This window comes from Macaca fascicularis, chromosome 15 (genome assembly GCF_037993035.2).
Source record: "Macaca fascicularis isolate 582-1 chromosome 15, T2T-MFA8v1.1".
Lineage (NCBI taxonomy): Eukaryota > Metazoa > Chordata > Mammalia > Primates > Cercopithecidae > Macaca > Macaca fascicularis.
Window position 1 is genome coordinate 1459965 of NC_088389.1, and position 547613 is coordinate 2007577.

Consider the following 547613-nt stretch of genomic DNA (forward strand, 5'->3'; position numbering starts at 1 on the left):
ACGTGGCCTCCCCTGTGGCCCTGTGCAGAGGGGTCACAGATGGGCCACATCCACACTGGGTCCGCCTGCCCAGTCCTTCATGCAGTTGCGCCATGTCTGGTGACAGGCACTCGTACCTCAGGCTGGATGACCACGCACCCTGCTTGGGCCGTCTATTCACAAAGTGCAGGGCAGTTGTTACCGTGCTAGATAAGCATCTAAAATGCCTGAGTGAATTCTGTGTATTAAACCACGGAGTGTCTGAGCGTGTTACTGAGGTTACACTAAAAGCCCTCCTGTGGTGAGTGAGGCAGCCAGCATGGAGAACACAGCAGGCTGGAGGCTTTGGGTCTAGGGGTCCCCACAGAGGGGTGGGGGTCGTGGCTGGCAGGAAGTAGGACGGGCTCTGGCTCTGCCTTCTCCAGGCTCACTGTTCACGTGCAGCTCTGCCTCTGGCTGTGAGACTCACCTGACGAGCCCTGTCGGCTTCCAGAACGATGCCCAGACCTGGGCACCTGGCACTAGACGCAGACATGCAGAGACACAAAACATACCAGTGTGCCCACACTCGCACATGTATTCACACACACATGCCCAATGCGTTCGTGGACACACACAGACTCATTCAACACATGCAGGAATGCACAGGAGCTTCCCTGACCTCTGCCTGGAATGTCCCCCCTTCGGGGACAAATCTGGGGGGAAAAGGAAGCTGTACTTCCTTGGACAGGGGACAGAGAGCTGGGCCGGGTCCAGGGGGGACCCGCAAGTTCTGCAGAGACCAGCTGAAATATGGTGTCATAATAAAAACCCCATTTAAAGTACTTCTTTTTTTTTTTATTGATTTCATTGAAAACAGAACAAGAAATGGTCAGAGCCAAAAGACTGCTCTTAAAACTGTCAAAAACATTTTAACAGAAAAAAATAAACATGACTGCATTATGAATGTTTAGAAGAGTTGCACAAAAAAAACCCCACTGTTACTGCACTAATTACAGTATTTAAAAAGGTATATGCCAAAAAAAAGTATATGACCTGCCAGGCCACCACACAAAAGGTGATGGCAAATTTATTCACACTACAAGACTAACATTTTTAAAAAAGTTTTTCCTGCATTTTATTCTAAAATCACTTTGTTCTCTTTATACAGTTGATAGTTTATTTCACGTGGTGAGTAGAAACCACACCAGAATCAGCACCGTTGTCTGTGTTTTGTTTTTTATTTTTTGTTTGTCCTAATGTTCAGTAATGGTAGAAAATAAATCAGTTTATTCATCATAGCATGTGGCTTAAAAAATCAACAGAAGGTGCCAGCGTCAACGGAACCGGCGGGGGCTGCACCCACCAAACCACTTCCTCGAAAAGAAACGTCAGTTAGAGGTTTGATATATAGGACTAGATATAGGATTCCTTTAAAAAGCAAACCCACATTTTCTCCAAAGTTAGTGGTGGGGTCGGTCTCCTGACTCTCCGAGACTGGCAGCAGACAGTGTCCTCCGGGCAGACCCTGGGACCCGGCACCAGCCACGCAGGCCGCGGGCAGGGCGAACGGAGCAGCTCGCGCTAACGGTGGCCTCGGCGGCGCCACACACAACAGTCTGGGCCGGGCCGGAGAACAAACAACCCCCGTGGTGCAGCGGGGACCTCGGAGGTCAGAGGAAGAAACGAGAAACTTCGCAACGACAAATCAGCATCAGAAACTCAGAAGGTGATGCCAGTGCAGACTCCCAGCGTCTTTGGGGCGCGGGCCAAAGGGTGCGCTCCAGCCTGGGCACTGGGCAGGTGGCTGGGAGGCGTCCGCACCCGCCCGCAGGGGCTGCAGCCTCACCTCCGACCCCTCCAGGAAGCCGGCGGCGCAGCCCCGCAGGAGTCTCTCCTCCTCCTCCTCCTCCTCTAAACGGCGACGCGGCGGACCCCGGCTCCCGAGCGCCCCGCTGGCCGGCGGCGTCTCATAGCGGGTCGGCGGCAGCCGCGGAGCTGGTGTCGGGCAGGCCGTCCTCCTGGGCCTCCTGGGCCGCGCTGGCCTGACGCTGGGCCAGGGCCGCGCTCGAGTGCCGGCACTTGGGGGAGCCGCAGCGGCAGCTGAAGAGCTTGCCTTTGATGTCCCAGAAGCGCTCTCCGTAGTCAAACCTGGGGAGGGAACAGAACCAAGGCTCCCAGTCGAATCCCACCGGCACCTCCCACAAGCCAGATAAACGAAGGCAAGGCCAGAGCTTCCTCACCCCGACGTGCCGTGCCGCATCCCAGGCCGTAGTTTTTAGAACTACAGGAAAACCCTGATGATAAACCCGGGACAAGCCCAGGAAAGCAACGCAAGCCCCGTTCCTAAAACCGTCCCGCTGGCAGCGGAGATGGCCAGGGGCTGGGACGGTGCGTACCCGAGCTGTTCGCCGGCCTCGATCAGGCGGGTGCTGAAGAAGGCGATCCGGGGGAACCGCAGGTCCTGGTGGGCCATGAACACGCGCACGGGCACCAGGTTGGGCTCGCAGTGGTGGTTGATGAACCGGCTGACGTTCCCGTAGAAGCGCGCGTCGATGCAGTAAACCTCCCCGTCCTGCAGGGCGAGAGAAGCCGGCACGCGCTGCAGCGAGCAGGGCCCCGCAAGCCGGGTACGGCGGCCCCACAGCCTGGGGTTGGGCGCAAGCCCGCCACGCAGGAGGGGCCTTCTCCAGTGATCCCTGGCGGCGGCGCGGAACCTCCGCTGGCCTTCCCGTTGTGTGGCCGCCCGGCCTGCACCCTGCCCTCCCTGCTGGGCCGCCGTCTGCGGTGCGGTGGGGGTGGTGCAGGCCGTTCCCTTGACGGCGTCCCCATGGGGCTTCCAGCGACGGAACACGGACAGCACCGTCCCACCCAGTACCCATGGGGCTGTCTGGCACCAATAGGGGAAAGGAGGCCGGGGCTGCAAGAGCCCCGTGAGGCAGTAGCAGGGGCTGAGGGGGTCGGGAGGGATGGAGCTGGCGTTCGGGACGCACTGCCTCGGTGACGAGGAGGCGGAACAGTCCCCGGAGGGTCTGGGGAGACTCAGTGGCGAACGGCACCGGGGAGGACCCTCAGGCGGAGGCTGCCACAGAAAACGACTTCTGCTGCTGCCCTTCCGGGAGCTGGTGTGGTTGTGGAACACGAGGCCGAAGAGACTAAGGCGTCTTCCTCACCCTGGTGCCTTGGAGAGAAGCCCAGGACTCCAGGTGGCCGCATGGTCCTGGCCCCTGGCACTGGCCTGCGATGATGGATTTTGAATTGACTGTAGAGAGGGGGATGAGGTGGGTGGGCCTGACCTAACCACGCAACCCTTTTAAAAGCAGTTCTCTGGAGACCCAGGGCGTGGAGCTGCTGGCGCGGGGCGCGGGGCTGCGTGGGAGGAAGGTGGGTGGTCCCGGCCAGCAGCTAGCAAGGAACCTGGACGCTGCCCACGCGACCACAGGGACCTGGGCTCAGCAGCACCCCGCCTGTGCAGCCCAAGGCCCGGCACGCTCAACCCCTGCTGCGCACACTGGGCCGAGTGGGCGGGCGCCGTGGCGAGCTGCGGGTGGGTGGCGTGGTTTGTTACCCAGCGACGGGAAGAGGCACCACCACAGACGACAGCCAGGCAGACGGGGAAGGAGGCACCTGGGGCTTCCCAGGACCAAGTTCCGAGAGGGAGGAGCCTGCAGGCAGAGACACCTGGTCCACAACCCGCCCCAAAATGAGTATTAACCAGAGAACCAGAGATGCTCAGAGATCAAGAGGTTAAAACCCAAACCAGCAAGCGGGTGAAGGCGTGGACGAGGGCAGATCTCCAACAACCTTCGCGGCGCGGGCACAAGACGGTAAACCAGGCGAGCACGGCCGCGGGACTGGACCAGCCACAGCCCCCAAAGCCAAAGGCACGGGAAGCTGCCTCCCGGTTTACCCCAAAGAAACAGAGCTCAGAGTGGCTCACATGGCGTGGACTTTGGCCTCTGCTTCAAGGTCTGATGCGCTAAGAATCTATAGGCGACCCCTCCCTGTGCAAAAACCACCTCTGAAACTAGTAACAGCGCACACATTAAAGTCCTGGACAGTAGCAAGATGGAAACTGAGGGGCTCTCGACTGGAGGGGCCAGGCCTGGCTCTGCCCAGGCTTTCACCAGAGGTGGCCCGTCTGGCAGAGCACACAGCGCTGCCCCGTGGGGAAGAATCTGCAGGTGCTTCGGAGGCGGGTGGGGTTTCAAAGTCTGTGTACACAAATCTCTGCCCAACCAGGACCCCATAAAGACAGCAACCCCAGCAAAGCCGCACGACTGGAGTAAGGCAGACAGGCCACGTGGGAGGTGGGGCCTGCGGAGGGAGCCCAGCCAATCCTAGGACTGGAGGGAAGGCACAGCGGCCACGTGGAGGGGGGACGGGGCCGCAGGAGGGAGCCCAGGCAATTCTAGGACTGGCGGGAAGGCACAGGGGCCATGTGGAGGGGGGGACGGGGCCGCAGGAGGGAGCCCAGGCAATTCTAGGACTGGAGGGAAGGCACAGCGGCCACGTGGAGGGGGAGGCGGGGCCTGAGGGAGCCCAGCCAATCCTAGGACTGGAGGGAAGGCACAGGGGCCATGTGGAGGGGGGGGACGGGGCCTGAGGAGGGAGCCCAGCCAATCGTAGGACTGGAGTGAGGCGCAGAAACCACGTGGGAGGCGCGGCCTGAGGGAGCCCAGCCAATCCTAGGACTGGAGAGAAGGCACAAGGACCACGAGAGAGGCGGGGCCTGCGGAAGGGGCCCAGCCAATGGCACTAGGAAAACAAGACCTACACAGGAGAGAAACCAGAGTCCTCCCCACACATTAACAGGAACAACTGAAGTGACCTGACCCTTGAAACACGGAGGAAATGAACACGTCTGAAAGAGAACACTCAAATGAGCCCAGCCTTGAGATGAACCAAATGCTGGGCCAACAGACACGTATTTTCAAGGCAGCTCCTAAGGCTATCCTCAATGAAGAACAGAAAGCAAGATTTCATGGCATGAAAGTCTCAGAGAAATGAGAAGTCTCAGCAGAGAAACAGAAAAAGAATCCAACGGAAATTCTAAATCGAAATTAACTGGCTGCTGAAGCCATCACTGGGTGGATGAACAGAATCTCAGATTTGCCTGACAGGTAAAGTCGAACAAATTGACTTGTACGTAACATTATCTGAGATAAATAGCAAGGGCTGAAATCAACCTGAATGCCCCAAAAAAGGAGGAGAAAGATTTCCACGTACGGACAATATGATGACTCTTTCCAAATCCTGTCAGGAGAAAGGTAAGGGCTGGTGCAGTATCTACACTCTACCACTTTTTGTGTTAAGGAAAGAGAAGGAATAAGAAATTTACTTGAGGCCGGGCGCGGTGGCTCAAGCCTGTAATCCCAGCACTTTGGGAGGCCGAGACGGGTGGATCACGAGGTCAGGAGATCGAGACCATCCTGGATAACACGGTGAAACCCCGTCTCTACTAAGAAATACAAAAAACTAGCTGGGCGAGGTGGCGGGCGCCTGTAGTCCCAGCTACTCGGGAGGCTGAGGCCGGAGAATGGCGTGAACCCGGGAGGCGGAGCTTGCAGTGAGCTGAGATCCGGCCACTGCACTCCAGCCTGGGCTACACAGCGAGACTCCGTCTCAAAAAAAAAAAAAAATAAATAAAATAAAAAAATTAAAAAAAGAAATTTACTTGAGTATTTTTTCTCGATTTCTGCTGATGGTTGCTGCAGGTGCTGTGGTTGGAATGTGTGTGTCCCCCCACCGGACTCACAGGCTGAGACCCCTAGGTTACAGTGGGGGCTTCGGGAAGGCGATTAAGTCATGGGAGTGGAGGGAATTGTGCCCTCATAAAAGCGACCCCAGAGAGCTGCTGCACCCCCTCCACCACGTGAGGACACAGTGAGAAGGCACTGGCCCTCCCCAGACACCAGATGTACCAGCACCTTCATCTTGGGACTTCCAGCCTCCAGAGCAGTGAGAAACACATTCCTGTTATTTCTAAGCCTCACGGTTTACAGTGTTTTGCTATCAAAGTCCGAATGGACTAAGACAGCAAGAAACAGAATACAGAGAACATGGAGAGAAGCAAGGCTTTTCTGGGTGTGAACTTCCCAAGCACGCAAAAATTTTACACAATCAAATAACAAAAAATTAAATTGTAACATTTAAAATGAACTAAAATTAATGTAACTGCCTATCAAGTTGGTGACACAATCACACAAGCAACATTTCCGGTGCTGCGAAACACAGGACTGGGTCCAACTTCCATGGAACATGCTCTAAGGAGTGAGACGCTGCAAAGAAACGCAGATGCCATCCCGCAGTTGTACTGGTGCTTACTGTTATCAGTAATATCTGGGCTGGGAGCGGTGGCTCACGCCTGTAATCCCAGCACTTTGGGAGGCCGAGGTGGGCGGATCACGAGGTCAGGAGATCGAGACCATCCTGGATAACACGGTGAAACCCCGTCTCTACTAAAAATACAAAAAATTAGCTGGGTGTGGTGGCGGCGCCTGTAGTCTCAGCTACTCGGGAGGCTGAGGCAGGAGAATGGCGTCAACCCGGGAGGCGGAGCTTGCAGTGAGCCGAGATAGCACCACTGCACTCCCGCCTGGGCGACAGAGCAAGACTCTGTCTCAAAAAAAAAAAAAAAAAAAAAGTAATATCTGGAGTACTATTTTGAAACTAAAGATTTTAGAAACCAAAATTTTTATTGTAAGAGATACAAATGTAAAATCAAAGAAGTTGGATAAAAACTCTACACCGTTAAATTTGAATTGGAAATACTAACAAGAACACATTTTAAAAAATCTGTTTACTTCATAGCTCTGTCCTCTGAAGAGTGAGTTGAGAACCCATGGCACCCTGATGGCAGTGGGCACCCCAGAGTCTCGTTTCGGTTTCCAAAAATCTTTCTCTTCCAAAAGTACAAGGACATCCTGGAGAAATGGCTGATTCCAAGTGTGGGGCCAGGAACGTAAGGGAGGCCTGGGTGTCACATGGTACCCAAGAGCAGTGTCACCAAAGGAGACGGGCTGGCCTGCAGGGGCTCCCCATGGCCAAAGATGGGGCGGTTTGACCATTAAATAAGAATGGCTATAATTGATCAAAACACACATGTAAAAAATGTGTTTTTTACATGTAAAAATGTAAAAACAAACAAAAGTAAAAATCCATAAGCCCACATTAACACTCAAAACAGAGAAAAGAAAAAAAAGACCAAAATTTATTTGCTGCCAGTAATTTTTATGCCACTTCCTCACTCTGAAACTTGGTAACTAAATGGTAAGAATAAAGCATTGATACTACCTTTCTCTGAGGAGTAACCACAAAGCCCAGGTTTAAGGTTTATTTATTAAAACAGAACAATGTCTGTTAATAAACAGGGAAGGCATGGATGCTCGGGGTGGGCAGTCGAGGCGGCCACAAAAGCTCCCTGCGGGACACAGCAGCCCCAGTGTGTCGCCAAACCTCAGCCCTTCCTCCCAGCTGGCCGCAAACACGGGATGAGAGAACACGTGAGGGGACACCACGGGGGGCACACAGAAATACGGACCACGGGATTTATCAGGCTGTCGGCCAGTCTCCTCCGCAGGCCACCGTGTGGGCTGCTGGTAGGAAGAACCTTCTGGGATGTGCCAAGTATCATACAAGAAACAGCCCCGCCTGATTCCAGAGGGGCAAACCAGGGAAAGACACCGGGGAAACTAGGAGAGTCTGTAGATGAACATCACGTGGCGCGCAATCTCGTCAGGCAGCACTACTCACAGGCACACTCTGACACGTCACTGGGGGTAAAATGTCACATGTGTAACTAACTTTACATTACATCAGCAAAAAAGGATGAAACAAATAAAGCAAGATACTAACGACCATCAAGTCCAGGTGGGGGAATAAGAGCCTCCACTCTCCTGATTCTCTCTGCTTTCTGGTATGTTTGAAAATTTTCACGATGTGTAGTCAAAAAGGAATTGCAAAGGCAAGAAAAAGGAATCTCTGGAGGAAATGGCAGAGAAGTAAAGTATTTTTCTTCTATTTTTTAACTAAAGAAGAGCCCTGAATGTCTTTAAAATCAGGGAAGAGGCGTCAGAGAACCTGTGTGGAGAAGGTGCTGCCGCAGGTGAGGAGGTTCAGGTGGCAGGTGGTGGGAGTGGGCGCAGGGCAGGAGCTCGAGTGGCAACGTCTGTGAGGCCAGGGCAGGGGCCTCCCCATGGGCCTGGATGCCCCACCCTGCTGCGTGCAGACAGCATCACAGTCGGCTCTGTACAGACGCCCGGGCCTGGCGCTTGGAGTGGACCTCACTACAGGCGCTCATACACTTTGCCAGAGGCAAAAGAGGCCGTCTGGGAGGGCCGGGCCCATCTGGGCTCTTCCCAGGACACCTAGCAGGCTCCACAAGCCCCCACGCAGCAAGCAGGAGGGAGGCACAGGGGCGGCAGCTCTCCAAGGCCCTGAACTGGCACTGCTCAGAGCCACTAAGGGCTCATTGCAGACGTGAGGCCCCACGGCTGGGGCCTCGCTGTTCCTGGTCATGTTTGTGGTTTTTCTGTCCAGAGCCACCGGCCTTGGAGATGCTCTAGTTCAGGGCGTTAAGAATAACCCTCCTCAGGCCGGGCGCAGTGGCTCAAGCCTGTAATCCCAGCACTTTGGGAGGCCGAGACGGGCGGATCACGAGGTCAGGAGATCGAGACCATCCTGGCTAACACGGTGAAACCCCGTCTCTACTAAAAAATACAAAAAACTAGCCGGGCGAGGTGATGGGCGCCTGTAGTCCCAGCTACTCGGGAGGCTGAGGCAGGAGAATGGAGTGAACCCGGGAGGCGGAGCTTGCAGTGAGCTGAGATCCGGCCACTGCACTCCAGCCTGGGCGACAGAGCGAGACTCCGTCTCAAACGAAAAAAAAAAAAAACAAAAAAAACAAAAAAAACCCTCCTCCCACCCTGGGAACCTTCCGGCTCTGCACCAAGCATCACTTGGGTGTGGGACCTGTGGCTGCCCGGGAGACGTGGTACCTCCCCCACCCGCACCCCCGCAGGAGCACACTGTGGCTTCTCAGGACAAGCCCCTTTCTCAGTCTGACCCCCAGGAGCCTCTGCGTGACCCTAGAGGTCATGAGGTCTCGAGACCCTGTGCTCTGCTTGGCCTAACTGCCCAGACCGGGGGGAGCCTAGAGTCAGGGTGTGGCCTTGGCAATGGTCATGCCTGATGACCCAGCCCAGACTCCCTGAGGCCACGCACACATGTGGCAGCCTGGCATGTGCTGCTCCCCCCACCCCAGGGCATGTCCGGGGCTTCTTTGGGGACAGGGTGTGGGTTCCATGCACCCTGAAGAGTGCAGAGGGGCTCCTCCTGGGCACTCCCCTCTGACCCCTGCTGATGCCCCTTGTCACCTGGACTTCCCTGATGCCCACCAGCACCCCCCTGGGGCCTGTGGATGGTCACGGCACAGGCTGCAGCCCAAAGAAACAAAGGGGCTGCCCCCATGGGCCATCAACCCTGCCCATGGCCTCCCACTGTGTGACTTTTGTCCACGTCTCTCCCACGATGGCAGCCGGGCCAACCAACCTGTCAGTTCGCACAAGGAGCCCCCTTGGCACAGGAGCACGGCCTCTCCCAGCCGTTCCTATGGTTCAGAGGCTTCAGATCCCAGAATCCTCACAGGAACACACACCGCTGAAGGCTTTACTTCCAAGGTTTCTCTGATAAGAAACCTTCCACCTAGGTTTCAGGCAAGCATACCATGGAGAGGCCTCCATGGGGTGCCTCGCTGATGAGAGATTTCAACAAAGGCCTAAAGAAGGTAAGGACCGGGAGGGCGGGTGGGCAGGATCCCAGAGGGCATGTCCAACAGGCTCCAGAACAGCGTGAGGGGGTGCGAGCAGTTGTGAGAGCAGTGGAGGGGCAGTCAGTGGGGAACAGGGTGTGCAAGGTTTGAGCCAACAGCAGAGGGCTTGGGGTCACTGTAGCCCCAGGCTGAGAACAGATGGCAACAGCAGGGCCGGGGCTGACCCAGGGGCGGGTGCCCACTGCAATGGTCCAGGAAATATTTTGAAGGCAGAATCACAAAGTTTCCTGGTACCCAGAGATTTTGGCACTCAGGTGGACAGGGGTCTGGGATCTGGGATCTGGGGGTGGGTCAGAGCTGCAGCAGACACCTGGGAGGCTTTGTTGTGTTCGTGCTCTCTACGTCCCCAAAATGAACAACTGTCCCTGGGCCTGTGTGCCCATGGCTGAGGAGTGAGAGGATGTCAGGAGGATTACCGTCCCTGGGCCTGTGTGTCCATGGCTGAGGAGTGAGAGGATGTCAGGAGGATTACCGTCCCTGGGCCTGTGTGTCCATGGCTGAGGAGTGAGAGGATGTCAGGAGGATTACCGTCCCTGGGCCTGTGTGTCCATGGCTGAGGAGTGAGAGGATGTCAGGAGGATTACCGTCCCTGGGCCTGTGTGTCCATGGCTGAGGAGTGAGAGGATGTCAGGAGGATTACCGTCCCTGGGCCTGTGTGTCCATGGCTGAGGAGTGAGAGGATGTCAGGAGGATTACCGTCCCTGGGCCTGTGTGTCCATGGCTGAGGAGTGAGAGGATGTCAGGAGGATTACCGTCCCTGGGCCTGTGTGTCCATGGCTGAGGAGTGAGAGGATGTCAGGAGGATTACCGTCCCTGGGCCTGTGTGTCCATGGCTGAGGAGTGAGAGGATGTCAGGAGGATTACCGTCCCTGGGCCTGTGTGTCCATGGCTGAGGAGTGAGAGGATGTCAGGAGGATTACCGTCCCTGGGCCTGTGTGTCCATGGCTGAGGAGTGAGAGGATGTCAGGAGGATTACCGTCCCTGGGCCTGTGTGTCCATGGCTGAGGAGTGAGAGGATGTCAGGAGGATTACCGTCCCTGGGCCTGTGTGTCCATGGCTGAGGAGTGAGAGGATGTCAGGAGGATTACCGTCCCTGGGCCTGTGTGTCCATGGCTGAGGAGTGAGAGGATGTCAGGAGGATTACCGTCCCTGGGCCTGTGTGTCCATGGCTGAGGAGTGAGAGGATGTCAGGAGGATTACCGTCCCTGGGCCTGTGTGTCCATGGCTGAGGAGTGAGAGGATGTCAGGAGGATTACCGTCCCTGGGCCTGTGTGTCCATGGCTGAGGAGTGAGAGGATGTCAGGAGGATTACCGTCCCTGGGCCTGTGTGTCCATGGCTGAGAAGTGAGAGGATGTCAGGAGGATTACTGTCCCTGGGCCTGTGTGTCCATGGCTGAGGAGTGGGTGCCAGGAGGAGCAGGACTAGACGCTGCTGCCTCGGGTAGGTGGGGACTGGAGTCTGCCCTGGACTTAGGGACACTCATGGGAGGCGAGGCCTGGCTGCATGTGGTTGCAGACAGACTGGAAGGCAAGGAATCCGGAGGGTGTGGCAGCTCTGGGGCATGAGGGAGTGTGGAGAGTGCCGACAGGATGTCCCTGAGGAGGTGAGGGCGGGCGTGGCTCCAGACAGGAGAAGGAAGCACAGAAAGTCCACGCCAGGGAACGGGTGTGAAGGCAGAGCACAGACATGTGGGGGAGGAGGCAGGGACCCCCCTGGCCAATACCACAAGCGAGTCAAGGAACCGAGAGCCTCCAGCAGCGTCTGATGGAGCAGTATCGTGCCTGTTGAATATGACCACTTAAAAGCAGCCTAGGAAGTTGCAGTCCTTATTTTACAGAAGGACTGGCCCACAATGGACCGGGAATATGGAAATGGCCCTTCCACACAGACGGCTTGGGAGGTGCGGCCCTAGGGGAGCAGGAGGAACTTGGCCAGTGAAGGCCACAGCCACATCAGCAGGGAGACAGGCCTGTGTGCACAATGCTGCCATTAGGAGGTGGCTGTGAACCCCCAGCAAAGCTCTCCCATCTCCTCTGGGCTGCAGCTCCATCCATCTGTCTTGGTCTCACTGGTTCTCACGCAGTGAGAAGGCACGGTCCCTCCATGAGCCACGCGGCCGGGTCCTCCCCAGAACCAAACCGGTAGGTGCCTAGACCTTGGACTTCCGGCCTCCAGCACCGTGAGAAACCAGTGTCTGTTGGGCAGGCTGTGCAGTCTGTGGTGTTCTGTTACAGTGGCCTCAACAGACTGAGACAGGCCCCAGGAACCAGGGCCACGTGGGAGCAAAAATTAGCTGCAGTGACAGAGGCCACGGCCTGAAGCTCAGCCTGAGGCCTCTTGGTGCCTGGAAGTGGACTGGGGTGACCCAATGCATTTTCTTCAAGCAGGTTTCAAAATACAGTGTCTGGCACCCAAACAAAACTAACCAGAAACATGAGGAGACAGGGAAAGGAGGAGGACAACAAGCAGCAAAATAGACGCTAGAAACAGACCTGCAGAGATGCCAGATGCTAGAGCGAGAGACCAGGGCAGGAGATATGGCAGCAAGGAGACGGCACAGAAACAGGAACACGCCACCCCACCCCCAGCCCCCCCGCAAGACCCGGACTGACCACACAACACAGCACCTGATGCCGCATGGCTAAAATACACATAAATTAAATTTCCAGTAACAACAGCATATAAATCAGCTATTCACATTAACAGAACAAGGAGAAAAATCATAGGATTATTTCAATAGATTTTTTTAAACGTTCAACAAAATTCAACATCAATTCATGAAATTCTTCGGGACAGAAAAGAAAACTTTGTTATTCTGATAAAGGCATCCCAACACCTGCACACGAGCATCACAGGAAACGGTCCGGAAAGGCTCCAGGCCTCCTCCCTGACACTGGGCAGCCCCGCTGGCGTAGACGACAAGAATGAGAAGTGAAGCCATGGGGACCGGGGGCAGCCTGTGTGGTGATGACACGGGCACACGCACAGAAAAAAACGGACCCACACGTATCATTACACTTAACAGGTGGCTTTAGGCCTCAGGTCAAAGAGTTAATTTTAAAAATCTACTCTATTTCTATATATCAAGCAACAACTGTGGAAAAATATGCCTCCTTCAAATACAAAAGCATTAGGGTTTCTGAGACGCTAAGGACTCCTGCCTCTGACTGTGATGGGTCAGCTGGTGCTGCACTTACCCTCCCGTCCAAGATGGATCGCCCAGCCAAATCCACGGGACACAAACAGGCCGTGACTTGGCGGCACCTCTGGGCAGTTTCTCGTACAGCTGAAGGTCACTCACACATGACCCAGCCAGGAAATGACAAAGGCCACATGCTGTGTGATTCCAGTTACATGATATTCTGGAAAAGGCAGGACTGCAGGAAGCAAGTCAGCGTGACCGTGGCTTGGAGTGGGGAGCAGGTGCCCGGGTGGAGAGGGAGGTGGCCCACACACGTGTAGAATTCTAAGGCAGCCCCAAGAGTCTCTCTTGTATCAACCCAACCCCTTGAGCGTGACTTGCTTCTGGCCACAGGATGTGAGAAGGCGGCAGCGAGGCAAAGCCCTGACATCCTCCTGCTGGCCTTCAAGAAGAGAGCTGCCTCTAGGAGCTCAGAGCACCCCCGGCTGCCAGCCAGCAAGGAAGCAGGGGCCTCATCCTACAGTCAAGGAAATGAATTCTGACAACCCAGGGAGCATTTACACAAGGCCTGAAGCTAACATCAGACAGGGTAAGGACGCCGCTTCCCCCAGTGCCAGGAAGAGAACAAGCATTGTGCCCAGCCTTCCAGGAAACAAAGCTGCACAGCTCAGAGCGCAAGAAGAAAAACTGTCTTTACATACACATGACATGACCACACGTGCAGACAAGCCAAACAGTCCAAAAAGTTACTAGAAGAATTTACAAATACATTTAACAAGGTCAATGTACACGAAAACCAAGTATTTCCACATTGTTTATTTCCAACAAACAATTGGAAAATGAAATTTAAAAACAATCTGTTTATAACATATGAAAAGTATGACATGCTTAGGAATACATTTAACAAAACAGTGTAAGACCTACATACTAAAAGCTACAAGGCTCTGCAGAGAGAAACTCAAGATCCAACTGAAAGAGAGCTGGGCCACCTGCAGACACAGGGTCAGAAGGCTCAACGCGCTAATGGCAGCAGATTGAGTGCAGTCTCAGCAAAAATTCCAGCAGCCTTGGCCTGTACTGACGCCCGGGCTCTCAACTGTCTATGGAAATGCAAAGGACACGGAGGAGCGAAACAGTCTGAAAAGAACCGAGTATGAGGAGTATGAGGACCTAACACTGCCTGGCTCCCAGTTTTACTATCGATCAAGAGAATGTGGCATTGGTGTGAGGATCAGCAAATAGATCAAAGGAAGAAACATGGTCCAGACGTAGATCTGCATCAGCTGGGGTAGGCACAACTAGTGGTGCTGGATTAACTGTCTACGGACACAAGTGAGCCTCAATCCTTACTTCAAACCCACGTTTCTGAGAGACAGGCCAGGCTGGAGTGCAGTGGCTCGATCACGGCTCACTGCAGCTTCAAACTCCATCTCGGCCTCCCGAAGTGCTGGGATTACAGGAGCGTGCCAGTGTGTCCGGCCTTAACTTGCATTTTTATATGACTTCTAAAAAAAGGAGAAAATCTCCACAATCCTGGGATAGACATGGAATTCTTAGGATATGGGAAGTCAGAGAATTTTAAAATTCTGCTTCCTGAAAGACACTGTTAAGAAAGTGAGGAGGCAAGGCACAGACTAAGAAAATATTCACATCACACACATATTTATATGTGTATCAGACAGACTCAGAGGATGGAAAGAGCTCCTACAACTCAAGAAGGCAAGCAGCCAATTAAAAAACAGGCAAATAGGCCGGGCGCAGTGGCTCATGCCTGTAATCCCAGCACTTTGGGAGGCCGAGACGGGTGGATCACAAGGTCAGGAGATGGAGACCATTCTGGCTGACACAGTGAAAACCCGTCTCTACTAAAAATACAAAAAATTTGCCAGGCGTGGTGGCGGGCACCTGTGGTCCCAGCTACTCAGGAGGCTGAGGCAGGAGAATGGTGTGAACCCGGAAGATGGAGCTTGCAGTGAGTGGAGATCAAGCCACTGCACTCCAGCCTGGGCAACAGAGCGAGACTCCACCTCAAAAAAAAAAAAAAAAAAAAAAAAGTTAGCCAGGCATGGTGGCCGTGGGAGACTATAGTCCCAGCTACTCAGGAGGCTGAGGCAGGAGACTCACTTGAACCCGGGAGGCAGAGGTTGCAGTGAGCCGAGATTGTGCCACTGCATTCCAGCCTGGGCGACAAGAATGAAATTCCATCTCAATAAATAAACAAACAACAAGAAAAACAGGCATTTTTTTTTTTTTTAAAGACAGCGTTTTGCTCTTGTTGCCCAGGCTAGAGGGTAATGGCATGATCTCGGCTCAGTGCAACCTCCACCTCCCACGTTCAAGCGAGTCTCCTGCCTCAGCCTCCCGAGTAACTGGGATTACAGGCGTGCGCCACCACGCCCAGCTAATTTTTGTATTTTTCGTAGAGACGGGGTTTCACCGTGTTAGCCAGGATGGTCTCGAACTACTGACCTCGTAATTCGTCCGCCTCCGCCTCCCAAAGTGCTGGGATTACAGGTGTGAGCCACCGCGCCCGGCCTAAACAGGCAAATTTTAAAAATTACTTCACAAAAGAAGTATAAGGATGGCAACACACATGAGAAGAGGCTCCTCATCGAGCCTCAGGAAAGCAAATCTAAGCCACAGTGTTTGGAGCTGGCGCTCACTGTGGTGGGAACGCAAGTGCTAGAACCACTTTGGAAACTAGCGGCTTCTTTCAAAGTTAAAGGTTCCCCATATGAGCCAGTAACTCCACCCCCATTTACTCAAGAGAAATAAAAATTCACGTCCATTGAAAACAAGTCTATGGGAGTCACAGCAGGTTTACTCTTGACAGCAGAACTGGAAAGGACGGAGGCCCACCCACAGGCGAGAAGGCATAAACCAGCAGGGAGGCCGGGTGGGTCACCGTTCAACAACGGAAAGGAACAAACCACTGACACGTGTAGCCACGTGGGCAAATCACAAAACATGCAAAGCCAGAACAGGATTCCGTTTATAAAAAATTCGAATGCAGGTGAAACTCACCCACCAGGATAGGCAGGGGAGAAGGAGGGGCTGAGGGCTCACAGACTTGGGGGCGGCAGAAATGCTCCATATCTTGACTGTGGCGTTGATTACACTGGGATGTACATTTGTAAAAACTAAAACCATATACTTTAGTTTGTTTTACTGTATTTAATTGCAGGCTGGGCGCGGTGGCTCACGCCTGTAATCCCAGCACTTTGGGAGGCCGAGACGGGCGGATCACAAAGTCAGGAGATCGAGACCATCCTGGCTAACACGGCGAAACCCCGTTTCTACTAAAAAACACAAAAAACTAGCCAGGCGAGGTGGTGGGCGCCTGTAGTTCCAGCTACTTGGGAGGCTGAGGCAGGAGAATGGCGTAAACCCGGGAGGCGGAGCTTGCAGTGAACTGAGATCTGGCCACTGCACTGTAGCCTGGGCGACAGAGCGAGACACTGTCTCAAAAAAAAAAGAAAAAAAAAATTTAATTGCAATACAGTTGATCCAAGAGAAAAAAAATCTCAAAAACCTATTTGATTTAAAAAAATCCAACAAAAGATATACAAGACCACACCACAGAAAGCCATAAAATATTACTGGGGGTAATTAAGAAAGACCTAACAAATGAAGAGATATACCATGTTCATGAGCTAGTAAACAAGGTAGTAAATACATTTTTCCCTAACCTGATTGATAGGTCTAATACAATCCCAATCAAATCCCGACAGGAGCTTCCGTAGAACTGATTAAGCTGACTTCAAAACTTATATGAATTGGGAGGCCGAGACGGGCGGATCACGAGGTCAGGAGATCGAGACCATCCTGGTTAACATGGTGAAACCCCGTCTCTACTAAAAAATACAAAAAAACTAGCTGGGCGAGGTGGCGGGCGCCTGTAGTCCCAGCTACTCGGGAGGCTGAGGCAGGAGAATGGCGTAAACCCGGGAGACGGAGCTTGCAGTGAGCTGAGATCCGGCCACTGCACCCAGCCTGGGCGACAGAGCGAGACTCTCAAAAAAAAAAAACTTATATGAAGACCAAAAAGAGCACGACACAAACTCTATGGTGAAGCCAGGCACAGTGGCTCACTCCTGCAATCCCAGTGCTTTGGGAAGCCAACGCGGGAGGACTGCCTGAGGCAGGAATTTGAGACCAGCCTGGGCAACATAGTGAGATTCCATTTCTACAAAAATAAAATAAAATCGGCCGGGCGCGGTGGCTCATGCCTGTAATCCCAGCACTTTGGGAGGCCGAGGTGGGCGGATCACAAGGTCAGGAGATCGAGACCATCCTGGCTAACACGGTGAAACGCCGTCTCTACTAAAAATACAAAAAAATTAGCTGGGCACAGTGGCGGCCACCTGTAGTCCCAGCTACTCAGGAGGCTGAGGCAGGAGAATGGTGTGAACCCGGGAGGCGGAGCTTGCAGTGAGCCGAGATCACACCATTGCACTCCAGCCAGGGGGACAGAGCGAGACTCCATCTCAAAAATAAATAAATAAATAAATAAAATAAAATAAAATAATTAACCGGGCATCGTGGTGCACACTTGTAGTCCTACCTACTTGGGAGGTCAAGGCAGGAAGATCACTTGAGCCCAGGAGTTCAAGGCTGCAGCGAGCTATGATTGTGCCACTGCACTCCAGCCTGGGCAATGGAGCAAGACCTGGTCTCTTAAAAAAAAAAAAAAAGGCCAGGTGCAGTGGCTCACGCCTGTAATCCCAGCACTTTGGGAGGCTGAGGCGGGCGGATCATGAGGTCAGAAGATCGAGACCATCCTGGCCAAGATGGTGAAACCCCATCTCTACTAAAACTACAAAAATTAGCTGGGCGCGGCTGCTCACGCCTGTAATCCCAGCACTTTGGAAGGCTGAGGCGGGAGGTTCATGAAAGTCAGGAGTTCGAGATCATCTTGGCTAACACGGTGAAACCCCGTCTCTACTAAAGATACAAAAAGTTAGCTGGGCGTGGTGGTGGGCACCTGCAGTCCCAGCTACTGGGGAGGCTGAGGTAGGAGAATGGCATGAACCTGGGAGGCGGAGCTTGCAGTGAGCCGAGATCGCACTATTGCACTCCAGCCTGGGCAACAGAGCGAGACTCTGCCTCAAACAAAACAAAACAAAACAAAACCCTCTAAGGTGAGAAGATGTAAATCACAGTAATTAAAGTAATTAAGGTAACACAGCCCAGGCCAAGAACAGTCAGCAGACTGACTGATAGGACGAGGACACTGAGCTATGACAAGAGCCACTGCTGACTGGGGAAAAGACAGTCTTCTCCACAAATGGTGCTGAGTCAGTCAGGTAACAAGATGGGAAAAAAATAAACCTCGACTCTGATCCTACACCACACACAGAACGGCTGTCAACCTACACACGGAACCCACGTGAAAGCAAACAGGACCGTTTCTGGGAAATATTCAAGTTTTCAAAAAATATCACTGGGACATTACAAAAACCCAGTATTTAGAAAAAGACTGATAAATGGAACTAGAATAAAAACAAGAACTTCTGTTCACTCCAAGACATCATTAGGAAGTGAAAAAGCCACAGAGGGAAGGCGACATCTGTGGCGCACACAAGTGACAACAGAGCCTTTGTGAGAATATGTGTTACCAGCCCACAGAAGGCAAGTCATTCCACAGCAAGGCTGGAATAGGCAGTTGGCAGCAGAAAAGCCCCACAACCCTGCACACAAGCGCGCACACACGGAGGCTGCCGTCCCTCGAGGGCTCGGCCCCACTGCACGGGGAGAGATGCCTGGACACTGTGGCCTTCCAGAGCCCGGCTTCTCTGCCATGAAACACAAGTCATTTCACCAACGGTTACTTCTCAGAAGGTGGCTGTAGGGACAGAGTCTGGGGTTGGGGCTGGCAGTCCATAGGGGTCACTGCTATGAAGACAGCTGCCTGGTGCCCTATTCTCCAGGCATAAGATTTATTCTGTGGTCTGGTAGCTGCTGTTTGAGATGAGAAAACCTTTATTTCCCCACTGGCCTGGAGTGACTGCAGGTTTCAAGAGGTTTTAAAATAGACAATGGATGAATTCCAGAGCAATGATGGGAACTAGGCTACAGTAAAGGGAGCATGAGGCCAGGCTGGGATGGGTCAATCACCCCTGCCCCAGCCTCAGAAACCTCCCGAAACCAGGTTCCTGGAGTGGCCCCTGCTCTCTCCCACGGGCAGTGGGGATTGGGTGGGCTGGGGACACAAGCGACGGGTCTGCTGGCGTTTCTGTGCACACGACGGGAGGCTCACTGCTGCTTCACTCAGTCACTGTGAACACACGGCACCCCTCCTTAGCCTCTCTGCAGTCTCAGGGGTTGCCAAGCCCCAACCCGAGATTCTCGGTTGGGGTCTGGAGGATTGGAGTGGTGGGTCTCAGGCCCCACTCTCACAAGAAGGGGGCAGTCGGCCGCACAGGCTTAGGGACCTCCCAAGTCAGAGGGCCCTCCATCCATGCTGGGCACAGAACCAGGGCCAGCTCCGAAGGTGGCACTCAGCAGGTCTATAGCAAGCCCACTCTCGTCAACAGTAAGAGCTCTCATCTGAATCCAGGCCCTACTGGGACAAACACATTCAGGTTTCACAGTTCACAACAAGCTCTACATGGCCGCAACCCCACAAAGCACATTACCTTATTGTCGAGATCAAAGAGGTAAGAATCTTCCTCCCGAACATCGGCTTCTGAGTCCGAAATCAGCTCCCCAACATACCTGCAGAGGGAGAAGCGGTGCAGGTGAGGCACTGGAAGGCAGCGAGCACTGCCCACAGACAAGCACAGCCTGGTCTCCGCGCCCACAGGGAAAGAGCAGGGCACACCAGAAGAACATGCGGGGAACATGTTTGGAGACATGTGCCCGGTTGAACTGGGGTTTCAGCTGAGGTTCCCGAGGATGATGATGATGACGATACTGAAAGCTCTGCGTCTGCGGTCTGGCGCCTGAGAACCCAGAATGGTCCTCCCCCAGAGAGGACTGCCCGTGCTGGACCACGCCTTCCTAACTGGACCACGCCTTCCTAAATGCACTCATGAGCTGTTTAAGGGCAGCAGCGAGAGCACTGAGGACAGCACGAGCTTGGTTCTCGGGGCCAGGGTCTCCACGGCCCCCACCCCACGCTGCTGTAGGCCAGGGGATGTGCCTGCTCCCAGAGGGGCTTCCTGAAGTGCAGACACAGATGGGCCTCCGTCCCAGAAATGACACGTGCCACCGGCAGGCTTGGGGTGACCCAGGGACTCACTCACTCGCAGACAAAGGTGCCTAGTGGGATGTCCTGCAGGGACCGCACGCCCCAGCCCATGTCCCTCGTCCGGTAGAGCTGCAGCCTTGCCCTGGAAAATAGAGAGTAGTGGTGGACCCAGGCCACAGCCTCAGCCTCTTGCCACAATGGTCAGCAAAAGCCAGCTGGTGCCACGTCACTGAAATGAGGAAGAAAACTGGTTCTGTATCCAAAGCGTTAGATGCTGCAGGCACCACACAGACGTAGCGTCTTGCACTCTCAGGAAGCCAAGAACCCAGGAATCAGCCAGGAACACCCCAGCCCGTGACCTCGGCAAGTCACTGGTCCTGGCCGTGGCTCGGTGTCCCCATCTGTAACATGGGGACAGAGCTGGGCCTGGGCCACTAGGCACTGTGGGTGGCAGAGGTGCTAATACTAGAGAAGCCTATAGCTGGACCAGGCAGTGGTGACACCTGCAGCCGAACCTGCTCCTGATAAGGAGCCCACAGGCCCCTCAGGGCTGGGGAGGGTGGCAGGGGGAGGTGGCAGGGGGAGGGCGGCTGGGCAGGCCTGGTAAATGGGCCTCCGTGGAGCCCTCAGAACCACGTGCCTCACGTCTGCCTGTCTGGTGTGGGTCCCGTGTGTCTGCTTCGTGTCTGCCTGTCTGGTGTGGGTTCTCGCCCCCAGGCCTTTCTACCACACCAAGGACAGAGACTGCCCTCCAGCATGGACCAAGTTTACCGAGGTCACAAAAGAGTCAATACTACAAAAACTAGTGTTCAGCTAAATTTAAGAGTTTGTAACTTTCCCTTGTGACTCAGAGGGGCTCAGGCACATTTGTGGAGGAAATGCTCAAGACCAGAACCCGGGGAAAGGAGAGGCTGCTGCTGGGTGGTCAGGGGACCAAGCCCAGCTGGTGAAGCGCCCTGAGCAGGAGTCCAAGCGCCAGGAACAAGGAGTCCACGCGCCTGAGAAGTGTTAGGACATCACCTCACTGTTAGAGAAGCCCAGAGAAGAAAGAACATTTAGAAAATGACTGGAGTGTTAAAATAGAACGACCACAGCCCTGATCTGTTGAAGATTGTTCGTGTGAACTTGGTAACAAAGGTAATTCTTAGGCCAAGTCCGTTCCTCTGCTTTTAGCTCAACTGACCCAACCATCTGCTCCTTCTCTCAGGCCTGCGTCTGAGCTGGTGGAAGCATGACTCGTGATTTACGGCACCAGTGACATTTCCAGAGGATAAAGGGCTCAGAGGTAACCTGTCGGCTCTATCTGCAAACACAACGCGGGTACATCCAAACACGTTAAGTTCTTGTCTGTCGGGGTGACCTCCGTGCTAATGCACACATGAGCAGAATATGGGGCTCTGGCAGGAAGCTGCCTCTCACCTGAGACCATTCTGCACAACACGATTTCGGCAGTTCCTCCAGCAGGAGCACGCGTGGTTGCATTCGAAGATCAAGGGAGGCTCCGCCATGTTGAACTCTGGCAGGAGCCGGCCGTCCTGTGGACAGACGAGCAGCAAGGGCCCAGCAGAGGTCACTCACTCTTCGAGCTGACATCAACCCATTTCCACTAAGTGCCCACCCAGTGCGGCTCAAACTGGCATAAAAACAATGGTTTCTGGCCAAACTTGAACACCCACCTAGGGAAAAACTCCATGTGTATGGTTTGGATGGGAAGCCCCCACCCAGATGCCCACACAGGTTGTGGAGACCTCCTGGAGCGCTCCCCAGACCCAGCCTGGGCCAGTTTCTGTCCATCCGGGGCCTTCCCAGCCCCCAGCCTGGGCTTCTCCACGTCACCGAGGCTGCCAGCTTGTGGGCTGCTCTGCCTCCTTCGGCTGGTCGGGGCCTCCTGCACCCTCCTGCACTCCTGGCCTCCTTGCCTTGCAAATCCTCAACTGTGGAGGGACCCAGCCCTCTGCTCCCCTTCCTACCCTCCGAAGCCAGGCCAGGTGCAGCAGCACTGGGCGCAGGTGCTCCCCCAGGGCTGTGTGAGCTGAGGTGCGGGGCCCAGGGCTGCCAGGCACACTCTGGCTTGATGGCTTCAGGGGATGCCCTGAACAATTAGGGTGCTCCCCACAACATTCCTTCCTGCGCCCCTTCAGCAGGACTGTCCACCCCAAAAGACACCACTCGGACATGAGCCTGGTGGCTTTCTGAGCCTGCCACCTCCATGGCCCTCACTGGCATGAATCCTTCTCCCACTGGGGCCTCTCATTGAGATGGGTAAACCCTCCGGCCACCCTCCACGGCCACCCTCCTCCAAAGTCCGCTTCCGGAGGGGACGCCTGCTGCCTCTCCCTGCTTGCGTCTCTTCACCCAGGCCATGTTGGCTTCTGTCCCCACCGTGACCTCTGAACTCGGGAGACCAGGAACCCTCCGCCTCTGCTTAGACATCCCTCCCCTGAATTGCACCCCAGCTAGCCAGGGCCAGTCCCCACTCCCATCTCCTCCTCAGTGGCCACCATCTCGGGCCCTCTGAGGACCAGCACCCACCAGAAACTTCCAATCCTGTGTCTCCTCAAGCCCCACGCCCACACCGATGCTCCCTGTACCCAGCCCAGCAGCACCCTCCCTCTTCACACCCCTCACACTCAGCAAGCACAAGGCAGAGCTCACCAGATACACCAAACACAAGCAGCACCTCCTCCTGGGGCCAAGCCAGGCTGCCTGGCTGCCCGCCTCCACTACCATCCAGGTGGCCACAAAGGATACAGACCCCAGGCCCAGGGACTCTGCAGCCATGTCCTCGGCTCACAACCCCGCCTTGGGTGCCGGCGCCCACTGTACCGTCCCTGCCTGTGACACCCAGCTCACCTCCAACTCCTTCCCAACGCTGCCACAACAGCGCTGGGGTCACGGACGCCTGCACTGTTTTTGCAGACCCGGACCAGCGGCACTTACCACCTGAGCCCACGCACACGAGGCCGCCCTCACCTTGTCGTACCAGCAGCGCATGCTGAGCTGGCCGCACATGCAGTTGCTGGAGGAACAGTCGTCGATGCACACACAGTACTGAGGAGAGAGGCGCCGGGGCCGTCAGACGTGCAGGCACAGGCCTTCTGTTTCCCTCCCGGTCACAACTACGTCTTACAATTCTCAGTTACCCCGATTCTGCTAAATGCTTCTCAAAGGCACCACGAGTGTGTGGCCTCTTAGGGTGAAGGGTGTGCGGGCAGAAACATGCCGAGTGCCCGCTGGAGGGGCTCTCTGGCTGAGGACCCTGACAGAGGGACGGGGCAGGCAGCGCAGCAACGCGGCAGCGGGTGACGTGGGGTGGGTGAAGGGCTGGGCAGCGGCTGCATTTGTGGCCAGATGCTCGACGGGAAAGACAAGAATGCAGAGCCTGGCACATCCTGAGTGGGGGGCCCTGGGCAGTGCCCGGCCTGGGAAGAGGAGGGAGCTGCCTACAAGCAGAGCCACAAAGAAAGTGCTCAAGAAGGCGCAGGCGGTGAGGGCACCAGGCTCTGTGCACTCAGGCTGGGAAAGCTGGCATGTGCTGGACCCATCTCTCCGGGGGCTGGGAGATGCAGGGACCAGGTCGTCCTGCAGGCCTTGCAGGGGCTCCTCTCGCCTGTGCCACCAGCACGAGGCCGCACGGGGGCCCCTGAGTGTGAGGTAAAAAAAAAGGCACAAAGATGCTTGCCGTTCCTTTGGGGTCGGTAAGAAGCCTCGGAAGAGCAGTGAGAGGCCCAGGGCTGGGCCTGACAGAACCTTTATCTGCCTTCCAGCTCTTTCACGGGAGGCAGCTGCAAAGAGAACGAGGTCTTCCTGGGAAGCCCCCCACGAGCCCTCCTGCTCTGAGTGGTGAGAAGAACCCAGGACCCCAGGCTCCAGAAGCTTCTGCCCGCCCCACGTCCTGGCCTGAGCCCGCCCTTCGTCCGTGTCACTCACCTGCAGGTGAGTGATGTTTCTGTCGATGTTCATGGGGGACGTCACGCAGTTCTGAGAGACGTACTTGTAGTTGCTGGGGCACGGCTCGCCATCCACGGCGTTGACGCAGGGGATGGGGATACGCTCGTAGCCTCGAGCGATGTCCCTGCCACGGAAAGGGCAGGTGTCACCTGGAGGCTGACGTACTCTGCCCAGGGGGTGGCATGGCGTGCAGTGGGCGGCTGGCAAACACCTGGCCCTGAGAGTTTGAACTCCAGCCTGGGGATGTTTCAGCTTCAGGAGCAGCTTTCACCGCAAACTCCCAAAGCCCTGCTGGCTGCCGATTTGCCGCAGAGCCGTCCCGGGGCCGGGCTCACCTGCTCACTATCCTCTCCACGGGGCTGGGCCTGTCGGGGGCCGAGTCCTGCAGAGCCTTGCTCATCTGCAGAGCGCTCCACACCTGAGAGTTGAGGCTCGCACACTGCAGGGGCGTCTCCCCTTCTTTGTTCTTTAAGGTGACATCTGAATCCCGAGAAAGAAAGAGGCTAAAAGGGAAAATGTAAGGCCACAAAACATTTAAAGCTGACTTGAAAAGATGACACAGATGAGATTTATAAAATGACCATCATCACTAACAGTAAAGGGAACACACTATTCGCTGTGAGATAACTTGAAGTCTGCTCACCAATGACTCTGCAAAGACGGGCTTTAGCTCACCCAGGAACAGGGACTCTCTTACTCCTCTCCCATATTCACTGTCAAAGTCAGCAGGCTGTTTTCTTAGCAGGAAGAGTATGTAAAAAACCAGGATGGCATTTGATTTTTCTTGGATTTTTCATTTAAATTTATCCTCAAGGATAAGGAGGGAGAGAGGCCACGCTTGGGCCATGCGCAGCATGAGCAGTCCTCAGTTCCACTCCTGCCCACTGCGTCCAGACCGCAGTCACCGTACGTGGAGCTGGGCTTCGCACAGCCAGATGACCAACCTGGGTAAGCCACCGTGAGATCCAAATGTGGGAGGGCACAGCTCCACGTGTAGGGGCTGGGGAGTCACCGGAGGCTGGTGCGTGGAGCACCCACAGCTCCCTGTCCTTCCCCAGCAGCCAAACAAATACCCCATCCCAGGCCACCGACAACAACCTGAGTGTGTATGACTTAAGGGATCAAGGTCTCAAGTTTTTTTGTTTTTGGGTTTTTTTTTTTTTTCTTGAGACAGAATCTCGCTCTGTCGCCCAGGCTGGAGTGTAGTGTCGCAATCTCCACTCACTGCAATCTTTGCCTCCCGGGTCCAAGCGATTCTCCTGCCTCAGCCTCGGGAGTAGCTGGGGTTACAGGCACGCGCCACCATGGCCGGCTAATTTTCGTATTTTTAGTAGAGATGGGGTTTCACCATGTTGGCCAGGCTAGTCTCAAACTCCTGACCTCAGGTGATCCTCCTGCCTCAGCCTCCCAAAGTGCTGGGATTACAGGTGTGAGCCACCGCCACCCAGCTGAAGGTCTCAAGTTTTAAAAGGGCCCTGAGCGGTGAACGCCACAGCCCCCAGCATCTCCAGCTCTGGCTGTGGGTGGCACTGCTCCCAGAAGGCACTCTGAGCCTCTCGGCGCCTCTGAGCTGGCAGGTCCCTGCTGGGAGCAGGGCTGTTCCCACGCTGCCCCTCAGCCATGTCAGGAGCATCAGGTCTGAGACTCAACTCAAGGTCTGACCTAACAACTTGGGAATTTTGCATGACAATCCTCCTAACCCAGAAATAAACCACAGCTGATCTCAAACGTGGACTGGGAAAGTCACTTCTCTGTACGTGGAACACCAAGGACGGACTTCCACAGGAGGGAACAGAGGGCCTGTGTCCACTCGAGCCCAAGTGTGAACACACGACCATCGAGCGGTCTCTCCGGGCGCCCAGGTCAGGTCAGCGCCAGCCCGAGCCGGGGGAAGCGCCACACTCACACGACACAGTCGTAGCGGTTCTCCCGGGCAGCAATGTGCAGCGGCGAGTCTCCGTGGATGTTCACGGCGTGGAGGTCGCACTTGGCAGCCAGCAGGATCTCGGCGATGTCCACGCAGCCAGAGAACGCCGCCCAGTGCAGGCAAATGTTCTCCTCCTGAACAGACACAAGCCAGAGCTCAGTGCAGGCTTCCTGCTGGCTCACAGTGCTGGGGCCCGGCCACAGCAGCTGCAGCCCGCGTGCCTGGGGAGAGGCTCTGGAGCGCGCGTGGCCGTCCTCAGCAACGGCCAGGTGGAAAGGGCGCCACAGGTCACCAGATGGGAACCTAGTGCCCATCTCAACTCTGGAAGGCACATCCTTTCGTGTTTTGTTTTTTTCATTGTAAAAATAACATAATTATAAAAGCATAATCACAGTAAAGAATATTGTAAAAATAGGGAAAAGGTCATCCAGAATTATATCAACCTAATCTCAACACATTAACACTTGCAGGCACTTTTCTTTCATCTATTTTTTAAAATTATATTCATTTCCAAACAGGGGTATAGTCATAGGATAGGATAATGCTTTTGAAAGATTTGAAAAAAGACATGCAAATTTGATTAAATTAAAATTTTGGGCCGGGTGTGGTGGCTCATGCCTGTAATCCCAGCATTTTGGGAGGCAGAGGCAGGTAGATCACTTGAGGTCAGGAGTTCGAGACCAGCCTGGCCAACATGGTGAAACCCCGTCTCTATTAAAAATACAAAAAATGAGCCAGGCGTGGTGGTGGGCGCCTGTAATCCCAGCTACGCGCAAGGCTGAGGCAGGAGAATCGCTTGAACCCAGGAAGCAGAGGTTGCAGTGAGCCGAGATCGTGCCACTGCACTCCAGCCTGGGCAACAAGAGCAAAACTCTGTCTCAAAAAAAAACAGTAAGTTTTACTTTTAAAAAGGCCTCTTTTAAATAAAACAAATAAAATTTGGAGAAATACTTGTGCCATATGTAAAATATAGATGATTTATAATCACACAGTAAATTAGAACACTGTAATTCTGAAAAAATATGTGCAAAGGAGAAGAAAATAAAGAAGGTAGGTAAGAAAAAGATGAACGGTAAACATAAGACAATGTTCAACTCTGACAGGCAGCCACAAATACAAATCAGAACAATGAAATATCCCTAACTCGATCGCCCCAGAGATAAAACAGCTATAGGTGGAATGAGGAACAGGCCCGCGCCCGTTTCCTAACCTGATGCCCGTCTGTCCCTGACCCTCCGTCATCACCAGAGGCTCCCAGGTGCTGAGGCCTCCTCCAGTTGGCACCACGCGAGGAGCGCCTTCCATGCGGGGCGGCATCGGAACCGCCTCCGGACCCATCACGAGGGTCCACGCGGGGCGGCGTCGGAACCGCCTCCGGACCCATCGCGACGGTCCACGCGGGGCGGCGTCGGAACCGCCTCCGGACCCATCGCGACCGTCCACGCGGGGCGGCGTCGGAACCGCCTCCGGACCCATCGCGAGGGTCCACCCGGGGCGGCGTCGGAACCGCCTCCGGACCCATCGCCGACGGTCACTCAGCTTGCGGACCTTTCCTGTACTGGACACCTGGTTTGTTTCTGTGGGTATATTTCTGGAATACATTGCCAGCAAATATTCTAGTGCTTTTTATTTTCTACATTATTTCTCAGGGATGCTTCCTCAGAGGCACGTGAGCGTTTCACGCTCCTGAAGTGGGTTCCGTTCTGCGCGTGTCTGGGAGGGCCGGCTGCACCTCCTTCCTCTCGGGAATGTCAGCGATCTTCCCAGAGCCATCAACCAAGCCCCGCCTGACTGTCCGCTTTGCTGGGGGGGCTGAGGCGGCTCCGGGCCAAGGCAGAGCCCTGCAGGGGTGCGGTCTCCTCCCCGCAGGCTCTGCTTCCCTTTGAGCTTGGCCCCGCCTCCCATCCAGGGCCGCCGCCACATCCCAGGGACTGGCTCTGCAGGTGGGCAGAGTCTCACCCCCAAGAGAGAAGAAGGACACGCGCTCTTGAGACACCCGGTGCTCTCCTGCAGTCCCCTCCCAACTCCACACCGTGCGGCACCAACGCTGTCCAGCTCAGTGAGCGTGAAGATAAAAGCAGAACAGAAATCTAGTGGCTTTGTCTCCAGTATGTTCATCCACAAACCCGGCTAGCCCCAGGCGTGGGCTTCACTGTGTCCGTGACTTCTGAAAGAGACAACTAAAAGCAGACTCCGTGTGTCCGCCTCAGCGGACTTCCTGAAGAGCCTGGGCTGCTCTGCGGCTCTTCCATCCCTCCGCTCTTTGTTTCTGCTTTCCCTCCTCCACACATTTGAGGGCTCCTTGAACAAAACGCTGCTTGCTTAGGGGCCTCTTCTTTTTCCTTTATCGGAATGATTTATGATTTTATAACCAGAATTACATGTTTTATTTGTTTTCGAGGCGGAGTCTCACTCCATCTCCCAGGCTGGAGTGCAGCTGGCACGATCTCGGTTCACAGCAACCTCTGCCTCTGGGGTTCAAGTGATTGTCGTGCCCCAGCCTCCCCAGTAGCTGGGATAACAGGTGCGTGCTACCAGGCCCAGCTAATTATTTTGTATTTTTAGTAGAGTCGGGGTTTCACCATGTTGCCCGGGCTGCTGTCAAACTCCTGACCTCAGGTGGTCCGCCACCACGCCCCGCCCCAGAATTACGTTTTTGAGAGCTTCCAGTTCACCTAAGATCCTTCCACCCTGGGACTGTTCAAACGCCCAGCCTTTCTGAAGTCTGCTGAGTTACAAGCCCGGCCTACACCTGGTGAGCAACCGCACTCCTGAAACGATGGGGTGATACAGACCAGAACAGATTTACCTTCCCACCTAAAAGAACCAGAAGAGTAAAACAAACAGTCAAAACCCGTGACCATGGCTGTCAAGACACCAGACACCAGGCAGGGAAGGACCGCGCCCTGAGAGGCGGAGCCTGTGAGCTGCCCAGCTCACTGCCACCAGAGCTCCAACCACGGCACGGGAGGGAGCCAGGCAGGGCCTCCGGATGCTCAGACAGAAAACAGAGCTCCAAGAGAGGGTCCAGAAATCTGTGCATTTCCACCTGGGTCATCCGGCAGAACACCAGCAGCCACAAGCCTGTGGAGAACGTGCACTCAAAGCCAGGGCCTTTCCCCACAGCCAGGCAGGCCACACACTCTGTTCACAGGCTGTGGGCTGGAGGACAGTGGAGGGACCTGCCTCAGTGGCTCCAGACCCACCTAACAAACCTGAAAAGCAAAATCCAACATGATCTGACGGGTTTCAAGTGACTTGGCTGAGTTCCAGAACAAAGTTCAAGAACATTCACAGGAAGAAGAGTCCCTAGCACCATACAAGTTTTGTAAAACCCACCCACATCCTGGCATTGGCTACAGGTTACCAGACGTGCAAAGGAGCAGGAAACATGACCCACAGTGGGGAGGAAAAATCCAGTTAATCAAAAAACCCGGCTTTTGCTCAGATGCTGGATTAGCAAACAAGGTCATTAAAGCCATTGGTGGGCCAGATGCGGTGGCTCACACCTGTAATCCCAGCATTTTGGGAGGCAGAGGCAGGTAGATCACCTGAGGTCAGGAGTTTGAGACCAGACTGGGCAACATGGTGAAACCCCGTCTCTACTAAAACTACAAAACTTAGCCAGGCGTGATGGTGTGTGCCTGTAATCCCAGCTACTCGGGAGGCTGAGGCAGGAGAATCGCTTGAACACGGGAGGCAAAGGTTACAGTGAGCCGAGATTGCGCCACTGCACTCCAGCCTGGGAAAAAGAGACTCTGTTTTAAATAAATAAATAAGTAAATAAAGCCATTGGTATAACTGTATTCTATAGGTTCGAAAATTAAGTAGAAACATGTTAGGAAATGTTTGAAAGACTCCAACAGAACATTTAGAGCTGAAAACGACAATGCCTGGAATGTAAGCACACAAACTGGATGAGCTCAACAGCAACACGTGCAGAAGAAAAGATGAGTGAACTGGAAGACAAACCAACAAAAACCCGCTCAACTGAAACACAGCGTGAAAAAACAATAATTTTTAAAAACTGAAGAGAGCACCAGTGAGCTGTGGAACCACTCTGAGAACTCCTACATACACAGCTGGAACACTGGAAAGCACGGTGGGCAGAAAACATTATTTGAAGAAATAATGACTGAAAAATTTCCAAATTTGTCAAAAACCCTAAATCCACAAATCCAAGAAGCTCAATGAACCCTAAGTGCACACACACAAAATAACACCAAGGCACATCAGTAATCAAATTGCTTTACAGACAAACTAAGGCTTAGAGGAAAATCCAATTGCTAAAACCAAGAGATACAGAAAAAAAATTCTAAAAGCAGCCATATAAAAAAGACACGTTATACACAGAGAAATAACCATGCGCTGGCAGTGGATTTCTCACTGCGAACACTGCGGGTGAGGACCCAGGGAAACCGCCATTTAAAGCATTGGAAGAAATAACTATGCATCCAGAATTGTAAGAATGTCTTTCAAAAATGAAAGCAAAATAAGGACTTTCCAGGCATTAAAGAGCTGCAAGAGGGCCGGGCGCGGTGGCTTACACCTGTAATCCCAGCACTTTGGGAGTCCGAGGCCGGCAGATCATGAGGTCAGGAGTTTGAGACCAACCTGGCCAACATGGTGAAACCCATCTCTACTAAAAACACAAAAATTTCCCAGGCGTTGTGGCCAGTGCCTGTAATCCCAGCTACTTAGGAGGCTGAGGGAGGAAAATCACTTGAAACTGGAAGAAGGTGGTTGCAGTGAGCCGAGATCGCACCACTGCACTCCAGCCTGGGCAAAAAAGCGAAACTCCGTCTCAAAAAAAAAAAAAAAAAAGCTGCAAGAGCTCACCACAAGCAGACCAACACCACAGGAAAGGCTGGCGGAAAGGAAGCAACATCAGGAGCACAAGCCCACCAAGGTGGAGAAGCTTGGCGGGAGAGACCACTCGGCTGGGCGTGCTGCCTCACATCTGCAATCCCAGCACTGTGGGAGGTCAAAGCGGGCAGATCAACAAAGGTCCGGAGTTTGAAACCAGCCTGGCCAACATGGCGAAATCCCCGTCTCTAATAAAAATACAAAAATTAGCCAGGCGTGGTGCCATGTGCCTGTAATCCCAGCTACTTGGGAGGCTGAGGCAGGAAAATCGCTTGAACCAGGGAGGTGGAGGCTGCAGTGAGCTATTGCATCACTGCACTCCAGGCTGGGTGACAGGGTGAGAGGCTCTGTCTCCAAAAAAAAAAAAAAAAAAAGACCAGGCCAGGTGCGGTGGCTCACACCTGTAATCCCAGCACTATGGGAGGCCAAGATGAGTGGATCACGAGGTCAGGAGTTCGAGACCAGCCTGACCAACATGGTGAAACCCCATCTCTATTAAAAATACAAAAATTAGCCAGGCGTGGTGGCTCGCGCCTGTAATCCCAGCTACTCAGGAGGCCAAGGCATGAGAAATGCTCGAACCCGAGACACGGAGGTTACAGTGAGCCGAGATCGTGCCACTGCACTCCAGACTGGGCAACAGAGTGAGATTCTATTAAAAAAAAAAAAAAAGACCAATGACTGTTTAAACAGAATAACCATATGGCTATTATGGTGTTCAGAACATATAGATATTTTTTATATCTATATATGTATGTATGTAAAATGTAGAAGAATAGCAGTATCAAGTTTGGGAGAAGAAAAATGATTTTGCAAGACCTACTGTAAAACTACATCAGTCAGGCAAGGACAGTACTTGCCTAAAGGCAAATATGCAGATCAATGCATCAAAAGAGAGGGTCCTGGAGCTGACACACACATGTGGATGACTGACTTTACACACATGTGGACCACTGACTCTGACATGTGGATGACTGGCTCACACATACAGACGACTGATACACATGCGGACGACTGACATGGATGACCAACTCACACATGTGGATGACAGACTCACACACATGCAGATGACTGACTCATACATGCAGATGACTGACCCTCACATGTAGACAAATGACACACATGTGGACACATGTGGATGACAGACATGCAGATGACTGACTCACACGTGGATGACTGACACATGGATGACTCACACATGCAGACGACTGACACATGCAGATGATGGACTCACACATGCGGATGACAGGCTCACACACACACACACAGCTGACTCACACATGCAGACTGACTCTCACATGTGGATGACAGACATGTGGGCTGACACATGTGGACAACTGACAGACATACAGATGGCTGACTCACACATGGACGACGGACACAAGTGGACTCACACATGCAGATGACTGACTCACACATGGATGACTGACACATGCAAACGACTGACACACGTGGACTGACACATGGATGACTGACTCACACATGCAGATGACTGGCCTTTGGCAATGGCAGAGTCAATTCTTTTTTTTTTTTTGAGACGGAGTCTCGCTCTGCCGCCCAGGCTGGAGTGCAGTGGCCGGATCTCAGCTCACTGCAAGCTCCGCCTCCCGGGTTCACGCCATTCTCCTGCCTCAGCCTCCCGAGGAGCTGGGACTACAGGCGCCCGCCACCTCGCCTGGCTAGTTTTTTGTATTTCTTAGTAGAGACGGGGTTTCACCGTGTTAGCCAGGATGGTCTCGATCTCCTGACCTCGTGATCCGCCCGTCTCGGCCTCCCAAAGTGCTGGGATTACAGGCTTGAGCCACCGTGCCCGGCCAATTCTATGTAGAAAGAATGGTTTTCTCAACAAATGGCACTGAACTAGGCATCCACAAGCAAAAAAAAAAAAAAAAAAAAGGTTCAATCTATACCTCACACCATATACAAAAGTCAACTATAATAAAACGTAGACCTAAATGGAAACCCCCAAATCATAAAACTCGTATAAGGAAATGTGGGAGAATATCTTTGGGTTCTCAGATTAGGCAATGATTTCTTAAAACAGAATGCCAAAACAGGATCCAGTTAAAAAAAAAAAAAAAAGAAAAACACTGATAAACCAAACTTTATAAAAACTTTTAAAATTCTACACTTCCAAAGACAGATCTGTAAACCATATATCTGATAAAGGACTTATATCCAGAACATAAACTCTTAAATCTCCAGAATTTAAAAAAATACCTGATAATAAGCAAGAAAAAGATTTGAACAGACCCTTCATTAAAGAAGATATACGGATTGTAAATAAGCCCATAAAAAGATGCTTAACGTCAACTGTCATTAGAGAAATGAAAATGAAATGACTGAAAACTAAAACCACAACAACATATCACTACACACCTACCAAAATGGATAAAATTTAAAGACTGACCATGCTACGTGTTGGGAAGGATGCGGAGGAACCAGGACTCTCTGATATGGGTTGGCCTTGTGTCCCCACCCAAATCTTGTCTTGAATTGTAATCCCCACGTGTCAAGGGAGGGACCTGACTGGATTATGGGGGTGGGTCCCCATGCTGTTCTCATGTGAGTTCTCACAACAGCTGGTTTTTTTTTTTTTTTTTTTTGAGACGGAGTCTCGCTCTGTCGCCCAGGCTGGAGTGCAGTGGCCGGATCTCAGCTCACTGCAAGCTCCGCCTCCCGGGTTCACGCCATTCTCCGGCCTCAGCCTCCCGAGTAGCTGGGACTACAGGCGCCCACCACCTCGCCCGGCTAGTTTTTTGTATTTCTTAGTAGAGACGGGGTTTCACCGTGTTATCCAGGATGGTCTCGATCTCCTGACCTCGTGATCCGCCCGTCTCGGCCTCCCAAAGTGCTGGGATTACAAGCTTGAGCCACCGCGCCCGGCCAACAGCTGGTTTTAAAGTGTGGTACAAGGCTCCTCAATCTCTCTCTTGCCACCATGGAAGACGTGCTTTACTTCTCCTTGCCTTCTGCCATGATTGTTAAGTTTCCCGAGACCCCCCCGCGCCAGCCATGCTAAACTGTGAGTCAATTAAACCTCTTTTGTTTATAAATTCCACAGTCTTAGGTAGAACCCTGATGGCAGTGTGAGAACGGATGAATGCACTGTCATACACTAGAGATGGTACCATCACTTGGAAAGCAGTTTGGCAGGCTTTGTTTTTTTTGCAGACAGGCTAGGGTGCAGTGGTGCGATCTCAGCTTACTGCAGCCTTGACCTCCTGGGCTCAAGCGATCCTCTCCCCTTAGGCTCCCGAGTAGCTGGACCACAGGTGTGTGTCACCATGCCCGGCTACTGGCAGTCTCTGCAAATGTTAAACATACACACCTATCCTATGATCTAACCATTCTACTCCCAGGGATTTAATCAAGAGAAATTAAGGCATGAGTATTCACAGCACCTCTCTTAGTAACAACCAAAAATCAGAAACCACCTAAATGCCCACTGACAGGTGAAGGGTAAACGGACACATTCACACAACGGGCACTTCAGGCAACGAAAACGGGTATCTCGGCTTCAAGATGCAAGGGAAAGGCGCCCATGGTGAGAGCCCTTTTCTATAAAACCGAGACACGCAGATAGCAGAAAGCCCAGCAACGGGTGGCAGGGGTGGGCTGGGCACGGCTGTGAAGTGCGGAGGAATCACCTGAAGATAGATCATCGGGGCATGAGGGAGGACCGGGCTCGCTCTTCCGACAGCAGCGATGGCTTCTGGGTGAAAATTCACCCGAGTGTGTACTTTGAGTATATGCAGCCTACCTATTATACAGCAATACAGTAGTTACATTAATGAAGTGTTTCATTCTATAAATAACAAACTTGAAATTTAATCAATGCTTCCATTCCGGGGAAACAGCCACCAGCATCAGAGAGCTAACAGCTCTGACACCTGGACAGGCTGCAAGCTGCCCAGGCACGCAGGCCAACCAGCCACACTAGGGTTGCCTTGCCCGCCACACAGTCTCCGCGGGTGGTAGGTGAGGCGGCCCCACCTGGGGGTGGCCTCTGCCTTGTCCTCTGCCTTGGCTTCCCTCCTCTCTTCCTCCAAGGTACCCGCCACAGCCTTCCGCTGGCTCAGGGCTCCTCTGCCTCTGCTTCCCTCTTCTCTTCCTTCTGCCGGCTCAGGGCTCCTCTGCCTCTCTTCCCTCTTCTCTTCCTTCTGCCGGCTCAGGGCTCCTCTGCCTCTGCTTCCCTCTTCTCTTCCTTCTGCCGGCTCAGGGCTCCTCTCACCACAGTGCCGTTGTCCTAACCCCCAGCAGGAAAGAACTCCGGTGGAACGAGGTAGAAACCCCCCAGACACAGTCACGGAAGCCTGCAGCCCACGGAGGAGGCACTGCGGCTCAGGACCAGTCACTCCGGAGAGGCCTGTGTGCCTGCAGGGAGGCGGAGGGTGCCCACAGCCAGTGGACCACAGCGGGGTCTGCTCACATGCAGGGAGGGGTTCCAAATGCAGACCCCCCCATGCCAACAATGAATGGCAAGTGCCCGTGCCCACGCTGTTCTCAGGCTCTGAGAGGCAGTGTCAACCCTCCCTCCTCAGACGCCAGGCTTCAGCACACTGGAGATTTAATAGTGTGCTTTTAGAAATCTTTCTCTGTGTCAAATCTTCTTTCTTACGATCAACTTAATGAGTTTATTTGTGGCTAGACTTCCCATTTATGGCTTCTGGAGCCGTCTGTGAAGGTGGACACAGCTCTGTGGGCTGCAGCATGTCTGTGCCCGTCTTGGGAGGTGACCAGAGGACTCCCCTCGCCCCTCGCTGTCGTGCCCATTGCCATGCCCAGCCCCCTGGCAGCCCCACTGGTTCTGTGGGTCCCTGAAGACCTTCTAGTGAACAACCTTTTGAGTTAATCAGTCACCTGCTGCCACTCTCAGGCTGAAGGAGCCACCCCAGAACCGGGGAGTCCTCTTATCTCAGCTCCAAACTCTATTTTCTGAGCAAACAAAAGGGCCTTACAAAACTGTCACTGAAGCATCTTAAATCACACTCTAGAAAACCGTGGTGCGATAAACGATTCACTTCTCTTTCCTCTGTTTCAAAGAGAGAGGCAAGGGCCGGGTGCGGTGGCTCATGCCTGTAATCCTGTGGGAGGATGAGGTGGGCGGATCACCTGAGGTCAGGAGTTCAAGACCAGCCTGGCCAACATGGCTAAACCCTGTCTCTACTAAAACTACAAAAATTGGCCAGGCGTGGTGGCTCACACCTGTAGTCCCAGCACTATGGGAGGCTGAGGTGGGTGGATCACCTGAGGTCAGGAGTTTGAAACCAGTCTGGCCAACACAGCAAAACCCCGTCTCTACTAAAAATACAAAAATTAGCCAGGCATGGTGGTGGGCACCTATAATCCCAACTACTCTGGAGGCTGAGGCAGGAGAACTGCTTGAACCCAGGAGGCAGAGGTTGCAGTGAGCTCAGATCGCGCCACTGCACTCCAGCCTGGGTGACAGAGAGAGACTCTGTCTCAAAAACAAACAAATAAAAAATACAAAAATTAGCCAGGCACGGTGGCACACACCTGTAATCCCAGCTACTGGGGAGGCGGAGGCATGAGAATCACTTGAACCCAAGAGGCAGAGCTTCCAGTGAGCCGAGATTGCGCCACTGCACTCTAGCCTGGGCGACACAGCGAGACTCCATCCAAAAAAACACAAAAAACAAAAAACAAAAACAGAGGGAGAGCCAGAGGTGCTGTGGCACCCGCACGAGGTCAGCAGCCTCAGGCCCAGGCACGGCCCCATGAGGCAGCAGGAGGCACAGCAGGGCAGGCAGCGCCCTCTGAACCCGCAGGTCCCTAGAGGGTGGCCTCTGCTGGGACCTCACACCCCCCATCTGCCTCTGGCACAGGACAGCCACAGCTAAGCGCCGGGCCGATGCTGCCACAGGAAGAGGTCAAAGCCGTCACCAGGGGCCAGGGTTCTGCTTTTGAGAAAAGAACCTTCTGGAGGAGGAGGTCCCCACCCCTCCAAGACACTGCTCCGGGGAGGGTGTGATGAACTTACGTTGTCCCGGATGTTGATGTCGGAGCCCTTGGACAGCAGCAGCTTCACGAGGTCCACGTGCTTGTACTCCGTGGCCCAGATCATAGGCGTCCAGCCTCCGTCATCCTGCCAGGGAAGAGAACAAAGCGGTCATCGATCCAGAGACCGGCAACCGCCAGAGCGATGAGAACTCCCACAGCCGAGGTCTCTGCACCTCCCAGGTACCACACCCCTTGTGCAGGCATCTCACTCAGGACCTGAGTGCAACCCTGAGAGGCCTCAGTTCTTCCTCAGAGCACAGCCCCAGGTAGCTCCACCAGTGCAGGACAAAGGCAGAACCAGGACTGGGCCAGGCCCAACCACCCTGCCCGACACAGCAAGGCTGTCCTGTCAGCCGTGCCCGCTCCCAGCTGGGCACCACTCACTGGGGACGCACCAACACAGCTGGGCACCACTCAATGGGCACGCGCCAACACAGCTGGGCACCACTCACTGGGCACGCGCCAACACAGCTGGGCACCACTCACTGGGCACGCGCCAACACAGCTGGGCACCACTCACTGGGGACGCGCCAACACAGCTGGGCACCACTCACTGGGCACGCGCCAACACAGCTGGGCACCACTCACTGGGGACGCGCCAACACAGCTGGGCACCACTCACTGGGGACGCGCCAACACAGCTGGGCACCACTCACTGGGCACGCGCCAACACAGCTGGGCACCACTCACTGGGGACGCGCCAACACAGCTGGGCACCACTCACTGGGGACGCGCCAACACAGCTGGGCACCACTCACTGGGGACGCGCCAACACAGCTGGGCACCACTCACTGGGGACGCGCCAACACAGCTGGGCACCACTCACTGGGGACGCGCCAACACAGCTGGGCACCACTCACTGGGCACGCGCCAACACAGCTGGGCACCACTCACTGGGGACGCGCCAACACAGCTGGGCACCACTCACTGGGGACGCGCCAACACAGCTGGGCACCGCGTCTAATGGCACACACAAGGGAGGTGAAACCTCGTATGCCCAGGCCAGACCCGGAGCGCACCAGCAGCCTCGGCTGGCGGGAAGCCTGGGCTGTAGCAGGCTCTGCTCCTCCTTCAGCCTCCAATGGTGGCTGCATGCAGGAGAGCCAGGGACCCCATCAGAGCAGCAGCTGGGAACTGTGGGCGGGAGATGGACAGGCAGACGGAGGCTGACCCCCCTGCTTCCTCCTGGGCAGGGAGCAGAATGCCCACCAGGCTGACTTGCTCTCTGGCTCCTGTCACTCCTGAGTCCAGTCAGTGGGCCTGGGCAATTTTCTTTAAGCCAGAAAAAGGCAACTTTACTGAAAATGAGGGTCATATGGCCAATTCCCACTCTGAAGGCAGAAGCCTCGGCCTCTTCCCCAGCACCCCTCAAAGGACCTGCACATCCCACTGTCACAAACACAGCAGCCTCCACGATTAAAGCTACATCTCCCCTGCGGTTGTCAGCCTGTACATCCTGCTGTCATAGACACAGCAGCCTCCATGATTAAAGCTACATCTCCCCTGCGGTCGACGGTCAGCACCACCACAGGCACTGGGAACACAGCAGGGACAGCAGAGCACAGACTCCCGGAGCCCAGCCCCGTGCTCAATGGATGAGGGTACAACGTCAGAGAGAAGAGGTCAGGGGATGCTTCAGATGCAGTGAACAGGCAGGGGCTCTGGCCTCTGGATGCTCAGGGCAAAGGCAAGAGTATGGGCGCTGCTGCTTCCGGCCCATGGGGACGTTGCCATGGCCAAGAGGGCACAGAAGCTGGGTGTCAACAACTGGGTGGGCAACCACTGGGCTAAAAAGACTTGGACCAAGCCTCCTGAAGGAAGGAGTGAGAGACAGTGTGAGGATGGCACTTATCCCAGAGCTGCGAGTCCATGCGGGAGGGACCCCCAGTGTGTGCTGAGCAGCCTCAAAACCTGCCCTCCTTTAGTCTCCCCAGTCATTCACTCATGAGGCAGGTGCCCACTGTGTGTGAGGCACTGTGGATCAGCACACGTGCACGGCAAACCCTGCCCCGTGGCGCTGGCTGTGGGGGAGAGACGGACAGTGAGTAGGAAGGAAGATGGGTGCTGTGGAGGAAGGCCAGTGACACCTCCCTCAAATGGTGACATCTAGACACAGCTGATGGAGAGCAAGGGAGGAGCCTCCAGCCAGACACAGTGCAGAGGCTGCCCTGGTGTGTGGGCATCTGGTGTGGCTGCCCACAGCAGGCCAGGGCAGAAGAGGACAGGGAGGGGACAAGACGTTCCAGGGCCCAAGGGCTTGAGCGAGCCCTGTGCGTGGAAGGGGACGCCGTGGAGGGTCCCAGCTGGCCGTGTGCATGGAAGAGGATGCTGTGAAGCGTCCGAGCTGGCCGTGTGTATGGAAGAGGATGCTGGAGGGCCTGAGCTGGCTCTCTGCATGGGAGCGGATGCCGTGGAGGGCCTGAGCTGGCTCCGTGCCTGGGAGGGGACGCCGTGGAGAACGGGGGTGGGACCAGGAGCTGCAGAACAGTGACTTTCCCTGGCCAGTCCGCACGGTGTGCTGCTAAGGGGAGGGGGTGGCTGTACCTGACAGTTGACGTCCATCTGTCCATTTGAAAGCAGGTACTGGACCACTTCGTAGTGGCCTTTCTTGGCAGCCAGGTGCAAACACGTAGAGCCCTCTGCGTCCTGCAACAGAAACGCCACTTAGTCAAAGAATCCACACCTGTGATCCTGGTGTGCCAGCCCTGAGTGTGGGATCCAGGAGAACCTGGTGCCCACCATGGGGGTGGGGTCCTGTCCTGCTCAAATGACAAGGAGACCCAGGCTGAGGCCACAGGGCCATTTCCCAAGGAAACAGCCGAGGTCCGAGCCCTGTGTGCAGCCCGCTGTGGCCCTGTGTGTGGCTGGTCGCCCAGCACAGTGAAGACAGTGTGAATGATTCAGTAATAGTTGTCCATGTACTACAGAACTTAAAATAATAGATGGCAAAAAGTGGGACACAAAGAGGACCAGGCCCACCCCATGGCCCCGGAAACGCCACAGGCTCTGCCCCTCCTCTTGCTTCCTTTGCTTCTGGGCACGACTTTTTTTTTTTTCTTTTTTTCCTTTTTGAGACGGGGTCTTGCTGTATTGCCCAGGCTGGAGTGCAGTGGCGTGATCACAGCTCACTGCAGCCTCTGACTCCCATGCCCAAGTGATCCTCCTGCCTCAGCCTCCCACGTAGGTGGGACTACAGGTGTGCACCGCCATGCCTGGCTAATGTATTTTTTTTCTTTTCTAGAGACAGGGTCTTGCTATACTGCCTAGGCTATTTTTGAACTCCCGGCCCCAAGCGATCCTCCCACCTTGGTCTGGGAGTCGCAGGCATCATAATTGGGATTATTACAGTGCTGGGATTACAGGCGTGAGCCACCATGCCCAGCTTGGGAACACCTTCTCATTTCCTTTCAGCTGTTTCCCCGAGGAGACAAAACAGATCACACTGATCAAACCATCTCAAAGGAAAAAAAAGACATGCAAGGTTGGAGATCAGACCAGGAAGCTCCAGAAGAGGCGGCGGAGCCGGTGCCACCGCACCCAGCGCCATCCACGCGCCTTACACGGGCTCCTCACACAGGCCCGCGGACGTGCCCCGCCACTTTCTCCCTTAGGAGTTTGCTTTGCTTTACTCCCCTGTTCCTGTCTCCGTGTAACCATGTTCCTTCATTACCTTTCTCCCCTTATCTCGGTGGAGTCAGTGCAGCAGTCCTAGAGTTTCACAGGCACCACTGCACACACTGCTCACCCAGCTGGTGCTAAATCAGCATGCTCACCTTCCTCAAGGAAAGCCAGCACAGCCGATTCCCACACGGCTGGTGTTCAGAACTGTAATTTTATCATGAATACAAAATGATGCACGGTTGTTAAAAGGTCTGCCTTCATTTTCAAGTGTCTTTAATCGCTGGAATAGTGCAGCTGACAATCCCCTAACTGCTGGAAGACTGCCACAGCGTTCAGGACAGAAGCAGGTGCACCTGGCAGAGACCCTGGGCAAGCATTTCCGAATCAAGCAGGTAAGACACGCCAGCAAAGGGAGCTTAGTGAAGGAGGCCAGCTGTCACGAGAGTGAGACACCAGGCAGGAGGAGGGCAGGGCTGGGAGCGGCAGAGTGGGGGTTGAGGGGATTGAGAGTCAGTCAACGGAACCCCGTGGGAACAGACGTGAAGGTGGCGAAGAGCGGGGCTGCTGGTGAGGAAAGGTTTCTGTCGGGTTCAGTGACGGGCAGCTGTGAGGTCTGCAGGCACACAAACAGAAGCTCAAGACACTGGAGCCCACCCCCACCCACGGGACACCCCACACAGCGCCGGTCTGGTTTCCTTTCCTGCCTCCTCCCCAGAGGTAATCACTATCCTGAAATCGTGCCCATGGATCTCAATACTTTTACTGTCTATATCCATAAATGATGTTTTTACACCCTTTTAAACTCTCTAGATCACAGTGTGTATCATCTGCAGACACATCACAGACCCTACCGGTGTGAGGCCCTGCTCACCGAGCGGCCTCCAGTCCCCGCACCTCAAAGGTAAGGGCCCTGCCTGCTGCTCTGTGTCTCGCCCCTGCCAGTCTTTTCTACGCGTTACGTTGTATGGAATTCAGTGGCTGTTTCAGGCGGCCCCTCAGCCCTGTGTTTTCACCTGCTTGTTGGTCATACACATGTATTTCCTCTTGTGGGAACTGCACACTTATGTTCTTTGCCCATTTTTCTGTGTGGTTTAATTTCATTTCCAGTTCTTTATTTTTTTATTTTTATTTTTATTTTTTTTTTGAGACAGAGTCTCGCTCTGTCGCCCAGGCTGGAGTGCAGTGGCGTGATCTCAGCTCACTGCAAAATCCGCCTCCCAGGTTCAGGCCATTCTCCTGCCTCAGCCTCCTGAGCTGCGACTACAGGTGCCCACCACCATGCCCGGCTAATTTTTTGCATTTCTAGTAGAGATGGGGCTTCACCGTGTTAGCCAGGGTGGTCTCCATCTCCCGACCTCGTGATTCACTCACCTCAGCCTCCCAAAGTGCTGGGATTACAGGTGTGAGCCACCACGCCCAGCCTCATTTGTAGTTCTTTATATTTTTGGATATTAATCTTTGGCCAGTGCGTTGGAAAATCTTCCCCCATTGTTTAGACTGTCCGTTCGTGTCCTTTGTGGCATCTTTTTGAAGACAAATTCTTAAATTTTAATGCACTTAACTTTGTCAATCATTTTTGTGCTTTTTGTGTCTTAGAAGACACCTCCCCATGCTGGAATCACAAAGACGGCCTCTGTGGTCTTCCAGGCTTCGTAATTTGCCGCGCCTGGGAGTCACCTGCTTGCCACGCGCATGTGCACTTCTCCAGTCTCTCCAGCCTGGCTGGGGTCTTTGCGTTGGAAGCAGGAGCGCTGCAGGAAGGCACAGCTGGTTCTCGCTTTCTATGTCATTAGACAAACCTCTGCCTTTTAAGACGACAGTGAGTCTGCAGTGTAATTACTGACAGGGTGAGGCTGGAGTCCATCACTCTGCTATTTGTTTTCTATTTGTCCCATCTGGTTTTATTCCTGCATTTTAGTTGCACAATTTTTCAGTATTACATTTTATTTCCTCTACTAGTTTTTTTTTCCTGAAAAGCTGTATTTGTTTTATTTTCTTGGTACTTTCTCCGGGGATTACAATATTCGTCTTTATTGGTCTTCTTAAATTAATATTGTACCACCTCCCACAATAAAATACCTTCACAACAGTGGGATTCCACTTTCACACTGCCCTCCTTTGGGTACTTACTATCCTGTACTTCACAGCAGGTCTTCAATAGTATCGTTTCACTCAGCATTGTTTTGTTATAACATTGATGAGGTTAAAAGTAAACAAACAAACAAAAACCATTCCCAGCCGGGCCACTGTCTGTGGAGTTGGCAGCTCCTCCCCGTGTCTGTGTGGGTTTCCTCTGGCCCAGGCTGCTTCCGGCCAGGTGACCTGAGTTGCCAGGACAGGCTCTGTCCACTCGCAACCCTGACCTGGAATAACTGGATAAACATGTATCTTGTGTGTATTAATCTTCCTTAAACGTCTGTACAGCTCACATGCATTTCAGTGTTTAATGTTCGAAACACCTTGGTCTTGATTTAGAAGCTTGCTAATGTTTCTGTGACCAGGAACACGGCAGAAGAACTTTGCTCTTGTTTAGATCATCTGTGGTAAATTGGTGTCAACGCTTGAAGAAGTCGCATGCTCTAAGGACCTGTCAACAGTGTTGGGTGAAGACTTGCTGTGCTTCCAAACGTGTATAAACTCCACCGTATGACATTATTGGAGTTTAAATGACCTCTCACATTTAGGAAATTTAAATAAGAAAAATGTCTTCATATCCACCATCCAGGGTTCCTCATTCATTCCCAAAGGGCTAAGTTTTCCTCCTGGAAGCTTCAGGATTCCAAGCAAGCTTATCTGCCTTTTGCTGTTTTTACCCGAACATGTTTGATTTCACCACCAATCTCTGAAGGACACTTTTACTGGAGGTAGGATTCTGGGGTCACATTTTTTTGGCTTTGCTTCTTTCAGCACAATAAAAACTGCCTCCATGGTTTCAGATGAGAAGTCAGTGATATTTCATGACGTTGTCTGTCTAGATGTCACGTGCTGTTTTTCTCTAGCTCTTTTTTTTTCCTTAGAGATGGGGTTTCACTCTGGCACCCACGCTAGAGTGCAGTGGCGCTAATACAGCTCACTGTAGCCTCAAACTCCTGGGCTCAAGCGATGCTCCTGCCTCAGCCTCCCAAGGCGCTATGACTACAGGCACATGCCACTACGCCCAGCTCATTTTTCATTTCTTATCGAGATGGGGTCTCACTATGTTGTCCAGGCTGATCTCAAACTCCTCACCTCAAGCCATCCTTCTGCCTCAGCCTCCCAAAGCACTAGCATTACAGAAGCAAGCCACTGAACCTGCCCAATTGTTTACCTATTTTGATCTAGCAATTCTACAGCCAGAAATCTGTCCTAAAGAAGCCAAATGTGCAAATATTTAACTACAAAAATGTTTCCCGAAGCACTGTTTATAATAAAAATTGAAAATAAGATAAATATTAAATATTCAAATTTGACTAATGATAAAATTGTATCATAAATTGATACAGTCATTTAGGTAATGTTTCACAGAATAATATTTAGTAACAGAAAATAGTGAAAGTTTAATGTGATATGAGGCAGGAGTTGAATTACTATGAGGAGTGTGATCACTTTTTTGGTGGAAAAAATGTGTATTAGTATGAAAGACTAAGAATTTAAATGTGGTTATGATAATATATAACAAAATTTGCCATTTTAAACATTTTGTGCAGTTTTGTGGCATTAAATGCATTCACAATTACCACTATTCCCAAAGCTTCTTCATTACCCCAAAACAAAGCTCTACAATCATGACGCAAAACACCATCCCCCAGCCCCAGGGAATCTCCAGTCTACTTTCTGTCTCTATGAATCTCGCTGCTCTAGATGGCTTCTATCTATCGGTCACGTCGTACAGGATTTGTCCTTGGGTCTGGCTTCTTTCCTGCAGCAGAATGTCCTCAAGGTCCATCTGTGCTGTTCATATGTCAGAATTCCACTGATTCTATGACTGAGTAACATCCCGTCGTGTGGATGGACCAAACGCGCTGACGCAGGCATCTGCCGAGACATCTGGGTTGTTTCTGTCCTTCGGCTACTGTGAACAATGCGGCAGGAACCATGTTGTATGAAGATCTGTCTGTGGTCCTGGTCTTCATGTCAGGGCCACGCTCTCAGGAGTGGAGTTGCTGCAGACCAGAGGGTCGTCCTATGCTTAGCAACCTGAGGAACCACGACTGGCTTCCACAATGGCTGCAGCGTTTACATCCCCACCAGCAATGCGTGGGAGTCCCGACACTGCCACATCCTCTGTGGTGCGTCTCACCATAGCTCTGAGTTGGCTTCCCTGGTGGCTGGTGACGCTGGACACCTTTTCATGTGGGAACTGGCCCTTGGGGGCCTTCCTCAGAAAGACGGCTATTCAAGCCCTTTCTTTGCCCATTTCTGAACTGGTTGTTTAATTTTCTGTTGTTGAGATGTACAATCTCTTTATATATTCTGCATTAAAATTTCTTATCAGAGAATTTGCAAATACATTTCCTCATTCTGTAGGTGGTATTTTCACTCCGTTGGTAGTAATCTTTGATGTACAAAAGTTTATTTTTCTCCATTTTAAAATCTTTTATTATCTTTACAAACCCTTGTGTTGGGGGCTGACTTTCAACAGATCACAGTGAGGGAGCTGCTCTGCCACATGTGAAACCCCAACCCAGACGCAGGTCACCTACGGGCGGTTTAGTGCCAGGTTCCCTGCGAACGTGCGCTGCGTGACGGGCGAGGGGGTGGCTGCCTTTCCGGCTGCACATCATTTCCCAGGGCCAAACGTTTTTAATTTTAATCACGTTTGTCTATTTCTTTGATTATGCTTTTGTATAGTATCCAAGAAACCGTCGTCAAATCCAATGTCATAAAGCTTTCCCCTCATGTCTTTTTCCAAGAGTGTTCTGGTTTTAGCTCTTAAGTGTGGGTCTTTCATCCATATCCATTTTCCATTTTCTTTTTTGAACAGAGTTTCAATCTTGTCACCCAGGTTGGAGTGCAGTGGCGTGATCTCGGCTCAATGCAACCTCCGCCTCCGGATTCAATTGATTCTCCTACGTCAGCCTCCTAGGTAGCTGGGATTATAGGCGCCCGTCACCACACCCGACTAATTTTTGTATTTTTAGTAGACGGGGTTTCACAGTGTTGGACAGACTGGTCTTGAGTTCCTGACCTCAGGTGATCCACCTGCCTCGGCCTCCCAACGTGCTGAGATTACAGGCGTGAGCCACCACGCCCAGCTGCATTTTCCATTAATTTCTGAAGAGAGTGTTAGGTGAGGATCCAACCTCACGCTTCGGGATGTGGACATCCAGCTGTCTCAGCACCATCTGTTGAAAAGGCAATCTTTTCCTCATTGAATGGTCTTTGTAACTTTGCCAAAAATCAGTGACCATATATGCAATGGTTTATTTCTGGGCTTTTTATTTTATTCCATTGGTCTCTATTTCTGCCTTTATGCCAGTCCCACACTGTTTTCACTACTGTGGCCGTATATAGTAAGTTTTGAAATCAGCAAGTGTGAGTTCTCCAACTTTTTCAAAATTGTTTGGCTTCTCTGGGTCTCTTGAGACTCTGTATAAACTTTAGAGTTTTTTTGTATCTGTAAAAAAAAAAGCTGTTAGCGCCGGGCACGGTGGCTCACACTCATAATCCCACCACCATGGGAGGCCGAGGCGGGCGGATCACTCAATGTCAGGAGTTTGAGACTAGCCAGGCCAACATGGTGAAGCCCTGTCTCTACTAAAAATACCAAAAATTAGCCAGGCATGGTGGCGCGCGCCTGTAATCCCAGCTACTAGGGAGGCTGAGGCAGGAGAATTGCTTGAACCTGGGAAGTGGAGGATGCAGTGGGCCGAGATCGCACCACTGTACTCCAACCTGGGTGACAGAGCAAGACTGTCTCAAAAAAACAAAAATGCTGTTAGGATTTTAGTAAGGACTCCACGGACACTACAGCCATTTTAACCACATTCAGTCTTCTCATTTGTGAACATGGGATGTCTTTCTATTTATTCAGGTCTTCTTTAATTTCTTTCAGCAATGTTTGTTAGTTTTCAACTAACAATTATGAGTCTTTTGTCTTCTTGGTTAAACTTACTCCTAAGTATTTTATTCTTTTTGATATTACTGTAAATGAAACTGTCTTCTTAATTTCTTTTTTGAATACTTCATTTGAAGGATATAGAAATGCAACTGATTTTTCTGTGTTAATTTTTTATCCTGTTTTGCTGAATTGGTTTTGTTAGCTAACAATATTTTTGTGGCCGGGCGCGGTGGCTCAAGCCTGTAATCCCAGCACTTTGGGAGGCCGAGACGGGCGGATCACGAGGTCAGGAGATCGAGACCATCCTGGCTAACACGGTGAAACCCCGTCTCTACTAAAAATACAAGAAAATTAGCCGGGCGAGGTGGTGGGCGCCTGTAGTCCCAGCTACTCGGGAGGCTGAGGCAGGAGAATGGCGTGAACCCAGGGGAGCGGAGCTTGCAGTGAGCCGAGATCGCGCCACTGCACTCCAGCCTGGGGCACAGAGCAAGACTCCATCTCAAAAAAAAAAAAAAAAAAAAATTTTTGTATATTCTTTAGGGCTTTCTACATATAAGAACATGTCATCTGTGAACAGAGGCCATTTTACTTCTTCCTTTGCAACGTGAACGCCTTTGATTTCTTTTTCTTGCCTAATTGCTCTGGGCTGAAGACACAGTGAGACGACGTACTGTAAGGCGAACACCTTCCGCACGGCAAACCCCTCATTAGCTCCCCTGTCTGTTATCAGGTTCTATAGAGCATGAGCGCTCACTAGTGGTTTTTAATAATAAACCGGGTAACCAAAGTGAGATGAAGGAACTATTTCTGGACAACTGGGTCAGTGTGTGAAGGCCTCAAGTCCTGGAGATGTCAGTAAGGATGTCCCTTGCTCAGCTTTCTGAGAAACATCTACACACACACTAGGAGGGTGATTCTGACAGATGAACATACCTTGGGATCCACCAGGGCCCCGGCCTTGATGAGGTACTTCACTGCTTCCAGATGGTTGTTTTCGGCTGCTTCCATCAACGGGGTCCTCTGGTCTTCTGAGCAGGTGTCGATATTAGCGCCCGCCTAGTGAAACAACAGTTCAGGTGTATGGGAGGGCTGTGACGGTAGCCACCGCCTGGGGACAAGTGACTGACAAGCTTCTACACTCAAAACAAGAGAGCTGTACTGTTTCAGTGACCAACAATGTCTGAGTTTTCTAAACATGTATTCAAAGACATAATTATTCTATTAGTATCAAACCTTTAAGCAGAATATTTCTGCTAGATTTCATTCCACTTCTAAGGTAATTTGATAGAACATGTTGATAGCACAGGAGTGTGACAACACCTTTAGAAATGAGGAGGATGGTGACAACCTTCTGAAGCAGACAAAGAAAGGGAGGGAGGGGCCCCTGAGCAGAGAGGAGGCAGGAGGGAGGTGCCGGTTCACCCCGCCAGGACACACAGCACCCTCTCCCTGATTTAGTCCTCGCCAAAATAAATGGAAAATCCTGATTTCCAGTAGCATGCATTCCAGAACAGTTTCCATTTTTCCAAATAAACAGAGAAACTGGAAAGACCAATGAACTGGCAGGTATACACAGGTAAATTTTTCTGGGTGTGAAACTTAAGAAGCCCCCAGCTTTAAAATTGGTTGTGTGCTAAAAGCAAATCAGCTGCTGGGCCGTTGAAACCTCTTCTCCATGAGGAAAACCTTCTTAGATGACAAAACCTAGTATTTCATTTACAAAATAAACATTTATTATGAAAAAAGGTTGAAAATAGTATTGTTTTTACTATTAGTAATTAAAAACCAAAAGTAACACAATTAAATAAGGAATGTTTAAACAGCCCTAGAATGGTCTATATGGAAAATGAGGCTAATTCGTAAAGGCTAACAGGGGCAGAGGCCAGGCGCCGCGGCTCACGCCTGTCATCCCAGCACTTCGGGAGGCCAAAGGCAGGCAGAGAAGCCGGGCTCGGCGGCTCACGCTTGTAATCCCCGCACTTTGGGAGGCCAAGGCAGGTGGATCACCTGAGGTCAGGCGTTTGAGAGCAGCCTGGCCAACACGGTGAAACCCCGTCTCTACTAAAGATACAAAAATTAGCTGGGCGCGGTGGCGGGCGCCTGTAGTCCCAGCTACCTGACAGGCTGAGGCAGGAGAGTTGCTTGAACCCGGGAGGCAGAGGTTGCAGTGAGCCGAGATCAAACGACCGCGCTCCAGCCTGAGCAACAAGAGTGAATTCTGTTTAAAAAAAACACACAAAACAGAGGGGCAGTGAGAGGCTCAGGGGACTCTGACTGGAACGGGCTGGGCATCACCGAAGAGAACACGGGGTCCATAGAGCAAGGGTCAGAGGTCAAAGGGCTGCGGCCTAGAGGCGCAGCGGGGGCAGTGATGCAAGGCTGACCTCAAACACCAAAGCTCAAAGCCAAGGTCCGGCTGCCAGACCTGAAGGCAAAGTAGCGCCAGAAGTCTACAGCAGCTAATTTTTAACAAGCAGTAAGCTTGAAAAAACACAAAACAAGGTAGAGAGCGAGACCCGTGCTGTGCAGAGGAGCTGTGGCTCTGCCTCCCTCAGCACACAGAGGCTGCTCCTCCAGCTCCCAAAAATCCTGGAGAAAGAAGAAAGGGTGCGCCCTCAAGGGAGAGGCCGGCATCGAAAGCCCCTGCACCAGCACCAGGCCGGCAGCGCGGGTGGCAGCGCAGACAGACCCGAGTCTGCAAGGGCAGGAGGGGCTGACGGCTTCGGGCGGAGCATAGGGGAGGATGGGGGTCCTTTCCCAGGAAGGAGGGCTTGGCTACGGCGGCCCATAGGATACGGGGGCCTGCCAGCTCCCCAGCGCTGAGCCTTCACAGACCCGCACCGCACCCAGGACCCGGGTAAGCAGAAGGAAATGACCCCGCCCATGAAAACACCGGACACTGAGACAAAGCCCAAGAAAGCTCTAAGAGTGGAGAGAAGCAGCGGAGAAAAGGAAGAGTCAAAGCAAGACCCGCGCGGGGGCCAACGGTGTCCAGACGGACCTGCCAGTGCCAAGAAACAGGTCCCGCCCCATATCCAGCTCCATCCTGGACCCCACGCAGATGCGGAGCAGGACCCGCCTCCCACGCGCTCCCCAAACCCTCACTGCAAGCGGAGCGGCTGGCACTGACCAAGTCCCACACAGTCTGAGGCCCCAAGGCCGAAACGGCCGCTCACCCTCCGCGAGGCTCTGACGGACGGCGCCCTTCCCAGGCTCGCGCGCACGCCCTGCCAACGGCTACCCATCGTGGTCCGCCTCCCAGGCATTGGGCCCGCAGCAACTCCCGCCTGCAGCCCAGAAGGCACAGTGGCTCTCCCAGTCCCCGAGGGGAGGAGAGACACCTGCAGTGCGGCAATCCCCTACACCTGCAACCTCCCTACACCCGCAACCTCCCTACACCCGCAACCTCCCTACACCCGCAACCTCCCTACACCTGCAACCTCCCTACACCTGCATGAGCCTCATCCCAGCTGAGGCACTGGCAGAAGCGGGTGCAGGTGGAGCCTTCGCCAATGCCCTGGGCCTCCCTGCGTGGTGCATGGCTGGCTCTACCAGTCGCTCAGTCATCTGCCACCACCCAGCAATTGCTTCAGCATCCAGTCCCTGCTAGGGGAGTCTGGGAAGGGGCATCCCGGCCAGGGCTGGTGCCACAGAGCAGGCCAGCTTCTGCAGGCAGGTGTGGGGTTCAGTGGGGAGAAGGCAGTGCCCACCCCACCCCCGCCCTTCTCTGAGAGGCCTCTGTGGCCCCTCTGCCCGCTTCCTGGCCCCACGAGAGTGGAGGGGGAGACTCTGCTGGCGGGAGCCATTGGGCCCTCGACCCTCTCCCCAGAGCCTAGGGCCTGGCCTCTCCACCTACTGCAGGGCACCTCAGTTCCTGGGGGGCTGTCCAGCGGGGACACAGGGCCTCCCTCTGTGGGCAGCTGTCCACCTCCTACTTGCCTATCTACACTCCCAATGTGGTAATGACCTTGGCACCTCCACCCACCTCCTATCCCCAATGGCCACCGTCAACCAGCCCTGGCTACTGGGGGGTGGCCCCTGAAAGCCGAGGGCCCCCAGTGCTGCTCTGGGATCTAGACGCCCTCTTCCAGGGGGTGCCACCCAACGAAAGCATCTATGATGTTTGGGTCAGCCACCCTCGGGACCTGGCGGCCCCTGGCCCAGGCTGGCTGCTCTCCTGTGAGGCTCCTAGGACAGGGGCCGCTCCTCCCTCTCGCTCCCACCCCCAGTTTGTTGACAGGGAGCCAAAGCCAGGCGGGTGTCTGCGACCCCAGCAGCCTCGAAACACCAGGCAGCAGCCTTGCTGGGAGTCCACAGTGTTTACTGGACTACCCCACGTGTGGTGTGGCCATGGCCCAGCTGGCACGAGCCTGGTCCTGGTGAGTCATGCCTCTGTTTCCCCTACACTCAGAGGCAAGGCTGTGGGGGGCAGGGCTGAGCCTGGAATAGCTCTTTCCAGTCCCCTCTTCTCAGCCCACCACCCATCTATCCATCACCAGCTGTCACCGAATGGTAGATGCAGCCTGGGAAGGAGATAGCACCTTTTCAGGAAAAGGGGTTAGGAATCAAGACTGGACCCTACATGGTCTTGGTAGGGGCGTGGGGGAGATAACAGTAAAGGAGTTTACAACATTTTTTTTTTTAATGAGAGATGACGGAAAAGCAAACATGAAAACATGAGTGTCTGTGGTGACTTCGGACGGGAGCATGTGGCACCTCGCTCAGCACTCTTCAGAAACCGCAGACACAGCGTGAAACCCGACAGCACGAGGGACCGGGACACCAATGAAACCCGACAGCACGAGGGACCAGGACACCAATAAAACCCGACAGCACGAGGGACCGGGACACCAATGAAACCCGACAGCATGAGGGACCGGGACACCAATGAAACCCGACAGCACGAGGGACCGGGACACCAAAGGCAGCAGATGAGAGGGCAGCAGCCCCCGGAGCCGCAGCAGATGGAGGCACAGCTCCGGCCTCCACAGGTTCGAAAACACAGATCAAGTCAGTGGGGAAAAGGCCCCGGGGCGCTTGAGGCAGCTCGGACACCTAGGAGGCTCCGTGACTGACCCTCAGAGCCCCTCCCCAGTCTGGGAGCCAGAACACTGATGCCCCCAGCGCCGGCAAAAGGCTGGGGTGGACTCCAGGTCGGCTGCCAGGGAAGCGCTTTCTGCACGATGCATTTCTCTGTCTGCGCTCAAGGCAGCGGCCCCTGGCGACACAGCTACTGAGCCCTCCAAGCACAGCTCATGTGACTGAGGGTGTGTCTTCACTTTTTTTTTTTTTTTTTGAGAGACAGAGTCTTGCTCTGTCGCCCAGGCTGGAGTGCAGTGGCGCGATCTGAGCTCACTGCAAGCTGCACCTCCCGGGTTTACGCCGTTCTCCTGCCTCAGCCTCCCTAGTAGCTGGGACTACAGGCACCCGCCACTGTGCCCAGCTAATTTTTTGTATCTTTACTAGAGACGAGGTTTCACCGTGTTAGCTAGGATGGTCTTGATCTCCTGACCTCGTGATCCGCCCGCCTCAGCCTCCCAAAGTATAGGGATTACAGGCGTGAGCCACCGCCCCCGGCCGCGTCTTCACTTTTAACACACAGCCACACATGGCCGAGTGCCTGTGCTGCAGTGGGGGCAGGGAGCCCTGAGGAGACTCAAGCCAAGTGGGACCTCTGGTTCTAGGGGACCTTTTGAAGGGATGGGTGAGCATGAACCCCTCTGGTTCCGGGGGACCCTCTCGCAGGGTGAACACAAACCCCTCTCCTGTGCTGCTGCAGGAGACCTGGCTCAAAGACATGACTGAGACCAGAGCCCAGGAGAGATGATGCCAAGCGGCCAAGACTGGAGCCTGAGGGAGAGGACGCCACGCGGCCAAGACGGAGCCTGAGGGAGAGGACGCCACAGGCCCTCACTGGTGTGGCCAGAGCCTGCCCAAAGAGTGGGTGTGAGATGTGAGACACCCCTGCAAATGCTGAACCCCTGGGAAACAGCACCCTTGGATTCAGGGCAAACTAGAGATAAAGCCAATCGCTCTCTTCCTGGAGAATCTCAGGAAAACCACTTAGATTCTAAGGGGAAGAAAAAATAGAAATCCCTCTAAGACCAGCAACAGTAAGTTGTGCAGGGCGGGCCATCAAATTAAACATCAGGCTAGGAATTTAATCTGAAGTGGTTCCAGGCTGGTCAGACCCCGGGCACTGGATGAACGGCAGCACCAAGGGACATAACGATTCGATTTCCTCCCAATACATCATTTTATTTCACAGCATTAAACTCACATGAAACTATAAAACAGAATGAAGAGCTCTGTGCTCCTCACGCAGCCTCCCCAAAGGTGAGTTTCAGGCAAGCACAGAGCGCGGGCAGTCAGCAGGGAGCCCCGGCAGGGCTAGGCCACTCCGCCCCACGGCCATGTCCTGTTTCTACACTCCCCTGTTTTCCTGACTGATGGAAGCAGATACAAAGGAACTCACGCTAGACAACTCAGCATAAAGGTTAAACGCAAACAAACAGAACCCTACTGTGCGGGGCGGTGAGACCAAAACAGCTGCTGTTCTGGGGGAGGGCACTCAGGTGTCCACCAGGTGTCCAGGCAGCCAGCAACACTGCGTCTCACGGGGGCAGGGACATCAGAGCCATAGGAGAATGATTTGTTAGCCATATGTTTACATTTTAAGGACTTTTCTGTATGCATGATGCAACCATATATATATTTTTAATTTTTTGCTTTTTTTTTTTTTTTTTTTTGAGACGGAGTCTCGCTCTGTCGCCCAGGCTGGAGTGCAGTGGCGCGATGTCGGCTCCCTGCAACCTCCGCCTCCGGGTTAGATCATTCTCCTGCCTCAGCCTCCCGAGTAGCTGGGATTACAGGCACCCGCCACCTCGCCCGGCTAGTTTTTTTGTATTTTTTAGTAGAGACGGGATTTCACCGTGTCAGCCAGGATGGTCTCGATCTACTGACCTCGTGATCCGCCCGTCTCGGCCTCCCAAAGTGCTGGGATTACAGGCGTGAGCCACCGCGCCCGGCCATATTTTTAATTTTTTAATGTTTAAAAAAGAAAGCCAAAGAGAACACCAGTGTCTTTCAAAGGAGTGGCAAGCTAATTTCTCAAGAGGAAGAATGCAAGTCGGAAGACAGTGGCATCATTCCTTACATGACCTGAGGAAAACCACCAGCAACCTGGAATTCCAGGCACAGGAGGAATGTCTTCAAGAAGCCTCCACAGCCAGCGGTGGGCATGGAGAACAGGCTCAGCACAGCCCACCCTCAGGGGCCCGGCACGCCCCACCCTCAGGGGCCCGGCACGCCCCACCCTCACGGGCCCAGCACGGCCCACCCTCAGGGGCCCGGCACGCCCCACCCTCACGGGCCAACACGGCCCACATTCATGGCCTCGCCCAGCTCCTGGGGCCATCGGGGCAGCGCTCATGTAGCCCTTGTTCCCGTGGGCCCGTTCCCCCACGTGGCTCTGCACACTTGTCCCCATCCAGGTCCATCCGCAACAGAAGAGAATCACGCCACACCCCTCACAAGGCCTCCCAGGAGAGGAGCAGGCCTCCCAGCCGAATGCCTGGCCCTCCACCGGCATCTGCTCTCGAGCCCCATACCACCAGCTCCTGCCTCTTCCAGACCACGCTCTCTTCCTCTTCCTCAGAGCCCCAACTATGAATGTCCTGGCATCACTCCTGCCCTGAACAGCCCACCCCTCGCTCCAGCTCTGCCTGTGTCCAGAAGACCACCCCCCACTCCCTGCCCCCGGCTGCCCCAGACCTCACCCCCCCCATAAGCCTGTTCCCACCAGGTCAGCCACTTCCCTCATGGTCTCACCATGAACCACAGCCCACGTGACTCGTCTCGAGGCCACCCCAGTGCCTCTGAATCCTTTCCTGCTTCTCCCTGACATGCCCAGCAGCCTCCGCAGCTCCTCCTGCATGGAGCTGGCCCCAGTGCCTACCTCGGCTCAGCCCTTCTCACGGAACACTTTCAGCCTCCAGGAGCCCCCCACCAAGCCCTGGCTTACTGGACCCCAGTTCACCTCAGCTGCTCCCTCCCTCACCCCCTGCCGAGGCTTGGCTCCCCCATCTCCATCTCATTCAGTCCTGACCTTGGTAGGTCAAGTCTGCACGTGAGCCTGAGAGGAATCACTGGGGCAAAAAGTGGAAAGTTTGTAACTTCCAGACTAAAAGAGAGAAGAGAAATGGCACAATCAAAGTAAAAATCAATTCAAAAGACGGCAAGAAGAACGACCAAAAAGTACTGGCTTCAAAAGGCTGGCACTCTGGTCTGAATGCGATTTATTTATTGAGGTTGGGGGCCCCATTGAGGTGGGGAGGCCAGGCCTTTAAGAGGCGATGAGGCTGCGAAGATGGAACCACGCCTTTCTGAAAGGCAGGGTCAGCCCCCAGGAATGGACCTGCTCCCGTGTGGGCGGCCTGGTCCGCAGCAAGGCTGTGCTGGAGCATCTCCCTCTTGGCGGGTTCCTGGCTGTGTTCAGGCACAGCTCAAGGGCCTCACCAGAAGTCACCAGAGGCAGCCCCTCGACCTTGGGCTTCCCAGCCTGCAGAACTGTGAGAAATAAATTTATTTTCTTTATAAATGACTCGGTCTCAAGTATTCTGTTACAGCAAGAGAAAATGGACTGAGACAGCTAGAAATTAAAACTACAATATAAGACATTACGTATAAAGGACTAAAAGTTCCTATTAAAATACCAAGATGGTTAGACTAAATTTATAAAAATCAAGTTCTATGTTTAAAACACATATATCCAAAAACGAGGGAAAAAGGTCAGAAAAAAAGGAGGGAAAAATCATTCCAGATAAATAGTAACAAAACACCATCAGTTACGACTCCGGAAACGGGGGACAGACTGAGGCAGCTGCACAGCGGGTGGGTGTGAGCACAGCAGACGGCGCGCCCCGTCACTCTCTCCTTCCTGGCCCTAAGAAAGGCAGAGACAGGTGCGGTCTGAGGGGACAGGTCCATCCCAGACAGTGGGGCCCGGGGGCCCCAACAAAACAGCCAGGCCCGCAGATCACCCTGCAGCTGACAGCCCTCGGCAAGCAAGAGCTACCACCGGCTTTTTAGTAGTTTACTTTAAATATAAACAGGAATCACTGGGCATTTGAGGAGAACCTTTAGATAAGAAAAACTAAAACAAACAGAGCAGCATAAAACTTCAGAGTAACCATAATATCATCAGAGAACTAAGGGAAGAACAAGAGCCTACTGAAAGAGGAACTATCCGAGAGCAGAAAGCAATTCTTGGGATTTGAAAATGTGACCACACACGTTAAAAATCCCCCAGGAGCTCGAAGCTAAAGGTGAGAACGCTGCCTAGAAGGCAGAACCAAAAGACAAGAAAACAGACCACGGCACGAAATCGGTCCAGAAGGTTCCACGCCTGAGTTACGAGAGCCCCAGGACAGAGCTGAGCCAGGTGAGGACCCGGGCACAGAAGTCACGCAGGAAATCCTCCTGGAACTGACAGGTGTAGATTTCTGCACTGAAAGGGCACAGCACATGCACCAAATGCCCCAGTGGATCTAAAAAGACCCATGTTACAACAAGGTGCAACTTCAGACCAGTGGGGTTCAAGGAAAGTTCCTCAAGTTTCCAAATAATAGGTCACATGCAAAGGATCAGAAGTCAGACCGCACCAGACTCAAACCTGGCATCTGAGAAACAGGAGACCCAACACGGGCATCAGGGAAGGGATGTCACAGGGGGACAAACTGAGTTGTGTGTCTGAACCCAGAGAAAGCGGGCAGTGTTCAGACGGTTCAGAATAAATTAGCAGGAGTCAGAGTCAACTCAACCAACAGAAACACAAGCCACTGATTCACGACAGACACAACATGCCTGTAGATGACACGGTTCAGCTTGAAAATGCACACATGATCTGATCTAAACAAAATGGGAGCCAGTCAACGGGGCTGAGGAAGGGCGTCTGTGCCTCTCCGAGTGCCTGGCTCCCCCAGGGGGAAGTCATGAGTGTGAAGAACCAAAACCAAAACCAAAGAAAGCAAATCAAGAAACAGCCAAACAGCAGCATGCTCTTCCCAAAGGCCGCGGTAAATGCCGGAAGAAACAGTGGGAAGCACCGATCCACCTGCAGGACTCAGGCAGAAAAGCTGATTCTGTGTCCGCTTCACAGTTCTATGGAAGAACCACAGTTCTATGGAAGAACCAAAAACGTGGTATGATTTTGCTTTGATAAAAATAAAGGAGAGCAGGTGAAGAGCCCTAGGAGGGCGCCGTGCCACCGAACCTGAACCAGCATGTGGCAGATGTCCACGTGTCCAGCCTCCGCCGCCGCGTGCAGTGGGGAGCGCTTATTCTGGTGCTCCATTTTGAAGTTGGGGTCAATTCCGTCCACTGTGAACAAACACAGTTTTATTAATGATTTCAGATGTAGCCACAGACTCCAGCTCAGGACTGTCACGATGGCTGGCAAGCACTCACAAACGACCAGCTTCCACACAAACAGCCACCTCGAGCCATGCCGCGACCCGCCCACAGCACCATCCTCTGGACTTGAGAATTGAGTGCGCTAGTCTCCTGTGGAATCGAACAGGCAGGTCCCTCTGTCAGAACTAACTCGGCAAGGCACGCTCTTCCCTTTACCGCCCTGCTCAAACTCTGAGGTTCCTTCTATATTTCCGTGCGTACTGGCCGTGGCCGCCCCAGGCCCTGTGAGGCAGCTGACCAGGGCAGACATACCCTAGGGGAGCAAGCAAGGCCGGAGACAGAGGCCTGAGCATCGGTCAATTCCCAGGAGGTCTGAGGGGACAGTGAGCAATGGAGCAGTGAGGTGACCTTATTGTCATGTGAAGTCTGTGACGAAAATGATTAAAAAACTGCTGGTCAACATAAATAAACCTTTTTTTAAGAGCAAATGGTTTCGCTTCTTTTTACTTGACGTACTGTCCAGTAAAGGGCTTCTTAATCATCCTTTTCAACCCAGAGACGTTGAACGTCAGAGAAATCAAGCCTAGAGCTGTGAGCTCAGAGACCAGATGATCACTGGGAAGGCTCTACCTACTCTATCTAACAAGCACGCTTTTGGGTATTAGAAATCTGATGCAATCGGTTTGCCTGTTATAAAATACCTATAGCCGAAGCCTACTTTGTCCACACCACAGCTGCTGTGATCAGCACAGGTGACACATCAGCTGCCGTCATCACCACACATCTCAGCAGAGCCCCAACTCACTAGTTTTGCTTTTCCTTAATCTACATTTCTGCTTGATTTAATAATCGCATTCCTAATTCCTTTTTAAAGATTAGAACTTCGTAGAGAATAGTTCTACCATCCTGCATAACTGAATATGAATACCATAAAAAGCCTCAACACCAGTGGGCGACCTCTTCGCACTCATCAGAGAACTCAGAGACACACAAACAGAAAACCAAAATGAAACCAGCCTTCCGAGGAAGGGGTAACAACGGCTCTCGGCTTCTTTCAGTGCCACAGGGCCGGTCGCGTGTGCCCGGGTGGCAGGAAGGCACTTACCCAGCATCAGGAGCACCTTCTGAAGCTCCCCTTGCCTGGCGGAGAAGTACAGCTGCTTTGGGTGGAAGCGAAGCTTCTTGGGTCTGTGGGAAGCACAGGACAACAGTTGGGTCAGCATGGGGCTCCGCGTCCCCCACGTGAAGCTGAAGGCTGGAAGGCCCAGGGGACGTCTGCCCACCAGCCCTACAAGCTCAAGTGCAAACCCACCAGTCTTGAGAGATCTCATGGTAAAAGCTGCAGAACAAGAAACTGCCTTCCCAGTCACTGCAGGAGAACGCTACACACCGTGAGGCTTTACACAATGCGACCACAGAGCCAGCGCAGGATGCAGGGGAACAGGGTCACGGCAGGCCCCAAGGACCTCATCTATGCTCAGCACGGCCAAGACCAGCCCCGGCCAGGATGAGCCCACACAGCGTGGTCATGAGTGAGGGCACAGCTCACACTACAGAAGATGCCTGGGGCAGTGAGAGCTGTCAACACTGGCACTTTTGCTTTGAAACCTTAACTCGATGACTAAGCTGATAACTGATATGGTTTAGACCTGTGTCCCTCCCAAACCTCATGTTGAAATGTGACCTCCAGTGTTGGAGGTGAGACCTGGTAGGAGGTGACTGGATCCTGGAGGCAGATCTCTCATTAATGGCTTCACGTCATCCCTCCCCCTGGTGAGTGAGTTCCTGCTCAGTCAGTTCCCACAAGATCTGGTCACTTAAGAGTCTGGGAGCCTCCCCTTGTCTGTCTCTTGCTACTGCTCCTGCTTTGCCTTCCACCATGACTAGCTTCCTGAGGCCTCCCAAGGAGCAGATGCCAGCACCATGCCTCCTGCACAGTCTGGAGAACCGTGAGCCAATTAAGCCTCTTTTCTTTATAAATTATCCAGCCCTGGGCATTTCTTTATATTGACACAAAAGCAGACTAACGCAATCACCAAGGGATGGGGGAGAAAGTGGGGGTTGGGAACAGTCTGGGGTCTGGTCGGTGAGCAGGGTCTGTGGGCATCGGCAGATGGCACCGTCACTTCAGGAACAGGCTCAGAGGTGAGGCTGGAGGCAGACAGAGGGGAGCTCCAGGGAGGAGGCCAACACAAGCCTCAGTGCCACAGTCTGGTCTGCCTCCCTGGGGGGGCAATGCTGAGAGGAGGATGAGGAGGGCTGGTCTGCCTCCCTGGGGGGGCAATGCTGAGAGAAGGATGAGGAGGGCTGGTCTGCCTCCCTGGGGGGGCAATGCTGAGAGGAGGATGAGGAGGGCTGGTCTGCCTCCCGGTGGGGGGGCAATGCTGAGAGGAGGATGAGGAGGGCTGGTCTGCCTCCCTGGGGGGGCAATGCTGAGAGGAGGATGAGGAGGGCTGGTCTGCCTCCCGGTGGGGGGGCAATGCTGAGAGGAGGATGAGGAGGGCTGGTCTGCCTCCCGGTGGGGGGGCAATGCTGAGAGAAGGATGAGGAGGGCTGGTCTGCCTCCCGGTGGGGGGGCAATGCTGAGAGGAGGATGAGGAGGGCTGGTCTGCCTCCCGGTGGGGGGCAATGCTGAGAGAAGGATGAGGAGGGCTGGTCTGCCTCCCTGCGGGGGCAATGCTGAGAGGAGGATGAGGAGGGCTGGTCTGCCTCCCGGTGGGGGGGCAATGCTGAGAGAAGGATGAGGAGGGCTGGTCTGCCTCCCGGTGGGGGGGCAATGCTGAGAGAAGGATGAGGAGGGCTGGTCTGCCTCCCTGCGGGGGCAATGCTGAGAGGAGGATGAGGAGGGCTGGTCTGCCTCCCTGGGGGGGCAATGCTGAGAGAAGGATGAGGAGGGCTGGTCTGCCTCCCTGGGGGGGGCAATGCTGAGAGGAGGACGCGGGGGGCTGGGTTTTTGCGAGCTGTCAGGAAAGCCTGGAGGGCCCCTTGGCCCAACCCTTGCATTGCACAGATGTGGTGGGGCCTGGGAGGAAAACGGCGCCAAGGCAGCAGAAGTAGTGTCTGCTCTCATGACCTAAGGGCAGTTCAGGGTCAACAGCAACCAGGAAATGTTTGTCGAAGCTCACCAAGACCTACCTCCTCACTTAGGACCTCAAAGGTGTCACATGTTGCTCTTAATATAATCAGGACAGTAATTTGCAATGATTTCCCAAAATAGTGTGAAAATATACAAATTATTCTAATAAACAGCATTAATCAAAAAGCTGAAAAGTGCTAAAATGACGCCATGGGGAAAAACACGGGGTGCAGATTAAAACAAGCCCTGAGACATCTCTGCAATCACACATCAGGTCTTACTTTTCCGAGTCGAGGGCGATGAGAGCACTCTCCAAGGTTTCCTTCCCTGGTCCCTGGGAAAGGCCAGGGGTTGGCCTCCCGAGCCCAGCAGGTCCCGTTGGATCAAAGCCCTCGGGCATGTGGGAGGCTGTACCCTGCAGCTTGTCGTCCTCCGAGAGTGGTGGCCCAGCAGCACTTCAGTGGGAGGAAATCGGGGAAACGTTTATGAAAACATGAAACATGGCCTGTTCCGACTCTGACCGCCCCAGTGCGCTGTTTTCTAAGTGAGAGTTGCGGATTTGCTTACTGTCTGCTGAGTCCCTGGATGCAACGGTTCAGGATTCAGAACCAAATTTCCTGAGAATACTAGAGCAGCTTTTCCTAGACTTCCGGGCAGCGGGTTCAAAATCACTCTCATGAATGAGCTTCAAGCTGAATCTATCAAGTCCACTGCCCACCCCAAGAAAAGGAAATCCCACTGGAATTTTGATTCAAAGTGCATTAAATGTACAGGTTAATAGGAAGGAATCACCTTAACATGTCCACAATTTGAGTCTCTTTTAAATAATCTTCAAGGAAGTTTTTGTTTTCTTTATATTAGTGTCACATTTAAGTTCTTTTGTTCTGCTGGGTAGTAACACATGTTGCTGTTTTGAAAGGATCTCTTTCGCAATTTTACTCTCAGGTAGGAAACTTCTGGTAAGGAAGAAGGCAAGTGGCTTCTACCTCTTCTTATCAGATCCTCTTACTGACTCTTGAGCTCTAAAAACTTTTCAGCTGTTTCTACTGGACTCTTTCAGGAAGACAATTATATCTGTCTAATATGAATACTTCTGGCCGGGCGCGGTGGCTCAAGCCTGTAATCCCAGCACTTTGGGAGGCCGAGACGGGCGGATCACGAGGTCAGGAGATCGAGACCATCCTGGCTAACACGGTGAAACCCCGTCTCTACTAAAAATACAAAAAACTAGCCGGGCGAGGTGGCGGCGCCTGTAGTCCCAGCTACTCGGGAGGCTGAGGCAGGAGAATGGCGGGAACCCGGGAGGCGGAGCTTGCAGTGAGCTGAGATCCGGCCACTGCACTCCAGCCTGGGCGACAGAGCGAGACTCTGTCTCAAAAAATAAAGAAAAAAAAAAAATGAATACTTCTAATTATTTGATACTTTTTTTGTCTTCAGCTAAGGCCTTCAAACCTCAATGCCACAGAACTCAGTCACAGACTGCAGCAGCTACCACTCCTCTACCGCCTGTGTACCGACGGGGCTGTGCCGGCAACAGAAACACCACAGGGCTACATCAATGGGGGTGCTGTGAAAACCGGTTCAAAACAGGCAAATGGATCTACATGACCAAACTGAAAGAGAGCGACGTATGTACAAACGGCAATAAATGAATTTCAGTGTCTTAAATGTCAGAAATCACCATGAGCATCAGCATCAGCTCAGAGACTTCTGGGAAAAACAGCAGAAAGCAATAATGTTAAAATAACAACTGAAACCTTTTCAGGTGAACGACTGGAGAGCCCAGCCAGAGCCTGTGCCAGGTACCTGCCCGTTGTGGTGTCGGCCCTGCCCTCCAGGGCTGAGCCCTTCTCCTGCCCGGGGACTGGTGTCACGGTAGAGGTGGTGTCTGCTTTAGCTATCGTCACCTCTTTGGCCTTGGAGCTCTCCTCCCCACAGTGGGGACAATAGCTGGCGTTATTGACGCGAGAGGCACAGTCTTTGTGGAAACGGTGAGAGATGCTGCTCTCGGGCTGACACTCCATAAAATTACCCTAAAAATTGGAGGACAACAAAAATTTTTTGTTTTAATTGGGGTTAGTATTTGGAAAAATAAAGTACTACTAAACTGGCACCGCATCCCACATCGGGCGGTCTGCAGAGTGAGCCATGGGTCGGGGTGGGGTCCAGTCTTGGCCCCAGGCATCGTTAAGAAGGAGGAATGATGCTTCCCGCGGTGCTCTCGCCCCACAGAGAGGAAGCTGAAGCCAGACAGAGGTCACTTGGCTGCCTCTGACCCACCCAGGCCCAGGAAAGCTGAGGCTGCCCACAAAGAGAAGGCCTAAAGAAGGGCCCAGAAGGCCTCTATTCTAAAGGGTGGATAGGGACAGGGCCAGACGACAGAACCTCAGGGCACAGCATCAGGCAGCTGGAGCTGCCCCCGTGCCCGGCAGTGCAGCAGATGTGGTTTGGCGACCCAGGTGAGCCTCGGGGAGGGGCACACAGCCATAAGAACAGCATTTTCTTGCAGAAAGTCAGAGATAAACAGATGTAGCAGAAGCAAAAAAAAAGATGTTTGAAGATGGGGACGACATGCAAGGTGTGAAGTCCAAAGAAAAGCCCCGAAAAGTGGAAGCTCTTGGCCCAGGTTCACAAAGGGGCAGCAGGGCATCTCTGGGTGCCTGAAGCTCACACCCAAACACACACACAGACGCTGACAGGAAGAGGCTCACACAGATGTGCGCACACACACACACACACAGACGCGCACAGACGCTGACAGGCAGAGGCTCACACAGATGTGCACACGCACACACACACCCAAACACACACACAGACGCTGACAGGAAGAGGCTCACACAGATGTGCGCACGCACACACACACCCAAACACACACACAGACGCTGACAGGCAGAGGCTCACACAGATGCGCACACACACACACACACAGACGCGCACAGACGCTGACAGGCAGAGGCTCACACAGATGTGCACACGCACACACACACCCAAACACACACACAGACGCTGACAGGAAGAGGCTCACACAGATGTGCACACGCACACACACACCCAAACACACACACAGACGCTGACAGGCAGAGGCTCACACAGATGTGCACACACACACACACACACAGACGCACACAGACGCTGACAGGAAGAGGCTCACACAGATGTGCACACACACACACACACACCCAAACACACACACAGACGCTGACAGGCAGAGGCTCACACAGATGTGCACACACACACACACACACAGACGCACACAGACGCTGACAGGAAGAGGCTCACACAGATGTGCGCACACACACACACGCTCTCACACCCTACATGCACAAGGGTGCCCACACAAGGGAGTTCCGTAGGGAAGCAGCCCATTCTCAGGGGGCCTGGGCATGGCTGAGCACAGATGTTTGACAGTGAAGTCACTGATGACCCAAGATCCCAGCAGAAACAGCCCAGGGCACAGCAGGGTGGTGCTGCCTCTGCCGGGAGCTGTGTGCTCTGTACACCCTCGTCATGGGGGGTGAACGTCCTCAGTACAGCTTCCACCTGGAGTCTTCAGTGCGTCACAAGCCCCTCACCACTGCTCTCGAGCCCCAGGGCCTTAGACGCCTTCACCCCTAACCCCTACTTCCCTCCTCCGGCCTGGAAGTCCAGGTCACACCGTCCTAGTCATCTCTGAAAGCGGCTTGCAGGCAGGAGGAGGGAAATGGGGGTTGGGGGTGAAAGTGTCTAAGGCACTGGGGCTCAAGAGCGGTGGTGAGGGGCTTGTGACACACTGGAGACCTCCAGACAGACACCAGACCTGGGCCAAGCTGCTGGACCACCCGACAGCAGGTGGACACAGGACAGGAACCAGCACCAGCGAGCAGACAGCAAGCCTGTGGAGGGCACAGAGGCCGCAGAACTGGGCTCTTACCGCTGTGCAGAAGTAGCCACAGCCGGGACAGCACTGGTGCTTCACCATGCGGCCCCGGTGGTCTTCACACAGCACAAGGAGCGGGGCCTTGTTGGATGGGCGCATCAGCTCATACTTGACCACGCTGTTTGTGCACCGGCCCAACTGCAATCAGACAAGACTGGTGGTCAGTGTCAGAGTCACGAGAGGCCAGCGTTCCCTCCACCAGGCGCTGGGCAGTGCAGGCACAGAGGAGCTGCTCAGCAGGTGTGGACTGACTGAGCCGAGCGCTGCAAGGCCAGCTTGGCTTTGTGGGTACCTGCTATACGTCTGCCAGCACCGGGGACACACAGGGAGCCCAGAGACGGAGACGCCCACCATCTGCACAACCAGCAGATCCAGGGGTCCAGGCGCGCCCACTCCCACCAGATCCAGGGGCCAGGCGCGCCCACTCCCACCAGATCCGGGGGGCCAGGGGGCCAGGCGCGCCCACTCCCACCAGATCCAGGGAGCCAGGCGCGCCCACTCCCACCAGATCCAGGGGGCCAGAGGGCCAGGCGCGCCCACTCCCACCAGATCCAGGGGGCCAGGCGTGCCCACTCCCACCAGATCCAGGGGGCCAGAGGGCCAGGCGCGCCCACTCCCACCAGATCCAGGGGCCAGGCATACCCACTCCCACCAGATCCAGGGGGCCAGGTGCGTCCACTCCCACCAGATCCAGGGGGCCAGGCATACCCACTCCCACCAGATCCAGGGGCCAGGCACGCCCACTCCCACCAGATCCAGGGGCCAGGCACGCCCACTCCCATCAGATCCAGAGGCCAGGCACGCCCACTCCCACCAGATCCAGGGGCCAGGCACGCCCACTCCCACCAGATCCGGGGGGCCAGGTGCGCCCACTCTCATCAGATCCAGGGAGCCAGGCATACCCACTCCCATCAGATCCAGGGAGCCAGGCGCGCCCCCTCCCACCAGATCCAGGGGCCAGGCATACCCACTCCCACCAGATCCAAGGGGCCAGGCGCGCCCCCTCCCACCAGATCCAGGGGCCAGGCATACCCACTCCCACCAGATCCAAGGGGCCAGGCGCGCCCACTCCCACCAGATCCAGGGGCCAGGCATACCCACTCCCACCAGATCCAGGGGGCCAGGCGCGCCCACTCCCACCAGATCCAAGGGGCCAGGCGCGCCCCCTCCCACCAGATCCAGGGGCCAGGCGCGCCCACTCCCACCAGATCCAAGGGGCCAGGCGCGCCCCCTCCCACAAGATCCAGGGGCCAGGCATACCCACTCCCACCAGATCCAGGGGGCCAGGCGCGCCCCCTCCCACCAGATCCAGGGGGGCTGGTGCGCCCCCTCCCACCAGATGCAGGGGGCCAGGCGTGACCGCATCCGCTCATATGTGCCTATCAGAGGGCCAGCTGCTCAACTCTGGCAGAAGTCAAGGAAGATTCTGAGGCGAGAGGGGCTCTGGGCTGGGTGCCAAGGAAACAGGAACAGACACCTGGCAGGAGAGTCCAGGCCATCACAGGCCAGCAGTGGGCAGCAGCATAATGAATCTATGGGAGCCCCAAGGATTCCGGGGCAGCCAGAGGAACCTGCACACAGGGCAAGGGGCAGAACACAGAGTGCGGGGCCTGCCTGGGGGACATGGTCAGTGGAGGGCTCTGAGAGGACCAGGACTTGAAGGCGCCTGTGGAGGTGAAAGCACTGAGGGCACCCAGGATGACAGGCACTCTGGAGCGCACCGGACAAAGCCTTACTGGTTTGCTATGGAGAGTTCTCTGACAGCCAGTAAGAAAACAAGAAGTAGGCCCCCCAAAAATAAGCAAAGAATTGAGTGACAATTCACAAAAGAAGAACTACAAATGCCCCCAAAGGAAATTACACAAAGAAATTCAACGTAAAAAGCCTCTGACATTCTTCCCATTTGGTCATTTGGTCTGGCACACTGCAAAGCTGGTGTCTGTGGGGTCTGCAGGGACGACACACCATCACTGTGAGTTCTGTCCCAACTTCATGGCAAGCAACTCGGAGACATGAATCAAAAAGCTTGCAAATACATAATCTTTTTTTAAGACTCCACTTGAAGACATAATTAAGTGCACAAACATGTATCTAGAAGGACCTAGCTTTTGCAACAACAGAAAAGTAGGAGCAACCAACTTGTCTACCTGCAAAACAGTGGCTGCAGGGCACGCCCAGGTGGCATAAATCATCTACCCTGAAGCCAGCAAGAGAGTTCCCGATGCCCAAATGAGGCTGTATTAGAATCATCCGGGAGATTTTTTTTTTTTTTGAGACGGAGTCTCGCTCTGTCGCCCAGGCTGGAGAGCAGTGGCCGGATCTCAGCTCACTGCAAGCTCCGCCTCCCGGATTTACGCCATTCTCCTGCCTCAGCCTCGCGAGTAGCTGGGACTACAGGCCACCTCGCCCGGCTAGTTTTTTGCATTTTTTAGTAGAGACGGGGTTTCACCGTGTTAGCCAGGATGGTCTCGATCTCCTGACCTCGTGATCCGCCCGTCTCGGCCTCCCAAAGTGCTGGGATTACAGGCTTGAGCCACCGCGCCCGGCCGACCATCCAGGAGATTTTTTAAAAGACAGTCTGCGCACCACCCCATACCTATGGAACAGGACCTGAAAGGCGTAGAACCGCATGTACGTCCTGAAAAAGTGCCCCCTCCACACCACCACCACCAAGTGCGTCTGCGTGAATCCCTGGTTCAGGACCAGCGGCTGCAGAGCACTTGTAGCTACTGACTTTGAAAAATGTTTACATTAAAGGAAAAACAAGTTATTTTAAAAAATTCAATGTGGTTATACACACAGAAGTCTGGGAGGACATACAAAAATACTAAGAATGATTTCCTCAGTTTTGGAATAACAAGTGATTTGTACTTTCTTCTTCATGCATGTATGTAGTATCTGGATTATTTTACAATCAGCATGCATTATTTATACAATCATAAAAATCGATAACGCTATATGTTTCTGGTTCTGTGCTGTGTAACAAGGAAACAGAGAAGGGAGTTGCGGGGTCGGGGGTCCAGGCAGAATGGCAGGAGAACGTAAGGAAGGAGATATTCTGGGAAGGATACGTCAAATAAATGACAATGGGATCCAGTTAGGGTTGAGAAAAAAGAGATAAAACAAAGAATCCTTTAACAAGGTGGGAAAAACACAGAGGCATTAGGGGTAGTCAACCACCATGGGTGGGAGGGGCGCCCCAGGTCCGCCAGGGCAGGGCACAGATTCACCGGCTGCTGACCGGACCCTGAAGGAGGGACCAGAACAAGAAAGGAGCCCACTGAGGGGAGGAGCTGTGCTTTCAGGACAGAAAGCAGCTGAAATAGGCACTGACTTGGCAAAGCAGAGATAACCCAAACCTGCTTGCCTGCAGGTGGGTCCCCACCAGCAGAATCCTGGAAAGGCTAAAGAATCGGGGCCAGCTCCGGAGGCAGGGGCTGAGCTGCTGCAAACACAGAGCAGGCGAGGCGGAGCCTCAGACAAGGCCCACGCAGCCAGCCGCCCCACCTGGCACAGGTGAGGGGTCACCCTCTGCAGAGGTGGCCACAGAGCTCACTCTCCACACAAGCCCACCGCTACAAAAGGGTTTCCTGCTTTTTCTTTTCTTTTCTTTTTTTAGTGTCTCACTGTTTTATTATTCTGTTAAGAAAACTTTCAAAAATAGAGACAAAAGTAAAATGTATCCCCATGTGCCCGTGCCTTATTTCAAAAATTACCAGTATTTTCCCTTCTCGTTCAAGCCATCCCCTAAACCTTTTGTGCTTGGAGAGGTGTGCTGGAATACATAACCAAGTACCTAGGGGTAAAATGGTGCCATTTTAGCCATAAATAACTCCACATGCATTGCTAACAAATCATACTCCATATAACCTTAGAACCATTATACCGCGGAACACAGGTACCACTTACTCAGAGCCATTTAATACCCAGTGCCCACAGGCTCTGCAGGGTCCACAGGCTCTGCAGGGTCCACAGGCTCTGCAGGGTCCACAGGCTCTGCAGGGTGGGCTTATTAGGACACAGCGGGGTGTGCGGCTGTCCTGGGCTGGCCTTTCATTAGCTGTGGGAATGCCCTCCCTTCCTTCCTCTTCCTTGGATCTGGTATAAACCAGACCCAGGCTCCACTGTGGGCCCTGCTCCTAGGCGAGATACAAAAGCCTCCATGTCGGGGTCACCTGTGACTCATCCCAGCTGTTCTGCAGTGCAGCTCGGGTCTGCAGATGGGGACCCTCCCTTCCTGCCCAGCGGCACCCTCTCTGCCCCTCGCTGCCCAAGCAAACATGAACAAAGTCCAAAGGTGGGAACAGCACTGCTGCAGCCAAAGCACCCCAGCACCCCCGTCTCCTTGGTAAGACCATGTCGTCCAGCAGGTGCTCGTGTGTGGTGAGCTAAGACAAAAACAGGGACTAAAGCCAACCAGCCAATACCAGGACTCTGAGGAGCACCGAGATGTGCAGACAGAGAAGAGTTCTCGGGAGACACTAGCACGATTATGCTCAAAGACATGGGAGATAAACAGGTACAATGGCTCACAGCTGTAAACCCGAGGTGGGAAGATCACCCGAGGTCAGGAGTTTGAGACCAGCCTGGCCAACATAGGGAAATTCCGTCTCTACTAAAATGCAAGAAAACTAGCCGGGCGTGGTGGTGAGCAACTGTAATCCCAGCTACTCAGGAGGGTGAGGCACCAGAACCATGTGAACCTGGGAGGCGGAGGCTGCAGTGAGCAGAGATCGCACCACGGCACTCCCGCCTGGGCGACAGAATGAGACTCCATCTCAAAAAAAAAAAAAAAAAAAAAAGACAAGGAAGATGAAGACAGCCTGAGGGGAGAACTGGAGGGCCACAGTGTCCGTGACATGAGAGAGACCATTTCAGAATTCAAAGGCTCAAAACAGTTATCTTCTGAGCAACGTGTCTTAAGAACTAAAGGTTATGTACCACCAAGATAAGAGTAAAGTAGGCCGGGCGCGGTGGCTCAAGCCTGTAATCCCAGCACTTTGGGAGGCCGAGACGGGCGGATCACGAGGTCAGGAGATCGAGACCATCCTGGCTAACATGGTGAAACCCCGTCTCTACTAAAAAATACAAAAAAATAGCCAGGCGAGGTGGCGGGCGCCTGTAGTCCCAGCTACTCGGGAGGCTGAGGCAGGAGAATGGTGGGAACCCGGGAGGCGGAGCTTGCAGTGAGCTGAGATCCGGCCACTGCACTCCAGCCTGGGTGACAGAGCAAGACTCCGTCTCAAAAAAAACAAAAACAAAAACAAAAACAAAAAACTAGCCGGGCAAGGTGGTGGGCGCCTGTAGTCCCAGCTACTCGGGAGGCTGAGGCAGGAGAATGGCGTAAACCCGGGAGGCGGAGCTTGCAGTGAGCTGAGATCCGGCCACTGCACTCCAGCCTGGGCGACAAAGCGAGACTCCGTCTCAAAAAAAAAAAAAAAAAAAAAAAAAAAAAGAGTAAAGCGAAGATACGTGATCCAGCAATTGGTGTCTGAGGATACAAACGTGCAATTCCATCAGCTTGGGAATGGGTTTACAACAAGTACACAGAAACCAAAAAATAAATAGGGAGGCAATGATTAGCTCTAAGGAAAACAAAGAAAACAAAGTCACTCAAGAATGGAAAGGCAATCCAGGCAGCCGTGAGTGCCTCCCCCCGCAGGACACAGCCTGGAGGCTGCAGCCCCCGGGAGTGAGCCCCGCTGCTCGCTCTTCTCCTTGGTTGGCTCCTGGTGCTCACAGGAGGCAGGGAAGGTGGAGACCAGGGGAAGCCTCCTCGGTGTGAGGCCTACATGGATCCTTGTCTTGCTGAACAAGGGGGCTGGCTGGGAGGGAAAGTGCACCCTATGGCCGGGAGCACAGGTGACAGAGTTATGGCTGTCACAGCTGGGGGAGGTACCTAGTGTCCAACAGAATGCTGCTCAGCACCAAACAATGAGCAGGGCAGCCCCTTCTTCGAACCCCAAAGAATTACTTGGCTCAACACATCAAAAATACTGAGGTTGAAAAGTCTTGCACTAGAGAAATCTGAATCCCCAATCAAGAGAGAAAAACATCAACAGAAGCACACTCAGAGATGACTGAAACGTTGTACTACAGACCAGGAATTCCAAGAACGTCAGCATAAAACACCAGAAACCAACAGTACCAGAGAGAAATACCTTTGACTGGCTCATAAGTATACTCAACAAGGAAGAACTGGTGAATAATTTTAAAGGCCAAGATAAATTATCTAAAACTAAAATGGAAAGAGAAAAAAAGAGGAGGGCATTGAAGAGCTGTGGGACAACATTAAACAATCTAACATTGTGTACAAGGAATCCCAGAAAGAAAAAAAAAAACAAAAACCAAGGCTGAAGAAATAAAGTGGGCCGGGCACAGTGACTCACACCTGTAATCCCAGCACTCTGGCAGGCCAAGACGGGCAGATCGCCTGAGCTCAGGAGTTCAACACCAGCCTGGGCAAGATGACAAAACCTTGTCTCTACTAAAAATACAAAAATTAGCCAGGTGTGGTGGCGCAAGTGTGTAGACGCAGCTATTTGTGGGGCCGAGGCAGGAGAATTGCTTGAGCCCAGGAGGCTGAGGCTGCACTGTGTCGTGTTCACGCCACTGAACTCCAGCCTGGGTGACAAAGTAAGACCCTGCCTCAAAAAAAGAAAAAAGGAAGAGAAGAGAAGAGAGAAGAGAGAAGAGGCGAGGAGAGGCGAGGAGAGGCAAAGAGAGGCAAAGAGAGGAGAGGAGAGGAGAGGAGAGAAGAGCTGGCTAAGAACTTCTTAAACATAAATAGAGGTCAAACCAAAGATCCAAGAAGCTCAGCGAAACAGCGAAACCTAAACAAAATAAACACCAAAAAAGCAAAACAAAACAACAAAACCCATCACACTTAGGCACATCATTTTCAAACTGCTGAAAACCGAAGAAAATACTGGTGGCAGACACAGAAAGAGACATACAGTATGCAAAGGAGCAGAGATAGGAAGTTCCGCCAGCATCTCATCACACACCATGCAGGCCGCACTGGAGTAGCCTCTCTAAGGGCTGGGGGTGGGGAGCTGCCAACCCAGAATTCTATATTCCTGGAAGTAAGTCTCTTTGAAAAATTAAGGCAAAAGAATAACTTTTTCAAACAAACAAAAGCTGAGAGAATTTCTTTTCTTTTTTTTTTCTTTTTTTTTTTTTTTTGAGGTGGAGTCTCGCTCTGTCGCCCAGGCTGGAATGCAGTGGCTAGATCTCAGCTCACTGCAAGCTCCGCCTCCCGGGTTTACGCCATTCTCCTGCCTCAGCCTCCCGAGTAGCTGGGACTACAAGCGCCCGCTACCTTGCCCGGCTAGTTTTTTGTATTTTTTAGTAGAGACGGAGTTTCACCGTGTTAGCCAGGATGGTCTCGATCTCCTGACCTCGTGATCCACCCGTCTCGGCCTCCCAAAGTGCTGGGATTACAGGCTTGAGCCACCGCGCCCGGCGAGAATTTATTTTCAACAGCCTTGTGCCACCAAAAAAAAAGTTATTGGAAAGACTTTAGATACAATATAATAATACCACGAAGACAGAAATTTGGATACAAAGGAATAAAGATCTCTGGATATGTTTAAGATGAAGGTTAAACTATTCTTACGTTTAATCAAACTAAAAAAATACTTAAAGCAAAAATAATAGCCAATATACTGTAGGGTTTTAGCATATGTAAAATTAAAATGCAGAAACAAGATACAAGACAGGATTGGACCACACTGTTGTTAAGATTCTTACACTGCATGTTAGTGTGGTATAATGAATTGTTGGAGGGAGACTGATAAATGAAAACAGTGCAAATAATAAAGCCAATATTAAAACAAATTGGAATCACAAAAAATTTAAATTCAAAAGAATGCAGAAAAGGGCTGGGCGTGGCACCTCACGCCTGTAATCTCAGCACTTTGGGAGGCCGAGGTGGGCAGATCACCTGAGCTCAGGAGTTCGAGATCAGCCTGGCCAACATGGGGAAACCCCGTCTCTACTAAAAATACAAAAAATTAGCCGGGCGTGGTGGTGGGCATCTGTAATCCCAGCTACTTGGGAGGCTGAGGCAAGAGAATCACTTGAACCTGGGAGACAGAGATTGCAGTGAGTGAGATCCCACCACTGCACTCCAACGTGGGAAACAAGAACGAAACTCTATCTCAAAAAAAAAAACAAAAACCCAGAAAATGAAGAAAAAAGGAGCAACAGATGGTATAAGTGGAAGAACTATTAAGATGTTAGCCTGCAATCCAACTATATTAATAATTACATTAAATGGAGATAATCTAAATATATCAACTTAACGAAAGGACTGTGATGCAGTTATGTCTCACAAAACATCACGGTGTGTTGTGGGAAACGTGTCACTGGGTGATTGCTGTGTTTGAACATCATGGGCTGTACGTGCACGAGCCTAAATGGTGTCGCCCACTCCACACTCAGGTTACGGTACCCAGCGTTGCTCCTGGCCTACAAACTTGTACAAACACAACTATACTGAATACTGCAGGCAGCTGTAGCACAGCAGGAAGTATATGTACATCTAAACATATATGATCACAAAAACTGTGCACTAAAAATACAGAACAGGTTGAACATCCCAAATCCAAACATCTGAAATCCAAAATGTTCCAAAATCTAAAATTTTCTGAGGGCCAATATGACGTTCAACAGAAATGTTCATTGAGGCATTTTGGATATCAACTTTTTTTTTTTTTTTTTTTTTGAGATGGAGTCTTGCTCTGTCGCCCAGGCTGGAGTGCAGTGGTGAGATCTTGGCTCCTTGCAGTCTCCACCTCCCGGGTTCAAGCAATTCTCCTGTCTCAGCCTCCCAAGTAGCTGGGATTACAAGCTCCCGCCACCACACCCTGCTAATTTTTGTATTTTTGGTAGAGACGGGATTTCCCAATGCTGGCCAGGCTGGTTTTGAACTCCTGACCTCAAGCGATCCACCCACCTCAGCCTCCCAAAGTGCTGGGATCACAGGCATGAGCCACCAGGCCCAGCTATCAGATTTTTGAATTTGGGATGCACAACTGTTAAGTATAATGCAAATATTCCAAAATCCAAAACACTTTTGGTCCCAAGCATTTTGAGTAAGTGATCTCAACCTGTACTGTAACCTTATCAGACCACCTTCATAGATACAGTCCATTGTTGGCCGAACACTGTTACGCAGTACATGACTATATTAGATAAAAGAGCAAAACCACCAGGCATGGCGGCATCTCCAATCCCAGCTACTCAAGAGGCTGAGGCAGGAGGATCGCTTGAGTGCAGGAGTTTGAATCTGCACTGAGCTCTGGCTGCACCTGCACCACTGCACTCCAGCCTGGGCAACAGGGTGGGACACTGTCTCTAGAAAATAAAAGTAGGCTTGGCACGGTGGCTCACACTTACAATCCCAGCATTGTGGGAGGCCAAGGCAGGTGGATAGCTTGAACCCAGGCGTTTGAGACCAGCCTGTGGAACATAGTGAGACACCATCTCAACAAAATAAAAATACAAAAAATTAGCTGGGTGTGGTGTTGCATGCCTGTAGTCCCAGCTACTCGGGAGGCTCAGCTGGGAGAATCACCTGAGTCCCAAAGGTGGAGGCTGCAATGACAGCCACTGCATTCCAGCCTGGGTGTCCAAGTGAGACCCGGTCTTGAAAATTAAAGTAAAAATTTTCTTTATTAAAAGAGTAAATCCAACTACATGCTGTCTACAAGAAAGCCACTTTAAATTTAAAGACAGAGACAGACTAAAAGTAAGAGGGTAGAAAATGATGTACCATGCAAACATTAATCAAAAGAAAGCTGAGTAGCGATGTTAATTGTCAGACAGCACAGCCTTTGAAACAAAACAGGTAGTTTCTGTTTTTTTTTTGTTTTTGTGACGGGGTCTCGTTCTGTCGCCCAGGTTGGAGAACAGTGGCACGACTGAGGCTCAGTGTGACAGGGTCTCGGTCTGTCGCCCAGGTTGGAGAACAGTGGCACGACTGAGGCTCAGTGCAGCTGTTGCCTCCCAGGCTCAAGCAATTCTCCTGCCTCAGCCTCCCAAGTAGCTGGGACTATAGGCGCCACCACCACAAGTGGCTAATTTTTATATTTTCAGTAGAGATGCTGTTTCCCCATGTTGGCCACAATGGTCTCAAACTCCTGAGCTCAAGCGATCCGCCCGCTTCGGCCTCCCCAAGTGCTGACATGACAGGCATAAGCCACCGTGCCTGGCCTGAGACGTGTCTCTCTATAAAACCATTCCAGTGAACAATGAATAATAAATGATAAAATCAGCGCCATTTTGAAACCTCCAGTGAATAAACAACAAATGCAGGTGTTAGGCATCAGCTGCTGCCGACATCAGAGAAAGTGAGACAGCCAGGCAGCATGGCCCTTCATTTTGGGCTAAACCCACCCCACACTCCATCTTACAAAGGGGCCAAACTTGTAAGACTGTTTAATTTTTTTTAAGAGATGGGGTTTCGTCATGTTGCCCAGGCTGGTCTTGAACTCCTGGGCTCAAGCAATCCTTCTGCCTCGACCTCCCATTTTACAGACATGAGCCACTGCACCTGGCTTTGGCAGGTTTTGCAAGAAACACAGAGGAACCTGCTGAATTGCAGCCTATGTGTGGGATTCACAGAACCCAGATGATGGGAGCCTTGAAGCTTCCAACGGCCTGGGTCGTTCAACAGATATATTGAAAGAAAAAAAAGGGGAACAATACAGAAATTGAAGGACAGATGGGCAGCGGCGCTGCAGGTGAAGCTACAAACCGAAAGGGTGAACCTGCCCCCAGAAGTGGGCGCTGTGGGAATCAGGACAGAGGCCGCTGGGCGGGGCTGCTGGGGAAGAACCTGAACAGGGGCAGGCCGGGGGAGGGGTGGAGGGGGAGGGGTGGAGGGGGAGGGGTGGAGGGGGAGGGGTGGAGGGGGAAGGGGTAAAGGGGGGAGGGGCGGAGGGGGGCGGGGGGGCCGGGGTCAGACTCCCTTCTCCACCTTGGCAGTGTTTACCAGAGCTCAGCTGAAGTAGGTTTGTTCAGCCCAATGTGTGTTTTGTATGGTCTTCAGGATCTACGCTTAATTTAATTTAATTTAATTATTTTGAGTTTTCTATCCAAAAAATAAGTCAGAGCCCAAGGGATCTGTTTAATTTTAAACAACAAAAAAAAAGCCTACTGCACACTGAATACAGAGAAGACCATGAGTTCTTAAGAACGCTAAGGGAGAAAGGGAGGTGGAGAGGGGCAGAGAGAAGCAAAATCAAGCCCTCTGGATACCACCAGAGGCCGTGAGAGCACCCATTCATTACTCTGCAAAGACAAGTAGCTATTTATTCTGCCAATCCCGGCTGAAGCTTGTTTCAGAGATACCAACCAGCCCTAGCAGATGTGGGGAAGTTCTTCCGTACCAAAGAATTCCAGCCTGCACTTGCAGGAGGAATGACAGAACAGCAAAATCACCATTTTTCAACTTTGAATGAAACAATGGATGCAGGCAGTGGTCACCAAGGACGGTGCGGCCTTCCGGCGGACAGGCAGCCGCCTCAGACACCCAGAGCCTTCTCAGCACCACTCCCAGCACACGAACTTCCACAGCATTCTCGCCAGAATTAAGTCATAAAATAAAAATCTTAGGTGCTTGAATGTAAACCAGTTCTTTGGATCTAACTTTCAGGCTATAGGAACTAAGGCAAATGACTTAAACAATACAAGAAGGTTATGAGGTAAGTCCAGAATCTGGAATCCAGATTCTTTCAGCCAACAGCATGGCAAATGGGAAGAAGTGGGGAACAGAGAGAATGTTCTGGGTAAAAGAAACACAAGAGACTTAAGAGACATTGCAGCAGATTGATTTAATGAGTGGAACGGAACCAGTTTGGATCCAATTAGAAAGAGAAAAAAAAAGTAACAGGCATTTTGTCAACAGACCTTTGACCGTGGACTAGGCACTAAATAATAACAGGAAACTGTTATTTTTGTCACATGTGAAAAAGCCCTGCTGTTACGTGAGAACAATGGTCCCTTTCTGATGTCAATAAAAACATACTGCGCTATTCAGTAGTCAAATGGGGTTTGCTTTAAAATAGTAAGTAGTTCAAATCCAAGACAGGAGGGTGGAGGGGAGAACACTGGCGACAGAGGAGGCTGACTCGAGGATTCCGAGCTAACTGCGCCCTCACTTCTCACTATGGAAAGTTCTTTTAAAACAAGCGAGGGGCTCTGCGGAGGGGCCGAGTGTGGCGGGACATGCAGCGAGTGACATGAACACTCAGAGCTGGGAAAAGCCGTCGCATGGGGAGCCCGCTGGGCACACGTGCCACAGACGAGAGGCGTGAAGCAGACGGCGCCTCGCGTGAAGCACCCCAGCCTCGCCAGGCTGGGGTGAGACAGAAGCAACACCGGTGTCGAAGTCTGAGTAAATGCCGTGCACTGGAAACGTGGAGATACAGACAGTGAAGCCACAGGGAAGCACGTGTCAAACGGGGCCTGCCTCCACTGCACCCTGCCTAGCACCTATGGAGAAGAGGAGGAGGAGGAGAACCAGTGGTTCTCAAAGTGTGGTCCCCGGACCAGAAGCATCAGGAAAAACGGGGAACGCTTTAGAAAAGCAAAATCCCAGCCCGGCCAGACCTGCTGAGTCAGAAACCCCGGCCACGCAAACAGGCACCAGGGTGAGGGCCGTGAGCGAAACTGACTGGCCTGTTCCAGGGCTCGGCCCGCTCCCCCCGGGTGCTGCCTGTGCTCCCTGACACAGCGGTCGGGCCTGACCTTTGGAAGGAGGCTCCCATTCCTGCCTTCCCCACAGCAGGCCGCTGAGTCTGGAGCCACCACTTGGCCTCTCTCACAGGCCTCACCTGTACCACCTGGGCGATGGCCGATGCTGCACAGGCTGCCGTGAGACCTGGAGGAGCTCCCTACGCAAAAGGCTTGGAATAATGCCCGGCATTACTATGTGAATGGTTGTCCTGTTCATAGTTCACTTATTTCTACAACGTGCAGCTACGACTCAACAGTCGAGTTGAAGATGGATCCGCTGGCCAGTAAGACCAGGAAACTCACTGAAGCGACAGCCTGACACACCCCTCAGGAAGCAGACAACACTAATGGCCATGTGCTGACTTCGGCCACAGCAAATGCAAACCCGGGGCAGCCAGACACCCGAGCAGTGTCACTGCACGTGGTGCCTCCCGGCCTGGTGCCAACAAGCCTCCTGCTCGGACCCTCACCATGGCCAGCCATGGTCACGAGGCTCTAAGGGCTGAAAGAAATCTTGTTAAAAAGAACTGGAGAAATTCTCAGAAAACATTAATTCCATCTGTGCTCTGCCCGTTCCCCCTCTCCTGTCCCAGAGGCAGCAGAGACGGGGCGTGTTGAACCCTCTGAGTCTGTGATCCCCGGTGAAAGGAGAGAGGCGGCCGAGGCCCAGCCCTTGCGGGGCCTGCCCTGCAGGGAACCACAGTTCTGGGCAGTTCCAGGCCCCCCTGGGTGTGACTCTCCTGCCTCAATCTACTCACTTTGTTTATAGCAAGGTAGGAGAAACCTTGTCAAAATCATGACCATAAAAGAGAAACATAACAGGCCATTTTCATTCAAAGAACTTGTCTACACAATCCTCCTTTTTAAGAAGCTCTAGACCTGTGTTTCATCATCTGCCGCGATTTCACTGTTGGGATCTGCTCGATTGGTTTTGTGCAGCACCCACTCAGACTCCCCACCTGGCCGTGCAGCACAACGCCCTCGAGGGGGCTGTCGGGGGCCACTGCTGGGCTGGGCTTTCTCGCGCACTCCTCGTGGCTGCTTTAAACGAAAACAAACATGCTTACTTCGTGGTCCACGCTCTCGGTAGCCATGCACTGGTTGTTGGCCAGAGTGGAGATCTCTCGGCTCCTCGGTGTTTCCATCCGGCAGCTGCAGAGAGGCACTTCCTGGAGGCCGTCTGTCTCCAGCACATCTGGACCGTTGGCCAACCCTAACGTCACACAGACACATGTCAGCTCATGCAATCCTGACCTCAAAAGAATCATCTAGAAAGTGATCAGTTATGGAGTCTCAACAGTGATCTCACACGCCAGGAAATGAAAGCAATGCGGTTGATTACTGAGGCACAAACAGCCCTGCACGGGGCAGGGATGGCCACCACCTGGGCACCATGAAGGAGTGGCCTGTGCCTCCCCAGCTAACAAACCCCCTGCCAGGGTCTCAAGAGGCACCTATTAACCTGTGTTCTCAGGTTCTCAGGACCCAGGACACAAGCTCCAAAGCCAGAGGCTGGTACCTCTGGCAGTAGCTCCTAAATCTTTTGTTTTTCAAACAAAAGAGCATTCACTGCCCTTTAAGACCTTGTTTTCCTACTTGGTTTTAGAATGGCAACCACACACACACACACAAAATCAGTTTGGAAGGTTTTAATAACGGTTCGTCTATTATCTAGAATTCCACTCACCTACTACAATAGTCCAAAGAGCCCATTTATTAGCCTGAAAGAGGAAAGCACCAGGGAAAACAAGGGAAGAAACTAGAGGAGAATTAGAGCTCAACATGTGGCTGACAATGACGGCATCGTCCACAGGGAAGGCTGCAGCAGAGCTGTGGTCAGGCAGGCGGCCTTGGGCCCGTCCCAACACAGCCAGGGGTGGTGCCCCCCAAGCCCTGCCCCCAGCCCGGGGTGGGAGAGACCAGCAAGGCCAAGGCTGTTGAGCGGCAGGGGCAGGGGTGGAGGGCAGCCGCCAGGAAGACCCTCAAGCTTGGCAAGTAGCTTCAGTGGGTGCTGCTCCCAAAGAAAGCAAGATCGCGTTTCACATTTTCTTTCTTGTTAAACCGTCAAAGCAGAAATAGAAGGTGAATCAGTACCTCAAATACTCGCTATTGCCTCTCTTAATTAAAAATAATTAACTCTTGGCTGGGCGCGGTGGCTCACGCCTGTAATCCCAGCACTTTGGGAGGCCAAGGCAGGCGGATCATGAGGTCAGGAGATGGAGACCCTCCTGACAACATGGTGAAACCCCGTCTCTACTTAAAAAAAAAAAAAAAAAAAAAAATAACTAGCTGGGCGTGGGGCACGTGCCTGTAATCCCTGCTACTTGGGAGGCTGAGGTAGGAGAATCACTTGAACCAGGGAGTCAGAGGTTGCAGTGAGCCGAGATCCTGCCACTGCACTCCAGCCTGGTGACGGAGGCTCTGTCTCAAAAAATAAAAATAAAATTAAAAAAAAAACTCTTGTTTTCACATCTAAAAATATAGTGTTAAAGTCAATTAAAATGGAGACCAGGACTAAAGAATCCTTGAACAGACAAAAGCCAGTTGAGCCAAGGAGGCCATCTTGGCCTTGCTTGATTTGAAAACAAAGGATCTCGTGGGCTACTTCTTGCAAATGCCTACAGTAAAGAAAAAGAAAACTTAAGCTCCACAATCCAGAAGCAGCCAACCAATCTCCAGAACTAGGGACTTTCCAGCAGGGACAGAACAAGCGAGGAAACTGTGTCATGACCCCGTTGGGTGTTTTCCTGGCTTTACTTCCCTGTTCACCTGAAAAATCCTTTCCCTCGTGTTTCCTCAGTGCAGCTCCCAACCGCCTCGTGTGTCCTCAGTGCAGCTCCCAAGCCCCTCGTGTGTCCTCAGTGCAGCTCCCAAGCCCCTCGTGTGTCCTCAGTGCAGCTCCCAAGCCCCTCGTGTTTCCTCAGTGCAGCTCCCAACCCCCTCGTGTTTCCTCAGTGCAGCTCCCAACCCCCTCGTGTTTCCTCAGTGCAGCTCCCAACCCCCTCGTGTTTCCTCAGTGCAGCTCCCAACCCCCTCGTGTTTCCTCAGTGCAGCTCCCAACATGCTTCTGGTTTGGAGCTGCCCAGTTCATGAATCGCTGCTCAAGGAAACCCTTTAAGAGCTGCACTGCGCCTTAGTGCATCTTTTGACAACACCCACGCTGGGTCACCCACAGCCGCTTCTGTTTGTCTCCAGCCCATTTGGAATCTGATACTGGTCATGGCCAGGAGAGAATCCAACTCTGTGCAAAGAGCCAATAAGCATGTGAACAGCCCACGCTACCATCAAGGACTCTCCGTGCAGGAGGCACCGACTCTGGCACAGAGGTGCTTCCTAATCATGTGCTGCCTGAGGTCCCAGCCTCGCCTCCGGATCACCCGTACCCCTAAAGACCGGGAAAACGATGAGGTGGAACTTGAATTAGAATCACTACAAGTTTAAAGCTGGGCGGGCCTCTGAGATGATCCTGCTTAGCAACCAGATTTTTAAAAGGAGAAAATGGACACAAATCACACAAAGCTGTGAGATGACTGTCCTACCACAGTGCCGGCCGAGAGCTGCCGAGAGGCTGCAGTGAGACAGGTGAGAACCCAGGGCCTAAACGCTTGGATAACGACGCTGTGGCTCAGACAACTCCGTGCAGGTGGAGCGTTTCTGTCCCTCAAGCAACCAACCTCCATCAAGCTCTGGCTCTCCCGCCCGAGGCCACGTTGCCATGGTTACCGGCTCCTGGCCTCTCCCAGGCTCAGACCCTCTGCCTCCTGTCGCTGCTGGGTGACATGGCCATTCAGCCTCAACAAGGCAGGCCCAAGAGCAAGGCAACGGGGAGAGAGACGAATGCATACGGAGAGGACTTCTGATCTTCACTTTCTCCTTGGCCCAAGGCTCAAGCCTAGACCCCCTGAACCACAACCAGAGGCATCACCTGCCCCTACTTGCCCGCTCAGCACACTCCACAGGCTGATCGCGCCTATCCCATCTGAGACGCACACCACTCAGGTCTCCCAGAGCCCCAGATCCTGTCCAGCACCCCTTGATCACCGCCTCCCTCTGGGGTCCCGGGCCACACGGCCAGCACCAGCACAGTGGGCACCACTGCCTGTCTCTTCTACGCACTGATGGTCTACATTGAAAGCACAACTGAACAGGCCAATCGCTGACTGACCAATCGGTGCTGATAAAACAGGTAAATCAATTTTGGGAGGTCAGTTTATAAAACGTCACACAAGCCGAGGAGCCCCTACTCGTTGCCATTTCTCCTCCGGCTCCACGTTGGCTCTCGCCCTTCTGGCCCTGATGCTCGGCACCATCCTTCCTTTATAGCTACCTTCCCCTGACCTTACCGGAGACAGCAGGTGCACACTGACAGCTGGAAGAGCCCTCATGTGCCAGCTCCCCGTCTCCTGCCACTCAGCAGGCCCAAGGCCACCACAGCAGGAGGTGATTTGATAAAATGAAATACTATTTACTACTTAAAACCAAGTAACTTCCTGAGACCCCCGAATCTAAAAGCAAGTTTAGAGCTGGGACACTCAGTGTTACACTCTGTCGAGAAAGCAAGCGTGGGGCGACCACGCGAAGGACGTGGTGATACTTGAGGGGGGTTTCTGCTCCATTTGGTACAAGAGGAGGAAAAAATATCATTTCCATGACGGACAAGCCTAAGATTTCTACCTTAAGCTAAAGATGGGATTTTCTAGGTGAGTTACATAGGTGACTCAAACCACCCTCAGTGTTCAAAACCCTAAAAAGCTAGTTATCTGTCATTTTTAAATGGCCCATTAAACCCCCCACAGTAGTCTGCAATGCCACACCAGCAAGATCTGTGTGTAATGTAAATAATATAAGATTTCCATTTCCTCCACATCATGCTTCAAATAAATCTTCCCAGATAATCAAATACCTATTAGCTACTTTTCACTCATATAAGGTTTCTAAGTGGCTTAAAAAGAGAAAACAACTGATAGAAAGTGTGAGAACTGACAACTTCTGGCACAACAACCCCCAACAGACGCCGTTGATTCACCTGTGATTTCGAGGTACAAAAATACACTAAATATGAATATTCCATGACAGAATATGTGTCAGAGCTCTCAGCTCAACACTGACCAGGGACATATTTCAGCCAATCAGAGACACCTTATTCAACAGCACGTCCTTGTGTGTCCTGAGAGGCCACCGGGAGGAAGGGTGTCTGGCCATGGGCAATCCTCCACAGAGCACGCCTGACCTGTGGAGGGAGACGACCACCACGCTGGGCCTTGCTTGGGCTTTGCCAGTTTACTCTTAGGGGGTTTCCGTAATTTCTGGTTTTTCACTTGCACACTGGGACACAGCAGACGCACCCCGTCCTGTCTACACCTCACCTGGAAGTGATGCCGTTAACCCGATCTTCTACTAGTGTCCACCAGGGGGCATCGTGCTAATACAGAGGAAGGAGCCCCGAAGACAAAGGACCAAGATGGTGCCCGGTCTCAGTTACAACACCACATTCACCTTCTGCTTGTGAAGACAGAATTCCTTTGACGCGGAGATCCAGGGAGTCCAGAGAAACTTCCATGTACCCTGTGCTGTCTCCTGGTGCCATCTGCTCACCGCTTCCTGAAGATGACTTATACGACTCAGAACCTAGGTATGAAAAGCACACACATCAGACACCATGCACCCAGGCGGCCGCACCCACCCACGCACAGGGCAGCAAGGCTGGGGCCCCAGGAAATGGACTACTTCTAATTAATCCATTCAAAACCACAAGCTGAAACCCACTATTGTTTAGGCCATTCCAGTTTCACTATCATTTTCTCTCTTGCATATTATTGTGCTGATTCCCCCTTTTAGACATAATATTCATGGGGGAGGAAAGAAGCTGTAGAGACAAAAACAAAGGCACCAACATGTCGGTACATCTTTCTCTGTAACTATCCCAACTGCATAAAAGCTATCGAATGATCAAAGAAACAGATAAAACATGGCAGTCACATGTTGTGGATTATTTTTACATAAAACAGAAACACCTAACTTGCAGATTTGAAAGATCAGAGGTAAAGTAGCTAAAGAGATGGCCCAAGGTGCCGTGTTGCAGGCAAATCTGTGTCCAAGAGAAAGCACTGCCCACCCAGGTGTCCTGGCTGACGTCCAGGGAGGCTCCCGGAAAGGATCAGTGTCGACCCCAGTAGACACGGGAGGCTCACAACACCCACAGAAGGTGCCAGGGAGCACGGTACTGTGAGAGGGACCAGTGCCCCTAGGCTGGCAGCGAGGGCAGTGGGGGGTGCAAACACTTCTGTGGGCTCCCCTGCCCTCAAGGACACACGAGTGGTGGCCAGGCCAGCCTGTCCACACTTCCCAGGAGGGCCGGAGAAAGATACACAAAATTGGGTGTTTGCAATCACAAGGGCATTTCACTGAGGAGGCCTGTGAAAGTGTGTACCTATACCAGGTAATATCCAACTCCAGCCAAAGGCAGATGGTCACATTTCACGGCCAAGCTTCTAGGGACTAGTCACCAATCTTATTTCATTGACTGGAAATAAATGAACACTAGTACAGAGAGGTATGGTAACCAGTCTTTTTTTTTTTTTGAGACAGAGTCTCGCTCTGTCGCCCCAGGCTGGAGTGCAGTGGCGCGATCTCGGCTCACTGCAAGCTCCGCCTCCCAGGTTCCCGCCATTCTCCTGCCTCAGCCTCCCGAGTAGCTGGGACTACAGGCGCCGCCACCTCGCCCGGCTAGTTTTTTGTAATTTTTAGTAGAGACGGGGCTTCACCATGTTAGCCAGGATGATCTCAATCTCCTGACCTTGTGATCCGCCCGTCTCGGCCTCCCAAAGTGCTGGGAATACAGGCGTGAGCCACCGCGCCTGGCCGGTAACCTGTCTTTTCATTCAAGCCACATGCTCCACCTAGATCTTAGACAGTCAGGAAAAGTCAACCACCTTTGAGAAATCACCATCATCAACTTGAAGAACAGGAGGACACTTTGTATACTTTTAAACGAAAAGAAGATTTTTTAAAAATTCATAAAGAAATAAAATTCAAATTCCTCTGTGAATATTTAAAAGCACACACTTTGCACATTACAGCCAAGATGACAAAGATGAAATCTCTAACCCAAAAACAACTTTCAGCCTTGGCTCTGAAATGCTTTTGTTGGCCAACAGTAAAAGCCACATCTGGTGTTATGATCTGAATCAATAAACTGAGGTGAAGAGAAACGTAACTGAAGGACCACATGCAGCTCCCGGGGGGCTCACTCGTCCTCCACCCTCAAACGCCAGGAGCCTCCATGGTGACTGCCTCACGCCCCAGGCCTCCCACAACCCTCTCCGTTTCAGGGGACGACTGCCTCCCCAACATCCAGTTAACAGACCTATTCTACGCTGGGGAATCTAGATTAGCCAAAATTACTGTGAAGAACAACAAAGTGCTGCCACTCGGTGACACTGGTATAAGGATAAACAAATAAATAAATGAAACAGACTGGAATGTCCAGGAACAGCCCACACACTGAATGTCAACAGCGGGAGAAAAGTCAACTCGAGCAGCAGTGCCTATGGCAACCGCACATCCACTGCCAAGAAGGGGCCTGCACCACAGCTCACTCAAACATTAGTGCAAAATGAACTTGTTAGATGCCAAGAAGAAAACATGGGACAAAACCTCTGTGACCTGGGTCTGTCAAAGATTTCTTAGAGCACAAAAGTATGAATCACAACGTAAAATAACTCATAACTTGGACTTCAAGAAAATCTTAACAACTTTTGCTCTTCTAAATATAGCATTAAGAAAACAAAAAGGCAGGCCATGGACTAGGTACAAATACACGCAAAGCATCCGCCTGATAGAAGACTTGTATCCAGAATATTTAAAAAGCTCTTTTAACCCAATGAGAAGAAAAACCACCAGATTTTAAAAGTGAGCAAAAGATGTGAACAGACACGTTTCGAAAAAAATAAATGAAGGCTAAAATGTACAATCTCATTACTCATTAGGTAACAGCATTGAAACTACAGTAAAACACCAGTGCACACCTATAGATCCACTGAAATTAAAAAGACTAACCCTAACAAGTGCTGGTGCAGACAGAGGGGAACTGGAATGCTTGTGTGTTGTGGGGACCGAAAACAGGACTAGTGCTTGGAAAACAGCCTGGCAGCTTCCTGAAGAGCTGAACACATGCCACTCTACTCAGCCATTCCACTCCCAGGTATCTAACCAAGATCTAGGAAAGCACCTGTTCAAAAAAGACTTGCACACAAATGTTCACGGCTGCTCAATTTCTAGCAGCTCAAGGCTGGAAAGAGCCCAAAGCCCATGGACAGATGAATGGACAGATAGACTGTGGGGCAGCCACACAATAGGACACTTCTCAGCAATGGACAGGAACAAACTCCTGGCCATTCGACAGCCCGGCAACTCAAAACAATTATACTCAGATAAGCCAGATGAAAAACAACTGCACAGACCATCTACATAAAATTCTACAAAACACTAACCAATAAGCAGAAGCAGAGCAGACCAGGGGCTGCCTGGGGGCAGGGAAGGGGCCAGGTTATCAAGGGGCAGGAGGGATCCAGGGTGACAGAGGCGCTCATGGCACCGATCGTCTAACTGTGGTGACGGATTCAAGGTCATAAACGCGTTAAAACTTGTCAAACTGTGTAATTTACTTCTGCGCATTTTATTGTATGCCAGGTGTACCTCGGTTAAGCTGGAAACAAAAACAGCCCTTGGCACCCTAAGCCTCCTGCATCCCTCTGGGTTTGAGGGGATTTCCTTCCCACATTCACGCTGTGATTCACAAAGTCCCTCTGGAACAGGAGACTGACGGAGGCGCAGGTGCCTCACCGAGGGGCCGCTTCCTGCACACAGCGTGGGAGCTAACCGTGCAGGCCACAGGCTCCAGTCACCCACGCAGGCAGCAAAGGATTCACCTCCGTTCAACATTCAACAGTAAAGTCGGGGTCGGGCGCGGTGGCTCACGCCTGTAATCCCAGCACTTCGGGAGGCCAAAACGGGCAGATCACTTGAGCTCAGGAGTTCGAGACCAGCCTGGCCAACATAGCAAAACCCCATCTCTACCAAAAAAACACAAAATATAAGCTAGGCATGAAGGCACACGCCTATAGTCCCGGCTTCCTGGGGAGATGAGGTAGGAGGATCGCCTGAGCCCAGAAGATGGAAGCTACAGTGAGCTGAGATTGAGCCACTGCACTCCAGCCTGGCTAACAAAACCAGATCCTGTCTCAAAAAAAAAAAAAAAAAAAATTAAAAACAACAGTGGGTCGGGTGTGGTGGCTCACGCCTGTAATTCCAGCACTTTGGGAGGCCGAGGCAGGCGGATCATGAGGTCAGGAGATCGAGACCATCCTGGCTAACACAGTGAAACCCCGTCTCTACCAAAAATACAAAAAGTTAGCCAGGCATGGTGGCAGGCACCTGTAGTCCCAGCTACTTGGGAGGCTGAGGCAGGAGAATGGTGTGAACATGGGAGGCGGAGCTTGCAGTGAGCCGAAATCAGGCCATTGCACTCCAGCCTGGGCGACAGAGCGAGACTCCATCTCAAAAAAAAAAAAAAAAAACAAAAAAAACAAAAAACCAGTGAAGTCAACATCCACTACACTGGCCAGAAGGAAACTACTTTAGAGTTTCTCTTGAGTTTTAAAGTTTCTCTTGAAACTTTAGAGTTTCACTTGAGCTTCTCTAACAAAGTCATTGCAAACATTTTTTTTAAAAAACAGTGAAGCCTTCTCTTCTAATGAAATCCTATGCACCCCAACCCCAGGTGGGCCTCCTGGCCTCATCCCCCTCCCAGGCAGTCCCCGAGATGGCCCACACCCCTACGGCATTTACCGAGGGCACCGCTGGGCTTCTTTCTACTTCTCCGCCTCCTTTTCCTGGCTGGCTTGATCCAGGGACTGTCGGTCTTTCCTTTCCTCTTGAGAAATTTCTTCTTGAGGCTGGATTCCGAACTCTGGAGAACCAAAGGGGCAGGCATATAAACCACTGAGCATAGGCAGCTATGGAAGGCAAGAGCACTACAAGTGTTTTCTTGCAAAACAGAACACTGGCTATGTCTTGATCTTCAATTAAATAGTGAACTTAACTTGTAGACATTTTCCTGGGTCACACGCTGAAAGGCACTCTGTGCTTTTTCCTAACTATCTCTCTAAGCTCAGTCCCTTTAGAGGCAAAACAAAAACAAAAATAAAAAGTGAAATTTATGTCTTATTTGAGTTTGGCACAAAAGAAAAGAATAAGTAAATTGGAAGGTTCTACTCAGGAACTAAATAAATAGGCTCAGGAAAAGGAGCCATGGCCGCTCATCAGGGTCCATTCATCTCACTCACAGGAAAAGAACAATCAAGGCTCAGTTCGCTTCAGAATCTATACCCACATCAATCACCTACACAGAGAACAAGGACAGAGGCTGTAATTAACTTGTAATATTTCAAGATGTGTTTTAAGCATCTGCTTCTAAAATCCGGATGCAGCAAGGGCATCTGTGGCACAGGCCACACAGGTGCACAGCAGGCGCCCCCGCCCCTCCACAGGAGGCCACGTGAAGGCCACAGTGGGCAGAGGGACATTTAAGGGAGGCACAGCGGCAGCACACGGGCCTCGCCGACCAACTGAACGTGCCCCTGCACAAGGCCTGTTGCTGGGCAGCCTTCTGTCCTGAGTCGGGTCCCACGTGAGGACGGACCGGGAGCCCTGTCTACAGCACACACAGCCCCAGCTCCCCGGTGCTCCCCGCACAGCAAAACTTTTGGGAAGAAGTTGTGCAAGCGCCACACCCAAAGTCGCTGCTGCTAGAAATCTAGTTGCCCCTCTGCCACCCAAAGACAGACCCCTTCATCACCACACACCACGGCCCCCGTGTCCTCCTCCCACTCGCTGGTGTGATGAGCCCACACCGTGGGCCACCTTCTCCTGTTTCAGAGCATTTCCCCATTCATGTGACCCAAACTTGCTGAGTTTTCTCCCCATGGCACAGAGAGCCCCTCCTCAGACGCAGGAGCCAACTTCTCCTCCCCTGTGGAGCCCTCACAGGCTGGGGGCTCCCTGAGGCTCCATCCTGGGGACTCGCTGCTCTTCCCCATTTCCAACCCCCAATTCCCGCAGACCAGGGTGCACAACTCCGACCTGAACCCTCCTCCATGAATAACAGGCTTCAGTAGGGACGGAGCAGAACCCCTCCTTCCCTCCTGTCCTCACTACCAGAAAGTTCTGTCCATTCTACCTGGAAACACCTCAAATCCAGCCCTTCCTTCTCGCACATCAGCCAGTGCAGCGGATTCCCCAACAGCTGTCCTTGCTGCTGACTCCCACCACACCCTCTCCCTCTGAGAGCCTCCAAAGGCCCCTCAGCTCCCCCCGACCCCGCACGCAGCCGGCGCAGCCCCGTGCCAGGCCCAGTCCTGTGCTGCAGCTCTGCACGGTGTCTTTCTCATGAGGCTTTGCCAGGGACAGGACCCATCTGTGGCCATCGTCATGACCAGCTCCAAGCACACGTGTGAGTGCTCAGGCAACAAGGGTTGGGTAAAGGACTGAAGGACGCTGGTGTCTTTGCATCTCCTCTACTTCAGCACAGACGCAGAAGGAGGCGCTGGGGATTACCAGGTCAGACTCGTCACCGCCTTCCTCCTCCTCCCCGGTGTCCACGGACTCCTGCTCCTCCTCAGACTCCCCGTCCATCTGATCAGCCACACAGTCGAAGCGGGAACCCAAACAGAAAACAGAAACCAATTACATCCTTTAGTGGCAGATGACGGATCCAAAACAAACCTCGAAACGTGCCCTGGCCGTACACACCGGAGACGCTCGCAGGGTGGGGGCACCGCCAGCCTGCTCCAGCCCTGGCTGGTGTGTGGGGTGACCAAGTGCTGGTCCAGGCAGGCCCAGAGGCACACTCTGAGCTTCCACTCTGCTCCCCGGTCCTGTCTCCACATTGGGACCAGAGAGTGGCTGCCCTGGTGCGGACGCAGGCAAGGCTCACCCGCTGGGTGCTGTATTAGTGAGGGCTCAAGTGCTCCATTTATCTTATGAATGGGAGAATTCAATAAACAGGTCACAAAACACACAGAACAATCAGAAAACGATGTTCAGAGGCCACAAAACAAGACACAGTGTGAGACCTACCCCCACACACCCATGATCCCAGTCCCATCCTCAGAGCCACCACAGCTAAGCTGCCCACGCCTCCTTCCAGTGAATGTCCAGGCAGAGGCGGGCCCACAGACGACAGTGCATTTCTAGTCTGCTCAGATGGAAGGACACTCGACGGTTCTGTGAATATTGTTTTCTTCTAATTAAAAATGTGTTCTGGAATTCTTTCCACACCAGAACAGACACACCCTATTTTTTCTGCGGTATTTATCTTTTCTATAAGCACAGGCAATACACAAATAGATGTTCAGTGCAAAAGACACTGAAACAACCGTGAGTGTCCGTCCGCCCTGTGCCGGGCGCTCCCTGAGGCGGCGCGGGCTGCTCTGGCTGTGCTATTCCGCTATTCTCTGCATTTCCCAGTGGACAGGCACCCATGCGACTTCACATCAAGGGTGTGTTCTACGGGCTCCACGGCTCATGCTTGTAACCCCAACACTCTGGGAGGCTGAGGTGAGTGGACTGCTTGAGGCCAGAAGTTCAAGATCAGCCCGGGCAACACAGCGAGACCCCTGTTTTTGCTATCAAGTTTTTAAAGCTCCGTTTCTGATATCTCGTATTCCGTAACACTTTTGAATTTTATCTGAACAAGTCAAAGGTGCCCATCTTCTCCTTCATGGCTTCTGGGTTTGTGTCTTACACTAGAAGAACTTCCTCATTTGAGATTGGAAAAAACAGTTCCCAATGTTTTTACCAATAGTTCAGTATCTTGTGTTGACACTTTAAGTCTTCTGGAATTTGTTTTTTAAAATAATAGCCACAGTAAGATATATTTCACCTACTCTAAGGCTGACCCTGCAAAGTGTGCGGTTCAGTGGTTTTTACTACGTTCTGAGCCGTGCAGCCGGCACCACGGTCTGACTCCAGAACGGAGCCCACATTTGTTACCCACCCTGACACAAGTGAGGGCTGCCTGCTCCCAAATATTAGTCAACGGCCCAATCATAGTTATTAAAAAGTTCATGACCCCTTGTCCACTGACTTAAAACCCCAGTCTTACCATTGACCTTTATACACATATCACAGGCTCCCCGTCCCCCTCACTAACCGCCTCAGCGCTCCTCAGTAAGCGTTCCCTCCGGCAGCCACGTCCTGTGCTCGGGTGTCCCCCACCATGCACAGTCCCCCCACTACTCTAGAGGGTCTCCGCCTCCACCCTCACTTCAGAACCAGCAGTTTACACAAAAGTCCGGCTAGGGTCTCGATGGGAGCTGTTCTGAATTTAGAGGCAAACATGGAGAAAATAAAACAGTGGATCTTCTCACTCAGACAAACAAACGACGAGTCTCTCCAGGAACTTAATTTTTAACCTCTTTCATCAGTTTCCTAGTTTTCCTCCACATTAACAAGGAGCGCTCGGTTTTTCTGTTAAGTTTATTTCTGGGTACTCTGGTGATATTAAGAAATTATAACTAACTTTTTAGGTCTGATATTGTGGTTTGTCTTTCAAAGAGTCCTTATCTTTTAAAGATCCTACTGAAATACCCACTCCAAGACAGCCCACGTGTGGAGAACGAGGCCGAATGCCGGAGGCTCCTCACCGTCCTCCGTGTGTTTGCGGAGCTTGAAATTTTCTACATAGAAAATCTTTTAAAATATCCCTAGACAATTACTGATTTTACTGATAATGCTGACACCACATTTTCTAATTGGTTACTGTAGCTATATAAGAAAATAACTGGTTTTTATGTCTTGATCACATGTAAGATCAGCTTAGTAGCTGTAATAGTTTTTGCGCTGATTTTGCTGGATGTTTCAGATGGATGAGTATATTCCCAGCAAACTCTTCTCTCCTGTCTTTTACAATATTAATGTTTCTTTCTGGTTCTTATCTTACAGAATCAGCAGGAACGGTCAATGCTGCTGTATTCGTGTCACAGGTGAAAGCAGCAGCCCCTCCTCCCTGGTTTCATGACTGACCATTGAAATGTTCGAACCTTTTTATAAGCATTCCGACGCCTTCACTCAGCTTTCACAGGAGTTTTCATTTCGTTGGATAGTTTTCTTATTTTAAAAATAAGACAGGGCAACGAAACCACCAATTAAAAGCGGACTAACAACACAGTTAACTCCACTTCCTCCCAAAACTCTGGCAAAGCGACTTTTAAGGAAGGAACAAGAGCTTCTTTATAAGAGGCTGCTTGATGGCTGTGCACACGACAGCTGTAAGGAATCAGGCGGAAGCTGAAAACCCAAGGAGATGAGCAAGGGAAGGGTAATGGCTGACATCAGAATTTAAAAGCGGCTGGACGCCATGGCTCGCACGGAGAATCCGGCACTTTGGGAAGCCACGGCAGGTTATCACATGAGCCCAGAAGTTCAAGATTAACCTGGGCAACACAGCGAGAGGCTGTCGATTGAGAGGACCTCGTCTCAACAAAAAAATTAATTTAAAAAAATATTAGCTGGGCATGGTAGCGCACGCCTGTGGTCCCAGCAACCTTGGAGGCTGAGGTGGGAGGATCATTTGAGCCCAGGAGGTGAAGACTACAATAAACTATGATTTGCCACTGCACTCACTCCAGCCTGCACAACAGAGCAAGACCCCTTCTCAAAAAAAAATAAAGAAAGTAAACAGAGAACTTGGACTCTGATGCAGGTGAACTGAGAAGGCTGACACCCAAGTGAAACAGGAAGAGAGCAAGCCAGGTGCAGGCCAGGCTGCTTCCCGCATCTGTCCTGGGGGGGCAGCAGGCCAGACCAAAAGCTGCCTGTCCCCAACCCAGCAGGACACAACTCTGGACATGAGGCTCACTTATGGGTTCAAGCTAAGAGGGGAGAGGGTCCAGCTCTCCCTTCACCAGCACCCAGAGTGGCTGCCGCACCCAGCTGTCAGGCAACAGGTCCCTGCAAGCGGCTTCCGAGCAGAGTGGCTACACCAGGGCACCAGCTGTTTCAGTCAAAAGGTAGGTCACACGCAGAAGAAGGTACCATGTCGACTACACAACAAGGGCTTGTTTCCAGGCCAAAGAACCCCTACAAAACACGTTTCGAAAAGGACAAATGGCCCAGTAAATGGTTGGGATGTGAACAGGCACTTCACAAAAGGCACCCAAATGGCAAAATGAGTATGTGAAAAAGTATTCAACCGTCTTGTAAATCATGAAAATGCAATTTAAAGTGAAAACGTAATGCCACTATCTGCTCGCTGGAGTGGCAGCACCGAATGTGGCCGGCACAGCAGAGGGGACACTCCGAGGTGGTGGGGAAGGCGGCAACCTCAGCGGCCACCATGGGGAGCTGCACGGCAGGGTCCATGGAGGCCAGCACAAGGCATGGCGGTTCCATTCCCAGTGGGTACCTGGGGCAACACCTGTATGAGGGTGATGGTGGCAACCTCCTCTGGAACGGCTCCACTGGAACCACCCACGGGCCATCCACAGTGGGACGGACACAGACACAGAGCAGCCATACAGAGGAACCAGTATGGTCAACCCCCTGGCCTCAGGCCCTGCACACTCTGAAATAGCACCAAGAACCATAAAGAGCGTTTGTTAATACAAGTATCTATTAACATGTACTGCAGTAGAAATTTAAGATGAGACATGTTCAAACTGCAAGGACAGTGTCAGCCACCGCAGCAAAGCTGCCATCACATGTAATTCCATGAATGAGAGTGAAAAAGGCACCCAACACCTAGCATTAGTATGACAACAGTTTTGATCTGCAGACTCTCTGAACAGGTCTCAGAATGCCCCCACCCAGACCACTTTGAAAACTACTATTCCATAACAATGAAAATTAACTAATAATGTAAATAAATCCCACAAACACAATGTGAAGTAAAATAAGCCACACTCAAAGAAAAAAAAGAAAGAATGCATATTATATAAGAAACGAAGTCAAACACGACAATCCTGCAAGGTAAGCACTCAGGAGAGGGGTTACTTTTGGGGATGGGAGGTCAGTGGGCCTCCGCAGTGCTGCCAAAACTCAAAGCTTTGATCTGGGTGGGGGCCACGCAGGTGCATCATGCTTCCATCATTACTGAACTGTGCCACTGTCGCACATGCAATTAGAATGTAGTCCCCCAAATTCAGAAAACAGAAAGCTGCCTGAACTTTATAAAATGCCTTTTAAACACATATACAGTCTGCAGTTTTCTCATTTACTCTGTTAGCCTGGTAAATCCTGGTCTTTAAATCATCTGTTTCTATAATGAGTCACTCTCATCATGGGGCAAGCCCCATTTCCCTACGATCATTATTTTAATACATCATTGCATTTGATCAGTATTTTATTTAGGAGGCCGGGTGTGGTGGCTCATGCCTGTAATCCCAGCACTTTGGGAGGCCGAGGCAGGTAGATCACTTGAGGTCAGGAGTTCAAGACCAGCCTGGCCAACATGGTGAAACCTCGTCTCTACTAAAAATACAAAAATTAGCCTGGGTGTGGTGGCTCACACCTGTAATCCCAGCTACTCGGGAGGCTGAGGCAGGAGAATTGCTTGAACCTGGGAGCCAGAGGTTGCAGTGAGCCAAGATTGCACCATTGCACTCCAGCCTGGGTGACAGCGCCTGACTCCGTCTCAAAAAAAAAAATTTATTTGGGACTTCTGTATTTAGGATTGAGGTGAGTTGAGCCTGTATTTTACCTCAGAATGGGCTAGCGTACTTTTCCTGTCCTTCTCTGTTCTCTGGAGCTACTTATGTAACAAAACGATCACGTCGATTGCCAGTGCCCATCTAGTTAAGGCTGCTCCTGCCATCTTGTTCTGTTTTACACTGTTTTACATTTTCTTCTTGGCTTTGCTTTTGTTTCTTGATTCTTTTCTTGCCTTGATAGTCATTTAATGTTTTACTTTATGACAAATACCTAGTTATTCAGTGTCCAGTTCCTCTAGAAGATGAGAACCTCAATAGAAAGAGAGAATCTAGAAATAGACTCAAATTAATATGCCATGTGGTACATGATAAACATGGTGTTGTAAATGAGAAGGGAAGAAATGTTGGTCAGTAAGTGAAGCTGAAACCTAAGCATTTTGAGGGAAGCCCTGGGACCCTTACCTCACATTTTCTTTTAAAAGATTTATTGAGATATAATTAATATGTCATAAACTTCACCCATTCTGAGCAGTTCTACCTGATATTTTAATTCTATATGAATCAACTATTTATATACAAGAATGAAATAAAAGTATTTAAAGATAGCAAACATTAATTTATTCAAAATCAACAATGAGAAAGGTTTATCATAATTAGAACCCAGAACCCAGAAATCATAAAGAAATTGGCTAGTACCTGGGAGTTCTGACACTATAGACAAGGTCAAAAGATAAAATCAGCTGGGTGTGGTGGCTCACGCCTGTAATCCCAACACTTTTGCAAGCTGAGGTGGAAGGTTCACTTAGGCCCAGGAGTTCAACCAGCCTGGACAACACAGTGGGATCCTGTCTCTACAAAAAATAAAAAAACATCAGCTGGACATGGTGGCAGGTGCCTGTAGCCCCAGCTACTCAGGAAGCTGAGGCAGGAGGATCCCCTCAGCCCAGGAGTTCAAGGTGCACTGTGCTGTGATCACACCACTGCACTCCAACCTGGGCAACAGAGTCAGACCCTGTCCCCAAAAAACAAAAAATAAAACGAAAAACCCAAAATCCACCTGGGGAAAAAGCCTCAGCTCATACTGGAGCCAACAGATCAACTCTTCCTTGACAAAAAGATCATCAGACTACATTCAAAAGATGCACAATCCAGGAGAAGAATGAGCAGGGGCTACTGAGCAAGCGGCGTACAGAGGAACAAACACGGTGGCTGCTCAGCTCCAGGCCTGACTCAGCAGTGAAGAGCTGCTGGACTCCAAGCAGGCAGCCCTGCTGGGGAGGGTGAGGAAACCAGCCCGCTCAGGTCTCCGCAGGCGGGAGGGTACACTCAAAGCTGGCCTGGTGACAGCAAAGTGCTACACTGTAAATGCAGACAGCACTTACCAGCCAGGAGCACACTCAGCAAAACTGCGACACTGAACGCCCCTGAAGCACCGCTTGTAACATGACAGAAAAGAGCGTAACACAGCTGAACAGACAGCGCACTGGAGCGACAGACACGTGTGTGCAGAGCCCGCGGCAGCTGCTGGGGCAGGAGCTTAATGGGAGTCGCCGCTGCTCCCCCCGGTGCAGCCAGGGCTGCCCGTCCTCTGGGGAGGGCGAGGCTGTGCTGGGCACGTCTAAGGAAGTTACTGTAGTGACTGTTTCAAAGAGTGCCAGAGCCACCAGGACCATGGAGTGATGATGCTGTTTATTTTCTTCCTTATGCTTCCTCATATAAAATGAGAAAAAACTAATAATTATCTTAAAATAAAAAATGTTTAAATCCTCTTTAAATATCTAATGGTAACATTTCCCACTAATTTTTAAATAATCAAGCTAAGAGCTGGGAGCAACATTTAAAGATTTGCCCTAAAACCTGCTACAAATGTACAACAGACTTTGAAACTGAAGCAAAAGGAAGAAAGCACATCCCCAAAACTCTGACAAATGACAGAAAATGCTTTGTACACATTCAAGGGTACACTCACAGCACACGAAGCTGACTGAAAGTGGATAAAGCTAACCACTAAAATTATGCATGTTCAAATAAGTCAGTATTTGGATGAATTCACCTGGACTGCTATTCCTACTATTAGTTTTACAATAACTAATTAGATACAAGATTGCGTCTAAATGAAGATGGCTGGACACACCTGAACAATAAAACCACTGATACGTACGTCAGCTTGACTCTCAATTTTCCCCTGTTCACTCTTATGAAATGCGTCACTCCTAACTGACCCCCTCAGAACTGAGAAAGCATGAATTTAACTCCGAAACTATGTCTAAGACCTTCCTCGGCTTCCCTGAGACAATGGCCCAGGTGCCCATGCCGGGCCAGGGGCAAGAGCACGGCTGCGACGAGGTTGGGGGCTCGGCCCGTGCTGGTGCTTGTCCTTGGGTGGACAGGGGTTTAGGCTGTCTGTGAAGAGGGCACGCCGGGCCCATGTGTGGCGTCCACAGTGCCAGGTGGCAGGCCACGCAGAGTCAACCACAAACGAGCACACAGCAAGCCGCCAATCAGCGCTTCAAACCGTCAGCATTATCATTCCTGTCAACCTAGAGCCCAGAACAAGTTCAAGAGGCCGGGCGCTGTGACTCATGGCTGTATTCCCAACACTGGGAGACTGAGGCGCGAGGATCACTTGAGCAAAGGAGTTCAAGACCAGCCTGGGCAGCAAATCGAGTCCCTCTCTCCACAAAAAAATTTAAAAATTAGCCAGGCATGGTGGCGTGAGCCTGTCATCCTGGCTGCTCGGGAGGCTGGGTTGGGAGGATCACTTGAGCCCAGCAGGTTGAGCGCAGTGAGCTACGATCATGCCACTGCACTGCAGCCTGGGTGAAAGCGAGACCCTATCTCAAAAAAAAGAAAGAAAGAAAACACAGGAAAAAAAAAAAAAAGAGGTTTACTTTAATGAATGATATACACAAACACTTCTTGAATGAAAATAATCTAATAAATCAAGAAAAATAAAATACAAAAACCTAAGCCAATTGCAAATAGGGGATTTTATTAGGGTCTAGAAGTGACCAGACCACTAATTCTCAGAACCACGGTCAACTTTGTGATAATCCTCCCTCATGCTGTCTCCCGAGACAGCAACACCTACCTTCTGGGCACGGTCAGCCTCCGACATGCTCTCCTTGGAAGTCCTGCTGTCCTCCGTGGGGAACGCGGCCGCCTGCTCCGCGCCGTGGCCGTCGTCCTCCTCGAGCTCCTCTGAGTCGTCCTCGTCTGAGTCCATCTCCAAGCTCTCCCCATTCACGTGCAGGCTGCTGGCGCCCAGGTCCTTCTCCCCCTAGAACACGGGCAGGTGTACACCCCAAGGCAGGGGCAGTGCGCATCATGAACAAACTCGCTTTCACTGAGGGGTCTTGGGTGACTGGGAGGTGCAAGGGCCTGTGGGGAGGTGGGGACGCATGAGAGGTGCCCCTGCCACCTGGAGAAGAGCCCGGCAGACCAGCGGGCTATGGTGAGGAGGGCAGGGAGGACAGGGTGGAGTCCCCCACAACAATCTTGGACACGAACACTCTGCCCCTATGGCAGAGGAGCTTCATGGCATTGGCCCTTCCCAGGGACTGAGGTCACCTAATGACTGATAACCAGGCCCCAAACACAGAAACGCATTTCCACACACACGTGGCACTCACTCAAATGTGTCTCTTACCTTAGAACCCACAGTGGAATGAGTTATGCTCTTAAACATCTCAATCACTGTCCTCTGTTTTAATACTTTGGTCTTTTTCTTAGGAACCAGGCTATAGGTTCCCATTCTTCGTTTTTTCTTCCGAGATACTGCAGCTGCTAAAACAAAAGGCAAGCAAGCTAAAAAAAAAAAAAAGTCAAAAGGGGACAAGAAAGGAAAAGAAATACCATTCAAATGTTTTTCAAAGGTAGGAGACAGTTTACAAAACTTGATCACCAAAATCACCAGCAAACCCCATCACAAAAGGCACCCTGCCCGCCGGCCATCAGCACAGTGACAGGCATCCTTCACTCGCGATCAATTCACAGAGAATCAGAAACACATCCCAGATCATCTGTTCATCTGTTCCCCTCACAATAAAACACGGAGCAAACTTGACCACCCCACCTTGGAGGCAGGAAAGTCACAAACCGTCAGGAGCAGGGCTCTGCAGCGACTCCTCCTCCCAGTCCCCTTGGCTTTGAACATGGAGTGACTACCCTTGAGAAGTCCTCTCACTTCGCAAAACACCAACGTGAACAGCATGTGCAGCAGAAGGACGCGGCGCGGAGCAGGCAGAGCCCGGCCTCCCTCCCCAGCACAGGGGCCAGGCCAGGCCACTCTTCCTAGGACGCAAGCTCTGCACCAGGTCCACCCCGGTGACTCTGCAGCCCAACACCCCAACACCATCCTCCTCGTGCTGCAGTCCAGTGACTGAGGGGAAAGGCAGTCCCTGGAGCTACTGTCCAGCTCTCTATTAAAGGACAAGAGGGTGAGAGGGGCGAGCAAATGTCCGGGGGCTCTGGAGCAGTGGTTTCCAAACAAGAGCGGCAGCAAGGAAGGTGCCTGGGGGCTCCCAACCCCATTCTGAACAAAGCAGTTCTAGGTTCCATTGGTTTTATATAATCAGACTCTATGACTTTTTTTAAGTTCCAGGATTTGAAGAAAAAACAGATCTAAACGCTGCTGCTTTCACATGAAAGAAACTCTCCTAAAGGGCTGGGGAAAAGCCATTCTGTTTAAAGCTGGGCACAGCAGCTCACACCTGAAGACCGAACTACTGTGGAGGCTTGAGTGGGAGGGAGGGACAGCTTGATCCCAGGAGTTCAAGCCCAACCTGGGAAACACAGTGAGACCCCCTTTTCTTACACACAATACACACACACACAATTTGGTTCTACAAAACGCAGAAGCAACAGCTGGAGGAACGTGAAGGAGTGAGAGTCATCCAAAGCGGGTGGGTCCTGTGACAGCACCACCCACAGGTGCCACGGGGCCTGGGAGATCTGCTCTGGAGTGAGGAGGTGCCTGGGGCCATGGACACTGGGAATGCTCACCCCAGGCATCTGCAGTATGTTCGTGGGGGTCAGGCTCTGAGCACACAGCCAGCATGCAGACACTTGGCTCTGTCCACACTGGAACAGGCTGATGGGCCAGCACGGCTGTGCTCAAACCACAGAAATCCCTTGGCAGCCCTGGGAATCCTAGACTCACCATCGTAATCATCTTCGTATTTTGAATAGATATTTTGTGGGAGGATGAAGGAGGCATGGATTTACAGATAATTTTTAAGTCTCTCAGCTTTAAATATATATACAGCTGACTTTTGAACATGGATTTTAATCACATAGGTCCACTTACAAGCAGATTTTTTTTCCAACCAAACAGGTTGAAAATACAATGTTTGCAAGATGCAAAACCCCGGAACACAGAGGGCCAACGTTTCATATTACACAGGTTCTGCAGGGCTCACTGCAGGATTGCAGCATGCTTGGATTTTGGTACGGGGACGGGGTCCCGGAGCCAATCTCTTCCTATACCCAAGGGTGACTATATTTACTTTCTCACTAGATTCTTTTCCTTATTTCATCTCAGTAACCCATGGTTATTAGTAACACAAATTGGACATGACACCTGTTTATAAATAAAGCTTTATTGGTGCACACCCATGCCCACTGTCTACATACTGTCTGCATCTGCTTCAATGTGACACCACCATGACCAGCTGTGACAGGAACAGTGTGGCCCACAAAAGCACTGACATTTGCTACCCGTCCCCTGGAAACAGTTTGCTGACTCCTGTACTGAACTGCTGAGAGAGGACAAAGGAGATAACCCTGCATTTCATGTGCTTAAGAATCATGTCAGCCGGGTGCAGTGGCTCATGCCTGTAATCCCAGAACTTTGGGAGCCTGAGGCGAGTGAATCACGAGGTCAGGAGGTCGAGACCATCCTGGCTAACACGGTGAAACCCCGTCTCTACTAAAGGTACAAAAAATTACCCGGGCATGGTGGTGGGCACCTGTAGTCCCAGCTACTCGGGAGGCTGAGGCAGGAGAATGGCGTGAACCTGGAAGGTGGAGCTTGCAGTGAGCCAAGATCACGCCACTGCACTCCAGCCTGGGTGATAGAGCAAGAAGAGCAAGACTCCGTCTAAAAAAAACAAGAATCATGTTGGGGCCAGATGCAATGGCTCACATCTGTCATCCCAGCACTTTGGGAGGCCGAGGTGGGTGATCACTTGAGGTCAGAAGCTCAATACCAGCCTGGCCAACATGGTGAAACCCCGTCTCTACTAAAAATACAAAATTAGCCAGGCATGGTGGTGGCGGGTGCCTGTAATCCCAGCTACTGAGGAGGCTGAGGCAGAAGAATCGCTTAAACCTGGGAGGCGGAGGTGGCAGTGAGCCGAGATCGTACCACTGCACTCCAGCCTGGGCCACAGAGAGAGACTCCATCTCAAAAAAATAAATAAAATAAAATAAAATAAATCGTGTCAGGAAGTCTGCCTGCTGCAAACAAGTGAAGAATGGTGTCTAAGGGCCTCTTACTGGGTGACAGCTTGTATGTGTGAAACAGACGTTAAGTATAAAATTTGCTACACATTAAATAGTAGAGAAATGTCTATGGATGACTTTCAGAAACGTAGAACCTATGAAGGACCTGAAAGTGTCTGAGCACGTGGCTGAAGCGTGAAGAGGGGCCGCTTCAGTGCTGCACGGGGGCCTCCAGTTGTGTCCGGGGAGAGGGTCTGGCCCTGAGCCAGACGGCTGGGATTCAGCGTGATCAGGGGCCAAGAGAAAGAAAACTACAGGATGGCCGGCAGTAAGGAAGGAGCATTTGCACTCCAGACCTCAAAGAAGTGGGGTCAGTTCCCTGCAGATGGGATCTGGCAGAGAAGAATCCCGGTGGAGAACATCAAGAAAGGGGGAGGGGGCCCTTCAGGACTCCAAGTAAAGACTCACACTAACTGGCATCTCACAGGACGCTCTGGGAGGCCCAGGCATAGGACAGTGTGGAACAGACAGTTCCGGGAAAAACAGTGCCAGGAGTGGAAGTGGGTGTGGGGTGGGGGTGGGCACTGCCCAGCTGTCTGCAGAAAGGCTGGGCTGCTGGGTAGAAGAGGGGTGGATAAGGAAGAAAGGCGACAGGCTCCAGAGGGCAGACAAGGCGGATGGGACGGTGGAGATGCGGGGAAAAAGCAAGTGCACGGGAAACACAGCAGCCTGCGTGGTCACCACCACAACTCTCACTCAGAAGGGTTTCTGCCCTCAGGTCACACAGAGCAGGGCCCAGCTCTATGCCCAGGCCTCATGCCTGGACAGCAGCACCCATTGAACTGTTCCCTGCCATCAGAGCCACCGTCCTCCTTCCTCCCTGCCCGACAAGTCCACATAGGGACCCCAGGCCCATTCAGGCTCAGTATTTGGCACTGTTCCCACCCACCTATGCAGAAGGCACAAACACTCCAAGCTCACAAAGCAAAAGGCAGAGCCTCCACTCTGGGCATGGACTGTGGTCACCGGCAAAAAAACGCAAGGGAAGCACTGCAACTTCTGCAGCTTCTACCCAAGTGTGAACAATGAGCCCAGCAGGGACCTGCAGCTTCTACCAAGTGTGGACACTCAAACTGCTTTATGACCTAAGTTTACTTTTTCTGTTTTTTGGTTTTTTTTTTTTTACTAGTAAAATACACACACCACAAAATTTACCATCTTGATCATCCTTAAGTGCACAGTACAGTGGCATCAAATACATTCAGAATGTTGTGCCACCATCACCACTATTCACCTCCACAACTCTTTCCATCTTGTCAAACTGAAGCTCTGTTCCCATTAAGCCCTAACTCTCCATTCCCTTCCTCCAGCCCCAGCCTCCAGCCCCTTCTCCTCTTTCTGTGTCCGTCAGTCTGACGACTCTAGGGACCTCGTGTAAGTGGGATCGTACAACGTTTGTCCTTTTGTGGCTGACTTATTTCATTCGGCACAGTGTCCCCGAGGCTCATCCACGCTGCAGCGCGGGCCCCAGCTTCACCGCTTCTCAGGCTGAGTCACACGTCACTGCGTTTTGCACACGACCCTTTGCTGATCCATTCGTCCGACAACCGGCCCTTGGGTGGCTCCCCCTTTTGGCTGCTGTGGTTGATGCTGCTGTCAACGTGGGTGTACAAACATCTCTTCAAGACCCTGCTTTCAGTGCTTCTGGGCCACATGCCCAGCAGTGGAATTGCTGGATCACATGGTAGCTCCATACTTAATTTTTTTTTTTTTTTTTTTTTTTTTTTTTGAGACGGAGTCTCGCTCTGTCACCCAGGCTGGAGCGCAGTGCCGCGATCTCAGCTCACTGCAAGCTCCGCCTCCCGGGTTTACGCCATTTTCCTGCCTCAGCCTCCCGAGTAGCTGGGACTACAGGCGCCGTGACCACGCCGGCTAGTTTTTTGTATTTTTAGCAGAGACGGGGTTTCACCGTGTTAGCCAGGATGGTCTCGATCTCCTGACCTCGTGATCCGCCCGTCTTGGCCTCCCAAAGTGCTGGGATTACAGGCTTGAGCCACCGCGCCCGGCCTCCATACTTAATTTTTTGAGTTTTTCACAGTGGCCGCACCATTCCACATTCCCCTCAGCAGTGCACAAGGGTTCCCATTTCTCCCCATCCTCACTGATACATGTTATTTTCTGTTTTGATAGTAGCTATCCTCAATAGGTGTACGGTGGTATCTCACTGTGGTTTTGATTTACATTTACCTTATGATTATTGGCGTTGAACATCTTTTTATGTGCTTACTGGCCATTTGTGCATCTTTTTTTGAGACAGTGTCACTCTGTCACCCAGGCTGGAGTGCAGTGGTCTGATCTCGGCTCACTGCAACCACTACCGCCCGGGTTCAAGCGATTCTCCTGCCTCAGCTTCCCAAGTAGCTGGGACAACAGGCATGTACCACTACGCCTGGCTAACTTTTGTATTTGTAGTAGAGACGGGGTTTCACTGTATTGGCCCGGCTGGTCTGGAACTCCTGACCTCAGGTGATCTGCCTGCCTTAGCCTCCCAAAGTGCTGGGATTACAGGCGCAAGCCACTGGGCCCGGCCTCCTTTGCCGATTTTTTAATCAAGTTGTTTTTGTTGTTGAGTTGTAGGATTTTTTTGTATATTTTTAGTAGTAATTCCTCATCAGACATAGGATTTACAGACATTTTCTCCTACTCCATAGGTGCCTTTTTATTCTGTTGACAGTGTCTTTTCTTTACAACAGGCAAAGTGCAGCAGTAAGAAGCAGGGAAACAGGAAAACAAGGAGATAGAAAGCTTGGTGCATCAAAAGATACCAAGTCTCATCAAACCTAGTGTGTCTCCTTTTTTTTTTTGTTACCTGCACTTTTGGTGTCACGTCTAAGAAATCACTGCCAAGTCCAATGTTATGGAGCCTTTGTCTTATGTTTTCTTCTAAGAATTTTATAGTTTAGGTCTTACCTTTGGGTCCTGGACCTGTCTTAGGCTAACTTCTGCATATGGTGTGAGGTAAGGGTCCAGTATCACTCTTCTGTATGTGGATATCCCATTTTCACAGCACTATTTGTTGGAAAGCTGTCCTTTGCCCCGTTGAATGGTCTTGGCACTCTTGTCAAAAATCAACTGATCATGTAACACAAAGGTTTATTTCTGTGCTCTCTGTTCTAGTCCACTGGCCTATACGTCTATCTTTATGCCAGAATAACACTGTTCTGAGTGCTATAGCTTTCTAGTAAGTTTTGAATCTATCTCTCTTTTTCCATTTATACATATATTATTTTTTAAGACAGTGTCTCACTCTGTTGCCCAGGCTAAAGTACAGTGATACAATCATGGCTCACTGCAGCCCCGACCTTCTGGGCTCCAGCAATCCTGCCACCTCAGCCTCTGGAGTAGCTGGGACCACAGGCACTCGCCACCATGCCTGGCTCATTTTTGTATTTTTGTAGAGACAGGGTTTAGTTATTTGTCCAGGCTGCTATGGAACTCCTGAGCTCAAGCGACTCACTCACCTCAGCCTCTCAAAGTGCTGGGATGATAGGCTTGAGCCACCACACCCAGCCAAATCTCTATATAGTTTTTCTGTTGTTTTTTTTTTTGTTTTTTTGGTTTTTTTTGAGACAGAGGCTCACTCTGTCGCCCAGGCTGGAGTGCAGTGGTGTGATCTTGGCTCACTGCAACCTCCACCTCCCAGGTTCAAGTGATTCTCCTGCCTCGGCCTCCCAAGTATCTGGGATTACAGGCACGTGCCACCACGCCCAGATAATTTTTGTATTTTTAGTAGAGACGGGGTTTCACCATGTTGGGTCAGGCTGGTCTCGAACTCCTGACCTCAAGTGATCCACCAGCGTCAGCCTCCCAAAGTGCTGGGATTACAGGCGTGAGCCACCACGCCCGGCCCAAATCTGTATTTTAAAATCAACAATGAGACTTAATTTGTGGCCTAACATATGGTCTATCCTAGAAAGTGTCCCAGGTGCACTTGAGAAGAGTGTACATGCTGCTGTTGGGCAGAGTATTCTGTATGTCCATTAAATCTAGTTGGCTTTGCTGTTAAGTCCTCCATTTCCTTTCTTATATGCTATACGGTTATTCTATCCATTACTGATAAGTGGAACCTGAGGTCTCCAACTACTACTGTAGAATTGTCTATGTCTCCCTTCAGTTCTATCGGTTTTATTTCTTGTATCTTGATGGTCTATCATTTGTTGGGTATGTAAATGTTTACACATGTAATTGTTATACCTTCTTAGTGTACTGAAATTTTTATTACTATATATTGTTCTCCTTTATCTCTTGTAACCTTTTTTTATTTAAAAACCTATTTTGTCTGATACTAGAATACCCACCTTGCTCTCTCTGGTTACTGTTTGCATGGAATATCTTTTTTCATCCTTTCGTTTTCAATCTATTTGAGTCTTTGGATCTAAAGTGAGTCTCTTACAGACAGCATGTAGTAGGATCATGTGTTGTTTTTTCTTAATGCGTCTGCCTTCATCCATTTAGTGTTGCCATAAAAGATAAAGAGATTTGTTTCCTGAGTCTGGTGGCGGGAAAATTCAATATTGAGCAGCTACACCTGGTGGGGGCTTCACGCTCTCGCTCACGGTGGAAATTGGAAAGGGAGCAGGCATGTGTAAGAGATTACATGGATAGAGAAGAAGGAAGAGACAGAGAAACCAAGGAAACCAGATTCTTTCAAACAACCCACCTCAAGGCAGCTAATCTATCCCCAAGAGCGAGAAGTCACTCACCTGGAGGGAGGGCACTGATCTACTCATGAGGAGTCCATGCACATGACCAGTCACCCCCAGGTAGGCCCCACCTCACAACACTGTCATACTGGGGATCTAATTTCAACAGGAGCTTTGGTGTGGACAAACCACATCCAAACCACAGCACTGCCCATCTTTGTCTTTTGATTAGAAAGCGTCATCTATTTACATTTAAAGCAACTACTGCTGAGGATTTACTTCTGTCATTTTGCTCTGTTTCCTACATGCCTTACAGCTTTTTTCATCCCTCATTTCTTGCACTACTGTCTTCTTTTATATTTAGCTGATTTTTTATAGTGGAATGTTTAAATTCTTTTCTCGTTTCCTTTTGTGTATGCTCTGTAGCTATTCTCTTTGTGGTTACCATGGGGATTACATTTAACATCCTAAAGTTATAACATTCTAATTTAAATTTATACCAGCTTAACTTCAGTAACACAGAAAAACTCTGCTCCTTTACGTATCTGTTCCCACCCCTTTCATTTGCTGATGTCACAAAACGACATCTTTATTCATGCTGTGCCCTGAAACATAAACAATTCGTTTAAATGCATTAGTCTCTTAAGTTATGTAGGAAAAATGTGGAGTTACAAACCAAAGTTGCAATGATACTAGCTTGCAGACTAATTTTTTAAACGTATTCGTCTCTTACATCTTATAGAAAACAAAAACCATTGTTACAATACTAGCTTTTAAAACTGCCCATGTCTTTTTTTTTTTTGAGACGGGGTCTCGCTCTGTTGCCCAAGCTGGAGTGCAGTGGCCGGGTCTCAGCTCACTGCAAGCTCCGCCTCCCGGGTTTACGCCATTCTCCTGCCTCAGCCTCCCGAGTAGCTGGGACTACAAGCGCCCGCCACCTCACCCGGCTAGTTTTTTATATTTTTTTAGTAGAGACGGGGTTTCACCGTGTTAGCCAGGATGGTCTCGATCTCCTGACCTCGTGATCCGCCCATCTCGGCCTCCCAAAGTGCTGGGATTACAGGCTTGAGCCACCACGCCCGGCCAAAACTGCCCATGTCTTTACTTCTCATATGGCTTCAAGTTACTGTCTAGTGTCCTTTCTTTTCAACCTGCTAGCCTCCTTTAAGTATTTCTTTGCAGGTCCAGGTCAGGTGGTAAGAAATTCCCTCAGGTTTTATCTATCTGAGAATATCTTAATTTCTCCTGCACTCTTAAAGGACAGTTTCCGTGGCTATGGACACTTGGTTGAAAGATTTTTTTTCTTGTATCACTCCTAATATACCAATGATATACTCAAGAGTCTCTTTGTCTTTCCACAGAAGTGTCTCAAGTATAATGTGTCTAGTGCGGGTCTCTTTGAGCTCATCTTACTGGACTTCACCAAGCCCCCTGGGTGTTCATATTCATGGGTTTCATCAGATACTCTCTCCAGCCTTTTCTTACTCTCTTCTCTCTGTACTCCCACAATCCCTATTTGGTCCTCTTGATGATGCCCACAGGCCCCTTGGCTCTGCTCACTTTCCTTCGGCCTTTTTGTCTGCTTCTCAGACTTGATGATTTTTACTGTCCTATCTTCAAGTTTGCTCTCTCTTTCTTCTGTCTGTTCAGATCTGCCTTTGATTTCCTTTAGTGAATTTTTCATTTCACTTATTATACTTTTTAGCTCCAGAATTTCTTTTGGTTCCTTTTTAGGTTTTCTAGCTCTTTATTGGTATTTCCATTTTGATCATACATCATTTTCTTGACTCTCTTCACAACTTCCTTTAGTTTCTGAGCATATTTAAAATGGTTATTTTCAAGTCTCTGTCTGGTAGTTCTGGCATCAGATGTTTTCTGGGAACAGTTTCTGTTGACTTATTTTTTTCATCTGATTGGGCCATACCTTCCTGTTTCTTTGTATGCCTTGTAATTCTATGTTGAAAACTGGACATTTGAATCCAATAATGTAGAAACTCTGAAAAGCAGATTCTCCTCCTTTTCCAGCGTTTACTATTTTGTTGCTGTTACTGGTTTGGGGGTGTTTTTGTTGTTGTCATTTTTTATAGTTGCAGGCTGTCTCTGTGAGGAGGGTGAGCCAGAGATCCAAACTTAAGGTTTTTTCATGTCTTTCCTTAGCCTGTGCCTTTCCCTGGGCACACGCAGTCACTTTGTAATTTACCCCATATACACAGTTGCTTCTGAATATCCTGGTCTTTAATGTCTGGCTCCCAAAAGGAGAAAACAATGAAAACGAAGTGGGGAGATAAAAAGAGCACTGGCCCTTTAGATTTCTCGGACATCTCATGGAAGAAAGGCTTGCAACCGGATGAGAGGGCCTCTCTGTATGCACCTGGGGACAAGGTCCTGTTCGCCCACCCTGGCTCCCACAAGCTGCACGCACACTGTTTCAGGAACACCGCACACCCTGCACCACAGGGCTGAGGAAGGGAGTGGGCAGCAGAGCTGAAACTGACGGAAATTCACGTCCCAGCCTCCTGCCTAGAAGCTGCGAACCTTCAGTAGACTCCAGAGTTCCCAATAGTTCCATCAGCCAGACTCTGCCAGGGGAACTGCTGTCTAGGTGAGGAGGTGAATTCCGGGTCTTCCTGCCCCACTATCTTTCTAGAATCCTCTGAAATCAGCTTTTGGTGCTGTGAGGGTCGTTTTTTAACCGTGAACCGCTACACGTTGGAGAGATACAGAACAAGCTGCTAACAAAGATGCCAGTCCACTCTAAAAAGAACGCATGCTCACCTAAAACAACGCTGGGTGCCTGAGATCCCGAGTCAGCACAGCCATCCCCAGCCGGGGGCTGTCACACAAACGCATGCTCCCAACCTTCTTGCACAGCACAGATCTTTCATTTCCGATACTGCAGAGCAGAGGGTGCAGAACAGGTCGGACAGAGTCCCAGCCACCCTCCATCTACAACTAAGAATTACGGCTGCCCACGGGAAGGAGCTACACGCACGGGCTCTGCTATGGCGTCGGCGGTACAACGCACGTTGAAACCGACACGTGACTCTGCTCTTCTTTCCTGCCTGTGGTAAACTTAACGGGGCAGCAGGAGGGAGAGCGCAGAACCGTCCGTGATCATCACCACAGGAATTAAAAATTAACAGAAAGACATGACAGGAATCTCAGCCTTTCTTTGATAACCTGGCTCCAACACCCCTCCCACAGGGAGGCAACAAGGAATGGCAGGCAATGGAGTGAAGAAATAAAAGATGAAGAAATAAAAGTGGTAACGGCAGACGGATTCTGAGGCAGACGGGAGCAGGTCCCCGGTGAAACCCGACCTTCAAGCCAAAGGCAGCCCGAAGCCTAGAGACTGGGACTGGGCTGCCAGTTCCCGACAGAATCCACAACCTGGAGGGAGAACGTCCGTGAGGCCTTTTAGCCAATCAGATGGTGTCTTTCCCAGGCCTGGGCCAATGAGCAGGCACTTCCTCCATTCCGGGCAGGCCTTTTAGCCAATCAGATGGTGTCTTTTCCAGGCCCAGGCCTGGGCCAATGAGCAGGCACTTCCTCCATTCCGGGCCCACACAGACCCCGGACGCGGTCACACAGCAGGCCCGCCCGCCTGCCGGTAGCAGCTACTGACTGTGGGGCTCCTCTCCGCTGAGCGCGGTTCTGTTGCTCCATAAAACTCTTCTCCACCTTGCTCCCCCTCCAGGTGTCCACGGACACAGGACAAGAACTCGGGCCCCACCCAACAGCGGGTGCAGAAAGGGCCGTAGCATGTTCCTGGCCGGCTCGCTGGGCTGCCGGCCGTGACTCGCCCCCGTTCGCGGAACCGGGAGTGAAGAGCGGCGATCCTTCTGGGGACCCAAACCTTGGGATTCCTCAAGCCAGAGCGGTAACACTACAGCCCTCCTGCCCTCCGCTTGTGTGCTGGCAAGCAGCGGTGCAGCCAGGCCCTCCTGGGAGGGGCAGGCCAGGGCGAAAGCGGCAGAGCTGGACGAGCTGAAAACGCACCCCAGCCCGTACTGTGGGTGGCGAGAGCAACAGAGCCACAGAACACTCTCCCAGCCCATCCCCTTGGGGTCCGCAGTTGCTGGTGACTCCAAGTTTTGGGGCGGCACCGTGTTCCCCTCATCCGGACGCCGGTGCCTGCAGCGTGAACCGCTTGCGGTACGCCTCATCCAGCCAAAGCTCTGCACGGAGCCAGCGCCTGGAGCCGCCCGCCCCGCCACAGCAGCCAAGCGAGCCTGGCTGTGCACAGTGGCCCCACGCCACGCTTGCTCACCAACACACACCCCGCTGCTCCACTCCCGGCTTGCCCTCAGAAGGTGTGGCACCTGGGCCGGTAGCATGAGCTGAGTACAGCCTGCTGGGCCGAGTGGGCAGAATGAGCCCAGCAGGTGCGAGTGGAACTCAAGCAGAGGCGCCGCTGGCCACAGAGGTTTACGGCTGGCAAAGTGACACTCAAGGGATCCTGTGACAACAGGACAGAACCTACCCAGATTCCTGCTCTGTATGGACACTGTTGTAAAAGGCCTTTGTCTCTCTCTGCCATGCCGGTAAGTGGACTCTGCACCCCCGGCCCCCGGACACTTGACAGGGGACTCCTCCATCCGCACTCCTGTCTTCCCAGCCATGTAGAAAGGTGCAGTGACGGCCACCACAAGACAAGGCAGCTGTGCGTGCTATGCTCCTCTCTAGGAAGCACGTTCTAGCACAGAAACTGTACCTTCATGCCCACTCCGGAAGCCCTGGGGTGACAACGCATGGAAGCAGCTGAGGCTGAGTATCTTAACCACTGGATCAAAGCAGGCAGCTAACTGCCGAGCACTTCTCCTCCATGGCTCGAGGCTGTTTTACACACTGTCCTCGGCTAACTTGCTCATGGACCACCCACTTCCAGGTTATGGATAAGGAAGGGGTGGTGGAGGAAGAGGGCTGTGGAAGAGTAAACTGGGGCCCGCTAAACACACTGGGTACTTTGTTTTTAGAAAGCTCTTTTTAAAAGATGATGATATAATAAAGCTAAAATAGGAAAAGAAAATCTCGACACTTTAACAACACCTCAGACATTACTTGTACGTCCTAACATACGTGAGCATTACTCCATAGTTTTGCAAAACAACAAGTTTAACTGTTTCAAACAAATAAAATTAAGTCAAATAGCAAAACAGTTGACGGGGAGGGCAGCAGATAACGACTGATTTTGTTTTCTAACTTCCAATGAAAAGAACCAGGGCTCCCTGGAGAAAGCCGATTCCGGCACTGGGAAGGGACAAGGCAGGTAAGCAGACCATCCAGTGAATTGGGAAGGTCTTCATGAAGAGGTGGGCATCGCCCCAGGACTCAGAACCAGCCTACAGGGACCCCACTGGACAAACTTAGAACAATTTGAGCAACAAAATAAATAAGGATAGGAATGGATTATAGTTCAGAGACTCAAATAAGAGTCCATAAGTCAGTACTTAAAAATAAATAGGCCGGGGGTGATGGCTCACGCCTGTAATCCTAGCACTTTGGGAGGCCAACGCAGGAGGATTGCCTGAGCCCAAGAGTTCAAGACCAGCCTGGGCAACACAGCAAGACCCCTCATCTCTATTTTTTTAAAAAGTTTTTTTTTTTCTTTAAGAGTAAATGGACAGATAACTGTGTGGATGGACAGGAAAGTGAAGCACCTCCTTACAGCAGAAACTGAAATATGAGGAGGAAATGATGGAGTTGGAAAACCACCATTTGGCACCCACCGTGCAGTACGAGCTGGGCGTGGGTCACGGCAGATGCTGAAGCCTGGTGGGATGTGATGGGCGGTACCTGCAACACCTTAGGGTCTCGCTTATAATCTGGGGAGCAGTAACTTTAAGATGGAGGGCTCTGCAGACTCCAGCAGCAGAGCAGTACAAAAAGCCACCAAAATTCAATTCCTAAGGACACTTGTCAGTCCCCTGCATCGCTCCACGACCTGCACCCAATCCTGGGAACCGCTGGGCAAACCCCCGTCAGACACATTCTATGAAACACCTGGCCTGTACTCAAAACGCCACGGCTCAGACAGACAAAGAGGCTGACAATGCTTCAGATCAAAGGAAACTAACGAGACACAACACAGGTGCTCAAGGCTCCAGGACCAGATTTTATTTGTCCTCTACCCTAAGGACACTCGGGCATGGGAAATGCGGAACGGGACACTGAGATGAGAGAGCAGCATCGCGGTACGCTTCCTCACCGGGATATCTGTGCTGCAGTTATCTAAGAGAATGTTTCTGTTTTTAGGGACATTACAGTAATTTTTAGGAAATAACATTGGTTTTCAGGGATAAAAGGGCACAATGTTTACAACTTACATTCATGTCTCAGAAAAAAAAGTTATACATGGGGGCGGGCAGGGGGCGAGATTGTGCCATGTGGTAAAATGAGTAAAGGGTACACAGGACTTATCTGTAGAATTTTTGCAACTTTGCTGGAGGTCTGAAAATACTTAAATAAAAAAAAAATTTTTTTTTTTTTCTTTGAGACAGAGTCTCGCTCTGTCACCCAGGCTGGGGTGCAGTGGCCAGATCTCAGCTCACTGCAAGCTCCGCCTCCCGGGTTCCCGCCATTCTCCTGCCTCAGCCTCCCGAGTAGCTGGGACTACAGGCGCCGCCACCTCGCCCAGCTAATTTTTTGTGTGTGTTTTTAGTAGAGACGGGGTTTCACCGTGTTAGCCAGGATGGTCTCGATCTCCTGACCTTGTGATCCGCCCGTCTCGGCCTCCCAAAGTGCTGGGATTACAGGCTTGAGCCACCGCGCCCGGCCTTTTTTTTTTTTTTTGAGACGGAGTCTCGCTCTGTCGCCCAGGCTAGAGTGCAGTGGTGCGATCTCGGCTCACTGAGAGCTCCACCTCCCGGGTTCACGCCATTCTCCTGCCTCAGCCTCCCAAGAAGCTGGAACTACAGGCGCCACCACCACGCCCGGCTAATTTTTTGTATTTTTAGTAGAGACGGGGTTTCACCGTGTTAGCCAGGATGGTCTCGAACTCCTGACCTCATGATCCACCCGCCTCAGCCTCCCAAAGTGCTGGGATTACAGGCGTGAGCCACCGCGCCCAGCCAATAAAAAGTATTTTTAAAGTCCAGAAAAAGACACCTGTGGCCAGGTGAGCATCCTCAAGTGAAGCCTTGCCGGCAGCAGCAGCACTCACGAGGGCCAGCAAGAAGGGCCTTGCATCTCTCCAGGACGGCGCCAAACGCATGTATTCCATCCCAGAAGCTGAGGAGGTTTGAAAGCCCAGGGAACCCTGACGCGTCGCTCACTCTGACGTCCCGGTGCCCTCCCAGCACCTCCCACAAAAGGTCCCCAGTGAGGAATCAAACGTTCATCCACTCACAGAACTGGCCACAGAAGCAGCCAGCCCAGGAGAGTGAGGAGCATGCCCAGAGCGAGGTGGCAGTGGCAGAGCAGCTGGAGGGGGCGGTGGTCCTCACCCTGGGCCGGGGCTTCCCCAGCACACCCCAGCATTCCCAAAGGCACTTCATCTACAAACCAGGAAAGCTTCCAACTCCAGGGTCTTCTCCCCACAGAGACCAAGTGAGTAAGACACTAGTAAAGAAAACAGTCTTCATCTTGAGAATGTTAACAAGCTAGGAAATCAATGCCGGCCTGAGCCAAGGCTTTAGAGCAGACGTCAGGTGTGCCTCCTCAGGCATACAGGCGAGCCCGGGAGGGCCGGCTGACGTCAACAGTCATTCATCAAGAGCAGCACAGGCACTTACAGTCAAACAGAACTCTCACCTGGCAAGGGGCAGGCTTGAAACATACATTCAAAGAGCAAAGACAGTTGCTGGGTCTCCCTTTTACCTGTCTGTGATTTTGTGGTGGCCATGTAGCATTGGTTCTGAGGTAGCGACTGATGAAGGGATGGGAAGGGGGGTAAAAGCTGCTGTCGTCCAAAGTCAGAAATGTTTTTGTTGATCTCCTCTTTTGGTTCCTTATGATCTCTAGCTTCTCGAACTTCTCTGGGATCTTTACTGGCTGCATGCTTCAAAACAAAGACAGTGAATAACTATAACTGCATAAGCAGATGGTCATTGAAATAACATGCAACCAAAATCACAGTTCTTCTCCCCATTAATTCCCCACAACTGAAAGATGAGATACAATGGAGAGAGGAGAAAGTCTGCAAACGGAAACAGCACGCTGTCCTCACAAAAGCACCTACCACTAAGACATGTGTGCGTAGTTGCCCCTCAGATGGGTTAGGTCAGCATCTACAAACCACGGCCCAAGCTAAGAACAGCATTTACAGGGCTAAAGGTCAGAAGGAGGAACGAGGAGGGAGGAGGAGCAATGACCACATGTGGTCCACAAAACCTGAAACATTTTCTAGCTGGTTCTCTGCCTGCAGAAAAAAATGTTCCAACCACTGACTTAGGTAATACATTTACTAAGCTAAAAAATACCCAAAATGGGCAGCATCAAAACTTCTTAAAAACTGCTTTCCCAGTTTATCGTGGCTAAACATTATGTCTGCAACATCCCCAATGGTATTTATCCCACAGTAGGTAACTATGTTGTGTTAAAACGGTATTTTACTCAGTCTCACTGATCTCCTAAATCTGCCTCGTCTCAGCCTGCAGAGCAGGGCTGTGATACCGACAGCAAACTCCCAGTACTTCCTTCATTGCAGAAGGCACAGACACAACTGAACCTCCACTCTCTGTCTGCTCCCCTCGTCACCTATAGACCTGTGATACTGTAACTTTAAATCTAATTCAATTGAACCACACTTTACTGTGCACATGGTGCAATACACAGTAAAAAGTGTTAAAAGATAGGGCATTCTTCAGGAGATGGCACTGGGAGAACTGAATGTCACATGAAAAAGAACAGAGCTGGACCCTTTTCTAAACTATATATAAAAATTAACCCAAGACAGACCACAGACCTAACTGCAAAACCTAAAACCATAAAACTCTTACAGAAAACAGGTGGAAAGCTTCCCAACGTTTGGATCTGGCAATTATTTCTTAGACATGAAACCAAAAGTACAGGCAACAAAGGAAAAAACAGACAAACTGGACTTAATCAAAGTTAAAATTTCTGGGCCAGGTGCGGTGGCTCACACCTGTACTTCCAGCACTTTGGGAGGCCAAGGGGGAAGGATCACTTGAGGTCAGGAATTCAAGATGAGTCTGGGCAACATAGCAAGACCCTGTCTCTACAAAGAAAAATTTCTAAAACTTAAAATTTTTGTGCATCAAAGGACACAGTTAACAGTGAAAAAAGCATGCTATGGAATGGGGGAAAACATCTGCAAATCCATCAGCAATTATTATCCAGAATATATGAAAAAGTCTTACAACAATAAAAAACAACCAGATTAAAAAATGGGCAAAGGACGTGAATAAACATTTCTTCAAGGAAGACATACAGATGGCTAATGAACACATGAAAAGATGTTTAACCTGATTAGGGAAATGCATATCCAAACCAGGTGAGTACCATTCACACACTAGGAAAAAAGAATGCTTAACCTCATTAGGGAAATACGTATCCAGACCTCGGTGAGTACCACGGATGGCTACCAGGAAATAACAGAAAAGGGTCAGTGTTGTGAGAACTGGAGAAATGGGAACCCTTGTGCACTGCTGGTAGGAATGTGGAATGGTGCGGCCGCTGTGAAAAACTCAAAAAATTAAGTATGGAGCTACCATGTGATCCAGCAATTCCACTGCTGGGCATGTGCCCCAGAAGCACTGAAAGCAGGGTCTTGAAGAGATGTTTGTACACCCACGTTGACAGCAGCATCAACCACAGCAGCCAAAAGGGGGAGCCACCCAAGGGCCGGTTGTCGGACGAATGGATCAGCAAAGGGTCGTGTGCAAAACGCAGTGACGTGTGACTCAGCCTGAGAAGCGGCGAAGCTGGGGCCCGCGCTGCAGCGTGGATGAGCCTCGGGGACACTGTGCCGAATGAAATAAGTCAGCCACAAAAGGACAAACGTTGTACGATCCCACTTACACGAGGTCCCTAGAGTCGTCAGACTGACGGACACAGAAAGTAGAACGGCATTGCCAGGGGCTGGGAGAGAGGGATGGGAAGTCTGTTGAAAGGAGACAGAGCTTCAGTTTGGGAAGATGAAGAGGTTCCAGAGATGGAGGGTGGTGATGGCTCCGCAGCAATGTGAATGTGCCTGATGCACTGAGCTGTTCACTTAAAAATGGTTATGTTTGATGTGATGTATTTTACCACACACACACACACACACACACACACACACATGACAAGGCACCTGCATCAACTAGAGTCAAGGTCAGGGAGAAGTGAACAAGGTCATAAGTAATGGTAACTCGAAGTACTCGGTGGGTCCGTGGCATGGGTGAACATGTGGCTGCAGAGACGGCTCCGAGGGATTCAGGAGGTGCTTGTAGAGATTACAGGTGAGGCAGGGAGGCAGAGCGAGAGTTCCAGGTAAGAGCACACGGAGCAGAACAGGGTAGCACCTGGCTTGGATGGGAGATGAGAGGGGAGTGCCAGGGCGAGCTGGAAGGCACAGGGGAGCACGTGCTCTTGGGGTTGGCTCTCATGACCTGACCGTCTCTGCCTCTCTCTGTCCCACAGGCGCACTATGTCTGTCTGTTCCCTCCCTCCTTCCCTTTCTGTGTCTCGAGTGCATCTTGCTGCCATGTGGTACTTGCAAAGCTTCTCACTGAGCCCACACTAAGCTGCCAGACACCCCACTGATGTCCAGAACAGACACAGAACCACCTGGGCTCCCTACTGGGGAACCTACCCTAGATTCATGTTCCAGTGACCACAGCTCTCTGGAGTTTTTTGTTGCTTCTCCCCACGGAGCCCTGTCCAGCTCAGCAACCCTGTTTGCCACATTCAGTGATTTCCTCTTGGAATGTGCCTCCACCCCGGGATGCCCTTACTTTTTCCTGAGGCATGAATGCTCTCCTCCCTCCAAAGCACAGTTCAGACATGACAGCTCCTCCCGCCATGTCCACTAATGAATGCACCTCGCACATGGAACACTGTTTGAAAGCCACACGAATGCCACACGTCTGCTTTACAAAGTGTCTTGGTCTTTCTCCAGTACACCAGGTTTGACTGCAATGAAGTCACTGTTAGAACTCAGGAGTCAGCCCCCTTTTAGGTCACCTACAAACCACCGTGCAGGCTGCTTGGTTCATGTGGCCATCCCCCTCAGCTGGTGCTTACAAACACAAAATGCACTTTCAAAGTACATATCAATGAAGGTACAAAAACAAACCCTGAAGAGGAAATAGCCATGCGAGGCTAATTCTTGCCGAGGTACACAACCTATTCTTTAATTTAAAAGGTTATTTTCAAAAATCTCAACAGTAAGACTAAGAACGGCTTAACCGAGGTGAGGATTCTAGATTTTGATTTTGCTGGGACTCTTACCTAACGAAGCACAAGGAAAGTGAAGACCTAGCCATGGAGGCAGCGCGGCCAGCGGCTGGCCCACCTTCACATGGCCTGGCTCTGGGAGGGCAGCCCTTCCCTGAGGCTCTTCCCTCCTGGGGGGCGGGGGGCCCCTTCGCTGACGCTCTTCCCTCCTGGGGGGGTGGGGGGGCCCCTTCGCCGAGGCTCTTCCCTCCTGGGAGGGGCGAGGGGTTCCCATCCCGGAGGCTCTTCCCTCCTGGGGCGGGCGGAGTGCCTTCGCTGAGTCTCTTCCCTCGGGGGGGGGGGGGGGGGGGCGGGGGGGTTCTCCTCCCCAGGCTCTTCCCTCCTAGGGGGCGGGGAGACCCCTTCCCTGAGGCTCCTCGCTCCTAGGGGGCGGGGAGACCCCTTCCCTGAGGCTCCGCCCTGATGGGGGTCGGGGAGACCCCCTCCCTGAGGCCCCGCCCTCCTGGTGGTGGGGCGGGGGGTGGGGGGGGCTCTGCACCAGTGTGAGTCTCGCAGTGGGACACTTGGTAGCACTTCTTCACATAATTGCTAAGAACCACCTCCAGTGCAGACTGACAGGCACCACCTCTCTCCCAGCACCTAGAGCCTAGAGTGGGTACCAGGAGGGGAGGTGTGGAAACACACACAGAGAAAAACAAGGGGCCCCATGCTGGCGCCTCCTGGAGTGGGCACAACTCAATCAGGGAAATGGAGCTGCCAACCAGGCCACAGAAACAATCATTTCCATGTAGGAAAAAATGTTCCCTTCCGGTGGCTTCCGCTTTCTTTGCCCTAACAATGGTGAACCTGCCAGTGAGCAGGCCTCGCTCTGAGGATCTTTACGATGGGGATCAACGCGGGACACAGGGTCCAAATCCCCTGGTTCTCGCCACGGGATAGTGAGACTGCAGCCGTGACACCACCTTCATGTTCAAACTTTTACAAGCATATTGGATTTTATTTTTATTATTTTTTTTGTTTTGTTTTGTTTTGTTTTTGTTTTTGTTTTTGTTTTTGAGACGGAGTCTGGCTCTGTTGCCCGGGCTGGAGTGCAGTGGCCGGATCTTAGCTCACTGCAAGCTCCGCCTCCCGGGTTTACGCCATTCTCCTGTCTCAGCCTCCCGAGTACCTGGGACTACAGGCGCCGCCACCTCGCCCGGCTAGTTTTTTGTATTTTTTAGTAGAGACGGGGTTTCACCGTGTTAGCCAGGATGGTCTCGATCTCCTGACCTCGTGATCCGCCCGTCTCGGCCTCCCAAAGTGCTGGGATTACAGGCTTGAGCCACCGCGCCCGGCCCATATTGGATTTTATTAACAAAGACTGCAACATTCATTTTATCACTGGAATGACTTTTTAAAACACAATTTTCAATAAATTCTGGTTTTTAAAAAATGCCAAACAAGACTAAATTGGGTTTGGGGTGGCAGGAAATCCTGAAGGGTGGAGAGGCCAGGCCCAGAACCACAGACACAGAGCACACCCCAGGCACGGGGGGCACCCACCCACCCACTGTCTCTGCCACACCACCTCCGTGGGGCCACAGACACAGTGCACACCCCAGGCACAGGGGGGCACCCACCCACAGTCTCTGCTGCACCAACTCCGTGGGGCCCACAGACACAGTGCACACCCCGGATGCAGGGGGGCACCCACCCACCCACAGTCTCTGCCGCACCAACTCCGTGGGGCCCACAGACACAGCCCTGCCTGGCTCAGTCCATCCCCTCCTTCTCCCGCAGGCTCCCCGAGGAGCAGAGCAAGTTCTCCAGGGTGCGGAGAGGCCGTGGAGGATCTTCAGCAAACCAGGTTCCGAAGCCTCAAAACACTCAGGTTCTCTCTTCCTACAACTGACCCGCCTGTGAAGGTACAGCAGTTTTCAACCAAATGATGTGTCATAATCAGACTTTAATTATTGTAGCAACTTAATCCAAAACAAAGCGATCACTTAAATAAGCCTCATGGTCGGACAATTTTTTTTTTTTTTAATTTCAAATTGCTTTTTTTCCCTACAGGAATGTGATAGGGTGACAATAAAAGATCCTCACGAATAAATATATATCAGAATAAAATCCTGGAAGTAGGACTGTAATAAAACTTCAGGGAGATGAAAGATGCACAGTTTCTAACATGTTTTAAAACTGTGACTGGTGCGCCATCCACAGGCAAAAATTAATTCAACCTCAGCCCAAGCCTCAGACTTTATACAAACGTTAACTCAAAATGGATCACAGATTTAAAGTTCACACAAAACTAAAAAAAAAAAAAAAAAAATTAGAGAAATTGATATCTAGGACTAGGTGAAGAGTTTTCACGCACACCACCAATAGCACAATCCACAGGAGAAAACTGATAAACTGGGCTTCATCAAAATGAAACACCTTCGCTCTGTGAAAGAAATTTGAAGAGAAAGAAGAGAAGCTTCAGACCAGCAGAAAATACTGGAAACCACATATCTGACAAACGCTCATATACGGAACTCTCAAAGCTAACAAAACAATGTAATTATAAAATGAGCAAAAGTCTGAAAGACATTTCCCCAAAAACGACACACTGACGGCAAAGCAATATAGGAAGGGGACAAGCGTGAGAGGAGTGGGAGGAAACAAGGGTGAGAGGCGTGGGGGAGGATGAGAGTGAGATGTATAGGAGAGGGTGACAGTGACAGGCATGGAAGAGGGTGAGAGTGAGAGGCGTGGGAGGGGGTGAGGGTGAGCGGCGTGGGGGAGGAGTGAGGGTGACCGGTGTGGGGGAGGGGTGAGGGTGAGAGGCCTGGGAGGAGGTGAGGGTGAGTGGCGTGGGGGAGGGGTGAGGGTGAGCGGCGTGGAAGGGGTCAGGGTGAGCGACGTGGGAGGGTGAGGGTGAGCGGCGTGGGAGGGTGAGGGTGAGCGGCGTGGGAGGGGTGAGGGTGAGCGGCGTGGGAGGGGTGAGGGTGAGCGACGTGGGAGGGTGAGGGTGAGCGACGTGGGAGGGGTCAGGTTGAGCCACGTGGGAGGGTCAGGGTGAGCGACGTGGGAGTGGTCAGAATGAGCGGCGTGGGAAGGTCCGGGTGAGCGGCGTGGGAGGGGTCAGGGTGAGCGGCGTGGGAGGGTCCGGGTGAGCGGCGTGGGAGGGTCAGGGTGAGCGGCGTGGAAGGAGTCAGGGTGAGCGACGTGGGAGGGTCAGGGTGAGCGGCGTGGGAGGGTCAGGGTGAGCCGCGTGGGAGGGGGTGTGTGTGAGAAGTCTGGGAGAAGACGCTGCCCATCAGCAGTCACAGGATGTGCAGCTGAAGCCTCAAGGAAACACCAGCACATCCAACAGAAGGGCTAAATAAAAAGCAGGTAAGAGCTAATGCCGGCGTCGGGAGAGGACGCCGCCGGTGAAGACGGGAGAAAGCCGACCCCTGCAACACCGCTGGTGGGCGTGTGAAATGCAGCCACTCTGGAGTACGGTTCTGCAATTTCCTCATAAAACTAAACACCCAAAGGCCATACAACCCAGTGATTATGCTCCTGTGTATTTGACTCAGAGAGATAAATCTTATTTCCAAAATGTGTACATAAATGTTCGAGCGGCTCTAAAGTAAAAATGCCCAGTGTCCTTCAGCAGGTGCCCGTGTACAAGGCTGTCCACACCCCACAGAGCACCAAAGCTTCAGCAGAGAACAGGATGGGCTAATGAGACGTAACTTGGATGGATCTTAAGAGAACTAAGCTGAATGACAAAAGCTACTCTCAAAAGATTGCATACACTGTAATTCCATTTATATAAAATCAGAAATAGGCCGGACACGTTGGATCATGCAAACCTGAGGCTGGCACAGGTTCAGGTCTGGTTGGTGGCTACACAGGGTGACGTCAGGGACCTTGGTGTGAAGGGTGTTCCGCATCTCGACTGTGCCCTGGTGTGGAGGGGATTCCGCATCTCGACTGTGCCCTGGTGTGGAGGGGGTTCTAATCTCGACTGTGCCCTGGTGTGGAGGGGGTTCTAATCTCGACTGTGCCCTGGTGTGGAGGGATTTTGGCATCTCGACTGTGCCCTGGTGTGGAGGGGATCCCGCATCTCGACTGTGCCCTGGTGTGGAGGGGATCCCGCATCTCGACTGTGCCCTGGTGTGGAGGGATTTTGGCATCTCGACTGTGCCCTGGTGTGGAGGGGATCCCGCATCTCGACTGTGCCCTGGTGTGGAGGGGATCCCGCATCTCGACTGTGCCCTGGTGTGGAGGGGATCCCGCATCTCGACTGTGCCCTGGTGTGGAGGGGATTCCGCATCTCGACTGTGCCCTGGTGTGGAGGGGATCCCGCATCTCGACTGTGCCCTGGTGTGGAGGGATTTTGGCATCTCGACTGTGCCCTGGTGTGGAGGGGATCCCGCATCTCGACTGTGCCCTGGTGTGGAGGGGATCCCGCATCTCGACTGTGCCCTGGTGTGGAGGGGATCCCGCATCTCGACTGTGCCCTGGTGTGGAGGGGATCCCGCATCTCGACTGTGCCCTGGTGTGGAGGGGATCCCGCATCTCGACTGTGCCCTGGTGTGGAGGGATTTTGGCATCTCGACTGTGCCCTGGTGTGGAGGGATTTTGGCATCTCGACTGTGCCCTGGTGTGGAGGGATTTTGGCATCTCGACTGTGCCCTGGTGTGGAGGGATTTTGGCATCTCGACTGTGCCCTGGTGTGGAGGGGATCCCGCATCTCGACTGTGCCCTGGTGTGAAGGGGGTTCGGCCTCTCGACTGTGGTGGTAGTTCTGCACGTCCACACACAGTAAACTGCACAGAACACCCTGAGCGTGATGCACGTGCGCACAGGTGATGGTGAAACTAAGTAAGCCCCACGGACTTTACTAATGTCAGTGTCCTGGGTCTGACATTGTCCTTTAGTTATCAAAGACATCACCACTGAGGAAAGCTTGGTGAAAGGTATTTTTGCAGTTTCCTGTGACAATGTAATTATTTTTAAGATTTTCTAAAGCTTTGTCATGTAGAGAAGAATACTGCAAAAGGTTGAAGTGGGGTCAGGCCGGCCAGCCTAGGAGTGGAGAAGCCCCAGGGCTAGGGCAGCTGTCGGCACCACAAGGCGCCTGCCCTCTCTGTCCCAGGAGAGGATGCAACACCCGGCAGCCGTGGGCCCCTGAGCCAGCAGTCCAGCCCCACAGCGCGCCCACCACCCACTGTGGTCACTGCAGGCAGGCCACAGAACACACACACAGCACTCACAGTCAGGCTGAAATATTATGACAGAAACAAAGGTGGAGACACCCTGGGGGGAGAAAAAAGCTAAAGCTGAGAGGAAAAAAAAAAATCACAAACAGGTGGTGTCAAGTCCAAGAGAACCCCCACTTGAGGAATCAGAATTTACAACAGAGATTATAGAAGAATTATAATCACTATCTTTTGAAAGATAAGGCAAGACAGAATTCAGAACAGTATTTTTTAAATTAAAAGAACTAATCAGGCCGGGTGCGGTGGCTCACACCTGTAATTCCAGCACTCTGGGAGGCCAAGGCGGACGGATCACCTGAGGTCAGGAGTTCAAGATCAGCCTGGCCAACATGGTGAAACCTCGTCTCTACTAAAAATACAAACATTAGCCAGGTGTGGTGGCGTGTGCCTGTAATCCCAGCTACTCAGGAGGCTGAGGCAGGAGAATCACTTAAACCTGGGAGGCGGGGATTATACTGGGCTGAGATTGCACCATTGCACTCCAACCTGGGTGACAGGGCGAGACTCCGTCTCAAAAAACAAAACAAAACAAAACAAAAAAAACAGAGAACTAATCAGAGATACTGGGCGTGAAAAAAATACATGTCAAAATAAACTATATCAATATATGGGATGAACAGCAAGAAGGAGAAGCGCTGAGGAACCAATCAGGAAGCTGGAAACAGGCAGAGAGCTGCCCAGGGGGACAGAAGAGCCAGCCATTTAAGGGGAGCTCCACGGGAAGAAAACGGAAAGAAAAATACAGAGCATTCTTCTGGAGCTGAAGACACAAAACCTCCAAGACGGGGCTGTGAAGCCCTAAACAGTGGCTAAGAGGAAAGAGCAAATAATCTACAAAGGACAAGAAAGTGCCTTCAGAATGTTCACCAGCAATGTCAGAGAGAGAAAATTCCACAGGAATGTGATCACAAACCTGGAACTTACACTCAAATTCACATCAAACAGAGAGAGCACATTAAAAGCACTGTGCACACTTTGAAAACCTGGATCGTGTATGCACCATGTAAGAGATGGGGTGAGTCCAGCACAGTGTGTGTGAGGAGCAGCTGTGCTGTGTGTGTGAAAATCAGCATAGTACGTTGTGAGGGGTAGGCGCGGCCTGTGTGTGAACAGCACGGTGCGTGTGAGGATCAGGCGAGCCCTGTGTGTGAAAATCAGCACAGTGAGTGTGAGGATCAGGCGAGCCCTGTGTGTGAAAATCAGCACGGTGAGTGTGAGGATCAGGCGAGCCCTGTGTATGAAAATCAGCAAGGTGTGTGTGAGGGGCAGATGCACCCTGTGTGTGAAAATCAGCACGGTGTGTGTGAGGGGCAGATGCACCCTGTGGTGAAAATCAGCACGGTGTGTGTGAGGGGCAGATGCACCCTGTGTGTGAAAATCAGCACGGTGTGTGTGAGGGGCAGATGCACCCTGTGTGTGAAAATCAGCACGGTGCGTGTGAGGGTCAGGCACGCCGTGTGTGAAATCAGCATGGTGTGTGTGAGGGGCAGACGAGCCCTGTGTGTGAAAATCAGCACGGTGCGTGTGAGGATCAGGGGAGCCCTGTGTGTGAAAATCAGCACGGTGCGTGTGAGGGGCAGACGAGCCCTGTGTGTGAAAATCAGCACGGTGCGTGTGAGGGGCAGGCGAGCCCTGTGTGTGAAATCAGCATGGTGCGTGTGAGGGTCAGGCGAGCCCTGTGTGTGAAATCAGCATGGTGCGTGTGAGGGTCAGGCGAGCCCTGTGTGTGAAAATCAGCACGGTGAGTGTGAGGGGCAGACGAGCCCTGTGTGTGAAAATCAGCACGGTGCGTGTGAGGGGCAGACGAGCCCTGTGTGTGAAATCAGCACGGTGCGTGTGAGGGTCAGGCGAGCCCTGTGTGTGAAAATCAGCACGGTATGTGTGAGGATCAGGCGAGCCCTGTGTGTGAAATCAGCACGGTATGTGTGAGGATCAGGCGAGCCCTGTGTGTGAAAATCAGCACGGTATGTGTGAGGATCAGGCGAGCCCTGTGTGTGAAAATCAGCACGGTGAGTGTGAGGGGCAGACGAGCCCTGTGTGTGAAAATCAGCACGGTGCATGTGAGGGTCAGGCACGCCGTGTGTGAAAATCAGCAGAGTGCATGTGAGGGTCAGGCGAGCCCTGTGTGTGAAATCAGCACGGTATGTGTGAGGGTCAGGCGAGCCCTGTGTGTGAAAATCAGCACGGTGTGTGTGAGGGGCAGGCGAGCCCTGTGTGTGAAAATCAGCACAGTGCGTGTGAGGGGCAGACGAGCCCTGTGTGTGAAAATCAGCACGGTATGTGTGAGGGTCAGGCGAGCCCTGTGTGTGAAATCAGCACGGTATGTGTGAGGATCAGGCGAGCCCTGTGTGTGAAAATCAGCATAGTGTGTGTGACGGTCAGGCGAGCCCTGTGTGTGAAAATCAGCACGGTGAGTGTGAGGATCAGGCGAGCCCTGTGTGTGAAAATCAGCACGGTGTGTGTGAGGGTCAGGCGAGCCCTGTGTGTGAAAATCAGCACGGTGTGTGTGAGGGGCAGGCGAGCCCTGTGTGTGAAAATCAGCACGGTGCGGGTGAGGGTCAGACACGCCGTGTGTGAAATCAGCACGGTGTGTGTGAGGGTCAGGCGAGCCCTGTGTGTGAAAATCAGCACGGTGTGTGTGAGGGGCAGATGCACCCTGTGTGTGAAAATCAGCACGGTGTGTGTGAGGATCAGGCGAGCCCTGTGTGTGAAAATCAGCACGGTGTGTGTGAGGGGCAGGCGAGCCCTGTGTGTGAAAATCAGCACAGTGCGTGTGAGGGGCAGGCGAGCCCTGTGTGTGAAAATCAGCACGGTGCGTGTGAGGATCAGGTGAGCCCTGTGTGTGAAATCAGCACGGTGTGTGTGAGGGTCAGGTGAGCCCTGTGTGTGAAATCAGCACGGTGTGTGTGAGGGGCAGACGAGCCCTGTGTGTGAAAATCAGCACGGTGCGTGTGAGGGTCAGGCGAGCCCTGTGTGTGAAATCAGCACGGTGCGTGTGAGGGTCAGGCACGCCGTGTGTGAAAATCAGCACGGTGCGTGTGAGGGTCAGGCGAGCCCTGTGTGTGAAATCAGCACGGTGCATGTGAGGGTCAGGCACGCCGTGTGTGAAAATCAGCACGGTGCGTGTGAGGGTCAGGCGAGCCCTGTGTGTGAAAATCAGCACGGTGAGTGTGAGGATCAGGCGAGCCCTGTGTGTGAAAATCAGCACGGTGTGTGTGAGGGTCAGGCGAGCCCTGTGTGTGAAAATCAGCACGGTGAGTGTGAGGGTCAGGCGAGCCCTGTGTGTGAAAATCAGCACGGTGTGTGTGAGGGGCAGATGCACCCTGTGTGTGAAAATATGCACGGTGTGTGTGAGGATCAGGCGAGCCCTGTGTGTGAAAATCAGCACGGTGTGTGTGAGGGGCAGGCGAGCCCTGTGTGTGAAAATCAGCACGGTGCGTGTGAGGGTCAGGCGAGCCCTGTGTGTGAAATCAGCACGGTGCGTGTGAGGGTCAGGCGAGCCCTGTGTGTGAAAATCAGCACGGTGCGTGTGAGGGTCAGGCGAGCCCTGTGTGTGAAATCAGCACGGTGCGTGTGAGGGTCAGGCACGCCGTGTGTGAAAATCAGCACGGTGCGTGTGAGGGTCAGGCGAGCCCTGTGTGTGAAATCAGCACGGTGCATGTGAGGGTCAGGCACGCCGTGTGTGAAAATCAGCACAGTGCGTGTGAGGGTCAGGCGAGCCCTGTGTGTGAAAATCAGCACGGTGAGTGTGAGGATCAGGCGAGCCCTGTGTGTGAAAATCAGCACGGTGAGTGTGAGGATCAGGCGAGCCCTGTGTGTGAAAATCAGCACGGTGCGTGTGAGGGGCAGGCGAGCCCTGTGTGTGAAAATCAGCACGGTGCGGGTGAGGGTCAGGCACGCCGTGTGTGAAATCAGCACGGTGTGTGTGAGGGTCAGGCGAGCCCTGTGTGTGAAAATCAGCACGGTGTGTGTGAGGGTCAGGCGAGCCCTGTGTGTGAAAATCAGCACGGTGTGTGTGAGGGGCAGGCGAGCCCTGTGTGTGAAAATCAGCACGGTGTGTGTGAGGGTCAGGCGCGCCCTGTGTGTGAAAATCAGCATAGTGTGTGTGAGGGGCAGATGCACCCTGTGTGTGAAAATCAGCACGGTGTGTGTGAGGATCAGGCGAGCCCTGTGTGTGAAAATCAGCACGGTGTGTGTGAGGGGCAGGCGAGCCCTGTGTGTGAAAATCAGCACGGTGCGTGTGAGGGGCAGGCGAGCCCTGTGTGTGAAAATCAGCACGGTGTGTGTGAGGGTCAGGCGCGCCCTGTGTGTGAAAATCAGCATAGTGTGTGTGAGGGGCAGATGCACCCTGTGTGTGAAAATCAGCACGGTGTGTGTGAGGATCAGGCGAGCCCTGTGTGTGAAAATCAGCACGGTGTGTGTGAGGGGCAGGCGAGCCCTGTGTGTGAAAATCAGCACGGTGCGTGTGAGGAGCAGGCGAGCCCTGTGTGTGAAAATCAGCACGGTGCGTGTGAGGGTCAGGCGAGCCCTGTGTGTGAAATCAGCACGGTGCATGTGAGGGTCAGGCACGCCGTGTGTGAAAATCAGCACGGTGCGTGTGAGGGTCAGGCGAGCCCTGTGTGTGAAATCAGCACGGTGTGTGTGAGGGGCAGACGAGCCCTGTGTGTGAAAATCAGCACGGTGCGTGTGAGGGTCAGGCGAGCCCTGTGTGTGAAAATCAGCACGGTGCGTGTGAGGGTCAGGCGAGCCCTGTGTGTGAAATCAGCACGGTGCGTGTGAGGGTCAGGCGAGCCCTGTGTGTGAAAATCAGCACGGTGCGTGTGAGGGGCAGGCGAGCCCTGTGTGTGAAAATCAGCACGGTGCGGGTGAGGGTCAGGCACGCCGTGTGTGAAATCAGCACGGTGTGTGTGAGGGTCAGGCGAGCCCTGTGTGTGAAAATCAGCACGGTGTGTGTGAGGGTCAGGCGAGCCCTGTGTGTGAAAATCAGCACGGTGTGTGTGAGGGGCAGGCGAGCCCTGTGTGTGAAAATCAGCACGGTGTGTGTGAGGGTCAGGCGCGCCCTGTGTGTGAAAATCAGCATAGTGTGTGTGAGGGGCAGATGCACCCTGTGTGTGAAAATCAGCACGGTGTGTGTGAGGATCAGGCGAGCCCTGTGTGTGAAAATCAGCACGGTGTGTGTGAGGGGCAGGCGAGCCCTGTGTGTGAAAATCAGCACGGTGCGTGTGAGGGGCAGGCGAGCCCTGTGTGTGAAAATCAGCACGGTGCGTGTGAGGGTCAGGCGAGCCCTGTGTGTGAAATCAGCACGGTGCATGTGAGGGTCAGGCACGCCGTGTGTGAAAATCAGCACGGTGCGTGTGAGGGTCAGGCGAGCCCTGTGTGTGAAATCAGCACGGTGTGTGTGAGGGGCAGACGAGCCCTGTGTGTGAAAATCAGCATGGTGCGTGTGAGGGTCAGGCGAGCCCTGTGTGTGAAATCAGCACGGTGCGTGTGAGGGTCAGGCGAGCCCTGTGTGTGAAAATCAGCATAGTGTGTGTGAGGGGCAGGCGAGCCCTGTGTGTGAAATCAGCACGGTGTGTGTGAGGGTCAGGCACGCCATGTGTGAAAATCAGCACGGTGTGTGTGAGGGTCAGGCGAGCCCTGTGTGTGAAATCAGCACAGTGCATGTGAGGGTCAGGCACGCCGTGTGTGAAAATCAGCACGGTGCGTGTGAGGGTCAGGCGAGCCCTGTGTGTGAAAATCAGCACGGTGAGTGTGAGGATCAGGCGAGCCCTGTGTGTGAAAATCAGCACGGTGTGTGTGAGGGTCAGGCGAGCCCTGTGTGTGAAAATCAGCACGGTGTGTGTGAGGGGCAGGCGAGCCCTGTGTGTGAAAATCAGCACGGTGTGTGTGAGGGGCAGGCGAGCCCTGTGTGTGAAAATCAGCACGGTGTGTGTGAGGGGCAGGCGAGCCCTGTGTGTGAAAATCAGCACGGTGTGTGTGAGGGGCAGGCGAGCCCTGTGTGTGAAAATCAGCACGGTGCGTGTGAGGGGCAGGCGAGCCCTGTGTGTGAAAATCAGCACGGTGTGTGTGAGGGGCAGGCGAGCCCTGTGTGTGAAAATCAGCACGGTGTGTGTGAGGGGCAGGCGAGCCCTGTGTGTGAAAATCAGCACGGTGCGGGTGAGGGTCAGGCACGCCGTGTGTGAAATCAGCACGGTGTGAGGGTCAGGCGAGCCCTGTGTGTGAAAATCAGCACGGTGTGTGTGAGGGGCAGATGCACCCTGTGTGTGAAAATCAGCACGGTGTGTGTGAGGGGCAGATGCACCCTGTGTGTGAAAATCAGCACGGTGCGTGTGAGGGTCAGGCGAGCCCTGTGTGTGAAATCAGCACGGTGCGTGTGAGGGGCAGGCGAGCCCTGTGTGTGAAAATCAGCACGGTGAGTGTGAGGATCAGGCGAGCCCTGTGTGTGAAAATCAGCACGGTGTGTGTGAGGGTCAGGCGAGCCCTGTGTGTGAAAATCAGCACGGTGTGTGTGAGGGGCAGGCGAGCCCTGTGTGTGAAAATCAGCACGGTGTGTGTGAGGGTCAGGCGAGCCCTGTGTGTGAAAATCAGCACGGTGTGTGTGAGGGGCAGGCGAGCCCTGTGTGTGAAAATCAGCACGGTGTGTGTGAGGGGCAGGCGAGCCCTGTGTGTGAAAATCAGCACGGTGTGTGTGAGGGGCAGGCGAGCCCTGTGTGTGAAAATCAGCACGGTGTGTGTGAGGGGCAGGCGAGCCCTGTGTGTGAAAATCAGCACGGTGCGTGTGAGGGGCAGGCGAGCCCTGTGTGTGAAAATCAGCACGGTGTGTGTGAGGGGCAGGCGAGCCCTGTGTGTGAAAATCAGCACGGTGTGTGTGAGGGGCAGGCGAGCCCTGTGTGTGAAAATCAGCACGGTGCGGGTGAGGGTCAGGCACGCCGTGTGTGAAATCAGCACGGTGTGAGGGTCAGGCGAGCCCTGTGTGTGAAAATCAGCACGGTGTGTGTGAGGGGCAGATGCACCCTGTGTGTGAAAATCAGCACGGTGTGTGTGAGGGGCAGATGCACCCTGTGTGTGAAAATCAGCACGGTGCGTGTGAGGGTCAGGCGAGCCCTGTGTGTGAAATCAGCACGGTGCGTGTGAGGGTCAGGCGAGCCCTGTGTGTGAAAATCAGCATAGTGTGTGTGAGGGGCAGGCGAGCCCTGTGTGTGAAAATCAGCATAGTGTGTGTGAGGGGCAGGCGAGCCCTGTGTGTGAAAATCAGCATAGTGTGTGTGAGGGGCAGGCGAGCCCTGTGTGTGAAAATCAGCAGTGTGTGTGAGGGGCAGGCGAGCCCTGTGTGTGATAATCAGCACAGTGTGTGTGAGGGGCAGGCACACCCTGTGTGTGAAGCGCTCAGGATTCAAGACCCATTCTGCTCTCAAGGTAAGTCTGAGCCCAGCAGCTCAGGGTAGGGAGGGAGACCTGGGCATGTCCAGGTGGCCCTTTGCCCCTCACTTCTGTCACATTCTGGCCCTAACCAAGTTCATTTCTATTCACTTCTCACTGAAACAGAGTGAGTGCTGAGTCTTCCCTAGCTGGAGTGAAAGCCCCAAAGTCCAAAGCAGAAGAGTCAGTGGCCTCCTGGAAAGTGTCTGACATACGTTTCTACAGATGGCAACAGAATCCTGTGAGAAGAGCAAAGCCCCAGAAGGAAGCGAGGCATCACCTGGCATCACTCAGCTCTGTCACTCACGCATGAGGCATCAGCAGCGTCTCCTTTTTGTTTTTTTGTTTGTTTGTTTGAGGCAGGGTCTCACTCTGCTGCCCAAGGTGGAGTGCAGTGGGGTGATCTGGGCTCACTGCAGTCTCTACCTCCCAGGCTTAAGCAATCCTCCCACCTCACGCTCCTGAGTAGCTGGGACTACAGGTGTGCACCACTATGCCCAGTTAATTTTTGCATTTTTTACAAAACTTTGTATTTGAGTTTTGCCACACTGCCCAGGCTGGTCTCAAGCAGTCCACCCGCCTCAGCCTCCCAAAGTGTAGGATAACGGCCGTGAGCCACTGCACCCAGCCCTCTCCTAGCTCCTCACGGGCCCTATCGGATAACCACTGACACTTACTGGCTTCTCCTCAATGCACCAAAGTCCATTTGCCGTTATTAAAACAAAAGAGATGGGAAAAAGGAAACAGCAAGAGAAGACACAAAATTACCAGGCCCACGACGGACTTCGGCATGGTCTTGCGTGCCCTGTGGACCTTGACGTCGGCGCCAGGGGCCGGGGGCTTCCTGTCCTCTGTGTCAGCACTCCCCTCCCCAAGGGTGGCTGGTGGGGCGGCTGGCGTCTGGGGAAAAGCGCTTGGAGTCCTGCCTTTGCCAGCCCCTCCAGGAAGGGTTTTTGCAGCATGGCCAGGCAGCGAAGAGGCCAGAGTGCTGGTAGTCCTCAAGGGCTGGGCCTGCAGGGCCGGCTTATTTAAGATGTATCCGTTGCTGCCGATGACAGAAGTCTGCACAAAGTCATCGGCAGTGACGTGGTTTTGCTTCCCTGCTTCTGAGTCTCTTTCTGAAACCCCGTTTTCCGCTATCCGGGTTAGTGTGTTGGTGCCATCCTGGGGGTTGACCCTTGCGCTGTCCTGAGTGTGTTTTGCAGCATTTGCATGGCTGCTGGCATCACTGTTTTCACAAGACCCGTTGGTCTCACTGTCCGCAGCCATGTGGGCCTCTCCTGCCTGTTTCTCTGCTGAGCCTTCATCGGCAGCCATAGGTGTCTCTGCCAACAGAGGAGAAAGGAGTGTCACTGGCTGCAGGCCCCGCTCTCCACAGCACCACCACAATTTGTTCCCCTCACCATGGCACAAAACCACCACAATGTCCTCCCCCCACCACGACACCACCACAGTGTCCTCCCCCCCACCACGATATCACCACAGTGTCCTCCCCCCACCACGGCATCACCACAATGTCCTCCCCCCCACCACGATATCACCACAGTGTCCTCCCCCCACCATGACATCACCACAATGTCCTCCCCCCACCACGGCATCACCACAATGTCCTCCCCACACCACGGCATCACCACAATGTCCTCCCCCCACCACGACACCACCACAGTGTCCTCCCCCCACCACAATATCACCACAATGTCCTCCCCCCACCACGATATCACCACAGTGTCCTCCCCCCACCATGACACCACCACAATGTCCTCCCCCAACCACAGCACCACCACAATGTCCTCCCCCCACCATGGCACAAAACCACCACAATGTCCTCCCCCCACCACGGCATCACCACAATGTCCTCCCCCCACCATGGCACAAAACCACCACAATGTCCTCCCCCCACCATGGCATCACCACAATGTCCTCCCCCCACCACGACACCACCACAGTGTCCTCCCCCCACCATGGCACAAAACCACCACAATGTCCTACCCCCACCACGACACCACCACAGTGTCCTCCCCCCACCACGACATCACCACAGTGTCCTCCCCCCACCATGACACCACCACAATGTCCTCCCCCCACCATGGCACCACCACAATGTCCTCCCCCCACCATGGCACAAAACCACCACAATGGCCTCCCCCCACCACGGCACAAAACCACCACAATGTCCTCCCCCCACCACGACACCAACACAATGTCCTCCCCCCACCATGACACCACCACAATGCCCTCCCCCCACCACGACATCACCACAATGTCCTCCCCCCACCACAACACCACCACAATGTCCTCCCCCCACCACGACATCACCACAATGTCCTCCCCCCACCACGGTACCACCACAGTGTCCTCCCCACACCATGGCACAAAACCACCACAATGTCCTCCCCCCACCACGGCACCACCACAATGTCCTCCCCCTACCACAACATCACCACAATGTCCTCCCCCCACCACAGCACCACCACAATTTGCTCCCCTCACCGTGGCACAAAACCACCACAATGGCCTCCCCCCACCACGACACCACCACAATGTCCTCCCCCCACCACGACACCACCACAATGTCCTCCCCCCACCACAGGACCACCACAATGTCCTCCCCCCACCACAGGACCACCACAATGTCCTCCCCCCACCACGGCACGACACCACCACAATGTCCTCCCCCCACCACAACACCACCACAATGTCCTCCCCCACCACGACACCACCACAATGTCCTCCCCCCACCACGACATCACCACAATGTCCTCCCACCACCACGACACCACCACAATGTCCTGCTACCACCACGACATCACCACAATGTCCTTCCCCCACCACGATATCACCACAATGTCCTCCCCCCACCACAACATCACCACAATGTCCTCCCACCGTCACGACATCACCACAATGTCCACTACAGTGTCTGACATAAACAGGTAGTGCAGGTGACACCAAAGGGAAAGAGGAATGTGAGGGGCGGAGTGTTCCCACCTGCGTTGACAAAATCATTTACTTAAAAACAGACTCAAGGAGCAAGTAAAACACAAGAGCACAACCCAACTGCTGAATTTGAAATCATGTTACAAAATCAAAGGCATTTCCTTATATCAACATTTCCTAGAAAATGTAAGAAAGAAAGTATCATTCACAGAAGTGGGGAAAACTACAAAGGGTATTAGGAAATTTGCCAAGATTACTCAAAGCCAGTGTGTTGGGGGGGAAAAAAAAGTTAAATAGAGGGCATTTCATGCTCCTAAATGTATGACATTACAAAGCTGTCAAGTCCCCTCAAATTGAATCTATAGGCTGGGTGCAGTGGCTCATGCCTGTAATCCCAGCACTTTGGGAGGCCAAGGAGGGACGATCCCTTGAACCCAGGAGTTCAGGACCCACCTGGGCAACATAGTGAGACTCTGTCTGTACCAAAAATAAAAAAATTAGCCAGGCATGGAGGCGCACACTTGTAGTCCCAGACACTCAGGAGGCTGTGGCAGGAGGATCGCTTGAGCACAGGAGGTGAAGGCTTCAGTGAGCTGACTGCACCACTGCACTCCAGCCCAGGTGACAGATCTCATAAAAAAAAAAAAAAGGCCGGGCGCGGTGGCTCAAGCCTGTAATCCCAGCACTTTGGGAGGCCGAGACGGGCGGATCACGAGGTCAGGAGATCGAGACCATCCTGGCTAACACGGTGAAACCCCGTCTCTACTAAAAATACAAGAAAATTAGCTGGGCGAGGTGGCGGGCGCCTGTAGTCCCAGCTACTCGGGAGGCTGAGGCAGGAGAATGGCGTGAACCCGGGGAGGCGGAGCTTGCAGTGAGCCGAGATCGCGCCACTGCACTCCAGCCTGGGGCACAGAGCAAGACTCCGTCTCAAAAAAAAAAAAAAAATATATATATATATATATATATTTTTATATATATAAATATATATATAAAATATATATTTATATATATAAATATAAAAAAGCAAACTGAATCCAGCTCCCCTCCAACACCAACAACAAAAAAATTTGGTGAGGAGGATTAAACACCATGAACAAGTGGGGATTTAACCCTAGAAATGCAAGGTTGGCTTAATAGCTTAATGAATTAATATGCCAAATATCAATAGAACAAAAGGACAAAACCACATAAGCATCTCATGAGACAGGAAAAAATGAACACCCCTTCATGGTCAAAACACTTAGCAAACAGTTTGCTAAGAAAAGAAAAATCCCTCAACCTGACATAGGGCATCTATGAAAAACCTACAGCTAACATCACACTTAAAGGTGAAACCCTGGACGCTTTCTCCCTAAGATCAGAAACCAGACAAGGATGTCCGGTCTTGCCACTTCTATTCAACCCTGTACTGGAGATTCAAAGTAGGGCCATAAGGAAGAAACACAAATAAAAGGTATACAGATTGGAATGGAAGAAACCAAATGAGCCCTAAAGATGACATAAGCTTTTATACAGAAATTCCCAAGGAAGTATAAATTATTAGAATTAATAAACAAGTTTAGCAAAGTTACAGGATGTAAGATAAATATACAAAAATCAATTTTATTTCTTTTTTTTTTTTAAGATGGAGTCTCGCTCTGTCGCCCAGGCTGGAGAGCAATGGCATGATCTCTGCTCACCACAACCTCCGCCTCCCAGGTTCAAGTGATTCTCCTGCCTCAGCCTCACGAGTAGCTGGGATTACAGGCGCCCGCCACCACGTCAGGCTAATTTTCGTATGTTTAGTAGAGACGGGGTTTCACCATATTGGCCAGGCTGCTCTTGAACTCCTGACCTCAGGTGATACGCCTGCCTCGGCCTCCCAAAGTGCTGAGATTACAGGCAAGAGCCACTGTGCCCAATCAATTGTATTTCTATACAGTATCAACAATCAAAATGAAAAAGAATTTTTAAAACAATTCTATTTAAAATATCACTGAAAAGGCCGGGCGCAGTGGCTCAAGCCTGTAATCCCAGCACTTTGGGAGGCCGAGACGGGCGGATCACGAGGTCAGGAGATCGAGACCATCCTGGCTAATACGGTGAAACCCCGTCTCTACTAAAAAATACAAAAAAACTAGCCGGGCGAGGTGGCGGGCACCTGTAGTCCCAGCTACTCGGGAGGCTGAGGCAGGAAAATGGCGTAAATCCGGGAGGCGGAGCTTGCAGTGATCTGAGATCCGGCCACTGCACTCCAGCCCGCACGACAGAGCCAGACTCAGTCTCAAAAAAAAAAAAAAATAAATAAAATAAAATAAAATAAAATAAAATATCACTGAAAAATATAATACTTATGGGCCAGGCACGGTGGTTCACGCCTGTAATCCCAGCACTTTGGGAGGCCGAAGACAGCAGACCACTTGAGCCCAGGAGTTCAAGACTAGCCTGGGCAACATAGGGAGACAGTGTCTCTTTTTTAAAAAAAAAAAAAAGAAACCCTGGGTGCAGTGGCTCACACCTGTAATCCCAACACTTTGGGAGGCTAAGGCAGGCGGATCACAAGGTCAGGAGATCGGGACCATCCTGGCTAACACCGTGAAATCTCGTCTCTACTAAAAAATATAAAAAATTAGCCGGGCGTGGTGGCAGGTGCCTGTAGTCCCAGCTACTCAGGAGGCTGAGGCAGGAGAATGGTGTGAACCCAGGAGGCGGAGCTTGCAGTGAGCCAAGGTCACGCCACTGCACTCCAGCCTGGGCAACAGAGCGAGATTCTGTCTCAAAAAAAAAAAAAAAAAAATTAGTGTGGTGTGGTGGCTCACACCTATGGTCCCAGCATACTTGGGAGGCTGAGGTGGTAGGACTGCCTGAGCCCAGGAAGATGGAGGTTAGAGTAAGCCATGATCACACTCCAGCCTGGATTACAGAGAGAGACCCTGTCTAAAGAAAAGAAAATCCTACAATAAACTCTCACATTTAAAGCCAACTGATTTTCAACGAGGGTGCAAGAACAATTCAATGGGGAAGAAAAGTATTTTCCATAAATGTCGCTGGGACAACTGATTATCAACTTGCAAAAGAATAAAGTGGGACCCCCACTTCAAACCACAGACAAAAATTAACTCAAAATTGATCGAAAACCTAGATAAAAGAGAGAAAACTCCAAGAAGAAAAAAAAACAAATGTAAATCTTTGTGACCTTCTATTAAGTAATGATTTCTTAGGTGTCAGAACAAAAGCACCAGCAACTGAAAGGAAAAAAAAAAAAAAAAACGGTCAGTTGGACTGCATCAAAATTAAAAATATTTGTACTTCAAAGGACATCATCAAGAAAGGGGAAAGACAAGCCACAGACTGGAAGAAAATATCTGCAAATCCCATGGCTGATAAGGGACTCCTGCTTATATAAAGAACTCTGAAAACTCAACAATAAAAATCAATCCAGGCCAGGCACGGTGGCTCAAGCCTGTAATCCCAGCACTTTGGGAGGCCGAGGCGGGTGGATCACGAGGTCAGGAGATCGAGACTATCCTGGCTAACATGGTGAAACCCCGTCTCTACTAAAAATACAAAAAACTAGCCGGGCGTGGTGGCGGGCGCCTGTAGTCTCAGCTACGTGGGAGGCTGAGGCGGGAGAATGGCGTGAACCCGGGAGGCGGAGCTTGCAGTGAGCCGAGATCACGCCACTGCACTCCAGCCTGGGAGACACAGCGAGACTCCGTCTCAAAAAAATAAAAAAAATAAAAAAATAAAAAAAATAAAAATCAATCCAATTTGAAATCACAGGATCTGAAGAGATATTTCTCCAAAGAAGATCTAAAGGCAGTCAATAAGCACATGAAATGATGCTCAACATCACTGGCCGTCAGGAAAACGCAAACCAAAACCACAAAGAGATGCCACTTCACACCTGCCAGGACAGCCACAGACACTAAGAAATGGTGGCGAGGACGTGGAGAACCTGGAGCCCTTCACAACTGCTGCAGGGAAAGCAAGATGGGGCAGCCACTGTGGGGGTCCAGCAGTTCCCCCAGGGTGCATCAGGCCGTGGCTCAGCGGCAGTGGGTAAGGAAACAGGGCACAGGCAGAGCCTAAAGGGTAATGGAATAACCTGGTGCCTGTGGCATCTGGTGTCATGTAGGAAACAAGTTCCACTAGAAAGGCCAAAGGAGGTGTGACCAGGGAGAGAAGAGGGAAGAGCAGGAGGGCACTGGAGCCAACAGAAGAAACAGTTCAAAGACACAGAAAGGACGGCAACAGGAAGGGGCCAAAGAACAGGAAGAAAACACCCAGTCAGGCTGCAAGAGGTGGATGGCACGGGAGGTGGGGGCCACCCTGGAGGGTCGGCTGGGAGTGGCGGCAGAGGCAGGCAGCGGTCAGAGCAGTGCACAGCCGGTGGGTGGACAAGCACCCACAGGCACAGAGAGGCCGTCTACGGTGAAAGGACACGGCAGGGGCCACAGCCCACAGTCCATGAGGGGCCAGGCCTTGCTCGCTGTCTGGAGAGGTGCAGCCTCCAGCTGCGAGAGCCTTAGGCAAGTCCTGTGCCGGAGCTGCTCCCCCAGCCGCCAGCCTCATGGGTCCAGCCGAACACCGCTCTCCCTTCACTGTGGACAGCACAGCGCGTCTGGCGCCACGTGCCCTCATTTCCTGGGGGCGCTCTCGGTGGTGCAGGCTCTACAACAACATCCGAACCCTGAAGACGAACCCTGAAGACTCACGTGTGCACCACGCCTGACAGAGGGGTGCAGCCCCGCCAACTCCCCTCACCCCAACTCCCCTCCTCCTACCTCCCCTCACCCTGCCTCTCTGCAGACACTTGCTTCCATACCGCTCCCTCCACCTCCTGGTGACCACTGCTGTTCTCCAAGTCTCTGCCATAAAATTGGAGTCATGCAGTTTTGGCCCTTTGGGTCTGGCCTCCTTCACTTAACAAACCGTGCACAAGCTTCATCCACGGTGCGGCGTGAGTCACGCTGTGTGCTCTTCTGGGCTGCTGACCGCTGTCCCACTGTGTGGATGCACCACAATCTGTTCATCCAGCTCCTTATCAACTGAGGACGCCGGAGTGTCTCCGGTTTTGGGTGACGTGAACAATGCTGCTATAAACATTTGTGTGGCCACTCACTTTTAACTTTCTGGGTGTACTTTAAGACAAGGATATGCAGGATTTTTGCTTTTCACACTTTGACAAATGTGTTCCTTTTCCGGCAGAGCTTTTGTGTGTGTCTGTGCAACTGTGTCTATGTAGGAATGGGATATATTAGAAACTACAACATACACCTAGGTAAAGCAAAGAAAGTCAGAAGATGGGGACAAATAGGAAGAACAGCAGGCTTTCTAGTCTGGAGGGAGGCGCTGCTCCTGTCCCTCGGTGCACACCGCCCTCACCTTCTCCCAGCAGCTCGGTTTTCACACAGCAATCCTGCTGAGGCTCCCCCCTCGCCGGAACTGCCTGTTAGAGAGAAACAACAGACGTCAGCCGGGTTCAGCGGGAGGCCGCTTTTCCAAATGGACATCATTTGGAAAAAGTCAAAAAATCTTCGTGACAACATTCACTATGAGCTGCTGGACAGTCACTCCTCCTGCCAGCTGGCTACAGTCGCCTCCAGAAGAACTGACATTCAGAATACAGCCCAGGGAAACTTCTCCTGTATTTCTATTTTTGGAGACAGTTTTTTAACAGTAAGAACACATTCGTGTATTATTTACATAATTAGATATCTGAACTATTTTGGCTCTGTTACAGGAATGTTACAATTTATTTCAAAATGCATTCTGCTGCTGACAATAACTCACATATTTCAAATGTCCAACCTCCTACAAAAAATTATAGAAATAAATCAAGAAAATTCAGTAGGAAACTTAAATCACTAAATGTTTGAGATTGAGCATCTACTATGTAGAGTTGTATATTATACAAGGCCTCTTAAATTTTTTTTTGTTGTTGAGACAGAGTTCACTCTCTTGTCCAGGCTGGAGTACAGTGGCGTGATCTCGGCTCACTGCAACCTCTGCTTCCACAGTTCAAGCGATTCTCAGGCCTCAGCCACCCAAGTAGCTGGGACTACAGGCGCCCGCCACCACGCCCGGCTAATTTTTGTGTTTTCAATAGAGATGGGGGTTTCGCCATGTTGGCCAGGCTGGTCTCAAACTCCTGGTCTCAAGTGATCTGCCCGCCTCGGCCTCCCAAAGTCCTGGGATGAGAGGTACCACCCAAGCACTTGGGTGGTACTTGGACGTAATTTTTTTTTTTAACAAAAAAATCCTTGTCTCCAAGAAGCTTAAGAGTCTGGTTGGAGAAGTGAACATAAACACAAAAAACACTCCTAGCCAGGCCCCTCCTGACACAGAAGCAGGGCCACGGAGTCCATGAGGAGACGGCAGGGAATCTGCCAACGCCCCGCCCACAGCTGGGGGCTTTGGAAGAGGGCTGCTGACTGCTCTGGGCAGTCTGAGAGGCCAGACTGCAAGTGGGAACTGTCAGGCTGACACCCCAGCCTGGTGATGTGATACTGGAGAAACCCCTCTGCTGAGGCCACCGGAAGCTGGAAGTGGGCAGGAAGCCTCGGGGGCAGATAAAACAGCAATAAGTGAGAGAGGCACACCTGGGGCTCCAGGAGTCCACGACCAGACGAGGAGATGCAGAGACCTGCCCAAGGTCACCAGGAGCAGCCAGTCAGACAGCTGCAGGAGGCCAACCACGCCCTGTTTCCATCTTTGACTATCAACAAGTAAAAAGTATAAGAGGTTGCAAAAACCTGGGTGTCCAGCGTCTGGATGAGAAAATGCGTCAACAACAGAGCCTCTCAACAGACGCCTCCTCCCCACAAAGCAGACACCAGGCCAGCCCCTACCTGTGCCCAGATGTGGCTACTGCTTTTCAGGGCTCAGATCCCTGACCTGGGGGCCTCTGGGCTGACTTGGTAACACCTGACTTAACTGCATCACCTTCCCCAGGAGCTGGTCTTAGCAACGGTGCATAGCCCGCCCCATCACAGTAAGGCAGGGAGGCCCAGGTACCCACCTCCCACCCCCGATCTCCCACTGCCAAGCTGGGGCCAGGCAGCCAAGCTGCTCGTGCCAGCCCTCGAACATGCAGGGCACGCTACCTTTCCTGGTCCATCACAGCCGTATGCCAGCCAGCTCAGCCTGCACTCTTCACACCTACCCCAACAGGAGTTCTCCGGGGACCCCTGCAATCCTTCCAGGAGTCCAGGAGGTCAAACCTATTTTCATAATAATACTAGGACCTCAATTTTCTTTTTCACTGTGTTGATATTTGCGCAGACGGTACCCAAGCGGGGGTATCAGCCCCTTAGCATCGACCAGGTCAGGACACCGAAGTGTATACCAGCACCTGAACTCTTGACCACTAGGCACTTGGGGGGCTCGCCTGAGAATGCCCTGGATGAGGCAGTGAGATGGTGGCCTCTGAGCACAGCTCTCCAGTGTTCTACATCAGAGGAAGGGGGCAGGCAGCAGGCCAGGCGCAATGGCTGGGTGGAACTGGAAGCTTTCCTCACTCATAGAGCATCTTCACTTAAAAGAACAACTGGCAAAATCTATGCTACTCAGACTTGGATATGCCACTCAGGCCTGGACATGCCACTCAGGACTGGACATGCCACTCAGATCTGGACCTGCCATTCAGGCCTATACATGCCACTCAGGACTGGACATGCCACTCAGATCTGGACCTGCCACTCAGGCCTGGACTTGCCACTCAGGCCTGTATATGCCACTCAGACCTGGATATGCCACTCAGACCTGGACCTGCCACTCAGGCCTGGATATCTGGCAGACATTTCCACAAAACAGAGTGAGCCTCAAAGAAAACAACCAGTAGTATCTGTTGCCAGTGTTAAAACTCTACCTTTTGAATTTTCGAAACAGACGTAAATGTGTATCCGTCCCTACGAGTTTGAAAGTTTCCCGTAGTTATGACTTTTCTTATTACATGAAAGGTATCATTAGTGACTACGATTTTTGATACCATATAATAAAACGTGTCAACATGGGGAAGATCTTCATAACAAGGTGAGCCAACATTCCCCAAACACCCAGTGCCTAATATTCAAAATCACACACAGGCAAAAGATGCATCAAGACGGGCTTTCATGCCACAGAGGAAGAAGGCCACGGGCACAGTTTCACCTCGTTGAGTCTTGGTGCCGTATCAAAGCAGAACAGCTGCAATTATCTGAAAAGATATCGAAATACTTCTCCCTTGCCAACCACAGTCTACGTAAGGCCAGATTTTCTCCTATCAGACAGTATCACCTCAGGCTGGGTGCAGAAGCCGATCTTAAATCCAGCTGTCTCTTGGATTAGCCAGACGTGACAGAGATGGACCAACATGGAAAACAATGCCACCCAACTGAGTTTTTTCATTCAGAAAAAGTACTTTTCATAGACACTGCTGTTTTCCCTAACATGTAAATAAAATGCTATGTGTTTATTATTTTTTTAAAATTATGTGATTTTTAACTTTTCAGTTTTCATTTCTTTTACAGTATCTATCATTAGATACAGCCCAATTAACAAGAGCCCTCTGGGGCCCTCAATACTTTTAAGACTAGGGCCTTGAGGCCCACCAAAGACACCTGCCTGCCACGGCACGGCTCTGCCGACAAGGTCTCCTGGCCTGAGATGAGCCCTGGTGGAGCATGGCAGGCAGACCTCGTGAAGCTGCCGGGGTCTACAGACATTTTCGGGCATGAGCTGTGGCCCTCACATGCTGTCCCCTCCTGAAGGCACCTGCCAAACCCCACTCCATCTCACAGTCCTCATCACCACCACCAGCCACAAATCCTACCCATGAAATTAAGTTGTGTAATCTTTTGAAAAAATGTTTAAGAATGCTATGTAACACACTACCAAATAATATCTAGAATTATCCACTATTCTGCTGTGTGTCCAATTCAACTGCACTCAGGAATCCTCTGACAAGCGCTGACCAACAAGCCAGTCCTCACACTAGTGTTAGGTCCAGAAACACAGCACAGATGCCTCTGGCTGGTCGGTAGCATCCCCAGTGCTCCCTTCCATTAAGGGACAGCTGAGGACGGCCCAGGGCAGAGGTGAAAGGAAAAGGGGACACCGAGGAGGAGGAGGGAGGCCCGGCAGAAGCAGATAGAGCAGGTTCTGCAAGGCAGCGGCTCCACCCTCTCCTCCAGAACCACGGCCTCTCCTGACTTCCAGGAGGCTTGGGAAGATTTTCTCCTAGCAAGGGATGCTGCTTCTGTGGCCCAGGGGCTGCCCCTCGGGGCTGAAGCATCACAGGCTGGCTTCGGAGAACAGCCCTGGGAGCAGTGCTGCCAAGTCTCCTTAGGGCTGATGGATTCTAGGAGTTTATGAAACCTCCCGATTAAGAACAAATTAGTTTACAATACAAATGTAAATGACAGGCTGGGTGCGCTGGCTCATGCCTGCAATCTCAGCACTTTGGGAGGCCGAGGCGGGTGGATCACAAGGTCAGGAGTTCAAGACCAACATGGCAAAACCCTATCTCTACTAAAAATATAAAAATTATCCGGGCGCGGTGGCGGGCGCCTGTAATCCCAGCTACTCGGGAGGCTGAGGCAGGAGAATCGCTTGAACCCGGGAGGCGGAAGTTGCAGTGAGCCAAGATCGCACCACTGCACTCTAATCTGGGTGACACAGCGAGACTCCGTGTCAAAAATAAATTTAAAAGGAGAGGAAGAGCTCCTATTCGTAACAGTGACAGAAATGCTGTCTCATCTCAATCATTCAGCCTAGCACACTATTCCTTCTCCTTGATCCAAGCAAAACGAAATGAATTAGTTAAAACAAAACTGTGTTTTATGTATCCTAAATCGAGACCTTTCCACTGACAACATCCACCTAGCGGGAGAGAGCAAGCCGCAGGGACTCAGACCCCGCACCGCAGAAGCTCCGCCCAGTCCAGGAAGCGTGGCCAGGAAATTCCAGAAAAAAATCATCTGCATTTCCCCCAGGAGCCCCAACCTGCAACTCCCCCAGACGGCCCAGGATCCCACCGACGCCCAGGCCAGGCCAGCTCCATGCGCCCTGCCCTGCCATGGCCCCGTGTGCCTTGACTGGCAGAGCCCAGCCCCACCCCTGATGATGCCACGCCCCTAGTGACGCCCCCCCACCCACAAGGCAGAGGAGCCCAGGCAGAGGTCAGGGGTCCAGGTCCACCCCAGGAAGAATGGCCTGGATCTTCCCCACCTCGCAATTCGGAAGTCCAGGAGAGGGAGGCATTGCAACTCACTTTTCAGAGGTTGACAGGAGCTCCAGAGCCATGAGGAGAGGAGGGGACCGTGGGCCTCTCTTGGTCAGCACAGGTGCCAGGGCAGGGCTGGTCCAGACCCCACAGCCCCAAGACTGCCACAGGCCTCTAGGGTCCCAAGATCCCATGGCCCTCTAGGGCCATCCCCCAACCTCACAGCAACAAGAGACAGAGTGCAGTGCCTACTCCAAACCTACCCGGGGAGGACAGCAGACCTGGGGCTTCTCGCTCAGTCAGGAGACCCTCCTCCCCTTCCACGTGGGTTGCACCTGCTATCCACAGAGCCAGCCCGACCTCTGCGCCCGCCCAGCAAAACGACCAGTCCATTTCCACCTGAGCAACAGACCTTGTGTTTTTAGTGTCACAATTTGTGCACAATGTAGAGTAGACACCAGGATGGCGGGTAAGAGAACAAAACTAGTGTGTGCAAAGCATGAACAGGAAGCATGCACACATTCCAACTCCGAAACACTGGCTTCAGTTCTGGCCACTTAAAAATCACATTACGACAAGTCCAGAAAAACCCAGCTCCTTGAAGTTTCTTCTTATCCTCAGTACATTTGCCCAAACTCAAGAACTTTCAGGAGATTTCATGTCTGACTTCCAAACTCAAGTTAAATGAACTCCCAGGCCGGAGCACTGGCTCATGCCTGTAATCCCAGCATTTTGAGAGGTCAAGGCTGGAGGACTGCTTGAGCCCAGGAGTTCGAGAACAGCCTAGACAAAACAGTGAGACCCCATCTCTACAAACAACTTTCAAAAATTAGCCAGAGGTGGTGGCACACACCTGTAGTCCCAGCTACTTGGGAGGCTGAGGTGGGAGGTTCCCTTGAACCCAGGAGGTCGAGGCTGCAGGGAGCCGTGGTTGGACCACTGCACTCCAGCCTGGGCAACAGAGGAAGACCCTGTCAAAAGAAGAAAAAATAGAAAAGGGAGGGAGGGAGGGGAGAAAGAAGGGAAGGAAAGGAGGAAAGAAATAAAAGGAAGGAAGGAACAAAGAAAGGAGGGAGGGAAGGAAAGAGAGGAAGAAAGAAAGGAAAGAAAAGAAAGAAGGCAGGAAGGAAAGGAGGGAGGGAAGGAAGGAGGAAGGTAAATTCCCTCCCAGAGACTGGGATTTCCAGGAATTCTGATGCTTCTTTCAATTTAAGGGCTTTTTAAATACAAAATCCTAAATAAAAAGATAAAAGGATGAAAGTAAAGAGAGGACACCAAGCAGCAATAATGAAGATTCTTGCAAACTGAACTGAAGGACCAAGACAAATGGCCAAGGGATGTACCCAAGGATACTCCTCTCTGAATAAAAATACAGAACTCATTTTAGTCCTAAAACTCTGTTCTTCTTAAATACCATTTAAAAAAAAAAAAACCACTATCTTAAATGTCCTTATTTTTTTAAATTAAAACCAACAGAAAATCCTCAGAATCTATGACCAGGGCAAGGCCAGAAGCCTCCAGTCTTGGTCCTGCTTGTTTATGAGAACCAAGTGGCCCAGTCCTTCCCTCTAAGTCCCGAGCTCGGTGAGCTCCTCCCTCCCCCACATTTCCCTACAGGCTGCGGAGCTGACGTCATATCATAACCTCACTGTTTACAGACACATAGTGATATGGTTTGGCTCTGTGTCCCCACCAAAATCTCATGTTGAACTGTAATCCCAAATACTGGGGGAGGGGCATGACAGGAGGTGACTGGACCACGGGGGCAGACGTCCCCCTTGCTGTTTTCGTGATAGATCTCACAAGATCTGGTTGTTGGAAAGTGTGTGGCACTTCCTCCTTTGCGCTCTCTTCATCCTGAGGGTCAGGTAAGATGTGCTCGCTTCCCCTTTGCCCTCCCACCATGACTGTAAGTTTCCTGAGGCCTCCCTAGAAGCAGAAGCCTATACAGTCCAAGGAACCATGAGCCGATCAAACCCCTTTTCTTTATAAATTACCCAGTCTTAGGTATGTCTTTATAGCAGTGTGAGAACAGACTAATAAAGAAAATTGGCACTAGAGAAGTGAGGCATTGCTATAAAGATACCGAAACAGCTTTGAACTGGGTAATGGGCAGAAGTTCGAACAGTCTGAAGGGCTCAGAAGACGACGGGAAGTTTGGAACTTCCTACAGGCTTTTTGAATGGTTTTGACCAAAATGCTGATAGTGATATGGACAATGAAGTCCAGGCTGAGGAGGTCTCAGACGGAGATGAGGAACCTATTCGGAACTGGAGTAAAGGTCGCTCTCGCTTCAGCAAAGAGACAGGCGGTGCTGTGCCCCTGCTCTAGGGACCTGTGGAACTTTGAACTTGAGAGAGATGATTTAGGGTATGTGGTGGAAGAGATTCCTAAGTAGCAAAGCAGTCAAGATGCGGCCTGGCTGCTTCTAACAGTATCACTCATGTGCATGCACGAAGAGAGTATCTGAAACTGGAACTTATATTTAAAAGGGAAGCACGGCATGAAAGTGTGGAAATTTTGCAGCCCGACCATGTGGTAGGAAAAAAAGCCTGTTTTTCAGGGAAGGAGTTCAAGCCAGCTACAGAAATTTCCATGAGGAGCTGAATGTTAATAGCCAAGACAATGGGGAAAATGCCTCGGAGACCTCTGCAGCAGCCCCTCCCATCACAGGCCTGGAGGCCTAAGAAAGAAGAATGGTTTTGTGGGCCAGGCCCAGGGCCCTGCTGCTCTGTGCAACCTCAGTACATGGTGTCCAGCATCACAGCCACTTCAGCTCCAGTGGTGGCTGAAAGCATCCCAGATACGTCTCAGGACACTGACCTAAGGGTGCAAGCCGGCAGCTACCAAGGCTTCTACATGGTGCTAACCCAGCGGGTGGCACACAGGGCAAGAGTTGAGGCTTGGGAGCCTCCACCTAGATTTCACAGGATGTATGGAAATCTATACATCGTGGTGGCACACGCCTGTGATCCCAGCTACTCAGGAGGCTGAGGCAGCAGAATCACTTGAGCCTGGCGGAGGTTGCAGTGAGCTCCACTGCACTCCAGCCTAGGTGACAGAGTGAGACTCCGTCAAAAAAACAAAATGTGAGAAGGACATGAGATTTGGGAGTGGTCAGGGGCAAAATTACCTGGTTTGGCTCTGTGTCCCCACCCAAATCTCATGCTGAACTGTAATCCTCAGTGCTGGGGGAGGGGCCTGGTAGGAGCTGACTGGATCATGGGGGTGGACCTCCCCCTTGCTGTTCTCATGCGTGAGTTCTCATGAGACCTGGTTGTTGGAAAGTGTGCAGCACTTCTCCCTTCACGCTTTCTCTCTCCTGCCGGCCATGTGAAAATATGCTTCTCCTAGGCCTTCTGCCATGATTTTAAGTTTCTTTTTTTTTTTTTTTGAGACGGAGTCTCGCTCTGTTGCCCAGGCTGGAGTGCAGTGGCCGGATCTCAGCTCACTGCAAGCTCCGCCTCCCAGGTTTACGCCATTCTCCTGCCTCAGCCTCCCGAGTAGCTGGGACTACAGGCGCCCGCCACCTCGCCCGGCTAGTTTTTTGTATTTTTTAGTAGAGACGGGGTTTCACCGGGTTAGCCAGGATGGTCTCGATCTCCTGACCTCGTGATCCGTCCGTCTCGGCCTCCCAAAGTGCTGGGATTACAGGCTTGAGCCACCGCGCCCGGCCGATTTTAAGTTTCTTGAGGCCTCCCCAGAAGCAGAAACCTATACAGCCTGCCCACAGAACCATGAGCCGATTAAACCTCTTTTCCATATAAACTACCCAGCCTCGGGTATGTCTTTATAGCAATGTGAGAACGAGCCAATACACCCGGAAACCTGGCATTTTTACAGTAAAACTAGAGCTACGACTTGTAAAGCCAGAATTGATCACAGGAACAGTTCCTTCACGGACCCACCCAGATTCTCATCAATGCCACAGCCTATAACAAAATCCTAGTTAGAACAGTATCTAAGTGTCAAGCGATGAAATGCTATGGTAGGGAGGGTGGGGTGGCATGGTAGGGGTGCAAAACCTACCCAAACCACAATCAAAATGGGTCACGACAGCAACAAATCAAGCCTTTTGAGAAAAGCAGAACAGCGGACTAATGAGGCCCACCTCAGCACACACTTGACGTGCTCGAGCTAGACTCCACCATCCTTCTAGAAAACATTCTCTTCTTCCAAATGCCCCCTTTAATATCTTGTCCAAGGCACCGATGTGGCTGGAGAAAAAAGGAATATTCCCCACTTTGTGAAGTTTTTTCCTTAAATGGTAATTGGTGGGTTCAGATAGACACAAAAACTGAAGGGGAAAAGGTTCCCCAGACAGTGAAGCAGAACTCAGACCCTGTGCGGGATCCCCATGAGGGATGTGGAGGCCAAGTACGCGAGCAGCTCCTGGAGGCTGGCACTACAGGCTGTCGTGACGTGAGACACCCAGTTACGTTCACAGCTCAGATAAGACCCAAAGGGGATAGAGGGATAGGAGAACTACTCACATGCCAAGTCCATAAGATAAATATATTCTTTAGGTAAATATTGGTGTGTAGCTATGTTCATGCTAGTGACCTCACAAATTCTCTTTAGCAACACAGAAGACAGTAAGCTTTTTATTCCACATGATGATATACGTTTACATAACTGAGATTTTCTTCATGATTAAAATAAAAAGCTTCAAGTTTTTACAACACTATCACTTTATTTGTATGTCTCTTCCTCTAAATGTAATCATAAAATAAGCATGCAATAATCACAACTTAACATAATCCGTAGGAAAAACAAAGGCAGCATATACACACTTGCTATTCATTCATTTGTAGAAACAGGGTCTCATTCTGTCACCCGGGCTGGAGTGCAGTGGTGCAACCACAGCTCACTGCAACCTCCAACTCCTGGGCTCAGGAGATCTTCCCACTTCAGCCTTCCAATAGGTGGGACTACAGGCATGTAACACTCTACCAGGTCAACATTTTATTTTCTTTTTCTTTTCCTTTTTTTTTTTTTTTTTTGAGACCGAGTCTTGCTCTGTCACCCAGGCTGGAGTGCAGGGGCGCAATCTCGCCTCCTGGGCTCAAGAGATTCTCCTGCCTCAGCCTCCCAAGTAGCTGGGATTACAGGCGCACATCAATTAGAGCCTGGCTAATTTTTGTATTTTTAGTAGAGATGGGGTTTCACCACATCGGCCAGACAGGTCTCAAACTCCTGACCTCGAGTGATCCACCCGCTTCAGTCTCCCAAAGGGCTGGGATTACAGGTGTGAGCCACCGTGCCTAGCCCAACATTTTTAACTGAATGAATTTCATTCTTGCAGCTGACAGGACGATATTATTTTTCGTCTACAAGTAGATACTTCTCCATTGTCATTTAATATGAAATAACCATGCATCCAATATAATGCCATAATACAGTTATCTTTAATTGTACTACATTTGATGTTAGATGCTTTTTTAAAAAACAATTTCTATTATACATACAGGATAAATTATTAAACTTTCACGAAGAGCTCAGCATCACGTTCCCAGAGAAGACGGCAGCGCGCCTTCGGGGTTCAACTGCCTGCTCCTGTGGGAGGCTCCTACCAGCACCCGCGCCACCAGCCCACCTGAGGGGTGAGGCACCGTCCCCCACAGGGAAGCACAAGGCGCACCCGCACCCTGCAGGTGAGGCTCCCAGTGCGTGGCCTCCTGCCCATCAATTTCTACCAAGCTACTGACTTCTTTTTTTTAAATCAACAATGTCTAGTGGGGGAAAGATCCTAGAAACTGAGACACTGCCCTTTATAAGATTCCTAAAATTCAAAGACAAATAAGGACTAGACATATTTCGGATAATCTCTGTTAAAAATTATTCAAAGACAAGCCCATAAAAATATTTAAGTAATTTTATAAATTTAAATTTTAAAGAGACAGGAAAAAGAACCAATGGAACTGTGTTGACGGCAGAACAGAGGCGACCCTGGCCACTAGCACGTCAGGAACAAAAGACTCAGTGGCTTCGTGGCTGCCGGTACACCTAGGCCCCGGCTGACCCTGAAACGGACTGAGGGTGCACCTAAGCCTCCAGGCTGGCAGGAAGGACCCCTGCCCATCTCCATCTGGGCCCTGGGGAAAGCCAGTCACCTCCCTGCCTACTCTACCTTTGAACAACCTGGCAACCTGCTCAGTGGCTTTAAAAATCCTTTCAGTGATACCTGGCATTAGGCAACTTTAATGTTCTTCCAGAGACGTTCTCACCCACTAAAGAGATGACATCTGATCCTTCATGTTTACCAAAGACAGTGCAAACAATGGCATTTTACAACCCACCCAGTCAATACCACCAGGAGGTGAAGGTGAATAAGGTAGTTTACCATGTCTACAATAATACGTCTACATCAGTTACCTCAGAAGCGATCATTTATTTTCCCAAAGTTTGGAGTTTCCACGGCAATCCCTGCTTTTCCACAACACGCTGGTAAGACAAAACGTGTCCACGTTTTGCCGACAAACCAAAAACAACGATCATCCTCAGCACCTGTGGCAGTGGCCTCCATTCCCACACTGTGTCTCTGCACGCTACCAGGAGGCTGGGGCCAAAGCCAGGGAGTGAGGCCTCCGTGAGCCACACCGCCCTCACAACACTGCCATCCTGCCTTTGGACCAGAATGTGCAATCACATTTTACGCAGAAAGTCAAGCTACAGAAAAGGAGCTGTGTGGATACAATCATCTGAACGGAAAACTTAACAGGCAGAAAATATTCGTCTTATCTCAGGGTTCTTCTGCTCATTTTCCAGAGAGCTTTGCTCTTTGTTAGACTAGACTAATTACTGAAGACTTCTTGTAATCTGGCTTTATTTTACAAGGATGCAACCATAGAAACTACTCTGGAAATGAATATTCTATCAACATATTCACTCTGACTTACCAAATACAATATAAATGATCCAAAGGAAAAATTTCTAATCTCAACAGTAAGATTTTAACCACAAAAAGTATCCTTCTATATGAGGCTAAAAGAAAAATCTTTTTTTTTTTTTTTTTTTTTTTTTGAGACGGAGTCTCGCTCTGTAGCCCAGGCTGGAGTGCAGTGGCCGGATCTCAGCTCACTGCAAGCTCCGCCTCCCGGGTTCACGCCATTCTCCTGCCTCAGCCTCCCGAGTAGCTGGGACTACAGGCGCCCGCCACCTCGCCCGGCTAGTTTTTTGTATTTTTTAGTAAGACGGGGTTTCACCGTGTTAGCCAGGATGGTCTCGATCTCCTGACCTCGTGATCCACCCGCCTCGGCCTCCCAAAGTGCTGGGATTACAGGCTTGAGCCACCACGCCCGGCCAAGAAAAATCTTTAAAGTTACCAGAAATTTAAAACTGCTTCAAAAAAATCTTCACACAGTATGCTGGGTAAACTGTACGACCCCGTGTGCAGTGAGCACAAGGCCGGGTCGGCCGACCCCAGTGGGCAGAGCGGGATCTCCCTCAGGGCAAACGTGCTCCAGGAGCGCCTGCCCTGGAACCAGAGACCCCCACAGAAACACGGAGGTCAAGTGCTACAACAATCAGGCACATGGATCTCAGACTCTGCTCTGGTTTTGTTTGTTTTGAAACAGACAACCTCTGTTGTCCAGGCTGGCGTGCAGTGGCACCATCTTGGCTCACTGCAACCTCCGCCTCCCAGGTTCACACGATTCTCCTGCCTCAGTCTCCCAAGTAGCTGGGATTAACAGGTGTGTGCCACCATGCCCAGCTAATTTTTGTACTTTTAGTAGAGACAGGGTTTTACCACATTGGCCAGGTTGATCTCTAACTCCTGACCTCAAGCGATCCGCCTGCCTCAGCCTCCCAGAGTGCTGGGATCACAGGCGTGAGCCCCCGCACCCAGCCTCTGCACTGTTTTCTGAGCCCCGCACACACCCGGCCTCTGCACTGTTTTCACAGGGCCAGCTCTGAGGTCTGCTCTGCAGTCCTGTGCCTCTGGGTCAGAGGCACCAGAAGGCACGACTGCAAGTGAGAACCACGCAAGCTCAGAAGGCAAAGAAGGAAGACGCAGGCATCCTCCCACGGAACTGACCTGGTATTCTTCCCAGCGTGGCCTCTGCACACTTCCACCCGCCATCTGGGTTTTGGGAGGGTGTGTCAACTTTCACGTACTATCTAACCGAGCTTTAAAGACACCTCCATGACGGCAAGACATTAAGAAAATGGAAGGAAACGTCCTTGTGCAGCCTCTTTAAACGTATCTTCATGATCCTACAGCTGAACCTGGTGTTTGCCTTTCACCACCTGGGGGGACTATAAGAAGGAAATTCCTTTTCCCCACAAGAAAATACCCTGGTCCGCTGGGCTATCCTACACGCTATCAACATTTAAAAACGTCATTTCACAACAACCGGCACAAAAGATTGCCTTCTCAATCTGCCAACACAAAAGATTGCCATCCTAACAGTGGAGACCTTTTTATTCTAAAAGTAAGAAAAATGTCACATTCCAATCTGCCATTTGCTCCTTTCTGCTTTAGGAAAGCCCAGGATCTGGAAGGGAGACTCATCTTCTCCTTGGGAACGGTAACAACAGCAAGAAAGAACTTTCAATGCCAAATGGCTTCTCCAGGATGGGAAGCAACTTCGGTCCAGGAAACTCATGAGATGAAGAGCGCTCTCTACCCGCCCCCTAATTTTAAACCATTTTACACATACCAATTTCACCAGCTAATTATCAAAAGGGGTGGAGAGAAAAAGAATGAATCCTTTCAATATCTGAGAGATTTTCTTTTCCCTCTTTTGTCTTTTTGTTTTTTCCCTTGGCAGAAAAAGGAGAGTTGGTTCCTAAATTTGGAAAAAACAATTAATATCCAAAGTAGTCCCAGAAATTACATTTAAGGGACTTTAAAATATCAGAACAGATTCCCTTTCCATCTGCTGCTTAACCCTTAATTGAGCCTCTCTGCAAAGAAAGAAAATCGAAGGTGGCTCCGTCCCTACTGTTGCCTTTGTCTAGTTCTTTCAACTATGGCATTTGTCCAAAGATGGCAAAACCAGTGCAAACACCTGCCAGTCCCTCACGTGCCTCCAGCAGCACGCCGAGACTCCAGCAGCACGCCGAGACTCCAGCAGCACGCCGAGACTCCAGCAGCACGCCGAGACTCCTCCATCGAGAGGTGGGTCGGTACCCCTCTCCTTTGCCTGGGTGGACCTAACTGCCTGGAACTAAAGTATGTGGCAGAAGTGGCAGCCCATGACACAGACTGTGGCCTCAACGCAGCTCTGCCTTGCTTGCTTGCTCTGTGCGGCCCAGCCACTGCGTGTGAGGGGCCCACGCCACGTGGGAGGCCACACATGGGTGCCCTAGCCAACAACCCACTAACTAGCACTGGCCACCAGACGTGAAAGGACGCAGCCCACACTAACAACACCCCCATATTCGAGTCTTCCAGCTGAGACCCTAGACTCACGGACCAAAAGAAAGTCACCTCCTCTGTGCCATCTGAATTCCTGTCCCCTGAAAGGGGTGACACATGACTACTGTTGTTTCAGCTGCCGAGTTTCAGGGTGGTGCAGTCTGTGGCGAGAGACAAGGAAAGCAAAGCTCTTGGTGCTGCCCTTCTTCCCCTTGCCAGCAGGGGTCAGGGCAAACCCCAGCTCCAGGGCCCTATCCGTGCTCCCAGCACAGGCCCAACACACAGATCTAACAGCAACCCAAGCACTGGGGCTCACTTGCCACCAAGGCCTGGGCTCCATGGCTGTGGTCTGTACCCTCATGGAACTGGACCAACAGAGAAGATCAGCAGACCAGGAACGTGAGCAGGCTAATGCTCCCTACAGAAGAAACACGTACCGAGCGGAGGCACGTGGGGCCGGGTGGCCGGCAATGCAGGTGCACAGGGGTGAGCACCTGCCTGCAAAAACCACCACAACTCCAAATTCCCACCAGCCAAAACCTGTCTCTTTAGAGCCTTTCAGGTCCAAAACCACAAAGTAGCCATGACCAGACAGGGTGCCTTGACGTAACTGGCGAGTGTGAGGCCAGAGGGTATCTGCTCTAAGGGCACTCAAGCTGGAGACGGCTACTTGCCTTTCTTACCGCCACTAATAGCTGATGCTCTAGTTTATCTATCGTCTCCTTTGAGACTGAGAGTACAATTGCAGCAATCTGGTTTACCTGCAACACCGAGTTCCTGGGCCTGCCGAGCTGACGGCCTGCCTTCCAGGAGATTCGCCAGGTCGAGGGCACCCTGGGGCCTTGTGCCTGGTCACTTGCTCGCCAGCCTCCTGTGCTAACAGCTCCCTCCTGTGTGCTGGGCGCGTCTCCACTGTGGCTGGGCTGCTGACTGGCACACGGTTCAGAGCACAGCCCTGTGGAGACTTACAGCCTCTACCTGCCCGAGTGAAACTGGAAAACATCTACTCTTTCCCTGCGTTTAATATGGAGCAAATTAAGATGAAAATTCACGGTCAGAAACCACAAGGCTGCTGACCAACAAGACTGCCTCACAGGCAGGAAGAAGGGCCCAGAGCCAGCCTCAGCTGTGCGCCTCCTCCAGTCCCAGGCCCCCGCCGCACTCAGCCACACCACAGGCCCCATAAAACCAGGAAGCTCAGTTCCACCCTAAAGATCTAGTTCTTCCTCCATTTCAATCAAATGCCACGTAATGTAAAACGATCCTAGAGATGGCAGAAGTGCTCAGTACGATGTCACTTCTTTTTTTTTTGAGACAGAGTCTCATTCTGTTGCCCAGGCTGCAGTGCAGTGGCGCGATCTTGGCTCACCACAACCTCTGCCTCCCAGGTTCAACCGATTCTCCTGCCTCAGCCTCCTGAGTAGCTGGAATTACAGGTGTGCCCCACCACACCCAGCTAATTTTTGTATTTTTAGTAGAGATGGGGTTTCTCCGTGTTGGCCAGGATGGCCTCGATTTCCTAACCTCAGGTGATCCGCCCGCCTCGGCCTCCCACAGTGCTGGAATTACAGGCGTGAGCCACCGCGCCCAACTGAGGTCACTTCTTACACCTTAAAATGGGCAACATGCCTCCACATGGCTCATAAATTTGCCCTTAAACAAATCAGTAATGGGATTGAGAATGTGGCCTCTCTACAAGACCACTGGCTGCCTGCAGGAAAGGGAAGGAACTGTTCTAGGCCTGATCTTAAACATAACCAAGTGCACAGAGCAGACTGTGTTAACACCCTGATTTGAACAAAGCCACCATAAAATGACATTTTCAAATAACTGAGCGAAAGCTGAAAGTGATGAGATGACGCTGGTAAAGTGCTGTTAATTCTGTTAGGTGTGAAAACGGCATTGTGACCTTGTTTTTAATGTCTATATTTTTAAATATACATCTTAAGGATTTACAGGTGAGAATCTCACAACACCTAGTAGGTGCTTCAAGACACTTAAGCAACAACAAACGGGAAACACAGGAAGAAAAGGAAGGGAGCCGGCGCAGCACAACCTTGACAATTATCAGCCAGCGTCCTGTGCCACTATGTGGTGGGGATCGGCCAGCATCCTGTGCCACTGCCTGGTGGGTAATGACCAGCGTCCTACACCACTGCCTGGTGGGTATCGACCAGCGTCCTACACCACTGCCTGGTGGGTATCGACCAGCGTCCTACACCACTGCCTGGTGGGTATCGACCAGCGTCCTACACCACTGCCTGGTGGGTATCGACCAGCGTCCTACACCACTGCCTGGTGGGTATCGACCAGCGTCCTACACCACTGCGTGGTGGGTATCGACCAGCGTCCTACACCACTGCCTGGTGGGTATCGACCAGCGTCCTACACCACTGCCTGGTGGGTATCGACCAGCGTCCTACACCACTGCCTGGTGGGTATCGACCAGCGTCCTACACCACTGCCTGGTGGGTATCGACCAGCGTCCTACACCACTGCCTGGTGGGTATCGACCAGCGTCCTACACCACTGCCTGGTGGGTATCGACCAGCGTCCTACACCACTGCCTGGTGGGTATCGACCAGCGTCCTACACCACTGCCTGGTGGGTATCGACCAGCGTCCTACACCACTGCGTGGTGGGTATCGACCAGCGTCCTACACCACTGCCTGGTGGGTATCGACCAGCGTCCTACACCACTGCCTGGTGGGTATCGACCAGCGTCCTACACCACTGCCTGGTGGGTATCGACCAGCGTCCTACACCACTGCCTGGTGGGTATCGACCAGCGTCCTACACCACTGCGTGGTGGGTATCGACCAGCGTCCTACACCACTGCGTGGTGGGTGACAGGTAACGCTTGACATCAGACTGGTTAGATTTGAATCCCAGCTCTGTCATTAATGAGATATGTAACCTTGGTTTCTTAACCTCTCTGTGCCCATTTCCTCTGCAGTAAAATGGGAACAACTAACTACAAAACCAATTTAGCAGGCTATGTGGAGGCTGCAGGACCCTCAGGACTGTGGGTGATGCCTAAGTTCTGAATTATCAGCTCCAATATTATTCAATATACTTAAATATAAAATTAAAGTGTTTAATATCTGCCATATGGAAGACATCAACCAGTGCTTGTTAGACACCCCCTAACTTGAACTGTTCAAAAACAAGGCCAGTCTCCTGATTCCGGCCTCACGGTGTGACGCCAACTCCACGCTGTGGCTCCAGCCCTCAGCCCATCTCCCCTGCGAGAGTGTAACAATTAACCTGCTCTTTCCATCCACCCACTACACTTTTCTTTTCCAAAAAGTCTTGTCATTGCCATGCTGAAAACCTCTGCTGTGCCCATTCGCTGAAGGGTCCAAAGCCCCCAGGTGAGGCAGGCAGAGGCGCAGTCCAGCTGATTCCAAGGACAATCCTTCTGGCCACATCCACCCCGGACCCTCAGGCTTCCGACTGTCCCTTTTTTCCGAAAGACACCCTACCACTGCCTGCATGTGTTCACCCCTCCTCAGCCGGCTCTGAAGCCAGCTCCCGCCCAGGCCTCTTCCTTGGCGCTGCCACACCCGGCAGCGAGCAGGGCGGCTTCACCAGGGCTGGAGCGCGCACCTGAGCACTGCTCACTGCCATCCAACACACAGCATGCGACGTGCTCCTGACCAGAGCGCAGACCATCTAGTTCCTCCCACACATGGAAGACACCAACGTCTAAGAGAGTTTTCTCACTTTTTACAGTTTTACAGACTCCTAAGTAAAAAGAAAAAGTTGATAGAAAAACACCATCTGAGGCTGGGCGCGGTGGTTCACGCCTGTAATCCCAGAACTTTGGGAGACCGAGGCAGGTAGATCACCCGAGGTCAGGAGTTCGAGATCAGCCTGGCCAACACAGCGAAACCCCGTCTCCACTAAAAACACAAACACCAGCCGGGTGTGGTGGCGGGCGCCTGCAATCCCAGCTACTCGGGAGGCTGAGGCAGGAGAACTGCTTGAACCCAAGAGGCGGAGGTTGCAGTGAGCCGAGATTGCGCCACTGCACTCCAGCCTGGGCGACGGAGTGAGGCTCTGTCTCAAAGAGAAGAGAAGAGAGAAGAGAAGAGAAAAGGAAAAGAAAAGAAAGCAAAGCAAAGCACCACCTGGTGACAACACGCCATGTGGAACACCCACAGGTGGAACAGACACCGGGAGGGACACGTGAGGTTTCTGTTTACCAAAGGCATTGTGGAGCACAGAGACCAGGTGCACCTAAACGCTCTTCGCCAGCGCTGCGGGAGCCCCTTCCCCAGCGGTGTTCTGGAACCTGGCCCGATACTGGCTGGGGTTGTGTATGATTCTCATCTTATACCATTTCCAAATTCTTACACACATCACCCTTCTCATTAGTTCTGCCTGGTTTGCACTTCAACAGAATCAGGAATATCCTGTGAATTTTTAGTCAACGCACTTCATTTATATTTCAGGGAAAGAGAACAATCTCAACAGCTCCTGTATTAAAAGAGGAAGGAAATGAAAGAACCAGGGCCAGTCAACACAGGGCCTGGTCCCTGCCCTGGGGAGACAGGGCACTTGGCGTGAGGGTGGGAGCCAAGAGCCAGGCAAGTGCACCAAGCACGAGATGCCGCTCCACACCCACGAGAGACTGTCATCAAAGAGATGGACCCTTACAAGTGCTGGCAAGGACACGGAGAAGCTGCAACCCTCGCGTGCTGCTAGTAAGAATGCAAAATGGTGCGGTTGCCATGGGAAACAGTATGGCGGTTCCTTAAAACATCAAAAATAGAATTATCATATGACCTCGCAACTGAAAGCAGGGTCTCAAAGAGACATTTACACACCATGTTCACAACAGCATTACTTGCAATACCCAAGGGGTGGAAGCAACCAAGCGTCCATCAACGGACATCCACTAACGGGGAAACACAACGCGGTCCGTTCACACAACGGACATCCACTAACGGGGAAACACAACGCGGTCAGTTCACACAACGGACATCCACTAACGGGGAAACACAACGCGGTCCGTTCACACAACGGACATCCACTAACGGGGAAACACAACGCGGTCCGTTCACACAACGGACATCCACTAACGGGGAAACACAACGCGGTCCGTTCACACAACGGACATCCGCTAACGGGGAAACACAACGCGGTCCGTTCACACAACGGACATCCGCTAACGGGGAAACACAACGCGGTCCGTTCACACAACGGACATCCACTAACGGGGAAACACAACGCGGTCCGTTCACACAACAGAACATTACGGCCGGGCACGGTGGCTCACGCCTGGAATCTCAGCACTTTGGGAGGCTGAGGCGGGCAGATCACTTGAGCTCAAGAATTCGCAACCAGCCTGGGCAACAAAGAGAAATCCTGTCTCTACAAAAAAAAAAAAAAAAAAATTAAAAAAAAGAATATATACATATATATATGTACATATTATTCAGCTTTAAAAAGGAAGGAAATTCAGACACATCCTGCAACACAGATGAACCTTGAGGACATTCTGCTATAAGAAATGAGCCAGGCACAGAAAGACAAACACTGTATGGTCCACTTGTGCAAGGTCCCTAGATAGTCCAAGTCAGAGACACGAAGTAGAAAGGTGGGTGCCGAGGGCTGAGGGGAGGGAGGAATGGAGACTTGACATTTAATGGAGACAGAGCTTCAGCCTGAAATGGTGAAGTTCTGGAGCTGGCTGGTGGCAACAGTGGTAAAATGTGAATACACTTAACAATACCGAGCTTTATACTTGAAAATGGTTAAGATGGTGAATTTTATGTACGTATATTTTGTCACAATTTTAAAACAAGTTTAAATGGTCCTCTCTGTATGACCCAGCACCTTAACTTCATGGTGCTTATCTAGAAACATTCTTGGACATGTACACGTGGAAGAATATATGATGCTGTTTAAATCAGCAGTGCTATTTGTACCAGCAACACACACAAGTGATCATCACGATGACCACCAACATGGGAATGTTTAAAGGAGAGGGCCAGGCGCGGTGGCTCACGCCTGTCATCCCAGCACTTTGGGAGGCCAAAGCAGGCAGATCACGAGGTCAAGAGTTCGAGACCAGCCTGGCCAACATGGTGAAGCCGCGTCTCTACTAAGAATACAAAAATTAGCTGGGTGTGGTGGCACACGCCTGTAATCCCAGCTACCTGAGAGGCTGAGGCAGGAGAATCGCCTGAACCCGGGAGGCAGAGGTTGCAGTGAGCCAAGACTGCGCCACTGCGCTGCAGCCTGGGTGACAGAGCGAGACTCCATCTTGGAAAAAAATAAAACAAACAAGAAACAAGATATATTCCTCGATACCTAGTCTATCACTTTTTTTTTTTTTTTTTTTGAGACAAGGTCTCACTGTCACCCAGGCAGGAGTGCCGTGAGGCAATCACAGCTCACTGCAGAGTCTTGAACTCCTGGGCTCAAGCGATCTTCCCACCTCGGCCTCTCAATGTGCTGGGATGACAGCATGGGCCGCTGAGCTCAGCCTCCTGGTGTCTAATTATTACGCAACAGCCCACAAAGTTGATCTCTATGTACTGACATGGAAAGAGCTCTCTGAAATACTATGAAATAGAAAAGCAAATACACAAGAGTAAGTCACCCTGCATGCCTCACTTCCAAATTCTACATGACGTCCATCGGCAAATCTAGTCTCCGCCTTCAAAATACATGAGAAATCCCATCGCCTCTCACACCAGCAGCGCTGGCCATCTGATCTTTTGTGCAGTCTTCCCCACGTCACCTTGAGTCTTAACATAGTAAATCCCATTAAAATGTAAGTCAGATCACGCACCAGTCCTCTGTTCCTCTGTTTCAAACATTCTAGTGGCTTCCCATCTTGCTCAGAATAAAAGCAAGTTCTTTCCAAGAGCCTGCACGTGCACTGCTTCTGTTCACCACGGCTGACCAGAGCTCCTCGGCCTCATCTCCACACGTCTGCTCCACGCCAGGCACAGCAGCCAACATGGTGGGCACCTGTCCAGGATCTGGCCCCCACAATTGCAGTCATTCCCACCTGGAGCCCCTTCCTCCCAGATATCTATGCAGCTTATCTCTCTCACCCTCCTCAGCTCTTTATTCACACGTCAAACGACAATCATAGGTATGCAAAAAAATGTGTACATCGCTATCTGTCCTTTTTTCTTTTTCTTCTGAGATGGAATCTTGCTTTGTCACCCAAACTGGAATGCAGTGGCTCAGTCTCAGCCCACTGCAACCTCTGTCTCCCAGGTTCAAGTGAATCTCTTGCCTCAGCCTCCTCAGTAGCTGGGATTACAGGCGTGCACCACTGCACCCAGCTAATTTTTGTATTTTTAGTAGAGATGGGGTTTCACCATGTTAGTCAGGCTGGTCTCGAACTCCTGACCTCATGATCCACCTGCCTCCGCCTCCCAAAGTGCTGGGATTACCGGCGTGAGCCAGCGCACCCGGCCATGTCCATTTTTTAAAAGTGAAAAAAATGTCAACCAATACATAGAGTGCAATTTCATTATGTTAAAAAGTACATACTCACAAAAACAATAGCGTACAGCTCAACACAAAAACAATAGCAAACAGCTCAATTATATATGGACACACACAAAAATACTCCCAAAGGACACATACCAAACTCACAATACAACATATTTCTGAGGAGGAGGTGGGATCCAGTGACCAAAGAAAACTGTAGCTTTATTTGTAATGTTTGATATTTTTCCACAATTAGATTAAACAAACAGACTTCTTTTGTAATTGAAAACAAAGTCCTTTCCAGTGTAAAAATGGGAATGGAGAACAAGCAGTCAGTTAGTCACTCCTGGGGAATGAAGAACAGGCAGTTACAGTCAGTCACTCCTGGGGAATGGAGAACAAGCAGTCAGTCAGTCACTCCTGGGGAATGGAGAACAGGCAGTTACAGTCAGTCACTCCTGGGGAATGGAGAACAAGCAGTCAGTCAGTCACTCCTGGGGAATGGAGAACAAGCAGTTACAGTCAGTCACTCCTGGGGAATGGAGAACAAGCAGTCAGTCAGTCACTCCTGGGGAATGGAGAACAGGCAGTTACAGTCAGTCACTCCTGGGGAATGGAGAACAGGCAGTTACAGTCAGTCACTCCTGGGGAATGGAGAACAAGCAGTCAGTCAGTCACTCCTGGGGAATGGAGAACAAGCAGTTACAGTCAGTCACTCCTGGGGAATGGAGAACAAGCAGTTACAGTCAGTCACTCCTGGGGAATGGAGAACAAGCAGTCAGTCAGTCACTCCTGGGGAATGGAGAACAAGCAGTTACAGTCAGTCACTCCTGGGGAATGGAGAACAAGCAGTCAGTCAGTCACTCCTGGGGAATGGAGAACAAGCAGTTACAGTCAGTCACTCCTGGGAAATGGAGAACAAGCAGTTACAGTCAGTCACTCCTGGGGAATGGAGAACAAGCAGTTACAGTCAGTCACTCCTGGGGAATGGAGAACAAGCAGTCAGTCAGTCACTCCTGGGGAATGGAGAACAAGCAGTCAGTCAGTCACTCCTGGGGAATGGAGAACAAGCAGTTAGTCAGTCACTCCTGGGGAATGGAGAACAGTCAGTCACTCCTGGGGAATGGAGAACAGTCAGTCAGTCACTCCTGCAGCAGCGTACCACTCCCATCAGGACACTCACTTCCTCTTGTGCAAAGACATCCACAATAGCAGATCAGAGCTCAGAATAGGTCACCACGGCCATCCACGGATGTGATCAGTTCAGTCAGGATGGACTCAGTGGATGACACAGACCTTTACACACCTGCTGTCCATGCAGTGGTATGACACCAACCAAGGAGAACACAGAAGCAAATTCATCACCCATGACAAATACAAACGTGTGCGTGAGAATACACAAAACGCGCAGCTAAGTGAGGGTAATCAAATGGACAGCCGTTGGACAATGGGCTAAAATTATATTTTCTAAGTATTTCCATAATATTATAAAACTAACCCTTTTAAAAACTTCGTTTATACAGTACAAATGCTCTACATTGATATTTCTCTTCACAATAAAGCAGATAAGTTTATTCTTCCCAAATGATCATTTCAAGAGCCTCCAGCAAGCACAGGCATCAGTGTGGCCCTCCATGTGCTCTGAGCAGGAAGACTGCAGCGCTGGCAGCCGGCCATGGCCCAATGTGGGATAAAAGAGTCCAGCAGCGTGGCAAGGTATGATCAACATATGAAAATGAGCCGTGTTTAGAGGCAGAGCTTGCAGTGAGCTAAGATCGCGCCACTGCACTCCAGCCTGGGTGACAGAGCAAGACTCCATCTCAAAAAAAAAAAAAAAAAAAGAAAGAAAGAAAATGAGCCATGTTTATATAAACTACCAATGAAGAATATAAAAATGAAATTTCAAGAACAGTTCCAGGCCGGGCACAACGGCTCACTCCCATAATCCCAGCACTTTGGAAGGCCAAGGCGGGCAGATCACTAGAAGTTAGGAGTTCGAGACCAGCCTGGCCAACATGGTGAAGCCCCGCCACTACTAAAAATACAAAAATTAGCCAGGTGTGGTGGCGCATGCCTGTAATCCCAGTTACTCAGGAGGCTGAGGCAGAATAATCACTTGAACCCGGGAGGTGGAGCTTGCAGTGAGCCGAGATTGTGCCACTGCACTCCAGCCTGGGCAACAGAGCAAGACTCCATCTAAATAAATAAATAAATAAAAATTCCAAACCAAAAATGATACTAAAGAAATAAATTTATCAAAAGAAGTTCAAGCTTGTACAATGAAACTACAAAAAATACTTGAAATAAATTAAAGAAGTTTCAATTAAATAGAAAGACACCCCAGGTTGAAGGATCAGAGACCACACCGTGAAGACGATGACAGGATGACGTGCTCTGACGTTGTCTTTTCAGGCTACTATACCAAACTACCTTCCTGTGGGTGGCACAGACCCAACAGAAACTTATTTGTTTAAGCTCTGCAGGCTCAGAAATCCAAGACCAAGGTGCTGGCAAACTGGGTGTGTGGCCAGGCTCTCGTTTCCGGGCTCACGGCCTGCCATCTTCTTGCTGTGTCCTCGTGTGACGGGAAGGAGTCTCTCCCAAGCCTCTTTTCTAAGGCACTAATCTCATTCATGAAAACTCTGCCTCATGACAGCAGCATCTCCCAAAAGCCTCCCCTGCTAACACTAACACCTTGGTGAGGTAGCATCTTAACATACTAATTGTTATTAATTCAGGCAACAGCACTACCTAAACTGACCCAATGCAGCCCCAAGTAAAATCTCTACTTGCTTGGCTGTTGTTCTTGTTGCCGAAAATGATAAGCTGATCCTAAAATTCATAAGGAAATTCAGAGGGTTCAGATTTCCACAACAACCTGGAAAAAGAAGGATAAAGCTGGAGGACTAACACTTCCCTATTTCAAAACTTAATACACAGCTGCAATAATCAGAACAGTGTGTTACTGGCAAAAAGTCAGACATACACATCAATGGAATTGAATTATGAACCTAGAAATAAGCCCTTGCCTTTACAGTATATTGATATTCGACAAGAATAGACCAGGAATTTGGTAAGGAAGAGCTTTCAATGGTGAAAGAATGGTCTCCAACAATGTTGCTGGGGCAACTGGACTACCACATGCAAAAGAATGAAGTTGGGGCAGGGCGCAGTGGCTCAAGCCTGTAATCCCAGCACTTTGGGAGGCCGAGGCAGGCGGATCACGAGGTCAGGAGACCGAGACCATCCTGGCTAACACAGTGAAACCCCATCTCTACTAAAAATACAAAAACTTAGCCAGGTGTGGTGGCGGGCGCCTGTAGTCCCAGCTACTCGAGAGGCTGAGGCAGAAGAATGGTGTGGACCCAGGAGGCGGAGCTTGCAGTGAGCCGAGATTGTGCCACTGCACTCCAGCCTGGGCGACAGAGCAAGACTCCATCTCAAAAAAAAGAAAAAAAAAGAATGAATTTGGACCCCGACCTCACGCCGTGTATAAAAATTGACTCAGCTGGGCAGCGGTTCACACCTCTAATCCCAGTGCTCTTAGAGGCCAAACAGCTTGAGGCCAGGAGTTCCAGACCAGCATAGGCAACATGGCAAACCCCAGTCTCTACAAAAAATACAAAAACTAGCTGAGGATGGGGGTGCACACCTGTGGTCCCAGCTACTCAGGAGGCTGAGGTGAAAGGAATGCCTGAGCTCCAGAGGTCAGGGCTGCAGTGAGCCATGACTGCACCACTGCACTCCAGCCTGGGCCACAGAGCTAGACCCCGTCTCAAAAAATTTAAAAATTTAAAAATTTTTTAAACTGCCTCGAAATAGATAAAAAACAAATATGAGGTAAAACTATAAAACTCTTAGAAGAAAACACAGGGGTAAGTCTTCACAACCTTGAGTTAGGCAACGATTTCTTAAATTATGACACCAAAAGCACAAGCAACCAAAGAAAAAACAGATAAATCGGACGTCATCAAAACTAAAAACATCTGTGCTGCAAAGGACACCATCAAGAAACAAAAAGACAAGGAACAAGAGAAAATACTTCCAAGTCATGTATCTGGTAAGGGCCCAGTATCTGGAAAATATAAAGGACTCTTCCAAGTCTGACACAGTGGCTCACACTGTAATCCAGCTACTCAGGAGACTAAACTGGGAGTGCCACCTGAGTCTAAGGGCTGCGGACCAGCCTGGGCAACACAGTGAGATCCCATGACTGACTGACTGACTAAATAAATAAATAAATACTCTTACAACGCAATAAAAAGATAAATTTCAAAATGGGCAAAAGATCTGAATAAACATTTCTCCAAAGATATGCAAACAGCTAATAAATACATGAAAAGATGGCCGACATCATTCATTATGCATTACAGAAATGCAAGTCAAAACCACGATGACATACCACGATGCTCCCGCTAGGAGCTACAATCAACAAAATGGACAGTAAAAAGTGTTGGTGAGGAGTAGAGAAATCTGAACCCTCATGCATTGCTAATGGAAATACAAAATGATGCAGCTACCATGAAAAACTGTTTGTCAGTTTGACCTCGGGAAGTTAAACACAGAATTACCACATGATCCAGCAATTCCACTCCTAGGTGTACACCCCAAAGAACTGAAAACAGATACTTGCATATACATGTTGGAAGCAGCATTATTCACAAGAGCCAAAAGACAGGAAAAAACTCATGTGCCCATGAACAGAGGAACGGATAAACAAAACAAAGTATATATCCAGGAATGGGTTCTGATACCTGCTACAACATGGATGAATCTTGAAAACCTTATGCTGCATGACATAAGCCAGACACAAAAGGACAAACACTGTATAATTCCACTTACATGAAATACCGGGTTTAAGCAAATTCACAGACAAAAAGTCTATCAGGGGTTCCCAGGGGTTGGGAGGAGGAAGGTAAGAGAAGTTACTGTTTAAGGGGTACAGAGTTTCGGCTTGGGGTGATGAAAATGTTTTGGAAACAGACAATGATGACGGTTACCAATGGCTGTTATGCGACACTGTGAAGGTACTTAATGCCACTTAACAGCACACTTAGAAATGGTTAATGCCACTTAACAGCACACTCAGAAATGGTTAAAGTCATAAAATTTAAGTATATTTTATCACAATAAAAAAACCAGCAAGGGGAAAAAAGATTTAGAGGTACACAAACCAACCTTATAGATGCAATCATAAACTTCTTTAATTTGTGGCTATGAAACCAATGCAATTATTAGAAAGGACTCCTTTAAAAGGAAAAATACAATGTATATGCAACAATTAAAATCAGAAAATAACTTTTGTGGAGTAAAAAATCAGGACATAGCAAAATACCACATATATATTTTAAGCATACACATAAATTTTCTGATGTTGACTAGTTATATCATAATTCAGTAAAAGAATGGCTTTGTACGATGGGTGTGGTGGCTCATGCCTATAATCCCAGCACTTTGGGAGGCTGAGGTAGAGATCACCTGAGCTCAGCAGTTCAAGAGCAGCCTTGGCAAAGTGGTAAAACCCTGTTTCTACCAAAAATAGAAAAAATTAGCCGGGCCTAGCGACACATACCTGTGGTCCCAGCTACTTGGGAGGCTAAGGGAGGAGGATCGCTTGAGCCTGGGAGGTGGAGGTTGCAGTGAGCCAAGATCGCACCACTGCACTCCAACGTGGGTGACAGAGTGAGACCCCATCTCAAAACAAAAACAAAACAACAACAACAACAAAGAATGGCTTTGTAGGAAATACACACTAACGTGTTTAGGAACAAAGAATGGCTTTGTAGGAAATACACACTAACGTGTTTAGGAACAAAGAATGGCTTTGTAGGAAATACACACTAACGTGTTTAGGAACAAAGAATGGCTTTGTAGGAAATACACACTAACGTGTTTAGGAACAAAGAATGGCTTTGTAGGAAATACACACTAACGTGTTTAGGAACAAAGAATGGCTTTGTAGGAAATACACACTAACGTGTTTAGGAACAAAGAATGGCTTTGTAGGAAATACACACTAACGTGTTTAGGAACAAAGAATGGCTTTGTAGGAAATACACACTAACGTGTTTAGGAACAAAGGGGCATCTAGGAGGCAACTTTCAAAGGGCTCAAGAGAAACATCTCATTTACCACACTTGCAACTTTTCTATTCAATTATTTCAAAATAAAAACAGTTGGCTGGGCACAGTGGCTCACCGCTGTAATCTCAGCACTTTGGGAGGCCAAGGCGGGCAGACTGCTTGAGTCCAGGAGTTCGAGACCAGCCTGGGCAACATGTCAAAACCTTGTCTCTAACAAAAATACAAAAATTAGCCAGGCGCGGTGGCGCATGTTCCTGCAGTCCCAGTTACTCAAGAGGCTGAAGTGGGAGAATCACCTGAGCCCTGGAGGTCAAGGCTACTGAGCCGTGACTGCAACCACTGCACTCCAGCCTGGGTGACAGAGTGAGGCCCTGTCTCAAAAACAAGCAAAAACAGCAACAAAAAAAAAACAGGATAGAAAAAAAATGAAATACATACAAAACAATATTATACTGCTGACGGGTTCAAGCATATCTAAAAAATTAACGTCAGAGATCTTGAAGGACATACATCAAACTCATCACAACACAAGCTGTGGGGTGGAGAGTGAGGGTAGGTGGGACATTCTGCTTGAATGGGATTTGATTTTGAAAAGATAAACTAGTATCATTGTATGATTTCATTTTTTAATTTACGTAAAGGAAATTAATAGGGAAAAAATAAAAACCACACAGAAGTCAGTTCCTTTAACACTCACGTATGACCTTCCAAACATTTTTCTGTGCAAATATGCTGATAAAGGTATAATTTACACATTTCATATAAATGAGATACTACACATACTGTTAGGCAACCACTTTTCCCTTAACCAGTGTGAGCAAAAAAACCTACATCACAGCCAGTCATGGGGGCACCTGCAGTCTCAGCCGCTTGGGCTGGAGCCATGATGGTGCCACCACACTCCAGCCTGGGCAACAAAACAAGGCCCCATCTCCATTATTAATTCATATACACACACAGTCATTAAATGTTTGGAAGGTTATACATGAACGTTAAAGGAATTGGCTTATGTGTAGTTTTTACTGCCCCCGCCCCCAGCCTTATTAATTCCCTGAGGCACCAGCAGAAATTCTCACTACTATTTAGCCTTATTGTAGCACCAAACAGCAGATCAGCTTTTACCTGAGGGACTTTGATCTCTTGTCTACAAAGGCCATTTTAACAAAGATTCAAATGAGTGTCATATATTCTGTCTCTGAGCTTGTATCCCATAGTAGCAGCTTTACTGATCTGATTTTAATAAAGTCTATTAAATGAGAATGCCTGTCAAACAGTGACCTAACTAATTCATGCAACAGTAAACCTATGTAACAGGAACACAATTTTGGCTTTTATGCTTATTAATGTAACTGAATCTAGTTGTGGAAAGAACTAGAAACTGAAAGAAAAGTGGTGTTCGAAAGTCCTGCGAACCCAGGGTTAAGGCCGGGGCACACAGGCCTTTTCACCTGCCTCTCAGTTCCACCTGGCGCAGCGTGTGGGCGCTCACTCGCACACGCAGGGCAGCCCCCGCAGGCAGCAGACCTGTTCACGGCTGGACTGGAGTTACCCGTCGTCTTAGGGGCCCAGCACTGCCTGTCCAGTAACAGAAACCACATCCTCCCCCGCTCTCCAGCCATGGGGCCTGCGGGTCTCAGTGGAGCACTGAGCCTAACAGAGCAGCCACCATCCTCAGGGGGTTCCATGTGAGGCCAGGGAGAGCTCATGGACCACAGGGAAGGCGGCACACCGAAGTAAAGCCTCTCCAAGCTCCTCGTCATGTGAGGTGACAAGTGGCCTCTTTAGCAGAAGCTGATCTGAGCTGGTTTCTGCCATCCGGTGAACAGGCCCAGGGTCACACCTCTCCCTCAAAGCATCCCGGCGACTAGCACACTCAAGCACAGCCCTGCAACTCTGGCTGCCGGGGAGACGCTCACTACAGCAGCCTGAACTTAGCCAGTTCAGGCTACGTTCAGGCTCGTACAGGCTAAGATTTGAGAAAGATAAAAGTTCTCAATCAAAAAATGACTTCTCAGAAATCATAAATTTTCCATCAAAAATAATAAAATCAGTATTTCCTCACATAACACATAAAGGTTGGTACTGGGGGAAAAAACAACAGTTCACTTGACATTTTTAACTTTTTGAGATTTTCAAGTACTTAATAAAACCGAAACCCAGTGGCTGCTTTATAAAGAGGACAGTTTTGGCCGGGCGCGGTGGCTCACACCTGTAATCCCAGCACTTTGGGAGGCCGAGGCAGCGCATCACGAGGTCAGGAGATCGAGACCATCCTGGCTAACATGGTGAAAACCCGTCTCTACTAAAAATAAAAATTAGCTGGGCGAGGTGGCGGCACCTGTAGTCCCAGCTACTGGGGAGGCTGAGCCAGGAGAATGGCGGGAACCCGGGAGGCGCAGGTTGCAGTGAGCTGAGATCGTGCCACTGCACTCCAGCCTGGGGGACAGAGCAAGACTCCGCCTCAAGAAGAAAAAAAAAAAAAAAAAAAGAGGATGGTTTCAATGTGACGAGAGCTTCCCGCATCAGTGACCCGCCTCACGCTTACATACCAGACCCACTGCAAACTTTCCAGGGAATGAATGAGCACAAGGTCTCACCACACAAACACCTGCGGGGGCACATGGACTTAGCAAAAGTCAGATCTGCTCAAAATACAGGAGGGAAAAGCAGAACGAGTGCGTGCGATCCAGAGGTGCAGGGGAGACTTGGATGCCTCCGCACCGGCTGTGCCTCATGGGAAACTGGAAACAGGAGAGAAAGTGGACGGGCGTGGGAGGTTTCCTGGGGACAAAGGAGGCCTGTGAAGGTATCAGGAAAGCAAACAGATGTGACCTGGACAAGTAGGGAAATTAGGAAATACCAAGGCAGTGAATAATTCTGAATTGCTGGAGAGAAAAAAACAATGTATTCTACTACTACAAATAACGAAGGAATTTTAGTCGAAGCAGTTTTGTACTGTTTCTGTATCAATAATATATTAAGCCAAGTACCTCAGGAACTATAATTATATATTTTATAGGCCAAAAGAATTTGTAGGATGTATAATGCAGATACTACACAATTTTACCAAATCCTGGGGCCTGGAGCTGAATACAATTCTTAGGGTTCCAATGTAATCCCTGCATGCTCAGGTGCTGGTTATAGATACATGGCAAAAACACTGAAAATGTGGCAGATTCCATCACCTGCCGCAGCAGGACAGTTCCCTGGGGACAGAGAACTGAACCACCTGGTTGTCCCTCCTTTCTTGCTTATAGTTCTCAAGAAAAACTGTCCAACGCGCTGGGAATGCAACACCCTGGGATAAGGAGCAGCTGAGAGTGGCTTGGGCTCTGCTCCCGTCCCTCCCACAACAGGGTGTCCTAAAACTCAGTCCAGCGGGTCAGGTGGCCCCCGAGTATAAAACCCAGAATAGAGAGCACTTTTGGGGTCTCCCAACTGCAGTACAACATGGGGCACACACAGATGTGCAGACAAGACCCCGTCCACCCTGGGCGCTTTCCTGAGCCTTGGAGGCCAGATCACCACAAGCCCCGCTGTCCCCTCCTCAGCTGTGAGTGACGAGCCTGCTTCACGCAACTCGCACACGAGTGTCCGGCCTCACCAGTCTCATGCAGCGGCCCTGGTGCGGTGTGCGGAGCAGCTCGGGGTTAGGGTCCGCATAGCCCCACGCTGAGGTCTCTCTGGAAGACTGCAGTATCTAATTTCCAACTACCTTCTGCCATGGCTGCTAAGAAAACACGGTGCAGGACCATCTCACAAGGGACAAATGGTACTGATGAAAAACACTGGTATCTCACACAGAACGTGAACAGTACGATCTCTACCTTTTTTCACGGACTATTCCTTCTGGTAAATCTGTACATAATTTATTTCCATGCAAATTATGACTTACTTAATAATTGTTTTTTTTTTTGAGACAGAGTCTGCCTCAGTCGCCCAGGCTGGAGTTCAGTGGCGCAATTTCAGCTCACTGCAACCTCCGTCTCCCAGATTCAAGTGATTCTCCTGCCTCAGCCTCCCAAGTTGCTGGGATTACAGGGATGCATCACCATGCCCGGCTAATTTTGTATTTTTAGTAGAGACAGAGTTTCTCCATGTTGGCCAGGCTGGTCTTGAACTCCTGGCCTCAAGTGATCCACCCGCCTCAGCCTCCCAAAGTGCTGGAATTATGGGCGTGAGCCAGCATACCTGGTCCCACTTGATGCTTTCAATAGCATAAGCAACTAAAAAAAAAAATCCACAAGACTTTAATGTAGAAACAGGAACACAATACAAGATACAGATACAAGATAAAGGGGCACTGCACATCAGCAGGAAGGGAGAACAATAAAACACTCACTGAGACACTGAGGCAGCTGGCGAAGGACTGGGAGGAGAAGGCCATCAGCATTGCAGATCAGTGAATGAAAGAATTGTAAAACAATAAATCACAAAAACAGCAGGAAAAATACCTGACAGCCCTGAAACAAGGAACTCCTGATTCTAAGCATAATACCAAGGCCAGAAATCACAGAGGAAAAGCTTTACAGATTTAAATACCAAAATATTTCAAACATTTATACGGTAAAAATGAATGAATACACTTTCAAACACAGAAAAAAATATCCAATGTATTTGGCTAAGTACAATAGCTTTACTTACTCTTAACTCTATAAGGAAAGAACTACAAATCAGTTTTTTTTAAAAACAAAGACAACATAAAATGAATTAAAGAGGCATTCCCAAATGGCCAACAGACATATAGGAAAATGCTCAGCCCCATCAGTGCTCATGAATTAGTAAGAGGAGGAGGAAATACCTCCCAGCGCCTTCTGTGAGAACAGCATTACACAGAAAACAAAGGGAACTCCTCCTCAGTCCTCTCACAGCCTCAGACAAAACATCAGCAAATGAATGCAACCGCTTGTCAAGAGGATGCCACACTGAGGACCACCAAGACGTATCCCAGGTGCAAGGCTGCTGGAACCTGAAGACCAATCGCAGCATTCCCCTGATTCGTGGATCTGCCACAGCTTCAGTTACCCACAGTCAACCACAGTCCAAAAATATCAAATGAAAAATTCCAGAAATAAACAACTTCTCAGGTCGGGCACAGTGGCTCACGCCTGTAATACCATCATGGGCGGGCAGATCACCAAGTCAGGAGTTCGAGACCAGCCTGGCTAACATTGTGAAACCCCGTCTCTACTAAAAGTACAAAACTTAGCCGGGTGTGGTGGCGGGCGCCTGTAATCCCAGCTACTCAGGAGGCTGAGGCAGGAGAATGGCGGGAACCCGGGAGGTGGAGGTTGCAGTGAGCCGAGATCGCGCCACTGCACTCCAGCCTGGGCAACAGAGTAAGACTCTGTCTCAAAAAAATAAAATAAGATAAAATAAAATAAAATAAACAGCAACTTCTCAGTTTTCAGCTGCACACTGCTCTGAGTAGCATGCTAACTCTCACACTGCCCCATCAGTCCTGCCCGGGATGCGAGTCCTCTCTGTCCCCATGTCCATCCTGTACCCACTGTCCATCATCTCCCTCATCAGATCACAAGGCGATGACCACTGAGTAGAGTGCAGTATATTTTTCCGGGGGTGGGGGGGACATTTATATAAACTTTTACTGTGCCTAATTTATAAACTAAACTTTACCATCGGTATATGTGTCTAAGAGAAAACCTGGTATATAGAGAGTCTAGTACTATCTGTGATTTCAGGCACCGGCCAGGGATCTCAGAAGGCACCGTCCCAGGTGAGGGGGGCTGCCGCAACGCAGCGAGACAGGAACACCAGACAGAACGCCCACGGCTGCACGCAGGGCGCTGACACGGACAGAAGGACAGAAAGCACACGATCGTGACAACGGAGGGAGAAAAAGCATTTCACAAAATTATTTCACAATAAAAAGTTCAACCTGATAAAGGATATCTATGAAAATCTTGTGGTTAATAACTTACTCAGCAGCGTTATGGTGCAAGGCTTAATGCTTCCCCCCAGCGACCGGGAAAAGCCACGGAGGCGCCACTTCCACAGCCTTCAGACACTGTGTTGGGGGCACTAGCAGTGTCATCAGGAGAGAAAAACCAAATAACAAGAAACAAAAATGGCCCATAATCTTACCACCAACAGTCAACATCTTAGTATATCCCTTACAGACTTTTTATATTAATTGGTTATATAATATACTGGTTTTTAATCTATTTTTCCACTAAACTTGATTAAGATTTTGACAACACAATTTTTTTTTTTTTTTGAGGCAGAGTCTCGCTCTGTCGCCCAGGCTGGAGTGCAGTGGTGCGATCTCGGCTCACTGCAAGCTCTGCCTCCCGGGTTCACGCCATTCTCCTGCCTCAGCCTCACGAGTAGCTGGGACTACAGGCGCCCGCCACTGCGCCCGGCTAGTTTTTTTTTTTTGTATTTTTAGTAGAGACGGGGTTTCACCGTGTTGGCCAGGATGGTCTCAATCTCCTGATCTTGTGATCCGCCTGCCTCCCAAGGTCCTGGGATTACAGGCGTCAGTCACGGCGCCCAGCTGACAACACTATTTTTTAAAGATTCACAACAGTGTTGTGTTATATAGTAACAGCACAATCCACCCAACCAACTCTTTTTGTCAATTAAAAACACCACTGGGGCTGACTCTGTGTACACCCTTCATTAAGAATGTCTAGTCCTGGCGAACACGATGAAACCCCATCTCTACTAAAAATACAAAAAATTAGGCAAGCGAGGTGGCGGGCGCCTGTAGTCCCAGCTACAGGGAAGCTGAGGCAGGAGAATGGCGTGAACCCGGGAGGCGGAGCTTGTAGTGGGCCGAGATCGCGCCACTGCACTCCAGCCTGGGTGACAGGGCAAGACTCCGTCTCAAAAAAAAAAAAAAAAAAAAAAAATATCCAGTCCAGCAAGTCCTGGTGGCTCATGCCTATAATCCCAGCACTTTAGGAGGACGAAGTAGGCAGATCCCTGGAGTCCAAGAGTTCAAGACCAGCCTGGGCAAAATGGCGAAACCCCCGTCTCTACAAAAAAACACAAAAGTTAGCCAGGCATGGTGCCACACGCTGTAATCCCAGCTACTTGGGAGGCTTGAGGCAGGAGAATCGTTTAAACCTGGGAGATTGCAGTGAGCAGGGATTGCGCCACTGTACTCCAGCCTGGGCCACAGAGCGAGACTCTGTTTCAAAAACGAAAAAAAGGCCAGGCGTGGTGGCTCATGCCTGTAATCCCAGCACTTTGGGAGATCGAAGCGGGTGGATCACCTGAGGTCAGCAGCTCAAGACCAGCCTGGCCAACATGGTGAAACCCTGTCTCTACTAAAAGTACAAAATTAGCCCGGCGTGGTGGTGGGAGCCTGTAATCCCAGCTATTTGGGAGGCTGAGGCAGGAGAATCACTTGAACCCAGGAGGCAGGGGTTGCAGTGAGCCAAGATCGCACCACTGCACTCCAGCCTGGGTGACAGAGCAAGACTCTGTCTCAAAAATAATAAAAAATTTAAAAATTAAAATAAATTTAAAAAGTAAAAAAGAGAAAATGAACATCATTACTCATGCTCCCTCACACCAACCCCACCTATTGGTCACCAAATTCTATGCCTCCTAAATATTCCATCAAATTCCACTGCTACCTTCTTATTTTAAGCCACATTATTCCTCAAGTCAGTGGTAATAGGAATAATCTAGCAACTCATTTTCTAATTCCAGTCTCTCCCCTTTTCAGTCTAGCATCTATTCTGCAGTTAAAATTATCTTTCTAAAATTGTGACCTTACCATCATCTTCTTTAAAAATTCAGTGGCTTCCCACTGCCCATGGAATCAAGTTCACACTTCATGACAAGGCACAGAAGGAGCTGCAGCAATCTAGGCCAGGCATGCAGCCCCCGGGCCAAATCCAGCCCAGCCTGCTTTCTTACTTCCCACAAGCTAAGAATGAATTTTTTTTAAAATTTTTTAAGTTGTAAAAATAAAAAAGAATATGCATCAGAGACCTTATGTGGCCCAGAACCCACATACCTGGTCCTTTACAGAAGTTTGCAGATTTCTAACCTAGCCCAACGATTTTCAGGTCAGAAATCCTACGTGCCAGTCACGCCGAGCTACTTAAAATTCCAGCAGCAGTATGGCCCAGACCATCACCCTTCCCCCTGCTTCCCGCGACTCTCCAACTATGCAGCGAGCTTTCTGGGCTCAGATGGCCCTTGCAGCTCATCACAGGCTGCCCTGTGGTGACCCACACAAGGCTGCCTCCCACTTACAGAAGAAGCCCTATTCACCTTTGCAACCCCGGCACCTAGCATGGGCACAAAATACGTATTCTACAACTACTGCAAGAATATACTTTAAGATGATGATTAAATACAAATGGCGGGTTTCACACACCAGGAGGTGGGTCGTACAATCGTAGGCAGACTGCAGGAGGCAAGCCACAGCTACCTGGACTTGCTCTTCAAGACTGGACAGGACACAAAGAAAGAGCGCTGGAGCCAAGAGTCGGGGCATCTGGGGACACTGGCCAACAGTGAGATTCTCCGTCAGCCTGCAGAGTGTGGGAGAGCCAGAAAAGGGGACGGAATTCTGAGAGATTTACTGTGGGTTTAATTTATATCATGTTGGTGTTCTTTGATAGGTGCCAGTGAAGAGCACGGTCCTGCTTAATGTCTTTCGGCCCCTGGAATTTGGTCTCAGAACAGGGCTCGATGGAGAGGTTGGCCCTCAGGAGCCCTGGTGCAGGTGGGTCACGCACGCAGCCCCCTCGCCCCGTCACTGCCTGGTAAACAGCAGCATGTGTTATGGTGCTGGTCTTCCAAGCTCGCTGTGCTCCAGGCCCTGTGAGGAATGACTTGGTGTTTTAGAACATCTCCCTGCCCACCCCGGATCTCCCCACTGCCTCTCTCCACTAACTGCATTTCAACCCGAGTGTGAAAAAAGCAGCTTTAGCTGGTCAGCACCTGTCTGGGCCTCCTGGGCTCTATTTTCCAAGACAACAGATTGTCCTGTCCCCGACCAAGGCCTCAGCCCCCAGGCTCCAGAGAACAGTGCAGCCTGAGGAGGGACCCACAGACCCCCAGACCCCCCTAGTATTGGCTCCGGGAGGCTAAGTAACATATCGATCCATAGAGATGCTATCTTATTGTATTCATAGGAATTTTTTATTTTCTATCTTTTCAATTCATACATACTCTCACACAATTACCACCATGAAATGACGGGCCTTAACATTTTTCTAACGTGAGAAACAAGTTTTGAGGACACTGAAGAACACTGGCAGCCCCGGCCAGAGCCTCCCTGGGGGCAGGGCCAGTGCCAGGCAGGGCAGCAGCGCAGTTTGGCCAGGAGTTGTCTGGTATAAAGCACAGGCTGGGAGTGCAGGTCTGCGGGAGGACACAGACGTGAGCCCCATACACTCCCTGGTATATTCTCCGGGCCAGAGCTTCATGCTGCCTTCAGCTCAGCCGCCAAGGACACTGCAGCTGGACACGGCTGCCCTGCCTCCCAGGACACCCATCTCCTCTTCTGAACAACATGAGACATTAAAAATAAGGCTGTGCAGAACTTACACACCACGAAAAAAAAGAGAAGCCTATTTCTTTTTTTCCGATCAGAAAAGTAACTTCAGCAACAGTGCTACCAGAAATACAACAAACATAAAAGCAGCAGTCGAGAGTGGGAAGGGACCACAAACCCCTGGGGGTGTGGTGCAGGCCAGCTCTGAGCACCACCGGGCACCCAGACTGGCACACAGGTAAGGGGTGTCCAATAAACACCTGCTGCGAGGCTCCCACACTCTAGATGTCACTCTAAGATGAGACAACCTCGATGCAAAAGGAAGGTAAGGTTCTTTGCTAAGCACTTCAAAGCAGAATCATCTTAAACAGGCAAAAAAGCAACCCGTATAAAACTGTGGTTCCTTCGTTCCCAAGCTGCGTCCAGTCCGGCGTCAGCCTTTGGACTTGGAACAAAGGCACCACCTTGTGGTTAGAAGTGTAAATGCAGACTACATGCAGAAAACCACGAGATACAGTAATATTAACAAATTCTCTGCAATCAGAAAGTTCCTGGTCTATGGAAGACCACATTCCTACTCATGTCAGAGATTCCTTTTTAAATGTCTCCACCACACTGCTCTGTAATACGATTGAGACAGCATGGGAAAACACACACACATTCATAGCTGAATTTCATTCAAAATCCCCATGTTGATAAAAAGACAGTAAAACCTAAGGAGTTGACTATTTTGAAGGATGTGACACAAAAATGTGAAACTTATCCCCAATCAGAACGTCAGCTCTATGAGAGGCAGACACTGGCTGGCTGGTTGGTTCACGGCCGTACTGCGGCAGGCGCTTTGGTTTATGGTAAAACAGCAATTCCCAAACTTTTCGTTCTCAGGACCACGCCACAGTCTAAACAGCAACGAGCACCCCAAAGAGATTTTGTTCATGAGTTACCAGAATGGTACCGAGTTAGTATGACCACGTCAAACTCCCTTTACAAATAACAATAAACTTATTACGTGTTAACATAAAATAACTGCATGAAAATGAACTATTCTTAAACAAAAACAAGAGAGACAAAAGTGATGTGGTTTTACATTTGTACACATACCTTTTCCAGTCGGCAGAGCCAGATGCTCGCACGGCCTGCCGCACGCCCTCTATGGCACCATCACACACCTCGTGCCTGACTCAGCACAGAATGAGAGTGAAAGGTAAAAAATTCCTCGCATCTGGACGTAGCTGGAGCCCTGGAAGAATCCTGGGGTCTCTGCACCGTCATGTCTGCTGGACAGGAATGCTGGGGGAGCTTCACTGAGTGGAGGGAGAAGGGGCGCAGCATGAACACAAGGACTAAGGGGCCACGGCCTCTGCGCAGCCACGTGTGGGGGCAAGGCCTGGGCCACAGCACACAGGGTTGGGGTCCTTATTTCATCAGGATTCCAAGTATAGGATTCAGGCCCAGGCGGAGTGGCTGATGCCTGTGACCCCAGCACTTTGGAAGGCCAAGGCTGTGGGAAGCTTGAGCGCAGGGGTTCAAGCTCACCCTGGGCAACACCGCAAAATCCCGCCTCTACAAAACATACCCCAAAAATCAGCTGGGCATGGGGGACACGCCTGCAGTCCCAGCTACTTGAGAGGCTGAGGTGGGAGAATAGCTTGCGCCCGAGAGGCAGAGGTTGTAATGAGCCAAGGTCACGCAACTGCACTCCAGCCTGGACGACAGAGCGAGACTCTGTCTCCAAACAAAAAAGAAGAAAAAAAGAAAAGGATTCAGCTCTTCGGGTCTCTGGGTCGCTTTGTTTTCACACCTTCCAGATTCCTGCTATATATTTTTAAGTGATACGCATTAATCATATGAATTTATATATAAATGAGGGTTTCCATTAATTTTTTCTCACGGTAAAGCTAATACATGCTCTCTGTAAAATTATTATATTACAAAAGATACAAAATCACTGGCAATCCCGCAATTCAGAAATAACCAAGTTAACTTTTTATATTTGTATATTTCCTTCTGCCTTTTTCTTACACTGAATGAAAAAAATTTAACAATTTCAGCTCACTTGTTAGCTGTAAAAGGGCTAACAGAATAATTATACAGGGAAACACTAACTATAGGCAAGACACCCTCACTAATCTGTAAGTCAAGCACACAGGGGCCCTGAAAGGTTCAGAGTTCTGACACAGCTCACGGCCTGGGACAGCCCTCTGTTATGTTCAACCACGTGCACAGCGGCTTACCCTGGAACAACAGTCATACAACAGTGGATGATGACAAAGCCAAGCCAAGACCCACAGGCCACAGGGTGTGGTCACAAGAGGTAGGGCAGCAAGAAAGAGAAAAGGTAGCCTGCACTCCAAGAAAGTCCTCCCAGGATGAAGATGGCGGCAAAGGCAAGTGGACAGAAGATGGAAAGGCAGCTCCGGCTCCTCCTTCCCCTGGACACAGCCCCAGGACAGCGCCAAACCCAGCCAGACCCCAGGGAGGATGCAAAAGGAGGATGGGCAGACAGGCCAGTAGGAACTGGAGCCAGGAGGGACAGGGCCTCAGTGAGGACTGACTGGTTCCCTGGGCTGCTGTGCTGCAGACCTGCCCCCAGAGGGACAGGTGGCCAGGGAAACCAGTCAGAAGAGGGAGGCACAGGTGGGAGACTGAGGAAGTCAGAAGGCAGAAGCACCTGCAAGAAGGGCAAAGAGGAGGGAGGCAGATGGGAAGCCATAAAGGGAGCAGGAGACGGAGCTCGCATGTGGGCGCAGGACACCGGAGTCAGAGGCTGAGCTGCACCCAGCACCGGAGGGAGGAGGGAGGACAGGAGACAGAACTCGCACGTGGGCACAGGACACCAGAGTCAGAGGCTGAGCTGCACCCAGCACTGGGGGGAGGGGGCAGGATAGCAAGGCCCAAGGACGAAGCGAGGACACTACCGGGTCAGGGCAGGAGACGGGACCAGCCAAGGGAGGAAGGCTAACAGAGACCTTAACCAGGATGGTGTTGTTGCCCTGGGGGTGGAGGTGCAAGGTCTGACTAAGGATCTAAGGGAGGATGGGGGAGGATGCACATACCATGAAAAAACACAAATCTTTGGAGGAGTTTGGCGCAAAGAAGGGCAAAGAACTGACGTGAAGCTGGTGGGAAGCAGGATCAAGAAAAGCTTTTTTCAGCCCAGGCGCAGTGGCTCACGCCTGTAATCCCAGCATTTGGGGAGGCCAAGGCAGGCAGATCACTTGAGGCCAAGAGTTCGAGACCAGCCTGGCTGACAAGGTGAAACCTCATCTCTACTAAAAATACAAAAATATTAGCTGGGTATGGTGGCACACATCTGTAAACCCAGCTACTGGGGAGGCTAAGGCAGGAGAATCGCTTGAACCTGGACGGCAGAGGTTGCAGAGCTGAGATTGCGCCACTGCACTCCAGCCCGGGCGACAGAGTGAGACTCCGTCTCCAAAAAAAAAAAAAAAGAAAAGCTTTTTGGCCCAGGCATCATGGCACACCTGTAATATCAGCGCTTCCAGAGGCCCAGATGGGAGGATCACTCAAGGCCAGTAGTTCAAGAACAGCCTGGACAAACATATGGAGACCCTGTCTTTTTTTTTTTTTTTTCTTTTTTTAAAGAAGAGAGAGAAAAAAACAAAAGCAAAGCTTTTTTTACATGGGGACGAAGTTTGTAGGAGAGCGAAAAGTGAAGGTCGGGGAGGGCCCAGGGAAGAGCTGCTGGAGCAGCTGGGGCCCTGGGCAGGCGGTGGGTGGAGTGGGTGAGTGCGTGTGGGGGGCGTCCTTCCAGGGGTCCTCAGTCTGTTCCTGAAGCAGGAGGCCAGGACCCAGCAAGCAATAAGCACTGGGCAAGAAGGGCTCAGGGTGCGAGAGGGAAGACATGAAGGATACATCAAGAACCTACTTCTCAGCTGGGTGCGGTGGCTCACACCTGTAATCTCAGCACTTTGAGAGGCCGAGGCAGGCGGATCACCTAAGGTCAGGAGTTCAAGACCAACCTAGCCAACATGGCGAAATCCTGTCTCCATTAAAATTCAAAAATTAGCTGGGTGTGGTGGTGGACGCCTGTAATGCCACCTACTGAGGAGGCTGAGGCAGAGGTTGCAGTGAGCCAAGAACGCACCACTGCACTCCAGTCGCCTGGGCAACGAGAGGGAAACTACATCTCAAAAAAAAAAAGAACCTACTTCTCAGCGGGGCGTCAGGGCTCACGCCTGTAATCCCAGTACTTTCGGAGGCAGAGGCAGGTGGACTGCTTGAGGCCAGGAGTTCAAGACCGGCCTGGGCAACATAGCAAGACCCTGTCTCTAATTAAATAAAAAAACAAAATATGAAGAGCCTACTTCTCACCCTGCTCCAGCCACAGCATTTACTGCTTTGGCTACCGCACAGCCTCTCAGCTGATCTCCCTGATGTCACATCCCGCAGGACGGCAGCCTGTGGGAGACGTTGTGGAACCACCATCCTGCCTGGAGCTTGCTGACCACTCAGCCCACGTCTAACAGCCCTACAGCCATCCACTCCCCTTCAGAGCCTTTGCCCTGGCTTTAATCTCGACCCAGAATTCACCCCTCACCTCCTTTAAGTCTCTAGCAAATACCACTTCCACATAAGCAACAACAAACAAATAAATAGGACTTCCATCAAAACTAAAGACTTGTGACTCACTATCAAAAACATGAAAAGACAACTCACAAAATGGGAAAAAAATATTTGCAAATCACTACCTGATATGGGACTTGTATCCGTAATACAAAAAGAACTCTTACAACAATTTTAAAAAATTTTTATTAGGCAAAAGATCTGAATAGACATTTCTCCAAAGAACATATATATGGCCACCAAGCACAGAAGACGCTCAACATGACGAATCATCCGAGAAATGCAAATCAAAGCCACAACGAGGCAGGGGCGGTGGCTTAACGCCTGTAATCCCAACACTTTGGGAGGCCAAGGCGGGCGGACCACTTGAGGTCAGGAGTTCAAGACCAGCCTGGCCAACAGAGTGAAATCCCATCTCTACCAAAAATATAAAAATTAAGGCCGGTATGGTGGCTCACACTTGTAATCCCAGGACTTTGGGAGGCCAAGGCAGGCGGATCACCTGAGGTCCGGAGTTAGAGACCAGCCTGACCAACACGGAAAAATCCCATCTCTACTAAAAATACATAATTAGCCGGGCGTGGTGCCGCACGCCTGCATTCCCAGCTACTCGGGAGGCTGAGTCCTCTCGAAGTTATAGTGAGCCAAGATCATGCCACCGCACTCCACTCTGGGTGACAGAGCAAGACTCCAACTCAAAAACAAAATAAAGGCCACAATGAGACCCACTCCACAATCCACCCACTAGGATGGCCATAATCACAAAGATGGACAACAGCAGGTGTTGGTGAGGATGTGGGGAAACTGGAACCCTGTGCAGTGCTGGTGGAAAATAGAATGGTACAGCTACCATTGAAAACAACTCGGCAGAGCCGGGCGCGGTGGCTCACGCCTGTAATCCCAGCACTTTGGGAGGCCGAGGTGGGCGAATCACAAGGTGAAGAGATGGAGACCATCCCGGCCAACATGGTGAAACCCCGTCTCTACTAAAAATACAAAAATTAGCCAGGCATGGTGGCACACATGTAGTCCCAGCTACTCAGGAGGCTGAGGCAGGAGAATGGCTCAAACCTTGGAGGGAGAGGTTGCAGTGAGCCGAGATCGCACCACTGCACTCCAGCCTGGGCGACACAGCAAGACTCCACCTCAAAAAAAAGAAAAAGAAAACAACTTGGCATTTCCTCCAACGCTTGAAACAGTCACCATATGAGCCCGTTATCCCACGCCCAGGATATCTGAAGAAATGAAAACACAGGTCCACACGAAAACTCATACATGAATGTTCATGGCAGCATCGTCCATAACAGCAAAAAAAAAGGAAAACAACCCAAATATCCATCAGTGGTACCTCCCCCGTGGAGCACCAACTGTCCATCAGTGGCACCCCCCCCATGGAGCACCAACTGTCCATCAGTGGCACCCCCCCCATGGAGCACCAACTGTCCATCAGTGGCACCCCCCCCATGGAGCACCAACTGTCCATCAGTGGCACCCCCCCCATGGAGCACCAACTGTCCATCAGTGGCACCCCCCCCGTGGAGCACCAACTGTCCATCAGTGGCACCCCCCCCGTGGAGCACCAACTGTCCATCAGTGGCACCCCCCCCGTGGAGCACCAACTGTCCATCAGTGGCACCCCCCCCGTGGAGCACCAACTGTCCATCAGTGGCACCCCCCCGTGGAGCACCAACTGTCCATCAGTGGCACCCCCCCCGTGGAGCACCAACTGTCCATCAGTGGCACCCCCCCGTGGAGCGTCAACTGTCCATCAGTGGCACCTCCCCCGTGGAGCGTCAACTGTCCATCAGTGGCACCTCCCCCGTGGAGCGTCAACTGTCCATCAGTGGCACCTCCCCCGTGGAGCGTCAACTGTCCATCAGTGGTACCTCCCCCGTGGAGCACCAACTGTCCATCAGTGGTACCTCCCCCGTGGAGCACTGTCCATCAGTGGCACCTCCCCCGTGGAGCGTCAACTGTCCATCAGTGGTACCTCCCCCGTGGAGCACCAACTGTCCATCAGTGGCACCTCCCCCGTGGAGCGTCAACTGTCCATCAGTGGTACCCCCCCATGGAGCACCAACTGTCCATCAGTGGCAGCTCCCCCGTGGAGCGTCAACTGTCCATCAGCGGCATATCCATCCAGTGGAGTGTTACTCAGCTGTAAAAAGGAATGTGCTGCTGATACACACTACACCATGGCCACGGGTGAGTCCTGAAAACACTAAGTTAAGTGAAAGAGGCCAGGCACGAGAGACAACAGAGAACAGGCAAATTCACAGGGAAGGAAAGCAGATGAGTGGTGGTCAGGGGCTGGGTGGGGTGCTGGGGGCACGGGAAGGAACTACTAACGGTAAAAGGTTTATTTTACCATTTGTATCATGGATGATACAAATGTTCCGGATTTCTGTTCACAAATATACTCAAGTTTCTGGACTAGTAGTTCTGGTATATAGTAAATCATTAATACACAATGATCGGTGGATGAATAGATGGATGTGGACAGGTGAACGGATGAGTTGGTGGGTAAATAAATGGATGGGTGGGTGGTGAGGTGGATGGTAGACAGTAGGGTGGGTGGGTGAATGGTGGATGGGTGAATAGAAGGGAGAGGAAGGAGAATGGAGGCGAGGAAGAAAACAGGAGGAGAAGGAAGCAAGGATTTCTCTTCTAGCAGGATCCTGCAAGTCCCAGGTCAGTTAGACTCTCTGGGGTAGACAGCTCCATCAATGCTGACAGCCTGGCACCCAAAGCCATCAGCTCTCCTTGTCTTCTCTATCAGCGCGTCCCTCCTTCCCTTAGTCTTCCTTCACCTACTTCTGCCTCCCCGCTGGTCCTGCCTCTTCTCCAAGGCAGAAAGGAAGAAACGTGTTCTACGTCTATGAAGGAGGCGGGAGCTTCCCCTTCGCAACACTCTCACTTTTCTTCTTGGAGAAGGTGCAGTCCCTCTCAGAGGTCCTGTGCCATCTGCCACAATCCTAAAAGGTAATTTACCCTGAAGGCAAGAATAATTTGGATAGACTCTTTTCCGGATTCCATGAAACCAAATAAGCAGCATATACTCTAAGACAAATTCCTCTAAGATTTCAGAAGTCAAAATGGCCACACCCATGTGAGAAGCAGCACAACAGCACACCTTTCCTCCCCGAGTTCCCTAAAAAGACAATGCTTTCACTGCAGACATCTTTATTTCAAAAAAACACACCAAAACTTTTACTTTACTTAAATCAACTTTTTCTCTTCAGTTATCTATTATTTTGTCCCCTATTCACAGTGCTTCAAGCAGAAGCCAGAAATCTCTAATGCTAAAATCCACCACCACCCCATCTCTAAAATTATCTTCAAATAAAAAACAAATGTCTACTTAAGCTACAGCCTCCCGGGTCCTGCTTTCCCCATGTCCCAGCCTCTGCCCGTGCCCCAGGGCTGCAGTCACACACCTGCTGCCCATCTCCTTCAAGCCACCCTATCAAAGAGCGGGAAGGAGGGGGAGGAGGAGTAGAGTAAGGCCAGAACCAGCCGATACCTGACCTCCACATGGTCTGGAGAAATGGCTCCTAGAAAAGTACAACATTTTCAACTCCAAAGAGATGAGAACAAATAATCTCTAAGGGTTGAGCTAACCCAGGTGGAGCTGCTAACATTAACCACCGTTAAAATTTACATCACAGGTGTTCAAAAACATTCCTGCATCAGCACATTTGCATACCTGGTTAAACAGTTCCTCTCAGAACCACTACCCAAAACAGTGCCAATTTCCAGTGCACAGCATCCCACAGATGCCACTGCTGCTGGGGACACGTGAGCGATGGCACTGCCCGGGCTCACTGAGTGGCCTCCACCGCGATTCAAGGGCAGGCACAAAGGAACGCCCTATCGTTCCCTCGTCCTCCTCATGCTGTGCGCTGAGCTGGAGTTTCCTCAGAGCTAGGAGAGAAGCTACCATCCCCCACCCTTTTGTTCGAAGAATACGGTTCTAGAACAGGCAGCTATGAACCAATCTGCTCTAATCCTGTTATTTACAATTAATTAATTAATTAAAACACAGCCCTCCTCACTAGGTCTCTCCCCAAGATGTGCCCAGCACTTGCTTGAGCAACGTCTTATTTTCTGTGGAATTGTTTAGAAAATCCAAGTGGAGACTCTGCTGCCTCTCTACCCTCCTCATCATTCCACGGAAAATGGAGTCTCCCAATGAACACGCAGACAGGATCATCATACAGCCCACATGTGTGGACGGGGACGACACAGGCTCTGAGGGGGGAGACTATGTTCCCAGCTCTCCTGATGAGTGGTCAATGCCATTCTCACATCCCGGGCGGACAGTTTTCCCTTTCTGCAGCCTGCATGGCACAGAGCCAGCTGCACAGTGGCACGGCCAGCCCTTGCCCTGCACAGCCTGGCCTCGGGTCCCAGGTCCCTGTTCACCTGGCAGTGTCGTCCCTTCCCAGCCTCACCACTGAGGCTGCCATGGGGGCAGGTAGGAGAATAAAACAGGAAAACACTGCTAGTCAGCAAAAAAAGTTCACGCACGCGCTTTATAAATGTTCAAACAAGAGAAAAAGTCCTGGTTTGTCATCAGCATAACTGAAAAAGGTCAGAGTTCCTCCTGCTACCAGCAAATGCGGAACGGGCTTCAGCTGTTCTCAGTACCCTGAGTTGGAGGGGGACTTCCCGTCCCACTCCCAAGAAAGCGCACGTGGTGGGCGACCAGAGAGCAAAACAGGGTTATTCTGGCAGGGAAGGAGCACAGCGAACAAGGAGGTGTCCCCACATCGCAGCAAGCGTCCCTGCTCTGCAGGCCCTGACCTGGGCCTAGAAGCACCAATGTAAAAGAAAGAGGGATTAAGCAAAGGAAAAAAAGTACCAAATACCACGTCTCTTGCTTGTACCCCATCACTTTTTTCCTCCCGTCTTAGTGCAATTGTTGACTGCGGCCAACTGCAGAGAAATCGCAGTAGCCCAGCTCGGCGGCTCCCTCTGAAGGCTCCACGCACTGGGCATGCTCCAGAGCCATCTCACGAAATGGAGGCAGCCCCAGCGGCAGGATTCCAGAGCTGCACGCGGCCGCCCAGGCACCTCCAGGCCTCCTTGGAAGCCGTTTAAACCCTGGCATTCACAACCATTTGAAAACAATCTGAGTGTTCTCGGATGGAAACCGTTTAACCAGACATTTATTGTTTCACCCTAAAATGTGAAGGGTTCTTCCCAGAAACCATCAACACAGCTCATCCCAAAAGCAATCACTGCTCGGAGGGCCTCTCGGGATTCGCTCTACTGAAAAAACACTAACCAAAACCTAGACGTGGAGTCTGGCGAGCAGCCCTGTCACAGGAGCTCAACTCACAGAGACGTTTTACCTCTAGGCCAAGAGCCCACAACATGACCGTGGGCAGGAAAGCAAACGGAAAACACCAGCTCGCAATGCACACCTCCCACCGGAGCTCCTGTCCCACGGCCAAGCATACCACGGTGGGTCTCAGGGCAATGCTTCTGCCACAGGAGTAGCTCCAGGACGCACCTGCCTGGCGCAGGCTCAGCACAGCAGCCCCCCCACACTCAGGCTGCTCCCAAACATCACCTCCCGTGTCCACCCCAGCTCCAAATTTCTCACAGGCAGAGACCCTCATACAGCTATGCCAGCTTTCCAATCAAGACCAAGTTGTAGCTCTTAATACAAAACAATAAATATTTGAAGTCCTTTTTCCATAAAAATAGGGAATATTTTTTCAAATAGTGTATTCAGGTTCCATGCAGACTGCAAACTAAAAGCACAAATATTATTTTCTATTTTTAAGGTCACATGACAGTAAATAATACTAACCCTTCTCTATAAATGCTACTCTGTAACTCCCACACTTTCTGGTACAATATCAGTGTTGACTGCCCAAGAGTTGCAAAGTGGGTGGTCCAACGGAGCTGGGCCCGCAAGCTGTGCTTACCAGCCAGGGAGGAGACACGCCAACAAAACACCAAGTCCGAAAAGCGATGCAAGTGATTCCTCTTTAAGTACACAGGTTCCACCCAGCCAAGAGCAAACAACCCAGACATGGGACTCCAAGTTCAAATGTAGAAAACACAATGTCAACAGATCCATCTTAAGGCAACAGAGCATGGTCATTTACAAACCTATCTGCAGCCCGCACAGAAACAGAAGAGAATCCTGCCCTCCACCTTGGCTCCCTTTCCCATATGGACAAAGAACAGAGAAGGCAAACTAAGGGAAATAAATGCATATGACTAATAAAAACAAATGCAACTGAAAATACATTTAAAGCAACAAAGACACCATTTTTCCACTTATTGGATTGGCAAAAAAAAAAAAGTAAAGTCTGTTAATAAGAGTATCGGGCAGGCGCAATGGCTCACACCTGTAATCCCAGCACTTTGGGAGGCGGAGGGGGCAGATTGCCTGAGCTCAGGAGTTTGAGACCAGCCTGGCCAACATGGTGAAACCCAGTCTCCACTAAAAATACAAAAATTAGCCGAGCGTGGTGGCGGGCGCCTGTACTCCCAGCTACTCAGGAGGCTGAGGTTGCAGTGAGCAGAGATCACACCACTGCACTCCAGCCTGGATGACAGAGCAAGACTCAGTCTCCAAAAAAAAAAAAAAACAGAGAGTATGGATAAACAGGCAATTCTCATTTCATAAAATCTCTCTGGGGGCAACTTGGCAATAGTTATCAAATTTTAAAGACAAACATACCACCAGGCTCAGTGGCATGCACCTGTAGTCCCAGCTACTTGGGAGACTGGGGCAGGAGGACCACCTGAGCCCACGAGTCCAAGGCCAGCCTGGGCCACACAACGAGAACTCCATCTCTTAAAACAAAAAAAAGTGGCCGGGCGCAGTGGCTCAAGCCTGTAATCCCAGCACTTTGGGAGGCTGAGACGGGCAGATCACGAGGTCAGGAGATCGAGACCATCCTGGCTAACACGGTGAAACCCCGTCTCTACTAAAAAATACAAAAAAAGTAGCCGGGCAAGGTGGCGGGCGCCTGTAGTCCCAGCTACTCGGGAGGCTGAGGCAGGAGAATGGCGGGAACCCGGGAGGCGGAGCTTGCAGTGAGCTGAGATCCGGCCACAGCACTCCAGCCTGGGCGACAGAGCGAGACTCCGTCTCAAAAAAAAAAAAAAAAAAAAAGGGACATACCCCCTAGTTGAGCAGTTCTCCATTGGTAGTATAATTTTACTTATATAAAATCTGTAAAGTGTATAATCTGTAAGATAAATTTTTGCAGAAATTATGCATATATTACGTAGTGCTTGTTATAATAATAATACACAGTACATATAATACTAATAATGGTATATGTGTAGCTTACTCTACAGATATACTAGCAAAAGTTCCCCAGATCACAGGGAACAAGGACATGCATTCAGCCTTCTCTCCAGGTGAGAGGGTCTGAGTGCCCACCCACAGAAGGCCAGTTATAGACAGTTACTCCCCTACAAGGGAATATCCAAAAGCTCTCACAGAGGGTAAGAAAAGGCCGGTGTGCTCGCATGGGAAATCACAGTGGCCACAGGGAGGGCAGAACAGGGTGTCTATGATACCAAGACTCGTGTCAGAGAACAGAAAGATGCTGGTATGTGCACAACCATCTTTCTGGAAGGAATCGTGAGAAATTATTAATAGTGTGACATGTTAATTAAGATTAAGAGCAGAAAGGGAGATGGGAAGTCTTTTACTCTGCACTATGCACCTTTTCTTACTCTTGAGTTTATGTTACTTTTTCTTTCTCCTTGTGGACCTCGAGTGTGCCGAGGATTCTGAGCAATCCACTCTAGCACGCAGGATGTGGCCACCACTGCTCCACGCTGCTCTGCACCTGGTCAGCTATTTTTCATCACGCAGTGAGCACCCATTAACCCACCACTCACAAAAAAAATTAGGATCTTGTCAAGATTCCATGCCTAACCAGCATATGGCCCTCACCACCCCATCACTGCTGCCTCTTCCCGCTCAAGCCAACTATCAGAACAAGACCCATAGGCTGTGGCTTCAAAGAAGAAAGTACTCAAATTAACAGGCTAACAGCAAATCCATCTAAAGAAGGTACAAATGAACACCAAAATAAATTCAAAGAAAGGGACAGGAAAGAGATAATAAAATGAATGGATATTTATACTATAAACAGAGGTTAAAAATTCCAGGCTGGGGCTGGGCGCGGTGGCTCACACCTGTATTACCAACACTTTGGGAGGCTGAGGCAGGTGGATCACCTGAGGTCAGCAGTTCGAGACCAGCCTGGCCAACATGGTGAAACCCTGTCTCTACCAAAAGAACAAAAATTAGCCGGGCGTGGTGGCGTGCACCTGTAATCCCAGCTACTAAAGAGGGTGAGGCACAAGAATCACTGGAACCCGGGAGGCAGAGGCTGCAGTGAGCAGAGATCACGCCACTGCACTCCAGCCTGGGTGACAGAGAAAGACTCTGTCTCAAAAAAAAAAAAAAAAATTCTAGGCTGGCCGCGGTGGCTCACACCTGTAATCCCAGCACAAGGTCAGGAGTTCGAGACCAGCCGGGCCAACATGGTGGAACCCCGTTTCTACTAAAAATACAAAAAATTCGCCCAGTGTGGTGGCAGGCACCTATCATCCCAGCTACTCGGGAGATTGAGGCAGGAGAATCACTTGAACCCGGGAGGCGGAGGTTGCAGTGAGCTGAGATCACGCCACTGCCCTCCAGCCTAGGCAACAGAGCAAGGCTCTGTCTCAAAAAGAAAAAAGAAAAGAAATTCTAGGCAGGGCGCAATGACTTACGCCTATTACAGTCCCAACACTTTGAGAGGCCACGGTAGGCAGATCACCTGAGCCCAGGAGTTCAAGACCAGCCTGGGCAACATTGAGAAACCCCATCTCTACAAAAAATACAAAAATTAGCTGGGGATTATGGTGTGCGCCTGTAGTCCCAGCTACTTAGGAAGCTGAGGTGGGAGGATCACTTAAACCCAAGAGGCAGAGGTTGCGGTGAGCTGAGATCTCAACACTGTACTCCAGCCTGGGTGACAGAGTGAAACCTGTCTGGGGAAAAAAAAAAAAAAAACTAAACAAAAATATCAGCAATTTGAATTCAACAGTGTGTAAAACACACACACACACACACACACACACACACACACATATATATATACTATCAGCAGATATTGTTGGGTATGTAACTCACCACATTAATAGATTTCTTGGCCAGGTGCAGTGGCTCACGCCTGTAATCCCAGCACTTTGGGAGGAAGAGGTGGGCAGATCACCTGAAGTTAGGAGCTCGAGATCAGCCTGACCAACATGGTGAAATCCCATCTCTACTAAATATATAAAATTAGCTGGGTGTGGTGGCACATGCATGTAATGCCAGCTACTTGGTGAGGCAGCAGAGTCACTTGAACCCAGGAGGCAGAGGCTGCACGGAGCCAAGATCGCACCACTGCACTCCAGCCTGTGCAACAAGAGGGAAGCTTCATCTCAAAAAAAGAAAAAATAGATAGATTTCGGCCAGGTGTGGTGGCTCACGCCTGTAATCTCTACTAAAAATACAAAATTAGCCGGGCGTGGTGGCACATGCCTATAATCCCAGCTACTAGGGAGGCTGAGGCAGGAGAATCGCTTGAACCTGGGAGGCGGAGGTTGCAGTGAGCCGAGATTGTGCCACTGCACTCCAGCCTGGGCAAAAAGACTGAAACTCCATCTCAAAAACAAAACAAAACAAAATATATATATATATATATAGATTTCTTTAAAGATGCAGAAAAACAACTGGGTGCGGTGGCTCACGCTTATAATTGGGAGGCAGAGGCGGGCGGATCACCTGAAGTCAGGAGTTTGAGACCAGCCTGGCCAACATGGTGAAACCCCACCTCTACTAAAAATACAAAAATTAGCCAGGTGTGGTGGCAGGCACCTGTAATCCCGGCTACTCGGGAGGCTGAGACAGAAGAATTGCTGGAACTCAGGAGGCGGAGCTTGCAGTGAGCCCAGATTGTGCCACTGCACTCCAGCCTGGCGACAGAGTGAGACTCCGTCTCAAAAAAAAAAAAAAAGAAAAATGTAGAGAAACTACTTGGGGTAAAATTCACCCAAGTATGATTTTTAGAACTCAGTAAATTAGGAATGGAAGAGCATTTCCTTACTCCAATAAAAAAGGATAGTTCTGTTGAGCAGTCTAGGAAAAAAAAGTTTTTAAGTATTTAAAAAAAAAAAAAAAAAAAAAACCATCCTAAATAGGAAAATATTGGAAACATTCCCTTTAAAATCAAGAATAATCATGAAAAGTAAAAAGAAACTAGAGAGACGGACAGACACATAGAACGATAAAGCAAATGTGGTAAAATGTTCACACTTGGGGGATCTGGGTAAAAGGGCCTATGGGAATTCTATGTATTGTTTTTGCAACTTTTTTTGTAAGTCTAAGATTATTTCAAACTAAAAATTTAATAAAGTAATAAAAATAAACAAAACCAAGAAGAAAGACATCCACTAGGATTTTTCCTTTTCAACATCGCATCGTGTCCTGACCAGTACAATTAGACAAGGAATTTGAGGCCTGGGATTAGAAAGGAAGAAATAAAACTGCTAGTATATGTTCTACAAAGTATTAGAAATAATAGTAGAGTTCAGCAAGATGACGGCGAGAAAGGTTAGACACTCAGTTGTCAGCTGTGTGGTTATTCTACAACAGCAGTAAACAGCGAGCTGCTGTAATTACAGAGAAGGTATCACTTACGATGGCACCAGAGAATCATCAGTCATCTAGGAATAAACCTGCAAAAGATGGCAAGACCTCTACAGGAAAAATTTTAAAATTTCATAGAAATATTTCTTAAAAACTAAAAGAAGACAGAAATATACTACGCTCACAAACAGGAAGATATATTGTGAAGATGTAGATTCACACAAAATTGATCCATAGATTCACTGCAATTCCAATTAATATCCAACAAGATTTTTCACGAAATCTTAGGATTCTAGAGTTAATATTGAAGAATAAATGGCCAAAAATATCCAGAACGCCACTGCACTCCAGCCTGGCCAAGACAGGGAGAGCCTGTCTCTAAAAAAACAGAAACAAAACAGAAACTCCCACATGTTTGAACTGTGGGATACGGTATGTCAGGCTGATGAAGAAAGGAGGACTTGTTCAATACCTAAAGCTAGGAAAAAATGATTATACATATGAAGAAAGATGGGGAAAAAAATTTTTTTGAGACAGGGTCTGGCTCTGTAACCCAGGCTAGAGGGCAGTGGTGCAATCTCAGCTCCCAGGCTCCAGTGATCCTCCCACCTCAGCCTCCCTTATTAGCTGGGACCACAGGCACGTGCCACCATGCCGGCTAATATTTGTATTTTTTGTAGAGATGGTGTCTCACTTTGTTGCCCATGCTGGTCTCGAGCTCCTGAGCTCAAGCGATTCTCCTGCCAGCCTCCCAAGGTGCTGGGACTACAGGTGTGAGCCACCACGCCCACACATGAAGAAAGATGAAATTGAATCCCTACTTCACATGATTTACGTTAAAAAAAGAAAACTCTCAATCACAGAAGAATAAGAAATTACATGCCAAAAACAAAACCTCGGCTAAGCACTACATACCTAAGTAAATACATTTTGGACTGCAAGATAAAGAAAAGCCTCTTAAAATACAAAAGGAGGCCAAGCGCAGTGGCTCACATCTGTAATCCCCGCACTTGAGAGGACGAGGTGGGCAGATCACTTGAGCCCATGAATTTGAGACCAGCCTGGGCAACATAGAGAAACCCCGTCTCTGCAAAAAATACAAAAATTAGCCAGGCGTGGTGGTACATGCCTATGGTCCCAGCTACTCGGGAAGCTGAGGTGGTAGAATCACATAGGCAGGGGAGGTCGAGGCTGCAGTGAACCATGAGTGCACCACTGCACTCCAGCCTGGGCAACAGAGACTGTCTCAAAAAAAAAAGTAAAAACGGACCCGGTGTGGTGGCACACACTTTCATTCCCAGCAAGTCCAGCCTGGGTAACATAGCAAGACCCTGTCTCTAAAAATAATCAATTAATTAATTAATTTTAGAAATACAAAAAGGACTGTCAAACTAGGAGAATACATTCATAATACACAGAAACAACAAAAAATTAAGAATATACAAAGAACTGCAAAATAATAAGAACAAACCATGAAAAAATGGGCAAAGGACATCTACAGACGTTTCACAGAAAGGGAAACACATCCAGCCAAGTACCACACTGGAGATGTTCAACATTAATAAGAGAATAAGAAAAACCAAAAATAAGAAAAATACATTATGTTTTGGGAGGAAAACAATAGAATAAGATCTAGTATTTGATAGCACAACAATGTATTTAGATGTTCAACATTAATAAGAAAAATAAGAAAAACCAAGTAAGATGATAATGAGATGCCATTTTACACACATTCAATGGACACAAAACTCCCGGAAAGAGGATGTGGGCTCGCAGGATGTCTACAATGGTTCAGCAGTTCCACTCCAGCCCAAGAGAAGAGACAACCACAGAAGTGTTCCTGGGCTGGCACAGTGGCTCACGCCTATAATACCAGCACTTCAGGAGGCTGAGGTGTGAGGATCCCCTGAGGTCAAAAGCTCGAGACCAGCCTGGGCAACACAGTGAGACCTTGTTTCTACAAACACACACACAGACTTTTTTTTTTAATAAGCCATGCATGGTGGTGTGCACCTACAGTCCCAGCTACTCAGGAGGGTGACGTGGGAAAACCACTTGAGCCTGGGAAGTTGAAGCTGCAGTGACCCAAGGCTGCACCCACTGCACTCCAGCCTGGGCTACAGGGCAAGACCCTGTCTCAAAACACAGAGAAATTCCTTTTTCTATGCCATTTTATAAAAAGTCATTTAAAAAAACAAAAGATAATTGCAGATGATGATAAATAAACCAAGGTAAAGGGACAGAAACATAGGAGAAGCTACCTGAGATACAAGAACCAGGGAAGGCAATTCTGAAGTCTAAAAAAGACCATTCTGGGCTGGGTGCCGTGGCTCATGCTTGTAATCCCAGCATTTTGGGAGGCTGAGGCAGGTGGATCACTTGAGCTCAGGCATTCGACACCAGCCAGGCCACCATGGTGAAACCTCATCTCTACTAAAAGTACAACTAACCAGGCGTGGTGGCACGTGCCTCTAATCCCAGCTACTCGGGAGGCTGAGGCACGAGAATTACTCGAACCCAGGAGGCGGAGGCTGCAGTGAGACAAGGTCCCACCATGGCACTCCAGCCTGGGTGACAAGAGAGACTCCATCTCGGGGATGGGGAGCGGGGACAACCATTCTGGATAGAAAGAACTGCGATTGACAGAAGGAGAATTAAAGAAGAAGGTAAAACGTGGTGCACAGGCACAATGAGGTAGTATTCAGCCATGAACAGAATGAGACCCTGTCATCCGCAACAAGGATGGAACTGGAGGTCACTGAGTTAAGTGAAATCAGCCAGGCACGGAAAGACAAACTTCACATGCTCTCATTTATTTGTGGGAGCTAAAAATTAAAACAACTGAACCAATGGAGATGGTAGAGAGTAGAAAGATGTCTAGGGGCTATCACTTGTAGAAGCGGTATAAAATAAATTTTAAAAAGGATGGTTTCCAGAGGTTGGGAAGCGTAGTGGAGTGGAGGTAGGGAGTGGGAGTAGAAACGGTTAGTAACAAAAAAATGGAATAACAAAATAGATAACAAAAAAATAGAAAAAGAACTAGTATTTGATAGCACAACAAAGTGACTAGAGTCAACAATAATTTATTGTACATCTTAAAATAACTAAAAGAGTAGAAATGCATGGTCTGTAAAACAGGATAAATGCTTGAGGTGATGGACACGCCAATTACTCTGGTGTGACTGTTATGCACCGTATGCTTGTATCAAAATATCTCATGTACCCCATAAATAAATACGCCTATTATGTACCCACAAAAATTGAAAATAAAAAATTTTTATTAAAAAAAAAAAAAGCGGCCAGATGCACTGGCTCCCACCTACAACCCCAGCACCCTGGGAAGCCAACTTCCACTCAAACCACCACCCTCTCATCCTAACGACCGCGACAGCCTCTCACCTCACCTGCTGTACCCTGCAGCCAACTCAACACTGCCACGAGAACGACCTGTGGAAACAGAAGCCACATTCTGCCACTCCTCTGCTCAGAATCGTCCAGTGGTCCCTCTAAGAGCAGCCTGTGAGACAAGCACCCTCTCCAGCTGAGCGGGCTGCCCACGCCTGGCTCCCGCTGCCTCCCCGGGACCCCCGCGCCTGGCTCCCGCTGCCTCCCCGGGACCCCCGCGCCTGGCTCCCGCTGCCTCCCCGGGACCCCCGCGCCTGGCTCCCGCTGCCTCCCCGGGACCCCCGCGCCTCGCTCCCGCTGCCTCCCCGGGACCCCCGCGCCTCGCTCCCGCTGCCTCCCCGGGACCCCCGCGCCTCGCTCCCGCTGCCTCCCCGGGACCCCCGCGCCTGGCTCCCGCTGCCTCCCCGGGACCCCCGCGCCTCGCTCCCGCTGCCTCCCCGGGACCCCCGCGCCTCGCTCCCGCTGCCTCCCCGGGACCCCCGCGCCTCGCTCCCGCTGCCTCCCCGGGACCCCCGCGCCTGGCTCCCGCTGCCTCCCCGGGACCCCCGCGCCTGGCTCCCGCTGCCTCCCCGGGACCCCCGCGCCTGGCTCCCGCTGCCTCCCCGGGACCCCCGCGCCTGGCTCCCGCTGCCTCCCCGGGACCCCCGCGCCTGGCTCCCGCTGCCTCCCCGGGACCCCCGCGCCTGGCTCCCGCTGCCTCCCCGGGACCCCCGCGCCTGGCTCCCGCTGCCTCCCCGGGACCCCCGCGCCTGGCTCCCGCTGCCTCCCCGGGACCCCCGCGCCTGGCTCCCGCTGCCTCCCCGGGACCCCCGCGCCTGGCTCCGGCTGGTTCCTCGGGACCCCCGCGCCTCGCTCCCGCTGCCTCCTCAAGACCCCGCGCCTCGCTCGCGCCGCCTCCTCAAGACTGCAACCACACGCTCCCCACACCACTGCCCATGTGCCCTTCCTTGTCTACACCGGCCGTGACACACAGTTCCGTCTGCTAAGCCCCCCGGACCACAGCACGGAGCAGATACCCTGCACTTCCAGGATGAACAGACAAAAGTAAACGGGTGGCCGGGCGTGGTGGCTCACACCTGTCATCCCAGCACTTTGGGAGGCTGAGGCGGGCAAATCACTTAAGGCCAAGAGTTCAAGACCAGCCTGGCAAAATGGTGAAATCCCGTCTCTACTAAAAATACAAAAATTATCTGGGCGTGGTGACACACACCTGTAATCCCAGCTACTTGGGGGCTGAGGCAGAAGAATCGCTTGAACCTGGGAGACAGAGGTTGCAGTGAGCCAAGATGGCGCCACTGCACTCCAGCCTGGGGGACACAGCGAGACTCTGAATTAAAATTTTTTTTAAAATGGAAGGGCATCCAGCAGTGGGTGAGAAGCAGGGAGAGGCACAGCACGGCCCTTGGACACATGTCTCTGCCTCCTAGGGGTACACTTGTCCCCTGGACACATGCCCCTGCCTCCAGTCCACAGCCTGGGCACAAGGCATCAAGAAAGCAAAGCTCAGCATGGGCACTCTGCCTCTAGATAGATCCGCACAGGGCCAGGAGCCTGTGTTTATTAGGAAGACAATAGTTAACAGGAAACTTCAAAATCTAAGTGTCATCACTCTCACCCAAAATTTCCCGTTTCCTTCCAGTATCTCTTCACAGCTATACATTTTTGTTTTTGTCTTTGTTTTTGAGATGGAGTCTCACTCTATCGCCCAGGCTGGAGTGCAATGGTGCAAACTCAGCTCACTGCAACCTCCACCTCCCAGGTTCAAGTGACTCTCCTGCCTCAGCCTCCCGAGTAGCGGGGATTATAGGCGCACGCCACCGTGCCCAGCTAATTTTTATAATTTTAGTAGAGATGAGGTCTCACCATGTTGGCCAGGCTGGTCTCCAACTCCTGACCTCAGGTGATCCGCCCACCTCAGCCTCCCAAAGTGCTGGGATTATAGGTGTGAGTGACTGCATCCAGTCATATACGTTTTATATGGTTATGAGCTATATAAATAATTTTTCCCTTGAATATTCCATCTTCATGTTCTTCAGTTATCACATGAATGGCAGTGCATTTCATAGATAGACCATAAAGTATTAAAACATTTTTAAATCACTGATAATCAGTTTATCATTACTTTAAAACAGCGGTCCCCAATCTTTTTGGCACCAGGGACCGGTTTCGTGGAAGACGGTTTTTCCAAGGACAGAAGGTGGGGAGGGTAGTTCAGGAAGAAACTGTTCCATCTCAGATCTTCAGGCACCAGATTCTCGTAAGGAGCGTGCGGCCTAGATCCTTCGCATGTGCGGTTCACCCACATAGGAGGGTTCTCAGTCCAAGGAGAGTCTAATCCCACTGCTCATCTGACAGGCGGGGCTCAGGCAGGGACGCTCAACTCAACGCCTGCCGCTCAGGTCCTGCTGGGTGGCCCAGTTCCTAATGGGCCACTGACCGGCACTCCGTGGCCTGGAGGTTGGGGACCCCCGCTTAAAAAACACTATGAGCATCTTCACGTAAATGATAACTACTGTGAACTCATTCATCATCTTCAACAGCACTGAGTGACACCGAATATATGCAACGTATTTTATTTTCCTCATTAAGGAAAACTCCATAGGTAAGATTCCTGGGTCCATTCACGGGTAACAATAGTTCTGGTCTGCTGGCAATAAGGAGGTCTTTTTTAAGCAGCCTCTACCAGCGAGAATGCCGGTGTAGTGCTTGAAAACAGTTAACAGCCAGGCGCAGTGGTTTACGCCTGTAATCCCAGCACTTTGGGAGGCTGAGGCGGGCGGACCACCTGAGGTCAGGAGTTCAAGACCAGCCTGGCCAAAATGGTCAAATGCCGTCCCTACTAAAAATAAAAAAAAAAAAAAAATTTAGCCAAGCGTAGTGGCACACGCCTGTAGCCCCAGCTACCTGGGAGGCTGAGGCAGGAGACTCACTTCAACCCAGGAGGCAGGGGTTGCAGTAAGCCGAGATCATGCCATTGCACTCCAGCCTGGGTGACAAGAGCAAAACTCAAGTCTCAAAAAGAAAAAAAGAAAAGAAAGGAAAAAACAGTTAACCACCTGGTACCTTCCTGCTGCAGTCCCTGAATACCAAGGTCCTTGACACCACCTCTGCTGTCCACGCTGGCCTGTCTAAGCCATAAGCATCAGCATCCCAGCTTGGCTGCACCCCATCACCTGGCCCAAACTCCGACCACCCTGTGGGCTCAGAACCATGTGCACCGTTCACTTCCCTATTCAGCTCTAACGTGCTTCTCTTGGTGTCTGTCCAGACAATGCCATGTTCTGGGGCATGGCAGGCCCAGCCTTTCCTCAAGCCTTCAGGAATATGCTGCCTCCCCAGCCACCCTCTCCAGTCTGGCCCACCTCACTGGGCCCCAGCTGGCTTCTTTGTAGAAACTAACAGGATGACCTAAAATTCATATGGAAACTTAAAAGACCCAGAATAGCCAAAACAATCTGGAAAAAGAACAAACCTGGAGGACTCAGACCTCTCCATTTCAAAACTTACAACAAAGGTAAAGTCATCATGACACTGGTACTGGCCTAAGGAACAACATCTGATCAATGGAACATAATTTAGAGTTCAGAAACAGACTCACATACTTATGGTCAATTAATTTTTCTTTCTCTTTTTTTGGGGGAGGAGCGGGCAGGGGCTGGGGGATGGGGTCCCGCTCTGTCGCCCAGGCTGGAGTGCAGTGGTGTAAACTCAGCTCAATGCAACCTCCACCTCCCACATCCAAGCGATTCTTCTGCCTCAGCCTTTTGAATAGCTGGGATTACAGGCACCCACCACCACGTCAGGCTACTTTTTGTATTTTTAGTAAAGATGGGGTTTCACCATGTTGGCCAAGCTGGTCTCGCACTCCTGACCTCAAGTGATCCACCCACCTCGGCCTCCCAAAGTGCTGGGACTACAGGTGTGAGCCACTGCGCCCGGCCTATGGTCAATTAATTTTTCAATGAAGCCACGAAGACCATTCAATAAAAGGAGAATCTTTTCAGCAAATAGTGCTAGGACAGCAGGAGAGCCATATGCGAATGTGTGAAAATGGACCCTGCTTCACACCATACGCAAAAAGCAAAGGGAGCTGCTGCTCAGCAGTGGGGACACCTTCTAAGAAACGCGTCAAGAAGGGGAAGTCCCAATACTGGCACTGTCCGACTTGCTGAAAATCACTTTGCTTGTTTTATGTACCAGGAAAAATTAGAAAATTGGCCGGGGGCGGCGACTCACACCTGGAATCGCAGCACTTTGGGAGGCAGAGGAGGGCGGATCAAGGTCGGGAGTTCAAGACCAGCCTGGCCAACACAGAGAAACCCCGTCTCTACTAAAAATACAAAATCAGCTGGGCGTGGTGGCGCATGCCTGTCATCCCAGCTACTCAGGAGGCTAAGGCAGAAGAATCGCTTGAAGCCGGGAGGCGGAGGTTGCAGTGAGCCGAGATCGCACCACTGCACTCCAGCCTGGGCAACAAGAGCGAAACTGTCTCAAAAAAAAAAAAAAAGAGAGAGAGAAAATCAAGCCCTTACTCTTCCCGTGTGCCAGGCACTGTCTCAGGTGCTTTACGCAATCGTACATCACTCAACTACGAGGATACCTTCTGGGAAATTCGACGTTAAGCAGCTTCACTGTTCTGTGAACATCACAGACTGAACTCACACAAACCTAGATGCCTGCTACACACCGAGGCTGTGGGGCAGAGCCTATTCTATTGCTCCTGGGCTACAAACCTGTGCAGCATGTTACCGTGTTGAATAGTGCAGGCTACAGGAATACAATGGTAAGTATTTGCATATATAAATATATCTAAGCATAGAAAACGTACAATAAAAATACACTATAAAAAATTTAAAAGTGCCCTGTATGGGGCACTTACCATGAATGGAGCTTGCAGGACTGGAACTCGAAGTTGCTCTGGGTGACTGAGTGAGTAGTGAATGAATGTGAAGGCCTAGAACATTACTATACACTACTGCAGGCTTTATAAACACTGTACACGTAGGCTACACCATCTAAGGCCGGGCACGGTGACTCCCACCTGTAATCCCAGCACTTTGGGAGGCCAAGGCAGATGGATCACCTGAGTGAGGTCAAGAGTTCAAGACCAGCCTGGCCAACATGTTGAAACCTTGTCTCTACTAAAAATATAGAAAAGTTAGCCGGGTGTGGTGGCAGGTGTCTGCAATCCCAGCTACTCGGGAGACTGAGGCAGGAAAGTCACTTGAACCTGGGAGGGAGAGGTTGCAGTGAGCCGAGATTGCACCACTGCACTCCAGCCTGGGCAACAAGAGCAAAACTTCATCTCAAAAAAAAAAAAAAAAAAAAGTTTAATTTCTTAAACTTTTTTGTTAAAAACTAAGATACACTAGTCAGGCGCAGTGGCTCACGCCTATAATCCCAACATTCTGGGAGGCCAAGGTGAGTGAATCACCTGAGGTCAGGAGTTCAAGACCAGCCAAGCCAACATGGCAAAACCCTGTCTCTACAAAAAATAAAAAAAAACTAGCTGGGCCAGGTGGTGCACACCTATAATATCCCTGCTAGGAGGCTGAGGCAGGAGAACTGCTCCAACCCAGGAGTTGCAGTGAGCCAAGATGGCGCCACTGCACTCTGGCCTGGGCGATTAGAGTGAGACTCTATCTCAAAAAAAAAAAAAAAACAGTAAAACACACTGGCCAGGCGTTGTGGCTCACACCTGTAATCCCAGCACTTTGGGTAGCCAAGGCAGGAAGATCACTTCAGCCTGGCTTGGGCAACATAGCAAGACCTCATCTCTACAAAAACAAAATTAACTAAAACACAAACATACACATTAGCCGAGGCCCACACAGGGTCAGGATCATCCATATTACTGTCTTCCACCTCCACATCTTGTCCCCTAGAAGATCTTCAGAGGCACTAACATGCACGGAGCTGTCATCTCCTATGATAACAGCGTCTTCTAGATGCCTCCTGAAGGACCTGCCTGAGACTGTTTTACAGTTAACTTTTTTTAAAATAAGTAGGAGTACACTCTATAAAATGGTAAAAAGTATAGCACAGAATAGTAACTACATACACCAGTAACAGGAGTTTATCATTATCATCAAGCATTAGGTACTGTGCATAACTGTATGTGCTAGACTTTTATATAACTGAGAGCAGAGTAGGTTTGTTTACCTGAGCATGACACGTAATGCCTACTGCTAGAGTTTTAGGATGGTCCTGGGAAATAGGAACTTTTCGGCTCCACTATAATCTTTTCTTTTTTTTCCTTGAGACAGAGTCTCGCTCTGTCACTCAGGCTGGGGTGCAGTGACACAATCTCGGCTCACTGCAACTTCTACTTCCCAGGCTCAAGCAGTTCTCCTGCCTCAGCCTCCCCAGTAACTGGGATTACAAGTGTGTGCCAAACATGCCCAGCTAATTTTTTGTATTTTTATTTTTGGTAGAGTCAGGATTTCACCATGTTAGCCAGGCTGGTCTCGAACTCCTGACCTCAAGTCATCCGCCTGCCTCAGCCTCCCTCCCACAGTGCTGGGATTACAAGCAGAGCCACCACACCTGGCCAGCTCCATTACAATCTTACTGGACCGTCATCTTACATGTTGTCCGTCACTGACAGAGTCATCATTCTGCAGCCTGTGACTATAATTCAAAATAGATCAAAGATCTAAATAAAAGAGCTAAAACTGTAAAACTCATAGAAGAAAACAAGCACAAATCTTCACAACCTTGAATTTCAAAAGTGTTTCTAAAATAGGACAAAAAGGCACAAGCAACAAGGAAAAAAGGGATAAACAGATTTCATCAAAATTAAAAATGTGCTTCAAAGGATACTGTCAAGAAAGTGAAAACATAACCCACAAAATGGGAAAAAATATTTACACGTCCCGTATCTGTCTGGGTGCAGTGGCTCACACCCGTAACCCCAGCACTTTGGGAGGGTTCCAGTTTTTCCTTATCATTGTCAACACTTGTTATTTTTTGTCTTGTTTTTTTGAGACAGGGTCTCACTCTGTCACCTCCCCAGGCTGGAGTGCAGTGGTGCAGTCACAGCTCACTGCAGCCTTGAACTCCCAGGCTCAGGTGATCCTCCCGCCTCAGCCTGCTGAGCAGCTGGAACCACGGGTGTGCACATGCTCATATTCACATGGGGGTGGGAAGATCGCTTGAGCCCAGGAGTTCAACCAGCCTGATCAACACAGTGGGATCCTGTCTGCACAAAAAATTAAAAAACAAAAAATTAGCCAGGCGTGGTGACATGTGCCTGTGGCCCTGGCTACTTGGGGGCGCTGAATTGGGAGGATCACTTGGGTCCAGGAGGTCGAGGCTGCAGTGAGCTGTGATCATCCCACTGCACTCCAACCTAGGCAACAGAGTGCAACTGTCTCAAAAACAAAAAAAAAAGTGGGAGGTCCTACATCTGATAAAGGACTTAACTCTATAATATATAAAGAACATCTATAACTCATTAATAAAAAGACAACCCAATTTAAAAGGGGCAAAAAACCTAAACAGGTATTTCTACAAAGATATACAAATGGCCAATAAGAACATGAAAAGACGCTCAATATCATTAGTCATCAGCAACATGCAAATCAAAACCACAATGTGATACTACTTCACACTCCCTAGTTTGGCTATCATTTTAAAAATGAACAACAGCTGGGCATGGCACACCTGTAATTACACATCTGTAATCCCAGCCCTTTGGGAGGCCAAAGTGAGCCGATCGCTTGAGCCCAGGAGTTTGAGAATAGCTTAGGCAACATGGTGAAACTCCATTCCAAAAAAAAGTTTTAAATTAGCTGGCATTGTGGCCCATACCCGTGTAGTTCTAACTATTAAGGAGGCTAAGGCAGGAGGATCACTTGAGCCTGGGAGTTCGAGGCTGCAGTGAGCTGTGACTGCACCACTGCACTCCAGCCTGGGTAACAGCTGTGAGACCCTGTCTCAAAAAAAAACAAAAAAAGGTAACGTGTTGGCGACGACATGGAAAAACTGGAACCCTCATTCACTGCTGGTAGGAATGTTAGATGGCACAGCCACCATAAAAACACAGCTCCTCAAATGGCTGTCCCACAATGAGACCACGGTAGCTTGACATGCAATTGTAACAAATAACACAGAGATTATATATACACTTTACCCAGTGCATTAGTCTCCTGAGGTTACCTTAACAAAGTATCACAAATTGGTTACCTTAAAACAACTGAAATTTATTTTTATGTTTTCGCATCTGGAGGCCAGAAGTCTGAAATCCGGCTGTTGGCAGGGCCATGATCCCTACAGCAAGGCTGTAGGAAAGAACACGTCCTTGCCTCTTCCAGCTCCGGCGGCAGACGCAATCCTCCACGTTCCCTGGGTCGCAACACTCGGCTCCCACCTCTGACTCCGCTGCCACGGCTGCTTCCCTGAGGCTGTGTCCTCTTCTCTTCTTTTATGGACACCAGCCACTCAATCTAGAGCCCACCCTAAATCTAGGATGACTTCATCTCAAGATCCTTAATTAATTATATCTGCGAAGATCCTACGTCCAAATTAGGCCCCATTCTCAAGTCAGGGGTGGATCTGAATTTGGGAGGACATTTTTGTTTGTTCGTTTGAGTCACAGTCTTGCTTTGTCACCCAGGCTGGAGTGCAATGGCGCGATCTCGGCTCACTGCAAGCTCTGCCTCCCAGGTTTACGCCATTCTCCTGCCTCAGCCTCCTAAGTAGCTGGGACTACAGGCGCCCACCACCTCGCCCGGCTAGTTTTATGTATTTTTTAGTAGAGACGGGGTTTCACCGTGTTAGCCAGGATGGTCTCGATCTCCTGACCTTGTGACCCGCCCGTCTCGGCCTCCCAAAGTGCTGGGATTACAGGCTTGAGCCACTGCGCCTGGCTGGGAGAACACTATTTCTGAAGTCACAAGTGGATCTGAATTTGGGAGGACACTATTTCTGAAGTCACGGGTGGATGTGAATTTGGGAAGACACTACTCAACCCACTGATACCCAGCTTCCTCAGTGACGAAGCTCAAGCACGACACCACAACCAGGATCAGCCTGGCTTTTTGGGTGGAAAACAGGTAAGACAGACACTGCATAAGTAGAAAAACTAGGAAGACCAGTTAAAGGGTGACTGCTACAATCCAAGCAGGGCACTGTGGTGGCTTGGGTCCAACAGTGATGCCATTAGAGGGAGAGTAGTCAGAGAAACGGGACCTGCTCTGAGGATGAGGCTGACAGGGTCTTCTGATGAACCAGCTGAATTTGAGACGGGGAGGCAGGACTAAGAATGATCCCTTGTTGGCATTTTTACAGACATAAAGGATAAGTTTTTACATTAACTTGGGAGAACTAACATGTTTATGATGTCCAACTGTGGAAAATGTATTTCCACAGTTCAAGTCTTCTGTTCCAAGTGCTTGAACGCCCAGGCTAGAGTGCAGTGTTGTGATCACTGCTCACTGCAGCCTCGACCTCTTGGTGACACTCGCCTCAGCCTCCCAGGTAGCTGGGACCACAGGCATGAGGCACCATGCCCACCTAATTTCTGTTTGTTTGTTTTTTGAGAGAAGGAGTCTATGTTGTCCAGGCTGGTCTCAAACTTCTGGGCCCAAGCAGTCCTCCCACCTCAGCCTCCCAAAGTACTGGGATTATAGGCGTGAACCACCACAACCCAGCTGGCTATTGACTTAATGTATCAATTTTATATCCAGTTCCTTACTTAATTTCACTATCTGTGTTTTAACATTCACCCTCTTGGGTTTTCCAGGTATAGTTCATTTCATCTAGGTGTTCAGATTTAATTGCCGAGAATTATACAATATGGTCTCTTACGATTTTGCTCCCAAACAGTATATTGCTTGAAGGGCTCCCACTGGCCATATTAGAATAATTTGAGTTTCAAAAGGACAAATGGTGAAAATAGCTTTTAACACATTTAATAAGTACAAATTCATTACCACAGAAGCCATTCTATAGTAAACCAAAAAAATATGAAAGGGGAAAGAAAGCTCTACTTTGAGAAAAGTATCAACGAACAAACGGGGAAGGAAGGACAGAGTGGTTTCCCAGCATACAGTCAATGTAAAGAGTACGAATTTTCTAAAGAAAAAGAAAGCGATAGAAAGTGTCCACAGATGCAGCCGGGTGAGGTGGTTCACGCCTATTTTCCCAGCACTTTGGGAGGCCGAGGTGGGTGGATCGCCTGAGCTCAGGAGTTTGAAACCAGCCTGGGCAACACGGTGAAACCCCGTCTCTACTACAAATACAAAAAATTAGCTGGGTGTGGTGGCACATGCGTGTAATCCCAGCTACTCGGAAGGCTGAGACAGGAGAATCACTTGAACCTGGGAGGCGGAGGTCGCAGTGAGCTGAGATCGCACCACTGCACTCCAGCCTGGGTGACAAAGCGAGACTCCATCTCAAAAAAAAAAAAAGGGGGGGGTCCACAGATGGTACTTGAGGTGGCCTCTTCCACGTGAACAGACCTGAATGAAGAGAAGGTGTAAGCTACCGGATCACTCAGCAGAGACTCTAGGCAGAGGAGCAGAGTGCAAGGCCACAGTCATCCGACGACAGCCAGGGGGCCACGTTACCTGGAGCACAGCAAGCCAGGAAAAAGTGACAGGAAAGAACTTCAGAGGCAGGCAAGGGCCGGGCGCCGAGCAGAGCCCAGAAGCCACAGGAAGTCTGCATGCAGAGCAGCAACTCCCGGCAAAGACTGCCGCCCCTGAGCAGAGAGCACAGGGGCCACCAAAAAGCAGGGAGAAGCAGCTGGGACCACATCACAGCCATGGAGTGCAGAAGGTGTGTCATAAAGGCAGAGCCGACAGCGTCTCCCAGGAAATGCCATTCTACAGATGGTGTCTAGCACTGCGGGGCGACAGGCAGACTGAGCGAGCTGCATTTCATGCTGGGGTGAAGGTGCCTACCAGTTTTCCATGCAGTCAACATGGAGTCAACTTGGAGCCACAGCAAAGAGGTCAGCCTAGGGCACGAGACTGGAGTCAACAAAGGACTGGATGGCTCAGGGAATAAGGACACACACAACACCAGGACCAGACTGGGCCTTGGGGCACATCAATATTTAGAAGTCAGGCCTAAGAGGTGAGTCCTCCAAACAGGACTGGAAAGTAGTAGCACAAAACCAGAAAAGTGGGGTGTTCTAGAAGCCAAACGAAGACAACGAACCACAGTTTTTTTTTTTCTTGAATTACTACGACAAATGCTGGTGAAAGGACCAGTAAGATGAAGGCTGAGAACTAACCAATGACAATGTCTAGGTCAATGGTGACCATAACCAGAAGGGCATCTGAGGAGCGGTGGAGACCAAAGCCCGCTTGCAGAGGGCTCACAGGGCAGCCACGGTGGGGACTGGAAACAGCACAGGCAGAAGGAAAGCTGAGTGACTGGGATTTAAGGTACAGAAAGGTAAGGAAAAATCTCAATATAAACAGCCATTTTTTCAAAGACAGTAGGAGATAATGTTAAAGCTGAAAAGCAGTTAAGACATCCAACACTACAAGATTTGCAGCAGTGAGGGGATCAAACCCAGACTCCAATTCGGCCAGAGCTAATGACAACACATGTGCCTTGCGAGATGTGAAAACAACAGAACTGCAGCACACTTCCCCCACCCACTCCAGCCCACACGCACGTGGGCCACCCCGCCACTCCAGCCCGCACGTGGGCCGCCCCCGCCACTCCAGCCCGCCTGCACGTGGGCCTCAGGACTACACTCCAGCCCGCACGCAGGTGGGCCGCCCCCGCCACTCCAGCCCGCCCGCACGTGGGCCTCAGGACTACATCCCAGCCCGCACCCAGGTGGGCCGCCCCCGCCACTCCAGCCCGCCCGCACGTGGGCCTCAGGACTACACCCCAGCCCGCACGCAGGTGGGCCGCCCCCGCCACTCCAGCCCGCGCGCACATGGGCCTCAAGACTACACTCCAGCCCGCACGCACGTGGGCCGCCCCCGCCACTCCAGCCCGTGCGCACATGGGCCTCACGACTACACTCCAGCCCGCCCGCACGTGGGCCGCCCCCGCCACTCCAGCCCGCCCGCACGTGGGCCTCACGACTACACTCCAGCCCGCACGCACGTGGGCCGCCCCCGCCACTCCAGCCCGCGCGCACGTGGGCCTCACGACTACACTCCAGCCCGCACGCACGTGGGCCGCCCCCGCCACTCCAGCCCGCCCGCACGTGGGCCTCACGACTACACTCCAGCCCGCACGCACGTGGGCCGCCCCCGCCACTCCAGCCCGCCCGCACGTGGGCCTCACGACTACACTCCAGCCCGCACGCACGTGGGCCGCCCCCGCCACTCCAGCCCGCATGCACGTGGGCCTCACCACTACACTCCAGCCCGCATGCACGTGGGCCTCACCACTACACTCCAGCCAGCCGGCACGTGGGCCGCCCCCGCCACTCCAGCCCGCACGCACGTGGGCTGCCCCCGCCACTCCAGCCTGCACGCACGTGGGCCTCACCACTACACTCCAGCCCGCGGGCACGTGGGCCGCCCCCAGGCTCCAGGGCGGGGCAGCCTCACCAAGGCTGCTTTCCACCTGCTGACTGGCTCCTCTCGTCCACAAAACCGGCGCGCTCTTCAAGGCTCCCATTCAGTCCTCTTACTTTCCAGCCCATTTTCCAGAGAATGAATCCCTCGTCCTCTCCCCTTGGTCACAGGATTCTTTCCCTAGATGGTCCACAGCACAAACTTGAACTGTTCCTCAGGTCAGGGCACCACTGTCCCATAGAAAGATAGGAAATGCCACAGACATCATTTTAAGTTTCTGGCATCTACAAAAATTAAAAATAGGCCAGGCACAGTGGTTCACACCTGTAATCCCAACACTTTGGGAGGCTGAGACAGGCGGATCACCTGAGGCCAGGAGATCAAGACCAGCCTGGCCAACATGGAGAAATCCCATCTCTATTTAAAATACAAAAAGTTAGCCAGGTGTGGTGGCGGGCACCTGTAATCCCAGCTGCGAGGGAGGCTGAGGCAGGAGAATTGCTTGAACCCGGGAGGCGGAGGCTGCAGTGAGCCGAGATCACGCCATTGCACTCCAGCCTGGGCAACAGAGCAAGACTCTGTCTCAAAAAAAAAAGTAAAAATAGAAGTAACTAATTTTAATAAATTGCCTTTAATTCAGTATAGATCCAAAATATTATCAACATGTAATATAAAATTAGTACCAAAAAAGAGTGTGAACTGTCTTCCTAAGTCTCTGAAATCTAGAGTGCATTCCACACAGCACATCTCAGTTCAACATGGCCACGCTTCAAGGGTCTGGGGCCCATGTGGGGCTGCAGCCACGTTTCTGGAGATTGCAGCCACCTCTCCACTCAGCGCTGCATGTGCAGAAGCCAAACCTTCTCTAAGATTCCATTTGGAATCCTGAGTGAAAAAGACACGGTATCAGTCTGCAGCAGATATGAAAACACAGACGGCCTTCCATTAACCACCTACATGAGGCCCTCTGCGATGCTTCTATCATACCGTTTATCTCCTTTAATAGCAATTACCAAAGTGTGCAATTGTTTGTCTTTCTCAAAACTAGGACACAAGGGCTTCTGTAAGTACGAGACAGACGCCATGTGCACTCTCATGTGGCCCCCAGTGCAGAAGTCGGCACACGAAGGCAGTAAGTACCTGTCACAAAAATCAACAAATTAAGGAACACATGAATGGATAAATGGTTCCTGTCTACACTGAGAAGTCAGTTAATTCCAAAAATCTTCACCCTGGGCCACAAAAACGTATGTAAATAAAGGCACAAGTCAATTTCGGCCCTTTCTCCTTTTGTATCAGCTTACACGACAATTTACCAAGGACCTGAAGTGTGCCAGGCAACATTCAATGGGTTGGGGAACCAATAAAGCTAAATAGGCAGGCCGTGGTGTCTCATGCCTGGAATCCCAGCACTTTGGGAGGCCGAGGCGGGCAGATCACTTGAGGCCAGGAGCTCGAGAACAGCCTGGCCAACATGGCGAAACTCCGCCTCTACTAAAAATACAAAAATTAACCGGGCATGGTGACACACACTTGTAATACCAGCTTCTTTGGAGGCTGAGGCAGGAGGATCACTTGAACCTGGGACGTGGAGATTGCAGTAAGCCAAGATCGCACCACTGCACTCCGGCCTGGGCAACAGAGCGAGACTGTCTCTTAAAAAAAAAACAAAAACAAAAAAACAAAGCTCTAACCTCAAAGAGTTTACAATCTAGCAATTGAGACAAACAAAAAGACCAATAATTAAAACACAAAATAAATGTTACATCAAAAGACAAGGTGCTTTGGAAACAGTGACTAGATCTCAATCAGGGGTCAGCAAACTACAGCCTGCCACCTGTTTCTGTACAAACTGAAAGCTAAGCATGATTTTTAGGCTTTTAGATACATAACTCATAAAAAGTATGTGCATGTTTTTGGCCGGGCCCAGTGGCTCACACCTGTAATCCCAACACTTTGGGAGGCTGAGGCGGGTGGATCACGAGGTCAGGAGTTCGAGACCAACCTGGCCAATACAGCAAAACCCTGTCTCTATTAAAAATACAAAAATTAGCTGGGCATGGTCGCACGCACCTATAGTCCTCCCAGCTGCTCGGGAGGCTGAGGAAGGAGAATTGCTTGAACCCGGGAGGCGGAGGTTGCAGTGAGTCGAGATTGTGCCACTGCACTCCAGCCTGGGTGACAGAGTAAGGCTCCATCTCAAAAAAAAAAAAAAAAAAAGAAAAAGTATGTGATTGTTTCAAGAGTCAAATGAAACTGAAATTCCAGTTTCCAAACATTTCCAGCTTTACCAGCACACAGCCACCCCCGCTTGTTTAGTATCGCCTGTGGCTGCTTTCCTGCCATAAGAAAGCGGAGCAGTTTCCCAGAGACCACGTATGGGCCTCCCGGTGGGCCGCAGTGCTGCTCCGCAATGCCGGGCGGGATCTGCTGCCGAGTGCCACCTGGTCACCGTACTGCTACTGCCACTTACCAAGACAGCTCACACCCATCGTGTCAAAACAAGAAGGGAGGAGCGGGCCTCAAGTGCTGTGCCTTTAATCCACACTGCAGCTGCAACTGGATGGCGAAGCACTGTGTTTACCATGCAAGGACACGTCAGACGGGGGTGAGAGGACAACGCGCACGCAGATGAAGTACTTATCACAAAGTTCCCAACGCTCTGGAAGGCAGCAGTCAAGTCAAAAAATTAAGAAGCTCAACAAATCCAAATGAGAAAAACGCGAAGAGGTCCACACCTACACACACCTCCATCAGGCTGAACCACAGACAGAGACTCTTAGAAGCAGCGAGAGAGGAGCGACGTGTCGTGAACGAGGGTCCTGAGACATGAGCAACGGTGCCTCATCAGAACCACGGAGCGGGAGGCAGCCAGACAACACCTTCAGAGTGTTAAAAAACCTTTTTACACAAAACTATCTTCATAAAGGAAAAATAAAGCATTCCAAGATAAACAAAAGTAGAGAGTTCGTCACTGAAAGACCTGAGAGCCCTTCAGGATAAATGAAAGGGCACAAGACAGAACTCTAGCCCACGTGAATAGAGAGCACCAAGGCCCGGCGTGGTGGCTCACGCCTGTAACCCCAGCACCTTGGAAGACTCAAGGAGGAGGATCTTCTGACGCTGGGAGTTGGAGACCAGCCTGAGCAACATAGTGAGACCCCATCTCTACAAAAAAAAAAAAAATTAAAAATCAGCAGGGAAGGCCGGGCACAGTGGCTCACCCCTGTAATCCCAGAACTTTGGGAGGCCGACGTGCACGGATCATGAAGTTAGGAGATCCAGACCATCCTGGCTAACACGGAGAAACCCCGTCTCTACTAAAACTACAAAAAAATTAGCCGGGCATGGTGGCGGGCACCTGTAGTCCCAGCTACTCGGGAGGCTGAGGCAGGAGAATGGCGTGAACCCGGGAAGCGGAGCTTGCAGTGAGCCGAGATGGCGCCACTGCACTCCAGCCTGGGCGATAGAGAGAGACTCGGTCTCAAAACAAACAAACAAACAAAAAATCAGCAGGGAATAGTGGCACGCACCCACAGGCCAACTACTCAGGAGGCTGAGGTGGGAGGATCTCTAGCCCTCTAGCCCAACTACTCAGGAGGTCGAGACTGCAGTGCTATGATTGTGCCACTGCGCTCCCACCTGGGTGACAGAGTGAGACCCTGTCAAGAGGGGAGAGGAGGGGAGGGGGGGGGGGGAGGGGAGGGGGGGGGAGGGGAATCAAGAGCACCAGTAAAAGCAACTACACAAGTAAATATGGAAGACAATATAAATGTATTTTTTTATTTATAATTTGTTTTTTCTCCTATATGATTTGAAAGACAATTGCGTAAAGCAATAACTATAAATCTGTGTGGATGGGCACACAGTGTAATGTAATTTGTATGACAACAGTACAAGAAGGGCAAAAGAAATTGAACTATACACAAATATTCCATACACTATTGTAATAAAGTTGGTATTAATACAAACTACATTATTAAAAATTAATATACTAAATTGTAATCCCCAGGACAACCAAAAAAAACAAATAAAAAGTACAGTCAGCTGGGCGCAGTGGCTCATGCCTGTAATCTCAGCACTTTGGGAGGCCGAGGAGGTCGGATCACCTGAGGTCAGGAGTTCGAGACCAGCCTGATCAACATGGAGAAACCCTGTCTCTACTAAAAATACAAAAACTTAGCCGGGCGTGGTGGCGCATGCCTGTAATCCCAGCTACTAGGGAGGCTGAGGCAGGAGAATCGCTTGAACCCAGGAGACGGAGGTTGCGGTGAGCTGAGACCACACCATTGCACTCCAGCCTGGGCAACAAGAGTGAAACTCCGTCTCAGAAAACAAAAGAAAAAAAAAAGTAGAGTCAAATAAACAACAAGGGAATTAAAATGGTATACAGTAGAAAATATCTAACACAGAAGAAAGTAATGAGTCAGGCATGGTGGTGCGCCTGTAGTCCCAGCTACTCAGGAGGCTGAGGCGGGAGGATCCCTTGAGCCCAGGAGTTCAAGGCCACAGTGCACTATGATCAAGGCTATGAATAGTCACTGCACTCCAGCCTGGGCAACACAGTGAAACTCTATCACCATGGGAAAAAAAAAAAAGTAATTGAGACAGAAAGTAACAAAAAAGAAAGACGACGCAGAAAGCAAGTACAAATAGACAAGTATACACCCTGCCTTTCAGTAATTAAGTTAAACGGAACGGAGTATAAACCCTGCCTTTCAGTAATTACCTTAAATGAAATGGATTACATGGCCCACATAAAAACCAGAGATTGGGGGAACAGATTAAAAAATTTGGGGCCAGGCGCCGTGGCTCACGCCTGTAATCCCAGCACTTTGGGAGGCCGAGGTGGAGTTCAGGACCAGCCTGGCCAACTTGGTGAAACTCCATCTCTACTAAAAATACAAAATGTAGCCAGGCATGGCTAATTACTAATTACTCTACTAAAAATACAAAAATTAGCCAGGCATGGTGGCGGGCGCCTGTAATCCCAACTACTTAGGAGGCTGAGGCAGGAGAACTGCTTGAACCGTGGAGTTGGAGGGGATGGGGTGGAGGTTGCCACGAGCCGCAGTCACGCCACTGGACTCCAGCCTGGGTGACAGAGCGAGACGCCATGTCAAAAAAAAAAAAAAAAATGTGACCTTAGTCCTTTGAGCTTCTTCCTGATGAGCAAGGAGGCCCTTGGGTCCAGACTTCTCTCCCGGAATGACCCCCAAACACCCGTCTCTGACGCCGCCTGAAAGGAAGACGTGGCACCAGCCCCTGACAGAGGCCAGAGGAAGAGAGGAACAGAACAAGCGGCAACCAAGCCCACGAGGAAGCAGAGCACGAAACCAGCTTCAGAAACAGGCTTAGCAAGTGAGCGGCGAGCGGACTGGGAAAGCGAACACAGACAAACTCAGTCAACCACGTTCTTCAGGGGAGATCAGAACTGACTGCCAAAATCCCCAATTTCTGGTAGTAACATTTGTCAGCCATCCACAAGCATATGCACTGCTTGGGAGGAGGACGAAGAGGCACTGCATTATTTGACCAGCGCTGAAGTGACCGAATTTGATGATATTAAATCAGGTTACAGAATAAATTTTTATTTTGATGAAAATCCTTACTTCAAAAATAAAGCTTTCTCACAGAATTTCATCTGAGTGAGAGTCGTGATCCATCTTCAAAGTCCACGGAAATCAAATGGAAATCTGGAAAGGAAACTCTTCAAGTCAAATGCGGAAGAAAGCCAGTAGGATGAGGCATCCTGAGGAACCAGACAAGTTCTGCACCTGGTTTACTGGCCATTCTGACACAGATGCAGCTGAGCTAGGAGAGGTCAGCAAAGACCATACTTGGCCAGTCCATCCCAGTGCTCCTTGGTTCCCAGTATGGATGATAAAGAAGGAGAAGACGAAGATGAGGAGGAGGAGGAACTGGAAGGCACTGATAAAGAAGGGGATCAGGAGAAGATAATAGAACACGCACAGACTAGAACCTTCCTTTTTTAAAGCTGTCTCCAGTTGCCGGGAGCTTGCTTTTTCCCCTAGTGCTCACCCGGTTCTTGAGGTCTCTCTTGTCTACATCGTGGATCTCAACTTATCTGGGGGGGAGATACCTTGAGGAGAATAAACTGTGAAAAGAATCTCTACCTCTTTCTGTTTCAGACTCATTTTTATCCCTTCCTGTCTCAACAAACTCGTATGGAATCAACACCACCATGTTCTGTGGAATCAACACCACCATGTTCTGTGGAATCAACACCACCATGTTCTGTGGAATCAACACCACCATGTTCTGTGGAAAAGAGAACAAGCTTGTGCCCCCTTTGCGCTGCTGGAAGCTACAGGGCACCGGGCCCCGATAACGCAGACAATTCTGGCTTCTCTTCCCTTCTCTGTATGTCGGGCTCAGAGAAAACTCGCTGTTGTTTAAAAAAAGAAAACTTCAGACCAGGCACAGGGGCGCACACCTGTCATCCCAGCACTTCGGGAGACCAAGATGGGAGGAGCACTTGAGGCCAGGAGTTCAAAACCAGCCTGAGCAATATAGCAAGACCCCATCTTTACAAAAAATTTAAAAATTAACTGGTAATAGTGGCAGATGCCAGTGGTCTCAGCTGATTAGGAGGCCGAGGTGGGAGGACTGCTTGAGCCCAAGGTCGAGGCTGCAGTGAGCTATGATCACACCACTGCACTCCAGTCAGGGTAACAGCAAGAACAGGCCTCTAAAAAACACAAAAATAAAACAAAACAAAAATTACAATTAAAAGCTTTAAAAAATAAGGTTACAGGCCAGGCGTGGTGGCTCACGCCTGTAATCCCAGCACTTTGGCAGGCTGAGGCAGGCGGATCACCTGAGGTCAGGAGTTCAAGACCAGCCTGGCCAACATGGTTAAACCCCGTCTCTACTAAACATACAAAAATTAGACGGACACAGTGGCACGCACCTGTAATCCTAGCTACCCGGGAGGCTGAGGCAAGAGAATCACCTGAACCTGGGAGGCGTAGGTAAGGGTGAGCCAAGATCACGCCATTGCACTCCAGCCTGGGTGACAAGACCTAGACTCCATCTCTAAATAAATAAATAAGGTTACAGAAGGCCAGCAAAGGGTGGGTCTCAAATGCCTGGTTGGGCTGGGTGGCCATTCTGGTAACACGGCTCCTCCTCTGGCGTGATTAACGGAGATGTGCGATGGACATCCTTGCAGTCTAAGGTGACACCTTAAAAATAAAATCTCCTCTATCAGGTAAGAAAAATACATATATATGATTCAACTGCTGAATCTACAAGATCCAATCTCAGATGGAAAGGACTAAAAGAGATATTCCTTCGACTGAAGACACAAAGAGATTAAAACTAAAAGGCCAAAAAAAGATATAGCATGCAAAAATAAACCATTAAAAAACAGAAGTGGCTATACTGATATCAGACAAAATAGACTTTAAAACAAAAACATTTATAGAGACAAAGAGGGACATTTCATAACGAGAGAAGGTTCAAAACAACCGGGCAGACGTAACGACTATAAACACACGCACGACAACGCAGCCGCAAAACACAAGGCAACAACCAACAGAACTGGAGGTACAAACACGAAATTCAGCAGTACTGTAGATCTCATACTCTACTCTCAATAACTAATAGAACTAGAAAGAAAATGAGAAAGAATAAGGAAGACTTAATACTATCAACCAATTCAATCTGACATATAGGGAACATTCCACCTAATAAATGCATAATGCACATTATTTTCAAGCACGGATGAAACATTCCCCAGGACAGAATATAATAAGGGATTTTTTCTAATCTAACAAATTAAACACACTGAAATTATACAAAGTATAATTCTGACCATACAGGAATTATATTAGAAATCAACAAAACAACAAAATCTGGGAAATACCGAAATATTTAGAAATTAAATGACACACTTCTGAAGTCACAAGGGAAAACAGAAAATATTCTGAACTGAATAAAAATGAAAATACAACATATCAACATTTATAGGAAGCAGCTTGTTTTTACCCAGGACACGTGTAACAACAGAGATGTATGGTCTCGGAGTTCTGAAGGCCAGAAGTCCATGATGAAGGTGTCAGTAGGCCGTGTGCTCTGTAATGGCTTTGGAGTGCAATCCCCTGCCTCGGCCAGGCTCTAGGGTCTGCTGGCCGTCCCTGACAGTCCTTGGCTTATGGAACCATCACCCCAGTCATGCACCACCTTCTCCCTGTGTGTCTGCATGCCGTCCTCTTTCTGTGCATGTCTGTGTTCACAAGGCATCCTTTTTTTAAGAGGACACACAAGTTGTACCGGATTAGAGGCCTACCCTACTCAACTATGATCTCATCTTAACTAATTTCCAAACAAGGTTAAATGACCTATTTCCAAATAAGGTCAAATTCTGAAGTACTGGGGTTTAGGACTTCAACATATTTTTGGGGGGAATGGAATTCATTCTATAACATAGCTAAAGCATTAAGAAACTAGTAAAAAACTAGGCCGGGCGCAGTGGCTTACGCCGCAATCCCAACACTTTCGGAGGCCAAGGTGGGTGGATCATTTGAAGTCCGGAGTTCAAGACCAGCTTGGCCAACGTGGTGAGACACCATCTCTACTAAAAATACAAAAATCATCCGGGCGTGGTGGCGGGTGCCTGTAATCCCAGCTACTTGGGAGGCTGAGGCGGGTGGATCACCTGAGGTCAGGAGCTCAAGACCAGCACAACCAACATGGTGAAACCCCGTCTACTAAAAATACAAAAATTGCTAACTTTTGTACTAGCAAAATACAAAAATACGCCGGGCGTGGTGGCGCACTCCTGTATTCCCAAATATTCAGGAGGCCGAGGCAGGAGAATCGCTTGAACCCAGGAGGCGGAGGTTGCAGTGAGCCAAGATGGCGTCACTGCACTCCAGCCTGGGTGACAGGGCGAAACTCCATTTCAAAAAAAAAAAAAAAAGTTGCTTCTCTGAAAACTTCAACATAATTCACAAAACTTTAGCTAGAATGACCAAGAAAAAGAGAAAAATGACCCCACTTACTAAAATCTATTAGCATCAAAGAGGAAACACAAGCCCTGACAGAAATAAAAATGGTCGTAGGGAATACTATGAGTGACAGCATACCACAAACTAGATAACCTGGATGCGATTAACAAATTCTTAGGAAGACACGGAACAACAAAGATAACTCAGGAATAAACAGCAAACCTGCACACCTAGAACAAATACGGAAATTAATAATTTTTAAAGCTTCCGATAAAGAAAAGCCAAGATCTAGATGGCTTCGCAGGTGAATTTTTTTTTTTTTTTTTTGAGATGGAGTCTCACTGTCTCCCACGCCGGAGTGCAGTGGCACGATGTCGGCTCACTGCAAGCTCCACCTCCCGGGTTCCCGCCATTCTCCGGCCTCAGCCTCCCGAGTAGCTGGGACTACAGGCGCCCGCCACCACGACCGGCTAATTTTTGTATCTTTAGTAGAGACGGGGTCTCACCATGTGAGCCAGGATGGTCTTGATCTCCTGACCTCATGATCCGCCCGACCCGCCCGCCTCGGCCTCCCAAAGTGCTAGGATTACAGGCGTGAGCCACCGCGCCTGGCACACAGGTGAATTTTAACCAAACATTTAAAGACATGATAACCGGTGCTTCACAAACTCTTCCCAAAAACGGAAAAGGGAAATACACTTCTCAACTCATTCTATGAAGCCAGTATTACCTTTGCACCAAATACACAAAGAAAATGACAGGCACTTGCCTGTAGTCCCAGTTACTCAGGAGACTGAGGTAGGAGGATCACTTCAGCTTAGGACTTCAAGACTGCACTGAGCCATGATGGCACCACTGCACTCCAGCAGGGCCACAGAGCAAGACCACCTATCTAAAGTAAAATTTTAAAAATGTTTTAGGCCAGGCGCAGTGGCTCACACCTGTAATCCCAGCATTCTGGGAGGCCGAGGCAGGCGGATCACCTGAGGTCAGGAGTTGAAGACCAGCCTGGCCAACATGGCAAAACTCCATCTCTACTAAAAATACAAAATTAGCCTGGCATGGTGGAGCATGCCTGTAATCCCAGCTACTCGGGAGGCTGAGGCAGGAGAATCACTTGAACCTGGAAGGCGGAGTTTGCAGTGAGCCGAGATCACACCATTGCACTCCAGCCTGGGCAACAAGAGTGAAACTCTGTCCAAAAAAAAAAAAATACAAAAAAATTTTTAAAAACCAAATACCTACAGACCAACATAATACCACTTATGAACAAAGATGCAACAATCCCCAATAAAATACTAGCAAATCAAACTCAGCAAGATTTAAAAAGGATTAGATACCATACCCAAAAGAATTTAGTGCAGAAATGCAGAGCGGCTGAGCATATGAAAATCAATGTCAGACACTGTATCAATAACAGGGAAAAACTACAAAATCATCTCAACAGATGGAGAAAAACATTTGACAAAATCCAAAACCCCTTTATAATGAAAACACTCAACAAGCCAGAAGTAACAGGGAATTCCTCAATCTGATAAATGGCATCTATGGAAAAACCCACAGCTAATATCATACCTAATGGTAAAAAATGAAAAGCCTTCCCCTAAAAACAGAAATGAAGATGGGAATGTCAGCTTTCACCACTTCTATTCAACATTTTACTGGCCAGGGCAATTAGCGAAGGAAAAAAGTGAAGAACTACAACTCTATTCCCAAATGACATAGTCCTATATCTAGAAAATCCCAAGGAATCCACACCAAAAAAATTCAGCAAAGTTGCAGGATACAAGATTCAACATATAAAAATCAATTTTATGTCTATACAATTGCAATCTAAAAATGAAATCTGGCCGGGCACAGTGGTGTGCACCTGTAATCCCAGCTACTCAGGAGGCTGAGGCAGGAGAACTGCTTGAACCCAAGAGGCGGAGGTTGCAGTGAGCGGAGATCACGCCACTGCACTCTAGCCTGGGTGACAGAGCAAGACTCCATCTCAAAAAAAAAAAAAAGAAATTTTTAAAAATTGTATTTATAGGCCGGGCACGGTGGCTCAAGCCTGTAATCCCAGCACTTTGGGAGGCCGAGACAGGCAGGATCACGAGGTCAGGAGATCGAGACCATCCTGGCTAACACGGTGAAACCTCGTCTCTACTAAAAAATACAAAAAACTAGCCGGGCGAAGTGGCGGGTGCCTGTAGTCCCAGCTACTCGGGAGGCTGAGGCAGGAGAATGGTGTGAACCCGAGAGGAGGAGCTTGCAGTGAGCTGAGATCCGGCCACTGCACTCCAGCCTGGGTGACAGAGCAAGACTCCGTCTCAAAAAAAAAAAAAAAAATTGTATTTATAATAGCATCAAAAAGAATGAAATACTTCTAAGAAATAACTACAAGACTTACACATGAAAATACTGCTTTTTGTTTTGTTTTGTTTTTTGAGACGGACTCTCGCCTCCCAAGTAGCTGGGACTACAGGCGCCCACCACCACGCCTGGCTATTTTTTTATATTTTTAGTACAGACAGGGTTTCACCGTGTTAACCAGGATGGTCTCGATCTCCTGACCTCGTGATCCACCCGCCTCAGCCTCCCAAAGTGCTGGGATCACAGTCATGAGCCACCGTGCCGGCCCTGAAAATATTGTTGTTTTTTTTTTTTGAGACGGAGTCTCGCTCTGTCGCCCAGGCTGGAGTGCAGTGGCCGGATCTCAGCTCACTGCAAGCTCCGCCTCCCGGGTTTACGCCATTCTCCTGCCTCAGCCTCCTGAGTAGCTGGGACTACAGGCGCCCGCCACCTCGCCCGGCTAGTTTTTTGTATTTTTAGTAGAGACGGGGTTCCACCATGTTAGCCAGGATGGTCTCGATCTCCTGACTTCGTGATGCACCCGTCTCGGCCTCCCAAAGTGCTGGGATTACAGGCTTGAGCCACCGCGCCCGGCCGAAAATATTGTTAAATAAAATTGAAGGCCGGGTAAAGCGGCTCACACCTGTAATCCCAACACTTTGGGAGGCCAAGGAGGGCAAATCACGAGGTCAGGTGTTGGAGACCAGCCTGGCCAACATGGTGAAACTCCGTCTCTACCAAAAATACAAACAAGAAATTAGCTGGGCATGGTAGCTGAACTGGAGTGCCACTGCACTCCAGCCCAGGTGACAGTGCAAGGCTCTGTCTCAAAATAAATAAATAAAATAAAATAAAATAAAATAAAATAAAATAAAATAGAAGACCTAAATAAATGGACAAGCATCCGGTGTTCCCCAGTTGGAAGACTTGCTATTAAGATGGCCATATCCTAAATTGATTGACATATTCAACACAATCCCTTTCAAGATCCCAAAAGGCTTTTTTGCAGATATTGACAACATGATCCTAAAACTCACATGAAAATGCAAGGGACAGCCGGGCGCGGTGGCTCATGCCTGTAATCCCAGCACTTTGGGAGGCTGAGGCGGGCAGATCACGAGGTCAGGAGATCGAGACCATCCTGGCTAACACGGTGAAACCCCGTCTCTACTAAAAATACAAAAAAAAAAAAAAAAAAAAAAAAAAACTAGCCGGGCGTGGTGGCGGGCCCCTGCAGTCCCAGCTACTCAGGAGGCTGAGGCAGGAGAATGGCGTGACCCTGGGAGGCGGAACTTGCAGTGAGCCAAGATCATGCCACTGCACTCCAGCCTGGGTGACAGAGCGAGACTCCGTCTCAAAAAAAGAAGGAAAGGAAAGGGGAAAGGAAAGGGGAAAGAAAGAAAGGAAAGAAAGGAAAAAAGAAAACGCAAGGGACCCAGTCTTGAAAAAAAAAGACAAAATCAAAGGACTCACATTTCCTCATCACAAAACTTATTACACTGCTGCAATAACACAGACAGGGTGGTACTCGCATAAGGACAGATGTATAGATCAATGGAATAGAACCGAGAACCCAGAAATGAACCATCACATTTATGTTCAACTGATTTTCAAAAATGACGGCCAGGCAATTCCATGGGGAAAACACAGTCTTTTCAACGAGTGCCGCTGAGCCAACTGTAAGTGAAAAGAATGAAGCCTGGATCCTACCTAACATCACGTACAAAAATTAAGTCAACACGGATCAAAGACTTAAAAGTAAGAGCTAAAACTATGCAACTTTTCCAAGGAAACAAACTCCCTGGTTTGGATTGGGCAATCAGACACGACAACAAAAGCAAAGAAACCAAGGGGAAAAACAAGAAAGTTGGATTTCATCAAAAATTAAAAACATTTGTGCTTCAAAGGAAAGCATCAAGAAAAGAAAAATTAGGCCGGGCGCAGTGGCTCACACCTGTAATCCCACCACTTTGAGAGGCCGAGGCAGGTGGACCACTTGAAGTCAGGAGTTCAAGACCAGCCTGACCAACGTGGTGAAACCCCGACTCTACTAAAAATACAAAAATAAGCCGGGCGAACACCTGTAATCCCAGCTACTCAGGAGGCTGAGGCAGGAGAATGGCTTGAACCGGAGAGGCGGAGGTTGCAGTGAGCCAAGATTTCACTTCGGCCTGGGCGACAGAGTGAGACTCTGTCTCAAAAAAAAAAAAAAAAAAAAAAAAGAAAGTGAAAAGATAACCCACAGAATGAGAGAAAAGATTTGCAAAAAAGTAGAGCAGGATGGGGGGTCGGGGAAGGATTAGGGAATGCCTGCTAACGGGTATAAGGTTTCTTTTTGGGGTGACAGAACGATCTGGAAATAGTGGTAATGGTTGTACCATTCCAAACATACCAAAGAACCCCACTGAGGTGCACATTTTAAAATGTGAATTTTATAGTAAATGAATTACATCTCAATAAAAATAAATCATCTGCTCCTGTATTGATATTGGAATATGGCAATAGCGATCAGTGTGAAGACATTTTCAAAGATGAAACACAGAAAACTTATCACAGATAGGCACTTAACAGATGAACAGTTCCAGTAATTTTTATGACAGGGCACATTAACTTTGAACCCCAATTAAGCAAAATGTTATCCCCCAAAAAATTCTGTTCTTCTAATCAGTAGATCTGTATTACAAAAAAAAAAAAAAAAAAAAAAAGTAGTCAACTATATTTTGATCTTTGTCAACAAAAATTTGTGGAGTTATCCTTGATTTTGCTTCTTGGTGCACGAGTCCGAAATACTATCCAGCCTGCACAGAAAAAGTTTGCCACTCCTGGAATAAACCACCCCAGAGCTGACCCGAGCATGCCTTCCCTGTCTGGGTGAATGGCACCGCCACCCACCCTTCTTCTGCTCAAGCAGAGAACCCAGCATTTGGCTCCAGCCTAGTCCCACAAGTCATCCTTGTGCCCTCCTCATCTGCCACATAACTGGTGACCACCCACTTCCTGAGGACTGCATTTGCTGCCTCCACTGCCGTCCGTCTACAATCCGTTCTTCACATAGCAGCAGGAAGACCAGGAAGGAAGCCAGAGCCTAACACGCAAACCTGATGAAGTCACTCCCTGCCTTGAAACCCTCCTACTGCCCTTATTACAAGGACAAGAATCATTAGCATGGTCTCCACAGCCCCATCAGTCCACCTAGGTTAGCAACCTGCCCCATGTGATGCTATACCCAGGAGAATAACCAAAGAAACAGTCATTAAATGGTTTAAAAAGTGGTCTTGGCCGGGCACAGTGGCTCACGCCTGCAATCCCAGCACCTTGGGAGGCCAAGGCAGGCACATGGCTTGAGGCCAAGAGCTCAAACCAGCCTGGGCAACATGATGAAACCCTGTCTCTACCAAATATACAAAAATTACCTGGTGTGGTGGCACACACCTGTCATCCCAGCTACTCGGGAGGCTGAGGCGGGAGGACTGCTCGAGCCCAGGAGTTTAAGACCAACCTGGGCAACACAGCGAGACCCCATCTCAAAAACAAAAACAAAAAACAGAGCACAACACAGACTACATCTTGGTGCATTCGCCTCTGCATTTTCCAGGTGAACTGAGGCGGAAAGGCTGACTTACTCCCACCCGCAACTCGCAAGTGACTTCTGCGATTCCCTCCCAACTCTCCCCCAACGCCCTTCTACCGCACCGTCCTAGTCCAGGGCAGAGCCAGCTCTAACATGTACCGGCCACGTGGGAAAGTCATCGAACCCCTCGACATGACAGTATCATTACTGCATCTAAGTGACAGTAAACATGCTGAAAAGGCAACAGACGTGACCCTGTGGCCCAGGTCCTTAGGAGGCTGATGTGGGAGAATCACCTGAACGAGATCGAGCCACCGCACTCCAGCCTGGACAACACAATGAGGTCCTGTCTCGAAAATAAACAAATACAAAACGTGTGTAAATTAGCCTGGTGTGGTGATGCACGCCTGTGGCCCCAGCTACTTGGGGGCTGAGATGGGAGGACGACCTGATCCCAGGAGGTCCAGGATGCAGTGAGCTGAGACTGCGCCACTGCACTCCAACCTGGGTGACAGAGCAAGACCCAGTCTTAAAAATCAATCAATAAAGCAAAATTAAGTGATCTCAAATAAAAGAAAATGGAAACGGAACGCATGAGGGAGCAAGCCCACCTGTAACGTCTGGACAGCATTCCGTACGACGCATTGATCTGCATGATGGACACAGCTAACGGGGCCAGGAAATTGAAACAGAAATCACAAGAGACAAAACACAAACAAGTGGCTGGGGTTTTATGCTCCTTGTTGACGGCCCTAAATGTCTCCTGACCAAGCTGTGCAAAGGGAAGACCAGGAGACTCCGGCTATGGCAGGTGCCCGAGGGACAGGCTGCCTACACCACAGACGGCACAAAATGACGCCACCAGGAGTCCACGCGAGTCATGGGACCCCTGGGAGCACCACCTCCTCCTCCTGCCCCAAGTTTGCAGCTCACACAGGTAACGCCCAGGAAGCTTGAATTCAAACTCCAAAGACGCTTCACTCTTTTGCTGTTCTGGGACCCAAAGGGTACCTCAGATTACCTGGCTGAAACACAATGGAAAGACACTCATTTCCTCTTCCGCGACATGGAGTAACTGGGTTAGTGACCCCACCTGATAAAGCTGTTATAAGGATTAAATTTAAAACTCCATACAGGCCAGCGTGGTGGCTCACGCCTATAATCCCAACACTTTGGGAGGCCAAGGCGGGCAGATCACGAGGTCAGGAGATGGAGACCATACTGGCTAACACAGTGAAACCCCGTCTCTAATAAAAATACAAAAAAAATTAGCTGGGGGTGGTGGCGGGCACCTGTAGTCCCAGCTACTCAGGAGGCTGAGGCAGGAGAATGGCGTGAACCCAGGAGGCGGAGGTTGCAGTGAGCCGAGATCACTCCACTGCACTCCAGCCTGGGCAACACAGTGAGACTCCATCACAAAAAAATAATAATAATAAATAAAAATAAAATAAATAAATAAATATAAGAATGATACCAGTTGTGATACATTCTTACTGGAAAAAAAAATAATAATAAGACAAATCTGCATCTGATGGAGCCCCTGGACCAGGGCTATCCAACTGAAAGACAATGTGAACCACAGAGGGAACCATGTACGTAATTCCTAATTTTCTAGTTGTCACTTTTTTTTTTTTTTTGAGACGGAGTCTCACTGTGTCGCCCAGGCTGGAGTGTAGCAGCGCAATCTCGGCTCACTGCAACCTCCGCCTCCCAGTTTCAAGTAATTCTCCTGCCTCAGCCTCCTGAGTAGCTGGGACCACAGGCACGTGCCATCACGCCTGGCTAATTTTTTGTATTTTTAGTAGAAGGTGGGGTTTCACCGTGTTAGCCAGGATGGTCTCAATCTCCTGACTTCATGATCCACCCACCTTGGCCTCCCAAAGTGCTGGGACTGGCATGAGCCACTGTACCCAGCCCGTCACATTTTTAAAAACCAGAAACACACCAAATAACTTTTAATACTTTATTTAACCCAATATATCCAAAGTACTATATATCCACATGCAATCAACATTTTTAAAAGTATTAATGTGATCATTTACATTCTTTTTTACAATCTGCATTCAAAATCCCAGGTGTTTTCTGCACTCACCACACATCTCACCTCACACTAACCACGTTTCAAGTACTCCAGAGCCACGTGTGGTGAGTGGCTCTCACACTGGACATCAGCAGTTCTAGATAGTAAGTGTATGTCAATGACAGGCACTACAGGAAAGAGGAACATGCTAAACGCCACCGTTAAGATGCAATCAGCAAAACAAGGTTATAGGAAACACTGGGACAAATGAACCATTCTCTTCAAAACTTAATTGCAAGAAAAAATAAAGACATGAGAAAAAATAAATAATAATAAAGACATGGAGGAGAAATCAATATACTGAGATTTAAGAGATCTCTACCAAAGCTAATGAATAGACCATATTTTGTTCCTAAACTGAAACAAGAAATCTGAACACTATTTATTGACTGAAATATTTACATTAACTGAAATATTCACAGAAAAAATATGCCTGAGAACTGCTTCAATATAATTGCAGATAGGGTAGGGGTGAGGGAGGTATTACAGCTGAAACAAGACTGACCATTATAAGATAACTGTTAATGCTGGGGGACAGGGAACAGTGTTCATATATACCTACCTTTGAGGAAGTTTGAAAAAGTTCCATCATAAAAAGCCTCAAACATCTATACATGTATTTGTACGATCACGTGACACTTAATGAGGGGGATACATTCTGAGATATGCATCATTAGGTGATTTCATCACGGTGCAAACATCAAAGTGCACTTCCGCAAACCAAGACGGGATAGCCTGTGACACACCTAGACTGTATGGTGAAGCCTACAAACCTAGACGGGATAGCCTATGACACACCTAGACTGTATGGTGAAGCCTACAAACCTAGACGGGATAGCCTATGACACACCTAGACCGTATGGTGAAGCCTATGGCTTCTAGGCTACAAACCTGCACAGCGTGGTACTGTAGGTAGGTGTAACACAATGATACCCGTATGTCTGAACATAGAAAAGGCAGCACACTACCCTACTACAAAACAATGCCCACTACACGACTAGGAAATAAGAATTTCTAGCCTCTATTATTATTATTTTTTTTTTTTTTTGAGACAGGGTCTCGCTCTGCTGCCCAGACTGAAGTGCAGTGGCACCAACATGGTTCACTGCAGTCTTGACCTCCTGTCAAACAACTCCCCCACCTCAGCCTCCCAGAGTAGCTGGGTCTACAGCACACACCACAATGCCCAACTAATTTATTATTTTTGTAGAGACAGGGTCTTATTATGTTGTCCAGTCTGGTCTTGAACTCCTGGGCTCAAATGATGCTCCTGCCTCAGCCTCTCCCAGTGCTGGGATGACAGGTGTGAGCCACCACGCCTGACTCCATTACAGTCTTATGGGACCACCCACAGGTATGTGGTCTGCCATTGACCAAAATGTCCTTAAGTGACACACGACTGTATATTCATAAATATCATGAAATATGCACAGTAATACTGGGGACCTCCCAAGAGAAGAACTGAGTGGCTAGGGAGGTACTTTTTCAATTTTGTTTTATTTTTATTTTTTTCCCAAGATGGAGTTTCACTCTTGTTACCCAAGCTGGAGTCCAATGGCACAATCTCAGTTCACTGCAACCTCCACCTCCCGGGTTCAAGCAATTCTCCTGCCTCAGCCTCCCGAGTAGCTGGGATTACAGGCACCTGCCATCACGCCTGGCTAATTTTTTATATTTTTATTAGAGACAGCATTTCACCATGTTGGCCAGGCTGCTCTCAAACTCCTGACGTCAGGTGATCGACCCGCCTGCCTCGGCCTCCCAAAGTGGTGGAATTACAGGCATAAGCCACTGCACACGGCCATACTTTTTCAATTTTGAACCATGTAACTGTCCTATATGCTCAAAAAATTAAATCTAAACACCTATATCATGACTAACCTAAGCCACTCAAGCCAAGCCTGCTCACTGGCCCCCTATTTCCACTACAGTCTCCCTTCATCCACTCAGCCAGGGTCATCTTTTTAAAATATCACTCCATGCCTAAAATCTTCAAGGACTGTCTACAGTGGTTATGAAACAGCCCAACTTGTTACCATGGTAACACGGCCCCGGATGACCTTGCCCTGCCTTGCCAGCTTCATCTCGTGCCACCCTCCCCTTCTGACCTTGTAACTCCACTGTGTACCAAAGGATACAGACCTCACCCAAATCACAGTCGAGGAAACTGGGACTTTTATATGTCACACACCATGCAGCTACCAAAAACACTGAAGACACGATTGCACGTCAGACAATACAGGACAGAGGAAGTACAACGGCACATAATCACTGATTACCAGCAATTAAAATAAAAACACATACACTCATGCGGATCAGGAAAAAACAGATGACAAATATTTGGCGTTCTGAGGGTTCTAGGTTTTCTAAATTTGCTAAAATGCCTAATTTTTGTTAATGTACACTTCATACACCTTCTCATGCCAATTCATGTCTTACATCCTTTAAGACCTAGACTATGCGTTGCACAAGAAGCTGTTAAAGGGAAAAAAAGACCTAGACTAACTCATCTTCCTTAAGGAGCTTATCGCCACACATGTGGCCACAGCAGTTATGGCCATCCAGCAGCCTCTTCTTGCTTACTTTTAACTGACTCTCATTTCCTACTCAGTAATATTTGCTCTGTTCTATTATTAAATTTTGTAAAATCAGGGACCAATCTCTAAACTTTGTATGTCCTCTTACAAATACCTGGAATAGCACCGTATAAACAGAGAGTGCTCCACCAGCACCTTCAATACGCTGTGATCAGAACCAGCCTGTCACAACTAGAATACAGAAAGAAATCCACAAGCTTTCCAGAACGGAACAGCAGCTCGCAGTGACGTTCCTGGGAAAGAGGCCTCTTATCTAGGAGACTCCATTTCAAAGGAAATGCTGCCTCTGAAGAGGTACAGCAGCCACTTTGGCTTTTATTTTTCAAAATCCAAAACCATCAAAGAGATTTTTTTTTTAATATATGAAAATATTACAAGTTAAAGAGAAGCAAAACAGTAAGAAAGGAGATTTCTCAGTCCTGGAAGTAATGCTTTCTGTATCATACCTGCCATGGCCAAATTAACTGGGTTCTAATAACTATTCTCAGCCAGGCGCGGTGGCTCACGCCTGTAATCCTAGCACTTTGGGAGGCCAAGGAGGGCCAATCACGAGGTCAGGAGATGGAGACCAGCCTGGCTAACACAGTGAAACCCCATCTCTAGTAAAAACAGAAAAAATTAGCCAGGCATGGTGGCGGGTGCCTGTAATCCCAGCTACTCGGGAGGCTGAGGCAGGAGAATGGCGAGAACCTGGGAGGCAGAGCTTGCAGTGAGCCGAGATCGCACCACTGCACTCCAGCCTGGGCGACAGAGAAAGACTCTGTCTCAAAAAAAAAAAAAAGAAAAATGGGTCGGATGCAGTGGCTCACACCGGTAACCCCAACACTTTGGGAGGCCGAGGCAGTCGGATCACATGAGGTCAGGAGTTCGAGACCAGCCTGACCAACATGGAGAGCTCCCACCTCTACAAAAAATACAAAAATAGCCAGGCATGGTGGTGGGCACCTGTAATTCCAGCTACTCAGGAGGCTGAGGCAGGAGAAACGTTTGAACCTGAGAGGCAGAGGTTCCAGTGAACCAAGATTGCGCCATTGCACTCCAGCCTGGGCAACAAGAGCAAAACTCCGTCTCAAAAACAAACCAAAAAAAAAAACAAATACAAAAGCAAATAACTATCCCTACCTGGTCTGCTGAGTGAGCACCTTAAAATCAAACTGCCCACTTACGTGAGGAAACGGCATCCATCAGCCATGCTAAATCCAATGAAATGATAAAAAATAAATAAATAAATAAAGGCTCCTAAAGAACCCAAAACATGACTCTTATAAGCCAAATTATTTTCAAAGAAAAACTCAATAAAATGTGGTCAAACCTACACAGCTCTTTGAGCACATGACAGAAAACCAGGGCTCTAGCCCCAGCTCTGGCTCTGGCCACACGTAAGATCTCCAGTAACTAAGGTAGCCACAGATGCTCTTTTCGACATGAGAGCTGAGGCACAAACATCACCCTTGCTGGCCCTTATTATGACTCCAGAACCTTCTGACCACAACCAAGAACTGACACAGTAAGATCCCAAGACAGGCAGCCCTTTTCATAGGACAGCTGTGCTTCTAGTTTATGGGAGAATCTGCTTCTCAAGATTTATGAAAATGCTTCTCAGGCCAGGCACAGCAGCTCATGCCTGTGATCCCAACACTTCGAGAGGCCAAAGCGGGAGAATCGCCTGAGCCCAGCTGGAGATCAGCCTGGGCAACACAGTGAGACTCCATCTCTACAAAATGTTTTATAAATTATACTAAATGTAATTAAAAATTAAATGTTTAGGTTGGGCATGGTGGCTCACATCTGTAATTCCAGCACTTTGGGAGGCCGAAGCGGGCAGATTACGAGGTCAGGGGATCAAAACCATCCTGGCTAACACGGTGAAACTCCATCTCTACTAAAAATACAAAAAATTAGCCGGGCCTGGTGGCGGGCGCCTGTAGTCCCAACTACTTGGGAGGCTGAGGCAGGAGAATGGCGTGAACCCGGGAGGCAGAGATTGCAGTGAGCCAAGATCGCGCCACTGCACTCCAGCCTGGGCGAAAGAGCGAGACTCTGTCTCAAAAAACAAATAAAAAAAATTAAATGTTTAAAATTAATCATTTAAAAAAAAAGAAAAACTGCTTCTGATCCTCCCCTTTCTCTTACCAAAAATCAATCAAAGACAAGAAAGGCAGGAAAGAGACACATAAACCCCAAGACATGTGAAATCCCTAAAGAAAACACAAATAGGAAGATGCAGCGGTAGAGGACAGCTAACCCATCCCACAGAGTAGAGGAAGAAGAAACTTAAATAAAGGAGTTGCAGCTGAGCAGCCGGCAGACTGACCCCGGAAAACACAGAAGGGTGGGGACAACGGGGGTGATGCCTGCAGCTGCAAAGGGGAATGTGGACAAAACTCCACCTGAGAACAGCTGACCCCTCAGGTCTCCTCCTCAAGCAAGTACTGGTCTTCTTAGCCACAGGACACTAGACTTTTACCCCGTAAAAAGGTCCACTAAAATTGGCCGGGCACGGTGGCTCACGCCTGTAATCCCATTATTTTGGGAGACCCAGGCGGGTGGATAACCTGAGGTCAGAAGTTCAAGACCAGCCTGGCCAACATGGCGAAACCCCCCTCTACTAAAAATACAAAAAGTAGCCACACGTGGTGGTGTACACCTGTAATCCCAGCTACTCGGGGGGTGGGAGGGCACTGAGGCAGGAGAATTGCTTGACCCTGGGAGGCGGAGGCTGCAGTGAGCCGAGACTGCACCAACGCACTCCAGCCTGGGTGACAAGAGCAAGACTCCATCTCCAAAAAAAAAAAAACATTCCTGCTTATACCAGCAAGGCAAGAAATTGAGGGATCATTCAAGAAAACCAAACCATCCCAGAAAACAAACCAGCAGATAGAAACATCTGCAAGAGGGCCAGGCGCGGCAGCTCACGTCTGTAATCCCAGCATTTTGGGAGGTCAAGGTGGGCAAATCACCTGAGATCAGGAGTTTGAGAACAGCCTGGCCAACATGGTGAAACCCTGTTTCTACAAAAAATACAAAAAATTATCCCGGCGTGGTGGTGGGCACCTGTAATCCCAGTTACTCGGGAGGGAGGCAGGAGAATCGTTTGAAGCTGGGAGGGTTGCAGTTAGCTGAGACTGTGCCACTGCACTCCAGCATGGGTGACAGAGAGAGACTCCATCTTTAAAAACAAAAATTTTAGGCCGGGCGCGGTGGCTCAAGCCTGTAATCCCAGCACTTTGGGAGGCCGAGACGGGCGGATCATGAGGTCAGGAGATCGAGACCATCCTGGCTAACACGGTGAAACCCCGTCTCTACTAAAAATACAAAAAACTAGCCGGGCGAGGTGGCGGCGCCTGTAGTCCCAGCTACTCGGGAGGCTGAGACAGGAGAATGGCGTAAACCCGGGAGGCGGAGCTTGCAGTGAGCTAAGATCCGGCCACTGCACTCCAGCCCGGGCAACAGAGCCAGACTCCGTCTCAAAAAAAAAAAAAAAAAAAATTTTTTAAAAAGGCCGGGCGCGGTGGCTCACGCCTGTAATCTCAGCACTTTGAGAGGCCGAGGCAGGCGGATCACAAGGTCAGGAGATCGAGACCATCCTGGCTAACACGGTGAAACCCCGTCTCTACTAAAAATACAAAAAATTAGCCAGGTGTGGTGGCGGGCGCCTGTAGTCCCAGCTACTCGGGAGGCTGAGACAGGAGAATGGCGGGAACCTGGGAAGCAGAGCTTGCAGTGAGCCGAGATCGCGCCACTGCACTCCAGCCTGGGCGACAGAGCGAGACTCCATCTCAAAAAAAAAAAAAAAAAAAAAAACCAGGCGTGGTGGTTCATGCCTATAATCCTGGCACTTTGGGAGGCAAGGGGGGGGTGGGTCACCTGAGGTCAGGAGTTTGAGACCAGCCTGGCCAACATGGTGAAAACCTGTCTCTACCAAAAATACAAAACTTAGCCGAGTGTGGTGGCGCATGCCTGTAATCCCAGCTACTAGGGGGTGCTAAGGCAGGAGAATCACTTGAACCTAGGAGATGGAGGTCACAGTGAGCCAACACCAGGCCACTGCACTCCAGCCTAGGCAACAAAGCGAGACTCCGTCTCAAAACAAAACAAAACAAAAACAAAAAATTAACCTGGTGTGGTAGTGCACGCCTGTAATCCCAGCTACTGGGGGGGCTGAGGCAGAATTGCTTGAACCTAGGATGCGGAGGTTACAGTGAGCAGAGATCACGCCATCGCACTCCAGCCTGGGCAACAAGAGCGAAACTCCGTCCCAAAAAAAAAAAAATCTGCAAGAGAGCCAACAAAACAGCAACAGCCAACCATCACCCCACAGTGAAAGCAACAAGTAAACAAGGCCCCAGCACTCAGCTTTCCACGGTGAGTGCTTTATTCGCAACACAGCAAAATGACCAAAGACAATGAGACACTGAAGGAAAGGCTACATCATGGAAGAAAGACTAAGAGATAAGACAGCAAAGAGGAATGAATGCAGGGAAAACACAAAAAATGAAAGAAACCCCCTTTTTTTTTTTTTTGGTTAGAGACAGAGTTTCTTGCTCTGTCGCCCAGGCTGGAGTGCAGTGGTGTGATCACGGCTCACTGCAGCCTCAACCTCCCAGATTCAAGCGATCCTCCTGCCTTAGCCTCCTGAGTAGCTGGGACTTCAGGCACGTACCAGCTGGTCATGGTGATGCATGCTGGAAGTCCCAGATTTTAGGGTCTTGCCGTGTTGCACAGGCTGGGACATTTTTTTAAATAGTTTTTTAAATAACTTTAACTGGAATTTTAAAATTTTAATTGTAATTAAAATAAGCAAAGATACTATATACATAAAACAAGAACAGGAGATACTAAAAAAAGAATAGAAAACAGTAAAGAATATAAAAATAAAACAACTGGGCCAGGCGAGGTGGCTCACGCCTGTAATCCCAGCACTTTGGGAGGCCGAGGTGGGTGGATCACCTGAGGTCAGGAGTTCGAGACCAGCCTGAACAACATGGAGAAACCCTGTCTCCACCAAAAAAAGATACAAAATTAGCCAGGCTTGGTGGTACACGCCTGTGATCCCAGTTACTCGAGAGGCTGAGGCAGGAGAATCACTTGAACCCAGGAGGCAGAGGTTGCAATGAGGAGAGATCGTGCCATTGCACTCCAGCCTAGGCAACAAGAGTGCAACTCTGTCTCAAAAAATATATATAGGCCGGGCGCGGTGGCTCAAGCCTGTAATCCCAGCACTTTGGGAGGCCGAGACGGGCGGATCACGAGGTCAGGAGATCGAGACCATCCTGGCTAACACAATGAAACCCCGTCTCCACTAAAAATACAAAAAAAAAATTAGCCGGGCGCGGTGGCGGCGCCTGTAGTCCCAGCTACTCGGGAGGCTGAGGCAGGAGAATGGCGGGAACCCGGGAGGCGGAGCTTGCAGTGAGCCGAGATCGCGCCACTGCACTCCAGCCTGGGCGACAGAGCGAGACTCCGCCTCAAAAAAAAAAAAAAAAAAAATATATATATATATATATACACACACACATATATACATAACTGAAACTAAATATTTTGATTAAAAAAATTGGGAAATGGTCAAAAATGCTCCCCCAAAATAGAAAAAAAACAAGACATGACAAGAAAAAATATACTTAAAATTAGAAAACTAAATACAGGATGTCCAACATTCAACTAAAGGAAACAGAAAAGGACCACACACAGAGGAGAAAGTAAAGAATAAACTGTCGGCCAGGCGCAGTGGCTCACACAGGTAATCCCAGCACTTTGGGAGGTCGAGGCTGGCAGATCACTTGAGGTCAGGTGAGACCAAACTGGTCAACACGACAAAACCCCATCTCTACTAAAAACACAAAAATTAGCCAGGCGTGGTAGCGCATGCCTGTAGTCCCAGCTACTCCAGAGCCGAGGCAGGAGGACTGTTTGAGCCCAGGAGTTCAAGACCAGCGAGACCAACATAGTGAGATCGTGTCTCTCCCAAAAAAAAAAAAAAAAAAAAAAAAAACACCCTCCTATAATAAAAGGGTAGCAATCTTCAGATTTCACAGCTACTTGGGCATCTGCATAAACATGAAAAGGGCTAGCACTAAACGCATGGTAAAGATTAGGAAAATCACAGATGCAGTGATCCTAAAGGTTTGGCAGGGGAATAGCGCTTACAAAGGGTTAAGAATGAAACTGGGCCTCACCAGCACAGTGGCGGACACCTGCAATCCCAGCACTCTGGGAGGCCGGGGCGGGTGGATCACCTGAGGTCAGGAGTTTTAGACCAGCCTGGCCAATATGGCGAAACCCCGTCTCTACTGAAAATATAAAAATTAGTGGGGCGTGCTGGCAGGTGCCTGTAATCCCAGCTACTTGGGAGGCTAAGACAAGAGAATTCCTTGAACCCAGGAGGTGGAGGCTGCAGTGAATCGAAACTGCGTCACTGCACTCCCAGCCTGGGTGAAAAGAACAAAACTCCGTCTCAAAAAAAAAAGAATGAAACTGGGCCAGGCTCGGTGGATCACACCTTTAATCCCAGAACTTCAGGAGGCCGAGTTCAAGACAAGCCTTGGCAACATGGCAAGACCCTGTCTCTACAAAAACAGAAAAATCACTGCCAGGCACAGTGGCTCACGCCTGTAACCCTAATACTTTGGGAGGCCGAGGCGGGCGGATCATTTGAGGTCAGGAGTTTGAGATCAGCCTGGCCAACATGGTGAAACCCCGTCCCAACTAAAAATACAAAAATCAGCTGGAGGCTGGGCATGGTGGCTCAAACCTGTAATCCCAGCACTTTGGGAGGCCAAGGAGGGTGGATCACTTACTTGACGTCAGGAGTTCGGGACCAGCCTGGCCAACATAGTGAAACCCTGTCTCTACTAAAAATACAAAAATTAGCCAGGCGTGGTGATACACACCTGTAGTCCCAGCTACTCAGGAGGCTGAGACAGGAGAATCGCTTGAACTCGGGAAGCAGAGATTGCAGTGAGTCGAGATCGTGCCACTGTATTTCAGCTTGGGCAACAGAGTGACACTCGTCTCAAAAAAAAAAAAAAAAAAGCCTGGGTGTGGTGGTGCCTACTTGTAATCACAGCTACTCAGGAGGCTGAGGCAGGAGAATTGCTTGAACCGGGGAGGTTGCAGTGAGCCAAGATCATACCACTGCACACCTGCCTGGGCGACTGGGTGAAACCATGTCTCAAAAAACCATGTCTCACGGTGCCTCATGCCTGGCCTGCAATCCCAGCACTCTGAAACGCTGAGGTGGGTGGATCACAAGGTCAGGAGTTCAAGACCAGCGTGGCCAAGATGGTGAAACGCCGTCTCTACTAAAAATACAAAAAAATTATCCAGGCGTGATGGCGCACACCTGTTAATCCCAGCTACTCGGGAGGCTGAGGCAGGAGAATCACTCGAGCCCAGGAGGCAGAGGTTGCAGTGAGCCAAGATGGCGCCACCGCACTCCAGCCTGGGCAACAGGGTGAGACTCCATCTCAAAAAAAGAAAGAAAAATCAACCGGGTATGACGACACATGCCTGCAGTCCCAGGTACTACTCGGGGCGCTGAGGTAGGAGGATTACTTCAGCCCGGGAGGTCAATGCTGCAGAGAACTATGATCGAACCACTATACTCCAGACTGTCTCAAAAAAAGACCAAACCAGACTTCTCAAGAGTAACAATGAAAACTGAAAGATATTGGAGCTATGACTTCAAAATGACTTTCCAACCTACCAGCCAAACTTACTAAGTGCACGTGCAGAATAAAGACATTTGTGGCCGGGCACGGGGGCGACCTCTGGTAGTCCCAGCACTTTAGGAGGCCTCACCTGAGGTTGGGAGTTCGGGACCAGCCCGGCCAAGAAGTTGAAACCCAGTCTCTACTAAAAATACAAAAATTAGCCAGGCATGGTAGCAAGCACCTGTAATTCCAGCTACTCGGGAGGCTGAGGCAGGAGAATCACTTGAACCCAGGAGGCGGAGGCTGCAGTGCGCGGAGATCACGCCACTGCACTCCAGCCTGGGCGACAGAGAGGAACTCCATCTCAAAAAAAAAACAAAAACAAAAAGAGTAAATACATTTTCAGACGTGCAAATCCCAAAAGTTTGCCGCTTACCATCCCTTCCTGGCTAGCTACCGGAGAGTGTATTCTATCACCAAGAGGGAGTAAACAGTAAGTGACATCAGATGCAGGGAAAGGCGAGGAGACTCCTCAGAATGACGCTGTATACCAGGCCAAGAGAACATGCATTTTTTTTTTTTTTTTGAGACGGAGTCTCACTCTGTCGCCCAGGCTGAAGCGCAATGGCACAATCTCGGCTCACTACAAGCTCCGCCTCCCAAGTTCACGCCATTCTCCTGCCTCAGTCTCCCGAGTAGCTGGGACTACAGGCAGCCACCACCATGCCTGGCTAATTTTTTTGTATTTTTAGTAGAGATGGGGTTTCACCGTGTGTTAGCCAGGATGGTCTCGATCTCCTGACCTCGCAATCTGCCTGCCTCAGCCTCCCAAAATGCTGGGATTACAGGTGTGAGGCACCGCACCCGGCCACATTCTTTTTTTTTTTTCTGAGACAGGATTTTGTTCCATCACCCAGGCTGCAGAGCAGTGGCCTGATCACAGCTCACTGCAGCCTTGGCCTCCTGGGATCAAGGGATCCTCCCACCTCAGCCCCTCAAGTAGCTGGGACTACAGGCACATCCCACTACCACGCCCAGCTAACTTTTTTACTTCTAATAGAGACAAAGTCTCACTATGTTGCCCAGGCTGGTCTCAAACTCCTGGGCTCAAGGGATCCTCCTACCTCAGCCTCCCAGGAGTGAGCTGCTGGCCCTGGCCAAGAACATGCATTCTGATTGGGGCAGGATGAACATAAGAGAACAAAAGTCTTCTCTAATCTAAATCTTGCACTAATCTGCCATTAATGGAAGTCCATAGTCGACCCCTAAAATTGGTGAATAAAGACATGACAACACAAACATATAGTAAATGCTCAAGAGCTGCAAGTGGCTGCTGCTTATCCGGAAAGACAGAAGATGATCGGCCAGGGGCGGTGGCTCACGCCTGTAATGCCAGCACTTTGGGAGGCCAAGGCAGGTAGATCACTTGAGGTCAGGAGTTCGAGACAAGCCTGGCCAACATGATGAAACCCTGTCTCTGCTAAAAATACAAAAATTAGCCAGGCGTGATGGCAGGCGCCTGTCATCCCAGCTACTAGGGAGGCTGAGGCACGAGAACTGCTTGACCCCAGGAGGTGCAGGTTGCAGTGAGCCGAGATCGCGCCACTGCACTCCAGCCTGAGTGATAGATCAAGACTCAGTCTCAAAAAAAGAAAGACAGGAGATGAGAGCAGCTTTTCTTTTAAGTGTTTTAGCACTGATTTTTTAAATTATGTACACGTGCCTATATTATTTTTAAAAAGAAAAAATAAGGAAGAGATACATAGTAGCCACCCTGCTGGAAAATCATAGCACTTGCCTGAGAAAGCCTTCCTGCTGGAAGATGATGTTTTGCTGAGACAAAAGCCTTGAGTCAAAGGAACCCTGGGGTCTGATCCTCAGTGACCCTGGATGTATTTAAACCCTAACATGACTCACATCCTAACTAATCCACAAATGGGGAATGGAAAATATATTCAACTACCTCAGTAGTTTGTTTTTTTATCCTGAGACAGTCTCTCGCTCTGTTGCCCAGGCTGCAATTATAGGCACGTACCACTAGGCCCAGATAATTTTTGTATTTTCAGTAGAGACAGAGTTTCAACCATGTTGGCCAGGCTGGTCTCGAACTCCTGACCTCAAGTGATCCGCCCGCCTTGGCCTCCTAAAGTGCTGGGATTACAGGCATGAGCCACCAAGCCTGGCCAGTTCTTTTTGGTGTGAAAATGTACTGACTATCTTTGTAGATCAAGGAAAATAACAAAACTGAAGTTAGATAAGTTTCCAGTGTCAGCTTTATTACCTTAATCATTTCGCAATTAATGAGCCCTGACGCAGGGATCATTTCCCAGGTTTGGTGACAATAGTGATCCCATGCCCACCTACTGTCCAGAAGGCCGGCGTTACTGCGCTACACACAGCGGCTCCCTCACCTTCTCATACAACTTGATGATAAACCCTCAGAATAATAAATCTAAAAACAGAGCTTTTATTAACCTAAAATGACCATCACAGATATAACACGTTTAGCAAGCACCGGCTCTGTAGCCAAACCACCTGCATCTTCATCTTCTTGGCCACGAGCTCTTCAATCTTGGGCCTCACTGTGCCTGGCTCCTCATTTACAAATGGGGAGATAACAGTACCTTCCTCTTAAGGTTGCTGCTAAGCTCAAATTATTGAATCCATGCAACTATGGCAGGGTTGGACACAAGTCAGGGTTCAGTAAACACAAGCTGTCATTATCATCAGGTGTGTAAAGCCCTCTATTCAAGGCTGCCTATGGAACCAGAGACCTCTGGAGCCATTTGCTCGTCAGTCATTTATTAAACACCTACTACGTGCCCAACACTGTACTAGTGCTAGTCCTACAACCGACTGGACAAGTTATCTAACCCTTCCTCCTCAGCTAAACAGGAAACAACAGGCCGGGCACAATGGCTCATGTCTGTAATCCTAGCACTTTGGGAGGCCCGAGGCGGGCAGATCGCTTGAGTCCAAAAGTTCAAGACCAGCCCGGACAACATGGTGAAACTCTGATGTCTACAAAAAAAAATTGGCAAGGTGTGGCAACACCCACCGATAGTCCCAACTACTTGCAGGGCTGAGGTGGGAGACTCCCTTGAGCCTAGGTGGTCCAGGCTGCAGTGAGCCGTGATCATGCCTCTGCATTCCAGCCTGGGCGACAAATGGAGATCCTGTCTCAAAAAATAATAATAAATTTTAAAAAAAGGAAATAACAGCACCTGCTGCACAGGGTGAAGAAAACTGAGTGAGGCGCCTGATCTAAAGGTCTTGCACAGTGTGTGGGATCCAGTGGGTGCTTTATAAATGATATAATTCATCACTACACATCTTCTCTCCTACAAGCCTGGAAGTGACTTGAAGTTTTCTAATTTCCCTTTTTGTTCTCAGTGACTAATACTCATTCCTTGAATGCTGCAGGTACTCAGCAAAAACTCCTTGCATTGAATTTAAGAATTCCCCTGCACCTTCCCAGTTTACTTATTTCAACACCCCCCCAAAAATGCAGGAAAAAAATAAACAAAAAAGCCATACATTACCTGAGTTAAAATACAGTGTTAGGTCTACGCACCAGGATACTGTACGGCTTCTTACTACACCTTAACTTTCTAAGCCTGAGAAGTCTCAACTGTTATTACATAGTTAATTTCAAAGAAATACTTCTAAGCTAGCACTTTTCTCCAAACCGGTCCCTTATTTCAGCCCTAAGAACACACGATTTCTGCAGCTCCACGGACACACCACCTCCTGCTTGCTTTTCCTTCAGAGGGACGCCAGTGGACCACTCTCAAGACTTTAATCTCTATGCTGCTTCCTTTCCTAAGCAAGGAAACAAACTATCCTTGAAATTGAGCACGGGGAAGGCCAAGACCATTAACAAAAGAATGTGAACTTTTTATATAGAGAGCCCTTTAAAGCTGCTGGTTTGGAAATAAACTTGAGTCCGCAAGCTTCCCACCGAGCGTGCTTTCCTGCTTCTGACAGCCAGCAGGGCTGGAGCAGCATTGTCTGGGGAGAAACACGCCGGGACTGGCCAACTTTTCGTTAAAGATGGTGCCATCCTACTCAGAACAAAGTGAAAGGTCAACGGAGCGAAGGAAGAGCTCCGAGAGGAGGGACAGCCTCGCCTCGGCCGGCGCTCCAAAGTTGGCCGGCCCCGCTACTTTTCCTTTTGTCCTCCGCACCTCCCCGGCACCCTGGCCGAGGCCCTCCCCGCAGATCCGGCTCGCGGGCGGCGGCGGCGGCACGGGGTCCGCGGGGGGCGCGGGCGCAGGTACGCGGCCGCCTCCCTCACCTGCGCCCCCGCCCGCACCACCAGCCGCCGCCCGGCCCGCGCCGCGCACAAAGCGCGCCCGGCGGGAGCGCGGGCCGGACGCCCGGCGGCCTCGGCCCGGCCTCGGCCTGAGGCGGCGGCGGCAGGCGGCAGCGGCGGGGGGGCGCAGGGCCCCGCCCGCCCGCCGGCCGCCTGCCGCCGCCGGGCCCGGTTCTTCGCCCCCGCGCCGCCTCCGCCGCTGCCCGCCGCCCCCGCGCCGCCCCCCGCCGGCCCTGCTGCTCACCTCGGCATCGGCGGCGGCCATGGCCCGGGCCCGCAGCGTGGCCCCGCCCCTCCCGCGCGCCATCGCCCCGCCCGCGCCTCGCGGCCCAGAGTCGGGGCGGGGCCGATCGCCTACGTCTGCGCCTGCGCCTGCGCCCGCGCCTGCGCGTTGGAGCCCGACCGGTGCGGCGCCTGCGCACTGGGACCAGGCGTGCGGCGCCCCAGGCGCCGGGCCTGCGGCGGCCGGAAGCGGAACGCGCGCCCGCGGGATAGGAGACCTAGAGCCGGAGAACCCGCCCGCCAGAGTCGTGGTAGTGGATGGGGAGTAGCCTTCCCATTTTCAACACATATCTCATTCTAAATTGACGTTCTGGTGGGCTGGCCGAAGGAGGAGAAAGACCTGCGGCTCCGACCTCTGACCTCTAACCCCGGACGCACTTTGATTTCGCCGGCTTGCGCGGAAGGCTGACTCCCTGGGCCGCGGCCTGGCGGGGGAGCCGCCTGTGGGGTGTCCCCGGCGCGGGAGGGTGCTCTGGTTCAGGCAGGTTCCCGTGGCGGCGGGGGTTCCCCGGTTGGGAGGAATGCTCCTGCCGAGGGGTGCTCCGGCTGGAGGGGGTGTCCCGAACGGCGGGGATGCCTGGACTGGCGGGGGGTGTCCCACTGGGGAGGGATGCCCGGTGGGGAGGTGCCTGCGGGGGAGCGGCTCCGGCTAAGCATGGGTGCTGTGCTAGGAGGATGTGTCTGGCTGGGGGCGGTGTCCCAACCGGGAGGGTTGCCCTGATGGGGGAGGTTCCGCAGTTGTGGAGATGCCAACTTGGGGGGTGCTCCGGTTGGGGGTGTGTGCCCTCTGGTTACCCCGCTCTCCCTGCCACCCATATACCTGCTGCCCAGGTATGCACAAGCCAAGGCCTTTTCTGTAGACCAAGTAGCCTTCCCTGGACAGCGCCCCCAGCACCACAGAAACTATCTTAGGCTGTATGCCCCGCTGTGGTCAGCCCGCCTTATCCCAGCCCCCAGACCCAAAACAAGAAGCATGGACTGAATTTGAGGTTTCTGGATGGTCGCGTGAACCAAGGGGACGGGTACTGTACTGACAAGAACTGAGTCTTGAAGGTCAATCTGGGTGACACCCGAGTCTCCTGGTGAGTCGGACCCCGGAGAATTATCCCAAGTCCAGGATAGACAGTGCACTCAGAGACAGAAAAGGAAACGGACAATCCCAAGTGCCAAGAGAACCTTCCCAGGTTTCTTTAGGACAGCTCAACTGCTCTGTCAAAGCTTAAGTCCATTCATGACAGGCCGAGCACCCTGAGCCCTCGCAGGAGACACCAGCACCCTCCTGCCCCGCCCTGCCCCACACTCACCTCTCTGCTGCCCCTGCTGCTGTCTGTCCCTTCCCTGAAACCTTTATTTCAAGTGTCTTTGTGGCTTGCTTCTTTACCATCCTGGAGTTTAACTATCAGCTCTGCAGGGAAGCCTTCCCTCTCCTCCCTAGCTGAAGTGAGACTGCCGCCCATGCCGGTCTTCCTCGCCTCACTTTGCTCCATCAGTGTGTGACATCTGACTCTCCACATCCTGATTTGGAATATTGTCTCCCCCTAGAATGTAAGTCCATGGTGCCTAGAACAATTCCTGGTGTGCAGGAGATAAAAGTATTTTGTTGACTGGGCTGGGCACGGTGGCTCACGCCTGTAATCCCAGCACTTTGGGAGGCCGAGGCGGGCGGATCACGAGGTCAGGAGATCGAGACCGTCCTGACTAACACGATGAAACCCCGTCTCTACTAAAAATACAAAAAATTAGCCGGACATGGTGGCGGCGCCTGTAGTCCCAGCTACTCACAAGGCCCAGGCAGGAGAATGGCCTGAACCCGGGAGGCGGAGCTTGCAGTGAGCTGAGATTGCGCCACTGCACTCCAGCCTGGGCCACAGAGCGATACTCTGATATCTTAAAAAAAAAAAAAAAAAATTATTGACTGAATAAAGGGAGTTAAAATGTGAAGAAAAATCCTTTACCAAGCAAACATCCACCCTAAGTGAAGGTGTGGGAAGCAGCTTCAGGCAGCTTTTTCACTCCATTTTGCAATCAGCTGCTCCCCTTGTGTGCCCCTCAGCACTTGTCAAGGTGCTGCTCTCAGCACATGACATGCTAACCCTGCAAACTTCAAGTCGGTCCTGAGAGGCAGGCACTGCTCTTACCCACATTTTATAAGTGACTGAACTGAAGCAAGGGAGTGGTGAGAGGCAGTGATGGGATTTAAGCCCAGGAGGCCTTCCTTTCAACCACAGACTGCTTCCAGCAGGTACCACCTGTGGTACTTTCTGCTGTTCTCCAATATTCATGCTGACCGTCCCACAATTAGTAAAATTTTAGCCAAGTACAGGACTGCGTGGCTAAAGACCACATTTCCAATGGGAAGGGGACAGGTCAGAGACAAAAAGTGACAATCTACTTCCCAGTCTGTCCCTCAAAAGTCCCACCATTAGGCCGGGCAGTGGTGAAAGCTGTTAACAGCCATCTGGGAGCCAGGGATGGGAGCCACTACATAGGAATGACAGCTCTGCCATGAGGCCAGGATCTGCCCCTCTGGACTGTTCGAGAAATAAACTGTCATGCTATGAGGGTGGGGGGCTGTCTGTCCCCTACAGTCCCAGGAGTTTTTTGTGGGGTTGTTTATTTTTTGAGACAGAGTCTCGCTCTGTCCCCCAGGCTGGAGTGCAGTGGCGCAATCTCAGATCACTGTAACCTCTGCCTCCCGGGTTCAAGCGGTTCTCCTGCCTCAGCCTCCCGAGTAGCTGGGATTACAGGCATGTGCCACGATGCCCAGCTTTTTTTTTTTTTTTTTTTTTTTTTTTTTTTTGTACAGACAGAGTTTCATTATGTTGCCCAGGCTGATTTGAAACTCCTGACCTCAAGCAATCTGCCTGCCTTAGCCTCCCAAAGTACTGGGATTACAGGCGGGAGCCACCGTGCCGGCCTGGTCCTGTGCATTTTATAGATGAGGTAACTGACAAACCTAGCCACAGCCACCTCTTCATCCTATAGAACTGGAATTTGAACCCAGAGTCGTCCTTCACTACCACCTCCATTGTTTCTGGAAGCGCGCTCCAGGCAGGCTGGCCAGCATTACAGGGCCTCCCTGGGGGCCCCTTTGGGAACGCTGCTCCACAGAACCCTGCCTCTCAGGTCTTGGAGATGTGGGCAGGAGAGAAGCTGCGTCCCTCAGAGCCAGGCCTGGCAATGATGCCAGTAGGGGCCGAGGCAAGCCCTCCACATGCCCGCAGGTTTCTCAGCAGGGGAAGTCCACACCACGCCGCCTGGGAACCTGGGTGCCTAAACACAGCAGGAGCCGAGGCACAAATTTAACCAGATGCCAAGGTTGCGTGAGCCCCAGTTCGTGAGCCAGGCTCCAAGGACGTTTCCTTAGGTGGCTCTGGAAGGCCCAGCGCCAGCCCCCGTCCTCTGTTAAAGGGAACCAGCCTGAGCGCAACCCCAGGGTAGCAGGGGTACCCGAGGAGCGGGCTATGCCCTGGCAGGAGCAGAGCCCAGGATGGGGTCAGGGTCAGGCCCTGCTGGAGGCTGGAGGGCGCCCAAGGCGAGGCCGGTGAGGCCCAGCTCTACAAATACAGCGTTTTATTTACAGGAGTCTCTCCAGGTCCCAGCTCCCTGCCACCCCCACCCCAGCCCCAGGGAGAAGAGGGTGGACACCAGAGGAGCTGGCAGAGGCTGGGCAGGTCCTGAGTGGGTCAGGCCAGGCCGAGAGAGAAGGCACGAGGCCCTGGGCGCCCCAGTCCCAGGGCAGAGGCCAGGCCTGCCTGGAGAAGGCAGCACGGGGTCAGCTCTCAGGGGTCAGGCTGGGGTCCACGCCGCCGCAGCTCTGCTCATAGGACGGTGGGGCCTCTGCAGGGAGAAAGCAGGGTCTGCATGGGGCTCCTGGCGTCCCCTCCCTGCCAAGCCCTGGCCCTTGACTCACCATAGGGGTAGCCCCAAGAGCTGTACTCTGGAGGAAGAATCAAGGTGCTGGTGGTAGGCACTGGTCCCCCAGAGCCCTCTGCAAAGTAGGGGACAGTGGCACCTGTTGAAATGCACAAGGGAGGCCGAAGCGGATATGAGGCAGGGCTGCCATCCTGAGGACAGGGCTCGGGGGCACCAGGCACAGAACCCAAGGTGGCCAGCAGGGGCTGCTGCTGCGAATGGCTCTTGGTGGAGAGGGAGACCGGGTCCAAGAAGTGGGGGCCGCCAGCGGCAGCCTCGGCCTCCTCCTGGGGTGGTGCAGAAGGCACCACCAGGGGTGGGGCCCAGGGAGGCAGCCCTGGACCTGGCCGGGGGCTCAGTGGGGCATGGTTCACAGCAATATTGCCAATGAAGACCGGGAGGGTCACAGTAGCTTCCGGTGCCTTCAGAGAGACCTGGACAGGATTGAGGTGGGGCATGAGGGGCCAGGGCCAAGGCCACTAGGCCTCAGGCCACCCAGCCCCCACCAGCACCAAACCTGTAAGTAGTAGTCGATGTGGATGAGGCTGCAGCCTGGAAGGGCCGACTGGGGCAAAGCAGGCACCAGGATCTGCTCATGCCACTGTGCCCGCCGCCAGGCCTTGACGCCCGCACCCTCCACCTCCGCAATGGTCCGTACGTCGTGGATCCAGCGCTTGGCCTTATAGGACACTTTCTGGGGAAGGACCAGCCTGTGAGCCTGCGCAGGCTGCCAGCCCACCCCAGGAGGCCAGTCCGGGCAACTGCCGGGGGCTCTGACCTGCAGCAGACTGGCCACCACAGGGCTGGTGTCCTTGCCTGACTGGTTCTCAATGTCGGCGTGCAGCTGCAGTGCCTGCCCCACCACATAGCCGCGGAGATCAGTGCTGGCTGTGAGGACCACGCTGCCCGTCTTCACCAGCTTGTAGGAGAACTTCTTGGTGGCAGAGGCCACATTGGGTTGCTTTGGGGGAGGGCCAGGGAGAGGCTTAGCAGGTGTGGGCAGGCTGGATCCCTGTGGCATCAGGACAAGCCCCTCAGCCCTGCCATGCCCTGCCCCTGGAGACCAGCAGTCAGCTCAGGGCAAAGAGGCCACTGCCTCCAGACCCTGGCCCCCCTCACCTCAGCTGGGGACAGGACACCGGGATGAAGCAGTGCCTGCCCGGCTCTTCCCCAGCCCCCACGAGGGTGGGGACCCACCAAGGAGGTCACTGTGCCATCCTCACCTCAATGTCTGGGATGCTGTTCAGATTCAGGGGGCTCAAGATATAGAACACGAGGCTGCACTTGTGATCCTTGGAAAACCGTGGCGTGTGGATGGCGGCCCTCACCTGGTGCACGATCTTCCCAAAAGGACCCTCAAAGGACGTGGGTGCTGTGGCTGGGGAGAGAACAGGCACTGGCACCTGGCTGCCTTCACCCTGCAGAGCCCACCTCCCAGGACCAGTTGGTCATCACCAGGCCTGTCCAGGCTGGGCTCTTACCAGGAAGCAGGAACTGGAAGGGGAAGCTGTGCTCACCAGCGGGCAGACTCCCTGCAGAGACAGGAGGGAGGTGGGGGGCGGTGGGGACAGGCCTCCGGAGGTCTGAGGGGGCCACAGGGCCAAGATAAGAGTGGGACTGCAGCTGACCAGCTCACACGGGGTCTCCCTGTCTCAGTCACCAGCAGCACAGGGCTGTGGCCTGGGTGAAGGACTGAGGGTAAGGGCTGGAATAGGAGAGTGGTTTGGGAATGGGGCAAGGGTGAAACAGCTGTGCCAGGAGTCAGAGCCCACCCACATCCAGCACAAGTGGAAGGTGGCCCCTTCAGCCACCCAGCCCCTATGAGAAACCCATCAGGGCCCACAACCCTGGGAGAAGATGGGCCAGTGCAGGATCCAAGAGGCAGGTCTAGGAAAGGGGGAGGACAGGCAGGCCCCACTCCAAGGGGTGCCCCCAGGGGTCACCACTTGGGACCAGGTCAGGAACTGGCTCCCAGACTTACCCTTGTCCGCCAGCGACAGGGAACTGTTGAAGTAGTCCTCCTCCGCTACCCACGCTGCGTCGTTAGCCTTGTTGGAGACCCCGCAGGAACCCGTGCAGGTCACCCGGATGGCTGCCAAGGGGAAAGCTGCATGAGCCCCACCCAGCCAACGGCCCAGGAATTCGACCTGGGGCCCAACAGCCCCGCCTGGGCAGGGTCCTGGGAAGGCCAGTGAGCAAGCAGCCCCTGCCACTTCAGGGGACACCTCCTGCCCGTCTCCTGTCTTGGGGGGCTCCAAGGGAGCCGGGCTGGCGAGGGGCCTGACCAGCACAAAACAATGTCTGCCCTGCAGCCCAGAGCAGAAAGGCCCCAGCGCTCATCCAGATGGCGGCTGGGTCGTCCCCCAGACTGGTAACCTGGCTGTGAAAGCCCAGCTGCTTGCGGGGATCCTGGTGGGGGGCACCTGGGACACTCCAAGGGACGGACGCGTCTTCTTGCTGCCCTGTAGACAAGTCAGTTAGGCAGGGAAGGACCCCTCCACGCTCCAGGAAGCTAAAGCTAACTGGCAACCATCATGCTGCAGGAATGTGGCCAGACCCGCCTGGGCAGACAGTGTTCCACAGTCGGCACACCGCTGGGTAGGGCCCTACTTTCTGGGCCAGCATTGCCCAGCGGGGCTGACTTTGTGCATCAGGAGACGGCTTGGTTCTCTCTGGCCTCCCCGGGGGAGTGCCAGACCAGGAACTGCTTGAGGCAGAGGTTGCCACTGTTCTGTGGCCAGGAACACAAATTCCTCAGTCCAACAGATGTGTGTCCAGAAACCACGATGGTCAGAAGATCATGGCTGGACAACCAGGTCCAGCAGAAACTGGTCACAAGGGAGGACAGACGCAGCAAAAGCACACACAGCACCAGACCCAGGTGGGCAGGGGTTGGGGGAGCCATCAGCAGGCCACCCGCAGCTCCAGCCCCTCTTCTCCCTGCAAGGCTGAGTCAGGGCCAAAGATGGCCACTTCCCTGCCTCGTCCTGGTGGGGGTCACGTGAGGGGAAGGTGACTCAGACTCTCAGAACTGCTGAGGGAGCACCCAGGGAGGAGGAGTATCGGTGTCCGGTGCGCCCAGGGCCAGCCATACCTGCCTCCCCTATGGTCTCCCCAGCAGGCCCCACCTGTGGCCCAGGCCTTCTGCCGGCCACCAAGAGCAGCAGGGTTCTTCTCAAAATCCTTGGCCCAACCGCAGTCCCACGTGGCTCTCCATACACATCCTGCCCTTCCCCTCAGCAGCTGCCAGACCCAGTCCCCCATCCCTGAGGGAGGCCCTTGCTTCCTGCTACACGTCCTCTAGCCCCTGGGCACTGCCATGGCCTGGCCTCAGCCTCCATTCCAGCCCAGCCTTGCCACCCCAACCTCGGTCCATTTTTTGTTTTGGTTTTGTTTTTTTTTTTTTTGAGACACGGTCTCACTCCCGCTGCCCAGACTAATGTGCAATGGCACAATCTCAGCTCACTGCAGCCTCAACCTCCTGTGCTAAGCGATCCACCCATCTCAGCCCCCTCGAGTAGCTGGGACTACAGGCACATGCCACCACACCTGGCTTTTTTTTTTTTAATAGGGTTTCACCATGCTGTCCAGGCTGGTCTCAAACTCCTGAGCTCAAGCAATCCACCTGCCTCAAACTCCCAAAGTACTGGGATTACAGGCATGAGCCACCATACCCAGCTCTGCCCTGATTTTGAATCCATGGTGTGTTAGCCAGGCCCTCCTAGGGCCAGACCCTTACTGTTTCCAGGCTGAACATCTGGAATACTGGTGATTCTCCTGTGAGCCAGCAGACAGCCCAAGAGGAGCACGCAGGCATCAGCAGGCACAGAGGAGGCAGGCGTGGCTGAAGCAAGGAGAGGAGGCCTGGGGACTGGAAATGCTGCAATGCCTTTAACACTCCTGACAGACTGCACATCCCCACCTTGAATCCCACAAATGCTGGGACCCAGCTGGGTACGGTGGCTCACACCTGTAATCCCAGCACTTTGGGAGGCTGAGGCGGATGGATCACTTGAGGTCAGGAGTTCAAGACCAGCCTAGCCGACATGGTGAAACCCCATCTCTACTAAAAACACAAAAATTAGCCGGGTGTGGTGGCAGGCGCCTGTAATCCCAGCTACTCAGGAGGCTGAGGCAGGAGAATCACTTGAACCCGGGAGGTGGAGGCTCCAGTGAGCGGAGATCATACAAATGCACTTTAGCCTGCGTGACAGAGCAAGACTTCATCTCAAAAACAAAAAAGAAAAACGCTGGAACCCACAGAGGATGCTGTAAAGGGAGCAGTGGTCCCCAGACTAACTGGTATGCCAGCCAAGCACCCTCAAGTGATCCTGGCTGGTGGCACAGAACTGAATATTCACCCTGCCCCCACTGTCCATATTCCTAACCCACAACACTGAGAGATATAATAAAATCGTTGTGTTAACTGTTTAGGAATGGTGTGTGACTTGAGGTGACAGCTACTTTTATGTAGTAGTCCCAGCTACTCGGGAGACTGAGGCAGGAGAATGGCATGAACCCAGGAGGCGGAGCTTGCAGTGAGCCAAGATCGTGCCACTGCACCCCAGCCTGGGCGGCAGAGCGAGACTCGGTCTAAAAAACAAAAACAAAAAACGGCTAGGTCTGGGCTCATGCCTATAATCCCAGCACTTTGGGAGGCCGAGGCCGGCGGATCATGAGGTCAGGACATCGAGACCATCCTGGCTAACACGGTGAAACCCGGTCTGTACTAAAAATACAAAAAATTAGCCAGGCGCGGTGGCGGTGCCTGTAGTCCCAGCTACTCGGGAAGCTGAGGCAGGAGAATGGCATGAACCCGGGAGGCAGAGCTTGCAGTGAGCCGAGATCACGCCACTGCACTCCAGCCTGTGCAACAGAGCTAGACTAAGTCTCAAAAAAAAAAAAGAAAGAAATTAGGGAAAACCCAAATTATCTACCATTTCAATCCATCAGATTGACAAATATTAAATGTCTCAACACAGCTGGGCGCAGTGGCTCACACCTGTAACCCCAACACTTTGGGGGGCCAAGGCGAGCAGATTGCCTGAGGCCAGGAGTGTGACAGCAGCCTAGGTAACACGGTGAAACCCCGTCTCTACCAAAACTACAAAAGATTAGCTGGGTGTGGTGGCGTGTGCCCCTGGTGCCAGTCACTCAGGAGGCTGTAGTGGGAGGACTCATCGCTTGAGCCCTGGAGGCAGAAGTTGCAGTGAGCCAAGATCGCACCACCGCATCCCAGTCTGGGTGACAGAGTGAGACCTCATCTCAAATAACATGAATGTCTCTAGGCCGGGTGTGGTGGCTCACGCCTGTAATCCCAGCACTTTAGGAGGCTGAGGCGGGCGGATCACTTGAGGTTGGGAGTTCGAGACCCACCTGACCAACATGGAGAAACCCCGTCTCTACTAAAAATACAAAATTAGCCGGGCATGGTGGTGCCACATGCCAGTAGTCCCAGCTACTCGCAAGTCTGAGGCAGAAGAATCGCTTGAACCAGGGAGGCGGAGGTTGTGGTGAGCAGCTGAGATTGCGCCATTGTACTCCAGCCTGGGCAATAAGAGCAACGTACATGAATAAATAAATGTATGTCCCACCACACGTTGGAGGGAGGTGGAAAACAAACACCCCTTACACCAGTCAAATTGCAGACAGGTATGAGGTACTGGCAAAGAGTGGGACAGGTCTACTGTAAATTTACCTGTGCATACCAGGAAACCCAGAATTCCGCTCAGAATCTCATGGTATTTAACTAGGAGCCTCACACACCACTGCTCATACTAGCAAAGCATCGCTAAAACCGTCATGGGACACCTGACTCCATAAAAACAAACAGTATCCAACTGACCCTTGGGTCATCCTAAGGGCCCAGGCTCTGTGATCTTCCCAACGCCCATGCAGACGGCCCTGTTCTGCACATACACCAAGGCTCTTGCAGATGACTCTGCCAGCGTGAGCAGCCTCCAACCACTGTCCAAAGTGAAATCTGTCCTGAGCTGCCCACACTGTCCTCAGTAAGAACACGGGAGGCACGGGGCTCCCGCACAGCTGGTTCCTTTCCAGCCGGAAAGCTGCTTCCTTTCCAAAACACCTGGAGCTGCTCCTCCACCTCTCAGCAACTGCTTCAGGCCAGGCTGGCTGAATTCCCCAGGGAGCCCGTTTTCACTGGCCAGGCCAATGGCAGCAGCCATGTTTCTGCCTTTTCAAACCATCGAATCAGGCAGGACCACAGGATGCAGTTCTGCCCACAGAAGCCAGAGCCGTGCGTGGGGTCCATTGTGAGGGGTCTCCTTGCTGCCGGAGAGAGGCATATGACCCCACTCCCTCTTCTTTCCAGCTTGCAGACTGCTTGTAATGGCAGAACAGGCTGAAGGGAACCAAGCCTTTTGCAACAGGAAAGCCGCCAGGCAGGGCTTGGCTGCAGGACTGAGTGGCTCAGTGGCAGTTGCCTAGTCAGAGTGTGACTTCTTCCGCCTTCTGGACTTGAATGTTGCACCTCTTTGCAGGGGCCCTGCAAGCCCCGTCCCTCTTCCCCCATGCAGGTTTAAAAATGTTTCCTAGGCCGGGCATGGTGGCTTACACCTGTAATCCCAGCACTTTGGGAGGCCAAGGTGGGCAGATCACAAGGTCAGGAGATCGAGACTATCCTGGCTAACACGGTGAAACCCCATCTCTACTAAAAATACAAAAAAATTAGCCAGGTGTGGTGGCGAGCGCCTGTAGTCCCAGCCACTCTGGAGGCTGAGGCAGGAGAACAGCGTGAACCCGGGAGGCGGAGCTTGCAGTGAGCCGAGGTCGCGCCACCGCACTCCAGCCTGGGCGACAGAGCGAGACTCCATCTCAGAAAAATAAATAAATAAAATAAAATAAAAATAAAAAATGTTTCCTAAGTGTGTTCAGATGCACAACCAAGGACCAGCTGTTGGAGGCTGCTCTGACTCAGGAAGCTCATGATTGGGCCGTGTTCTCGAGGGACCACTGGAACTTTCTTCTCGAGTTCAGGAGCCCCTCCTTTGCACCACCTACACTTGGACCAAGAAGACCCACCAACTCCTCATCCTCATCCCAAAGGACTCATGCCTGCCACAGAAGCTGTGACCTGTAAGCCACTCCCCCAGTCCTGTTTCCAAATCTGTATCATGAGAGTAACAACCACGCCACAGGGTGCTGAGCGTTACTGAGGCTGGCCCATGGGATGTGGAGAGAATTTGCATCAGGCCTACCATGAGTGCTCCGAGAACCACTGTCGATCCTGGTCGCCCATCCCAGTAACAGAACACGAGGTGGTCCTGCCTGACCCCCAGCCCTGGATTGGGCCAGCCTGGGCTCCAGAAAACTGCTCCTTCCCAGGCCTCCCTCTGTGTCAGCCCTCGAGACAGCAGGCGTCCTCATGGCTGGGTGCTGACCGTCACCAACACTCATCGGCAGAGTAAGTGAGCAAGCCCAGGGGCCCAGGCAGGGCTGCTGTCCTCCTGCGGGCTGAGGGCCTCCCTACTGGCTCCTAGCAGGATTGACAAGCATCCTTTGAATGAGGAAACGATGACATTCCGTTCCCATCCCAGGCAGGGCTGGGGGAAACCCCCGGGAACCCCTGTACAACCCTCCCACCTCACTTGCAGCAGCCTGAAATATGTGCTCTCCGGCCCATCAGGGCCCATCTCCTACTCCCTAGTTCATGACCCTCCTTTTTCTCCCTCACTCGGACCAGCCTCTGTGAGCCAGTGCTACCTCAGCTCTTGGGCCAGCTGCCCAAAGTGCTGGGATTACAGGCGTGAGCGTTCACCCACCCACCACGTCCACCCGGAGGCCGGGGAGCCTGCTCATCCAGGCCAGTCACGCACCGCGAGGCCATCCCTTCCCTGTGGTCAGCAATGGCCTGCTCGCCCCAGGCCGCGCCAGGGGAGGGACGACAGGGCCCTGCACTCCCCTCGGCCCGCCTCACCCCACACCTCACCTGTATTCAAGGGATGCATGTGCTATCTCTGCCCTGCCACAGCCACACCTGCCCCCACCCAGACCCCAAACTCAAGCTGGGGACAGAGGAAGGGAGCCTGTGGGGTCATCCCAGGAGGCCCAATGGGGCCAGGAGCCTGACAGAAGCACCTACCACCAGGCTTCTTCGAGGTCCCACAGCCCCAGGCGGTGCAGGGTCAGGGCCACAGCACCATCACCTGTCCCAGGCGGCTGAGAGGACAGAACAGAGGCTGTGGGTTCTCAGCAGGCACAAAAGCGGTGCTGTCACCCACGCGCAGGCCCAGCGGTCAAGGTCCAGTGGGAAGCCCACGGGCTGTGGCCAAGCAGCCCAGGTGGTTCCCACAGGAGGCCAAGGTAGAGAAGCCCGCGGCAGGGACGCGGCACTCACAACCAGGGGCCGGGCAGAGGCCTGTGCGGAGGCTCCCATCCTCGGGAGGCAGCCTCACCTCGCTGGCCTGCCCTCACCTCCAGGGCGCCCTGCCAGCGGCCACTGCAGCAACCCGATCCCCAGTCCCCGAGGCCCAGGCGTCCGCCTCGGCGGGGGGCGGGCGAGGCCTGCTGGCGCGGGGCAGGGGGCGCGGGGAGCCGCAGCAGGTGCCTGCACCCCGCCGGGACCGCACGCCCGGGCCAGGAGCGGCTCTGCAGAGGGAGCGCCTGCGCCGGGAGCCCGGGTGCGGGAAGGAGCCCAGCAGGTGCGAGCGCGGACAGGGAGGGTCGCAGGCCTGCTTGTGCCCGCACTCAGGGCGTCCTCCACCGTGGACCCGCTTCAGGCCCCGGCTTGAGGCCCCGCCGGGACCACGCCGACCCTCGGCGAGAGGGCAGGAAGGGCAGACGCGGAAGGGCGGCGCCGCCCGGACCTCCCCGGCGCCGCCGAGCCCGCGCCCCAGCAGTCCCGGGCGGCTACGACAGCGACTTCGCGGGCCCAACCCGGGGCCCGGCGACGGCAGCCGCTTCCGGGAACCCTGGCCCCGCGCAGGTGCGGCCAATGGCCCTCCCCGAGGACCCGCGCCCACCTCGGAACGGCAGCGGCGCCCCCAGGCGCACGCGCACGGTCCCAGCCAGCGGCTCCCCGGGGCTGTAGACAACGCGGCCGTGGCTCAGGCTGATCTCGAAGAGCTGCACTCGCCCCATGCCGCGGCCTCACCGGCCCGCCGCACAGTGACGCCCCCGCCGGCAGCCCGCGAGCCCCGGCTCCGAGGTCCGGCCCCGCCCCCTCCTATGCCCCGCCCCCATCCGTCCCAATCCAGGCCACGCCCCCGTCCGGCCCTTCCCAGGCCCTGCCCCGCCCCACGGCCCCGCCCAGACCCCTGGCAGCCCCATCGCCCGCGGGCTGCCGCTCGGAGGCCCGGCCCCGCCCCTATTCCCCGCCCCATCCGTCCGCGTGGCCCCGCCCTGATTATGCCCCGCCCCTCTGACAGCTCCTCGCCCCGCCCCCGCCCTTCGCCCCTGCCTCGCCTTCCCAGCTCCGCCCCTGCCTCGGCCGCCCCACCCCTACCCCGCCCCCCGGCCCCGCTCATCCATCCCCGGCCCCGGCCCCCGCCCCGCTGGGTAGGTGCTGCGCTGCGTCGGGCGCCGCTTAAGGGACTTGAGGCGAAAGAGTCCCCAGCATCCCCCACTGAGGGAGTCACCGCCGCGTCTCTGACGGGGGGCGGGGCTGGGGGCGGGGCCGAGGCGAGCTCTGGGACTGGGAAGGGCTCCCCGCTGCGCTCTGCATAACCCACGCCTCGCCCCAACCCTCCGCCCGCCCCGCCCAGGGGTCTCCCTCACCCCGAGTCGCGGAAAAACGTCACTGGGCCGCGCGGGCGTCCTGGGCGGGGATGCTCCGCCGCCTAGCACCTGCCCTGCCTTAACCCCCACCCCCGGCTCCTACCCCGCATCCCCCGCCTTCCCCGCACCTACCCCGCGTCCCAGCACCTGTCCTGCCCTTTCGGAACCTGCCCGCCCTCCCGCCTTCCCGGTACCTGCCTGCCCCCGCACCTGTCCCGCCCTCCAGCACCTGCCTCGCCCAACCACCGCCCCCCCGCCCGCCCCCTGCCTTCCCCACACCTGCCCGGAGTCCCAGTGCCTGCCCCGCCCTCTGCTATCCCCCTCCCTGCTGGCCTGATAGGGTGCGGGCCCAACGGAGCCACACTTGGGCGGAGGCCCTGGGGCGGGGGTCCGCAACAGAAGGGTCGGGGGCCAGGTGGGGCGAGGACTTAGATCACTGGGAACCGGAGAAACACACTCCTATTTATCTTTCTTAAAGATCCTTTTGTAGAGAGTGAGCTGCGGGGGGGTAGGACTCAAATACCCCGGGGACCTAAGTGGGGAGAGAACCGTTGGATAGTCCTGGAAAGGGAAGGCCTCCCTCGCCTACGGACAAGCTCACCATGGAGTGGGTGAGGCAGGCCCCAGTGCTGCGAGTTTTTCTAGGACAGCTGGTGAAGACGGTGGCCTTCTCTGATGGGGAGGACGGGCCTAGACACACATGGTTTGCTGGTGGGAGACTCATCACATGCGGAGTCTGAGGTGCCACTGATCCCCAAGTGGACCAGGTACTTCCGTGCATGAGCCTGGGAGTCAAGCACTTAAACGTTGCCATCCCTGGTTGGTAGAAGGTAATAGGTCAGGAAGGAGGAGTCCGGCACCCCAGCAAAAGGAGAGGGGCTCACAGGCTGGAGGGGCCCCCAGGCCAGGCTGGGAGAGGCCCTGAAGCCCCAGGCCCAGCTGACTCCCTTGGGATTCCAGTGTTTCAGGAGGTGGGTCTAACTGGCCACGCTCCAGACACTTTCCTGCCAAGACTATGCACACGCAGAATTCCCGAACAAGAGAGAAGGGTGCCATGGGATGGCAAGGATTGTGGACAGCCCTCCCGAATGGCAGTCGGCCATGCCAGAAGTCAGAAAGAAAGAGTTTCACCGGGCACGGTGGCTCATGTCTGTAATCCCAGCACTTTGGGAGGCTGAGGTGGGTGGATCACAAGATCAAGACCATCCTGGCTAAAACGGTGAAACCCGTCTCTACTAAAAATACAAAAAATTAGCCGGGCGTGGTGGTGGGCACCTGTAGTCCCAGCTACTCAGGAGGCTGAGGCAGGAGAATGGCATGAACCCGGGAGGTGGAGCTTGCAGTGAGCTGAGATCACACCACTGCACTCCAGCCTGGGCAACAGAGCGAGACTCCGTCTCAAAAAAACACAAACAACAACAACAAAAAGAAAGTGTTTCAAGCAGGGAGAGACAGATTGTGTTGCAAGCTACTGAGATGGAAGACAATGGACACAGAACACAGGTGGCCTTTATCCCATGTCAGCCACAGTCTAAGCCCCACAGGGCTCTGCACATCCTTGTTTCTGACCCTATCTCCCACCCATCCTGTATTCCAGAAACCACCACCAGCACCAATCGCCCTGTCATTAGACTCTTCTCTTCTTCCCCCAGCATACTTTTAGTGGTGCTCTCATGAAAAGCTGGCTTCCCCTGGAGCTTTCAGGTGCAAAGACTTCTCTTCACAGGATCCCGCCACCTCTGGGTCTGCAGGTGGGGTGGGGACCCTCCTGGCTCCTTCCTAACACTGCCAGGCCACTCTCCACCCTGGGAGCCACCACGTGTAAGCCTCCTGGTCTCAGAATCACCAGCACCACCTTTGCTCTGATCAGCATCCTCATTTCTTGTTGATTTTAGCTCCTAACTCACTGTCATTCTCTCCACCTCCACGTGTGGAAACAGTGCTTCTGAATCCCTGCGGGCAATCCTTCCAGCCTCCTGCCCTGTATCCTAAAAGTACATGGGCTTTGTTTGTATGTTTGTATGGTAAAGTGACAGACTAGGAGACAAGGGCCACAAAGGAAGAATTTAGTACTCACGGTTCTCAGGAGGAGGGGCCCCGCCACGCCATGCAGGGCCAGAAGGGGAAGTACCAGGGTCATGAGGAGCCAGGAGAGAGCACGGCCCAGAGCCTTTTTGTGTTTTCCTCAGGGTGAAAATGGACAAGGCAGGGTAGGTAGGTGTAAGCAAGTTTAGGATTAGATAACTTGAATCCTATCGGCAGGCTCTAGGTCACAGCAGGGGGCTCTAGCTGTCTGGTATCGGCCCCTGGGGGATGCAGGGCAGGAGAAATGCTGGCTTGGGATGTGAGAGTCACATCAGGAAGAGGTTGGGGATATGGGCTCTGGATTGGTGTTGATAAAGTTGTTTGCTAGCTCTGGGAATTAGCCAGCCCTGGGAGGGGCAGTGTCTCTCTGACTAGTAAAGCCTCCAAGATGTCAAAGCATAATAACATACAGAAAATGAAAAGTGTGGGCTGGGTGCAATGGCTCCGCCTGTAATCCCAGTACATTGGGAGGCCGAGGTGGGCGGATCACCTGAGGTCAGGAGTTCAAAACCAGTCTGGTCAACATGGTGAAATCCCATCAATGCTAATAACACAAAAAAATTAGCCAGGCACGGTGGTGGTGCACGCCTGTAATCCCAGCTACTCGGGAGGCTGAGATAGGAGAATCGCTTGAACCCAGGAGGTGGAGCTTGCAGTGAGCCGAAATTGGGCCATTGCACGCCAGCCTGGGCTACAAGATCAAAACTCTACCTCAAAAAAAAAAAAAAAAAGAAAAAAGAAAGAAAGAAAAGTGTAGTAAACACATGTCCGTCTTGTGGCTCCTCCTCCAAAACCGTCCTCTACCTCGGCAGTCTCCCTCTTAGGGCTTGGTGGTTCGTCCTCAAAGATTCCGCCAAACTTTGCATTAGTGCTGCTCTTCCCACCAGGGGGCTTCCCCAGGAACCTAGGCTGGCCCACAACTTGCTTTAACTGGAAGAATTGCAATGAAACAGGCCAGGCGCAGTGGTTCATGCCTGTAATCCCAGCACTTTGGGAGGCCGACGTAGGCAGATCGCTTGAGATCAGGAGATCGAGACCAGCCTGGCCAACATGGTGAAACCCCATCTCTACTACAAATACAAAAATTAGCCGGGAGTGGTGGCGCATACCTGTAATCCCAGCTACTCAGGAGGCTGTGGCAGGAGAATCGCTTGAACCTGGAAGGCGGAGGCTGCAGTGAGCTGAGATTGTGCCTTGTACTCTAGCCTAGGCAACAGAGCAGGATTCCATCTCAAAAAAAAAAAAAAAAAAATTGCAATGAAACAGAGGCAGTGCTAGTTCCAAGCCGAACCTAGGAGTCCTGGCAGGTTTTGTTTTCTTGCTCTTGGAGCCCTCAGCTGTCATGTAAAAATTCTGCTTACCTGCTGGAGAGATCACGTGGAGAGTGACAGAACGGCCAGCCTTCTAGGGAAGCCATCTCCTCCTGTAGCCTCCCTCATGCCAAGATGACTACAGCCATCTGAGTGGCACCAGCAGTTTCAGCTGTCTATCGCTGCATAGCAAACCACTGCCCTGATTTATTTCTCCTGAAAACTGTACTGGACTCAGTTGGGAGGTTCTTATGCTGTCTAGCATCCACTGGGGATGAAATGTTGGAGACTTCACTTACCTGTCTGCCATTCCAGCTGGGACGACTGGGACAGCAGGAGGGAACAGACATCTGTTCTCCCACGGGCCTCTCCACATGGCTAGCTTGGGGGTCCTCACCGCATCATGCTGTGGGGATAGTGAGACCAGTCACCTTGTAGGTGGCCCCCAGGAGGGAGGAAGCTGAAGATGGCAGTTCTCAGGCTGAGCTCAGCAGTCTCAGAATTTTCTACCAAATTAATTACATCAAAAACAGTCGTAGGGCCGGGTGCGGTGGCTCACGCCTGTAATCCCAGCACTCTGGGAGGCCGAGGCAGGTAGATCACAAGGTCAAGAGATCTAGACCATCCTGGCCAACATGGTGAAACCCCGTCTCTATTAAAGGTATAAAAATTAGGCCAGGGGTGGTGGCTCACACCTGTAATCCCAGCACTTTGGGAGGCCAAGGCAGGCGGATCAGGAGGTCAGGAGATTGAGACCATCCTGGCTAACATGGTGAAACCCCGTCTCTACTAAAAATACAAAAAATTAGCCGGGCATGGTGGCAGGCGCCTATAGTCCCAGCTACTCAGGAGGCTGAGGCAGGATAATGGTGTGAACCCAGGAAGCGGAGCAGACAGTGAGCTGAGAACTCGCCACTGCACTGCAGCCTGGGCAACAGAGCAAGACAACGTTACAAAAAACAAACAAAAAAAAAGAATCCTAGGAGCAACACACACTCACGTGGAAAATTCGATGGTAACAATTGAGACAACCTACCACACCCTAGCCAGCAACAGCAGAACCAACCAGCTAAGCCCAACCTAAACTACAGAACCATGAGAAAATACATAGTTGTTTAAAGCCACTAAGTTTTGGGGTGGTTTATTTATTTATTTATTTATTTTGAGACAGTCTCACTCTGTCTCCCAGGCTGGAGTGCAGTGATGAGATCTTGGCTCACTCCAACCTCCACCTCCCGGGTTCAAGCAATTCTCCTGCCTTAGCCTCCCCAGTAGCTGGGACTACAGGCACACACTACCACTCCCAGCTAATTTTTTTCTATTTTAGTAGAGACGGTGTTTCACAGTATTGCCCAGGCTGGTCTCGAACCCTTGAGCTCACGCAATCCATCTGCCTCGGCCTCCCAAAGTGCTGGGATGACAGGTGTGAGCCACCGCGCCTGGCCATTATTATTTTTTTCAAGATGGAGTCTTGCTCTGTCACCCAGGCGGGAGTGCAATGGTGTGATCTTGGCTCACCGCAACCTCTGCCTCCTGGGTTCAAGTGATTCTCCTGCCTCAGCCTCCCGCATAGCTGGGATTACAGGCGCACACCACCATGCCCAGCTAATTTTCGTATTTTTAGTAGAGACAGGGTTTTGCCATGTTGGCCAGGCTGGTCTTGAACTCCTGACTTCAGATGATCCGCCCACCTCAGCCTCCCAAAGTGCTGGGATGACAGGTGTGAGCCAGCACGGCATGCCCAGCTTTTTTTTTTTTTGGCGGAGTCTTGCCCTGTCGCCCAGGCTGGAGTGCAGTGGCACAACATTGGCTCATTGCAAGCTCCGCCTCCCGGGTTCACACCTTTCTCCTGCTTCAGCCTCCAGAGTAGCTGGGACCACAGGCGCCCGCCACCATGCCTGGCTAATTTTTTGTATTTTTAGTAGAGACGGGGTTTCACCATGTTAGCCAGGATGGTCTTGATCTCCTGATCTCATGATCTGCCTGCCTCGGCCTCCCAAAGTGCTGGGATTACAACCGTGAGCCACTGTGCCTGGCCTTTTGTTTTTTTTTTTTTTTTTTTTTTTGAGACGGAGTCCCGCTCTCTTGCCCAGGCTGCAGTGCAGTGATGCACTCTCGGCTCACTGCAACCTCTGCCTCCCAGGTTCCATAGATTCTCCCGCCTCAGCCTCCCAAGTAGCTGGCACTACAGGCACCCACCACCATGCCCAGCTAACTTTTGAACTTTTAGTAGAGACAGGATTTCACCATATTGGCCAGGCTGGTCTCAAACTCCTGACCTTGTGATCCACCCGCCTCAGCCTCCCAAAGTGCTGGGATTACAGGTGTGAGCCACTGAGCCAGGCCAACACCACAACTTTGCCTCCCGGGTTCAAGCGATTCTCCTGCCTCAGCCTCCGGAGTAACTGGGATTACAGGCACGCAACACCATGCCCGGCTAATTTATTTATTTCTTATTTATTTATTTATTTATTTTTGAGACAGAGTCTCGCTCTTGTCACCCAGGCTGGGATGCAGTGGCACCATCTCAGTTCACTGCAACCTCGGCCTCCTGGGTTCAAGCAATTCTCCTGCCTCAGCCTCCCGAGTAGCTGGGACTACAGGCGCCCGCCACCACTCCCAGCTAATTTTTTTTTATTTTTAGTTGAGACAGGGTTTCACCATGTCAGCCAGGATGATCTCGATCTCTTGACCTTGTGGTCCCCCCTGCCTCAGCCTCCCAAAGTGCTGGGATTACAGGCATGCGTCACCATGCCCAGCCAATTTTTTTTTTTTTGAGACGGAGTCTTGCTCTGTTATCCAGGCTGGAGTGCAGTGGCACGATCTCGGCTCACTGCAAGCTCTGCCTCCTGGGTTCACACCATTCTTCTGCCTCAGCCTCCCAAGTAGCTGGGACTACAGGCGTCCACCACCATGCCCGGCTAATTTCTTCTTTTTGTATTTTTACTAGAGATGGGGCTTTACCGTGTTAGCCAGGATGATCTCTATCTCCTGACCTGGTGATCCACCTGCCTCGGCTTCCCAAAGTGCTGGGATTACAGGTGTGAGCCACTGTGCCCGGCCCAATTTTGTATTTTTTTTTTTTTTTAGTAGAGATGGGGTTTCTCCATGTGGGTCAAGCTGGTATCGAACTCGCGACCTCAGGTGATCCTCTCGCTTAGGCCTCCCAAAGTGCTGGGATAACAGGTGTGAGCCACTGCGGCTGGCCCAAACATTTTTTAAATATGGCATTGACTTTGGAACCAGGCAGCAGGAGAAGGCTGGAAGGGTCGTGAGAAAGTTGCTATTGTAGGCTGGAGAAAGTGTGGACTATTTACATTCTGCCAAGACCATTGCCTGTGGAACGTGGCGGACAGAAAGTGCATGCTGTGATCTGACTTTCCTGACATGGAGTTTAAAGGTCCAGTTGGCTTCATTCAGTTTTTTATGAGAAAGTGAAAGCAACAACAGAAAGATGATCTAAATAAACTCTCTTGGCCTGGCACAGTGTCATACACCTGTAATCCCAGTGCTTTGGGAGGCCAAGGCAGGAGAATCGCTTGAGCCCAGGAGGTCTAGGCTGCGGTGAGCCGTGCTTGCACCACTGCACTAAAGCCTGGGAGACAGAGGGGGACCCTTTCCCCCCAGAAAAAAAGAACTTCCCCAAACTCCCACCAACACACCTACTAGCCTTTCTAGAACCTTCGTATTGGCTACCGCCGAGGTGCACCACCCCGTCCAACACAGCTCATCATCCCCTCTCCTCTGCAGCAGACGCCTCATCCCTTTCCACCATCGTCCCCATGGGCGAACATCAGTGCCACGTCCCCTGCACCATGAATGCTCTCCTGACCTCCCTCCTCTTCCAGCCGCAGCTCCCTTCACTGCTCCTTTTCAGCAAAATGCGGAAGAGCCGTCCATCTCAGCCTGCAACTCTGTCCCTCATTCCTTCCGACACCCTTGGACGTCTTCCCTCACCCCTCCGCTGGCACTGGACTTTGACGGCTGCTCCCCGTGTTGCTAAATCCATTGATTCATCCCCAGTCTTCACTTTACCAGACCCAGCAGCAGCTGGGGCTGCCGTGTGGGCCTTCCTCCTTCACATCTTTGTTCTCTACTGAGTCCTCTTCTATCCGATCTCTTTCCCCCTTAATATGGTAGCATTAAGTATCCCTAGTATCCCTTCTTTTTTTTTTTTTTTTTAATTTATTTTTTTGAGACGGAGTCTCGCTCTGTCGCCCAGGCTGGAGTGCAGTGGCAGGATCTCGGCTCACTGCAAGCTCCGCCTCCCGGGTTTATGCCATTCTCCTGCCTCAGCCTCCCGAGTAGCTGGGACTACAGGCGCCGCCACCTCGCCCGGCTAGTTTTTTGCATTTCTAGTAGAGACGGGGTTTCACCGTGTTAGCCAGGATGGTCTTGATCTCCTGACCTTGTGATCCGCCCGCCTCAGCCACCCAAAGTGCTGGGATTACAGGCGTGAGCCACCTGGCTAACACGGTGAAACCCTATCTCTACTAAAAATACAAAAAAATAAAAATAAATAAGCCGGGCGTGGTGGCGGGCGCCTGTAGTGCCAGCTACTCGGGAGGCTTAGGCAGGAGAATGGCGTGAACCTGGGAGGCGGAGCTTGCAGTGAGCTGAGATAGTGGCACTGCCCTCCAGCCTGGGTGACAGAGCGAGACTCTGTCTCAAAAAAAAAATAATATATATATATATATGATTTTAAATATTTATTTACTGAATTTAAACTTTTATTATTTTTTTTGGATATAGTATCTTCCTCTGTTGCCCAAGCTGGAGCGCAGTGGCATGATCCTGGCTCACTGCAACTTCCGGGTTTAAGGGATTCTCATGTCTCAGCCTCCTGAGTAGCTGGGATTACAGGCATCTGCCACCACACCCGGCTAAATTTTGTATTTTTAGTAGAGACAGGGTGCTCCATGTTGTTCAAGCTGGTCTTGAACTCCTGACCTCAGGTGATCTGACCTCTTCAGCCTCCCAAAGTGCTGGGATTACAGGCGTGAGTCACCGTGCCCAGCCCTAATTTTTGTATTTTTAGTAGAGGTTTACAAATAGGTTTTTGCCATGTTGGCCAGACTGGTCTTGAACTCCTGACCTCAGGTGATCCACCCAAAGTGCTGGGATTACAGGCGTGAGCCACTGCGCCCGGCCTAATTTTAAATTTTTACTTTAGGTTTGGGGATACATGAGGTTTGTTACATAGGTAAACCCATCATAGGGGTTTGTGGTACGTATTATTTCATCATCCAGGCATTAGGCCCAGTATTGTTTTCTTCTTTGTGTTCATAAGCTCTCACCATTTAGCTCCCACTTGTAAGTTAGAACATGTGGTATTTGGTTTTCTGTTCCTGCGTTAGTTTGCTGAGGATGACAGCCTCCAGCTCCATCCATTGTTCCCACAAAAGACATGCTCTCATTTTTTATGGCTGCATAGTATTCCATGGTGTATATATACCACAGTTTCTTTCTTTTTTTTTCTTTGGAAACGGAGTCTCGCTCTGTTGCCCAGGCTGGAGTTCAATGGCGTGATCTCGGCTCACTGCAACCTCCGCCTCCTGGACTCAAGTGATTCTCCTGCCTCAGCCTCCCAAGCAGTGGGGTTACAGGCACACACCATCACGCCCAACTAATTTTTGTATTTTTAGTAGAGACGGGGTTTCACCATGTTGGTCAGGCTGGTCTTGTACTCCTGACCTCAGGTGTTCCACCCGCCTCAGCTTCCCAAAGTGCTAGTATTACAAGCGTGAGCCCCCGTGCCTGGCTGTACCGCATTTTCTTTATCCAATCTGTCACGGATGGGCATTTAGATTTTTCTTTGTTTGAGATGGAGTGTCACTCTGTAGCCCAGGCTGGAGTGCAGTGGTGGCACGATCTTGGCTCACTGCAACCTTTACCTCCCGGGTTCAAGTGATTATCCTGCCTCAGCCTCCCAAGTAGCGGGGATTACAGGCACCTGCCACCACACCCGGCTAATTGTGTTTTTAGTAGAGATGGGTTTTTACCATGTTGGCCAAGATGGTCTTGAACTCCTGACCTCAGGTGATCCGCCTGCCTTGTCCTCCCAAAGTGCTGGGATTACAGGCCTGAGCCACCAGGCTGGCCAGCATTTAGCTTGATTCCATGTCTTTGCTCTCGTGAATAGCGCTGCACTCTCTAGATCCACATTTTCCCTCGTGGTAATCTCGTTCAGTTTTACTAGTTTTGCTGTGGTTTGAATGCTTGTGTCCCTCCAAAATTCAGGGTCTCACTCTGTCACCCAGGCTGGAATGCAGTGACCCCATCACGGCTCACTACAGCCTCAACATCCCTGGGGTCAGGCAATCCTCCCACCCCAGCCTTCCAAGTAGCTGCAACTACAGGCATGGGCCACCATGCCTGGCTAATTTTTGTGTTTTTTGTAGAGACAGGGTCTTGCCATGTTGCCCAGCCTGGTCTCAAACTCCTGGGCTCAAGCGATCCGCCCACCTCAGCCTCTCAAAATGCAGGGATTACAGGTGTGAGCCACTGCACCGGTCCCCAAGAGAGCTTTAAATATAATAAATGTGCTAATTATGCCAAACTTTTTTTTTTTTTTTTGAGATGGAGTATCATTCTATTGCCCAGGCTGGAGTGCAATGGTGTGATCTTGGCTCACTGCAACCTCCGCCTCCCAGGTTCAAGTGATTCTCCTGCCTCAGCCTCCTGAGTAGCTGGGATTACAGGTGTGCACCACCACATCTGGCTAATTTTTGTATTTTTAGTAGAGATGGGGTTTTACCATGTTGGCCAAGCTGGTCTCGAACTCCTGACCTCATGATCTGCCCGCCTTGGCCTCCCAAAGTGCTGGGATTATAGGCGTGAGCCACTGCGCCCCGCCATGATGCCAGACTTACATTCCCAGGCTGGACATCTCTGTGAACTCTATACTCATATATTCTACTTATACAGTCAACTGCCTTGTAACCTTAACATGTAGCATAAGTGAGTAACACATTTTTATTTGGCTAAGCCACTGAGAACTTGGGGTTGTTACTGCAGCATACCCAGGCCCATCCTGACATACACACCCCTCCACCACACATCCAAACATCATCACCACTTGCCAGGACAGGTGGAGTGTTCCTTATCCAAAATGCTCGGGACCAGAAGTGTTTCAGATTTTGGATTTTGGACTATCTGCATTATACTTGCCTGGTTGAGCATTCCATATCCAAAATCCAAAATGCTCCAATGAGCACTTCGTTTGAGTGTCATGTCAGTGCTTACAAGGTTCAGATTTTGCAGCGTCTCAGATTTCGGACCTGAATGCTCATCCTGTACTTGCCGCCCCTCCAGCCACCCCACGTGCTGCTGCTTCTCAGCGGCCAGTGCATCGGCCACCTCTCCATTTTCTTTCTTTTTTTTTTGAGACAGAGTCTTGCTCTGTCGCCCAGGCTGGAATGCAGTGGCGTGATCTAGACTCACTGCAAGCTCCGCCTCCCGGGTTCAAGCCATCCATTTTCTTTCTTGACAGAGTCTCGCTCTGTCACCCAGGCTGGAGTGCTATGGCGCGATCTCAGCTCACTGCAACCTCCACCTCCTGGGTTCAAGCGATTCTCCTGCCTCAGCCTCCTGAGTAGCTGGGATTACAGGCGCCGCCACCACACCTGGCTAAGTTTTGTATTTTTAGTAGAGACAGGGTTTTGCCCTGTTGGCCAGGCTGGTGTAGAACTCCTGGCCTCAAGTGATCCACCTACCTCGGCCTCCCAAAGTGAGCCACCGCACCCAGCCCCACCTCTCCATTTTCAAACACGCCAGATATGTCCCAGTTTAGGGCCTTTGCACGGGCTGTTCCTTCTGCCAAGAACGTTCTGCCCTGTATAGCCACACGGCTCACTCCATCTCCTTCCACTGCGTGTTCCAATGCTGTTTTCTAAGAGGATGGCTCTGCCCACCCCTGCACCAGGACCTCTGACCGCCTTATGGCGATGGACTTGTTCTCCCCATTGCATTTCTCCCTTGCCAACACGGCGTACGGTTCCTCATTACATGTACGTTCTGCCCGCCTCACTCGAGTATGAGCAGGGGCTTTCACTGATTTTGTTCATTGGTGTGCAGCAGTTTCAGCGGTGGGGGGGGCGAAAGCCCAGCTGGAGTAGGCTGCCAGACTTGGGTGGTAGGCAGAATGTCCCGCAAAGATGTCACGCCCTCATGCCTGCACCTGTAACATTATGTTACATAGCAAAAGGGACTTTGCAGATGTAAGTAGGTTGCCAATTAGTGACCTTAAAATAGGGAGATTATCCTGTTTATCTGGGTGGACCCAATCTAATCACAGGAACACTTAAAGGCATAAAGCCTTCTCCAGCTGAAGGTGGGAGAAATGGGACAGAAAGGATCAAAGATGTGAAGTACTAGAAAGGCTGGCTTTGGCCAGGTGCAAATGCTCACACCTGTAATCCCAGCATTTTGGGAGGCCGAGGTGGGCAGATCACTTGAAGTCAGGAGTTCAAGACCAGCCTGGCCAGCATGGTGAAACCATGTCTACTAAAAATACAAAATTTAGCTGGGCATGGTGGCAGGCACCTATAGTCCCAGCTATTCGGGAAGCTGAGGCAGGAGAATCACTTGAACCCGGGAGGCGGAGGTGGCAGTGACCCGAGATCATACCACTGCAGTCCAGCCTGGGTGACAGAGCCAGACTCTGTCTAAAAAAAAAAAAAGTCTTGCTAGTGTTGAAGATGCGAGTGACCTCTAGAAGCTGAGAACAACCCCGGGCCGGCAGCCAGCAAATGGAGACCTCACACAACCACGTGGAGGTGAATGTCAACAACCTGAAGGAGCCTGTAGCCCGGGTCTCCCCTAGGGCTCCTGCTAAAAGCTGAAGCAGCCGACACCCCGATTTCAGCCCTGAGACCTGCAGCAGAGAAGCCACCAAACCCACCTGCACTTCTAACGCGCAGAACTGTGAGATAATAAATGGGTGCTCTTTTGTGGTTGTTATAAAGTGATAGAAAATGAATTAACTCCCAGCACTTTGGGAGGCCGAGTCGGGCGGATCACGAGGTCAGGAGATCGAGACCATCCTGGCTAACACGGTGAAACCCCGTCTCTACTAAAAAATGCAAAAAACTAGCCGGGCGAGGTGGCGGGTGCCTGTAGTCCCAGCTACTCGGGAGGCTGAGGCAGGAGAATGGCTTAAACCCGGGAGGCGGAGCTTGCAGTGAGCTGAGATCCGGCCACTGCACTCCAGCCTGGACCACAAAGCGAGACTCCGTCTCAAAAAAAAAAAAAAAAAGAAAATGAATTAACTAGGAGAGCAGATGCCAAGTACAGACAATCTGTTAAGAACTTTTGCTGCGATGGGAAGCAGGAAAATGAGGCAGTGGCTGGAAGGGGACGGGGGAGTCAAGGGCTTCTTTTTAAGGTGCCTGCCCATGGGAGAGGGATGCTGCAGTGAGAGGAAGTGCCACCCCAGCGTTACATAATTCCACCTCACAGGACACAGAGGCAGGGGTCACATTCATACTTGGGTACAATGTGTAGATAAAGGCTTGTGTTGCGCCAGGTATGAGTTCCCAAGCCAGCTGCTCTGTGTCAACACCTGCAGGTCTTTCTCAGCTTTGGAGTCAAGAAGTTACCTTGCCAGGAGCAGCCTCCAACCAATGACTGCAAGGTGAGGGGGGAACGCTGGGTCCCCCTGCAGCAGGGTGAGGGGGGAATGCCTTGGCTCCCCTGGCCCCCGGGAAGGGACTCTGAGAATGGTTCCTACATGACCTGCTGCCACAGGAACTGGACTGGTAGCACCCCCTTCTCTGCCTCATACCCCCACTCTCCTGCTGGTGTCTCCTGGGATCTTCCCTCAAGCTAACAAATTGGACTTTTTTTTTTTTTTGAGACAGAGTTTCACTCTGTTGCCCAGACTGGAGTATGGTGGTACAATCCTGGCTCACTGCAACCTCCGCCTCCCGGGTTCAAGCGATTCTCCTGCCTCAGCCTCCCGAGTAGCTGGGATTATAAGTGTGTGCCACCACATCGGCTAATTTTTGTATTTTTAGTAGAAGTGGGGTTTCACCCTGTTGGCCAAGCTGGTTTTGAACTCCTGACCTCAGGTGATCCACTTGCCTCGGCCTCCCAAAGTGCTGGGATTACAGGTGTTAGCCACCACACCCGGACAAAATTTGGACTCGAATCCGTTTCAAGTCAACCTCTGGGGGAACCTGGACTATGACACCAGTGCTTTTCAACTACCCTAGGGAGCACCCACCAAGCTCCACTTCTTTTCACAAAGCAGTTGCTCATAATCTCATCACACCCTCGCAACTCCAGGAGGCTGAGGTTGGTAGGACAAGTACTTTTTTTTTTTTTTGAGAGGGAGTCTCACTCTGTGGCCTAGGCTGGAGTGCAGTGGCACCATCTCGGCTTACTGCAAGCTCCGCCTCCCAGGTACAGCCATTCTCCTGCCTCAGCCTCCCGAGCAGCTGGGACTACAGGCGGACGCCTGACTAATTTTTTCTATTTTTAGTACAGACGGGGTTTCGCCATACTAGCTAGGATGGTCTCGATCTCCTGACTTCGTGATCCGCCCGCCTCAGCCTCCCAAAGTGCTGGGATTACAGGTGTGAGCCACTGCGCCCGGCCGGACAGGTATGTTTTGAGCAAGGCCCAGCCTGAACCCCAATGTGTGTCTCAGGCAGGCCAGGACTCATTATCCCCTTCTCTCCTCTAGGGTGTCTGGGGTACTGGTAAGTACCAGGGGACCCAGAGATGGAACGTCTGGGCTCACTCATGAACACCCTTTGCAGGCTGGGGCACGGTGGCTCACACCTGTAATCTCAGCACTTTGGGAGGCAGACGTGGGCAGATCACCTCGAGACCAGCCTGGCCAACATGGCAAAACCTCGTCTCTACTAAAAACACAAAAATTAGCCAGACATGGTGGCGCGTGCCTGTAATCCCAGCTACCTGGGGGCTGAGCCAGGAGAATCGCTTGAACCCGAGAGGCAGAGGCTGCAGTGAGCCGGGGACGTGCCACTGCACTCTAGCCTGGGTGACAGAGCAAAACTGTCTCAAAAAAAAAAAAAAAAAAGAAAAGAAAACAGAACGCAGCAAGCCAGAAAGGGGCCCGGGCAGCTCCTCAGGTGGCAGAGTCGCCCCTTGCGGCAGGGTGAGGCCTCCCCGCGGGCGACCGGACACCGGCGGAGCAGGACACAGGACCTAGCCCCGTTCGCTCCAGGCTGCAGGGGAGGCCACGCTGCCCACCACGGCGTACCCAGTCCCTCCCTGAGCGGGCCTCGGCATTCCCGCGGAGCCCAACCGGCCTCACTGGAGTTCCGTTTCCAGACGCCCTGGACCAGGCTGCTCCGGCGGTCAGCCGCCCCCGGGGCTGAGGAACCGGCGGCTCGGAAAAGGCTGCGGGGGAGGCCGCACCCTCCGGGTCGCGTGGGCCGGGCGTCCGCGGTCTCTCCAGGAGCACCCGCGTCCCGCGGCAACGGCCTCTTCCTAGCCCGCCTCGCCCGCTCCCCGCCCACCCAGCGGGCCCCACACGCGCTCCGTCCGCCTCCTTCCGCGCTTGGGGCCAGGACGGCGGCGGGAAGCAGCTTACGAGGGCCACTGCAAGGGAGGAGAAGGGCGTCCAGCTCGCAGAGCGCCACAGACCCGGCGCGAGTCCCCAGCCGCGCTCCGCACGGCCCCTCCAGGAGCAGCGCGGCGGCCCGCACAAAGCTTCCCGCGAAACTGACGTCGGCGCGCGCAGGCACCGCCCCCGACCTCGCCCCTCCCCCGCGCTCGCCCCGCTCCCCAGAGCGCCGGCGCACTCGCCCTCCTCCCATTGGTTGCTGCGGCGCGGCGCGCTCCGGCCGGCGCCGTGCGCGCCTAGCGATTGGCCGAGCGGCGGCGGGCCGGGGGGTGTGTCCCGGGCTGCGCCCCGCCCCTCCGCTCCGCTCGCTGTGGTGCGCGCGGTGGCGGCGGCAGCGGCGGCGGCGCGTGGCAGGTCCGGCGGGCGCGAGGCGGCGGCGGAGGCCCGAGCCCGGCCCAGCCTCGTCCCGCCCGGGGCCCGCCTGGCTGCTACCCCGACCCCGGCTCCGGTCCCGTCCTGCCCCGGCGCGCCGCGGCCTCGCCCCGGCCCCCGCCCGGCGCCTCCCGAGGGAGCGGCGCTGCCGGCCGAGAGCGCAGGCCCGGCCATGACCGACTTCAAATTGGGTATCGTGCGGCTCGGCCGGGTGGCCGGGAAGGTGAGCGGCGCGGAGCCCGCGGCCCGGCCCGTCTCGCCCGTCCTGGCCTCCGCGCGGGGCCGGGGGCCGGGGCCGGGGGCGGTTGTGCGGGCGGCGGCCGGGGCGGGGGCGCGGAGCCCGGGATGGGCCCCAGCGGGGCGGGGGACGCTGCGCGGGCCCGGCTGCTGGCCCCGCGCGGGTGCAGCTTCCTCTCGCAGGCCGGCGGGCGCGCACCCCTCGGCGGCGGGGCGCACCTGGCCGCCCTCGGCCCTGCCCTGCCGGAGGCGGAGGCCACGGCCCTGTCCCGAGCCGGGCGCGGAGATGCGTGGCTCGAGCCCGGCCGCGTTCTCCCGGAGCCCTCCCCGTGGTGTCGGGGAGCCGGGGCCTAGCGCGGCGTCCGGGCTGCCGGTGCGGCCACACGGTTTAAACACAGCGCCCTTTCCGAGGCAGCGCCACCTCCACACCTCTCGCCGAGGCGGGTCTGGTGTGGGCTCTTCTCTGCCTCCCAGTTCTCAGCAGGGCTTCGGGCTCGTTTTAACGCTGCCAGGGGTTGGCCAGGTTAGGCAGAGCCTCGGGCTCACAGCAGAGAGGAAGAAGCCTGGGCCCTGATGCAGACTCAGGGCCTTCCTCGATTTCTCTTCTCACCTGGCCCCCACGCTGCACGTTTGAGGCTGGGGATTCCATGGCACCTGTGGGCACTGAGGCTTGGCGGTTTCTCGGAGCCACCTGTGCAGCTGCACCAGCCGGGGTCCTTACCCGGATGGGAGCCCTGTTGCCGTCACCAGCGGCTGCAGCTTCTGGTGGGAGAGAGGAGCGGAGGCAGTGTCAGGCGGCGTCAGGTAAAACAGGTTCAGATCCCAGAAGAAAAACTGCCAAGAGGGATACTGGCCCGTTCTGGGACCTGTTCCTGTTTCCTGCCCCTGCTGCAAGAGCATAGGCAGGGCCTGCTGGGGAGGAGGCTTTTTTCCACCAGGGAAGGGTGGGCTCCCCAGTCAGGTCAGAGACCTGAGACCCCTTCTGATTCCACCACCGATGACATTGTCATCCCTTACAGCTTTTCTTTGGAACATTTCAGATGGACAAAAAACTGAAAAGGGCAATTCAATGAGCAGCTCAGCTTAATAAACACACCCTAATCATAACCTTCTGGCTCTTCTGCCTCAGCCCTGGACCCTCCCTCAGCTCAGTGAAACCGTTTCTGCCTAGGTTTATTGGTGTGTTAAATGTTCCGTGCCACTGTTGGGGTTAGGCCTGCGAGGATGAGGCCTGATACCAGCTCCTCTGGAGCAGATGAAAGTGGTCTGCTGTCTTTTAACCAGTCTGCCTGTGTTTTGGCGTAGACTGCACCACCCCAGATGGTGGAATGAGGCCCCCGTGTGCTGAGCTGTCTTGGTCTGAAGAGGCCTGTGGTTACTTTCCACTTCACAGGAAAATGCAACAGGCTCCTGCCTGTTCTGGTTATAAGGTTACTGCACCTCACGCAGATCTCAAATGTAATGATTTGAAACATGTGGTTAACTTTCAGACCAAATACACGCTGATCGATGAGCAGGACATCCCGCTGGTGGAAAGCTACTCCTTTGAGGTAAGTAAGGATGCCTGTTCCTTCCCTTAATGCTTGTGGTCAGTGCCCAGGAGGGTCACGAGGAGCGAGCCCTCCCCTGTGCTGCAAGAGCAGGTGGCCCCACAAGTGGACATCTGGGGCTGGCTGTGAGCCCTGAGCCCTCAGCCCCACATGGAGCCGTGGCCCCGCAGAACCTGGCTGTTGCTCCCACTGTGGCCCACGCGGCTTGGCGACACTGGTCTTTCCTCACTTTCACCTCAGCTGTTAGCTCTTCTTGAAAGCAAATGGAATGTTCTCACGTTTGCGATTGTGTCACGTGGACCATGTCTGTTAGCTCGAAGACCTTGTTCCTTAGAGCTTGCCACCTGCTGAGCCTGCGCTAGCCCCTCCTGGCTGCCCAGCTGCCTCCCGTTCTCTGCTCTCATGGGGTCTTCCTGCCTCTTCCCAGCTTCCGTTCCTGCCACTGAGCTTGGCCTCCCTCACCACACTTTATCTCTGTGCCCCACACATTCACAGTAGTGACTTGTCCAGGGGTTTCTCTATCTCACTGCACTGTGGGCTTTTTTCAAGGGTAGGAAAATGTATTTGTCTATGTCCATTGTATTTTGCAGAGTTGTTTGTGAGTGTTTCTTGCCTGGATAGACAGAGTGGTGGTGGGGCCACGCTGGCCCCTGGGAGCCATGTGCCTATGGGAGGCTCTGCACTCCCCAGGGTCTCAGGGACAGGGCTGGCATTTGTCCCTCCTCTGGCTTGCTTGTTTCACTTGGTTTTTCTTTTTCTTTTTTTTTTTTTTTTTTTGAGACGGAGTCTCGCTCTGCCGCCCAGGCTGGAGTGCAGTGGCCGGATCTCAGCTCACTGCAAGCTCCGCCTCCCGGGTTCACACCATTCCCCTGCCTCAGCCTCCCGAGTAGTTGGGACTACAGGCGCCCGCCACCGCGCCCGGCTACTTTTTTGTATTTTTTAGTAGAGACGGGGTTTCACCGTGTTAGCCAGGATGGTCTCGATCTCCTGACCTCATGATCCGCCCGTCTCGGCCTCCCAAAGTGCTGGGATTACAGGCTTGAGCCACCGCGCCCGGCCATTTCACTTGGTTTTTCTAAGAGGGAATTGAAGTGTTGCTGAGAATTGGAGGCTTTTTAACAGCTCTTTCCCTTGTTCCTTCTCAGGCCCGAATGGAAGTGGATGCAGATGGAAATGGTGCTAAGATATTTGCCTATGCCTTTGACAAGAACCGAGGAAGGGGCTCTGGGAGACTCCTTCATGAACTGCTGTGGTGGGTGTTTCCAAGCTGCCTCTGCCCCCTGCCACTGGGCTCCTGGGTGAGCTCCGATGGCACAGGGCGCCTGGAGCCCCCTGCCCCACTGAGGCCCTGCCTTGCCTTCCCTGAATCTCGCAGTTATTTTTGTGTGCTTTGCCACTAACTCAAAGGAATGAATGATTTGTATGTTACGCTTCAAACACCAAGTGGACTTTCTGCTGGAAGCTTGCCCAGGACTGGTGGCCTCTGCAGGGACGGTGGTTGCTCCCCTTGCTGGTTTTTTGCTGAGCCCCCTGGTGTGCATGGTGGGGACCACTCAGATGGGGAGCTGTCTCCAGGCCATCTGCTCAGGTGGTTTTACGTTCCACCCTTGGCTGTCTGTGCTCCGAAGTCCAGGGCCCAGGTCCTCCCTGTATCCCTGTCCTGTTTGGGCCACAGATCAGGTGCTTGGGTTTCTCTTGGCAGCTTCCGCCTGAGGTACCCTCCTCCAGAGGGGTAGGGGCCTGATCACATCACATGGCTGACGTTTCTTCCTGGAGGACTTTGGTTATCTGTGAGGGTGGGAGGCAGCGATGCAGGGTTAGATGCAGGGTTTGCTGTCTGTTTGTAGGGAGCGGCACCGGGGGGGCGTGGCCCCGGGCTTCCAGGTGGTACACCTCAACGCTGTGACTGTGGACAATCGCCTGGACAACCTGCAGCTGGTGCCGTGGGGCTGGCGGCCCAAGGCTGAAGAGACCTCCAGCAAACAGAGGTGGGTCTTCTCAGGGCCCGGTGATGCTGGCAGAGGTGCCTTTTGAGGAGGGCCACCTCCAAAGCTCTTGTTTCCAAGAGGGTCTCGTGTTCCTCCTCTGAGCCCTGATGCTTCTGTGTGTTTTGGGACTTTCATTGTTTTTCCCCAAAGTGTGGAATCCTCCTTTTCTTTATGGGAGCGTGAAGGATCTTGGTATGTGTTTTTGCATTGCTCTTCTGATAATTGGCTCTGGGAACCTCCCTTTAGCTGGCATGACAAAGCGGGGAGAAGGGCTGCCTGCTCCAGGGCAGGGCCCGCGCTGGGACTCGGTGTGAGCAGGGCTTGTGCCCCACACCCCGGGAGGCATCAGCCTTCTCACCTCAGGATTCCTCCCTTCTCTCCTCACCCTAAGATTCCTCCCTTCTCTCCTCACCTCAGGATTCTTCTCTACTCAACTCAGGATTCCTCCCTTCTCACCCCAGGATTCCTCCCTTCTCTCCTCACCTCAGGATTCTTCTCTCCTCACCTCAGGATTCTCTTCTCAACTCAGGATTCCTCTCTCCTCACCCCAAGATTCCTCCCTTCTCTCCTCACCTCAGGATTCTTCTCTCCTCACCTCAGGATTCTCTTCTCAACTCAGGATTCCTCTCTCCTCACCCCAGGATTCCTCCCTTCTCTCCTCACCTCAGGATTCCTCCCTTCTCTCCTCACCCCAATATTCCTCCCTTCTCTCCTCACCTCAGGATTCCTCCCTTCTCTCATCACCCCAATATTCCTCCCTTCTCTCCTCACCTCAGGATTCCTCCCTTCTCTCCTCACCTCAGGATTCCTCCCTTCTCTCCTCACCTCAGGATTCTTCCCTTCTCTCTTCACCTCAGGATTCTTCCCTTCTCTCCTCACCTCAGGATTCTTCCCTTCTCTCCTCACCTCAGGATTCTTCTCTCCTCACCTCAGGATTCTCTTCTCAACTCAGGATTCCTCTCTCCTCACCCCAGGATTCCTCCCTTCTTTCCTCACCTCAGGATTCCTCCCTTCTCTCCTCACCCCAAGATTCCTCCCTTCTCTCCTCACCCCAGGATTCCTCCCTTCTCTCCTCACCTCAGGATTCTTCTCTCCTCATCTCAGGATTCCTCTCTCCTCACCTCAGGATTCCTCCCTTCTCTCCTCACCTCAGGATTCCTCCCTTCTCTCCTCACCTCAGGATTCCTCCCTTCTCTCCTCACCCCAGGATTCCTCCCTTCTCTCCTCACCTCAGAATTCCTTCCTTCTCACCCCAGGATTCCTCCCTTCTCTCCTCACCTCAGAATTCCTTCCTTCTCACCTCAGGATTCTTCCCTTCTCTCCTCACCTCAGGATTCCTTCCTTCTCTCCTCACCTCAGGATTCCTTCCTTCTCTCCTCACCTCAGGATTCCTTCCTTCTCTGCTCACCTCAGGAATCCTCCCTTCTCTGCTCACCTCAGGATTCCTTCCTTCTCTCCTCACCTCAGGATTCCTTCCTTCTCTCCTCACCTCGGGATTCCTTCCTTCTCTGCTCACCTCAGGATTCCTCCCTTCTCTCCTCATCTCAGGATTCCTTTCTGTGCACACAGATGGGTCTTTTTGTTGTGTTCTTTTGCTAAACAGTTTTCGTTAAGCAAAAGTTTAAAGCAGAGAATGTGTGGTTCAGGGCTCAGCCCTTGGCCCCCCACTTGCCTGTGATCCTGAAAGCGGTGCTTTGCATGGGCTTCCCACGTGGGAGGGCAGTTCCTGCTGGCCCTAGAATCAGCCAGGCTGTGAACTTCATGGAGCCCTTGGGAAGAGCCGAGGGACCAGCAGGATGGGGGTTGGGAACCCAGATGAGCCAGAGAGTCCCCAGCCACACACGCTTCGCTGACATGTTCCCCAGTCGCGCTGGGGCTTCTGGGCATGTCCTCAAGCCTCTGGGCAGCCTTTCCTGGTGCAAGCAGTGCGAACTGCCCTAGCAGATGGTTATCAGCAACGCTGGTAAGGTTTAGTGTTTTGGGCTTGGTGATGGTTGGTGGCTGTGGGTAGAATCTTTGCAGTTGTCACCTCAGGGTCATGCTAGAGCCCCGTGCAGCCGAGGTGGAAACAGTGGGAGCACCTGAGACACTGGTTGGTGATGTGGGGACAGTCCCCAGGTCTCCAAAATGCCACCCCCAAACTGCTGTTCCTGCCACCCTGGAGGGAGTCCTGCAAGTCTCCCCCATCCCCTCCTCACTGGGCCTCTCAGGATGAAGGCAGAGCCTGCGGTGTCTCTCGTTCTTGTTGGGCTAGTGGTTTTGTTCCCTGCTCTGTTTATTTAATGTAATTAATTAATTTTACAGATGGGTCTCACTGTGTTGCCCAGGCTGGTCTCAAACTCCTGGCTTCAGGAAATCCTCCTGCCGCAGCACTCTTTTTTTTTTTTTTTTTTTTTTTTTTTTTTTTTTTTTTTTTTTTTTTTTTTTTTTTGAGACGGAGTCTCGCTCTGTCACCCAGGCTGGAGTGCAGTGGCCGGATCTCAGCTCACTGCAAGCTCCGCCTCCCGGGTTTACGCCATTCTCCTGCCTCAGCCTCCCGAGTAACTGGGACTACAGGCGCCCGCCACCTCGCCCGGCTAGTTTTTTGCATTTTTTAGTAGAGATGGGGTTTCACCATGTTAGCCAGGATGGTCTCGATCTCCTGACCTCGTGATGCGCCCGTCTTGGCCTCCCAAAGTGCTGGGATTACAGGCTTGAGCCACCGCGCCCGGCCTTTTTTTTTTTTTTTTTTTGAGACGGAGTTTGGCTCTGTCGCCCAGGCTGGAGTGCAGTGGCGCGATCTTGGCTCGCTGCAGCTTCTGCCTGCCTGGTTCAAGCAGTTCTGCCTCAGCCTTCCTAGTAGCTGGGACTACAGGTGCCCGCCACCACGCCTGGCTAACGTTTGTATTTTTAGTAGAGACAGGATTTCGGCATGTTGGCCAGGCTGTCTTGAACTCTTGACCTCAGATGATCCGCCTGCCTCAGCCTCCCACAGTGCTGGGATTACAGGTGTGAGCCACCACGCCTGGCCCCGCCTCAGCCTTTTGAGTAGCTGAGATAACGGGTGTGCACCACCATGCCCGGTCCCTGCTCTAATATTAGAGTTTTGACCCTTCTCTCATACTGCTTGTGAGTGACGCCAATCCTCTTATGATTGTTGGATGGGATTTTTTTTTCTTTCGGGGATTATGTTAGCCGGAACTTTGGGTTGCAAGAAACAGAAACAGCTCAATTTGGCTGAAACAAAATAGGGTACGTTTTGGTATCCTGACTGAAATGTGGAGAGCCAGGGATGCTGCTGCCTCCAGCTCTGCGCCCCCACTCCCGGCTCCTCTCCGAGAGGCGGCATGCGCACTACCCAGCACCTGTGGAGTGAAGCAGGCACCCTGTTCTGGTGGTGTCTGGGGAAGCCCTGGGATGAACTGTAGTTAGCATGCTTTGCATCACTTCTCTACATGAAGTCAGAGTTGTGTCATCCACGGGAAGGGGAAGGAGTGCGTGGCAGGCAAAGCAGCATCCGTAGCATCTCCTCCTGCGTTGTCCCACATTGATACATGCTCAGTGTTGATGCTGGGATGGGCCCTCCCCGACTCCACAAGTTCCCCCACTGCCCACCACTCCACCAGGCGATGTCATCTGTCCCTGCCGTGGTACAGGTCATTTCAGCTGGTTGTCAATAAGACTCAGGGTCCGGCCAGCCTGTGACTGAATGTTACCTTGAATCCTCTCAGCACCCTTCCTAGTCAGGAGGGGAGATAACTGCCGTTAAGAATAGCTGCTTGGAAAGGGGGTGTTGAGCTGATGCTCCTGGTCAGCCCATTCTCCGTGGGCACGGCAGGATGAGTTGCGCTGAGGCTGCGGCCTTATACAACCCCCTGCTGCAGGAGGTGGCCTGCGGTGGCTCAGGACTGATCAGGCTCGGCCATCTTTGGTTTGCCAACATGGGGTTTTAGAACCCAGCAGGTATTGGGCCTCTTGTGCTGGGTCAGCACCCCAGGCCACAAGCAGAAGTCAGCTAGCCAGTGTGGGCCTGACGTCCTGAATGGCTGGGTGCTGTGCGTCCTTCTGGATCCCAGTTTGTGGCCTCCCTGTGGTCTGGCTCTTTGTGATGGGGTCACCCTGTCTTTGTCAGGCCTGGGCTGTTGCTCTCCTTTCCTGGCACTGTGTCAGCTCAGCCCCCACAAAAGGGGCCTGTTGGCAAAGGGGTGTTTTCCTTTTCTGTCTTCAGAAGCCAGCAGTGTCTGAAACTTGCCTCTGTCTGGTGGGACCTCACTAACATCTTCCCGTGTCCTGATCCTTCCACCTTTTAACCAAGTCTCCTCAGGGTCTGGCCTCAGAGAACAGGGTTGTTGGGGTGGTTTATGCAGCTCCTTTACTCTGTGATGCAGCAGGGCTGGGGCTGCCCACACTTGCCTCTGAGCAGCCAGTGCTCGCTCCAGGGCCTGTTCTGTACAACACGTGTACAGATGAACGTAGGGCAGCTCCCGGCATGGAAGGGGAGGTGGACCGACGGGGCAGTAATGGGCACCTCTGCAGGTCAAGGGCAAGGAGAGGGGCTGCCTTGCTTTGTGCAGGGGCCTGACCTGGGCACTGCCTCCTGCCTACTGTGTGCCTATCAGTCCCAGGTGCTGGGGACAGGGTGACAGATGAGGCGGTGCTTATGGGTGAGTGGGAAGACGAGACACAATATTTACTGTCAGGTGGTGAAAAGCACATGCAGCAGGGATGCGCCAGAGGAGACTGGAATTCGGGCCGGGTGTCCTGGGCAGGATGGCACTCTCTGGACTCATCACATCACCCGCCGTGTGCTGGCCCCATTTGGCCAGAGTGCACTGAAGTGTCTGCTTCTTTCTTTAAGGGAGCAAAGCTTGTATTGGCTTGCAATTCAGCAGCTGCCTACAGACCCTATAGAAGAACAGTTTCCTGTCCTAAATGTGACCCGGTACTATAATGCCAACGGGGATGTAGTGGAAGAGGAGGAGAATTCTTGCACCTACTACGAGTGCCACTACCCTCCCTGCACGGTGATTGAGAAGCAGGTGGGTGTGCTGCAGTGCGGCCTGGTCCTTGGCACCTCTACCCTGTAGCCCAGCCTTGGTTTGGGGTCTTGCCCTCCTACCGCAGGGCCCCATTCCCCGGAGACCACTTGGGCTTTTCCACCAGGGTGGTCTCCCTTTGCCCTTGTGCTGGCCTGACCAGGGCCCAGGCCCTCCAGCCTTGGTACATGGTGTTTTGCTGGGTCCGTCAGATTGTCCGTGCGATGCAGTCTTTGCCCCACACTGCATCCCAGGCATGACGGTGAAGCCACAAGTGTTCTGTATTTCAGCTCCGGGAGTTCAACATCTGTGGGCGCTGCCAGGTGGCCCGGTACTGTGGCTCCCAGTGCCAGCAGAAGGACTGGCCAGCCCACAAGAAGCACTGTCGGGAGAGGAAGCGTCCCTTCCAGCATGAGCTTGAGCCAGAGCGATGACGGGCGGGAGAGCCGCACACACTCGCAGCCCCCGGGCTCTACCCTGGGCACAGCAGAGACAGACTGGTGGTTGAACCTGGAGGTGCCGAAAAAGCCAGCTGCGGGCCCAGGACAACCGCTGTGAGACTCCCGATGTCACAGGCAGTCTGTGTGGTTATAGCGCCCCTCAGTGTTCATCTCCAGCAGAGACAACGAAGGAGGCTCCCACCAGGACGGTTCTCATTATTTATATGTTAATATGTTTGTAAACTCATGTACAGTTTTTTTTGGGGGGAGGCAATGGGAAGGGTAGAAATTACAAATAGAATCATTTGCTGTAATCCTCGAATGGCAAACGGTCAGGCCACGTGTCTAAAAACTGTCCTGTAGCTGAAGCTTCTCCCCTGGGCCACGGGAGCCCCATGGAGCGCGGCCTGCACAGGAGTTGTGTCCACAAAGGCAAAGTAAAGGGGTGGAATCATCCGGCGTCTCGGACATTCTCTGCTCTGCCTCCCTCTTGTGCTGCTGAGGGTGAGGTCATCTTGAGTGGAGCCGAATCCCTGTGAGGGCAGGAGGACGTGCCCTTGCTCCTGGTGGGCAGGAGCAGGTGAACTCAAAACTTCCTGAGTCCAGCAGTGAGCGTGAGTGAGACTCTGTCCTTGTCTTGTGGCAGGACTGGTGCAGGTGCTAAGTCAGCTGCCCACTGGTTCATTGGGAGTGGGATGCTCTAGCCCCTGACATCGGTTAGTTCTTGCCTGATTTATGTGTGAAGTGGCTGGGAGCTCAGCAGTGACAGCTTCTGCCCAGAAGAATCCACAGGGCATGTTCAGCAGGCCTGCTGCCGACAGTGGAGGGGGCTGGCCAGCCAGGGTGAGGTGAGGGCCTCACTTCTCCATCCCTCTGCAGAGCTGTGGCTTCCACGATAGCCCTCCCTCCTTGGGGAGCCCCAGGTGTCTAGGGCTGGTCAGCATCTTGTACCCATAGAGCCGCCCCAGGGAAACATGCCAGGCTGCATGGCTGGGATCCTGTCTGTCTCCAGGTGCGCCCAGCCAAAGGCCTTGCTTCTTGGGAGCTGAAAGCCTGGCCAGTCCGACTCTGACCTGTCTGGTCTGGTCCGGTCCAACCCTGTGTTGGTCCCGCAGGTTCCTGTTACACTTTCCCCTCTTGGAGCTCCACTGCCACGTTCCAGGACGCTCTGTGTGTTCTCATTGCTGTTCCTGGCTGGGCTGGCCTTTTGTCTGTAAGCAAAACTTCCAGTAGCTTCTCAGGCAGTACCCTGGAGGCTCCTGAAGAACAGGCCTGCTGAAAGTGGGTGATAGCAACAAACTCTGCAGGATTTCCTGGAGTTTAGAGAACTGCATGTGCCCACATCAGGCCCTGAGAAGCCCCCTTTGCTGCTGTGAAGGTCGGGGACATTTTTTGCTGAGTAGGTGAAAGCTGTCGGGGAGGGGGACATATGTGTCCCTAAAGATGGTGGGTCAACAGGTTGGGGTTTGGGGCAGTCTTCAGGCCTGGAGCCCTGAGTGCCTTCAGGCAGCTGCTTTCAGATGGAGTCTGAGGATAGGCACGGTGTGCAGGGGTCCCTTTGCCTGCATCTAGGGAAGTGGCCATGTTATCCCTTGACCAGCAGGGCTGCCTTGTTTGGCAGTCAGTTACTCATCAGAAAAATGCACCGGAAGAAGCGCCCAGGGCCTCCCACCTGTGAGACACCATGCTGGGGAAGGGGTGGTGCAGGTTCTAGGTTTGCATGTGGCAGCTCCTCCAGGCCTCACCCCAGCAGGTGGCACCGTGAGGGTGGGATGGGCCCCACCATTGCTTCCCTTTCATCTGATACCCAGTCCTCTGGTCATTTCCCCTTCTGTGGCCCCAACTTCTTGGTCTTCGTAGCCGGGTATCTAAGACACTATGAGGACATCCAGATGGCTGCATTGTGGGGCTGCTTCTATGAAGCTTGTTTGGAGCGTGGTGCGTTGGGATGCTTCACCTGGCCACTCTCCCTCCCACGTAGATGTGTGCGGTTGAGGCCCTTTTGGAACGCCCTGCTGCCTTCCTGGCCAGCCTTTTCTGCGCCTCTGTCTCTGCTGCGGTCTGAGCTGTTGGCTCCCCGCCATGTCTTTTTTTTTTTTTTTTTTTTTTTGAGACGGAGTCTCGCTCTGTCGCCCAGGCTGGAGTGCAGTGGCGCGATCTCGGCTCACTGCAAGCTCCGCCTCCCGGGTTCACGCCATTCTCCTGCCTCAACCTCCCGAGTAGCTGGGACTACAGGCGCCCACAACCGCGCCCGGCTAATTTTTTGTATTTTTAGTAGAGACGGGGTTTCACCGTGGTCTCGATCTCCTGACCTTGTGATCCGCCCGCCTTGGCCTCCCAAAGCGCTGGGATTACAGGCGTGAGCCACCGCGCCCGGCCTCCCCGCCATGTCTTTAGCCACAGCCCTGCTTGAAGCCCTGAGGCTGAATACCCATATATTTCAGTCAAGTCCGTCTTAGGTTCCCGGAGCTGCCGCAACAAAGCAGCATGAGCTGTGCAGCCTGAAGCAGCAAGAATTCATGCTCTAGGTTCTGGAGGCTGAAGTCTCAGATGAAGGCGCAGGCAAGGGCCCTCAGAAGCGGACGCCTCCTCCCAGCCAGGGGCCTCGCCTGCCTCCCTGTGGTCTGCACAGCGATGGCCCTGCAAGTCTGCATCAGCTTTCCCTTCTGCGGACTCCAGCTCCTCTGGGTCAGGGCCTACCCTGTGACCTCATTTTAACCCAGCTGCTTCTGAGAGCCCCTGTTTGCTAATGAGGATGCGCTCTGAGGTGCTGGGGTCTTCAGTCCATTGTTTTTTGGGGGCACAGTTGAACCTGTAAGGGCCCGAGGGGTTCTTCCTGCCCTGCACACATTCAGACCATGGATTGCAGTAAAGAAAGTTTAGGGCCGGATGCGGTGGCTCACGCCTGTAATCCCAGCACTTTGGGAGGCCGAGGCGGGTGGATCACAAGGTCAGAAGGTCAAGACCATCCTGGCTAACACGGTGAAACCCCGTCTCTTACTAAAAATACAAAAAATGGCTGGGCATCGTGGCACATGCCCGTAATCCCAGCTACTCAGGAGGCTGAGGCAGGAGAACGGCTTAAACCCGGGAGGCGGAGCTTGCAGTGAACTGAGATCGTGCCACTGCACTCCAGCCCGGGGGACAGCGAGACTCCGTCTCAAAAAATAAAAATTAATAGACACGGGCCGGCCACGCCACGTGGGAGATGGAGTTAGTCCTCAGATCATCTTGTCCAAAGCTCCGAGGTTAGGGGTATTTTCTTTTTTTTTTTTTTTTTTTTTTTTTTTTGAGACGGAGTCTCGCTCTGTCGCCCAGGCTGGAGTGCAGTGGCCGGATCTCAGCTCACTGCAAGCTCCGCCTCCCGGGTTCCCGCCATTCTCCTGCCTCAGCCTCCTGAGTAGCTGGGACTACAGGCGCCGCCACCTCGCCCGGCTAGTTTTTTTTTTTTGTATTTTTAGTAGAGACGGGGTTTCACCGTGTTAGCCAGGATGGTCTCGATCTCCTGACCTCGTGATCCGCCCGACTCGGCCTCCCAAAGTGCTGGGATTACAGGCGTGAGCCACCGCGCCCGGCGGTTAGGGGTATTTTCAAAGGCAGTTTTGGGGGAGGGGGGCGGCGGCCAGGCGACTGGTGCCGATAACCACGTCCACCTGCTGAGCCGCTCCTGGGGGGCCCCGATGCAGCCACGGGTGTCAGACAAGCAAAGACCCTGGAAGGCGGGCTCCGAGGGGCAGCTCTGCCATGGCGGGTTCGCAGGAGGCAGGCAGGGTGCGCCTGCGGCCTCGGGGTGCTGGGCTTCGTGCGGCGCGGGCTCCTCCTCAGCTTGACGAAGGCGTTGACTCCGGGGCAAGGCCTCTCCGGGAAACTAGCCTAACAAGTCAGCGCGGCCCGATGGCCCAGGAGTAACAGGAGGACGCCACAGGGTGCGCTAGCGCAGCTCGCTGTTGGGGTTTTTCTCACAGATAGAATTTTTGCAAAGGCGGCTTCAAACCTAAGGCTCTGTCACTAACCTGCCGTCTCCAAACCTGCTCCGTGGAGGAGCCTTCGGTCTCCACGGCCCCGCAGGGAGCGGCGCGTCTGGCGCCTGAAGCCCGCCGCGGTCAGCCGGCCGCCAGGGGGCGCGGGAGCCTGGTCTTCCGGGGGCGTCCACGGCTGCCAAGGCCCGGCCGGATGTCCCGCCCCGGCGCCCCGGAAGGAGTCGCGAGAGAGGTGGCACGGGCTGACAGTGTCCCTGAGCCTTCGAGCTCGTCCCGCCGGCCCCGGCGTCGCCGCCCCGCGCAGTGCCCAGCCCGGCCCTGCCGACCTGCCTCTACCGCCGGCTCCGCGGCCTTCCCCGAGGGCTGGATGATGGGCGCTTTCGCCCTGCAGACGGTGGACACCGAGCTGACCGCGGACTCGGTGGAGTGGTGCCCGCTGCAAGGCTGCAGGCACCTGCTGGCGTGCGGGACCTACCAGCTGCGGCGGCCGGAGGACCCGCCTGCCGACCCCCAGAGCAAGGTGCGCGCGTCGCGGCTTCGGGAGGGCAGGGCAGGGCAGGGCAGGGCCGGCCACGAGGTTGAGGCCGAGAGGCGCACAGAATCGCCCAGGAGGTGAAGAGGGGATGTTGGCCGTTTGGCCGGGACGTAGGTCAGAAACAGTTTAGAATCTTTTTAAAAACATTATTCTCGGCCGGGCGCGGTGGCTCACGCCTGTAGTCCCAGCACTTTGGGAGGCCGAGGCGGGCGGGTCACGAGGTCAGGAGATCGAGACCATCCTGGCTAACACGGTGAAACCCCGTCTCTACTAAAAAATACAAAAACAATTAGTGATGTTTTGGGCGGGCGTGATGCGGGCGCCTGTAGTCCCAGCTACTCGGGAGGCTGAGGCAGGAGGATGGTGTGAACCCGGGAGGCGGAGCTTACCGTGATCCGAGCTCGCACCACTGCACTCCAGCCTCGGCGATAGAGCAAGACTCCGTCTCAAAAAAAAAAAAAATGTATATATATATTCTTTTTTTCTGAGATAAGGTCTTGCTCTGTCACCCAGGCTGGAGTGCAGCCTTGGACTCCAGCGCTCAGGGCATCCTCCCGCCTCAGCCTGCTGAGTAGCTGGGACCACGGGCAGGCGCCACCGCCCCCGGCCAGCATTAGAATCTTCAGAGCAGAAAGTCTTCTATATACAGGTGTGGCCCAAGCTAATGGATGGAATCTACAGTAAAGAGAAAGTGGGAATTATATCTTAACTTCTGGTAGGTACATATTAGAATTTAAACTGGGCACTGAACAACAGGCCTAAGTCAGGACCGTCCCAGGCAAACTGGGTTCTGTGGTTACCGTAGCCATAGCTGGTCCCTGTTGGCCAGTTGAGAAGGAGCCTTCTCTGCCGGATCCAGGAGTGTTCACCTAGTCATTAATCATATGCAGGAAAATAGACGTTTCTCCAGCTCAGACAACCAGAGTTTCTTCCAGGCAGAATTCCACTCCGTCAGTCACGGCAAACCTTTTGAGTTCCTTGGATCCCTTTTCCCATCCCTTGGATTCCTTGGTGCCTTGGGGTAATCAGAGAATACCTCTGCATTTTTTGTAGGGTAGAATGGAAGTTGAGGAGCCTCGAGTCCGCTTAGGCCGTCTCTACCTATACAATTTCAATGAGAACAAGTCTACTCAGCCCCTGGTCGAGGTCCAAAGAAAAGATACTTCTGCGATCCTGGACATGAAATGGTACAACTGTGATAATCCCCCTGGGTCTAGAATTTGTCATGAGTGGCAATCGGGGAGCCTGATGCTTGATGCCTTCAACAAGACAGGCATTGCGTCTCAACTTTGGGTTTATTTCTTTGCTGTCCTGCCCACCTCCCACTTGGGGAGTGCTTTACCCGGGGCTTACTTCCTTTGTCATTTTGCAGCCAGGAAGTGATGGGAGTTTTGTGACTTCATAACCTGGGGCGTCTTGTGTTTGAGAACACAGCTGTAGGCTCTCGCCCACTTTTGGAGCTGAGATTTAAATGCAGTCATGTGTGGCATAATTCTGTTTTGGTCAACAATGGGGCACATGTACCATGGTGGTGCCTTAACGTAGTGGAACTGCCCTATACAGGTGCACCACTTTTTATCATTTTTGATTTTTTTTTTTTTTTGAGACAGGGTCTTGTTCTGTTGCCCAGGCTGGAGTGCAGTGGCATGATCATAACTCACTGCAGCCTTGAAGTCCTGGGCTCAAGCAGTTCTCCATCTCAGCCTCTCGAGTAGCTGAGACTTCAGGTACGTGCCATCATGCCTCTTTTTTTTTTTGTTTTCACTCTCTCGCCCAGTGGCGTGATCTCGGCTCACTGCAAGCTCCGCCTCCCGGGTTCACGCCATTCTCCTGCCTCAGCCTCCTGAGTAGCTGGGACTACAGGCGCCTGCCACCATGCCTGGCTAATTTTTGTATTCTTGGTAGAGACAGGGTTTCACCGTGTTAGCCAGGATGGTCTCGATCTCCTGACCTCTTGATCCACCTGCCTCGGCCTCCCAAAGTGCTGGGATTACAGGCGTGAGCCACCGTGCCAGGCCTTACCACACCTCATTTTTGTTTGTTTGTTTGTTTGTTTGTTTGTAGAAACAAGGTCTTGACGTGTTGCTCAGGCTGGTTTCGAACTCCTTGTCTCAAGTGATCCTCCTGCCTTAGCCTCCCAAAGTGTTGGGGTTACAGGCGTGAGCCACCATGCCCAGCCACCTGTTTTTTTATCTTTTATATTGTATTCTTACTGTATCTTTTCTATGTTTAGGTACACAACCACTTACTGTTGTGTTACACTTGCCTGCAGTAACATGCTGTAAGGTTTGTGGCATAGGACAATGGGCTGTACCATATCGTCAAGGTGTGTAGTAGGCTGTCCCAGCTGGGTTTGTGTGGACTACAGCCCCGCTGTTAAGCAAAGCGTGACTGTGATTACAGGGACGCACGGTGCTCTCCTGTGCCTTGGGCACATTGGTGTGCTTACGGTGGGCCCTCTCCTCAGGTGTCACATCCCGGTGGCTGGACATGCCCTCTTGGGCTTGGCAGATGCCAGTGGATCCATACAACTGCTCCGCCTGGTGGAATCTGAGGTCAGTGACTTGCACTTGTTCCGTGGGGCAGAAGGGACCTGAATAGAGAGAGTTAGGAAGGAGGCTGTGCTGACACAGACATTTTTCTAGAACGATCTCTCTTCGATGGTGAACAATACATAAACGTTCTAAGATAACATGGACTCTGTTTTTAAGGTGTATTGCATTCTACATCCACCTCCAAGAGGAAGTCACCTCGTGTGTCACCAGCAGAAGGGCTGAAGTGACAGGGTGTTCATTGACCTGCCAGTGGGTCTGACAGTTCTCTAAGAACCTGGGCAAGCGTTCGTAGGTTGATGCTGGGGCCCAGAGTAGCAATGAGCGTCCTGTGTGAAGATGGCATTTCTCACTGATGATTGGAAAAGCATGTGAGTCCTGGGTGAACTTCTCCGGGTTTCTCACAGTGCTGCAGAGCCATGCGTTAGCACAGTGACTTTGTCTGATAGCTGTGGGGGAGGGAACGGGGATGTCCCATAGTGGGGTGATGTAAACAGCCTGAGACTATGCCCTCCCTCCGATGCAGATGCTGCAGGTGGGACTGGGCCAACTGAGGGCCTGTGTAGGAAGGGCCTTGCTTAAGGCAGCCCAGAGCAGTTGCCCTGTCTTAGAAAGGAGGGAAAGAGCAGCCACAGGAAAGCTGTGGGCCCAAGGGAGGAGTGCATGAACCCAGGAAAGGGTTTTGGTGCAGCAGCCTGCTGGGAGCCAGGGATGGAGTTAAGCACTGACTAGGCTGTTTAGGAAATAAAATGTATATAGATCTGCGTAAAGAGCAACCACGTTCTCATGGCTGCTGGCGGCTTCTGAAGTGGAAACCAGAGGAGTTTCCCCATCGTCTCTGGGGAGGCCTGGGGTGGGCACGCGCGTGTGCCATTGTGGTCTGGAGCCTGCACAGACGTCTCGGCAGCATCTAGGAGTGCAAGGATGGCAAGGGGGTGTGAAAGGGAGGGAGACCGTGCCCCAAGGTCAAGCCTGTGGGAAAGTCCTCCTGCAAGTGTGAGGAGTGTGAGCTCCAGTGTCCCCAGGTCTTCTCGGGGCCCCTGGCAGGGGGTTCAGTGTTAGGTGCAAGTGTGACTCAGTGACTGACGGACTTCATCCGGGTAGGGTGTAAATGAGGGAACAGCGACTTCCCTGCAGGAGAGGAAAAGTCTTTTGGGGGCTCTGGGGGGGCTACGTCCCTTTGATGGAGTTTTTTCTTCTCCAGGAGAAGAGCCACGTGCTGGAGCCATTGTCCAGCCTTGCCCTGGAGGAGCAGTGTCTGGCTTTGTCCCTAGATTGGTCCACTGGGAAAACTGGAAGGTAAGGGCCAGGCTTAGTCAGGGGCCCTGAGTCTTTCTCTGAGGACCACTTCCATTTTTGAGGCTACAGCACTCCAGCCACCTTCGGCCAGCCGCGACTGTGCTCCTCAGCCCTGGCACCATCACTGCTGGTCCTATTCTAAAAAAAAAAAGTTCCCCATTTTAGATACGTAGCAATAGTGTTTTACCTAGAGAAGCCGACACTGGTGTCTTTGACGAGCTTAGCAGTGGTTGTGATCTTCGCCAGCCGGTCTCTTAAGGGGTGTGTCCACATCCCAGGGCTGTGGAGACCCTCTCTCAGGACTTGTTTGGGAACCAGAAGAGGCTGACGAATACCATTCGGCCGGGCTTCTCCATGGGTTCCCTGTGTCTAGGGCCAGGGACCAGCCCTTGAAGATCATCAGCAGTGACTCCACAGGGCAGCTCCACCTCCTGATGGTGAATGAGACGGGGCCCAAGCTGCAGAAGGTGGCCGCATGGCAGGCACATCAGTTCGAGGCCTGGATTGCTGCTTTCGATTACTGGCATACACAAATTGTGTATTCAGGTCAGTATTCCTCCGCTGGTCACCTCTGATGGAAGGCTTCCTGAGGGAGGGGCAGAGGGAGGGGGGAGGCCTGTGCTGCAGCTCTGATTCCAGCTGTGTTGGGATCTTGAAGACCTTTTATGGAAAGTGTACTTTTTTTTTTTTTTTGAGACTGAGTCTTGCTGTCGCCAGGCTGGAGTGTAGTGGCACAATGTTGGCTCGCTGCAACCTCCACCTCCCAGGTTCAAGCAATTCTTCTGCCTCAGCCTCCCAAGTAGCTGGGATTACAGGCGCCCATCACCATGCCCGGCTAATTTTTGAGTTTTTAGTAGAGACAGGGTTTCACCATGTCGGTCAGGATGGTCTCGATCTCCTGACCTCCTGATCCTCCCTCCTGGGCCTCCCAAAGTGTTGGGATGACAGGCGTGAGCCACCGTGCCTGGCCCACTTAGCTATTCTTTAGAGAGCAAAGTGTAGCTTGCCTCAGGCAGTGCAGGGTCTTGAGTGGTGCTGACCAGGGTGTTGGAGGAGCAGGCCCCTGTGGGCAGAGCCATCCTGCCTCCCTGATGTGCTCCGTGTCAGATCCTCTATGCTTTTACTGGAAGTCCAGTTTCTGTGGATACAATAGTGACATCACCACGTTGGATTTCAGGTTCGTCTGTGCCCTTTTTGGATTTAGTTTATCTTCCAGAAAAAAAAGGAAGCATGAGAGAAATAAGATTCCTTTCCAGGTCTTGTGAATGGTTTGCATTTGGGGCAGCTGATGTGAGAGCGGAAAATTAACTGCTGATTCCAGGAAGGAGGTAGCTTTGGCTTCTCTTTTTTTTTTTTTTTTTTTGTTGAGACGGAGTCTCGCTCTGTAGCCCGGGCTGGAGTGCAGTGGCCGGATCTCAGCTCACTGCAAGCTCCGCCTCCCGGGTTCACGCCATTCTCCTGCCTCAGCCTCCCGAGTAGCTGGGACTACAGGCGCCTGCCACCTCGCCCGGCTAAGTTTTTGTATTTTTAGTAGAGACGGGGTTTCACTGTGTTAGCCAGGATGGTCTCGATCTCCTGACCTCGTGATCCGCCCGTCTCGGCCTCCCAAAGTGCTGGGATTACAGGCTTGAGCCACCGCGCCCGGCCGAGCTTTGGCTTCTCTTTCCGGGGTGGAGATAACTCGGGACAGGTGGGAGGGGCTGGTCTCTGAGAGAAGACGGAAGAGGAGCTGCTGAATTTGCAAAGAGCCGAAGATCTGACTCTCCCCTGCCGCTACCCATCCGGGCCTCTGTCTCATCTAGTTTGTCACAGCAGAGCCGTAAGTGATGGCCCTGCCTTCATTCCTGATTGTTTCCGTCTCCACACAGTAGTCAGAGCAAGTGTTTTAAAAACGCACACACGTTATCACATCTCACTCATCGTTAGAACCCCTCACAGTTCCTGTTTCATTTAGTTCCTGTTTCATAAAATTCAAAATAGTGATGCTATTGCCCAAGGCCTGTGGAATCTGGTCCACGCCTGCTTCTCCGGCCTTGTTTTGGCTCCTCTGCTCTCAGTCACCTTCTCCTGAAATAGTCCACGTTCCCTCAGTCTCAGGGTTTCGTCACGGGATGTTTCCTTCATGGGTGAATTCTGCTTTTCTGACATGCTCAGCTTAAAATCTTGTCCTGGCCGGGCGCGGTGGCTCAAGCCTGTAATCTCAGCACTTTGGGAGGCCGAGGCGGGCGGATCTCGAGGTCAGGAGATCGAGACCATCCTGGCTAACACGGTGAAACCCCGTCTCTACTAAAAAATACAAAAAACTAGCCGGGCGAGGTGGCGGGCGCCTGTAGTCCCAGCTACTCGGGAGGCTGAGGCAGGAGAATGGCGGGAACCCGGGAGGCGGAGCTTGCAGTGAGCTGAGATCCGGCCACTGCACTCCAGCCTGGGCGACAGAGTGAGACTCCGTCTCAAAAAAAAAAAAAAAAAAAAAAAAAAAAAAATCTTGTCCTTAGAAGACTGACGCAGAGCAGCCGTCCTTCCACCCCAGGCAGGCCTGACCGCAGCTCTCATGCCGCCTCTGCTCATCCGAGTGGCGAGCATGTGTGTAAGGCGCGGTTCTTCGTTGTGTTGCTTGCTGTTGCAGCCGTGAACTGTGAGAGCCACGAAGATCTCATTTCTCGAGGTCTCTCCTTGGATTGGTTCTTCTACCTCGAGCTAATTCGGAACAAAGGTACCATAGGGTAATATTGAATAATTCTGGACTAATTCATTCAACAAATGCTATGTGCTGAGCCCTATTCTAGGTGATTAGAATACTTTAGCAAACTAAACAGACAAAAGTCATGTTTTCTTTTTTAAGTTTTATTATTTTCATTTATTTATTTATTTATTTATTTATTTTGAGATGGAGTTTTGCTCTTGTTGCCCAGGCTGGAGTGCAGTGGTGCGATCTTGGCTCACTGCAACCTCTGCCTCCTGGGTTCAAGTGACTCTCCTGCCTCAACCTCCTGAGTAGTTGGGATTACAGGCACCTGCCACCATGCCCAGCTAATTTTTGTGTTTTTAGTAGAGACGGGGTTTCACCATGTTGGCCAGGCTGGTCTTGAACTCCTGACCTCAGGTGATTCACCCGCTTTGGCCTCCCAAATGCTGGGATTATGTGCATGAGCCACTGCGCCCAGCCTATTTTATTTTTATGAGACAGGGTCTCACTCTGTCACCCAGGCTGGAGTACAATGGTGCAATCTCAGCTCACTCCAACCTCAACCTCCTGGGCTCAATCGATCCCCCCCGCACCTCAGCCTCCCTAGTAGCTGCAGCTATAGGCGCACACCACCATGCCCCACTAATTAAATTTTTTTACAGAGACAGGGTTTTGCGATGTTGCCCAGGCTGGTCTCGAATGCCTGGGCTCAAGCGATCTACCTGCCTCGGCCTCCCAGTGTTGGGATTATAGGCGTGAGCCACTGCGCTTGGCCTTCTTAAATTATTTATATAGTCCGGGCACGGTGGCTCACACCTGTAATCCCAGCACTTTGGGAGGCCAGGGTGGGCGGATCACAAGGTCAGGGGTTCCAGACCAGCCTGGCCAACGTGGTGAAACCCCGTCTCTACTGAAATACAAAAAATGAGCCTGGCATGGTGGCGGGTGCCTGTCATCCTAGCTACTTGGGAGGCTGAGGCAGTGGAATTGCTTGAACCCAGGAGGCACAGGTTGCAGTGAGCCAAGATCGCGCCACTGGTCTCCAGCCTGGCAACAAAGGGAGACTCCGTCTCAAAAAAAAAAAAAAAAAAGATTTATATAAATATATTTTGGGGATGGGGTGGGTGGCTCACGTCTTGCTGTGTCACCCAGGCCGGAGTGCAGTGGTGTGATCACAGGTCACTGCAGCCTTAACCTCCCAGGGTCCTGCCTCAGCCTTCTGAGTAGCTGGGACTACAGGCGTGAGTTGCCACACCTGGCTGATTTTCACATAAAAGTCCCTGCTTTTACTCAGCTGACATTCTGTGGCGGGGAGACGGACAGTAAACACAAAGCAGAGTTTGTTATAGGGAAGGAGACTGCGCGGCACGTCAGGGGCAGTGAGCGCTTTGGAAAGAAGGTAGAAGGGTGCTGGGAGCAGGTGCAGATTATCCTGTTGGAGAGCATGGTCAGGGTGGGCAGTGGCCCCGCTATGGCAGAAGAGTAGCCAGTAGCCAGCACGGTTAGGATGACCTGAGGGAGTGGCGGAATAGAAGAGGGTGAAGTCAGAGGTAAATGGGCCAGGGCACAGGGCCCGGCAGGCTCCAGCAAGGACCTTGTTTCCTACTCAGAATGAAATGGGAGCTGTTGCAGGATGTTGAGCAGAGGAATGACAGATTCTGACTTGCATTTTAAAATTTATGACGACCTCTTTGGTGAATGTGAGTCTAGACGACAAGAGGGAGGGGCACAGCCTAGAGACTTGCCACTGGGCAGGTGATGAGTCAGCCCAGAGCAGGTTTGGAGTAGTGGTTGGGTTCTGGACAGAAGTGAAGGCAGGTCCAGTCAGATTTCCTGATGGAGTGGATGTGTGGGCATGTGAGAGTGGAGAGACTCATGTATAAAGAAACCTTTGCCTGCTCTGTACAAATTTGCCACAGAATGGCAGCTCATACTTGAGGCTCATCTGCAGGCTTTATGCTTAGGTCAGCTGATTCCGCTGGTTCATTTAACTGTAGGTCATGTTCACCGTGTATCCCTAGTGTCTATTACGAGGGTCCATAGTGTGTGCTCAGCAAGTACCTATTTGATGGGTGGTGGGTGGATGGATGGATGGATGGATGGATGGATGGATGGATGGTGGGTGAGTGGCTGGCTGGCCGGCTGGATGGATGGACTTTTGGATGGTGGGTGGTGGGTGGGTGGATGGTGGATTGTTGGGTGGATGGATGGTGGATGAGTGACTGGCTGGCCGGCTGGATGGATGGATGGTGGGTGGATGGATGCATTTTTGGATGGTGGGTGGTGGGTGGTGGGTGGTGGATGGTGGATGGATGGTGGATTGTTGGATGGATGGTGGGCGGCTGAATGGAATGGGAGGGCAGCTGGGTGGATAGATGGATGGATGGATGGATGGTGAGTGGATGAGTGAGTGAGTGGGTGCATGGGTGGATGGATGGTGGATTTTTGGATGGGTTTGGGGGTGGGTAGATGGTGTGATGGATGGAAGGTGGGTGGGTAGTGGGAGCTGGATGATGTGGGGTGGGTGATATGGTCAGGCCTAGACATTTTCCTTCTGCTGTTCACTCTCCCTGTGGGCCCTGCTCCTGAGCTTCCCTTCCTTCAGGTGCCACCATTCACCCCATGTCTGTGTTGCTTTTCTTCGAAGATTGGTTGTGGTTCCGTGCACCAACTCCTCTGTTCTCCCATCCTTTTATTTCCCCTGAACAAGTGCTTTCAGATGACAGAGGGCACCTTTCTATGAGGTGCACCGTGTGGAGTCCTCCTGCTTGCTGCTTCCTGTGTGCGGTTTCTGTTCAGGGCTCTGATCTTGCAACTCTTGTTCTTAGAAGCCAGGGCTTTAATCACTGGAGCTCTTAGCAAAGGCAGTTTAGCCCCTGGGGCCTGGTAACGGCCCCTGTGAACAATGGTCCCCTGTGAACAATGGTTGCCAGCACCTGATGGCCTTCAGGGCCCCTTCAGTTTCCATTTCCTCCCTTCTGTTCCTGCAGGCAGAGACCGTCTGTCTTTCCCTTGCTGCTTGCAGTCTGTAGACAGTCAAGGCACAGCAGTGACATTCCTGGGGGTTGTTTCTGGGACCTCCTGTTGAGGTGGCAACCTAAGACCCCCCCCCAGCAAAGTCACCCAGGGGAACTTCCCACAGACATCAACGGCCTCAGCCTCGCTGAGAACAGTCACTTCCTCTCATTGGTGGTGTTGATACTTCTCTGTCTCCACACAGGGGGCGACGATGGCCTTCTGAGGGGCTGGGACACCAGGGTACCCGGCAAATTCCTCTTCACCAGCAAAAGGTAACTGCCCAAGAGCCAGCACTCGGTGCTCACACCGGCCCTCCCGCTCCCTGGGTCACCAGCCCTCCCGTTCCCTGGGTCACCAGCCCTCCCGTTCCCTGGGTCACCGGCCCTCCGTTCCCTGGGTGCGTCCGTGTCCTGGGCACTGGTTCAGGCGCTGCATCTCTTGCAGACACACCATGGGCGTGTGCAGCATCCAGAGCAGCCCCCACTGGGAGCACGTCCTGGCCACAGGGAGGTGAGTCCCGGGGAGGCTCTCGGGCCCTTCTCGCCTCTTTCACTGCCTTTCTTCCCGGCACCATTGCAGCATTTCGTCTGCCAGTGCTTCGCCAGAGCGTAGGTATAGGGGTTTGGGAAACGGGACTTTGTCCTCAAGGGATGCGTGGGACAGGTCTCTGGGAGACGTTCTCTGCCCCCCAGGGACCTTGTGGAACAGGGGAGCCTGGGCTTTCCTTGCATGCCCTCCGTGTTTGGTTGGTTTCAGCTATGATGAGCACATCCTACTGTGGGACACACGGAACATGAAGCAGCCGTTGGCAGACACGCCTGTGCAGGGTGGGGTATGGAGAATCAAGTGGCACCCGTTCCACCACCACCTGCTCCTGGCCGCCTGTATGCACAGTGGCTTTAAGATCCTCAACTGCCAAAAGGCAGTGGGTGAGTGGGGACCCGTGGCTGCTGGGCCTCAGGGCAGGGCACCAGTTCCCTGCCCCCTCGCTCTGCTGAGCTCTTCCCTCAGCTTTTACACGCTCCCAGGGTCACGCCCTAGACTTGGTCGTGATCCGTAACCATCCCAGCTCCAGAATCTCTGCTCTCTAACCACACTTTTCCCTGGTTTCCCAGCTCTGTCATTCCGGTGCCTCCTGCATTTCAGCAGACCTCTGACCCCACTGGGACCTCTGGTTTGGAGGCTTGGCCACCGTCACTCCCATGTGCTCTCCCATGCTCCTCCTGCTTGAGGTCAGCTGGGACTGTGGTCTGCTGCCCCTGTGAGCTCACACTCCATTCCCTTCATCCCTTTCTCACACTTTGGGCAGAACCCAGTGTTGTTTTGTTGGGAACATGCACCTCTGCTTCTGGCCGAGCCGGAGAGCGTGGCTGGAACCAGCTGTCCGCGTTGTGTTCCAGCAGGTCCCTGGGATTCCTGGTGATCTGTCGTTTCTCTAGGCAGTAATCCCCCACCATCAGAACTGGTTCACATTTTCTTCTCTCTCCTCAAATCTCCAGGACCTCCTCTTCCCTCCTGACTCTCAGCTCATGATCTCTCTTCTTTTGCTCTTTCCTCTCCCCTCACTCCAAAAATGAGCAATCACAAAACCACCTCATCTTCCCACCATTAAGCCCACCAGCCTCTCGGGCCATCCGCACGCTCTCTGCTCTCTACAGCAGTGGGTGAGCCGCACCTGTTCCCAAGGCCAGTTCCTTCTCTGCACTGGATTGTACTCAAGGACTTGATTGACTTGATTTCCACATGGTATTCCTCTTTTTTTTGAGACGGAGTCTGGCTCTGTCACCCAGGCTGGAGTGCAGTGGCACGATCTCGGCTCACCACAACCTTCGCCTCCCAGGTTCAAGCAATTTTCCTGCCTCGGCCTCCCGAGTAGCTGGGATTACAGGCGCCCACCACCACGCCCAGCTAATTTTTGTATTTTTAGTAGAGATAGGGGGTTCACCATGTTGATCAGGCTCGTCTGGAACTCCTGACCTTGTGATCCGCCCAGTTTGGCCTCCCAAAGTGCCAGGATTACAGGCGTGAGCCACTGCGCCTGGCCCATATTCTTCTGTTTTCTGCATCTTTAGTTTCTCCATCTCTTCTGTATTGTTTCTGTTAGTTCTGTGAATGTGCTTCATATTTCTCATCGTTTTTTGTTTTGTTTTGTTTTGAGATGGGGTCTTGCTCTGTCACCCAGGCTGGAGTGTGGTGGTATGATTGTAGCTCACTGCAGCCTCAACCTCCTGGGCTCAAACCATCCTCCTACCCCAGCCTCCCGAGTAGCTGGGACCCCAGTGCGAAGCTGTAATATTTCTTGTATTAAAACAATTTGAGATCTCTTTCTTGTTTGTTTGTTTTGAGATGGAGTCTTGCTGTCACCCAGGATGGTGTACAGTGGTGTGATCTCGGCTCACTGCAACCTCTGCTTCCTGGCTTCAAGCAATTCTCCTGCCTCAGCCTCCAGTGTAGCTGGGATTACAGGGGCCTGCCACCACGCCTGGCTAATTTTTGTATTTTTAGTAGAGATGGGGTTTCGCCACATTGGCCAGGCTGGTCTTGAACTCCTGACCTCAGGTGATCTGCCTGCCTCGGCCTCCCAAAGTACAGGCATGAGCCACTGCGCTCGGTCCCTGGGTTCAAACCATCCTTCCACCTCAGCCTCCCGAGTAGCTGGGACCACCATGCCCAGCCATAATATTTCTCGTCTTAAAACAATTTAAAGTCTTTTTTCTTTTTTTTTTTTTTTTTTTTGAGATGGAGTCTCGCTGTGTCTCCCAGGCTGGAGTGCAGTGGCGTGATCTCGGCTCACTGCAAGCTCCGCCTCCCGGGTTCACGCCATTCTCCCGCCTCAGCCTCCCAAGTAGCTGAGACTACAGGCGCCCGCCACCACGCCCGGCTAGTTTTTTTTTTTTGTATTTTTAGTAGAGACGGGGTTTCACCATGTTAGCCAGGATAGTCTCGATCTCCTGACCTCGTGATCCGCCCGACTCGGCCTCCCAAAGTGCTGGGATTACAGGCTTGAGCCACCGCGCCCGGCCTTTTTCTTTATTAATGGTGATACATTTTCCTCTGAGCACTGCTTTTGCTGCAACCCATACATTTTGGTATGTTGTATTTTTATTTTCATTCATCTCAAGGTACTTACTTTCTAATTTCCCATGTGACTTTTTTCTTTGATCATTGGTTATTTATGAGTGTGTTGTTTAATTTACATGTTTTTAAGTGCCCACATTTCTTTCTGTTACCAGTTTCTAATGTTATTCCATTGTGCATTCCTGTTGAATTTACTGAGACTTGTTTTGTGGCCTAGAATGTGGTCTCTCCTGGGGAGTGCCCCTGTAGGTGCCTGTGAGGTCTCGGCTTTATAATGTTGTTCAGATCTTCTGGTTCCTTACTGATATCCTGTCTGGGCAATATTGAAAGTGGGCTAGTGGCCGGGCGCGGTGGCTCATGCCTGTAATCTCAGCACTTTGGGAGGCCAAGTTGGGCGGATCACGAGGTCAGGAGATCGAGACCATCCTGGCTAACATGGTGAAACCGTGTCTCTACTAAAAATGCAAAAAATTAGCCGGCATGGTGGTGGGCACCTGTAATCCCAGCTACTCAGGAGGCTGAAGCAGGAGAATGGTGTGAACCTGGGAGGCAGAGGTTGCAGTGAACCAAGATCACACCACTGCACTCCAGCCTGGGCGAAAGAGCAAGACTCTGTCTCAAAAAAAAAAAAAAAAAAATTAGCCAGGCGTGGTGGCGGGCACCTGTAGTCCCAGCTACTTGAGAGGCTAAGGCAGGAGAATGGCGTGAACCTGGGAAGTGGAGGTTGCAGTGAGCCAAGATCGCACCACTACACTCTAGCCTGGGCGACACAGCAAGACTCCGTATCAAAAAAAAAGAGAGAGAGAAAAAGAAACTGAAGGCCGGGCGCGGTGGCTCAAGCCTGTAATCCCAGCACTTTGGGAGGCCGAGGCGGGCGGATCACAAGGTCAGGAGATCGAGACCACGGTGAAACCCCGTCTCTACTAAAAATACAAAAAATTAGCCGGGCGCGGTGGTGGGCGCCTGTAGTCCCAGCTACTCAGGAGGCTGAGGCAGGAGAATGGCGTAAACCCAGGAGGCGGAGCTTGCAGTGAGCCGAGATCGCGCCACTGCACTCCAGCCTGGGCGACAGCGTGAGACTCCGTCTCAAAAAAAAAAAAAAAAAAAGAAAAAGAAACTGAGCTATTGTTACCTCCAACTCTAACTGTAGAATTATGTATTTCTGGCCTTGTTTCTATCAGTTTTTACTTAATGTGTTTTGGGGATCTCTTTTATGTATGTTTATAATTCTGGTATCTTCCAGATGTGGTGACCCTTTTATCAATCTAAAGTGTCTGCCTTTAAATCTAGTAACATTGTTTGGTTTAAAGTTTTGTCTGGCATCGGTAAAGTCACTTCAGTGTGACGTGATGCATCTTTTTCATTCTCTTTCAGTTCATGCCTCCGAGTCTGAGGCGAGTCTTTGGTAAGGGATCGTGCTCTGTTTTCTGTTTTTTGTTTTTGTTTTTTTTTTGAGGGAGTCTCACTCTGTCGCCCAGGCTGGAGTGCAGTGGCGAGATCTCGGCTCACTGCAAGCTCCGCCTCCGGGGTTCACGTCATTCTCCTGCCTCAGCCTCCCGAGTAGCTGGGACCACAGGCGCCCGCTGCCACGCCGGCTAATTTTTGTATTTTTAGTAGAGACGGGGTTTCACCATCTTGGCCAGGGGGCATGCATTTTTGCCAGGGACCTGTGAAAGTGGTGCTGTGCCCTCCTTAGTTCCTCACATCAAGGGCCTGTGATGCCCCTTTGTCCCATTTTTGTGAAATTTGGTCAGTTTGTGAAGGTGGTGTTTGCCCCGATCCCTTCACTGAAGAGATACTATTTTCCTCTTTGTAATTAATCAGTAATCTGTGGTGAGAATCTTTGAACATGTGTCACTAATTCCCTTATCAGACTTTTTTTTTTTTTTTGAGACGGAGTCTCGCTCTGTAGCCCAGGCTGGAGTGCAGTGGCCGGATCTCAGCTCACTGCAAGCTCCGCCTCCCAGGTTCACACCATTCTCCTGCCTCAGCCTCCCGAGTAGCTGGGACTACAGGCGCCCACCACCTCGCCCAGCTAGTTTTTTGTATTTTTTAGTAGAGACGGGGTTTCACGGTGTTCGCCAGGATGGTCTCGATCTCCTGACCTCGTGATCCACCCGTCTCGGCCTCCCAAAGTGCTAGGATTACAGGCTTGAGCCACCGCGCCCGGCCTCCCTTATCAGACTTTTATCCAATTTAGAGGCAATTGTTGCCTGAATAAATTATGATAATGGAAAAATGGGGATTTTCTTCTTTTTTTTTTGAGATGGAGTCTTGCTCTGTCACCCAGGCTGGAGTGCAATGGCACAATCTTGGCTCACTGCAAGCTCCGCCTCCCGGGTTCGAGGGATTCTCCTGCCTCAGCCTCCCGAGTAGCTGGGATTACAGGTGCCCACCACCACGCCTGGCTAATTTTTTGTATTTTTTTTTTTTTTTTTGAGACAGAGTCTTGCTCTTTCGCCCAGGCTGGAGTGCAGTGGCAGCATCTCGGTTCACTGCAAGCTCCGCCTCCCGGGTTCACATCATTCTCTTGCCTCAGCCTCCCGAGTGGCTGGTACTACAGGCGCCGCCACCTCACCCGGCTAGTTTTTTGTATTTTTTGTATTCCTCCCATTCTTAATGGCATTTTTTTCTACTCAGAACACAGCATTAACATAGTATTTTTCTCTCCTTGCCCCACCTATTTTTTCCTAAGTCTCATCTCACAATTGACTATGGGTTGTGCTCCCATCCGTCCTGGTGACAGCCGTTCCCAGCCGCCACCTGTTTGGATAGAGCTTGCCTCCTGATAGAGGCTTAGGAGAGGCCCTTGGTGGTGGTTCCTAGACTTCTGAATGCTTGATACTTTTCTCTGCAGCCTTGATAATTGAAGGAGAACTTGCCCATTAATCCCTTGACTTGCATCTCCTTTGCTTGAGTTTCTTAAACACACTCCAGCACTGTCTGGCTGGCACACACTGGGTCTCCTGCCTTTTAACTGCTTTTGTAAAAATTGTGGTAAAATTTATGTAGCCGGGCGCGGTGGCTCACGCCTGTAATCCCAGCACTTTGGGAGGCCGAGGTGGGCGGATCACGAGGTCAGGAGATCGAGACCATCCTGGCTAACACGGTCTCTACTAAAAATTCAAAAAATTAACTGGGCGTGGCGGCAGACGCCTGTAGTCCCAGCTACTCGGGAGGCTGAGGCAGGAGAATGGTGTGAAGCCGGGAGGCGGAGCTTGCAGTGAGCAGAGATTGCGACACCGCACTCCAGCCTGGGCCACAGAGCCAGACTCCGTCTCAAAAAAAAAAAAAAAAAAAAGTATGTAACATAAAATGCATCATTTCAGCCACTTTAAGTGGCAATTTAGTGGTATTAAAGACATTCAAGGCCGGGTGCAGTGGCTCACGCCTGTAATCCCAGCACTTTGGGAGGCTGAGGCAGGAGAATCGCTTGAATTCAGGAGGCGGAAGTTGCAGTGAGTCGAGATCACGCCACTACACTCCAGCCTGGCAACAGAGTGAGACTCCATCTCAAAAAAAAAAGACATTCAAATTACTGTGCAATCATCACAGCTACTTATTTCCAAAACTTTTCTGTCACCCCAAACATCCCTCCACCTGCCCCTGTAACCTCCGTTTACTCTGTCTGTGGGGATTTGCCTATTCTAGATATTTCATGGAAGTAGAATCGTCTTTTTATATCCGGCTTCTTTACATAGCTTAACGTTTGCAAGGTTCACCCATGTTGGAGCATGTGTCAGAATTCTCTTCCCTTTTTTTTTTTTTTTTTTTTTTTTTTTGAGACGGAGTCTCGCTCTGTTGCTCAGGCCGGAGTGCAGTGGCCGGATCTCAGCTCACTGCAAGCTCCGCCTCCCGGGTTCACGCCATCCTCCTGCCTTACCCTCCTGAGTAGCTGGGACTACAGGCTCCGCCACCTCGCCTGGCTAGTTTTTTGTATTTTTTAGTAGAGACGGGGTTTCACTGTGTTAGCCAGGATGGTCTCGATCTCCTGACCTCGTGATCCGCCTGTCTTGGCCTCCCAAAATGCTGGGATTACAGGCTTGAGCCACCGCACCCGGCCCCTCTTCCTTTTTAAGAATGTAATGATGGACCACATTGTGTCTGTTCATCCTCTGATGGACATTTGGGTTGTTTACACCTTTTGGCTATGGTGGGTTTTTAGGTTTTTTGTTTTGTTTTGTTTTGTTTTTAAGAGAGGGTCTTGTGTCCTGTCACCCAGGCTGGAGTACAGTGGTGGAGTCAGAGCTCACTGCAACCTGGACTGCCTGGACACAAGCAGTCCTCCTGCCTCAACTCAGTCCTCAGTGTTGGGGTTACAGGCTTGAGCGACTACATCCGGCCTTTAATTCTTAAAGTTGAAGAGGTGTACTAACATAGGTCTGAGAGTTCACCATTCCAGGTCAATTTTGTCAGATACTCTGTAGGCCTTTTTTTCTTTTTTTTTCTTTTGAGATGGAGTCTTGCTTTGTTGCCCAGGCTGAAGTGCAATGGCGCAATCTCAGCTCACTGCAACCCCTACCTTCCAGGTTCAAGCAATTCTCCTGCCGCAGCCTCCCGAGTACCTGGGATTACAGGTGCCTGCCACCATGCCTGGCTAATTTTTGTACTTTTTATTTTATTTTATTTTATTTTATTTTATTTTATTTTATTTTATTTTTTTGAGATGGAGTCTCACTCTGTCCCCCTTGCTGGAGTGCAGTGGCCGGATCTCAGCTCACTGCAAGCTCCGCCTCCCGGGTTCAGGCCATTCTCCTGCCTCAGCCTCCCGAGTAGCTGGGACTACAGGCGCCCGCCACCTCGCCCGGCTAGTTTTTTTGTATTTTTTAGTAGAGACGGGGTTTCACTGTGTTAGCCAGGATGGTCTCGATCTCCTGACCTCGTGATCCACCCGTCTCGGCCTCCCAAAGTGCTGGGATTACAGGCTTGAGCCACCGCGCCTGGCCATTTTTGTACTTTTTAGTAGAGACAGGGTTTCACCATGTTGGTCAGGCTGGTCTTAAACTCCTGACCTCAGGTGATCCACCCACCTCGGCCTCCCAAAGTGCTAGGATTATAGGCGTGAGCCACTGTGCCCGGCTGGCCTTTTTCATAACTTTATTTATTTTTTTGAGACAGAGTCTCGCTCTGTCATCCAGGCTGGAGTGCAGTGGGGTGATCTCAGTTTATTGCGACCTCTACCTCACAGGTTCAAGGGATTTTCCTGCCTCAGGCTCCTGTGTAGCTGGGACTACAGGCGTGCGCCATCACGCCCAGCTAATTTTTGTGCTTTTAGTAGAGATGGGGTTTCACCGTGTTTCCCAGGCTGCTCTCGAACTCCTGCCCTTGGGTGATCCACCTGCCTTGGCTTCCCAAAGTGCTGGAATTACAGGCGTGAGCCACTGCACCCAGCCTATATCTTTAATTTAAAAAAAATTTTTTTTGAGACAGAGTCTCACTTTTTCACCCAGGCTGGAGTGCAGTGGTGCGATCTTGGCTCACTGTAACCTCCACCTCCTAGGTTCAAGCGATTCTCCTGCCTCAGCCTCCCAAGTAGCTGGTACTACAGGCGCCCACCACCACACCTAGCTAATTTTTGCATTTTTAGTAGACATGGGGTTTCACCATGTTGACCAGGATGGTCTCGATCTCTTGACCTCATAACTGCCCACGTTGGCTTCCCAAAGTGCTGGGATTACAGGTGTGAGCCACCGTACCTGGCCCAATTTTAGAACAATTTGTACTGGCCGGGCGCGGCGGCTCACGCTTGCAGTCACAGCACTCTGGGGGTGGCGAATTGCTGGTGCCCGGGAGTTCAAGACTAGCCTGGACAACGTAGTGAGACTCCGTGGCCACAAAAGATAGAAAAAACTAGCTGAGCATGATGGTTGCAGCTACTCAGGAGGCTGAGGCAGGAAGATAGAGCCCAGGAGGTCAAGACTGCAGTGACCTGTGATCGCACCACTGCACTCCAGCTTATGCGACAGAGTGAGATCTTTTTTTTTTTTTTTTGAGACGGAGTCTTGCTCTGTCACCCAGGCTGGAGTGCAGTGGCCGGATCTCAGCTCACTGCAAGCTCCTCCTCTCGGGTTCACGCCATTCTTCTGCCTCAGCCTCCCGAGTAGCTGGGACTACAGGCACCCGCCACTTCGCCCAGCTAGTTTTTTGTATTTTTTAGTAGAGACGGGGTTTCACCGTGTTAGCCAGGATGGTCTCGATCTCCTGACCTCATGATCCGCCCGTCTCGGCCTCCCAAAGTGCTGGGATTACAGGCTTGAGCCACCGTGCCTGGCCCAGAGTGAGATCTTGTCTTGAAAATAAAAAGAGAGAGGAAAGGTTGGCCTGTGGCTAATCAGAAAGGGCCTCCTGTTCTTCGGGTCTCAACGGTGTCTTCCGTCCACTCATTCGCAGTCTTTTTCCCTGGCTGTGGCTTTCCGAGGGCCTAGACTCTGCCTTGTTACCTTTTCCTAAGCTGTAGAAGAGGTCCTGCTGGCCCGAGTGGGCGTGTTGAGCGATTGCCGGATGAAAGACTAGCAGAGGTCCTGCCTGCCCTGTGACACTACCTCGCAGGGGACAAGTAACGGCCTCCGCAGGGGCTCCCTCCTGGGGGGCGCCCCACACGTGCTGCTCGAGGGCCCCTGTGGCTGTCTCCGAATGTTCAGCATCTTGCTGTTCCTCGCAGCCACCTCTGCCCAATTGAAGCCCTGGGCCCAGGGTTGGGCCTCCCTGGGCCGGGCCTGTACATCCTCGGCATATTGTGTGATCCAGTGCCATCCTGTTCTGCCCTCAGCCCTTCTTCTTCAGCACTTATTCTGGTTCTGATTGCGGTCACTGCTGGCATCAGTCCCTGGACTTCAGAGGTAGCAGTGGCAGCCCTTTCAGAGCCTGAGTGGCCACCCAGCCTTGCAGCCCCTGGCTCACCTTCCAGTTGCTCTCCGCGACCGCCCCTGCCAGCCCTGGCCTTGCCTGCTAGACTCCAGACCGCCTCGGGTTTGGCCGCACCTCGTCATTCCCTCTTGCTGTGGGGTCTGTTGCTGTGCGCTCTGGGAGGTGGTCCTGGCCTCTTTCCAGGGCTGTCCTCCGCCCTCACAGTTGCCATAGCAACTTCTCTAAAGCAGCTGCTCACTTAACCTTGTCAGCGACTCCTTTCCAAAATGCAGACTGTGAAACAGGGCGTGCCGGGCCCTGCAGGCTTGGGACCCTCCAGCCCACTGTCACTCACTGACAGTGCCACGGCCGCCTGTTTGCGGTTCCCCGTGCGAGCCATGGACTTCCTCACCTCTGCTGTACACGCCGCCTGTTCCTCAGACATCCCCTTCCTTCGCAGCTGGCTAAAACTCCTTTGTCCTCTGGTTTTTTTTTTTTTTTTTGGAGACGGAGTCTCACGCTGTTGCCCAGGCTGGAGTGCAGTGGCGCGATCTCGGCTCACTGCAAGCTCCGCCTCCTGGGTTCACGCCATTCTCCTGCCTCAGCCTCCTGAGTAGCTGGGACTACAGGCGCCCGCCACTGCGCCCGGCTAATTTTTTGTATTTTTAGTAGAGACGGGGTTTCACTGTGGTCTCGATCTCCTGACCTTGTGATCCGCCCGCCTCGGCCTCCCAAAGTGCTGGGATTACAGGCTTGAGCCACCGCGCCCGGCCTGTCCTCTGGTTTTAAGTGTTAACCGAGGTCTTTCCCCCCTCAGGCTTTTGCTGTGTTCCTCACCTTCGAGTGTGGTTCTGTAGCCCTGCCTGATGATTCTCTTGGAGGCACGCAGGCGTGTGCACTGCAAGGTGACGGTCTGTTTCTTCTCCAGCATCTGCCCAGGTCTTCCTGGTTCCTTTGCATGACACGGCGGCTCCTCAGGAAACGTGCTGACCTGTGAGGGGCTGTTCTTGGTGGTCTCTCTGTCAGGCATGACAGTTGGGGAGAGGCTCTGGGTGATGTTGTGTTTCCTGGGTCTGATCTCTCACTCCAGAGGAGAAGCAGGAGGCGACGGTCCTGGCATCCCACACATTGCCCAACTCGCTGGTGTATGGAGCCGACTGGTCCTGGCTGCGCTTCCGTTCTCTGCAGCGGGCCCCCTCGTGGTCCTTTCCTAGCAACCTAGGAACCAAGACCGCAGACCTGAAGGGTGCAGGCGAGTTGCCAACACCCTGTCATGAATGCACAGAGAATAGCGATGGGGCGGGCCATGCCAGACCCCAGAGTGGAATGAAGCCACTCACAGAGCGCATGAGGAAGAGCGGCACCTGGCTGCAGGCTACAGCAGCCACCACGCGTGACTGTGGCGTGAACCCGGAAGAAGCAGACTCGACCTTCAGCCTCCTGGCCACCTGCTCCTTCTATGACCATGCGCTCCACCTCTGGGAGTGGGAGGGGAACGGAGCTTGAAATCACGAAGCCCCTTCCCATAAGGAAACCAGGAGGGAGACTGAGTGAATGCCTGGGACTACCTCATCGGAGATGCTTACTGCAGCCCTGCAGACGCCTGTGCACTGATGGAATCCACAGTGTAGTCAGAAAAGCTGTTGACTTCTCTTAAATCAACTTCCCTGCTAGGCCCCTGAAAATGGACTGGGTGATTCTCTCTGGCAGACAGTGGGGAAGAGACTCAGTTCCCAGCTTGCAGATTTGTTAAGTTTTTCAGGTAGATTTTGACTTTCAGCCTTTCATACTTGTTTAAGCAACTATTTATATTAAATGAAGTTTTTTGAAAAACATGACTTTATAACATGTTTTAAATGAACATTTAATGCCTCATCATGGCACCAGAAGTGCTCGTATAGATTTAGCACAGCCAGTCCAAAAATGCAAAATCCCAAAACTTTTGGAAAATCCCACAGCTGAACTCATGTGATGAGTTGCATATATTATTAAAAATACTGAGCACAGGCACAGTGGCCTGTAATCCCAACACTTTGGGAGGGGCTGAGGCAGGAGGGTTGCTTGAGGCCTGGAGTTCAAGACCAGCCTGGGCAACATAGCAAAACCCAGTCTCTATAAAAAAAAAAAAAGTTAGCCAGGTGTGGTGCACGGTGCCTATGGCCCCAGCCACTTGGGAGGCTGAGGCAGGAGGATTGTTGGGCCCAGGACGTCGAGGCTGCAGTGAGCGAGGGGCAACAGAGCAAGACTCATCTCTAAAAAATAAATAAATAATAAAAATACTGTGTAAACAATGACAACCAGTTACAGATTTGTTCCTTCTCTCATAGCTTCACTTGACTAGCCTAAAAAACATACATATTGTATAAAACTACCATCAGGCTATGTGTATAAGGTGTATATGAAACAAAATTGAATTTCATGTTTAGACTTGTATCTCACCTCCAAGATATCTCATTATGTACATGCAAATATTCCAAAATCTGAAAACTGAAATCCAAAACATTTCTGGTTCCAGGCTTTGTTTTTTCTTCGAGACGGAGTTTTGCTCTTGTTCCCCAGGCTGGAGTGCAATGGCACAATCTCTGCTCACTGCGACCTCTGCCTCCCGAGTTCAAACGATTCTCCAGCCTCAGCCTCCTGAGTAGCTGGGATTACAGACATCCACCACCATGCCCAGCTAATTTTGTATATTTTTAGTAGAGACAAGGTTTCTCCGTGTTGGTCAGGCTGGTCTCAAACTCCAGACCTCAGGTGATCTGCCCACCTCTGCCGCCCAAAGTGCTGGGATTAGCCATGCCTTTTTTTTTTTTTTTTTTTTTGAGAGAGTCCTGCTCTGTCACCCAGGCTGGAGTGCAGTGGCTCAATCTCGGTGGTTCCATCTCGGCTCACTGCCCTCCACCTTCCAGGTTCAAGTGATTGTCCTGCCTCAGCCTCCGGAGTAGCTGGGATTACAGGCCTGTGCCAACATGCCTGGCTAATTTTTGTATTTTTATTAGAGACAGGGTTTCACCATGTTGGCCAGGCTCCTGACCTCAGATGACCCACCTGCCTCAGCCTCCCAAAGTGCTGGGATTGCAGGTGTGAGCCACGGTGCCCAGCCCCAAGCATTTTGGATAATGATGCTCAACCTGTATTGGATCCCTGTGCAGATAAATAAAAGGGAGTGTGTGTTCCGAGTTGCCTTGGGGGTCACCAACTTGAAATATGTGAAGTCTGTAGGGAACAGTCATCACTGCAGCATCCACATGGGTTAGCTCCCAAATACTGGACAGATGGTGACTTTAGGTGTGTGAACTAACTGGGTGTGTTACATCCAACTCCTGCCATGAGGGCTCTTGTCTCTCTGGGAGGAACTGTGGTTGAAGTACAGGCCACAATTTGTCAAATCCTCAGCATTTACTAATGCCATATAGGTGACCACAAGTAAAAAACATGCAGTTTTATCCCTTCCTTTTTTTTTTGAGACGGAGTCTCGCTCTGTTGCCCAGGCTGGAGTGCAGTGGCACGATCTTGACTCACTGCAACTTCCACCTCCTGGGTTCAAGCGATTCTCCTGCCTCAGCCTTCTGAGTAGCTGGGACTACAGGTGCATGCCACCAGGCCTGGCTAATTTTTGTATTTTTAGTAGAGACGGGGTTTCATCATGCTGGCCAGGCTGGTCTTGAACGCCTGACCTTGTGATCCTCCCTCCTCGGCCTCCCAACGTGCTGGGATTACAGGCGTGAGCCACCGCGCCTGGCCTTATCCCTTTCTTCTTTTCTGATGATACAACACAACATGCCAATATATGTCAGATTGCAACAAGAAATTTTCCTGGGGTGGGCGCAGTGGCTCACACCTGTAATCCCAGCATTTTGGGAGGCTGAGGCGGGCGGATCATTTGAGCCCACGAGTGCTCAGCCTGGGCAGCAGAGTGAGACCCCCATCTCCTGTACCTTTGTTCCCTGGGTAATTTGGGGGATGAACTGACCAGTGTTGTCATCCGGCACAATCTGCCTTGTAAATTCTTTCTCCAAAGAGGGTCACAGTGCGGAGTCTGCATGAGAACTCTGCTTAGGTCCCTGCACTGAAATCTGTCATGTTGCACACTTTGCCATGACCATTGGCCAAAAAAACACCGTCGAGCTGGCAAAGGCCTTTAATAGAAACGAGATGAGGGCAGGCCGCCCCTCCCCGGGGATGCCTCCACCTCGCAGCCCCCCGCCCCGCTAGCGCAGGAAGTTCCTGGGGTACAGCTGGAAGAGCTTGCCCTCCTGTGTGGGCTCGAAGCCGTACTTTTCCAGGTTGTCGGGGTCGAAGGTACCGTCTTTGAAGTCCTGTACGATGAGAGGCGCCACAGCTTCGCTGAACAGCTGCGCGGCCGTCAGGGGCGTCTCCTCGCCCTCAGGGGCGCGGTAGTTCACGTAGGGCTTGAGCTTGAAGCCGGTCAGATCCGGGACGACGAACTCCGGGACCATCTCCTTGATCTGCACGAATCTGCAGCCCGAGGTGAGGAAGCCGATGCCCTTGGCGCCCCGGCCCTTGCGGCCCCTGAAGCTGCGCGGGCCCCGCTTGCTCGTCCACTGGCTCATCCGGTCCGCGCCCCGGACCAGGCAGCGCGCCGCTGCGGCCAGGACGCCCATGCCGCGCCCTGCGGGAGGAGACGGCGGGTAGTCGCGGCCCCGGGAACCCGGCCAGCCCCGCCCCCGGCCGCGCGCGGCGCCCGCTCCAATCCGACAGACTCACCTGGATCGGAGACCCTGCACCAGCTCCAAATTGCCCCTCAGCAGCTCCGGCGCCGACCCGACCTCGACCTCGCTCGGCTTCCGACCGCCACGTCGCAGCAAGAGCGGCTCCGATTGGCCGCGGCCGCTGCGTCCAATAACGGCCTCAGTCTGGGAGGGGGCGTGGCCGCGGGGACTCTGCCAATGGGAGGGGCGCGCGGGTCGGGGCGGGGCGCGCGGGTCGGGTCGGGGCGGGGCGCGCGGGTCGGGTCGGGGCGGGGCGCGCGGGTCGGGTCGGGGCGCGGCGCGCGGGGCGGGTCGGGGCGCGGCGCGCGGGTCGGGGCGGGGCGCGCGGGGCGGGGCGGGGCGCGCGGGGCGGGGCGGGGCGCGCGGGGCGGGGCGGGGCGCGCGGGGCGGGGCGGGGCGCGCGGATGAGTGGCCGCCCTCAGCGAGGTAGTCTCTGGCGTCCCCACTGCCCGCCACTGCCTGTGTTCGTCCGCCTGGTGGCCGGCGGTGTCCCGGGAGCCCAGTCCCCCTGAGGCACTGAGGTGGCGTCGGGAGGTCGAGGAAGACGCGGGCGCTGGACCCGAGACGGACGCCGCGACCCGGCCTTTCTGACCCCTCCGCTGGGCGCCGCTCCTCTGAGCGGAGCCGGCAACCGCGCAGGGAAAGCCCGGGACCTGTAGCCGGGAGGGCCGGGGCTGTCTGGGTTCCCCGCAGGCCGGGCAGTGGTGTGGGAGGACTCGAGCCCTCGCAGTCCCCAAATTAATAATCTTGGACCCAGCACGTCTGGCTTGTGCGCTGAGCCCTCCGGCCCGGTCACCCTCGCAGGCGGCCTCTCACCCCACGCGGAAGTCGCCCCCCAGCAGCACCCCCACACCCCGGATCCACCCCCTCCCCAGCGGCACCCCCACACCCCGGATCCACCCCCTCCCCAGCGGCACCCCCACACCCCGGATCCACCCCCTCCCCAGCGGCACCCCCCTCCCCAGCGGCACCCCCTCCCCAGCGGCACCCCCACACCCCGGATCCACCCCCTCCCCAGCTACACCCGCTTCCCCAGCGGCACCCCACACCCCAGATCCATCCCCTCCCCAGCTGCACTCTCTCCCCAGCGGCACCCCCATACCCCGATACACGCCCCTCAGCGGCACCCCCACACCCCGGATCCACCCCCTCCCCAGCTGCACTCTTTCCCCAGCGGCACCCCCATACCCCGGATCCACCCCCTCCCCAGCTACACCCGCTTCCCCAGCGGCACCCCCACACCCCGATACATGCCCCCTCAGCGGCACCCCCATACCCCGATACACGCCCCCTCAGCGGCACCCCCACACCCCGATCCACGCCCCCCCTGCGGCACGCCCACAACCCGGATCCACGCCCCGCCAGCGTCACCTCCCCTCCAACCGTGCTTTTCCGGAAGGCAGCGCTGCCCCCACCCCCGCCGCGCTGGTCCTGGCTCCTCTTGACCTGCTTGGAGCCGCCCCATCTGGCTGCTGTTGTGGGTTCCAGGACAGCCACGTGAGGGCTGTTTACAGAGGGAAGAAGTGGCTCCTAACAGACGACAGACGCTTCTCAAAAGACACCTGCTCTTCCTGTAGAACAGACTTTTTCAGCAGGATTTTCCTTTCAGTGAAACGTGATTTGACTTGAAAAGGAACCCAGGGAGAAGTCTGAGTCCACAGCTGTCGGGGTGTGAGCGTGAGCGGGTAGAGGTGTGCCCTTGTTTGCCTCAGGCTGTCTGATTTTCTCAGGCTGTTTTTTCTGTTTCTGTCCATGGAGGAAGAGAAAGATGACGGCCCAGAGGTATGTAACTCAGGGGGCCAGATCCCTGGACTTCCCAGTTGGGGGGCATTTCTGGACCCAGAGAAGGGTCCTCTTGGCATCTGCTCTGCCGAGCTCTTTGGCCCCGTGGCTTCTTGGTGCCTGAGGACTATGGGAGTGGTTGTTCTGGCCCCTCTCTGCCGCCTGTCACAGCTGCCAGCACGTGTTAGACGCGTGAGTTCACAGCGAGGACAGCCAGTGGTGTCCCATGGGCATCTTTTCACGGAATTGGGGGGGTACAGCCAGCGGTGGCCCATGGGCATTGCCTGAGGCCTTGTCTTTTCTTCCCCTAAGGTCACAATTGCTACTTCCAGTTTTCCCTTAGGACTTTGCCTGATGATTTTGCTTAGAATCTTTTTCTTTCTTTTTTATTTTTTCCCCAAGACGAAATCTTGCTCTGTCACACAGGCTGGAGTGCAATGGTGTGATCTTGGCTCACTGCGGCCTCCGCCTCCTGGGTTCAAGTGATTCTCCTGCCTAAGCCTCCCCAGTAGCTGGGACTACAGGCAAGCACCACCACACCCAGCTAATTTTTGTATTCTTAGTAGAGACCAGGTTTCACCATGCTGGCCAGGCTGGTCTCGAACTCTTGACCTCGTGATCTGCCTGCCTAGGCCTCCCAAAGTGCTGGGATTACAGCTATGGGCCACTGTGCCGGGCCTTAGAATCTTTTTCTTAGTCAAACATCTGTAGCCACATCACAAAGGCCTTTTTTCCTAAACCAGAAAACTGGACCCATTAAAGCAACAGTGAAAAGCTAGAAAAGGCTGAGCTACTCCACTGCAGGAGAGCGTGTGACCAGGTCATGGGCCATTGCATGATAGGCCTTCCTTGGATAATCTGTCCCAGAAGCGGTTGCTGGGCTCAGAGGGACTCACTTCGCTTCCTTAAGTGAAGGACATGGTCGTAGGTGCTTCTGTGCACCCCACTGATTGAGAGTGAGCGTAGGGGTGCCCCTGTCCTGAAGCAGAAGCTCCCAGGGCTTGTATTTGCCTTCTGAACCAAGTTCAAAGGGCTCAGCTTTCTGGGCACATCCTCATTCAGTCTTGGTGCAGAATTGTGTCTTTGAAATGCGTTTGAGTGCTCTTCCGACTTCCCTGGATTTTCTTTTTTTCTTTTTCTTTTTTTTTTTTTGAGACGGAGTCTCGCTCTGTCGCCCAGGCTGGAGTGCAGTGGCGCGATCTCGGCTCACTGCAAGCTCCGCCTCCCGGGTTCCCGCCATTCTCCTGCCTCAGCCTCCCGAATAGCTGGGACTACAGGCGCCCGCCACCACACCCGGCTAATTTTTGAATTTTTAGTAGAGACGGGGTTTCACTGTGTCAGCCAGGATGGTCTTGATCTCCTGACTCGTGATCCGCCCGCCTCGGCCTCCCAAAGTGCTGGGATTGCAGGCGTGAGCCACCACACCCGGCCCTTCCCTGGATTTTCTGGCATGGATGGGAGTCCTGCTTCTCTGTAGCGGGAGATGGGGGTGGGTGCTGCTTTAGGCCTCAGCTCTTGTGTGGAAACTTGCAGGCTGAACCAGTGGCCTCCCCTGCCCTATCCAGTTCCTGGCTGCCTGGGAAGAAGATGTGATGCCAGCAGGAATGGAGAGGGCTGCCTTGTCTGGCTGGTGTCTTCTTGTTTTCTCTTTCACTTCTTGGGGAGCCACCAGCGTCCTCTGCTGTCGCTCACTCAGCATCCTGTCCTCACCCTCTCTTCCCTCGCTCCCGCGGACCTGGACTTCTGAAGTCCGGCTGCTCCAGGAGATGGCAGCACACAGAGCCTTCTCGGCCTCCCTCTCGGCCGCCGCTGCCTCCTTGTCTGGCATGTGAACTGGTGTTAAATGTTCTCAGAATGCAGATGGCTCATAGGGGTTTCGAGCACTGCTCCTGCTGGGGCTGAGGGGACACTGAGAGGGGGCCTTGGCCTCCCCTGTGGCCGGGCCTGCTCCCTGAGACCTGCATCCCAGGGATCGTGTCGCCAGCATGCAGGTGTGTGAGTGACGGCCCTGCCCCGCTGTGTCCCAGTGACCAAGGAAGCCAGATTGCTCTCTGAGTGCTTTGTAGTGGGGGGCTCAGAGGACCCCGGCACCCCGGGCGAGATCACTGCTTGCTGGGTCTCCCGGGCTGCTGACTTCTCTCCTAACTCCCAGCTCCCCTCTTGCTGCTCTGAGCAAGTCTGGGCTGGGAAGCCCGTCCATGCCCGCCTGACCCCATGCTCTCTGCTGCAGGCTGGCTTCTGCCTGGGCACCGCTCTGCACTCTTGGGGGCTGTGGTTCACGGAGGAAGGTTCACCGTCCACCATGGTAATCACCTCACGCTTCCCTGGGGCCAGACCTGGATGGGCCGTGGCCTTTTTCACCTCTCCCTGCCCCCATCCCCTGGCTCATTCCTGCCAGCCTGTGGTTGGGGTGGGGGCAGGCTTAGGGCTAGGGTTAGTTTTGTGGCCTTGCTGATGGGCACCATGTCCCCACTCTTGGCCAGCTGACGGGGATTGCGGTTGGAGCCCTCCTGGCCCTGGCCTTGGCTGGTGTTCTCATCCTTTTCACGTTCAGAAGGCTTAGCCAATTTCGTGAGTATCTTGGTTCTGACTCTGGCCTGAGGGGTTGGGGGAAAGCGTGGGTGCCTTGGGATGTGTTTTGAGCCCCTGGGAGGGGTCCTCAAGTCCACGGTGGGTTTGGCTAGAATCCAGTGGCCCATCTGGGCTCAGGCTGAGCACGTCGGTTCCAGGAAGCCAAGTCTGTTCAGAGCCCTTTCTGTTCTCCTCTCCTGAGCAAGGCTTCAGTGGGAAGAAGGGAGAGCCCCCTTTGTCGGAGGCGAGCCTGTTACCCAGGCCCCCTTCCCTCGTGCTGTCTGAGTATGGCCAGGTACTGGCGGGGACGAGAGTACTGACTGTGCACACCTGCATGTCCAGGACCAGGCCTGTGCCACGGCTCTACCTCAGGCCGTCTCTTCATTCCCCTGCAGGACAAGCGCAGCCCACTCCTCAGTACCGGTTCCGAAAGAGAGACAAAGTGATGTTTTACGGCCGGAAGATCATGAGGAAGGTACCTGGTGCTTGGGGCCCCAGGTTGCACACGGCTTCCCGGAGCAGGCCCCTGCGGGAGGGACCCCTCCTGCTGCGGGCTCCCCCAGTCCGGGCAGTGCTTGGCGTGTGCTGCCGTGTCCCCGGCTTCCCAGCTCTGCCACCAGGCTCAGGGTTTGGGGAATGTTATAAATCGTGCCGAATGGTATCTGCTTCCTCCAGCTGAATCCAGCGTGTTTTACCCAGAAATAAGCCCCCACCCTCTCAGGCCTTGGCTCCCCCTGGCCTGAAGGGGCAGCTCCGGGAATGTCTGTGGTGGACAGTGGCCGGAGGGGAGAGAAGGTCCTGTCTGCCCCTAGAGTGGATGTTTATTTTAACAAGAAATGAGAGCAGAAAGCTGCTTTGTAAGAACATCGCTGGGGCCCGGTGGGTGCAGAAGGCCTCACGCTCTGCCAGAGGTTTCTGACTCTGGTGCTGAGCTTGGAGGTCTCTGCCAGGCTTTAGGGTGCTGGACTGAGGACAGAGTCCATCCCCTGGGATTGGAAGGGCTAAGTTCCCTGGTTACCGGCATGTGTGATCTAAGCTAAAAGCTGCGTGGCTCACTTTGAGTGTCTGGGTCGTTCTGGAACCTAGACACAGATCCCTGGGCCGGGGCTCAGGAATCCGAGTTCAACAAGCCCCGATCCGGAGAATAAGCACCCTTGGTTTAACCCTTCCTGGGCTTTGGCCTGTTGGGTTGTCAGTGGCCTCCCCTGGCCGCCTCCTTGCACTCCTGAAGGGCCCAGGAAGTGCTCAACAGACCACCCAGAAGCTTCACAGAAACCATACAGACTGATCCCTTTAAAGCAATCTTTGTTACCTTTCTCTGGTTGTACAGCTAATTTATGTTCTTCACGGAAAATTGAAAAACTCGGCCAGGCGCGGTGGCTCACGCCTGTAATCCCAGCACGTTGGGAGGCTGAGGTGGGCCGATCATGAGGTCAGGAGTTTGAGACCAGCCTGGCCAACATGGTGAAACCCCGCCTCTACTGAAAATACAAAAATTAGCTGGGCGTTGTGGTGGGCGCCTGTAATCCCAGCTACTCGGGAGGCTGAGGCAGGAGAAACGTTTGAATCCGGGAGGCGGAGGTTGTGGTGAATTGAGATGGTGCCACTGCACTGCAGCCTGGACAACAAGAGCGAAACTGCGTCTAAAAAAAAAAAAAGAAAGAAAGAAAGAAAATTGAGAAACTCAAGAGGGGAGGGAGTGGGTGTCTGTGGCTCATCTGTTCTCATCAGCGTTAAGTGCTGTGAAAGGGCAGATGAGTTAGGGCTGCTGTACGCTGGGTCTGGAACAGGCTCAGGCGGCCGGGACAGGGCGCGGGGCGATCTGTTGAGTGTCGACCATCATCCAGTGGCCCCACAGAGGACAGGGAAGTGGAGGGCCTGGGAGGAAAGCCGCGAGGCCAACAGCTCTGGACCGAAGGGCAGCAGGCAGTGGTGCCCGAGTGAGGTGGCCCTGCCAGCATGCAGGGTGTGACCCAGGCCTCTGCTGTTCTGGGCAGTCAAGCAGGCACTGCCTGAGAAAAGGGAAGAAGACTGTTCCAGATATGGGACAGAGTGGGCAGTGGCCCCAGGTCAGAGGGGAAGTGATGGGGGGAAGGTCGGTGGGGACAGTGGTGGATTTTTAAAGGGTTATAGGAAAGGGTTGTGTTGAACAGCACGAAAGCCAAGGATGGAGTGGCTGTCAGCCTTCGAGACAGCGGGGCCGGCCGGCATGAAGCCCTGGAGCTTTGGAGGGTTGGCTGTTTGGGGACAGTGAGGATGATCCCAAGGATGTGTGGGGCTGTATCACTCACTGCCAACATCCCTCCCAGGCCAGGCGGGGTGGGGAAATGGCACAGCCAGACCCCAGGAGCTGAAGCTGGGCCTGCGGGAGGCTCACAGGCAGGTTCTGAGGACTGACCCCCGTGACGAAGAGCCTGGACCTTGCGGCTTGCAGGGTCAGTGCCTGGTGTCTCCCTTGGCTCTGCAGGTGACCACGCTCCCCAACACCCTTGTGGAGAACGCCGCACTGCCCCGGCAGCGGGCCAGGAAGAGGACCAAGGTGCTATCTTTGGCCAAGAGGTACTGAGTGTCCTTCAGACCACATCCTGCCTGGGGTGCCCCCCACGGTGCTGGCCTCCTCGACCCTGAGCTGCCTGGCGTGTCGGCCGCTGACGCTGTGGGTTTTGAACCCGCCTGGTCTGCTCAAGGCTACTGTGTCTCTGCCTGTAGGATTCTGCGTTTCAAGAAGGAATACCCGGCCCTGCAGCCCAAGGAGCCCCCGCCCTCCCTGCTGGAGGCCGACCTCACGGAGTTTGACGTGAAGAATTCTCACCTACCATCGGAAGTTCTGTACATGCTGAAAAATGTTCGGTAAGAGCAGGGATGAGCCCCGACGGCTGCTGCAGCTCCCGTCCTCCGGGCTTCTCACTGGGGACTGGCTCCAGCTTGGCTGTCTTGTGTTGGGGGATGGTTGGCAAAGCCCATCGTGGGGCTGCTGGTGTCTGTGCCCCGTCAGGGCCTCGTGGTCTGCTGGCTCCTTCACCAGGTCTTTCTTGTTCTGTTGAACAATTTCCAGTATTTCATCTTCAGCAATGAACCCAGAGCAAGAGCGAGAACGGTGTGGTGGATCCAAAGTCTGGAGCCCGGGTTCTGCTCTGTGCTCCCGTCTTGCTGACTGACCCCTGGACCGCACCCCTTCCACCCCCTGGCCCAGCTCACCATCCTGGAGGCCACCTCTGCCTTCCTCCCGTGTGCGTGTGGCTCAGGGTCACGGGTCAAGAAGTTCTCTGAGCTGATGGAAAACAGGCTCATGGGAACTTCAGAAGTTGACAGTTGTGTTCGGCAGTGATGCCGTGTGGTTTGTTGGTCAGCCGCGTGGACCTACAGCACAAGGCCTGGCGCCAGTGGGGTCGGTGGCCGTGAGCTCTCGAGACTCTGGCGGAGACCGTCCTCCTCCCCTGGAAGGCCGTCCCACAGCGCCTTCTGGCTCTTGCAGGGTCCTGGGCCACTTCGAGAAGCCGCTGTTCCTGGAGCTTTGCAGACACATCGTCTTTGTACGGCTGCAGGAGGGGGAGCACGTCTTCCGGCCCGGGGCGCCAGACCCCAGCATCTGTGTGGTGCAGGACGGGCGGCTGGAGGTCTGCATCCAGGACGCTGTGAGTCGCAGGGTGGCGGGGCACTCACCTCCACGTCTGTCATCTCAGGTTCTTAAACGTTTCCCACTGAAAAGCGAGGCAAATTTTTTATTTTAATTTCTTTGGGGGAAAACTCACCATTTTTACTTTTATTACATTTTATTTAATTTCTTGAGACAGGGTCTCACTCTGTCACCCAGGCTGGAGTGCAGTGGTGCAATCTAAGCTCACTGAGGCCTCGATTTCCTGGGCTCAAGCGATGCTCATGCCTCAGCCTCTCGAGCAGCTGGGATTACAGGTGTGTGTCACCACGCCCGCCTCACTTTTAAAATTTTTTTTTTTTTTTTTTTTTGAGACGGAGTCTCGCTCTGTCGCCCAGGCTGGAGTGCACTGGCCGGATCTCAGCTCACTGCAAGCTCCGCCTCCCGGGTTTTACGCCATTCTCCTGCCTCAGCCTCCCGAGTAGCCGGGACTATAGGCGCCCGCCACCTCGCCCGGCTAAGTTTTTGTATTTTTTTTTTTAGTAGAGACGGGGTTTCACCGTGTCAGCCAGGATGGTCTCGATCTCCTGACCTCGTGATCCGCCCGTCTCGGGCTCTCAGAGCACTGGAATTGCAGGCATGAGGCCTGGGCCTGGCAGCTGTTTTAAATGTTTCTTCCAAGTCCTCGGAATACTCCCTTTGATGGTTTAGTACTAAGTCACTGTATTGATTTGCCATGATCAATTGAGACCTTGCTCTATTTTCAGGTTTCTAACAAAATTAAATTATTTTAATTGTAAGAAAATAATTAAGGCCAAGGTGGGAAGCTCGCCTGAGCCCACAGGTTAGAGACCAGCTTGGATGACATAGTGAAACTCCATCTCTACAAAAAGTAAAAAATAATTATCCAGGCATGGTGGTAGCACCTGTGGTCCCAGCTACTTGGGGGCCAAGGTGGGAGGATCACTTGAGTCTGGGAGGTCGAGGCTGCGGTGAGCTGTGTTCACGCCACTGCACCGCAGCCTGGACGACAGAGCGAGACCCTGTCTCCAAAAAAAAAAAAAAAAAAAAAATTCAGGTATGAATCCATGTAGGACCTCAATACTTGTTTCCTGCCTCTGTTGAATTCTGCCCTTTGAATCGCTGCTCCAGGGGTGGGAGCTGGGCCAGACCCTGCCGCGGCCTCTTCGGCGTGTGTGGCTCCCCCGCAGGGTGGCGTGGCTTTGTCTGTCCAGGCAGTTGCGACCCAGACTCCTCATTGCTTGTTCCCATTTAAAGCACACACTTAGCAAACCCTGGGCTTTGTGTGATCATCGCCCTGACCTGCAGGGCTCCTGCCAACTGTGGTCCCGGCAGTGGGCACCGACCCCATGCCAGCTCCGGCACTGCCTGTCGGGGCTTCTACACCAAAAGTGCTGCTGGGCAAAGTGTTTGGTTCTCAGGTTTGTCGCTTCGTCTGTGGCTGGACTTGATGGGTTATTAGGAGGGAAAGGGGCTTGGTTCCCCCATCTGGGGAAGCTGGAGCCAGTAGCTTCTGAGGATGAGGCCGCTCAGCTGGTGAAACAGAGGCTTTTGTTGCCGCTCGTGCGGGGCCTCCTCAAGGACCAGAACCCGTGTCCCTCTAGCCTTTGGACTAGATGGGAGGGGCTCATGGAGGGGACTGGGGCCAGATTTGGGCAACTTCATAAAGAATTTTCCTGGGTCAAGCTGAGATGAAGTGCTTACATTGTTAAATCACCAAAATCGTGTGGTTTCGTTTCTTTTCTTTTTTTTACCTAATGGAAAATTATATCAAAGTTCTGGAATTTAGGCTGGTACTAACTGAATCGGTCCTCGGAGCCCTTATAGTTAGTTCAGCAAACAAACAGGCTCTGCGAGCTTTTGCCTCAGTCCCCACACTGAAGACGAGTCGCGGGATGGAGAGGTGGGTCTCCTCCTTCGTCTCCGTTTTCCTTGCTGCTGCTTCCTGCGTGTTGTACCCCTGAGGCCAGTGGGTCCGTCTCGTCCCCTGCCCTCCATCCGAGGCACTTGCTGCTGTCATGGCGCCTCAGAGGTGCAGGCCCGTGGCCCCACTGCGCTGAGCTGGGCTGAGCCTCCGCCAGGCCCCGCAGTCACGGCCCGGGACCTGACGGCGCCCACTCTGCTCTCCAATCGCAGGACGGCACCGAGGTGGTGGTGAAAGAGGTTCTGGCCGGAGACAGCGTCCACAGCCTGCTCAGCATCCTGGACATCATCACCGTGAGTGCCCCGCAGCCTGGCCCTCAGAGTGCCCCTGGGTCGGCCCTGGTGGCCTGGTTTTTCTGTCTTGCCTGGGCAGCCAGCAGTGGTTAAAGGCCAGTTCTCTACAGTGACGTGAGGGGAGCGGGGTTTGGTCCAGGAAGGAGGGAGGAAGGGGGAGGGAGCTTCTTTCCGGCCACAGTGCATTGAAGAACAGCCGGGCATGTGGTTAAGGGTTTTGGTTGTCTCTTAAATGACTGTTTTTGAACTGGGCAATAAATGCATGTGGTTCAGCCTTCAAAAAGCACAAAGCGTCATACAGGGAAGGTGTTTTCTCCTCTCCTCAGGCCCAAGGCCCTCCCGGGGGACCTGCCGCCCCTGTTTCCTGCAGGTCCTGCTGGGCTCTTCCCTGCTGGCGCCGTCTTTCTATGACTCCCAGTCTTTTGCTTTTTATTGTTGCAGTGAATGGTCTCCTGTGCCCATCGTTTCCGATACTGGAGCCTGATCTGCGGGACAAATCCTTAGGGTGGACTTGCTGGGTCCCAGGGGATGCACACTCGTAATTTTGAAAGGTGCTGCCGGGCCGAGCACGGTGGCTCACACCTGTAATCCCAGCACTTTGGGAGGCCGAGGTGGGTGGATCACGAGGTCAAGAGATTGAGACCAGCAAGGCCAACATGGTGAAACCCCATCTCTACTAAAAATACAAAAATTAACTGAGTGTAGGGGCGGGCGCCAGTAATGCCAGCTACTCGGGAGGCTGAGGCAGGAGAATCGCATGAACCCAGGAGGTAGAGGTTGCAGTGAGCCAAGATCAGGCCACTGCGCTCCAGTCTGGGCAACAAGAGTGAAACTCTGTCTCAAAAATAAATAAATAATAAATAAATAAATAAAAATCATGAATCATGTTGTCTCATGATTTTTAACTTTTTATTATGGGACAGTTCAAAAATGTGCAAAAATAGTAAAATCACCCCATGTGCCCAACATTCACTAGGATGATTATTTTTTAGGCAGGGTCTCGCTCTGTCGCTTACGCAGTGGCATGATCTTTGCTCATTGCAACCTCCGCCTCCAGGGCTCAAGCGATTCTCTCACCTCAGCTTCTGAAGCAGCTGAGACTGCAGGCGTGCACCACCACACCTGGCTAATTTTGTATGTTTTTGTAGAGATAGAGATGAGGTTTTGCCATGTTGGCCAGGCTGATCTTGAACTCCTGGGCTCAAGGGATCTGCCTCCCTCAGCCTCCCAAAATGCTGGGATTACTGGCCTGAGCCATCATGCCAAGTCATTAACTAGAAGTTGGTTTTTTGTTTGTTTGTTTTTGTTTTTGTTTTTTTGAGAGGGAGTCTCGCTCTGTTGCTCAGTCTGGAGTGCAGTGGCACCATCTTGGCTCACTGCAGCCACCATCTCCCAGGTTCAAGTGATTCTCCTGCCTCAGCCTCCTGAGTACCTGGGATTGCAGGAATGTGCCATCACACCTGGCTAATTTTTGTATTTTAGTAGAGACAGGGTTTCACCATGTTGGCCAGGCTGGTCTCTAACCTCGGACCTCAAGTGATCCGCCCACCTCAGCCTCCCAGAATGCTGGGATTCCAGGCCTGAGCCACCGCGCCTGGCCCATTAACTGGAATTTAATGTCTGTTTGGTCTTTTTTTCTTTGAGTAAAACCTACATGCAGTGAAACAAATCTTTAGCGTCCATTAGCTGAATTTTGCTAAATGCCTATCAACTCAAAAGAGGTGTCTGATTTTAATCTCACTCTTTTGAGTTATACCTTTTGCATTCATTGTTAGCTGTGTATCAAGGTAACTTCTACCTCAGTTTCTCTAGCTTTCGTTAGAAGAGTTTTCCAGAGCTTATCAGAACCCTGGCTCGGATGCATTCAGGCAGAACCAACCGCTAGATCCTTGCATGAAACCTCGCACTGGAGCCTAGGTGGTGTCCTCTGATCTCATCCTACGTTCCTTTGCTCAGAAAGGATGTAACAAGCTCCAGCCAGACATTGGGGTGTCCAGGATGCTCACTGTGCTCCCCAGCAGATGGGCACAGGCGGGCGTTGAGCTGTTTGGGGCCTGGGGTGGAGGCATGGATGGGACCTCTGCATCTCGTTGTGCTCCCTGGGACCTGTGTATCTTCGTGAGACGCGTGGCCTGTGCTGGGGAGGCCGCCGGCCTGGGGAGGGAGAGGACACCCACTTCCTTGGAGCTTCCATTAGAAGGCCGGTGCTCATCTTCGAGGGAGCGCCCAACATGGCTTGGGCAGAGTGGGGTCCCGGCCACCAGACCCACCTCTGTGTGCCTCTTTGGAGCCTCTGGTTAGTGTGTCTCTGGAGCTATGGTGGGTTTCTCAGGGACTCCTGGATGTGTAAGGGGCACCTGTGGGCCTGAGAAAAGCTGGGAAAGGACTAGAGAAGCTTTGCTCTATGTGGATGTAAACCTGTTCGGCACGGGGCATCAGTATGCCTCCTACCTTGGATGATTCGTTTCTCTTTAAGCAAAAAGTAGCTTCACTGGGGTAGAGGCTTTCTCCGCTATTTCTTGTTCTTTCTGATCTTGATCTTGTTGTGATATTCCAGTTGGGCCTCACTTATCACAGCACAGCGATGCCTGTGGCAGGAGAGGGGAGCTGTGTGCTGAGACGGGCCTGGTTCCTCTCGGCCACTGCGACCTGTCTCGTCCACATTGGTGTCACAGCCCCTCTCCCTTAGGGGCGGGAATGGGTCTTCCCTGAGTGTAGTAGGAGTAAAAAATGGGGGGTGGTTGGCTGAGCACGGTGGCTCACGCCTGTAATCCCAGCACTTTGAGAGGCCAAGGCGGGAGGGTCACAAGGTCAGGAGACCAAGACCATCCTGGCCAACATGGTGAAACCCGTCCCTACTAAAAATACAAAAATTAGCTGGGCATGATGGTGGGCGCCTGTAGTCCCAGCTACTCGGGAGGCTGAGGCAGGAGAATCCTTTGAACCAGGGAGTTGGAGGTTGCAGTGAGCTGAGATCGCGCCATTGCACTCCAGCCTGGCGACAGAGTGAGACTCTGACTCCGTCTCCAAAAAAAAAAAAAAAAAAGAGTGATATCTGAGAGAGATAATTCTGTATTGTGATCGGTTGATCATCTGGCGTGACATCGTTTTTGTCTCATCAAACTTTTGTGTGTGTCATTTTAACAAAATTTAAATTCTTGCAAAATAACACGGACAGATTCTAAAAACATACTTAAACTTTTATCAGCAGTGGCCATCTGTCCCCGCACACTGAAAACGCTTCGGTTCCTTCTGAGCAGCTTTTCTTGCTGTTTCCTAACCCATCCGTTCTAGACACGCTGACTTCCTGTCGTGGGAGATGACATGTGGCTGCGCGGATGGCCCCCATGCCTCACGCTACGCTCCCAGCTGCGCCGCTCATGGGCAGCCGTTTCGACTTCATGGATGCTATTCACAGCTGAGCCGTGTAGTGTACTACAGTTACATTTCCTTTCTCGCCACTTTCTGTTTTCCTGGAGTGAACAGTTGTGTGATTTCTGGCTGCTTGGTGATTTTTCTGTGCACCCATTACAGACTCACACCCTGAACCAGCGGCTCCATGAACACTGCTTTGCTCTGGGAAAAGCGCCTCCCGGGAGCCCCCATCCTCCTGCCCAGTCAGACCCTCCCCAGGCCTGCTGTCCAGCCACCATCCCGGGGCCACCCACCCTTCCTTCCCCCGCACAGGGCTCTTGCTGCTGCTTTCTCGGCCGGCGTGTTTGGTGGAGCAAATCCTCCGTTCGCTTCCTGAAACAGGGTGCCAGGGAGGTGTATGTTTTGAAACCTTAGAAATCTAGAATTGTCTTTATTCTACACCGCCTTTTTCTTTTTGTTGTACTTTTTCTTTCTTTTCTTTTCTTTTTTTTTTGAGATAGAGTCTCGCTCTGTCGCCCAGGCTAGAGTGCAGTGGCCGGATCTCAGCTCACTGCAAGCTCCGCCTCCCGGGTTCCTGCCATTCTCCTGCCTCAGCCTCCTGAGTAGCTGGGACTACAGGCGCCCGCCACCTCACCCGCCTAATTTTCTGTTTTTCAGTAGAGATGGGGTTTCACTGTGTTAGCCAGGATGGTCTCAATCTCCTGACCTCGTGATCCGCCCTCCTCGGCCTCCCAAAGTGGTGGGATTACAGGCGTGAGCCACTGCACCTGGCCCTTTCGTTATACTTTCTAGAAGATTTTTCAACTTTATTTTCCAAATCTTCCATTCAATTTTTAATTTCTGTCATATTTTTCATTTCAAGAGTTTTTTTTTCTGTGAATTTTTTTTTTTTTTTTTTGAGACGGGGTCTTGCCTTGTTGCCCAGTCTGGAGTGCAATGGCGTGATCTCAGCTTATTGCACCTCTTGCCTCCTGGGTTCAAACGATTCTCCTGCCTCAGCCTCCCAAGTAGCTGGGATTACAGTCAACCGCCATCATGCCTGGCTAATTTTTTTTTTTTTTTTTTTTTTTTTGAGACGGAGTCTCGCTCTGTCGCCCAGGCTGGAGTGCAGTGGCCGGATCTCAGCTCACTGCAAGCTCCGCCTCCCGGGTTTACGCCATTCTCCTGCCTCAGCCTCCTCAGTACCTGGGACTACAGGCGCCCGCCACCTCGCCCGGCTAGTTTTTTTGTATTTTTTTAGTAGAGAAGGGGTTTCACCGTGTTAGCCAGGATGGTCTCGATCTCCTGACCTCGTGATCCGCCCGTCTCGGCCTCCCAAAGTGCTGGGATTACAGGCTTGAGCCACCGCGCCCGGCCATGCCTGGCTAATTTTTTTGTATTTTTAGTAGAGACGAGGTTTCACCATGTTGGTCAGGCTAATCTCAAACTCCTGACTCAGGTGATCCGCCCACCTCAGCCTCCCAAAGTGCTGGGATTACAGGCATGAGCCACTGCGCCTGGCCCTGAGTGTTCTTTTTTAAAAATTATCTTGTTCTTACTTCCTGGATAAAGTAAGATGGGTATTCTTTTGCTCCTGAGTTGCTTCTGACCTGAGTTTCTCTTCTCTGTTTATTTTGGTTTCTGTCTTTCCAATCAGGGACTTTTCTGCCTCCAGCAGTCGCTTTATGTGTGAGTGAAGTCCTTATTGAACGCAGGTGTGCAAACCCACATAGCTGCATCTCACAGAAATAACGTGGAGCCCAGGAGGCAACACAAAGCACACACTGTGTAATTTCACTCACCTGAGGCTCAGCCGCCGGCTGCACTGACACTTGAGGACAGAGGCTGGCCAGCCAGCTTTCTCCGTAAAAGGCCAGAGCATAAATATTTCAGCTTTATGGGCCACGTGGTCTCTCTTGCAGCTACTCAATGTGGCCATCTAGTGTTCCAAAAAAAACTTCCTTTACAAAACCCTGTGGCTGGGCTGGAGGGACTTGGCCCTGGTGTTTGACCCTGCTGGGGTAAAAGGTCTCATTAGTGGTTGCCTGTTAGAGGTTTAGGTTGGGATCGACTCAGGGAGGCGTAAGGTAATCTGGATTACTGGAAATGTTCTGTCTTGACTTCGGTGGGAGTTACATGGGTTAACTACAAAACAAAAAGAGCGTGATCAAAACAAAAAGAGCGTGATCCACCTGAAAGCTGAGTATAGGCCGCGTGTGCGTGGGGTCGGGGTTCACTAATGGGGGACGCTCCCTGCAGGAGGACTGAGAAGGACACTGGCTCTTTCCTTCCTCATTTGGGAGCCCACAGGTCAGGGTCTGTAGGTGTTTTTTTTAGGGCAGCTTCTCAGAAAGAAATCTGCCTATGTCTCGCTGTGGTGGCACGAGGTTGGAGGAGGGGGAGGAGTCTGGGGGGGAGGCTCCCATCTGGAGTGGACACTGTTGGGGAGGAGCCTGGGGGTGTCCCTGCCTGGAGTGGACACTGTTGCAGAGGAGTCTGGGGGTATCCCCGCCTGGAGTGGACATTGTTCTTGGGTTCGTAGCCACACCTGATGTCCTTGGGCTCCTACCTGCTCGCTTCACCTTCTCCAGAGAATCCTTGGTAGTCTGCGGGCCATGGGAAAAGGCCATTTCCAGCCTGTTGGGGTCAGGAAAGTGACTTGGGTTGGCCTACCCCTCTGCACGTCTCCCCTGCTTGTTAGCCTGGTGCTGGCTCTGCAGTGAGGACCGGTCCTCTCTCCCCGTCTCCCCTGCGTGTTAGCCTGGTGCTGGCTCTGCAGTGAGGACCGGTCCTCTCTCCCCGTCTCCCCTGCGTGTTAGCCTGGTGCTGGCTCTGCAGTGAGGACCGGTCCTCTCTCCCCATCTCCCCTGCGTGTTAGCCTGGTGCTGGCTCTGCAGTGAGGACCGGTCCTCTCTGTCTGGGTTTCGCACATCTAAGCCAAGTCTCAGCTTCCCTTAGAGGGTCCCCACCAGCCCTGACTCTGTCACTTGCTTTCATCAGCCACGAAAATTTCAGTGACATTTTTTATCTACTCTCAGCTTTTGTCTTTATCCTTGGAGGTTTGTATCTTTTTAAGAGAGCAGAGATAAGCATCTATATTCCACAACAGGATGAAGATAAGCATTTACCTTCAACTTACCTTTCTTTTTTGGAGACAGAGTCTCACTCTGTCACCTAGGCTGGAGTGCAGTGGCGTGATCGTGGCTCACTGCAACCTCCATTTCCTGGGTCCAAGTGATTCTTGTGCTTCAGCCTCCCGAGTAGCTGGGACTACAGGTGTGCACCAGCACACCCGTGTAATATTTGTATTTTTAGTAGAAACAGGTTTTCACCATGTTGGCCAGGCTGGTCTCGAACTCCTGACCTCAAGCAGTCTGCCCTCCTGGGCCTCCCAAAGTGCTGAGATTACAGGTGTGAACCACTGTGCCCGGCCCAACCCACCAGTTTTAATGGGAGGTAGGCTTTATTATTTTAATTTTCATAAAGTTGTTACAAAATACTGCAGATACACAAAAAAGCATGATGTTGCCAGGAATGGCGGTTGGACCTATAGTCCTGGCTGTTCGGGAGAGGAAAGAAGTTTGTTGAGCCTCGTAGTTCTCGGCCAGCCCAGACAACATAGCAGGACCCTGTCTCTAAAACAAGTAGGCATGACACTGCAAACAGGCATGTCAACTCAAACCCAGGTTATATAGTTTTAACCCTGGTTGGCTAGAACACAGGTTAGCTGCACACTGCCGGCTCTGTCCACGTTACGCACGTGTGTGCTCTCATTTCGCCCTCTCTTTTCTTCAGAGATAGCCACTTTTCTGAATTTTCTTTGGTACTTATACAATATGTAGTATAATTTTGCTTGACTCTAAATCTCATGAATGGCATCACACCACAATTCCTCGCCTTTCTTTTTTCTTTTTTTTTCTTGAGACGGAGTCTTGCTCTGTCGCCCAGGCTGGAGTGCAGTGGCCGGATCTCAGCTCACTGCAAGCTCCGCCTCCCAGGTTGAGGCCATTCTCCTGCCTCAGCCTCCCGAGTAGCTGGGACTACAGGCGCCACCACCTCGCCCAGCTAGTTTTTTTGTATTTTTTAGTGGAGACGGGGTTTCACTGTGTTAGCCAGCATGGTCTCGATCTCCTGACCTCGTGATCCGCCCGTCTCGGCCTCCCAAAGTGCTGGGATTACAGGCTTGAGCCACCGCGCCCGGCCACCTCACCTTTCTTAATTTGAGCAGCATTGCGAACGTGAGATTCGTCTGCGTGAGTGGCTGTCGTGCTCATTCGGTTGTTGAAGCCACCGTTGATTTACCCGTGGCTGAGTGACAGCTGGGTTGGGTATGACTGCTGGCTGCTACATACAGCACTGCTGAGATCTGAAGACGTGCAAGCGTGGGAGCCCTCGGGGACCCCTGCCTGCCAGGGGAGCTGCATGTCCACCCGGGCTTCCCAGCGTCCAGCCCCTCCCTGTGGTTTTCACAGCTTCCTGATTTTGGGTAAGGTGGTGAGGGTATGGTTTTTTGAAGTAAACAAGTGCATTTGAAATAAAACACACAAAAGCCATTTTTAGCAACAGCTGCTAAGTTGTTATGCCTTTCCCCCGCCTGCCCTCAAACACACGCACGTGCTCTTCTCCCTGATTCCAGCGTGGAGATGAGACTTGCCCAGCCGATGCGGTTGGTGGGGGTGTCTCCCTGAGTCTGCAGAGGGCCGTGATTTCAGTCGCTGGACCCCGGCTGTTGGGGTTGGCAGATGACGCCTCTCAACCATTCTGTGCTTGTGTTTCTTGTGGTGTGGTGTAGCTCTCTTGGGGAGGAACTTTCTCTACATAAAGGTTTTGAAAGGAACGGAACAAAATGCCAAGTGGAAGAAAAATTGCGAAGTCTCGGAGCTCGATTAGCACGTGCCAAGAGCTGAGTATCTGGTGTGCTCGACGTGCGGGGCCCGCAGCAGGCGTGAGTGTCGGCCAGCTGTGCTTTGGAGCCCAGCGGCCTCCAGGTTCCTTGTTTGGGTTCTCGTTTATGTGGCCTCGTGCAGGAAGGTACATTAGAGTCCTGAACGGCAGCGGCCGTGAGCCTGGTCTACACAGGTGAGCAGCCGCTGTTTGATTTAGTATCTGTGGTGATGTGTTAAGCATCTTCATTCTGGCTCTCAAAGAAGGAAATGAAGGTTTTATTTTTAAATAAAATGGGAGAGTTCCAGTTCTGCTGTGGCAAGGTAGTGCCACACCAGCGTGTCCTGCTGATTAGTGAAAAACTCCGGACAAGATGCAGCAAACAGTCCTTGGAGGACTCGGAAAATAAAGCCAGGAGGTTGCGGATGGGAATCAAAGCGCGGAGCCGCCACGCACGAGGGCTCTGCTTCCTGCTTTTTCATTTTCTTCTGTTACTCATGGCCCTGCCTCGATGGTCGCCCAGTTATGGAGCAAAACCCCTGATGGGAATCCTCCAAAAGCACCAGAAGAAGGTCCCCGAGGGCCAGAGAGAGTGTGCGGATCTCAGGGAGGGGAGAGCCGGGAAGCAGATGCACGGAGTTTGTCTGTGAACCTGTACAAGACTCAGGACAGACCCAGAGCAGCATAACAAAGACTTTGAAACTGCATTAAGATTCAAACTTCAAGGCCGGGCGCGGTGGCCACGCCTGTAATCCCAGCACTTTGGGAGGCCGAGGCGGGCGGATCACAAGATCAAGAGATCGAGACCATCCTGGCCAACATGGTTAAACCCCGTCTCTACTAAAGATACAAAAAATTAGCCGGGCATGGTGGCGGGCGCCTGTAGTCCCATCTACTCGGGAGGCTGAGGCAGAAGAATCACTTGAACCCGGGAGGCGGAAGTTGCAGTGAGCCGAGATCATGCTGCTGCACTCCAGCCTGGGCAACAGAGCAAGACTCTATCTCAGGGGAAAAAAAAAATACTCAAACTTCAGGCTGGTGTGCTGGCTCACACCTGTAATCCCAGCACCTTGGGAGGCCGAGGCAGGTGGATCACATGAGGTCAGGAGATCTACACCAGCCTGGTCAACATGGTGAAACCCCGTCTCTACTAAAAATACAAAAATGTAGCCAAGTGTTGTGGTGAGTGCCTGTAATCCCAGCTACACGGGAGGCTGAGGCAGGAGAATCACTTCAACCTGGGAGGTGGAGGTTGCAGTGAGCCGAGATGGCTCCACTGCACTCCAGCCTGGGTGGCAGAGTGAAACTCCGTCTCTAAAAACAAAAGAAAGATTCGAACTTCAGCTCAAATCTCAGACTGACTCCTGAGTGGGGCATGTGCAGGGCAGAGCAAAGCATCAGAACCAAGGCTTTGAAAACAGAGATACTGGAATCCACTATCCACAGATACAGACTTGTGGTCTGAACCCAACCAGCTTAATCACCTGGTAAAACAAAGAAGGCAACATTCTCCGGAAAATTATATCCTAAATCCAGCCATTATAAATGATCACAATGGATACAACTGGTCTAAATACAACAACAAGGCAGATTGTCAGATTGGATGGAAAGTCCAAGACCCAACTCTATTCTGCAGGAAAAACCCACTTTAAATATCAATACTTAGATGGAAAACAAAAGGTTGCCTGGCGAAGTGACTCACACCTGTAATCCTAGCACTGTGGGAGGCTCAGGTGGGAGGATCGCTTGAGCACAGGAGTTCGAGACCAATCTGGGCAACACAGTGTCCCTGTCTCTACAGAAAATTTAAAATTAGGTTAGTGTGGTGCTGCACACCTGTGCTCCCGGCTACTCAGCAGGCTGAAGTGGGAGGACTGCTTGAGCCTGGGAAGTTGAGGCTGGAGTGAGCTGTGCGTGAGCTACTTTACTATAGCTCAGGTGACAGAGGAGCAAGACACGTCCTCAAAAAAAAAAAAAAAAAAAGGGCCGGGCATGGTGGCTCACGCCTGTAATCCCAGCACTTTGGGAGGTGGGCAGATCACGAGGTCAGGAGATCGAGACCATCCTGGCTAACACGGTGAAACCCCGTCTCTACTAAAAATACAAAAAAATGAAAACTAGCCAGGCGCGGTGGCGGGCCCCTGTAGTCCCAGCTACTCGGGAGGCTGAGGCAGGAGAATGGCGGGAACCCGGGAGGCAGAGCTTGCAGTGAGCCAAGATCGCACCACTGCATTCCAGCCTGGGCAACAGAGCGAGACTCTGTCTCAAAAAAAATAAAGGCTGGAAGAAGATATACCATGAAAGCCCCAATTAAAAGAAAACTGGAGTGGCTGTATTAGTATCAGACAAAGTCGATGTCAGATGTGATGAAGGAATATTAGCAGGGATAAAAATGGACAACACGGCCGGGCGTGGTGGCTCACGCCTTTAATCCTGGCACTTTGGGAGGCCGAGGCAGGTACATTACTTGAGGTCAGGAGTTCGAGACCAGCCTGGCCAACATGGTGAAAACCCATCTCTACTAAAAATACAAAAATGATCTGGAAATCACTTGAACCCAGGAGGCAGAGGTTGCAGTGAGCCAAGACTGTGCCATGGCACTCTAGCCTGGGCAATGCTGGTATTAGAAGATAAAACAAATCTCAGATCAGTGACCCAAGCTTGTATCTTAAGAAGCTAGGAAAAGAAAAACAAATGAAACCCAAAGCATGCAGATGGAAGAAACTCATAAAGAGTAAGAATCAATGAGACTGGAAATGGAAAAACAGGAGAGAAAATCCATGAAACCAAAAGCTGGCTCTTGGAAAATGTCAGTAAAATGAAAAATCCTGTAGCCAGACCAGTGTAGAAAAGAAGAGAAGACACAAACGACAAATATTAGACATGAAAGAGTGCACGTGTCTACAGACCCTACAGACATAAAAGGACTAACAAGGAAATCTTTTGAACAACTTTATGCCCATGAAACCAACCACGCAGATTAAATTGACAAATTCCTTGAAAGACACAAACTACCAAAGTTCCCTCAGATGTAGATTATCTGAATAGCCGTATATCTACTAAAGAAATCCAATTAGTAGCTAAAATCCTTCCCACCTGGAAAACTCCGGATTTAGATGACTTCACTGGGGAATACTTCCCGAGATTTAGGACGTTAAGGATAAAATATGCTAATTTCACACAAACTTCTCCGGAAAAGGAGAAGAGGGACTATTTCCCAGTTTAGTTTTTGAGGCGAGCAAGACCCGAACACCTAATCAGACGAAGACGTTACAAGACAGGAAAATTTCACACCAGTCACTCATCATTGGAAACATACATATCCTCCATGAAATATTACAGATTTGAGTCTAGCAGTATATGGAAAAGGATAATACATCATGATCGGTGGGATTTATTCCAGGAATGCAAAGCTGTTTCAACAGTTGAAAATCAGTTGATATACTTTTCCATATTGACAGACTAAAGAAGAAAAGCCATCTGATTATCTTAATAAATGCAGAAAAAGCATTTGACAAAATTCAGCATCTGTTCATGATAAAAACTCTCAGCAACCAGGAGAAGAGAACTTCCTAAATCAAATAAAGGACATCTGTACTAAAAAATGAAAGCAAACATCTTGCTTGTTGGCAAAAGACTGAATATTTTCCCTTGAAGATTGGGAACAAGCCAGAGAGTGTGTGTATGTGTGTGTGTGTCTTTTTTTTTTTTTTTTTTGAGTCAGAGTCTCGCTGTATCACGCAGGCTGGAGTGCAGTGGCGTGATCTCGGCTCACTGCAACCTCTGCCCCCGGCCCCGGGTTCAAGCAATTATCCTGCCTCAGCCCCCCGAGTAGCTGGGATTACAGGCGCCTGCCACCATGCCAGGCTAATTTTTTTTTTTTTTTTTTTGAGACGGAGTCTCGGAGTCTTGCTCTGTCGCCCAGGCTGGAGTGCAGTGGCGCGATCTCGGCTCACTGCAAGCTCCGCCTCCTGGGTTCACGCCATTCTCCTGCCTCAGCCTCCCAAGTAGCTGGGACTACAGGCATCCGCCACCACGCTCGGCTAATTTTTTTTGTATTTTTAGTAGAGACGGGGTTTCACCATGTTAGCCAGGATGGTCTCGATCTCCTGACCTCGTGATTCACCCTCCTTGGCCTCCCAAAGACTGGGATTACAGGCGTGAGCCACCGCGCCCGGCCAAGTGTGTGTTCTTACCAATCCTGTTCAGCATCGTGTTTGAGGTCCTCACCAGAGCAGGAGGGGAAGAGAAAGAAAGAAAAAGCATGCATATGGGCAAAGAAAAAATAAAACAGTCTCGATTCACAAACATGATTATCTAGATTGGAAATCCCAAGGAATCTATAAGACAACTACTAGAACTTATGAATGAGTTTATCAACATGCAAAAATAAACTGTATTTCTCTATATTAGCAATGAACAATTGGAAATTGAAATTTAAAAGTAACAGATTTATTTTTGTTATTTATTTATTTATTTGTTTGTTTGTTTATTTTGAGACGAAGTCTTGCTCTGTTGCCCAGGCTGGAGTGCAGTGGCTGGATCTCAGCTCACTGCAAGCTCTGCCTCCTGGGTTTACGCCGTTCTCCTGCCTCAGCCTCCCAAGTAGCTGGGACTACAGGCGCCGGTCACCTCGCCCAGCTAGTTTTTTGTATTTTTTAGTAGAGACGGGGTTTCACCGTGTCAGCCAGGATGGTCTCGATCTCTTAACCTCGTGATCCACCCATCTCGGCCTCCCAAAGTGCTGGGATTACAGGCTTGAGCCACCGTGCCCGGCCACAGATTTATAATAGCATCCAAAACTGGGAACTTGGGAGTTCCCAGGCCACCCACACTTCTGACCAACTGGTTACAAGTTCAGGGATTCCTGTGACCCCCTCAGATTCAATATTCTAGAACAACTCACATTTGTACTACAAAGGATGAAAATTGGCTGGGCGCGGTGGCTCACGCCTGTAATCCCAGTACTTTGGGAGGCCGAGGCGGGCAGATAACGAGGTCAGGAGATCGAGACCATCCTGGCTAACACGGTGAAACCCCGTCTCTACTAAAAATACAAAAAAATTAGCCGGGCGTGGTGGCAGGCGCCTGTAGTCCCAGCTACTCGGGAGGCTGAAGCAGGAGAATGGCGTGGAACCCGGGAGGCAGAGCTTGCAGTGAGCCAAGATCGTGCCACTGCACTCCAGAGCGAGACTCGGTTTAAAAAAAAAAAGGATGAAAATCTGGATCAGTCAAAACAGTCAAAAGAAGAGACCCACAGAGTGAGGTCCAACCATGAGGCTCCCGCGTCCCTGAGCTGCGCCATCCTCTGTGCGCCATCCTCCATATGTTGGCAAGCCACCCAGGTGCCGAGGCAACAGACCGAGGGCACAAGCTCTTCCAGTATAATAAACAAAATATATAGAGTAAGAGTAGTTATACTGGAGCCTCAGTGGCAGGTGGGAGTGGTTGGAGCTCCCCATAGTGAGTGCCCAGGTCTGGTGGGGTAGCTGCCTGTGGGCCTCCCCCTCACCCACATTCCATTGTCAGCCAGTCCTTCGCCGTACATCTCTTGGACAGTCAAAAATGGCCCTGTGCCCCGGGCCGGTGGTCACCGCTGGGTTTGGGGCACGGTTCTCAGTGCTCTGTGTGGTGCTGCGGGGCCGCCCTGCACCCGGGCCGGGGGTCACCACTGGGTTTGTGCAGCTGGTGCCAAAAGCAGCACTTTGCACGGCCCAGCCTGGGAAGGAGAATGGAGCCGTGTGACTGGGCAGCAGGCAGGGCCTCCTCCAGGGCTTCCAGCAGCCTTTGCAGTCCGTGGGGGGCTCGGCCGGGCCCGCACAGCGGGGACTGATGGAGCTGTTGTTACAGGGCCACACTGCACCTTACAAAACGGTCTCCGCCCGCGCGGCCGTCCCGTCCACCATCCTCCGGCTTCCAGCTGCGGCTTTTCACGGAGTTTTTGAAAAATATCCAGAAACTCTGGTGAGGGTGGTGCAGGTGAGTCACTTTTTCAGACAACTCTTCTGGCTGCGGTGGGTCATCCTGGGGGGCACCTGGGCACCGGTTTGGGATTTGAGTGGGTTTATTGCCTATTTACTTTCTCAGTTCTAAGCTTTACAACCATGAAGGTGATTTCACAGGAATAGAGAAATTGACTTCATTGGCGGGACTTACCACTGGTGATCTGGGATTCTGAGTGGGTTTGGGAAGAACTAAGGTTATATTTTAAAAATTTGTAGGCCAGGCGGCTGGGCGCAGTGGCTCAAGCCTGTAATCCCAGCACTTTGGGAGGCCGAGACGGGCGGATCACGAGGTCAGGAGATCGAGACCATCCTGGCTAACATGGTGAAACCCCCTCTCTACTAAAAATACAAAAAAAAAAAAAACTAGCCCGGCGAGGTGGTGGCGCCTGTAGTCCCAGCTACTGGGGAGGCTGAGGCAGGAGAATGGCGGGAACCCGGGAGACGGAGCCTGCAGTGAGCCGAGAGAGATGGCTCCACGGCACTCCAGCCTGGGCGACAGAGCGAGACTCCATCTGAAAAAAAAAAAAAAAGTCATGTATATCTTACAATAAAAATGAATATTCACAACCTCAAAGAGGTCTTAAGATCCTTCACTACCCCTCAAAGAGATTTTTACATTTTCATTAAACTTCTCACTTTGGAGTAACTTTTAGTTTTATAGAAAACTTGCAAAAACAATGCAGTCTTCCTTCGCCCCTCACCCCCTTCCCCGTGATGTGACAGCGGTGAGGTGTCAACACTGCCGGGTGTTTCACCCTGAGGGGGTTCGGTCTGTGCGGTCTGCTGGGTTTGGGGCATGGTTCTCAGCGCTCTGTGTGGTGCTGCGGGGCCGCCCTGCGCCCAGGCCGGGGGTCACCGCCGGGTTTGGGGCACGGTTCTCAGTGCTCTGTGTGGTGCTGCGGGGCCGCCCTGCGCCCGGGCAAGGGATCACCGCACAGCTGGCGTCTTGTTGCAGATCATCATGCTGCGGCTGCAGAGAGTGACCTTCCTGGCTCTGCACAACTACCTCGGCCTGACCACAGAGCTCTTCAACCCTGTAAGTGGAAACCAGCTCACAAGCCCCATGTTGCTCCGGGCAGCTGGCATCGGGACAGTTGTTAGCTGGCGCAGCAGGCGCCCAGTGCCTGGTGGGGCAGTGCCAGCTACAGCTGTGGTCGTCCTGGTTGCTGGTCGTTAGGACTTCGGGAGGTGATGCTTGGGCTGTGTGTATTTTCCTACCTTAAAGCACTTGCCAGTTGATTTGGAGGCTTGATTCTCCTGGGGCCTTGTGTTCCAAAATCTCTGGTCCGTTGAGACTTGGGAAAGGTGGAATTCCTTCTCCGATGCTGGAGTTGTCCGTCTGGAGGCCCACACGGCTGTGAACAGCTGCCTGGTGCCTCTGCAGCTCCGGTTCAGGAGTCTGTGATGAGCCTTTGGTCACCTGTGTTCTGTAGGACATTGGCAGCACACACATGCTCATTCCCTTTCTGGCCCTGCAGGCTGCATACCGAGCCAACGGCCCTGTCCAGTGGAGGCTGCCCCCTCTCCATACCCATCCCGTGGGGTCCCTACAGCCATGTCCAGGAGAGGCTGCCCCTCCCCATGCCTGTCCCGTGGGGTCCCTACAGCCATGTCCAGTGGAGGCTGCCCCTCCCCATTCCCATCCCGTGGGGTCCCTACAGAAATGTCCAGGAGAGGCTGCCCCTCCCCATTCCCATCCTGTGGGGTCCCTACAGCCATGTCCAGTGGGGGCGGCACCTCTCCATACCCGTCCCGTGGGGTCCCTACGACCCTGTCCAGGAGAGGCTGCCCCTCCCCATGCCTGTCCCGTGGGGTCCCTACAGCCATGTCCAGTGGAGGCTGCCCCTCCCCATTCCCATCCCGTGGGGTCCCTACAGAAATGTCCAGGAGAGGCTGCCCCTCCCCATTCCCATCCTGTGGGGTCCCTACAGCCATGTCCAGTGGGGGCGGCACCTCTCCATACCCGTCCCGTGGGGTCCCTACGGCCCTGTCCAGGAGAGGCTGCCCCTCCCCGTGCCTGTCCCGTGGGATCCCTACAGCCATGTCCAGTGAAGGCTTCCCCTCCCCATTCCCGTCCCATGGGGTCCCTACAGCCATGTCCAGTGGAGGCTGCACCTCTCCATACCCATTCCGTGGGGTCCCTACGGCTGTGTCCAGCAGAGGCTGCCCCTCTCCATACCCATCCCGTGGGGTCCCTACAGCCATGTCCAGTGGAGGCTGCGCCTCTCCATTCCCGTTCCGTGGGGTCCCTACAGCCAGCAATCCTTGTGTGTTGCCCTTGACTGCTCCTCCTGTCTGAACCTTGCGGGGCAGAGCTGACTTGTTTGGAGGGCACAGCGTATTGTCAAGGGCACGAGGCTGTGAACCCCGGCTCTCCCTCCTCCTATCAGTGTGACCCTGGGAGGCACTTGGCCGGGATGTGGGACGGTCCCCACCTAGCTGAGCTCTCGTGGGAACTGAGTGAGACCAGGGTTTCATGCCCTGCTCCATCCCCACTGCCCGAAACAGTACCCTGATGTGCGGAGGGCTCTCCTCAGTCACGGGCAGGTAGAGCTCGGTTAGTAAATGGCCTAGCACGTTTAGTTTTTAATCTGCACATGTCAGTTGGAAATTCTAATTCTGATGACATTTTAGGGCTTGTCATCTTCAGTTGTTGACATTAAGGGAATATCTTTTTGTTTTCTACACTATTTTTTGTTTTAATGAAGAGTATTAAGGTTCTGACAATTTGGGGCATTATGTTGACTTGATAAAGTGTTTGAGGCAAGGCCTAAGGTAAAAGCAGGCTGAGCTTGGTTGGTTGCCTTAAACAGACCAGTCCTTTTTGTGAATAACTGGATTGCCCATCGCCTGAAATGCAGCATAAACTTTGCCTTGAGAGGCCCACACCTGTCACTCCTTTGAGGGGCCGACACCTGTCAGCGGGTGTGGGGTGTTCCTGGGGTGGCTCTGAACTTCCTTCTTGTGTCCCAGGAGAGCCAGGCCATCCCTCTCGTGTCTGTAGCCAGCGTGGCTGCTGGGAAGGCCAAGAAACAGGTGTTCTATGGTGAAGAAGAGCGGCTTAAAAAGCCACCGCGGCTCCAGGAGTCTTGTGACTCAGGTACTGTCCTGCACCAAGGAGGGCAATGTCCAGCCCCAGAGTCCAGGGGATCCTGCTCCCACTGCCTCAGGTCACCCCAGGTCATCTTGCACGTGCCCGAGGCCACCTCACACATCCCCAGGTCACCCCACACGCCCCAGGTCACCCCACAAGTTCCACAGCTCACTCCACACGCCCCCCTGGTCACCTCACACGCCCCCGGGTCACCTCACATGCCCCCAGGTCTCCTCACGTGTCCCCATCTCCCATCTTCTCACACTTGTCCCCGTCTCCTCACACGTGTGCCCATCTCCTCACATGCGACCCAGATGTCCTCAGACATGCCCAGGTCTCCTCACGTGTCCCCGTCTCCTCACACGGTCCCCAGGTCTCCTCATATGTCCCCGTCTCCTCACAGGAGGCCCGGATGTCCTCAGACAGGCCCAGGACCCCTCGCCATCCATTTTTAGTTGTTCTCAGAATTCTCCCTGCGTGCCTGGTCAGAGCCCGGTGCCTGATGGGGAGTGGGCTTCCCGCGTTGGTCTCTCATGTGCTGTTCTGAGCGCTAACTGGGGGGCCTGCATATGGGGAGAAAGCAGTCAGGTGCGGCGGGCACCGCATGAGTCACCCCTGGATGATCTGTGTGATGGCGTTAACAGCCACCCTACAGATCGGGTGCGTGCTTGGTTTTTTATAGCTTATCATGTTCCCAAAAGAGTTGAAGTGACTAACAAAAGTATGTGAAATTAAATGAAGCAATGCTGGTGAGAGTGGGGAGGGAATGGAGTGAGCAGAGTGGAGTGAGGAGAGTGGAGTAAGTGGGGGATGGAGTGGACGGAGTGGAGTGAGTGGGAGATGGAGTGGACAGAGTGGAGTGAGTGGGGGATGGAGTGGACGGAGTGGAGTGAGTGGGGGACGGAGTGAGGAGAGTGGAGTGAGTGGGGGATGGAGTGAGGAGAGTGGCGTGAGTGGGGGATGGAGTGGACAGAGTGGAGTGAGTGGGGGATGGAGTGGACGGAGTGGAGTGAGTGGGGGACGGAGTGAGGAGAGTGGAGTGAGTGGGGGATGGAGTGGACAGAGTGGAGTGAGTGGGGGATGGAGTGGACGGAGTGGAGTGAGTGGGGGACGGAGTGAGGAGAGTGGAGTGAGTGGGGGATGGAGTGAGGAGAGTGGAGTGAGTGGGGGATGGAGTGGACAGAGTGGAGTGAGTGGGGGATGGAGTGAGGAGAGTGGAGTGAGTGGGGGATGGAGTGGACAGAGTAGAGTGAGTGGGGGATGGAGTGGACAGAGTGGAGTGAGTGGGGGATGGAGTGGACGGAGTGGAGTGAGTGGGGGATGGAGTGGACAGAGTGGAGTGAGTGGGGGATGGAGTGAGGAGAGTGGAGTGAGTGGGGGATGGAGTGGACGGAGTGGAGTAAGTGGAGGATGGAGTGGACGGAGTGGAGTGAGTGGGGGATGGAGTGAGGAGAGTGGAGTGAGTGGGGGATGGAGTGGACGGAGTGGAGTGAGTGGGGGATGGAGTAAGGAGAGTGGAGTGAGTGGGGGATGGAGTGAGGAGAGTGGAGTGAGTGGGGGATGGAGTGGACGGAGTGGAGTGAGTGGGGTATGGAGTGGACGGAGTGGAGTGAGTGGGGGATGGAGTGAGGAGAGTGGAGTGAGTGGGGGATGGAGTGGACGGAGTGGAGTGAGTGGGGGATGGAGTGGACGGAGTGGAGTGAGTGGGGGATGGAGTGAGGAGAGTGGAGTGAGTGGGGGATGGAGTGAGGAGAGTGGAGTGAGTGGGGGATGGAGTGGACAGAGTGGAGTGAGTGGGGGATGGAGTGAGGAGAGTGGAGTGAGTGGGGGATGGAGTGAGGAGAGTGGAGTGAGTGGGGGATGGAGTGGACGGAGTGGAGTGAGTGGGGGATGGAGTGAGGAGAGTGGAGTGAGTGGGGGATGGAGTGAGGAGAGTGGAGTGAGTGGGGGATGGAGTGGACAGAGTGGAGTGAGTGGGGGATGGAGTGGACGGAGTGGAGTGAGTGGGGGATGGAGTGAGGAGAGTGGAGTGAGTGAGGGATGGAGTGAGGAGAGTGCAGTGAGTGAGGGAGTGGACGGAGTGGAGTGAGTGAGGGAGTGGACGGAGTGAGTGAGTGAGTGAGTGAGGGAGTGGACGGAGTGGACGGAGTGGAGTGAGTGAGGGAGTGGACGGAGTGAGTGAGTGAGTGAGTGAGGGAGTGGATGGAGTGGACGGAGTGGAGTGAGTGAGGGAGTGGATGGAGTGGACGGAGTGGAGTGAGTGAGGGAGTGGACGGAGTGGAGTGAGTGAGGGAGTGGACGGAGTGGAGTGAGTGAGGGAGTGGACGGAGTGGAGTGAGTGAGGGAGTGGACGGAGTGAGTGAGTGAGTGAGGGAGTGGACGGAGTGGACGGAGTGGAGTGAGTGAGGGAGTGGATGGAGTGGACGGAGTGGAGTGAGTGAGGGAGTGGACGGAGTGGAGTGAGTGAGGGAGTGGACGGAGTGGAGTGAGTGAGGGAGTGGACGGAGTGGACAGAGTGGAGTGAGTGGACGGAGAGGACGGGGTGGAGTGAGTGAGGGAGTGGAGGGAGTGGACGGAGTGGACGGAGTGGAGTGAGTGAGGGAGTGGACGGAGTGGAGTGAGTGAGGGAGTGGACGGAGTGGACGGAGTGGAGTGAGTGAGGGAGTGGATGGAATGGACGGAGTGGAGTGAGTGAGGGAGTGGACGGAGTGGACGGAGTGGAGTGAGTGAGGGAGTGGATGGAGTGGACGGAGTGGAGTGAGTGAGGGAGTGGACGGAGTGGACGGAGTGGAGTGAGTGGACGGAGAGGACGGAGTGGAGTGAGGGAGTGGATGGAGTGGACGGAGTGGAGTGACTGCTTCGCTCATGTGCTTGGGAGCCCGTGAGGGTCACAGCCACATTTAAACACAGCTCTGGCTGATGTGCTTTTTCTCAGAAATGCATTTATTATTATTATTATTTTATTATTTTTATTATTATAGAGACAGGGTCTTGCTCTGTTGCCCAGGCTGGAGTGTGGTGGTGCGACCTTGGCTCACTGCCACCCCCACCTCATTGCCTGAAAGGGTTCTCCTGCCTCAGCCCACTGAGTAACTGGGTCCACAGGCACGTGCCACTAGGCCCAGCTCATTGAGTTTCATTTTTTAAGTTTTTGTAAAGATGGCATCTTGCCACGTGGTCCAGGCTGGTCTTGAACTCCTGGTCTGAAGTGATCCTCCCACCTTGGCCTCCCGAATTGTTTGGATGACAGGTGTGAGCCGCTGCACTTGGCCTGAAAGTGCGTTTTAGAATATGTGTCATTGCCTGAATGGCATTTCTTTCACTGGATTAGGTCCGTGTGACTTGGTGGGGCAGCAGCTGTCCTGGGTGGGGTCTAGGCAGAGACCAGGCCTGGGGAGGGCTCATGGGCCTCTATAGGTAAGGACAGTGTCCAGGCAGGGCAGCCTCCTTCAGCCTGTGTGGTGGGCAAGGCCAGGCTCCTTCCTTGTTTCACCCGAGGGGCAGATGCAGCCCTGCGTGGCCCATCCCAGCTGAGCCCAGACAGCTGCATCCACCAAGGCATGCCCTGAGAACCGCTGGCCGGCAGCCCCACCTGGATGGAATTTGCCTTCAAGGCACTTGGCCCACAGCTGGGCAATCAGGGCAGCAAGGCCTTGGAGGGGGGCAGGGGGGATTGGGCTAGGGATGGAAGGGGTGGGGAGGAGGGATTGGAGTGGGGAGGGGAGATTTGGGGGAGGGGGATTAAGGTGGGGAGGGGGATTGGGGCAGGGAGGGGCCAGGGCTAGTCAGAGGCTGGCACTCGCTTGCACTCACCGGCTGGCCCAGCAGATGCAGATGGCCAGGTGGCCTGAGGGCTGGTCCAGAGCGTGTGCAGGGGCGCAGGGCACTGTGGGGCACGCCAACTGCTGCTGCTGCGGGGACCGTGCTCCCCGCGTGGCCCCGACTGGGCTGCATGGGATGCCAGGGAGTGCGTGCAGACCCAGGTTGCTCACGGCTGCCTCCCCAGCAGATCACGGGGGCGGCCGCCCAGCAGCTGCTGGGCCTCTGCTGAAGAGGAGCCAGTCCGTTCCCGCGCCTTCTGTTCGCAAAGAGATCTTGGACGAGCTGGAGAAGCCCGGGGCAGGTGACGCTGACCCTTCAGCCCCACAAGGTAAAGAACCTCCGACGGCTGCCCGGCCGGTGTGGCCCACAGGCCCTCAGCGTCTGAGACCCAGGCTGAGCTGCACTGACGCCCAGCATCGCTGCCGAGGCGGGTGTCTTCCGCTAGGTTTGATTTGTCGCTGGACAAAAGTCCCACATGCCCAGAGGGGCCTGTGCCTGCCCTCTGGCTCTAGGGTCGAGGCTTGGTGGCCATCCTGCTGCCCAGAACACCCTGGTGTGCTCCTCTGCGTCCCCGCCGTGTCCTACCCCCACCACTGCCCGGGCTGGGCCGGTGCCACGAGATGCCCTGCAGAGCCATGTGCTCGGCCCTTCCCGCTCTTCCTGCACGGTCCCTCTCCTGCCTTGCGTCCGCCTTGTGTGCTGGGTCTCTAGCAAGCCTGTGCTTCCTTTGCCAGCCCTGCTGAACTGTGCCTCCCTGCAGGGACCTTTGCTATAACTGACGTGGAGCAAAACCCCAACACACGGGGGACCCGCCCGCAGCCACGGGGCCGGGGCCTTCTCAGGGCAGCCTCCCAAGTCCACGCTGCTCGGCGGTGCAGCCGTGCTCCTGCCGCAGACCTGCCCCTCCGCCATCTGCCACCGCCGGCCACCAGCAAGCTCATGGGCTCCTGCTGCATTCGATTCCATCTGGGCGTCCCTCCTAGACTGTCCGGTCCTGTTCTCTGCCCACTTTCTGCAGTTCTGGAGTTTGGTTGATTTGTGTTGATTCCTTATGTGCTGTAGGTAGAGATCCCTGGTTAGTTTCATTTTTGGAGATTGTCTTCCCCTTGTCTCCTTAGTTTTTGTTGGGGATTCTCTTCCCTCTTGTCTCATTGGTTTCGGTTGTTGGAGGTTCTCTTCCCTCTTGTCCGTGGGCTGGAAAATGCCGCCTCGGACCTTGATGCAACAGGGACCCTGATGTTCCTCTGTGGAAAGCCAGCCCTTTGCTTTGGCACCTGTGATTTGTGTTTTGGGTCTTATTTATTCTTTCCTTATTCCTGAGTCATAAATAAATTTTCCAAAGACTATTTTATTTCTTTTTTTTTTTTTTTAATTATTTTTTTTGAGACGGAGTTTCGCTCTTGTTGCCCAGGCTGGACTGCAATGGCCGGATCTCAGCTCACTGCAATCTTCACCTCCCAGGTTCAAGTGATTCTCCTGCCTCAGCCTCCCAAGTTGCTGGGATTACAGGCATGCGCCACTGCACCCGGCTAATTTTGTATTTTTAGTAGAGACGGGGTTTCTCCACGTTGGTCAGGCTGGTCTCAAACTCCTGACCTCAGGTGATCCGTCCGCCTTGGTGACCTTTGTTGCCATAGATTGGTTTACAGTTTGGATTTTTTAAAAAACAGCAGGACTTGATGGGGGCATGAGTAACACATAGCACAGTGCACCGGGCTGAAGGGTGCAGCTCCCTGAAACCCGACCAGCGCGCCCTCAGTGTAAGCCTCGGAGACACGCGCCCCTTTCCAAGGCCCAGCGCTCCTGTCTCTCCATGTCCGGCTTCCCAGGGAGGGGCACGTGGCTGTGCTCCTGGGCCTGGTTCCTTCCTGCAGTGCCACGTGGCAGCGGCAGCTGTGTGGCATGTGTCCGCGGTTAGTGTCTGCGCGGTTCCTCTGTATTCCGCTGAGAAATGGGTGTAGCGAATTCCACAGTTTGGATGGAAAACCGCAGCGCAGATGATTCACTCACATGTGCAGCTGCACACGCAGGGCTGGATCCGTGCCTGGACATGCGTGACCCCGTCGTGCAAACCGCACACCCTTCCTCAGAATCCACTGCAGCTGGTCCAGAGGTCGGATACGCTGTGTGTGTAGTGCTGTGTAATGCTGAGGCCGGGCCGTGAAAGGGTGCACACTGCTTCATCCCGCTCAGCCCGAGGCTGCCCAAAAACAGCAACAGGGGAGCTCTTTGGAGGGGTGCCTCAACCCCCTCCCTCTGAGATGGGGCTGGGACTGCAAAGAGCCAAGCCCCAAGCACCAGCGTGACGGCCCCGGGCACCTGTTAGGGGAGCTCACGTTCAGAGGGCGGCAGCATCCCTGAGATGGACAACGAGAAAAAGGGGGCTCTACACAGGGATGCCCGCCGCGAGCGGTCAGGGTGTGGCGTGCACGGGAAGGTTTGATGGATTTGGCTCAGGGCCAGGGCTGGTTTCTTTCAGTGTCTTAGGCACTAACCGGGCTACCTCTATCAGTGCCCAGAACTGTTGAAGGCACCGTGTGGGTTTAAGCTGCTGAGAAAACCTGTAGTTGCTGGCCACAGAGCCATTGAGGCAGATGCCGAAAGAAAGCAGGGGGTGGGGGGGATCTCAGGGCCCGACTCCCTCGAGGGACCTGAGTCTGACCTGCCGGGGTTTGAGCAGTTAGACTGCAGGGTGCGCTCAGCCCACCCCGGGAGTGTTCGAGCCTGTGGCCCAGCGAGCCATGTCCTGAGTGTCCCCTCTGCGTGTAGGGGGCCCAGCCAGTGCCACTTCCGATCTGGGGATGGCATGTGACCGTGCCAGGGTCTTCCTGCACTCGGACGAGTACCCTGGGAGCTCCATGGCCAGCAAGGTAGGCCCTGGCTGTCATTTCTGACCCTCCTCTTGGGGCCCTGCCCTCTCCGTGGCTCGCTGGTGCGTTGGCGGCACCGCTGGCTCTGGTGTCATTGGCACCTGCAGCTTCAGGAGGCTCAGCCGGCCTTTCTGGACTGTGCGAGTCAGACCCGGCCGCGCCCTTGTGCAATGTTCCCCAATCACCTCCCTTCTAATTGCTGGTATCTCTGTTCTTCTCGAGTCCAAGAAAAACGTGATGGTCGCAGAGATGCCCTCCCCAGTCTCCCACCACTCAGAGAGTCATGCGGATGAGACCCTGGCCAGCAGGAAGTCGGACGCCATCTTCAGAGCTGCCAAGAAGGACCTGCTCACCCTGATGAAGCTGGAAGTGAGTGGCCCCAGCGGGCACCTGGCCCTTGTCCCACCCAGGGCCCGTGGGCTCCTCTCTGCCTCTGTTGGGCAGTGGTTCCGGGTGTGGAGGATGGTGGCTGCAAAGGGGGCGCTTCGGGTGGAGTGCAGGCTTGGTTGTCTTTTGGGGTCCCCCTTTGGGAAGCCAGCAGCTTGAGATCGTCTTATGTTCAAACTCAAAGCTGAGGCTTTCTGGGACATCACGGTTTCCCAAAGCTGGACTTCAGAATTCTCATCTATGTTTATATTTAATACAGCAATAACAGTGTCAGATTATTAGAGTATGATATTTTTCTCAGCTTCAGATTATTAGAGTATGATATTTTTCTCAGCTTCATTAGTTCATCTAGGATGTAATTTCTTACATATGATGGAAACCTTTTTTTTTTTTTTTTTTTGGAGACAAGAGTCTCGCCATATTGCCCAGGCTGGAGTGCAGTGGTACGATCTCGGCTCACTGCAACCTCTACCTCCTGGGTTCAGGTGATTCTCCTGCCTCAGCCTCCCGAGTAGCTGGGATTACAGGCGCCCACCACCACGCCCAGCTAAATTTTGTATTTTTAGTAGAGATGGGGTTTTACCATGTTGGCCAGGCTGTCTCGAACTCCTGACCTCAAATGATTTGCCCGCCTCAGCCTCCCAGAGCATGGGGATTATAGGCGTGAGCCACTGCACCTGGCTGATGGAAAGCTTTGAATCGGTAAAAAAGCAGCCGTGATAGTGTCGTGAGCTCCCAGGCACCAGTCACCTAGTTCCGTAATTACCAGTCATGGCCAATCACTTTACAACTGTACTCCTCGTCCCTCCCCCAATTATTTTCTGTCTGAAAAATCTCAAACCTGATGTAGTTTCACATCATTCCTCTCTAACGGTTAAGGACTCCGTTTTGAGGCATAACCACAGTGTCGTTCTGCAAGTGAAATGTTAAAAAGCTTTGATTGCTCACCCACCCAGCGCGCTCCTGGGCCCCTGACTGTTGGGAGTGGTTCTCAGTGGTTTCTTGTTGTACAGATCAGGATCTGAGTAAGGGCCATAAACTGCAGTTGGCTGATCTATCTCTTAAATCTCCTTTTCTGGCCGGGCACGGTGGCTCACACGTGTAATCCTAGCACTTTGAGAGGCCGAGGCAGGTGGATCACCTGAGGCCAGGAGTTCGAGACCAGCCTGACCAACATGGTGAACCTCTGTTTCTACTAAAAATACAAAAATTAGCCGGGTGTGGTGGTGGGCGCCTGTAATCCCAGCTACTCGGGAGGCTGAGGTGGGAGAACTGCTTGAACCTGGGAGGCGGAGGTTGCAGTGAGCTGAGATTGTGCCACCACACTCCAGCCTGGGCAACAAGAGCGAAACTCTGTCCTGAAGGGAAAAAAAAAATCTCTCTCTCTCCTTTTTTTTTTTTTTTGGAGAGTGTCTCGCTCTGTCTTCCAGCCTGGAGTACAGTGGTGCCATCTCAGCTCACTGCAACCTCCACTTCCTGGGCTCAAGTGATCCTCCCACCTCAGCCTCCCGAGTAGCTGGGACCACTGGCTCGCCACCACAGCTGGCTAAGTTTTGTATTTTTAGTAGAGATGGGGTTTTGCCATGTTGCCCAGGCTGGTCTCAAACTCCTGACCTCAAGTGATCCACCTGCCTCGGCCTCCAAAAATTCTGGGATTACAGGCATGAGCCACTGTGCCCAGCCAGTCTTCTCTCTCTTTAAACAGCTTTTTGTTGTGGGAAAACTCAAAGCTGTATAGAATAGATGGAATAATATGTGGAGGTGAGTACCTGGCAGCCCTCACGGCAGCGGTCATGCCACAGCCCGCCTTGTTTTCTCTGCACCCCTTCCATACTGTCCAGGTGCCCACCCTCGAAGCAAATCCCATCATCATAGCACGTCACTGGTGGATCTTTCAGGATTCATCCCTAACCACACACTCTTATCATTTCTGAATACTTAACAGCAATCCTTAAAACGGCCAAATGGCTTCAGCCGTGCGGTCAGTGTCCCCCGTCCAGTGGCCTCGTCCGTGTCACAGTCCACTGTGTGGTCCACACCATGGCTGGCTCCCGCATCCCCTGTGTCCCCTGCATCCCTCTCGTCCCCCACATCCCCCTCGTTCCCTGCATCCACCTCGTCTCCCACGTCCTCCTCGTCCCCCTTGTCCCCCTCATACCCCCATCCCCTGCTTCCCCCTCGTCTCCCACGTCCCCCTTGTCTCCCACGTTTCCCTCATCTCCCACGTCCCCCTCGTCTCCCACGTCCCCCTTGTCCCCCTCATCCCCCTCATCCCCTGCTTCCCCCTCATCCCCTGCTTCCCCCTCGTCTCCCACGTCCCCCTCGTCTCCCACGTCCCCCTCGTCTCCCACATCCCCCTCGTCTCCCACATCCCCCTCATCCCCTGCTTCCCCCTCGTCTCCCACGTCCCCCTCGTCTCCCACGACCCCCTCGTCTCCCACGTCCCCCTTGTCCCCCTCATACCCCCATCCCCTGCTTCCCCCTCGTCTCCCACGTCCCCCTTGTCTCCCATGTCCCCCTCGTCTCCCACGACCCCCTCGTCTCCCACGTCCCCCTTGTCCCCCTCATCCCCCTCATCCCCTGCTTCCCCCTCGTCTCCCACGTCCCCCTCGTCTCCCACATCCCCCTCGTCTCCCACGTCCCCCTCATCCCCTGCTTCCCCCTCATCTCCCACGTCCCCCTCGTCTCCCACGTCCCCCTCGTCTCCCACATCCCCCTCGTCTCCCACGTCCCCCTTGTCCCCCTCATCCCCTGCTTCCCCCTCATCCCCTGCTTCCACCTCATCCCCTGCTTCCCCCTCATCCCCTGCTTCCCCGTCGTCTCCCACGTCCCCCTCGTCTCCCACGTCCCCCTTGTCCCCCTCATCCCCCTCATCCCCTGCTTCCCCCTCATCTCCCACGTCCCTCGTCTCCCACGTCCCCCTCATCCCCCTCATCCCCCTCATCCCCGGCTTCCCCCTTGTCTCCCACGTCCCCCTCATCCCCCTCATCCTCCTCATCCCCTGCTTCCCCCTCGTCTCCCACGTCCCCCTCGTCTCCCACGTCCCCCTTGTCTCCCTGCTTCCCCCTCATCCCCTGCTTCCCCCTCATCCCCTGCTTCCCCCTCATCCCCTGCTTCCCCCTCATCCCCTGCTTCCCCCTCGTCTCCCACGTCCCCCTCGTCTCCCACATCCCCCTCGTCTCCCACGTCCCCCTCGTCTCCCATGTCCCCCTCGTCTCCTGAAGGCTCTGACTTTTCTTCGCGCATCTGCTTGCATCACGGAGGCCGCTTTCTTCTCCTGCCTCCCGGCTGCTCAGGCTGACAACGCGCCCTGGGGCGGTGCGGCCTGTCAGTGGCCATCGTCTGCCTGAGAGCTGGATACGTGGCTGCTCAGATTCTTCTCATCCCCTCCACCTCTTTCTCCGTCCTGTTTGACACACTTGTGGAGACGTGAGATGTCCTTTCTTTTTTGGGGGAAACTGGCTTCACTCCCTTCACCGTCAGGGTTTGGGAAGTTTAACGATTTGGTTTGAATTAACGATTTGGTTTAAATTAATGATTTGGTTTTCCGTCATCTTCTGAGGTGATGGGTGGGGTTTCTTATTTCATTATCACTGTGGACTAGGGGTTTATACACCTGATGTTTCGAACCTTTGTGGCTATGGTACCCACAGACGCTCCCTCACCCTTGGTTTGCCCCAGGGCCTCTCCATGGGCTCCGGGTCCACTGCAACCTCCACCTCCGGGGTTCAAGTGCGTTGGGCATTCCCAGCTCACCTCTGGGAGCTCCCAGATTCCAGACTCCTCGTGCCCTGGAGGGCGTCGTTCTGTAGGTGGTGGTGGTGTGGAGAAGGCGTCCCACTGCTGGCTATGCCAGCACCACTTATAAAGAAATCACCCTTTCTCCCTGAAATGACATCCTCTTTTACGTAAATTCACAAAAATATGAGTGTCTGTTTCTTAATTTCCTGCCTTGCTGCACTGTTTGGTGTCTGTGTCTGGGTCAGTGCCCTGGTTTGGCATCGGTGGCTCTACAGGGTGCCCCGTGTCCGTCAGGCCGCTGTTGGAGGACGGCCTTGGAGGAGGGCCTTGCCCGGCCTCTGGCCTCAACGCTCATTGCCCCCGAAGGGCCCAGCGCAGCCTCTGTTCTCTGGACCTTCATTTATGCTTCCCGCCCACGTTCCCTGAAGCCTGCTCTGTTTTCAGGACTCATCTCTGTTGGATGGCCGGGTGGTGCTTCTCCACGTTCCTGCAGGCACGGTGGTGTCAAGGCAGGGAGACCAGGTGAGTGGGGGTCCGGGGGGGCACTGGGACCACCCAATGGCGCAGCCCAGTGCCAGGTGGAACACCAGAGGAGGGCCTGGGCTGGGCACCAGTGACTGGGGACGTCCCAGCACCAGGCCACTGCCCCTCTGGGCACCATGGCAGAGCCCCTCCCCTCAGGCAGCCCTGAGCCCCGAGAGCTCAGTGTCCACCTTTGGCTCCTGCCGCACTGGCCCTTCCGCTCGCACCTAAGAGTGGGCTGGGCAGGCAGATTGGGAAGAGGCCATAAGGGGTCACAGTGGATACAGATCAGTGGAAGTGGCCTCGGAGTGGCTTCACGGGCACATCTGCAGACATGGGACCCAAACGTGTGGCATGTGCAGGGGCTCAGTGTGGGAGGGGCCGGGCCCCAGGCGAGGCGGTGTGAGACCCGCCATGCACAGGAACGCTGGGCTGACGCCTGTTTGCTGGGGACAGTCAGTATGCGTGCGGGTGCCGGGAGAGAAGGAGTGCAGATCCGAGGCCTGGCTCGCTGCACGGAGCCCTCGAGAACCCAGATTTCCCACGACTGCTCGTGAAATCACGAAACCGTAGACACTGCTGAAATGTTTCCAGTGAAGTCTGTGCCCAGAGCTGGTCAGGTCGGCGGATGGTCTCCCGGCCGAGCCTGGTGGCATTGTCCGCTCTGGGCCCAGAGCTGCCCCTGTCCCGCCCGCGGCCGCTCACGGCACCTCCTGAGCCCTCTGGTGTTGTCAGGACGCCAGCATCCTGTTCGTGGTCTCCGGGCTGCTGCACGTGTACCAGAGGAAGATCGGCAGCCAGGAGGACACCTGCCTGTTCCTCACGCGCCCCGGGGAGATGGTGGGCCAGCTGGCGGTGCTCACCGGGGAGCCGCTCATCTTCACCATCAAGGCCAACAGGGACTGCAGCTTCCTGTCCATCTCCAAGGCCCACTTCTATGAGTGAGTTACGGGCCAGGACCTCGGGGCGGGCCCCAGACCCACCTGCCCTGAGACCCCTCCCCGCGTGGCCGGCCTCTTCCCTGCTGCTCGCGCCCCCCTCTTTGTGCCCGGCACCTGCATAGGCCCAGGTCGGTGCCCCCTGCTCCAGCGCTCAGTCGGCCGGCCCCGTCTGCCCACAGTGATCTGCCTCACACGGCCATCTCTGTGGTCCGCTCCCAGCTGTGTTCACGTATCACCAGTCGGTTCTGGGGCTGCCCGGCTTGGCTCAGCAGGACCCGCGTTGGGGCGGGGCCGGGCGTCAGGGTCTGTGAGCCTCCCCACCCCTGCGGCCTGGGCTGTTGTGTCGGGAGCTGGTGATGTGGAGGTGGAAGGGCGAGGCAGTGGGTGAGGACGCGGCTCTGGCTCAGGGGCAGGAGCCCCACTGACGTGTGTCCCTTCTTGGGGCAGAATGTGCCTGTGCCGCCTTCCAGGCTCTGGGCTGGAGACATCTGTCCACTTGAGCCCAGCCCACGAGTCTCAGATTCGGCCCCTCCAGGCTCAGAGCTGCCCTCAGCCCGCCTGTGGGCTGCCTGGCAGAGCCGCCACGTCTTCCCATCCACGGTGCTGGGCGTTCTGCTCTGTCAGGTCCAGAATCTCCTGGAGCCTGGGGTTCAGTTTAATCCCAGCTCTCACCTCTGGCGGCTTGAGCCGTTCTGTGTGTTTTCTGGAGGTCCCCCGCACCCCCGTAGGCCAGACGTCTGCTGTGGTCTCAGAGCTCTTCTGCCTGAGTGGTTGGGCAGGGGGAGCGGTCAGGAGCCTGAAGGTCAGTGAAATCGCAGCAGCTGAAGAAAACGGGTCGGCTGGGCGCAGCGGCTCACGCCTGTAATCCCGCAAACAGCACCGCGCCAAGCTCTGCTTCAGCCTGGGGACCCCGAGCAGGGCAAGGGGCAGGGGTGGGGGCAGCGGGGCCCTGGCACTGTTCGGAAGGGCTTTCTGCATGGCCTCTGTCTTCCCGGCCTGGCCTGAGTGGCTCCAGCCGGGTCCCGATGCTGGGTGCCCTGAAACCGCAGCGTGTGGATGGGGAGACTGAGGCTCCAAGTCCCGGTCCCTCCACCAGCAGGGGACCCTGGGTGGAGCTGGACCCGTCTCCCTCCTGAGCGTCCCCAGCTGCTCCATGTCGGCGGCGCCAGGGAGATAGATGCTCAGGACGGATGGCAAAGAGCAGGGACAGGAACCACCCAGGGCAGAGCTCAGGGCCCTTGGCCCCCTCTTAATGCAGCTCAGTCCCCCGTGCTGTGTGTCGGTGTGTGTCTGCGTGTGTCTGTGTGTGTCTGCGTGTGTCTGTGTATGTCTCTGTGTGTCTGGATGTGTCTGTGTGTCTGCGTGTGTCCATGTGTCCGTGTGTCTGCGTGTGTCTGCGTGTGTCCATGTGTCTGTGTGTCTGCGTGTGTCTGTGTGTGTCCATGTGTGCGTGTGTCTGTGTGTGTCTGCGTGTGTCTGTGTATGTCTCTGTGTGTCCGTGTGTCTGTGTGTGTCTGCATGTGTCTGTGTGTGTCCATGTGTCCGTGTGTCTGCGTGTGTCTGCGTGTGTCCATGTGTCCGTGTGTCTGCGTGTGTCCATGTGTCCGTGTGTCTGCGTGTGTCTGCGTGTGTCCATGTGTCCGTGTGTCTGCGTGTGTCTGCGTGTGTCCATGTGTCCGTGTGTCTGCGTGTGTCCATGTGTCCGTGTGTCTGCGTGTGTCTGCGTGTGTCCATGTGTCCGTGTGTCTGCGTGTGTCTGCGTGTGTCCATGTGTCCGTGTGTCTGCGTGTGTCTGCGTGTGTCCATGTGTCCGTGTGTCTGCGTGTGTCTGCGTGTGTCCATGTGTCCGTGTGTCTGCGTGTGTCTGCGTGTGTCCATGTGTCCGTGTGTCTGTGTGTGTCTGTGTGTGTCCATGTGTCCGTGTGTCTGTGTGTGTCTGTGTGTGTCCATGTGTCCGTGTGTCTGTGTGTGTCTGTGTGTGTCTGTGTGTCTGGATGTGTCCGTGTGTCTGCGTGTGTCTGTGTCTGTGTATGTCTCTGTGTGTCCGTGTGTCTGCGTGTGTCTGTGTGTGTCCATGTGTCCGTGTGTCTGCGTGTGTCTGTGTGTGTCCATGTGTCCGTGTGTCTGCGTGTGTCTGCGTGTGTCTGTGTGTGTCCATGTGTCCGTGTGTCTGCGTGTGTCTGTGTGTGTCTGCGTGTGTCTGTGTGTGTCCATGTGTCCGTGTGTCTGCGTGTGTCTGTGTGTCTGCGTGTGTCCATGTGTCCGTGTATCTGTGTGTGTCTGCGTGTGTCTGTGTGTGTCCATGTGTCCGTGTGTCTGCGTGTGTCTGTGTGTCTGCGTGTGTCCATGTGTCCGTGTATCTGTGTGTGTCTGCGTGTGTCTGTGTATGTCTCTGTGTGTCTGCGTGTGTCTGTGTGTCTGCATGTGTCCATGTGTCCATGTGTCTGTGTGTGTCCGTGTGTCTGCGTGTGTCTGTGTGTGTCTCCATGTGTCCGTGCGTGTGTCCGTGCGTGTCTGCGTGTGTCTGTGTGTGCCTGCGTGTGTCCGTGCGTGTCTGCGTGTGTCTGGATGTGTCTGTGTATCTGCATGTGTCTGTGTGTCTACGTGTCTGCGTGTCTGTGTGTCTGTGTGTCTCCGTGTGTGTCTGCGTGTGTCCATGCATGTCTCCGTGTGTCTATGTGTATCTGCATGTGTCTGCGTGTGTCTACGTGTCTGTGTGTGTCCATGTGTGTCTCCGTGTGCCTGTGTATGTCTATGTGTGTCCGTGCGTGGTGTGCCTTGCAGCCGTCACCCCAGCCAGCGTCCCGGAGCTCCTCCTCCACCCCCAGGACTGTAAATGCCACATTCATGCCCTTCAAGCCCTCACCCAGCCGCTGTCTTGCCAACTCCTCGGCATCGAAGGGGCTTCCCCCACCTCCTGTGCAAAGTGGATCCTGATTCCGCGTTTGCTCTTCCTCCTGCTTTTGCCTTCTGAGGAAATGGCAGCTCCACCTGCCTGTGGCTGGGGCTAGGCCTGGAGTCGCCCAGCGTCACTCTCATTCCTGGTGCAGGTTGCCACACATCCCACCTTGCCACTGCCCAGAGCCACTGGGCACGTCCCTGCTGCAGCCGTCACCCTCCGCAGTCTGTCCACACACGACCACTGGGGAGAAGACAATGTTCCCCGCGTCAGAGGCCCCAGCACCCTCCACCCACCCAGGAGAGTCCCTGTGCTCTCGAGGCCCCATGTGGTCTCTCAGCCTCTGCCTTTGCCCTTCATGGCACTCACTGCCAGCCACAGTCGTGGCCCGAGTGTGCATTATGCACCTCCTGACGGCATGTGCAGTCCCCTGCCAGGACCACAGCCTGACACAGGGTCCATGCCCAAGGGGCACTCACGGGTGTGCCAGGAGGGGACTCTCTGGGCTCCTTAACAGCTGCTGGCCACCAGGCACATGGTGGGCAGTGCTGTGCCCTGGGGCAGGCAGCTGACCAGGGCATGCCCCATCCCAGCCCCCACCAGTGGTCTCTGCCCTCAGTGTGGGGTGGGGGTGGTGGGTCCCATCCACTCCTGAGCCCTGTGGCCCTGGGTGAAGGGTAGGGCTGGAGGGATGGGTGGAAGTGACTCTGGGCTGCCCGGCAGAATCATGCGGAAGCAGCCGACCGTCGTCCTGGGCGTGGCGCACACCGTGGTGAAGAGGATGTCGTCCTTCGTGCGGCAAATCGACTTTGCCCTGGACTGGGTGGAGGTGGAGGCCGGGCGAGCGATATACAGGTGAGGCTGTGGGTGTCACACACTCGGTGTCCACGCTGCCCTGGCATGCAGGATTCGGGGGTGGGCAAAGCACAGTAACCATGGAAACCACACACGGAAGGCTGGATTTCCCCAGCCCCACCCCAGCTTAGCTCGGCAACACGCTTCATGGCCTCCTGGATTTCGTGACAGCCACACACGCTTGGACACAGCCGATGTTCTACGAGCATCTCTGTGTCAGTATATTCAAGCCCACACCATCCCTTTAAAAGCACCCCACTGGCCAGGTGCGGTCGCTCACACCTGTCATCCAGCACTTTGGGAGGCCGAGGCAGGTGGATCACAAGGTCAGGAGTTCGAGACCAGCCTTGCCAACATGGGTGAAACCCTGTCTCTATTAAAAATACAAAATTAGCTGGGCGTGGTGGCACGTGCCTATAATCCCAGCTACTCGGGAGGCTGAGGCAGGAGAATCGCATGAACCTGGGAAGTGGAGGCTGCAGTGAGCAAAGATCGTGCCATTGCACTTCAGCCTGGGCAACAAAGCGAGACTCCGTCTCAAAAAATAATAATAATAATTAAAACCAAGAAAATTTGAGGATATTTATTCATTTAAAACAACCCATGCCTATTAACATAAATATTTTAAAATAAAAAGTAGGTTTTCCAAAACAAAAATAAGACAGTGAGAAGCCTGCGTTTTCTATTTCTCCATCTTGAGTCTGTCTGCTGTTGGGAAGCTGGGTTTGGGGGCTGAGGCTGGGGGTCCAGGGCTGCAGGGCCTCTGTGTCTCCCGCAGGCAGGGGCTGGGGGTTCAGGGCTGCAGGGCCTCTGTGTCTCCCGCAGGCAGGGGGACAAGTCTGACTGCACGTACATCATGCTCAGCGGCCGGCTGCGCTCTGTGATCCGGAAGGACGACGGGAAGAAGCGCCTGGCCGGGGAGTACGGCCGAGGAGACCTTGTCGGTGTGGTAGGTGCTGGGCCCTGCTCCTGCCTCCCTGACGTCTCCATCCCTCCCAGGGCGTCCTGGGTTCTGGCCTGGGTGTGGCCTGGCCAGTTACTCAGGGGAGCAAAAGCCCTGGGAGTGGACGGCAGGAGTGATGCCCTGTGGCTGCTTTGCTGTGAGTCCCAGGCTCTGCCTCTGCTGGGGGCTCCCGGTACCTATCCTGGCATCCGGGCGCACTGGCCCACTTGCCTCCGGGTGTCTCTTGAGGTATGGTAGCAGCTACAGCTGGTCTGGGCCTCCTGGGGCCATCCAGCACGGCAGGCCCCTGCATCCTGAGCGAGTCGGGGCTGCCCAGCTCCAAGGTGCCGCGGCCTGGGGCTTCTGCCGATTTGTGTTAATTTTTTGTTTGTTTGTTTGTTTTGTTGTTTAAGACGGAATTTCACTCTTGTTGCTCAGGCTGGAGTACAATGGCATGATTTCGGCTCACCACAACCTCCACCTCCTGAGTTCAAGCGATTCCCCTGCTTCAGCCTCCTGAGTAGCTGGGATAAAAGGCGCCCGCCACCACGCCAGGCTAATTTTGTGTTTTCAGTAGAGACGGGGTTTCTCCGTGTTGATCAGGCTGGTCTTGAACTCCCGACCTCAAGTGATTCACCCACTTCAGCCTCCCAAAGTATTAGGATTACAGGCGTGAGCCACCACTCCTAGCCTATGTTAAGTTTTTTTTTTTTTTTTTTTTTTTTTTTTTGAGACAGAGTCTCACTCTATCACCCAGACTGTAGTGCAGTGGCACGGTCTCATGCATTGCAACCTCCGCCTCCTGGGTTCACGCAATTCTCTGCCTCAGCCTCCCAAGTAGCTGGGATTACAGGCGCCCGCCACCACGCCCAGCTAATTTTTTGTAATTTTAGTAGAGACAGGGTTTCACCATCTTGGCCAGGCTGGTCTTCATCCGTCCACCGGGTGAAGGCTCATACACCTGGCCGGATGCCGGCAGGGAGGCCTCAGTGTCAGATGGCCAGGCTCCCGCAGGTTCTGAGGGACACATCTTAAAAAGAGGTTTTTTCCAGGCCGGGCACAGCGGCTCACGCCTGTAATCCCAGCACTGTGGGAGGCCTAGGTGGGCAGATCACGAGTTCAGGGGATTGAGACCATCCTGGCTAACATGGTGAAACCCTGTCTGTACTAAAAATACAAAAAAAATAGTCAGACGTGGTGGCGGGTGCCTGTGGTCCCAGCTACTCAGGAGGCTGAGGCAGGAGAATAGTGTGAACCCAGGAGGAGGAGCTTGCAGTGAGCCGAGATCGTGCCACGGCACTCCAGCCTGGGTAACAGAGCGACAAGACTCCGTCTCAAAAAAATAAATACATAAATAAAAGACTGTTCTCCAAAGGCATTTATTTCTTCGGAAGAGCTGAGACTGCCCTTGTTCCAGCCTGTGGTGTCTGATGCCTGTGTCTGTGTCTTGCCTGGAGCGAGTCACAAAGGTGCGGGGAGCACCTTTGGCTTCTGGCATGTTCCAGTGGTTCTGACAACACGCCACATGCCAGCATTCACTGGCTGCCTCCGCCTTGCGATGCGGAGGGTGTGCGGGAGCCTTGGGCTCCTCCCTTGCTTTCTGCATGCCGGGGCCATGTGTGGCTCCGGCAGGTACCAGAGGCCGTCAGGGACAGGCCCAGCTGGCTCGGCCCTCCTAAGCCCACGGCCCCAGCAGCCGGCTCCTCTCCTCAGGTGGAGACGCTGACCCACCAGGCCCGGGCGACCACGGTGCATGCCGTTCGGGACTCAGAACTGGCCAAGCTGCCGGCAGGAGCCCTCACGTCCATCAAGCGCAGGTACCCACAGGTGAGGATGGCGCAGGTAGGGCGCGGAGCAGATGAGGGCACGGAACAGGTGAGAGCGGAGCAGGTGAGGGCAGAGCGGGTGAGGGCGGAGCGGATGAGGGTGCGGATGAGGGCAGGGCACAGGTGAGGGCATGGAGCAGGTGAGGGTGCAGAGCAGGTGAGGGAGTGGAACTGGTGAAGGTGGCACAAGTGAGGCGCCCAGCAGGTGAGGGCAGGGCACAGGTAAGGATGTGGAGCAGGTGAGGGCATGGAGCTGGTAAGGGCATGGGTGAGGGTGGTGCGGGTGAGGGTGGCACAGGCCATATCCCAAGCTGTGCCCTGAGTTGTGATGATCATTCGGTCCACGTGGATGGAAAATGACCTGGAGGGGCAGTCTGAAGGAGGTGAAGATCAGGGCCCAGCTGGGTGGGGGCCAGGAACGGTGGGTAGGAAAACTGGAGAGGTGCCTGGGCTGCTTCCCAGGACAGTCGCACAGCTGCCTTCTTGGTGCTCTCTACTTGTGAGTGACGTGGGTACGGCAGAGGAAAGGGAAGCGACTCTGGCTCTGAGATCTGGAGGAGGACAGGGTGGGCTGCTTGCAAGTGCAGGGTCAGCGGTGAGGAGAGCGCCCAGGAAGGACCAGCCGAGGGGCCTGAAGGGCAAGTCTGTGGCTGTTCGTCAGCAGCCAGCACACGGATCCCAAGAAGTTCTTCATTCTAGAACAAATGGAAAGGGGGTGCAGGTGTGGCCCCTAGCATGTCGCAGGGCCTTCTAGAGCCAGTGCCTCTCACCGCCCCTGGGGCTCACCCTGGGAGGCCATCACTGCCCTCCCTCCACCACCTCCCCTCAGGTAGCGCTTCTCCCACCCACAGTTCCTGGGCCCTGGTTCTCCCGCCCACAGCTCTGGGTCCTGGTTCTCCCGCCTGCAGCTCCCGGGTCCTGGCGCTTGCTGCAATTGCCCATTTATGGACCAGGAGAGCCTGTCGGAGCGTGTGAGTGCAGCTCACAGCGCCAGCAGGCTCTGGGGCGGCAGCCACAGTTGCTGGGAGCAGCAGGGAGCCAGGCCACTCCTCCATCTGCTTTGTCCTGGTCTGCAGGGCGGGCCTTGTCTTCATGAGCTCCTCGGAGCAGGAGCCCTGGCCCACCCTTTAGAGGCCGCTGCAGGGCTCCATCCAACCAGCAGCTTATGGGAGACAGTATGGGTGGAGCCAGTGAGTCCACTGTTGTGGCGCCAGCTTTGCTGTACAGTCAGCCCCTGGGCAGGGTCCCTGCAGGCCAGCGACCCCTGGTGTGGGGACTGTTTGGTCCAGTCGGGACGAATGTCCCCAACCGTGCCCTGAAGCGGGGTTGGCACCCAGGAGCAGTGGCCACAATGAGAAGCCTGCCAGCCTGCCCTTGTCCTGCCTTCAGGGTCGGTGGCTTCCCCTGGAGTTGTCTGCCTGCCTGGAAGTGAGAGTGAGGCTGGCCTGGGCTCACGGTCACAGGGGACATACCACTTGTACCTGCTGGCCTGGCAACCGGGAAGGCAGCCGCACGGCTTTCCTGGGCATCGTGAAGGCTCCTAGGCCTGGACAGCCATGGCCCGTGCAACTCAGTTCATGGAGGTTTTGAAAAGCAGATCCAGCGCCATTTGCTGAGTCTCGCTGTTGTTGAGCATCCCTGTCTTTGGTTCCCAGCGTTTCTCGGTTTAAAATGTGTGTCTGCCTGCAGGTGGTGACTCGGCTGATTCATCTCTTGGGTGAGAAGATCCTGGGCAGCCTCCAGCAGGGACCTGTGACAGGTGGGTCACCTCCCCCAACCCAGAGCCTCCTGGGAGCCCCCACCCAGTCCTGGAGAGCCGCCCACCCAGCCCATAGCCCTGCCCTGTCCTGTCCTGGAGCCCCGCCCACCCCGCCCATGGCCCCACCCACCCCGCCCATGGCCCCACCCCATCCTGGAGCCCCGCCCACCCAGTCCATGGCTCTGCCCCGTGCTGGAGCCTCACCCACCCAGCCCATGGCTCTGCCCTGTGCTGGAGCCCCACCCACCCAGCGCATGGCTCTGCCCCGTGCTGGAGTCTCACCCACCCATGGTCCCACCCTCCCCCTGGAGCCCCGCCCACACACGGCCCCACCCACATCAGAGCCCCGCCCACCCAGGCCCCACCCACCTCAGAGCCCCACCCACCTGAGCCCAGTAATTTTGTCAAACTGTGTCTCAATGTGGGCAGCATTGGAGGAAAGCTCTGCTATAAGTGAAAAGATGAAATGTGATATATCCGCCTCCTATTTTCTTTTTTTTTTTTTGAGACGGAGTCTCGCTCTGTCACCCAGGCTGGAGTGCAGTGGCCGGATCTCAGCTCACTGCAAGCTCCGCCTCCCGGGTTCACGCCATTCTCCTGCCTTAGCCTCCCGAGTAGCTGGGACTACAGGCGCCTGCCACCTCGCCCGGCTAAGTTTTTTTTTGTATTTTCAGTAGAGACGGGGTTTCACCATGTTAGCCAGCATGGTCTCGATCTCCTGACCTCGTGATCCGCCCGTCTCGGCCTCCCAAAGTGCTGGGATTACAGGCTTGAGCCACCGCGCCTGGCCTCTCCTATTTTCATCAGCTGATTGGAAAAAGGAAACAGGGTGAAACCTCCGTAAACGATATTGGTGGAACAGAGCTCAGTCAGTGCCCCGTGGAGCGGAGAGTGCTCTCTCCTGTGCTAAGCATGGAAAGCGAGAGACCGTTCTAGAGTGTTGGGAATTTAGTTTTTCCTGCTCCAGCGTATTCATCCTTTCCTAGTTCTGAGGTGTGCTTTTTCCGGAGCCACTGTTAGCTCTCAGGCCGTCCTCTCTCACCGGGTCCCACGGACTTGAGGACTCTGACCATTTATCTCTGGCGGACAGCATTTGACCCCAGACCCCCTTGCCGTTCTGGGAGCTCCTCTCTCCTGCCTCCCACGTCTGTGCCTGCTGCTCTCTGCCTGGAGCCCTCAGGAGAGCCTGGCTGCTGCCGCGTGTCCTGCATCTCCATCTCACCGCAGCCTCCCCGGCCTCCCCGGTCTCCCCATCCGCCCAGCACTCGCAGCTCCCTTTCCACTTCCTTTTTCTCCTCTGCGCTTGTCACCCCGATACATTGCATGACCTGTCACCTGCCTCTGGTCCCGGTGTGTGAGCTGACTGGGAGCGGGAGCCTGCGCCTGTGTTCACAGTGACGTGTGCACAGCATTGAACATCTGTCCAAGAAGCAGATGGATGCACAGAGGGCCACACAGAGTCAGCAAAGCGTGAGCCCCACTCTAGGGTGACCCCATCTTCATCTGAGTCCCTCTGCAAAACCGTTTCCAAATAAGGTCACATTTTGCGATTCTGGGTGGACATGAATTTTGGGGGACACTGTCTAACACGTAATGTGACTCTTCACTCTCTGCTCACCTACACCATGAATTTTAAGTGAATTTCTTGTAGAAGGTACCTGGTTGGATCATGTATTTTTCATCCCTTCTGACAATCTTTATCTTTTGTGTGTTTATACCGTAGATACGTAGTGTAATTATTTTGTTGGGATTTACGTCTTCCATTTTATTGTTTTTTCTGTTCTCACATCCCCCACTGTTGTTAAACACTACTGTATTTTCTTTTTTCTTTTTATTTTAGAGTTGGGGTCTCACTCTTTTGTCTAGGTTGGAGTGCAGTGGCTAGTTACACGTACAGTCATAGCTCCCTGCAACCTGTAACTCCTAGGCTCAAGTGATCCTCCCCCCTCAGCCTCCTGAGTCACTGAGACCACAGCTGTGAGCCTCTGCACCCAGCTTTTCTGTCTTCTTTTAGGTTACTTGAGGTTTTTTGAGTATTCCATTATAATTATCAACTGTGGTTTCCATGAAGTCTCTTCATATGGTATTTTCAGTGGTCACTCTAGCAATTGCAGTGTCCATGCCTAGCTTATCCTTGTCTACTGACAGCCGCATCCCATCACTTTCAGTGGTACATGGAGAACTCACCATTGTTTAGTCACTTCATCCTTCCCCGTTTATGATGTGGTTGTCTTAACTATTACCTCCGTGTGCACTGAACCCCACTCCCCAAAAACACAGGGCTACAACTTTCACTTTCAGCCATCAAACGTAACTTTTAAAACTCGGGAGAATAGGCCGGGCGCGGTGGCTCACGCCTGTAATCCCAGCACTTTGGGAGGCCAAGGCGGGCGGATCACAAGGTCAGGAGATCGAGACCACGGTGAAACCCCGTCTCTACTAAAAATACAAAAAATTAGCCGGGCGCGGTTGTGGGCGCCTGTAGTCCCAGCTACTCGGGAGGCTGAGGCAGGAGAATGGCGTGAACCCGGGAGGCGGAGCTTGCAGTGAGCCGAGATCGCACCACTGCACTCCAGCCTGGGCGACAGAGCGAGACTCCGTCTCAAAAAAAAAAAAAAAAAAAAACTCGGGAGAATAGTCCATGATGCTCACCCAGAGTCACTGTCCTCCTCCTCTTCTTCTTTAAAACTTGGGAGGAGAATAGTCCGTGATGCTCACCCAGTGTCACCGTCCTCCTCCTCTTGTTTAAAACTTGGGAAGAGAATAGTCCATGATGCTCACCCACTGTCATCGTCCTCCTCCTCTTCTTTAAAACTTAGGGAGGAGAATAGTCCGTGATGCTCACCCAGTGTCACTGTCCTCCTCCTCTTCTTTTATTTGCAGTGTCTCAGGTTTCCTTCTGTGCTCGTCTCTTTGCTGTTGCAGAATCGTGGTTAGCGGTTCTTTCAGAGAAGGTCTGAAGGCCACAGATCCGCTTGCTTTCCCTCATCAGAGAATCTGAGAATGTCTCTGCTTTGCCCTCATCCTGAAGGGTGCTTTTGCTGGATGTATTAATTCTGGTTTGGCAGAGATACAAAGTATTTCAGCACTTTTAAAATTTTGTGCCACTTCCTCATGATCTCTATTGCTTCTTTTTTTTTTTTTTTGAGGTGGAGTCTTGCTTTGTCGCCCAGGCTGGAGTGCAGTGGCGCAATCTGGGTTCACTGCAAGCTCTGCCTCCCGGGGTCATGCCATTCTCCTGCCTCAGCCTCCCGAGTAGCAGGGACTACAGGTGCCTGCCGCCACACCTGGCTAATTTTTTTGGTATTTTTAGTAGAGACGGGGTTTCACCGTGTTAGCCAGGATGGTCCCGATCTCCTGACCTCATGATCCACCCACCTTGGCCTCCCAAAGTGCTGGGATTAAAGGCATGAGCCACCGCGCCTGGCCGGCCTCTGTTGCTTCTAATGAAAGATCCAGGTATTCAGATGTTCTCCAGTAGGTAACACATCATTTTTCTCTAGCTGTGTTCAAAACTTTTTGACCAGGCACAGTGGCTCACACCTCATCCCAGCACTTTGGGAGGCTGAGACAGGAGGATTATTTGAGCCCAGGAGATCAAGACCAACTTGGGCAACATAGTGAGACCCTGTCTCTATGAATAAAATTTGAAAAATGATCTAGGCATGTTAGCACACACCTATCGTCCCAGCTACTCAGGGGGTTGAGGTGGGAGGTTCATTTGGGCCTCAGAGTTCCAGGTTACAGTGAGCTACGATCATGCCACCACAGTCCAGCCTGGGCAACAGAGCAAGACCCTGCCTCAAAACACACACACACAAAGATGTTTTTCTCTGTCTTTAGTTTTCAGAAATGTGGTTTGGAAGTGTCTGAGCATGAATACTTTGGATCTGTCCTGTTTGGGGTTTCTTCGTCTTGGACCCGTAGGTTTATAGCTTTTAACACATTTTGGAAGTGTTCAGTCTGTATGTCTTCAAACGATTCTTTCACCTGTGGACGCCTCCACCTGTTCTGGAAATAAAGTGACGCAAGTGTTAGACCTCGCGTTATTGTCCTCAAGGTCTCCGGGGCACTGTTCGTGTTTTAAATCTTTTTCTCTCTCTGATGTTAAGATGGAATTGTTTCTTTTGATCTATCTTCAGGATCTTTGGCTTTTTGTCATCTCGATTCTGCTTTGAGGCCTATCAGAGTTTTAAAAAAAATTTTCTGTCATTGTGTTTTGGTTCTTCTGTAGGCCTCCTGTTTCTTTACTAGGACGTTCTCTCTTTGTCTTTGTTTCAGGAGTGTTCAGGATTGCTGGTCCTAGCTGGTAATAACGGCTTTATTGTCCTGGAGAAATAATTCCGTCCGTGACATGTGGTTGTTTTTATCTGTGGACCGTTTCTGCTGCTCTGGTTCAGAGTCTCCTTGCTCTTGGCGTCCTGGTCGCCGTGGATGTGGCCTGGTCACTATGGACCCATCCTGGTCACCCTGGTCACTGTGGACCCGTCCTGGTCACCGTGGAGGTGACCTGGTCACTGTGGACCCATCCTGGGCACCCTGGTCACTATGGACCCGTCCTGGTCACCGTGGATGTGACCTGGTCACTGTGGACCCGTCCTGGTCACCGTGGATGTGACCTGGTCACTGTGGACCCGTCCTGGGCACCCTGGTCACTGTGGACCTGTCCTGGTCACCGTGGATGTGGCCTGGTCACTGTGGACCCATCCTGGTCACCCTGGTCACTGTGGACCCGTCCTGGTCACCGTGGATGTGACCTGGTCACTGTGGACCCGTCCTGGGCACTGTGGATTTTGAGTCCTGATGTTTTGTGTGTTAGACTATGAGACTCTGGTTCCCATTTAAGTCTTCAATTTCGCTGTCGGTGTGCTTGTATTCACAGGGCATGTCTTGGCCGACATTTGTGGAGTGTGGTTTGAATGTGAATTGACCCTGGTGTGCCTACTAGGTGCTGCCCAGGCCCAGTGTGAAGGCTGCATTCTGTGCCATCTTCAGCTCTCAGAGCCGCACACCTGACCCTGGCACAGGCTGGGTCTTCATGAGCAGATTCGGAGGCTTTCTTGGTCTCCTGCCTCTAGTTGGCAGGGGGTGGGGCCTCCTCTGCTTTCTCTGCAGGAGGTGGACAGTTGGGAGCGATGTCTGCTGGTCGGGGATGGACAGTTGGGAGGGATGTCTGCTGGTCAGGGGGTGGACAGTTGGGAGGGATGTTTGCTGGTCAGGGGGTGGACAGTTGGGAGGGATGTCTGCTGTTCGGGATGGACAGTTGGGAGCGACGTCTGCTGGTCAGGAGGTGGACAGTTGGGAGCGATGTCTGCTGTTCGGGATGGACAGTTGGGAGGGATGTTTGCTGGTCAGGGGGTGGACAGTTGGGAGCGACGTCTGCTGTTCGGGATGGACAGTTGGGAGGGATGTTTGCTGGTCAGGGGGTGGACAGTTGGGAGGGATGTCTGCTGGTCAGGGGATGGACAGTTGGGAGGGATGTCTGCTGGTCAGGGGGTGGACAGTTGGGAGGGATGTTCACTGGTCAGGGGGTGGACAGTTGGGAGCGACGTCTGCTGTTCGGGATGGACAGTTGGGAGGGATGTCTGCTGGTCAGGGGATGGACAGTTGGGAGGGATGTCTGCTGGTCAGGGGGTGGACAGTTGGGAGGGATGTTCACTGGTCAGGGGGTGGACAGTTGGGAGGGATGTCTGCTGGTCAGGGGGTGGACAGTTGGGAGGGATGTCTGCTGTTCGGGATGGACAGTTGGGAGCGACGTCTGCTGGTCAGGAGGTGGACAGTTGGGAGCGATGTCTGCTGTTCGGGGTGGACAGTTGGGAGGGATGTTTGCTGGTCAGGGGGTGGACAGTTGGGAGCGACGTCTGCTGTTCGGGATGGACAGTTGGGAGGGATGTTTGCTGGTCAGGGGGTGGACAGTTGGGAGGGATGTCTGCTGGTCAGGGGATGGACAGTTGGGAGGGATGTTTGCTGGTCAGGGGGTGGACAGTTGGGAGGGATGTTTGCTGGTCAGGGGGTGGACAGTTGGGAGGGATGTCTGCTGGTCAGGGGGTGGACAGTTGGGAGGGATGTTCACTGGTCAGGGGGTGGACAGTTGGGAGGGATGTCTGCTGGTCAGGGGGTGGACAGTTGGGAGGGATGTTCACTGGTCAGGGGGTGGACAGTTGGGAGGGATGTCTGCTGGTCAGGGGGTGGACAGTTGGGAGCGACGTCTGCTGTTCGGGATGGACAGTTGGGAGGGATGTTTGCTGGTCAGGGGGTGGACAGTTGGGAGCGATGTCTGCTGGTCAGGGGTGGACAGTTGGGAGCGATGTCTGCTGTTTGGGGTGGACAGTTGGGAGGGATGTCTGCTGGTCAGGGGTGGACAGTTGGGAGCGATGTCTGCTGTTTGGGGTGGACAGTTGGGAGCGATGTCTGCTGTTTGGGGTGGACAGTTGGGAGGGATGTTCACTGGTCAGGGGGTAGACATTTGGGAGCGATGTCTGCTGGTCAGGGGGTGGACAGTTGGGAGATGCTTGCTGGTACAGGGGTGCATAGTTGGGAGGGGCGTGTGCTGGTGCTTGCTTGGTGCCAGTCAGTGTCACTGGAGGCAGCTCCCATGAGGAGGGAGTGACAGACCCCTCCGTCTGTGGCAGCCATGTGGCTGGGAAGCGGACTCTGCTTCTTTCTTGGCCTGAGTCGGGTGGTTCTTTCATGAGTCCAGGGTCCCCGGCCAGCCTGCCTTCCTCTCCATCCTTTGGAGTCTTGTGAGAGCTGCCTCGAGCTGTGTCCCTCTCTGATCGTGACTGGTGACAGTCAGGTGGCCTGTGTCTGCTCCGCCTCCCTTCTGGCCCAGAGCCAGAACCTTACCGGTACCTTTTCCCAAGGCCAAGGCCATGTGGAACTAGCAATGGCCTCCCCCGTTCTGCCTGAAATGAGGACTGTGACACCTCAGTCCGTGGAGAGGCGAGAGGAAGGGGATCCCCAAGGAAAAGCTGCAGGAACAGTAAGTCCACATCAGACTGCGAGAGCAGTGTTGAGGCCGAATCTCGGGACGAGGAGGCGGTTCTCCATCCTCTGCTCAGCAGCACTTCGGTGTGTGTGTGTATTGTTTGTTTGCTATCTGGGAGTTATTTCCTCCTGATTATAGAAGCCACATGCCTTCCACTTAGCGCCTAGACGCGGAGAAGCATCGTCTGGCCCGAGTCCCCCGCTCCTCCTGTGTGGCTGAGGCTCAGCTGCGGGGAGGGACATGCGGTGAAGGTGATGCTGGGGACGCCTCGCGGGGCGTGCTGGGTCGTGGTGGTGCCCGGGCTCCTGAGACCCCCCTGACAGGCAGGTGGAGGCTGGATGGGACGGCCTCTCAGGGAGCCAGCTGGGGGTGGTGAGAACTGGAGGCTCTGTGGCCGGCACAGTGGGTTCCGTGCCGGTGTGGTTGGTTCCCCAGAGGAGCAGAGGCTGCCAGGAGGCACATGTGTGGAGGGTTTATTTTGCTTCATTTTCTTGTCTGTCGTTGCAGAGTTTTATCACAGAGGCTGTGTAGGCTGCACAAAGACCTGCGAGCCCCCAGGCAGGAGATGAAGACATGGCGCCTCCCTCTTCCAGCTGCTCAGGTGGTGCTAGGCACCAGCGCCTGGTTCTTTTTCTGCACAGACAGCTGCACGAGTCGGGCCGAGGGCAGAGTCCTTTACTGGTGCTGCTGGTTGGGTATTTACTCCAGGGCTGGGGTCCCCTCCAGGGGTCCGTGAGCCCCACGGCGACACACGGCCAGCGCTGCCCTCCAGGCCTGCACTTTGGGCCGCTCAGCTCCAAGCGCTTATCCTGACCAGGGCCCTGTGTAGATGCCTCTGCACGTCTCCAGCGCTGCACATCACAGCCCTTGGCAGAGCGGGGTGCGGTCTGTGAACAGCTGGGGATGCAGCTGGGCTGTGCAGCCTCCAGGCAGAGATGAGCACAGGACACTAAGCCCTTGGCAGCCGTTGCGCAGCACCCAACCCTCCATCCCTGGCTTACCTGCTGGGGGCACTGGGCCCCGTCGGAAGCTGGCACCGTGCTCAGGAGGCCAGTCAGGAAAGATTCCTCTCCCAGAGCCGCAGTCGAGTTAGGTCAGGGACGAAATTAGACCGAGACGGCAAGAGAGATGGCTCAGAAGAGGGTGGGAGGGGCAGGGACACGCAGGTGGTGGGGCAGCCCTCCCTGAGGAGGTCAGGACCCTTGGGGCCAGGCATAGAGCTGTGTGGTGTGGGGGTCACCAGCAGCTCTCGGGGACCGCAGATGGGCATAGAGCTGTGTGGTGTGGGGGTCACCAGCAGCTCTCGGGGACCGCAGATGGGCATAGAGCTGTGTGGTGTGGGGGTCACCAGCAGCTCTCGGGGACCGCAGATGGGCATAGAGCTGTGTGGTGTGGGGGTCACCAGCAGCTCTCGGGGACCGCAGATGGGCATAGAGCTGTGTGGTGTGGGGGTCACCAGCAGCTCTCGGGGACCGCAGATGGGCAGAGGCTGCAGACTTCGGCTTGTTCTAAGTGGGGAGGGGCACCGGGGGCTTTGAGCAAAAAACGCTCCTGGTGGACTTGGGCATTGAAGGTCAGCTCTGGCCACTGTGCGCAGAGCCTCCTCTCAGAAGGCGGCTGAAGCCACCCCAAGGCTGTGCGGTGGAGGCCCAGCGCTCCCGGTGATGAGAAGGACTGAGGGCAGGGACTGAGCGTTGGTGGGTCGGGTGGGAGCCTGGGGCCGGAGGTGGGGGCCGAGTCCGAGGGAAGATCTGGGGCTGTGTGAGTCTTGGACACTCATTCAGGATGTTGGATGGGCAGCGTCATTTATCTGTTTCTGCTTGCGTACAGGTGCAGGTGCTTCCGTTTGGGAGGCCTGGAGTATTTATGTAATAATGGAATCGTAGTTATAAACCACTCTGCAGCTCCCCTGCTCAGCAGCACGTCATCAGCTGTTTTCCTGTGAGCACCACGATCGCTGGCTGTGCGCCGGTTCCCCGAGCCATGTTCCCTGTTCACAGGCTCTTACCCGCAGGGCTGCCACGGCGCCGTGTGCATCCCGGGAGCTTGCAGGCGTCCACTAGCCGCCGTCTGCGGGGAGTGTCCCTCAAGCCCTCACTTGTTCTGTGTCCCCAGGTTTACTCTCCTGGCCTCTTGCCTGACCACGCCGCATCCCCTTACTCTGACCTTGGCCAATCAGGACCTGCGTGTCTGGTGGATTTTGGAAGCTGCCTCACTGGGGACGGGAGGCATAGGCCAGGGGACAGCCTGTGGGAGGGCTGGGCCATGGGGGCTGCAGAACAGGAATGTCCATGGCACCTGGATGCAGGAGACCCTCGTGGGCAGGAGCGTGGCTGGTGGTGCGGTGGCCTTGGGAGTGTTGAGGCCGTCCCCTCAACCTCTTTCGTGGAAGCAGAGATGCCACTCATCACGTGGCTTCCAGTAAAGAGGGCCTGGGACCCTCAGGGGACCCTCAAGTTCCCAGACTCCCGGTCCACGTCCTTGCCATTGTGCTGGCCGAGGGGCCCCTCAGCCCACGTGGGGGCCAGGGAGAGGGTCCTGCCTGTCTGGGTGTGCCCCCATGGTGGGCCCTGGAGGCTCCAGTCTCAGGGAGAGGAAAGCCCGGTCTGCCTTGACCTCCTCACTGACGTCTCCGGGGTCTCCAGGGCCTGGCCCAGGTTTCCCAGGGCTGCGCTGTGCTCCCTTGGTTTCTGGAGTCCCTTGCAGATAACAGACAAGAGAAGCACGCCTGTTGATCTCTAGCCTGTGAATTATTTACTGTTCCTGGAGTGAGTGGTGGAAAGCCCTGCGAGCGGTTGGTTCAGAGGATGAGGCCTCACCTGGAGAGTTTGTCTAGTTTACTCCGATGAGGCCTCACCTGGAGAATTTGTCTAGTTTACTCCAAGCCTCATGTACCTTTCAGTCGCTCTCTGAATCACTGTCTTCGGTGGGTCAGGACGAATCCACTGCCTGGGCCTGGGCCTGGGCCTGGACCAGTGCTCGTCAGGTCTGCTGTGTGGGGCCTGGGGGCGCTTGCACTTGTGGACTGGCAGCTCATCAGGAAGAGCTGGGGAAGGCCTGAGACCAAGACAGCCTCTGGCCTGGAGGAGGCATGAGGCCTGGGCAGCCACATGGCTGGGGACGGTGTGAGGCCCAGATAGCCTCTGAGGGCAGGGGGTGGCATGAAGTCCAGACAGCCCCTAAGGGCTGGGGAGGCACAAGGCCCAGGCAGCCTCAGGACTGGGGAGGCGTGAGGCCCAGGCAGCCTCTGGTGCTGCTGCATTGCTCCTGGGCAGCCTGGGGGGCCACAGGGCATCTGGAGGCATCTGCGAGTGTCTGGGCTGTCCCAGCTGACGTGGGTCATTTGCTCCACAGGCCACCAGCTTGGGCTCCCCACGGCAGGCAGCAAGTGGGACTCGGGGAACCCGGCTGTCAACCTGTCCACGGTGGCAGTGATGCCCGTGTCAGAGGAAGTGCCCCTCACCGCCTTCGCCCTGGAGCTGGAGCACGCCCTCAGCGCCATTGGTAAGCCTGGGCCTCCCGGCCTCCAGCCGTCCTTGGGTTCTGGGCCTGCGGAGGGGGGGTGCCGGCTGCCCTCCGTCTTCGAGGGGACGCGGCGGTGGGTGGCCGGGGCTCAGGTGGGGTCAGTGTTCCGTAGTGTTTCCAAATTTCTGGCAGCTGTTAAATCTGGGGATTCAGGGACAAGGAGTTGAATTTCCTGAGAACTCAGAATTCTGCGGTATTCAGGTATTCTGTAATCTTTGCAACATTTTATTTACAAGTTTCCATGTGATTATAGAGACCATGATAATAGGAAGTCAGTTTTCTGTGGGTTTAGGGTTATACTAAGAATTTCAGTGTTGTCTTGGCAAAATAATGCAATAATAATGAATGTGGCCGGGCACGGTGGCTCATGCCTGTAATTCCAGCACTTTGGGAGGCAGAGGTCAGGAGTTCAAGACCAGCCTGGCCAAAATGGTAAAACCTCATCTCTACTAGAAATACAAAAATTAGCCGGGCATGGTGGTGCACATCTGTAATCCCAGCTATTGAGGAGGCTGAGGCAGGAGAATCACTTGAACCTGGGAGGTAGGGGTTGCAGTGAGCTGAGATCACACCATTGCACTGCAGCCTGGGCGACAGAGTAAGACTCCATCTCTAATAATAATAATAATAATAATGATAATGCAATTAATGTTGTGTAATTATTATGAAACAATATATTGTGACAAGAGTATTTCAGAACCATGTGAAAATGCTCTCTCCTGATACAGACATTTGGTAATAGAAAACAATAAATGCAAAAAATATATCATGTGGAAAGATACTACTGTAAACATCTAATATTTAAAAGTTATTCTCAGCCAGGTGTGGTGGCTCACACCTGTAATCCCAGCACTTTGGGAGACCGAGGCGGGCGGATCACCTGAGGTCAGGAGTTCAAGACCAGCCTGACCAACATGGTGAAACCCCATGTCTACTGGAAATATAAAAATTAGCCGGGCATGGTGGCGGGCACCTGTAATCCCGGCTACATGGGAGGCTGAGGCAGGAGAATCGCTTGAACCCAGGAGGTAGAGGTTGCAGTGAGCCGAGATCGCACCACTGCACTCTAGCCTGGGTGACAGAGCAAGACTCTATCTCAAAAGTAAATAAGCCGGGCGTGGTGGCTCACGCCTGTAATCCCAGCACTTTGGGAGGCCGAGGTGGGCGGATCACAAGGTCAGGAGATCGAGACCATGGTGAAACCCCGTCTCTACTAAAAATAGAAAAAATTAGCCAGGCGCAGGGGCGGGCGCCTGTAGTCCCAGCTACTCGGGAGGCTGAGGCAGGAGAATGGCGTGAACCCGGGAGGCGGAGCTTGAAGTGAGCCGAGATTGCGCCACTGCACTCCAGCCTGGGCGACAGAGCGAGACTCCGTCTCAAAAAAAAAAAAAAAAAAAAAAAGTAAATAAATAAAAGTTACTCTCAAAACAAAATATTAAAACACATAAAGCATGGATTGCCTTGTCTGATGACCTTGACCGTCATTACATGACACATATTCCCAGTATATGCAGAAAATCGTACTCATTTCCAGTGACATCAGTCAGAGTATTCCAGGTGCATCCAAAAACATCTTCTAGCAGTGCGGTGGAGCTGTACTGCTTCATAGAAACTAGTTACCTTTAAAAAACACTTTTTCGCCGGGTGTGGTGGCTCACGCCCTTAATCCCAGAACTTGGGGAGGCTGAGGTGGGAGGATCACTTGAGGTCAGGAGCTCGAGACTGACCTAGCCAACATGTTGAAACCCCGTCTCACTAAAAACACAAAAATTAGCTGGGCTTGGTGGTGGGCGCCTGTAGTCCCAGCTACGAGGGAGGCTGAGGCAGGAGAATCGCTTGACCTTGGGAAGTGGAGGTTGCAGTGAGCTGAGATGGTGCCCTTACACTCCAGCCTGGGCAACAGAGCGAGACTCCGTGTCAAAATAAACAAAAAAACCACTTTATTTTGAAATAATTATAGGATTGGAGAAATTGTAGAATAGTAAAGAGAGACCCCATGTTCCCTTCGCTGGGGCTCCCTCACGGGCAGCGCGTTAGGGGGTAACATCGAGGCCGGGACGTTGGCGTTTACGCCATCTGTAGACCCCTCGGGCCCCAGCAGCCCGTCCGTGCCCTCCTGGGTGTGTGCGGTGCGGTGTGACGTGGGTGCCGTTTCTGTGACCTGCACCACACAGGGCCGTGGGGCCGCTCTGTCACGGAGGAGACCCTGCAGGTGGCTGCCACGTTGTCACCCAGCACCCCAGCCTGCCGGCAGCCAGGGACCTGTTCTCGATCTCTATAATTTCGTCATTCTGGGAAAGTGATAGAAATGGAACCACACAGTGTAGCCTCTGCAGACGGCCTTCTCCCACTCAGTCACGTGCACCCAGGTTCCTCCTGGCCTTTTTCTGGCCTGGAGCTCAGTTCTTTTTGGTGCTGAGTCATCGTCCGCTGCCTGGACGCACCAGTTTATCTGTTCATCTACTGGAGGGCATCTCGGCAGCTTCCAGGGTTTGGCAATTAGGAGTGAAGCTGCTGTAAACACCTGTGTGCGTGCTTCTGGGTGGACAGAAGTTTTCACTTCCCTTGGGTAAACACCAAGAAGGGTGATTGCCGGATCCTGTGGTCAGAGTATGTTTAGTTGTAGAAGAAACCACCGGGCCGACTTCCAGTGAGGCCGCACCGGGCTACAGTCCCACAGCAGCGAGCAGGTTCCGGCTGCTGCATGTCCCACCGGCACTGGGCTGGATTTTGAGCTCAGAGCTGGGCCTTGGGTCCAGGGGGTATTCCAGGTCAGTTGTCAGAGGGGCCCTTATCTTGTGTGCCTCCAGGAAACAAATGTTGCCATTTAAGACAAGGCACAGGACACATTGATCTGATCTCTAGCTGTTTGTTTTGTTTGTTTGTTTTTTTTTTGAGACGGAGTCTCGCTCTGTTACCCGGGCTGGAGTGCAGGGGCGCGATCTCGACTCACTGCAAGCTCCACCTCCAGGGTTCACGCCATTCTCCTGCCTCAGCCTCCCAAGTAGCTGGGACTACAGGCACCTGCCACCATGCCCAGCTGATTTTTTGTATTTTTAGTAGAGACGGGGTTTCACCATGTTAGCCAGGATGGTCTCGATCTCCTGACCTCATGATCCACCTGCCTCGCCTCCCAAAGTGCTGGGATTACAGGCGTGAGCCACGGCGCTTGGCCGATCTCTAGCTTGTAATTAGAATTAGACCTCTCTGCTTCCCACACATGAGTCTCTGGGTCCTTTCCCACCTGGCACTGCCAAGCAGCACCCCCTCAGGCTGAGCCCCTCATCTTAGCTTCTCCCCCAAGCCTCTGGTGGCTGTGATGCCAGCGCTGACACTGGCGCCCCTGGTTGAGAAGGGCCCTGACAGCTGTGCCCACATGGAAGATGCGTACGAACAGGCATCTCGACACTGGGGACCCTGGCCTCTTGGCGTCTGGCACCTCGATGATCTGGGTTTGGGAAATTATGTTATCTCCCATCGTACAACCTTCCCTGCCCTGCACACGTGGCAGGACACAGAGATTCCACTGCTCCTTGTGCTGGAGGAGACCGAGGCTCAGAGAGGCTGCCCAAGGCCTCCTTCAGGGCAGAGGGGAGGTAGCATCAGGCCACAGGCCCTTCCGCACTGGCAGGTGAAGAAGGCTTGGCAGTTGCGCTGAAGGGGAGCAGGCCTTGGGGGTGGGGAGAGGACTCTCACTGCCTTGCTTGGCGTTGGTGCCTTGCTCAGCCTTGGAGGTGGGCGGCCTGGGCAGGCTCCATTACTGGTGATGGTATTTTCAGGCCCGACCCTGCTGCTGACCAGTGACAACATAAAACGGCGCCTCGGCTCCGCTGCCCTGGACAGGTGCGTGCCATCAGCCCCGACTCCCTCCTCCCAGCCGGCCCAGTGCAGCCCTGAGAGGTGTCCCCACTCTGTCACGTCCGGCATCTGCACTGCAGCTCCTCATCCGGCACACCTCACCAAACACACACTGGGCAGCAGTGACCTGCTGGGCACTGTCGGGCCTCCCAGGAGATCCTGGCCCCCGCTTCCCACCTGGGCAGCCCGGGGTCTCACCTTCCCCCGCCTGCCCTGCAGTGAGCCTCAGCCTCTGGGCTTAACGGCAGCCTGTGCTTGACCACCTAGGCCCTGAATGACTCACTGCGAACTAGAGATAGCAAGAAATGCTGGGCCGGGAGGGGAAGGGGCAGCAACTGGTGCTGGCCTCTGCTGCCTCTTTCCACTGGGGACACGCACTAAGAGTGCCAGGCCCCTGCGGAGTAGTGAGGTCCTCCCTCTGCGGCCTGCAGTGTCCACGAGTACCGGCTGTCCAGCTGGCTGGGGCAGCAGGAGGACACGCACAGGATCGTGCTCTACCAGGCAGACGGCACGCTCACACCCTGGACCCAGCGCTGCGTGCGCCAGGCCGACTGCATCCTCATCGTGGGCCTGGGTGACCAGGAGCCCACAGTGGGCGAGGTGAGCACGGGGAAGGCCAGTGGAGCTGGGGAGAGCCCTCTCTTCAGAACCTCCTGTTTCTCTTTTCCTTTGAGTGAAACACTGCACAAACTCAGAAAAGGACAGATAATGAGAGCCAACACTCAGATATCTGCTACCCGCGTTTTAAAAACATGGTGCTGTATTGACCTCCAGCGGTGCCAGCACAGGCAGGGCAGGTCTCCAGCGGTTCCAGCACGGGGCAGGGCAGGGGCCCCACGTGGCCTCTTGTGAAGTCAAAGCCTCTGGTCGCCTTTCGCACTTTTACAGCCGGTACAGAAAGCTTCCCTTTCCAGGTCTCACCTTTTACATAAACGGTGCCCTATTTTATGTCGTCTGAAGTTTGCTCTTCTCCACAGCATTTAGGTTTCAGCGTCGTTCCTGTTCCCCTCGCTGCTTTTTCTGGCTACTTCGTTTTCTTCTTGTGAATGCCTCACCCTCTGCCTCTGCATCCTCAGCCAATGGGAACAGCCTTGTGCAGGCACCTTTGGGACGCCAGCCCCAGGCTGTGTCTGCAGGTTCCCAGATGGCAGCAGATCGCTGACCCGATTGCCTGTGGACCTTCCACCTGGCCATTGCTGCAGGCGAGGCCTCGGGCTCACGACTGCCCAGTCCTGTTCGTTCTCCAGCTTCCTGCCTTCAGTTCGCGTTTCCGTCTCCCTCCTCTGCTCCCTGCTCTGTTCTCATCACAAGCCTGCCTGGGCTAATCCTGGGGCAGCTAAAAATTCCTCCTCTCTGATGTATGTTCCTGTTCTGCAGCTAGTGATACTCCCTTGTGAGGGTTTGTTTGCAAAATACCTCATTCGAAAAGGTTGCTGTATGTGTTTATGAGGCAGTGTTAGAGAAACAGAAAGAGGAGGTGTCCCCTCCTGCCGTGCTGACCTTGCCCGGCACCGTGGACGGACAGACCCCTGCCGTCACAGCTTCGGCAGCGCCAAGACCAGGCCACAGCCAAGTTGCTTTGCAGAACCCGGGCGCTGCTCCCGGGGTCCTGCCCTCAGACCCTCTGTGCTGCCCTCAGCTCCATCCTGCCCCGAGTCGCAGGCTCGCCCGGCTGGCAGACACGTGGGCTCTGCCTTTCAGCTGGAGCGGATGCTGGAGAGCACAGCTGTGCGTGCTCAGAAGCAGCTGATCCTGCTGCACCGGGAGGAGGGCCCGGCGCCCGCCCGCACCGTGGAGTGGCTGAACATGCGGAGCTGGTGCTCTGGCCACCTGCACCTCTGCTGCCCACGCCGCGTCTTCTCCAGGAGGAGCCTGCCCAAGTTGGTGAGGCGGGGAGAGCCAGGAGGCCTGCCCGTGGCTCTGTCGTTCATTTCCTTGAATGTCCGAAGCTGCCTTCACATTCCCCACCTGATTTCCTGACACCTGCGCTCCCTGGGCCCTTCCTGTGCTTGTGAACGTGACCCTGCCTCACGTCTCCTTCCTCTTGCCCTTTGGGCCTCTTGTGGCCACGGCAAGGTGACACCCCCTGCAGCTAGGAGGCAGCCAGCAGGGTGGGGGCAGCCACAGGGCGGCCATGGGGCTGGGGGCTCACCGAACCCTGGGAGATGGGCCTGATGTCAGGGGAGGGGCAGTAAACCCTGGGGGATGGGCCTCACGTCAGGGCTGCTCAGGGCTGAGGCTGAGGCCCCACATCCGGCCGACGAGGGTGTCCTCAGGCCAGCACTGCTCCCTCCTTTGGGCAGAAGACCCTGAGACTTTTATTTTTTATTTATTTATTTATTTATTTTTTGAGACGGAGTCTCGCTCTGTCGCCCAGGCGGGAGTGCAGTGGCCGGATCTCAGCTCACTGCAAGCTCCGCCTCCCGGGTTTACGCCATTCTCCTGCCTCAGCCTCCTGAGTAGCTGGGACTATAGGCGCCCGCCACCTCGCCTGGCTAGTTTTTTGTATTTTTTAGTAGAGACGGGGTTTCACTGTGTTAGCCAGGATGGTCTCGATCTCCTGACCTCGTGATCTGCCCGCCTCGGCCTCCCAAAGTGCTGGGATTACAGGCTTGAGCCACCGCGCCCGGCCCCTGAGACTTTTAATTCCAGTGTCCTCAGGCAGCCCTGGGGCCTGAGGGTGAGAGGTATCTGGAGGCTGCTCATGCTTCACAGCCCCCAGCCCACAGCTCTGTCCAGGAACCCGCACCCTGAAAGCACCATCTGCTGCAGGATTGGGGGACCCCAGTGGGGACAGCTCTGAGGAGGCCCTCTGGCCCCCCACCTGGGCCCACTCTCTTGCCCACGTACCCTCTGCCAGTGTCCTCCCCCCAGTAGCTGAGCTGTCTCTGGGGCCCGGCCCGGGCACTGAGGTGTTGATCAGTCTTATCAGGCAGGGCGTGCTGCATGCTGGGGAGGATTTGGGGTCAGTTTGGGTTAGAAGTGGAGGAAACTCCCCCCAGTCAAGCCAGGATGCGAGGTCTCGGCCGAGGGTGGGGCCCCGCACCAGCCCTGCCTGACGGCTCTTCCCCCAGGTGGAGATGTACAAGCGCGTCTTCCAGCGGCCCCCGGACCGACACTCAGACTTCTCCCGCTTGGCAAGGGTGCTGACGGGCAACGCCATTGCCCTGGTGCTTGGGGGAGGGGGAGCAAGGTGAGTGCCCCCCGCTTCCCACGCACTCCTCATGGTTGTGTGTGTGGTGACAGTCACCCCCTCGGGTGCTGGGCGGTGCTGGGTGCTGGGGCGGGGGGTGTCACCCGAAGACAAGGAGACCCTCAGGCCGCCTGTCCAGACCTAGCGCACATGGTGTGCCCACTGACACCCAGAGTGGCCCTGGTTTTATTATGGCCAGTTTAGTAGAAGACATATCTCGTTTTGACTGCCTTTGCTTACAAGTGGCTACTTGGACCAGGCACGATGGCTCACGCCTGTAATCCCAGCACTTTGGGAGGCTGAGGCAGGCAGACCACGAGGTCAAGAGATTAAGACCATCCTGGCCAACGTGGCGAAACCTAGTCTCTACTAAAAGTAGAAAAATCAGCTAGGCGTGGTGGCGTGCACCTGTAGTCCCAGCTACTCAGGAGGCTAAGGCAGGAGAATTGCTTGAACGTGGGAGGCAGAGGTTGCAGTGAGCCAAGATTGCGCCATTGCACTCCAGCCTGGGGACAGAGCAAGACTATGTCTCAAAAAACAAAACAAACAAACAAAAAAAGAAGTGGTTGCTTGTTGGCCCTTTGCGTCTCCTCTGAAATCTCTGCTCTTTCCTCAGCCGGTCTTTCCGGGGTCTGGTGAGTTTCCTTCACTCTAATACTTGATAAAGCATTGCTCTCTGCCAAAACTGAGTCTTTCAAGGACTTTAATCCCAGGTCACTCCTCCCCTGCCTTGTCATCAGACACCACCTTCTCCTGACCGTGAATAGATACATTTGGCACCGAGATGGAGCCCGGGAGCCCCAAGGAGGGTGGGACAGGCACGTGCCCCTCTGCTGAGCCAGGTGTGCATAAGGGGCAGGGCAGAGCCTCCTACCGTTGCCCCCAAATGAAGGGAGGACGCCGAGGGGTGCCTGGGCAGGGGTCCAGGCCGGGGCTGCCCTGCTGGGGTGGGGCCTCTCTGGCAGCCTCTCCCATCTCCCACGGAGTGCCAGCACTGCTACCCAGGGAGGAGCTTGGAGGTAGCCCCAGGGCCTCAAGGATGCTTCTGCTGGCCCCAGGGCAGGGCCCTGTCCGCCCCTGGGGCTGGTCCAGGTAGCGAAATGCCCACTGCATCCTGCTGTATAAGGGACTTGCCACCTCCTCTTGTGCCATACTTTCTCTTAAACGCTGCAGAAGTTGGCCTAGAGCAGTTCAATGGCTTACCTGAGGTTGTCAGGCTGGGGACAGGACCCAGGTCTCCTTCTGTGGGTCTGGGACAGTGCAGGGACTTGGAGCAGTTGAGCCCACACCCAGACCTGCCTTGCAGGCCAGATCAGCAGCATTTTTAATGAGAACGTAGCTTTGATCAAGATAATACTTAGAAGCTGTAAGTATTTCTTAAGGCACATAACTGCAGGCCCTTGCCCTCCCTCCAGCACCACGTCCAGAGCTATCCCAGAAATAACCACTTCCCATGTTTTGGGCTGTCTGCTTGTCTGTATCTCTAAATCGCATTCCTATTCTAAGTTTTTGTTTTGTTTTGTTTTTGGTTTTAGATTGTTGACTTCTTAACCGCCTTCCACACCTGCAGTCAGAGTCTGTCCATCTCCAACTATCGATCAGTCACTCATCCACGCGTCTGTCTCCCTCCTTTCCACTCAAAATCCCAGTGTGGTTCCATCACTAGTTAGCCAGCACTCACTGTCTATGTCGTTAGGACAGTGTGGGTGTCCCTCAGAGCTAAGTCACATCCTGTCCTATCCTATGATTGAATTTCCTTCCTTGGACTTAATAATTCTCACATTTGTTCAGTTTTCTGGGCATTCTTAGTTTACCCAAGGACACCGGGGCAGGCATTAACCTCCTCTCAGTATGTTCGGACACACCACTCGTCTCTGTTCAGTTTTCAGGAGTCGTCCTCCCTAAAGCCCTCTAGCCTCCTCCTATCTCCACTGGTTGCTTTCTAGCGTGCTGCTGAGAAGTTGCCCTGGAATTTTCTTTAACCGCCATCCTAGAAACTACCTTCGTTTCTCTCCTGTGTTCAGTTCCATTTCCTGTAATTTCATGTCTTCTTCTTCATTGGTTTATTCCTCATTTTGGTGGATATATGCTCTAGAAATTTCCCTAGGAGGAGATGCATGGAGAAGTAAACGTTTTAAGAGCATGCATATCAGCAAATGTCCTCATTCTGTTCCCACACTTGTATGATAGTTTGGCTGGGTATAGAATTCTAGATGGAAATAATTTTCCCTGAGAATTTTAAGGCATGGTTCCATTGTCTTTTTAGTTTTTTGTATTGTTGTTGAGAAATTTAGTGCTGTTTTTATTCACAAGGCCTGTTTTTTCTTCTGGAACCTTGTAGGAGATTTTCTCTTTTTTAAAAACAAAACAGAGTCTCGCTGTGTTGCCCAGGCTGGAGTGCAGTGGCAATCATAAGCTCACTGTAGCCTCAACTCTCAGCTTCAAGCAGTCCTCACCACTCAGCCTCCCAGAGTGCTGGGATTACAGGCATGAGCCACTGTGCCTGGCCTGAGACTCTGCATTCTTGGTATTCTGAAAGTGCATGATGACGGGCCTTCATGTGGCTCTTTTTGCATCCACTGACAGTGGATTCCCAGTGGACTCTTTCAAATTTGGAAACTCACAGGCTTCAACTCTGGGAAATTTATAATTTTTCTAAATGAAAATGTTTACCTCCCTCTTTTCTGTGTTCTCGCTTCCTGGAGCTACAGGTGCCCACCACCAAGCCTGCTAATTTTTTTGTTTTTTTTATAATTTTAGCAGAGACGGGGTTTCCCCATGCTAGCCAGAATGGTCTCGATCTCCTGACCTTGCGATCTGCCCACCTTGGCCTCCCAAAGTGCTGGGATTACAGGCGTGAGTCACTGCGCCCAGGCTTTTTTTTTTTGAGACAGGATCTCTCTGTCACCCAGGCTGGAGTGCAGCGGTGCAGTCAGAGCTCACTGCAGCTGGAAGTTCCTGGGCTCAGGCAGTCCTCCTGCCTCAGCCTCCTGAGTTGCTGCGACCATAGGTGCAGGCCACCACACCTGGCTAAGTTGTTTTTCTTTTCTTTCTTTTTTTTTTTTTTTTTTTTGGAGAGAGAGGGTTTCACCATGTTGCCAGGCAAATCTCAAACTCCTGGGCTCAGAGGGTCCTCCTGCCTCAGCCTCCCAAAGCGCTGGGATTACAGGCATGAGCCACTGTGCCCGGCCTTCCTGGAGCTTCTGATGGTCAGATTTGGGGCATCTTAGATGGATCTTCTAATTTTTAGTCTTTTCTCTCCCCTATTCTTCATCTCTGTCCTTTTGTTCCACTTTCTGGAAGATTTTTCTCAAATGTGTCTTGCAGTTGATCTTTTCTGCGACAATACCGCTGCGGTCCGAGCACGTTCCCCGCAGCCCTCCGTGTTCCTCCGGGTTCCCCGCAGCCCTCCGTGTTCCTCCGGGTTCCCTGCAGCCCTCCGTGTTCCTCCCAGGCGGCGTCACGCTCCTGAGAACGCGCATCGTGGGCTTTACTTTGCCCGCCTCGCTCGCTCAGGTTTTCCACTGCGCGCCTGTTGGTGTCTGGCGTTGATCACGCGACATAGCATGCCTGAGATTTGTCTGTGCTCCTGACTCTCAGCAGTGGCGCTGCCGGGTACACTCACCACACTTTGCTTCTCCCCCTTCCGGTTGATGGATGGTTGGTTTTCTGGTCTTGGTTATTACAAACAAAGCTGTTATCACCAACTCTTGTGTTTGTCTGTTTTGAGACAAGATCTCGCTCTGTAGCCCAGGCTGGAGTGCAGTGGCACGATCTCGGCTCACTGCATCCTCCACCTCCTGGCTTCAGGTAATTCTCCTGCCTCAGCCTCCCCAGTAGCTGGGGTTACAGGCACCTGCCACCACGCCCAGCTAATTTTTTTTTTTTTTTTTTTTTTTTTGAGACGGAGTCTTGTTCTGTCGCCCAGGCTGGGGTGCAGTGGCCGGATCTCAGCTCACTGCAAGCTCCGCCTCCCGGGTTTAGACCATTCTCCTGCCTCAGCCTCCCGAGTAGCCGGGACTACAGGCGCCCGCCACCTCGCCCGGCTAGTTTTTTGTATTTTTTAGTAGAAACAGGGTTTCACCGTGTTAGCCAGGATGGTCTCGAACTCCTGACCTCGTGATCCGCCCGTCTCGGCCTCCCAAAGTGCTGGGATTACAGGCTTGAGCCACCGCGCCCGGCCAATTTTTGTATTTTTAGTAGAGATGGGGTTTCACCATGTTGTCCAGGCTGGTCTCGAACTCCCGACCTTAAGTGATCCCCCCCCTCAGCTTCTCAAAATGCTGGGATTACAGGCGTGAGCCACCATACCCGGCCCAACTCTTCTTCAAATCCTTTTGTGGACATGTTTCCTTTCCTCTTGGGCAAATGCCCAGCAGTGTAAGTGCCCGGTCATGGCACAGTTGTATCGTTTTACACTCCCACCAGCAATGTCTGAGAGTTCGAGTGGCCCACATCCCCACCGACCCTTGGTAACGGCAGTATGTTAAATTTTGCCCATTCTAATGGTCTGCAGTGGTGTCTCACTGTGATTCTAATTTGCATCCCTCCAAAGACTGATGAGTAGAACACCTGTTCATGAGCTTGCTGGCCATTTGTGTATCTTCTTTTGTGGAGTATCCTTTTAAGTTCTTTATCCATTTTGTAATAGGTTTTTGTCTTTTACTACTGTATCGAAGGAGTTCTTTATTCTGAACACAAGTCTTTTGTGGATACATTTATTGCTGATACTGTCCTCAGTCTAGGCTTTTCTTCTCATTTTCTTAATGGCCTCTTTGGATGAACCATTTAAAATTTTGATGAAGTGTGATTTTCCGGTTTTTTTATGGTTATTAATTCTGGCGTCCTGAGAGGTTCCGCCTATTCCAAGGTCACAGAAGTATTCTACATCTTCTGGAAGCTTTTCCAGCCTGTACGTTTAAGTCTGTGAGCCACCGCAAACTGATTTTCATGACTGGTGTGAGGTGGGAGTCCACTTTTCCCATGTGGTGTCTGATTGCTCTGAATGATATGGTTCGGCCATGTCCCCACCCAAATCTCACCTTGAATTATGACTCCCATAATCCCCACGTGTTGTGGGAGGGACCTGGTGGGAGGTAACTGAATCATGGGGGCGGGTCTTTCCTATATTCTTCTCGTGATAGTCTCATGGGATCTGATGGTTTTACAAAGGGCAGCTCCCCTGCACACGTGCCCTTGCCTGCCACCATGTAAGATGTGCCTTTGCTCCTGCTTTGCCTTCCACCATGATTGTGAGGCCTCCCCAACCACATGGAACTGTGAGTCCATTCAGCCTTTTTTTTTTTTTTTTTTTGAGATGGAGTCTTGTTCTGTCACCCAGGCTGGAGTGCAATGGCACGATCTCGGCTCACTGCAAGCTCCACCTTCTGGGTTCAAGCAATTCTCCTGCTTCAGTCTCCTGAGTAGCTGGGATTACAGGCACGTGGCACCACACCCAGCTAATTTTTGTATTTTTAGTAGAGATGGGGTTTCACCATGTTGGTCAGGCTGGTCTCAAACTCCTGACCTTGTGATCCACCCACCTCAGCCTCCCGAAGTGCTGGGATTACAGGCATGAGCCACCGTGCTCAGCCTGAAAATATATATATATATATATATATATATATATTTTTTTTTTTTTTTTTTTTTTTTTTTTTTTGAGACGGAGTCTCATTCTGTCACCCAGGCTGGAATGTGGTGGTGCAATCTCAGCTCACTGTAACCTCTGCCTCCCAGGTTCAGGTGATTCTCCTGCCTTAGCCTCCTGAGTGGCTAGGATTACAGGCACCTACCAGCACACCCAGCTAATTTTTGTACTTTTAGTAGAGACAGGGTTTCACCATGTTGGCCAGGCTGGTCTCAAACTCCTGACCTCAGGTGATCCACCCTCCTCGGCCTCCCAAAGTGCTGGAATTACAGGCTTCTAATTTATAAACAAATGAGGTTTAGGTTGGGTATGGTTGCTCAAGTGCTGGGTAATCCCGCTGAGCCCCGTACCCGCCTAAAAGTCATTTTCTTTTTTTTTTTTTTTTTTTTTTTGAGACGGAGTCTCGCTCTGTAGCCCAGGCTGGAGTGCAGTGGCCGGATCTCAGCTCACTGCAAGCTCCGCCTCCCGGGTTCACGCCATTCTCCGGCCTCAGCCTCCCGAGTAGCTGGGACTACAGGCGCCCGCCACCTCGCCCGGCATTTTTTTTGTATTTTTAGTAGAGACGGGGTTTCACCGTGTTAGCCAGGATGGTCTCGATCTCCTGACCTCATGATCCGCCCGTCTCGGCCTCCCAAAGTGCTGGGATTACAGGCTTGAGCCACCGCGCCCGGCCCTCATTTTCTTTAGAAATAACCCAGTCTCAGGAATTTCTTCAGAGCAGTATGAAAACGGACGAATATACCTTCCCTCCCTCCCGAACTGCTGAGGCCCCCGTCAGATCCAGTGGCCCTGCAGGTGTGAGCCCGTCTGGACCTTGCTGGGTTCCATTGGTGTGTTTCTCTATCCTTAATGACAGTACTACACTGTCTTCATTACTGTAGCTTCATAGTCAGTCTTGGCATTGAGGAGTCACGTAGTTCCTTCCATTTTCCATTTTTCTTTAATTGTTTTGGCTGTCCTAGGCCCTTTGCATCTTCATGTGAATTTTAAAAGCAGCTCGTCAGCATCTCCAAAAAGAAAACCTTGTGAGATTTGGATGGGGGAATATGTCGAATCTGTACATCATTAGTTGACAGCATTGAGCCTTCCAGCCCGTGATCTAGATGGATCTCCCCGTGTCCTTAGGCCTCACATAGTGGTGATCAGCCATGATTTGCGATCTTCAGTGTAGACGTCTTGCACATCTTTTGTTGTTAACTATATTTCTAAGGGTTTTACAGGCTTTTAAAAAACTATTATAAATGGTATCTTTTTTTTTTTTTTTTTTTTGAGACAGAGTCTTGATTTTGTCACCCAGGCTGGAGTGCAGTGGTGCGATCTCGGTTCACTGCAATTTCCGCCTCCTGGGTTCAAGCAATTCTCTGCCTCAGCCTCCTGAGTAGCTGGGATTACAGGCACCCGCCACCACGCCCGGCTAATTTTTGTATTTTTAGTAGAGACGGGATTTCACCATCTTGACCAGGCTGGTCTTGAACTCCTGATCTCATGATCAACCCGCCTTGGCCTCCCAAAGTGCTAGGATTACAGGCGTGAGCCATTGTGCCTGGCCGTAAATGATATCTTTTAGACTTCATTTTCAAATTTTTTGTTGCCAGTATATAGAAATACAACTGATATTTATAAACTGATCTTGTGTCTTACAACCCTGCTAAATTCATTTCTTCTTCTTTTTTTTTTTTTTGGAGACGGAGTCTCGCTCTGTCGCCCAGGCTGGAGTGCAGTAGTCGGATCTCAGCTCACTGCAAGCTCCGCCTCCTGGGTTCCTGCCATTCTCCTGCCTCAACCTCCCGAGTAGCTGGGACTACAGGCACCCGCCACCTCGCCCAGCTAATTTTTTGTATTTTTAGTAGAGACGGGGTTTCACCGTGTTAGCCAGGATGGTCTCGATCTCCTAACCTCATGATCCGCCCGCCGCGGCCTCCCAAAGTGCTGGGATTACAGGCGTGAGCCACCGTGCCCAGCCAATTCATTTATTCTTGTAGCTTTGTTGTAGATTCTTTTTGACTTTCTACACACATACTTATAGTTTCTGAGATTCAAACAGTATTTTCTCTTCCCGTCCAATATGCATATGTACTTTCTTTCTGTTTCTTTTTCTTGCTTTACTGCGCTGGTCAGAACCACCAGTGCAGTGTGGATAGACATGGGGGGCGTGGACACCCAAGCCTCATTCCCAGGCGTGGGAGCAGGTGTTCAGCCCACTGCTGAGTGTGATCTTGGTTGTCGGCTTTTTGTGGCTGCCCTTGGTCAGACTGAGGAAGTTCCCTTTTATTCTCAGTTTCCTAAGGTTTTTTTTTTTTGTTTTGTTTTTGTTTTTGTTTAGACTTCATTTTCAAATTTTTTGTTGCCAGTATATAGAAATACAACTGATATTTATAAACTGATCTTGTGTCTTACAACTGATCTTGTGTCTTGTTTTTAATCATGAATAGTTGTTTTTGTGACTCTATTGAGATGATTGTATTTTCTCTTTAATCTGTTAATGTGTTAATTACATTGATTTTCCAATGAAAATCAACATTGTGCTCCTGGGACAGACCTGTTTCGTCATGATGTTGAAGTTATCCTGTTTGTATATTGCTAGATTCTATTCAAACCTGAGTTAAGACTGGACTGAAATTATCCTTTTTTGAAATGTCTTTACCGGGTTTGGTATGAAGGTTTGTTTGCTGGCTTCATAAGTTGAAATGGGAAGTTCATCTTCTTTTCCTATTCTCTGGAAGGTTTTTAAAAAATTTTTTATTTTTGCTTATTTATTTTTATTTATTTTTTTTGAGACAGGGTTTCATTCTATTGCCCAGGCTGGAGTGCAGTGGCATCATCGTAGCTCGCTGCTGGGATTACGGGTGTGAGCCGCTGAGCTCAGCCAGAATGGAATCTGTAACTTTTAAATCCCCACAAAGAAAGTTTCATGTCCGGATGGTTTCACCAGTGAATTTTATGAAACATATAAGGAATAAATAAAACAAAATTTACATAACACCTTCCACAGGCCAGGCGCGGTGGCTCACACCTGTAATCCCAGCACCTTGGGAGGCTGAGGAGGGAGGATTTCCAGACCAAGAGTTCCAGACCAGCCTGGGCAACATAGTGAGACGCCGTCTTTATAAAAATGAAAAGATTAGCTGGGCGTAATGGTGTGTGTCTGTGGTTGCGGCTACATGGGAGGCTGAGGCAGGAGGGGAATCACTTGAACCCAGGAGGTTGAGGCTGCAGTGAGCTGTGATCACGCCAATGCACTCCAACCTGGGCAAGAGTTAGACCCTGTCTAAAAAAAAAAAAAAGGATAGATTAAATTTATTTAATCTTTACTAAGTTACAGTACTACTCAGATGCTCTATTTCTTGTGTCATTTTGGTAAGTTAGGTTTTTCTTTTTTTTTTTTTTTTTTTTTTTTTTTTTTTTTTTTTTAGACGGAGTCTCACGCTGTTGCCCAGGCTGGAGTGCAGTGGCGCGATCTCGGCTCACTGCAAGCTCCGCCTCCTGGGTTCACGCCATTCTCCTGCCTCAGCCTCCTGAGTAGCTGGGACTACAGGCGCCCGCCACCGCGCCCGGCTAATTTTTTGTATTTTTAGTAGAGACGGGGTTTCACTGTGGTCTCGATCTCCTGACCTTGTGATCCGCCCGCCTCGGCCTCCCAAAGTGCTGGGATTACAGGCTTGAGCCACCGCGCCCGGCCTGTAAGTTAGGTTTTTCTAAAAATGTGCCCATTTTATCTGAATTTTTCTATTTATGGCATGAAGCTGTTCAGTCTTTTTAACTAAAGCATCTGCGCCGATGTTCCCATTTTCTTTCCTGTTCATCATTGACGCTTTCTCTCTTTCATTTCCTGGGTCGGTCTCACCAGGGCTATCCATCGAATTGGTCCCTCCAACACCAACTTTCATCTTTGTCAATCTTCTGTATGTTTGTTTTTGGCTCTGTAAGTTGCGCTCTTATCTTTGTTATTTGCTTAATTTTACTCTCTTTTATTTAAATTGTTCTTTTTCCCCTCACATTTAGATAAGCAGACATTGCCTATAAAGAAACAGATAGTAAATATGTACTCTCTCCCAACCACTCAGAGGACAGAAAAGTTAAGGTAACGCGTCTTTTATTTTCTCAGCCTGGCTTAAAGCTTTTTTCTTCGCCTTGGGTTTTTGACAACATGGGAATGGTTTTCTTTTGATTTATGTTAGGATTTATAATGCTTCCTGATTCCGACGCCTGACGTCTGTCTCTAGAACATGCCCCACTGTCCCTTCAGATACGGCTCCCTCCCCATCTGCTTTCTGTGGCTCCGATTACACATACATTAGAGTTTGGTGCCAGATCCCATGTTTCCCAAATTCCTTTACAGATTTTGTAAACACAATATTTTACATATTCTATCCTTTTGATGCTTCATGATTCAATGAATATTTTCTTCTGACCCATCTTGTATTTTACCATTTCTCTCTTCAGCTGTTCTGTTCTGCTGTTAAGCCTACTCATTGAGTTTTTCATTTGTTATTATATTTTTCACTTCTAGAATTTCCATTTGGTTTTATGCCAGAATTGACACTCTTGTTTTTAATTCCTTGAATTTGTTTTTGTTTTTTGAGACAGAGTTTTGCTCTTGTTGCCCAGGCTGGACTGCGATGGCATGATCTCAGCTTACCACAGCCTCTGCCTCCCGACTTGAACCTGTTTTTAAGGCTCTTCCCTGAGTATTTAATATTCCGTGGCAGTATTACATATGGTTCTTTTTTATTATGTTAAAATATACATAGCATGGCCGGGCACGGTGGCTCACGCCTATAATCCCAGCACTTTGGGAGGCTGAGGCGGGCGGATCACGAGGTCAGGAGATAGAGACCATCCTGGCTAACACAGTGAAACCCCATCTGTACTAAAAATACGAAAAAATTAGCCAGGCATGGTGGCGGGCACCTGTAGTCCCAGCTACTCGGGAGGCTGAGGCAGGAGAATGGTGTGAACCCGGGAGGCGGAGCTTGCAGTGAGCCAAGATCGCACCCCTGCACTCCAGCCTGGGTGACAGAGCAAGACTCCATCTCAAAAAATATATATATACACACACATATATATACACATGTGCACACACATATATTTTTTATATATATATATTTTATATTTATATATATTTTATATATAACATATATAACAATTTAGCATTTAACCATTTTTGAGTATCCAATTAAGTATTAATATATTAATATAATTAATTATACAATGTTGTTGCAATGTTGTGCCACCGTTACCACTGTCCATTTCCAAAACTTTTTTTTAGACAGGGTCTCGCCGCAGTCCAGGCTGGAGTGCAGTGGTATGACGTCAGCTCAGTGCAGCCTTGACTTCCCACCTCAAATCTGCCCCTGTGATCCAGTTACCTCCCACCAGGTCCCTCCTCCAACACTGGGGATTAAAATTCCACATGAGATTTGGGTGGGGACACAGAGCCAAACCACGGCAAACGCCTCCAGGGCCTTTCTCTGCTGTGGCTGGCGTCCAAGTTCCCTCCTTAGAGCTGGGTGCTCTTCCCTTGTCTGCTTTATACCCATTCATCTGCTGATGCCACCTTTCGGCTCCTTGCACACTTTAAGCATGGTCATTGTAAAAGCCTGCTCTGTATCTCTTATCTGGGTGTACTCTGGGCCCACTTTTATTGTCTGGTTTTTCTTTTGCCTATGAGGCCAAAAGAAAAGCCTATATGAGGCTTTTCTTCTCATATGACTGGTAATCTTTGGTTGAGTAGTGGACATTCGGTATGAAAGCAGCAGCAGTGATTGAAGGCCCTGGGTGCTGGCTGCCTCGTCTCGGGGGTGCTCCCTGGTCTACATTCAGCTCACCTGACTCCTGGGGTGCTGCCCCTCAGGACGCTTCCCAGGCTCCTCCGTTCCAGGGCGCCTCAACTCCAGTTTTCCCACCACCTCTCAGATGCCCTGCTGGAGGCAGCCGTGTTTGTGGGTAGAAGAGGTCAATGCCAGTCATCTCTCAGGATACCCTCCTCCCCATCCCAACCTCACAATCCCTCAGTACCTCCAGAAAGAGGGATTTCATTTATTTTATTTTATTTTATTTTTATTTATTTATTTTATTTATTTTCTATTTTCTATTTTTATTTATTTTTTTGAGATGGAGTCTCACTCTGTCACACAGGCTGGAGTGTGGTGGTGCAGTCTCAGCTCACTGTAACCTCTGTCTCCTGGGTTCAGGTGATTCGCCTGCCTCAGCCTCCCGAGTAGCTGGGATTACAGGTGCGCACCACCACGCCCGACTAATTTTAGTATTTTTAGTAGAGATGGGGTTTTGCCCTGTTGGCCAGGCTGGTCTCGAACTCCTAGCCTCAAGTGATCTTCCCGCTCCGGCCTCCCAAAGTGCTGGGATTACAGGCGTGAGCCCAGAAAGAGGAATTTTAAATTGCATCTGGAGTCCCTCTCTGAGTCAGCATCTCTGCCTGTGGAGGAGTTGGGAACTGAGGATGAGCAAGTGGTGGCAGGTGGCCACCTCTGAGGCTCTGCAGGGCACAGCCTGGGCCTCGTGCTCACTCCTCACTCTGTGTCCCTGGCTGGTGTAGAGGCTGTGCCCAGGTGGGCGTTCTCAAGGCTTTGGCGGAGTGCGGCATCCCCGTGGATATGGTGGGAGGCACATCCATCGGGGCCTTCATGGGTGCCCTGTACTCTGAGGAGCGGAACTACAGCCAGATGCGGATCCGGGCCAAGCAGTGGGCTGAGGTAAGCAGGTACCCACCACCCTCACTGGAGCACAGCCCCCCAGGTCCATGCTGGTGCTGGGGGACGCTGGGGCCGTTGGCCTCTGCATGTGGCTCTGCAGGGCCCTGCCCTTGAGGAGGCTACACCCCGAGGCCTCCCAGTGCAGCTTGTGAGGCAAAGGAACAGCAAAGAGAAGGCACGAATGCAGGTTGGTGGTAGGAGGCGGTCTGATCCATGCCCCGGTCTGAGATGGTAGAGATGATGGTGGGAGGTGGTCTGATCCGTGCCCGGATCTGAGGTGGTGGAGGTTGGTGGTGGGAGGCGGTCTGATCCGTGCCCGGATCTGAGTTGGTGGAGGTTGGTGGTGGGAGGCCGTCTGATCCGTGCCCGGATCTGAGTTGGTGGAGGTTGGTGGTGGGAGGTGGTCTGATCCATGCCCGGATCTGAGGTGGTGGAGGTTGGTGGTGGGAGGTGGTCAGATCCGTGTCCGGATCTGAGTTGGTGGAGGTTGGTGGTGGGAGGCGGCCTGGGTCTGAGGTGGTGGAGGTTGGTGATGGGAGGCGGTCTGATCTGTGCCCAAGTCTGAGGTGGTGAAGGTTGGTGGTGCGAGGCGGCCTGGGTCTGAGGTGGTGGAGGTTGGTGGTGGAGGCGGCCTGGGTCTGAGTTGGTGGAGGTTGGTGGTGGGAGGCGGCCTGGGTCTGAGGTGGTGGAGGTTGGTGGTGGAGGCGGCCTGGGTCTGAGGTGGTGGAGGTTGGTGGTGGAGGCGGCCTGGGTCTGAGGTGGTGGAGGTTGGTGGTGGGAGGCGGCCTGGGTCTGAGGTGGTGGAGGTTGGTGGTGGAGGCGGCCTGGGTCTGAGGTGGTGGAGGTTCGTGGTGGGAGGCGGCCTGGGTCTGAGGTGGTGGAGGTTGGTGGTGGAGGCGGCCTGGGTCTGACGTGGTGGAGGTTGGTGGTGGAGGCGGCCTGGGTCTGAGGTGGTGGAGGTTGGTGGTGGAGGCGGCCTGGGTCTGAGGTGGTGGAGGTTGGTGGTGGGAGGCGGCCTGGGTCTGAGGTGGTGGAGGTTGGTGGTGGAGGTGGCCTGAGTCTGAGGTGGTGGAGGTTGGTGGTGGGAGGCGGTCTGGGTCTAAGATGGTGGAGGCTGGTGGTGGGAGGCGGCCTGGGTCTGAGGTGGTTGAGGTGCTGCAGGATGACATGGAGGCCAAAATCGTGGAAAAGGAGCTGATTGTCACAGCCCCTGGGAGTAAGAGGCACGAAGCCTCCATGGGGGTTTCTGACCCAAGGGCCAGGCAGGGCAGTGTGAGCAGCTGAGGATGGGCTGACTGAGTGCTCCCGGCAGGCTGGGGGCCCTGGGGCTGTCCCTGGTGCATGGCACGCAGCCTGGGTGGATTTAGGGCAGGGAGATGTTGGCTTGGGGATGTGAGATCAGGTCAGGGCGGCTCAGTGTCACAGGAGAGATGTAAACTACTTTGGCCACTAGTCTGGCCTTGTGATAAATGGATTCCAGAATCAGAATACCAAATACAGCATCAAAGACAGCGGTGAGAACAGGCTCCCCTCGGGCCGCAGAGTGAGGTAGCCGGGCTCCGTTCCCCAGCAGACGTGGCCGCCGTCTGCCCTCCTCAGTGCCGCACTTGCTTTTGTGAAACAAAACCGAGCTTTGGTTGGAGCCATGAGTGGGATCAGAAGGGTTTGTGTTCTCCTTTTAAAAGGAAAGAAAATTCGTCACCCCCTGTGCGGCACCAGCTCCCAAGCAGACCTGTGCTGCATTCACGTGGCCTGGGGCTGTCGCCAGCCCCGCCAGCGGGTCCCGAGGCCACTGACGCCGGCTCCCCTCTCTGTTCCAGAAATGTGTCTTTCCCTAAAAAGAGTCACCCGGTCACCTTCAGTGTGCTGCTCAAAAGAGGGCTTGGGGACTGGTACGCAGCAGGACGGCCTCAGGGACAGTGTCCTCGGGACAGAACCCGCCATGGGCAGAGGTGGCTCAGAGCCGGTCCTGTCCCAGAGCGCCTGGTGGCCCTCTCCCTGTCCCTCCCTCTGCGGCTCTGGCGCTGAGGGGCCAGGTGTGGGAATGGCCAGAACTCTCTGGGCTGGTCCTCCTTCCGTGCTGGGAACCCTGGGCCCGCAAGCTGGCTGGGGGCAAGGTGGGCCTGGGGTTGTGTGCCCACCCCTCGTGCTGAGGAGAGGGGACGGCAGGCACTGGGGTCTGGCTCAGCTCCGTAAGCCCCTCTGGTGCTGGGCAGGGGCTTCCTCAGGGAAGGACTGGGGTCTCCTCTGCCTGTGGCCGAGGCATTCTCACTGCCTGCATCACGTGGCGTAAGCACGTCCAGCCCACACTCCAAGCGCTTCCCTCCCAGCTTCCGTCTCCTGAGCCCTAGCTCACTGTGGCAGGGAAGACCCTTCCTCTCCACCCACACTGGGCATTGAGGCTAGTTTGAGATCAGTCTCGAGTCCTCTCCACCCACACTGGGCATTGTGAGGCTAGTTCGAGGTCAGTCTCGAGTCCTGCCTGCCTCACTGAGGAAGGATGGGCCCCAGGCCCACCCAGAAGGAGCCCAAGAGAGTGGACCCCCGATGGAGTGCCACAGTGGCGTGTGAGCCAGGGCTGGGTGGCTCTGACCTTCCCGAGAGCACTCCACTGTGTTCTCCTGGCCCAGGAACCTCATGTGCCCAGCAGCCTGCCCCCAGCTCTCCTCCCGGACCCTCCGGCCACGGGCCTGGGCCAGGCCTTGCCCCAGAGCTGAGCAGGCAAAGCCGAGGACGCCCCAGGCACGGGGGTGCTGCAGAGCCTGTGAGGGTAGGGCCAGCGAGGGCTTTGGGGTCAGGAAGGGACTGAGGGTAGGGCTGTATCCTGGCTTTCAGGCCCTGTGGGTGTCCACCCGCCTCTGCTCCCTCTGAGGCTCCAGCCAGGGTGCCAAAGAATAGAAACGCCCTCAGAATAGAAATTATTTACCAATTTTAGAGGTAGAAAATTGTCAGGAGACTATTCTCCATGGATATGTCATGGTACTGTTGATATGACTTGGATCTGTGTCCCGACTCAAATCTCATCTCAAATTGTAATCCTCGGCCGGGCGCGGTGGCTCAAGCCTGTAATCCCAGCACTTTGGGAGGCCGAGATGGGTGGATCACGAGGTCAGGAGATCGAGACCATCCTGGCTAACACGGTGAAACCCCGTCTCTACTAAAAAATACAAAAAACTAGCAGGGCGAGGTGGCGGGCGCCTGTAGTCCCAGCTACTTGGGAGGCTGAGGCAGGAGAATGGCGTAAACCCGGGAGGCGGAGCTTGCAGTGAGCTGAGATCCGGCCACTGCACTCCAGCTCGGGTGACAGAGCGAGACTCCGTCTCAAAAAAAAAAAAAAAAAAAAAAAAATTGTAATCCTCATGTGTTGAGGGAGGAACCTGGTGGGAGGTGATTGGATCGTGAGGGCAGTTTATCCTATGCTGTTCTTGTGATAGGGAGTTCTTCTGAGATCAGGACCTTGGGTGGGGCCCAAGGATACTCTGGACCCCCGTTCCATTCATGAGTGGCTGTCGGGACGCCATGTGTCTGCTGTGGCAGCCCGCAGAGAGAGTGGGAGCCTTCTGTCAATTGCACATGTGCCCCCAGGGCATGACGTCCATGATGAAGGCCGCACTGGACCTCACCTACCCCATCACATCCATGTTCTCTGGAGCCGGCTTCAACAGCAGCATCTGCAGCGTCTTCAAGGACCGGCAGATCGAGGTGAACCCCCACCCAGCCCCCAGTGCCTGTCCCCTCCTGGCCCCCGCCTCTTGGCCCTGAGTCTGCCTCCCCAGACACGGGACAGAAGCGTGATGGGAGAGGGTCCGTCTAAGCCCCGTCCGCCCGCAGGACCTGTGGATTCCCTATTTCGCCATCACCACTGACATCACAGCCTCGGCCATGCGGGTCCACACCGACGGTGAGCACTCCTGCCGCGCAGGGGTGGCCGCTTGGGTGCGAGGTGTGGGCAGGGGGAGAGCCCAGCAGCCCTGGGGGTCGGGAAGGTCGCGGGGGTCTCCTGTGGGCAGCTCTGTCCATGGAGGACGCAGGATGCCCCTACTAGGCGCACAGACAGGAGGGGGCGTGGCCTGGACCAGAGACCTCAGAAGGCCAGACAGGACCCTCGCAGAATCAGTGATGTGGGCTAGACTGATGGACATCATGTGGGAGGACAAAGTGAGGGGCTCCCTCACTCCTGGGGTGAGGGAGTCACAGCAGTTGGAAGTCCTGGGCACACCTAATGCAGTGCGACCGCAGAGAAAGAACTCAATTTCGTTCAGCCCTTGGGCCATGTGCTTCCTTTTGTGGAGGCGGCCTCAGTGAGGTGGGACCTACCAGCTCCAGGACTGCAGAGACAAGGCCCTGACCCCTGGACCCAGGAGAAGCCTCCTCTGGGTAACCAGCGACTCCGGGCCCCCTCCCCAGGCTCCCTGTGGCGGTATGTGCGTGCCAGCATGTCCCTGTCCGGTTACATGCCCCCTCTCTGTGACCCCAAGGACGGACACCTGCTGATGGATGGGGGCTACATCAACAACCTCCCAGGTACTGCGGTTGTGAGGACCACACCTGACAGGAGCACAGGCTCCTGGGTCACACCGCCCCACGGCCCCTGCTGCTGCTGCCTTTGCTCCGAGAAGGCTGGGCTGGAACACGTTTTCCTTAGAGTGTGCCAAGGAAAAATGTCAGGCTGGCATCAGAGCTCCGAGAACATGCACACGCGTGTACACGCACACGCAGGCACCGGCAGCATGTGCTCCAGCATATGGCCCTGTTAGTCAGCTCAGCAGCGTGCAGAACAAAGGCCAAGTCGAGTAACTGGGAGCAATTAAGCCCCATCTGTGCCCACAGTCAGAAACTAACAGCCTGCAGGTGTCGGCCTTGCTGGGGACCAGGCCACTCCTGTCACCTGTGGGATATGCGGTCAGAATGGCCCAGGACACAGCTGTGTGCCCACAGCTGCCCTCTGAGCTGGGCGTGTGGGTCTTCTGCCTCTAGAAGGTGTAACGGCAGAAAGGAGACCCCACAGCCCCCAGGTCAGGTCTCGGGGAGGCAGGCTCTGTCCCCGTCCCCTGGCTCTGCATGCCTGTCCAGGGGGTAACCAGGGCTGGCTTCTCCCTAGCGGATGTGGCCCGGTCCATGGGGGCAAAAGTGGTGATTGCCATTGATGTGGGCAGCCGAGATGAGACGGACCTCACCAACTATGGGGATGCACTGTCTGGCTGGTGGCTGCTGTGGAAACGCTGGAACCCCTTGGCCACGAAAGTCAAGGTGGGGTGCTACCGGGCGAGCTGGGCTGTCCCTGCGGCTCCTCCCTGCAGCCCCACACCTGTCCTGCGGCAGGGAAGTGGGGGCCACTCCTGGGCTCTGAGGCCAGCAGGTCTGGGGCCACCCCTCACCACCCCTGCCTGAGCCCAGCTCCGGGGAAAGAAGGGACGAGGCCGGACGGGCCTGAAGGCTGTGGCAGCCCGCAGGGAGGACCCCCGGCCGGGAGCTGCTACCCTCTCCCCGCAGCCCCAGGTCGGAGGATGGGTCCCCAGAACCTGTCCTGCACTACGGGCCATGCTGGGACGGGGTAGGGGCCAGGGCAGGAGACTCAGGCGGCTGTGACGGTAGCAGGTGTTGAACATGGCGGAGATTCAGACGCGCCTGGCCTACGTGTGCTGCGTGCGGCAGCTGGAGGTGGTGAAGAGCAGTGACTACTGCGAGTACCTGCGCCCCCCTATCGACAGCTACGGCACCCTGGACTTCAGCAAGTTCAACGAGATCTGCGTGAGTGCCGGCCACACCCGCAGCGGCGGAGGTGGGCGGAGGGCACTCCGGTGGCTGCCCCTCCCCGCTTCCCCCTTTTGAGAAGACAGGAAGTGGGGGGCTCCCCACACCTCCTGACGGGGCCCTGGGGGTGTGCACAGGAAGTGGGGTACCAGCACGGGCGCACGGTGTTTGACATCTGGGGCCGCAGTGGCGTGCTGGAGAAGATGCTGCGCGACCAGCAGGGCCCAAGCAAGAGGCCCTCCAGTGAGGTGAGTGCGGGCGCCAGGACCACGCCCAGCTCCCCAGGCCACGCCCAGCTCCCCAGACCACGCCCAGGTCCTCAGGCCACAGGCCCTGCCCCACTGGTCAAAGACTCCAGGGCTAGGACAAGGATTGCTCAGGACTGCGCATCTCCCCAGCCCCTGCCCCTGCCCCAACTTGGGGGGCAGGCAGAGGCTACAGAGAGGGCACAGGGTGGGTGGGGCCTTCCCACAGGAAGCAGCCTGGGGACTGGTAGGTGGGTGTCCACGGGCAACATGCTGTCCTCACCCCACCCCCAGGTCCTCACCTGTCCCAACGCCTCCTTCACGGACCTTGCTGAAATTGTGTCTTGCATTGAGCCCGCCAAGCCCGCCATGGTGGATGGTGAGTGGAGGCCCAAGATGAGGTGCTCGCGGCTGCGTGGCCTCCTGATGCTGTGTTGGGCTCGACGCCCCCACCCCAGAGGCCCACGGCCTCCCCTCCTGCCCACGTCCATGCCCACGCTATGGCACCTGGGGTGCTTGGTGGCGCTCCTCCGTCCCGGGCACCACGTGTACCCACAGCAGTGGGACTTTGACCACCCTGGGCCACCCAGCCTCTGCCCTTCATTCACCCCAAGTCCCAGCCACACCTCAGGCCTGAGGTAGAACCACGTTTTGCCTCCCACCCCACCCCACCCAGTGGGAATGGGAATGAAGGCTGCTTGTTGGAGGGGCAGCAGGGCCAGAAGGGCCACTCCCCTCCACGCTCCATCCAGGGCCCTGCACTTGGGCCTTCGGCCAGTGGCCTCCTGACAGCAGAACTGGACATTCTCCTGGGAGACGCCTTCTCGTGGCTGCTGTGGGCTGAGAGAGCCCTGGGCAAGGCAGCTGCTGTCCACAGAGGCCTGGTCTGGGGTGCGGGAGCCCTAAGGGTGCCTGGCTGACAAGGGGAGGAGTGTCTACCCACCCCTTGCCCTTGTGGAAGACCTACCAAGTGATATGCTGGGGCAAGGCTGGAGGCAGACAGAACCAGGGGTGGTGTGCAGGGCTGCCCTGGGACCAGGTGGCTGCCTGTGGGGCCCCTGGCCACCTAGGGGCAGGGGTGGGCATCTGTGACCAGTTCTGCCTCTGAGTGTGGCTGTGCTGGGCATGGTCCCTTCCTTGGGAGGGAACTGATGTGGCCCTACCCTCGGCGCCAGACGAATCTGATTACCAGACGGAGTATGAGGAGGAGCTGCTGGACGTCCCCAGGGATGCATACGCAGACTTCCAGAGTACCGCGGCGGAGCGGGGCTCGGACTCGGTGAGTAGCTGGGCGTGGCCCCACCTCATGCCCGCAGCTGAGCCTCAGTGCCTCGCCCTGAGCCGGACACTCCCTCCCTGTGGTCCCACTGGGTTACCAGCGCTGCACAGCCTTAGCCCTGCCTAGTCCTCACGTGCAACATACGGTCTGCTTGCAGGAGGACGAGTCCTTGCTGCAGCATGGACACCCCAGCCTGGCTTTCCCAAAACTGTCCGAGGGCTCCTCTGACCAGGATGGGTAGAGGCCTGTGCTAAAGAGCCCAGATGCAGTGTCTTCTGTGGGACTGTCCCCAAGGCTGAGGCTGCTGCCAACTCCTAGGGTCCTCTGTACCTGCCCTGCTGGAAGCCCCAGCTTTCCCCGGAGCCCCAGGCTGTGTTAGGATTCTCTGGGCCTCTTCTCTGTACCTGCAGCCCTGCACACAGGGCCCTGTGAGCTCCCCCTGCAGCCCTGTGAGGCCCCTGAAGCCCTGTGAACCTCCTGCATCCCTGTGAGCCCCCCTGCAGTCCTGTGAGGGCCCCGAAGCTCTGTGAACCCCCTATTGCCCTGTGAGCCTCCCTGCTGCTCTGTCAGCCCCCCTGCAGTCCTGTGAGGCCCCCCAAAGCCCTATGAGCCTACCTGCAGCCCTGTGAACCCTTCCTGCAGCCCTGTGAGAGCCCTGTGAGCCCCCTGCAGCCCTGTGAGGCCCCCCAAAGCCCTGTGAACCTGCTGCAGCCCTATGAGCCTCCCTGCTGCTCTCTCAGCCCCCCTGCACCCCTGTGAGGCCCCCCAAAGCCCTCTGACCCCCTGCAGCCCTGTGAGCCTCCCTGCTGCCCTGTGAGCCCCCCCGGAGCCCTGTGAACCCCCCCGGAGCCCTGTGAACCCGCTGCAGCCCTGTGAGGCCCCCGAAGCCCTGTGAGGTGTGGGAGCCCTGATGCTGCCATGTGATGTTTCAATAAAGGTGGATCTGAGTGTTGGACGTGTCCCCCGGGCTGAGGTCCCTGTCGCAAAGAAACACTACTGGCTGTCCCTGATATGGGTGGACGCCGAGGTTGGGCAGTCCCCAGCCATCCTCAAATGACCCCACTGCTGGGGCCTGAGAGCCCCTAGGGTGGCAACTGCAGGCCAGGCAGGTAGGGCTCCCAGAGTCTGCGTGGAGCTGTGGCTCCCAGGACCAGGACAGGACCCTCTGGCTCCCTCTGGCCTCGAGCGCACTGGGTGCCCCTAAACCGGCTTCCCCTTCAGTTTCCAGGTCCCAAACTGCACAGGGAGCCCTTTTGTGTAAGGGGAGGGAGAATCGGCCGCCCTGTGACCCCTGCAGATCATGAGGGCCGAGGGCCCAGGACTTTGCGAACAGGCGGCCGCTGGCCTCAGTTTCCCCGCTCTGGAGGCCTGGACGAGAGGGCGCGGAGCCAGGCCGTCCGGCCCCGCCCCCAACCCGAGCCCTGACGTCACGGTGGGCGGGGTCACTTGTCCTCTCCGAGCGCTCCCGGGCCCTGACGTCACAGTGGGCGGGACCGAGCGCCCCTCCGAGCCCGCCCGGGTCCTGACGTCACGATGGGCGGGGCCAGCCCTCGGTCCGGGCAGCGCTCTCCCGGGAGCGGCGGCACGCGCGGAGCGCCGGGTGCGGCCATGCGGGGCCCGGGCCCGACCCCGAGCCCGAGCCCGAGCCCGAGTCGGAGCCCGAGCGAGACCCCGAACCCAAGCCCAAGCGCGACCCCCGGCGCGGCGCGGCTACCCCGGCGGAGGCGGCGGGCGCGGGGCGCGCTCTGAGGCCCGGGGGATGCGCCGCCGCCTCGACCATGGGCGCCGCCGCCTCCAGGAGGAGGGCGCTGAGGAGCGAGGCCATGTCCTCGGTGGCGGCCAAAGTGCGGTGAGTGCTACCCCGCCCCGGACCCCCGACCCCGCCCGAGTCCGCCCCTGCCCCGCGGTGCTCCCCGGGCTCCCGGGCCCCAGCCTCTCCCACTGCGGCGCCCTCCCCGCGTCCCGCGCCCCCTCCTCTGGCTTCTCGCCGCGCCTCCCTCTTCCTGGCCCCCTGCCCTGCCCCCCTGTCCCCTCCCCTCGCGAGCGCATGGTGGGCGAGCGCACCCCCCGGGTCGGGAGTGGCCTCGGTTCCCCAGGGAACAGCAGCTAACCAGCCTCGCGACCCCTCTCCACGGGCCAACGGGCAGGGGCCGGGCCTGCAGGCCTGGCCAGGGCGCACCAGTACCAAGGGTGTGTGGGCTCCCGGAGGGGGCGACCCCCGACCCTCCCTCCAGACGCCTAAGGCCTGGCTGGGGACCGGCTCCCCGGCTCTTGTGCTGCCCTGTGTTTGGGAGGGTCGTGCCGTGGCCTCCGACCGTGCCCTCTCTGTCCACCCTCAGAGCAGCTCGAGCGTTTGGAGAGTACCTGTCCCAGAGTCACCCTGAGAACCGCAACGGCGCAGGTAGGGCACGCGAGGCCATGCCAGGGCCGCCCAGACCCCCCAGCCCAGGGGATGCTGATCCCTGCCTCCGGGGGTGGAGCGTGAGGGGCATTGGTTGCGCGTGGGCCGGGCGCCCTGCCGGCCTGGCTTCCTCACATCCCCTGCCCTCCCTGCCCGAGCCCCAGGAGCAGTTCCCAGCCGCTCGTCACCATGGCACCCACCCCGCCTGGGCCGTTGGCATGGCAACAGGCCTCCTGGCTCCCCCAGGGCTGGCACCACTGCCTCTGGGGGCCAGCTGGTGGGGGGAGGGGGAAGTTGGCACCAGGCAAACGGTGCGATCGCAGGCTGGGGGGTGGCCTGCGTGTTCCTACCCAGCAGGACCGCACACAGGTAGCGCGGAGTCACCCCGCCCCCACACACATGCAGGGGCTTGAGGCCCAGATAGGAGTGAGGGGCTCAGAAACATGCCAGTGACTAGGGTTTGAGCAGCCCCAGCCCCCCACGGACGCCAGGTGCCCATTGGGTATTCTCTGCCTTCCTCCTGCTATGAAACCAGCAGCGGGGGGCCACGCCGCTGCAGGCTCACCCAGTGTCTCTCCCAGATCACCTGCTGGCTGATGCCTACTCTGGCCACGACGGGTCCCCCGAGATGCAGCCGGCCCCCCAGAACAAGCGCCGCCTGTCCCTCGTCTCCAACGGCTGCTACGAGGGCAGCCTCTCAGAGGAGCCCGGCATTAGGAAGCCCGCAGGCGAGGGCCCCCAGCCTCGAGTGTACACCATCTCTGGGGAGCCTGCCCTGCTGCCCAGCCCCGAGGCGGAGGCCATTGAGCTGGCGGTGGTGAAGGGGCGGCGGCAGCGGCACCCTCACCACCACAGCCAGCCCCTGCGCGCCAGCCCTGGCGGCAGCCGGGAGGATGTCAGCAGGCCCTGCCAGAGCTGGGCGGGCAGCCGCCAGGGCTCCAAGGAATGCCCCGGATGTGCACAGCTGGCTCCTGGCCCCACCCCTCGGGCCTTTGGTCTGGACCAGCCGCCTCTGCCTGAGACCTCTGGCCGCCGCAAGAAGCTGGAGAGGATGTACAGTGTTGACCGTGTGTCTGGTGAGGGGCTTGTGTCGGGGCATGGACAGGTTTGGGGGTGCATGCCACTGCCAGGGTCTGACAGCAGCAGCCACTGTGAGGCTTGGAACAGGGGATGGGTGCTCAGGTCACAGTATGCCAGCGGACTCAAGATTAAACCCAGCAGGCTCCTGCTGCTGCCTCCACACCCTATGAGCTGTGAGTTCCCTCAGCTCCTCAGCAAAATCTGCCAGGCCTCACAGTCCGCTTTGGCCCTGCTAGCACCAGGTCAATCAAGGAGTGCTTCCCAGAGGAGGGGGCCTGGGAGGATCTTAAGGGATATATAGGGAGGAAACACCGTTTAATCAGGAGATTGGGCTGCCCTCCAAGAGTCCTGGGAAGCTGTTGGGGCCCAGCCAGGCAGTGGGCCCGTTTCCCCAGGACTGTTGAGTTGCGTGGTAGCTTGTCCACCAGGCAGAAAGTCACTCCACGGTCCCCACACTTGGGCATCAGGGAAAGGCTGTGGGGCCCCTGGGAAGGGGACAACCCTCAGCAAGGTGGTCTCTAGCCTCAGCAAGGGCCTCCAGCTAGAGCATGGGGGCTGTGGAGAAGGCCTCAGATGCCCGAGGGAAACAGATGCATTTTTTTCCTGGGCCTCCTGGAGACAGACCGTGCTTTCAAAGGAATGTTCCTCAAACTTTGGGTGGCCAAAGGGAAAGTTAAGCCAAAAAAAATCAAAGCATCAAGTCACCAAGACCGTGGTCTTGGTGAGTGAGCAGCAGACATTCGAGCACTGCCCTCTGGGCCCGTGGGGGGATGCCACCCTGCGCCAGCCTCCCCCCACCCGCCCTGGCTGCCCACTGCCGCTGACCCCCGGACTCAGAAGCATCTGCTTCCCAACAGGGAGGGACAGACCTCACCCAGCCACCGCTCCTTTTTGTCTCTTTTAGACGACATCCCCATTCGTACCTGGTTCCCCAAGGAAAATCTTTTCAGCTTCCAGACAGCAACCACAACTATGCAAGCGTGAGTCTTGTTCCACGATGTGGGGTCAGGGCCGGGTGGCCTCCTTCTGCTGCTCAGGAAACACGGCTTTTTCCCAGCCTCTGGGCCTACCAGGGTGGCTGCTTCTGAACAGCCCCATGTGCCCATCCTGTGCCAGGCCTGCCAGGGAGGCCATGGCTGGCTGCTCTTCCCCTCCCATGGCTGGTGCCCAGCCACCCCACAGTCCTCTGGTCAGGGGACCCGGCCCAGGGCTGCAGCTGATGAGCTGTCAGTGGGGTGTGGGGTGTGGCGTGGTTCTCCTCCTCCCATCCCCTCTCCTCAGCCTGTGTCTGCCCTCCCTCAACCCCCAAATAGAAGCCTACTTCTGTTTCATATGTGCCACAGGTAATGACAGTTTTGGGGTCCCCCCAGGGACCTGCTCTTCTCTGTCTGGACATACATCTGGGTTTTCTGTTTGGGGTTCCTTCCAGGGAAGTTCCCTTTGCTGCAGTGGCCCCCACACCAAAGAAGTGCCCTGCACAGGGGGAGTCCACCCCACTCCCAGCCTCAGGCTGCCCGGTCTCAGCAACCGGTCCTGGTGGCATGGGCTGCAGTGACATAAGCTTCCATTGCCTATTCAGGGCTGGCTGGCAGTGTAGCCAGCATCCTGCTGGCGGCTGGGTTACCTGTGAGGGATCTACTGGGTCAGTGACAAGAAGGGAACTGCAGGGGCCGGGTGGGGGCTGAGGGGAGGCCCAGGGTTGAGCTCACTGTGTCTTCTCTCTCACGCCATCCCTTTTGGCCCTGGCTTCAGCATCTCGTAAGTACCTGTATGACTTGGTGCCTAAGGGCACAGCCGTTGTCCCTGGGGAGACCCTCCCACCCCCAAATAGGTTTGGGCAGGCCAGGGACCTGGGTCTTGAGGGAGTGCCGCTCTCTGTGGGCCTGGCTCCCAGCGGGCACCGAGGTCGCAGCAGGGCCTGCCGGGAGCTGGGCCTCAACAGGTGAGGCAGGCTGGGACTCCTCTGCCTGGCCCCATGCCCCAGACGCCCTGCTGGGCCCTCTGCTCGCACCACTGTCCCCACGTCTGTGTCCCTCCTGCCTCTGGCCAAGGGCAGTGCTGACTCGCGGTGGTTTCCCAGGGTGTTCAGGGGCTACGCGGAGAGGAAGCGCCGGAAACGGGAGAATGATTCCGCGTCTGTAATCCAGAGGTAGGGCCTGCCAGCCACTCGCCACCAGGGTCCATCTCTGGTCTGTGCTGGCCTGGCCTGGGCCCCCTCGGCCCTGGCAGACCTGATGGGGGAAGGGTGGTGGCGACCACTGGCCTGGCCCTGCTCTGGGGACGTGGCAGGCAGGAGAGGCCATGTGGCCCGGGCTGCAGGAAAGCATCTCACCCTCAGTCCTGCATTCCGAGGGCACGGGTCTCTGTCTGGGATGGGGCCAGAGGCAAGGCCCCCCTCCCCCGCTCCAACTACAGAGCTATGTCTGGGGAACTTTTTTGCCCGTTTCGGATGTTGGGCCTTGGCAGGGTCCAAAGTTTGGTGGAGGAGAGGACCTGCCCCTGAGGTGGCTCAAGGACACAGAGCAGGAGAGGGGGCTCCTGCAGGCCCCCAGCCCGCCATGGGGTGGTGCAGACAGGAGCCCCGCTCTGCTGCAGCGCAGGCAGGCTGGATCCTCAGCCACATGGGCGTGGAGGCTCAGGGTGTGAGTCCCGGGCGAGGATGGAAGGTCAGAGCCTGGGAATGCAGCTTCGGAGGAAGCTTGATCCAGAGCGCCAGGCACTGCACCTTTGTTCTGGAGGCGAAGGGGAGCCCTGGAAGGCTCTCGTGGGGAGAGCACTGGGTGGGATTTGCCTTTGGGTGGGAGGTGGTGCCAGGAGCCAGGGAGAGCACTGGCTTCCCACACCGAAGGGGTGAGAGTAGAGCGCTAGCCCGACGGGGACTAAGTGGGCAGGGGCTGCCGCCACCCCCTCAAGGCCTTCAGCCCCTCACTTCCTCCCCCAGGAACTTCCGCAAACACCTGCGCATGGTCGGCAGCCGGAGGGTGAAGGCCCAGAGTAAGGCCCTGTGGGGCGGGGGTGGGGGGCCGGCGTTGCGCTTGGCTGGTTGGGGCTTTGCGTGCTGCTAGCTGTGCTGAGAACGACCCCCCCACCCCCGCGCGCCCTAACCCCAGCCAGGCCCTGCCTCAGGCTCCTCCCCTCCCAGCCACGCCCCCAACCCGGCACAGGCTCCTCCCCGCCCAGCCGTGCCCCCAGCCCGACAAGGCTTCTACTCTCAGCCACGCCCCCAACCCGGCACAGGCTCCTCCCCTGCCAGCCACGCCCCCAGCCTGGCACAGGCTCCTCCCCTGCCAGCCACGCCCCAGCCCGGCACAGGCTCCTCCCCTTGCAGCCACGCCCCCAGCCTGGCACAGGCTCCTCCCCTCCCGGCCACGCCCCCAGCCCGACAGGCTCCTCCTCTCCCAGACTCCGCCTCTGGCCCCGCCCCAGTGTTCGCAGATCCTGCCCCTGAACCTACTGAGTCTCCGGTCCGTGTCTGCTTCCTGTGCCTCAGGCCACACCCACATCAGCTTCCTCTGCCCAGGGTCCCCGCGGTCCCCTTGCCTGGGGCCTGAGTCTCCAGAGGCCCCACCTCGCCCGCTCGCTAATGCGGGTTTTGCTCTCTGCAGCGTTCGCTGAGCGGCGCGAGCGGAGCTTCAGCCGGTCCTGGAGCGACCCCACCCCCATGAAAGCCGATACTTCCCACGACTCCCGAGACAGTAGGTGCCCCGCACAGGCCCGCCCACCTTTCCCAGAGCCTCCCCTAGACCTTAGACCCCTGCTGGGGGTCCCCTGCCAGGGCCGCTGGGCTGCGCTTTTGCACTCTGAGCCTTGGTTTACCTATTTGTGAGATGGGGACGCCCTCAGCATCTCCGATCTCAAAAATGGGGCTAACTTAACGGCTGCGGCAGTGCTGGCCGGGGGCGCCTGTAGGGCTGTGCCCACTGCCACTCGCAAGAGGCCTTGAGGGGCAGGGGACTGCAGTGCCCGCCCCCACTCCTTCCCAGGCGCCCTGCCGACTTGGCTGGAGCTGATGCCTGCACGCGCCGTCCACCAGCCTGGCACCAGGGTCTCCCTCCCCACAGCAGGCCGCTACCCAGTGGTGTCCGCAGGCCTGTCCTGCCGGGCTGGCGGCGGCCTCTGCATAGTCCTCTCACTTGCTTGGAGGACCCTCCGGGATGGGCCTTTCGGGCCCCGTGGGCCTCGGGGCCGTGGCCAGGACAGGAGGTGCTAGCAGGCCTGCTGTCTTGGTGACCCTCTTGCTTCCCAGGCAGTGACCTGCAGAGCTCCCACTGCACGCTGGACGAGGCCTTCGAGGACCTGGACTGGGACACGGAGAAGGGCCTGGAGGCCGTGGCGTGCGACACCGAGGGCTTCGTGCCACCAAAGGTCATGGTGAGGCCCAGCCCGGGCAGTGCTCCTCTGCACCCCAGCAGGACTCGGCCCTGTCCCAAGAGCCCAGCCAGCTCTGCCTGGGACCACGCAGCCTTCTCCGGCTGCCTGCGGGAGGGGGTCTCACAGGGCTGTACCCTTGGGCTGCCTGGCAGCCAGAAGGTAGCCTCATGGGGGCTCCCACGGCCCCTCGGCTTTTGGATGGGCCTGGGGCCCCTGAGCAGCTCTTTGTCTCCCTAGCTCATTTCCTCCAAGGTGCCCAAGGCTGAGTACATCCCCACCATCATCCGCCGGGACGACCCCTCCATCATCCCCATCCTCTACGTGAGTCCCGCCCCAGGCCTGCCCCCACAGATCCCCTCCTGCAGCCCCACGCTGGGCCAGCGCTGGCACCCCAGGTCCCCAGCGGGCTGTGACGCTGCTGGCTCTGACGCAGCCCTGATGTGGCCTTGTGGCCTGTGTCTGTCCCCAGGACCATGAGCACGCAACCTTCGAGGACATCCTTGGTATGTGTGTCGTTGGCCCCTCTCTGCTGGTCCTGGGGCTGGGAGAGCAGACACAGGCAGGGGGTGCCCCTGGGGCTGGGGTGGGAGCCGCAGCGCTCACACCCACTCTCCCACAGAGGAGATAGAGAGGAAGCTGAATGTCTACCACAAGGGAGCCAAGATCTGGAAGATGCTGATTTTCTGCCAGGTGGGACTCAGTGTTCTCTGGCCCAGGAGAAGAATCGTGGCAGGGTGGGGGAAGATCAAGGGGAAGAGGTCAAGTTGGGGGAGACCAAGGGGAAGAGGCATGGGGTGGGGGAACCAAGGGGAAGAGGCGTGGGGGGTGGAGACCAAGGGGAAGAGACATGGTGTGGGGGAACCAAGGGGAAGAGACCTGGGAGGGCACCAAGGGGAAGAGACATGGTGAGGGGGGGACCAAGGGGAAGAGATGTAGACGTTGTAGAGGACCAAGGGAAAGAGATGTGGTGGGGGAGATGAAGAAGAAGAGGTGTTTGGAGGGGAGACCAAGGGGAAGAGGCGTAGGGTCAGGGAGACCAAGGGGAAGAGACATGGCCAGGAGAGGATGACCAAAAACACCTCCCACGCGTGTGCATGAGTGCATGTGTGTGGGAGAGGGGGAGGAAGGAGGAGCAGGTGCCTGACCACAGCTTCTTACAGGGAGGCCCTGGACACCTCTATCTGCTCAAGAACAAGGTGGCCACCTTTGCCAAAGTGGAGAAGGAAGAGGACATGATTCAGTGAGAAGCCGGGTGCCCTGGGCGCGGGGAGGGCTGGAGGCAGAGTCCAGGCTCCGGAGTGTCCCTCCCCCACGGTCCCCTCTGTGGAGCGGGGTGCCTGTCCCTGCCACTGGGTGACACGCCCCTCTCCACCAGCTTCTGGAAGCGGCTGAGCCGCCTGATGAGTAAAGTGAACCCAGAGCCGAACGTCATCCACATCATGGGCTGCTACATTCTGGGGAACCCCAATGGGGAGAAGGTACAGTGACTCCCAGGCCCCACCCCAGGCCTCTGGAAACCCCCAACGTGGACAGACAGGGCAGGGCCTTCCGTGTTTCCTGGCATTTTTTTTTCCTTGCCCCGGGCATTCCCCTAGAAATCCCTTTTGCCTGAGTGCAGCCAGGTTTGGGGGGTCTGAGAAAAGAGGGTGGGCCCTGCTCCCCATCTCTTCCCCCCTCCTCCTTCCCCATCTCTCTGCCTCAGACTCACGGCACCCCCCTTCTTCCAGCTGTTCCAGAATCTCAGGACCCTCATGACTCCTTATAGGGTCACCTTCGAGTCACCCCTGGAGCTCTCAGCCCAAGGTGAGTTACCCAGGCTGGGCCCAAGCTCTGCAGCCACTGTGGGGCCTCGGTGGGGTGGGATCCTGAGGCTGCTGGCCAGGCCTGAGCCTCCTGCCCCCCGCTCCGCCCAGGGAAGCAGATGATCGAGACGTACTTTGACTTCCGGCTGTATCGCCTTTGGAAGAGCCGCCAGCACTCGAAGCTGCTGGACTTTGACGACGTCTTGTGAGGGGCAGAGGCCTCCGCCCAGTCGCCATCAGGCCGCTCCGTCTGCACAGGGACCTGGGGCTGGGCCGCCTCGTGCTCCCTGGGACTGTGCGGCTCTGGTCTTGCCTGGAGCCACTTCAGGGCACCTCAGACGTTGCTCAGGTTCCCCCCGTGGGTTCCGGTCCTCACCGCACCCATGGCCACAGAGGCCTCAGTCCCTGGGGGCCGGGAGGATCCCGCCCCATGGCCCGTGGATGCTCAGCGGCCAGGCACTGACCTGCCATGCCTCGCCTGGAGGCTCGGCTTTGGGAATCCCCTCCATGGGGTTCATAGAAATAAGTGCAATTTCTACATCCCCGAAACAGTTCAAAGGGAAGCAGCATTTCTTGTTAACTAGTTAAGCACTGTGCTGCTAGTTACAGCATAGGCACCCCAGCCCAGCAGCCCACATGTGTTCAGGACCCTCCCTGCCCGGACCCTCCCTGCCCACCCCCTCCCTGCCGTATCGATCACCAGCACCAGGGTGGCCCGTGTGTGTGGGGCCAGCGTCGCCAGGCTGCCCAGCCTGGCTCTGTCTGCACTGGCCGAGTCTCTGGCTTTGTCTGCACTGGCCAAGTCTCCGACTGTCTGTGCTTTCACTTCCACTTCTCTTGCCACCCCCTCTCCCCGCTTACTCAGACCTCAGCCGGCGCCAGACCCGGCAGGGACATCTGGGCAGCAGGAGGGAAGGGCGCAGCATCCCCTCCTTCAGAGGAGGCTCTGGGTGGGGCCTGCTCCCCATCCCCCCAAGCTCACCCAGCACACTCATTGCTGCTGTTGAGTTCAGCTTTTACCAGCCTCAATCTGGAGGCTCCATCCCAGCACAGAGGCCTGGGGCTTGGCAGGGGCCCGGCTGGGGCTGGGTCCTGGGTTTCAAGAACCTCACCGGTACCGCAGTGGGCCCCGGGACCCGGCCGCGCAGCTGGTGGACTGTAGGGGCTCCTGACTTGGAGGAGCTCCCAGCTTTTGTCCACAGTCGGCAGGATGGGCGCTCGTGTATATAGCTGGGGTAGGGGGCAGGCCCCCCTTGTGCAGAGCCAGGGGTCTGAGGGCACCTGGCTGTGTTCCCGGCTGAGGGAGGGCTGGGGCGGGGGCCGGGCTCGGAACGGTGTACGATACCCCTCATAGTGACCATTAAACCTGATCCTCCACCTCGGCCGCTGCATGGGTCTGTCCTCTCAGTGCTCTCCAGCGGCCGCCCCAGGCCCAGCTTCTGGGCCCACTCCTCTGAGGTCACTGCTGCAGGGCCTTCCTGCCTGGAGAGAGTTGGAGCCGGGCCACTAGACCACCCCTCAGGGCACAGCCGGGGGGGCCGACGTGGGAGGGGATGGAGAGGAGCTGCAGGAGGGCTGGGGGGGGGCGCAGTCTCAGAGAGAGGGACACCAGGTCTGGAGGGGAGAGCAGAGACAGCCCGTTTCCCCTGTCCCCTCAGGCCACCGTGTGTGTGCAGTCAGCAGTGTGCCACAGATGGGGGCCACTCTCTCAACCTCAGGTGTCCCCAGGGTCCAAACCACTACTGGGCACAGCCAGGTTGGCTACCAGCTGGTTCCCTGCCCTGTGGCTGGGGGATGGAACAACAGGTATCAGCTGGGCTAGGGTCAGGGTCAGGGGGCCTGCCAGGTGTGCCAGCCCCACGCAGAGGCAGGCTGCACAGCCTGGCACAGCCTAGCAGGCTTGAGGCCCGGGGTGCTGGGAGCCACCTCCAGCTGCTCCAGGACATTCTAGATGGAGTCCGGGAGGAGACAGGTTTTGGTGCCAATTTGAATGTATAAAGTTTTAGGTAAATACCAAATGCCTATAGACTTTCTGTTATTCAGTGGCCCATACTGTTTGAAAGTGACATATCATGAAATCATGGGGGGATTCGCGTCTCCTTTCTGCAGAGTTGATGAGACAAGTCGCCACTGCCTGGAATCTGCTGGTGCTGCCACGCAGGCCTCGAGGGTGGCGCTCCTCAAAGTAGGACGGCACGCGAGGTTGCCACGTGCCCACACACTGCACTGCTCCAAAGGCATGTCCGTCTGTCACCTGCAGTCCTGAAAGGCACATCCATCCGTCACCTGAGCTCAGAGTCCCAGAACAGCCAGACACTCCCCCGTCCCTGCCCTAACAGGGACCCTGCAGTCCCAACCCATCTGGTGGCTGCTGTGGCCGCAGGCCTGTCCCACACAGTCCAGTCCGTAGGGTCTGCTGGAGCGAGTAAGGCCTGGGGGGTATTATATGTGGTCCACGAGGTTCCATTCCTCATGCCATAACCGCCGGGGGAAGTGACAGGAGGAAGAGACATGGAAGCCAGCAGCCCCAGGAGCAGACGCAGACGCAGAAGTGCCAGTGGGGAAGGAGGTGGCCCCACGCAGAAGCAGGCTGGGCCAGGCCGGGGGCTGGTGACCAGGGCAACCTCGGCTACTTTGCTGCACCTGCCCTCGCCTCCCTTGAAATACAAAAACAGCAGCAGCAGCCAGAAATAGTTGGGAAAGAAATAAGAAATATTGGCCATACATGGGAGCAATTAAAGTCCTTAAGATTTAAAGTGCTTTTATATATTGCTAAAGAAAATGACAAAAGCCAATAGGGAAAAGTGAGCAGAGATGTGGAGGGATCATTCACAGAGCAGGAAACTGGCCAGTAATTCCTGAAGAAAGTCCTCATCCCATCAGGAATCATGGAAAGGCCAATGAAAGCGACAAGGTAACCCCCTTTTTAATTTGAGGCAGGGTTTTGCTCTGTCACCCGGGCTGGGGCTCACTGCTGCCTTGACCTCCTGGGCTTAAGCGATTCTCCCATCCGCTCAGCCTCCCGAGTAGCTGGGACTACAGGCATCACCACGCCTGGCTAATTCTTTTATGTTTTGTAGAGACAGGGTCTCACTGTGTTGCCCAGGCTAGTCTCAAACTCCTGGCCTTAAGCAATCCTCCTGCCCCGGCCTGTTACAGCCTTTTTTTGAAGGTAATCTGGTAACAGCTCTTGAAGTATCGTGACTGATGAGTACACAAGCCATCCAGCCCCAGCAACCCCCTGGCACCTTTTCTGAGGGTGTCTACTGCCCGGCTGTGCCGTGCCTGCTGATCCGGGTACGGCCTGATCGCACGATGGCCTTCCCGGAAGGATCTGATGCTCGTGAGGCTTATTGCTAAGGAGGAAGATGCAACCAATCCAGCTGTTCCAAGTGACCGGGTCACGCCTCGCATGGGTGTGGAGTGTCGCCTGCCACCTGCCTGGACGCACTCTTGTGGCTACTCAGGAACGGCACGGGAGGAGGCCCCCGCTTGCCCCAGCGACCTGCCTGCCCTGCTCTAGCCGGTCCCGCTCTCAAGTGCAGACGCCCAGGCCTGCACATCCACGCTCACGACACAACCCCAAGGAGCCCCCCAGGTGGCCCCGTGGCCGGACGTGCACCCCGCAGAGCGACCACCCTTGAGACCGGGGGTGTGGTCTGGGGGCTGTGTGGGGACCTCCTGCCGGGATGCGGGAGCTTCTAAGGGCAAGAATCACAGGTGTGACTCCTGTCTGTAAGGTAAAACCCCCGTGAGCAGGAATAAATACGGAGACATAATCGCAGTGCTGGAGGGAGCTGTGGCAGTCACACCTCTGCTGTTAGCATTGCCTCTGCGGGGGCAGGAGAGAGCAGACATACAACCTGACCCTGAAAGGGGCAAGATGGCCCCAGTGGCTCCCTGCCCCTGTCCTGGTGCCTGCCCGCAGGCGGGTCAGCTCCCCTTCCGCTGTGGAATCTCCATGTCTCTGTGTGCTCTGTCAACCCTGCTTTCCGGCCTGAGGGCTGGGAAGGGAGGTCTGGGGAGCCCGGGAGCCGAGAAGTACCCGAAAACCGCCCCCAACGCCCCCCAACCCTCAGGTGCGCCTGCGAAGTGTGTCTGTGTGTGTCTCACTCTAACTCACCCAGACAACTGACTTTGAGTAGCCAACCTTGGTCATTCCCAGAACCACCACTGGGGGGCATACGTGCGGCTAGACCAGGGGGTGCCCCAAAATCTGTCTCTACAAAAAAATAAAAAAAAAGTAATGGGGCATGGTGGTGGTGCGGGCCTGTGGTGTCAGCTACTTGGGACGCTGAGGCAGGAGGATCACTTGAGCCCGAGAATTCAAGGCTACAGTGAGTTAAGATTATGCCACTGCACTGCATCCTGGGTGACAGAGCGAGACCTTGTCTCAAGAAAAAAAAAATTTTTTTTTTTTTTGAGACGGAGTCTCTCTCTGTCGCCCAGGCTGGAGTGCAGTAGCCGGATCTCAGCTCACTGCAAGCTCCGCCTCCCGGGTTCACGCCATTCTCCCACCTCAGCCTACGGAGTAGCTGGGACTACAGCTGCCCGCCGCCTCGCCCGGCTAGTTTTTTGTATTTTTTAGTAGAGACGGGGTTTCAGCGGGTTAGCCAGGATGGTCTCAATCTCCTGACCTCGTGATCCGCCCGTCTCGGCCTCCCAAAGTGCTGGGATTACAGGCTTGAGCCACCGCGCCCGGCCAAGAAAAAAATTTTCAATGAGTAAAATTTTAAAAAACAACTTTGGGCCGGGCGCGGGAACCTCCACCTCCCGGGTTCAAGTAATTCTGCTGCTTCAGCCTCCCAAGTAGCTGGGATTACAGACGCCCGCCACCACGCTTGGCTAATTTTTCGTATTTTTAGTAGAGACGGGGGTTTCACCATGTTGACCAGGCTGGTCTTGAACTCCTGACCTCAGGTGATCCACGTGCCTTGGCCTCCCAAAGTGCTGGGATTACAGGTGTGAGCCACCATGCCCGGCCTGAAGATTTTAAAGTAGCTATTATAGTAGTGCCCAACTGAGCCATCGTCAGCACTTAAAATGTTAGAATAGAAAGTCTCAGCAAAGGCCGGGTGCGGTGACTCATGCCTGGAATCCTAGCACATTGGGAGGCCGAGGCGGATGGATTACTTGAGCACAGAAGTTTGAGAGAAGCTTGGGCAACATGGTGAAACCCCATTTCTACTAAAAGAAAACAAAAATCAGCCAGGCACGGTGGTGCATGCCCATGGTCCCAGTTCCTGGGGAGGCTAAGGAGGGAGGATCGCTTGAGCTTGGGAGGCTGAGGAGGGAGGATCGTTTGAGCCCAGGAGTTCACAGCTGCAGTGAGCCATGATCCTGCCACTGCACTCTAGCCTGGGTTACAGAGTGAGATGCTGTCTCAAAAAAAATAAATAAATAAGAAGAAAAGAGGCCGGGCGCGGTGGCTCAAGCCTGTAATCCCAGCACTTTGGGAGGCCGAGACGGGCGGATCACGAGGTCAGGAGATCGAGACCATCCTGGCTAACACGGTGAAACCCCATCTCTACTAAAAAAAAAAATACAAAAAAACTAGCCGGGCGCGGTGGCGGGCGCCTGTGTCCCAGCTACTCAGGAGGCTGAGGCAGGAGAATGGCGTGAACCCGGGAGGCGGAGCTTGCAGTGAGCTGAGATCCGGCCACTGCACTCCAGCCTGGGCGGCAGAGCGAGACTCCGTCTCAAAAAAAAAAAAAAAAAAAAAAATAGAACCATATGAAAATTTTAGAACCAAAAAACACAATAACCAAAATTGAGAAAACAAACAAACTTCATTGAGCAGACTCAGTAGCAGAATGGAGATGGCAAAGGGACGAGTCAGTAAATATGAAGACAGATCAGCAGAGATTATCCCATCTGAACAACAAAAAAAGATTAAAAGAATAAGTGGGCTGGGTGCGTTGGCTCACGCCTGTAATCCCAGTACTTGGAAAGGCAGAGGCAGGCGGATTACTTGATGTCAGGAATTCGAGACCAGCCTCGCCAACCTGGTGAAACCCCATCTCTACTAAAACTACAAAAATTACCCGGGCTTGGTGGTGGGCGCCTGTAATCCCAGCTACTCGGGAAGCCGAGGCAGGAGAATCGTTTGAACCCAAGAGGTGGAGGTTGCAGTGAGCTGAGATCGTGCCACTGCATTCCAGCCTGGGCCACAGAGCAAGACTCTGTCTCAAAAAATAAAATTAAAAAGTAAAAATAAAATAAAATATCGGAAGCAAAACGCGACAGAATTGAAAGGAGAAGTGAACACATTCACGATGACACCAGCATTCTTCTCAGTAATAGAACTAGTGGACAATCAGCAAGATATAAATCCCAACATGTATTTATATAATACCAGCTAGACACAAGCACACTTAGAGAACACTGCACCCACCAATGGCAACATTGAGCTTCTTCTCAAATGCACATGGAGCAGCACCAAGATCAACCAGATTGTGATTCAAAAACAAAAAAACCTTAGCAAATTTAAAACAAAATTGGCTGGGCACGGTGGCTCACGCCTGTAATCCCAGCATTTTGGGAGGCTGAGGCGGGCAGATCACCTGAGGTCAGGCGTTCCAGACCAACCTGGCCAACCTGGTGAAACCCCATCTCTTTTTTTTTTTTTTTTTTTTTCCTTTTTTTGTGGAGAACGGGGTCTCGCTATATTACCCAGGCAGGTCTCGAACTCCTGGGCTCAAGCTATCCTCCTGCCTCTGCCTCCCTGAGAGCTGGGATTACAGGCGTGAGCCACCGCGCCCGGCCGAAACCCCATCTCTATTAAAAATACAAAAAAATTAGCTGGGTGTGGTGGTGCACGCCTGTAATCTGAGCTACTCAGAGGCTGAGGCAGGAGAAACAACTGAACCCAGGAGGCCGAGGTTGCAGTGAGCCTAGATTGTGCCACTGCACTCCAGCCTGGGCAACAGAGTGAGACTTTGTTTCAAAAAAAAAAAAAAAAAATCTATATATCTATATATCTATATCTATATATAATGAATAAAATGAAAATACAGCATATCAAAAATTGAGAGAGCTAAACAGCGCTTAGAGGGAAATTTATAGCACAAATGTTTAGATTAGAAAAAAAGAAAGGTTCAAGTCAATAATGTAAACTTCTGCATTAAGAAACCAGATAAGGAGGAGAAATATAAACTCAAATCAAGCAGAAGAAAGGAAATACAGTTAAGCACAGCATTAAAATAATTCAAAAACCAAAAAGAAAAAACAATGAAACAAAAAGCTGGTTCTTTGAAATGATGAATAAATTGGATAGACCTCTAGCTAGCAACACTGATGAGAGAGAAAGGACAAAATTACCAATATGAGGAATGGGAGGGTTATCACTACAGACCCTACAGACATTAAAAGGATAACCAGGAAGTACTATGAATAATTGTATTCACATAAATTTAGCAGCTTAGGTGAAATAGACCAATTCCTTGAAAGCCACAAACTACCAAAACTCATTAAACGGACAACTTGAACAGTCGTATTAACTGTTAAAGAAACTGAATTTGTACTTTAAAACTTTTCTAAACAAGAAAGTACTGACTCAGATGGTTTTATAACCAAATTACACAAAATATTTAAAGAAGAAATTTAATACAAATTCTTCAAATCCCTTCCACAAAATAAAACAAGGACAACAGGCTGGGCGCCGTGGCTAACGCCTGTAATTCCAACACTTTGGGAGGCCAAGGTGGGCGGATCACAAGGTCAGGAGTTCGACACCATCCTGGCCAACATGGTGAAACCCCCATCTCTACTGAAAATACAAAAAATTAGCCAGACACGGTGGCAGGCACCTGTAGTCCCAGCTAGTCGGGAGGCTGAGGCAGGAGAATCGCTTGAACCCGGGAGGCAGAGGTTGCAGTGAGCCAACACCATGCCATTGCACTCTAGCCTGGGGACGGAACAAGACTCCGTCTCAAAAAAAAAAAAAAAAAAAAAAAAGGAAGGACAACTTCCCAGACTCATTTTATAAGCCCAGCATTATCCCCATACAGAAACCAGGACTGAAAAAGAAAACTACAAAACTTTGTTGAACACAACTGCAAAAATCCTCAACAAACACGTTTGATTGTCACTATCCATGGCAGCTATGTGGTATAAAGTTGCTGCAAACACTGGATTAGTGAATATGCTAAACTGTTGCTCCTAAGGGAATGCAAAGTTACGTTCCTGCAAGCTTCTGGTCACGGTTTTGTCAAATGGTCAATATATTAATAAAACCTTCTTTTATGTGTGTTTTGTTTGTTTGTTTTGTTTTTTTTGAGACGGAGTCTTGCTCTGTCACCCAGGCTGGAGTGCAGTGGCGCGATCTCGGCTCACTGCAAGCTCCGCCTCCCGGGTTCCCGCCATTCTCCTGCCTCAGCCTCCCGAGTAGTTGGGACTACAGGCGCCGCCACCTCGCCCGGCAGTTTTTTGTATTTTTAGTAGAGACGGGGTTTCACCCTGTCAGCCAGGATGGTCTCGATCTCCTGACCTCGTGATCCGCCCGTCTCGGCCTCCCAAAGTGCTGAGATTACAGGCTTGAGCCACCGCGCCCGGCCTATGTGTATTTTTGTTTAAGGACACCTTACTTAATATGTATCGTGTCACTAACATTGAACTCATGGCCAACAGCACTAACTCTTGCACGAATGAAGCTTATCCAACGTGTGTTTTCTCTGTAAGGTGCATTTCAGCCTCCTTGCGTTTCTGCACTATGCTGAGAGGCCATTATGAACAGTGAAATCACCAAGAAAAAGCACAAAAATGCACAAACATGACACCAGATATGCTACCAGAAAAGGGAGTCCTGATTGAGACCCCAAGAGGTCTTGGATCTCACACAGAAAGGAATTCATCTCCCCCCACCCTATTCCCCGCCCCCAACACCCCCAGCCCCAGCCCGCCCTCCCCTGCGCCCTCCCCTGCGCCCGACCCCGCCCCGGCCCTGCCCCAGCCCGACCCCGACTGGGTCCATCTTCGGCCCCGCCCCAGCCCCACCCAGCCCCGGCCCCGACCCCCTCAGAGGCCGGGCCCCGACCTACCCTGGGCAGCGGCCCCGGGACCCCCGGCGAGCGGGAAGGGCGCAGTGGCTGCAAGTGGGAAACGACCGACGCCGCGGGGTGCAGGCGCCTCCGCCCCCGCCCGGGGCCCGGACCTTCGGGGTCACCTGACTCCGACCTGCCCGGGCCGGGCGGCGCGGGGGGCAAAGTCCGGGCCGGGGCCCTGAGCGCGGCTGCAGGCGGTGCGGGGCGGGGTCCCGGAGTTCTGTCCCTTGCAGCTCCAGGCTTCTGCTCAGCTTCCCTCTCCTGCCTCCCACCCCGCGGCGGCGGGGCGACCCTGGGCGCCGGGACGGACCCGCGGGTGGGGGATGCGGGGAGACCCTGGGCGGCGGACCCGAGGGTGGAGGGGGCGGGGCGACCTTGGGCGCTGACCTCAGTCTGCGGGCCCTGGAGCCAGGTGCACAGCGCATCGCTGGAGGGTGTCACCGCCCCGCCCCTCCCACCCCAGCTGTCCTGGACCCAGGGGCAGGGAGAGGCTGGACGCCGGGTGCGCCGGACACAGACACGCCTGAGCACAGCTTCCTTCTTGCTGCTCAGGGAAGTGGACAGCCAGCCCAGGTGAGGGGCCAAGGGGCTGTCCTGGGGGTCTGCCCTGGTCTGGGGGGCTGTCCTGGTCTGGGGGGCTGCCCTGGTCTGGGGGGCTGTCCTGGTCTTGGGGACTGTTCTGTCTTAGGGGGTGTCCTGGTCTGGGGGGCTGCCCTGGTCTGGGGGGCTGCCCTGGTCTGGGGGGCTGACCTGGTCTGGGGGACTGTTCTGTCTGCGGGGGTGTCCTGGTCTGGGGGACTGTCCTCATCTAGGGGGCTGTTCTGATCTGGGGGGCTGTTCTGGTCTGGGGGGGGTTTTGAGTGTGGGGGAGGTTGCCCCATCCTCTTTGCCTTCCTGGAGGCTCAGGTCTGGGGGTCTCAGGTGGCATCAGAATGTGGAGTCCCTGTGTTCCTGGCCCCTGTCACCTGTTTGTCCCTAGGAGGTGGCCTGTGGCCTGGGTGCCAGTTGGGGACACAGGCTGGGCCCTGTCTGGACTGGACCGGCCACTTGTCCTCTCTGGGCCTTTGTCATCTATCCTCCTTAAAATGGGCTTGTATCCCCCCGACATACAGAATTGCATGAGGACCCCACAGCGTGTCCCACTTTCCATGTGCCCAGGAGCCCGAGGTCAGGACCAGGGCAGCACCCACGCCTGCCACTCCGTGTGGGTGCAACATGTCCCGGGGGAACACGACAGGACACAGTCACGTGGGGCTCGGGTGCCAGGACCTTGGTGGCAGTTTCTGGCTTTGACCACTCCTTTGGGCAGTGGTACCTGTGTGAAGTGGGGCTATATGTGGCACAGGATAGGCCTGGGGTAGTTTGAGAGCTGAGATGCCTTGCTGGGCATCCAAGCAGAGGAGGAGGTGGACACCTGGGCCACAGGGCTAGAGAAGCCCAGGCCCCTCAGGTGGCATTCCTGGGTCCACCTCCCTCCCAGGGGCCATCTGGCGCCAGTTAAGAAGGTGCAGAGTCAGATTAGAGAAGCCTAGAGCTGGATTTCCAGAGAAACCGATGTCGTTAAGAAGCCTCACTTCGGCCGGGCGCGGTGGCTCAAGCCTGTAATCCCAGCACTTTGGGAGGCCGAGACGGGCGGATCACGAGGTCAGATCGAGACCATCCTGGCTAACACGGTGAAACCCCGTCTCTACTAAAAAATACAAAAAACTAGCCGGGCGAGGTGGCGGGCGCCTGTAGTCCCAGCTACTCGGGAGGCTGAGGCAAGAGAATGGCGTAAACCCGGGAGGCGGAGCTTGCAGTGAGCCGAGATCGCGCCACTGCACTCCAGCCTGGGTGACAGAGCCAGACTCCGTCTCAAAAAAAAAAAAAAAAAAAAAAAAAAAAAAAAAAAAAGAAGCCTCACTTCTTCCTAGGATGACTGGCCTCACCCTGGGTTCACCCGCCACCCCTTGGCAACAGTCCCCAGGCAGCCCCCTCAGGGCTCCAGAGAGAAACCTCACCCTGGGAGAGCCTGGGGTGGGGGCCGCAGAGAGGAGGCAGAGCCCTGGGCCCCCAGTGCAGGCTGGAGCTGCCCCTGGGGAGGCTGGCACGGGACAGGCAGGACCAAAGGGTGGGGACACAGGGTGACCCCATCACATGGTGAGGGCAGCTCCGCCAGTCCCATCCAAGGGGATCCGAGGGGGCTACTTGGATCCTGCTGAGGCCATGTCCCCCGATGAGGCCCCTGCTGTCCCCCCACCCCCTCCCACAGGGCCCTCTGATGCCCGTGGCACCCCCGGCAGGTGTGGCTCCCAGGGAGTGGTCCTTGGCCACGGGAGGCTGTCTGAGCCCCGGGGATGCCTCTAAAGCCAGTGGCTCTCCAGGGGTCCGTCTCCAGGGAGATGGGGGCGGGGACACCGAGTGCAGCCTGGGTGCCCACAGCCATCCCCCCACAGGAACCAGGACCACCTGAGCCATGGGGCTGTCCCGGAAGGAGCAGGTCTTCTTGGCCATACTGGGGGCCTCGGGGGTCTCGGGCCTCACTGCACTCATTCTCCTCCTGGTGGAGGCCACCAGCGTGCTCCTGCCCACGGACATCAAGGTGCGTCCCCGCCGGCAGGGGAGGCCGGGCGCGGTCCACAGGTATTGCCTCCCACTTATCCCACTGTCTCCCCAGTTTGGCATCGTGTTTGATGCGGGCTCCTCCCACACGTCCCTCTTCCTGTATCAGTGGCCGGCGGACAAGGAGAATGGCACTGGTGTGGTCAGCCAGGCCCTGGCCTGCCAGGTGGAAGGTTAGTGGGCAGTTCTGCAGCCCGGTGCTGGGATCTGCCTGTTGTTGCCTGGCTGGGATTTCCCAGATGCACGGAAAGGGTCTGGAGAGGTTCAGTGACGGCCGAGGTCCCAGTGAGCAGTCAGATTCTCATGGCCTGGCCTGGGTCTGCCCAGCGTCTGCTGCGTTCGGCCCTGACCCTCTCTGGCCCCTGGTGCTCCCCACCCTGGCACCATGTGGTGCTGGCGGCCGAAGCTGGTAGCCACAGGGGTCCTGCACTCCAGGATCTTGAGAGGGGAAAACAGGAGGCCCCAAATTTGTTTCCTGTGGGCTCTGGTAACAAGTTACCACAAGTTGGGGACTTAAAACAATAGCACCTTATTTCTCAGCATTCTAGAAGTCTGAAAACAAGGTCTGGACAGGGCCGCACCCTCCAGAGGCTCCGGGTTAGGGTCCTTCCTGCTTCCTCTAGCCTGAGCGCTCCACGCAGCCCTTGGCTGGTGGCCACACCGGGGGTCAGGAGGTGGCCACGTCTTTGGGAGCTGCCTTTCAGCCCAGCCAGCCTGTGGGGTCTGGAGCTCTGTCCCCGGCTGCTGTTCCAGGGCCTGGAATCTCCTCCTACACTTCTGACCCTGCACAGGCTGGTGAGAGCCTGCGGGGCTGCCTGGAGGAGGCGCTGGTGCTGATCCCAGAGGCCCAGCATCGGAAAACACCCATGTTCCTGGGGGCCACGGCTGGCATGAGGTTGCTCAGGTGAGGCGGGCATGGCCTTGGCACCCACAGGGCATGGCTGCAGAAACCATGGTCTCAACCAGCGTGGCAGGCAGGGTGGGGCCGGGCCCAGGCTTCCAGCCAGCTCCAGTCCCTGGTCCTCTGTGCCCAGGCAGAAGAACAGCTCTCAGGCCCGGGACATCTTCGCAGCAGTCACCCAGGTCCTGGGCCGGTCTCCCGTGGACTTTTGGGGTGCCGAGCTCCTGGCGGGGCAGGATGAAGGTGCCTTTGGTTGGATCACTGTCAACTACGGCTTGGGGACGCTGGTCAAGGTGCGACAGGCAGCCCGAGGGCGGGGGCTGGTCTGCGAGGGGCCGGTGTCTGGGGCTGGCTGACCAGGGCGGGGTCCGGGTGGCTGCTCCGAGCTGAGTGGCCCCTTCTGTGCCCAGTACTCCTTCACTGGAGAATGGATCCAGCCTCCGGAGGAGACGCTGGTGGGCGCCCTGGACATGGGGGGAGCCTCCACCCAGATCACCTTCGTGCCTGGGGGCCCTATCTTGGACAAGAGCACCCAGGCCGATTTTCGCCTCTACGGCTCCAACTACAGCGTCTACACTCACAGCTACCTCTGCTTCGGGCGGGACCAGATGCTGAGCAGGCTCCTTGTGGGTCTGGTGCAGGTCAGCGGGCCCTGGGGAGGGTGCACGGGGCTGTGGGAACAGGGCTATGGGCACGGGGCTGGCGTGGGTCATCCAGCCATCGGGAGGGCGCACAGGGCTATGGGCGCGGGGCTGGCGTGGGTCATCAGGCCATCGGGAGGGCGCACAGGGCTATGGGCGCAGGGCTGGCGTGGGTCATCGGGCCCCAGGGAGGGTGCACAGGGCTATGGGTGCGGGGCTGGCGTGGGTCATCGGGCCCCGGGGAGGGTGCACAGGGCTATGGGCGCGGGGCTGGCGTGGGTCATCCGGCCCCGGGGAGGGTGCACAGGGCTGCGGGTGTGGGGCTGGTGCTCAGGCCTTCCTGCCCTCTGCAGAGCCGCCCGGCTGCCCTGATCCGTCACCCATGCTACCTCAGCGGCTACCAGACCACACTGGCCCTGGCCCCACTGTACGAGTCACCCTGTGTCCACACCACACCCCCCCCGAGCCTCCCCCAGAACCTCACAGTTGAAGGGACAGGCAACCCTGGGGCCTGCGTCTCAGCCATCCGGGAACTTTTCAACTTCTCCAGCTGCCAGGGCCGGGAGGACTGTGCCTTCGACGGCATCTACCAGCCCCCGCTGCAGGGCAAGTTCTACGTGAGCTCCCACGCCGCCCCCCGCCCCAAAGGGGTCCCGGCTTCCTTGTGGGGCCCCAGGTGCCTGTCTGACTGCAGCAGGCCCAGGAGGGGCCCAGGCTGGCTCTTGGAGGCTCTGGGAGCCCGGGTGGGGTGGGGATCTGACCCAGCGTAGCCACAGCGAAGCACAGCCGCCTCCTTCTCGCCCAGGCCTTCTCCAACTTCTACTACACCTTCCACTTCCTGAACCTCACCTCCGGGCAGCCCCTGAGCACGGTCAACGCCACCATCTGGGAGTTTTGCCAGAGGCCCTGGAAACTGGTGGGTGGGCCCCGGTTTCCCCGGCTGCAGTGAGGGTCCCTGAGGGGGCAGGGCTGCCCCGTGCAGGATGCTGGCGCCTCATTCTGGGCATCGCGGCGGGCAGCGCGGCAGGCAGGGCCAGGGGAGGCACGGGCAGAGGACAGCTCTAGGCCGTGCCGCTCCAGGTAGGAGGCTGTGACCGCAGCTGCAGCTGGGCCCAGCCTCTGGCCCGCCAAGAGAGGGCTGCAGCCCGCACCATTTAACCGGTCAGCGGGGCCAGGGAGGGGCTCTCGACCACTGCCCAGCACCCTCTTGTTGTCTGGGTGTCAGGTTGGCCAGGGCAGATGGGGCAGTCCCCCCATGACTGAGGATCGGGGGGTCCTCACCTGGTACCTTGGCCTCCTGGGCCCCAGGTGGAGGCCAGCTACCCTGGGCAGGACCGCTGGCTGCGAGACTACTGTGCCTCAGGCCTGTACATCCTTACCCTCCTGCATGAGGGCTACAGGTTCAGCGAGGAGACCTGGCCCAGCCTCGAGTTCCGAAAGCAGGTCAGGTGACTGCCTCCCCTGGGCGCGGGCGGGTCGTGGCCCTGGGGTAGCTGCCCCGCAGCCCTGAGCAGCCGTGTGTCCTGCAGGCGGGAGGTGTGGACATTGGCTGGACACTGGGCTACATGCTGAACCTGACCGGGATGATCCCAGCCGACGCACCGGCTCAGTTGTGGGCAGTGAGCTACGGCGTCTGGGTGGCCAAAGTGGTGTTCATGGTGCTGACCCTGGTGGCGGTGGTGGGGGCTGCCTTGGTCCAGCTCTTCTGGTTGCAAGACTAGTGGGAGGTGGAGGTGGGCCCCCACAGAGCCCACAGGCAGCTGCGTCCCGGATGCTGGAGCCTTCCTGAGCCCTGAGCACTGTGGGACCTTGCTCTTTTTTTTTTTTTTTTTTTTTTTTTTGAGACGGAGTCTCGCTCTGTCGCCCAGGCTGGAGTGCAGTGGCGCGATCTCGGCTCACTGCAAGCTCCGCCTCCCGGGTTCACGCCATTCTCCTGCCTCAGCCTCCCGAGTAGCTGGGACTACAGGCGCCGCCACCGCGCCCGGCTAAATTTTTTTTTGTATTTTTAGTAGAGACGGGGTTTCACCGTGGTCTCGATCTCCTGACCTCGTGATCCGCCCGCCTCGGCCTCCCAAAGTGCTGGGATTACAGGCGTGAGCCACCGCGCCCGGCAGTGGGACCTTGCTCTGTGGCTCTGCCCAAGGTCAGGTGACAGCCACCTCCAGGGCACCCTCGGGGCGGTGCTGTCCGCAGAGGCCGCGTGACCTCCCCTCCCGGCGTCCCTGGACCCCGCCCCTCCCACACTGGGCTTCCAGGGCCCTTGGTGCTTTCTGCACACAGGCCGCCAGGACTCATGGTGTCTCCAAGCTGTGTGACTGCAGGGCCACCTACTGCCTGCAAAGGGGGCAAGACCACAGAGGCATAGGGTCCTGCTCCTGACAGGGCCTCAGGAAGGGTAGAGAGGGGCAGAGGGGAGGGAGCTGCCTTGTCTGGACCCCCGCTCTGCCTGATGCTGCAGGAGTCCAGACCCGGGGGCTTCTCCTGGGCCAGCCCAGCCTCCCACACCCGCTTGGAGGGTTACACCACAGTGAGCATGGTTTTTATTAAAACATCATGTACACAGCATTGCTAGGGCTGATCTCCCTGCTGGGATCGGGGCAGGCAGCCGGGGGCTCCTGACATCCGGGGGCCGGCGGGGACCACGAAGCACTTGGGGAAGATGCCGATGCGGCCGTCACAGTGGCCCTCCAGCCATGCCTCGTCCACTGCAAGGGGGACGTTGGGCTCTGCAGGGCGCTACCCAGACATGGCACCCAGACGCCTCTGGGTGCCACGTCTGCTCACGGCACAGGCCAAGCTGTAAGCCCCCCACACCCCGGGCATCCCGGTGCTGCCTGGGAAGGGCCATGCCCACCCTACCTTCACACAGGACGTCCACCGTGTCCCCCTGTCGGAAACCCAGGTCCTCTGGCCCCTGGGCTGAGTAGCCGTACTGGGCCACCACCTGGTAGAGGACTGGCCGGCCCCCAGCTCCCTGTGGCAGGAGAGTGGGCTGCAGGTCGGGCCGGGCACTGGGAGGAGGGTCCTCCACCACCCCTCAGGGTGCCCCTGCCTCTGCCCCTGCCCTGCCCTCGGCTCACCCTGCACTGCAGCTGCAGCCCCCTGGGGCCAGCAGCCGCGTCCAGCCAGGCCCTCTGCAGCGACTCCTCCTCGGGGATGGGGACCCACTGCCTGTCCTCACCTGGGGCTTGGTAACTGCAAAGAGGTTCCTCAGAGGGGGCCTCCAGGGTGGGGCCTGCGGGGAGGACGGTGACCTCTGCCACCCCCTCTTCCAGCAGCTGCCTCAGTCGGGGCGGTGCCCAGCGCAGAGTCCACCCCCACCCCCGCCCAGCTCCGCCGCAGCCCGCAGGGGCTTTCTGGCCCACCTGAGTTGCCCAAGCTGGGCCTGGTGAGGGAGGGCCTGGCCCAGCAGTGCCCGCAGGCTGGACAAGTCGGCTCCTCTTCTCGCCCTCAGGGCCACGGTGAAGGTGCACTGCACGGTGACAGTCACCAGGGGCTCGGAGCCCCCCGCACCTGCTCCCTGCGGCCAGGCAGGAGGGGGAGGGATGGCCACTGAGGCCCTGGGTTTGGTCAGGGCCGTCTCTAGCCCGAGGGGTGTGGGCAGAGACTGGGCAGGTGAGGGGGGCTTGCAAGCCTTGATTCTGAGGGATGGGGTTTGGCCTCCCTCAGGTGACTGACAGGTGAAGGGTCCGAAGCCTCTTACCCCAGCACCCGCGGGGTCCTCACAGGGGTCGGGGCCAGGCGCCCCCGTTGCTGGCGGTCCTGCAGGACAGAGCAAGGACTGACACAGCCACTCCCACCAAAGTGGGCCCTGTGGGTGGAGCCGGCAGCTGTGCGCCAGCAGCTTCCTCCCTCACCCGGGGACCCCACTGCTGAGGACCCCCATACCTGGGGGGAGAGGAGCCTGTTTGCCAACTTGCTCCACCTGGGGCCTCTGCAAGAGAAGCACAGGCTGGGTGGGCCGGGGTGGTCAGGTGCCGGAGGCCAGTACCGTCCTAGCAGAACCCACGGCAAGGGTGTGGCCTGTGTGCCCGGCCAGCGCCCAGCAGGTAGCCTGCCCACAGTCAGCTGCTTTAGGATGGGGCTGAGTCCCTGCAGGCCTAGAGGCTGCCTGTCACCAGGAGGGAGCACCACGTCCCCCCAGGCCCACCGAGGTGGCAGCTCAAGGTGGGTGGGCTCCCCAGTGACCCCAGGAAGCTGAGGACCCAGTCCCTGGCCCCCGGCCTCTGTGTGGGCTGGACGTTAACCGTGTGCCCTGAGTTGGGCACCAAGGAGGGGACGAGTTCACCGCCTGCAAGTCACAAAGTCACAGCCTGGCGCTGGCTGGACCCTGAGGGTCAGGTGGTGGTGGTGGTGGTCGTGTTTGAGATGGAATCTCGCTGTCGCCCAGGCTGGAGTGCCGTGGCGCGATCTCAGCTCACTGCAAGCTTCGCCTCCTGGATTCACACCATTCTCCTGCCTCAGCCTCCTGAGTAGCTGGGACTACAGGCTTCCACCACCACGCCCGGCTAATTTTTTGTATTTTTAGTAGAGACAGGGTTTCCCCGTGTTAGCCAGGCTGGTCTCGATCTCCTGACCTCGTGATCACCCGCTTCAGCCTCCCAAAGTGCTGGGATTACAGCGTGAGCCACCGCACCTGGCCTTTTCTTTCCTTTTCTTTTGAGATAGGGTCTTGCTCTGTCGCCCAGGCCGGAGTGGAGTGGCACTGTCATGGCTCACTGCAGCCTCCACCTCCCAGGCTCAAGCGATCCTCCCACCTCAGCTTCCCACAGTGTTGGGATTACAGACATGAGCCAGTGTGCCCGGCCTCAGTTGTAACTTACTAGATTTATCAGATGGTTGAAGTTGCCTTAGGTTAGGAAGGATGAGGGCTTAAACGCCCATCGTGGGAACTGGGTGAATGGTTCCAGACCCAGAGGGAATTGAATGAAGCAGAGCTTAGAGGGCGCCCTTGCCTCTAGGATGCCACAGTTAAACTGGAAATGGGCATCCATAAAGAGAGAGTGCCGGGGCTGCTGACCACATCCTCAGATGTGCCCAGCGTGAAATGGAGGTGCCTTCTCTGGGCCTCCTGGAGTCCTGCAGCAGAGCCCCCGCCCACGGCTGCCACCCTGGGAGCAGCTGGGTTCCTGCCTTCCTCCGCCTCTCCCTAGGTGCCAGGGGCGTCCGGGAGGACTGGGGAGATGGAGTCGCTGCTGGGCCCCCATGTGGGGGCAGGAGCCTCGGGGCCCCTCCAGAGCTGTCCTGCCTCCTGCCTGTCCCCAGCTGGATCACTCCTGGTCACTCCCACCCCAGTGGGAGGGGAGGGGCCATGGCCAGCCTGAGGTGGTCCTGGGGGCTGAGGGCCTGCAGGGCTACCTGGATGTCTCCACTGGACACCACCTCTCTCCTGCCCTGATGGCCGGCACCCTCTTGCCTTGGGCACAGCCAGGCACTCTCCCATCTGGCTGGGCTGGGCCAGGACCGTGGGTGAGCCTGGCCCCATCTACCCCACAGTGAGCTGCTCCCTCCACCCTCGTGTTGGTTTCACTGTGGTCCCCGGTCCGCAGAGGCAGCAGAAGCACCAACCCCCAGCAGGGGAAGAGGCCCAGGCCCACGAACCTGCTCCTGGTAGGCGGTCGACGTGCAGCGGTCAGCACCGACCTCCGTCTCTGCATCGAGGGGGCCCTGGTGGGTGCCAGCTCTTGGGGAGTCCATGACTGGGGACCTGGGAAGAGGAGGGAGGCTCTCAGGCCTGGCCCATCTGAGTGCCCTCCTGTGCCCGGCCCGAATGGCCCCGTGGGGAGGGCCTCTGCCCGCAGGAAAGGGACGTGCTCGCAGGGCCCAGCCGGCCCCTCCTACCTGGCATCGAGGTTCGCTCCCAGTCCCTGTGGATACAAAGCAACAGCCTCGCTCTGGTAAAGGGTCGGGGGCTGAACTTTGAAGAGTGGCCTCCCCAGGTCTCACACAGGGACGGGACGGCCGCCCCACACTCTCGTCAGAGGAACTTTGCGGCCCCAGGAGGGCTCCAAGCTTGTGCAGGGTTTTCTTTCCCACAAAGCTGGGTGAGGCCAGGCGGGGCCTGAGGGGCCGCAAACCCACCTGTGGCTGCTGAGGGCGGACACCCCACCGCTGGTCATCGGGGATGACAGAGGCCACCACCTGGCGGGGACAGTGGGGGCTCCGGGTCAGGGACCAGTGGCCCGGCGGGCTCTGCTCCCTGCAGCCCGCCCCACCGCACCCCGCAGCTCTAAGTCCCGGGGGGCTGGGCAACAGCTGCCCACGCCCGGCCCTCGTCTGCCACCATGGAGGGAAATGTCTGATGGAAGGAAACATCTGCTGCAATATTAACTTACTTTTAGCACAACTTTTTTTTTTTTTTTTGAGATGGAGTCTCGCTCTGTCGCCCGGGCTGGAGTGCAGTGGCCGGATCTCAGCTCACTGCAAGCTCCGCCTCCCGGGTTCACGCCATTCTCCTGCCTCAGCCTCCCGAGTAGCTGGGACTACAGGCGCCGCCACCTCGCCCGGCTAGTTTTTTTGTATTTTTTTAGTAGAGACGGGGTTTCACCGTGTTAGCCAGGATGGTCTCGATCTCCTGACCTCGTGATCCACCCGTCTCGGCCTCCCAAAGTGCTAGGATTACAGGCGTGAGCCACCGCGCCTGGCCTTTAGCACAACTTTAAAAACATTTTTGTTTCTTATAAACAGCCCTCTACTGTGATATGCGGACTCTAAGTTGATGCACTAACACAGCTCAGAGCCCGGTTTCGCCCCCCTAAGGCCTCCCGCGCTGGGCAGCTGCACTGGGCCACACAGGGGTTGGCCCCCCACCACCCCAGCAGTGCAGGTAACCGAGGGGGCGTGGTCAGTCAGGGGGCGTGGTCAGTCGATGGGGGCGTGGTCACTCAGGGGCGTGGCCAGCCAAGGGTGACCCAGTCTTCGCCCACCAGGAGTTCTTCTCCACGTTTCACTCCCAGCCTTTGGGGGTGAGCAGCTCCCTATTCCTGTGACCTTAGGGGTGCTGCCTGACCCTGACCCAAGTATGGGCGTAACGTGGCCCAGACCGTCGGACTGCAGCCCCCGCCCCCGCAAGACCTTGCTATCTGTGGCAGGCACACAGGGACCCCCTCTGGGACCTCGCTATCTGTGGCACGGACACAGGGAGACACAAAGGCACGAAGGGACGCAGAGAGACGCAGGGACTCCGGGAGGCTGCAAGGCTGTGGCTGTGGCCGTGGCCCAGGCTGGGTGGGGGGGGGCACCCGCAGGTTCCTTGTTGGGAGAGCTGGAGCCCCCTCCTATGCAGCTGGCTCTAGTGGGCTCTGCCTCCAAGGTGACAGCCCCATTTGGGGCACTGGCCCCCTGCCCTGGGCGCCAGTTTGAGGATGGCTGTGGGCCCACTCTCTACCCTCCTGGCCTTTACGGTGGCCTGGACTGCACACACCCCCTTCCCTGGGAACACAGTTCGAGGGCTCAGCACCAGCTGCAATGCCCTAGGACGCCGCCCCCATCTTTACCTTGGCCTTGCCCAGGAAATCCACGGGCTCCAGGTGCTCCAGATGCCGCCGGTGGGGCCGGAAGACCTCGCCCCTGGGAACCTGCCGTGGCGGCAGCGAGCCCCGTCTCTGGAGGGGGTGGGCATCCAGCAGATGCAGATGGGGTGACCAACCAGGCCTGCAGCTGCAGAGCCCCTGCACCTTGGAGCAGCAGGGGCCACTTGGGCCCCCCACCCCCTTCCCACAGGCCACAGGAAGCCCCCGCCTGGCACTCGAAACTGGGCACTAGGGCCATCTCCCTCCAGAAGCTTCTTCATCTCGTGAAATTGGTCTTGAGGGGCTGTGGTAGGCACCAGCCCAAAACCATGACCGGGTTGGCACTCCTCACCTGCAGTTGGTCTAGGGCTGAGTCCAGGCCATTCAGGGACCCCTCCGGCCACTTGGACATGGCCTCCCTTAGGCTGCCGGCCGCCTCTGTCCAGAGCCCCAGCTGGCACTGTGCCGACGCCACATTGTATAGCACCTGGGAGTGGGGCCAAGGTGATGGCAGGGCCTGATCCCCCACCCAGACTCTCCCCCGTTCCCCCACCCAGCTCCTCCCTCAATCCTCCCACCCAGCTCCTCCCCAATCCCCCCCACTGGACTCCTCTCCCAATCCTCCCACCTGGCCCCTCCCCTGGTCCCCCCACCCAGCCCCTCCCCCAGTTCCCCTATCCGGCTCCTCCCCTGCACCATTCTGTGTCCTGGGCTGGAGGCCCCCACCTGACTTTAACCCTGGCTGCAGACCCACACTGGGGGGCTTTCCCTTCCAACTTTCCGTCCTAAGACAATGCTATTCCCAGAAGGCTTCAGGGTGGTGCGTTACCAGGGTCTGGTGGGGGGACCCTCTCAGTGCCCCTCCCTTGGTGCCAACACGTTCCAGGCAGCCAGGAAAGGGCTGGGGGCACAGTGGAGGGTGGGCACAACCCTCTGCCTGCTCCCTGCCCACCCAGCGGCCTTTCGCCTCTGCCCTCCTCCTGGGTGGAGCCACCCCTGGTGGCCTGAGACAGCACAAAATGGTCCCTCCACCTCCACTGCCACCAGAACCTCCTGCAGGTCAAGGAGTGGCCAGGGGATTCCACGGCACCAAGAGCTTCGGGCAGAGGCGCTCCCCAGTCCACAGGGCCCTCCTGTGACGGCACCGCTGCCCATGGACACCCCACAGCCAGCAGCAGAGTGAGCCCTGCCCGGCCTCACCTCCCAGGCTTGCAGCTTGAACCGCAGGCCCAGCTGGGTGTAGTCGATGGCAGGGTGGCCCCTCAGCTGTGCCAGGGCCAGCCGGAAGTCAGACAGAGCCTCCTGGAACCTGTGGGCAGCCGGGGTCCCCTCAGCAGCGCAGGGCGGAGACGGGGCTGGGGCCGAGCAGTTTTCACATCCAGCCCCGCTCCAGCGCCCCCCAACACCTGGTTCCAAGGAGACCTGAAGGAGGGCAGTGCGGTGCCTGTCTCCACACTCAGGTCTGGGTACGTGGGCCAGGGGTCCATGCACATGTATGCTGAGTGGGTGTGGGGGTCACCGTGTGCTGGGGCTCCAGCATTTTCCCAGGTCAGACTCAGCTTCCTGGACCCCTGCCTGCCCCCAAGCCTCTCTTCTGAACTGTGCAGAGCGCCCTGGTTATTTCCCTCCCTCTTCGCAGGCCCCCCCACCCCAAGGGGGCAACCTCTCCAAACTCTGAGCCTCCTTCCAAGCCTTGCTGGAGCTCCCCAGTGCCTGCTGGAAACGCTTCTCCTTCTGGCGGGCTTCCCGTGCCCATCTGAAGGAGAGGCTGCCCCCAGAGGGGTCTGGGTGGTCATCCAGAAAGGCAGAGTCCCACAGCCATCATCCCGAATGCTGGCTCCTCAGTCAAGGAAGAGATGGCTTTTTCGTTCATCTGCGTTTCTGAAAGGCAAAATAGCTCGAGATCCTGGCTCTCTGGGCGACTGCATACGTGGTGGACCCTGAAGCCTTTGATGGATCTTGTTAGAAGACGGGTTGTTCGTCTTGGTGTTTTGATGACCAGCGATAAAACCAGGTGCACACAATTACCATCCAGAGTCTACACACGTACGTCTTCCCCCTTCTGACCTAGCTCCTCACGAGCACTGTCATCTGCTCGTAGCTGTCACACCCGTGAGCCTGTCACTAGAGTGCATGAATTTGTGCTTGAAAAAATATGTATGTTGGCAGGGTGCGGTGGCTCATGCCTGTAATCCCAGCACTTTGGGAGGCCGAGGCGGGCGGATTACGAGGTCAGGAGATCGAGACCATCCTGGCTAACACGGTGAAACCCCGTCTCTACTAAAAAAATACAAAAAATTAGCCGGGCGAGGTGGTGCCTGCCTGTAATCCCAGCTACCCGGGAGGCTGAGGCAGGAGAATCGCTTGAACCCAGGAGGCGGAGCTTACAGTGAGCCGAGATCCCGCCACTGCACTCCAGCCTGGGCGACAGAGTGAGACTCTGCCTCAAAATAATTTTTAAAAAGTAAATAAATATCTTTTACAGAATTTTATTTTTTCTAGAATTATACTTTTTGGGATTTTAGACTTCAGGGGTTTTGACATTCAGGACTGCAAGGCTCTCGGGACTGTGATCCACTTCCCCACAGAGCCTGCCCTCCTGGGATGGGGCCTTTGAGCATCAGGCAGAGAGGCCGAGGCAGGGCCTGGCCTGCAGTCCCGATGGTCTCCCTTCCCTCATTCCTCCTTTAGGAAGGGACATGGTGCAGAGGGCCCAGGTGAGCAGTGAGGACCCGACCACCTGTGTTCAAGGGTGGTGGTCAGCAGAGGTGAGGGCCACAGTCTCTGCCCAGGTTTCCCTGGAGCCAGGAACCACGGAGGAGGGAGTGGGCAAGAGGAGGGAGCAGGTGGAGACGGAGGAGGGGGGAGTGCAGGAGTGGACTCTGCAGGGAGACAAAGGGCCGTCAGAGAAGGAACAAGGCACCCCTGTACTCACCTCGCCAGCTGGAAGTTGGCCACTCCTCGCTGGAAGAAGCCAACCGCCATGCAGGTGTCCTTGGTCACGGCTTGGTCAAATGCCTGGGGACAAAAATGCCCATGGGATGCCAAGGTCCGTAACCTGGTCACACAGCATCACAGATACGGTGTGATCGGTGCCAGGGCCACAGAATCCCATTGGCCCCTCCTGCTCCTGTCCAGGGACCTTTGGAGGCTCCTGCCTGGGCAGGGCTGTTACCACTCAGGCCGCCACAGCCCACCCAACCCCAACCCGTCCGGGGTGCAAAGCCCACTGAGGTGCTGCTAAAACCGATTTGTTTACCGTGAGCACAAGGACAGAGGCTGGAAAAAAGTGTTCCAGTGTGTTAATAATAGTTACCTCAGGGGGTGGGGTTATACGAGACTTTTGTCTTTTAAAAATCTTTTTTTTTTTTTTTTGAGACAGGGTCTTGCTCTGTCACCCAGGCTGGAGTGCAGCGGCTCGATCTCGGCTCACGGCTGCCTCCACCTCTGGGTTCAAGAGATTCTCGAACTCCTGACCTCAGGCGACCTTGGCTGTCACAATACTGGAGATGAGATAACACAGCCCAGATCCCAGAGTCACCAGTTAAAGACCTGCATTACAGGCCGGGCATGTTAGCCCACACCTGTAATCGTAGCACTTTGGGAGGCCGAGGCAGGCGGATCACGAGGTCAGGAGTTCGAGACCAGCCTGGCCAACATGGTGAAACCCTGTCTCTACCAAAAATACAAAAATGAGCTGGGCGGCCGGGCGCGGTGGCTCACGCCTGTAATCCCAGCACTTTGGGAGGCCAAGGCGGGCGGATCACAAGGTCAGGAGATCGAGACCACGGTGAAACCCCGTCTCTACTAAAAATACAAAAAATTAGCCGGGCGCGGTTGTGGGCGCCTGTAGTCCCAGCTACTCGGGAGGCTGAGGCAGGAGAATGGCGTGAACCCGGGAGGCGGAGCTTGCAGTGAGCCGAGATCGCGCCACTGCACTCCAGCCTGGGCGACAGAGCGAGACTCCGTCTCAAAAAAAAAAAAAAAAAAAAAAAAAATGAGCTGGGCATGGCGGTACGCGCTTGTAGTCCCAGCTATTCGAGAGGCTGAGGCAGCAGACTCGCTTAAACCAGGGAGGCGGATGTTGCAATGAGCCGAGATCATGCCACTGCACTCCAGCCTGTAAGACAGAGCAAGATTCCGTCTCAAAACATAAAATAAAAATCCTTTTTGGATAGTTCATGCAAATGACTAGAAATCTACTAGAATCAGAAAGAACAACACACATGTCCTCATGGGTTTATCTGTGTGTAAAGCACAGCTCTTCCTTAAACCAGACTCAGAAAGACATAGAATGTTCTGAACAGGGACTGTGGCCATCAGTTAAGTGTGTGTGACAGGAAGGGTGCTATGGTCTCTCTTTCACAAATCTGGCTGAGCGGAGTCTTGTCGCTGAACCGAGTTCACACAGGTGTGAAGTGTGGCGGCTGAGCACAGGCACGCAGCCCTGATGTGGGGTGGCTGCTCAGGGCCAGCAGAACCCACTTATCTTCCCCAAAAGTCACGCAAGGCTCTTACCAAGAGACAGCAGTTCCAGCAACACCTGCACCCTGGCCTGCCCCTCAGATGATCGGTTTTATGAATCACAGCTGTTCCATCCTCTTTCCTAAGTTCCTATATTCCTAATACCATATGCTGTGATTAGTTGTATTGACTTTCACCGTGTCCTGTCTCTGTAGTGAAACCAGGCATGTGAGCACGGGGTGACTGGGTTAGCCCCGAACATAGGATTTGTTGCTGAACCACCTGGTGTCTAATGATTACATTCCCTTTCTTGGATAACATTTTAAAATGAAATCATTGTGGGTAGGGCAACGTGGCTCACGTTTGTAATCCCACCAACTTTGGGAGGCTGAGAAGGGTAGATCACCTGAGGTCAGGAGTTCAAGACCAGCCTCACCAACATGGTGAAACCCGTCTCTACTAAAAATACAAAATCAGCCGGGCAGGGTGGTGGGCGCCTGTAATCCCAGCTCCTCGGGAGGCTGAGGCAGAATTGCTTGAACTCCAGAGGCAGAGGTTGCAGTGAGCCGAGATGGCACCACTGCACTCGAGTCAGCCTGGGCGACAGAACAAGACTCCATCTTTGAAACAAACAAAAAAATGAAATCATTGTGGAGGTGACTGTAAATTTGTATGCAGCTTTAAGACACAAGAGAGGGGGGGGTCTCATGCACTTTGCCCAGTCTCCTCCAAGGGGGATATTTTGTGAGTCAGGGGCGTGGAGACCCTCTCACAGAGCAAAGTTCCCTCTCCTTTTCATCGCTGCTGTCACCAAGCCTTCAATAACCGTGGGCACCTGCCTGCTTCTGCAGGGTGCTTGGGACTGAGCGTGGGGGCAGCGCTGGTGTTTGGAATGCGCAGGTACAGGCGGCCTCAGAACGGGGGCGGGCGCAGGAAGGGCAGCGGACTCCGTGCAGGGCCTTGGCCGCTGCACCCGGGCACCCTGGACTCCTGGCTGTTTCGGGGAGTGGGCTGGGTTCAGCCCTCCTGGCTGAGGGCTCAGAAGAGGAGACTGACCCGGTCTCCTGGCCATGACCACAGGTGCAACGCTTTCCCCTTGGTGCAGGGCGGCCCCTCGGGCCTGACCCAGCTCAGCAGCTTCCCCCTTCCCGGTGTGAGTCACCCTCGGGCCCGGGCCTCTGCCAGTAACCGCCGCGCCCCCCAGCCCGGCCTCGCTCAGCTCAGGTGCGGCCCCCACTGCTCGGCTCCCACCTGCAGGGGCGTTCGCTGGGTCGGGGGCTGCAGGGCGACCCCGTAACCGTCGGGGAGGGGCGCAGAGCCCTCCCCAGGGGCTCGAGGCGGAGGCATCGTCCGCACCGGCCTCCCCACGCCCCGCTCACCCGCAGCGCGGCCTCAGCGTCCCCGGCCAGCAGGTGCACGCAGCCCGCGTTGAAGCACAGCCTGGCGGGCGGCGCCGGGACGCCCGAGAACAGGTGCAAGGCGCGGGCCCAGTCCCCGCGATCTACGGCCTGCGCGCCCAGGTGCCAGGCGCGCACCAGGTCCCCCAGAGAGGCCATGGCGGCCCGTGGCGGCTCGAGGAGGAGCTGGGATCCCACGGAGGGTCCGGGACCGGGTCCGGGTCCGGGTCCAGGAGGCGGCGCGGGGCTGCGGGGCCTGGGAGGCGGGCAGAGGAGCGGCAGCCGCGCGCCAGGTGCAACCCCGCTGCCCCACGGCGCCCCCTGGCGGCAGGCGCCCGCTCCTCCCCGATAGGGCCCCGCCCCGCCCGGGACCTCCTGACCACGCCCCCGCCTGAGACGACCACGCCCACCTCCCGTTCAGGCCCCGCCCCGGCCGGACTTCCGCCTGGAGCTTTGTGCGCCCGGCTTCCCAGCCCCTCCCGCGCTGGCCTCGGTGCGCCGGATAAAGCCCTCCGGGCCAGCCGCTGCGGTAGGGCCAAGGTTCCGCGCCGGGCGTGGACGGTGTGGGGCGGCCCCGGCCCTGCAGGTGAGCGGCCTGGGCGCGGAGGGCAGAGCGGGGCCGGGCCCAGTGCGCGCGTCCTGAGGTGAGGGCCGCAGCTAAGAGTGAGCCGGGGGCGGGCCGCCGGCTCTCCCGGGGTGGGGAAACTGAGGCCCCGATGGGGCGGGGAAAGCGCGTTCTCCTGCAGGGCCCCGCTCCAGAGGCCGCCGGGCAGCCGGACGCCGCGGGACGCTGAGCCGATCCCGCCGCCCTGTCCCGCGGGGCCTGCCCTCCTCCGCGCCTTCCGAGCGCGGACGTCACGGGACCCGGAGGCCCTTCGCTCCGTCGCCGAGGAGGCGGCGCTCCCGGTGGGACGCGCGCCCAGCCCTGCCCTCCCCGGGAGAAGGGACGGGCGCCTCCCTGCAGGGGCCCTGGCTTCCTGCCCACCGGCGCTGAGTCCTGTATTAGTTGTGAACCTAAACTAATGAAAAGGGTCAGAATGTGGTGCCCGGTGGGTTTATTCAGGCACAGAGGTCGAGGGCGGCCTGGGTCACCAGGTGCACCGGAGAACAAGACAGAGGCTCAGGTTTTTAAAGAAAAGAGAGCCCGTGGGAGAGCAGGTGGTTTGGAGCTCACTGGCTTGTAGAAATGGCATTGGTTCGCGATTGGCCACGGCTGGGTGTTACCAGTGGGAAGTTACTTGGCTCAAGGGGTAGTGAGGGACTGCGATTTCATTTGAAATGCTTTCTGGTACTTAACATCAGGCTTTCTGGGCCAGAAGTTTAAAAGGGCTTTGCATTCCTCAGATAAATGATTTTTTTCTTTCTCATTTGCCCCCCTTTTGATCAAAATATTTCTTCTTGAAAGCATTGATTATCAAAATCCGAGGGTCAGAGTGTCCCCTCTTGTGGGAAGGCTCATTCCCACATAGTCCTGTCCCATTCCAAGCAGGGAAGGAGGAGACATTTCAGGGAGGATTGTTTTTTTTAAGAACATCACAAACTGAATTGGAATGGCATCACAGGGTGGCAAACATGAGGCCTCAGTGAAGTCATTAACTTATACAGCTGTTATCACCTGTTGAATCATCTCTAGTTTTTAGAAACACCATTAATTTTAGTTTTCTCAGAAGTAACACATAGGACTATAACCAATTTATATGCTAGATGAAAGAAACATACCTATTCCATTAGGGAGACAACTAAAAACATGAAGAAACTAAAATCCATGTTCTTCTTTATTTATTATTTAGCGATGGGGTCTTGCTTTGTTGCCCACGCTGGAGTGCAGAGGCACAATCCCCACTCATAGCAGCCTTGAGCTCTTGGGCTTAAAGGGTCCTCTTGTCTCAGCCTCCCGAGTACCTGGGAATACAGGTGTTTGCCACCAGGACCGGCTAATTTTTTAATTTTTTTGGTGGAGACTAGGTCTTGCCACCTTGCCCAGGCTAGTCTCGAACTCCTGAGCCCAAGCGATCCTCTCATCTGGGCCTCCCAAAGTGCTGGGATTATAGGTGTGAACACTGTACCCAGCCAGGTTCTTCTTCTTTTTTTTTTTTTTTTTTTTGAGACGGAGTCTCGCTCTGTTGCCCAGGCTGGAGTGCAGTGGCGCGATCTCGGCTCACTGCAAGCTCCGCCTCCCGGGTCCACGCCATTCTCCTGCCTCAGCCTCCCGAGTAGCTGGGACTACAGGTGCCCGCCACCTCGCCCGGCTAATTTTTTGTATTTTTAGTAGAGACGGGGTTTCACTGTGGTCTCGATCTCCTGACCTTGTGATCCGCCCGCCTCGGCCTCCCAAAGTGCTGGGATTACAGGCGTGAGCCACCGCGCCAGGCCTAGGTTCTTCTTTAGAGACTTGTAGCCAGAAGATTGTTCAGGATTTAGTCCAGATTATAGGAAAATAAAAAATACAATGGTCAGGGATAGAATCCAGTAATAGGTATGCTATAGTTTTTCTCTGAAACATAATTTTTCTCTACTTCCCCATTTCTACCAAAGATAAATCTTGGTAAGACCAATTTACTTGTAAAATAAATTTTAGGATTATATTTGGCCTGATTATTTGCCTAAAGTACAACAACAGTGGTGACTGGCCATACAGGCTTCTTTTTAAATTGGCTGGAACTTTGCCATAAGGAATTTCAGATTAGACTTTTTTTCCCCATGTCAGACAGGTAATGTGCTGACATCATAACAGGGTTTGAGGGAGACATACCCTACACATGAGGCAATCATCATGCTTATGAACTACAAAAGGGTCAGATTAGACCTTTAAAAGCCACTTGAGGGGTGGGCACGGTGGCTCACGCCTGTAATCCCAGCACTTTGGGAGGCCGAGGTGGGCAGATCACGAGGTCAGGAGATCGAGAGCATCCTGGCTAACACGGTGAAACCCCGTCTCTACTAAAAAAAAATACAAAATATTAGCCAGGCGTGGTGGCGGGCGCCTGTCCCAGCTACTCCAGAGGCTGAGGTGGAGAATGGCGAACCCGGGAGGCGGAGCTTGCAGTGAGCCGAGATCTCACCACTGCACTCCAGCCTGGCCCACAGAGCGAGACTCCGTCTCAAAAAAAATAAATAATACCTGTATGAATTAGGGGGTGAATGTCTTCCAGGTCCCAAACTATCTTGAAGTTCCTGGATCTGTCAGAAAGTGGCATTCTTTACTTACCTCAAGGCCAAGAACCTTGTAAGGGAACTATGTAAACAGGGCACCAGTCCAGTCATCCCAAGGGGCTTTTTATTGGCTCTGTAAAGTGCACCTGGATTCCTCAAAGCAGTCTGGTCATATCCGAAAATACGTCATCCCAGTCCAAGCCTTGGTAGAATAACCAGGGTCTCCAATTGTGTCCTGTTACAAGGAAAACAGATTCTTACTGAACTCATGCAGATAACTACATTGCCATAAAATAAGAATACTCATGAATCACTTCCAGATTTTTGAGAAATCAGAGAAAAAGACAAATGTTTCAGTTTTGCTCACAAAAGTGTATGTCACCCAATTGCTATAGCTATAAATAGCTCACTCAAACAGAAAAAGGATTTTGGACTCTGGAAAACAAAATATAAAAAGAGTCAGCTAGGTTTCAACAACAACAAAAAGTCACAAAAAGCATTTCAGATCTCTCTCAGTTCCGTTCTATGTAATTTGCTTTTTTTTGAGACGGAGTCTCGCTCTGTCACCCAGGCTGGAGTGCAGCGGCGCGACCTCAGCTCACTGCAAGCGCCACCTCCTGGGTTCACGCCATTCTCCTGTCTCTGCCTCCCAAGTAGCTGGGACTACAGGCGCCGCCATCACGCCAGACTAATTTTTTGTATTTTTAGTAGAGACGGGGTTTCACCGTGTTAGCCAGGCCAGGATGGTCTCGATCTCCTGACCTCATGATCCACCTGCTTTGGCCTCCCACAGTGCTTGGATTACAAGCGTGAGCCACCGCGCCCAGCCGCTTTCTTCTGTATGATGTTGGGTTAGCAATCCTCATGAAAGCATCGGCTTTTTAATAAGAGTCCTGGACATTTTTACGTGGTCCATTGGTATGATCTCCCAAGTTATCAGAAGTCTGTATACTTGTCAGTGTCCTTTCCATGAAGTTCCTTGAAGAAAATGCACATTTTAGACTGTAGCTTATTTTATTTATTTATTTATTTATTTTGAGACGGAGTCTTGCTCTGTTGCCCAGGCTGGAGTGCAGTGGCACAATCTCGGGGTTACTGCAACCTCTGCCTCCCAGGTTCGAGCAGTTCTCCTGCCTCAGCCTCCCAAGTAGCTGGAATTACAGGCATGTGCCACCATACCCAGCTAATTTTGTATTTTTAATAGAGAGGGAGTTTTACCACGCTGGCCTTGCTGGTTTCGAACTCCTGACCTCAAGTTATCCACCCGCCTCAGCCTCCCTAAGTGTTGGGATTACAGGCGTGAGCCACCATGCCCAGCCTTAAACTGCATTTTGAGAAGAAAGTAAAACAGTAATTTTCTGTGGATAACAAAAGACTTAGAGTAGCCATGGGTGAAGATGCGATTGACAGGGAATTTGGTTCCTTCTGTGGTTAAAACAATTGAACATATAATCACGACTGATAACATACCAAGACATGTCAGAATTTTTAGGAATCTCATACAATTTTGGAACATATGTTAATAATACATTTATACAAATATAACTCAAACAGCATTCCACATTTGATGATGCTTCCTGTATGATTTTAACATACCAGATAAGCCTCATACATACATCTCCCTTGGACTTCTCGAGGTTCCTGTTTGTTATGTCCAAGTTAGTTCAGGTCAAAAAACCCTTAATTTTAGGACTTGAAATTTGATTTTGGGCCAGGCGCGGTGGCTCAAGCCTGTAATCCCAGCACTTTGGGAGGCCGAGACGGGCGGATCATGAGGTCAGGAGATCGAGACCATCCTGGCTAACACAGTGAAACCCCTTCTCTACTGAAAATACAAAAAATTAGCCGGGCGAGGTGGTGGGCGCCTGTAGTCCCAGCTACTCAGGAGGCAGGAGAATGGCGTGAACCCGGGAGGCGGAGCTTGCAGTGAGCTGAGATCCAGCCACTGCACTCCAGCCTGGGAGACAGAGCGAGACTCCGTCTCAAAAAAAAAAAAAAAAAGAAATTTGATTTTGGGAAGTATGTCAAATATCAAAGGCTTAAAACAATTTCAAAATAGGATCACAGGTCACTGTAAACTAAGCCATTCATTTAATCAAATTGGTAATTCAGAGATTTCCCAAAGCAAAAACCTTTACTATGATAGAGAGGAGACTTAGTTTCCCAAGCAATCGACAGACCTAATAAAGACAGCATGAAGCAAACACAATGTCTCTCCCTTTCCCCTCTTTTTTTTTCCTGTTTACTCAAAAGATAAAAATATTTTACAATCTTATTAATACTACATGAAATGTTGTTCAAAAGAAAAACAAACTCTACTTTTCTTATCCATCCATCTCACATACAGAATTGATTCTCTTATATTTAGTAGTTTCAGTTACATATATTAATTACGGTGTTAACTTAGTGACCCTAATTTTCAGTCAGAAACTTAGGGAGTAATTTTTTTTTTTTTTTGAGACGGAGTCTCGCTCTGTCACCCAGGCTGGAGTGCAGTGGCCAGATCTCAGCTCACTGCAAGCTCCGCCTCCCGGGTTCACGCCATTCTCCTGCCTCAGCCTCCTGAGTAGCTGGGACTACAGGCGCCCGCCACCTCGCCCGGCTAATTTTTTGTATTTTTTAGTAGAGACGGGGTTTCACCGTGTTAGCCAGGATGGTCTCGATCTCCTGACCTCGTGATCCGCCCGTCTCGGCCTCCCAAACTGCTGGGATTACAGGCTTGAGCCACCGCGCCCGGCCTTAGGGAGTAATTTTGAACTGTATTTGTAGATGAAAACCATTTCATAATGTTTTACAGAGGTACATTTCCTAAATTTTTTTATTAACAGATCTAACTATATTTAGCTTTCCTATACCATATAAAAATAAGATACTAAAGTATATAAGCTTAAACTTATGCTTAGTAATTAATGTTTCAATGTTGTACTTAGAAATGACTCAGACGAGGCCGGGCGCCGTGGCTCAAGCCTGTAATCCCAGCACTTTGGGAGGCCGAGGCGGGCGGATCACAAGGTCAGGAGATCGAGACCACAGTGAAACCCCGTCTCTACTAAAAATACAAAAAATTAGCCGGGCGCGGTGGCGGGCGCCTGTAGTCCCAGCTACTCAGGAGGCTGAGGCAGGAGAATGGCGTAAACCCGGGAGGCGGAGCTTGCAGTGAGCCGAGATTGCGCCACTGCACTCCAGCCTGGGCGACAGAGCGAGACTCCGTCTCAAAAAAAAAAAAAAAAAAGAAATGACTCAGACGTTTGTTTGTTTGTTTGTTTGTTTTTTGAGATGGAGTCTCACTCTTGTCGCCCAGGCTGGAGTGCAGTGGCACAGTCTCGGCTCACTGCAACCTTCGCTTCCCGGGTTCAAGCGATTCTCCTGCCTCAGCCTCCCAAGTTAGCTGAGATTACAGGTGGATGCCACCATGCCTGGCTAATTTTTGTATTTTTAGTAGAGATGGGGTTTCACCATGTTGGCCAGGCTGATCTCGAACTCCTGACCTCAGGTGGTCCACCCGCCACGGCCTCCCAGAATAGTGGGATTACAGGTGTGAGCCACTGCGCCCGGCAACAAAAGGAGATTAACAGGAGAAGTGGCATCACCCAGGGCACAGACATCCTGCCAGCCCCGGGGGTCCTCGGCCTCCCAGTGACCCTGTGTCCCCGAGGTTCAGCCATCCCTTCCGTGGTCCCACCCCAGTCCTTGCAGCTCACGCCCTCCTGCCCCGCCAGCCCCTCACCCACGGGCTCCTCAGATCCCCCGGCTCTGTCCTTTCCTCCCCGCCTGACTGCCCGGCCTCCGCTGCAGGCGCCCTGGGCAGGAGACGCCCGCGGCACGGCCTGCGCTTGAAGGAGGCGGGAAGGGCCCAGCCGCGGTGGTGGCCAGTGTGCCCGGGGCGCACACGTGGTGTCGCTGATGTCGCCTGCGCCGACCTCCTGTTCGTTTCATGGCGGAAGCTGCTCCGCCGCGTGGTGGCTGCGCGCCTCCTCCTCCGCTCGGCGGTTCTTTCTCCGTGACCGCCACGCGCGGCGCGGCTGGAGTCGTTTGTGCGCGAGCGTTCGTGCGGACGCGCGTTGCTGGTCCCCGTGGTCTCTGCCCGGGAGGGGAACTGCCAGGGCCCGTGGTCACTGTGTTCGACTATCCGGGGAACGGGTGGGCTGTGGGGTGTGGCCGCGCCGCCTCCGGCCCGTCGCGCCGTTCGCTCCACGCAGATGCGGTCCGCAGGGGCCTCCATGCCGCGGAACCGGCGGTCGGGTTCGGCCTCACCCGGGGACCCGTCCGGCCCCTCTGCAGGCGCGCTCGCTTCCTGGCAGCCTGGGCGCCGCCGGGGTGTGCTGTGCTCACCGCCCCCAGGTTACCATGTTCACGGCAAACCGTGGGAACTGGCCACCCCCGTGCCTGCGCCCGCCTGAGTCCCAGGCCGTATCCTCTGTCCGAGTCAGACCCGTGTGTCTCCCACCGCCCTGCTGACTTCTTCCCCGGCGTCAGGTGGGCGCGCCTCCCCGGGGACGAAAGCCCTCACCGCGGGCCCGGCTTCGCCCGGGAGCTCGGGCCTCACAAGGGTCGCCCTCCCCTGCCCTCGCCGCCTCCGCCTAGGAGAGCCTAAGGTGGGGTCCCCTTGGTCAGACCCTCCTGTGTAGTTGGGCGTGTTCTGGCCGCGGCTGTCGGGAAACCGGGAGGTGTCGGGGCTTCCTGGCCTCCTGACTTGTGGACGGCGGCACCGTCATCAGCCCCGAGCCCAGCCCGGGGAGGGCCTGCTCCCTTCTGCTCCAGGTGGGAGCGGCTCCTGCCCGGGGCGCCTCCGTGAGCACCCTCGCGAGCTCGCGACAGCCCCAGGCTGGGCTGCGGGACCGACCCTGGGTGTTGGTCCTTGTGTCACGGGCGGTGTAGAACGAGGTCCTGGAACCTGGTGCCGCCTCGGTGTGACCTGGCTGTGTCGCGTCCCCATCCTCCATAGAGGGTGGCTGCCTGGTGTGGTGCAGGATGGTGCTCTGAGCCGTGTGGCGTTTCCCAGCACGTGTTAGGGTCCTGGGTGGAAAGGACTTTGGGGAAGCAGCAGCTGGGCCTCTGAGGGTACGGACGCCTGCCCGGGGATCAGCTGGGCTGGCCGGATGTTTCTGGTGGAGACCTGGGACGTGAGCCGATGGACTGCCGGCGGTCCCTCCTGGACTGTGCAGAAGCTGTGGTGGAATGTGAGCCCGACCTGGGGTGCCGGCCTGATGGGAAGGTGGCAGAGGCTGTGTGACTTGGAGATAGGTCATGAAGGCCCTGAGGTTGCCCTTTTGTCTCTGTGGGTCCCTCGCTCTGGGGACCTTGGGCTGCCGAGGACTGAGTGCAGTGCAGTCCTGGTGGAGCAGCCACCTACCCAGCCACCGAATTCAGTGCCCTGGCCCTGGTGGAGTGGCCACCCAGCCAGCCACCGAATTCAGTGCCCTCGCCCTGGTGGAGTGGCCACCCAGCCAGCCACAGAATTCAGTGCCCTCGCCCTGGTAGAGGGTCCACCCAGCCAGCCACAGAATTCAGTGCCCTCGCCCTGGTAGAGGGTCCACCCAGCCGGCCACCGCAGAATTCTTGGCCCTCAGGCACTGCCGAAGAGAGCGAAAGCCCGGGCTGTGGGGCCGACGTGTGGCTGGCAGTGGCCGGCGGCAGGCAGAGGCCGTGTCACCGTGGGTGAGGCCTGGAGGTGCTAAAGCTAAGATCCCATCCTGGTTTTAACCTTCAAAAATATCATTAATGGTTTTTTCTTCTTTCATGAATACAAACCAGGGTGTGTACATTGTGTAGTATTCAGACAATACAAAACAGAGCAAAGCACGGAGGCGCCGTCGGCAGAGTAGCCAGACCCTCACAGGTGCGTCTCCCGGGTTCTGGGAAGGAGCCTTGCAGTGTGCAGCGTGGTTGCCTTAGGGTAACGCAACTTTATACTGCTCTGTGAAGCCTTTCCCATGGCATTAAGTATTTTTATAAAACATGGTTTTAAAATGCTGTTTATCATTCATCAGATTCTACCTGTGTGATCAGAACTGGGGTCCTTGGGAAAGCCCATCCTTGATGGGGGCCTGTTGGCCCCACCCCGTCTGCAAGGGTGACCCCAACGTGTGCTGCTGGCACCTCCCAGAAAGGATTCCCCAGAGCCCACAGGGCCACCTGGCCCGTCCTCACAGCTGTCCCATGGTACACCTGTGTGTTGTGGGCAGTGAGCTGCGAGGGAGGTGGGGGGCAGAGAGAAGCTTGACTCAGGGCTAAAACCAACACGGTGAACAGGAAAGGTGTCCTTCAAAACCGCAGCCTGGGCAGGAGCAGTGGCTCCTGCCTGTAATCCCAGCACTTTGGGAAGCCAAGGCGGGCGGATCACCTGAGGTCAGGAGTTTGAGACCAGCCTGGCGAACATGGAGAAACCCTGTCTCTACTGAAATTACAAAAATTTAGCCAGGTGTGGTGGTGCATGCCTGTAATCCCAGACACTCAGGAGGCTGAGGCAGGAGAATCGTTTGAACCCAGGAGGCGGAGGTTGCAGTGAGCTGAGATCGCACCACTGTACTCCAACTTGGGCGACAGAGCGAAACTCCATCTCAAAAACAAAAACAAAAACAAAAAAACTTGCGACCGTCCAGGCGCAATGGCTCACGCCTGTAATCCCAGCACTTTGGGAGGCCGAGGTGGGCGGATTGCTTGAGGTCAGGAGTTCAAGACCATCCTGGCCAACATGATGAAACCCCATTTCTACTAAAAATACAAAAATTAGCTGGGCGTGGTGGCACGGGCCTGTAATCTCAGCTACTTGAGAGGCTGAGGCAGGACGGACAATCGGTTGAACCCTGGAGGCGAAGCTTGCAGTGAGCCGAGATCAACCCCCTGCACTCCAGCTTGGGCGACAAAGTGAGACTCCATCTCAGCCTGGGTAACAGAGCGAGACTCCATCTCAAAAAAAAAACAAAACATAAAAAGAAACATACAAACAACCCCTGCTACCTACATGGACCCCCCGGGGGACAAACATGCCGGCACCCCCCGGGAGGGGTGATGTGGGGCCCCACACCTGTCACACCTGCTGGCCTCCTTCTCCATCTCCTGTACAATATCCCTGGAAAGTTACTTTTTTTTTTTTTGAGACGGAGTCTCACTCTGTCGCCCAGGCTGGAGTGCAGTGGCGTGATCTCGGCTCACTGCAAGCTCTGCCTCCCGGGTTCAGGCCATTCTCCTGCCTCAGCCTCCCGAGTAGCTGGGACTACAGGCGCCCGCCACCGTGCCTGGCTAATTTTTTTTTTGTATTTATAGTAGAAACAGGGTTTCACCGTGTTAGCCAGGATGGTCTTGATCTCCTGACCTCGTGATCTGCCCCCTCGGCCTCCCAAAGTGCTGGGATTACAGACGTGAGCCACCGTGCGTGGCCAGGAAGTTCCTTTTTGTGTTTAAAATTGGTCATCTTAATTGTTAAAGAAAGGAACAATCCTTAAGTTAAATTGGTAAGTTTAAAAAAATGAAAGACAGCAACAGGCGTTGGTGAGGCTGTGGAGAAATTAGAATCCTCGTGCATTATAGATGCAAGCATAAAATGGTACGTCCACTGTGGAAACAGTCTGGTGGTTCCTCAAAAAGCTAAACATAGAAACACCAGGAGACTCAGCAGTTCCAGTCCTAGGAATGTGTGTCCCCAGATCAGTGAGAACACTCCACACAGAAACACATACACAGCTGTTCACAGCAGCACTGTTTATAACAGCCAGACAAGGGGGTGCAGCCCGAATGTCTGCTGGACAAACAGCCCGTGATCCCTGCACACGGTGGGGCAGGACTCAGCCATGGAGAGGCAGTTCCAGCACACGCTGCTGCAGGGATGAGCTTTGAAGACACCGTGCCGAGTGAAATCAGCCAGAGAACAGAACCTGTATGGTCTCCTTTATAGGAACTGCCCAAAATAGAAAAATTCACAGAGACAGAAAATGGCCAGGGCCTGAGGAGGGGCGGAGGGAGTAACTGTTGATGGGCACGTGGTTCATTGTCTTTGGGGCAGTGAAAATGTTCTGGGCTGACACAGGTGGATTGCTTGAGGTCAGGAGTTCCAGACCAGCCTGGCCAGACGTAGCAAGACCCTGTCTCAACCAGAAATACTAAACTTAGCCGGGGGTGGTAGCGGGCGCCTGTAGTCCCAACTACTCAGGAGACTTAGGCACAAGAATCACTTGAGCCAGGAGGTGGAGGTTACGGTGAGCTGGGATTGCACCACTGCACTCCCCTGCAGGTGACAGAGCAAGACCCTGTCTCAAAAAAAAAAAAAACTAAGCCGGGCTCGGTGGCTCACGTCTGTAATCCCAGCACTTTGGGAGGCCGAGGCAGGTGGATCGCGAGGTCAGGAGATCGAGATCATCCTGGCTAACACAGTGAAACCCCGTCTCTACTAAAAATACAAAAAATTAGCCGGACACGGTGGCAGGTGCCTGTAGTCCCAGCTACTTGGGAGGCTGAGACAGGAGAATGACGGGAACCCAGGAGACGGAGCTTGTAGTGAGCCGAGATTGTGCCACTGCACTCCAGCCTGGGTGACAGAGCGAGACTCTGTCTCAAAAAAAAAAAAAAATCTGGAGTTGGATAGTAGTGATGGTGACTCATGTCTGTGAATATGTTAAAAACAGTTGTAACTTTAGGGTAAATTTTATGGTGTATGAATTATATCTCAAAGTTGTCAAACAGTCACTGAGGCTGGGTGTAGTGGCTCACACCTGTAATCCCAGCACTTAGGGAGGTCGAGGCAGGAGGATCACCAAGCTCAGGAGTTTGAGACCAGTCTGGGCAACATAGTGAGACCCCATCTCTACAAAAAATACCCCCCCAAGGCCGGGCGCGGTGGCTCAAGCCTGTAATCCCAGCACTTTGGGAGGCCGAGGCGGGTGGATCACGAGGTCAGGAGATCGAGACTATCCTGGCTAACATGGTGAAACCCCGTCTCTACTAAAAATACAAAAAACTAGCCGGGCATGGTGGCGGGCGCCTGTAGTCTCAGCTACTTGGGAGGCTGAGGCAGGAGAATGGCGTGAACCCAGGAGGCGGAGCTTGCAGTGAGCCGAGATCACGCCACTGCACTCCAGCCTGGGAGACACAGCGAGACTCCGTCTCAAAAAAAAAAAAAAAAAAAAATACCCCCCCAAAATTATCCGGGTGCAGTGTGTACTGCGGTGGTCCCAGCTACTCAGAAGGCTGAGGTGGGAGGATCGTTTGAGCCTGGGAGGTGGAGGCTGCCATGAGCCGTGATCGCTCCACTGCACTCCAGCCTGGGCAACAGTGAGACCCTGTCTCAAAAAAATTAAATAAAAATGGTCACTGAGATGGTAAACACATGGAATTCCCTTTGAAGCTGGTGGACACAGTGTGTGAGTCAAGGCTGCTGTTCACTGAGGAGGCCTGAGCCTCCCTCCCGAGGGGCCCCGGCTGTGCATCGTCATCTTGCCAGCGTCAGCTCATCCTGCTGTGCCCTCGTGCTTCTGGGGGCTGCTCCCGGGGGGCTCCGGGGTATCCACCCTGTCCCATGTGGAAGGTTTTCTGGTTTCCCCTGGCATTGGGGAGCGGTGGCCACAGGCCTGTTTGCTTCTCCTAGAAGGGCCCCGGTGGGCACCTGGAGCTTTATGACGAGGAGGCTTTTACGTTTTCTTGCAAGCACGTTTAAAAAATGAGAAACAGGCCGGGCGCGGTGGCTCAAGCCTATAATCCCAGCACTTTGGGAGGCCGAGACGGGCGGATCACAAGGTCAGGAGATCGAGACCATCCTGGCTAACCCGGTGAAACCCCGTCTCTACTAAAAAATACAAAAAACTAGCCGGGCGAGGTGGCGGGCGCCTGTAGTCCCAGCTACTCAGGAGGCTGAGGCAGGAGAATGGCGTAAACCCGGGAGGCGGAGCTTGCAGTGAGCTGGGATCCGGCCACTGCACTCCAGCCTGGGCAACAGAGCGGGACTCTGTCTCAAAAAAAAAAAAGAGAAACAAGTGAATTTATTTTTATAATATATTTTATTTAACTCCAGTATACCCAAAATATTGCCATTTCCACATGTAGTCGATATAAAAAGCTGTCACAGACATATTGACACTGTCTTTAATCACGTGTTTTGCACTTTCAGCTGTGGCTGCCGTGTCAGACAATATGAGGTGGGGAGGGGACAGGCCTCGAAGGCCTCCCTTGGGGAATGACAGCTTCTGGGGGCTCTGAAGCTGGTGTTGCCCGCCCACTCGCTCCGGGTCTCAGGCCGGCCTCCCGCCCCCTGTCCTTGCCGCATCCTCAGGGCGGCAGCTGCCCCTCAAGGACGGGTGAGGGTGGTCAGCGCTCTCAGAAGGGGGCAGTAAGGCCGGCTCTGTGGGGGTGGGGGAGCCTGGGAGCCCCCCGTCGGGTTGCCAGGGAGACCTGGGGGCACACAGCCCACTCTCTGTCCGCCTCCCACCCTCCTGGCCACGCCTGCTGGCGGCACGAGGCCCACCTGGAGGGCCCGCCGGTCCTCAGGGGAACACCACAGAAAAACCGCAGAGGAAGCGTGATCTGGCGCCCGGACAAGAATGCAGGGTGGCCCGGCTTCCAGTCCGTCTTGGGTGACTCACTGCGGCGTGCAGAAAACACCATTGTGCGCCTGGGCCACAGGAAGCCCTCCGCCTCCCCCCCCACTCCCCCCTCCGCCTCCCCCCCACTCCCCCCTCCGCCTCCCCCCCACTCCCCCCTCCGCCTCCCCCCCCACTCCCCCCCCACCTCCCCCCCCACTCCCCCCCCCCCGCCCCCGCCTGCCGCTCCTTTTCCAGGTCCTGGGGTGGGTGGCGCTGTGGCACCGACGGAGAGACTGATGGCTGCCATCGGCCCACCATGGCCACTTCTCACCCTCCGCCAGTAACCTGGCTTCTTGTGGGGTCCTTCGAGGTCTGTCTGTTCGGGGGTCATTTGAGGGAGCTTTGGCTCCTACTTGAGGGCAAAGCTTCAAGGGAGGGGCCCCTGCACGTCCTGTTGGTCCCGCTGGTCCCACCTTCCTGCAGAGGCTCCCTGGGAGGCCGCGGCATCCAGGCCGGGCCTCCCAGGAAACCGAGGAGTGGGGCTGCCACCCACCCCGCCTCAGAGCCCATCTCCAGAGCAAGCCCCGTGCCCAGGGCTCAGGGGCAGCTGTGCCTTAGCTGGTTTCCTTCTCTGGGAAGGGGGCGTCCTGGGCTCAGCTGGGTTTGGGGTGAATACGAGCCTTCCTGAGTGTGCGTGCCACTCCCACGCCTGCATCATCTACTCCGTCTCACAGCGAGGCCTGAGACTCCCCCAGGGGCCATGTGTCAGGCCAGGGCCTGGGATTCCCCACCCGAGGGGCCGGCCTCAGGGCTCCAGCTGGAATCTGCTACAGGTTCTGTGGTGGTCCAGGGGCCCTGGAGGTGCCAGCCTATGCCCACTGGCCACCTGCTCAACGCACAGGGCAGCCACAGCCAATGACCGAAACTGCACCGAGGCTGGGGGCTGGGGCTCCGGGCACAGTCATCTGCAGACTCCTGTACCCCACTCAAGCCCTGGGGGTCTGCCAGGCTCTGTGGGAAAGGACACAGCCCTCGCCCTGCCCCCGCCCTCAGCAGCGTCGCCTCCACAGTGAGTCAGGCATGTCCCCCGTGGGTCACCTCCTCCATGCCAGGCCGCCCCCAGGGGGGGCTCCCTTGTGCAGTTCTGCCCCGTGTGGGTGGGGGCCCCGCTGCACCGCCTCCCTGGGTGTGGGTCGTGGGGCCGGGGAACAAGAGCCTCTGGGGTTCTTGGAGCCCAGCGTTCTGTGGTCACAGGACTCATGGCAACAATTTGGCTTGAGTTAGCACCTTTCAGAAGAAATGAAGACACTTAAGAGAGTTGGTTGTTAATTTTTTTTTTTTTTTTTTTGGAGACAGAGTTTCACTTTGTCGCCCAGGCTGGAATGCAGTGGTGCAATCTCAGCTCACTGCAACCTCCGCCTCGCAGGTTCAAGTGATTCTCTTGCCTCACCCTGCCAAGTAGCTGGGATTACAGGCACCCACCACCATGCTTAGCTAATTTTTGTATTTTTAGTAGAGACGGAGTTTCACTATGTTGGCCAGGCTGGTTTCAAACTCCTGGCCTCAAATGATCTGCCCGCCTCAGGCTCCCACAGTGCTAGGATAAGAGTCGTGGTCTCAGCTCACTGCAACCTCCGCCGCCCGGCGTTCACGCCATTCTGCCTTAACCTCCCGAGGAGCTGGGATTACAGGCGCTGGCTACCACGCCCGGCTAATTTTTTGTATTTTTAGTAGAGACGGGATTTCACCATGTTGGCAAGGCTGGTCTCGAACTCCTGTCCTTGTGATCCGCTTACCTCGGCCTCCCAAAGTGCTGGGATTATAGGCGTGATCCACTGTGCCAGGCCATCAGTTGTTAATTTTAAGTGGAAGCTGCAAAACTGGTGAGTGGCATTGCCCCATCAGGGACCCGGGGAGCCCCGTTTGTCCTGGCGTGGGCTTGGGACCCGGCACCGTGTTCCGAGAAAGATGCTGAGGGATCCAGACAGGCGTTTTCACCCTAAAACGAGACCAGTTACAGAAAGTGTGCGGTGGGGGAATGTGAACTGAATCCTTGCCAGCTGCTTCCGTTCTCAGTCACATCAGCCTGTATCTCCACTTGGTCATTTTTAGGTCCAGGGTTTTGTAGACACAGCTCTCTCCCTACCCATCACACGCCCTTCCTACAAGCCCTGCGCCCTCCCTACCCGCCCTCCCTACACACCGCACACCACCATGCCTGGATACATACCTATTTCTTTCGTAGAAACAGGGTCTCACTATGTTGCCCAGGCTGGACTCAAGCGATCCACCTGCCAAGGCCTCCCAAAGTGGTGGGATCAGAGATGTGAGCCACCACGCCGGGCCAGTTTTCTGTTACTTAAAACAGAATATCTAAAACTGGGTATTTTTTTTTTTTGAGACGGAGTCTTGCTCCGTTGCCCAGGCTCGATCTCGGCTCACTGCAAGCTGTGCCTCCCGGGTTCCCGCCATTCTCCTGCCTCAGCCTCCCGAGTAGCTGGGACTACAGGCACCCGCCACCTCGCCCAGCTAATTTTTTGTATTTTTAGTAGAGACAGAGTTTCACCGTGTTAGCCAGGATGGTCTCGATCTCCTGACCTCATGATCCGCCCATCTTGGCCTCCCAAAGTGCTGGGATTACAGGCATGAGCCACAGTGCCCGGCCAAACTGGGTAATTTATAAAGAAAAGGAATTTATTTCTTACAGCTCTGGAGGCTAAGTCTAAGGGCGAGGGGAGCATCCGAGGAGGCGTTCATGCTGGCGGGACTCTGAATGAGGAGGTATTCATGCTGGTGGGACTCCAAAGGGTCCTGAGGCAGCTCGGGGCAGCCATGGTGAGGGCTCGGTATGCAGGCTCAGGCCTCAGGCCTCTCTTCCTCTTCTTATAGAGCCACCAGTTCCAGTCCCGTGATAACCCAGGAATCCACGGGCAGGATCCTCACCCCCCAGGCACGTCCCAAGGCCCCACCTGGAAATGCGGTAGCATGGTGATGGAGTCCAGCGTGTTTCAGAGGCTCAGACATTAAATTATAGCAGCTGCCCTCCCACAGAAGGGACAGGGCCAGCTGCCCCCTTCCCGGGCTGATCAGCAAAGGGAGTGCCATCGGGGCCTTGTACAGGTTCATCCTGAGCTCAGGGACAACAACAGCCTGCAGACTCCTGTGGAAAGGGGCTGACCCAGCCTGATGGTGAGAGACAAGCCACGCGGGGTGCTGTGCCTGTTCCCGCTGGCCTGGCTTCCCCGTACACGGTGGGCCTGTCCATTCCAACTGGCTCGAGGCTCTGCCTTTTTAAAGAGGACCTGGGAACTTATAAGCCACTCAAGGAACTGCAGATAAAAGGCCCCCAGTCTCAGATTTGGGGTTACCATTGGTCTGAGGGGCCAGTTCAGCTGTGCTGGATGTCCCTGGAAGGCCTTGCTGAGCAGCTGGGGGGAGGTGTGAGGGCAGCAGGGGCTGCTGTCTTCCCCCAAAGCCCTTTTTTTTTTTTTTGAGACGGAGTCTTGCTCTGTCGCCCAGCCTGGAGTGCAGTGGTGCGATCTCCGCTCACTGCAAGCTCTGCCTCCCGGATTCACACCATTCTCCTGCTTCAGCCTCCCCAGTAGCTGGGACCACAGGCACTCGCCAACACTCCTGGCAAATTTTTTTTGTATTTTTAGTAGAGACGGGGTTTCTCCATGTTATCCAGGATGGTCTCAATCTCCTGACCTCGTGATCCGCTCGCCTCAGCCTCCCAAAGTGCTGGGATTACAAGCATGAGCCACCTCGCCCGCCTCCCCCCACCCCTTTTAAAAGTCCCTTGGGAGCTTTGGAGCACGTGCAGGGCCGGGCGAGTGTTGGAGGAGGCACATCCAGGCCCTGAGAGGAAGAGACACTGTTGAGTTTTAGTAAAACACCCACCAGCTCAGTCAAACACGAGGAGGAGGGGCTGGGCTTCAGAGCTTTCTGGAGACACTGTAAGGAGGTTGGGCCAGGGAGACCTTTGGAGGTGTGAGGCTGGAAAACCCCTGGAGGCCTGAGGCTGCGCGCTTGGGCGCTGCGGGGTCTGGGGTGTCCATACTGCCCAAGGGGAAAGCCCCTCCGGCCATGCCCTACACCCTTTGCTGTGCCCCTCCCGCCTCCCGCCCCTTGCGTGTGTCCTTGGGTCCGGCCAACGCATCCAGGATCTCGAATTCCTGTGGACCTGTGGGCTCCAGTGACGGAATCACTGGGCGCTTCTCCCACTCCAGCTGTGCCGTCCTCATAGCCAGGCCAGGAGCCGCTGCGTTGGGGTTTATGCTTGGATGGTGGACGGACGTGGGTGTGTCTGGGGAGCCGCACTCCGGGGTCTGGAGCTGCGTCTCCATCCTCGCCTATGGGGGACCCTCTAAGGGCCTGCGGGCCGCCAGTCACCCTCCCTTAGCCAAGGGATGCCCGGAGATGGGGTGGGGACGCTGGGTTCTGCGTTGTGGGGCTGGCAGGACAGAGCCCGAGAGCGTCCAGACCTGCCGTTTGCATGGCACAGGGGCCCCCAGGAAAGGGCCTGCGGTGAGCCAGGGGCACATGGCCCCTCGGGGGCCTGGACCGGTGTGCGGGCTTCTCGGGGGAGCAGCCACCTCTGCGGTGTTCAGCGCAGACCGACAGAGGTGGAGGGGCCTCCCCATGCTCGCCGCGGCCGCCGGGCTGGGCTCTGCCTGCAGCGCTGGCCTGGGTGGGAACGGAGACCCAGCCTGGGCGTGCAGGTGGGGGAGGCACTTGGACTGCAGGCGCCTGGGACAGACGCGGCTGAGAGGGAGGAGGCGCTGCCGGGTTCCACCAGCAGAGGGGCCCAGAGACCGGCCCGGACGCGCGGCGGTCGGCGTGGGGTGGCCGGGACTGGCTCCTCCGCAGGCTGCCGCCCCCGCCCGGCCGCCCGCCTGCTCCGGTGCGTCTGTGAACGGCCGGGTCTGCTGCCCAGCGTTCTGGCCTCCACGACTCCGGGTGCCGCAGATGCGGGGCCTTCCCGGGCACAGGACCCCGGGACGCTGGGAGGCAGTGTTGGCCCCGCACTTCTCTCGGAGCCTGACGGCCTGGCTGGGGCTGCCCCGTCGGGTCCCCGCAGCCCGCAAGGCCGTCCCCAGCCTGCGGAGGGGCCGGGCTGTACTCCTGGCAGGGAGGGGTGGGGGCTGAGGAGCGGCCTGGGGTGGGGGTCGGGGTACAGACGCCCCAGAGGAGGGTTGGGGAGAGGGTCTAACGCCCACTGAGCCTATGGCTGGGGGAGTACTGAGAACCCAGGGAAATTTCCAGGAGCCACTGGGAGTGCCCGTGGGAGTGGAGGTGGTGGTGGGGGACCTGCTGCCTTTATTCATTTGCTCATCAAACACCATCAGCGCCGCTGATGCCGCCGCCGTCTGGGGGTCGAGGGGTGCGTTGGTGCCGGAAGCCAAGTCCACACTCCGGACGGCCATGGGGCACGGAAGGGGCAGGAGTGTTGTCCAGGAGCAGCCGTGGCCTCTGCTGTTTGGGACAAGACAAACAGAGGTGGAGTGGCCTCCCGGCAGGGCCTCCCTGTGCGATGGGGGTTTCACGAGGCTCACCCCGCCCTCGCTGCACTCAGCACCGGCCCTCCGCTCCAGATAACTTGCTGCCAGCCACCCTGCTTCTGTGCAGGGCCTCACTTTTCCTTCTTTTCTTTTCCTTTTTCTTTTCTTTTCCTTTTTTCTTTTCTTTTTTTTCCTTTCCTTTCCTTTCTTCTTTCTTTTCTTCTTCTTTTTTTTGGAAACAGGGTCTTGCTCTGTCACCCAGGCTAGAATGCAGTGGCCCAATCTTGGGTCACTCCCGAGTAGCTGGGATTACAGGTGCATGTCAACACACCCAGCTGATTTTTTTTTTTTTTTTTTTTTTTTTGAGACGGAGTCTTGCTCTGTCACCCAGGCTGGAGTGCAGTGGCACAATCTCGGCTCACTGCAAGCTCCGCCTCCCAGGTTCACACCATTCTCCTGCCTCAGCCTCCCGAGTAGCTAGGACTACAAGCGCCCGCCACCACACCTGGCTAATTTTTTTGTATTTTTAATAGAGACGGGGTTTCACTGTGTTAGCCAGGATGGTCTCGATCTCCTGACCTCGTGATCTGCCCGCCTCGGCCTCCCAAAGTGCTGGGATTACAGGCGTGAGCCACCATGCCCAGCCTGATTTTTTTTTTCATAGAGATGGGGTCTCACTATGTTGCCCAGACTGGCCTCAAACTCCTGAGCTCGAGTGCTCCTTCTGCCTCAGCCTCCCACAAAGCTGGGATTACAGACGTGAGCCACTGCGCCCGGCCAGTTTCATGTTTTATTCACTCTTCAGAGCACAGAGGCCTCTGCCTGGCACTGGGGCATGGGCAAGGTGTCTGTGGGCAGCGGGTCCCACCAAGGGCTCCAGGACAGCAGATGGTGGACAGGGCGGGGAGACTGTGTGCCTGGTACCCACCCATGTGCCGACTGGCGGGAGAAGCCAGGCTCATGCTGAGTCAGGCTAAATCTAACATTTATTAGGAACTTGATCTACTTCAATGTGATGTAAGAAAAACAGGCTGGATGTGGTGGCTCACGCCTGTAATCCCAGCACTTTGGGAGGCCAAGGTGGGCGGATAACAAGGTCAGGAGATCGAGACCATCTTGGCTGACACGGCGAAGCCCCATCTCTACTAAAAATACAAACAAATTAGCTGGGCGTGGTGGTGGGGCCTGTAGTCGCAGCTACTTGGGAGGCTGAGGCAGGGGAATGGTGGGAACCCGGGAGGCAGAGCTTGCAGTAAGCCGAGATCACACCACTGCATTCCAGCCTGGGGGACAGAGTGAGACTCCATCTCAAAAAAAAAAGAAAAAGAAAAACAAATGTGCTTTAAGCAAAAGATCCAGGGAGGAAACCAACAATAAAGAGAAATGGTGGCTTAAAAAGTGGGAGCTGTGCCTGAGCCTTCTGCCTCTCGGCCCAGAGCCTGGCATTTCTTGAACCATGAGACATAAAGTTTATTGTTGAGAGCCTGAGAAACTGCGGATGCTGGGGATGGGTGAGTGGCCTGCGACAGCCACCCTGGGCTCCGTCTGCAGCTCTGCAAATCCTTGGGCCACGGACACCAGGACGAGCCTAGGCGAGAGGACGTTGTACATGAGTCCAGGACCTGTGTGGGGGGCCCACCCTGCCCCCATTGGTACTGTGGTCCGGGGGTCCCCAAGGAGCAGCCGGGGGGAAGCAGTGGGGATTGGGGCTCTGTCCCCTGCTCAGGCCCCGGGTACCCACTGCCTTCCCCCAAGGGTGCTGGCCCAGCATCCCTGTGGGTCAGAGCCCACTGTGCCAGCCCCCAGTGCAGTTTGGAGGTCCAAGGGTGGGACATGTGGATGTGCAGGGCTCCCAAGCAGGCTCTTTGGACACCCGCTGACAGAGGCCCTGGGAATTTGGAAATGGCCACTGGCTCACCTGTGGGACAGCACTGTGTCCCCTCTCAGCACCCGGATCACCTGTCGAGAGTATGTGGCCCCTCCCCCGCACCTGGGAGGGCTGGGCCACAGCTCTGAGGGACAGGCAGAGGCTGAGACAGATGAGGTGGCACCAGGAGCGAGGAGGAGACAGGAGTGGCCAGGAGGGGACTGTGGCTTTTAGTGATTTTTTTTTTTTTTTTTTTTGAGATGGAGTTTTGCTCTTTTTGCCCAGGCTGGAGTGCAATGGCGTGATCTCGGCTCACCGCAACCTCTGCCTCCTGGGTTCAAGCAATTCTCCTGCCTCAGCCTCCCGAGTAGCTGGCATTACAGGCATGCGCCACCACACCCAGCTAATTTTGTATTTTTAGTAGAGATGGGGTTTCTCCATGTTGGTTAGGCTGGTCTCGAACTCCTGACCTCAGGTGATCCTCCGGCCTCGGCTTCCCAAAGTGCTGGGATTACAGGCGTGAGCCACTGTGCCTGGCTGGCTTTTAGTGATGTTTTTGCATGATTTTTCAGAATTTGCAAATGTAGTTTTCCAAATATTGTATTACATAAATAATTGCCTTTATAGGCAGCCAAAAGGCAATAAAAAGCAAATAAAAATGGAGAGTGGTAGAGTGAGGAGACTGGGACGAGACCTGCTTTGATCCTGGCTGAGCTCGGTTTTCTCATCCGGGAGATGGACATGCCTCTTTCATGGAGGTGGAGAGAATAGTGTGCAGAGTCCCCGTGGGCGCCCAGACCCTTCCCCGAGAGCTGGCGTGGGGAGCCTCTGCCTCTTTGGGGGAAGGATCTGTGATATGCTGTGGGCTGAGTTGTTTCCCTCCAATTGCCATGTTGAAGCCCTAGGCCCCATGTCACTGTATTTGGAGATGGGGTCTTTGCAGAGGTGAAATGAAGTTGTTGGGGTAGGCCCTAATCCAGTAGGACTGGTGTCGCCATAAGAAGGGGAGATCAGGACACAGACACACATGGGGGTACCCGTGAGGACCCAGGGAGGAGACCCAGGGAGTGGGGCCCACCCTCCCCACCCAGTGTCAGAGCTGCAGCCTCGGGACAGTGAGGACACACGTCCCTGTCGCTCGCACCCTGTGATGCTTTGTACGGCCCTGGAGGACACTCCACATCCTTCGGGGTCTGTGCAGAGATGGCATGGGGGTGTGACTGCCCCCGCTGGGACCCACCTCCATCCCACAGGTCTGTCTTTCCCTTCATTTCCTGGTGAAAAGCCCAGGCCGGGGCATTCACGGTTCTGGGCATGGTGGAGAGGGCCTTCTGAGAAGGCAGCGACCCCCTTTCTGGAGCCCTTGGAGGCTGGCGGTGGGCTCTGCGTGGCTGGTTCTGCCCTGCTGGGAGGAGCCCTAACACCCTGGATCTCAGGCCTGCTGGTCCATCTCCCCTAAGGCCAATTAAGGTGACAGCAAAAGAATTAAAAAGGCAAAATCCCTTAGGGGCAAAGAGAATGGGAGGGGCAAAAACTTGGGGGCTCAGGAATGGAGGCCCAGGTTCCCTGCGTACGGGGGTTTGGAGGGCTGAAACCGGGACCTGGGGCAGCCTTCATGGGGTGCTGCCAGACCCTGCGGCCCTCACCCTTGGAGACCCTGGGCCAGGGTGTTCTGAGTGCCGCTGCAGCTGGGCTGAGGGTGGGGAGGGCTGCAGAGGAGTGGGGTCTGCAGCTCCCTGCCCGTGCCCCCAAACCCGGTGGCTGGCAGGTGCGGCTGGGAGGACTTTTTCCTGGACAGACCGTCCCGGGGGAGACGCAGTCAGGTCTGCATCTTCCGGGGCCCCTTGGGTCACTCACTGCGGGGTCCCACTCCTGGGGTGCCTCCAACTCATTTCCAAGCAGACGACTAGCGCCTCACTCTCAGATACGCATCGCAGTCCCCACACTGCCATGGAGAGGAGAGGGATCAGCGCCAGGGACCCTGCATGAAATGAGCCAAGCCGAGCCACGGGGTCTCCCGAGGTGGGTGATATGGTTTGGCTGTGTCCTCACCCACATCTCAACTTGAATTGTATCTCCCAGAATTCCCACCTGTTGTGGGAGGGACCCAGGGGGCAGTAATTGAATCATGGGAGCTGGTCTTTCCCGTGCTATTCTCATGGTAGTGAATAAGACTTACGAGATCTGATGGGTTTATCAGTGGTTTCCACTTTTGGTTTCTCCTCATTTTCTCTTGCCGCCACCGTGTAAGAAGTGCCTTTCGCTTTCCACCATGATTCTGAGGCCTCCCCAGCCATGTGGAACTGTGAGTTCAATTAAACTTGTTTTTATGCCCAATCTCAGGTATGTCTTTATCAGTGGCGTGAAAACAGGCTAATACAGTACATTGGTATTGGTACCAGTAGAGTGGAGTATTGCTGAAAAGATACCCAAAAATGTGGAAGTGACTTGGAACTGGGTAACAGGCAGAGGTTGGAACAGTTTGGAGGGTCAGAAGACAAGATGTGGGAAAGTTTGGAACCTCCTAGAGACTTGTTGAATGGCATTGACAAAAATGCTGATAGTGATATGAACAATAAGGTCCAGGCTGAGGTGGTCTCAGAGGGAGATGGGGAACTTGTTGGGAACTGGAGCAAAGGTGACTCTTGTTATCTTTTAGCAAAGAGACTAGACTAGCGGCATTTTGTCCCTGTCCTAGAGATTTATGGAACTCTGACCTTGAGAGAGATGTGATTTAGGGTATCTGGAGGAAGAAATTTCTAAGCAGCAAAGCATTCAAAAAGTGACTTGGATGCTGTTAAAAGCATTCTGGGACTGGGCGCAATGGCTGTCACCTGTAATCCCAACATTTTGGGAGGCTGAGGCAGACGGATCACGAGGTCAGGAGTTCAGGACCAACCTGACCAATATGATGAAACCACGTCTCTACTAAAAATACAAAAATTAGCCGGGCATGGTGGCACACACCTGTAATCCCAGCTACTCAGGAGGCTGAAGAAGGAGAATCACTTGAACCAGGGAGGCAGAGGTTGCAGTGAGCCGAGATCACACCATTGCATTCCAGCCTGGTGATAGAGCAGGACTCCATCTCAAAAACAAAACAAAAAAAGCATTCTGTTTAAAAAGGGAAACAGCGTAAAAATTCAGAAAATGTGCAACCTGGTGATGCAGTAGAAAAGAATAAGCAATTTTTTGAGGAGAAATTCAAGCCAGCTGCAGAAATTTGCATAAGTAGCAAGGAGGCTAATGTTCATCCCCAAGACCGTGGGGAAAATGTCTCCAGGTCATGTCAGAGACTTTCATGACAACCCTTCCCATCACAGGCCTGGAGGCCCAGGAGGAAAAAGTGGTTTTGTGGGCCAGGCCCGGGGTCTCTGTGCTATGTGCAGTCTAGGGACTTGGAACCCTGTGTCCTAGCCACTCCAGCCATGGCTGAAAGGGGCCAACATAGAACTCGGGCTGTGGCTTCAGAGGGTGGAAGCCCAAAACCTTGGCAGCTTCCATGTGGTGTTGAGCCAGTGGGTCCACAAAAGTCAGGAACTGAGGTTTGGGAACCTCTGCCTAGATTTCAGAAGATGTATGGAAATGCCTAAATGTCCAGGCAAAAGTTTGTTGCAGGGGTGGGGCCCTCATGGAGAACCTCTGCTAGGGGAGTACAGAAAGGAAATGGGTGGGGGCTGGATGTGGTGGCTAACGCCTGTAATCCCAGCACTTTGGGAGGCCAAGGCAGGCAGATCACAAGGTCAGGAGATCAAGACCATCCTGGCTAACATGGTGAAATCCCCTCTCTACTAAAAATACAAAAAAATTTAGTTGGGCGTGGTGGCAGCGCCTGTAGTCCCAGCTACTCAGGAGACTGAGGCAGGAGAATGGTGTGAACCTGGGAGGTAGAGCTTGCAGTGAGCTGAGATCACGCCACTGCACTCCAGCCTGGGCAACAGAGCGAGACACCGTCTAAAAAAAATGGGAAATGGGTGGGAGCCCCCACACAGCATCCCTACTGGGACACTGCCTAGTGGAGCTGTGAGAAGAGGGCCATTGTCATCCAGATGCCTGAATGGTAGATCCACTGACAGTCTGCACCGTGTGCCTGGAAAAGCAGCAGACACTCAACACCAGCCCATGAAAGCAGCTGGGAGGGAGGCTGTACCCTGCAGAGCCACAGGGGCAGAGCTGCCCAAGACCAAGGAAACCCACCTCTTGCATCAGCATGACCTGGATGCGAGACCTGGAGTCATGGGAGATCATTTTGGAGCTTTAAAATTTGACTGCCCTGCTGGATTTCGGACTTGCTCGGGCCCTGTAACCCCTTGGTTTTGTCTAATTTCTCCCATTTGGAACAGGTTTTTTGGTTTTGTTTTTTTTTTTTTCAGATGGCGTTTCCTTCTTGTTGCCCAGGCTGGAGTGCAATGGCACAATCTTGGCTCACCTCAACCTCCGCCTCCCAGATTCAAGCAATTCTCAAGCCTCCGCCTCCCAAGTAGCTGGGATTACAGGCATGTACCACACCCGGCTAATTTTGTATTTTTAGTAGAGATGGGGTTTCTCCATGTTGGTAAAGCTGGTCTCAAACCCCCAACCTCAGGTGATCTGCCCGCCTCAGCCTCCCAAAGTGCTGGAATTACAGGAATGAGCCACTGTGCCCAGCCCAGAACGGAATTTACCGAATACTTGTACCCTCATTGTATCTAGGAAGTAACTAGCTTGCTTTTGATTTTACAGGCTCATAGGTGGAAGGGACTTACCTTGTCTCAGATTAGACTTTGGACTGTGGACTTTTGGGTTAATGCTGAAATAAGTTGAGACTTTATGGGACTGTTGGGAAGGCATGATTGGTTTTGAAATGTGAGGACATGAGATTTGGAGGGGTCAGGAGTGGAATGATACGGTTTGGCCAGGTCCCCACCCAAATCTCAAATGGAATTGTATCTCCCAGAATTCCCCTTGTGGGAGGGACCCAGTGGGAAGGAATTGAATCATGGGGGCCAGTTTTTCCCTTTCTTTTCTTGTGATAGTGAATAAGTCTCATGAGATCTGATGGGTTTATCAGGGGTTTCCGCTTTTGCTTCTTCCTCATTTTCTCTCTCTGTTTTTTTGAGATGGAGTTCTGCTCTGTCACCCAGGCTGGAGTGCATAATCTTAGCTCACTGCAACCCCTGTTCCCGGGTTCAAGTGATTCTCCTGCCTCCGCCTCCCGAGTAGCTGGGAGGCACTGCCACCACGCCTGGCTACTTTTGTTTTTTTTTTTTTTTTGAGACGGAGTCTCGCTCTATGGCCTAGGCTGGAGTGCAGCGGCATGATCTTGGCTCACTGCAAGCTCCGTCTCCCGGGTTCTTGCCATTCTCCTGCTTCAGCCTCCCGAGTAGCTGGGACTACAGGAGCCCGCGACCTCGCCTGGCTAATTCTTTGTATTTTTAGTAGAGACGGGGTTTCACTGTGTTAGCCAGGATGGTCTCGATCTTCTGACCTCGTGATCTGCCCGCCTCGGCCTCCCAAAGTGCTGGGATTACAGGCGTGAGCCACCGTGCCTGGCTGCTTTTGTATTTTTAGTGAAGACAGGGTTTCACCATGTTGGCCAGGCTGGTCATGAACTCCTGACCTCAGGTGATCTGCCCGCCTCAGCCTTCCAAAGTGCTGACATTACAGGAGTGAGCCACTGTACCTGGCCCTCATTTTCTCTCGCCACCACCATGTAAGAAGTGCCTTTTGCCTCTCACCATGATTCTGAAGCCTCTCTAACCATGTGGAACTATAAGTCCAATTAAACCTCTTTTTGTCCCCACTTTCAGGCATGTCTTTATCAGCAGCGTGAAAATGAACTAATAACGGGGGTAGGAGGAGAAGCCAGGAATGAGAGAGGAGACCCTCAGAAAAAGCGTCAGAAAACCAGAACTCATGGATAGGATCAAATTTGTAAGAGCAGAAATGAGCCATTCAATGAGAGGGTTGCAAAATAAAGTTCAGGAAATCTCCCAAAAAGGCAGAGGAGGAAAGATGAGAACACAGAGTTAGTCCCAGGAAGTGTAAGTTCTAAACAGCAGGAGTTCCCGAGGACAGAACCGAGGGCATGGAGGGCAGGACACAATCGGGAAGCCACATGCAAAAGGGTAGCCATGGAGCCCCCAGGGGACCACGCCACATCCATCCTGCTGGGATCTGGCCACGGCCCTGGGGCCTCCCCAGAAGACGCTGGCACTTGAGTCAGGGGGCATCAGATTTCTCAGCAACCCCTGAGGCTAGAAGACAGCAGAGGGGCATTACCATGACCATCAGGAGAATGACCCCTGCCTCACAGCCACGCATAGCCAGGCTTCCAGTGGAGCTGCGGTGTGCGTGTGTCACGGGACATAGATGCATGTGTGTCACAGGGATGTTGGTGCCCACATGTCACAGGGACAGTCTATGTGTGTCATGGGGATGTAGGTGCGCACGTGTTATGAGGATATTGTTGCACGTGTGTCACGGGGACAGTGTGCGTGTGTGACAGGGACATGGTTGCCTGTGTGCCATGGGGACATCTGTGTGCCTGTGTCACGGAGATGTTGCCTGTGTGTCTTGGGGACGCAGTTGCTTGTGTGTCACGGGGACATGGTTGCCTGTGTGTCTTGGGGACGTGGTTGCCTGTGTGTCATGGGGACGTGGTTGCCTGTGTGTCTTGGGGACGTGGTTGCTTGTGTGTCATGGGGACGTGGTTGTGTGTGCATCTTGGGGACGTGGTTGCGTGTGTGTCATGGGGACATGGTTGTGTGTCTTGGGGATGCAGTTGCCTGTGTATCTTGGGGACGTGGTTGCCTGTGTGTCACGGGGACGTGATTGCCTGTGTGTCTCGGGGACGTGGTTGCCTGTGTGTCTTGGGGACATGGTTGCCTGTGTGTCACAGGGACATGGTTGCTTGTGTGTCTTGGGGACGTGGTTGCCTGTGTGTCATGGGGACGTGGTTGCCTGTGTGTCATGGGGACGTGGTTGTGTGTCTTGGGGACGTGGTTGCCTGTGTGTCTTGGGGACGTGGTTGTGTGTCGGAGACACGGTTGCGTGTGTGTCATGGGGACGTGGTTGCCTGTGTGTCTTGGGGACGTGGTTGTGTGTCTTGGGGACGTGGTTGCCTGTGTGTCTTGGGGAGTTGGGTGCACATGGTCATGGGGACATTCTCAGACAAGCAAAGGGCTACTCAGTGCTCCTCCCTTGCGGTTCTGCCTGAGATGCTCCTGGAAAATGTGCTCCCGTAGAACTAGGAGTGAACTTCGGGGAGCACAGGGGACAAGAGGGAAGGGAGTCCCGGGTGAGCAGGGCTTCAGTGCAGCCGTCCAGATGGAGGCAGGCAGAGGCTGGGGAACGGCTGTCTCCACGAAGCGTGTGAACCGCACAGCCAGGTGTGCAGTGCTGCGGGGGGGCCATTCACCAGGGGAACGGAGGACGCTTGGCTGTGGGCCGTGGAGCCACAGTTCATTTCCCCCTCGTTCTTTCAATCTGGTCCTTCTTGATCTGTTTTCAGATTCACCGACTCATCTGCCATCTGTCAGCTGTCAAGCACAGTCAGTGAGTCAAACACATTTCAGTGATTACACTTTTTATTGCAGAGTTTCCATTTAGTTCTTTTATGTAGTTTCACATAATCTTCATTTCTCTCTCTCCTTTTACTCATTAAAACCATATTTTTAAAATTTTATTCATGGTTTTTTGGGGTTTTCTTGAGACAGGATCTCACTCTGTCACCCAGGTTGGAAGGCAGTGGTGTGATCTCGGCTCTCTGCAGCCTTGATCTCTGGGGCTCAAGCGACTCTTCTGCCTCAGCTCCCTGAGTAGCAGGAACCACAGGCACGAGCCACCACACCCGGCTACTTTTTAGTTTTTTTGTGCAGAGTTTCACCGTGTTGCATAGGATGGTCTCAAACTCCTGGGCTCAAGTGATCCTCCCACCCCAGCCTCCCAAATTGCGCCTGGCCTCCTTGAACTTTTTGAAGATGTTTTCTGTTCATTCCATGAACACAGTTGCAATCATTGTGTTAAAGTCTTTGCCAACACCAATAACGTTGAGGCCTCCCTCAAAGCTGCTTTCTGTTCTCTGTTTTTTGTGTTTTTCTGCTTGTTTATGGGTCGGATTTTCTTGTTTCTTTTTCGGTCTTGTGATTTTTATTATGCACTGAGTTTTGTGAATTATCCATTGTGGAAACTCTGGATTGAGGTATCGTCCTCTGAAGAGCATGTGTTTTGCTCCTGTGGGCTGTTCAGCTTCTGGCTGAGTCCCTTGAATGTGGGGTTGTGTCTTGACATTTTGTCCTGGGCTCTTCAGAGAGCCCAGGGCCTTTCTCAACCCTCCTAAGTTGGGTCTGGGTGGGACTCGACCCCCACCCAGAGGCCGTCCTTCTCTGGCTTTCACGGGTTTGGTCTGGATCTGTCCTCTGGCTTTCGCGGGTTTAGTCTGGATCTGTCCTCTGGCTTTCGCAGGTTTAGTCTGGATCTGTCCTCTGGCTTTCGCGGGTCTCGTCTGGATCTGTCCTCCGGCTTTCGCGGGTTTAGTCTGGATCTGTCCTCCGGCTTTCATGGGTTTGGTCTGGATCTGTCCTCTGGCTTTCGTGGGTTTAGGCTGGATCTGTCCTCCGGCTTTCGCAGGTTTGGTCTGGATCTATCCTCTGGCTTTCGCGGGTTTAGTCTGGATCTGTCCTCCGGCTTTCGCGGGTTTGGTCTGGATCTGTCCTCTGGCTTTCGCGGGTTTAGTCTAGATCTGTCCTCCGGCTTTCGCGGGTCTCGTCTGGATCTGTCCTCTGGCTTTCGTGGGTTTAGTCTGGATCTGTCCTCTGGCTTTCATGGGTTTGGTCTGGATCTGGTGGGAGGCTCTGGAGCAGGCCTTCCTCTCAGCGTGGTCTTCAACTGTAGCTGTTCTGGTCCTGGTTGTGTTTTGATGTGGTCCTTCCTCTGGGCTGGGCTGGACTGCAGTGTGTCAGGTGCTATGTGGCCTCTGGTATCTCCACTGTATTCTCAGCCTTGGGGCCATGGGTCCTGGGAGGCTTGGGGGTTCTCCTGCCCCCACACTCGCTGTCCCAGCAGCCCCTCCTGCCGGTGTGTGACCCCCAGCGGCCCCCTCAGCGTGGTGGGACTCTGTGCCCAGCCCGGGCTCCAGCGTGGGGAGCAGCTGTCCTGGGGCCGCCTTGGGCACGGCTCTGCTGTCGGGAAATGGAGCCTCACACTGCCTGTTGTCCGTAAACTGGTTTCCTAAGATGTATCATCGGGGTTTACATCGTTTGCAGTGGGAGAGCAGCAGTCCCTCCCCCACGGCAGAGCAGAGTCTGGAGCAGCCCGCGTGAGAAAGGAAAAGCCATCCTAACCTTCCATGTGACATGGCTGGGAATGGTGTTGACATGGCTACGATCGGCCTCTGTCAGTCCTGAGTCCACAGACAATGTCCACGTAACTTGGTTTAGGAGGTTGTGTTGTTGTGTGTTTAGGGGTGTGTGTTGGCCCGCAGGTAAGACAGATTCTCACCCTGCCTGGGCTGAGCTGGTCGGTAATGTGTAAAACTGAAGGCCAAGACGTGACTATGCCGCCTGTGACTGAGACACACACAGTCGGTCTTCCCGGGAATGGCCGCTGTGAGGGCTGCCTAGGGGAGGGCCGCGCAGCTCTCTCCTGCACGCCTGTGTTAGGATTCGGAGTTCTCGTGCTGAGCTTTGTGTAACTGCTGGGGGTGATTCAAACTAAAGCTATACAGTCGAAGAAAGCCTTTTTTTTTTTTTTTTTTTTGAGACGGAGTCTGACTCTGTCGCCCAGGCTGGAGTGCAGTGGCCGGATCTCAGCTCACTGCAAGCTCCGCCTCCCGGGTTTATGCCATTCTCCTGCCTCAGCCTCCCAAGTAGCTGGGACTACAGGCACCGCCACCTCGCCCGGCTATTTTTTTGTATTTTTTTTTTTAGTAGAGACGGGGTTTCACCGGGTTAGCCAGGATGGTCTCGATCTCCTGACTTCGTGATGCACCCGTCTCGGCCTCCCAAAGTGCTGGGATTACAGGCGTGAGCCACCGCGCCCGGCCTGTATTTTTTTTTTTTAGTAGAGACGGGGTTTCACCGGGTTAGCCAGGATGGTCTTGATCTCGTGACTTCGTGATGCACCCGTCTCGGCCTCCCAATGTGCTGGGATTACAGGCTTGAGCCACCGCGCCCAAAGAAAGCCTTTTTATGCAATTAGCCGGGCGTGGTGGCGGCACCTGTAGTCCCAGCTACTCGGGAGGCTGAGGCAGGAGAATGGCTTGAACCCGGGAGGCGGAGCTTGCAGTGAACCGAGATCACACCACTGCACTCCGGCCTGGGAGACAGAGCGAGACTTGAGCCACCACGCCCGAAGAAAGCTTTTGTGTGCAGCCTTGCGTAAGCAGATTGAAGGAAAAGGGTAACCCTTGTAAGGCTAGACAGGGGTTTTGCATCAAAAACACTCCCAGGGGCCGGGTGCAGTGTCTCACACCTGTAGTCCCAGCACCTCAGGAGGCTGAGGCAGGCGGATCACCTGAGATCAGGAGTTCGAGACCAGCCTGACTGACATGGTGAAACCCTGTCTCCACTAAAAATACAAAAATTAGCCGGGCATGATGGCACATGCCTGTAATCCAGATACTGGGGAGACCGAGCCAGGAGAATCACTTGAACCCGAGAGGCAGAGGTTGCAGTGAACTGAGATCGCCCCACTGTACCCCAGCCTGGGCATCGCAGAGAGACTCTGTCTCAAAAAGAAAAAAAAAGAAAAAAAACCTCTCTGAGGGAGGCTGAGGACCGCCTGGGATGAGAGCTGTCAGCAGCCGCCTAGATTCTAACGGAGCCGTGTGCTGGGTCGGCCTTGAGGGCGTCGCTCCCAGGTCCCTGGTCCTGCAGGTGGAGGAGAGCGCCTGTCTCCCATGTGGCTCCCTCAGGGGCAGGACACACAGCCTGAGGGGGCCATGGCAAGGGGAGTCATGCTGTCCTCAAGAATAGGCCCCTCTGCCCGCCCGTGTGGGTTTGTCTCCTGTGCCCCCCGGGGCCCTCCCATCCCCTGCCCTCCCTGCTGAAAGCTGGGGCGGTTTGGCGGGGAACTGGATGCAGGGTCCAAACTTGGCAGCCGTCACGCCAGCTGGGAGAGGAGTGTGGAGCTGCCCGCTGTGCTCAGCGACTGGGGGCCCCGGGCACCAGGTCCCTCCACCACCTCCAGGGGCTGCGGCCGTGGGCTCCAGGGGCTGCCTGTTGGAGGGGGCTCTTCATTCAGGGGCCCCACCTGATTGTTTCTGCAGATCCTCGTTCCTAGCTGCCTGCCAGCGTCCTCGGCCCGGCCCTGAGGATGGACCCAGGAGACCCCACTGGTGACCCCGCCACTGGTGAGCGCCGCTGCACGGGTGAGTCTGAGCCTGATGGTGCCGAGTCTCCCTGGGGCTGTCGGGGGAGGTGCGTGGGGGTGCACGGGGGTGGTGGTGCCCACTCTACTCAGTGACGAGGGCCAGGCCACTGGACCCTAGCTGCAGGCCTCTCTACAGTGTCCACAGCTTGGGACCCTGTGAGTCCGGAGGCCCTGCTGTGAACTCTGTCCTCGGCGTTCAAGACAGGCCGCCTCCTTGGACCCCAGCGTGGGTGGCCTGGCGCCAGGCCTGTGACAGCATCCGGGGGAGGTGGCGGGGACCGTGCAGCCGCTCAGGGCTGGTCGCAGAGGTGGGAGCTCTGGTCCCCTCTGTCCCTCGGGGTGCCAGGCAGAGGGCCCGAAACCCCCTTGGGTGCTCAGCGCCGCCTCCCGGGGTTCAGGGAACCCACAGCCTCTTGGGTCTCGGGCGGTTCCGTGGTGGCCTTCAGTGTTCCTAGTTTCTTACACTAAGCCTTTTTTCATCCCTTGGAATCAAGAAGAACATCTGCCCTCCCAGCAGCTTTTTCAGGTTAAAAAAGAGAAATGAGAGGGGCCTTCCCCTGTGGGCAGAGCCAGGGAGGTGAGAGGGGCCTTCCCCTGTGGGCAGAGCCAGGGAGGTGAGAGGCGCCTTCCCCTGTGGGCAGAGCCAGGGAGGTGAGAGGGGCCTTCCCCTGTGGGCAGAGCCAGGGAGGTGAGAGGGGCCTTCCCCTGTGGGCAGAGCCAGGGAGGCTGCATCCCCGCTCAGCTCAGCTGCCCCGGCAGGTTCAGCGCTGAAGAGAAACAGCCCGAGGGGAGGTGCAGCCTCCCTCCCTCCTGTTCCTACAAATCAAGACCCTGCAAGTTGAAGACTGGGCCAGGGTTTGGGAGACAGAGGCTGGGAGGCAGTGGAGGCTGCCTAGTGCCTGGGGTGTCAGCCCGAGCCTCAGACTGCTCTCTGTGCCGGGGACAGGCCGGGGCGGGAAGCCTCCTGGGAGGGGCTCGGCCCCCATGGGAGCTGTCCAGGGCCCTGTCTTTGTGGGCAGGGGGTGGGAAGGGGGCCTGGGACCCCTTCATGTCCTTCACCCTGCAGTCCTTGTAAACAGCAGTGAGCGCTGTCAGGTCCTGGCCCGGCTGCCTCGCCCTGGGCTGCGGACCCCCCGTTTGTTGTGGGTTTACTGCCTTTTCACTCACCGCCCCCCGGCCTCTGCCCAGGCCCACCCTACACACGCCCTGCCTGGAAGCCCCTCCATGGGGCAGGGCCATGGCCCTCTCCCCTGTGAAAGCCCCGCTCCCACGTGGCAGCAGCCGAGGCTCTCTGCCTCAGTTTCCCTATCCCATGCAGCTGCCTCCTTGGGCCTCAGACCACTCCAGGGACTTCCTCTCCTGTGTTCCCAGTGGGTGCTGAGGGCTGTGGGGCACCTCTAGGCACATCGCCTTCCCTGACGTATTCAGGTCACCGTGTCCGGGGGGAGGGGCCGCCTCTGAGCTGGGCGGGGGTTGGCGTGGATGCGGCCCCCTCAGCAGGCACAACCCTGGCTGTCCTGTGGGGCCGTGACCACGCACCTGTCCCTCGGGACGGGCCCAGACCCCTCACCCTTCCGTTCATCCACCGCCTCCTCCAAAGCCATCTGCAGGCCCCGGGCCTGCACCTCTGTGGGATGAGGCCCTGTTACCGCCGCTGGAGACCACCCTCGGGGCCGGGGAGCGCATGGGACCCTGGCTTTGCCTCAGCACAGAGCTGACTCTCCCTGCACAGGTACCCAAGGGCTTCTACAGCCTTTTCTCCACCTAAGCAGAGTGGGATGTCTTCAAAGTGCAACCCCCAGCTAGCAGGGTCCCTGGAACAGCCTCAGTGCCCCCTGGAACATTAATGGCCCTCCCTGGAACAGACAGGCCCCCCCAGAACAGACACAGAGCCCTCTGGAATAGCCTCGGCGCCCCCTGGAACAGCCTCGGCGCTCCCTGGAGGAGACACGGTGCCCCCTGGAACAGACATGGCCCCCCCAGAACAGACACGGCGCCCCCTGGAATATGCTCGGTGCCCCCTGGAACAGCCTGGTGCTCCCTGGAACAGACATGGTGCCCCCTAGAACAGCCTAGTGCTCCCCCTGGAACAGCTTTGGCGCCCTTTGGAGCCGACACGGTGCCCTCTGGAACAGCCTCGGCGCTCTCTGGGACAGGCTGGCACTTCCTGGAATGGCCACATCCCCCCGTCCCTCCTGTGCCGCTTTAGGCACCTGCCCTTATGTGGTCAGTGTCCAGCTCTGTCAACAAGGCCAGCCCCACAAGAGGCCCCAGCTCAGCCCTCCCCAGCGGGCTCCTCTACTCGGGCTCTGGATCAGCTTCTTTTTTTTTTTTTTTGTTTTTTTGAGACGGAGTCTTGCTGTGTCGCCCAGGCTGGAGTGCAGTGGCCGGATCTCAGCTCATTGCAAGCTCCGCCTCCCAGGTTTTTACGCCATTCTCCTGCCTCAGCCTCCCGAGTAGCTGGGACTACAGGCGCCCACCACCTCGCCCGGCTAGTTTTTTGTATTTTTTTAGTAGAGGCAGGGTTTCACCGTGTTAGCCAGGATGGTCTTGAACTCCTGACGTCGTGATCCGCCCGTCTCGGCCTCCCAAAGTGCTGGGATTACAGGCTTGAGCCACCGCGCCCGGCCTGGATCAGCTTCGCGGGAGGTGTCCTGGCCCCCGTGCTGGCCCAGCCTCGCTGTCTGGACACCTGTCCGCGCCACCCTGGTCACCGAGGAGGACATCCGTGTCTGTGGCCCCTGGGACCCTGCCCCCGAAAACAGCCAGGCCTGGGTTTGTCCTTTTAGGTAGAGTGCCTGGTCCGGGTCATTGGAGGAGCATCCACGTGGCCACATCTGGAGAGGCCCTCCCACGCTGGGTCAGGAGGCGCCATCAGGGGGCAGGAAAAGGGGGCTGAGCTCCTGTTCCTCTCTCCCTCCCCCGAGGCCAAGAAACATTCTCCATCTGAATGTCCACGGTGATCACAGATTCCTCCTAAAACTTCAGCCTTGGCTGGGCGCGTGGCTCACGCCTGTAATCCCAGCACTTTGGGAGGCCAAGGCGGGCGGATCACGAGGTCAGAAGATAGAGACCATCCTGGCCAACACGGTGAAACTCCATCTCTACTAAAAATATAAAAATTAGCCGGACGTCGTGGCGGGCACCTGTAGTCCCAGCTACTTGGGAGACTGAGGCAGGAGAATTGCTTGAACCCAGGAGGCAGAGGTTACAGTGAGCTGAGATTGTGCCACTGCACTCCAGCCTGGGGGACAGAGCGAGACTCCATCTCAAAAAAAAAAAAACAAAAAACTTCAGCTTTTGCATGAGCAGGCACAGCTGAGGTCAGAAAAGCCATGTTGCCCACGTCCACCTGGTTCGGGGGTTTCCAGGCAGCGCTTGAGCCTTCTCTGGGAAATTCAGAGTCCCACAGACGGCATTAAACTGTGGCTCAGCACCAGGGCTGGCAGGCGGTGGGGTGGGGGCGGGGAGGCCAGCCCTCTGGCAGATGCAGCAGCTCCAGGAAGCCTGCCGGCCTGGGTTCCCTTTCCCTCCACATCCGCCGCTCCTCCCTGTCTTGCTGGGCTCTGAACAATGGGAGCCTCCAAGGCTGAGGCTGCCCTGGCTTCCCAGAGGAGGTCCCTGTGCTACAGCTTGGCCTGCTGGGGTGCCTGGGGCTGGGGACATGGCCAGCTTCACATCTGGTGTCCACACTCCAGACAGGGGCTCCTCAGCACCCGCCCAGTGTGGACACGGCGGTGAACAGGGCAAGGCCCACAGGAGAGGCCGCTTTTCCTATGAAGCTCCGTGATGAGCGCGTGCCGCTCTCGTAATGCACAGTGAACGTGCAGGTTCCTGGAGACGCCTCCCTCTCAGAGGCCTCGCTGGTGGGCTGTGGCTGTGGGTGGACGTGGGGACACTTGAGGAAGGGCGGCGGCCGAGGCCCTGCTGGGAGGAGGGGAAGGAGAAGCTGCCGTGGCCGCCCTGCCCCTCTCCACGCTGAGCAGGCCGCCCCTGCCCCACCACGGGTGCCCCAGAGGTGTGAGCACCAGATCCGCCTCCAGGACCCTGGGGACGGGCTTGTCCCAGTCCCACGACCAGGTCACAGGCACTTTCTGGCAGCCTTTTGGCCACCCTCACTGTGTCCTCGCCCCCTGCCCTCAGCGTCCACTGGCCTTGAGCTGGCCAGGAGGCTCCTGGGCCTTTCTCTGCTTGGCTGCACTAAAGGAGGCTGAGCTGGCCTGCCCCGGCGCCTGCCCCGGCCCAGCTGGCAGTGGGGGTGGCTGCAGAGCCAAACCTTGGGCTGTGACATCAGGGTGACATGAGGGAGACAAGAGGGAGGTCACCGCTGGCCTCATAAAACCGTGAAAACGCCCTCCCACACCTGCCAGTAGAGAGGGTTCGTCCTCACTGTGTGGCCGGGCCCCGCTCCCTAACCTGTTTTCTCATCTGAATGATGATTCTAGCACCAATACTGGGCCTCATTTCTGTGTGAATATTGAAGGAGTTAATTTATGTAAAACCACCCAGAGCATACTGTTATCTTTTTAGTTTTTATTTATTTGTGTAATTTTATTTATTTATTTATTTATTTTTTTGGAGACAGAATCTTGCTCTGTCACCCAGGCTGGAGTGCAGCGGCATGATCTTGGCTCACTGCAACCTCCGCCCTCCAGGTTCACGCCATTCTCCTGCCTCAGCCTCCTGAGTAGCTGGGACTACCGGCGCCCGCCACCACGCCTGGCTAATTTTTTTTATTTTTAGTACAGACGGGGTTTCACCGTGTTAGCCAGGATGGTCTCAATCTCTTGACTTTATGATCTGCCCGCCTCGGCCTCCCAAAGTGCTGGGATTACAGGCGTGAGCCACCACGCCTGGCCTTTTTTTTTTTTGAGAGTCTCGCTCTGTCGCCCAGGCTGGAGTGCAGTGGCACGACCTTGGCTCACTACAACCTCCACCTCCCAGGCTCAAGCAATTCTCCTGCCTCAGCCTCCTGAGTAGCTGGGATTACAGGCACCTGCCACCATGCTTGGGTAATTTTTGTATTTTTAGTAGAGATGGGGTTTTGTCATGTTGGCCAGGCTGGTCTCAAACGCCTGACCTCAAGTGATCTGCCCGCCTTGGCCTCCCAAAGTGCTGGGATTACAGGCGTGAGCCACCGCGCCCAGTCTGTTACTTTTTAAAAATAGGCATTTCATCTTCCAAGATTTCTGTTGTAGTTAGGATGTTTTCTTCAGCAGATTTTCTGACCTGCGGTTGCAGAATGAAATTTGGGGATCTCTCTGTCCCTCTCTGTGTGGCATCCACGTGGCTCCGAGCGTCCCACCTCCTCACCGGCCTCACTGTCCCTCTCTGTCCCTCTCTGTCCCTCTCGCTCTGAGCGTCCCAGCTCCTCACCGGCCTCCCTGTCCCTCTCTGTCCCTCTCTGTCCCTCTCACTCCGAGCGTCCCAGCTCCTCCATGTCCTCACTGTCCCTCTCTGAGTGGCGTCTACCGCATGCCCCCTGGGCTGGTACCGCCCTTTCCCTCTCTGCCTCCCTGTGGGGTCCACAGTAGCGAACGGTGGGCTCTCCCCGTCATCCCGCCTTCCCAGCCAGAGGCAGCCTGGGCTGAGGCTGGGTCAGTTCTGTCTCCAAGGCCCTCGGCTTCATGGATGAGGCAAGTGAGTGGGACTGAGAGTGAGGGACCCGTGACCCATGAGAGACGGTGCTGTGCTGGGGTTGCAGGCCACTGTGTTGATAGCGCGAGGGCCTCCGTGCCAGATGCTGGACCTTCGGGAGCCCCTTCACCTCACTCCCCAGACGCGGGCGGTCCTCTGCAGTGAGCCGAGGTGGAGGGCACACACTGCCCGCCAGGCTTGGGCTCTCCTTGCTGTCTCCGTCCTTATCATGTCCCTCGCCCTGCCTGCAGCTGAGCACAGGCAGATGTGGGTGGAATCTGAGACCAGAGACAGTTGGGCTGGAGGGGGTGGCCCCGTCTCAGCTGCCGCCGGAGGCCAGAAGGCCACCAGGACACAGACTCGCGGCAGAAGGACGGAGGTCCCAGTGCATGTTGGGTGGGTATGGCCTCTCGGGACATGCCTGTGGGAGGTGCTGTGGGGTCTCTGAGGGGAGCTGAGGCCGTGGGCTGGCCCTTTCTGCTGTCCGTGGGCGGTCAGAGGACTGACCCAGCGGGGCGCTGATAGCAGGTGCCCGGACCCGTGGGCATGTAGGTCGCCACAGCACGTGGGGTCTCGTCTGGGCGGCCGGGCTCTTCTGTGCTCAGTGCTGTGGGGTCTGATGCTGCTGGCAGGTGTGGGACGACCTTGGAGACGAGCCGTGTGAGCTTTGTGACCCAGGCCCCAAGAGGAGAGCTGGCTGTGGGAGAGAGCCACTCGGGGGCGTTGTGAAGACCACGTGTCACAGACTTCCTGCCCGGAGGCCAGGTGTCCCCTGCCAGCATCCACTGTCTGACGTCCACTGGTGGTGTCCACTGCCCAGCATCCACTGCCCGGTGTCCCCTGCCCGGCGTCTGCTGCTGGGGTCGGCCTCAGTTCCTGGGGCTTCTGTGCTCCCAACCCTGTGGATAAAAAGCCCCCTGTGTTTCTCACCCCCGCTTTATGGCAGCGTGCCGGGAATAACAGAGCCTTTGGTGCCATCCACTCCGCAGCCCACAGTTTCCTGGAGTGCGTCTGTGTCTCAGGGCGAAGGCAGCCCCGTTAGCCGAGTGCTGTTTGGAGGAAGTGGCGTCCCTGTGTTCTGCCCGTCCTGTATTCCTGCAACAATCCATCTTCCCGTCGGCTGGCACAGGGGTGTCATCTGGAAACTGTCCTGGGGACAGGTGGTGGAGCTGTCCTGGCCGCCTCTGCCTGGGCACCCTCAGGCCAACCCCACAGAGTTCTGAGCCCTCCCAGGCACGTTTTGGGGAGGGTGGCTGGGGGGGAAGCCAGTGCGGGCACCGGGCACCGGTGCTGGGCAGGGGCCATGATTCAGCCCCCCAGGGAGAAGTGGCCCAGCTCTTGGATGTGAATCCACGTTCAGGGGACTGTGGGACTTTTATTCTTGAGCTTGAGTTTCTTTTATGTGTCCTCCTGATACACAGCTGCCCCATTCTGCCCCAACCCACACGCTTCCAGAAGGCTGGTCCGGGGTCAGGGGTCAGCCTCCTGGCCAGGGCCATCTGTCTCAGCGTCCCAGACCTGCCTGTCTGCAGGTCCCAGGCATCGGTGCGCCGCTGAGGAACTTGGTGAACTCTGTGAACTTGGGCCTGGGTGTGGAGGTGGGGGCCAGAGGCCACCCGCGGAGCTCCGGCCGAACGTCCACGCTGGGGACCAAAGGCCTCCAGAAGCCACCGCAGGAGGAGGCGACCTCAGGGAGGGCTGGCTGGGGCTTCTGGGGCCGGACAGCGGGTCTGGGAGGTCCCTCGGTGTCAGCTGCAAGCCCCACCCATCCTTCTCAGACCCCATGCCCCTGCATGGTATCCCTGAGTTGGGGTGCGTGGGGTGCTGTGTACTGAGCGGGGTGTGTCCCCCAGGTCCCTCCCAGGCACCCTGTCCTCTCACTGCTGAGCCCCGGAGCTCACAGGGCTCGCTTGTCTTCTTCGTTCAGACAGAAGCCGCCCCTGGACATCCTGTTTTTCTTCTGTTGTACGAACAGGAAGCCAGCGATTGTGTGAGATGAGTGTCAGCATGGCCGTGTCCGAGCCCGGCATGGCAGAGACTTGTCCGGCTACACCTGCCGCAGGTCCCTCCAGCTCTGGCCCGAGAGACTCGGGGCTCTCCGGGGCTCCCCAGTCGCATGGGCTGTGAGCACCATGTGTGCACGGCTGGCCCTGGAACGGCCGGGGCAGGCACCGTGAAGTGTCCATCGTGCACCGGCCATGGCCTGGAAGGAGATCCAGGCGGTCACTGCCCTGGGACTCAGTGTCAAGGCCACAGTGAAGTGACGGGGGCAGAAGGGCAGGGGCCAGGTACCAGGCAGGGAGCAGTGGCTGGGGGCCAAGCACAGAACAGGGGCGCTGAGAGGGCCAGGCAAGGAGTAGGGGCACTGAGGGGTCCAGGCACAGAGCAGGGGCACTGAGGGGACCAAGCACAGAGCAGGGGCACTGAGGGGGCCAGGCAGGGAGCAGGGGTGCTGAGGGGGCTCCCGGGCAGGCTACTAGGTGCTCAGGAAGCAGCCTCAGGCCCAAGGGGCAGGGTCCGGGTCACTTGGAGGGTGGAAGCTGGGAGGGTGTGGTAGGCCCTGGCTTTGACTTTCAAGGCCGGGGGCCACGGTGGCGTCCACAAAGAAGTGGCCTGGCCCACCCCATGTTTCTGTAGGATCCTAGGGCTGTGCTGTGCTGCGGGGCTGGGCGTTGTCTGTGGGCACAGTGTGGAGGCAGGGAGGCCCCTGGGAAGCCGGAGTGGCCCAGGTCGGTGGGAGGTGGGAGAGGAGACCCTGGGCAGACCCTGCCCTCCTGGAGGGCAGAACCAGCAGGACCTGAGCAGGGGCGAAGACCAGCAACACTGACTGGGGAGGGGAGAGGCTGACATCACCAGCTTCCCACCGGGAAAGTGGGTCTCGATTCGGTAAAACTTAAAGAGAATAATAAGGACACGCTGCTTATTGAAGTATGGACTGATTGACAGGTTCTCACTCTGTCCCCCAGGCTGAAGGGCAGTGGCAAAATCGGGGCTCACTGCAGCCTCAACCTCCCAGGCTCCAGCCATGCTCCCACCCCAGCCTCCCGAGTGGCTGGGACCTCAGACGTGCCACCATACCCAGCTACTTTTATTTATGTATTTGGGTAGAGATGGGGTCTTGCTGTATTGCCCAGGCTGGTCTCAAACTCCAGGGCTCAAGCAAACCACCCCCCTCAGCCTCCCAACGTGCTGGGATGACAGGCGTGAGCCACCGCACCCAGCTTCACCTGCCTTTAAAAACGTGAAATACACATAACATGAAATTTACCATTTTAACCACTTTCCTGTGTACATTCAGTGACATTAAGTGCATTCACGTGGCTGCAGAGCCGCCACCACCGTCCACCTGCAGAACTTTCTCATCTCACGCATCTGAAGCTCTGCTTTAAAAGAAAATCTGGGCTGGGCACGGTGGTTCACGCCTGTCATCCCAGCACTTCGGGAGGCTGAGGTGGACGGACCAACTGAGCTCAGGAGTTTGAGACCAGCCTGGCCAATGTGGTGAAAACCCGTCTCTACTGAAAATACAAAAATTAGCCGGGTGTGGTGGTGGCCGGCGCCTGTAATCCCAGCTGCTCGGGAGGCTGAGGCAGGAGAATCACTTGAACCCGGGAGGCGGAGGTTGCAGTGAGCCGAGATCGCGCCACTGCACTCCAGCCCGGGCGATAGAGTGAGACTCCATCTCTAAATAAAATATTAAATAACATAAAATAAAAGTCTGTTTTGTTTATTGTGAAGCGTAGCCCACATGTAGGAAGGAACGCAGAACACGCGATGGGGGCTCGGCACGTGATCGTGAACACACCACAGCATGCTCTGCCCAGCCCCGCCAGGCCCGCCAGGTCCTCTTCCCCGGCCCCGCCCAGCCCTGCCAGGCCCCATCCCCAGCCATGCCCAGCACCCAGAACGCGGGGCCGGTCACACTGCCTGCCATGGCCACGTGGTGGGGTACGTCCTGCCCACCTGGGCATCATCCCGGGGCTGATCCACTTGCTCCGTCCTCCTACAGTGGACATTTGGGTGTTCTCAGCCTCTGTGTCCGGGACACTGTGTGCGATGGTGGGACGGTTCTGAGCGCAGATGGGAACGCTGGCCCCGTGCCGTCCAGGCCCGGGTGGCAGCAGAGCCGCAGTGGTGGAGCCCGGGTGCCCACGATGTTTTATGAGTTTTTTGTTTGTTTGAGACGGAGTCTCGCTCTGTCGTCCAGGCTGGAGTGCAGTGGCGCGATCTCAGCTCACTGCGAGCTCCGCCTCCCGGGTTCACGCCATTCTCCTGCCTCAGCCTCCCGAGTAGCTGGGACCACAGGCGCTCGCCACCATGCCCGGCTAATTTTTGTATTTTTAGTAGAGATGGTGTCTCACCACGTTGGCCAAGCTGGTCTCGAACTCCTGACCTCAAATGATCCACCCACCTCGGCCTCCCCAAGTGCTGGGACGACAACCGACTGGGTTTGGTTTTGCATGAGCTCCTTTTGTGAGATTTCTCCCGGGGAATCTGACGTTGCCGATGCTGTTCTAAGTGATTTTTGAAATGGCCATTTCTGTTTGTGGCTGATTTTCTCACTTCGGCTTGTGCTGAGCATTGATGCCGCACCCACTGGTTAATTCTAACAGCGTAGTTTTGATCCTTCGTGGCTTTCTGCATAATCCCATTGTCAGCGGGTCCTCATGTTTCTGTTTCCCTTCTGCATTGGATGCCACCCGCGTGGGACAGCTCCAGGCCGGGCTGGGGCATCCTCACACACTGCCCTGAGCACCACGCCTCACACTCGCGCATGGCTTTTACCCAGTTCGGGGCGAGTTACTTCTCACATTGTGAGCTGAACTGAATTTTGGAACACTTGCTCTGTGTCTACCGAAAGGGCCTCGTGGTTCTCTCCTCCATTCCGGTGCTGGGCTGAATCACACCCTTGGGCTATCGAGGTGTCAGCCTGGCTCTCCCGGGTGACCCCCGTCCCGCACGCTCCTCTGGCGTGTGTGGCAGAATCCAGCTGCTGGGGTCTGATCTGATCTCATGTGAGTCCTCAGCCTCCCTTGCAGCAACACGGGGTCTTCCTGTTCCCGTCCTGCCCTCCAGGGGGGCCCGGCAGCTTCCATGACCCCCAGGTCCGGAGGGAGTTCACTGCGGAATCCACCCAGGCTCCTGCCCCCAGGCCTCCCCTGTGGAGTCCCTGCTGGCAGCCGCCGCTCCCTGGCCTCCGACCCTGACCCCACCACGTGACCAGGCCTGGGTGGGTCCCTGCTCCCCTGGGTGGGGTTGGGCCGCCACCGGCCTCCAGACCAAGCCATGCAGCCCCCAGGTTCTGTCTGGAAACCTCCCTCGGGTCTCACTCTGGTGGTTCTGTCTGTGGGGCAGCGTCTTCGGTCAGCACTTTTGCTGCAGAGCTTGCACAGTGAGGTGGGGGCCTCCCAGTTGTGACTGGAGGGAGGGGGCGGTGCAGGAGGGCCAGGGACTGAGACCTAAAGAGGGCAGGGGCTTGGGGTCCTCATGGTGCCAGGACTGTGGTGCAGGGTTTGGGCGAGAAGATGCTGATGAGGTTGCCCAGGGCGCTGGGCGGAGGAGGTAGAGGCTCAGGCCCACAAGGGCTGCTCTGTGACTGCAGCTGAAAGATGAGGCCCAGCTCCCAGGGCTGAGCATGGAAATGCTGCCGGGCGGACTCAGCTGGTTGGGTGGCTACGGGCCACAGGGAAGGGACAGGGGTGAGCCTGGGCCAGAGTGGGTGCCGCCGCACCTGGCGGGTATGTGTGTGCCCGACAGAGGTGGGGGAGGGCTCCCGGCCCCCAGGTCCAGAGGAGCCCCAGGCATTGTGGGTCAGTGGGAGGGACTTCCCAGCTGGCTATGCCGCAGTTCCTGCACCTGCCCCTCCCACGGCTGTTATCTTGTCTCCACAGGCCAGGACCCCCTCCTGCTCCTGCAGGCCCTGCAGACCCTGTGGTCCACGCGGGAGCGGCAGCAGGTAAGTGGACGTGGCTGCCACGGGTGGCAGAGTCACAGCTGGCAGAACTGACTGTTGGGCAGAGACTGGCCTAACAGGAGGCCTCCCTGTTCGGGAAGCTGCACAGCCCCCCACGGCCACAGGGTCCTGCGGTAGTGGCTGCCCCAGACTGCATCCAGGGTGGCCTGTGTGGGGCAGGGGGCGGTCTTCCTCAAGGCCCCAGGGTGGTAAAGGCCCTGCCTGGCCCCAGCAGCCCCTCTGAGGTCACCTCTGGGAGGTGCAGGGTCCACTCATCTGCAGGGACACAGCTGTCACCAGCACTGCCAGGCCTGAGGCCCCATCCTGCCACCACCAGGGCACCCAGACCCGGGGTGGCCACTGGGGCAGGTGTCCAGGGCAGGGAGGCCTTAGGAAGGGGTGGGACTTGAGCAGGGCAGGAGGCTGGGTGGGAGAGGCCGGGGAGAGGCTGCAGAGGGAGGGCCGGCCACCCGTGGGGGCAGACGCGGATTCCGGTTCCTTAGTGGCAATGGCCTGTGCACAGGAGGCTGCCAAGTCCTGAGTGCCTCGTCTGCTGGCCCGAGGTTGCTCCTGCAGGCCCAGGGGACGCCCTCCAACCCCAGCCCTGGCGCTGCCTGCTCTGCGTCTGCCTCCCTCCTGCACCCGCCTCTGCCAGCTTTTGTTTGTCCGTCAGCTCGGTGGCTTCTTGGGCCTCCAGCTTGTGAATCTCTGTCCTTGCCTTTGAGATTTCCCTCTGTTCTGTTTCCAGGCTCTTGTCGGACCTTTGTCTGTGACGCTCAGTCTCCCTCGCTCTCTGGCAGCTGTGTGTGCGGTGTGAGCCTCCCCGGGTCCCGCCCTCCGCACCCCCAGGTGTCCAAGTTGTGGGATTCCACCGTCCTTTCGTCCCTATGTCCTGACTTTTATCCTGGCGTCTCCTTTGAGCAGCACTTGTTTCTACACAGACAGGGCTGCAAACTGCTTCAGGCCCCGCTGACAGTCATGAGGCCCTAGTGCGTTTCATCGTCATGTGGAACCTGTGCCTGTGCCCTCGCCGCCTCCCCGCGCCCTGGCCGCCTCCTCCTCGTGTTCTTACTGCACCCCCGCGCCCTCACCTCCTCCTCGCGCTCTCACCTCCTCCTCGTGCTCTCACCTCCTCCTCACGCTGTCACCTCCTTCTCTCGCTCTCACCTCCTCCTTGTGCTCTTACCTCCTTCTCGTGCTCTTACCTCCTCCTTGTGCTCTTACACCCCCCCCCCCACCGCGCCCTCACCTCCTTCCCGTGCCCTCGCCTCCTCCTCATGCTCTCACCTCCTCCTGGTGCCTCCATCACATTCCCAGGTTCCAGCAAGCTGGTGAATGCCACCTGCCCAGGGGCCCTGGGTGGGCCAGGAATCTTGAAGATGAGATCCTTTGGGGTCCTGGGTGCTGAAGAGAAGCCCAACCCTAGAGCTGGCTGCACGTGGAGGTCCTGGAGACCCCCATATGGTGGCATAGACACCAGGTGCCCCCACAGGAGGGAGATGGAGACCAGGATTTTGGAGAACTCCTTGGGGCAGTCTGCAATATAAAGGGGGGAAATGGGACTGTTGATGGTCTGGGAGGGCTGTGGGTGTTCCTCTAAAATGAGAGGGGAGCCTGTATGCTGGGCGAATGAGAGCAACCCGGGAGAGGGGCAGGAGGAGGAGGCAGGGCTGGAACAGGGCTAGGGCCTGGAGTAGACGCAGTCCCAGAGTGGGGTTTCCCTGGTTCATTGGACCCTTCCCAGCCCCACTGCCCAGCAGCCTGTGATGGGGCGGTCCTGTCTTTTTGTTTTTGGTTTTTTTTTGTGAGACAGTCTTGCTCTGTCACCCAGACTGGAGTGCAGTGGCACAATCTCGGCTCACTGTAATCTCCGCCTCCCAGATTCAAGTGATTCTCTTGCCTCAACCTCCTGAGTAGCTGGGATTACAGGTGTGCAACACCACGCCTGGCTATTTTTGTATTTCTAGTAGAGACAGGGTTTCGCCATGTTGGCCAGGCTAATCTTGAACTCTTGACCTCAAGCAATCTGCCTGCCTCGGCTTCCCAGAGTGGTCCTGTTCTAACAGGGTGGCCCTGTTCTAACAGCCCCTCGGGGGGCCTTCTGTTACTGCTGAGCCCATGGGACCACCCCCACCCCCCACCACTGAAGCTGTGAGTGGAGCCAACAGCTCAGTGCAGGGGATGCCAGCCAGCAGCGGGGAAGATGGATACCGGCGGGCGGGATTGGGGGGGACGCCCGGAGGGGTTTGGGGTGGGCGGGATACCAGCAAGGGGATTGAGGGGGATGCCCAGAGGGGGTTGGGGAGGAGGGGGGATACTGGCGGGCGGACTGGGGGGGACACCCAGAGGGGGTTGGGGTGGGGGGATACCGAGGCGGACTGGGGGGGGACGCCCGGAGGGGGTTGGGGTGGGGAGGCTCACGTTGTTTTCTCCATGCACAGCGGGGGGCTCTCTGTAGCTGAGGGGATCAGTAATGAAGAGTGAAGACCAGTGAGGGGCTCGAAGGGAGGAGGGGCCAGCGATCCCATCACAGAGACGCCCCCACTCCCTTCAGCCCCAGGCCCAGTCACCGCTCACCCGCAAACCCCGGACCCATCACACACATGCCCCCACTCCCCTCGGCCCCAGGCCCAGTCACCGCTCACCTGCTTTCTGCCTCCGGATTTGCCACTTCTGGACAGTTCACACACATGCGATCATATAACATGGGGTCTTTTGTGACTTGCTTCTTCATTTAGCACGATATCAAGGCTTTGTCCACGTGGAAGTCTGTGTCAGCTTCCTCCTTTTCCGTGGTTGAGTAATACGTGGCCAGGCCACGTGCTGTTTCTCTGTACACAGCTGAGGGGCATCTGGGCCATCTCCACCTCTGGCTGTTGTGAACAAGTACTTCTCTGAAAATTCATCTACAAACATCTGCTTGAGCCCCTGTTTTTAAACCTTTGGGGAGGACGGATGTGGTGGCTCATGGCTGTAATCCCAGCATTTTGGGAGGCTGAGGTGGGAGGATCACCTGAGGCCAGGAGTTCAAGACCAGCTTGGCCAACATGGCGAAACCCCATCTCAACCAAAAAATACAACAATTAGCCAAGTGTGGTGGCGTGCCCCTGTAGTCCCCGCTACTTACGAGGCTGAGGCAGGAGAATCACTTGAACCCCAGAGGCGGAGGTTGCAATGAGCCAAGATCGTGCCACTGCACTCCAGCCTGGACGACAGAGGGAGACTCCATCTCGAAAATAAATTTTTTTAAAATAAATAAATAAATCTTTGGGAACCTGCCTGGGAAAAGAATTGCTAGATCATGTGGTAATTGTGTTTATCTTTTGAGGAACTGTCAAACTACTGCTTTTATTAAAAATTTCAGCCAAATGCAGTGGCTCATGCCTGTAATCCCAGCACTTCGGGAGGCGAGGTGAGCAGATTACAAGGTCAGGAGTTCGAGACCAGTCTAGCCAACGCAGCGAAACCCTGTCTCTACTAAAAATACAAAACCTTGGCCAGGCATGGTGGTGTGCACCTGTAATTGCAGCTGCCTGGGAGGCTGAGGCAGGAAAATCGCTTAAACCCAGGAGGCAGAGATTGCAGTGAGCCAAGATCGCACCACTGCACTCCAGCCTGGGCGACAGAGCAAGACTCTGTCTCAAAAAAAAATTCAATGACTATTTTTTGTTTTCAAAGTTCTCTTAGGTTTCCTCCCTCCCTCCCTCCCTTCCTTTCTTTCTTTTTTGACACAGTCTGGTTCTACATCGCCCAGACTGGAGTGCAGTGCCGCAGTCTCGGCTCACTGCAACCTCTGCCTCCCAGGTTCAAGCGATTGTCCTGCCTCCGCCTCTCAAGTAGCTGGGATTACAGGTTCCACTATGCTGGCTAATTTCTTGTATTTTCGTAGAGACGGAGTTCCGCCATGTTGCACAGACTTGTCTCGAACTCCTGAGCTCAAGCTATCAGCCCGCCTCGTCCTCTCAAAGTGCTGGGATTCCGGGCATGGCCACCGCGCCCGGCTGATGCGTCGTTCCTGTGCTTGTCCACCGACTCTTTGTGTTTGGCTGTAACCACGATGCATGCTCAGGTGCTCACTGCTGCTCAGAGAGTCCAGGTCACAGGAATGAGGTCTGGTAGAAAGAAAGTGACTTTTTATTCTGTAGCTGGTTTGAGGGACGAAGTGCAGGCCTCATGCCTGACGGGTATGGCTTAGCTTTTGGAGCAGAAAGAGGTGCTTTTTTTTTTTTTTTTTTGGAGATGGAATTTCTCTCTTGTCACCCAGGCTGGAGTGCAATGGCGCAATCTCGGCTCACCACGACCTCCACCTCCTGGGTTTAAGTGATTCTCCTGCCTCAGCCTCCCGAGCAGCTGGGATTACGGGCATGTGCCACCACGCCCAGCTAATTTTTTAGTAGAGATGGGGTTTCTCCATGTTGGTCAGGCTGGTCTTGAACTCCCGACCTCAGGTGATCCACCTGCCTCAACCTCCCAAAGTGCTGGGATTACAGGCGTGAACCACCATGCCTGGCCAAAAGAGGCATTTTTAAAAGGTCGGGAGGAAGCGAGGAGGTGGGAGGGTCTCTGTGTCTTATCTACCTGGAAGTTGAGTTGGCGTCTCCATGGGCAGAAAGAGGCTGTGAAGGTGGCCGGAAACTCCAGCACGCACACTTTGGGCTGTAAATCAACTTGTCTCTTGAGGCGACCTCCTGCGGGCAAGAGTTCTGCTCTGAACCTCTAAGCACATGAGCTTGCCCTGTAGGAAGTGTCTGGTGAACAGGAGGTGAAAGGCTATCATTGCATTTCTAAAGAAATAAGAAGTGGGGAAGGAGGAAGGAGAAAAGAAGAGAGAGTAAAACATAAGTGAACTATCATTTAGGAGAATGGGAGTCATTGCTTACACATTCGCAAATCGATGTCCTGTAACTCCACATTATCAGAGCTTTAATCAACTTACTTGCAGCTGTCACTCATGGTGGCTTTCTTCCTTGTGTGTTTTCTAAGTTTTCACCGTGAGCTCATTTACTGGAACTTTTTCCCTCTGATGACCTAGGGCCCGTGCATCCCAGCAAAGTGGTTAAAGAATGATGCTTTGCTTCTGCCAACTAACTACAGATAGAACTCACTAGGGATAGAACTCACTAGGGCTAGAACTCACGAGAGGTAGAACTCACTAGAGGACCTGGAACTCGCTAGAGCTGGAACATGCTAGAGTTAGAACTCCCTAGAGCTAGAATTTGCTAGGGCTGGAACTTGCTAGATCTAGAACTGGCTAGGGCTAGAACTCACTAGGGCTAGAACTCACAAAAGCTAGAACTCACAAGAGCTAAAACTCACTAGAGGATCTGGAACTCGCTAGAGCTGGAACACGCTAGAGTTAGAACTTTCTCACTAGAGCTAGAATTCAATAGAACTATAACTCACTAGGGCTATAACTCACTAGGGATAGAACTCGCGAGAGCTAGAACTCACTAGAGCTAGAACTCATGAGAGCTAGAACTCGCTAGAGCTAGAACTCACGAGAGCTAGAACTCACTAGGGCTAGAACTTACTAGAGTTAGAACTCACTACGGCTAGAACTCTACGGCTAGAACTCAGGAGAGCTAGAACTCGCTAGAACTAGAACTCGCTAGAGTTAGAACTCGAGAGCTAGAACTCACGAGAGCTAGAACTTACTAGGGCCAGAACTCGCTAGAGCTAGAACTCACTAGGGCTGGAACTCATTAGAGCTAGAACTCACTAGGGTTAGAACTCACTAGGGTTAGAACTCACTAGAGTTAGAACTCACTAGAGCTAGAACTCACTAGGGCTAGAACTCACTAGGGTTAGAACTCACTAGGGTTAGAACTCACTAGAGCTAGAACTCACTAGAGCTAGAACTCACTAGAGCTAGAACTTACTAGGGCTAGAACTCCTGAGGGCCAGAACTCGCTAGAGCTAACACTAACTAGAGCTACAACTTGCTAGAGCTAGAACTCTCTAGGGCTAGAACTCACTAGAGTTAGAACTCACTAGGGCTAGAACTTACTAAGGATAGAACTCACTAAGACTGGACCTCACTAGAGTTAGAACTCACTAGGACTAGAGCTCAATAGAGTTAGAACTCACTAGGGCTAGAACTCACTAGGGTTAGAACTCACTAGAGCTAGAACTCACTAGAGCTGGAACTCACTAGAGTTGGAACTCGCTAGGGCTAGAACTCACTAGGGTTAGAACTCACTTGAGCTAGAACTCACTAAGGTTAGAACTCACTGGAGCTAGAACTCACTAGGACTAGAGCTCAATAGAGTTAGAACTCACTAGGACTAGAGCTCAATAGAGTTAGAACTCACTAGGGCTAGAACTCACTAGAGCTGGAACTCACTAGAGTTGGAACTCACTAGAGTTAAAACTCACTTGAGCTAGAACTCACTAGGGTTAGAACTCACTAGAGCTAGAACTCAAGAAAGCTAGAACTTACTAGGGCTAGAACTCCTGAGGGCTAGAACTCACTACAGCTAGAACTTGCTAGAGCTAGAACTCACTAGAGCTAGAACTTGCTAGAGCTAGAACTCACTAGAGCTAGGACTCACTAGAGCTAGAACTCACTAGGGCTAGGACTCACTAGAGCTAGAACTTGCTAGAGCTAGAACTCACTAGGGCTAGGACTCACTAGAGCTAGAACTTGCTAGAGCTAGGACTCATTAGGGCTAGAACTCACTAGAGTTGGAACTCACTAGGGCTATAACTCACTAGGGTTAGAACTCACTTGAGCTAGAACTCACTAAGGTTAGAACTCACTAGAGCTAGGACTTACTAGAGCTAGAACTCACTAGAGCTAGGACTCACTAGAGTTAGAGCTCACTAAGGCTAGAACTCAGTAGGGCTGGAACTTACTAGAGCTGGAACTCACTAGAGCTGGACCTCACGAGAGCTAGAACTCACTAGAGCTAGAACTCACTAGGGTTAGAACTCACTAGGGTTAGAACTCACTAGGGTTAGAACTCACTAGAGCTAGAACTCACTAGAGCTAGAACTCACTCGGGCTAAAACTAAGTTCCTGAATCACCTTCAAGTTCCAGATGCATGAGACGCTCAGGCTTTGTTTCAGGGTGACTTTCCGTTTCTTCCCAGAGTCCAGAGGGACAGACAAGCTGCCTTTCACCCTCTCTGGCCACTTTCCCCGAGGGGCATCCTTTGGAGGGTCTCGACTTTCCAGCCTTTCCTCCTGCCCCTGTGGGTGTCACACCCTCCTGGACTGTGCTGAGGTCTCCTCACGCACTCACCTGCGTGTGTCCGCGGCTGTTCCCAGGTGTTTGTGGGGAGAGCTGTCAGGTGCTGGGAGCCGAAGCGTGCCTTTCGTTTCAGTAAGCTTGCCAGATCTCCGGAGCACGGTGCTTTCAGAGCTGCGTGGCAGCCTCAGGGTGTTGCTCCTGGAGCCCCGTGGAGAGCACACCGTCCACATCGCAGGGGCGAGAACAGCACGACCCACGCTTTCGGCTTGCAGCCTCCCTGGGCCTCTGGGGGCGCATCCCGTGGCTGGCGCCAGCAGCTGGGAACTCGCCCTCTTGCCCACCTGCGTGGCCGTGGGCTTCAGGGTAGGGTTTCGGCTGCTGTGCTCTGTCCGGAGTGCTGAGCTGTGAACCTGTCCACCCCTTTAGCTCTTAGGATTCCACCTGCGGAATGACCTGCAAGCATTCATTGTGGTTTGCAGCAAATAGCATGTGAATGGCTTGCGGGCATCCACAGAGGATGGCGCCGCCGAGGCTGCCCGCAGCAGCAAGGGCCGACTTGCTTTAGAATCTTCCGGAAGCCAGAGACCAAAACGGACACTTTGCTTCTCTTTGTCCACCTCTTACCCGTTTCCCAAATCTCCTGCGGGTCAGGGATAGAAAAGTACCTAAAAGGCATTTTTCATTTTGGGCTTTGGTTCTTGCCTTTCAGTTTCTTTCGCCTGCTGAGGGCAGGTCGGGCCCATGTCCCGAGAACGCCACAGGTGAAGTGACTTGTGAACCTGTGGCTCGGGCTGCGGTCGCCTCCCAGGCCAGCGGCCCTCTGTCTGCCTGGAGAACAGGCCCTCTGTCTTTATGGGATAATTAGTGCAGACAATGGCCACCGCCCCTGGGGGCCTGGGGTGCAGCGGACCAGAACGGAATCTCCTCAGCGGCATGAAAAGTCAGGGAGGCGGATGGTGGCTGAATGGCCACAGTTACCTTCTGAATGGATTGGATTTTGAAAACCTCTCTGCGGTGGGGAGGCCTTGCCAGGAGACTCTGAGTGCAAGACAAAGTCACAGTATGGTTTTGTGTCTCCACAGCTCCAGGAGGAAGCCTGGCGGGGGTTTGCTGCCCTGGACGACCCCCTGGCGGGGCTTCTGGACATGCTGGAGAGCTGCCGGGGCCGGCGGGGAGAGGGCCCCTCCCTGGAGGCCTGGATCTCCCGCCAGCTGCAGTGCTGGCTACAGGCACAGCCACGCCCGAGCCCTGCCCAGGTGAGCCCGTGGGCTCTGTGACAGTCACCTCCCTTCCTGTCCCTGCCCCTCAGCACAGTGGACCTGGCACCCACCCGCCCAGGCCTCTGCAGCCTGCTGAGCAAGCTGGGGAAGGGCAGGGGGATGCTGGGAGCTGTGGCCAAGACCCAGCCCGTGGCTTCATCCTCAGCCCCATGACAGCCATGTGCTGAGACCAGCCTCGCCCCTCCCATGCCCCAGCCCTGCAGGCTACCTGATGCCCACACATGGCCACAGTGGCAGGCACTGCCTCCTAAGACCAGCCTGCTCCAGTCGGCCCCACGGCCCAGCCACTGGGTGCTACGTCCGGTAAGGCTGGGTCTCTGCCCTTCCAGCACAGCCTGAGGCTGAAGCAGCTGCAGGCCCGAGCGATCCGAGTCCTCACTGAGAGCCCCCCCAGCCTTGTGGCACCGCTGACCAGCATCTTCCAGCTGCAGGATGCAGACAGGAGCTGCCTGCTGGTGCATGTCCACCGCCTCCACCAGGAGGGCAGGTTCAGAGAAGTGAGTGACCCCCATGGCCGGGTCCACGGGGAAAGGGCTTCTCAGGCGGCAGGGCAAGGACGTGCCTGGCTGAGGGCCGCCTCTGTGTGGGGACTGTTTGGGGCTTCTTTTCTACATGGGGGTATCCAGGACCCGGCCGTGGGCAGCCATCAGCTGTACGTGGGGTGCCGGGTCCCAGGAGCCCTCAGGCTGCCTGAGCCAACAGACACGTCAGGGCACAGCCTGGTCCCAGGCCTGGGTCTCCGCCTGCCAACCCTGTGTCTGCCGGTACCCGTCGGGCCCTCACACTCACAGGGTCCTAGGTGGGCCTGGGCCTGAGCTTTGGTCGAGCCACACCCCACCATGCCTGTTAGCCTCCGTCCCTCCGGAACCTTCACAGGATCACCCGGGAGGCTGCCCTTTGTGGGTGAGTTTGCCTCCTGGGCACTGGGGGCTGACTGAGTCCCCAGCACGGCAGTGAGCGCCCTGGAAGGAAATGCTCCTGGGAGGGGCTGAGCACAGGGGCTGTGGGAGCAGCTGGTGCTGGCCCCGCCGCCCACAGCACCCCCAGAGTGGTGCCCACTCACAGGCCCAGTGTGGGCAGTGCCGGCGCCTGGGACACAGGACGAGGTTCAGGGCCAGGGCACCAGTCGCGCCTTGGCACGGTCACCCAGGTGCGAAGTACGTCCGGTCAGTATCCAACCCCTCATTGGCTGCTGGCGGGAGAGGTGGCTTCCGTCCCTTGCTGTCCAGGACCAGGTCTTAAGCAGTGTCGCAGAAGCGTGGGGTTGGCAGCTAAAGATGTCTGGATAAGAACTGGTGGAGCGGCCGGGCGCGGTGGCTCAAGCCTGTAATCCCAGCACTTTGGGAGGCCGAGACGGGCGAATCACGAGGTCAGGAGATCGAGACCATCCTGGCTGACACGGTGAAACCCCGTCTCTACTAAAAAATACAAAAAACTAGCCGGGCGAGGTGGCGGGCGCCTGTAGTCCCAGCTACTCGGGAGGCTGAGGCAGGAGAATGGCGAGAACCCGGGAGGCGGAGCTTGCAGTGAGCTGAGATCCGGCCACTGCACTCCAGCCTGGGCGGCAGAGCGAGACTCCGTCTCAAAAAAAAACAAACAAAACAAAACAAAACAAAAAAAGAACTGGTGGAGCTTTTGGAATCATGGTGGTTTGCTGAGTCTCCTTTGTGAACAAGGCTGACTTTTAAGCCCAGAAGGTTCCAAGAGGAAGACCAGGTCCTAGCATCGCAGCCCCGTCGTCCTGAGTCTGGCCAAGCTGTGCCTTGGGTTCGTGTGGAGCAGTAGGGAGCGGCGGGGCCTGCAGTGGGTAGGGAGGCGGCCGTCTTTCGTGGGGTGGCTCTGAGCTGTTCCCACAGGTGCAGGGGTGCCCCCATGACTTCTCGGTGCCCTGAGATTGCAGATCCCAGTGCAGATTCCAGGGTGCAGCAAGAGGTGCAGCAAAGAAGCCCAGGGGTGTCCTGCCAGGGGATGTCCTGCTTGGGGGTGCCTGGCCTGGGGGCGCTCGGCTCAGGGTGCACTGATCGTGTATGAGGAGGCCGGCACTCGGGGGCATTGGTCCGCCCCCCGCCCCGTCAGGGTCCCCTTACTTCAGGGCGGAGCATGATGGGCACCACCCCACTGCCTGCCCACATGGGACCCTGCTGCTGAGGCTGTCCCGCTGGCCCCCCAGATTCCTCCTCTCAGCACGACCCCTCACTGCGAGCAGGTGCATTGGAACCTGGGCGCGGGCACTGGGGGTTGCCCTGGCCGGGCCCTCACAGGACTGTGCCCTGCGTCGGCCATGCGAGCCCCACCCCCAGCACTGTCGCCTGCCACGCCCGGGCCGTCGTCTCGCGGCGGGTGCATGGCGCTGAGAAGCCACGATGGTCGGGCACGGGACAATGCAGGATGGAGGGTCCCGCTCATGTGGCTGAATGGCGGCCGTGCCTGCGGAGAGTGCAGGGAGGCAGAAGGCAGGCTAGTGTTTCGGGCCGTCTTCTGTTACAGAGCCTTTCAAAGACTGTCTGGGGCCGGCTGAATGCGCCTCCCTCGCACTCCGAAGCAGGAATCCCCACACAAAGGGGGTCTTGTCCCGCACAGGCCCCTTCTGCGAAGAAAGCCATTGTCCCCGAGCGGGGCCGCCCGGCAGGCAATGCATGCTCCACTGCTCACCGCCGCGCCCGGCCGAAAGGGGCCGCATTCAGGCCTGTCCGCTCGGATTAGCCGGGACTCACGACTCAATGTGCTGCGATATTTCATGTCGAGGGCAGCGGCTGGCCTGGGCGGGATGAATGCCTGCTTTTGTCCGCTGAGTTATTTTATTTACATTTTTTAAACAGCTTATCAAGGTAAAAAGATAGCTTTGCTTTAAAAAAAAAAAAAAAAAAAGGCCCTCTTGGCTCCAGGCCCTCGCAGAGGTGGGAGGCAGGGCTGTCGCTGGGGTCCTCGGCCTTCCAGCCTGGGCACCTGCCCAGCCTTCCTGCCCCTCAGAGTGGGGGGCCCAGGGGAGCCGGGGAATGCCCTTCCCGATGGTTGGCACCACAACCCCTCCGCATTTTCTCTCTCTTTTTTTTTTTTTTTTTCCCCTGAAAGCAGCAGCTCCTGGGCCTTCCTACAGGTTTCTGCAGCCCCACCCTGACCCGGCCAGCTGGACAGCCTCATCTCTGTCTTCCTGGTGGATGCCGCCCATCCTCTGGCAGCAGAGGTCGGGGAGGTCTGCCTGGTGCAGAGGGGCCCAGTTTGCCCCATCTGTCCTCGTGACCCAGCCCCGGGCTCGTTCCTCCCATGGGGTCCAGGACTCTTCACCTTCTGCTGTCTGCTCCCTGGGCCTGGCTCTGGGGCCAGGTGACCTTTTTGTGGCTGCTGAGTTTCCCAAGTGGCCAGGCGTGGACAGTGGGCAGCTGTACGCCATCCTCTCAGGGAAGTGCAGACAGAAATGACCAGACACTGATTCTGAGCCAGGCACCACCGCAATGAAGGAGTCGTGCAGGGCCCCCGAAGCCTGAGACGGGGGTCCGGCCGGCCAGGGAGCTTCCTGGAAGGGGTGGGTCTGCTGCTTGCCACCCCCCAGCCCCCCACCCCTGTCACCAAGGCTGCCCATGAGGAAGCCTGGACTCTGCCCTTTCCAGGGTGGAGCTGAGGGAGCTCCATCCTTGTCCTGTCCCCTGAGCTGCCAGGTCACAGAGCCTCCACCAGGCTCCAGGTACAATATACAGACACAGAGAGAGGCTGGGGGCCCCAGGACCCTTGCATGGCCAGAAAGCCCACCTGGCCTCAAGAGGCCCCGGGTGCCCAGAGAGCTCCTGCGGGCCTAGAAAGAAAGGTCCGGACACCTGTTAACCCTGGGCTCTGAATGGCTGTGGAGAAGAGAAGGGCTGAGCTGGGCACCTTGAACCCCCTCTGATGGGGTTGCAGTGTGCAGGACAGGGAGGCAGAAGCAGCCCAGCTGGGGAACACAGCCCACACCCAGCCCCGCCCAGGCTCCTCCCCAAGCCTGAGGCCTCCTTCTTGGGCTCAGAGGGGTTCCTGGATGGGCGGGGCCCGCCGAGGGCTGGGACCTGGAGCCTGAAGTCTGTCCTCAGAGGGAGGCCGGGGGCAGCAGCGGTGAGGAGAGGCCCTGGCCACCTGCCCCTTGCTGTGCCCCCAGCCTCCCTGGTCCCAGTGTCACCTGCTGAGGGCCTGGTCCCAAGGACGTGACGGGCGCAGTCCCATCCTTCACCCCGCTGCACCTGACAATGCCCACATGGGGCAGGAGGAGCAGAGCGAGGGTGGGCTGTGACCACCCTGTGGTTCTGAACACGGTGAAGGTCCAGGCCTGCACTCCTGCCTTCCCGAGCTCTGGCAGCTTCTCAGGGGTTCCCTAGTCCAGAAGGGGTCAGAGCCCTTGTGTGAAGCTGTGGGTGTCACTGCTGGGGTGGTCCCCATGTGGTGGCCCCTGCGCCCATGCACGCGGCCCTAAGCCCACCTCCCAGGCCCTGCGCCCCTCCCCAAGTGGTGGCCCAGTGCCCCTCTCCAGCCCTGCGCTCCTTCCCACAGCCCTGAGGCCCTGCCCCTTGGCCCTGAGACCCCGCCCCGGGCCCCGCGCTCCTCCCCACAGCCCTGAGACCCCGCCCCGGCCCTGCTCCCCTCCCCACGACTCCGAGACCCCCACGCCCCGGGCCTTGCGCCCCTCCCCACAGCCCTGAGACCCCTTCCCCGGGCCCTGCGCCCCTCCCCACACGGCTCTTAGACTCCCCCGCACCCAGCCCCGGACCCTGCACCCCTTCCCCCCGGCCCTGCGCCCCTCCCCACGGGCCTGAGACTTCCTCCCCGGGCCAGGCGCCCCACCCCACAGCCCTGAGGCCCCGCCCCGGCCCTTCGACCCTCCCCACGGCCCTGAGACCCCCCGCGCCGGGCCCTGCGCCCTGCGGGCCTGGTGGAGGCCTAGTCTCTTGGACCATGGCCAGACAGTGGAGGCGCCGGGTCAGCGCTGTGCAGGGAAAGGCCCCCGGCCCTGCGCCCCCACCCTGTGCACCGGGGCTGGAAGCCGGGCTCGAGGCTTTCCCAGGCCGCTATTTTGGTCCTTTCTCTGGGCTGCGTGGGGGCAGGGCGCCGATGCTCCGCGGGCTGCTCTCGTGGGTCATTTTTGCTGGTTATGGGAGCGCGGCTTATGGAAATTATTAATAGCAGCTCACGCCCGCGGTACGTGCAGGCGGTCAGGGCCCGGCCGTGCCCCGATGGCAGCCGTGTGGCCTTGGGGCGCTCGCGGGGTGCCCGTCTCCCGCCTTGTGGGAAGGGCTAGGACCCCCCAGGCCTCAGGGTGCGCTGAGGCTGGGAGTCCTCGGTCTTGGCCCCTCCACTGCAGGCACCATTGTGTTCTGGGCCCCGCAGATGGGTCATGTGGAAGGTCACGGCTTTGCCCTTGCCCTGACCCCACCTCCTATCCTTCCTCCAGCTCATCAGCAATTCCTGAGCAAGGCCCTGGGACCCAGGCTGTGTGGCCAGCACCCCCATGAGTCCCTGCTGCCCCATCCAGGCCAAGCCCAGGCCTCCCACCTGTCCCAGCCCATGCAAGGCCTGGCTCACCACAGGGGGGCTTGTCTGCCAGGCCCAGCCCATCAGCCTGAGGGCCACGTGGCTGGACACGGGAAGGCCCTGCACTCCGCCCTCAGTGACCAGGCTCCGGTGCAAAAGGGTGGTAGCCCCCCCAACCCGTGGTGCTGCCTGGCCCCCTCCCAGGCCCTGAGTAATCTGCTGCCTTTGTGTTTGCCAGGCAGTCATGCTGGGCACGACGTTGAAGCTGCAGCCAGAACTTGATGTTGAAAAGGTGAACGTCTTTCTCATGTAAATTGTTTGGGTTCAAACTTGGATAATGCCCAGGTCTCTAGAAACAGTGTTTGGTGGAGGTGGGGAGTCCCCCAAGCCACAGGGGGGAGAGCAGGGCCATCGGGGACCGGGGAGGGCCTCAAGAGCCCCCTAAACCGCCATCCTCCTCGCGGGCTGACCTCAAATCAGACGTAGCCGCACATACAGGCACCCTGTGTCCGGCTGTGCCCCAAAGCCCTGAGTGTGCTGGGGCCACCCCTTCCCTGGAGTGGGTACCAGGTGCCTCGAGGACACACAGCCCATGTGCTTCTGGGACCCTCTTCTGCTGCACATCTCCATTGCGCAGTGGCTAGGGGAAGCAGTCACTGGTCTAACTGAATTTCTGGACAGATGACACAGTCCTCGAACCCACAGTGTCTTCAGGGATGGCAGATCCAAGCTCCTACACTAGGAATCTGTCCCTGTCACAGGGACGCAGGTGGAACCTGCTGGTTAAGCAGGGGCGGGGCGGGGGAGGGGGGTGAGCACCACTCGGGCAGAGCCAGGTGGGGACAGGATGCATACCGGTCTCCCTAAAGACAGGGTGTGTCTACACCAAGGCTTTCGGGGCTGTGTTCTGGGCAATGGGTGCAGACTCCACGTCTGCAAAAGCTGGGGCCAGAGAGGACTCGGGGCTTCGGATTCTGCCTGAGGACTGTGCCCCAAGGCACTGGCGGGCAGGTGGGCCCCATGCGGTCGGCGCCAGGCAGCCTCACCTGTGGGGCAGAGGCGGTGGGGGAAGGGAGGTGAGGAGCCTTCCTTGAGGGGCTTTGTCTGAGGGAACTGGTTCTTGCTGAGGGAATGGCTGGTGTGCCCCAAGGCCCAGCGCCACAGCCAGGGACTCCCTCAGGGCCTCCTGAAGGCACCGACAGTGTGTGGGTCTTGCAGTCCTCCTCGGGAGACAGTGCTGGTATCCTGTGCCATGAGGAGCATTTCCGGGCTGCCAGGGCTACTGCCGGTGGTTTGTCTCGGTCCTGCCTCCTCACATTTGGTGACAAATGAGCTTCCCCAGGGCGCCCCTTGCCTCTTAGGGCCTCCAGGCCTTCACCATGGAGATGGGGATGGCCACAGAGCCCACCAGGAGCCTGGGGTGGGTGTGTGTGAGCGCCAGTTCAGGCTGGGCGAGCACTGCTGGCCCTGGACGGCCTCCGGGGCCCTTTCGTTCTGATACTTTGGCCGCTCTCTCTGGGTTGGAGGTGAGTCAGGTTTTGGCTGAGATGGTGGAGGCTGTGGCCTGACCGTGTGTCCCCCTGCAGATGAGCGTCCCACTGCTCCTCCAGGACAAGGTGGCCCTCGTGGAGCGCTACGTGGCTGGCTTCCCGGACCTCCAGAGGAGGCTACTGGCCCTCATGGATTCCTGGTGCCAGCCCGGCTTTGACATCAAGGACGTTGCCAGGTGAGTTCCGCGGGGCACTGGCAGCTGGCACCAGATGGCATCCTGAGAGCCCTGGTTAGGGAAGGGAGTATGAGGGGGCAGCAGGCATGTGGGATGTGAGCTCTCCCCAGGAGGTTCTGGTGTTTGGGTCACAGCTACCATGTGACTGCAGCCAGAGCAGCTGCCTCTGGAGAGGAGAGGCTGGGGCTGGCAGCAGCACAGCCCTCTTCTCCCAAGTGAAAAGAGTTAACTGCTCTTAGAAGAACAAAAATAATTCTCCACAGTGGCTCTTCTTATACAGACACGGCCACCATACTGCTTATTTGTTCATTCATTCCTTTGTTCTTTCATCTAATAAAGTTTTTGGAAGTACTTGGTGTGTGACATCTGTCAGCAATTACAGAGAAAAGGCAGCACCTGACAAGGAGCCCATATGGTGCCTGTATGGATTCAGGGAAACCGTGTGCCTGTGTGTGTATGTGTGTGCACATGTGCATGTGTGTGTGTGCCTGCAGGTGTGCATGTGTGTGCATGTGTCTCCGTGTGCACATGTGATATGTGTGTTTGCACGTTTATGTGTGCCTGCAGGTATGTGTGTGTGTGCATGTGTGTGTGCATGTGTGTGCATGTGTGTGCATGTATGTGTGTGCTTGCAGGTGTGCATGTGTGTGTGCACGCATATCTGTATGTGCATTGTGTTCATATTTGTGCGGGTGTGTATGCATGCATATGATGTGTACGTGTGTGTGCTTGCAGGTGTGTATGTGTGTGTGTGTCTCTGTGTGCATGTGGTGTGTGCGTGTGTGCGCATGTATGTGTGCCTGCAGTTGTGCGTGTGTGTGTCTGTGTGTGCATGTGTGTGTACATGTGTGTATGTGCATGTGTATGTACCTGCAGGTGTGCATGTGTATGCATGTGTGTGCATGCGTATCTGTGCATGCATTGTGTTCATGTTTGTGCAGGTCTGTATGTATGCATGTGTGTGCGTGTGTGTACGTGTGTGTGCCCACAGGTGTACATGTGCATGTCTGTGCATGCATGCGTGTGTGTACGTGTGTGTGCCTGCAGGTCTGTACGTGCATGTGTGTATGTACGTGTGTGTGCACACAGGTGTACATGTGCATGTCTGTGCATGCATGCGTGTGTGTACGTGTGTGTGCCTGCAGGTGTACATGTGCATGTCTGTGCATGCATGTGTGTATGTACGTGTGTGTGCCTGCAGGTCTGTACATGCATGTGTGTGTGTACATGTGTGTGCCTGCAGGTCTGTACATGCATGTGTGTGTGTATGTTTGTGTGCCTGCAGGTGTGCATGTGCATGTCTATGCATGTGTGCATGTGCGCACGCGCGTGTGTGTGTGTGTGCGTGATATGAGGGATGACATCTGGGAGGGGAAGAGCTTCCTGCTGTGTATCTGGTCAAGGTGCTCCAAGAGTGAAGCAAGCTGAAAGGTCTGTGAAGGCTCCAGGGCCCATCCACTGGCAGGCAGATCCCGGCCTCCATGCCCCACACAGCCCCAGGGTCATCTTACTGGAGAGTCACAGGCCTAGACTTGGATGTCAGGCCACCCCAGGCCCATCCTCCTCCCCTTGTCCTCCCTTAGATCAATGGGCAAGTCACTTCCACTTTCTGAGTTCGTTTCCTCATTCACACAATGGGGCTGAGTCCACCTGACTCAAAGCATTGCTAAGACGTTTCATCAGAGGGAGCAGGCAGGGCACACACAGAGCCAGGCCAGGCACAGGTGAGCACATAGTCAGTTGCCATCGATCCTATTACATTAAAAAAAAATAAAAGACATAGGGCCGGCCACAGTGACTCACACCCGTAATCCCAGCACTTTGGGAGGCCAAGGCAGGTGAATCACGAGGTCAGGAGATCGAGACCATCCTGGCTAACACGGTGAAACCCTGTCTGTACTAAAAATACAAAAAATTAGCCGGACACGGTGGCGGGTGCCTGTAGTCCCAGCTATTTGGGAGGCTGGGGCAGGAGAATGGAGTGAACCCAGGAGGCAGAGCTTGCAGTGAGCTGAGATTGTGCCACTGCACTCCAGCCTGGGCAACAGAGCGAGACTCCGTCTAAAAAAAAAAAAAAAGACATAGAAGAAAACAGTGAATGCATTGATGGAGGTGGGAACCAGGGGATCTAATTGGGAAGAAAAGAAATATACATGGAAACTGGGAGGGTGAGAAAAACCCTGCAGTGTTAGATTTCATTGGAGATATTGGTTTAAATTAATGATTTTTTTTTTTTTTGAGACAAAGCCTCTGTTGCCTAGACTTGAGTGTGGTGGCACAATCTTGGCTCACTGCAACCTCCACCTCCCGGGTTCAAATGATTCTCCTGTCTCAGCCTCCCAAGTAACTGGGATTGCAGGCATGCACCAACACACCCAGCTAATTTTTGTATTTTTAGTAGAGACAGGGTTCCACCATGTTGGCCAGGCTGGTCCCGAACCCCTGACCTCAGGTGATCCTCCCACCTCAGGTGATCCTCCCGCCTCAGCCTCCTAAAGTGCTAGGATTACAGGCATGAACCACCGCACCTTCCCTAAAGTAACGATTTTTAAAATGTTTCCTAGCTCTGTGCTCTGAAAGGGCCTGGATGCAATGGCATCCCATAGCAATGGGCATGCCTGGCTGCCAGCTCAGTCACCAAATGCCATTCTCCACTGAAAGAAGCAAGGGCTTTTCAGAGAATAGACTGAGCACAGAAATGACAATGGTAATGGAGTAGAACACTTTGACTTTTAAAAGTCCACGAGTCCACAGTGATGCCCAAGGGAAGCAGGGAGGAAAGCTCTTCTTTACAACATCTTCCAGCTAACATGAAAAAGGAATGACAGGCCAGGCACGGTGGCTCAAGCCTGTAATCCCAGCACTTTGGGAGGCCGAGACGGGCGGATCACGAGGTCAGGAGATCGAGACCATCCTGGCTAACACGGTGAAACCCCGTCTCTGCTAAAAAATACAAAAAACTAGCCGGGCGCGGTGGCGGGCGCCTGTAGTCCCGGCTACTCGGGAGGCTGAGGCAGGAGAATGGCGTGAACCCGGGAGGCGGAGCTTGCAGTAAGCTGAGATCAGGCCACTGCACTCCAGCCTGGGTGACAGAGTGAGACTCCGTCTCAAAAAAGAAGAAAAAAGAAAAAAAAAAAAAAGAAAAAAAAAAAGAAAAAGGAACGACAAAATTAAAAATCACCATATTGCAACTCTCCATAAAGTAACTGATTCAGGCATAGATCATCAAGGGATGCTAAGAAAGAAACAGATAAAAATGTGAGTGACCAACATCAAGAATGAAAGGGGGGACATTGTTACAGACCCTATAGACATTAAAGTGGTCGTAAGGGGATATTGTTTGTAACTTAATGCAAACATACTTGACCATTTAGATGTAATGGACCAAATTCCTGAAAAATACAATTTACCAAAACTGACACTAGAAAAAATAGAACATTTAAATAGTCCTATATATCTAGTAAGCAAATTAAATCCACAGTTTAAAGCTTTATCACAGAGAAAACTTTATTAGAACCCAAATGGTTTCAGTAGTTAATTTTTCAAACATTTAAGAAAGAAATTGCACCATGGTTGGATGCAGTGGCTCACACCTATAATCTCAGCCACTTTGGGAGGCTGAGGCAGGCGGATCACCTGAGGTCAGAAGTTTGAGAACAGCCTGGCCAACATGGTGAAATCCCATCTCTACTAAAAATACAAAAATTAGTCGGGTGTGGTGGCTCATGCCTATAATCCCAGCTACTCAGGAAGCTGAGGCAAGAGAATCACTTGAACCTAGGAGGCAGATGTTGCAGTGAGCCCAGATCATGCCATTGCACTCCAACCTGGGCTTCAAGAGTGAAACTCCATCTCAAAACAACAACAACAGAGTGAGAAGACACCAACAGACTGGGAGAAAATATCTGAAAAAGATGTGGGATAAAGGACTATTATCCAAAATATACAGAGATCTCTCAAAACTCAGCAGTAAGAAAATGAACAACCCAAATTAAAATGGGCAAAGGGGCTGAGCACAGTGGTTCACACCTGGAATCCCAACATTTTGGGAGGCCAAGGTGGGGCAGATCCCTTGAGCCCAAGAGGTCAAGGCTGCAGTAAGCTGTGACTGCACCAGCACACTCCAGGGGCAGAGTGAGACTCTATCAAAAGAAAAGAAAAGAAAAGAAGGGAGTTCCTTTCTATGCTTAGTTTGTTTAGAATTTTTATCAGAAATGTATGCTGGAATTTATAAAAATGACTTTTCTATTGAGATGAACACATGGTTTTTCTTTTTTGATCAGTTAATTTTGGGATAGATTCACTTGGCCATTAGGTATTATCTTTGGGGTAATTTTATTCCATTTGCTTAAATTTTGTTAGGAATGTTTGTATCCATGTCCATGAGGGATCTTGGTCTGTTATTGTCTTTTCTTGTAATATATGTTTACTTTTGGTATCAGAAAAATGCTTGCCTGATAGAATGAGCTTGGAATTATTCCCTTGCCTCTCAATTTTCTGGGAAAACTGTGTGCAGTTGGCATTACTTCTAACTGAAAACCCATTTCCTTAAAATAGGACTATTCAGATGGCCTATGTCTTTTTGAATGAGCTTTGGTTGTTTTTGTTTTTCAAGGAATTTGTCCATTTTATCTAAGTTGTCAAACTTACTGGCTTGAAGTTGTTCATAATATTCTCCTGTTACCTGTAGACTCTGTGGTGATGTCAGTGCTCTCATTCCCAGTGCTGGTGATTTGTGTCTTTTTGTCCTGCAGTAATTCTATGATCTATGTCATTTCTAGGTCAGTTTCTACTCATCACATTTTGCCTCATATTTCCTCTTCTCTGCATGCCTGGTAATTTTTTTTTTTTTTTTTTTTTTGACAGAGTCTCACTCTGTCTCCCAGACTGGAGTGCAATGGCGTGATCTCGGCTCACTGCAACTTCTGCCTCCCAGGTTCATACCATTCTCCTGTCTCACCCTCCCGAGTAGCTGGGATTACAGGCTCCCACCACCACGCCCGGCTAATTTTTGTATTTTTAGTAGAGATGGGGTTTCACCATGTTAGCCAGGATGGTCTCCATCTCCTGACCTTGTGATCCGCCCACCTTGGCCTCCCGAAGTGCTGGAATTACAGGCATGAGCCACCGTGCCCGGCCTAACTTTCCCCTATTTCTGAGGCAAAAGCCTTCTTAGAACTATAGTTGGCTGGGCGCGGTGGCTCAACCCTGTAATCCCAGCACTTTGGGAGGCCGAGACGGGCGGATCACGAGGTCAGGAGATGGAGACCATCCTGGCTAACACGTTGAAACCCTGTCTCTACTCAAAAAAATACAAAAAACTAGCCGGGCGAGGTGGCGGGCACCTGTAGTCCCAGCTACTCGGGAGGCTGAGGCAGGAGAATGGCATAAACCCGGGAGGCGGAGCTTGCAGTGAGCTGAGATCCGGCCACTGCACTCCAGCCTGGGCGACAGAGCGAGACTCCGTCTCAAAAAAAAAAAAAAACTATAGTCAATGCCCTGCCAATTAGGAAGCTTTTTAAACTCTGGGTCTTGGGAGCAGATCCTATTTCCAGCTCTTTGTAAGGCTTGAAAACTTGCCTGTGATGTGTTCAGGTGGCTCTTCCTCCGCTTTGTGTGATCTCCTTGCACGCAGGGTGCTCTTCACTTGGGTGAGTTCTCGAGGGCGCTCCCTGCAGAGCTCCACAGCTCTTTTTCTGGGCATCTCTTCTCTGCGAACTCAGGGAAGCACCCGGTGTCTCTTGGGTTCCCCTTCCCTCGCATGTTGCCGGAAAGTTTCTCCAGGAGGGAAAAGGGGGTGATTGGCAGCCTCCCTTCCCATCACTCGGGCATCACTGCCCTGAGCCACCTGTTGCCTAATGTCTGAGAACTGCTGTTTTTATTCAATACTGTACCAAGGACCCACACCAGGGTCCTTGGTAGGCAGGAAAATAAGTACAAAGACCAGGTACAAAGAAACAACTGTCATTTTCTCAGAAGATATGTTTTTATATGTAGGGAAGAAAAACCAAAAAATCTACAAATAAAGCATTAGAATTAATAAGTAAATTTAGCAAGATCACTGGTTACAAAGTAAGCTTATAGGCCGGGCGCGGTGGCTCAAGCCTGTAATCCCAGCACTTTGGGAGGCCGAGACGGGCGGATCATGAGGTCGGGAGATCGAGACCATCCTGGTTAACACGGTGAAACCCCGTCTCTACTAAAAAATACAAAAAACTAGCCAGGCGAGGTGGCGGGCGCCTGTAGTCCCAGCTACTCGGGAGGCTGAGGCAGGAGAATGGTGTGAACCCGGGAGGCGGAGCTTGCAGTGAGCTGAGATCCGGCCACTGCACTCCAGCCTGGGTGACAGCGCGAGACTCCGTCTCAAAAAAAAAAAAAAAAAAACAAAGTAAGCTTATAAAAGCCAATTGTAGTTTTTATACTTGCAATAAAACTTGCTCAAATAGGATATAAAATCACTAAGAATAAAGACTGGGTGCGGTGGCTCACACCTGTATTCCCAGCACTTTGGGAGGTTGAGGCAGGTGGATCACTTGAGGTCAGGAGTTCGAGACCAGCCTAGCAAACACGGCGAAATTCCGTCTCTACTAAAAATACAAAAATTAGCTGAGTATGGTGGCAGGTGCCTGTAGTTCCAGGTACTCAGGAGGCTGAGGCAGGAGAATCACTTGAATCTGGGAGGCAGAGGTTGCAGTAAACTGATATCGTGCCATTGCACACCAGCCTGGGTGACACAGTGAGACTCCATCTCAAAAAAAAAAAAAAAAAAGAAAGAAAGAAAAAGGAAAAAAAAGAATAACATAAGAGAATGACAAATTTGACTTAATACCTTCTGGACATCAAAGGACATCATTGAGAGAGTGATAAGGCAACTTCTAGACCAAGAGAAGATTATTTACAGTACATATCTTACAAAAGACTTATCCAGAATTTTTTTTTTTTTTTTTTTTTTTTTTTTTTTGAGACAGAGTCTCGCTCTGTCGCCCAGGCTGGAGTGCTGTGGCCGGATCTCAGCTCACTGCAAGCTCCGCCTCCTGGGTTCCCGCCATTCTCCTGCCTCAGCCTCCCGAGTAGCTGGGACTACAGGCGCCCACCACCTCGCCCAGCTAGTTTTTTGTATTTTTTTTAGTAGAGACGGGGTTTCACCGTGTTAGCCAGGATGGTCTCGATCTCCTGACCTCGTGATCCGCCCGTCTCGGCCTCCCAAAGTGCTGGGATTACAGGCTTGAGCCACCGCGCCCGGCCCAGAATATTTTTTAAGCAAAAAACCTACAAAGCAAATAAACAATAAAAGACAAACCAAGTTTTTAAATGAGCAAAAGACTTGAATAAGCACGTCACAAAAGAGGATATCCAGATAGCCAATAAGTGTAGGAAAAGTTGCTAAGCACCATTAATATCAGGGAAATGCAAATGAAGCCACAACGAAATACCACTACCTCCTATCAGAAAGGCTAAAATTTAAAATTTGAACATACCAAGTGTTGACAAGGACATGGAGCAACCAGCACTCTCACACACTGCTGGTGGGACGTGCACTGTCGCAGACACTTCAGAAGATTATTTAGCAGTTTCTACTAAAGCAAAAAAAACGTATGCCAACCCTATGACGTATGTTGTCCAAGTCCACTTAGCATATGCCCAAGAGAAATGAGCTCATTATTCACAAAAGCTCGCAGTCGTGGCAGCTTTAGTCGTCGTCTCTGAAACCTGGGACCAGCCCTAGTCCCCAGACCAGCAGAGTGGATGCAGTGATCACGGTTCACAAACCCAGCTGTGAGAGACTAAACCTCGTCACACTCAGCAGTGTGGACAGAGACTGCATGGAAGAAACCAGATCCAAAAGTGGCAGAAGTGTCCCTATTCTATCATTCCGTTTGTATCAAGTTCAAAATCAGGCAAATCATCTCTGGCCATAGAAGTCAGAGAAGTGTGGGATGGGGATACACAGAGGTGGACACGGGAGAAACTTTGGGGTGCTGGAATGTCCTTTATTTAAATTTTACATTAGAGACAGGGTCTCACTCTGTTACCAAGGCTGGAGTGCAAGGACGCAATCACAGCTCACTGCAGCCTCAACCTCCTGGGTTCAAGCCATCCTCCCGCCTCAGCCTCCCAATGTGATGGGATTACAGGCGTGAGCTACTGCACCTGGCCTGGAACGTTCTATGTTGAGATTTGGACAGTGGGTTTACCAGTGCATTTGCACCCATGATTGGCATACCTTACCATGTGTCACTTATACCCTCAGTAAATAGTTTATCTTTTTTTTTTTTTTTTTTTTTTTTTGAGACGGAGTCTCGCTGTGTCTCCCAGGCTGGAGTGCAGTGGCGTGATCTCGGCTCACTGCAAGCTCCGCCTCCCGGGTTCCCGCCATTCTCCCGCCTCAGCCTCCCAAGTAGCTGAGACTACAGGCGCCCGCCACCGCGCCCGGCTAGTTTTTTGTATTTTTAGTAGAGACGGGGTTTCACCGTGTTAGCCAGGATAGTCTCGATCTCCTGACCTCGTGATCCACCTGCCTCGGCCTCCCAAAGTGCTGGGATTACAGGCTTGAGCAACCGCGCCCGGCCAATAGTTTATCTTAAAAAGCAGGACTTAGGCCGGGCGCGGTGGCTCATACCTGTAATCCCAGCACTTTGGGAGGCTGAGGCAGGTGGATCACGAGGTCAGGAGATCGAGACTATCCTGGCTAACACGGTGAAACCCCGTCTCTACTAAAAATACAAAAAACTAGCCGGGCGAGGTGGCGGCGCCTGTAGTCCCAGCTACTCGGGAGGCTGAGGCAGGAGAATGGCGGGAACCCGGGAGGCGGAGCTTGCAGTGAGCCGAGATCGCGCCACTCACTCCAGCCTGGGCAACAGAGCGAGACTCTGTCTCAAAAAAAAAAAAAAAAAGTGGGACTTGCCAGGTGCAGTGGGAGGATCAGTCGAGGCCAGGAGTTTGAAACCAGCCTAGGCAACATGACAAAACCCCGTCTCTACAAAGAATACGAAAATTAGCCAGCCATGGTGGTGCATGCCTATAGTCTCGCTACTCAGGGGGCTGAGGTGGGAGGATCACTTGAGGCCGGGCGGTTGAGGCTGCAGTGAGCCTTGATCATACCACTGCAGTCCAGCCTGGGGGACAGAGTGTCAAATATATATATTTAACTTTTTAAAAAGTTTTAAGTAGGACTTACAGTTTAAAGTGGCATTTAAACACAAGCATCTATTGCCTCTTTGCTTTAAAATGAAGACAAAAATTTCAAGAGAATAAGAGGGGAGATGGGAGCTGGAACCTGGAAGGCAGATGTCCAGGTGGCGACAGTCCTCAGAGGCCTGAGAGTGCGGAACCACAAATGCAAGAAGCCAGTTGGCTTCGGAGCCTCAGGGAGGCACAGGAAGTGGAGGCCCAGATTCCTCCAAGAAGCTGGGCTGGAAAGAGGGTCTCCAGGGGGCCTTTGTGAGTGGCACGGTTGAGGACGGGGCTGGGGCTCCGTGCTGAAACCAGAAGGATACAGGTGAGACCCTTGCTGGAGGTGCACAGACGCTTCTCAGCCGACAGTACCTCTGGCCTTCCAGGGCTTCCAGGCCACACCGTGCACACAAGGAGGTAGCTCCTCTGTAGGGCAGCGTTGGGCAGGAGCAGTCAGGGTTGTGGGGGCCTCTCGCCAGCCACAGGTGCGCTGACAGTAACGCACGGGGATGGTTAACACTGCGTGTCACCTTGATCGGATGGAAGGATGCAAAGTATTGATCCTGGGTGTGTCTGTGAGGGTGTTGCCAAAGGAGACTCACCTTCGACTGAGTGGACAGGGAGAGGCCGACCCACCCTCAATCTGGGGGGCACCATCTAGTCGGCTGCCAGCAAGGCTAGAATATAAAGCAGGCAGAAGAACGTGAAAAGGCGAGATGGGCCTAGCCTCCCAGCCTACATCTTTCTCCTGTGCCAGATGCCTCCTGCCCTTGAACATCAGATTCCAAATTCTTCAGCTTTGAGACTGGGGCTGGCTCTCCTTGCTCCTCAGCTTACAGATGGCCTATTTTAGGACCCTGTGATTGTGTGAGTTAATACTTAATAAACTCACTATAGATAGATAGATAGATAGATAGATAGATAGATAGATAGATATAAAATATATCTATATATATATAACTTATAATATATATATGTATATATATCCTGTGGGTTCTGTCCCCCTAGAGAACCCTGACTAGTACACACACTAAGCTGGAGCTTGGAGGAAGCAAAAGAAAACTTAAAAGCACAAACGCTGTAACCAGGATCTTTGGAAGATACTGTGTCTGTGAAGTGCAGGTGGGGTTCCCACAGAAAGAGCTTTCAGACTATAGGACAGAACCTTGTGGATGAAGGACAGGATGAGAAATGAAAGCTCGGTGGGAGGTTTGGAAGATAAATTTGAAGTTGTCTTCCAAGAAGTAGCACAAAATACATAAAGAGAAGGAAAATCAGAGAAAAGATGTTTAAAATTGGAGATGCCGTCAAGAAGGTCCAACATACAAATAACGGGGACTCCAGGAAGAAGGGAGAGCAGGGAAGGAAATTCCTAAGTAATTCGTCGCTGACGGGTTTCCAGACGCGAGGCCACGGGAGCCCCTACGGGAACCGGACTTGGCAGGTTTGTGGAGTGGCCGAAGGGGGGTGGAGAGAGACCCCCTGGGGGGGCACATCGTCATGAAATTTCTCAACACTAGTGAAAATGGAAGAGCCTCAAAACCTCCAGAAGAGCAGGTCACATCAGAGGGGCAGGAAGAGGAACGGGTTCTGGGGTCTCAACAGCAGTTCTGGGAGCAAAGCCTGCCTGTGCTAAGGGAGCGTCATCTCAACCCAGAAGTCCTGGCTCCACTGAACTCTCAAGCTGGTGTGCAGCAGGCCCAGACCCTGGAGGTGCACAGCTCCAAAAATACTCCCTGGACCTTATCTTGGGAAACACCCAACAGCTGAGCTTCACCACTACCTGGAGGTCGGAGGGTGTGGACCAGGGCACGGCGGGGGTCAGTCCCAGGACCGTGCAGGGCAGGAGCTAGAGAGTGGCTGGAGGGGCAGGAGGAGCCAAGTGTCAAGGGACCAGGACAGGAAACTGAGAGACAACAGAGCCAGAGAAGCATCAACCCTGAAAGCAGCAGCAGAAGGCTGAGCTGTTGAGGCCGTTACGCGGCCAGAATATCACCAGTGAGAAGGTGCTGATTTAGCTAAAACTCTAATACTGTTAATTTGGGAGTCCACCTTCCGTGGGGAGAAGTCAGTACCAAACACCCAGAAGTCAGTAATCAAGAGATCACAATCCAAGGATGTTACCCGGAAACGTGGAGGCAAATGCACAACCATTTCAACGTCGACCTGCAAGTGCTAAGGATGGGGTGGGCAGGGCTGGGGGGTGATGCCTGCATTTTCCTATAAACCTCACTTGAGGTTTGAACTATGCATGCATATGACTTTGATGAAAACAAAAATCTTAAAATGTATTAACTTAAAACAGCAACAGAGGCTGTGTCTCTCTCTCCCCACAGACAGTACCCTGAGGTGACCTCCTTGAGCCTGGAGAAGCTGAGTCCGAAGGTGCTGAGCAGGCAGGTCTTGCGTCTGCAGGAGCGGTACGGCGTAGCCCCGGGTGAGTCTGGCCCCCCGCATTTCTGCCCCGGAGGCCAGGGAGAGCCGCCAAGCGTGGCCAGGGACATGTTCTATGACTGGGGCTGCCTGTTGTTCAGGTGCCAACAAAGACCAGCCTTCCCCGAGAGCCCCTCCCTGCCTCTTGCCCAGCTCATGCCAGAGTGGCTGCGAGGTGGGCCTGGCCTGGGCCCTGCCACCGAGCAGCCCACGGGTCTGAGAGCTCCTCTGCCCACCTAGGCGGCTCCGAGAGCACTTCCTGCCTCCTGCCTGGCTGCAGAGCTGAGAGTGAGTGCTGAGTCCAAGTCCGCAGGACTCCGCAGCCACGCCTCCCAGACCCCTCTGGACAGGCTGATGGCCACACCTGCCTGTGTCATTGGACACCAAGGGAAGCCAGGTCCCCTTTGTTCCCAGGACCCCCTGCAAGAGCCAGGAAGATGCACTGAGGCCCCATCCACAGGGCCTTTGAATCTCAGGAGGGTACAGGCTGGTGCCTGGCTGGCAGTTTGGGTTTTATCTGGATTTTGCAGTGTTTCTAGGTTCTCAGCATGGTTACAGCCCAGATCCCTTCTGTCGATGCAGTATTGTATCCAGAAGCCTTTGGACGCAGTATCCCACAGGCAAAATGAAGCCTAAAAGCATGGAAATGTCAGGAAAGCTGCCCCCATCTGTCTGGACCTGAGGGAAGGGCCTTTGCAGCAACACCTGGGCTGCCCAGCTGTGCCCCCGAGTAACTTCTCCCTTCCTCCTTCCTCCTTTTCTCCCTTCCCTCTTCCTCCCTTCCTCCTTCCTCCTTCCTCCCTTTCTCCCTTTCTCCCTTCCTCCTTCCTCCTTCCTCCCTTCCTCCTTCCTCCTTCCTCCTTCCTCCTGTCTCCTTCCTCCTTCCTCCTGTCTCCTTCCTCCTTTCTCCTTCCTCCTTTCTCTTTCCTCCTTTCTCCTTCCTCCTTCCTCCCTTCCTCCCTTCCTCCTTCCTCCTTCCTCCCTTCCTCCTTCCTCCCTTCCTCCTTCCTCCTTCCTCCTTCCTCCCTTTCTCCCTTCCTCCTTCCTCCTTCCCCCTTCCTCCCTTCCCTCTTCCTCCCTTCCTCCTTCCTCCTTCCTCCCTTCCCTCTTCCTCCCTTCCTCCTTCCTCCTTCCTCCTTCCTCCCTTTCTCCCTTCCTCCCTTCCTCCTTCGTCCTGTCTCCTTCCTCCTTCCTCCTGTCTCCTTCCTCCTTCCTCCTTTCTCCTTCCTCCTTTCTCTTTCCTCCTTTCTCCTTCCTCCTTCCTTCCTTCCTCCCTTCCTCCTTCCTCCTTCCTCCTTCCTCCCTTCCTCCTTCCTCCCTTCCTCCTTCCTCCCTTTCTCCTTCCTCCTTCCTCCCTTTCTCCTTCCTCCATTCCTCCTTCCTCCTTCCTCCCTTTCTCCTTCCTCCTTCCTCCCTCTCTCCTTCCTCCTTCCTCCCTCTCTCCTTCCTCCTTCCTCCTGTCTCCTTCCTCCTTTTCTCCTTCCTCCTTCCTCCTTCCTCCCTTTCTCCTTCCTCCTTCCTCCCTCTCTCCTTCCTCCTTCCTCCCTCTCTCCTTCCTCCTTCCTCCTGTCCCCTTCCTCCTTCCTCCTGTCTCCTTCCTCCTGTCTCCTTCCTCCTTTTCTCCTTCCTCCTTCCTCCTTCCTCCCTTTCTCCTTCCTCCTTCCTCCCTTTCTCCTTCCTCCCTTTCTCCTTCCTCCTTCCTCCTGTCTCCTTCCTCCCTTCCTCCTTCCTCCTTCCTCCTTTTCTCCCTTCCCTCTTCCTCCTTTCTCCTTCCTCCCTTCCTCCTTCCTTTCTCCCTTTCTCCTTCCTCCTTCCTCCCTTTCTCCTTCCTCCTTCCTTCCTCCTTTCTCCTTTCTCAGAAGTATATTGGGCTTTGTGTAGGTGCTACCCAGAGGTGCCACGTGGTTTAAAGAGGTGGCGGCCCCTGGGATGTCCAGTGCACGAGGGTAGCAGAGGCCTCGTTTCCGGGAAGGAGGAAGGTGGGAGGCGGGTGCCCTCATCCCCCCTTGGACCCAGGGCAGATGGCAGATTCCTGGGCGAGGCCCCTGCTGGAAGTTTGTGCCCTGGTGGCTGTGTTCCAGGAAGCTGGTCTCCCTGGTTAGCCCTTGTCCCTGGCCTTGCTGTGAACCGCACAGACCCCCACTGTAGCCTGCAGATGGGGTCCCCACCACAGGGTGCTCCCAGGTGTTGGAGGCAAGTGCTGGCAAGGGCACCACGTGTCTTGAGAGTGTGTGTCACAGGGACCCTCAGTGAGGTTGGGCCAGAGCCAGGCAGGGGCCTCAGGACAGATGGTCACCCGGCTCCCCATGGCTGTGTTCTGGGCGGGGGTGGGCGGGGCGCTGAACGGTCGGCATCCCGCTGAGGACTGGCCAGCCCGTTAGCACCACTGGCTGCCACGCCCTCTGGGGAAGGGGCTCGGCCAGACCGTGGTGCCTTCCCCGGGGCCCCCTCAGGCTCTGGGGTGGAGTATGGAGGGGAGGCTGACGGAGACTGTGGACGTGCGTGGGCCTCGGGCCCCTGCCGCTCATGGAGCTCCAGTCACGGGACCCACAGTGAGCATCCAGCTCTGTCCACGAGGTTCTCCCTGCCAGTGAGAGAAGGGCAGGGCACACACGCAGATGCCAGCGCCAGGAAGGAACCTCCCTGAGGAAAGACAGGGAGGCCCCAGAGGGAGGCCCAGATGAAAGGGCCCGCCGCACACATGCAAGGGAGAGCCTGGGGCCGGCGGGACCCCCAGGCTGAGTGGGGTGGACCCCAGCAGAGGCCCAAGCGGTGGGGAGGGGGTGAGGTCTGGGGCAGAGGTGGAGGGTGGTGAAGAGGCAGGCTCAGCCCCCCTGCCCGTCTCCTGCCTGCCCCAGAAGGAGGCCGTGGTGAGGCTGCCCTGAGCCCGCAGTGCTGAGCTGGCCTTTCCTTTCAGCGCTGTGTCCCAATGCGGCCATGTGGCAGCGCCTGGCGGCCCTGCGGCACCTGTGCCACAAGCGGTTTGTGGAGGTTCGTGAGCAGGAAGGGGTCCTGAGGGCGGCCAGCCATGGCCTGAGCCACAGACTTTGGCCTGGGATACTCACTGCGCGCTGTGGGTTTGCACCGATGTCCCAAGCAGGAGCTGCTTCTCACCCCAGAGCTGGGCGAGCTGGGCCAGGCCTGGGTGAAGGGGAGGCCGTGGGGCCCTGGCTCTGGGCTGTGGCACCACGGTGGGTGAGCACCTGGGCTCTGACAAGGATGTACCCTGCCAGGGGTCGAGGAAAACTCCCACCAGGCCCCTGTTCAGCCTCTGGAGCTGCCTGGCAACTGTCCCTTCCCGTTTGCTTTTGCAGAAGAGCCTGTCTCAGGAAAACTGGGCTGACCACGTGCGGGTGAGTTCGTGCTCTTGCCTGGGCAGCTGTCCTGGGGGCACAGGCCCGGAGCCTCCTGAAAACAGCAGGCAGAGCTGAGGCCTTCATGGGGGCTGCTGACCCCGACCCCGTGTTGGGGCACGTGGCTGGCAGGCGGGTGCGGGGTCCCCAGGCCCAGGAGGCCTGAGCGGGAGCTGAGGGCATCGGTGGAGCCTGCTGGGCCTCGTTCCAGGCGGACGGCAGCATCCGTGCCACCCAAACCGGCCCAGCGGAGCTGCCTGTGGGGCTGGGCGGGGGCTGAGAGTCACCAGAGAGGTACGGGGCGCCTGGGCGAGGCCGGAAGGAGGAAGGCCGGGCCCCCCCGCCGGTGCCAGCATGGAGCCGGCCGGAAGGGCAGCGGACGTCCTGAAGAATGCGGGCGGCTTCCACGTATTGTCGTCCACGTGGGAACCCACGCCGGGGAAGCAGCCTCGGGCTGCTGGGCCTGAAGCCAGCGGGGCAGGCGGACCCTCCTCGAGGCCGTGGGGCGGGAGGTCGTGCAGGAGCTCAGCCTCCCGGGCGGGTCCCCTCCCTTCCCGCCTGACACCCAAGGCCATCCTGGACCCATGGACTCCGGGACCGTGCAGGGAGGGAGACCCTCGCTCGTGCTGGGCCCTGCATTTCCTGGTGGGGGCCGAGGGTCCTGCAGGCCTGTGGGTGCCTCTGCTCCTGGGCTGGGCGCTGCCACAGGCGGCTGGCTGCAGGGGTGGGAGAGAGCTCACCCTGGTGAGGATGAGGATTCTCGGGACCCCCTTGGTCACTGCCACCCGGAGGGCACCCCTCTGTCTGCTCTTGGGCCGTGGCTGAATGGGTGCCCAATAGCCTCCTAAGCCCTGCCAGTCAAACCCCACACAGTGAGGAGGAAGGGAAGGGGCAGAGGGTCTCCCCCGGCAAGAGGAGGAGTGTGGAGATGGGGCAGGCTGGGCAGGTGCTCCAGAAAACACGCCCGGGTTCCTGGGACCCGGGGTGGGGGCAGATGCCTGGTGAGAGCAGGAGGGCCGGCGGAGGCTTGGAGGCCAGGAGGGGCCAGCCAGGGCTGAGCGGAGGTGGGCAGCCTTCACCTCAGGCTTGGAGACCCGGAGGGCCAGCCAGGGCTATACTGGGGTGGACAGCCTTTGCCTCAGCACCTCTATCTCAGCCGCTTTGGTCCTGTGGAACCTTGACCTCAGGCAGGACAGGCACTGCAAGCCTGGGGTAGACGGCTGACCCTCCTCCCCGAGTGCTAAGAGCCAGTCTGCAAGGTCGGGGTCTATGGGGGTCCCTCGGGGCAGAGCCCTGTGGCACAGCAACGTCCCGTCTCCATCCTCACGGCCACCCTCCCCACAGGGCCTGGTGGGGCAGAGCCCGTGGCTTCAGGAGCAGCTGTCTCAGCTGCTGGTCTCCCACGGTGACCCAGTCATGGCCGCCCGGTGTGCCATGGGCCTCTCACTGCCCGAGGAGCGGCTGCCGGCTGCGGTGGCTGTGGAACTCCGCCAGCTCAGTCTCCAGGGGAGGTGAGCTCCGCCAGGTGACCCCAGCTAGGGGTGGGTTCCGCCCAGGATGGCCCTTACCCTTGGGACGACAGCTCACCAATCTGCACGCCAGTGGCTTGAGAATTAGAAATCAAGACAAAACAAAGAGCACAGCTGTACACATAGCAGACAAGACAGCAGGGCCCAGCCCTCCTACTCTGCTGCCAGCCCACACTCTGCAGCCAGATCCATGGCCAGCCCGACCCACGCGGGACCCTGAGGAGCAGGCTGCCCTATGGTCTGGGAGGGCAGCCACTGGGAGGAGAGGCAGGAGCAGGGGTCACGCTGGGCTGGACTGAGCCGGCGTGGGAGGAGGAGCCACGACCCGAGATGCCCCCACCAAACGCCCCGAACGCTCCCCTCCTGCTCCGAGGTCAGAGTGAGTGGGGGACCAGGGACATGGGGGCGCTACCAGCTCTGCCCCTCCCAGGGCGGCTGAGGCTGACTCGAGGCTGGAGGTGAAGGACGTGAAGGACCGTTACTACCAGCTGCCCATCCCCAGGGAGAACATCCACCTCCTGGCCTCGTGGGAAGACCTGACCAGATATGAGGGTGCACTCCTGCAGGTGAGCCCCTCGGCTGCTAGGGCAGCGCCCGGTGGTGGGATCCCCCTGCCAGGCATTGGAGGAGCATCAGGAGCATGGCATTCGGAGAGAGGCAAGGCCTCTGGGCGTGGGCCCGCCAGGTGCCCCAGGGCTGCTGTGAGGGCAGCCATTCCCCGCGCTGTGTTGCTGAGACTCCGGGATGCTGGGTGCTAGGTGCTGGGCACTGGGTGTTGGCATTTACCCAGTCCTGCCAGCCTGCGGAAGGTGCCGTGGGATCCCCGTTTTACAGATGGGGCACGAGACGTGGCTGCATCCTGACATGAGCACTGCCTTTGGCACTAGGCCAGGCCTCCCTCTCTGGTCCAGCCACAGAAAGCAAGGGGCAGCTGGGGCACTGGTCTTAGTGCCCCCCAACAGCCCAAGCCCTACAAGCATGCAGGGGTGCAGGGGCGTCTCCCTGAAGCCCAGGCTCACGTTGCTGCTCAGACCCTCCAGGCTGCCGTCGCTGCAGAGCCGAGTTGGCCCTGACGGTCACATCTGCCCCTTTCTGCCCACAGCCCCACCAAGTAGTTGGTGTAGACCTGGAGTGGACACCTGTGTTCGTTGCTGGGGGCCGGCCTCGGCCGTCACTCCTGCAGGTGGCCGTGGAGGGCCGCGTGTTCCTTCTGGACGTCCTGGCACTCTCGCAGCCACCAACAGGGCAGGGAGCCCAGGCCTTCTCCCGGCTGGTGGCCCAGCTCCTCTCGGACCCCTCTATCACCAAGCTGGGTGAGTGAAGCCCTGGGGCCCCTTGCCCAGTGCAGAAGAGAAGCAGCCCCCACCTCTGCCTGACCCTTCCCTCTGTGCGCCCCGGGGAGGGTGCTGGGTGCACCCTGGGGTCCGGGGACAGTGCTGTCCCCGCCTGCAGGTGCCCCCCCCCATGATGGTTCCCGCCCACAGGCTACGGGATGGTGGGGGACCTGCAGAAACTGGGCGCATCCTGCCCCGCCCTGGCCCATGTGGAGAAGCAGATTCTGGGTGGCGTGGACCTGCTGCTGGTGCACAGACAGGTGGGCACCCACTGAGCCGCTCACACGACGTCGGGTGGGCCTGGGTTTTGAGGGCTGCTTGGGGCCCCTCCACACCTTCCCAGTGGCCCTGGGCTTCTCCTGCCGGATTCCTGTCAGCTCAGCCTTAGTCACCACGGCCCCCAAGCAGAGCCTGGCAGAGGTGGATCTGGCGTCCCCAGGGAGGGAGCAGAGCCTCCTGGCGCGGGCATCCCTGAGCCCCTGTGGGGCCCTTATCTGGTGCGAGGGCACCTTCCCTCAGACCTGAGCCCCGGGTTCCACTTGGAGGAGCTCCGGGAGGGAGCCCCTGGAGGTGAAGGTGTGAACCCAGAGCTGGCCCCGGTGTGCAGTACTTGCAGCCTGCGACCCCCACGTGGAGCCTGCCCTCGGATGTGTCCCTCCTTCTCCCTGTCGGTGGAGGGGGGCGGGGCCTCCTCCAGAGTCCCACAGAGCCGGTGTGAGTGGGTGCGGTGAGCTGTGCTTCCTTCAGGGCCAGACGAATCACCCTGCAGGGCACTGTCTTAGCAGATGCGGGTGACAAACATGCCAACCTCAGGCACGGACAGGGCCAAGGGGCTGAGGGGCCTGAGCCTCCTGGTGCAGCAGGTGCTGGGCACAGCCCTGGACAAGACGCAGCAGCTGTCCAACTGGGACCGGCGGCCGCTCTGTGAGGAGCAGCTCATCTATGCAGGTGTGTGGGGTGGTAGGTGGGACTGACCCCTCCTCACGCCCCACGGCCCTCCCGCCCTCTGCCCCAGGAGGCTGAGGCCGACTCCCCACACAGCTGCCGATGCCTACTGCCTGCTGGAGGTGCACCAAGCCCTGTGCAGAGAGCCTGCCCGCTTCCACCTGTCGGAGGACCTGGCCGGGAGCCGGAGGCCCAGGCACACAGAGAGACCAGGGGCTCAGAAGCCACCCGGCTTGCAGAAAGCATCAGCCTCAGCCGCACCCAGGCAGGTGGGTGAAACCCTGCAGGGTCCGTTTGTCAGGATTCTTGGGGAAGGAGGTCCCCGTCCATAAACCAAGGACCTGCATAGAGACAAGGCCGCTGGGTCAGAGTGTGTGGAGGGGGCCCCGCTCCTCCACACTGGACCCCCGGCCCCTGGAGTGAGAGGGGAGCAAAGTCCTGGTGAACTACCTGCATGACTGTCATGGGGGCTGCCCTTGCCTGGGGGGCCACTGCTCAGGAGGCAGCCGTGCCCCTGAGTGCCCCAGTCCCCTCCTGACACTGGGCCTGGCAACCTCCTCCCATGGCCCAAGGCAGCATCTAGCCCCCTCCCCATGATCCCCACCCCTCTGTCTATCCCCCTCCCTGTGATCCCCACCCCTCTATCTATCCCCCTCCCCGTGATCCCCGCCCCCCTGTCCAGCCCCCTCCCGTGATCCCCACCCCCCTCTGTCTAGCCCCCTCCCTGTGATCCCCACCCCCCTGTCTATCCCCCTCCCCGTGATCCCCGCCCCCCTGTCCAGCCCCCTCCCCGTGATCCCCGCCCCTCTGTAGGGCATACGCGCCACCCCAACACACACGTGGAGACCCCCCAGCACCGGCACCGGAGCCCCCCGGGGATGGTTTCGTTGCATGTTGTCTGCATTTCTGCTGTTTTATGCACAGCACACACAGTGCTCCTCTTCTGAAGATAAAACAGAGACAGAGCTGGCCACACAGCCTCAGGGCCCTCGCTCTCTGAGGCTGTGAGGGGCTGGGTGGGGTGACCGTGGGACTGCTGACCAGGGCTTCACCGTAGGTCCCTGTGGCTGCTGTGGCTGAGGGCGCCGCCCCTCAGGTCCCGGCCAGGGCCTTCCGCGTGGTGTGTGACAACATGCTGCAGGGGCTGGCACGGAGCCTCCGCTGTCTGGGTGTGGACGCACGCATGCTGGGCAACGGTGACGACCACCGCAGGGCGGCCGAGGTGAGCCTTCGGGGAGGGTCTTGGGATCCTCCTAAGGTGAGGCTGCCCCTAGCACAGGTGTTCCCACCCCCAGCACCAAACTCCCACCTCCAGCTCATCCACAGCTGCCAGCTGTGCCAGGCAAGCTCTGGGAACAGGACGGGGTGGCCAAGGATGGAGCGGTTGGGGGCCAAGTGGCTGAGATGGTCCCAGCCTCAGCCCTCATTGCCCTACAAAAGGAATTTACAGATGGAATTGACCCTGCTAATCAGTTGACCTTAAAATAGAGTCTATCTTATTTGGGTGGGCCCAAGGTAATCACTTGAGCCCTTAAGAGCAGAAACGGGGCCGGGTGCAGTGGCTTATGCCTATAAACCCAGCACTTTGGGAGGCTGAGGCGGGAGAATGGCAGGAACCCAGGAGGCAAGTTCCACAGCTGTTTGTACTTTCTGTTCTGAGAGGTCACTGGAGGCCAGGAGTTCGAGACCAGCCTGGCCAACATGGTGAAACCCCATCTCTACTAAAAATACAAAAATTAGCCGGGCGTGGTGGCGGGTGCCTGTAATCCCAGCTACTCAGGAGGCTGAGGCAGGAGAATTGCTTCAACCCCAGAGGGAGAGGTTGCAGTGAGTCAAGATTGCACCACTGTACTCCAGCCTGGCTGACAGAGCAAGACTCCATCTCAAAAAAAAAAAAAAAAAAAAGCCAGGCACGGTGGCTCACGCCTATAATCCCTGCACTTTGGGAGGCCGATGCAGGCGGATCACGAGGTCAGGAGATCAAGACCATCCTGGCTAACATGGTGAAACCCCATCTCTACTAAAAATTAAAAAAAATTATCCAGGTGTGGTGGCGGGCGCCTGTAGTCCCAGCTACTCGGGAGGCTGAGGCAGGAGAATGGCGTGAACCCAGGAGGCGGAGCTTGCAGTGAGCTGAGATCCGGCCACTGCACTCCAGCCTGGGCGACAGAGCGAGACTCCGTCTCAGGAAAAAAAAAAAAAAAAAACAGGAATGGAACGCAGAAGACAGGGAGATTCAAAGCACAGGAAGGATTCGACGTCTCATTGTTGGCTTGAAGATGGAGGAGGTCACACAAGGAAACCTTAGTCCAACAGCCACAAGCAGCCAGATTCTACCAACACCTGACCAAGCCCAGAAGCAGGTTCTTCCCCAGAGTCTCCTAAGAAGATCCCGGCCACTAACACTGTGATTTCAGCCGTGAGACCCTAAGCAGAGAACCTGGTCGAGTCCACCAGATTTCTGGACTTCCACAGAACTATGTTTTAAGCTGCTAAGCTTTTAGTAAATTGTGACAGCAGCATTAGAAAAATAATATGGAGGCCGGGCGCGGTGGCTCACACCTTAATCCTTGCACTTTGGGAGGCCGAGGCAGGTGGATCACGAAATCAGGAGTTCAAGACCAGCCTGGCCAAGATGGTGAAACCCTGTCTCTACTAAAAGCACAAAAATTAGCCAGGCATGGTGGCAGGTGCCTGTAATCCCAGCTACTTGGGAGGCTGAGGCAGCGAATTGCTTGAATCCGGGAGGCAGAGGTTGCAGCAGTGAGTGGAGATCATGCCACTGCACTCCAGCCTAGGTGACAGAGCAAGACTCTGTCTCAAAAAAATAGAAAAAAAAAAAAAAAATGGATTGTGGTACCAGGAGTGGGGTGCTGGTGTAACACACAGCTAAAAAATGCGGAAGTAGTTTTAGAATCAGGTAATGAGTAGAGGGTGGAAGAGTTCTGAGGATCACAACAGGAAAGGCCTAGAGAGCCTTGAAACAGACTGTAGAAATACGGACATTAAAAGTGTCGAAGGTTAGGAAATAGGAGCGGGATGCTGGTAAATGCAGCTGAAACAGACGGAGCCGAGATGGTTAGACCTAAGCCACAACAGTGTGAGGGTGTCAGACCAAAGCCAAATTGACCAGGTTTCTCCCTTAGGGGAGTAAGAAGTGGGGTTAGTTGGTATTTATTCTTCATGGAGAGGCGGAATCCATCTTGAACCCTCGATTTGTTTAAATACTAGTTATGGGTAATCTTACCCATATGTTTTTTCTAATTACTTTTATTCTCTTTCCTTCAGTAAGAAGTGAATTTTTTTTTTTTTTTTTTTTTTTTTTTTTTGGAGACAGAGCCTTGCTCTGTCGCCCAGGCTGTAGTGCAGTGGCACGATCTCGGCTCACTGCAAGCTCCACCTCCCGGGTTCACGCCATTCTCCTGCCTCAGCCTCCCGAGTAGCTGGGACCACAGGCGCCCACCACCATGCCCAGCTAGTTTTTTGTATTTTTAGTAGAAACGGGGTTTCACCATGTTAGCCAGGATGGTCCCGATCAAAGAGTGAAGAATTTTTCTAATTACTTTTCACTGGTTTTTATCTCCTAGGTCTTCTGCTCCAAGCTCTTAGTGAATTCTGTATTTTTAGGACTTTCTCTACAAGTAGTACAGCTTTATTTTCACCCTCATTTGTTTTCTGGACTGTCTGCTTATGTGAACATCCTAGACAGGTGTTCCTGTTTGTGACCACCTGACTCACAGCTGTAACGATCTCACAGATGCAGACATAGCTCAGGCATTTTCTGGAGAGAACATCTTTTCAGAAGGGAAGCCATAGAGCTTTTGTGTTCTTTTTCTTTTTCTTTTTTTTTTTTTTTTTTGAGACGGAGTCTCGCTCTGTCACCCAGGCTGGAGTGCAGTGGCAGGATCTCGGCTCACTGCAAGCTCCGCCTCCCGGGTTCACGCCATTCTCCTGCCTCAGCCTCCCAAATAGCTGGGACTACAGGCGCCGCCACCTCACCTGGCTAATTTTTTTGTATTTTTAATAGAAGGTGGGGTTTCACCGTGTTAGCCAGGATGGTCTTGATCTCCTGACCTTGTGATTCGCCTGCCTCGGCCTCCCAAAGTGCTGGGATTCCAGGCGTGAGCCACCGCGCCCGGCTTTCTTTTTTTTTTTTTTTTTTTTTTTTTTTTTGAGACAAAGCCTCGCTCTGTTGCCCAGGCGGGAGTTGCAGTGGTGCTACCTGGGCTCACTGCAAGCTTCGCCTCCCAGGTTCAACCGATTCTCCTGTCTCAGCCTCCTGAGTAGCGGGGATTACAGGCGCCTGCCACTACATCCAGCTAATTTTTGTATTTTTAGGAGAGACAGGGTTTCTCCATGTTGGTCAGGCTGGTCTCGAATTCCTGACCTCAGGCGATCTGCCCACCTCAGCCTCCCAAAGTGCTGGGATTCCAGGCGTGAGCCGCCGCGCCCGGCAGGATCTTTCCAAATCATGCGTTTTCTACTAAGACTCCTGGAGAGATGAGTTAATTGTTTCATGTAAGGATTATATCTTGAGTTTCATTTTCCATATACCTTTCAAAAGGAGCCTTACTAATAAACTTACAAACATTTTTTAAAAAGAAAACGGAAAGAAAGCACTCCGGGTGAGAGCCCAGAGGATGTGAGGAGCACGTCCTGACAGAGTGGAGGGAGACAGGCCCCTGCTAGGCGGTGGCGGGAGACGCCATGGGGCTGTGTCCTGCTGTCGGACAGAGACTTTGTCAGGTGAACCTGGGTGTTCAGCTGAGGAGATCTCCAGACAGTGGAAGATGCAGCCTGGCCTGTTCCTGCTGCTTATGGTGAAATGTGAGCATAGACCTGGATATTCAGCGGAGGAGATCTCCAGACTGTGGAAGATGCAGCTTAGTCTCTTCTTGCTGCTTATGGCAGAATGTGAGCAGAAGGGGAGGGACTGAGGGGAGCACTCTTAAACAAAAAGGAGGTCGGGCGCAGTGGGTCAAGCCTGTAATCCCAGCACTTTGGGAGGCCGAGGCAGGCGGATCACGAGGTCAGGAGATCGAGACCATCCTGGCTAACACGGTGAAACCCCGTCTCTACTTAAAAAATACAAAAAACTAGCCGGGCGAGGTGGCGGGCGCCTGTAGTCCCAGCTACTCGGGAGGCTGAGGCAGGAGAATGGCGTGAACCCGGGAGGCAGAGCTTGCAGTGAGCTGAGATCCGGCCACTGCATTCCAGCCTGGGGCACAGAGCAAGACTCCGTCTCAAAAAAAAAAAAAAAAAGGCTGGGCGCGGTGGCTCAAGCCTGTAATCCCAGCACTTTGGGAGGCGGAGACGGGCGGATCACAAGGTCAGGAGATCGAGACCATCCTGGCTAACACGGTGAAACCCCGTCTCTACTAAAAAATGCAAAAAAAAAAAAAAAACTAGCCGGGCGGGTTGGTGGGCGCCTGTAGTCCCAGCTACTCGGGAGGCTGAGGCAGGGGAATGGCGTAAACCCGGGAGGCGGAGCTTGCAGTGAGCTGAGATCCGGCCACTGCACTCCAGCCTGGGGCACAGAGCAAGACTCCGTCTCAAAAAAAAAAAAAAAAAAAAAACCAAAAAGGAACTAGGACTTGATGATTTGGGAAACTTTCATCCTGTCCAGATGGCAAAAGATGCTAAGAATAAGTGATTGTTCCCAAAAGTGTGACCTGAAAAGCCGAGTGTGTATCTGTGCATGAGTGAGGTCAGAGCAGTCAGAGTCTTCAAAAGCAAACCTGAGGCTTCCAGAAAGTGCAGGGGCATCAGCCCTTGGCCACCTCCACAGACACGGAAGTGGACAGGAAATGTGCCAGCGAAGTTCCACGCCACTCACAATCTTCTGAGACGCGTCGCGTCAGCCACTGCAAGCACGGAAGTCAGTTCTCGATAGTAAATCTCTTCTATCTCCCACTGGTTCGCTTCTCTAGATCAGCCCAACTGACAAATTTTGGTGCCGGAAGTTGTTGCAGAGGAAGGTCTTACAGATGAGTTCTCTGCACTGGTTCTGGGACTTCTGGAATTGGTTCTCTAATACTATTAGGTTTAGAGACACTAAGGGCCTAGTTTCCAGTAGTAAAGAGGATATAGGCCGGGCGCGGTGGCTCACGCCTGTAATCCCAACACTTTGGGAGGCCGAGGCAGGTGGATCACAAGGTCAGGAGATTGAGACCATCCTGGCTAACACGGTGAAACCCCGTCTCTACTAAAAATACAAAAAATTAGCCGGGCACGGTGGCGGGCGCCTGTAGTCCCAGCTACTCGGTAGGCTGAGGCAGGAGAATGGCATGAACCAGGGAGGCGGAGCTTGCAGTGAGCTGAGATCGTGCCACTGTACTCCAGACTAGGTGACAGAGCAAGACTCCATCTCAAAAAAAAAAAAAAAAAAAAAAAAAGGATACAGTAGTCCATGGTGAGATCTTGCAAAATTATTCAAAATATTGCCATGGGATACCCTTCATTGGGAACCGGTAGAAGCACAGATTCTGAGGGAACAAGTATTTGCTGCTTCCAAACATTGCAGTCAAACTAATGGGTATAATGGGATGGGCTGGTTGCTCCTAATTGTGCTGGAGAAAGTGGGGAAGAAAAAGATGAGCTCAGGCTCCACACGAAGGACCTGCCAGCTTCTATAGTGGCCCTAAAAGGAGCCCTTATCCCCTGTGGCTGCAGAAGTAAAACTGCTGAACGCCAAGCCTAGAGTTTAATCCTGTGAGCAGCTGAATCACAACAGAAAGTAAATTCACAGCTGATGTTATTAACCTTTGTCCACTTGGCCAGTCCTGTCCATGTAAAATTATACTTCATTGTCTTTGAACGTGCTTTTCTCTGATTCTTTTTTGTTTTTGTTTTTGTTTTTGAGATGGAGTCTCGCTCTGTCACCCAGGCTGGAGCGCAATGGCACGATCTCGGCTCACTGCAGCCTCCACCTCCCGGGTTCAAGCGATTCTCCTGCCTCAGGCTCCCCAGTAGCTGGGATTACAGGCACCTGCCACCACACCCAGCTAATTTTTGTATTTTTAGTAGAGACAGGGTTTCACCATGTTGGCTGGGATGGTCTTGATCTCCTGACCTTGTGATTCACCTGCCTTGGCCTCCCAAAGTGCTGGGATGACAGGCGTGAGCCACCACGCCCGGCCCTTTCTCTGATTCTTGATGAAGTTGAGCATCTTTCCATATGTTCTCTAGCTATTTGCGCTTTCTGTTCTGTGGAGCGCCTTGTGGCTGCCACTGCTGCCCTAAGAAAGGCCTGGCTGCAAGGCTGGGAACTCGGCTGGGAAACAGTTCCCTGACTGATATAAACCTTCCCTAACGATGAAGGTGGTTTGCGGTGCCTAATCTTTACAAACAATGTGGTTTATGCTGGACATCACTTTCCTCCCAGGACTCTGGAATTTTGGTATATGCCAGGCAGAGGGTATCAATGTGACTACCCCCCAGTAAAAACTTCAGGTGATGAGTCCCTAATGAACTTCCCAGATAGACAACGCTTCACAAATGTCATTACAACTTTTTGCAGAAGTTAAGCGCATCGCACAGGATTCTCTTGGGAGACGACTCCTGGGTGCCTGAACCCTGTTTCCTCTGACTCTCCTGAGCGAGGGTTCCTGGGTGCCTGAGCCCCGTTTCCTCTGACTCTCCTGGGAGACGGCTCCTGGGTGCCTGAGCCCCGTTTGCTCCGGACTTTGCCCTGTGTGCCTTTTCCCTGTGCTGACACTGCTGTATACTGTTCACTGTAGTGAGTCTTAGCCAGTGAGACTTTGTGCTGAGTAACACTGAATCACCAAGCCTCAGGATGATCTTGGGAACCCTCAACACGTGCCTGGTCCAGTCTTTTGCTTTCATTTTTAAGAGACAGGGTCTCATTCTGTGTGGCTGGAGTATAGTGGTGTGATCATAGCTGACTGCAGCCTCAAAATCCTAGGCTCAAGTGAGCCTCCCAACTCAGCCTCCTAAGTAGCTAGGAACACAGGCACAGGCCACCACACCCAACTAATTTTTTAAATTTTTTGCAGAGACAGGATCTCGCTATGTTGCCCAGGCTGGTCTTGAACTCCTGGCCTCGGGTGATCCTCCTGCTTCAGCCTCCCAAAGTGCTGGGATTACAGGTGTGAGCCACCGTGCCCGGCCTGGCCTTGAGTTTTTACATGATGCCATGATGTCTAAATTCCTCTAGCATTTTCACTCTAGCATTTCTGTAGCATTAATTCCTCTAGCATTTCGTGTCTAGTAGGGTGAGTATCTACCTCGTTCTTCTCCTTCAGTCCTTTGTCCTTTCTGTATAGGTTTAGAAACAGCTCACCAATTCAGTTTTGCTTGGAACTGCATTGGCTCTATAAATCAATTCAGGGAAAAGTGACATTTCTAAGATATTGAGGCCAGGTGCAGTAACCTCACCTATAATCTCAGCACTTTGGGAGGCCAAGGAGGGAAAATTGCTTGAGCCCAGGAGTTTGAGACCAGCCTGACAACATAATGAGACATTGTTTCTTTTTTTTTTTTTTTTTTTTTTTTTTGACACGGAGTCTCGCTCTGTCGCCTGGGCTGGAGTGCAGTGGCCGGATCTCCGCTCACTGCAAGCTCCGCCTCCCGGGTTCCCGCCATTCTCCTGCCTCAGCCTCCGGAGTAGCTGGGACTACAGGCGCCGCCACCTCACCCGGCTAGTTTTTTGTATTTTTTAGTAGAGACGGGGTTTCACCGTGTTAGCCAGGATGGTCTCGATCTCCTGACCTCGTGATCCGCCCGTCTCGGCCTCCCAAAGTGCTGGGATTACAGGCTTGAGCCACCGCGCCCGGCCGAGACATTGTTTCTAAAAAAAGAAATAGCCAGGCATGGTGGTGCACACCTGTGGTCCTGGCCACCTGAGGGACTGAGGTGGGAGGATCACCTGAACCCATGAGGTCGAGGCTACACAGTGAGCCATGATTATGCCACTGCACTCCAGCCTGGGCAACACAGCAAGACCTCATTAGAAATATATATATATATATATACACACACACACACACACACACACACACACACACACACATATATATATATATTTTTTTTTTTGAGATGAGGTCTCTCTGTGTGTTGCCCAGGCTGGACTGCAATGGTGTGATCTTGGCTCACTGCAACCTCCACCTCAGGGTTCAAACGATTCTCCTGCCTCAGCCTCCTGAGTAGCTGGGATTACAGGCATGCGCCACCACACCCAGCTAATTTTTGTGTTTTAAGTTGAGATGAGGTTTCATCATGTTGGCCACACTGGTCTCAAATTCCTGACCTCATGATCCAGCCGCCTCGGCCTCCCAAAGTGCTGAGATTACAGGCGTGAGCCACCACGCCTGGCCTCTTTCTAACACATTTAATAACCTCCATAAAAATCTTGCATGTCATTTGTTAGATTTCATCCCAGGAACTTTACATTTTTGTTGCTTTTATAAATTGCGTGGGTTTTATTTTCCGCTGATACAGGGACTGTGGTTGCCCTTGATGAGTTACTCTTATATTCAGAAGACTTGCTAAATGCCCCTAAATCTTACTGAATTGGTTGTCAATTATTTGGAGTTCTCTCTTTTTTTTTTTTTTTTTTTTTTTTTTTTTTTTTTTTTTTGAGACGGAGTCTCGCTCTGTCGCCCAGGCTGGAGTGCAGTGGCGATCTCAGCTCACTGTAAGCTCCGCCTCCCGGGTTTACGCCATTCTCCTGCCTCAGCCTCCCGAGCAGCTGGGACTACAGGCGCCCGCCACCTCGCCCGGCTAGTTTTTTGTATTTTTTAGTAGAGACGGGGTTTCACCGTGTTAGCCGGGATCGTCTCTCGATCTCCTGACCTCGTGATCCGCCCATCTCGGCCTCCCAAAGTGCTGGGATTACAGGCTTGAGCCACCGCGCCCGGCCTGGAGTTCTCTTTGTACACATCATCTGCAAACTATGAGGGTTTTATTTCTTCCTTTTCAGTCCTTATATCTTTCCTTCCTTATTTCTGTTTGGTTTTGTTTTTTTTTTTTGGTTTTTTTTTTTTTTTTTTTTGAGACGGAGTCTGGTTCTGTGGCCCGGGCTGGAGTACAGTGGTGTGATCTCGGCTCACTGCAAGCTCCGCCTTCCGGGTTGACGCCATTCTCCTGACTCAGCCTCCCGAGTAGCTGGGACTACAGGCGCCCGCCACCATGCCAGTCTAATTTTTCTATTTTTAGTAGAGTCAGGGTTTCACCGTGTTAGCCAGGATGATCTCGATCTCCTGACCTTGTGATCCGCCCGCCTCGGCCTCCCAAAGTGCTGGGATTACAGGCATGAGCCACCGCGCCCGGCCTCCTTCCTTATTTCATTAGTCCAGATCTCCAAGACAGTGTTGAATAGAAATGGTGATGGTAGCCATCCTTGTGTTGTTTGTGATTCAGAAAGGAAAGTTTTAACATGAAATACGGTGGTTGCTCGATATTCTGTACCATGCTGAGGCAGTTCCCCCGTGATTCCACATTTGCTGTAAGTTTTTGTTGTGAATGAATATTGAATCCACCTACCTAATGCTTTCCCGGCAGCTATGGAGATGCCCATAGGCTTGTTTATCCTTTAATCTGTAAATGTGATGAATGACATTACTAACTTTTTGAATTTGGGACTAATCTTTCTTTCCTGGGTTAAATTCAACTTGGTCCCGCATATTGCCCTTCTTAATACATTGTGGACTTTGGTCTGTGATTTTTTTTTTTTTTTTTTTTTTTTGAGACAGAGTCTTGCTCCATTGCCCAGGCTGGAGTGCAGTGGCATGATCTCAGCTCACTGCAGCCTCCACCTCCCGGGTTCAAGCGATTCTCCTGCCTCAGCCTCCCAAGTAGTTGGGATTACAGGTGTGCACCACCACACCTGGCTAATGTTTGTATTTTTAGTAGAGACGGAGTTTTGCCATGTCGGCCAGGCTGGTCTCAAACTCCCAACCTCAGGTGATCCGTCCTCCTCAGCCTCCCAAAGTGCTGGGATTACAGGTGTGAGCCACCGCACCCGGCCTGGTCTGTGATTTTTCCTTTTGAAGTGGCGTCTTGCTGTGTTACCCAGGCTGGCCTCGAACTCCTGCGCTCAAGTGATCCTCTCACCTCACTGAGACTACAATAGCTAGGACTGTAAGCATGTGGCACCACTCCTGGCTTGGTCTGTGATTTTGTTTGGGAAGCTTGTATCCGTCTTCATGGGTACATCTGACATAAAATTTTCCTTTCTCTTTTTTCTGGCCTCATATATACGTTGGGAAGTTTTCCGTCTTTTTTCTGCAACTGAGTAATGTTTAAATTACCTGCTCCTGCAACTGGCTCACCTCCCATGAGGCTTCCCGGCCTGATGTTTTCTTTCTTTTTTTTTTTTTTTGAGACAGAGTCTCGCTCTGTCTCCCAGGCTGGAGTGCAGTGGCCGGATCTCAGCTCACTGCAAGCTCCGCCTCCCGGGTTCACGCCATTCTCCTGCCTCAGCCTCCCGAGTAGCTGGGACTACAGGCGCCCGCCACCTCGCCCGGCTAATTTTTTTGTATTTTTAGTAGAGACGGGGTTTCACCATGTTAGCCAGGATGGTCTCGATCTCCTGACCTCGTGATCCGCCCGTCTCGGCCTCCCTAAGTGCTGGGATTACAGGCGTGAGCCACCGCACCCGGCCTCGGCCTGATGTTTTCTTTGAGGAGAATGTTCTGATACTGAGTTTTATTAATAGTTATAGAACCACTTGGCTGGCTGTGTCTTCTTGATTACATTTGGTAATTTATAATTTTTCTGGAGTGTGTCCATTTAATCCAACATTTCAAATATATAAGTATAAATTGTTAGTGTCCTCTGTTAAGGTTCTGCTGTGTCTGTAACTGGGTTCCCTTCCTTTTGCTCTCACTCTTCTTGTGATCTCGCAGAAATGTGTCAACTTACTGCCTTTTTTTTTTTTTGAGATGGAGTCTCGCTCTGTCGCCCAGGCTGGAGTGCAGTGGCTGGATCTCGGCTCACTGCAAGCTCCACCTCCCGGGTTCACGCCATTCTCCTGCCTCAGCCTCCTGAGTAGCTGGGTCTACAGGTGCCGCTACCACGCCCGGCTAATTTTTTTGTATTTTTAGTACAGACAGGGTTTCACCCTGTTGGCCAGGATGGTCTCGATCTCCTGACCTCATGACCTGCCCACCTCGGCCTCCCAAAGTACTGGGATTACAGGTGTGAGCCACTGTGCCCAGCCAACTTACTGCCTTTTAAAATAACCAGTATTTGGCTTTGTTGAGTCTTTCTGTTGCATTTTTGTTGTCTATCTCATCAATTTCTAATCTTATCTTTATAATTTCCTTCCTTTTGCTTTCTTGGGTTTGTTTCCAAGTGACGTCGCTTAGTTCTTTAGTATTCAGGCTCTTATATTTTAATGATATAAATATTTCAGGGCATAAATTTTTCTCAAAGTATTGTTTTCACTGCGTTTTATCAGTTTTGATATAGAGTGTTTTCATTGTTTTTAGTTCTAATAACGTTTGAATATCAATTATGATTACTTATTTGACTTCAGTCTTTAGAAGACTGTTTTTCAATTTTAGAAAGCTTGGATCTTGGGGCTTTTAGTTATCTTTTTAAAAATGATTTCTAACCTAACTTTAGGAACATAGTCTGTATGTTTCCAGTTTTGGAAATTTCTTGATTTGCTTCATAGCCAAGTAGATGATCCTTTTTTTTTTTTTTTTTTTTGAGACGTAGTCTCACTCTGTTGCCCAGGCTGGAGTGCAGTGGCACCATCTTGGCTCACTGCAACATCCACCTGCCCGGTTCAAGCAATTCTCCTGCCTCAGCCTCCCAAGTAGCTGGGACTACAGATGCACACCACCATACCTGTCTAATTTTTGTCTTTTTAGTAGAGATGGAGTTTCACCATATTGGCCAGGCTGGTCTTGAACTCCTGACCTTGTGATCTGCCCACCTCAGCCTCCTAAAGTGCTGGGATTACAGGCGTGAGTCACCACGCCCAGCCTAAATCATCTTTATCCTATTTGCTTTTCTGCCTGATTCTACCAAGAGAGCCATACTGAAGTTTCCTGTGATGGTGCATTCATCAAATTTTCCACGCAATTATGTCAGTGTTTGCTTTATAAGTTTTAAAGTTATGTTAGTAGGTGCATATACATATTATTATTAGAATTATTATATCTTTCTATTGTGTGAAATCTTTTATAATTATGAGGTAAACCTCTTTGACTCCAGTAATGCTCTTTGCTATAAAATATATTTTAACTGGCTGGGCGCGGTAGCTCAAGCCTGTAATCCCAGCACTTTGGGAGGCCGAGATAGGTGGATCACAAGGTCAGGAGATCGAGACCATCCTGGCTAACACAGTGAAACCCTGTCTCCACTAAAAAATACAAAAAAAAAAAAAAAACTAGCCGGGCGAGGTGGCGGGCGCCTGTAGTCCCAGCTACTCGGGAGGCTAAGGCAGGAGAATGGCGTAAACCCGGGAGGTGGAGCTTGCAGTGAGCTGAGATCCAGCCACTGCACTCCAGCCTGGGTGACAGAGCGAGACTCCGTCTCAAAAAAAAAAATATATATATATATATGTGTGTGTGGGCGGGGGGGTGTGTATATATATATTTTAACATTAATACCATTTCTCCATTATTCTTTGGTTAGTACTGGTAGAGCACTTTTTCATCCTTTTACTTTCAAACTTCTTTTATATAGTAGGTGTATTTCTTGCAAACTGTTTCTAGCTGGATTTTTTTTTTAAATCTAGTCTGAGTCTTTGCTTTTTAACTTATTAGTTTAGTCCTTTTACATTTATTATAATTATTGATAGAATTTGGGTTTAGTCGTACTATCTTAATTTGTGCTTTCTATTTGTACAACTTTTTCTATTCTTTTTCCTCTTCTTTTTTTCATGCTTTTAGCTTTTTTACCTTCATTCTATGTTTCCTTCAGTCAGTTTGAAAGCTATAAATTCTATTGCTGTTGCTTTCCTTGTTTTCTTAAAATATGCATATTTTGCTATGGATTTATTTCTTTTCTTTGTAGGGATTGCCCTAGAATTTTTTTTTTTTTTTTTTTTTTTTTTGAGACGGAGTCTCGCTCTGTCGCCCAGGCTGGAGTGCAGTGGCCGGATCTCAGCTCACTGCAAGCTCCGCCTCCCAGGTTCCCGCCATTCTCCTGCCTCAGCCTCCCAAGTAGCTGGGACTACAGGCGCCCACCACCTCGCCCGGCTAGTTTTTTTTTTTTTTTTTGTAGTTTTAGTAGAGACGGGGTTTCACTGTGTTCGCCAGGATGGTCTCGATCTCCTGGCCTCGTGATCCACCCGTCTCGGCCTCCCAAAGTGCTGGGATTACAGGCTTGAGCCACCGCGCCCGGCCAAATTTTTTTTTTTTTTAAGACAGAGTCTCACTTTGTCACCCAGGCTGGAGTACAGTGGCACTATCTTGGCTCACTGCAATCTCCACCTCCCAGGTTCAAGCAATTCTGCCTCAGCCTCCCGAGTAGCTGGAACTACAGGCACCCCACACCACACCCAGCTAATGTTTGTATTTTTAGTAGAGATGAGGTTGCGCCATGTTGGCCAGGCTGGTGTCAATCTCCTGACCTCAAGTAATCCACCTGCCTCGGCCTGCCAAAGTGCTGGGATTGCAGGCATGAGCCACCGCGCATGGCCGAGAAATGTTAACACGTATATTTGAGTTACCAGTATTTAAAGTTACAGTTAAGTCAGGGATCTTACATCGATTTATGTTTCATATATTTCAATAGCTTTTGGGGTACAAGTGGCATTTGGTTGCATGGATGAATTGTATAATGATAAAGTCTGATACGTCACTGCACTGTCACCCAAATAGTATATATTGTACCCAATATGTCGCTTTTTATCCCTTACTCCTCCTCCTGCCCTCCCCACTTCTGAGCCTTCAGTGTCCATTATATCACTCTGCATGCCTTTGTGTACCCATAGGTTAGTTCCCACTTGTAAGTGAGAACATACAGTATTTGGTTTTCCATTCCTGAGTTACTTAGAGTAATGGCCTCCAGATCCATTCAGGTTTCTGTGGAGACATTATTTTGTTCTTTTTTATGGCTGAGTAGTATTCCATGGTGTATATAGACCACAATTTTTATCCACTCGTTGGTTGATGGATACTTAGGTTAGTTCCATATCTTTGCAATTGTGACTTGTGCTGTGATAAACATATGTGTGCAATTGTCTTTCTGATATACTGACTTATTTTCCTTTGGGTAGATACTCAGTAGTGGGACTGCTGGAGCACATGGTAGATCTGCTTTTAATTCTTTGAGAAATCTCCATGCTGTTTTCATAGATGTTGTACTAATTATTTATTTTTATTTATTTATTTATTTATTTATTTATTTTATTTTATTTTGAGATGAAGTCTAGCTCTGTCACCAGGCTGGAGTGCAATGGCGCGATCTTGGCTCACTCCAACGTCCACCTCCCAGGTTCAAGTGATTATTCTGCCTCAGCCTTCTGAGTAGCTGGGACTACAGACACCTGCCACCACGCCTGGCTAATTTTTTGTCTTTTTAGCAGAGACCGGGTTTCACCATGTTGGGCGGGCTGGTCTCGAACTCCTGACCTTGTGCTCCACCCGCTTTGGCCTCCCAAAGTGCTGGGATTAAGGCGTGAGCCACCGCACTGGTCTTTTTTACATTTTAATAATGTCTATTCTGGCTATAGGGCAAGGTGGCATCTCATTGTGGTTTTAATTTGCATTTCCTTGATGATTCGTGATGTTGAACGCTTTTTCACGTTTGCTGGCTATTTGTATATCTTCTTTTGAGAAATGTCTATTCACATGTCATTTGCCCACTTTTTGATGGGATTCTTTGTTTTTTTTTTTTTTTTTTTTTTGCGGATTGGTTTGAGTTCCTTGTAGATACTTGATATTACCTCTTCGTTAGATGCATAGTTTGCGAATATTTTCGCCCATTCTGTGGGCTGTTTGTTTTCTCTGATGATTATTTCTTTTGCTGTGCAGAAGCTTTTTAGTTGAATTAGGTCGCATTTATTTATTTTTCTTTTTGTTGCATTTGCTTTTGTGGTTCTAGTCAAAACTGTTTTCTTAAGCCAATGTGCAGAAGAGCTTTCCTCGATTTCCTTCTAGAATGTTTATGGTTCAGGTCTTAGATTTAAGTCTTTCATCCATCTTGAGTTGGTTTTTGTATATGGTGAGAGATAGGGATCCAGTTTCATTCTCCTACACGTGGCCAGCCAGTTTTCTCAGCACCAGTTATTTGATAGGGTGTCTTTTTCTCCAATTTATGTTTATTTAGACTTTGAAAAGATCAGTTGATTGTAAGTATTTGGTTTTATTTCTGGATTCTCTATTCCATCCCATTGGTCTATGTATCTACTTTTATATCAGTACTATGCTGTTTTGGTAACTACACTGTGTTAGTCCATTCTCACATTGCTATAAAGGAATACCTGAGGCCAGGTGCAGTGGCTCACGCCTGTAATCCTAGGACTTTGAGAGGCTGAGGCGGGTGGATCACCTGAGGTTGGGAGTTCGAGACCAGCCTGACCAACATGGTGAAACCCCGTCTCTACTAAAATACAAAAAATTAGCTGGGCGTGGTGGCGCGTGCCTGTAGTCCCAGCTACTCAGGAGGCTGAGGCAGGGGAATCGCTTAAACCTGGGAAGTGGAGATTGTTGTGAGCCGAGATCATGCCACCGCACTCCAGCCTGGTGACAGAGCAAGACTCCATCTTAAAAAAAAAAAAAAAATTTGTCAGGCTTGGTGGTGGGCACCTGTAGTCCCAGCTACTCGGGAAGCTGAGGCAGGAGAATCACTTGAACCTGGGAGACAGAGGTTGCAGTGAGCTGAGATCATGTCACTGCACTGTACTCCAGTGTGGGCGACAGAGCTCAAAAAAAAGAAAAGAAGAAATACCTGGGACTGGGTAACTTAAAAGAAGTTCGGTTGGCTCATGGTTCTGGAGGCTGTACAGGAACCATATCACTGGCATCTGCTTCTGGGGAGCCTCTGGAAACTTCCGGTCCTGGCAGAAGGCAAAGCAGGAGCTTGCATGTCACATGGTGAAGGCAGGAGCGAGACAGCAAGAGGGGACGCGCTGCGCACTTTTAAACGACCAGGCAAGGAAAGGACCAAGGGGGATGGTGCTAAACCACTCCTGAGAAATCATCCCCCGTGATCCAATCACCTCCAGTCACCTCCCGCCAGGCTGCACCTCCAACACTGAGGCTTGCATTTCAAGATGAGATTTGGGCGGGGACACATCCAAACACAGAGCCTTGTAGTGTCAGTCAGGGTTCTCTAGAGGGACAGAACTGATAGGATAGATGTGCATATGAAAGGAAGTTTATTTTATTTTATTTTTTTTGAGACGGAGTCTCGCTCTGTCGCCCAGGCTGGAGTGCAGTGGCGTGATCTCGGCTCACTGCAAGCTCCGCCTCCCGGGTTCACGCCATTCTCCTGCCTCAGCCTCCCGAGTAGCTGGGACTACAGGCACCCGCCGCCACGCCCGGCTAACTTTTTGTATTTTTAGTAGAGACGGGGTTTCACTGTGTTAGCCAGGATGGTCTCGATCTCTTGACCTCATGATCTGCCCGCCTTGGCCTCCCAAAGTGCTGGGATGACAGGCGTGAGCCACTGTGCCCGGCCCATGAAAGGAAGTTTACTAAGGAGAGTTGACTCCCAGGATCACAAGGTGAAGCCTCACAATAGGCTGTCTGCAAGTTGAAGAGCCAGGAAGCCAGTGGTGGATCAGTCCGAGTCCCAAAATCTCAAAAGTTGGGAATCTGGCAGTGCAGCCTTCAGTCTGTGGCCAAAGGCCCAAGGGCCTCTGGCAAACCACTGGTGTACGTGTAAGAGTCCAAAAGCTGAGGGACTTTGGAGTCTGATGTTCGAGGACAGGAAGCACCCAGCACGGGAGAAAGATGGGGCCGGAAGACTCAGCAAGTTGGCTCTTCCATCTTCTCCTGCCTGCTTTATTCTGGCCGTGCTGGCCGCAGATTAGATGGTGCCTACTGAGGGCGGGTCTGCCTCTCCCAGTCCATGGACTCTGTGAAATGTAGATCCTCTTTGGCAGCACCCTCACAGACACACCCAGGATCAGTACTTTGCATCTTTCAATCCAATCCAGTTGACACTCAGTAGAAACCATCACAAGTGTAATTTGAAGTTGGGTAATGTGATGCCTCCAGATTTGTGTTTTGTTTTTTGGGGTTTTTTTGAGACAGAGTCTCACTCTGTCGCCAGGCTGGAGTGCAGTGGCACAATCTCGGCTCACTGGAACCCCCACCTCCTGGGTTCAAGGGATTTCCCCTGCCTCAGCCTCCGGAGGAGCTGGGACTACAGGCCCCTGCCACCACGCCCGGCTAATTTTTTGTATTTTAGTAAAGATGGAGTTTCACCGTGTTGGCTGGGCTGGTCTCGAACTCCTGACCTTGTGATCCACCCGCCTCAGCCTCCCAGAGTGCTGGGTGTGAGCCACTTCGCCCGGCCTAGGTTCATTCTTTTTCCTTAGAACTGCTTTGGCTATTCAGGCTCTCTATTGGTTTCATACAAATTTTAGGATTGTTTTTTCTAATTCTGTGAAAAGGGATGTTGGTACTTTGATAGGAATTGCACTTAATCTGTAGATTGCTTTGGGCAGTTTGGTTATTTCACAATATTGATTCCAACAATTCTTGAGCATGGGATGTATTTCCATTTGTGTCATTCATGATTTCTTTCAGCAGCATTTTGTAGTTCTCCTTGTAGAGGTCTTTCACCTCCTTGGTTAAGTACATTCGTAGGTTTGTTGTGTGTGTGTGTGTGTGTGTGTGTGTGTGTGTGTGTGTGTGTGTGTGTGTTGTCATTGTGCAGATATTATAAAAGGGATTGAGTTTTTTTTTCCACATATTTATTTATTTACTTTTATTTTTTTGAGACGGAGTCTCGCCCTGTCGCCCAGGCTGGAGTGCAGTGGCGCCATCTCGGCTCACTGCAACCTCCACCTCCCGGGTTCACGCCATTCTCCTGCCTCAGCCTCCGGGATAGCTGGGATTATCGGCGCCCGCCACCACACCCAGGCTAATTTTTGTATTTTTAGTAGAGACGGGGTTTCACCATGTTATCCAGGCTGGTCTCAAACTCCTGACCTCAAGTGAGCCACCCCCGTGGGCCTCCCAAAGTGCTGGGATTACAGGCGTGAGCCACCGCGCCCGGCCTGAGTTCTTGGTTTCCTTCTCAGCTTGGTCGTTGTGCTACTGATTTGTGCACATTGATTTTGTAACCTGAGACTTGACTGAATTCATTTGTCAAATCAAGGAGTCTTGGAGGAGCCTTTAGGGTGTTCGAGGTATACAGTCACAACATTGGCAAACAGAGATAGTTTGACTTCCTGTTTTCCCATTTGGATGCCCTCTCTTTCTCTCTCTTCCCTGGGAGTGCTGGTCAGGACTTTGAGCACTACGTTGTGAGGGCGGGAGGGTGAGGGGAGGGCAGCCTTCTCTCGTTCCAGCGCTCAGGGGGGCTGTTTTCCGCTTTTCCCCGTTGACTATGATGTTGGCTGCGGGCGTGTCATATATGGCTTTTATTATTTTGAGGTATGTTCCTTCCATGCCTAGTTGGGTGAGGATTTTTATCATAAAGCAATGCTAGATTTTATCAAATGCTTTTTATGCCTCTATTGAGATGATCATGTCGTTTTTGTTTTTAATTCTGTTTATGTGATGAATCACACATTCTGACTTGCACATGTTGAACCCCCCGAATCCCTGGGATGAAACTCACTCGACCGTGGTGAGTTATCGCTTTAATGTGCTGCTGGATTCTGTTTGCAGGGTCCATTTATCTTTCTTACCTGCTGTCATCTTCCAGAATGTTAACACGATGCTGTTTTTCTTAATTCTGCACATTAGACATGATCATGTTTCCTTTATGGACTCGACGTCTTTCAGTGTTGATGATGTGTGGACCGTTTATTGCATGGCAGACCTTCCTCTGGGAAACGACGGACTCCTTCTTGTTAATGAATTTTCCTTGTTCTTTAATCGGGGCCATTTTTCCTTTCTAAAAAGCTCTGTTTCCTCTTTCTTGAAGGAGAGTGTTGCTGGGTTTGTACCAGCAGCTCCACAGAACTTTGAAAACCCTCCGCTGCCTTTTGGCTCCATTGTTGCCCTCGAGAAGTTCGCCGTCAGTCCTGTGTAGCTCCTGTGTATCTCCGTGTAGCCCTGTGGAGCCCCGTGTAGTCCCTCTGTGGCCCCTCTGTAGTTCCCATGTAGCCCCCTGTAGTTCCCATGTAGCCCCCTGTAGTTCCCACGTAGCCCCGTGTAGTTCCTGTGTAGCCCCGTGTAGTTCCTGTGTAACCCCGTGTAACTCCTGTGTAATCCCACTGTAGTCCCTCTGTGGCCCCTCTGTAGTTCCCATGTAGCCCCCTGTAGTTCCCATGTAGCCCCATGTAGTTCCTGTGTAGCCCCGTGTAGTTCCTGTGTAGCCCCGTGTAGTTCCTGTGTAGCCCCGTGTAGCCCTCTGTAGCCCCACTGTAGTCCCTCTGTAGCCCCTCTGTAGTTCCCATGTAGCCCCGTGTAGTTCCCATGTAGCCCCGTGTAGTTCCTGTGTAACCCCATGTAGTTCCTGTGTAACCCCACTGTAGTCCCTCTGTGGCCCCTCTGTAGTTCCCATGTAGCCCCCTGTAGTTCCCATGTAGCCCCGTGTAGTTCCTGTGTAGCCCCGTGTAGTTCCTGTGGAGCCCCGTGTAACTCCTGTGTAATCCCACTGTAGTCCCTCTGTGGCCCCTCTGTAGTTCCCATGTAGCCCCCTGTAGTTCCCATGTAGCCCCATGTAGTTCCTGTGTAGCCCCATGTAGTTCCTGTGTAGCCCCGTGTAGTTCCTGTGTAGCCCCGTGTAGCCCTCTGTAGCCCCACTGTAGTCCCTCTGTAGCCCCTCTGTAGTTCCCATGTAACCCCGTGTAGTTCCCGTGTAGCCCCATGTAGTTCCTGTGTAACCCCATGTAGCTCCTGATAGCCCCACTGTAGTCCCTCTGTGTAGCCCTGCTGTAGTTCCCATGTTGCCCCGTGTAGTTCCCATGTAGCCCCGTGTAGTTCCTGTGTAGCCCTGTGTAGCCCCGTGTTGCCCTGTGTAGTTCCCATGTAGCCCCGTGTAGTTCCTGTGTAACCCCACTGTAGTCCCTCTGTGGCCCCTCTGGAGTTCCCATGTTGCCTCGTGTAGTTCCCGTGTAGCCCCATGTAGTTCCCGTGTAGCCCTGTGTAGTTCCTGTATAACTAGTCTGTTTCTTCCCTTTGACCCTTGTTTCCTTTTGTCCTGTATATTTACTTTATTTACCAGTTGTGTTTGTTTTTACTTTTGTTTTTTATTCATCATGTAGGTGTTTTTACTCATCATATTGGTGTATATTTGTTATCACCACAAAGTAGCTACTTGCTGTGTCAGTTTTTTTCTTCCTTTTTTGTGGTAAAACATACATAACACGAAATTGACCATTTTAACTGTTTTTAAGTGTGCAGTTCAGTGGCATTAGCACACTCACTATATCATATATCCATCACCACCACCTCTTTCCAGAACTCGGTATCATCCCAAACAAAGACACCGTACCAGCCGGGCGCGTTGGCTCACGCCTGGAATCCCAGCACTTTGGGAGGCCGAGACGGGCGGATCACGAGGTCAGGAGATCGAGACCATCCTGGCTAACATGGTGAAACCCCATCTCTATTAAAAATAAAAATAAAAAAAAATTAGCCGGGCGTGGTGGCGGGCGCCTGTAGTCCCAGCTACTTGGGAGGCTGAGGCAGGAGAATGGCGTGAACCCGGGAGGCGGAGCTTGCCGTGAGCCGCGATCACGCCACTGCACTCCAGCCTGGGCGACAGAGCAAGACTCCATCTCAAAACAACAACAACAACGACGACTCTGAGCCAATAGTTATCTCCCCTTCCCTCCCTCTAGCCCTGGTGGCCACTGTTCCACTTTCTGCCTCTATGAATTGACCTGTCCTAGGTACCTCGTAGACGTGGAATCATATAGTATCCGCCCATTTGCGTCTGGCGTCTTCCACTCGGCATGTCGTGAGGGTCTATCTGTGCCATAGCCTGTGTCTGAACGTCCTTCCTTTCTGAGGCTGGATGACGTTCCGTTGCGGGATGGACATGTTTTGTTTCCATTCGTCTGTGGATGGGCCCCAGGTTGCTTCCCTCTTCTGGTTATTCTGAATGTGGCTGCTACGAACACGGATGGATAAGGATGTACTTGAGCTCCTGCTTTCAGTTTTTTGTATTTACAGCTAAAAGTGAAACTGCTGAATCCTCTTCGGACTCTGTGTTTAACGTCTTGAGGAACCGTCACACTGTTTTCCACAGCGGCCGCACTGTTTACCTTCCCACCAGTGACGCATGAGGGTTCAGTTTATCCACATCCCACCATTATTTCCCCTTTTTTTTTTTTTGTAAAAGCCATCCTAATGGGTGTGATGTCTCACTGTGGTTTTTATTTGCGTTTCGCTAATGACGAATGATGCTGAGCATCTTTTCACGCGCTTATTGGCCACGCGTATATCTTTGAAGAAGTGTCTATTCAAGTCCTCTGTCGACTTTTTTTTTTCTTTTTGAGATAAGGTCTCACTTTGTTACCCAGGCTGGAGTGCAATGGCACGATCACAGCTCACAGCAGCCTCAGCCTCCCAGGCTCAGGCCATCCTCCTGCCTAGGCCTCCCAAAGTGTTGGGATTACAGGCGTGAGCCACCGCGCCCCGCCCTTCCGTTTTTAAACTGGATTATTTACTTTTCTGTTGTTGAATTATGGGGTTCCTCCTATACTCTGGATATCAACCCCTGGCCAGATACGTGATTTGCAAATACCAACGTCTCCACCCTGTGGTGTTTTACTCCTCCAGAGTGTCCTAGGCGCACATTTCACTATAATGAGGGTCCAGTCACTCCAGTGTTTCTTTTGCTGCCTTTGCTACGGTGTCATATCGAAGAAATCCTGGCCAAATACAGTGCCAGAAAGTGGTCCCTGTGTCTTCTAAGAATCTTTTTTTTTTTTTTTTTTTTTTTTTGAGATAGGGTTTCTTTGTAGCCCAGGCTGGAGTGCGGTGGCGTGAACACAGCCCACTGCAGCCTTGACCTCCCGGCTCAGGTGATCATCGCATGTTCATGACCTCCTAAGAAGCTGGGACTACAGACACACCTGCCTAGTTTTTTTATTTTTTGTAGAGATGGGGTTTTGCTATGTTGCCCAGGCTGGTCTAGAACTCCTGGACTCAAGCGATCTGCCCATCGCAGCCTCCCAAAGTGCTGGGATTACAGGCACGAGCCACCTTGCCCAGCCTCTTGTAAGAGTTTTATAGTATTAGCTCTGATGTTTTTGAGTTGGTCTTGCACTCTTAAAGATAACTAATGATTTGGCTGGGCATGGTGGTTCACACCTGTAATCCCAGCACTTTAGCAGGCCAAGGCAGACGGATCACCTGAGGTCAGGAGTTTGAGACCAGCCTGGCCACCATGGCGAAACCCCATCTCTACTAAAAATACAAAAATTAGCTGGGTGTGGTGGTGGGTGCCTGTAATCCCAGCTACTTGGGAGGCTGAGGCACGAGAATCGCTTGAACCTGGGAGGAGGATGTTGCAATGAGCCGAGATTGTGCGCTCCAGCCTGGGCGACAGAGTGAGATTCCATCTAAAAAAAAAAACCCAAAAAACAAATTAATGATTTTAAGGAACCATTCTGAACGCATAGAAAGGTGTCTGTGTCCTCCGCCGCACCTCTGTTCCCTCACTGGCACGTTGCCTCCCTGTGGTGCGGGAGCCCCGCTGGCTCCTGAGTCCTCGGATGTGACGCTTGGCTCTTGGATCACTATTGCCTTCTGCAGGGTCTAGAGGCTCCGGCCTCATTGTCTGCATTTCTGCCTTAGATGTGGAATCAGTCATTTCTCCAAAAAGCTCGGGCTCCTTTTAGTGTAAAATGTAGAAACCAGTGTTGGGTACAGGCACTCCCGGTGACGGGATTGGGTCTTGTCTCTAGACCTTTGCAGTGGACTGTGCGGAAATACACTTTAAAATATATATATAACATACATCAGAAATTCATACTGAAGCTTTCTATTCAGAGCTGGAGTTTTCTTGTAAGCTTAATATCCTTACTTTTAATTTTTATCTCCTTTGTCGGCTGAAAACTCTCATACTCACAAAATCAGCAAAATAGTCCGTCTGTTTTATGCCACAGTTCATACACAGCTTTGGAAGAGCCGCGTCGACACCGACAGTCACCCATAGTATCGTCACTGCAGGGTTTTCTTCATTTTTATTTTTATTTTTTTGTTTAAGACGGAGTCTCGCTCTGTCGCCCAGGCTGGAGTGCAGTGGCACGATCTCGGCTCACTGCAAGCTCCACCTCCCGGGTTCACGCCTTTCTCCTGCCTCAGCCTCCCGAGTAGCTGGGACTACAGGCAACCGCCACCTCACCTGGCTAATTTTTTTGTATTTTTAGTAGAGACGGGGTTTCACCGCGTTAACCAGGGTGGTCTCGATCTCCTGACCTCGTGATCTGCCCACCTCGGCCTCCCAAAGTGCTGGGATTCCAGGCGTGAGCCACCGCGCCCAGCCGGTTTTCTTCATTTTTGATGTGTAGTTGGCTCCCTAGGAGCTAGGGGCAAGTTACAGTGTTTTCAAATCTCCAGAGTCTCTTGGAATACCTCTGTGTGTGTTTTATTTATTTCATTTTCTTCTGCTTTTGAGGGATGGCTTTTTAAATTCAATTTTGTTTGTAATTATGAAAAACAAATGTTTGCATGGTGCCAGGATTAAATCTGTACAATGAGGCGACACCCAGGACCTGGGCTGCAGGTGTCTGAGGGCCAGCAGGGCTCCTCACCACCCAGACCCCAGGCAGAGGCCACCCTGGAGGACAAAGGGGGCCTGGTGCACGGCCAGGATCTGGGGAGCTAGGGGGCGGCGAGCAGAGGCGGCCCAGTCCAGGAGCACGGAGCTGCCCCCTCACCCACTGGTCGCCCCTCCCACACAGGTCGCCAGGCAGGAGGGGAGGATCATCCTGACATCGGGGCAGCCATTCCACAAGGTGAGTGTCCCACAGATGAGCTCAGTGGGCCTGAGCCCCATCTTCCCAAGCCCCTAGCCCCTCGGCCACCCCCACCTCAGGATCAGCTTGCCATGGGGCCGGCCCCCAGTGCCTCTGCCGTACCCCTGGTGGGCCAAGAGAAGGCTCCTGCCTCATCCTGGTGGAGATGGGCTGGGCCTGGGCAGGTGCTGGGCTCTGCACTGCCCTTCAGTAGCCGAACCGTGTCTTTGCAGCTCCGGGCCCAGGTCGGGGCTGGGCGCTGCCTCTCGGTCGACTGCTCCCTGAAGGCCCAGCAGCAGGCTAAGGCTGTGCTCAAGCATTTCAATGTGCGCGTCACCCACGCAGACATCTTCAGCCGCTGCCAGGTGGGTCCTGCGCGCCCCGTCCTACCTCGGGCTGGCACAAGATCCAGAGCTACGGGGGTGTCCAGGGAGGTGGGCCCCCCAGACAGTGGCGGACGGCAGAAGCACCTGCCACACCCTCTGCTCTGCTCATGGGAGCCAGGACCACGAGCAACCCTGTTGCTCCCACCTCCACCCAGACACCCACATGCCTTGGGGGGCTGCTGCAGTCCGGGGTGAGGCGCCGGCGGAGCGTCCCTGCTGGGTCCGGGGTGAGGCGCCGGCGGAGCGTCCCTGCTGGGTCCGGGGTGAGGCGCCGGTGGAGCGTCCCTGCTGGGTCCGGGGTGAGGCGCCGGCGGAGCGTCCCTGCTGGGTCCGGGGTGAGGTGCCGGTGGAGCGTCCCTGCTGGGTCCGGGGTGAGGCGCCGGCGGAGCGTCCCTGCTGGGTCCGGGGTGAGGTGCCGGTGGAGCGTCCCTGCTGGGTCCGGGGTGAGGCGCCGGCGGAACGTCCCTGCTGGGTCCGGGGTGAGGCGCCGGCGGAGAGTCCCTAGTGCAGGCCGGCATGGCCACGGGGACAGCTCCGATCAGGCACTGGTTGGAATTTGGGGAATTCCCTCCAGCTCCCATGGGGTTTCTGAAAGGAATCGAGAGAAATTGTGGAAGCCTCTTCGGGCTGGGCGGGTCCCACTTTCCAAAGGCAACACACAGCACAGCCTGCGTCTGCTTGGTGACGTCCAGCAAGGTCTGGGCAACAGAACCCCTGAGTGGGAACTGCCGCACCTCGGTGGAGAGCCATGGGAGGCCGGTGGGGGCACCAAAGCCCAGCTCACCTCTCTCCCTCCTCTCCTGTCCCCAGTGGGGGACTGAGCTAAGCCACCTGCCCAGGGCTGCACTGTCCAAGCCTGCCGTGCCCCACACCGACTGGCTTGAGCCCACTGGGTACCTGGGCATGGCCAGGCTGAGGGGGAGCTGATGCCGCCTTTTGCCCGTCCATGCCAGGTGCCGGGGGTCTCCGTGGACAACACGGGAGCAGGGGGACTGTGGGCTGTGCTGGCTCTCGGCAGCTCCTGGTGGAGGGTACGGGCTGCTTCCAGAACGTTCCGGAGTTAGGGCCACATCAATATTCCGCCCAGAGCAGCAGGTCGGGGCTGCTCCACCACGCTCAGTTTTGTTTCCTGGGGTTTTTTGGGGGTGACGGAGTCTCACTCCATCACCTAGGCTGCAGTGTAGTGGTGCAGTCTCAGCTCACTGCAGCCTCTGTCTGCCAGGTTCAAGCGATTCTCCCACCTCAGGCTCCTGAGTAGCTGGGATTACAGGCGCCCACCACCATGGGCGGCTAATTTTTGTATTTTTGTAGAGATGGGCTTTCACCATGTTGGTCAGGCTGGTCTTGAACTCCTGACCTCAGGTGATCCTCCTGCCTCAGCCTCCCAAAGTGCTGGGATTACAGGCCTGAGTAATCCCAGCCTCCCAAGCCCAATTTTGGGGGGAGGTTTTGGGACTCCCTCATGGAGGGAGATCCCCTCATGGAGGCCACTGCCAGGGTCCCTGCTGGCGCCTGGGCTGGGCAGGGAGGGGCCCTGAGCTCAGCTCCACCCATGGTCCTCAGGGGCACCCACCTGGCTGAGCAGGGACAGATGCAGGCCTGGGCCTTCTGCTACCGCCCTTCTGCCCCCACAGCTTCAGGCTGGGCCAGCGGGGACTGATGCAGGAAGGAAAGAGGGAAAGCTCTGGCTCGGATCTGCAGCCGGCCGGTCACCTGAACACACAGGCCCCTGGACCTCCCACTGCCCCTGGCCTGGGATGCAGTCTGACCCTCTGACCCCACGGCTCTGCCTCAGGTGGCAAGGAAGTGTGCTCCAGGGGCCTCTCCTTCAGCCTTGGGCTCCAGGGGCAGCAGGAACCGCGTCCGCTGCCTCTCTTTGTCTGCGCTCAGGCCGGCAAGCGCTGTAAAGACCCCAGGATGTCCGGGACGCCTGGGGAGGCATGTTAATGAGCTGTTCAGAATCGGCTGCTGCATTTTCTTGAGAAAACAGGAAGTTGGGTCGCTGGGAGGAAACCCTTGCTGGAGCCCTGGGCAGCCGGGTGCTGGGGAGCGCCCCTGAGGACCCAGGCCAGGCGCAGAGGGGCCGCCAAGCCCTGCATGGAGAAGGGCGTCCAAGGTGTGAGGCAGAAGGGCGGACTTTGGCCTGGCGGAGCGGATGGGATGGGGGGCTACAGAGACTGAGCAGGTGGGGGCCGCCCTGTCCCGTGTCCGCCCTGCCTCTTTGCTGGCTACTGGCAGCTCCAGGCTGCTGATGCCACTCTGCCACTCACACCCTGCAGCCTCCAGGGTGCCCCTGCTGTGGCAAGCAGGAGCGCCAGGCCCAGGGGGACTGCAGGCAGAGCAGGCCTGGGAGGGGCTAAGGCCAGAGCTGCACTTCCATTGGGGGCCAGCAAGCGTCCAGGCCAGAGAGGGCAGCGCCAGCCGCCCAGGACCAAGGCATTGAGGGAGGGAGCATCTGGGTCTCAGAGACTTCAAACAGCCGGCGGGGAGTTCCGCCTGGAGGGTACCCTAAGCCCTGGCTGCAGCCCCAGGCAGCGACCTGCCACCTGTGGCAACCCCTCTGTGTGGGGGCAGGATGTGGGAAAGGGGCGGATGAGCTGCCTTGGCCCCACGGACTGCACGGCCAGGGGCCCTGCGGATACATGCGTCTCTGTGTGTGCATATCCCACGGATGTTGGGTGGTGCACTGTGAGGAGAGAACCATGCGTTCCCCCTGCCCGCCCCAGCCTGGGAGCAGAGCATATGCTGGCAGCCACACCAGAGCCCGAACCTCCGGTGCAGGGCTGGCAGGGGAGAGGGTGCTGGTCCGTGCAGAGCCCCATGTGTATGGGCCACATGTCGCGTCAGGTGGGAGCCCAGGTGGGAGGGAGGCGCGTCAGGGCTGGGGACCCTGCTGGGCCCTAGCAGGGAGCCCTTGGGCAGGTGACAGAGAGCTGTTGGCAGAGGGGCCCCCTGTGCACAAGGGTCCCGCAGGGCCAGCGTGATGGGGCCAGGAGGGCAAGAAAGGGGTCTCTGAGAAGCTGAGATATCTACATTTGAACCTGGCCTTCCAGGTCACCAGGTAGGGTGGGAGAATGGAGTTTGCTTTGCACAAGTGCCTCAGCCGGCTGGTGGCCCAATGCCTGCAGCCCGGGCTCCCACGTGCACACCTGCCTCCTTGGCTCTGGAGTCCCGAGAGGAGCTCAGAGCCTGGAGGGCCAGGGCCCCAGGCCACATGTCCATGATGACCATGTGCTCTAGAAAGTTCTTCCTAGGGCTGGGCAGGCTCAGGCCACTTTCCCACCACCCACTCCAACAGCACTGCAGCCTCAGTGCTCCCAGCTGAACCCTGGGAGCTTGGCCTGAGTGGGCAGCTGGGAACATCACTGGTCGGCCACCCCACACACTGGCTGCCCCATCCCCACCCCAGAGGCGAAGGGAGGCCCATCCTCAGGGCCAAAGAGGTAGGCACGGGCAAAACAATGGAGGCCAGGCCCAGGGACCACGCAGGCCCAGCTCCATGCAACTGCAGACCCCGGCCCCGCCCCCGAGGCCACCGTGCAGGGCTGGGCTGGCTATGACCCATCCAGACACCAGAGGGCTGCTGGCCATCACCAGCCAGCAGAGAGCGGCACGCTCAGGCTGACGCAGCAGCAGAGATCGGCGAGATTGGCCTTTCGCCCTGGAGCTGCCCACGGGGCCTGGCTCTGGCCTCGGTCACAGGATCTGAGGCTCACAGCCTCCGATGTCCCCCAGCTCCGGCCAGAACTGGCCACCTCCCTGGAGAGCGCCTGCCGCCGGGCTGACTTTCCATTTTCTTCTTCCTTCTGCTATTTTGGTGCCGTTCCCGGAGGGAAGGCCCACTCAACATGCAGGGTTCCCAGAGCGAGGCTGGGGTGCTGTCTGGGTGGCGCGGTGGGCACACAGCAGGGAGTGAGCAACGGCATGCGTGATTGAGCCTAAAGCTGGGCCAGGGCCTGGTCAGGGGTCTGTGGCCACCGCCGGCCCCACCACTCAGCAGGGACCCCGAGCGGTGGGACTCCTGGGTGCTGGGGTTGCTGGTGCCGACTTTCTGGTAGCATCTGCCCACGCGTGCCCTTGAGTCAGGCAGGGAGGGGCTCCCCTCGAGCGAGGATGGCCCACCGGCCCACCCACAGGAGCCACAGGGGCCGTAGGTCTCAAGTAGAGGGCGGGGCCGTGCCCTCTGGGGCAGGGTGGGGATGGGGAACATTCCCAGTGCCGTCTACCATGGGAAAATATTTTATCAAAGAAGCTCGAGCTTAAAAAAAAAACCCTCACCATGAACCCCTGACATGGCCAGGCATACCATCTATTTTTACTGTCCCCAGTCCCCACCCCCCTAGCATGGTTGGGGAGCGGGCTGCAGCCCCCACAGGGACACGTCCTGAAACAGTGGCGTCAGCCCCTCAGAAGCGGGCATCCCAGGAGGCTGTGGTGACCCCTGCCTCCAAGGGCTCCCGGGCAGAGCTGGCCATTGTTGGGGGGGTGAGGGGGGTGAGGGGGGTGCGGCAGCCGGGTCCCAGCTCATGGGCGCCTGGGAAGCCCTGCAGTGCTGGGCAGGGACCCTGGGGAGGGTGGTCCAAGAGGGGGTTCTCGCGGAGGGGACGGAGTGGGCCGCAGGGCGGCTGCCCCCAGCATTCACACTCAGCACCTGGAGCCTGCCCTGACGGGCTTCAGAGCCCAGACCCAAGATCCAGCCTGGGGGCCCCAATGCTGCCCACTCCTGCCATGGGCCTGGAGACCCTCACATTCTCTGTGCTCAGCTGATGGACAGAGGGACAGACAGGAAGAGGTGCAGCAGACCCCACCCCTCCCAGGCTCCGTCCGCCTCAGCCTAGACCCCATTCCCACGCTCGGCACCCCCATGTCACACAGGCATGCAGGGTACAGAAGGACCTCCTCCCTGCTCACAAGGTGGCGGGAGGGGCCCAGCCCCAGAGCTCTGGAGGAAGACGGGCCCTCCAGCCAGGGCGTGGAACTGCAGGGCAAGTTTCAGTAGCTGGTGGGCCTAGCACGACCCCCAGGCTGGGGACAAACAGAGGATGACGGCACCTGAGGGGACTTAGTGCAGCCCCCAGGGCTGACAGGAGGGTGGTCAGCCAGGAGCCCAGCCGGTTCCCCCAGGAGGCCACCCACACCACCTCCCCACAGCCTTGTGGGCTGGGGACCCTCCGGAAGGCCCCAATGCCCCCTCGTCCCTCCCTTTCTTAGCAGCCTTCCAGAAAAGCCGTGGGTCTCAGTCAGAGCCCAGCCTGGGTTCCCAAGAGATGGCCCCTGGGGATGGAGGACCTGGACCCACCGGCCTGTAGACCACAGGTTCCTGAGGCAGTGCCTGAGGACTAGAGGGCCATGCAGCACACCGAGGCCCCACCGCCCCTCCTCAGGTGGCCCCTGGGCCTGGCTCCTGCAGCCCCACTCTCCACTCAGCCTGGATGGATGGGGTGGGCAGGCTGGCCTCGGGGTGTCAGGGTGCACACAGGAGGGACCGGCCATGGCCAGGTTCAAGGAAGGGAGTCCTGGGGAGATCCTCAGGGTGACAAGGTAGGGTCTGTGTCCGTTGGCCACATTTCTCCCACCAGACAGGAGAGGTCCTGGGCGGGCTGGCAGGTGCACTCCTGGGGCTGCCTCCCCAGGCTGCCGCTACAGAGGCAGGGCTGCCTCTCCTGAGCCTCAGCCTCCTCACAGGCCAGCTGGGGTCTCCTGACCCTTCCCTTCCCATCCTTCCAGGCCCGCCAGGCTCAGAGAATGACCTGGGCCGCCCTGTCAGGCTGAGCAGGAGAGCTGCCCCCTGCACCCCTGCACCTCATGACATAGGTTTGCTGAGGTGGGGAGAGGAGAAGGAGTCCCTGCCCAGCTCCCCGACTCTGAAGATCCCACAACGTGCCCCTCCCACATCGAGCTCCCCTGGAAGGACCGGAGAGGGTGGGCTGAACGGGCCACTCCCCTTCCATCCAGGCAGGCCCGTCACACCCAGGCCCCCGCGCGGGGCGTGGCTCCCAGGCGCTAGCAGCCCACGCGGCTCCCACCGGCTCCCACCGCGGCCTCCTCTTAGACTCGGCCCCCAGCAGCTCTGCCCTGCCCAGCCCGGGGCCCTCGCCCCACTCTGCTGTCCGCCGGCCGCTGCAGCCTGGAGCAGCCTCCATCTCCCCCTGGCCTGCCAGGCCCCAGCTTAGATGTCGCTTCCTCCAGGAAGTCCCCCAGTCGATGGCGGGACCATCACCGCTCCTGGAGAGAGTATTCGGGCCCTGTCTCCCGGACACTGGGAGCTACGAGGGTCGGCCCAGGGCCGCTTGGGGCGGGTTCAGGGCCTGCCACCTGCTGCCGGGCCCGGCCCCATTGGTTGGAACGGGCACGCCCGGGGCGCGCGGGCTCACCCCCTTCTGTGGGCGGGGAGCTGAGTCCCCCAGCGACCCCGTGGTCCCTGGGAAGGAGGAGGTCTCGGCCCCCCCACGCGCCCCTGCGACCCTGGACGGGCGGGCGGGCGGGGTCCCCCAGGCAGGCGCGGGAAGGCCGCGGGCGGGCGGCCGTTTGCTTTTGAATCTCCGCCGGGCGCCCTGAGTGGCCGTTTCAAAGGCCGGCCGCGGGGGCGGGGGCCGTTCCCAGGCGCGCCCCGCCCTCCGCCGCCCCTCCTCCCACTTTCCCACGCGGCCCGGCCCGGCGGGTTCTCACGGCCGCCGCCCCTCCCCCGTCTGGGAAAGCCAGCGCGCCGCGCCCCGCCGAGGCTGGGGGGGCCGGGGGAGGGGACGAGAGCTGGGGGGCAAGGGGGGAGGGGAAGCTCTGGAGCCCCGGGCAGGGGGAGAAGGGGGACTCTCCTTGGGAGGCTCGGAGACAGGAGGGGGCTACAGCGAGGGGGATGGGGGAGCTGCCACCTCCCGGGATGGGGACGGTGTGGGGGCGCCCCGGAGCCCCTGGAGAGAGCCCGAGGCCCAGGGCACGGTGTCGGGAGCCTGCGTGGCCGGCTTCTGTTTGGTTTGACCCGAGGCAGGTGGGAGCGCTCGGGTCTGGGCGGGGAGTGGAGTCTGGGACTCCCGACCGTTTTTATTCCTCCTGCCTGCCCAGGGCAGGCCAGGGGATCTGACAAACAGGCGCTTGCTAAGGAGAATTTCAGAAAACGATCATTTTTTCATATAAAAACATATCCTGCGCTTGATCTGAAATTCATGCACCGGGGCTTTGTGTCCTGCAGCCCCTTCCCCCGGGTGGGCGCTGACCATCCCATGTGAGTGGGAGACCCAGTGCCAGGCCCTGTGGCTCACCCCCAGCCCTCCTGGACGGGGTCAACCAGGGGCCCCCAAGTGTGCTGGAACAAGGGACACACCCTGAGGGGTGCCGGACGCCTTGGGCTGGGACCACAGGCTTCAGAGCTGCCAGTGGCTCAGGGCTCACACACGTGGTCTTTTGGGCGGTGGGGGTGCAGGCTGGGAGGAGGTGGGCAAAGACAGCCAAGCCCCAGGCCTGGACACCAAGATCGGGGGGCACAGGGTGGGGTGGCCTTCCTTCAGGGCCTAGGCCTGAAAGCCTGGTCAGGGGGTGCCCAGGGAAAGGCTGGGGCCCCTCACGGGAACCTGGTCTGGGGTGACCTGTGCAGAGGGGTGCTGGGCCAAGGATGGCAAGGTGCCGGATGGGGACCCCACTGCCAGGTGCCAGCCCCCACCCCGCTAAGCAAGCCTTGGGGGCAGCCCGGTGGGCCAGGCAGGGCCGGTGGCTCCAGGCGGCACATTCCGAGGCAGCTGCAGGAAGTAGAGACCCTGACACAGGCGGCCGCGTGTCCTCCGTGTCCACACAGTGACACAGGCAGTAACACGCTTCCTGGTTCACACCCTGACACCCAGCCATACGCAGACGCCCCATCCCTGGTGCTTATGAGAGACGTCTCCAAGCACACGAGGGGCTGGCTGTTGCGCACGTGTGCCTAGACCCGGCCTCTGGAGACTCACGCGCCCTTTCACTCCTCTCCCACACTCAGGGCCCTGACTTTTGGGGGCTCTGGGGTGAGGGCTGTGGGCCCAGTTGTCCCGACCCCCGGGGACCCTCTCACCGCCGACACTGCCCGAGGCCCATCCCCCACGCTGTCTGTGGAGACATTGTCCTGGCCACACAAAGGGGACGGGGCAGTGGCTGGGTGGGGGAGGGGCTGGGGCTCGTGGGAACTGCCCTTCCAGGGCCCTGGGGGCGGGGGGGACAAGGGGCAAGGGGGCAGGGGCGAGGCCTCTCCAGGGCTGCCATCCTCAGTCACAGGCTCCAGACACTCCCGGGACATTAGGGCGGGGGTCACCGAGGGGGTGGTTACCAGCTTGCTTCAAGGGGATGGACTGGGTTTTAAAAGCTTCCCAAAAGACGGCCGCTATCCCTGGCTGCACACACCTCCCCAGGGGCCTGGGGCTCGGCCTTCCGTCCACCCCAGCGCTGTCTCCAGTGGAAAGTCAGTGCCGGGGCTGGCCAGGTTCTTTTGGCAAGCTCACAGCTCCCTTCTCTCTGAGGAGGCTCACAGGGCCACAGCAGGGGACAGTGTCGGGTCACCTTTGGGGCGGGCAGCCCAGGGCTGCAAGGCACTCTGGGGACAGCGTGGGAAGATGAGGTGTGGGCCAGACCCAGGCCTCAGTGGGCAGGTTGGTGCCGGATTGCTTCTTCCTGGGTCGCTGGCTCACCCTGTCCAGCAAGGTGTCAGGCCCACACCCCAGGCCTCACAATCTGTTGGGCAGCTCTAGGGGAGGTCAGAGTGCACGGCTGACCTGGGGGGCCTCAGGACCCGCCCAGGGGCTTGCCAGGGACCAAATGTGCAACACCCACCCTGGGACGGCACACTGGTGACCCCCACCAGCACCCCTCTTCCCGATGTGGGGATCTCAGCACACAGCCCTTGCCATGCAGAGGCCTGTCCAAGGAAGGTGCTGGGTGCCCTTCCGCGTGGCAGGTAGTGGGACGGAGTGAGATTTTATCTTTGCTCTTTCATGCTTTGCCATTTTCCCAGTTCTAAATGAGCAGAAATGTCCTGTTGCTTCAGAATGTGCTCCTGCACCCCCATCGCCCTGCCTGGTGGCCTTAGGCCTTGACTCCTCCTGGACCTGCCTGCAGGGTTGGAAATCCCAGGTTGGCATCTCCTGCAGGAGTTCCAGCCAGGCCAGGCCCCAGCCCGATGGACCCCACCTCCCACACCCACCATGGGGCCCAGAGGGAGGAGTGCAGGAAACAGGCCGGGGCTGAGGTTACAACAAGCTTGCTCTTCGCTCAGAAACAGGAGGCCCCAAAGAGGCCCCTGCCACCCTCACCCGCTCACCTCACCTTCTCAGGGGGTCAGTGTCTAGCTGGGCTTGGGCACAGAGCAGAAACCCCTCAGGTCAGATCACCCGAGGACCTGGGATCATTCCCAGCCTGGTGGTGGAACCTGAGCTCCACTGGGCCGGGAGGGCAGGGGCTGTGGGAATCCCCAGGGTGGCCAGCATGCAGGAGGGATGCTCAGGTCAACTCGGCCCAGGCCCAGCAGACATCCGGCCCAGTCTCTTGGAGGAGCAGAGCTCCCTTCCCAGGCTCCCAACCCAGCAGGCCACTCCTGCTGCCCTGCACCCCAGGACACAGGTTCCCCACGTGCTCTGGCCCTGGCAGGTCCCGGGCTCATGTCTTGCCTGCCTCTTTCCCTCAACCCCCTACTTGTCAAGACCCAAGACCTCAGGGGTGTGTGGGGCCAGGGGTGTTGTGTGCAGGGGCTGTGTGCAGCTGCCCAGCCCTGTCTGCCTGGGAGCGCCCAGTCCTCCCTCACCACACCTGTGCCCCAGCCACCTATTGCTTGGGATGCATAGGCTGGCACACCTGCAGGCCTGCAGCCTGGGGCAGTGGGTGTGACCCCTGCACCCAAGTGGGCACCAGGTCAGATGGGCACCAGGTCAGGTGGGCACCAGGTCAGGTGGGCACCAGGTACTGCTGAAGGCACCTTCTGCGGCCCAGCTCTGGCTCCTTCAGCTGTGGTCACTCCCGTGGTAGTGGGGCTGGGAATTGGGCCCACTCGTGGCTGTGGCTCCCAGCTTTGATGCTCAGAGCCCCCAAACACCCTGGGAACAGACCCCTCAAGCCCTCCTAGCTGCCCACCCCACCCCTAACACATCTTGGCCTCTGCCTTGGTCCTGGGTGCACGTCCCCAGACGGCCAGCTCTGGGGCAGTGGCTGACCAGCTCTTTCCCTCACTCCTCCTTGGGCCCGGAGAGGAGAGGGCCCTGGAGGGTGGACATCCACTCAGACCCACCTGGCTGTGGGTCCATAGGCCTCAACATTCCCAGGATAGCCTGGCTGGTGGCCCGGTCCCCAGGAGGCAGCCACACACCCACGGGCTCATGGCCCGGCCCGCATGGTCCTGGGCGGAAGTGCCCTGTGTCAGGGCTGGTACAGCGCTGTTGGCACCTAGTGGCTGAGGAGCGTGGGAACCAGGCACACGGGGGATCCTGGGCAGGTAGCTGGGAGCCTTCCCAGCCAGTCCTGCCCCCCATTCGCCTGGGCCCTCCCACCCCTCCCTCCCAGTGAGGTTCTGGGGGCGGCGGCTGCCTGCCCTTGGGCTCTCAGACGGGGGGAGGGGTGGAGGTGTGCAGGCACCCCGCTGTGCTGCTCTGGGCACCCAGCCTTGGCCTCTGCTCAGGGTCCCTGTCAGGCCCCACTCGTCTCTGCCCAGATCCGACGGCACCCTGGAGTGGGCGGGCGTCTGTGTGTCCCACGCTGATGGAGGGAGGTGGCGTGAGAACCCTGGCATGGGGTCCTGGCCCGCCAAGTGCCCTGCAACTGAGGAAGCCCTCAGAAGCCCCTTTTCTTCAAAATGGGAGGGCAGAGGCTCTCAGAGCCCGAGTGCTGGGGGACGGACCTCAGGGTATCAGGCAGGTGGGCTCAGGTGGACAATCACTGTCTGAAGGCCAGACGTGTGCTGGGCCACCAGCTCCACTCACAAGGGCAGAGCCACAGCCTCCCTCAGCCCATGGCGGCCACCCGCCCAGGGCAGTCAGTCCAGCAAGGGCTGCTGGCCCTGGAGTGGACAGATGGACAGGGAGGCCCTCAGTGCCAGGCCCCCCTGTGGCTGGGGAGCCCAGGGCCAAGGGCGGGCGCAGCAAGCGGGCCCAGAACCGGCTTTTCCAGCCCTGGCCGGGGCAGGGCCTCCCAGGGCCTTGTGGGTGACAACAAGGCCCACAGCGGGCAGCAGCCGTGGGAAAACCAGCACCGGTGGTTCCCGAGGGTTGGGCCAGGCCCTCACTGACGGCACCCGGTGACTCAGCACGAGCTGGCTGGCCACGCCCAGGCGTGCGCACCTGGCCCAGGTCCTGGGAAGGCCCCAGACCCCATGTGGAGGACTTGGGGGCGTGGGGAGCCCATCCCGCCCTGCTGCACCCTCGCTGCCCCTCCCACACCCACTGGCACTGTCCCTGCAGGTGGCCTGCACAGTGCAGAGTGGGGCTCTGTGGAGGGCAGACCACCTGCTTGTTCTCAGCCCTTCCCAGCCAGACCTGCAGCCAGGGCTCTCCACCTGCACACCTGCCCAGGAAGCCCGCTGGGCCCAGAGACCGGGGCACAGGACCTGCCATCATGGCACAAGGAGCTTCCTGGTGGGAGAGATGGGAGCTAGGGGAAGAGGAAGGGAGGGTCCTGTCTCCCTAGCCCACCCTGGGCCTCCTAGCAGAAGAGCCCCACCTGTCCACCACCTCCAGCCTCCGGCCTCTGAACTGGTGGGGGCTACAATGCTGGAAGCAGGTAGTGCAGCCTCCTACTGTCGAAAGGCCCAGGGGAAGAGAGCATGTGGGACAGGGCCAGTGCCCCCAACATGGCCACACCCGGAGGCTCCAGGGGCCTCGAGGCCACCTGCCTGCGGCAGCCATGTCATCCGGGGCTCACCCAAAGCCCCTGCATGGGGAGGGGTCCTGGAATAGCCATGTGACCATGGATCTCGGCCTCCTCTTCCCTGCTCCCCCGTACAGGTGGCCTGGGAGCCCCACCTCCTCCCCAGGGTGCTCTGACATCAGAAGGGCTGTGACGGGAAGGCCACACCTTCACAGGACCTGCGGGTGCCTGCCTGGGACCTGGCTCTCAGTGGGCACCCAGCCCCCTCCTGGTGTTGCCTGGGGAGTCCTAGGGATTCGACCCATCTCCTTGTCCAGGAAGTGACCACTGGGAAGGCGGTGCACCCCCCTCCAAGTCATGACTTGGGGTGTAAGCTGGTCCCGGCCTCCCCGCCCCCGCCCCCAGCATCACAGTAAGCCTGGCAGATTGGTCATATTCAGAAACCACCCAGAGGGGCTGGGTGTGGCACATACCTGGAATCCTAGCACTTTGGGAAAGCCAGGAGGTGATCACTTGAGCCCAGGAGTTCAAGACCAGCCTGGGCAACACAGTGAGACCTCATCTCTACAAAACATACAAAAGTTAGCTGAGTATGGTGGTGTGCTACTCAGGAGGCTGATGTGGGAAGCTCATTTGAGCCCTGGGGTTTCTGGCTGCAGTGAGCTGTGATTGTGCCACTACACTCCAGCCTGGGTGACAGTGAGACCCCATCTCAAAAAAAAAAAAAAAAAAAACGGTGCAGGCACGGGGGCCCGTTGTGTGCCCTGGACAAGGCACAAAGTAGTTTTGCTCCAGCCCCCCGCCACTTTCAAGGCCACACCCGCCCCAAGGCAGTGGCAGGCACAGGTATCACAGAGAAATGTGGATGCGGAAATGGACAGGTCAAGGGTTGGGGCGACTATGAGGCTGCCCACGCTGACCCTTTAAGGCTGGACCATGTGTCCAACACCCCAGCTGAGGTGGCCTGGAGGGGACCCAGGCCTGGTTCTGCCCTCGAGGTTTCTGGGATTGGAGAGGGTAGCTGGGCAGAGAGTTCCACAAGTTCTCAAAAAACAGAAGAGGCTTCCCAGGGCCCACGAGAAGCCAGTGCAGTCAGGGAGGGCTTCCAGGAGGCAGTGTGGCCTGAACCCCACAGAACTATGCGTGGGGACAGGAGGGGACCCATTATCTGTCTCTGTGAAACCCCATGGCCAGACCCAAAGCTTCAAGGAACAAGCACAGGGCTGGAATAGGGGCACCTGGAGAAGCCCCCCCCGGGCCTCAGCACCCCCTCTGGCCCCCAGGCCTGCAACTGTGACCAGTACCTGAAGGTCTCCAGGGACATGATGAAGCAGCTCATGTGGCTCAGCAGCCACCAGGAGGGGCCCAGGAGCTCAGGTGAGTGCGTCAGGGTCAGGCACTGGGTCTGTGGGGCCTGGGATGGGTTGACCTGCTGGGGTAGCCAGGGAAAGGGGCCTGTCCTGTCCAACACTGAGCTTCCTCAGATAAGGGTGGCAGCCAGGTGACAACAGGTGGAAAAAGCACAGCGAGGGTCAGGTGCCCACATGGCCTCTGCTCCCTTCTGTGCGGTGGCAGACCAGGAGATCAGGACACCAGGGCCCTAGGCGACCCTCTGGAGTGGTGTGCACCTCCTTCTCTCTGCTGGGCCCAGGCACGCGGTGCGTGCGCGCGCACACACACACACACGCGCACACACACGTGCAGCAGCCCATTTCCCTGCCTGTGAAACTAGACAGAGGGCTTCTTTCTCTCCCTGTGGAGGGTGCAGGCCACCCAAGGACTTTGCAGTTTTAGATCTGCACCAGGGCTGGAACTATGCCCCACCACCCCGCACTGTTAGAACTGCCGGCCCCCACCCTCAGGAGGGAGGCACCCCAGGGAGGGAATGGAGGGTGCTGCTCCTGGTCATCCTCAGTCAGGGGCGGGCACGGGGACTAAGAGAATGGAGGTGGATAGAAAGGGGTTAGTCCAGGCCGGGCGCGGTGGCTCACATCTGTAATCCCAGCACTTTGGGAGGCCGAGGTGGGCGGATCACGAGGTCAGGAGATCGAGACCATCCTGGCTGAAATGGTGAAACCCCGTCTCTACTAAAAATACAAAAAAATTAGCCGAGCATGGTGGCGGACGCCTGTAGTCCCCGGTACTCGGGAGGCTGAGGCAGGAGAATGGCGTGAACCCAGGAGGCGGAGCTTGCAGTGAGCTGAGATCGCACCACTGACTCCAACCTGGCGACAGAGCGAGACTCTGTCTCAAAAATAAAAATTAAAAAAAAAAAGGGTCAGTCCAAGTTCAGGGTAGGAGGACGGGGAGCGACCAACCGTCACCCCAGGCAGCCAGCAGAGCACACCCCGGAGAGTGAGGCCGGAGGTAGCCTCCAACCTCAGGCCCCGACGCTCACAAAGGCACACTCAGGCCAGAGCCCCAGCACGTGACGGCACACACGCCGCCCCAGGGTGGTGGGCAACACCCGGATGGGCTGACAGGTGTCACACGGACTGTAGGGTAAGAGCTGGGGCCAGCCAGGGAGGGGTGAGGCAGGGAGGCCAGATGAGGGTCATGGCCTCCTGGGCTTCAAGGAGGAGCTGGGGCTGGGGTGGGGGCCTCGTGCATTCATCCCCGGCTGTAGCTGATCCGGAGCCATCTGTAGAGAAATGCTTGCTGAGCAAATTACGAGGGTCAACAGGAGCAGGGCAGACGCTTCTCCCACCTGCTGGCCAGTGTTCCCTCGGCCGTCGTGCACTCAGCCCTGCAGTGACCCCTGGGTGGATACCGGCCCTGCCTGCCCTGGGCTCTCACTGGGGACTGGGGGGCCTCCAACAGACCCTGAGCCTGGCAGTCCTGGGCCCTGCCCACCCGCCCGCCCTTGCGCTGGCTGATTTCGAAATTCACCACTGGCAGTGGGTTTATCTGCTCATCGCTGCCCCCGCCCCCGCTTGCCGGTTCTCAGGCCCCCAAGAGCCCTAATCAGCAGATCTCACGCCTAGAACATGTTTCCCAGGGACCTTTGAGCCCCAAGACCTTTCTGAGGTGTGAGTTCCCAAGGGAGGGGACCAGGCCGGTACCACAGCTCCTTGGCCCCCTGCCCTCTGCCATCTTCGAAGGCTGGGGTGTGCGTGAAGAGGCCGCACACCATGAGGTCACCGTGCTCAGCCACATGGCTGCGTCGTGGACCCTGGTGGCTGCCAAGCCCCATCCCTAGGACAGTCCCAGACCAGTTTTCATCCTTGACTGACAGGTGACAAGACCACCCTGAGCCAGGAGGTGCAGGAGCCAGGTGAGCCCTGGGACCGCCCACTAAGGACACAGCTGCTTCTCCACGGGCCCGACTTGCCCCAGAATGGGGGACTTGGGTCCCGGCCGGACAGAGGGGGCTCTCTGGGGGCTCTGTGGGGTTCTTGGGGGCCCTAGGGCCCACAAGGTAAGGGGTGGGGTCCCTCGATAGGAGAATTGGGCACAGAGGAGGAAGTGGAGGAGGCAAGGTCAGCAGATAGGTAGCAAGAGGAGCTGCTGAGGAGTGAGCATGGGCTCAGCGTGGGCCGCCAACTGGGCCACCCTGGGAGCAGCCTGGGGGCCGTGCCCGAAGGCTGAGAGCTCAGGGAGTCCACTTCTATCTGTCCAGGCCCAGCCCCAGAGGCGGCCCCTGGGGGCTGCACCTATGACCGTCCCTGCCGCTGGCTGCAGGCAGCTGACCTGCGGGCGGAGACACCGGACATGCTGACCAATGGCACCCGGCTGCAGCTGGCAGGGGTCCCGGTGGGCGTGCTGAGGACACCCGGCCTGCGGCACTTCTACTGCTGCACGCGCTGTGGAAAGGTCTTCTGGGATGGCTCCCACCTGGATCGTGTTGCCACCCACTTCCGAGACGTCCTGGAGAGCGCCCCCAGCCCCCGTGAGCCGAGCCCGGCCAGCAGCCCGGCCAGCAGCCCCTTCTGAGGACAACCAGACAATAAACATGGAAACTGCCTGACTGCTGGGGCCACGGCCGTGGACTTGCTCACGTGTTTCATGCTCGCCCCACAAACCCCTCGTGGGCCCCTCTTTGTGCCAGCAAGCGCCGGGAACACCGAGGCGGGGTCCCAACCCGAGCAGCTGTCGGGAGAGGACGAGGGTTTCCAGATGGTCAGGATGCTGGGACCTCTAGCCCGGGGGGACCCACGAGGTCTCCCCATCACCCCCGTCAGGGCTCTGTGGCCCCTGTGGGAGAACGGCAGCCACAGCCCACTAGAGGCACCTGGGCAGCCAGCCACGGCCAGGGCTCTGCATGCGTGGGCACCAACGTCTCCGTCCTCACAGCTGTCTGAACGTAGCTGCTGCTGCCCTTGTCTGGGAGGAGGCTGAGGCCCAGGCAGCCACTGCTGCCCACCCTGAGGGTCCGAGGGTGCTCTGCCAGGGGGAGCAGGGAGGGCAGGGGGCCCCAGAGGTGGGAGAGGAGGACGAGCCCAGGGAGGGGCCATCCCAGGAATGTGCCCCCTCCCATCACCCACATCCCTTTCCTCTGCTTCCTGCCTGGAGCGGAAATCAGCTCAGATTTGGCCGAGGAGTCGGGCGGAAGCCTCGGGCAGCAGGGTCCTGGGGGCTGGGGAGAAGTAGCTGCCTCTGCCCAGAGTAAGGAGCAGGTTTCGGGTGCGAAGGCCTTGGGCATCCCTGGACTGGCCCAGCCAGGACCTCCCTGTGGGTTCCCGGCCACACCAGGGCTGGCCACTGCCCCTGGGTACCCCTAGGGACTGCAGCCCAGCCCCTTTAGTCCCCAGCAACCCCGGCAGGGGTGTCATGTCACAGATGGGGAGGGTGAGGCTGAGACGGGGAGGGCCTGGCCTGTGTCAGAGCCAACTGTCCGGTTTTGACCTGCCCCCTTGACCTGCTGGGCAGCCTCAGGGCCTGAGCCTGTCAGGTGGGGGCATCAGGGTGAGAGAGCAGGACTCCAGGAAAGGGTCAGGGCCTTCTGGGACTGGGATCTGCTTCCGGGAGGGGCACCCCAGCTCCACATCCTGTCCTGAGGAGGCAGCCCCTGACCGAACTCCTTCCGCCTGGCAGGGTTTAAGAGGGAGTGGCTGAGGGCACCCACCCTCCACCCGGCCTGGCTTCGTCCTGGAGACACTGCTCCCAGCGCAGGCCTGAGTGCTGCTGTTGGCTCTCGGCAGAGGCAGGCAAAGCAGTGCAGAGGCCGCAAGGAGACAGAAACCACGCATCCTCCGTCCTTCCTGGCTGGCTCTGCCTCTGCCCACCATGGCCGTGCTGCGCCATATGTTTCCCGCCTCCACACGTCCCTCACTACCCAGCACAGGCTCGGCCTGGTTCTGCGGCGTCCATCCCAGACCCAGGCTTTGGTGGGGGTGAGGCTGTCTGCTCAGTCCCCACCCCAGGCCAGGTGCTGGAATCTAGCCTCGGTCACTGGGGGTCAGCACCCATCAGGCTGCTTCCCAGGCTAGGGGATAGACACCAGGCTGACCGGCTGGCTGAGGCTGCCAGTGCCAGGCCATGCCCTGAGCGGCCATTCCTGGTGGGCAGGAGCCACCGGTTGCAGGGATTGTCTGTGGCAGTTCCTGCCCGGGCGTCCTTCCTCCGCTGCGGCCTGTGCTGGCCCAGGCTGAGTGTTTGTTATTTGATCTCGATCCTCTCAGCCCTTCTACCAGGTGTCTGGGCTGCTGGGAAGAAACACTCTCCTCTTTCCCACGCTCCCGACACATTTTAATGAATTAGCTGGAAGCCCCGCCCCCACTGCCCGCCACCCTCCCTCCCCGCTCAGTGCCTTTAAGGTGGCCGCAGGCCTCGGCCCAGCTCTGGCCAGCTGCCCCTTCTGCGCTGTCCTCCCTAGGCCCTCCCAGGCGGGCTGGCCGCCCCGCACGGACCTCCCTCCCCATGTTGCCCACTGCTCTGAGTTTCCAGGGAAGGAAAGGAAGGGGCTGCCTGCAGGGAGAAGGGGCCCCACTGTTGCCTTCTGGGGGCGGGTGGGTTACAGGCAGGGCACCCCCGGGCCAGTATCCTCAGGACAGGCAGGGCAGGAAGGACAGGGCCCAGCTGCACAGTCAGAGCTGAGCCCTGTCGCCGGGTCCCAGGGCAGGGCCTCCCAGACAGCAGAAGGCTCCAAGCAACACCAGCAAACACCAGGGGGTCCTCTCGAGCACAAGCATTGGGTGGCTGGAGGTGGACCCCCATGTCCCAGCATTTGGAACAGATGTCCACCTTTTGGATGTCCTTCAGCAAACATTCGGGAAGTGCTGACTTGGAGCTGTTGCCCCCGGCCCCTCCCCCCTTCCCATCCTCAAATGGAACCGCTTCAGGGCCGTGGGTGTGGCCAGGGGAGCTCGGAGTCACGGTGGAGAAGCAGCAAGAACCAGGGCCACTCAGCGAACTCCCTGTGGGCAGTGTGGTGTGGCTGGCCTCTGAGCCCCACAGATGAGCCTGGGCACCCGCCTTGGGCCACAGACCCACTGCAGTGGCGGGCCTCACCAGCTCTGCCTGACCC

The 547613-nt window shown here is 54.1% G+C and overlaps 12 protein-coding genes, 3 long non-coding RNA genes and 3 pseudogenes across 151 annotated transcripts; 10 read left to right on the forward strand and 8 right to left on the reverse strand.

Annotated features, from left to right (window-relative positions):
* Positions 1-794: 794 nt before the first annotated feature.
* Positions 795-237041, reverse strand: EHMT1 (euchromatic histone lysine methyltransferase 1). Of its 17 annotated transcripts, XM_065530891.2 has the most exons (28): positions 236997-237041; positions 179729-179802; positions 136860-136923; positions 129321-129877; positions 112378-112558; positions 97062-97219; positions 96504-96692; positions 88320-88397; positions 86553-86673; positions 82200-82331; positions 77771-77916; positions 63954-64097; positions 61850-62076; positions 60325-60498; positions 58073-58155; positions 56828-56934; positions 47488-47610; positions 39438-39539; positions 36874-36978; positions 25983-26137; positions 24412-24579; positions 24056-24200; positions 23099-23176; positions 21545-21660; positions 20181-20267; positions 19572-19650; positions 2358-2533; positions 795-2109 (listed from the first exon to the last, which is right to left on the reverse strand). In XM_065530891.2, exons 4-28 carry the CDS (start codon positions 129867-129869, stop codon positions 1929-1931), a joined length of 3804 nt encoding a protein of 1267 aa, XP_065386963.1. In that variant the 5' UTR covers positions 129870-129877; positions 136860-136923; positions 179729-179802; positions 236997-237041; the 3' UTR covers positions 795-1928. The 17 variants fall into 17 exon arrangements, 15 of the variants coding, with proteins under 15 accessions (XP_065386963.1, XP_045228667.2, XP_045228666.2 ...); XR_012424023.1 differs by lacking the exon at positions 179729-179802 and having other exon boundaries at positions 24412-24556; positions 97062-97198; XR_012424022.1 differs by lacking the exon at positions 179729-179802 and having other exon boundaries at positions 24412-24556.
* On the forward strand, positions 50009-52381 carry LOC102127162 (forkhead box protein H1-like; annotated as a pseudogene).
* Positions 98915-112466, reverse strand: LOC135967509 (uncharacterized). Its single transcript, XM_065530894.2, has 2 exons — positions 101924-112466; positions 98915-101604 (listed from the first exon to the last, which is right to left on the reverse strand). The coding sequence occupies exon 1, from the start codon at positions 109179-109181 to the stop codon at positions 108177-108179; it is 1005 nt and encodes a 334-aa protein (XP_065386966.1). The 5' UTR covers positions 109182-112466; the 3' UTR covers positions 98915-101604; positions 101924-108176.
* A 2742-nt stretch (positions 237042-239783) lies between the features above and the next one.
* Positions 239784-245386, forward strand: LOC102134065 (uncharacterized protein ARRDC1-AS1). Its single transcript, XM_065531086.2, is given in 5 exon segments — positions 239784-239943; positions 239946-240040; positions 240042-240118; positions 240120-240235; positions 240238-245386. Coding segments are annotated over 5 exon segments (522 nt in total). The 3' UTR covers positions 240312-245386.
* Positions 240591-250083, reverse strand: ARRDC1 (arrestin domain containing 1). Of its 8 annotated transcripts, none has more exons than XM_045372743.2 (8): positions 249934-250083; positions 242931-243041; positions 242431-242481; positions 242173-242327; positions 241728-241910; positions 241467-241643; positions 240948-241383; positions 240591-240874 (listed from the first exon to the last, which is right to left on the reverse strand). In XM_045372743.2, exons 1-8 carry the CDS (start codon positions 250049-250051, stop codon positions 240810-240812), a joined length of 1296 nt encoding a protein of 431 aa, XP_045228678.1. In that variant the 5' UTR covers positions 250052-250083; the 3' UTR covers positions 240591-240809. The 8 variants fall into 8 exon arrangements, with proteins under 8 accessions (XP_045228678.1, XP_073871944.1, XP_073871946.1 ...); XM_074015843.1 differs by having other exon boundaries at positions 241728-241961; XM_074015845.1 differs by having other exon boundaries at positions 242431-242532.
* A 1426-nt stretch (positions 250084-251509) lies between these two features.
* LOC123569030 (uncharacterized) lies at positions 251510-265778 on the reverse strand. The gene is made up of 5 exons (XR_006692557.2): positions 265646-265778; positions 254382-254488; positions 253882-254002; positions 252765-252871; positions 251510-252675 (listed from the first exon to the last, which is right to left on the reverse strand). It is a non-coding gene; the product is annotated as an uncharacterized lncRNA (long non-coding RNA).
* LOC135967511 (uncharacterized) lies at positions 264568-264965 on the forward strand. The gene is made up of 2 exons (XR_010581684.1): positions 264568-264659; positions 264846-264965. It is a non-coding gene; the product is annotated as an uncharacterized lncRNA (long non-coding RNA).
* Positions 265779-265976: 198 nt separating the features above from the next.
* On the forward strand, positions 265977-275734 carry ZMYND19 (zinc finger MYND-type containing 19). The gene is made up of 6 exons (XM_045372744.3): positions 265977-266273; positions 267778-267837; positions 268983-269089; positions 269685-269825; positions 274663-274843; positions 275131-275734. The coding sequence occupies exons 1-6, from the start codon at positions 266223-266225 to the stop codon at positions 275272-275274; spliced, it is 684 nt and encodes a 227-aa protein (XP_045228679.1). The 5' UTR covers positions 265977-266222; the 3' UTR covers positions 275275-275734.
* Positions 275735-279483: 3749 nt separating this feature from the next.
* On the forward strand, positions 279484-301107 carry DPH7 (diphthamide biosynthesis 7). 30 transcript variants are annotated; one of them, XM_074015831.1, is made up of 12 exons: positions 279484-279780; positions 280849-280982; positions 281406-281522; positions 282029-282121; positions 282263-282350; positions 283552-283646; positions 284020-284192; positions 286142-286359; positions 289553-289622; positions 289795-289860; positions 290107-290279; positions 300365-301107. In XM_074015831.1, the coding sequence occupies exons 7-12, from the start codon at positions 284122-284124 to the stop codon at positions 300778-300780; spliced, it is 1014 nt and encodes a 337-aa protein (XP_073871932.1). In that variant the 5' UTR covers positions 279484-279780; positions 280849-280982; positions 281406-281522; positions 282029-282121; positions 282263-282350; positions 283552-283646; positions 284020-284121; the 3' UTR covers positions 300781-301107. The 30 variants fall into 30 exon arrangements, 27 of the variants coding, with proteins under 27 accessions (XP_073871932.1, XP_073871921.1, XP_073871923.1 ...); XM_074015820.1 differs by having other exon boundaries at positions 286177-286359; XM_074015822.1 differs by lacking the exon at positions 286142-286359.
* Positions 301108-303396: 2289 nt separating this feature from the next.
* MRPL41 (mitochondrial ribosomal protein L41) lies at positions 303397-304088 on the reverse strand. The gene is made up of 2 exons (XM_005580280.3): positions 304000-304088; positions 303397-303904 (listed from the first exon to the last, which is right to left on the reverse strand). Exon 2 carries the CDS (start codon positions 303894-303896, stop codon positions 303483-303485), a length of 414 nt encoding a protein of 137 aa, XP_005580337.1. The 5' UTR covers positions 303897-303904; positions 304000-304088; the 3' UTR covers positions 303397-303482.
* Positions 304089-305519: 1431 nt separating this feature from the next.
* PNPLA7 (patatin like domain 7, lysophospholipase) lies at positions 305520-390247 on the forward strand. Of its 20 annotated transcripts, none has more exons than XM_045372757.3 (35): positions 305520-305786; positions 308017-308091; positions 308270-308357; positions 308753-308832; positions 310825-310916; positions 311067-311207; positions 311833-311992; positions 314110-314190; positions 328279-328407; positions 329389-329469; positions 331407-331533; positions 335534-335677; positions 338119-338219; positions 338442-338588; positions 342792-342869; positions 343605-343810; positions 347433-347564; positions 348390-348513; positions 350221-350334; positions 352023-352092; positions 362435-362584; positions 366385-366448; positions 366895-367063; positions 368165-368347; positions 369538-369656; positions 381860-382016; positions 385602-385718; positions 385848-385917; positions 386424-386540; positions 387118-387266; positions 387615-387767; positions 387908-388018; positions 388310-388394; positions 389191-389294; positions 389452-390247. In XM_045372757.3, exons 1-35 carry the CDS (start codon positions 305757-305759, stop codon positions 389533-389535), a joined length of 4032 nt encoding a protein of 1343 aa, XP_045228692.2. In that variant the 5' UTR covers positions 305520-305756; the 3' UTR covers positions 389536-390247. The 20 variants fall into 20 exon arrangements, 16 of the variants coding, with proteins under 16 accessions (XP_045228692.2, XP_045228694.2, XP_045228693.2 ...); XM_045372759.3 differs by having other exon boundaries at positions 338448-338588; XM_045372758.3 differs by having other exon boundaries at positions 335537-335677.
* Positions 390248-390846: 599 nt separating this feature from the next.
* Positions 390847-400330, forward strand: NSMF (NMDA receptor synaptonuclear signaling and neuronal migration factor). Of its 8 annotated transcripts, XM_005580282.5 has the most exons (16): positions 390847-391143; positions 391634-391695; positions 392277-392771; positions 393398-393496; positions 393680-393755; positions 394856-394924; positions 395717-395769; positions 396381-396470; positions 397022-397146; positions 397384-397467; positions 397616-397649; positions 397766-397836; positions 398307-398386; positions 398522-398624; positions 398874-398949; positions 399060-400330. In XM_005580282.5, exons 1-16 carry the CDS (start codon positions 391073-391075, stop codon positions 399155-399157), a joined length of 1686 nt encoding a protein of 561 aa, XP_005580339.1. In that variant the 5' UTR covers positions 390847-391072; the 3' UTR covers positions 399158-400330. The 8 variants fall into 8 exon arrangements, with proteins under 8 accessions (XP_005580339.1, XP_065385844.1, XP_005580341.1 ...); XM_065529772.2 differs by lacking the exon at positions 396381-396470; XM_005580284.5 differs by lacking the exon at positions 394856-394924.
* Positions 400331-400966: 636 nt separating this feature from the next.
* LOC102132698 (uncharacterized) lies at positions 400967-408103 on the reverse strand. The gene is made up of 2 exons (XR_006692558.2): positions 407987-408103; positions 400967-401210 (listed from the first exon to the last, which is right to left on the reverse strand). It is a non-coding gene; the product is annotated as an uncharacterized lncRNA (long non-coding RNA).
* Positions 408104-408169: 66 nt separating this feature from the next.
* On the forward strand, positions 408170-413933 carry ENTPD8 (ectonucleoside triphosphate diphosphohydrolase 8). 4 transcript variants are annotated; one of them, XM_074015907.1, is made up of 11 exons: positions 408490-408562; positions 410425-410570; positions 410646-410763; positions 411344-411494; positions 411625-411784; positions 411902-411946; positions 412060-412132; positions 412486-412749; positions 412938-413048; positions 413441-413575; positions 413662-413853. In XM_074015907.1, the coding sequence occupies exons 5-11, from the start codon at positions 411729-411731 to the stop codon at positions 413851-413853; spliced, it is 876 nt and encodes a 291-aa protein (XP_073872008.1). In that variant the 5' UTR covers positions 408490-408562; positions 410425-410570; positions 410646-410763; positions 411344-411494; positions 411625-411728. The 4 variants fall into 4 exon arrangements, with proteins under 4 accessions (XP_045228701.2, XP_073872008.1, XP_073872009.1 ...); XM_074015908.1 differs by having other exon boundaries at positions 411382-411494; XM_045372766.3 differs by having other exon boundaries at positions 408170-408562; positions 411902-412132; positions 413662-413933.
* Positions 413934-414641: 708 nt separating this feature from the next.
* On the reverse strand, positions 414642-426354 carry NOXA1 (NADPH oxidase activator 1). Of its 7 annotated transcripts, none has more exons than XR_012424038.1 (14): positions 425487-425801; positions 422579-422661; positions 420844-420952; positions 419996-420130; positions 419629-419736; positions 418214-418273; positions 417974-417999; positions 417734-417839; positions 416021-416066; positions 415836-415894; positions 415498-415652; positions 415213-415367; positions 414992-415106; positions 414642-414837 (listed from the first exon to the last, which is right to left on the reverse strand). XR_012424038.1 is itself a non-coding variant. In XM_074015910.1 (14 exons), the coding sequence occupies exons 4-14, from the start codon at positions 420053-420055 to the stop codon at positions 414701-414703; spliced, it is 987 nt and encodes a 328-aa protein (XP_073872011.1). In that variant the 5' UTR covers positions 420056-420130; positions 420844-421923; positions 422579-422661; positions 425915-426354; the 3' UTR covers positions 414642-414700. The 7 variants fall into 7 exon arrangements, 4 of the variants coding, with proteins under 4 accessions (XP_073872011.1, XP_005580352.3, XP_073872012.1 ...); XM_074015910.1 differs by lacking the exon at positions 425487-425801 and adding an exon at positions 425915-426354 and having other exon boundaries at positions 415213-415327; positions 420844-421923; XM_005580295.5 differs by having other exon boundaries at positions 415213-415327.
* EXD3 (exonuclease 3'-5' domain containing 3) lies at positions 426036-545122 on the forward strand. 50 transcript variants are annotated; one of them, XM_074015889.1, is made up of 25 exons: positions 426036-426090; positions 450910-451032; positions 457785-457886; positions 458383-458465; positions 458648-459620; positions 469417-469481; positions 477754-477927; positions 478281-478448; positions 483683-483736; positions 485031-485170; positions 496681-496781; positions 499695-499768; positions 500092-500130; positions 501475-501641; positions 502090-502225; positions 502762-502972; positions 503144-503253; positions 503779-503941; positions 504035-504207; positions 504996-505160; positions 528900-528953; positions 529187-529318; positions 542431-542524; positions 544383-544421; positions 544767-545122. In XM_074015889.1, exons 7-25 carry the CDS (start codon positions 477817-477819, stop codon positions 545078-545080), a joined length of 2445 nt encoding a protein of 814 aa, XP_073871990.1. In that variant the 5' UTR covers positions 426036-426090; positions 450910-451032; positions 457785-457886; positions 458383-458465; positions 458648-459620; positions 469417-469481; positions 477754-477816; the 3' UTR covers positions 545081-545122. The 50 variants fall into 50 exon arrangements, 44 of the variants coding, with proteins under 44 accessions (XP_073871990.1, XP_073871992.1, XP_073871982.1 ...); XM_074015891.1 differs by having other exon boundaries at positions 502162-502225; XM_074015881.1 differs by lacking the exon at positions 458383-458465 and having other exon boundaries at positions 459489-459620; positions 478286-478448.
* LOC123569296 (small nucleolar RNA U13) lies at positions 428206-428300 on the reverse strand (annotated as a pseudogene).
* On the forward strand, positions 459657-460809 carry LOC135967568 (uncharacterized; annotated as a pseudogene).
* Positions 545123-547613: the final 2491 nt, after the last annotated feature.

Bases quoted from the DNA above. Each gene is read 5' to 3' on its own strand.
- LOC135967509 (XM_065530894.2), bottom strand. From the start codon at position 109,181: ATGGCTGGGAAGACAGGAGTGCGGATGGAGGAGTCCCCTGTCAAGTGT.
- EHMT1 (XM_045372731.3), bottom strand. From the start codon at position 237,017: ATGGCCGCCGCCGATGCCGAG. The intron at 88,398-96,503 runs GTAGGTGTTGCT...GTGGCTGATCAG, and splicing joins AGGCTGACCGTGCCCAGAAG to ATGGACGGGGAGTCTGAGGA. The intron at 77,917-82,199 runs GTGAATGTGGTG...GTGTGACGTTAG, and splicing joins TCTGTCTTCACAAGCAGAAG to GGTTGGCCAACGGTCCAGAT.
- ARRDC1 (XM_045372738.2), bottom strand. From the start codon at position 250,051: ATGGGGCGAGTGCAGCTCTTCGAGATCAGCCTGAGCCACGGCCGCGTT. The intron at 242,533-242,930 runs GTAAGTCTGGGA...TGGCCCCCTCAG, and splicing joins CCTGTCGCTGGCGGACAAGG to ACCTCCGGAGGCCTGTCCCC. The intron at 241,644-241,727 runs GTCAGAGCCCCC...GTCCTTCCCCAG, and splicing joins TGGTGGCCAGTCTGCTGCAG to AAAGTGTCCTATAAGGCCAA.
- ZMYND19 (XM_045372744.3), top strand. From the start codon at position 266,223: ATGACCGACTTCAAATTGGGTATCGTGCGGCTCGGCCGGGTGGCCGGG. The intron at 267,838-268,982 runs GTAAGTAAGGAT...GTTCCTTCTCAG, and splicing joins TGGAAAGCTACTCCTTTGAG to GCCCGAATGGAAGTGGATGC. The intron at 274,844-275,130 runs GTGGGTGTGCTG...TCTGTATTTCAG, and splicing joins GCACGGTGATTGAGAAGCAG to CTCCGGGAGTTCAACATCTG.
- DPH7 (XM_045372749.2), top strand. From the start codon at position 279,628: ATGATGGGCGCTTTCGCCCTGCAGACGGTGGACACCGAGCTGACCGCG. The intron at 280,983-282,262 runs GTACAACTGTGA...CCCTCTCCTCAG, and splicing joins GCGATCCTGGACATGAAATG to GTGTCACATCCCGGTGGCTG. The intron at 284,193-286,176 runs GTCAGTATTCCT...CTTCCACCCCAG, and splicing joins TACACAAATTGTGTATTCAG to GCAGGCCTGACCGCAGCTCT.
- MRPL41 (XM_005580280.3), bottom strand. From the start codon at position 303,896: ATGGGCGTCCTGGCCGCAGCGGCGCGCTGCCTGGTCCGGGGCGCGGAC.
- PNPLA7 (XM_045372757.3), top strand. From the start codon at position 305,757: ATGGAGGAAGAGAAAGATGACGGCCCAGAG. The intron at 338,220-338,441 runs GTAGGCCCTGGC...GTTCTTCTCGAG, and splicing joins GGAGCTCCATGGCCAGCAAG to TCCAAGAAAAACGTGATGGT. The intron at 350,335-352,022 runs GTGAGGATGGCG...GTCTGCCTGCAG, and splicing joins TCAAGCGCAGGTACCCACAG to GTGGTGACTCGGCTGATTCA.
- NSMF (XM_005580282.5), top strand. From the start codon at position 391,073: ATGGGCGCCGCCGCCTCCAGGAGGAGGGCGCTGAGGAGCGAGGCCATG. The intron at 392,772-393,397 runs GTGAGGGGCTTG...TCCTGGAGACAG, and splicing joins CAGTGTTGACCGTGTGTCTG to ACCGTGCTTTCAAAGGAATG. The intron at 398,625-398,873 runs GTACAGTGACTC...CCCTTCTTCCAG, and splicing joins GGAACCCCAATGGGGAGAAG to CTGTTCCAGAATCTCAGGAC.
- ENTPD8 (XM_045372766.3), top strand. From the start codon at position 410,445: ATGGGGCTGTCCCGGAAGGAGCAGGTCTTCTTGGCCATACTGGGGGCC. The intron at 410,571-410,645 runs GTGCGTCCCCGC...CTGTCTCCCCAG, and splicing joins TCCTGCCCACGGACATCAAG to TTTGGCATCGTGTTTGATGC. The intron at 410,764-411,343 runs GTTAGTGGGCAG...CTGCTGTTCCAG, and splicing joins CCTGGCCTGCCAGGTGGAAG to GGCCTGGAATCTCCTCCTAC.
- NOXA1 (XM_005580295.5), bottom strand. From the start codon at position 425,663: ATGGCCTCTCTGGGGGACCTGGTGCGCGCCTGGCACCTGGGCGCGCAG. The intron at 416,067-417,733 runs GTTCGTGGGCCT...CTTCTCTTGCAG, and splicing joins CGACCGCCTACCAGGAGCAG to AGGCCCCAGGTGGAGCAAGT. The intron at 415,895-416,020 runs GTATGGGGGTCC...TCTGTCCTGCAG, and splicing joins ACAGGCTCCTCTCCCCCCAG to GACCGCCAGCAACGGGGGCG.
- EXD3 (XM_074015860.1), top strand. The intron at 503,254-503,778 runs GTGGGCACCCAC...CTGTCTTAGCAG, and splicing joins TGCTGCTGGTGCACAGACAG to ATGCGGGTGACAAACATGCC. The intron at 503,942-504,034 runs GTGTGTGGGGTG...CTCCCCACACAG, and splicing joins GGAGCAGCTCATCTATGCAG to CTGCCGATGCCTACTGCCTG.